This window comes from Lissotriton helveticus, chromosome 8, assembly GCF_964261635.1.
Source record: "Lissotriton helveticus chromosome 8, aLisHel1.1, whole genome shotgun sequence".
Classification (NCBI taxonomy): domain Eukaryota; kingdom Metazoa; phylum Chordata; class Amphibia; order Caudata; family Salamandridae; genus Lissotriton; species Lissotriton helveticus.
The window spans coordinates 1458685060-1459261775 of NC_136069.1; the positions used below are offsets into that span (position 1 = coordinate 1458685060).

Consider the following 576716-nt stretch of genomic DNA (forward strand, 5'->3'; position numbering starts at 1 on the left):
TTTACATTTGTATTCTACCTTGGAGCATGTGTCAAAGGGGAAAGGACTCCAAATATTCTTCAAACCCCCAACTCCTATTTCTAATAATCACATTGTGGATACTTTTATACATTAGTAAGGCCTGCCTGACCAGTATACGATGTTTGGCAATCATGTATTTGATTGCATTTTTAAAATGGTAAAATATTTTAACTGCAATGTTTAAATGAGTCTAGGCGTATTTAAACATTGCCTATTTAATAGAATAATTAAAAAAATTCGAAGGGGGGCCCTGCTGATTTTTTTCTTCACTAGAAGACATCTGCCTTAAGGCATATCTGTTTGGGACGCTTTCAGCATTTATTCTACGCGGCCCCCCTCCCCTACCTACACTGACCTCTCTTTGCTCTTTCCACCAGCCGCTGTGTGTTTAGGGGATGTGCAGGAACCCTGGACTCCTGACCGGTCGACTTACCATGGGCTCATGGTATTCAGGAGCTTTTTCTCGCTCCAACCCCCTGTGCCGCCCGTTTGTAACCGGGCTTCTTGGGGCACCCAGTAAAAGCTGACCCTGCTCGGTGTGCCGAGGAAGGAGATCAGTGCCAAGGCCCGCCTATCGTGGTGGAGCCTCAGGCCAGCTTGCAGCCAGCGCTCCCCTGCTCCATGGTTTGGCGGTGTACACCGCATACAATACAGCATCAGGTGACCTCAGGGGGCGAGACAGCGGACTTCCAACACCACCGCAAAAACCCTGGAAAACGGGAGAAGGAGTGCGAGCCAGACACGCCAACACAGGGATCCTCCCGGGCACAAAAGTGAGGCTGCCAAACGCAACGCCGGAGGAAAGCCCAGGAGCTCACGACTGGCGAGTGCAACCCGTCGCCACATTCCCACTAATAAATCCCCACTGATGCCAGTGTGAGATTTATTACACCATGTAATCAGAGGGCACCTCAAAGGGGCCTCCTGAAAACCTACTGACTCTGTTGTGGGTACTGTTAGACCTGGCACCATTGGCGTGGGTCTCCCTTCCATTTTTTCTGATGCCTCATGTGTTTTTGCTGGTGTTAGATGCTTTGGGCACTGTGCCACTGCTATTCACTGCTCGCTGTAGAGGTAAGAGGCAATGTCCTGGATGTGGGTGGTCACCAGGGTATGCCCCGACCACCTCATTAAAGAGAGGAGTGGCCAATGTGAAACATCTCTGCCTGCTCCTGAACACCAGATCAGTGCGCAGACATGCTCAGGAGATCTTCGATCTCCTTGTCATGGAAAAACCTTTATGTCTCATGTTGACAGAGACATGGTTAGGGGACCTGTCCAATCCCGATATTGCCGCGGCCATCCCGCCGGAATATAATATTTTTAGGCAAGATCGATTGAAGGGGAGGGGAGGAGGGGTGGCTCTTGTGGTGAATAAGCTTGCCACCTGCTCTATTATCCCTACGGATATTATTACAGGTTCTGAATCTCTGGCCTTCTCCATTTCACTGGCCCCCCATCAAGCTCTTAAAGGGTTGTTGGTCTATAGACCCCCCCGGACCGGCCGGATCTTTTTTTGATGAACTGCAGGCAGCTATCTCGGGGCTAGCCTTGAGAGCTGAGCATTGTGTGTTGGCGGAAAATTTTAACTTCCATCTAGACGAGGGAGAGGACCCGGATGCGAGTAAACTTCTCGATATTACGGCACCCCTCGGCTTTGTCCCGTTTCTTGCAGGCCCAACACACGACAGAGGTCACACCCTGGATCAGATCTTTTCTACGGCCCCCTTAGAAGGTATTGAACTTCTTCCGGTTCTCTGGTCTGATCATAGGTTGGCTAGGTTTTATGTTCCGGGTATGAAGAAACTCCCTAGCACTGCGCCTAGACAGTATGGACCACTCTCCAGGGCACTTCATCGGGTGACTCCTGAGATGCTAGCTCAGGCATCTCTTGACCATCCCTGCCCTCTTTCGGGCGACCTGGAGCGGGATCTAGACTCCTTGTAGGCGTGGTTGACGGACAGGCTGAATGATTTAGCACCTGCGCTGGCCCCTCGGCCTACATCGAAGCGGGTTTCCGCACCGTGGTTTACGGAAGCACTGTCGGCTTCTCGTCGGCAGTGCAAGGTTGCCGAGAGGGCTTGGCGCTCTCAATATGATCCGGTGGCCAGACTTGCATATAGGGCTGCGATTAAAGTTTATCATCGTGATATCCTACATGAGAAAAGGGGCTACTTTGCCAGGAGGATAGAGGCAGCCTCCAATTCATGCAAGGAGATCTTTACGATTGTGAGGGAGTTTAGGGCCCCTCGGTCTAATCTCTCTCAGGCTCCCCCTTCCGACTCTTGGGTTTGTGATCTGGCCAAGTTTTTTACGGCTAAGATTAAACTGATTCAGGATTCCTTTCCTGAGAGGTTGGTCGAAGCCTGTCCTAGTTTTGGGGAGGGGTCTGTCTTACCGGCCTCCCCAGATTCTGTCTTGGCTGTCTTCCCGCCTATTTCTACCTCTGCGTCACTGGCACTTCTGGCCAATCTTAAATCTGGGTCACCTTTAGACCCTTGCCCGGCCAAATTCCTGGCGAGGATGGCGGCTGTGGTGAACCCGTTGGCTAACCCACTTCTGAACCTCTCCTTGAGTGAGGGGTGGTCCCGCAGATCTGGAAGCGGGCGATGGTGATCCCCCTCCTTAAAAAGCCTGGCCTAGATCCCGAGGCGTTGGCCAATTATAGGCCCATCTCTCTCCTTCCGGCGCTGGCCAAAGTCGTGGAGAAGCACGTGCACAGCGTGCTCTCTGCTTTTTTAGAGACCAATGACCTGTTGCACTCCACTCAATCTGGCTTCCGCCCCAATCTTAGTACCGAGACAGCGCTTTTGGAGGTGTCAGAAGCCATCAAGGAGGCTCTGGATTCAGGCGGCAAAGTCATGCTTGATTTGTCGGCGGCCTTTGACACCGTCCCCCACGAGGGGCTCCTCGCCAGACTTCATGACATCGGTCTGAGGGGGACGGTGCTCAGTTGGTTTTCATCTTTTTTAGCGGGCCGTCGACAAACGGTCTGGGCCTCCCCTAGCTCGGCTGAGATGCCGCCGTTGGGAGTCGGAGTCCCGCAGGGATCTGTGCTGAGCCCGACTCTTTTTAACATCTTTATGACTCCCTTGGCGGCACTGGTTGAGTCCTTTGGGGCCCAGATCGTTTCTTACGCCGATGATACCCAGCTCCTCTTTACGAGCGGGAAAGGAGAGGAGTTTGACGGAGAAAGTATTCGGGAGTGCCTTGGGGCTGTGTTCAGGTGGTTTCATTTGAACAGCCTCAAATGCAATTCAGACAAGTCGGAGGTACTGTTCTTTGGCTGTGCCTCAGACCCTGACTGGCAGACATGGTGGCCGACCAATATGTTCCCCCCAGGTCATGCGTCCCAGCTGGCAAAAAATCTGGGAATTAAGATCGATAATGGTCTGACAATGAGATCTCAGATCCTCGGTCTTACGAGCACATGTTTCGGCATCCTCAAGATGCTCCGGAAGTTTCTTCCTCTGCTCTCGGAAGAGCAAAGGAGGATTACGGTGCAAGCCCTAATTGGCTCCAGATTGGACTACTCAATGTCCTTTATCTGGGTCTTCCGGAATATCTTGTACAGCGGCTACAGGTGGTGCAGAATTCACAGGCGAGCCAGAGTGTCTGGCCTTCTGCAGTCGCTTCATTGGCTGCCTATCCGGAAGCGGATAATTTTTAAGACGTTGACTCTGGCTCACAAGGCGCTCTTCGGTTCAGGAGCAAAATATCTTCAACGCAGGCTTGGCTTTTATTGCCCGGTCCGTGTTCTGCGATCTGAATCTTTGTTTCTTGCGATGGTACCCCGAATAAAGAAGGCCCGTATCGGGGGGCGTTCCTTCAGGCTAAGGGCACCACAGCTCTGGAACGCTCTGCCATTGGCCCTACGCTCTACCTCTAATCTGCTGTCCTTTAGGAGGGGCCTTAAAACTTAGCTTTTTTCCCTCTAATATGCTTCCTCCACTGTCTGTCATTGTCCTTTTGTTTTTTCTCTGTGTTACGTTTCTTGTTATGAGCCACAACAACACATATATTGGAGGGTCTCTAACACAAACCACGCTCGGTATGCCCCAAAAGAACAAAAATTAGAATAAACTCAAACCAATGTATCTAACAAGGGTCATCCCTACAATGGTCATGGAAGGATGCCCATCAGTCACCACACGGAACCGCCCTTCTTCATTTGGGATTCCATCAAGACCATGCCAGAGACGACCATTCAACTGTCATGGTAGGGGGTCCAGATGTTAAAAAGGAGCTCCCCCGCCGGTCAGTAAGGTCCAACTACGGTCTTTCCACTCATGTTTTGAGGATTGTAATCTCAAAACCAGGGGGGGACTGATGTTAGCAGTGCTCAAAAAAAGTGAAAAACTAAAAAATTATACTAAGAAAAGTGATGCTAAAACAGGATGGAGAGGTTACTTATAACTTTATTCTGGTGTTCCCTGACCACCTGATCTAAAAAAGTAGTCAAATGACAGTCACAGATTATAGACTGTCTAAATGTTTAAGGTGGTCAACATGTTTCAGCAATATAGCGACAGAATTGTCATTGCTTTCTTCAGGACCAATCAACTAACGGCTACTGCAAATGTGATGTGAGAAAACAAATAAGTGCTCAAATCAAAATGAGATACAGAGATCACCTGATTTCACTAGGTGTTCATCTCCCTCTTGTTCAAGTTCATGCTAGTAAGAGGTATAGACCTCACCCCACCTGGCCACGGCTCAGGGAAAAGGGGAAGCACCGCTCTATCCGTCGGTACCTCGAAACCGGCAGTCAACCCTATGGTAGGCCCAAGGGCAGGGTGCATTTTAAGTATAAGGAAGGACAAGCCCTGATGTGTGCCATGTCCTAATAGTGAATTACAGCCATTTTCGTTTTTCACTATTGCAAGGCTACCTGTTCTCTGTAGGCAAGAATGGGCTGTTAGAGTGATTACATTTTATAATCCTAACTGTCTCAGAGAATATGGTAGAAATTCGAGTTTAGTATGCCTGAACTCAGAATAATAAAATACATCTTTGATTGAAGTTGGTTTTAATATTCTGTGTTTGCAAATACCACTTTTAGAAAGTAGGTATTTGCTTGTCTAACCATTCAAACCTGCCTCTGCTAGGCTGTGTATTCCTATGCCGGGTTTTGTGAGTGACAGGGCTGGGGAATTCCAGGAGACAGGCTGAGTCACCCGGTGGTGAATAGAGAGATCTGCATCTAGATGGGGGGGGGGGGGGGAGTTGCCCCTGAACCTTGAATAGGGATGTGCCTGCCTTCCACAATGCTGGCTCAACCTCCTGGGGAAAAGCTGATTTCTCTGCCCTGCACACTGAAAGAAGAGAAGGAGTCCTGTAAACAAAGTGCTCCAGGACGGTACTTGCCTTCCACAATGCTGGCTCCACCTCCTGTGGGGCGTCTGATGTGCTTGCCCTGACCTGTGAAAGGAAAAGAGAGCTCTGGTAAAAAGAGTGCTTCAGAACTGGTTTGGACTGGGCAAAGGCCCCTCTCCCCTCAGAGAACAAAGGATTTTGGGGTATAAATATTGGGACCCTGATCCCATGAAATTAGATCACTTTGGACTACAAGAAGAAACCTTTACTAAGGAGAGGAACGTGAAGAAAATGAGGAGAGACTATTCCCAAGCTGAAGTGCTGCTTGGGGGATTGGCCTGCAGTGATTGCCTTACTGCCAAAGGAAGGAGAAAGGAACTTTATGTACTTTGCTTTCAACTTGTGAAGGCTCTCCAAGGGCTTGGAAAAGAGCTTGCCTCCTGCTAAAGTATCAAGGACAACAGACTTCACCCCACAGCTCCACAGAGTTCTTTGGAAGTGCCTGCTGCTGTTTTGGGCCTTCTAAGGGACTGCGTGTTGCAAGGAGCTGGAAGCGCGACTCAACGAGAAGAAGCGTGTCGCCGTCGCTGCTGCTGCCGTCGCAACTCCGAAGGAGGGTGTCGCCGCTGTAGTTGTCGCACTGCACCGCATCAGGAGAAGAATCTCGCAACGAGGTCGGAGCGTGTCGCCATTGTTGTACCTGCCGTCGCAACTCCAAAGGAGGTTGTCGCCACTGGAACTGTCGCATTGCACCGCATCGACCAAGAGCACCTCGCATCCCCGAGAAGCACGCCGCTGTCGGAGCTGCTGCCGTCGCATCTTGGATGTCGCCGCTGTAGTTGTCGCATCGAGCAGAAGCTTCATGCATCGTGGGAGAAGAGAGTCGCTGCTGGAGCTGTTATCGTCGCATCGTAAGGGTGTCGCCGCTGCAGTCCACGCATCGAACTGAGGACTTCTCGCATCCTCGAGAAGTGTACTGCATCTGGAAGATCTTCACGTCTTTATTTCTTTTTATCTGAACTTTGCCACATTTCTCATCGCTGCGACATTGCTTGTCGTGGAAGCGCAACGCAACCTAAGGTACATTGACGCAGAGTGTCGCATCTAAGAACTGAACTGAACTAAGCTTAAATCTACCATCTTAAAGTAATCTTATTGTGTATTTTTGTTGTTTATGGTCTTGTGGTAACTCTATATAAAGTCTACTTATTTTTTATATAAAACCTGTGTGGTGTCCATGTGTAGTGTTGTCACTGGGTTACTGTATGTGGTCACAGCTGCTTAACTTACAACGCCTCTTAAGTAAAGCCCTTCTGCTCGTGCCAAGCTACCAAGGGGGTGAGCAGGGGTTATTTTAGGAGTGTAATCCCCTTATCCTGACTAGAGGAGAGGGTCCCTATTTGTCACACGTACCTACCTGTGCCAACTAGAGACCCCCAAATCTAACAGGCACGGACTGGCTTTAAGCTGTCTCCCACACACAGACATGTTTCTGGACCCCTCACGTGGAGAGCTTCTGCTCTCTGGAACCAGAAATAATGCACATCCTGGGCAGAGGTGTCACCCCTCCTCCCCAGGATGGGCTAGTGCTCAAAGGGGAAGCTTCGAAGGCCTGCCACTTTTGTAATGCGACCCCCAGCCTGCTGCTAGCAATAGATGGCAGCCTCCAGTTTACACGCCCACTTTTGGTGAGAAAACCTAGAAAAATAGCATGCGTCCCCACCTCTGGCAACTCCACCCCCAAGGTGCGGAGGCGAGGTGAAGTACATCTTTTAGAGCCTGTCATCTTGAAGATAGGGAGATCCCTTTTATCAGGGCTTGGTCTATGCCCCCTTCCACAGGAGGGTGGCAACATTAAAGGTGTAGTCACTTCAGGTAACGTGCGTATTGTCCCTACCTGCTACTCCCCTAATACGACTCTAAATTTAGTACTTAGGTGGCCCCACCAGACCTGAAAACTAGATCTGTGACGACCTAATAAGAAAGAAGACATACCTGCATAGAAGCCTGAAGGCCACGACTGCCTTGGCCCAAGCCCTACCAGCCTGTTTCCAGCTTTGATGACCCTGAAACCTGTCAGAATGCAACGTCGACCGACCTCTCCTGACCTCCACGACGGCGCCTGCAGTGTGAACTTTAAGGATCTGTCCAACCGCGACCTACCAGGTAAGAAGAAATCTGACATATAAAGGCACCTTGCACTCGTAACCCCCAGGCTTTGAGGAGCTTGACAAGCGGTGCCCCTGTGACCCCCAACATCCTAACTTACCTTTCCATATCCCATCAGTGAATGGACTTTACAGTGGAACACAACCTGGGACTGCCCATGCCAATGGGGGTGACTTTTCCAGATTCTTCCACTTAGAAGATGAAGACTCTCCAGGGAAAGTTCGTTTCATCCTTTCATTTGGGGCTGGAGGGGGGGATCAAGGGAGAAAGTGCCTGTAAAGATTCAGGAATTGGAATAAGTTAAAGTTGAACACTTTATTAAGTGTATAAGTAAGGACCCACAGGAGACACAGGGAAAGAGTCTGTGCTGTCCCAAGTGCAACCGTCTTTCAAAAGAATACATAAAATACACCATTCTACAATTACATCATAGTGTTCCATAAATGACATATATAAATTCTGTAAAGTAAAAACTACATGAAGCATCAGGGATGGAAACTAAGAAAAGACTATATTACCACATGTACCTTTTTTATAAAACAAACAAACAAAATAAAACTACACATCTAAAACAAAATCATCACATTTTTTAGGATTTCTGGAAACTCTTTTATTTGACAACGTGTTATCTTGAACAGAAGGACCAATAAGTTCCTCCTCCATAGAAACAGAGACATTAGATTGCTCGGCAATATTGGATTGGTCAGCAATATTGGATTGCTCAGAACAAACTTCTTGAACATTGGAACCTTCCAAGCAACCATCATAAGAAAGTATATCTTTGGAGCAACACCCCTTCTCAAAATTAACATCATTCCAAAGATATACACCATCCTCATCTTTAGCAAAAAACAATTCTTGCCCAGGTTTAAGAAGAATAACAGAACCTTTGCTCCACCAGCCCTTCGCGTTGATAAATACAGCAGACTCAGTAACGTTTTCAACTCTAAAAGGAGTGGTGTATTTAGATGAACCTTTGGAATTCAAAGTGGGTTTAATGTGACGTACCCAATCCCCCACATTAATTACTTTGTCTTTAGTTTTATGATAAGCATCATGATACATTTTACCAGCATTGCGTAAAACCTGAATATTCTCCTTAGCTCTCACAATAACCTCTTTCATGTTCACATCAAAAGATTCCTTCAAAAATTCAGGTTGCAACAATGACTTTTCCTTCCTTCCTCTCATAAGCAAATAAGGAGAAACACCAGTCGCAGTATTAGGAGTTATGTGATAACTCCACAATTTGTCCTTCAAAAACTCACAAACATCTAAATTACTTTTGCATCCCCTCCTTAATAAATCTATTAGCCCTCTCCACTTGACCATTGGCCCTAGGACAATATAACGGAGTGGTTATAGATTTGACACCAACTTTCTTCAAAAATGCTCTCATTTTATTAGAAACAAATTGCACACCATTGTCAGATAAAATGAGATTGGGTGCACCCTCAATCCTGAAAATGTAGTCTAAAAATTCAATCACAGCATCAGTGACAGGATGTTCTACAAAGGTGTAATACATCCATTTAGAAAAATTGTCAATGACAACGATAGAAAATCTTTTTTCTTTCCCCAAACACTCAAAAGGTCCAGCAAAATCAATTGAAATTTCATCCCAATGTCTGACTGCACCCTCACGAAGAGATAAAGGTTGAGCTGACACCTTCCAATGTTTGTCAGCCTTAACACAAATAGCACAATTGTCAATAAATCTCTCCACACAGGCATCCATACCTGGCCACCAGTACCGAGTTTAAAATTTTTTTTTAGTGCCTGAGACACCTGGATGACCAGAATGAGCCAACATAATAAGTTTGCTCCTTAAACTCACCAGAGATACAAATAAATTCTGACGCAAAAGAATACCATTTTCTATGCTTAACTCATCAGCAAGTTGTGCAAAACACTTCAAATTCTCATCTAAATTTTTAAAAGGAGGCCATCCCTTGGCAACAAACTGTTTCACCTTTTCAAGAATTAAATCCTTATCCATAGCCTCAACCCATTCTTCTATCGAAATAGCAGATTTAACAGAATCGATAGTGTCAACCAAAGCAACAACACATTCATGCTGATAAACATTCTCATAAGGACACTCCTCCACCGGTGGAAGCCTTGACAAACAGTCCGCTGTCAGATTCTTCCCACCAGGAATATGTTGGATTTCAAAATTGTACTCTTGTAACCTGGCTATTAATCTCACTAATCTAGAAGACGCCTTTCCACACCTAATACCATCCATCATAAAAACAAGGGGTTTGTGATCACAACAAGAGTAAAAGGTCTTCCCCACAAAAAACACTTGAACTTCTCTACCGCCCAAACGCAAGCTATGGCTTCCTTTTCGATCGTACTGTAGTGTTTTTCAGCTCCACGAATAGCTCTTGAAATGAATGAGATAACTCTTTCCCGTCCATCAACCAACTGAGTGAAAACGGCACCCAAACCAATGGCACTAGCATCCACAGTGACAAAAGATTTACCCTGAGGATCAAAGGTTTTTAAACCAGGTGCTTTAGAAATAAGTTTCTTCACATTACAAAATGCCTCATCATGTAAACTAGTCCAATTAAACGGAACACCTTTCCTTAACAATTGCCTAAGAGGTTCTACTACCAAAGCATAACTCTTAACAAATCTCGAATAATACTCTCCTAACCCTAAAAAAGAACGTAAGGAGTCCTTGTCTTTGGGAGTACAAATTTTCTCCAGGGTATTAACTAAATCCTCCTTAGGAAAAATTCCATCTGCATTAATCCTATGACCCAAATAATTAATCTCCTCCACCAAAAATTTGCATTTAGCTTTACTTTCAGTCATACCCTTCGAACCAAGTACCTTATTGAGAATGACATTATGTTGTTCACAAGTCTCAGCAAAAATCAAAATGTCATCTTGAAATGACTGAACTCCTTTAATGCCCTGGAAAAGATTTTCAATTAGCTTTTGGAAAACGCTAGCTGCCGATGCCAGCCCAAACGGCATCCTCAAAAATCTGTATAAACCAAAAGGTGTAGTAAACTTAATCAAATCTTTGGATGAATCATCCAAGAGTACCTGATGGTATGCAGATCTAACATCTATAACTGAGAAAAATTTTGCCCCGTTGACAGCTGTTAACATCTCCTGGATGCGAGGTAAAGGATGTGTATCAATTACAATATTCTTATTAAGGGACCTAAGGTCCACACACAATCTTAGATCTTGATTCTTCTTAAGTGCTATGACAATAGCAGAAACCCATTCAGAACTGTCTGTGGGCTCGATAATACCTTCTAAACACAAAGAATCAAGATGATCTTTAAGTTTTTGTCGAATACCGAGTGGAACCATTCTGACTTTATGTTGCACAGGAGTTGCACATTCTTTAAGCTTGATTTTATGCACGTAACCTTTGACCTGACCAACCTCATTCTTAAAAACATCGCTATGTTTTTTAAGAATCATTTCTACACTAAACTTTTCCATAGAAATGTTGTTGACATCAAATTCTCTTAATTGTAGAGGGCGGTCAGAACCAGGACATAAATTAACACCTAACCTGCCCAAATCAAACCACCCCACAATGTTCTTACCATCAATAGCAACATACATTTTAGTAAAGATCCTTCTACCTTCAAATTCCAAAGAATCTTCAAAATATCCTAACATTGAAATATCAAAATTACCAAAAGCTTTGGGATTCACATCTGAACTCCTAAGCTTAACATTTTTCCAATTTTCATTGAAGAACACATCAGACAAAATGGTAATTGGCGAACCCGAATCAGCCATTGCTTCAAAAGCGATTTCACCAACCAACACCATGCCTAAAGGTGCTTTGAAAGGAAGATTTATATTGTTGACAGAATAATCAAAAACATCATCATATAAGTTCAATAACATGTTTTGTAACTCATCCTCCACAACATCAATAGTGTTTACATTAGAATTAGAAAACTTAGAAACTTTCTTTGGTACATGGCACACTGAAGAAAAATGGCCAACTTTACCACAATTGGTACAAAGCTTCTTAAGTGCAGGACAATTAGCTAAATGTGATTTAGAACCACATCTGAAGTAGGATAAAGATTTATTAAGTTTAACATTTGGTTTGGCGGGAACTCTGTTGGAAGACTGTATAGTACAAACAGGTGGAACTGAAGATGAAGCATAACTGTGTTAGGAATCCTCTGCTGAAATAACCTTTGATGATAATATGGACCTTTCAATGCCTTTAGCTAAATCCAAAACTTCACTCAATGTCGGATTACGACAGGCAAGAAGTCTTTCTTGAACTTTCTTGGATTCACAGTTAAAGATAAATTGATCTCTAATAAAATAGTCAACTGTAGCTCCATAATCACAATTAGCCGCCAAAACTCTTAATGCAGCTACATACTCTTCAACAGTCTCATCAGGTGACTGCTTCCTCTTATGAAAAGCATGTCTTTCAATTAAAACATTGGGCTCCTCTTGAAATTGTTTCTTGGCGATCAAAAAATTCAAAATCAATCCAGTGGGTCCAGAAGAGAAAACAGTCCTAGTCGCCAATGTAAAGATTCAGGAAACGGAATAAGTTAAAGTTGAACACTTTATTAAGTGTATAAGTAAGGACCCACAGGAGACACAGGGAAAGCGTCTGTGTTGTCCCAAGTGCAACCGTCTTCCAAAAGAATACATAAAATACACCATTCTACAATTACATCATAGTGTTCCATAAATGACATACATAAATTCTGTAAAGTAAAAACTACATGAACCATCAGGGATGGAAACTAAGAAAAGACTATATTACCACAGTGCCTCTTTTGACATGGTTAGTCCCCACTTCTGCCTGATTTCGATGGGGTTTCTTTCAACTGTGGTGCACAGGGTCCCTGCAAACCAGGTCCCTTGTGCCAGTGTTTCTTCCCTTAAAACATACCCACAATTGGTACTTCTGCCCCCCTGTAAGTCCCTAGTTATTGCTTTGCATTCTTGGAACAGTTCCGACATAACTGTAGGGAGGGCAGAAATGTTCCCTAGGAGGCGGGAACAGTACCACAGAATCGTAGGTTTATCGGTAGAGGGTTGGACGCTGATAATGAAGAAGTTAAGATTGTCTATCCGGGTATCAATGTTCTTAGCGTGCATGGCAAGCAACTGTAAGATGTTTATTTGTATGTCTAACTTGTTCGCATGCATTAATGATGTTTGGCCTATTGTCATAATAGCCATGTCCATTATGTCCAATAACATAAAACCATTTTTGGCCTGGTCCTTGTCACTGTAAAGCTCATGGTCTGTAGAGTGATTTGGAATTTGACAGACCCTCCAGCATGTTAGCTAATAAGTGGCTAATAACGAATAGTTTCTTACCTGTCGGTGTAGTTTTGCAGCTTGAAGATCTTTCTGGATTCACTATGCTGTGCATATTCTGCAATCTGGTGGTTGGGTCCGGAATCGTAGTCTTTTTTCTCTCTTTTTTTTTTTTGTCGTAGCCCAGGTGGGCGTCGACGTCCCACCATTTGGTGTACCTTCGGTGACGTTGTCGTGCTTCCGGCGGAAGCTACCACCCTCGGGCGCCATCTTTGGATTCTTTTTTCTGTCTCTTTTTCCTTTTTGTCTTTGTAGTGAATAAATGGCTAAGTTTTTTAATCGTTTTTCAACGTTAGTCTTTCCACGGATCATGTAATTGTTCCAACTTGCTTTCTTTTCCATCTGTTTCCACCCTCTTTTCCAGCCTCATCTTTCTGGCGGAGGCGGGTGGGTTCGCTAGTGAATCCAGAAAGATCTTCAAGCTGCAAAACTACACCGACAGGTAAGAAACTATTCGTTTTGCAGCGTGAATCTTTTTGGATTCACTATGCTGTGCATAGATTTTGTAGCGGTTTTCGTTACTTTTGTGGCGGTTGGGTGGAAGATGAGCGTTGGTTGTTGAAAATATGTTGAAGCACTTTTTGCCCTACTTGTGCTTCTTTGTTCATTTGTACATCCACGCAATAGTGCTTAGTGAAAGTGTGCAGTGAAGCCCATGTTGCCGCCAGGCATATGTCCTGAATTGGTGTGTTGGCCAGAAAGGCAATTGTTGCTCCTTTCTTCCTGGTGGAGTGGGCCTGTGCCCCTCCTGTTAGCTCCTGGCCAGCTTGTTTGTGGCAGAATTGAATGGTCTGTGCGATCCATCGAGCTATGGTGTTTTTGGTTACTGGTTTGCCCATGTAACTGTCTGCGAAGGACACGAAGAACTGTTTTGTCTTCCTGTGCTCCTTCGTTCTTTCAATGTAGTGCATCACAGCCCTTCTTGCGTCTAGGGTGTGGAGCGACCTCTCAGCGCTTGTGGTGGGGTTTTGGAAGAAGCTAGGGATCTGAATACTCTGATTCATGTGGAACCTTGACACCACCTTTGGCATGAAGTGAGGGTCAGTTCTCATCACGACCCTGTCACTGTGTATCTGGATGTAGGGTTCCTGCAGTGTGAGTGCCTGCAGCTCGCTCACCCTTCGTAGCGAGGTGATTGCTACCAGAAAAGCTGTCTTCATTGTCAACATTTGCAGTGATGCTTTATGGATGGGTTCGAAAGGTGCTTCCATGAGCTCCGTCAGTACCACATTTAAGTTCCAGGCCGGTGGCGGCATTCTTTTTGGCGGCGCTATTCTTTTAGCTCCTTCCAGGAATCTTTTCACGACTTGGGATGTGAAGAAGCTTCTCCCTGTTTCTCCTCTTGTGTATGCCACAATCGCTGCCAGGTGCACCCTCAGCGAGGATGAGCTTAGTTTAGCTTTAATTAGGTGCGTGAGATACCTTAGAACCGTGGATTCCTTGGTCAGTTTCCTTTGGAGCTGTTTCTTGCAACACCACTGAGTGAATCTTTTCCATTTTTCCCCATAGCACTTGCGTGTGCTGGGCCTTCTTGCCTCTCGCAGCACCCGCAGGGTGCTCTCTGGTAGTTTTAGGTGTGCGAATTCTAAGTCCTCAGGAGCCAGGCTGAGAGGTTGAGGCTCTCTGGCTCTGGGTGTAGGATTTCTCCGTTTTCCATGGAGAGTAGGTCTCTTCTTTTTGAGAACTTGTGGGGGGGGCCCTGCGCCATCTCCATTATCTGAGAGAACCAGGTCTGTCTGGCCCATTGTGGTGCCACAAGGATGAGCGTCATGTTGCTCTTCATGCATTTGTTGAGAACCCTGGGGATCAGAGGTATCGGGGGAAAAGCGTAGGCAAATGTTTTTGACCAGCTTATCCATAGGGCATTCCCCTGGGACAGTGCCTCTGGTTGCCTGGATGCAAAGTATTGGCATTTTGCATTCCGGTGTGTTGCATATAGGTCTATATTTGGGATGCCCCATTTCCTGAATAGACTCTCTGTTTCCTGACTGTTGAGTTCCCACTCGTGGGACGCTGAAGCCTGCCTGCTGAGCCAATCCGCTTCTACATTGTCATTCCCTGGCAGGTGTATGGCTAGCAAGTCTATTTTTAGTGGTATAGCCCATTTCCATATCTCCTGTGCAAAGTTTGACAGAGGGAACGATTGAGTTCCTCCCTGTTTGTTTATATAAAACATCGTTGTGGCGTTGTCTGTTTGTATTAGCACCTTCTGGTTGTATAGGTGTTTCTGAAAGGCCTTGGGGGCTAGCAACACCGTTTTCAGTTCCAGGTAGTTGATGTGCCTGACTGCGTCTGTAGGGCTCCACAGACCCCTCACTCTGAACCTGCTCATGTGTGCGCCACACCCTTTCTGGGATGCGTCTGTGGTGATGGTCACTGTTGGGTCCGGTGGTGTTAGAGGTTTCCCTTCTGTTATTCTCTCCTTGGTCCACCACCTTATCTCTTCCTGCACCCTGTGCGTCACAACCACTAGATCCTCCCAACTTCCTGTAGCTTGTGACCATTGTTGTTGCAGCCACTCTTGGAGTGGTCTCATTTGCAGGCATACATTGGGGACCAGGTGTATGCATGATGCCATCACCCCCAAAATCTTGCTCACAGTCCTCACTGTCAGAGCTCGCCCCTTCTGGTAGTGACGTTTCTCCCTCAGTAGGCTGAGCGTTCTCTTTTCGCTCGGTAAGACTCTGCGTTGGATGGTGTTGATCTGTGCTCCCAGGAAGATCTTTACTTGCTCTGGTTCCATCGAGCTTTTGCCCCAGTGTATGGAGAAACCCAGGTTTGCTAGCGTTCTTGTCACCTGTTCCGCATGCTCCTTGCATGTCCTGTAGCAGTTTGCCTTCACCAGCCAGTCGTCGAGGTAGGGGTACACGTGTATCCCCTTTCTCTTTAGGTGTGCGGCCACTGCCGCGAGGCATTTGGTAAACACCCTTGGTGCGGACTTTAGGCCGAAAGCTAGGGTCGTGAATTGGTAGTGATCCTTGTTTACCGTGAACCTTAGCATGTGCTTGTGCTGCCTGTTCATGGGGATGTGCAGGTATGCATCTTTGAGGTCTATGGTGGACAAGAAGTCCCCTGCTTTTATCTGAGGAATGACCTCTTGTAGGGACGTCATTTTGAATTTTTGGGTTGTGACGTATTTGTTTAGGAACCGCAGGTCCAGGATGGGTCTTAGGCTTTCGTCCACCTTTGGCACCAGGAAGTAGTTTGAGTACACTCCCATGTTCCGTTCTTTGAAGGGGACCCGTTCTATGGCCGCTTTGAGGAGGAGTTCTTGGGCTTCCTCTTGCAGTAGTTGCAGCTCTCTCCCCGAGTGCTGTCTTTTCTTTGGTTTTCTGTTTGGTGGCCTTTTTTCCAACTCTATGCAGTACCCGAACTGCATAATATTGAGTATCCACTTGTCTGTTGTTATTTTTCTCCACTCCTGGAGAAAAATTCTTAATCTTCCTCCTACCGGCGTTGCATGTTCCTTTGTGTCTTGTCCGTGTAGCCCTCTCTTCTTTGTTTTTCCGTGCTCCTCCCCCGGAGGGTGTGGGTGGTGGAGCACCTTCTCTCGTGTGAAGTCACTTAGAGGGGGGTTGTTCACCGCCTCTCCTTCTCTGGCCCCGTCCATTTCCTCTCGACCGAAAGGACTGGCCCCTGCCTTGGTAGTTCCAGTTTTGCCTCTGCTGGCCCTGGTGGCCTTGGTTGTCACTCTGTTGCCGCTGGTGGAAACTCTGGTGAGAATCTCCTCGCTGGCTTCCACCTCTGCCGTTCGGCCTCCGTGAAGGAGTGCCCCTTCTCATCCCTCTGAACTGCAGGGCTCCCATGGACCTTGCCGTCTCGTTGTCCTTCTTCAGTTGGGTGAGCTTATCATCAACTGGGGCTCCGAACAGCGTTTCACCGTTGAAGGGTGTGTTCAGGATGTTGTTCTGGACCTCCGCTTTGAATCCTGAGATCCTGAGCCAGGCTTGTCTTCTTTCTGTGATGCCTATAGCCATCAGTCTGTTGGATGTTTCTGCCCCATCCAAGGCTGTCTTCAGGCATGAATTGGCGATGCTCTTCCCTTCCTCCACCAGGGGTGCTGCCCTCTCACGGTATTGTTCCGGGAGGTGCTTGAGCAACTGTCCCATCTCATCCCAGTGCTGGTATTGATGCCTATTCAGGAGGGCGTTGGAATTCGCCATCCGCCAGTGCGTTGCAGCGTTCCTCTCAATCTTCCTGCCAGTTAGATCCATCCTCCTGCTTTCTTTGTCAGGTGGGGGTCCGGACGTTGTTGGGACGTTTGCCCTTTTTCTGGCCGTTGCAGCGATGATAGAATCTGCTGTGACGGATCCCTTGATGTAAGCTGGGTCTTGGGAGGAGAATTTGTATTTCTTCTCGGTCCTCGGCGTTACAGATCTGCATGTAGCTGGGTCCTTGAAGGCCTCCTTTCCCTGGTCTGTAATACTCTTGAGCATGGGCAGGAACTGGCTCCTTGTCTGTATGGGGAGCAATGTCTCGAGCAGGAAGTCTGCTTTTGGCTTCTCCTCTTCCAGCTTAATTCCATAAGCTGTTGCCGCCTTTCTTACCACCTCATTGTATGCTCCAATGTCATCCGGTGGCGAAGGCCTCGAGGGGTATGTTTCCACAGCCTCCTCTGGGTTTTCGGCCTCGATGTCCTGCCATTCATGGTCTTGGGCCGTCGAGGAACCTGAACCGTAGCTTGACTGCTGTTCCCCGTAATCCCCTTCTGTGTAGTAGAGGTCCTCCTCCTCTTCGTGCTCCTAAGGTTCCGGAGTTTTCGGCGGCTCTTCGACGTCGAACTCCTCGAGCTCCTGGACCTCAGCGACGGTCGGTACCGGCTTCGGGGGAATCTTGTAACTTTTCATTTTTTCATCGAAGTACTTCTTTCTCTGAAGGATGTTCTCCATTTCGGCCTCGAGCCTTCTCTTTTTTCTCTGCATTTCAGCGGCCTGTTCGTCGTCGAGCGTTTCGGCCGCTCTTTTCGGCGTCGCCGTCGAAGCTTTCTTCGGCTCTTTTTCTTTCGACGTCGAAGGCCCTTTTTCGGGTGCTTGCTTCGATGACCTTTGCTTTTCGCTGGTCTTGTGCCTCCGGGAGTCCTTCTCGGAGGATCCGCTGGGCTCTTTTTCGTAGGATGCAGCTTCGGTCATCGATTTGCTCGGTGCCGGTGCCTTTCGAGGCTCTGTCTTCTGACTTTCGGGAGTCTGCCTCAGGTTTTCGAGGCCCTGTGGGAGTTTTCGGGGTCGTAGACTCTCCTACCTTATCAGGCGTATTCTTATCGGTCTCAGCGACCGTGAAGTCATCTGGTCCTTCGGCGATGTTGTCCTCATCGTCGGTGGAGAGGCCAAGTTCGTAAAGCGTCGGCGCTTGGCCCTTGTCCTGCATCGTGTGGTGAGCCGTCCTCTGTCTTTCTCGAATTCGGAGTGTCTTCGGCTCTCGTGGTCTATTGGCAGGCAGAGGTTGCAGACTGGGTGCTGGTTCTTCTGTGCGAACTTGTGGTGGCAGTTCTTGCAGAATTTAAAGGGCGTCTTGTACATCCCTGCGCTCAGGGGGCCCCCTGTGTGCGCATTCCTCCGAGGACGTCGAAGATTTCGAAGTTTTCTACTTCCTTCGTCGTCTCAGTCCTAAAGGTCTTCTCTCGATGTTCTCAGGTCTTTACTGTTGAAGATTTGCTGTATTTTCTCCTTTTCTCCTCCAAAACTTCTGGAGCTTCACGCGACGATCCAGACCCAACGGCGGAAAAAAGAATCTGAAGATGGCGCCCGAGGGTGGTAGCTTCCGCCGGAAGCACGCCGACGTCACCGAAGGTACACCAAATGGTGGGACGTCGACGCCCACCTGGGCTACGACAAAAAAAAAAAAAAAAGAGAAAAAAGACTACGATTCCGGACCCAACCACCAGATTGCGGAATATGCACAGCATAGTGAATCCAGAAAGATTCACGCTGCAAAACGGGACTATTTTCTGGGTCATGGAAATTGGCGGTGGTTCTTTTCCAAGGATCCTCTATGTCCCGTAAACAGATTGGCATAGGAATCCCATGATGTTCCGATCAAGGAAGCGCCACACACAACAGCGGTATGGAGTGAGGTACCGGAACGAAACGTCATCACGTATGAACCGGAAACGCCTCAAAAGACGCTACAGGGTTTTTTCCGTGGCACAGATTATTTCTAGAGGATTCACGATGCAGTAGATTACTCGAATCAGCGTTTCTGAAAGGGTGCGGCAAGGTGTTAGCAGCACCTGTTATTTGTGTTCTCCTTTAATTTTGTTCTTGATTTAAGGCGAGCTGGACTGCCCTTTGCGATTGGGGTGATATGCTTTGCTGGGTTCTTTCCAGCTCGTTCAACTGGTGATCGGAGTGGTTCATAGAGCTCCGTCATCTTCGCTTTCACTTCAGTGATGTTTTTTCTTGCCAGATTTGCTGCCTATCTGATGTTTGGGTAATAAGTGGATCTTTCAATACTGCGATGTGCCCTGCCTTACCAAATAGCATTTTCTACGTTGGAGCTTGTTACAAAACTTGGTACATAGTCACAAGGTGTGACTAAAACTGTATACTTGTCGCTTTTCCTTTGCTCTGGCAACAAACATTACAGAGATAAGGATTTACAATTTGTTAAGGAAACAAAGCAACTAGTGTTTATCGTTCATTCCTCACCAATATTCCTTGTATCTTGCCATCTCTAACAGCGGTGTTCAGAGGTCTATCTTGAATACTCCACCTGAGAAGTTTGGCATCTCTTCGGTTTTGGTGGGTATTATATTATCTGAAAGAAGCATGTTCGCTGTAGTAAGGAACCTTTGGTACCTGTACTTTTCCTATTATAATTTTTGTTATTATATTTCAATGCTTCTATATTAGAGCAACAGTTTTCACAAAGTAACAATCCATTCCGTGTGTCCCATATTGGTACAGAACGTTCTTGTTTTCTTTACAGGCGATAAGATAAGGTAAAATAGAATTAGAGATACAGAATCAATGTATTATTTGCTTATGGTGTTTGTTTTAACTTTCAGGTCTCCCTCCCAGCTGTTTCCATCCTTTCCATCCATCACTTGATCAACTTCATCTTCTGTGCTATTATAGCTTACAGAATTTAGGCTATCAAGGGGTGGACCCACTTGAGCCACAAACTGATCCGGGGGATTCATAAGCACTGTGATAGGAACTCATCGTCCGTAATACATTGGGCATTAGTGTTTCCCTGGTGTTAGCAGGCTCCGTAGGCGAATATGATATACTGTTACCACTGGCAATCTGAGTATCTCGAACCACAAGCGGCGTGGCAGTGATTGTCTCTTTTTTTTGGCCACCACTATCTAACTTTCGGAAGAGGACAGGGATGCTTAACTGTTTGACTTTCCTGAGAGTGATCCATACAGCTAGCTTCCCTTCAGGCATTATTGGCACCTTTTGAAATTCAAGACGCCAGGTTCGCCTGATCAGCCTCAGATGCACTATAGGACCTTCGACCTGCACACTCAGCACTGTTGTTCCAGCTGTACTTTGCCAGCGACACTCTTGTACGAGATTTGTCCTCTATCGTTTGTCCCACACCGTACTCCAAGGGCGCCACTTACTGCATACAGTTAATCAAATGGCCACAACTGATTGAAAACGTGGCTTGGTTCGATTGACTCGTTTGAGTAACAATTACCTCCTCTAAGAGAAGATGCCCCTTCAAAATGTAGTACTTCTCTATTCCTTCATTGCCTGCCACAAACATCAAGGAGGGTGTTGTGTGATCGTCATTGGATTGCTATGCTTAAATGGATGCAGGCTCCTCAGCTTCTTCTTAGGCTGTCTCCCACGCCTGGCTGCTTGTGTCCATAGAAGCAGGGAGCTTCTTGTGCGCATTCTGAGGCTGATTTCTAGTTGGTTCTTAGTCGTGCCACCGAAGAGTGTCACCACTAACTTTTAATAAAGTGGTGCTCAAGGGATTTTGAGGTAAGCATGGGTGCAACGGTAGCCCCCAAGCTGCACCCAGGCCTAGCAGGGCCTCCGCTGAAGGCATCCAGGCTCACACTTGAGTACAGCCCGAATTCAGACTCCAACTGCACCTATGCGGTGATCCTGTGGGGGTGGGAAAGGGCTCACCTGGGTACAAACTGCACCTGGCGGGGGGAAACCTTTACCACGCATGCATTACAATGCATGCGTGGTAACAACGAGAGGCTTTACCACGCATATCTTTACTACGAAATACGTAGTAAAGGTATGTGTGGTAAATGAAAAAAAAGGGGGGTCTACCCCCAAAAACCAAAAAAGCGTGGGATTAAAAAAGGAGGGTTGGGGGGGCTCCCCCCCACCCAAAAAAAATGAACCTGAAGTGACGAAGATCAAGCAATCAGCGTCGTTAAAAAGGAAACGGAATTAAACTTCCGCTTCCTCTTTACGACATACGGCCGACGTAACCAAGAAGATGGACGTAACCAAGAAGATGGAGAGGAGACGAGTTAAAAAGGTAAGGGGAAATGTAATAAAAAAAAAAAAATAAGGCTTCAGGGCAGGGGTAATTATAAGGAGTAGAGGATGGGGACATGAAAGGGGAGAGGTGTAACCTTTTAACAAGAATATGCCCTCACCATGCATAAATTAACAACGAAAAACGTTGTTAATCTATGCGCGGTAAAGGAATATTAGTGATAAAGGTTATGCGTAGAAATCGAATTCTGTTGTAACGCATGCTTGGTAAAGGCATGCGTGGCAACTAAATTCGGTGTAACGACATATAACCCCTGGCGGGCTGCCTCTGCAGTCACAGGGCTCAACCACCAAGCAGTAGTAACTACACCACAGCTCCCCTGTTTAAATTCCCTTCAATCACACAGACAGGCAGCTTCAGGTGCTCCAAGCATTACAATAGATGTCAAGGGGATGTCAAGAACAGAAATAGCCCTGCCAAACTTCAAGCAGGCTTTTCAGGCTGATAACGTAGCTGAAGATGCGAGCAGCATTGTACTCCAATGTTCTGGTACACCTAATATCACAGTTAGTAGCAATGAGGCTGCAAAATGGTGCTGATGTACTACGGCAATTAAGGCTTCTCGAGCCTGTTTCTGAAAGCAGGGGTTAGCAGATGTGTACAAGCTGAAGGGGTGAAGCGGTCAAAGCAAGTGCTCCTGCACCTTATTCTTAAATCAAGAAATCCCCTTGTGAGCTCTGCTTACAATTTTAGAGAGTTGTAGAAAACAATTTGAGGAGAGTTCAGTGCTGGGAATGCCGAGGTGGGGAGAGTGGTGTGGGGATAGGGGAGGAGCAAACACCGGCCGCACAAGCCATAACCCAACTTAGCGGGGCCACTTCTGTGAGACTGCGCTGGACCCCATGTGGTGCCCTAGGGACCACCTTAGCTTATAACCTCTCTTACCACTGCCTCCTGATGGTAACTTTAGGGACAGTCCAGTTGACTTGCAGGCCCAACTTTGGGTGCAAGAGCAGCTATGCTCTTCCCAGCTTCTGCTGCTGGGTAGGCCTCGACTCTAGATGAGGGCCCTGGGCTATAGAGGCCTCTGCCGAGGTACCTGGCCCGCCCAAGCTGGCACACACAGAGCTGGCAGGTGTGGGTATCAGCTAGGAGCTACGTTGGCTCAGAGAAGGGCAGACGAGTGGGTTAGGAGTCTGAGTTTGGAACCGAACCGACAGTCCTTCTCAGTGCGGCGGGCAACGAGGGCAATCCACTCTGTTTGCCCCCAGACAGCTCAACCGCCTCGAGATGCTTTGAAACGCCCCTTGGCGAACGACGGCAGACAACGGTATCTCCTGCTCAGTCCTGCACCTGCCTGCTCTCCTGCTCACTCGCTCTCTTGCTCCTCCTCCTAACAGGCCCTAACAGGGAAGACACAAGCATAAGACAACATCTCCGCCCTTATTCTGGCTGCCCAGGCAAGACGCTCTCGAAGGAATGGTTAAAGCAGAGCTTGGCTACAGATGGACAATAATAGATCTGGCAGACAAAGGCAAAGTCAGCCCAGTCCCGAATTCACAATCAAGTAGGCAAATCAAAAATGGAAGCAATAGGAAGGAAAAAAAGTATCCTGTGCAGGAAAAAATAAAGAGTTAACAATAAAAAGTATGGAAAATATTAAATATATAAATGCTCTAGCATGTTTTTGACATTAATGTCCTGCACCTGGGATCACAACTGACCTGGAATGACTCCCGTCAGCATCAGACGTTCCCCCACTCTGCATGCCTTTAGAAAGAGCCTCAAAACTTGGCTCTTTGGGTAAGACCAAGCTGCATGTCCCCCCACCCTCCCCCTCTGCCCCCCCCCCGCGCCTTGAGACCCTTGCGGGTGAGTAGCGCGCTTATCAAATCCCTGATTGATTGACAATCACATTTTGGTTTTTTAAGTACGAAGAAAGACAAGCCAAGCCAGGCCATGACTCAATATTGAGAAAGGCCTTGCACCACAAGTTAACATCTGAGCGTGTAGGAAGGTGGAGGAACTGCATCACAGACATCTCTCTCACACAACAACTCTTCAAAAATGATAGAACGAAAGAAAGCCATAACTAGCTGAAGGAGTCAGGCATAGTATTTTGGCGGCTACGCAGAAGTAATCAGACATTGATTTAGTGAGTTTTCATTGTGAATCAATCTTTTCTGCTGCAATAACAATCTTTTGGCTTTTTGCAGAATTGTTGTTTGCCACTTGTTTGCATTATTATGCATTTAATTGCATTATGGATTTTGTCTTATTGCTGTGCTTTTACACCATTAATAAATTTGGGTTACAACATGTGCATACAAATAAATCCGCATATGAAGATTTCTAAACCATCATCACTTCAAAATTATAATGTATATCCTTAAACACCTGTAAAACTATAATGCAAAAGACTAAACCTGTAATGGATTCCTCTTACACCTTAGAACATTCTTTACTCTTTTAAAAAAGTCAAAATAATGAAAGATAGCGTTTTTTGAAAAAGAATCCGAACACCTTTTTTCCCCATCATTTTATTGTGTGACGAGCATTTACAACTTTTTTTATTCATGGACCTAAAACATAAAAAATAGACCTTTCAGCATAAAAAAGAAATATATAAGAACATCTGACGTATGCGTCATAACATTATATACAACAATGGCACCGCGCGAGCACCCGACTTTAGATATTTTTAAAACGATCATGTTCCACTTGGCACTGTACAGACAGGTTCAAAGAGATGCTCATACTGCACTGGGATACAACTGAACTTGAGATGGTCATAAGAAAAGGGGTAAAAAGATACCAAAGATATACCGAAGCTTTACTGATGCTTTCCTATGTAAACCAATAGACTGCACATAACAGGACTTCAGAAGGCATATCTATCTCAAGAAGAAAAAACAGAGGTGTCGAGAAACTTGGTTAAAACAAGAAGATTGCCAGCATTTCCAAAAAGCATTACTACAATGACTGGAATAAAAGATGAAGATTAAATCATTTCACAACGTTAGATATCAAGCATTATTAATGCATCAAAACACCATGAAAGTACCAAGTCATCAGTAACATATTACATTCATTGAAAGAGAAAAATTCTGTTCTCTGCAAAAGACCCACAGAGCATTGATTGTGCAGTGCACACTTAACTGAGCAGAATCAAATAGCAGTTAGAAGAAAGGGATTGTCGTCACCATAGGGATGTAAAACCTTCAGGCTAAAGACAGGGCTATAACGCTGTACAGAAACATTGCATCAACATCTAAAATATTTCGCCAGCTCTTTCTATTTCATCTATTCCATTGTTACATGTGAAGAAGTACCAGGTTTCTTGTTAGTTGCCCTGATGAAGACTCCGGAATGCCGAAACTCATCAAAATGAAACTTCATTTGTCCTGTTAGTGCCAGCTGTGTGATGAAATTATAGCAAACTGTTTCCCAGTTGGACATCTTCAGCATCTAGTGAGTGCACTCACACGGGGGTGCTTTTACAGTAACACTATATTAGTGTATCCATGTGAAATCTGTGCAGTAAGAAAAGCATTTCTGAAAAAAATAGTTGTGCACCGAGTTTTAACTTATTTTACCTGAAAATTGTTAAACAGTCCATTCCCTAGATCTCGATTTTCAGTGCACAATATACCCTGTTCTTGTTAGTTTGAAGCCTATGTAGATGACAGAGTGATGCTAGGTTTACTAAGGAACTACATCTTCTTTCAGTAGCCTCAGCGCCTGCTGAAATTCTGCAATCCTTTCATCCTGGTTAGCCCCCAAAAATGATGTCACAAATACTTCATGTGCAGTTCAGACAAATTATTTCTTTAGACATAACTGTAGTCCCAAATATATTGTAAGCATTTATAATGAAGCCTGTAATATTTAGAAAATTCTCTGTTTTTGCCCAAGTATATGCTTTTAACGTTTTAGTTATTTAAATATATATATATATTTACTTATATATAAAAGTGTGCTCAAAATTAAAACTTGACCACCATATACAGAGCAAGGAGTCAAGCATCCCTATGTACATTTCATGTACCCAAGCATCTCTGGCAAAAATAGAAAGAAATGTGTTCACGTTTTAACTATGGGTTTCTGCTGAAACAGTGTGGCATATGTCATATGTGAAACAAACGACTCCAATGCACGCATTAAATAAAAATCTGTAGCATAAGCAAACGTTCACTATGCAAATCTCAATCCTCCCTTCAAACCTCCCCAAAACACATGCTTTTTATTGCAGTGAAGGAGGGCAGGTGCACTGCACTTTGAGATTGAAGGGCCACTCATATCCCACACCAAATGACTTTTTAAAACCCCTTTGATCCTTGTGCTTTCTTTATAATACTTGCGGGTCAGACCCGAAACAAATAATTTTTTCAGTAGTACACAAAGTTTTGTAGCTTCTTGATTGTTGTAGAAGAATAAATACAATATTTAAAAATCCCTCTGTGATGTACAGAGTGGGGTCCTGCTTCATCCATTCAACTTTTTTGCGCTTTTTGTAAAAAATATTACATTAATGTGATTGGTTGGCAAAAGACCCATTTAGCTGCCAACTTCTGTGCAAGTGTGCAGGTGACTGATCTCCCTTTCCAGTGTTTGGAAATGGGTATGGGGGATAATGGGACGAAGTGGGGGCGATAAGGGTGTCGGTTGACAAACTGTCGGAAGGCTTAAAAGAGGGAAACATATACAAAAAAGTATCCGTTTAAATCTCGGTGTTTAGCGTTCTGCGCGGCACAAAGTCATCCCGCTTGACCCATATCACCTCTTCAGTATTGCTCTCTGTACTGCCATTGAGTCCAGACAAAGCACTTTGCTTTCTCAGCTGAGACATTCGAGAGGCATGTGCATTCATTGTTTTGCGGTAGGTCTCGCTCTGTCCCAGTGGTATTCTGGTGATGCAGGCGGCCTGAAACTGTGCTTGGAGATCCTTTTCTGCGGAGCAGGTTTTCACAGACTCACAGTACTCATCGTCGCTACTTAGAATGTCTGTCTCTTTAATGTGCTCCTGGTCTTCATATTGGGCAAGATCAAACTGCTCCTCCACCCATCGGTCCGTGTCGCCGCCACTGCCTGTAGACTGCGGCTGCTCTTTGTCAGGGCTGCCAGCTGAGGCTTCATCCGTGTCAATGGTAAAGCGATTTTTGATCAGTCGACGCCTTCTTGCAAGGGACCGGCTTGGTGCTGAAACTGAAAAAGATGATCACTTAAGTAGATGCATATTGTGCAGTGAGCTTTCACAAGGTGAATCACAACTAAGCTTACTACCCATTCCAAATGTTTGCACATTTTTTTCTATATCAAAAAACAGTAGCCAAAGTAGATTAACTTGGGAGAAATCTCTCCAACATTTTTGTGTGCAATCCCTTTGATTGCTTTTGCAAACCATTAGATTTAACCAATCTGACTCCTTCACGTCTTTAGTTTTTGCTAGTTTTAGCAGCAGTGTTCTAGTATCTTTTAACAATCAGTATCCAGTAAAATGCAACAGTCTTGAGTGATGCTAAGACTGTCAATTAACGTTATTGGCAAAAATATATTAAGCAAATACCTGCCAAGAAAAACACTGAGGAATTTGAGTGCTTCACAGCCTTAGATTGCCCCAAAAAGCATTACTCCCAGATCAGACCAAAGCACAATCAAGACTTGGAATAAGAAACCAAAAACACAGTTGGGGGTCATATCTACAGTTCTCTGGCACCTATCTAGAATAGGCCACAGAGGAAATATATCATCATGATTTTAAACATGATTTAAAATTCTCAACTTCTTCCATGGTCGTTTCTTTGCCAGCTGCTTGCGCGTGGACCCAGCCACACATAAAACTGGTAGTAGAAAGAACTTTACAAATGAGTTTGCTGATATTAAATTTGGAATTTTATCTTCATAACTCAAAGTTTGACTTAGGAACACCTTTGTTGCTCTTTTGCATGGCCGGGGGCAACGGGTGCAGAGGAGTCTTTGGTAGTCGGGTTTTCCGTATCGGGGACAGTCGTGTTAGAGGGGGCCTGCGTGGAGAGGCTGCAGGTGATGTCAGAGAATTCACTGGGGGCAAAACCATGGTGGACTCTGTCTCGGGAGTGCTGGGTGACCACGATGACACAGTTGGTTCACTTAAACTCTGGCTTGGAATGATCGGTGCAGGGGTGTCTTTCAGGTGTCAGGTTTCTGCGGTAACTGAGTGCTCACAGGACTCTTTGGATGCCTGCAGATTTTGAAGGGAAGCAGGTCTGCTACTTCTCTAAAGATCTTGGTTCCTGGGTGAAGTGGTGGTGGGCCTCCCGGGATTTGGGGACTCCGAAGTTGCAGGACAAGTTGACTTTTGGCACAATTGTCGAAGTCAGCAGGCAGACCAGCAGGTCTGGCACCAGGTCAGTTGCTGGATCTTACGTTTTTGCAGGAAACAACTCTTCATATCCTTCTTTGGTTTTCAAGTCGGCAGGATCTGTTCTTTTGGTACCAGGGGCTCCCCTTAATACTGAATTTAGGTGCGTTAGAGGAGTGTAGACCAGTAGCCAATGGGTTACTGACCCTTGGGGTCACTACACCCTCATATGATCACTTCCTGTGGGAAATAAGATTTCTGGGGCACGGTTATGCCCAGGTACCAGGTATCAAGGGGAGAGGGAGGAACAGCAGGGTTAGTTCACTTCCCCTGAAATATATGTATTATCCAGGGGAACTAGCCTCACGGAAGAAAGAAATATTTCTTTTGAAAGCTCTCATCCACCAACCTAGTTAGTGGCATGCTTCATCATTGGGCTCCCCCGGTGACACAGAGTGTGTCACGGGTGTGCTTCAATGCCAGTTTACAGCGGAGCAGGTTTCGTGGTGAATGAGTGTGCAGTGATTGCGTGTGAGTGTACTAGGTAATTTTATTAGCGGGCACTTGGCAGTGTTGGCAGGTATAGCAATCCGGATTAGGACGCCAGAGTAGCGTGGGCTACGCACCCGCACTACTTGAGATTGGCACGCATCCGTGCTATACCGGATACCCTACCGGTCTCCTTTCTGATACCTCGCAACACAAACGTGAGGCGCAGTTGTGATATGTTCGCCTGGTCTCTTACGACTCTTGCAATCTGGCGTACCGATTGACTATAGATGATACTGCCAACATGCTTTTTATTCGGTCTCTACCTATCCTTGATTACCTACCCTTGATACAGAATTTGGTTACCCTTCCGGGTTGGAATTATCACCGGAATTGGGCCTTTCTGACTTTGGATCCAGCCACTGAGCCCTGAGGAGTTGTAGAAATTTGTTTTGTCTACAACGAAACACGTGTCGGCTGGCTGTGTGTTACCTCTACCTGGTGACCTATTATTAAATAAGGGAGAACATAAACTCCAGAACCGACGTGGGATGCTTTTCTTCATCGCAAGAACTTTTACTTAACACATTGGTGTTTTTATTGTTTTGAGTGCGCAGGACGTTGGCTCATTTGTGATTGTGTGGCGTGCTTCACACAAATTGAGGGGTTTGAGGGTCTCCCCTGCCTGCCAGCACCACTGATAATACTAGATACGGAGTACTGATCTTAACGTCAATAGTGCATAAGCGCCAATACTTCCTGTATACTAAAACCCGTTTCTGTCTATAAACATGTTTTATGCAGGCCTTAGAGCTTTGCTCTGATAATCTCAAGAGTACAAAGCACAGAGGGAAGCATAGTGGGTTACTTACACGCAATTCCTGACCCTGCCTTTTTTTAAATCACTTCACAAGCTCTTCACACATTCATAGGTCATGAAGAAAGCCAGGTCATTACCAATTGTCGTAATTGAGAACTGCTCAGATTGGGGGAAGGGGATTTCTCGTTGACAGTTTTGTTGACTGTGATTCATGTATCACAGATTCTGTTGTAGCAAAAACACTTAAAGATATATGGGGAAAAATGATTTATAAAGTGCTTCATTCCCACTGCAAAGCTGAAACACTTTTTCATTTGCATCAGGTTACTATATTCCCTTTGGAGTACGTAAAAATATTTACACACTGCGCTATATACAAAAGACAACTTACTGCTAATGCCTCTATAGCTAAATATCAAAACTGAATGATAACAGTTGAGATGCAAGTGATCCCAGTCTGAGGACGAATGCAAGAACTTTGCATCACGGGCCAAACAGCAAATACTGCCAAAGGAATACGGCTAAATGTCTTAATTAAAACCAAAAATATAATCTACTCCACCAGAGTGGACAGGAAAAAATTAAACACTCTCCTTCCAGGTGAAAAGCCAAGTGGAATACATCATCTGGCTAGCCCATGTATTTTTTCTGTAATTAATGCATAGATTGTTCAGTCAGGGGGTTGCTTGATCCTTCCGATTACAGTTTTAGACAACAATATTTTTTGGGCTATTTTTGTTTCATCTTGTTCACCTTTTTTCGAAGATGGTTTGCATTGTTTAGGATGATACAGCTAAGGGATGAGCGATCATTCATGGTTCCACCTGAATAAATACCCAGCTTATACATCATCATGACATAAAATAACTTATGAACTGTGTTAACATATTGTTTCAAATCCTACTCATACAAATAAATAAAGTATTGACATCTCAAAAGTAAAACAAGTTTAGAGTACCTGCTCTGTGCATTGCCGGCCTAGCACCCTTAAGAGCGCACAAACGCTTTCCTCCAAAGGGCACATATTGTTGAGAGCTGGGCAAACTTTCTGTTTTAAGAAGTTGTCTCCTGTGCTTGTCTCGAAGAATGGACTGTATGGCCTTCAGGAGCTCCTTTTTGCCAGAAGGAGAGCTAGAAATAGTAAAATAGCAATAAATATCAAACAGCTTAAAAATAGGACAGCAATCTTATTTTCAACTATTTTAAACCAGAGAATGCCAGAAAATACTTAACCTTTAGAGGTTTTGAAGCAACAACAATGCTCAAGTAACCCTCACCACGCCAGATGCACCCAACGTCTTTCACCATTAATGGCTATTAGTCAGTTCTTCTGCTTTTTATGCCAACTCAAATACTTTAAAGCCCTTGAATATTATGTGGACACTTGTAGCACAAATGAAGTCAGGTGGGTAGGTTTTAAAAACACTTTTATCCTGAAGTCTTAGATAAGAGTGAGGGAGTCATATGTAAATCTGCTGCAGTGGACAAAGGGTCGGTCTAATGGTGTTTTGGCCGAAGGTGTGCCAAGAACCACCAGGGATGGTGAGCGTGTCTGTAAGGTAAGCAAGAGTTTGAGATTGTGGTGGCTTGGCTGACAATTAAGTTGCTTTAGAAGATTGTGTGGACGGGCAATTGGAGCCAATGGATTTCCATCAAGATGAGGGGTATGTGATTACTTTTCATCAGGTCATGGATGAGAAGTGCAGCATGGAGTCTGTGAGGCCATGGGGCATGGGTGGTATCACCATCCAGGTGCAAGAGTATGAGGGCTGCATATAAACTAGTCATCATCCATCTACATTTGGCAATGCAATGCTTACTGGGGGTTCCACAATGCACAGTGAGCATTATGGCAGACTATTATTCAACAGTCCGACTGCTGTAATCCATTTCAGCCATTCTTAAGAACTTCATTGGCTCTATAACTAATGAAGTGTCAAATGCAAGATCTGGTGTCTTGTATATAAATGTATCTATCTCACACCACCTCTTGTGAACCTTCTCAAATTATCAGGTGGTCAAATAGGTTTCACAAAATAAAACTCATAACACTACCAAACATTTAAGTGTAACAAATCTCAAGCTCTAAACCAGTCTTTCTCAGAAAATGCTGCCTCCTGGAAAACCATCAATTAGGATATAAGCACTCACCCTATTTGCCCCTATCTCCCAAACGAAATTTAGAAAGCAACTAAAACTTCATCTTTCCCACATTTATGTGAATGCTCAGGTTTAGCACTCTTCCACCAAAATTCAAAGTCATACCTTCCATTTTTCACGGATGATTTCTGTACTGCTATCTGCTTTGTGTTTCATGCAACACACACTAATACCTTATGGTGAAGGAGTGCTATATAAAACCATTAAATACATAAAAATAAATAAAATGCTTTTACTAAATATCTTTTAGCACAAAATATTCAAACTGCTTACAGGAGGTTGAAAATGTGGGGGTCAGATTCAGAATGATCAAATGTTGCTAGCATAAAATGTACCTCACACTAGGTATTCTACCAGGATTGTAATAAAAATGGGTTACTATTTATGAGACACATCCACTCTATATATAATAAGATGTTAACATAAAGTTGTGGTAGTTTAATGGACTCTGCTACATGTAAGCAGGAAGGGAATTACCAACTTCCCAAAAATGTACTTGAGAAAATCAGTTCCAAACATTGAGATGCCTGTTGTACATAGACTAATAAAAAAGCATGTCACCGTTCTATAGATAATTTAGGATCTAAAATGGTAGCATGAAAAGAAATTCTGAAATTCTAAAAAAATAATTACATTTAAAAAAAAGGTTTGGTTTAAAACACGTTTTGGAAAGTAAATAAACTGAACAATTTATAATATATACCACAAACAGTCACAACTGACTTTAGGTGATAACACAAGTGGCGAGGAGATTTGGCCTAATGGCCAGAGCTGCTGACTTTGGAATTGTGGAACCAGGTTTGAGCCTCGTCGTCTGCTCAACATCCTGTGATTCTGGAAAAATCAATTAATCTCCCAAAAAAACAAAAAAGGAATTGACATTGTGTAATGTAATCTGGTGCTCATATAAAGTGCTCCCGTTCACTTGGGACGAGTTCGCCCAACATAAAAATCTGCAAAAATGTTTAAAAATAAACAAAGGCTACGCTCTTCAGATATCAACAGTGCTCATCTCAGGCATTTCAGAAGGATTAAGGTCAAATCTACCCCTGGATAATAATTCTGACTGGAGTCTTTCACAGGCCTCAATAGATAACTGGGCTACATTAACATACGCAGAGAGTTTAAGGAGAACATCACGCCAAGTTATACGAATAGGAGGGGAAATTGGAAGCCTGGATAGGCATCAGAGGCTCTGATATGGGGTCAAATGTGGTGCATCTATGTACATGCAACGAGGACATACATTATTAAATCAGATATAAGCGACAACATGTTAAGTAACTCTGGGCCAAGTTAAGAGCACATTCTACCAGTATTTTCAAAGTGCTCCCAGTGTACAGCATAAACCAATATCAACAAATGGGCAGTATTTCCACAAGTTCACGGAAGTGATAATATTAAATAGCTTGTATGTAATTTGAATGGCCTGTCATTGCATTTTTGTCACTATTCCCGCTCATAAATCACAAATGGTAAAGTATGCACATCTGTCATATTTTTATCTTTTTGTAAGCATTTTTCTAAGGTTGTCCTGCATTTTGTGAGCTCCCTTCAAACCCAAACCAGGAACTGACATCACAGGAAGATTGGAAGAGCAGACTGTCTATCCATTAAAGCTAAATGGTGGAAAGGGAAATATCCTATTTTATAACCAGTGGGTGGTAAAACGGGACCTTGGCATTGTAGATGATCTGCACACTGCACTGTCCATCGTGCCCAATGTAACAGCAAATGGAGACAAGCACTCTTCTTTAACAAATGATAAACCAAAGGTAAAATATTACTAATTGGTAAAACTAGCAGAATTTAAACTGTTAACCTACTTTATTTTTGTGGAAAACATTTATGGCATTTAATTTCATTTATGCCATTCTCCTAGACTACCAAATGCTATGTCTTCCTTGGACTATACCCTCAACAAGTGCAGAGATGTGTACCCAGTCTGAAAATAATGCATCTTAGGTTAGCAAATACATTACATGTTATAACAAAACTATAGTTCACCAGCAAACTACAAATACTAAGGAAAGGCAAAGTCACAGTTGGAGAGACCACGACCCGTGGCTATAAGACCTGAGATCAGGTGCTTCTTACACATTTCCGTATTGCTTGGAACAGTGTTTTCTAAACTGTGGGTCGCAGCCTGCTACCAGGTCGTGAGCAAACGTTTGGAGGTCACAAAAGTCCAAGCAATAAATAAAGAGGTCATTAAATTCTATGTTTCACTGGTCACATTTGGGTGCATAAAGACATAGGTCAACTATCAGGCTTTTCCTTCTGACGAGCTGCTGCTTATTCTTTTAACATGGGAAGGGTGTTTACTTTTCTTTCTCGGTCTCCAAAGTGAGGAGTTTTTAAAGTGAATTATATGATAATCTTAGGATGTCGTTTTTTGTAACACAATAGAATGTAAATACCTGTAAATGAACTGTATGCATTCAACAGTTAGGCATGCAAAACAAAAAGTAAATTTTTGGGAATTCTGAAGTGTGCTGGAAACCGAGATTTTAGTAGGATCAAAACAAATATAGCCACTTTAATTGATGATGCACGAATGATAAATATTTAGAGAAACCTCATTTCCACACATTACTTGTGTTTAATATAGCTTTATAAGTAAAACTGTATGTACTGTATGTCTGTGCAAAGTTTGTGGCCATTTCAGAGGAAAATGTACTGTCTGTAAATGGCAGTGCACTACAAAACAATGCTTTAGTTGCATTAAAAAATCACCCCTCATGTTCATCAAAGGTAGGTGGGTCGTGAACATGTATTGTTCTAAAAAGAAGGTCATGGTTCTAAAAAGCTTGCGAACCACTGGCTTAGAACTACCAGGTTCAGGAAGGCTAGTTATAGGTGATCTCCCCAGGATAAGTATGTTTTTCTGCCCAATATGCTTTTCTGGAGAGGTGACAATGCAGTGCAGCATTAGCCATTTCCATGGCACCTTGGCTCTTCTTATGCATCTTGTAAGTGATCAGTCACTCCAGTGGTGGGGTGGACAGGTGGAGAAGGATGGTGGATCTTGTGACATTCCAACAGGCTCTGGAACGATCAATAATTTTGCATTTCGGTTACAGAGCGCACATTGGTGTCTCCCTGTCCGAGTGCATGAGCAATGTGCATTCTCAGTCTCAGTGTATTTCCTGCCCCAGTAAGTCTCGTCCCTCAGCTAGTGTAAAGGATTTCACATTAAAGTATTTATGTCTCCTGCTTCCAATACTTGCGTTTTCTACAAAATGGTGACAATGTGCTCCTTGTCCTGGCTTTAGTATGTTCCTCATCATTTTTTTTAAACTAAACACGCCACATAGAAATACAGCTACACAAGAAAACCATTGAGAAGGTCCAAACAGGTCAAAGAAACCTTTGGCTACAAAAACAGAATATTAATTTTCAAACAGGTAATCACAACTTGTCAACAGTGTGTGTCCATGCCACATATGATGCTAAAAGGTATATTAGTACTATTTGTATAGACACTGAAAACTCCAAATGCAAAAATCAGAATAGGCACTTTGCTTACAGTTCTAAATAGTGTGGGATTTTCAGATCACGTTCTGTTTCAGACATTGTGTGACAGAGTACTGCCAGGAACCCAAACCAGGTTTTTTTTTACTGCCAGGAACTCAAACCAGGTTTTTCACTGCTTAATAAACAAGTTGATCAAGGACCCTTACCTGCTCCATAAATGGAAAGATTGTTCTGGCCTTCCTTCTGATTCAGATTTTACATGGACTATCTCACAAACCAAATTAGTCTCTGCATCTGTATAGAGGGGCACAAAATGTATGTAAATAAGATAGGCTAATTACAGAAGTTTCAAGTGCCTGCCTATTTCCCGCCCACTAAGTATAGAAAATGGACTTCTCTCCAAAGAGGCTTCTATGACAATGTATTCAATTCACAGTCATTAATTGATATATGGGTAAATTGCAACACAATTCTGTAATGTCATGTGATTATGTGCAGAAGGACACTTGTGGTCCTAGGCGGACTTCTTACAAAGTTACGTAATCCGTTGGGATGTATTTAGGTTTGATAAAAGAAAGACTATGATGCAGTGTGTTCAGTTAACAGTTACATGACGAAGAATAAAGACGTGTATTACAGAGCTGCACGAAGCTGCCTCTTTGTATGGTGGACCAAAACGTATCACACTATGTAAAGAGTCCAGGCATCACCTTATTGGTTTACAGATGCAAAAATTATAAACACTAAATGCTCTCTGTGGTAGTTTGGACAAGCAGTTTAGGCTTATCAGAGTGTGGTGCTAAGTATTTGTTGTACTCACAGAGGCAATAAAAGAGACACACACTCAAGAATAAATCCGAGACCAATTTAGAAAATTACTTGTGTTTTTATATACATTTTGATACCAAGAATTTCGTTATCAGGTAGGTACTTTTTTAAATATAAATTTTCACAGGTAGGTAAACAGTTCACTTAAATGCATCTTTAAGCAGCAATGCTTCCCTATGGGAGAAAAGGAATATGTTCCATACAGTTATTTACGGCCGGTTTCTGGGGGTCTTCTTCGGGACTTAGGGTCATAGAGGGCTAAGGTCAAAAGTACCATGAGCAGTTACTCGTTACCTACCTTGGGGCGTCTGTGCACAGAGTGCTGGTCAGGTTGGTAGCTGTGAGCTACACCAGTGAAAAGATAGGGGCCATAGAACCAACTGTATAGGTGTATCTGGGGACAAGTACAGGAACTCCCAACGGGGGCTCGGGTCACAAGGGTCCTGGGAACAAGGGGGTACAGCTGGGTCATCAGTACTGGTTCCGGGGCGCTTAAGTGCAGAGTGGAAAGGTCAGTTGGGCTCTGTGCATCCCAGGGCCTTGTGGTCGTCTGTCTCGCCGGTTCAGGGTGCAAAATAAGGACAGCTGGGCCACTCTGAAGATGTGTCTCTGCGGTGCTGACGTCCCTCGACGACTGCTCGGTCTTGGTGTAGCAGGAGTCCGGATTGAACTCTCATGGGCTATGTTGGCTGCAACCGGTCCAGTACCCTGGGAATTGTTCCTGTGAGGCTCCGGTTAGTCCTGGCGTTCTCTTACTTGGTGAGGGGACAGATCTGACCATCAAAGAGCACAGATACTTTTTCCTCAGGGCTGCTATGTGTTGGGCGAGCTGCGGAGGGGCCAGTCAGTGAACCGGAATTGCATTTCCAAATGCTTGCAGATGAGTTACTCCTTTTCTCCAAGGGAGATTACTGGTAATTTGCGAAGGGCTGTCAGTCTCCCAGGGTTCTTGTAAGCTGTTCCACTGCAGGATGAGTCGCTGGTCACAACTGTTAAGACTGGTGCGGGCAGGCAGGGGTTGGCTCCAAGAGTTCACAGCAGTCTTCAGTTCTCACTTTTCTCACGTTCTTCTTTGTCCTCTTCTTCTGGACCTGTCGATTCTAAGTTACTGGTGTCAGGGGTACCACCTAAATACTCAATTTAGGGGCATTAAGGGGAGTGAAAGGTAGTTGCCAATGATCTATTTACCGTTAGGTCATCTACACCCTCAATATGACCACTCCCTGTGAGAAGTGGGCATAATCCTGCCCCAGAGAGCCTAATTCGGCAAAAAAAGATGTTGGAATTTTAAAAGTTGTGTCCACATCAGATTGCCCACATTAGGGGTGGAACTAGCCTTAGAGGGGAACACACCTCCTAACTAGCTAATTTTCCCACCTGTCCTGATGTCAAATGGGCCAGGGGCAGGGAGGTGGCATTCCCCCTGTCTGGGGAAGCCTTGGCTTGCATATCAAAGGTTGCATAGGCCTTTGAAGCCTCCTGCCTTGATAGGCAGATCAATTAGCCATCCTGCTTGGAAGAGGTGACAAAGCAGGCACTGTTTCTGCCCTCAGAGAGTGAGGGCTCTCACCTTCAGGTGGTCAGAGATCTGTCTGTGGTGGAAGGCTGGCCTACACCAGTCAGTCAACACACTAGTAGTCAGTAGGTTTTCACGGGGCACTTCTAAGATGCCCTCTGGGTGCATGTATTAATACATCCATCACTGGAATGGTTTCAGTAAAGCCATCATGTAGCTGTGGAAGTCGTAAATACCAGTTTCCAGCACATGTACTCAAAATGGCTTCCCTGTTCACTTGTAATATCTAAGAATCGACTTAGACATCACTGGGTCATATCTGCTCACGCACATATGTCCACATATGTAGTAGAGAGCCCCCTGCCTTAGGGTTGTAAGGCCTGCTTTAGGGAAACTTACCTATACTGCATTCAGTGTCTGCACGCATGGCACACAGGAGGTGTGTCATGTTGCAGCTTCACTTTTCTCTGCACCGTGGCACGTTGGTGCTTAGGGTTCCCTTAAGGGGGCACAATACACTTCGGCTCGCTCACGGTCCTCGAATAAGGTGAAGGTCCTACAAAGGAGCACCGTCAGAAAGCCTGCCAGAAGTTTACTGGTAAGGCCAAAAGAAGAAATACTGTGCCACAGCATAACACAGAGCCATCTACCATATGGAGCAGAAAAGCTAAAGGCAGCAAAAAACAATCAGATACAAGAAATTATGTCTAACCACCAGCAAACACAGACAAAGCGTCATACAACCTCATAATCTGGCGAGGCGACTGGAGCGCAAACATGGGGGTTGTGTTTACAAATTCCCTGCAGAAATGCCAAAGGGCAGCTGGTGGCATTCAGCACAACTCAAAAGGTCTTCAAGAAATTGAAACTTTTCAATGGCTACAGATTTGTGCGCCAAATATGGCACAGCTGCGTTCCTGAAACCACCTCCACCATTCGACAATTCCAAAAAGCAGAACATTGATGCCAGATGGACTGCATTGATTGAAACGTTCAATGACTTAATAGATGCTCTAGAACATGGGTACTCAAACATTTGCATGGGGCCACAAAGTACGGTCTGTAGTGTGACCAGGAGCTGCACTGATACCAGCAGGGTTGCAGTAGGGGTCTGGGTGGGTCAGGGATTGTGTAAGGAGGTCTAACAACATATTAAATAAACGGGCAAGCATTCCTTTGCAGGTTAATAAATGCTTGCCATTTATGTAAAAAAATTCTATTAGTGCTCAGCAACTTAACAGCCGCTTGTGCTGCTGTTCACTAGGGCGGCCGGAGGTCAAGAGGGCTACAAGCCGTACTTTTGGTGTCACTGCTCTAGAAGAAGCGATATAGCAAATATCACCAGAAAACACTGGAAGTCAAGTTCAATCCAATGCCGTGAGATCCATCTTCCTACTCTCATTGTCTGGAGGTGGCACGTCATTACTAGGCACATTGGCCCTCTTCCTAGCCGTTGCTGCAATTAATGAGTCGGCTGGTACTGACCCTTGGATGTATGCAGGGTCCTTTGAAGAATGTTTATACTTCTTCTCCATTCTTGGAGTCACAGGCTTGCATACTGCCGGTACCTTAAAGGCCTCTCTTCCTTGAACCAGCACACTGGGGAGCATGGGTAGGAATTGGCTCCTAGTTTGTTGAGGCAGTAGAGTCTATAGGAGAAAACAAGCCTTGGGCTTCTCCTCTTCCTTTTTCACTCCATACGTCTGTGCAGCCTTTTGGACGACCATTTTGTAGATCCCTATGTCGTCTAGCTGCGATGGCCTCGAAGGTAAGTATCTACCCCTTCTTCCGGAGATTCTGCGTAGAGATCTTGCCATTCTAGGTCTTGTGCTTCCGAGGACGTCAAGTCCCAGTAGGAATGCAGAGCTTCGTTGCATTCTCCCTTAAAATAATAGTCTTCGGCCCCCTGTTCCTCGACTGGTTCAGGCGTTCGCTGGTTCGGCGTGCTCGTCGTCTCTTTTGACTTCAAGTGCCGGTTTTGGCGGGATGGTGTATTGGCTCATCTTCTCATCGAAGTCCCTTTTCCCCTGCAGGATGATCGCCATTTCGGCCTCAAGCCTCCTCTTCTTCCTCTCCATCTCGGTGGCATGTTCAGCATCGGGGGTTGGATGGCCTCCCTTCGGGGCTGTCGACGACGAAGTCGGCCCTTCCTTTCTCGGCGTCGAGGTGGCCTTTTCGAGGACAACCTTAGACGATCTTGGTTTTTCAAGGGCTTTTGCCGATTGCGAGTCCTTTTCGAAGGATCCGCTCGGCTGACTGTCCTTGCTTGCCGTTGCCTTCGTCGAGTGTTTCGACTGCAATGCTCCCTTCAAGGACTTAGCTTCACTACTACGAGTGTCGCTCGGGGCTTTAGCTTCACCCTTTCGAGTGTTTAGGAGTCGACGACTCACAAACCCCCTTCGACGTCTTCTTATGGACATCGACGACCGCGCAGTCCTCCGGTCCTTCGGCAATGTTGTCCTCTTCTCCACTGGAGAGGCCAAAGTCTCGGAGCGATGGAGGTGGTCCCTGCTCCTGCATGTTGTGGTTCGCCCTTCTCTGCCTCTCCCTTACTCTGAGGGTCTTGTGTGTAAGCGCTGAGCACGCGTTGCAGTCTTCGGTGGTGTGGTCGAGGGGCAGGCAGGGGTTGCTGACTGGATGCTGGTCCTTCTGGCCATATTTGTGGTGGAAATTGGTGCAATACTTGAACGGTGCTTTGTCCATCCCTGCGCTCAGGGAGCCCCCTGCCAGCGTATTCTCCGTAGAAAGTCACGGTCTTAGTCGTAAACCTTCTCTCTCTTCATCCCGGTTACCTGACCTGTAGTCCGGTGTAGCTGAAAACTTGATTTTCGTCGCTTTTCTACGAATTTTCTTGATTCCTCTCTCAAAAACTCTGGAACTCTTCGGCAATGATCCAGACCCAACGGCGGAAAAAAGAATCTGAAGATGGTGACCAAAGGTGGGAGTAAGCACATCAACGTCACGGAGGACACCAAATGATGGTATGTCGGCGCCCACCTGGGCCACGAAAAAATAAAAATAAAAGAGAACAATTCCGGACACAACCACTAGATGGCGGAATAATGCACAGCATAGTGAATCCAGAAAGATTCATGCTGCAAAACCACCAACTACAACCTCAATGCACATTCCGAACAGTAAGTCAATTTCCTTCATTGCTTCATGAAATGAACTAGGAAAACTCAAGACAATGAAGGTGACATTTCACTTTAATGAGAAAATGTTTCCTGTTGCTCAGTGACACTGTTGTATTGCTTTTTTTTTCACAGGAGGCCACTGAGAAAGGACTAGAAATATTAAAGCATGAAATCATCGAGCACTCAACTGGTCCGACGCCATGGGTTTCGACCGTAGGGGTAGAGCCAAAAAAGTGGTGGTGCAGTGTGAATTTGTGTTGATATGCGCCAGGCCAACAAAGCAATTGAAAGAGAAAGACATCCAGGTTCACAAATAGCAGACATGATTACACAGCTAAATGGTGCCAAAATCTTATCCTGTGTTGATTTGACCAAGGGATATCACCAACTCAGGCTGGAAGAGAACTTTAGGTAAGTTCATTACTATTTTTTCAACTCATGGTAGTTTATTCAGATACTAAAGACTTAACTTTGGTGGGTCGTCAGCAGCAGAGATCTTTCAGGATGTCAGTCGCCGAATAATTCAACCTATCACACATGCTTTTAACCTCAATGACGCTATACTAGTGTTTGGGGCTCACACAAAAAGAGCATGACAAAGCTCTTCCAGACGTATGCTGTCTGCTTGCTGATGCAGGTCTCACTTTAAAAATGCAGAAAAGTGTGCGTATCATAAAAGTAAACTCTAATTCTTTGGCTATATTTACTCTGATAGGAGAATGACTCCTGACCCTGAAAAGGTATAAGCATTGTTATCCACAAGCCCCCCGCAAGATTTAACCATTCAGTGATGCTTCTTAGGCATGGCCAGCTATTGCTCCAGATATATTTGTGACTTGACAAAAAAGAATATTCCCATCCAGTGGTCCTCTGAATGTGACAGAAGTTTCAAGAATATCAAATACGAAATTGAAAATGCCACTGAAATGGCTTATTTTGATCCAAAGTTAAAATACTGAGATTGGAGGAGATGCAAGCCCAGTGGGCCATGCCTATTCCAAGCCAGAAAAAGAAAGTCTGGCTGTAGTGTGGCTTTTGAACGTTTTCCTGTGTTTCTGTACGGAAAGCATTTCACCCTTGTCACGGACCACCAGGGGTTGCTCACCATTTTCAAAAATCCGAAAGCAAGGATGACCCCTCACATGGAGCGGTGGAGGTTGACTCTGAAAGAGTATGATTACACTATTGCGCATAAGCCAGGGAAGGATCAAAACTCTGCAGATTACTTCTCACTGATGCCATTACAGCGCCACAGTGCAATGTCTCAAGTGACAGAAGCAGACATCAATTTCATAGTAAAATCTAGCACTCCTTCATATCTATCCATTAAGCAGATCATTGCTGCTCCCAACAGAGACAGAGACATACTCGCACTCAAGGATATCATTGCAACGCAATCATAGAGAAAACATACTCAACCTCTCACGGATGACGTTGAATATCAAAAAAAATTAAATGAGCAGGAAGAATTTTGTCAATCAATCAAGGAGGCATTATACTAAGAGGTTCGAGAATTATCATATATGAGAGCTTAAGGCAAAAAGTAATTGAACTGTCACACGAAGGCCATTGTGGCATTGTAGCCACCAAGAGAGCGCTCTGAGACGGAATGTGGTTTCCTCGCCTTGATGAACGAGTCGAGAAGTAATTGAAAGCATGTCACCTGTGAAACTGCTCCTCTCCAAACACAGCATCCGCTAAATATGTTTGACCTTCTCAAACAAGCGTGGAAGAAATTTGCAGTTGAATTCTATGGACATTTAAACAATCGCCATTATCGAATGGTAGTTATTGATGAGTACTCATGTTTTCCCTTAGTGGAAGACTTATCATCGATCACCCATGACAAAGTCATTGAGAGGCTGGATCATATTTTGCAGCATGGGTTGCTTCCCCCAATCTCAAATCTGACAACCGTCCACCCTTCAATGCCAGAGAGTTTAAGGACTTTTAGTCGTCTGAAAATCAAGCATCAAAAAGGCACACCTCTCTGGGCACAGGCAAATGGCGTTGTTAAACGATTATGGGCACCCGCAAGAAAACGGTTCAGCGTGCAGTGCTCAAAGAATATATCGCAAAAGAGCTTTTTGCCCAACTCCCCATTCTACAACAGGTGAAAGACCTGCTACCTTGCTGTTTGGGAGAGCCAATGGGACAAAGCTACCATAACAGAACACACGCAGATTAATGGATACTGATGAGATTAGGGTCATGGGCACTTCCCACAAAAGTAAGATGAAGACCTATGAAGATAAGCGCTGATGCACTTAGGACACCATTTGGGAAAGGAGTTGGGACCTAGTCAAACCGAAACGAAAACACATGATTGATGCTCCGTTTGATGCTAAACCTTTCAGAGTTGTGACAAGGACACATGGTGACCGTCCAACTCCCAGAAAGTCCATTATGAGAGGGTAGTCACATTTCAAGCATCTGTCTCAATGTTCGTTGGTTCCAGACCTTACGAGTGAGACAAGTCCTCATGAGTGCCCAAGTCAAGCATCTGAGTCTACATTCCCGATGCCAGTGCAACTTCTATACTTCCTACGACTCGATCGGGAAGACTGGTACGAGCACCTTGACGACTCCTTCAGGAACTCTAATGTATATATGTTGTCATCATTTTTTATTTAACAAAGGGGGAGATGTAGTGTCATGTGATTATGTGCAGTAGGGCCCTTGTGGTCCTAGACAGAACTCTTACCAAGTTAACAAATCAGCTGGGAGGTATTTGGGTGTGTCTAGGTGTGGTTAATAAAGTCTAGGATGCAGTGCGTTCAGTTAATGGTTGCATGAAAAAAAAAAAGACATGTATTACAGAGCTCCTTGTGTGGCACAGTCATTTCCATGCTCCAGAGCTGGGGTGAATGCAACAAATTCTACTCAAAATGTATCATTAGACAGGGTTTTTTGTAGTTGCAGGGTGTGGGAAATGTTAAGCAAACAGCTTCAAATATAAAGCATGCTTGTGCGTCCTTGAACAGTTTTAAAATCAGGTATGTAGCAATTTACCTGAACACTAGTCCAATGAATGCAAAAGATAGCACATTTAAATGATCCCCGTGCTATACTGTCAATAAGACCACTGTTAAAACACTGAAATTAATTAATAGACTCTCCTTATGATTTATGGTGTTCGGTCAGGCAGTCGCTGCAACAAACCACCACTACCTTTCAGTTTTGACTACAGACTAATGAATGAATGACATCAACAAAAGGCAATAGATAAGGGTGTGAAACATGGTGATACTATTTATGGAAAGCAGTAGCTGTAGAGCTAACATTAAAAGTACATAACTAGTTCTCCGTCATGCTATTGTTCGTGTAACATTCAACCATTTGAAAATATTTTCATACCATATGTTGATGCCCATTAGGCTCAACACATAGAGCTGGCCAGCGCTAACTTCAAACTCAAGTGTGCAGAATTTGTGGATTAACTCGGCTAAGACATCTTGGAAAGGGCAAATAAATTGAATAGGATCTTGCCAGTGACCCTCAGAAACATTACATTTAACAGCACAGAAAAGCAAACGTCATCCATGAACACAAAGAGAAACTACAATTCTAAGGGAAAAAATACATGTATCTATCTAGCCCATTTCATAGCATAATCATTATTGATACATAACTGTAAACTGAGCAGCCATGTTTATAAAGCAGTATTAAAACAATACATGTCTCAAGAATAATTACAGTTTAACAGTTTTGTTACACAACTGTTGCACACTTCCGGTAGAAAACAACATCTAAGTAATTGATTGATACAAGCCATGAAAGACATCCATAGACGTCATCAGTAGTATTGACCATTACTTTTATACAGAAAAGAGAATGACAAATACAGGAACATTACCTCCACTAGCGAGAGATCGAATCTGCAGTGCCTCAAAGGAAATCATATGACGAAATCGGAAGGCATCAGGGTCTTCAATCATCGACAAACGATGAGACCCACCCTATAATAAAAACTGTGATTAGTCCATGCCTTAAGTGGATATCGGAAATTTGTTAACATACTCACTAAATAACAAATGCTGTTTAAGAATTTGATAACGTGAGATGCAGTAATAATAAATATCTTTAGACAACACAACTGTTTAAAAGCTGATAATAAATCTACATCTTGGAAAAATGTCCTCCTAGTTAAATATTGATTTATTTTCTTTATAAACAATTTGTTTTCAGTTTTTTTTGTGGTACAATAGCGGCCCAGAGGCCTACACATCGATGAAGTTCAATATAGATGAAGCCATGTTCAATTAAGAAATATATGGAAAAAAAGAAATAATGACAATTAAAAAACAAACATTTAACATGCTAAACTGTGCACAGATCAGGCAATCCCCCATCCCCGTATCACTCAATCACTAACGCATTATAATAGTCTGGATGATCATATCTTATCTCATGAGGCCTACACCAGTAAATTACTTTCCCGCTGTATGAGGGATTCCGGTGGCTCTATGACAGGTAAGTCAATACCACTATAATCTGCAATATCTTCCGGTGTTTTTGTGGACAACCCCGTGCATGAAACACCAGGAGTTCCATCCCCATGCACCAGTCTAAAGCTTTTTTCCATTAATATTGATCTTTAATGAAGTTACCTGCCTGTTTAATAGCAGTAAATTCAGAGCGAATGCAAATGGTCAGGTTAGGCGTTGACATACCACCATCCGGAAGCTCCCACCTTTGGTCGGCATCTATGTTTTTTTTTCCCTTCCTCCTCTTGTCTCATCTTTCTAGTGGAGGAGGTTGGGTTCGCTAGTGAATCCAGAAAATTCTTCAAGCTGCAAAACTACACCGACAGGTAAGAAACTATACATTTTGCAGCGTGAATCTTTTCTGGATTCACATGCTGTGCATAGATTTTGTAGCAGTTTGCTAGTCTTGTGGTGGCTGAGTGGAAGATGAGCGCTGATTTGTAAATATATGTTGTAAGACCTTTTGTCCTACTTGTGCTTCTTTATTCGTCTGAATGTCTACACAATAATGTTTCGTGAACGTGTGTACTGAAGACCATGTTGCAGCCAAACAAATGTCTTAAATTGGAGTATTTAGTAGAAATGCAACTGTTGCTCCTTTTTTCCTTGTTGAGCGAGCCCCTGGTGCTCCTTGTAATGTCTGTCCTGCTTGTTTGTGGCATAACTGTATGGCCTGAGCAATCCATCTTGAGATGGTGTTCTTGGTAACAGGTTGTCCTAGGAAGCTGTTAGCAAAAGATACAAAGAATTGCTTTGTTCTTCTGTATTCTTTTGTCCTTTCAATGTAATACATGACTGCTCTTCTAGCGTCAAGATTGTGCAAAGCTTTTTCAGCTTGTGTTTTTGGATTCTGGAAGAAACTTGGAATCTGTATAGTTTGGTTTATGTGGAAATTTGATACCACCTTTGGCATAAAGTGTGGATCTGTTCTAATGACAATCCTGCCATTATGTATTTGGAAGTAGGGTTCCTATAGTTAGTGCTTGTAATTTCCTAACTCGACGTAGAGATGTAATTGCAACCAGAAATGCTGTCTTTAGCATGGGCATTTGTGGTGCTGCTTTGTGCAATGGTTCGAACATTGCCTTCATCAGCTGAGCTAGTACTATATTTAAGTTCCATATGGGTGCTGGTACCTTTTTTGGAACAACAGAAGGTGTTCTTAGGAGCACAGATCAACACTATAGTAGGGAAGGTGTTCCCAAGTGAGAAAAGAACATTGGCACTGCTGCTTTTTAACCAGCTGGTTATACATGGTGATGTCATCAGGGGTTGTCAACAGATAAGTGTTCACGCCTTCCTCGGGTGAATCTGCCTCGCGGTCTTGCCACTGTTCTCAATGCCTTTGGATCCCTCTACGTCCTGGTACAGGCCCTGTTACTCTGGGTCGTCCTCATAGAAGAGTTCTGGTTCTTCCTCTTCTTGTGGCTCTGGTGTCAAAGGGGCTTCCAGTCCCTCGATACCCCCTCCTCCTCCCCCATAACAACCCCCCCCCCCCCCCCCGAGTCTTTCTCCTCCTGTGTGTTTTCCGTTGAAGGTTTCAACGGTATTAGAAATCGCTTGAGGGAGCCACCGAATTCTGTTTTGTAAAAATCTTTAAAGGATTGCAGTCATTTTGGCTTTGAGTGGACAAATTTGTGGGTGCGTTATAAGGCGTTGACTGTAGTCCCCAATCTCTTAGTCAGTGTCAAAGTTTCAGCTGCTGTTGCCTGAGCTGCTATCCTCGTTCCAACCTGCAGAAATGGGGGAAGTTTATCCACACCTGACTCACTGCGATTGACAAAGGTGCCGCCATCCCCGACTCTTGGAAGGGGGCAGAGGTTGTCCCTATTTTTAAAAAAGGCCGGAGGGAAGACCCTGCCAACTACCGACCAATAAGCTTACTGGACTCAACCCAGAAGGTCGTGAGTAAGGTGGTGCTGGAAAGAATCCTCCAATGGGCAAATGAAAATGAGATCCTTTCAGATTACCAGGCTGGCTTTAGGGCTGGCACTGGCACGATAGAGCAGGTCTTTAGGCTCCTATTATTATATTGGAAGGTGGTGGTTATAGGCAGAGGCAGCCTTTATTTGGCATTTATTGACCTGAAGACTGCCTTTGACCTTGTGCCCAGAGACCAATTATGGGCGTGTTGGCGGATATGGGGATCCCCCCAAATATTCTGTCGATCTTAGTACGATTGCATGATGGTAATTTCGCACAGGTGCGATGGGGCACTGATGGGCAGAAAACTAGTAGGATACCGGTGGGGAAAGGGGTACGCCAGGGATGCGTTCTCGCCCCCTCCCTTTTTTCACTTTATGTGAATGGGGTTGTGGAGCACTTACTTAAACATCCTTCAGATGCACCGTCCCTGGCAGGGGAGAAAATTCCCACTCTTCTTTTTGCCGATGACACGCTACTAATTTCAAAAACTTCTGCGGGTCTTTAGGGCCTCTTAGTTAATTTTCAGACCTTTTGTGACCAACGGGGCCTAGTAATCAACACAGACAAAACGAAGTATTTGGTTTTAAATCCTCCCAAAAAACTAGGTCGTCCCCCTGTACTTAATAAAACCCCTTTGGGAGGGTCACCGTTTTTGATTACTTAGGCATCCGAATTACGGATACTATGCAGTGGACTCCCCATCTGCTGAAAATGTTGCTCAATCATAAAAGGGTCACAGGGGCACTTGCTAAAGAACAGCGATCTTCTTCAACTAAGCCCATCGCCCCTGTCATGGACATTTACAAGGCGAAGGGTGTTAGTTCCGCCTTGTATGGCGCAGAACTTTGGGGTACTTTTAACACCGATCTTCTAACTAGGTCTGAGAATAAGTTCCTGAAAGGTATTATGTCCCTCCCACAGAGCACACCTACGCTACCCCTCTTGCTGGACCTTGGATGCCAACAAATTAGCGATGTTGCAAGACTACGACCATTACTTCTATGGGCTAGGATGTGGCGTGTCCCTGAACTTGCAAAATACGCTAAAGGCCTAGCGGAGGTGATGTCACTGGCGGGGTGGCACAGGATAAGATGGCTAACCGATGTTAAGGCTTTGCTTGGTAAATTGGGACTCAGCGACGCCTGGGAAAGTCGGTCCTCTCCCCCGAAAGCTGTCTTAAAAACTTTGTATTGGAATTGGGTCAGCAACAGAACTTCTACGGACCCATCTCTTGGTAAGCTCACAGAGGAATTTTTAATTCACAAGGACTCACCTTATCGGGAGCCTTATCTGGATATGGTTTGGAAACCCTATGATAGGGCCCTGTATTTTAGATTTAGAGCGGGGTCTCTTCCTGTACGTGCCCTAACAGCTCATTGGAACCCACCGTATCAGTCAATTGCATCTTGTCCCTTCTGCGACACCATTACGGAGTCAGTAGAACACTTTTTGTTTGTCTGCCCGGCCTATGCACGCCCGAGGCAACTGTGGCTCAAACCTGTATGTAGGGCCATGGATACTAGACACTCTTCCGTGGCATTCCGAATTTTAATATCAGACACTCGGCCCATGTATGTCTTCGGCCTTGCAAAATTTTTGTCATGGGCATGGTCCATTAGGACAAAACGGCTATTAATTACTGTTTAATTGATTAATTTTTAATCCTATGACCGATTGATAAATGGTTACCTCTTTTAAAGTTTATTGGGATCCTGTTTTTATGCCATGGAATTTGGCCATTTTTAAACTCATATTTGTTATAATGTTTTTTAATGAATGTACATTTTTTAGGTCTCGCCTGTCGATGCGCATGCGCATCGAGCTTGCGAGCCTATTGCGGCTTTAACAACGTTTAACTAAGAAGCAAGGAATCGTGGCGATTCCTTGCAGTGCCCGTGACTTTTAAGCTCAATGCGCATGTGCATTGAGCTTAAAAGCGCGTGCACAGCCACAATCTCCCTCAGCCGCATTCCTCCGACACCTTTTGAAGTGAAGCTTAGCTTCACTTCAAAGGCCCCGGCTTCTTGACACCGACATGCCGCTCTCCCCGCTCCGCCCCCTCCCCTGCCCGCCGTGTGCATTTCTCCTCCACCCCCTCCCCACAGCAATGCCCTCCGTCTTGTTTGGCTTTGAAATTCTGGACACCCTACTTCAAAGCCCCAGGCACCCCATCTGCTGCCTTCCGCCTGGCATGTGTTTGGTGGATCCCAAAGGCGACGCTACACCGGTTCCCTCTCTTGCTCTCCTCCCCCCTACTCTCTCGTGCTCCCCTGATACCGTCACTTGTTCTGTCTCCTCAGATGCGGCTCCCTACTCCTCCCCCCTGCTTGTTATTCGAAGGATGCGTGCTTTTTAACATGCACTCCACTGCAGATAAAAAATAAATAAATAAACGTGGGATGCCGTATCTCCCTCTGCCCCCACCTGCCCTTTGCCTGCCTCGGTTTACTTATGGCGGTGGTATGTCAGGTCTGTTAAACCTTTCCCCCTCTGTCGATACTTTCAACAATGCGCACAGTTATACACAGGGTGCTGCCGCTTTAAATTACCCCTGCACAAAGCTCGCTGACTGCCTGCAGATTTCAAACTCCCCCCGGCCGTTCAATAGACTTGGCGGTTATCATGCAGTAAGAATACTGTAATTAGTTTCACTTTACAAGAGGAGGTAGCTGTATGCTTTCAGAGTTTGGGCAATTATTTTTAATAGAAGTCTGCGCACCTTTTAATAGCAAGCACTCGCACAGCGGATCAAAATAAAAGCCTTGTAGCGCTTCTCACTGAATTTACATGGTTGGGTCAAGGGACTTTTAAATATTTCTGGCTTTTCACTATGACGCCTGCATGTGGCTCACGGTGGGCTAATAGGTTTTAATCCTGCACAGTGGTAAACACTTCCACTTTCAAACAGTGCTGCTGGGCGGCAGCTATCAAACACGTCATACGTGTCCACTATTCACTGTAAGCATGGGTTTAGCATGGGTTTATCACTCTGCTTAGAGCATCACTGGCATGTTTTTTTTTCCATTTTGTATATATTTGTGATAGCATGAACACACACACAAAAACACACACAGTTTTGGCACTGACTATCGCAAGCGCATGTAAAACTCACGGTTATCATTAACAGAATGGATTTTTATAAAAGCACAACAAGGGTCTCTTTGACTCTGTAACCTTTTGGTGCGCACACACGGACTATATCGCTTCTACACAGTAAATTTTCTGGCTGCACTGTCAGCACAACATATAGATCGTGATTACCAACGCCACTCATCCATTTGCAAAACGAAAAATGTAAAACTCTTCTATTGCGAGACCTATTGGCTATGCCAATGCTTGTTCTAAATGGACCCATGTTGCATTTTTCATGTGCTGCTTTTATGATGTAACAATCGAAAATAAAGCCGTTGAACTGAGCTATCCTCGTATCTTTCTCTCGACCTCAATCATCTTTCGAAGCCTGTGTCTTCGCCGAAGCTCTTCTACCTGAGATATCTTTTGTATGGGACCTGAGGGTTTAGTTTTGCCTCAAGCTTGCATTCAGTCTGCAAGATTTTTGGTGTTGAGGCAGTTTTCGTAGTCGAGAGCCTGGAGTTTTCGCCTTGACCGCTCCCATCTTTTTGGTTTTACATGTGTCGGCTTCTACTCCGGTCTCTTGTGCTCCCTCTTGATCTCGAGTATCACTTTTTTCGGCATCTGAGCCCTCTTCTTCCACGTTTTCGGCAGCGTTATCCTCTACTTCGCTAGATAGTACAATGTCTCTCAGTGAAGTTGTTTCGTTCAGCCCCTTCATGGTGTGATGAGCCTGCCTTCAGCATTTTTCAGTTTGAACTCTGCGCAATCCTCACATGTATCGGTCTTGTGGTCTCTCAGTAGGCAGAGATTGCACACCCAGTAGTTGTCCCTCTGGGTGAAATTGTAGTGGACCTCTGGGCAAAAACAGAAAGGTGTGATCCACATCTCACGCAGAGCAGGGATCCCTCTTTGCGCGTTCTCCTCCTTCGCTCTACGCAAGTTACACTTACTTCATTGTTTTTTCAGTGGAATTCGGTTGGAATCTCTGGTTGAAACTCCCTTGCTTTGTCGCAGTGACGATCTCGGTTGATCAGTTTTCCTCGACAAACTCCTGTTTTCTTTTGTCTTCTTCCCCATGGTGATAGGAGAGCTTCAGCGATGCTTCCAGACCTAACAGCGGAAAAGAAAATAATCTGAAGATGGTGACCTCACGTGGAGACTTCCGGGAAGGGTGTCCAACATCAGGAGAGGCAGGAACAAGCACCAAATGGGGAGGACCGTCTTTGTCATACCAACAACAGAAAAAAGAAAGAGAAAGAAAGGACTACCATGCAAGAGGAGAGTTCCAGACCCAATGTAGGAAGCTGACTTTTTATGTAGTATTCCAAAAAGAGCCGCACCATGTAGAAATTAAGATGACCCTTATTGGCTTAACCCCTTCCATGCTTATGACGAGCTCGTCATAACTGCTGCGGCCGGCCCAAGCGGGGCTAATTCACTGCCTGTGCGGGCGTTCTATTGGAGTGGGCGGAGTCGTGACGAGCTCAGCTCATCATGAGCACAGCTCCACTGTGCAGCATGGGCTCGTCACGAGCACGCCCCCCCCAGCACCGCGGGGGAATTAGCCCCGCGTGGAAGGGGATAAAGGGCTTAAATTAACAATCCCAAATGCTCTCTTTTGTGGCAGTGTCAACGAGCAGTTTAGGCTTATCAGAGTGTAGTATTAGGCATTTGCTGTACACTCACTCAATTTAGACACCAAAAATCTTCGGGATCAGGTAAGTACTTTGCGAGTTAGCAATTTTCAGAAAGAAAGAAAATACAGGTGTTATTCAATGGAACAAACATACGCTGCATAGGTATACTTACAATCGAGTAACAGGGTTGTTCTTCTGGACTTAAGGGAAGAAAGTGGCCAAGGTCCTTAGAACCACCAACAGTTTCAGTTTACCTGCCCTGGGGTCTCCAGGTGCAGGAAGGCTTATAGCAAGAGTAGCCTTGAACGCCACAGCTGAGGTCAACGGGAAAACCTGTACCAAGAGAAAGACTGCAAGTGGGAACTGAGGGATCAGTCCCTCAGAACCCAAAGGGGGGCTTAGCTCTTGTATGTCTCTGGAGCATGGGTGCACCATTGGTAGGCTCAGACTCTGGCAGTGGGGATCGGTGCAAAAAGGTTTTGTCCGGCGGGTCGCTTGCACTGGAGGCTCTCACTTTTTAGGTTAACCTGTAGATGGGCGCAAAACAGTACAACAGGGCCACTCTCCATGATGGCCTCGCTGATGCTGATGTTCCACATTGGTAGGTCAGTCTTGGCGGTGTCCGGGCTGGAAACTGAACAATCCTTGGCTGCTGCAAGGGCTCTGGTACCCCGGGGCATCGGTGCTGATAGGCTCCCGAGGGATCTGGCGTCCTGAGACTCTCGGAAGAGACAGGGCTGACCTCAGGGAGCTTTAGGACCCTTCTCCTGGCCTGCTGCTGCGTCCGTGGACCCAGTGGTCAGCAGATCGGTGAACTGGTCTTTGCGGTCAGTGCCTTCGGGCAAGTGGCTCCTCCACTTAAAGGGAGATGCTGGCTGGTTGGCGAAGTGCTGGCAGCCCTCCAAGGCTCTGGAAGGATGCACAGTTGTAAGACGAGTTTGGTCTTTGCAATTGACGGGACAAGAGCAGGCAGGTAGGGATTGGCGCCAAATTTCACAGCTGGTCTTCTTTGTCCTTTTTTCAGGTAGCCGATTCAGAGTTTCTAGTGTCAAGGAGCCACCTAAATACTAAATTTAGGGGTCTTAAGGGGAGTGAAGTGTTGTAGCTAAGGGGCTACTTACCCTTGGGGTCAATACACCCCCCTATATGACTACTTCGTGTCGGGTGTGGGTATAACCCTGTCCCAGAGTTCCTAATTCCACCAAAAACAAGATGGTGCAACCCTTCTTTCGTGGTGCATATCATGTAGTCCACCATAGGAGTGTGTCTAGCCAGGTGGTGTTACACGCCTACTTGATTAGCTAATTTCTTGCCTGTCCTGGTGCCCAATGGGCTTCAGCGCAGGGGGTGGCATCACCCAGGTCTGGGGGAAGCCGGGATTGCATATCAAAGGGGGCAGGGCCTTTAAAGCCCCTGGCCTGGATAAGTTAAATTATTAGCCATCCTGCTGGATGAGATGTTAACACCTTCCTCCGGAGCAGGCATTGTTTCTGGCCTCAGAGAGCGTGGGCTCTGACCTGTAGGGGGTCAAAAACGTGTCTGTGGTGGCATCTAGATGCAACCAGTCAACTAGCACACTAGATACTAGCAGGTTTTTCAGGGAGGCATCTCTACGGTGCCCTCTGGGTGCATGTCATAATAAATCTAGTACTGGCAACCGTACAGGTTTATAAGGACAAGGTATTTGATACCAAATGCCAAAGGTTTCAGTAAAGCCATCATGGAGCTGAGGACCTCGAAAGGGCCAGTGCCCAGTATATATACTTAAGATGGCTTCGATGTTCAGTTGTACTATCTAGTAATTGATCTTGACAGCACAGGGGATATTTGTTCATACAGATATGTCCGCACATGTCATATAATGCACCTGCCGTAGGGCTATAAGGCCTGCTGTAGGAGTGATTTACATATATAAAATGCAGCGACTTTGGCCTGTCTCACAGTGAGTGTGCAATGCTGGGTTTTCAAATATGGTTTGCATCATGACACGCAGTCTGCAATAGAATGCTGCATGCAATTTGCACGGTGGTCCCTTAGGGTGGCATAATGTGTTTTAGAACCCTTAGGGACTCTTTTTAGTACCCATGCCCTAGGTACCAGGGGTACCACTTAGTGGGTAGGGACTTACAGTGGTGCTAAAGTGAGTGCAAGTTGTGTTACAATTCGACCATTTCACCTTGTTTTTAGGGAAAGAGCACTGGGGCCTGGTTAGCAGGGACCCAGTGCACATCATTCAAAAAACCTCAGTACCAGTGGCAAAAAGTGGGGGTGACCAAGACCGAAAGGGGCGCTTACCTACATCCAACCACTAGATGGTGGAATAATGCGTAGCATGTGAATCCTGAAAAATGTCATATTGCACAAAATCCAATGTTATCCATAGGAGAGGGAGGCCTTGCAATAGTGAAAAAAGAATTCATGAGTCTTTCACTATCTGGACATGTACACGCTAAAAGTACAAGTCCAACGTTTTAAATACACTGCAACCTGCCCTCTAGGCTGTTCAGGGTATACACTAGGGGTGGCTTATATGCATTAAAAAATAAGGTTTGGACATGGTAAAAGGATTATTTTGTCAGGTTGAATTGGCAGTTTAAAACTGCTCACACAGGCTGCAATGGCAGGTCGGAGACATGTTTGAAAGGTCTACTTAATTGGGTGGCAAAATCAGCGATGCAGGCCCACTAGTAGCATTTAATTTACAGGCCCAGAGCACAGGTAGAGACACTTTACTAGAGACTTACAAGTACATTAAATATTCCAGTTAGGTATAAGTCAATTCTATCATCTTTTAAGGAAAGAGCAAAACCACTTTAGCAATGGTTAGCAGTGGTAAAAGTGGGCAGAGACATCAAGCCAGCAAAAACGCCAAGAATGCCAAGTCAAACAATATTCAATAATGAGTCTACCAAAGACTCAACAAGTATGGTGTTACTTATGAAATAAAATACCTGGGGAAAGACACAAATTAACCATTTGGTTGTAAATAGAGTGAAGTGTATGTACACACACAAATTCTAAGTAGTTTTATTTCACACTTGCTTCTGAAAATGTAATCTCAACATTAAATATAATGAATGAGGCTGACTTAAAAAGAACAAGCATTTGAAAAGCTTGCTTTGTTGAAAAACAAAAACAAAAAAAGAAACCTCAAATAACACCTCATGCTTTCCGAAGCAAGCATGCAAATCAATGTGCAATAATACAACATGAAGCAATAGCATTAGGTGAGAGAGTTATACTCCAATGGGTGGAAGTAAAGCCCATTCTATGTTTATTTTAAAGAACTGGAAACAATAGGTGTACAGATAGCAACGCTCTTAAAACAGACCTAAAAATACATGACTGTTATTTGCAGTGGCACCTCACTGACCCGAACCCTCCTCTGAAAAATGGAAAAAATTACTTACAAGCTTTTTCTTCTGTTTTGAACCATCTTTATAGACAAGGACTATAGCAGTTTTAAACACTGGAGAACAGAAAGATAGAAAAGGCATGCATGTTAATAAAATACTAACAAAGAAGTGGAAAACATTAATATAATGCCGTTCAAACTTTTTAAATGCATACAGAATGCCAGCTAATATCCACCTTTAAAAGCTGTTGCATGAGCTTATACACTTCAAATGAGAAACCAGAAAGAAACAGATATCGGGTACAAAGTTGTTTAAGTGGGAGGTTAAGATTTTTTAATAGTTCTCCAAGTTTTGTTGAAAAGAGAACAATTAAAGCTTCTGCATTACTTCTGCTCTTAAAATAGAACATTTATCAACATGACAATTACAAGCCCTTAATTAAGCATTTATTACAACTTCACAACTACTCTGGGTTTATAACCAATTGACAAGGCTGCAGTCTCTCAAAGGCCTATTTTACCATGAGCATCAGAGTTGTAGAGTCAACAGTGAAAGAAATAGAAATGTTAGTTATTGCTGTCACAGTGGGGTACCAAGAGCATTCTCAAAGTTATTCACTGTTCCTCTAAGTCAGTGGTCTTCAAACTTTTTTTAATGACGCCCTCCAAAGCCCATGCAAAAAAAATAAATGTGTCTCCCCTCAAAAATGTTCACAATTATTCTATTACACTGGCATTACACTGTCAAGGTTTCAATTTGTATAGACTTATTTAACCATTGCAGTTCAGTTCTGTTACCATTTTAAAAATGCAATCGAATACATGATTGCCAAACATATTATAATGGTCAGGCAGGCCTAACTAATTTATAAATATATCCACAGTGTGATTATTAGAAATGGGGGTGGTGTTTTTGAAGGATGGGGCCCATACCGCAGTTTGAAGACCACTGGTCTAGGAGGTCATGCAACTGCCATTGGCGTTCATAAAAATAAGCCTGTTCACAAGGCCATTGTGGTCTTCCTGTTTTACCTAATTAATGTTTCAGGAGTTCTGTAAAGTTTACTGATCAAAAGATGAAAATTAAACCACTTGTTTTCACAACCATTAGACATGGACAGAAGAATCCATTTGCTCCCTACCTCCTCTTTATGGTTTACTATTTAGCTGTTTCTCAATTCACATTCACACTGTCTTTAAATGTGAATTTTCCATGTACATGTGACCAAAATGAAAGGAGTCTCCTTTGGTCCTGTGTACACCCTGCACCTTCAAACCTTCATCTAATGCCAAGGTGGGGTTCAAGGCTACTTCGGTGAGCAATCTTTGTTGCGAAGTGTGGAACTAGCACCAAGAAGCAGTGTACAACTTTACAGAGAACATTGTTAGTGTAGTAAATTCATCTGAAAGAAGTGCTTTACCTTGAATTTTATGGTTTGTGATATTACGTTGAGAATTGGTTAAAGAAACTAGGGCATGATATGCTAAACTTGGAACTGGCACTACTAGACAGCGAACTTGACGCATTTTCATTACATTTTACCAATCCAAGGCATTAGGAGGCAAAAATATTTGTGAAAAATCACTACAATTTTGGAATAACAGTCGAAACTGGGATTAGATCCCAGGTCTCTAGTGTGGATAGTCAGTCTTTGCTTTATTTAAATGCAGTGCTAAATCACGTTGCAGCCAGCTGCAAAACATACCTATGTAGGGAGTGAAAACAACATGAGAAAGCAAATGGAAGCAACTCTTGCTTTGCACAAAAAATGAGTTTTTCTTGGAAAAATCTATGCACAGCCAAACGGTCCTCTAGGAGTCAAAGGTTGTCACTTTAATGTTATGCAGTGGCTTCATGGTTCAACCTAACGACTGCCTGTAGTGTAGGAATTCCTGTTATACCTTCCTAACACAGGATGGTACATTAAGAGGAGAGGTGGGATCACTGCTGCTGCCAGCTCTGGTCTTCAACTGAGTTCAGAAAGCTAGTAAGGGTAGAACACATTTGCTCTTCTGGGGTGACTGTGTGGGATCTGGAACAGGGGGCATGACACCCATCTTTACCACTGCACTGCTCACCTTAACAAGTGACAACCTGCAGCCGTGGCCCATGCAGGTAAGAGCGGTGAAGACGGAAAATAAAACAAAAACTTAATTTGCCCTCCTCGTCGTATGTCAAAAATCCCCCCCCCCCCAACTCTGCCCCACCGCTCTTGCCTGCACGGGCCGCAGCTGACCACCTGCACACATTTGAGAACACGAGTTAGCAAGAGGACTTTTCAGACTGCAGACTAATGCCCAAAACAAAAAAAACTCATGAAACTCAATCAGGTATGACAATGTACTATACTTGAGCCTATGTCAAAAATGCCATGGGCATTTCAAGTAAGAATGAACTAGGGGATAGAAGGGATTACGCAGAGGGTTTTCTTTAGTGCTATAACAGGTTTGTAAATGGTCAGATCAAATGGGCCTATTGGTGGCTTCCTGCTGTATAACCATGGCTGTACATCTGTGTTCTGTATGTTGGTAAACACCTGTATTGTCCATGTGGGTCTTGAATCTAGAACTCTTCATGCTGGCCTAGATTTGTCCTCTGCATGTTGGTGTACATCTGTACTCAGCATGGGCTTGTTTCAAACACATAATTTGTTATGAATGAAACTCATTAGAAACCGGAATAAATATGACAGTCCTAGGGGATGGAACGGTTGAGAGGATCTGCATGGGGATTGAGTATTTCAACTTAGGATGTGATTCAGCGTGTCAGTAGCAAATAGAGCATGAAATTCCTTCTTACCATGCATAATTCAGTTTTAGAAATTGTGGAATAAGAAAGAAGGAATGTGTAAGATCAAGACGCCTGGCTATCTGCATTGATTCCGAGGTGAACAGGCGGTAGCATACTATTAATAAAATCATCTTTTCCATACCAAATGTTGCTAATTCTGGGCCCTTTTTCCATTTCCCCAAGGACGCAGGAGGGTTTAGCCAGACTACAGTAGTGTGCAAAAGCAGGTCTCCCATAGAAAGGTCTGCCACCTAAAAAGAAATATTTATACATGTTTTACTACTTGCTTCACTGGAAATGCAATAGCTTTGAACATTTTAAATGTACTTAAAACAATCACAGGATTGCCCATCCATTCACACACATTTATTGCCGAAATGTCTTGATTAAAACTGGGAAAATACAGATTGTTTTTAAAGTAGTACATAATGCTTTGTTTGGGAGCTTTTTTGCCTAACACAGTTTTGGAAAAAATCTCCAGAATTTGTGTTTTTCATTTAATCAAGCATTTACATATCAGCACTAGACCAATGTTACAACTTTGCACGGGCTAAAAAAAACAATGAGGCCCAAACATTTTGTACTATTTTTGCTGCTTGTGTAATAGGCATTGATGCATTTGATCACAGTAAAAATTCCACACCAGGCAAAAATTGAATAAGCTGACTGCGTATGTTTACTATGCTTGCATAGTAGCAAATCGGTATAAATTTAATAAATTCAACTTCTTCAGCAAAAAGACTGTACAATATGTTTGTTTACTACATGTACTGCAACCGATGTTTATAAGGTTTTACATTATTTAAATATAGACTGAAGATGAACATGTTTGTGCCACCACCTAGTATTAAAGCCAGAAAAATGGAAGGAGGTTGTGCGCTCTGCACCAGTGCAAATTTTAAGTACTATGGACCAACTATTGCTCCCTGCTGACTTTAAATATCAGTCTGTCACCCTCAGGAAAATGTAGAGTTCAAGTCAAGCCACTGGAATATAACCACAGAGTATTATTTTCACATCACAATGGCCTTGCGTTAGCTAGATGGGAACCAGGGCAAGCTGTGCACACCGTGGCTGCAATGAACCCGAGTGCTTCAGGTTACAGACATTGTGTGCTGCTCACTAAAGGACAATCCATCGGTGCCTGCTACATTATTTAGAACATAAGGCCCTTTGTAAGATGTACTAGCTCAATTGTAGATAAATTGCTATCTAATTGCAGTACAGAATTGATCTGCAATATACACAAAATTATTATTGGGGTTTCACCCTGTGGTTCCCTGCTTTATAAATATTACTAATATTCATATAATAACAAAACTAATTCCGCAAACAATTGATGAATTAGAAAAAACATACTAAAATACTGGCTCTGCACCACACAACAGACATCTCTTTGGCTAACCAAGATGATTAAAATGGTGCTTATTACTTAACACCACTGCCTCAATACTGATGCATGTGGTTTGGCTTTAGAATAGAAATATTTTGCACCTCCTTGATCTCTCCTGTCTGCTCCGCGATAAGTTGGTCGAAGACAGCACCGTACTCCTCATGAATCTTCTGCATCTCATTAATATGGCTGGCCACCTTGTTCATGGTTTTTACTGCCCCTGAGTCAAAAAGAAGAGCTTTTCAGTTAAGTTGTTAACTAAAAGATATTTAGCAAACCAAGCAACATGACCTCAAAGACACAGGCCAACGTGGCAGTCCATGCTACTTCCCCAACTGTGAAGTTATGAAATGGACAGGAAAGTATCACTTTAATTTTGAAATCTTTTCTTACAGTCAAGGTGATTATGTTCTTCACTCTCCACATCAGTCAGCCCAAATAGTTCCTTCAATAGCAGAGGGTACTTCAGAATGCGTTGGATGGGCTTAATGAGGTAAGACTCTAGCGTTGAGGAGTGCTGCTGTTTGGGATTCTGTGCATCCAAGAAAGCCTTAAAAGCAGAATCGGTCCTCGCTGTTAAAAAGAAAACAAAGTTTGCCTGTAAAACTAACCTCATATAGCATAATATGTTTCATGAAAATACATCCATGTAAGCTCATAGATGAACTGAACATCTCGGTTTGACTGCTTTAGAATTGGTTAGCCCTTTTCTCAGCTAAATACAAATATTCTTGTAAAATCTTTAATACATAGAGCAGGTTTGTGGACTACTCTTTATATTAACCTACACAGTGAGACATTTCTGCAACTTCTGGATAGGCCAACAAACCCTATTTTTAAAAAAAATCAGGTTTGGTGTAACTGGAAGGTGTCTGTGGGTTTTTTTGTTGTAATTTTAAAAGCGAAAAAAATGTCATTTTTATTTACGTTACACAATTTGTGTTCTACATTGTATTTTTTTTAGCTTTGGTCCACTGAAGTGACTTTTGAACAGCATGTTAACACTTTAGCAATTAAGTAATTTCTGAATAAACACAATAAACGGTTTCCCATGTATACTTGCTTTTATGTACCTTACAGTACAATTTATACGCTATTAGGTTATGTTGAAATGACCAATGGTCTAGCAGGAAATCATCAATAGAGGATTGCAAAACACATTCATAAAAAGTAGACTAGCAGTAGAGACGTATACAGTAACATCTTGATACCACAATATTACTAAGAGTCTATTGTAAGCAGACTCATATTGGGGATATCCCTATGAAAGTCTAAGGCAATTTTCCCATTTTCCAATGCCAACATCTTACTATACAGATCCAATGCATAGCAGCTACCTGCCCTGAGGTTCAGCTCTTTACAACACATAGTCTGAGGATAGACAAAAAGATTCTTCAGCCTTAAAGGAGGTATCCAATGGATGATGTCACAATAGAACTCAAGCCCCCAGTCTACAAACATACATTATAGAATGCCTATCACTGATGATTGAGCAGAGAAAACAGTTTTTCAATACACCGAGAGGCCCTTTTTACATCACAATTAAAGGGGTTGGGGACATGACAGTCCATTCAATAACTATGGAGGGAAGTGTTGGAGAAGATGTGTGATACTGATACTCAAACAAAGCTGTGGGACTTAAAGAAAGCTGGACCTACACTAATCTTGTAACTCCACTTTCAATCTTGTGCAAAGGACTGTGCAAGGACACACTAGCATTTTTAGTTTCTTAAGAGACACAATAGACTTTATGATACTGTTACTAATTATGATACTGTTACTAATTAAACAGATATGTATTTTAAATGGCATGGACAGACTCCTAACTGCTAAACCCCCCACATGACCACCCTTTCAAATCAGGTCGGAGAAGAGATACAGGGCAGCATAGAAGTGCAGTTTTTTAAATGTAACATTTTTTTCTCCACATTGAGGAATATAGGATGATGGTTTACCTTGCCCACAAAGGACATGTGTTTACTACTAACTTTCAAACAAGTGCTATGTTTGTTTATTGGATAGAAAAAGATTTGCAAAATGTTTTTTAAAAAATTGGGTTTTAAAAAATTGGGTTTGTGTAGCCAAACATCCTCACCCAAATAATGCAATGTCCTAATCCGTTCCCCAAATCTATACCAGTGGAATATCTGCAATTCTAGAGCATTCATGAAAATTGAGAAAAAAACAGAGGGAAGTGAGAGAACAGAGTGAGTTTTGGGGTCAGATCTGTGAGTGAGTCTGTGATTAGAAGCAGAGTTCTGGTTAAGACAGAGTTTTACCACAGTGAATCTCAGAATTTTCAGGAGCAAATTTAAGATTACAGCTTTAAAAGATCTGAAATATGTAACGTGGAAGCTACCTCCGTCATGTCTGCACTCATTTCTCCTCTGGTAAGAAAGTCTATATCTAGAAAGCAAGTTGGGATATGTTGGCTTGCTGGAATTTTGCAGTCAACCATATTAATTAGACATAAAAATCTAACATTGATGGCCTTGCCCACTATCAGGAGAAAGGAAGTCGGGGTCCTGAATTTTATTTATATATGTGAAATCAACTTTGCTTGAAGCATCAAAAACAGCAATGTTTACATTGATATTGGACTCACTGATCAATTTTCCACAGGTCATACTTTTAAGCCAATCTCTAGAAAATGAGTCTTCTATCCCATAAGAAAGGAACCTGGCTCTAAAAATGTTTTTGATCCCCGTTTCCATCCCAGTTGCATTTCTGCAGGATCTGCAAAGTTTAAGCAATGCCGAACTGGAGTCCACCTCACAATTATGTTCCATTTCTTGGGGTATGTTACTTTTACAAGAGTCCATAAAAGATTATGTATAAAAAAAACTGGTGTGCACATTTTGAAATTTGTCAAATAATCTTTAACTTCAAAGTGCGCCAAGAGATTGTGGAGTCATAGGAATGCTAGATTACACTGAACCTTTCATCAACAGAAGGTGCCAGTTATGTTCACTTGATCTTAATGTTCAATGATTTCTATCTTCGGTACAGTTTCCAAATCCCAACAAAATCGTCACGAGGAGAGAGGTAAATCAGATCTTCACAATGCAGAGCACAGTGGGGTCAGCTGGGGGTTTTCAGAGGTCAAATATCAGCTGCTTTTACCTCTCAGACAAAACGTACATATGTGTTGGATACCTCAAGGTTGAAACTACTTTCATAAGGGGTAAACGCACATTACCACACACAGACAACAGGGAACAGGAGCATCTGTCCCTCCACCAGCGAGAAAGTGTAAAAGTGCAGCTGATGGCAGGAAATAAACTGGCAAGACGTGACTTAGGGATATAACACAATAGAAAATGTTGTATTGAAATAATTCAGAGGAGCACAATTCTAGACATATGCAGCCATATTCATCAAGCTAAATTGCACTCGCAAAGGGCAAGATTCTCAGAATCTTGCCCTTTGTGAGTGCAATATTTGCATTTGGGATTCATCATCCCAAATGCAAAATTCGCTATTAAAGAATTCGCACATTTGCGAGGAATTGCATTTAAGGAATCTCTATTTGAGATTCCTTAAATGCAATTCATGAATTATTTTAAAATTGCGAAATCGCAATTTTGGGCCACTATTTACCGCGAGGTCAGACCTCGTGGTAAATAGCGAAAACTTAGAAAAATGCATTTAAATGCATTTTTCTAAGTTGAATGTTACACACACACATGTCCTTTGGACATGTGTGTGCGCAACACCAATGTAGATTACATTCCAGGGGTGCTACAGGGTGTCCCTTGGACACCCCTGCACCCTTGAAATCGCATCCTTATTTGCGATTAGCAAATTGCTAATTGCAAATAAGGAATAACGAATAGTTTCTTACCTGTCGGTGTAGTTTTGCAGCTTGAAGATCTTTCTGGATTCACTATGCTGTGCATTATTCCGCAATCTGGTGGTTGGGTCCGGAATCGTAGTCTTTTTTTCTCTTTTTTTTTTCCATAGCCCAGGTGGGCGTGGACGTCCCACCATTTGGTGTACCTTCGGTGACGTCGGCGTGCTTCCGGCGGAAGCTACCACCCTTGGGCGCCATCTTCGGATTCTTTTTTCTGTCTCTTTTTCCTTTTTTGTCTTTGTAGTGAATCCATGGCTATGTTTGTTAATCGTTTTTCAACGTTAGTCTTTCAACGTATCATGTAATTGTTCCAACTTGCTTTCTTTTCCATCTGTTTCCACCCTCTTTTCCAGCCTCATCTTTCTGGCGGAGGCGGGTGGGTTCGCTAGTGAATCCAGAAAGATCTTCAAGCTGCAAAACTACACCGACAGGTAAGAAACTATTCGTTTTGCAGCGTGAATCTTTCTGGATTCACTATGCTGTGCATAGATTTTGTAGCGGTTTTCGTTACTTTTGTGGCGGTAGGGTGGAAGATGAGCGTTGGTTGTTGAAAATATGTTGAAGCACTTTTTGCCCTACTTGTGCTTCTTTGTTCATCTGTACATCCACGCAATAGTGCTTAGTGAAAGTGTGCACTGAAGCCCATGTTGCCGCCAGGCATATGTCCTGAATTGGTGTGTTGGCCAGAAAGGCAATTGTTGCTCCTTTCTTCCTGGTGGAGTGGGCCTGTGCCCCTCCCGTTAGCTCCTGGCCAGCTTGTTTGTGGCAGAATTGAATGGTCTGTGCGATCCATCGAGCTATGGTGTTTTTAGTTACTGGTTTGCCTATGTAACTGTTTGCGAAGGACACGAAGAACTGTTTTGTCTTCCTGTGCTCCTTCGATCTTTCAATGTAGTGCATCACAGCCCTTCTTGCGTCTAGAGTGTGGAGTGACCTCTCAGCGCTTGTGGTGGGGTTTTGGAAGAACCTAGGGATCTGAATACTCTGATTCATGTGGAACCTTGACACCACCTTTGGCATGAAGTGAGGGTCAGTTCTCATCACGACCCTGTCACTGTGTATCTGGATGTAGGGTTCCTGCAGTGTGGGTGCCTGCAGCTCGCTCACCCTTCGTAGCGAGGTGATTGCTACCAGAAAAGCCGTCTTCATTGTCAACACTTGCAGTGATGCTTTATGGATGGGTTCGAAAGGTGCTTTCATGAGCTCCGTCAGTACCACATTTAAGTTCCAGGCCGGTGGCGGCATTCTTTTTGGCGGCGCTATTCTTTTAGCTCCTTCCAGGAATCTTTTTACGACTTGGGATGTGAAGAAGCTTCTCCCTGTTTCTCCTCTTGTGTATGCCACAATCGCTGCCAGGTGCACCCTCAGCGAGGATGAGCTTAGTTTAGCCTTAATTAGGTGCGTGAGATACCTTAGCACCGTGGATTCCTTGGTCAGTTTCCTTTGGAGCTGTTTCTTGCAACACCATTGAGTGAATCTTTTCCATTTTTCCCCATAGCACTTGCGTGTGCTGGGCCTTCTTGCCTCTCGCAGCACCCGCAGGGTGCTCTCTGGTAGTTTTAGGTGTGCAAATTCTAAGTCCTCAGGAGCCAGGCTGAGAGGTTGAGGCTCTCTGGCTCTGGGTGTAGGATTTCTCCGTTTTCCATGGAGAGTAGGTCTCTTCTTTTTGAGAACTTGTGGGGGGGGGGGCCCTGTGCCATCTCCATTATCTGAGAGAACCAGGTCTGTCTGGCCCATTGTGGTGCCACAAGGATGAGCGTCATGTTGCTCTTCATGCATTTGTTGAGAACCCTGGGGATCAGAGGTATCGGGGGAAAAGCGTAGGCAAATGTTTTTGACCAGCTTATCCATAGGGCATTCCCCTGGGACAGTGCCTCTGGTTGCCTGGATGCAAAGTATTGGCATTTTGCATTCCGGTGTGTTGCAAATAGGTCTATTGTTGGGGTGCCCCATTTCCTGAATAGACTCTCTGTTTCCTGACTGTTGAGTTCCCACTCGTGGGACGCTGAAGCCTGGCTGCTGAGCCAATCCGCTTCTACATTGTCCTTCCCTGGCAGGTGTATGGCTAGCAAGTCTATTTTTAGTGGTATAGCCCATTTCCATATCTCCTGTGCCAAGTTTGACAGAGGGAACGATTGAGTTCCCCCCTGTTTGTTTATATAAAACATCGTTGTGGTGTTGTCCGTTTGTATTAGCACCTTCTGGTTGTATAGGTGTTTCTGAAAGGCCTTAAGGGCTAGCAACACCGTTTTCAGTTCCAGGTAGTTGATGTGCCTGACTGCGTCTGTAGGGCTCCACAGACCCCTCACTCTGAGCCTGTTCATGTGTGCGCCCCACCCCTTCTGGGATGCGTCTGTGGTGATGGTCACTGTTGGGTCCGGTGGTGTTAGAGGTTTCCCTTCTGTTATTCTCTCCTTGGTCCACCACCTTATCTCTTCCTGCACCCTGTGCGTTATCACCACTAGATCCTCCCAACTTCCTGTAGCTTGTGACCATTGTTGTTGCAGCCACTCTTGGAGTGGTCTCATTTGCAGGCGTACATTGGGGACCAGGTGTATGCATGATGCCATCATCCCCAAGATCTTGCTCACAGTCCTCACTGTCAGAGCTCGCCCTTTCTGGTAGTGACGTTTCTCCCTCAACAGACTGAGCGTTCTCTTCTGGCTCGGTAGGACTCTGCATTGGACGGTGTCGATCTGGGCTCCCAGGAAGATCTTCACCTGCTCTGGTTCCATCGAGCATTTTCCCCAGTGTATGGAGAACCCCAGGTTTGCTAGCGTTCTTGTCACTTGTTCTGCATGCTCTTTGCATGTCCTGTAACAGCTTGCCTTTACCAGCCAGTAGTCGAGGTAGGGGTACACGTGTATCCCCTTTCTTCTTAGGTGTGCGGCCACTGCCGCGAGGCATTTGGTGAACACCCTTGGTGCGGACTTTAGACCGAAAGCCAGGGTCGTGAACTGGTAGTGATCCTTGTTTACTGTGAACCTTAGCATGTGCTTGTGCTGCCTGTTCATGGGGATGTGCAGGTACGCATCTTTGAGGTCTATGGTAGACAAGAAGTCTCCGGTTTTTATCTGTGGGATGACCTCTTGTAGGGACGTTATTTTGAATTTTTGAGTTTTGACGTATTTGTCAGGAATCGTAGGTCCAGGATGGGTCTTAGACTTTCGTCCACTTTTGGCACTAGGAAGTAGTTTGAGTACACTCCCTTGTTCCGTTCTTTGAAAGGCACTCGTTCGATGGCCGCTTTGAGGAGCAGTTCTTGGGCTTCCTCTTGCAGTAGTTGCAGCTCTCTTCCCGAGTGCTGTCTTTTCTTTGGTTTTCTGTTTGGTGGCTTCCTTTCCAACTCTATGCAGTATCCGAACTGCATAATATTGAGTATCCATTTGTCTGTTGTTATTTTTCTCCACTCCTGGAGAAAAAATCTTAATCTTCCTCCTACCGGTGTTACATGTTCCTTTGTGTCTTGTCCGTGTAGCCCTCTCCTCTTTGTTTTTCCGTGCTCCTCCCCCGGAGGGTTTTGGTGGCGGAGCACCTTCTCTCGTCTGAAGTCACTTAGAGGGGGGGTTGCTCACCGCCTCTCCTTCTCTGGCCCCGTCCATTTCCTCTTGACCGAAAGGACTGGCCCCTGCTTTGGTAGTTCCAGCCTTGCCTCTGCTGGCTCTGGTGGCCTTGGTTGTCACTCTGTTGCCCCTGGTGGAAACTCTGGTGAGAATCTCCTCGCTGATTTCCACCTCTGCCGTTCGGCCTCCGTGTAGGGGTGCCCCTTCTCATCCCTCTGAACTGCAGGGCCCCCATGGACCTTGCCGTCTCGTTGTCCTTCAGTTGGGTGAGCTTATCATCCACTGGGGCTCCGAACAGTGTTTCACCGTTGAAGGGTGTGTTCAGGATGTTATTCTGAACCTCAGCCTTGAATCCTGAGATCCTGAGCCAGGCTTGCCTTCTTTCTGTGATGCCTATGGCCATCAGTCTGCTGGATGTTTCTGCCCCATCCATGGCTGTCTTCAGGCACGAATTGGCGATGCTCTTCCCCTCTTCCACAAGGTGTGATGCCCTCTCACGGTATTGTTCCGGGAGGTGCTTGAGCAACTTTCCCATTTCATCCCAATGCTGGTATTGATGCCTATTCAGGAGGGCGTTGGAATTCGCCATCCGTCAGTGCGTTGCGGCGTTCCTCTCAATCTTCCTGCCAGTTAGATCCATCCTCCTGCTTTCTTTGTCAGGTGGGGGTCCAGACGTTGTTGGGACGTTTGCCCTTTTCCTGGCCGTTGCAGCGATTATAGAATCTGCTGTGACGGATCCCTTGATGTAAGCTGGGTCTTGTGAGGAGAATTTGTATTTTTTCTCTGTCCTCGGCGTTACAGATCTGCATGTAGCCGGGTCCTTGAAGGCCTCCTTCCCCTGGTCTGTGATACTTTTGAGCATGGGCAGGAACTGGCTTCTTGTCTGTATGGGGAGTAATGTCTCGAGCAGGAAGTCTGCTTTTGGCTTTTCCTCTTCCAGCTTAACTCTATAAGCTGCTGCTGCCTGCCTTACCACCTCATTGTATGCCCCAATGTCATCCGGTGGAGAAGGCCTCGAGGGGTATGTTTCCACTGCCTCCTCTGGGTTTTCGGCCTCGATGTCCTGCCATTCCTGGTCTTGGGCCGTCGAGGAACCTGAGCCGTAGTTAGACTGCTGTTCCCCGTAATCCCCTTCAGTGTAGTAGAGGTCTTCCTCTTCTTCGTGCTCCAAAGGCTCCGGAGTTTTCGGCGGCTCTTCGGCGTCGAACTCCTTGAGTTCCTGTGCCTCAGCGACGGTCGGTGCCGGCTTCGAGGGGATCTTGTAGCTTTTCATCTTTTCATCGAAGTCCTTCCTTCTCTGAAGGATGTTCTCCATTTCGGCCTCGAGCCTTCTTTTCCTCAGCATTTCTGCGGCCTGTTCGTCGTCGAGCGTTTCGGCCGCTCTTTTCGGCGGCGTCGTCGACGTCGAAGCTTTCTTCGGCTCTTTTTCTTTCGACGTTGAAGTCGAAGTCGAAGGCCCTTTTTCGGGGGCTTGCTTCGATGGCCTCTGCTTTTCGCTGGCCTTCTGCCTCCGGGAGTCCTTCTCGGAGGATCCGTTGGGCTCTTTTTCGGGGGATGCAGCTTCGGTCGCCGATTTGTTCGGCGCCGGTGCTTCTTTCGAGGCTCTGTGCTCAGACTTTCGAGAGTCTGCCTCAGGTTTTCGAGGCCCTGTGGGAGTTTTCGGGGTCGTAGACTCTCCTACCTTATCAGGCGTTTTCTTATCGGTCTCAGCGGCCGTGAAGCCATCTGGGCCTTCGGCGATGTTGTCCTCGTCGTCGGTGGAGAGGCCAAGTTCATAAAGCGTCGGGGCTTGGCCCTTGCCCTGCATTGTGTGGTGAGCCGTCCTCTGTCCTTCTAGAATTCGGAGTGTCTTTGGCTTGAAGATGGAGCAGGCGTTGCAGTCTCTGCTCTCGTGGTCGATTGGCAGGCAGAGGTTGCAGACTGGGTGCTGGTCCTTCTGTGCGAACTTGTGGTGGCAGTTCTTGCAGAATTTAAAGGGCGTCTTGTACATCCCTGCGCTCAGGGGGCCCCCTGTGTGCGCATTCCTAGAAGGACGTCGAAGATTTCGAAGTTCTCTCCTTTCTTCGTCGTCTCCTCTCTAAAGGTCCTCTTCAGTCGATGTTCTCAGGTCTTCACCTGTGAATATTTGCTGTCTTTTCTTCTTTCCTCCTCCAAAACTTCTGGAGCTTCACGCGACGATCCAGACCCAACGGCGGAAAAAAGAATCTGAAGATGGCGCCCAAGGGTGGTAGCTTCCGCCGGAAGCACGCCGACGTCACCGAAGGTACACCAAATGGTGGGACGTCGACGCCCACCTGGGCTACGAAAAAAAAAAAAACGAGAAAAAAGACTACGATTCCGGATCCAACCACCAGATTGCGGAATAATGCACAGCATAGTGAATCCAGAAAGATTCACGCTGCAAAACTCCCCATTCATTCCTATGGGCCTTTAGGCCCATAGGAATGAATGGGGAGTTATTCCTTATTTGCGATTAGCAATTTGCTAATCGCAAATAAGGAATTTGTAGGAATCGCAATTTATTTAGCAATTCCTACATGAATCCCGTTTTGCAAGTCCTTAATAGCGATTCCTTATGAATCGCTATCAAAGACTCACAAAACGGCCCTTTCATGACTCTGGCAGATGGTTCATTAGATAAGAGTTCTTGGAGAAAATAGGGCTCAGAAGTAACATAGCACATTTAAACTTTACAAAAAGTTATTTTACACATAGAATGTTCTTCTAGGAAGAAAGGTCAGTACAAAATGTGTAAAATAATTTAGACAGACTCATATCGACACAAGGGAGTAATCACAGTATAGAGGCAACAGCTGAGCTAAGAGTATATTAAATTGCAACAAGAGGGAAATTGCTAAACTAAATGGGATAATATGGATCCACAGAGAGACCTCCAACAGTAGGAGTCAAAATTTAAATATTCATAAAAACACAGTTCGTAGCTTTTTCATTGTTTCATAGAACTGTTCTTTATGGATTTCTTGTTTAAAATGTTGGGTAGTGCTCTGGGGTTTTGGCAACACACAGACGCTGGCGGTACGTGGCAGGGGGCACTAGACATTGGGCAGTCACCCCGTGGGCACGTGATCGGATGAAGCGTGTTTCACCTAAAAACGGTTGCAGGTATGAGGAGTCTCTGCAACCAATAAATTTGATATGAATCTTGCATGAAGTTTACATTTGGAACCCCAACAGCCCTGAAGAAGTTGCATGATTGTTTTGCAACAAAACATGTTGGCTTAAGAAAATTGATTATGGTTTGATTAAAACCATTTTTAATTGGGAAAGCTTACAGCACTTAATAAAGTTACGTTGAGCCAGTAAGCTTTACCGGTTTTTAATGGTGAGAATTATACATTTACATTCTCACAGGGGTTCAAGGGCACTTGTAAAGACATTATACACTGACAGTTCATTTACACTTGGGTTTCACTGTCCTTTTTCTACTTCATTGGGTTTGAGATTTTTTTCACAAGAGTACACACACTTTGCTTTTACTGCATGGTGAGAAAGTAACCTATGATGATAAGAAGGTGTGCCAGCGAGTACCAGCCAGCAAACCCCTTGGTGTTACGACCGTGAGGTGCTTTCTCTCCTTTCCCACACTTTTTCCTTATTTGTGGTGGGATAAGCTCTATGATGGTTTGATGATATTGGTTTTACAAAATTGATACACCACAACACTCTGACTAGTGATAGGGAGCACACTCATGAGGGAGTTGGAAAGTATTAGAAACCCTTTGGTGTCGAAGTTTTAGTATTAGGTGTATTTCAGGTCAGGCAAGTTGTTTATGATGTGTTGAGTGGGGGCGGCCTGGCCTTCTTCTCTCCCTTTAGCTACTACTGTGTTGATGAGCACTGAACCAAGGACAAGACTAAATTTCAAGGTCCTGTCTTACTAGATATAATCTACCTTGTCTTCCATTGAAAAAGAAGAGGTCACGGAGGCAGAGACTCAAATGACCTCCAGTTGGAACAGAAATGCTGATCTTTTGTAGGCTGTTGATTAAGTACCAATACTAATCAAGTTTACTGAAACAAAAGAAAAACTAAGAGAAAAGGCAGCAGGTATGGTAGCAGAAATGTGAAATACCTTTGACTGTTCTCACCTTTTACTAAAACCTTTGGAACTTTAGTGTGGCTGGCACAGAAGGCACTGTACAATTTGAAGCGGTCAGCATAATAAAGAAAGGATCCTCCCAGAGAAAACAATACTTTCTAAGAAAAAAAAGAAAAATATATACACCAGGTTTTCATAAAAACAATGTTTCTCCTGCACATAGAAAGTACTAATGTCAGTCTCTACAATATTAGGAGTCGTTAAAACATAACCGAGCAGTAAAACACAAACGATATTCAAACTTTAATTGATAATGGCCCTGAATGTAGGGAGTATGTATTTTTTATATTTCCACAGTATGTGTCTATTTCGCTTCAGTATAGCCCTCATACTCATATTACTGTACTGATCACCACCTAGGATGTGCTGTATCCTCTCATTGACTTTTCCTCTCTTCTCTCTGTGGCACTAGCACGTACCTTTCAGTACTTACAGCTATATACTATATTAAACCATGCAGAGTCTCATGTCTATTTGCTTGTTCTTCTGTTTTTACAGGAATAGTGCATTGGTATTTTTACCCTAGACAGAATAGCGATGGTTGATAGAATGAATGTATCTAAGGACGAAATCTGAAGCTAACATGCCTGTGCCCATGCAAAGGTTCCAATTCTCCTAAATCGCCGCCAGCTCCCATTGTCACATTATGTTCTTACTTGGTACACTAGGGAGGGTGTAAGACAGGGCTCTTCCATCTAACTTTGATTACATAATGAATACAAAAAGATGTGAGCATTGGGAGCATGTATGGAAGGGCAGTTGTGACTTTGAACTACCATTTATGTGATCATTGCATAATGCAAATAAATTAATACTGGGGAAGCTTAGGGAAAGTACAACTGTTTTGCAGTAATAACAGGTAGACATAGCTCTATAGTGTTCACTGATGGGCCTCTGTGGCATAAATCAACTGCACAGAGTAACTGTACCTCAAAGAGAAAAGTGTGACTGCTTGACACTCAGTGGTTATGCTGCTAAACAAGTGACATCAAACGGTGCCCTACCTATTTCAGATTACTTTTGCTTCTCCTTTCAACCCAAGTTACAGGATTGAAACCCAGAATAATGACATGAACACAGTACAGCAGAACGCTCTTCCTCTGAAAAGGAGTCCAGTGACCTAGCTTAAACAGTTTATGTTATATTGTGATGCATCAATAAGATACATTTAATAATAATTCTTCTTGTTTTGGTGGCACTCCCAGCTTGATGGTGACTAAAGCTGCCTGCTAATTTTGGCTGGCTTTTTCGAACGTGGGTCCTGTGCTCACTGCGCCACTGGATTCAAGATGGCCTGGCCGATGAGGGTTGAGGCCTCAAAATTGGTCCCAGGATGCTTGTTTCCAGTCCAGGAAGGACCTGGCTTGGCAGTTCGGGCTGGACAATTCACAAGAGGTGAGGGTCAAAACTGATTTGTACATGGCTGGGTCCAAACTGGAGTGACGTGGCAAGCAACAGAACAATGGATTAAAAGCAGATCTTTGTGACCAAAGGTGAATGTTTGCATTGTTCAGCATTCAGGCCATCATTTGTACTTTTTGCTTTTGTCGCCCTAAGGAGGAAGAGTATGCCCAGACGTGAGGCACGTGCTAATTGCACCACTGGATTTAAGCTAGCCTAGCTGATATGGGGTGATGCCCTGAAACCGGTCCCAGGGAGCTTGTTTCTGGTCCAGGGAGGACCTGCCTTGGCAGTTCAGCCTGGACTGTTCCCACAAGGAGCAGGGTCAAGACTGATTTGCATATGGCTGGGTCCAAACTCGGGTAGGTGGTGAACAAATGAACAATGGATTAAACCCAGATCTTTGTGACTGGGGGTGAATGTTTGCATTGTTCAGCACTGCATCCATAATTTTATTTTTATTTTTTTAACACAGCAAGAAGGGTGGCTCCCCTAATGTGGCAAATATCCTGTCCTTAAAATACTTTTACCCAGTGTGAGGCTATTTGGTAATGAGGTACATTCTACACAGAAACACAAACTGCAAGCTTAAGATTTGTTGTTTTATTTCACCTTAAATTGGTCAACTTGTTCAAGCTTCTCCAGATCTGGTACCAGCCTCACTCCATCCTCAAGTGTTTTCAGGAATTCAACCTGGAACTCGACCATTTCAGTAAGATTCCCAAAAAGGATGTCAAGCTGAAAGAAAGGGATTACTTCAGAAACCAATAGAACAAATTATATTTCAATGCAAAATGATATGAACTCGGTAAATGATATTCACAAAAGCATAATTGCATTATGCCAATTTGAGTACAATGCTCAAAGCACGAGAAATAGACAAACATGTCCAAAATACCTATTCCTTCTGTAAATGGTTAAAAAGATCCAGAGAGGCGAGGATACTCAATCTCGTAATGAAGCATAGGTGTTTGGAACATCATATACCAACTTCACATTGGGTAATGGCAAAGTGCTGCTTGTGAAGAAATGTAATCACATTAGCACACATTATTTGGCAGTGCGCAGGCTAAATGTAAAGTTGACAAGTTATTTGAATGATACACTAGTGGAACCAGCTGCAAACATATTTTGAGATACGTAATTAGTGTGCATCTTTAGTTCCATGACTGCCGTAAAACATTCTAAGGTTCATCTATGACCAGGGCCGGCTTTAGCACTGGTGGTGCCTGGTGCGACAAACTTCGTTGCCCGGCAAACAGTGTGTCCTTCTGCTCCACGGATTCCCTCGCTACCATCCTCCAACAGTGCCCCTCATCTCTCCATAGCCCTTTTCGCACATGTATTTAATTTTTTGTTGGAGCCTGGCCATGCAGTATTGGAGTATGGAACAGAGCCCAGCCCACTCTCTGCCTATATTTGTCATTGGCTTGTGTCATTGTCCTTCGTAAATGCTGGTTTCTGATTCGTGAATAGGCTTGTAGTCCCTCCTTAGTACCACCTTGTCTTCATTCGTAACCTCCCTTGAGAACTGTCCCTTTTACTTCAGTTGTTACACGGTGAGTCTCTTTTAGTCTGTAAGCACTACTTTCTTTAAATAGTTTCTCCTACTGCAGGCACGACATGCTTTCCTGCAACATTCAGCGCATCATGCGTGCTTTCACTTTTTCAGCAGCCCGGGACAATGGCGGCCGCTTCATTGAATAGGTCTCGCATTTACAAGAGTTTGAGCTATAGGCATTGTACATGACAATGCCTTTTATTTATGTGTTAATTATCAAAACATATACATAAAAAGCATTGTCATTTACAATGCCAATAGCTTATAATCTCGCAAATGCGAGACCTATTGCATTGCAAATGCTTGTTATTTTATAGCGCTAATAATACTAATGCACGATGTCAGAGCACTTTACATCGACAATGAATCATACATGTGCAAATCAGTGTTTAGGAAATGCTACATGAGGCAATAGGATCACAAGGTGTAGGACTCATATCATCTACTCTAATAGGTTCTGACCTATGTTGTCGTTTGCATCCAGTTCTTGCATGCCAATTCAAAGCGCACTCTGCTATTTTGGGATTGCAGCTTATGAGCCGCACGAAACAAAAGGGACTCAAACAAAAGCTGTAACCCACTGATCTATACTTTGCAGCAGGCACACTGTCCCTCACTACTACTTTATGGGGAGTCAAAACTGTGAATAGATAAGACCCAGAATTGCTCTCCTGCAGGTACATGCATCCCCAAAATGATCCTCACTTTATTATTGCCTGAAAATTGTTGGGCACAAGGCATACTGTAGCAGGTGAATTCAACAACACAAGACTTTGCAATATACAGTACCTCGATGCCTGACGCGATGACACCGGTTGCACCACCCTAAAGCTGGCACTGTTTATGGCAATCATAACATTACTTTCATTACTGTGCGACTTCTTTCAAATGCCTTCATTACATTTCGCCAACTTTCTGTTAGCAAACAGACCTACTATACATAATATAGACTTCGAGTAGGCTTTGTGTCCATCACTTGCTTATGATTGAATGGCTTTCTTGTCTGTTTCACTTCCTTGTTCCAGATACCTTGGCTTTCCTTCCTATTATTGGGAGTGTCCTGACAAAGGAGCATTTTGGTCTCACTGTGGTTTGATTAGATGAGTTGTAATTTTCCAATGCTGGCTCCAGAACGTTGCGCTGATGTAAATGAAGGACTATTTACTCTCTCCCAATGTGTCTCTCCCTGCTACTTCTCCTTTAGATCCCCTTAATAAATTATTATGCCAGACTGGTGGCCATCGGGGAGATAAATGCAGGCATCAGTAAAGCCAACACGTTTCACAATCAAGACCGCCTGGCTTTCCCAATGCTGGTTAAAAAACAAAAAAAAAAAAAGATTTAATAGCGTAGTGATTCTTTCACTTGGATTGTTCTTGCTTTTCAGCGTTCTAAGCCCCCTACCCACTCGACATACACGCCACCAGCTGTACTTAATCTACTGGTGCTCAAAGGGGAATTCATAGTTCACCCTACAGCCAATTTTGGTTAGAAATATTCACTGTGCAATACAGATTATTTAAAATCTGCCAAAAAACATAATAGGATTTATTAGCTTAGTAATAAGGAAAGCATACTACAAACACCTACAAGAACACTAAGGATTAAGAAGTCATGAGACATGATCGTTTTGAAACTCTTAAAAGTCATCCGCATATATAATTAATATTTTTTTTTTACTGGGCCAGCACAACTCTTAATATAAACATGGCCGCAAACTCAAAAACATACAGAAGATTAAGATCAACTTTACTTTGATAGATATGCACCTAAAGCCATAAATTATGATTTGGAATTAACAACATTTTCATAAAAATGTGAATGTACACTCATAAGTGGATTAACTAATGCAACATTGTATATAAATTATGTTTTTTAACAAACGACTAAATCCCACAAAGCTGGTTTGGGTGTATTCAATCGTGAGGTCACCTGCATATGTTGGCAAATACATTAAAATATGCCCGTTTGTGGAGATTCATAAAACCTGAGCATGTAGTTATCCTGAAAATGGATGCATATCAACTCCTTTTAAGGGCCGGAGTAAACCCATTATCAAAGTGTAAATGGGAAGATAACCTCCTAAAAATGGTGGGGTGTTAGAAAAAGAGAAAATGCTTCCCATATGGAGAATATAAAAATAGGAGACAGTTAGCAAGTGCAAATGTAACCGGAAAGGTGGAACTGTTGCGTTTCAGGACGTGTGAATACCTACACACTCGATTCCTCCTAGAAAGATGCAACAGTTCCAGCTTTCTGACAGCACTTCTGGAATTCTTTGAGATTCCTAAAAAAGTTCATTTTTGTTGCTAAAACACTTGCCGCAACAGTAAAACGTGTGTGTGTATATATATATATATATATATATATATATATATATATATATATATATATATATATATATATATATTCACCACAGAAGTCACGGCACCACAGCAGCTAAGTTAGAATTTAAGTTTTCTTTATTTCACAAACACCACGTGCATTAAGCAACAGGACGGCCTACGCGTTTCGACTATACTTAGTCTTCAACTGGACCATAGAGTCCCTTGTGTCTAGACAATTTATGTTGTGCTCAGTGTTAAGTCCCCTTATCAGTTTCCATACCTTTAAAAAAACAACTAGACTAACAATTCTGAGTGAGAAATCACGGCTTCTTGCATTCGCCATTTTTTACCCCTTGAGTCTATTCACTTAATTTTTCAGCGAATTACTGAAATGATCTTAAATATGTGAAAAGGTAATATATGTAGTGTAAAGTACTCAAATAAAAGTTTGCTTTGACATTGACATTTTTCGTAGACCAAGGTGGGATTCATATGCGATTTCCAAAGTGCATTTGAGAGTTCATTTTTTTAGAATTCTTTTTTAAAGTTCATTTTGAGGAATTCATATCAAGCAAATAAGTGATTCATGCAGGCAAAGTTATTTGTAAAGTACAGTATTTGCAAAAGTTGCTAAAGGACTGTTACTATTCATTCCAAGTGAAACCTATTAAAATTGTAGTGAATGATCGATCCACTATGTGCAATAGGGACAATAGAAGGGGGGGGGGCATTTCTATGGATATTGAGTTATCTTCTCTCTTTTTATATTTTTTTACATTGTCTTTTTTCATCCAAGGTTTGTATTCTAAAGTAGATTTTCCCTCCTTTAATAAATATTCGTCCTTTCCAGTACGGGATAGTCTGTTCCTGCACAAACTTGATCGATTCCATTAAGTACAATTTATCTGTTGTTTCCTTTATCTTACCAGTCCTATTTTTGGCTGAGTGAATCAGTTTGTTCCCTCAAGTTCAGTTATTTCCTCCTTTGGATATCTGTATTTTCTAGGGCTTACAGTTTTATTTACAATTGTGAGTTCATCTCCAGACAATGCACATTGAGAGATTGGAACATTGGAATTAGTCAATAATCACATTTGTTTGATCACTTCTCCAGATGGACGTGAAGCTCAGCGTCCAAATTGTGTCCATTGGGTATTCTGTGCCCATTCCGAGAATCATTCTGCATTCCATTTTTCTTAGTTTTAAAATGCGATCTCCTCCTCTTTCAGATATTTTGGCGATTTTTAATCCTGAGTATGTTAGTTTACTACAGTCTGCTTGATGTTTTTCATTGAAATGTTTCGCCATGGGGTAGTTTGGATCATTGTTTTTGATCGCACGCAGATGTTGCAGGATTCGCAGTTTAAGTTTATTAATTGTGCTCCCGATATAGTCTCTTCCACACGGGCATCTGAGTCTGTAAATTACAAATTTTGAATCGCATGTAATATGATCCGTGATTTTTTCAATTTTTCCACTTTGGAGTTTGTATTCTTTAATATTCTGACCATGCTCACAGGCTTTGCATTTTACACACTTCCAGAACCCTGGTGTGTCCAGCCAAGTTGTTTTTTCCTTCGGCTTGATCTCAAAGTGGCTTTTTGTCAGGATATCTCCTAGGGACGCTGTTTTCCTATAGGTGATACTCGGATAGGGTGTTAGGTGTTCCCCAAGTGTTTCATCCAGCAGGAGAATTTCCCAATTTTTCTTTATCACCCTTTTGAGATTCTGACTCTGATTGTTAAAGTCCATGATGAGACGTGTTTTGTTCCCTGACTCCTCCTGTTTTCTTTTCTCCGGTTTTCCCTGATCTTTAGTTATTTGTGCTTGTTCTTTCCGAGAGATCAGGAGATCCACTCTATCCTTTAGTTGCATGCGAGATTTTGCTGTCATCAGGACTTCCAATGGGTATCCTCTAGATAGGAAACGACCAAACATTCTTTCTATTTCTGTATTCAGGTTTTTTTCTTCAGAGCAGTTCCTTTTGGCCCTTAGCATTTCTCCATAGGGTATACTCCATTTTAAGTTTGAGGGATGACCGCTGTTGGCATGGAGAATGCTATTGCAGGATGTAGGTTTGCGGTACATTTTAGTGCATAGTTTGTTATTGCGTATCTCCACTTCTACATCCAAGTAAATCACACTGATGTTGCTGATGGTTGATGTGAAGTGTAGATTGTACCGATTACTTTCTAAGGAATCTATGAAGGTCTGTAGATCTGTCTGGTTTCTGTCCCATACTAAAAAGAGGTCGTCGATATATCGATACCAGCTTTTTATTTTCTGATGTTTTTTGTTCTCTTCTAGTAGAACCTCTTTTTCCCAGACAGCCATCAGTAGATTCGCATATGTGGGGTCAAAAGATGTACCCATTGCCGTCCCCTGTTGTTGTAGATAGAGATTGCCTTGGAAGAGAAAGATGTTATGTCTCAAGCAGAAGGTCAGCATTTCAATCAACATGGCCGAATGTTCCAAGAAGTTTATTGATCTTTCTTTCAGAAAGGAATTTACAGCATCTACACCATCCTGATGTCGTATGGATGTGTAGAGTGAAGAAACGTCGATGGTTGCCATGAGAAAACCCTTCTCCCACTTTATGTTTTTCAATTTATTTACAAAGTCCATTGTATCACGTAGATAGGAGGGCAATTTCATTACGTAGTTCATCAGAAAGATGTCTATGAATCTTGAAGTTGATTCTAAGAGAGATCCAATTGAGCTAACAATAGGTCTTCCGGGTGGTCTGTTTATCGACTTGTGCACTTTCGGCAGAAAATAAATTGTTGCCGTGATGGGATTCTCGGTTTTTAGGTACATAAGTTCTTCAAAGTCGATCAGTTCTCTGTCTCTCCATGTTAGTAGGAGGTTGTGATATTCTTCCTTCCATTTATCAATGGGGTTCTCTTCCATCAGTTGATAATGTTCCCTGACTCCTAGCTGACGGTTTGCTTCCTCCACATAATCCGAGGTGTTTTGAATTACAACGTTACCCCCTTTGTCTGAGGCTTTGATGATTATGGTCCTTGCTTGCCGCTTCAAGGACCACAGTTACCATCATGCCCCAGGGCATCATCTGTGAGCCACGCCCACTGGGGGCGTTTTTGCAATGAATAAAAGTATTGTGAAAGGAACGGCGAGTTTCAGTGTGTACTTCAAGCAACCCATGATTACGGGGCGTAGATAGCTTCGAAACGCGCCGGGCATGGTGTGAACCAGACGGAGACCTAACAGGCAAGCAGCTGTGAGGCTCGAGTACCGGAGGGTGAGGTCAGCACTGTGAGCCCTCTGTAAGCTCAAGCGCATTTGCTTTCCACTACACAGACGCGGCAGTCCTGGCCGAGGCAGAGGGGCTCCATTTCCAGAAAGCTTTGCGGGCAGGGAAAGGCTTTGGAGTGAAACGATTTCTCTTGGGAGAAGCATTGCTGACCTGCAACAAACTTTGCTGCCTGACAGGTGAACCCATCCTACTTAAGGAATTTAATACAAGGCACCGAAGTAACTGTTGTACGAACACTGACTCTACTCAAGTGAATAATATGCTTGCCGCTTCAAGGACCACAGTTACCATCATGCCCCAGGGCATCATCTGTGAGCCACGCCCACTGGGGGCGTTTTTGCAATGAATAAAAGTATTGTGAAAGGAACGGCGAGTTTCAGTGTGTACTTCACACAACCCATGATTACGGGGCGTAGATAGCCTCGAAACGCGTCGGGCATGGTGTGAACCAGACGGAGACCTGACAGGCAAGCAGCTGCGAGGCTCACCGGAGGGTGAGGTCAGCACTGTGAGCCCTCTGTAAGCTCAAGGATATATATATATATATATATATATATATATATATATATAATATATATATACACAAATCTTTCCTCCCCAGAAAAGAATAACGCCGAGTAAGCCCAAATTTCGTGATAATTCCTCAGTGATTTATTTGTGCAAGTTGTTGCCAGCCATCCGCCATGACACGTTTCGCCTCCAAAACGAGGCTTGATCACATGACGTGACAGTGAAACAGACAAGGGTATACATATTCCAAATAGGGGCGTGGCATATGAGGCTTCATTTAAAGTGAACAGTGCATATTTAAATCATTTCACCTTATTCTAAATTTGAAGCATGATTGACTGCAAAGTGCCCAATTACTCTAATCCCACATAAATTGATACATAAAATTGAATACATCCTAATTATATATACATAATTATTTACACATAAATATGAATATCAAAAATATATCAACAATATCAAAATTATATATACATTATTCCATAGAAAACATATAAATATATATAAGAAACGCATAAACATATACATTAAAATTTCATGTATATACATCTTGTGGGAAAGATTTCAAACCGTTCAAATCAGTAGGCTTATGCACGATAATTTATACTTTTGTTAATCAATTTCCTGGAAGTGCTCAAGTGAGCAACTCATCCAAGAAACAAGGGAGAAGCCATCGCCTAATCCGCGATTATTCTTTTTACAAATAACCCATAATAGTAGCTGTGAAATGTGCATAAAGTGTCTAAAATAAAGTGCTGGTGCAAAGGATAAAAAAAAGGATTTCTAATGATAACATCGGTATTATAAAATCATTTCACAGAAAAGATGGAAGTTTTAGATACCGGAATTTTGAAGGTTCATACTTTCCTATTATAGCTGAGCTAGATTGTTCTTAAGCATCAGCAGAGGTATCTCTCACTTCCCTAATCAGAACAGAGTCAAAGGTGACTATACGCACACAGCGAGGAGAAACACATGCAATCAGCTAGTAAACCTGTTATCAATTGTATCAGAGATAGACACATTATCATTAAGCAAGCATCATAATTCCTTTAAGCAAGTGTGTAAGTCTTCCCGGTCATTGAGTCCTGCTGGGCTCTTGCTGTTCATTTCTAGGATGTATCTAGTCTCCAAGAGGCGTAATTTGCCCTCTCTATCCCCTCCCCGTTTTAAGGGTAATACTGTGTCAATCAGATAGAATTGGAGACTGCTAGGGTCACTGTTATGCAATGATTCAAAGTGACGTGCTACCGGGTAAGATTGATCCTTGCCAGTTATTGCTCTAATGTGTTGGAGTATACGTTTGTGTGCAGGGGGTCGCGTGCTACCTACGTAATTTAAACCGCAGGGGCACTGCAAAATGTAAATTACAAACTCCATCTTGCAGGTCAAGCGTTTAGTGATGGGTATAGGTTTTTCCCTGAATGGACTCATATAGTGAGTTTTATTCACTCCGAAGCGACAGGCTTTGCAATAAGCACATTTCCTGAAGCCCTTGTTCAGGGCCTCCCATGTGCCGGACAGGGCTGTCTCCAAGTTATTGTTAACTAGGGCATCCGCCATAGTAGGAGACCTACGAAAGGTAATTTCTGGTCTTATAGAGACATCTCCTCCAATTATTGGATCCCCCTTACTAGGTTCCAATTCTTGAGGAAGATCTTCTTAATTTCTGAGTGTTGCTGACTATACGGGACTATGATTCTGGAGTTAATGTGAGTGTTATCGGGGTTTGTTACTGGTTCTTTGGTTTTAGGAATTAGGGCCTCTTCTCTTGTTTTGGCTCTAGTCCGTCTGATGGCTTTATCCTGAATGTTTTCTTTATAACCCCTTTCTAGGAAGCGATGTTTGCTTGCTAGTTGTGCAATCTCACAATCGCTGTCTGAGCTACAGATTCTCCTCAACCTAAGCATTTCCCCGTAGGGGATGCTGTTGATGAGGTGACTCGGGTGTTGACTTGTAGCGTGAAGTACTGTGTTCCCCACTGTCTTTTTCCTATGTAATCTAGTCCCTATTTTGTGATCTCTAACGAAGACCTCTACGTCCAAAAAGTTTACAGAGACATTGTCTATTTGAGAGGTAAATTGCAAATTTAAATGAATGAATGAATGAAAAATGTTTTTATTATGCGCAAAACTTTGCCCAATGGGCGTCAAGGCGCCTAACATCAGAATCACAGCTTATCACTCCATGGAGCATTCAATCAAAGGTAGGACTTCCTAAAGAACCAGGTTTTAAGTTCCTTTTTGAACAGATCAATTGATGGCAACCTCTTAATATCAATTGGAATAGAATTCCAAAGCTGAGGGGCCACAACTGAAAAGGCCCTAGCTCCCCATCTAGCCAGCCTAACACGTGGCACGACAAGTTGGAGAAGTTCAGCGGATCGAAGGCCTCTAACTGGAACATAACGGGCGAGTAAGGATCTAATCCCACTCGTTGATCCCTCCGCCAATGCTCTGTAGGTCATACAAAGAATTTTAAAAGAAATTCTATGCTGCACTGGAAGCCAATGAAGGTCTTTCCTGGCTTTAGTGGCAGATGACACCTTGGGAAGGGCCAGTACAAAACGTGCAGCCGCGTTCTGCACAATTTGCAGTTTAAAGAGTTAACATTTATCAGTTTTACAAATTCCTCGGCAATGGATCTCGAGCCCTTCCAAACTAAGAAGAGATCATCGATGTATCTCAGATACATCACAACATTTGTTCTCATGATTTGGCCATGTAAACCCATGAGGACCCGCTCCTCCCACAGCCCCATGTGCAAGGACGCAAAGCTGGGGGAAAGGCAGGCCCCAATGGCCACACCCCTCAATTGTTGGTATATCTGTCCATTGAAAACAAAATAATTCTGCTCCAAACAAAGTTTCAGCATGCCTACAATCATCCGATTGTGACTGGAACAGTTCTCAGGACGTCTGGATAAATAGTGCTCAGCGGCTTTTATACCATCGCCATGTCTTATCGACGTATATAGGGAGGTAACGTCTAGAGTCATTAAAATGTAATTGTCATCCCATTCTAAATTACTCAGTTTGCAAATGAAGTCTGTTGTGTCTCTCACATAAGAAGGCAACATTTTTACCCATTCTTGTAAAAAGAAGTCAATGTACTTTGAAACGTTTTCTGTGGAGCTATTTATTGCCGATAAAATAGGTCTTCCGGTGGTGTTAATGAATTCTTGTGAACTTTCGGCAATAAATATAAAGTCGGTATCACTGGACAGTCTTTCTTTAAATATCTGAATTCGTCATTTGAGATTAAACCCCCACTCCTCCATGCCATCAATTTTGAGTTTTGTTCCGACCAAGCCGTTTTTATCGCTGTAAGATTACTATTCTTATAACAATCCGGGTCTCCTAGTTGTGATTCAGCTTCTTTCACATAATCATCACGGTGCCAAAGGACAATATTTCCCCCTTTGTCCGCTTGTTTCACAATTACATTTTTGTTGGATTTGAGTTTTTCAATCGAGTTATTGTACCATTGATTCTGTCGGCTTATGATGGTATGTTTTTTATTGGTAGTGGCATATAATTTATTTAAATCTTTTATAACAAAATCCTGATATAAATCCAGACTGTCATGTGTCATGATTGGCAAAAAAGTTGATTTCTTTTTGAAGAAAGTGTAGCCTAAAGCATTGTCAGAATATGTGCCAGATATCAGGGGCTGTATCAAATCTTGACCCTCTTGTTGTAAATCCCATATGTCGTTCAGGGTTGTGTCTGCTCCAGTTGTGAGCAACATGGGACTTTGTACAGCCTGATTCCTTTGTTTTCTATATGGTTGCAAACGATGGTACTTGCTTAGTTTTAGTTTCCTGATAAATCTGAAGGTATCCATCCTCCGATTCGCATAATTCATATTGCTCGGGGGACAGTATGATAATCCAAGTCCCAAGATCTGTTTTTCCTTGGGAGTTAGAACAATGTCGGTCAAATTTATAATTGCTGTTGGGTTAAGGCTTGTGTTTGATTCTGAAATCTGTTCCATTTGCCTCCGTTTCCCCGGTTGCCTCTCTTCCCTCCATTCATATTTCCTCTGGTGGCACTTACGTCGTTGGAGCCGCTTGATGTTGGCCCTTTGCCGTTTTGTTTGGGGTCTACTTTCGATTTTGATCTCAGTGTGTCCCGGCGACTTTCGCAGAGGCAATTTACCTCCTGCGCCAGAGACAGTTTGGTAAACCCCGCCTGCATGTTTTTTCTTCGATCATTTTCTGGGTCGCTTTCAGCGGCTGAACTGAGATCCGTCGAGGAAGCAGATGCAGTAGTGCCTTGCCTTACTTTTTGACCACCTTTGCTAACCTGCGCCTTAATGTTGTCATAACGGCGCGCAAAGGTAAAAATGTGTCCGTGAAGATAATCAAGTCTGTCCCGCTCAAATTTGAAAGTTTTTCTCTTCTTTATCACATCTTCCTCTTTTGCAAGTCTTGCCATCATTTCGTCCCTCATTTTAGTTGTTTGATCTGTATTGTCCATTGTGGCCAATTCCGCTTCCACAGCCTCTATTTCAATTTGTAATTTCACCCTGTCACTGTCAGCATATTTGGCCAGAATGCCCATCAAGCGTGCAGAGTACTCCAAATTGGTCTCAGCCCGTTCAGCCAGCATAGCTGGGTCCGGGCTCTCATAGCTCGGAGCCAATGTGCTTCTGAGACCTCGTGGGACACGTTTAACTGATAGATAGCGAGTCAGGGATTTATGTTCCCACCACTTTGACTGCTCGCGTTTCATGAGCTTTTCTAGCTTCCGAAATGTTTCTCTCACGTTGGGGCCAATTTCACCTCTAACATCATGCTCCGAAATGGGTACAAGACTTGCCCCCTCCGGATTTTCCACAAACATGTGGCCCGCAACTTCCTCTCTGCGTTTCAGCACGTCAGCGGACATATTGGCTTTCAATGGCAGCGTTTTTTTGGCACACACTGAAGAAACAAGCAGTCTGCGCTCCCTTAAAGTATACGGCGCTGATTGCTAGACACTCTCTCCTCTGTGACTTTCATTCACTGTCCTACCTGGACTCGGCTGTCAGCAGCTTCCCCGTGAGTAACAGGTCGGCTCGGACTCCTTTCGTCCCGATAGGTACGTGTGTTCTCCTCACAGGGGCTCGGGCAGCTTCCTCCTACCGGAGTACAGTTTCCGATTCCGGTTTACGGGATCCCAGCTTCCTGCTGCTCCACGCCCAAAACTTGGAGAGGGGCTTCTTACTCGTACCACGAAAACCCCTTGGTACATTAGATAACGAAACCGTTATTCACAAATCTTTCCTCCCCAGAAAAGAATAACGCCGAGTAAGCCCAAATTTCGTGATAATTCCTCAGTGATTTATTTGTGCAAGTTGTTGCCAGCCATCAGCCATGACGCGTTTCGCCTCCAAAACGAGGCTTGATCACATGACGTGACAGTGAAACAGACAAGGGTATAAATATTCCAAATAGGGGCGTGGCATATGAGGCTTCATTTAAAGTGAACAGTGCATATTTAAATCATTTCACCTTATTCTAAATTTGAAGCATGATTGAGTGCAAAGTGCCCAATTACTCTAATCCCACATAAATTGATACATAAAATTGAATACATCCTAATTATATATACATAATTATTTACACATAAATATGAATATCAAAACTATCAAAAATATATATCAACAATATCAAAAGTATATATACATTATTCCATAGAAAACATATAAATATATATATATAAATATCAAAAATATGTTACTCTATAAGAAACGCATAAACATATACATTAAAATTTCATGTATATACATCTTGTGGGAAAGATTTCAAACCGTTCAAATCAGTAGGCTTCTGCACGATAAATTATACTTTTGTTAATCAATTTCCTGGAAGTGCTCGTATATATATTTGATGAAAACTTTAGTATTTGATTATTGAATGCAAGAATGTAATTTTCAACGCAACTGAACGCGCACAAATGCAAAAACTGGTGTACAAATTTCATACATTTTCCAAATAGTTTTTATCAGAAAGACACCCAACCTACCTCATCCTGAGTAAGAAAAGTTTCTTGTTGAAGTGGCTTAAGGTATCTTTCCATGAGACAATTCAGGTCCTGGAACGGAAAAACCAAATATTAAGAAAACTGCATTGTTTTCCAGGCAGGATTCTCAAGCAGTACCACGGTTAAATTTGAAAATACATGAAGGCGATTGGCTGCTTCAGAAACTGACAAGATTCAAGGCGAGTGTTCGGTTCTATTTTGTGATTTGCTGCATACCACAAGGACAAAAGGTCACCCCGTTCTTCAAGGACAATTACTCCAAGCAAGAGACTTCGCAATTAGCATCAGGGAAAATGCAATAAAAATTTCTGACGAAATTTCAAGTGTACCAAAACCGATGAACGAAACAAGGGAAACACTACCTCAATTGTACTGAACACAGAAGTTGATTTACAGGTTAGGTAAGCTAAGGTTGGATTTTGAATTTATAGTACAAAATTTCCAATCACAATAAAATGTAGTCAATGATAAAAAATAAAATTCTGTTGTAGTGAACAACTTACGAATAAGCGGTTAGTTGGGATTTATTAAACTATGAGTATGCTTACTCTATAGCGCACTCCCAACTCTCACCTATGGACCAACCAGAGAGGATCATAAGTGTCTGAACCATAGCAGAGAAATCTCTCTTGTCTGCAAAGAGCCACAGCATTACAGTATCACATATTTCTATTGACCTCATAATAATGTTGAAAGTACAGCAGCAGTATTTCCTGACCTGGAGGTTTGGACTGTCCCATTACTCACAGCCTACATACGAATATCTCAAAGTCAAGATGAAGACAGTGCATCTCTCAAAAAAGCCCATTGGAACCTAGGAAGGAATGGATTAGCGCCAAAGTCACCAGCAGTGATTTTATAACAACAAGCGTTCATCCACCTTCATCTGGTGTAGTCTGCCCGTGGGCATCTTTCAGTAATACAGTTGAAAGAGCATCCCACAGTGCTACTTCTAACAGCTACAACAGCATATAACTCAGAAACAAATGGGTGTCAAGTATTAAAATGCTGGACCTCTAGATAAGTCAAAGCTTTTGCAGCAAAAAACACACTGGAGCAGCACGCTTTTAGCTCCACTCTATATAACTCATCTAAATGCATGTATACACAAATAAACAACATTTATATTCAAAGTGTGTTTACCCTGTGTGGTATATCCGAATATAATAATAGTATGTGATCATTATAATCAATACAAATTTACATATAACTGTATTAGGTTGATCAATAGATTTATGTCATCATTTTCATTGCATATTTACATTTTAAATAATGAAGGCTAGCTTGCCACTGATGTTTAAATACTGAAACAAGCATCCATTTTGATTCTCAAGGTAACTTATCCTGACAGTGGGCTTTAGTCGAACATGTTTGCTTAAACGTTACTAGTATGTTGTTATCTCTCCTCTACAGGTGTGATCACATTCCTCGTTACCTAGAAAAAGACTCATTGTTGTGTATTAGACTGCCAATAGTGAGGCCTGAGAAAGGAAAGTTGGCAACGAGGATGGAGTTATGATGGTGGAATAAAGCCTCCTGTTCATGGTATACTGGGAGGATACAACATTCAAGGAAAATAGATCTGTTCCTAATTGCTTGGGGATAGGAACTTATGGGGAATGTTGACTCCCCTTGAATGCGGTTCTTCATGGTGGGAATGAGATATGGACGTTCTAGAAACTGTCAGTTGTATTTTTAATTGGTGTTTCGTAGTTAGTTAAGCAGACTTCATCCTGACTTTGAGAGGGAGCAGATCTCTCTCTCTCTGCTCAGTTTCCTGAGTGGAATGCTTCATGGTTAACACTTTTTCAACTCCTTTGAACTTCTACTGAAGATTGAAACCTTACTGACACCTTCAATGCTCCCTCTTTAGAAATCTCCTTTAGAGATGTTTACCCTAACTTATATTTACACTAGAAAGGGAAGGTTTCTTCATGGAACAACTGTTCATGTCAATCTGTTTGTTAGGTCGAGCATAGCACAGTGCGCAAGTGCTGCTTAGGAGATGACATCTTGGAATTGGTCTGTACTTTTTGTTAAACTCGTGTATGTACTGCACTGTTTCCAATGAGTACTCGTGCATGTAAAGCATCTACCTTGCGGGAGCGAGCAGCCGCGCCATCTGTTTCCAATTATAGCGCCCGCGATTGTTTACATTTGCCTGTCTCACGGTCGCGTTAATTGGAAACAGATGACGGTCACATTCACTTTTGACGCAGCGTGTTTTTTTTTTTTACTTTGATGCCTATGCCCCCACTACCCAAATCTTTTCTTCTGTCTTAATACACCTTTCAATGTTTTTTTTCCTTGCCTTTTATTTGCTCCATTAATGCATTAAGTGGTTATTTAGATTTAAGGTAATAGTCACAGAGGGCTGGTTTTCCATTCTTTAACTTCAAATGGAATGTTACACACGGGGAGTGAGGTAGAGATGAGGTGTTTTGCTTCCTTCATCTATTCGACTCAAATTGCCCCTCTGTACTGTGATACAGACCACAGGCACACTGCAGATGCCTCTGACTCCTAGATTTTGTGTTATGTTAAACCGAAATACGCGGCATCTTTGTTTCTTTTTATATTCACATGTTGTGCAATTATTAGAAACTACAAAATCCGCAATTAAGGTTAAGTATCTGAGCGTTCAGCTCGGCGATACCTCCCCTGTGTAATATTCTCTTAATTATGTGTAAGGTGTGCCATGTTATACTTTTGGTCACCAGAATACTGGTGTTCAATTACATGCCGATTTAAAAAAAAAAACTGGGTAATAAATTTGTAAAGATCAAGATCACAAATAAGTAATGTCTATGTTAATCTTTTCAAATTTTTAATTGTTTCATGTCTTTCTATTGTACCTGTATCTAATAGTTTGTGCTGCAAAGTTTGTGTTTAAAATGTCTTGTCTTATGCACAATTTGCCAATTTTTAATCAAACAAAACAGAGCAGCTGTAGGTTGTCTTTCTATGTATAGTATTTGAAAACGTTCTCTCGCTCTCTGTCGCCCTCCTACTCTTCCTTAGCTGCACCTTATTATTTTCTGTGTTTTAGCTCCCATCTCCCTCCGCCTCCCAACCCTTCTTCAATTCCCCATCCGCCCTTGAAGACTCATCCTGTTCTTGCTCTCACCCTCTAGTTCCGCCTTTTGTCCCATGCTCCTTTTCATTCTTTCTCTCTATCCCGCCTTATACATTACTCTTAACCTTCCTCTACCTCTCTCTGGCGCCCTCATCCCCTTCTTCACCATCTTTAACTCACTTGCATGCTCTTTCAACATCACAAGCAGTGGGCAGTTGTGAAATGCTATTTTGAGCAGAGCTGAAACTATTTCTTGATTATTTCATTATTCAAAAATCTTTTTTGTTGTGTTTTTTATGTAGTGCAATATTTGGCCTGTTTGTATTTTAATTTTACTAGACTGCAAAAATGAAATATTTTTGAGGGACATGTATACATTAACTCAAGGGAAAAAGATTAGCGAGGCAATAGATTTGTGTTTATTGTAATGTTATTGTAGGAGGACGTTAGTTGTAAGTAGCCATTTCTTTCTGAGGCCAGTTGATGTCGGACAGTGTCTTCAGTAGATTGTCGTCAGTGAAACTGTGCTGCTGAGGACACCTGAGGAGTGTAAATGCGCAAAGCGGAATACAAAGCTGCGGGTTTCTGATAGCATGCATAGAGACAAATGTAGCTGTTTTGTCAGTCTGAACAGTATTTATATGTGTGCATGTGTATTTTCTACGTTTTTGATCCTGTTCTATTACTCAAGTTTTTCACGCCGCTGTGTCTCCGCCCTCTCCCCCACTACCACCACCCTGGGGGTAGGCACTTTTTATTGTGCCTTTTCTTTTCCACGGAAAACAAATCCTAAATTTAAACAACTTCGAGATGCAGAGATCATTATTAAAATTCTAGCCCGTACAAGTCAAAAAGGGAAAACCTTGATAATAGAAATTAGTAATTGATGGGAAAAATAGGAAAACAGTGCTAATTTCGTCACTTTAACTTATGGTTAGTTTTATAATTTGTTTTTATTGAACTTGTTTATCCAAATACTCACTGTTAATAATGAATTTTTAAGCACTTTGTCTAATCATAACTACGATATATAACACAATACTTTCTTCATTGTACTCTAATGAATTATTGTATTGTAAGGTTTATCTTTAATAAAGCTTTATGAACACAAAAAGACGTAAGTCATCCAGATTTTTTGAAAAGATAAGTTATGAGCACTTCAGAAACCAAATGGCTCAGAGTTTAAAAGATTTGAAGCAGCAGTAGAAAAAGATCAACTTGAAGAACTAGAATCTCTGAGCATAGGGATCTCAAATGACAGTAGCGATGAGATGTTCAGTATCTGGATCAGAAACCTCCAAACAACCAAAATTTGATAACTACGAAGGACGGCCAGAGACAGAGCCTTGTAAGTTATACAAATGAACTCAAAGAATGACGTTAGCATGTAGGAATGTAAATACAGAAACCCAATTACATTTCTGAGCACCAGCCACGCAGCAGTGAGAAACAAGCATTGGTAAAACCAACATGTCTCAGCGTTGGTACCCCACTGGCTTTCCCAACCCCTTCTGATGATATGGTAAAGCATATGCAAAAGCATTTCTTGCTGATACTCTGCAGCATGGCGAAAAGGGAAACAAGCATTGGCAATTCCAAAAGGTCCTGCTTTAAAGGAGTGTTGTATAATAAGCAGAAGCATTACAAATAGCTATGTATATTGGTGTGGAAGCAAATAACTGTAAAATAATATTGGTGTAGATTATAAGTACAGTTTACAGAGGCACTGTCAAACCAGACCTAAACATTCATGTAGGTTAAAGACAGCCCTCCTCCCATCTTGCTGCTGCCAGGGAAAAGCACCATAAAGTCACATAATTGTCTAGCACCAGCTGCGCTGTCAAACTAAACCACAAAAAGGGAAACAAAAAGGTGCTGCTTCATTTTATAGGTGTGCATGATAAAATTGATAGGCACATCCATAATCACGGAAGCATATGCATGGATTATCACCTATGCGCTCAACTAAGAAATTGTGTGGGCCCCATTTTTTTTTTTATATATTTACTGATTTGAGATTTTTTTTTAAGCAGAGGGACTAATTATATAAGTGGAATTGGATGCCTGATCTTTAAAAAACATAAGCATGACAAAATAAGAGCGCACTGGATTGGGGGAGCCAGTGTGGGGTTTAAAGCAGAAATATAGGCAGGTGGGGAGGAGATGAACGCAGCACACAAGGAAGAGAGTAACATGGAGGGCGGAGAAGAAGCATATAATCAAGAGAAAAACACTGGGGCAAGGGGAGAAGCACAAGAGGCAGAGCATAATACCGGACTTTAGGAGACGGGGAGAAGCACATGAGCCAGAGAGAGTAACATGTTGTGCGAGGGAAGATAAGCGCACGAGGATGACCACTGGAAAACACAAACTCTCATAGGGTTCTTAACGAAAAAGGTTTCTTTAAAATGAGCAGCTGCAGGACAAATGCTAGCAGGTCAGAGAGATGGTAAAGAGGCTATGCTCCAGGGGAGGGGCAAACACAAGATGGACAAGCCTGAACAAGAAAAGCCATTCAATAAGGAGCAAGGAAATGAGAGTAACAAAGCCAAAGAATGGTAAGCAATGGGCAGGTTGTAAGGCCCAGTAAGTTCTTGGTAACCCCCACAATAGGTCTTCCACAACCACTCAACTTGTGCGGTCTTGTAGGCTTGACATAAAAACAATTTCACAACAGTGAGCTACAAAGCTATGAGATCCCTTATCTTGCAGTACAGCAACTCAGACAGGAAGCAAATACAGCTTAGCTGAACTGTTATAAAATAAGACAAAGAAAGAAAGTGATTTTCGTGGAAGATGTCAATGATAAAGTTGGTTTAGACATATGGTCTTTCCAGACTTAAGAGCAAAACGTAGGGAACAAACAAATCAAGGTTAAAGTAGGAATAAAACCAGTGAAAAAAGGAAACAGTCACACCTGAACTAAACATGCGTTAGAAAATGAAACCACTGAAAACACCCAGTTACATGGCTAACATTTAAATCATAGACAAGACTACTCTCTGGGTACTGCATGTGAGACTGCAATTAAAGGGAAAATGTGAAACCAGCATTAGGCAGTTACTCTCTGACGAGTGGCCTTTGATGCGGATGATCATGAGACAGAGCTGGGCATCCTCTCCGCATAACTGTGAATTAGCTGAATAGTTACCGTAAACAAATTCAAATCCTTCCATAAGGGTAGAAACCAATTTGCATAAAATTGGTGCTTCTAGACAGCCACTTTTCTACTGTTGTGTAGTGCCTCAATGAGCAACACTAGGATCATTAACCACATAGAACAGCTAGAATCCCCAATACCCCAAAAAATACACAGCAATTCACAAACATACAGATGGCACGAAGCAGTAGTCTCCAACTGACATTGCTGAAATCTGTACTAGATGAACTTTTTCTAATTAAAGCTAATCCCACCAAAAAGTTAACGTCTACTGCCATTGTCGAAAGAACCCATATCAGATCCAAAATAATCAAAAAAACGAAAAGGTCAAAACCAAAGTCCCTAAGATACTATCTAGACATGCATTTGAATCTACAGAACTAAGTTTCTACATTAACAAAAATTGTAAACTCAAAGTACTCTTGTTAAAGAAATATTAACCCACTATTCGAGCTGAGGTCTTCAAACAAGCTGAGTTTTGGCTAAGCTAGATGATTTGAACACCATTCTTATCGGTCCTTCTAAAACTTCTACTTGCAAGTGAAACGTACTTATCCACGCATCTCTCAGATGAGAAACAGGAGCAAGCAGCAGTCGAAAAACCAGTAGGTATTGCTTTTTGGACCTACTGAATTTGCCAAGGCAGTGCAGCATCGGCCAAAATAAAAGAAAGGGAAAAAAACGGCACAATGGTGCAGCTGTGTCATTTCACAGGTGCATGTATGTGTAATGATGAATGCATGTGCTACCAAGCATTGGTGCACCTACAACATTATACAGGTGCTACTTTCTTTTATTTACCAATCTAAGATGGTTGAGCAAATTAAAGAAAAGTTCGATTTGAGTGGCTTGAAAGCACTTTTTGAAAGGCAGAGCAGCCTGGCCGCAATTTGCTGCCAGGCCCACCCCAAAAAATATTTTCTCAAAAAAAGGACCTCAGTGGTGTGGGAGAAATTGAGGGCTGGGTGGCGGAAACAAATAGGGAGGTGGCAGGTGCCAGGGAGCAACAGAGGTGCTTGAGGTTGGGCGGGGTGAGTGCTGAAAGAAAAGGTAGTTCTCTAAATGTTAGCAATGGAAGGATACCAGTCATCCAGTCAAAAGGATGACATGAGCGTATGTTCCAGGGGAGCGACAAACATAAGAAGGGGAAAGACAAACTCATGATGGATAAGGAAAGCAATTGAACAAAAAAAGAAAGCAAACAAAAGTTACAACAAAGGCAACCAATGGTAAGAAATGGGTTGGACCATAGGCCACTATAAGTTTCTACTAGAGTCAATTCTTAATTTGTATATAGATTATTTGTAGTGCTGATCGATATTTTTGCATTAAATGCAAAGTAGACTTTTTGGTTTCCTGGTATGTTGTGTTTTATATTAACACTGGGAAAAAATGAGAAAAAATAGTCGGGGAGTAATTTTAGGGTGATGCTAGTGCTAAGAAAGCTGCAAGCAGCAGTAACTACGGTTATGCTGTGATTTAAGTAGTATGGAAAATGGCGGTTTACAAGAGAGGATAGTCTTTCGCTTTTATCTGTACATCCCAATATAAGAAATGTACACTGAGAAACAATTAAAAATTAGAAATGGCTTGAATAATGAGAAAACGTGCACAAGATACAAAAGACAAATTACAGTGAAACTGAAACACAAATCATGTGATCTCAAGAAGATGTTGCAAAAGTAGACAAACGGGTCCGATATCAATGAGGGCTTTGTAATATGCATGACTGGGTACACCATGATCAAAGTATTTACATAAGGAATGTCAGTACCACCAACTCTTTTGCCTAGTCATGTGTGCTCTCCATTCATTTCCTTGTAGTGAGTCACTTCATAGTTAGGGAGGAGAAATAGGTATCGTGATGAGCATGCTTGAGAAGGGGCACCCTCCTTGCATTCTGAGCAGAAAGAGGAGGGTGCAGCAAGCTTAAGCCACTTGTACATAATAATGTAGACAAAGGTGTGTTCAAGGAGAGCTAAATAGCAGCCACGTCCCCAAACTTGCACCCCTGGTTCCATTGCTCCGATTATCAACTCTTTGTTTATTTAATTGATTTGTATTGCCAAAAATATGTTACTAAAGCCACTTCACACATGAGAGGAGAAAGACTCAATATTACATGAGCTAGATAGTGCACTGGACAGACATTAAAATGTTTACATGAAAATAGACGATGGGTGGAACACGAAAGCAAAGTTTCAGTTGGCCAAAAGACTTTTTTCTAGTAGATAAGGTAAGGGGGTGCTTCTAAAAAAACTCGATCAAGGTAAAGTGGCACAGTCCTACTATGTTGGAAGGAATTTGTACTATAACAGCTTGACAAGAGAATCCCATCTGGGCTACGTCCGTAACTTCGGGCATAACAATGTGTCTACTGCCTATAAAATAACAGAAAGCAAACATGACTGAAGTAGGGGCCATGGGGGCAGCAGAACCTTTTTTTAGGAAGGTAATACTGCATCTGGTAATCATGGATAACACACGATGTGGAATTTTCAGGTGTGGTATTAAATAACATAACGAGTATTTGTAAGATGTATGTTCACCTTTGGGTCTCTTGGTGCTGAAAAAATAAATCTTTATTGTTATCCCGCTTAATTGTACTCAATTTATCGACCTTGCAAGAATTAAAGACTGATTGAAGGTACCAGGATTCAAACCTGTGAACATATGTCCAAATACAGCTCCCTGGAGTAGGCGAATTAGTTCACTGAGTCATCAGTTTCTATTTCAAGTGTTCCTACTTGGTATGAGGAATAACCTACAGAATGAAAGTTTTGCAAACTGACAACTTACTGCTAGCTTTCCTTTTCAAGCAGCTTACCCAATTCAACAAATGCAAACCTTTTGCCTCTTCTATCCTTCGCAATCCAAATAACAAACTAACATAACCACCGCTCAAACTCGTTTCATGTTTTACCATATTAATTCACCACTAATCCTTTATGGGTTCCATAGTAGTGTGCTACTCACGAAAAAGAGCTTTGACGCCTCGTCAGGGGTAGTAAGCGCTATATAAACGTGATTACAATACAATACAATTCATAATTCGTCAGACTTTCTCTGGTTAAATAAGAATGGGGGAAAGTATTGTATGTGAGGTTGTTCCCACACAACTGCAGACAAGTGTGCAAGCACCAAAAAGTGTCTTAAATGTACTGAAATTTTATTTTGTTTCTTTTGTGTAATAATGTACCTTAGTGGGATTCAAAGCAAGTCATGCATTCTACCTCGTTCATATTTGAAGGTTTGTTGAGTTTCATAGCTTTGAATAAACAGGTGACAGGTGTATATTATTAAAAACTCAATACAGAATCAATGACAATAGGGCATAGCTGCAAGGCGGACAGCGGCACACTAAAATAAAGAGTATAAACGAGTATTGTAAACAGCATGAAAAAAGTCTAAAAGAGTACGTGCATACGTTTCCCCATACAACTATTTGAGTCTTTTGAACTAAAAATATTAGATACTGCCAATCGCCAAACACTTGTGAATAGCCTACAACGTCGCAATATGATGACGTACTGCACACAAAAAGACAACTTGGCTGCAGCCAGATTGCGCCACTACTCCGCAAGCCTGCGCAGCCTATGGCCGGGCGTTCCTGAAGTCCCGCCAGTACCGTATATCTGACTGCTGTCGCGCAGCACCGAGGACTCACCTTGACGTAGGTGCGCTCCGTCTCCAGCAGCTCACAGATCACCTTGCGCAGCTTGTCCGCGTCCGTCAGCTGCCGCATGGTGGCCAGCTGCGCGCCCGCCAACTCCTGCGGCGTCTGGCTCGACTCCGGGGGGTTCATCTCATGGAGACTGCGGCAGAAGGCAGCCACCTGCTCCGTGCTCTGCCAAGAAACACAAAAGGGCGTTATTTTCCACCGGTCTACCTACCCTCGGAATGTATTCTGCGCGCGCTGTCCTTGTTTATGAAGTCTGCAGCACAGTTACTGCTCGCGGGTCACGGTAGCCATCATAATTAGAAGACAGAAGATGTTCGGTTCAGTGAGTCAGGCATCAAAGCCCCCGCTCTCTTCTGGGCTTTATTGTACTTTGTTTCGATCCCTCAACTCTGCTTCTTGCCTGGAATTTGTGCTCAATAGAACGTTTTTCCCCATTTAATCACATTTAACAACCGTGCGTACAAAGACATGAACATTTGAAGTGGAAGGCCCAGTCTGAAGAACTTGAGGCGCCTTCAAGAGCGTGCAGAAAGCCCCCCTCCTGTACGCTCTTGCCCCTTACCAGCAGCTACTTGACGCGGACCGCCTGGATTGTGTGCCCCCGCCGACTGTAGATAATCCCCTTCAGAACCCTATGCATACAAATCATTTCTTCCCCAGGGATTGATTTTTAAACACCAGTCAAAGCTCTTGCCCCATATCTCTTTGGAGAGGGGCATTTCTAAGGCCTGGCTTGTTTCTTACATTTGGAACGGTTCACTTGGAGCGTTTAAAATCCTACGGCAGCAAAGAGAGTCCCCGGGACAAGGCATGTGTGTGGTTCATGGCATGTGTGTGGTGCAAGGCATGTGAGTGGTGCAAGGCATGTGTGTGGTGCAAGGCATGTGTGTGGTGCAATGCATGTGTGTGGTACAACAATGCATGTGTGTGGTACAATAAGGCATGTGTGTGGTACAAGGAATGAGTGTGACGCAAGGCATGTGTGTGGTACAATAAGGCATGTGTGTGGTACAAGGAATGAGTGACGCAAGGCATGTGTGGTACAATAAGGCATGTGTGGTACAATGCATGTGTGTGGTGCAAGGCATGTTTGTGGTACATCAAGTTATGTATGTGGTACATCAAGTTATGTTTGTGGTACATCAAGGCATGTGTGTGGTACAACAAGGCATGTGTGGTACAATGCATGTGTGTGGTGCAAGGCATGTTTGTGGTACATCAAGTTATGTATGTGGTACATCAAGTTATGTTTGTGGTACATCAAGGCATGTGTGTGGTACAACAAGGCATGTGTGGTACAATGCATGTGTGTGGTGCAAGGCATGTTTGTGGTACATCAAGTTATGTATGTGGTACATCAAGTTATGTATGTGGTACATCAAGTTATGTTTGTGGTACATCAAGGCATGTGTGTGGTACAACAAGGCATGTGTGTGGTACAACAAGGCATGTGTGTGGTACAAGGAATGAGTGTGACGCAAGGCATGTGTGTGGTACAATAAGGCATGTGTGTGGTACAAGAAATGAGTGACGCAAGGCATGTGTGGTACAACAAGGCATGTGTGGTACAATGCATGTGTGTGGTGCAAGGCATGTTTGTGGTACATCAAGTTATGTATGTGGTACATCAAGTTATGTTTGTGGTACATCAAGGCATGTGTGTGGTACAAGGAATGAGTGTGGTATAAGAATTGAGTGTGGAACAAGGAATGAGTGTGGAACAAGGAATGAGTGTGGAACAAGGAGTGAGTGTGGTGCAAGGCATGTGTGGTGCAAGGCAGTTGTGGTGCAAGGCAGTTGTGGTGCAAGGCAGGTGTTTGCTACATGGCATGTGTGTGGTACAATGCATATGTGTGCAGGGCACACGTCCTACAAACAGAAGTGGGGGGACGCTGTCACCGGAAGTGACGCCACAACAGAGAGTGACGTCACGAAAGGTGGCTTGCAGCATCGGGCTCATTGCCTCCCCTCGCTCACCCCTTAGATGCGATTGCATCTGAGAAGACAGCGCGTGAGCTCCGAGCTCCTCGTCCTAGAGAGGCCAAAGAATGAAGTCTAGCTGTTTGGCAGGGGGGACGGCGTCCACCCGGTAGAATAAGTGGGGGGGCGCCGTCCACCCGCGTGGTGTCCCGACTCAAACCCTGTATGTGTGGTACAAAGCTGATCGCACGGCGGATGGGCGGAAGGACAGGACGGATTCAGAGGTTCCGAAACTGCCACTGCGCTTCCTGCCTCTGCTGACCTGTCTATCACCACCAGGAAGCAGCAGTCCCCATTTAGAGAATGTCATCACCAACAGAAATATACTTTACATGGACAGGCCACTTTAAATGGACAAGTCACACACAAAATCTAACTCCACTTCACATTTCGTTAGGTAAGCTTTACGAAGGACCATGGAACGTATGAAAACAAAGGCTCCCCTATAGGGGTTTTAATGATACCACTCAAATAAAACCTTCCCTATTTTAGATTGCCTGCGACTCCTGCTATCACAGCCCTTTATAAGGGATGTATGACGTTACAACGCATACTTTTACAACGCATACCATTACAACGAAACTTTTACAACGCAAAAACTTTTACAACGCATACCTTTACAACGCAAGATTTTACAACGCATATACCTTTACAACGCATACCATTACAACGTAAGTATTGGTAAGTATATAATACATTTTTTAATTTAAATTAATTAAAAATATTGTAATATAATTTAATTTTATTTAATTTTATTTAATTAATTTAATTTAAATGTAATTTTATTTTAATTATAAAAAATACCCCTGTACCCCAAAACCCCAAAACTGACCCTGAACCCTAAAAATACCCCTGTACCCCAAAAACCCAAAACTGACCCTGAACCCTAAAAATACCCCTTTACCCAAAAACTGAAAACTGACCCTGAACCCTAAAAATACCCCATTACCCCAAAAACCCAAAACTGACCCTGAACCCTAAAAATACCCCTTTACCCAAAAACTGAAAACTGACCCTGAACCCTAAAAATACCCCTTTACCTGAAAACTGACCCTGAACCCTAAAAATACCCCTTTACCCAAAAACTGAAAACTGACCCTGAACCCTAAAAATACCCCTTTACCCAAAAACCCAAACATATAACATTTTAAAAATAATTATATACTTACCAATACTTACGTTGTAATGGTATGCGTTGTAAAGGTATCTGCGTTGTAAAAACATGCGTTGTAAAGGTATGCGTTGTAAAAGTTTTTGCGTTGTAAAAGTTTCGTTGTAATGGTAGTGCGTTGTAAAAATTGCGTGGTAAACGTTGCATACCCTTTATAAGCATTATGTTATAAATGGTAAGAAAATGTTCAGCTGAACAATTATTTTTTACCTGGTGCAAAGGTCGTTCTGTAATGGGGACTGGAGTTAAACTGTTCACTCCAATTCCCAATCATAAACTAGAAATAAACAATGCAAAATGTAACGGGCATTAATCTGGGCTGGTGCAGAGTTTGTGTAACATGCTCAAGGTCTAGCAATGAAGGAGGCGCAGTGTTAGACTTCCTGAGGAATTACCAATATGGACCTGTAATGGGAGTATTGATCCGTCACGGTGTTCATGGTGTATCTACCAAATATAGAGCTGCTAAAACATCATTTTCCATTCATATATGAGCGGATTAATCCGCATTCGGAATATCGTTTGAATTAATTAACCGACCGATTACTGAATGGCATTAATTAGTTAGCTATTATGAACCACCCTATTTCTTAGTGATTACATGAACAGAAAAATTAATGGGAACAATCAATTAACATTTTCTTAAGGAAGGAACAGTGTGGCATTAATAAGCAGCACTATGACAGAGTTAAATCATTAATCTGGAGAAATATTATTATAGTCGTTATTTTGGAGCAATATTAGTAGATGGAATATTACATCTAAGTGGAATCATTAGGAGAATGAATTCACTATTTCCATTAACGGATTATGGAGTAGCATTCATATTTATCAATTAATAATCAGAAGCACTAAGTCGAAAAAACAATAAATAATATTAAAAAATAATAACTGTAATGTTTAAATGGACTGTTGCGTACTCTCATAACATCCGTCAAACATTTTCCCAGCTGTTGGAGCTTAACGCGACTTAGCCAGTGCACTCTGGCACAAGTAGTCCTCAAATATGCTTGTGTGCTGCCATTGGAACTTAAATTGTTTATTTATTAGTATGATACCACATCCTAAAGTAGGGAAACTTTAGATCCCTTGATGACGAATAGAAACTGGGAAACATTTGGAAAATCAGCATTATACTGTCCGCAGACAGTGATGAAAATGCAACTTTGCAACCTAGAACCACCAATCATCATGCACTTGGGACACACTAAAAACCAACATCTGTGAACTGTTCGATTGCAGTCATGCGAGAGTACAATCAGTCATTTCAAAGTCATTAGAACTGATCATCAGCACTTTCAATGGAAATTTTAATAACCAGCAAATTTAAGAGCTGCCGCCTTTGTGGAACAAGAAGGAAAAGGACCTATTATCGTCCTATTTCCAGCTCAATAAATGTTCCTTTCTCTCAATCAATATCACACACATAGGGCTCCTCTCTACCAGCTCTATCCTATGCTACTCCTAAAGAAATCTGCCCAGCTCAAAGTTTGCACTCCTTCAGCTGCTAACCCAAACTCATCCACCCACAAGCAAAGTACTGAACACATCACCTTACAACCCCAAACAAAACCCTCCTGTAATGCCCTTCATGTTGGGCCTCAAAACCTGCTGCTTTTACCAGACACCGTGTACCATAATCCTTATTTCCCCCTGCTGGCAGCCTGTCCTACGTCCTGTCAGTCATCTGGTCTCATTATGAGTGTTGGGGGCGCAGCGGTCTTTCAACCACCCTACTACGACCAGGACCGACGGGCCACCCTGGGACCGCCGGGGATCAGGGATCCCTGGTGGTGGCGCGGCAGTCTGGAGCCGCAATATGCTTGGCGGGACCGCTGTGGTCCCACCAAGCATATTACAAGTTTCCCTCCACCACAGTTTTCATAGCGGTGAGTCCGCCATGAAAACCGTGGCAGAGAGGAAACAAAGGGGGCCCTACAGGGCCCCCTGTTGCCTCAGGGCCATAGGGTGCATTTTGGAGGGCACACGTTGAACCCCCCCCTGTGTGTATGCACAGCAGTACCTGCACGGCATGGACTGCATGTACTGATTTTGGCATTCCCATTGCGGTGCCTATGAAATAGGCACCACCGTAGGAACGCCAAAAAAACATCTGCCAGACAGGAGAAAACTAATCTGGTGGGCGGTTCAACCACAGGTTTGGCAGTGCAGGAGCAGGGCGGTCGCACTCCCGCACCGCCAAACTCTTAATGAGGCCCAATGCTACTCCTGTTCCCTCGCCGGTGATACTCAGTGGAAAAAACATATTTCTTCTTGCAGTTCCTTCTACCTCAACTCCCTTAGACTTCCAGACGCAAAGGCGGAAAAAATAATCTTAAAATGGCAACTGCACTGAGGAGATTCCGGGGCATACGTCTGGAGTCACACAAGAAGGGGTCTAAACCCAAATGTTTTACACCGGGAGAAGTAAAAAAGAGAGAAAAGAGACTATAAGGAGACTTTCAAGACTCAACCACCAGAAGGTGCAATAATGCACATCATGCGAATCAAGAAAAGATTAAACCAAACAAGCTCTGATAGTATTACATGACTATTTTCATACACTATATAAGGGTATCTGCTTGCAAGCATTTTCTCCTTACCACTGACTTCACAAATCTTTAAATCAGGTCACTATAATAAGCACTGCTGGCTCACCCTGTCGCTTCTATCTCATATGCATGATCATTCTGTTCTCTCATTATTGACTTACTACCATCCGTCCCCAAATACATCCCAAACTGTAAATGTATTCAGCTCATCTAAATGCATGGCTCTGTCTAGGAACAATAAAAGCCAATGGCTAACAAATGAACAGTTTCAGTGGAAAATACAGCAACCACACTTTTAAAAACAAAACATGGCCTGAGGCACTGTGACTAGCATTAACCTGCCACTGTTAAAAACATAACTATCAAGGGGGGGGGGGGGAGAGAGTGCTATAATGGATTCGTTCTCCCTAGTAGATTATGCATAAACAATAAGAATCCACTCTTACAATGGAAGGGTTTCCCTACAATGGTGGGGAGCACCCAGTGTTGGTAAAATACCCCTCGCACACCAAAAGGACCCTTGGTGTCATGCTTCATCATTGGGGTCTTCGCACCCCTCTACGGGATGTGGCGTGCTGCGACCTACGACTACGCGGGAGCACTTATTTAGATGGCTATGTGTGGTGTTTGTGAGGGTTTTGTTTTTATGTGCGTGAGTGGTGAGGTTATCGACGAGTGATGATTAAAAAGGACCTGGCTCGTGGGGTAAGCTAAAAAAAATGTTAATGGACCCCCGGGCTGGTACTATTAAAAGGTGAAAAAAGGCGGAGGAGTGGTATGCAGGACAATGTGCATCACCTCTTGTGTGTGTGTGTCAACATGTTTCGGAGTTGGAACTCCTTCAGGACGGGGTACACAAATCCCCACCTTACTCACGTTTCTCAACTTAAAATATGATTATTTACAAAAGTGAGATATAGTGCAGGTTTACAATGTACCTACAAGGTTGATGATTTTGTCGCTATTCAGTCGACTTTTATACGTCAATTACGATGCCTCATGAGCCTCAGAAACGTAGGGGTCCTCGTGCTGGTTCGCTACGAAGCATGAGAGAATATGCCTCCTGACTGCCCCATACGTGGCTCCGCGTATGGGGCAGTCAGGAGGCATAACCTCACCACTCACGGACATAAAAACAAAACCCTCACAAACACCACACATAGCCATCTAAATAGGTGTTCCCGCGTAGTCGTAGGTCGCAGCACACCGCATCCCGTAGAGGGGTGCGAAGACCCCAATGATGAAGCATGACACCAAGGGTCCTTTTGGTGTCTGAGGGGTATTTTACCAACACTGGTTGCTCCCACTGTTAAAACAGACATTAACATTTATGCCCAAAGTCAAATAATATCTACAAGATATGGGAGACTCGGGGGAGGGGTGGGTGGTGTTGGGGAGCCCTCATCACATTCTGCAAGGGACCCCCATCATTTTGAGCTACGCCACTGGAAAAAAATATGTCACTATCCTTACCTCTAAACTTAACCATGCAGAAAATCTGTATGGGCCTAATTTAGAGTTTGGCGGAAAAGTTACTCCGTCACAAACGTGATAGATATCCCGTCCACCGGATAACAGGTGCCATAATGGACCCGTAATATGGCGGACGGGATATCCATCATGTTTGTGACCGGGTAACTGGTCCGTCAAACTCTAAATCAGGCCAAATACTGGTGGATTTTTAGATGTAAACAAACTGAGATTGCGGATTTACATCTGCTTTTTTGTTTACCCTGATCCAACTTAAGCACACAAAAAGTTCAAAAATCGGTCCTAAAAATCTTTTCCCTATTTCATCAGTGCAAAATTAAATAAGGCAAAGTAATCCACACTCTCAATGAAACAATTAATGCTTTGCAGTGTTCTCAGATTTGTGTTGAAACGGTTCTTTCTCTGAATCGATGCTGGCGCCTAGGGAGAAGCAGCATGGAGAACAACCGATTAAGATTAAAGGAATTTTATGCTCATTAGTGAACAAGGAATATACACTATTAATTTTGAAGTCAGTATTAAAAAGGCCCCACCCCAGGAGACATTTTATCTGTCTCTCTTGTTGTCTATCTTCAACTACAAAGTGCTTTTAAATTGGTGAAGACCTGTTATGTGGTATTTAAAATAGAGATGGTCAGGCTTCTTGTGTATTGGGAACAGATCCTCTTGATGACTCAAGATCGTATAATGTGCTGTTGCAACAATTATAGATGACAGTGACTTTTTTGGAAGACTTGGACCATTTAGTTAACAAAGAAGTCAGCGCTGGAGACGGGGAATAAATTGGTGTTATTAGTATTCCAGGTAGATTACGAACTGTCGATATTGTGTCTCCAATCCAAGAAGGTGAGAAAGAAGCTGAGGAAATAGCCGAGCAAAGGGTTTTCAGATAAGGAAATTAGCCGGAGTCATAGGCCTATATAGGCAATATTCCCAAATCTGTAGCATTATGGCTGGTTACGAAGATTGAGGAGTAGGGAGAACATTACAAAAGGCACTGGTATTGCTATAGACTACCTTAGAGGGTGGATACAGAGAACAATATGTTTGATGCAGAAATGTAAATTCTTCTATAGCGGCAGAGAGAAGGGGTCTATTCTGACAAGAATGGACGTAGGTTGGCTGGCATGGCTGTAGTGGAAGATAGTTCAAAAGTGTTTTACTTAATGAAAACATATTTTAGAAGCTAGGGAAATACGCTGCAAACTTCACAATCTTGAATAAAGTACAGAGTGCTATAAAAAACTGTTTTCAGGAATTTTCTGGCAGGAATACGAGAGGGTGAGGTCACTTTTCCGGTCATGGTCTCTTCAGACCTTTTTCCAGGGACAACAGTATTATAGGAGAGGTGTGCGTGTGGAGATTTTCAGGCAACCTGAATCGTCCACTCTCAGTGAGACAGAGAGGAAGCCGGGTTATAAATAATTTTGTAGCAGTGAGACAAACTAGAGCAAATTGCTCAGGTGAGAGAAATTTCCATTTTCAATTGCTCCCATCTAAAGGTGGAAACCATTCAAGGCATCATTTAGAAACATGACAAACAATTACCACAGATCCCTGGGTATTAGACCCTATGATTAGTTACCAAGTGGAATTTGTAGAGGATCTTATTCAGAAGCGCATTCCACGTCAGATTTATTTTTCAGAGTAGAAAAGGGTTTTCAGTGGCGAAAGTTTCAGGAAATGTTAAACAACCCAGCTATCAAGGAAATGTGTCTGTCAAAGGCAGCATTTATAAGCAATATATTCCTAGTGGCGAAGAATAAGAAAGGTTCTCAGAACCCAGGGATAAGACCAGTCATTAATATAAGACAGCTAAATCAATGGTTCATGTTTTCACTCATTAAGATGGAATGGGTATTGCCCCTGAAGTACAATCTCCCTTTTCCAGGTAAGGCGATTTCTGCTTGTGAGAAAATGCCACTTTTTGCATGATCAACCCCAATTTTAGGTCGAGCCTAGCGCAGTGCGCATGTGTTCCTCCAGATGATCACGTTCAGAAATTGGTCTGCACTTTTCAAACACTCGTGCTTGTGGCGGCATCCACCTTGCGGGAGCGAGCAGCAGCTCGCAAGGGGCATCTGTTTTTAATAAGCGTGGCAGCGCACGTTTGTTTTACGAATGCAAGCGATAGTTGCCATATTTGGGAGCCCTTAAACGTAGAGCTTCCTGTAAAACATCGAGGTTTATGTAGTGATTTTTCAGCATTGAAATTAGAGTTGGTCGCTTTGGACTAACCTATAGGAAAATGTAGGCGTTATATCTGCTGGTTGGAGAAAAGATCATCGTGCGTCAAACAAATGTGACTGACTTCTGCCCAGCCCTCCTGGCCTCACAGAGGTAACTCACAATTTTATGTTAGTCAAGTCCAGCTTTGAAGACCCAAACTGGTAACAATGTGCACATCGTATTGTATGGACCGTTTGTTAAACACGCTGGCCTGAGTGGCCGTTGCACAGCAGACCCCTGCAGCTAAAGGCTGATCCACCAACAAACATTGAACAACTGTCAGTGCAGGATTGGACGACCGGCCTAATCGAACTGCAGGCTGCCTGTCTTTGCATAGACACTTTTCGTGTGTGCACTCATGCAGCATTTTCACATAGTTTCCAGTCATTAGTCGGACTGGCTCAGCCTTTTCCTTCTGAGTTGGGTATTCCAATCCTTGGGCCTACATATCTACGTTGCTCTAGCCTCGAGCCCACACATGGAGCGACCCCTGCAGACCAAGACACACGGCTCTGCCGATGCACCTCTATTTCACCTCTGGGTCCAATACACATCTCTGTTACTCCAGCCCTGACATGCAACACCTTTGCTATGCAAGCACCCACAGCTCTGTTGATTCACCCCAATCCTAATCTGAAGCTCCCCTATTCATGTTTTAATACTCACTCTTATCTATTTTACCCAGGGCAACTGGAATTATGCAATTATGGGGCCGCAGCTATTTTCACATAATTATGGGTTTGCCGCATTTGCCACATAATCCACGATCTACTGCATAGTCTCTCAATTTTAACAAAATAAACTTTGTATCTAGCTCAAACGGATGAAAAGTTACATCAAATATGGAGTCGAATTATCCTGCTGCCACGTCCACATTTCTCCCTCTCCCACTTCTCCCTGTGACTTCCTTTCCCTCTCTTTTTCTAGCTCGCCACTTGTTTCCTTCACTTTCTTAAGTCTCTTTTCTGGTCTCCCACACATCTCTTCCACCGTGGCTTCCTCTCTCTCTCACCCACCTGCCTGTCTGTCTGTCATAAACTGCTCCCACTTGCCCCCCCAGCTTTCTGTCTCACCTCTCACCACAATCCCTCTGCGCTCGTGTTGTGCAAAATGATGGGCTACCTGCAGAGTGTGGCGAGTGCCGCTGAGACTCGTGTATCTTTGGCCCTACGCTAAACTGTTTTAGGGAAAGAAGGGTGTGCACCCCTCCGCTTCCCCATGCAGGTGTTTTAGGCTCCTCTGTTACATCGCTGCCACCCCTTTCTCTCACCTTTGGTCTTCCCAAATTCGCTCCCTCTCACTGTCCCCCCTTTCTCGCCCACCTCTGTCTCTCAGACCTGCCGCTCCCATAAATATTTCTTGAGGCAAGGATGTATTCCTGAATCAGATTCATGACCCAGTGTGTAGTAGTTGTATAGCTCTTCAATCCCTGGTGGCACAGCACCCAGAATAATGTGCTGCATGGCTAAATACTTATGAGGTCCCAAAGGCGAGACCTATTGGCTATGCCAATGCTTGTTTTAACTGATGCTGTTTGTTTTTGGCCCCTGTACACTTGGAGCCTGTTAACCAGGTCCCAGTGCATGTGCTCTGATCTTTAAAAGGTTGTGGACTGGTTATAATCCCTGATTGACACATTTAATGTACCTAGAAGTCCCCAGTATATGATAACTCGTGTGCCCAGGGCCTGTAAATTACATAGTACTAGTGGACTCCAGCACTTATTGTGCCGCCACTAAAGTGGCAATGTAAAGCATGACTCTAGGCCTGGCACAGCTGCCTAGCTGAGTAGTTTAAAACTGCTGTTTCAATCTGTCCAAATCACCCTATTATCAGTTCTAAACTTTCTTTTTAAATAGTAGCATGTCACCTATAAAGTAGGCCTTACCAGCCAGAAGCAAGGGTGCATGTTTTTATAGTGAAGAAGGCCACAAATCTGTTTTCAACTGTTTCCTAAGGTTGGCTGTGCCATAGAAAACACTGGGATACTTTATTACACTTAATAAAGTTAACTTCCAATTGGCACTAGCTAAAAATATTTCAAACTGAAATTTTCCTGGTTAATCAAAATCCAATGTAATGCTAAATTCGTTTTAGTCTATTTCAAAAATAGTTAATTTAGAAAGTTACTATTTCTCTTAGTCTCTAGTAGCCTTTTCGTAGTTAAGCTCCAACTGTCACCTGCAGTTTGCTGGTCCGCTACAAAGAAGTGTGAATGGATCTAAGGAAAGGGAACTAAAGGGCCTTAAGTGAGAGGTGTGACCTCCTCCTGACAGGATGACCTGGGGGATGTGCCCACCAACGGAACATGCTTCAAAGGGGCATGCCCATTTACATTCAGATGTAAATCACACCTAGACCTAACCTTTCCAGTGTCCTGGTAGTCAGGGTGGCACCAATCCCAGTTGGCGGAAAACCTTCTCATTTACCTAGACACACCACAAGGGTATACCCAGAGCTCTAACCAGGGGACCAAAATGGCGTCGCACACTGCTAATACACCAGCGGGATCGCCCCTAAGGACCATGGTAACTGTAGTACTGTTCTCTGCGATGCATCTTCTTTCGAATTCTCCCGTATCTTCAAATCTTCGCCATCCCTGTACACGTGTTTCGGGGTATTTACCCCTCATCAGCAGGGATCATCACTGCTCCATCAGGATTCAAGCAAGCCGGGCCGACGACGGCTGAAATGCCAGAAACCGGTCCCCGGAAGCTTGTCTCCTTTCTGGTGAAGAATTGGCTTGGTAGTTTGGTCTGCCCTGTTCCCATGATGCACTGGGCCAGGGACAGACTAATTTGCATATAGCCAGGTTCTGAGCTGGGATGGGGCAGTGAGCTAAATAACGGTGATGGATCTAGCCCTGATCTCTTGACTGGGTGAGAGTATTCTGCTTAATTCAGAAACTCTGTCCATCACCACCCCTTGTTGTTAAATATTTTGTCCACCCTAAGCGTGGAAGGGTATACTCAGATGTGAGTCCCTTGCTCATTGCACCATCAGGATTCAAGCAAGCCGGGCCGACGACGGCTGAAATGCCAGAAACCGGTCCCCGGAAGCTTGTTTCCTTCCCAGTGTAAGAATTGGCTTGGTAGTTTGGTTTGCCCTGTTCCCATCATGCACTGGGACAGGAACAGACTAATTTGCATATAGCCAGGTTCTGAACTGGGATGGTGCAGTGAGCTAAAAAACGGTGTTGGATCTAGCCCTGATCTCTTGACTGGGTGAGAGTATTCTGCTTAATTCAGAAACTCTGTCCATCACCACCCCTTGTTGTTAAAGAAGATAGCGAAGATAGCAGAGAATCGAAAGAAGATGCATCGCGGAACACAAACTATACTTACCACAGTCCTCAGGGGCGATCCCGCTGGTGTGTGAGTAGTGTGCGACCCCACCCCCAATTGTAACTCTAACCAGGGGATTTTGGCAGAACAGTGCACAGTGAGATTGTTTAGAGTCAACTCTCCAGGAAATTATGTCAAAGTGGGTAGGGTTGACCCTCTGAACTTCTTCTCTATTGGTCAGGCGAGTCTCCGCCACCCACAAGCTAGTACCAAGCATAAATTTGTCACCCCAGAAACCTTTTTCAAAACACATCTGGACCTGTGGAAGGCAGAAGGACTGCACCTGCTGTTGAACCTGTAGAAAGCTACCTCAAGGGCTGACATTTCTTCCACTTGAGCCCAGGGCAGAGATATGGATCCAAGGGTCAGTTGGGTGACCCGCAGGAAGCATTCTTTATTCAAGAGTCCAGTTGACCAGTTACACTTGGATTTGCTCTGGACCCTGATGGTGACTTCTGAGAGAGAGCATCCTAACCCCCAAGTGGTGCGCCCACATGGTGCTGGACCTTTGGGCAGTGTTAGACTGTACTCCTCTGACCCTAAAATTTCCAAAACGAAATGCTTAAAAACTTTAGGAACTTTTCCTTAAGAGAACCAGTGAAAACCGGGAATGATGCTGAAGCCACAGCCACCGAATCACTGGTTACATTCAACTCGCTGGTGTCCCTGGCTGACAGGATTTTGACTTCCAGAAAAGTTTCTAAGTCTGAATGTAGAAGGTCTTCGCTGAAGTCGACATCGAACAGCATGCGACTGTCGATTAGATCTTCCAGGGAACGGATTCTGGACTACGCCCACTCAGGCTTCCCACTGTTGACCGCTTCAAGTTTCCTACCAGAGTTGAGGCTCTCACCAAGGACCAGCCCTTCACCGGGCCGTCGTCATCAAGCCCTCCTTCGAGCCTAGCCTGCATCCCAAACAGAGAAGCCTTGGACTGCTCTCCCTTGTCAACCGGAGCGTCAAGCGTGGATAGGGTGTACCTGGAACAACCCTTGCTCAGCCCGTGGGCCCTGAGCTGGTTCTGACATATACCAAAGTCAGAGTACTTCCATTAGTGTGAGCTCAAATCATACACTCTGACTTTTCAAGTAAATACTTTCTGGGATCAGTGGCAGTTGATCAGCAGCTTTTGAAACCCAAGGACCACGGCATCCTCCAACAAACTTCAGTTTCTCAGACACTATTCTGAAATGCATTTCATCTTTGCTATATGACACAACTCAAGCTGCAGCTCTGCTACTTTTCTCTTTGGGAGGCTTAGGAAATTGAGTAACAGTCAGTCTTTTAACCTGCACATGATGGGTTTGGGCTTACTACTCCCTCATGCAGTGGCATGAAAATACAAGCATTTAGTTGATAACGAATTCATCTTTGCGCTACCCTACACCTCCTTAAAAAATTCTACCTACCTAAATCAGATGCAGTGATAAAGCTCCTTTCCGTTGTCAAGAAATGGAGGTCTATCAATTTTTATAAATTAAATCCATCAAAGACAAATCCTTTTTACGCCAGCTCCAACAAATTATTGAGAACTGATACCCTGGCCACAGTCCACAGGTTCACACCTCTCCTCCCTGCTAAACTTAGGGTGCTTTAGGAGGGCAATGGTTGTTTTTAGGTTTCATCTGAGACAGCGCATGCGCTGCATGCCGTCTCGTTTGCGAGAGATATTGTATAAAACAAGGGGCATGCAGCCCGCCTATTGCTTATCATTTGTTGGCAACATGATCCCTCTTATTTACTGCCTTCTAATTGGCCAGCATATGCTGGCTTCACTTCCTCTTCTTTTGGCTGCAGCATGGACCAAGTACCGATTGCTTGAGCTGGATTGCTGTTCTTCTGCTGATCGCACTGGGATTGAGGTAATACTTTTATTTTTCTTCTTCCCGGTCGTCCTTATTGAACCTATTGCCATTGTAGCTATGTTTTCCTGTGCTACACACACTTCAAAGAAGCTCTTTTCTCCTATGAGATGGATGTTTATTGTGACGACATATGTTATCAGCTTTTATTGTGACAACAGGTGTTATCTGCGGTCAAATGTATTTTCAAGAGGACAGACATGGATGCAATTGCTTTCTGTATGTAATAGGAATTTTTGTCAAATGTCATACTTGTTCTTTTTCATGCATACAGAGATTACCTGATTTGCTTTGAATCATAGGGGTGTTATGCCAAAACATAACCAGCACTGGCAAAGCAAACAGGACTCGCCTTTGAGACTACTGGCTCCCATTTGTTCATGCGTACAGCATGAGCATTGCAGAATTTGGCAATGAATAGTAGCCATGCTGTATCACAGTGTGGCTACAGTTCTGTGTAGTATATGACTTATTAAGCTATGTTACTCTACTATGTTAGTATGCATTGTTAGTTTCCCTTTAAGCATGTTTCTATCCATTTGAAAAGCTGGGTTCCACGTTCTATAAGACTTGTGTTATGAGTTACTGATCAGTTTCTGTAGACAGCTGATTTGTATTGACGTGCCTTTTTATTCGGAATAAATCGGTTACTTGGATCAACTAAATTCTGCATTCTACTTCACTATAAAACTGGCGACGAGGATGGGATTTTATTCAAAGACGAAGAATTTAGAACCATCTTATTGATTTATTAATAAAAAAATGTATCTCTTCTTCCTCGATATTCCTGAGATTGGAAACTTTTATTCTACTTCATTTAGATCTATAATTTTACCCTCGTTGTGAATTCTTCAATGTTGAGATCTTCGTGATTTGAATAATAATATAATTGTTGACCAGTATCCTTTACCAAGGATTGATGAAATGTCTTTAACCCGTGGTGCAAAGTATTTTCGTGCCTTTTTATTCGGAATAAATCTGTTACTTGGATCAACTAAATTCTGCATTCTACTTCACTACATTCAGCATAGCTGAAAATACTAACAAAAAAACTATAATGTATCCAGAGCTAGTGAACTTTTTTTTTTTTTAAAGCGAATTAAGCTTGGCGCTTTCTTAAATTAGTTTTAACTACACTGCAAAGCATCCGTGTTGCTGTACAGCATGGCTACAAAACAAAGCTAATAGCTCTCAGAGGAGAGACCTATTGGCTTTGCCAATGCTCGTTTTCACAGAGCCACAGCAAGCTCTGGACTTCCAAAGCAAGGAGTACTGGGCAAGAAATGGCAAAGTGAAGCCTTGGGTTTCACCGTATCAATACGCTGGGTGATGTTGTGGCCCGCATTACGCCAGCGTTAGTGTTTTTTCTGTGCTTTAATGTGCTGTCTTGTGCTTTCCTGTTCACCTCTGCCCCTACTCTCCCTCCTGTGCCCCCAAACCCTGACTAACCGAGTTGCTTGCTACAGTAAGAGCTTCATAAAACTTGCTGCAGTTAGGAAATCAGTGTGCACTGTTTAAATCAAGATGAGATATTACCACATATTAAATGCGAACTTTGAAGAGGGAACACACCTTAAACCAGACGAGTGTGGCTCCGTTTTTTGACAAGCTTCATACTGTAAAGTTAATTTATTTAGACTGAAAATCCTTCAAGAACAGGAATTTCCCTTTCTGTTAAAACTTGTTTAACAGTCACCTGCTCCTGTTTTCTTTCATAGAGGAGTCACGCAAGAGGAGCAGGCAGGCCCACAAAATTAGAATGTAATCATCTGCGACCAGTCCTTGGAAACAAGTCATACTGTTCTCGGCACAAAGAAAATGCTGTACGGGCATGGCCACCCAACAGTTCAAGGTATAATGCGCGTGATACCCTGAAAAAGGATGATGTGAATTAAAATAGAATTAATCGCAACATTTTCTCGAGTGCAAACACTCAGACTATACTCCTTTTTGGAGGAACAAACTCATTAAGTATCCAAGCAACATTGACCTTGCTGGTGTATACAATGTTTTATTTATTGTTTTGCACAGACGAACAGAATTAGGTGTAATGCATTGCCAGTTGTCAGGACCTAATAGGGTTCTAACTGATGCCTGCAAAGCCAGGCTGAACTGGAAACGGACGGGGCAGAACTGAGAGTAATGAAAGGATGCAGACTTGCGCCCGCTCCAACACTACATGAGGACCTAAGAGGGCCAGAAAGGGAGTGGAAATCGGTGTAGGCCCTTACACGTGTTTATTTTTAGTTGTATATAGTGTGAACCTGAATCAGAAGGGACGAGGGAGTGATCTACAATTAATGCAGATACATACAATAGGTATCAATACACAATGTGAAACCGTGGGAAAATATATATAGAGCTAACTGGCAAGCTACAAACAGGTGGTCACCTAAGAGCCAGTGAGGGTCGTTCCTGTGGTCCTTAATCAAGGTTCACCATTTACAATAGAAGATTTTTCCATTTTGCCTTTGTGAGCCTCCCTCTTCTGGTTTGAGGGTGCAGAAGGTCCTGTGGGTAGAACACGCCGTTGCATTTGCACAGGAAGCCAGAGGACTGGTGCTGGAAGTTTTAATGCAGAGTTGTGGGAAGATTCTTACAAGTTGAGTCCTGGGACAGTGGTCTGTAGGCCAAGTCCTGAACACAAAGACTTTTTGGTAAGATGGCGTTGTTACAGGAGCGTTTTCTGAGAAGCCTGCTAGCACTACAGCAGGTGAGCAGAACCTAAACCATTAGTTAGTTTACTTATCTTTTCTTGACGTTTGTTCCACCGGAAGTAGCTGCTGGTGCTCACTTGCTTCCTTTCAGTGGAAAATATGATTGCACTGCTATCCCAATATGGGTGTTTTGTGAAAGATGGATTCATTCAGCAGTACATACCTGTGGGCTGGAAATGTTGCCAATATAGGAGGTATTTGGATTTTGCAAAAATACAAACTATGAATTGTTGAAAAGTTTACATCATCACATACAGTATCAGCCCAAGTATTATAATTACCATATGGAATTTTAGGCCCACTTTGTCATTAGGATGCAAATCGACAGCATCACAATGCCCAATATATGTCCAGCAGGGCTGGCTCTAAGCCATATTTTTTGGATATGTGCATAATAAATATATACACATTAAAATACATAGGCAGGGGCCGTCCTGATGAACCTTCATTAGCCATGTGTGCATGGAGTCATTCTTGCCATGTTATAAGGATATTGCAAGCTGCCAAGGAGATCCAGGTCGATATAAAGGAGGTGGTTGGAGGCAGAGTTCCTTCACAAGATCCCATAAATATACATTTGGATATCATTGGGGAACTCTATTCAACATATTACTGGACAGAGTATCTCGCTTCCCAGAACTTCTGTAGTAATTTGAGAGGGTCACACTTTTGTAAATGAGATCTGCCTGTTCCAGGTATGTTTAAAGTAGGTGGAAATAGTACTCTGAATACAGAAACCAGTATGAGTCATTATATTTCTGTAAAATAATCAGCTGGAGTAGTTCAATATAACTTATTTTAAAGACAACCTTGATGTTTAAAATGTATGTAATATACAGACTGGGACTGCTGCCCTAATATTGTCAACTCCAGCAGTGCAGTAAATAAACCAACACGCCTGCCAAACCTTTAACTGTTTCAAGGGCTCAGAAAGCTCTTTTTCTCTCAATTTGCTGACCCAGCAACATGCACATGACCTCGTGTGTCAAGGGAAAAATACTACAGTTGCGGAGCTATTTCCTCATTGCAAGTGATCAGTGAATATATAAATAGACGGCAATAAGGACATGTAAATGACATAAGTAGAATTTCCACCACCATAGATTTTAGATCTCATCAATGATGTAATATGTGAAGTCATTTGCAAAGAGACACAGAAGTGCAAGTTATACATATGTTATGCGCTGTCTCGAAAGAGACATTGTATATAATTTGTGGGCTTCAGCCCACCTGTAGGGATCCCATTTGCTGGCTCCATTGTCACTCTCCTATTCTTTTTCCCCATTTGTCCATGGCATGCATGCATCATGTCTCTTCCTGTGGTTAGCCCATACCCGAGAGCTTGGACGAAATACTAATATCCCTCCACTGCTTCCATTAATGAGCATTTTAGGAACTTATTTTTTCTTTGTTTAAGAGCCCTCGTCAGGAGTGCTTGTGTTTTCACTTGCTCCAAGCGCTGTTGTAAACAGGGCTGTGAATCATGTTCTTATCTCTTCACATTTGCTCAGCATTCAAAGATCAAGATCAAACGTTTGATGCTGTTTTCACTAGGCGCCTGTTCTGTGCCCCAGCCCCCTCCCTCATTGCTGCTTGAGCCTTCCCCATCACTGCTTGCCTCCTCCGGTCCATCATTGTGGTGAACCTGCGCAGGCGGTGCCACCGTATTCAGAGGAGGCAATGCAAGCTTTAGGGTTGGACTGCTCGCGTCCTCTCATCCACTCACGCTGTGCGGCGCGCTTGGCAAAAACATCCAGTCCAGTCTTCTTTTCTTTTTGGCAGGATAATTACAGCTCTTTACAGTGAGCACCCGATTACATTACACAAGTTCAGATTAATTTTTTTAGGCATGGGTGATTAACCGATATGCCAATAATCGCAGGATGTTGAGTTAATGCCAAGGCTCAAACCTGGTTCTGCAGTTCCAAAATCGGCTGCTCTGGCATTAGGTCACAACTCCTTTGTTACCTGACCCATGTGAACTCGGTGAATTGGGTCTCTGTTGGCATGCTGTATTTTCACAGGTGGGCTTAGTCTGACCAGACTCCTTCCCGCAGCAGGTTCCATAGCGCAGTTTACCACCACCAGTCACCCGGGCCAAAAACATCCTTGTGAGGCACGTCGCTTCCGGCGGTCCTGTGGCTTCCCTCCCTGTCCCTGTGTCAGAGGACCTCAGTTATTCGTACTGGCGGAGTCAGTGGTTGTTATTTGCTGCCTTTACTGTGTGCACAGCGTTCAACCTCCTGAGCTGACAACTGGAAAATCTGGTCTCTACTCTTCTAACCTCCAATCCTGGGGCTATGAATGCAGTAAATGACTAACCTGAAGATGGAGACTGTCTTGGGGCTCCGCACCACATCGCCCTTCCGCTAGACAACATGAGATTGAGCATGGCTGGTATCACTAAAGGCCTCCTGGAGGGCATGGCAAAGCCTACAAGTCATTATGGCTAATTAGAACACAGGCAGGAATGTTGGGAGAGCCCTTGAAAAAAATGGAGTGCTCCAGGCTTCTAGTGACCGGTAGAAGCCCGGAGCTCCAACATTCCAAAAGCCTCACAGAGCCAAAGGGGGTTTCAATCCCCTCGGGCTCCATGAGACCTTTGTTTCACAAATTAGAATATTCTGCTCTCTAGGAGCGGAATGTTCAAATAGTCCTAGAACCCCCTGTAGCGGGTTCAACTGGCCATTAAAGGCCAGCTCCCTTGTTGAAGGCGCTCGCCTTCGGCTCGGGCATTTAACGCTGAAGCGGGCCTTTAATGGGCGAGAGAGCCCGCTATGGCAGGCTCGAAGGCTATAATAGCCACTCCATAACACATGGCTATAAGACAGTAACATTGACAACGCAAATACATCTCGGATTGCCGAGACCTATTGGCTTTGCCAATGCTTTATTAAACAGTAGTGCCTTTTCCAGTGAATTTCTACATTTTTTTAATTATAGGAATATATATATTTCTAAGAAATATGACGTCATCAAAGCCGCCTGTCCATGGTAACCACTCACTGGCCATCGCTGGTAATTCAGCCCCGTCTGTTTACTCATCTGGTTCTGATTTGAGTTCCGCTCTGGGTAGTGGCTCTGACACGGATGGCACCCAACGAGACCCTAGGTTGGGGTTTACAAAATTCTCCCTGGGGCAGGAGGTCAACTGCCTGAGGCAAGACAGACGGGCCACGTTACGTCCACGAACTGCAAAGCAACAACCAGACAAAAGCGGAACCAAAAGCGACAACAGCGCCGCAAAGCAGGACGAAGACGCGCAACCAAGAAAGAAGAAATTCTACCCCAAGAAACGTTGGACCAAGTCGAAGTAGTGGATGAACCAAGAACAGTGGAAGGGTCGGCAGTCATCAATCTGACCCCCACTGCACTGACTACGTCGGATATTGAAATACTTTCTTTGGGGTTGACCTATTGTCCTGCTAACAATTTCAATTATTCCAGAACCAGAATAGAGCTCTATAAATACATCCGCAAACTTAAATTGAAAAAACACTTTTTGACGCATCACCATACGTCTAAATCCACTGTAGCGGGTGTGGCACGGTCTACTCCGGGTTCTATTGCTAAAGATGCCAACCTACTTAAAGACCTGACTTCTCTAGGTATAGAAGGGGCGTTGTCTGAGACACAAGGTGTGGCTGTGGTGTACAATGCGCCTTGTCCTACGAAATTCAAACCGAAATCTACTTTTTCTCCGACTTCCCTCCATGATAACCTGGATGTATTTCACAAGTTGGCAATAAATGATATTAAACGCTTACATATCTCAACCTTGCGATCGAAACAGCATACAAAGATCCACAATACCAAGTATTTCAATTTGGTCAATAAAATCCAGACTGACAATACTATCATAGTACGTCAAGCAGACAAAGGTGGCAACGTGGTGCTCTGGCCACGTACCTTATACTTGGAGGAAGCATACAAACAACTCAATGAGGCCTCATGTTACAAAAGATGCGAACTCTCAGATATCAAAGCAGCACATAGTAATCTTCAAGGTTTACTGTTGGGGTGGAAGAGTGCAGGCCTTTTAAGTTTGGAGGAGTTCAAATTTTTGAGGAATGAGTTTCCGGTATTGCCTGTATTCTACTTAATCCCCAAAATACATAAGGACGTGAATAAGCCTCCGGGGAGACCAATAATCTCTGCCAGGGACGGCCTTCTGGAAAACGTCACAAAATATATTGATTACTTTTTGCAAGACTTCGTTTCTGCTTTACCTTCTTTTGTGCAAGACTCTAGTGACTTGTTAAGAAAACTTGAGACCATTGATTGGAAACCCGAGTATTGGCTGATCACGCTTGATGTATCTTCGTTGTACACAAGTATAATGCATCTAGACGGTTTAAGAGCGATACAGTGGTTTTTAAATAACAGACCTATGCAATTTGTTGAACACAACAAAATGTTAGTTGCTATGATTTCATTCTGTTTGAATAACAACTTTTTTTCCTTTAACAACCAATTCTTCCAGCAGATGAGAGGTGTTGCCATGGGGGCCTGTTTCTCTCCCAGTTATGCCTGTCTGCACATGGGCTACTGGGAGAGACAGGTCCTCATGGGGGAGCACTCTTCCATTTTGGCTGAACATGTGCCCTACTGGTATCGTTACATAGACGATATTTTTTTAATTTGGAAGGGCACCAAACAGGAGGCAACTGACTTCATTGCACTACTAAATGTCAATGTGTACAACCTTGAGTTTACCCACAATATGAGCCAAACGTGCATAGATTTCTTGGATGTAAAAATTGTAATCCTTAATGACAAAGTACACACCACTTTGTTTCGCAAACCCACTTCGGGCAATACATTGCTTCATGCTACCAGCAACCATCCGGCCCATTTAATCCGTAGCATTCCTTACGGGGAAATGCTACGCATTCGGCGTATCTGTAGCACTGAAGAACAGTGCCAGTTGGTGCAACAGCAAAGTAAAGCCCGTTTTTTAGCGAGAGGTTACTCTTCCAATTTGATTGAGTCAGCTATTAGCAAAGTGAATGCAATGACAAGAGCAAAAGCATTGCAACCCAGAAAACCATCTAATTTGGAGGTAGATCAATCTGACCAACCTGTGAGACTGGTATTGACTTTCAATTGCCAGTTTCAGGCCCTCAGGAAAATAGTCACTAAAAACTGGAATTTGATCAGTTCAGATCCGGTGATTGGTCATCTCATGCCAGGGAGACCTGACATTTCCTGTAAACAGTCGTATTCACTGGGTGATGCTTTAGTTAAATCGAGCCCTGAGGTAGTCACTAAAATCCCTTGGTACAAAGCTATCAATGGTTTCAAAAAATGCTCAGTTTGCAAAGCTTGCAAACATGGCACTAGTGTGACCAAATATCTTACTCCATTTTCAGATGTTCCACGTTTAATCACGAAACAACTGACATGTAAGACCGAATATACAGTGTATGTGCTGGAGTGTCCTTGTGCCCTGCGGTACGTTGGCAGTACGAAGCTGCAGGTGCATAAAAGGATACTCCAGCACATTAGGGCCATCAACACTGATGATTCCACCTATCCGGTGGCTCGGCATTTCAAGGAACACCATAACCAACAAAGCCATTTACTTAAATACTTTGCCATTGACTCGGTTCCTCCATTACGGAGAGGTGGTAATCGTGATGCAATCTTGAGGGCTCTCGAGACACAATACATCCTTGAACTAGACACGAAGGCCCCGGGTGGTCTTAACACGAGTGCAGATTTTTATACCCACTTGTAATACACTGTTAACTTGCATATATCAATTTCTATCTGGTATCCATCTCTTTGAATAGTGGGTTTATGAATTATTATTGCTTGGAATCTGTGTTACATCATCTCCCCCATATTGAATTTAATCTGTGATCAATTTATCTAATTGTACTCCCATTTTCCATCTAGGGAGGAAACTTTTATTTTTAGCCTTATTATTTGTTAACACTGCTCACTGCACCAATTTAATTTTTGTTTCATTACGGTTGAACTACTTACAATTATGTGATATATGGTTAGTTATTCTGAACTGAACCCCACATAGGTCAGTAATATGTTGAATTCACCCATTAGGGTATTATTTGTGTTCTTTACCACCAAAATAGGAGTGTTTGCATAATTAGAGGTGGAGGAAAACGGGATTAATTTAACACTGTGTTAATTTTCCGTGATTCATTATGTTCTCCTTCCCCTTATACACTCCTGTTTTTGCACCGAATATGATTCAATATCTTTATGTGCAGTTCGCTTGGAAATTATATCATTCTATATATTCCTTTCTGTGGCTACACATTGGTGTTCAATTGTGGTGGTTTTACATTAATGCATTGTACTTTACATTAGTAACTATCAATGTGATAGACTGTGTGTTTAAATTCTAACATGTCGTTTATTTCCATTGTTTGACCTATGTGGAGAACCAATCACTTGTTCCCGTAAATATTCACTAGCACTTTAAAAATGGGTTGTCTCATCCCTAGCGTCATGTGACCAAGGCCTCTGGGTAGGCCGAAACGTTATGCGGGTGGCGATGCACTTTATTCAATAAAACAACGTTTTCACCTGATGGCTGGGTCGGCTTTCGTTTCTTGTTGGATCGGTGGTGCCCTGAGACACTAGGGTTCCGGTTCCTGACGGACGAGTGCAGTTTTTATATATATATATATATATATATATATATATATATATATAATGAAGTTCCACTTATCAAGTATTATAAGAATGTTGCAATCAAAGGAGTTCCCAGCTACACTACTCTGAAGAACAAGGACAAAGGAACAGTTCCTTTAGAGAGTCACAAAACCCCAAGGTGACTTGCAACAGCCTGGTAATAAATTGTAGAAGGTATTTTATTCCTCATACTACAGGGTGACATTGCACAGCTACCTCAAATCTCTTTGAAATCAGTCTTTACTTGCTCCTTTTATGAAAGATACTGTGGCTGCGAATATATAGGAGGCCTGCAATGAGGTTGGTCTCTAATGTCCTTATTGCAACCTAGTTGTGATGTTTCTAATTGCTTGTAATAGAGGAATGACTTAGCTGCTCAACTTTAATAAGTTGTTACAGCTGAGTAGTGACGTTGGAATGCCTGTTGACAGAGCCAGCAGCCAAAGAGAATAGCAGGTCATATGGCTTCGTTGCAGCTGCAGTTTAAACAACGGAAATGAGCACTATCTTTACATTCTTCAGATCTGTTTTTCTTAAATGAATAGTGATAAGCAGAAAGGTGCTATTTATACCAACGCGTTTATTTATGTGTGTGAACATAGAAAGAATGGCAGCATTTTTTTAAATCAGACTTACATTAAATCGATATTATCTTTTTGCAAAATATTACTCATTGCCTTTTGATTTGTTTAATTTCGCAGTACAGATTTTGCTTTTATTCTTCACATCTACAACTATGCTACGACTTTCAAATGAAAGAGCAAGACATCAAGTATTTAGGCAGTGGAAAAGGGTGATGGTGTGACCATGTATTATAAGGAATAAAATGCTCTCTGCTGTATGTTAAAAGGCTGTTGCAAGTCACCATAGATTTCCATAACCTACAAAGGAATTTAACAGTTTGCCTTCTCTATAAGGACACTGACATCCGCGATGACATGCAATATCTTTATAATGTATGGCAGGGATATGTCATCCCATATGTATTTGTTTTAAAATAATAAAAAGGCTGGTCACTTTCAAAATTGGCTGTAATTTAACAGATTTAGTAACCAGCATATTGATTTCTGCTTTCTTGTCATGAACTCAGCATGCATAAATGTCACCAATTCAACACATTGAATTTTCAGGATAAAAGTTGGTGGAGAACGAAGATGAAACGGTAGCTGTTAATTTCAACTTCTTAATCAGCATCTGTAATTTGGATCAGTGATACTCTGTCTGCTGGTGCTGAGAGCGATCTTCTGGCCTCACACCTCAGCTATAATAAGTTACAACAGTATAGTAATCATGTTATGTTCTTATTACCGGGTATCAATGATGTAACAACTAGGCTCTAATAAAATCAGTGAGAGGATTTTAAAAGTTATTCCTTGCTTCCATGTATTGTCCAACAAAGATAAAAATAAGAATGCAAAAATAGTACGTGGTCAAGCTCTGATCATACTTTGCTTCAGTTCTACCATCATCTTTTAGGGCTGATAGGAATTTGTCGGCCAACATCATTAACATTAATGTCACCATTAAGGAAAAAGACAAAGAAATCTGCAACAGAAGAGCACCTACATTACTCTAAGCTCTGACCACTATGTCAGTCGCGTCCAGTCAAGAGATGGGCATGTTGTTTTCTAGTTTATTCCCTGCGTAACAGAACTCTGGGAAAGTGGTCTTCTTGCCTGTTCAGGTCACTCCTCTATGTAGCACAAAGTAAATGGAGTGGGTTATTGTCAGCAAAAAAATGGCAGATGTAAGGGGGGACAGCTCAAGGTGCAAACATTATTTCCAAAAGTTCCACAAGCAGACTCCAATCCGAATGGTAAGATTGAGAATGATGTGAATCTTAAAAGTTGAGCTAGCAATGCTGGTTTGCAACATGGGTAGTAAACAGTCATTTGTTACCCTTGTAAAAGTAAGCACATGCACAGGAGTATCGGTTCCTCAATGTACAGAAAACCGGAACATGGACTTGCTGCACTCGCAGCTTGACAGTTTATCAAAAACGATGAGACAGGCAGCAGCAGTAGTGTTGCTATAAATTATTTGTGGAAAATGGAGATGTGTAAGAGACGGTGGAGGAAGAAGTATGACACAGAGGGTAATGCATGGAGGCTGAGGGTTTGATAGCAGGAGTGTTAGCTGCCAAAATGTTTCCTCTGCCTGCTCCCACAGGAAACACTGGTAGCAGCTGAGTAAATGCTGATCCCAGTAGCGAAGCGCAGGCAGGAAGTATGGAGGGTGGGAGCAGAGACTAAGCGAAACAAGACTCTTGGGCCAAGAAGTACTATGTGGGCACTCAGACACTAATACCAGCATTGGCAAAGCCAACAGGTCAGGCTTTCAAGGAGAATTGTATGGTAATGTGAAGCATGGCAAGTAAATAGCTTGGGAATGTATATATATGTAGTTGTGTGGAAGCAAAGAACAGTATAATAATATTGGTGTAGGTTAAATAGTCAAATGACAGTTGCACTGTCAAGCCAGACCTAAAAATCCATGTAGGTTAATGACTGCGCCTCCCATCTGTGCCGGGCCAGAGAAAAAGAACACACACCTTATCTAGTTATCTAAGACACTTCAATAGCATTGTAATGGCATGTGTGTTCCCCTGAAAGTACAAGCTCAGGCAGCTGGAAAAATAAACAAAATGATCACAGCGTGTGGAGGGCGATCACTTTTTTTGTGGGAGAACACAACTTCTGCCCAATCAAAATACTTTTGTCTTCTCCGTAATAAAAGCAGAGAACAGACGTCCATGAGTTTAAAGGGTGCTTTTAATTTGCACCCCCAAAGCAACGGAGATTAACACAATATTTTCTATCATGATGCTGTTGTGTACTGCAAGCATAAAATTGCACCCTGTATTCCAATCCGCGGTAAAAAAAACGAACTATACTTTTAGGGCCTTGTTACTGCAGGAAGGATTTCCAACAATTTTTACGGGGTGTTTCGAAGTTTTCCTTCCTTACTTTTAAAAAGGCTTTTGAATATATATTACTAATGTTTGGTTCCTTTAATCACCTTTATTTACCAAGTAACAACGTTATTTGGCAGCAAAAATGAATACCTGCACCTCGACAACATTCAAAGGCATTTCTATGATGGGTGACAGACAGCTCAGTGAAAATTAGTTGCAGAAGCAGTAGACATGTCTTGTGAAAAGTTTAATTTGGCAAAAGCATTTAAAGTTTCATCTATGAATGTTAACTGCAATTCACAGTATCTAAAAGAAGATTTGCAGAACTTTTGTCATCGAAAGCACAATTGTACATATTTATCATGCATATTTCATATATTGCTTTGAAGTCATTCAAATTACCAAAATGTTTTTTTTTTTATTTCAATAAGTTTTATATTGTTTTTACATACACATAAACGTACACATAAAACATACACTTCTAATGGAAAACTCGTTACAGGGTTTCAGCCAAGGTTCGCCGATTTGTGAGGCGCAACCTTTACAGATTTTTCCGTGCAAGGTTGAACCCCTTATCCAATTGTTAAACATAAAACTAAGATTTTATTTAGATTGGGATTCCAATGGAAGAGAGCACCTATAGCTCTCGCCTTATTCTGAACTGCACACACCACCACATCTAGTCATCATCACTACCATTATAACACAGGCCAAACACAAAAAAGTTAACACAAATAGGACATTCTAGGATAATAAAAACAAAATAGATATGTCAACAGGCACCCAGCTTCAACACTTGCTAAGTACAGCACAGGCAATGTACTCGCCAGTTATCAGACAGAAGCAGACGCTGCAGCATTGTTTGCCACACGCTCACGCTCATACATGAGCGGAAGATAAGCCCCTGAGGTGGCACTGGTAGAACAACTTGGAGGAGGGTACTGCTACTGTACAGCATGCGGAGCCCACCACAATCTAACAGCATGCCTCCTCTCTGGGAGGACAACTTGTCATTATGCAGGAACAGACAATGTGTGCCTCCATTGCACCTATTTTGTTCTGTATAGGTGGCTTAACAGCTATGCAGGAAGTTGACATAAAAATAGTACATAAAGAACGCACCCTGCAGGCATTGAAGACCCTTGCAGTGATATGCAGAGTGCATCTACCCAAGCGGTGCATATTAAACTGCTTGTTTACGGTTACCTTTGGTTTTAAGGATGCCCTTCCGCAGTCTGCACAGTAGTGCAGGAGTACACACCGAGGGAACTCCCCCGCGCTGCGTGTTCCTTCCAGGACAGGGAAGGAGGGGTAGGCAGTAGGCGAGATGAGACATGCTCAGCCTGCAGCAGATTCAGGTTTGTTAGAATAAAACACAGTTCTTTGGGTTCAGGGAGAGCAAAGGCTGTTTCTCTCCCCCAGGCGGAAACAAAACATAAATAAAACTTGCTTATGCACATCCCGTGCAAGAGCGGAGCACTCACTGCAAGGACCCCCGCCGTCCAGTCATTTACACCTTTTAGCGAACTATGTGGAGCCAAAAGATATGTTTAAATCACAAAGTAAGATCCTTGGTCATATGAAGCACATTACAGGTCGGGCGACCATGAATGGACGGGATCACGAAAGGCCACCTGTCCCCATATCCATCCTCAGACCCGATTTTACCGCCGGAAAGTCGGGTCGGTATAATTGCATGAGACTTTGGATGCAACAACAGCCGATGCTCGTTCTCGAGCATCCCGGGGGCATGCAGTACTCTCCTATTGCAAACCTGTTCTTCCCTCTATTTACCACCTGCTCCGAGCAGGTGGTCAATGGGGCATTAAACTGCTCAGCATATCGTGTGAATTCTGCGTGGTAATCCCGTGTCGGCTGTTTTCCACATTGTGGGGTCTACCTCGCAACAGGTGGAAACCCATGTGGAGATACTGGCACTAGCGAAATCTCCGCATGAAATTCATCTAACTTGTAATCAGGGCGTTGGTGATGAACAGGCATCCAAGTATTTAAAAGCGCATAGTTCGAACCAAAACAGAATAGGGTTTAAAAAAAGGAAGAAAGTTCAAAAAGCACAACCCTAGGTACTGACTAGCAGTTGTCAATAACAACGGCTATTATCAACAGCCTATGACAATGTTTTATGTCCTGTGCAGAGGATCAATAGTCGACTCAACTACCTTTTAATCCTGGCTTCCCCTATTTGACCGAAATGGTGTGATACTGGGCAAATTAATCATTCTGACGGAGTTGCCTTACCTACAAAAATCATAACCTTAAAGAGTTTAAGAAGCATTGCCCACCTACCGTGAGTACACCTTTCAGTAAACTTTGAGAAGCGAGAGCCTTCGGGACAGCATCAGAAACCACCGAGCCTTTCAGACATAGGGACTCTGCCGTCTCCAGCTTCCGATGGTCGCTATCAGGAGAAAGGCTCCCAAGGCACGAATGCCACAGCCAGGAAACGGAGGCCAGAACTCTTCCTTCCTCTGCTCGCCCACTGCGGTGGCAGCTGCACGGCCTCACAACCTATACACTGCGTCAACAAAAACAATGCCCCAGCAGCAGCTAATTTAGCTCTCCAAAAATGGACACAGTCCATCACGAAGCGCTCTCCAAATTCACTTGGCACAAAAAAAATAGATTCCGTTCTTTTCAGAGTTCCCTTTGTGCTTCTGTAGCCGAAAAGCTCTCCAAAAAAGCAAGCCACAAGCCTACAAAGAGGTTTGTAAATGGGGGCTAAGCAGCGATTTGATTCAAGTTGCACTTTAGTGACGAGATGTTTCCAAGGGTGTCCAGTGAATAGTTGAGACTCCTTTACAAACTAGATTAAAGTCTTTTACAAAAATTCAATGTTACGAAAAGTAGTGCAAATCATTTTTTAACGGGACAGATTCCAGCATGCTGCCATTAGTAAAGTAATGCATATATGTTATCAAAACGTTTGTTTAAACTAAGCAATCCATCCAACCCATTGAAATGTTATGAAATACGTGTGCTATCAACAGTAGTGTAACACTAAACGAACTGGGTAGTCTGCGGAAAATAGTGAGATTTCAATTACACACAGGGTAACTGCTCCAACAGCATCTTCCTCTGCCTTACTACCTCATAGGACACTCCCAAAATGTATTCTAGCTACTACCGTTGTCAGTTGACCTGGAACTGGACATTCAGTTGCAAGCGGGCTCCCCACTGCTCTGCAGGGTGATCTGACACACCGCTGCCTAACACTGAATATACTCTGATATGATCTCTCAATTCGCGCTAATCCAGATCTAGAACTATGAAGATACTTTGACATGACCTCTTAACCTCTCTAATCCCGGTCTAGCCCTATGAACATATTTGATATGACCTCTTAACCTCATGCTGATCCGCATCTAACACTATGAAAATGCATAGCCTATTTACCGCCTGCTAATTCCTGTCTAGCACTATGAACATGCTTTGATGAGCTATTTACCTCTCGCTACTCCCTATTCCTATGAACATGCTTTCAAATGACCATTTACCCCTGGCTACTCCCAGCCTAGCACTATGAATATGATTGCATGACCACTTTACCCCTTGCTACTCCCAGCCTAGCACTATGAATATGATTGCATGACCACTTTACCCCTTGCTACTCCCAGCCTAGCACTATGAATATGATTGCATGACCACTTTACCCTTTGCTACTCCCTGCCTAGCACTATGAATATACTTTGCATGACCACTTTACCCCTCGCTACTCCCTGCCTAGCACTATGAATATGCTTTGCAGTGACCTCTGTACCTCTTGGTAAAACCAGTCTAGCGCTTCGATGACCTATTTACCTCTTGTTAATCCGTCTAGCACTACGAACATACTTTAACATGAACTTTGTACATCTAGTTCCTCTCCGTCTAGTTCTATGAACATGCTTTGAAATGGCCACTTTACATCTCGCTACTCTCTGCCAAGCACTACGAGCATGCTGTGACATGATCTCAACCTCTCACTAATCCCTACCTAGCAATAACACGTTTTGACTGCAATTCTCGTGAATCCGCATCTAGCACTAGGAACATGCTTTGGCAAGACCTCTGGACCTCTCGTTAATCCCCATCTAGCACTATAAATATGCTTTGAGATGACCCAAGTATCACTTATTAATCCTCATCTAGCACTAGGAACATGCATTGACATGACCTCTATACATCCAGCTATTCCCAGCTCTAGCACTAGGAACATGCTTTGACATGACTTCTAAACCTCTTGGTAATCCCCATCTAGCACTAGTAACATGCTTTGGTATGACCTTTTAACCTCTTAGTAACCATCATCTAGCACTAGGAAAATGCTTTAATGTGACCTTTGTACCTCTCGTATATCCCTGTCTAGCACTAGGAACATGCTTTGTTATGATCTCTGTACCTCCAGCTATTCCCAGCTCTAGCACTAGAAACATGCTTTAAAATGACCTCTTGTACTTCTCGAGAATTTCCGTCTAGTACTTGGAATATGCTTTGACATGACCTCTTTACCTCTAAAAAAAAGCAGCAAAAGAATGATCAATCCTCACTACAACGAATACTTTGTTAACACCCAAATATCAGGGCTGTAAGTGTGCTGGGTCCCTCCGGGTCTCTGACGCTGTAGTTTTTTAGAACGGACATAGAAACGGGTTCATATTGGGCCCTTTAATCATGTCCTTAACTTTACTTGGAAAAACACGGACGATTTAAGAACGATGAATGTAATTAATGTTCAGGTATACACAAGTCAGTGATTAAGTTGCAGTTTGTATTTCACACTGAATCTTACACGCCGTTTTTTCTCGGGATGCTGGGTTTTTGTATTTTTTGTTCGTTCAGCATGTTATTCTTGTATAGTGCATGCTTTGAAAGAGTCGCTTCCAGGTGAGGCAAAAGGCAGAGTGCGAGCTTCTCGCAGTGCCTGTCAGTGGGTCAAAATGTGTTCTGAATACATGGCCATCCAATCCTTGGCTTTTCTCCAGAATGCACACAACCTTTGACAAATCCAATAGTCCTGACTGGTTTTAGGTATACGCCAGTTGATGTGTTATTATATCTGGATGCAATAACAAAGCTCAGAGAAACACCAAAATACCGGTCGGGTGGTACACTATGGGAATCACTAATCTAGTTTACGTGGTTAAGCCACACCTATAACTTCATAGGCCACTCCCCATTTACAGGACCACAACCCCCACGCACTATTTTCATCCTACCTAAAGCCCTGTATAGGGTATACAAGGGGAATATGTTAAAAAGCAATGTAGTCAGACGCCAAGGAGGTATGACATAAGCATCAGCAGGCGATGGAAATCCGATATCTCCAACTAGACACAACATGAACTACCCCTCCCTTTCAGGAATGCAGTTTTTTTATGTACTATAGTTATTAGCAGGCGACACTCAGCTATACAGGTTAACTATAAGACAAACTCAATCCAGTGCACATTTGAGCAAAATCTTCTCCACTGAAATGTGGCAATCACACACGTCAGGCCAGCTGGCAGCACCACCGCTGGAAGCACACACGAATGCAGTACGGGCCATGGCATCATGAAACCGCGCAAGTTGTGTCACGGGATGACATTGAGCAGCAGGCTGGAATCAGCCCAAAATGTAATAATGGAGTCATTGTTTTTACTAATAAAAAAAATAGCTGTATAGATGGAAACAAACTCACAAAACAAGTGTTTATCATAACAACGCCCCATTAGAGCTTATAGTGAAACCCACAATTTGACATTACATCTAAACTTTAAAGGAGTGGCGGTTTCACACATTACTATTGAACGGAAAGACTTTTTAGAGGCGTCGAAGGATAAACCCCAGCTCCTTACCTTGCTTATTTTGTCCCCCTCGTCCGACAGCTCCAGCTGCACGTCGACGTCCTCCGGCGTGGCCTCCAGGCTGCTGTCCGGCTCGGTGTAATCTGCGTGCCGGAAAAGGGAGAACAGAGAGCGGGACATGAGATGTGGACGCCTCCGGCAGCACAGACAGCAAGAACCGACCCAAACACGGAGCTCCCCGCACAGACAAGGATCACGCATTCCTCCAAGGTGAAGCCAGCCTGAAACATCAGCCGAGAGCGCGTTTCCATGCAGACGGCCCGGGCGCTGCGTAGGGCGCGCGCCGCGCGAGGTGTCAGTTGTCCTACTTCTATATTCATGAACCAAACACCACAACAATGGCTGCGTAGGGCAAGAGGTGCAAGATGACAGCACGCGCGGGGCTGCAGAACTCTGGGATAAAACCGTTTCTCTCCCTGTCTCCAGCTGCTCTACCTCCACCTACCCCCGTCTGTCCAATCATACAGCGGGGGAGGGAAACCGCTCCAGGTGCATTCTTAAGGCCTGCACACGCTGCTCTGCAACCTGGGAAGCGGGAAGGTGTTTGGGAAAGTCCTCTGGTAATACATACATTTTGAAATTTGAAATATGTCTCCAGTGCTTAATTTGTGAAAAGAAAACTAAGAGGAGTTGGTCATAGATTTTTTTTAGGACTTATATTGCAGAGTATGATAACTACATCGTTATTTCTCAATATCAAACTTTGTCCCAGAGCAATAAAGAATGCGTACATGACAAAATGGAAGCGGAAGGTAAAGGCAGAGAAAAAAAAGACAACAGACCGAAGTGGTAGGATTGCTAAGGTCAATGATCAGATGACCCACTGTGAGCAGGTATGGGAACCCAGAGCCGGGCCCAGAGATCTTTAATATGCCATGCGTTTAACCCCTTCGACGCTCATGACGAGCTGGGCTCGTCATGAGGTAGCCTCCTCGCACGCTCATGACGAGCCCAGCTCGTCATGAAACATGCGGTTTTGAAAATCTCGCGCAGGAGCGGAATTTCGCTAGCGCGCATGCGGTTAATTAGATCACATCGGCTATTCTGTTAAGGCTATATTTGTCGAAGAAGTTGGCCTTTACTTTGAGCTCTTGCCCTATACAGGTACTGTTATTTTATGTGCCGTCTTCTGGTTGGGACACCTCGTACTTAGAAGATAACTAAGTCAATGTTCTGCTGTAATGATGAGACTTACTGGTGGTTCACAGTCGGGAACAGTTTCTCTAGCTAATGGATCTCCTCCTCAACCTCCATTTATTTTATTTCTTTGAAAGGTGTGATGACAGTGAGTCTAATCCATTGTTGGGACATGGTTTATGTCTGTAACTTTGGATTATTGTACTTTTGGGTGACTGGATGTTTGTGGCAATGCGCCCTAGTTCTTCAATTTAGTTTGCTGCATTCTTTAATATGGCAGATTGTGTTGTGCTATGACGTATGTATATGCGTAATTACATCTCTCAAGACTCTCCTGAGTACAAGTTGATCTAAAATGAATATGTTGTGATGGTATATATCTTATGTGCGTCTCAGAAATGCCAATAAATATTGCAAAAAAGGAGGCAAGGGGGGGCCTTGGTATTCATTAACCCCAGCATTTGGCAGCACCAACGGTGAGCACGTAAGATCAATTATCATCCTACCTCACTTAAGCCAGGATAAATTGACAGTAAGAAGACTTACTTTTAGTTTGCAGAAGCTCTTGCACTCCAGTTGTGCATATCCTAGTGCTCAGTGAAGAAACAGGACGTTACTTCTTAATTCTGTTGAATTAAAGGCTTTGCATGACCTGTAGTCATTGGTTTGGTATTTTTGACTGATGGTAGAGGCATAGGTGGGACGGTATTAGCAATAAAACAGGGCCCATCGACTAAGAGTAACAACATATTGGTAGATTCCACAGCACACAATATAAAGTAAGTAAAACAGCATCAGGGAACCAGAGAATTAAGTGGAAAAGTCCTTTAAGACCTCTTGCCATAGTGGTTAGTGGTTAGCTGGAGTCACCAGTAGGAGTGAGTGCTAGAAACTCCTAATGTTATGGAGGGCTTTGGGAGGGATGCAAATGAGGCACAGTGTGGTATGACAAAACCTTTCTTTCTAGGGATCCTGGATCTCTGCCTATCCAATAGGTAAATTGCTCTTGTTGATCAAATGCAATGTACAAGGTGTGCCATTTGGATATATCCACATGTCTAGGTCTGCTCAATTTGGATACAATTCTTAGAGACAGTGGAAATGCCTACTCAGGGACTAGTATAGATACCTGGTATGAAGACTTGGACTGAAAAGACTCAATGCTTCTTCTTTCTCATTGTAAGTGTGGAGGAAGACATTCAAGAAGATGTGTAACAGCAGGAAGGAGCCCCATTGATCTCCTAGACATGATCTATTTCAACTAGATTCTAGACAAGTCTTCATCTCTGAATGGATCTTAAGAGCTTTTGAAGCAGCCGTAAACATTTTCCATGGAGTGAAACTTGCCCAAGATTTGTTAAGGCAATATTTACCTTTATTTTGATTGAGTATGTTGGAAGGGGACCAATGGTACTGAAGGTAAGTTGAAAGTACCTTCCCTGTGGTCAGGAAGTTAAACATAAGGCACAGTCTACATGCTGCACGATATGATGAGGGGAAGAGAATGGTGGGGTGAAGATTTTTCCAAGTCTGAAAATGTAGGTAACAGGCAGAGTAACCATACGGTTTGACTTGTGTATGTGACTAGTTTAGGGGGTGGGTTCAGCAAGTGTCTGCATTTCCTGGTGCTGCTCTTCATCCATTGCCTGCTGTGTGTTAGAAAAAGATGAATGGTGACTGAATGAACTAGCTGTTATCTTATTCTACTGCAGGCCTTCACTGCCCAACACGGACCAGCTCCTTCTGAACAACTTCCTGCAACAAGCATGAATGAAACTCAATCACTCAGAGACAGCAATCAGGAGCATGATAGACCTGGTCAGGCAGGACTCCAAAGGGGCTGCCCACCACAAAACGCATCAATGGAAGACCGCTCAAAATGCTGGGGCCATAGGAACAGCGGGGTAGCACAGCCCCATGGTGCAATGATTAAGTGGCACCCTCATGCCTAGAGTTGTAGGTTGCACATGATAGTACAATGGTTTCAATGGATCCGAGTCATGTAATAGATGGTCCTCAAGTACAGAGGAAAATGGTTGTGAATCCCCATGCTTTCACGTTTACAGGAGTTACTAGCACAGACTACACTTAGACAGTGAGAGAGACCTTCAAACCATAGGTGGAGGCCACTGTGGAGAGTATCACACTTTCTCACAGACAATATAAGTTCTTGGATTGTGGAGTACAGATCAGAGACACTGCATTACTGAGCATGATATATATATATATATATATATATATATATATATATATATATATATATATATATATATATATATAGCTGGTTATAGCTCAGGAACAGACAGGGGAGCCCAAATGCACAGGGAAGGGACATCTGTTGTGTACATAGCACTGTCTGCATAAAATGTGGAATTGACCAGCTTTGAGAAACAGTTTCCATCTTTACCTCTAGGTGATAAAAGTGTCCACCGATATGGAACAGTAGTCTTCTAGGAAAGTTGTATGAATGTAAAGAAATTGGATCCAAAAAGTAAGTAGAATAATTTAAAGTATCTGTGATGAACTCATTTAATCTGGCATTACAGCAGTTTCCTTGAGAGAATCATAATGTGATAAGTGGCAGCAATCAATAGTCTATTGCTGAATGATTTCTGAAGCAAATTGTTTGACTCTTCTTACGGGAGCTGGTGAACATTTGAGGTGTTGATGTACTGGAGAAAATGTGGTCAACTGCATCAGTTACAATTATTAGCACCACTATATCTCAGGTGTTCATACTACACCTAATTGCTCAGGCGACAACAGTACTGCACCAAGATTTGATCCTGCTGTTGCATGTTTCATGAAGAGTAGGTGTTTTAACACATTACACCAATCAATCCTTTTTTTTTTGTTCGGGTGAGCAGACCATGTGTTACCTAATCTCGTTCATTGTACAATGGTCAGTTTGCAGGGATAGTGCCACAAACTGCAACGATCCTCGCCCTACGGGACTTATCTGTTGCCCCAAGTGCACATAGTATATTTATATACATCTAAAAATGGGTTACTGCCTTTAAACTCTCCCTCTTGCTGTGCAGCATTCCTCATTAAACAAACTCCCCATGTGCCCTCAGGTGTCCTGCTGGTCCAGAGAACCCTTAGTTTGCAGTATATCCCTAACTAAAAGAATAATTTAGTGGGTTGTTCCAATTTCCTTCTAGGGTCTTGCACTTCTTTTGAAAAAATGTTTTTTTTAAAGTCCTCATTCGCCTTGGATAGAAAAAGATAAGAAGCCGTGCTCCGGGGTCACCCTTGAAGTAGCACCAGCCAGAGATCTTTGTTTAGAACCAAGGATGGATCACTTTACACCCTACTTCACCTTCTCCAACGTAAATAGCTCAGTCTGACACAGCCGCCTTTGGAGCTACCGCCCGAATAATAACACAATACAGTGAAAATGCCTAATTATCGGACTATATTGGATATATTGGTTGGGTGAGCTTTTAATCAACTGGGGCTCCGAATAGTGTTTCGCCATTAAAGGGTGTGTTCAGGATGTTGTTCTGAACCTCAGCCTTGAAGCCTGAGATCCCGAGCCAGGCTTGCCTTCTCTCTGTGATGCCTGTAGCCATCAGTCTGCTGGATGTTTCTGCCCCATCCAAGGCTGTCTTCAGGCACAAATTGGCGATGCTCTTCCCCTCTTCCACAAGGTGTGATGCCCTCTCACGGTATTGTTCCGGGAGGTGCTTGAGCAACTGTCCCATCTCATCCCAGTGCTTGTATTGATGCCTATTCAGGAGGGCGTTGGAATTCGCCATCCGCCAGTGCGTTGCGGCGTTCCTCTCAATTTTCCTGCCAGTTAGATCCATCCTCCTGCTTTCTTTGTCAGGTGGGGGTCCAGACGTTGTTGGGACGTTTGCCCTTTTCCTGGCCGTTGCAGCAATTATAGAATCTGCTGTGACGGATCCCTTGATGTAAGCTGGGTCTTGGGAGGAGAATTTGTTTTTTTTCTCTGTCCTCTGCGTTACTGATCTGCATGTAGCCGGGTCCTTGAAGGCTTCCTTCCCCTGGTCTGTGATACTCTTGAGCATGGGCAGAAACTGGCTTCTTGTCTGTATGGGGAGCAATGTCTCGAGCAGGAAGTCTGCTTTTGGCTTCTCCTCTTCCAGCTTAACTCCATAAGCTGCTGCCACCTTTCTTACCACCTCATTGTATGCCCCAATGTCATCCGGTGGCGAAGGCCTCGAGGGGTATGTTTCCACCGCCTCCTCTGGGTTTTCGGCCTCGATGTCCTGCCATTCCTGGTCTTGGGCCGTCGAGGAACCAGAGCCGCAGCTTGACTGCTGTTCCCCGTAATCCCCTTCTGTGTAGTAGAGGTCTTCCTCCTCTTCGTGCTCCGAAGGTTCTGGAGTTTTCAGCGGCTCTTCGACGTCGTACTCCTCGAGCTCCTGTACCTCAGCGACGGTCGGTGCCGGCTTCGAGGGGATCTTGTAACTTCTCATCTTTTCATCGAAGTCCTTCTTTCTCTGAAGGATGTTCTCCATTTCGGCCTCGAGCCTTCTTCTCTTTCTCTGCATTTCTGCGGCCTGTTCGTCGTCGAGCGTTTCGGCCGCTCTTTTCGGCGGCGTCGTCGACGTCGAAGCTTTCTTCGGCTCTTTTTCTTTCGACGTTGAAGTCGAAGTTGAAGTCGAAGGCCCTTTTTCGGGGGCTTGCTTCGATGACCTTTGCTTTTCGCTGGTCTTCGGCCTCCGGGAGTCCTTCTCGGAGGATCCGCTGGGCTCTTTTTCGGAGGATGCAGCTTCGGTCGTCGATTTGTTCGGCGCCGGTGCTCCTTTCGAGGCTCTGTGCTCAGACTTTCGAGAGTCTGCCTCAGGTTTTCGAGGCCCTGTGGGAGTTTTCGGGGTCGTAGACTCTCCTACCTTATCAGGCGTTTTCTTATCAGTCTCAGCGACCGTGACGTCATCTGGGCCTTCGGCGATGTTGTCCTCGTCGTCGGTGGAGAGGCCAAGTTCATAAAGCGTCGGGGCTTGGCCCTTGCCCTGCATCGTGTGGTGAGCCGTCCTCTGTCTTTCTCGAACTCGGAGTGTCTTCGGCTTGAAGACGGAGCAGGCGTTGCAGTCTGCTCTCGTGGTCGATTGGCAAGCAGAGGTTGCAGACTGGGTGCTGGTCCTTCTGTGCGAACTTGTGGTGGCAGTTCTTGCAGAATTTAAAGGGCGTCTTGTACATCCCTGCTCTCAGGGGGCCCCCTGTGTGCGCATTCCTCCAAGGACGTAGAAGATTTCGAAGTTCTCTCCTTTCTTCGTCGTCTCTTTTCTAAAGGTCCTCTTCTCTCGATCTTCTCAGGTCTTCACCGTTGAAGATTTGCTGTATTTTCTCCTTTCCTCCTCCAAAACTTCTGGAGCTTCACGCGACGATCCAGACCCAACGGCGGAAAAAAGAATCTGAAGATGGCGCCCAAGTTCAAGTTCAAGAATTTATATAGCGCACTACTCACCCAGAGGGTCTCAAGGCGCTTGGGGATGGGGTTCATTATTTATCGAATAGCCAGGTTTTAAGTTCTTTTCTGAAGGAGATGTGGTTCTGTGTAAGGCGGAGGTGGGTGGGGAGTGAGTTCCAGGTCTTGGCCGCCAAGTAGGAGAAGGATCTACCTCCCATGGTGGATCTTTGGATACGCGGAATTGCGTCGAGGCCTTGATTGTAGGATCTTAATTGGCGGGTGGGTGTGTAGAAGGATAGTCGAGTGTTGAGGCATTCGGGCCCTAGTTTGTAGAGGGCCTTGTGTGCGTGGGTGAGGAGATGGAATGTTATTCTCTTGTTGATGGGGAGCCAGTGGAGGTCTTTTAGGTGGCCGGTAATGTGATTTTGGCGAGGGATGTCCAAAATGAGTCTCGCTGATGCGTTTTGGATACGTTGGAGTTTTTTCAGTAATTTGGCTGTAATTCCGGCGTAGAGGGTGTTTCCGTAGTCCAGTCGACTCGTGACTAGTGCGTGGGTGACTGTTTTTCTTGTCTCGGAGGGGATCCAACGGAAGATTTTTTTGAGCATACGAAGTACGTTGAAGCAGGAGGATGAGACGGCGTGGACTTGTCTGGCCATCGACAGTGAGGAATCTAGGATGAAGCCCAGGTTGCGTGCGTGATCTGTGGGTGTGGGTGCTGTGCCCAGAGCCGGAGGCCACCATGAGTCGTCCCAGGCAGAGGGGGATGATCCTAGGATGAGCACCTCCGTTTTGTCTGAGTTAAGTTTTAGGCGGCTGTTTTTCATCCATTCGGCTACATCTTTCATACCTTCGTGAAGATTGGTTTTGGCGGAGTTAGGGTCTTTGGTGAGGGAAAGGATCAGCTGGGTGTCGTCAGCGTAGGAGATGATGTTAAGGTTGTGTTGACGCGCGATGGATGCGAGTGGACTCATGTAAACGTTGAAGAGGGTGGGACTGAGTGATGATCCTTGTGGTACACCGCAAATGACTTCGGTAGCCTCTGATTTGAATGGAGGAAGTCGTACTCTCTGGGTTCTTCCGGCGAGGAACGAGACGATCCAGTCTAACGCTTTTCCTTGTATTCCGATGTTGTTGAGGCGTTGTATGAGGGTGCTATGACAGACTGTGTCGAAGGCGGCGGAGAGGTCGAGTAGAATGAGGGCCACTGTTTCTCCGTTGTCCAGTAGTGTTCGGATGTCGTCTGTGGCTGCGATGAGGGCGGTTTCGGTGCTGTGTTTGGCTCGAAAGCCGTTCTGTGAGGGATCGAGGGAGTTGCTGGCTTCGAGGAAGGCGGCGAGTTGGCTATTGACGGCTTTCTCGAGGACTTTTGCCGGGAAAGGGAGGAGGGATATTGGGCGGTAGTTTTTGAGTTCAGAGGGGTCTGCTGTGGGTTTCTTCAGGAGGGCGCTGACTTCGGCATGTTTCCAGCTTTCTGGGAAGGCAGCAGAGTTGAAGGAGCAGTTGATAACATCACGGAGGTGGGGTGCGATGATGGAGTCTGCTTTGTTGAAGATGTGGTGGGGACATGGGTCGGTTGGCGATCCAGAGTGGATGGAATTCATTAGGCGGATAGTGTCTTCGGTGGTGATTGGGTTCCAGGCGTTGAGATTGTTAGAGGGCGGTATAGGTTCTGAGGGGGGTGGGGAGGATTGTTCGTTGGTACTGTTTTCGAAGCTGTTATGTATGTCGGCAATTTTGTTGTAGAAGAAGGAGGATAACGAATCGCAGAGGTCTTGGGAGGGAGTGATGTCGTTTGAGGCTGCGGTGGGGTTGGTAAATTCTTTGACGATATTGAATAGTTCCTTGCTGTTATGGGCATTGTTGTCGAGTCGATTCTTGAATGCTGATTTCTTGGTGGATCGAATCAGCTGGTGGTGTTTGCGGGTGGCTGCCTTGAAGGTGGTCATGTTGTCGGTGGTTGGGTTTTTTCTCCATGTTTTCTCGAGAGTACGGCAAAGTTTCTTGGATTTTTTAAGGTCATCGTTGAACCAGGGGGCCTTTTTGCTGTCTTGTTTGGTGTGATGGTTTTTCAAGGGTGCTAAATCGTCAGCGCTGTGAGTGATCCATTGTTTGAATTCGATGGCAGCTTGGTTAGGGTCCGGTGAGAGGGCGGGTGGGTTTTGGTTGAGCGATGTGAGGAGTTGGTCGGTGGTGATTTTGTTCCATTTTCTTCGGGGAATAGGTCGTGGGGGTTGTGGGTCGAGGTGGTTTTGTAGCTGAAGTGAACACAACTGTGGTCCGTCCAGTGGAGAGCTGTGGTGCGATCGAAGGAGATGTGTTTGCTGGAAGTGAAGATTGGGTCTAGCGTATGTCCGGCTATGTGGGTGGGGGTGTCAACAAGTTGTTTGAGTCCGAGATTGGTCAGGTTGTCCAGAAGGGTGGTGGTGTTGCTGTCGTTATTCTTTTGCAGGTGGAAGTTGAGGTCTCCTAGTAGGATGTAGTTCTCGGAGGCGAGGGCATGTGGACTGATGAAGTCAGTGATGTCCTCGCTGAATTGTTTACGTGTTCCTGGAGGCCTGTGATGAGGGTGCCTCTGAGTGTGGTTCTGGGGTCAGTGTGGACCTGGAAGTGGAGGTGTTCGGCGGTGGTAAGGTTAACGTCGGAGCTGGTCGTGATTTTGATGGTGTTTTTATGGACGATGGCGATGCCTCCTCCTGTTTGGACGGTGCGGTCTTTACGGATGATCTTGTAATTGTCCGGGATGGCTATGACGATGTCGGGTGTTGATGATGCATTCATCCATGTTTCAGTGAGGAAGGCGACGTCTGGTGATATAACGTCGAGTAGATCCCAGAGTTCAGTGGCGTGTCTGTGGACCGAGCGGGTGTTCAGCAGGATACATTTCAGGTGGTTAGGGTCGGATCTGTGTTTGGGGTTAGTGGATGTGGTAAGGGTCTTGACGCTGGTGAATTTGCAGGAGTGGCAGGCGAAGGGCCCATGAGTACGACCTGGGGCAGCTTCGTAGCATTGGGGAGTACGTCCGGGGTTGAGGGCTAGGAGGGTGGCTGCATCATACTTAATGCGGCCAGAGTGCGGTTTGCGGGGGCCAGGGGGTCTGGCGCTGGGCGCGGTCCAGGAGCGGACGGACGCAGACGGGCTTACCTTTGGCGCACCTTCGGCGCGCATAGGGCGCGACCGCTGCGCGTGAACGCTGCGCGAAAATGCATCTGTCATATGCGGATAGTGGAGGGGGGAGGGGTGAGGGAGGGTCAGCTGGGAGGCGGGGTGGAGATCAGGGCAAGGAGGCAGCACAACAACAAACAAAATGGCCGCAAGCAGCCAATATCTACACAAGACTGGGGCACAACCCACAATTAGCGCGATGTAAATGGCACAAATACAATTGCAGGCAGCACAGATACCAGGTGAGGAGGCAGGGAGCAGCAATCCACAATTAGCGCGATGTAAATGGCACAAATAAACAATTGCAGGCAGCACAGATACCAGGTGAAGAGGCAGGGAGCAGCAATCCACAATTAGCGCGATGTAAATGGCACAAATACAATTGCAGGCAGCACAGATACCAGGTGAGGAGGCAGGGAGCAGCGTGTGGAGCGGCCGCTTCTGCTGAAAGCAGGACGGTCACCAAGGGTGGTAGCTTCCGCCGGAAGCACACCGACATCACCGAAGGTACACCAAATGGTGGGACGTCGACGCCCACCTGGGCTACGACAAAAAAAAGAGAAAAAAGACTACGATTCCGGACCCAACCACCAGATTGCGGAATATGCACAGCATAGTGAATCCAGAAAGATTCACGCTGCAAAACTCATTCATCTTACTTTCTGATGCCCTATCCAACTGGATGGTGTATTGCACTTCTTGACCTGAGACCCATGGCAACGTTTACTAGTTGTGGTTACTTTACCAAAGAACTATAGTGACTTTGCCCATGCTTTGTCACCAACAGGAGGAGCTTCACTGCCTTTCTCAGGCCCAGAGTTCCCTTCTGCTAGTTCATGAGTCTGCTATTAAATTGGCCAGAGATTGAAGTGTATTAGACACCGCACAAATTTATAATGACGTAGAACAGTTTTTATAATTCTTTTACAACGAATGAATAATGACTTTTTAAATATTTTATTGTGTTTTTATGTACTTTTATGGTTTTCACATATGGAATCCGAATAAAGATATTTTGATTTGATTTGAAGTGTATTGTCATATTCCTGGAGCTAAATGGAGCAGCCCCAGTTACTGAAGTGTGGGAGGATGGAAACAGGGATACCTTTAGAAATTATCTGAGGGCCTTTTAGCATTGCACTGATGATTAGTCCTTCACGTCTGCTGTCATTTATTTCATAATAAGAGAATGCGGTTGAGTCAGCAGATTTATTTTGTTAGGGCGAGGAAGTGTCTAGATAGGGTCTACCCTTTTGCCTTTTCTTGAGTGATACTTCATGAAGGCTGATGACAGCCAGGTGCAGAGTCTTCACACTTCATTGTGCTTATATTCTGGCTATCCCTGTTTGGAGACAGCATCTTCACTATCTGTTGAGGGAGCCATCAACTTGCATATAGACTTTCTGCACTGCAGGCAGAAAATTACATTTTAAAAAGAACCACCCAAACCAGTTTCTTGACTCTTACTAGTGGATTAACATCCCATTTCAGGTAAAACCAGTATAAAGGTGGGACCCTAACCATTCCTCTTTGTTGCAGATCTACTTTCTTATTGACCAGTTAAGAGAATGCTCCACAGAGTACAGGAAGAGCGACCACAATCCAGAGCTGGTGTCTGACAGCCAGTCTCTCATAGGTGAGGAGGCGCCACCTGGGGTCTGCACAACTTACTGGAGTATAGTGCATCTGCCTAATATTCTAGAAGTCGACCTGCCTCCTCAGAGAGGAAAGAAGTGCATTGCTGAACCTGAAGGATGAGAGACTATCCAGGAAAAGAAACTCAGCCACTTTCCCCTACGGCAGAACACCAAGAAGAACTAACTAGCCACCACAAGTGCAACCAGTGTTAACCTGAGATGTGGGAGGTCATCAGCCTCCATACATGGTACATGTGGTGAACTGCATGAAGAATTGTCAATGACCCATTCAGCAAGTCACTTGCTGAAGGAGCTGGCCCCCCTGGAAAGCAGTCACCCTTTTCTGCCTCTGGCCCGAATGGGCTAACGCTGCAGTGTTGTGAACTACTTACTACTGTCACTGCAGTCCTTGGCATGAAGCTGGCTGTTGGTAGAATGGTTGTGGCATTGCGCCACGAAAACTTTCCCAGCCTGTGGCTCATCTCACCGGGGTTGTTCCCCTTCTTGGTGGACACCAGAACTGCAAGATCCCCATGGCCTTTGCAGTGTCATTGTCATTTTTAACCTGCTGTACTGTGCTGTCTGGTGTAGCTCTGAACAGGGTCTCCCCTGTCAAAAGTGTGTTAATGATGTTTGCCTGAACCTCACTTTGAAAACCAGATACCCGGTTTGTCTGCTCATGGATGTTTCCATTATCATCTGCCTACTGACTGTGTCAGCGGCATCCAATGCAGATTTCAAGCATGTGTTGATTATTAATTTGCCCTCCTCTACCAGACTTCACATAAGACGGCTGCCATAAAGGCAAGCCAGCTCTATTCTCATTTTATTAGAGATATTTAGCTAAAAGTGTCTGGAATAACTTTTTGTAATTGGTGTGGTAGATTGATAAATACCAATGTTAAATTCTTTGGGGTATTTTTCCATGACTCTCTAAGTGCCAGCTTAAAAACTCGGCCCTGGATTCAAATGTACTCAACGCCTCCTTTGAACCATTTTTGCTGCTAAAATAATAGGGAATGGCCCAAGCAGTCCACATTACACAAAGATAGTTCTAAAGAGAAAACAATGAAGCACAGTGAATTTTCTAAACTGTTGTTGAAATAATGCTTACTGGAAGTAAAGCATTTTCGCTACTTTTAAAAGGTGCACGTTTAAATTTAGTTTAACAAACTAAAGTATACAAAAAGTGATGGATGGAATGCTTGGCACTGGTAATTACTCTGGTAGCATCCCAGTTCATCGTTACATTTAGTTTGAGGCATAATCCGTTTGCTTCGAAATAAATGTTAATTAAAAAAAAAAATGTATTTAGTCATGGATCATCACTTTGTCTTTGAGAATACCGTATTAGACGTGGATAAAGGATTAATGCCAAAAATCTAATTGTTTCACAATCCATTTTCTCCATGTCTGCAACAGGAGACAAATGGTTATTGTAAAAGTACTAGAGAAAACTTGCTAGCGTCAATCATTGCTGGAGAAGTGCAAATTACAGCACAAGAGCACATATGCTCCATTTGCACGAGTGTAAATTTGATGTAATTAGACCCCAAATGTCTTAAATATTTTTTCTGATGCACTGTTCAGAGTGTTTTGTGATTCAAGCTTAATAAATGCCATTGTAACAAGTAGTAGATCTTGAGTAGCTTTAGTGTCATATTAAAAGATACAGAAAATAAGCTATGTTAATTATTTTATATTGTTTAAAATAGCTTCTTTCATTTGTGATTACTCTTTTGTAGTTTATAATTGTTTTTATTTAAATATCGGACAGACACGGTTTAGGAAATTAACTAACCAATAATAGTACAAATTATTAAGTAACAGATCAGAGAATTCTCTTTGATGCCAATCTTGCCTTTACTCCTTAACTGAAAACAGTGGCAAAGGGTATGAACATGCAGCTCTTCTGAAAGACCTCAGAGCTAAGCAACCAGCAGGAGCCTTAACTTTCATAAGCCACACCACATAAAACCCACCATCAAAGCACTCCATTAGCTTCCAGTAGGTGCAAGGATTACATTTAAGGTCCTGTGCATCATCAATGAAGCATCTTGAAGCAAAAGTTCTGTATAGCTACATACTCACCAGAGTACTATTGTGAATGCCCACTCATATGATTGACCAATGATTGCCCAAAAGGGTGAAACAGAGTCACGTCCCTGAGTGTGCAAGGACATAGACTTTGGAAGGCATTTAACCCACACTTGAGATCTGTAGCAATTCACATGAAGCTCAGGAAACCTTTCAAGAGTGATCTAGTTAGAGTGGCCTTTAACTAAAACTAGGGACTGAGGCGGAATAAGTTTAGACAGCGTTCACCTAACCCGTCCAACTGGGCTCCACCCTCCCCTCTTATCAACAACTGTTTTTAATTTGTCAGGCACTCTGAATTATCCAAAAGGACCAACACATGGTTTTCAATATCCCTGATTACATAGATGTACAAATAATGCATTAAATAAATCAAAGAAATAATTGTAAACCTTGGCCTGAGATCTTTCAGCTATGTCTTTAGCATGGTGGCTGGTCAAGATGAATCTGCACATGCATTATGCGGTAATGCAGAAATTATGCTGTAATGTGGCTTTCAGGTTTCCCACAATACTGTTTAATGCATTAGTTTGCCAAAACAGAAATCAATCTGATGACTTGAATGCATTCATATTCATTTGTGCCCAAGAGAAGCTCATGGTATTCAACATATGAGACAAGTTTCATTTGTACATGCAAAGGAAACAAGGCAATTTATCCTACCTGGACTGCTGAAATCATATCCACTGTCAGTCACATCGGTCAATTGATCGGAACGGCGTGGTGGAGGCTGCAATAATCGCTGACCTTCCTTTATTTCAGGCACTGTCTGCACTGTAAGGCACAACGACGGCTGAGCAAGGAAATGTTTTAAGATTGACGAGTTCAGATTCTTTGCGGCTTTGGAATTTATCGCAATAATTTCATCACCGACTTTAAGACCTAAGACAAAAAAACACGTGTTAGGAATATCAGCATGAACTGTACACCAGTCATTCATATACTAATTAAACCAGTATGCTCTTATAACTTTGATAAATCCTTTTCCGTAAACAACCCTAGTACTTTTAATAAGATCCACACATCATCCATTCTGCCAATTTACAAATAGAACCTGTGTGTACTCCAGCAGTGCCATGCTTGCTCAATAGTATTCTCCTCTAGCTTTTCTGTTCCTTTTAAGTTTACATTTCATTCACAGTTTTGTTTTTGACATGTTCCTTTAAGGTGTTCTATGGACAGTGGACTACATGTGTTCACCACATGATGTGTTAAAATATATATATTCTTCACCATTTTTCACAAGCCTGACCCCTTTCTACCTAATCAGGTATTACAAGCTTCTAAAAGTACTACTTGCTGAAAAACTCTTGCATTTTTTACTGCATTTATTCTGTTTAAGAAATTGAATGTTTATCATATACTCACATCCCTATTTTCATTACATACATGTCTACATTCTTGAGTCTCTACTCGTAGGATTTGGACCATGCAAAATTAAGGCTCAGATTCTCTGCTGATAGCTTGTCATCATCCTGCTGATGATGTGTCTTCCTAAAATGAACCTGGCAATCATTATCCAGACTAATTACCAATGATCAAAGTTGTATTTGTTTCTCACTGCAGCCTCAACGTAGAGCAAGAATAGGAGGGAGGCTGTAGTGGTCACTACGTTTTTGAGTTAAGGCATAGGACCAACATCCCACTGCAGTCCAGTGCCAAAACCATGTCTGTTTACTGAGCATGACATCAATAATGAACCTCAAGTTCCCCCTGAGCCCTGTGTAAACCAGAAGAGGAACCATTGCCGCACACATACTTTATTCATCTTGCACTATGTACTAGGCTCCACTGCTTATCAGCAAGGTGTGCGTTATAAAAACCCTTATACATGCATGCACAGAGGCAATTTTTATTAAGGAGAATATAGAATAAGTGGCAAAAGGATGGACGAGGCAGAGAAAGTGCGGGATCAAACAGCAAAAGAATGAACTGAATAGTAGTATTTTGTGAAGGTAACACTTTAAACCTTCATGTCATTTTTTTTTACATTACATTTTAGCGGTCAGCTTAAAAGCAACACAAAAGGAATTTGGTCAGGTTGAATCAGCATTTTTCTAATGAGGAAAGGAAAAAATGTTTAATGACCTTTTACTGCCAGAAATACCTTTATTAAGTTCTCTATTATATAATTGAGGGATGCAGACTTTTAAACGGGTATGCCCCCTGCCCTTTTTGGCAAAGACACACGTTTGTAATAAAGACAAGATAGAGGAAAGTATAGATAGTCTGGTCCAATCTGGTTCTGCTGCGGTCTTCACTCACAGCGCAGGGCTTAACAAGGTTTCTTCCAGCCAGGTTGGAAGAAAACATATACATCAGGATGCTGTAAATGAATTTAGGATATCATGTCAAGGATTAACAATTGCATTAATTCTGCTGGAACTTTGTGATTTGTTGTTAGTCATATGTAACTAGTTGCATGCAGTAAGAGAACCATATTTGAACACACTACCTCTAGTCTTCTTGCATTCTCAACATTGTTCCAAACTTTGAGTTTGGCTTTCTCTGAACAGCACTGGCAAAATTGATTTCCTACTAAATAAAAGACTCATTCAAGTCAGTATGTGCTAACCCTAATGCTCAAACCACAGTAAATAAATTAGAGGATAACAGCAAGGCATCTCTTTACTATTCACAATTTTGCAAGAGGCCCTTAGACAAAAGATTTAAAATAGACTTAAAATAAAGGGCTCAATATTGCTGACTTTCACATAAAGCTGGTTTTGTTTATGCGTAATAGAATTCCCCATTGTCAAAAACAATGGCAACTCCTACAAAATCATACAGCAAGTAATTGAAAAGTTCAATAACATTGAGATAAGGGATGAACGTTTATGAAAATGCTTTATCATAGAAATCACATTTTCCCTCAGTGGGATAAATGTTCTAATAGTATTATAAAAGCTCTCGTCCTCTTATGACAGTCACTCACCTGCCGTTTGGGCCTTTAAATGGAAGAGAGCGGCTTTAAAGGTTGGTATAACAGTCAGTCGCGAGCTATATTGCTCTAGTATTCTTAGACAGGTGGTGCATTAGAGGCTGTCTGAGCTTTCATTTCTTAAGCACCACTTGTCTCACATTTGCAGCTATGTTAGTATCAGTTTCAATACACTGGGGCGTTGTGAATGCATGAGCAAAACTAAGTTGCTGCTTTCCAAATACCTGGCCAAAAAATACTCCACAAAAAGGGACACTAACTTCTAGAGCTTTTTTTGAGTGAGTTACGGGTTTCGATAGATATACGTTGCTGGCTTAATTTTTTAACAATGTTGTGCGAGGTGGGCAATCCATCTGCACTGGCAAGCCTTGGCGATGGCCATTGGCTATTTTGTATTTCTAAAGGAGAAATACCATTGCTTCGTTTTCCTTAGTTTTCACTCAATAATGCAATAATACTTACATAGCATGTACCTAAACTAATTTATGGAAAGTTCAATTGTTTAACATGAAACTACAATGTACTTTGGGTATGAACCTTGTATATGTGCATGGCACATACATTACTCTAATGGATTGAATGAACTGGCCCCTCAGAAACCAAGAGGTGTACATTTTTGTCCCTTTTCAGTCAAGAAACAGCTACGAAAGACACAACTTTTCACAATCAATAGCATGCAACCTGCTTGTACTTTCGAGCGTGGTGCTTTGGACATCATTTGTGAATCCTGTGTCTTGCATATTCAAGCAGAATCTATCAGGATCATCAACATGGATTCACTGTACATCTTTCTGATCACTTTTTGTATGAGGTTCATAAAAAAAGAATATGTGCCACAGTATTTCCTTTCAGATCTCCCTAAATTAAGCTGTATGCCACTAATGTACAAGTGCCTTTACGATGTATGTAACAGATGTTGTTTTTCTTTCTTTCCTCGTTATTTGCTGAAACTTTGTTTGTATACTGTGTAACCTTATGTGCAAATTTCAATACAGGTCATTAAACATAAAAAAACTCTTGTTTTAACTATGCTGCAATTTATTAGCATTGTTATCCCCTCAATTTTCGTAAGCACTTGAATGTCCATGCACCATATCCATTCTATAAATAAATTGCATAAATTGGTATACTTTTGTAGGCCTCATAAGTATGATTTTTTTCTAATGACTACTGGAGCTGTTTGACTAACAGGATGCTGTCAAAGGACCTCTCTGTTATGATCTGTGGAACAGTCCCATTTTCTGCGACTTCATTACCGCCAAGCATTATACTCCATATTCATTAATGCTTTGCTTATTGCAGGGAAAGAAAGGCTGGTAGTGCACCCACAAAAAGGATGCAACTAGGCAAAAGACTTTGCATCTCTGGAAAATGCACATATTAGAAACTAAGTTTCTCGTGATGCCACAGAACACTCACAATGTTTTGAAATGTCTGCTGTCATTTTGAAGACACTAAGTATAATTTTCTGCATGGCACAGAGCATCCTTTCTAGGCATCAAGATACGTGGCCCACTAAGCAATCAAGATACTGGGGCGTTGTTACCAGAACTTGCAAAAAACATGGAGATTGTTTAAATTTGGAAGCATGTTTGAAGTTAAAGTTAAATACAGAGAAGTTTTTAAGGATACAAAGAAGTAGGCAAAGGATTCTGATCGTATTTTGGAAACAAACTTGAACAGTTTAAAGTACCATTCTAATCTAATCTGGTCAATTTGTATAGTGCATGGCTACCCAGAGGTTCCCAGCGCTGAATTTACCTGCAGATCACAGTGTCAGCCCAGCTACGATGTTACCTGAAGAAGATTAGGGAAAAGCCATGTCTTTAGGGCCTTCCTGAAGGCCAATTCAGAATCCGACTGACATAGTGTGAGAGGCAAGGAGTTATGGAGTTCCAGAGTTTAGATGCTAGAAATTTAAAGGAGCGGCCACCCCATCTGGATCTACAGATACTGGGAGTTGTTGCGAGAGAACATGTGGCTTACTACCTATCCAGGTAGTAAGGTTCAACCAGGGTGAAAAGAATTTGAGACCCCTTCCTGTAGCAAGGCCTGTAGGTGATGCACACAGATTTACACTGAACTCGTTGCTCCATAGGTAACAAATGAAGGTCAAACAAGGTCCTCCTTGTGGATTGGTGCCTTGGAATTTTGAAGAGGAGAGTAGCAATGGCATTTTGGATTATTTGCAGCCTCTTCTTGACTTAGCAAGGGTTACCCAAAATATAGAGAATTCCTGTAATCCTGCCAGGAGATAATCAAGGCCTGGATGACGAGTGTCTGGGCCAGAATGGGCAAAAGTTCTAGCAATTTCCTCAGAAGTCTGAGAATGCCACAGCATTTTGCAGCTATTCGAGTTTGCCTGCCCATCCATTGTAAGCATATCATCTAACCAGATGCCCAGGCTTTTTATTTCATTTTTTGGGGTTGGAGCAGCTCCTAGGCATTCTGGCCAGCGGAGAGGCTCTCTCAAAGTCTTATTATTGTCTAACAACATGAGCTCCATCTTGTCCTCGTTTAGTTTGAGGAAGCAATTGGCCATCCAATTGGCTACCTCTTTAAGATAGGGGACACGTTGATTGTGGCTAGATCCTTGTTTTGGAGTGATCTATACAACTAATTGTGTATCATCCACATACAACACTATAGACAGGCCGAAAGCCTAAACTAGTTTTGCAAGAGGGCACAGATAAATGTTGAACAGAGGGGGACTTAATGTGGAGCCCTGAGGTACTCCACATTTCAAGGACAGAATATCAGAAAAACATACTTGGTCCCACACCAGAAAAGTTCTATCCTCGAGGGGGGATTTAAGCCATTGTAACACACAGTGTCCGATCCCCACCTCCATGAGCCCTCGACAAGTGTTGTGTGGTACACTGAGTCGAAGGCTGTGCTGAGATCCAGTAGAATGACCACTGCTGTGCCACTCTGATCAAGAAGTTGTCTAAGGTCTCCAGTTACAGCGAACAGTGCTGTCTCAGTGCCATTTAATGGTCTGAATCCAGTTTTGGTGCACTAGAGAAGATTTTTAGATTCGAAGAACATGGTGAAATGGTGACTAATAGGTTTCTCCATAGGTTTGGATATACCTGGCAGCAGGGAGAAGGGTCTATCATTTTCTAGACACAAGGGGTCAAGATTTGTTATTTTTCGGCAGGGGTTAATCACAGTGCATTTCCATTTTTGGGAGGTTTAAGCCAGAGGAAAGTGACGTGTTCAATAATTTGAATAGAACCTTAGAAATAATCACTGGAACTAGAGCCAAGATACGGAAGGGGCTAGGTCCAGAGAAGATCCTGATTTCAGTTGGCTGAATAAGGTCAGGAGTTGATCTTGAAAAATCAGGGGAAGGGCCAAAAGGCTAACATTTTGACAAATTGATGGGGTTGAAACTACCAAGTGCATAGCTTCCTCATCGTTGCCTGGAAACTATGAATACATGTCTAAGATCTTCTTTGAGAAGAACAAAGCTAACTAATTGCAGTGGACATTTGAAGGTTCTGGGGATGGGCCGTCATAGCTCACCTCCACTAATGATTTAAAATATTTCCCAAGGTGAATTTGATGCATTCTCAATTTTAATGGAATAGTTGCCTGGCATTTCTAATCTCGGACTGGTAGAGTCTTGACTGCTTCCCGGTATTCTAACCTACTTGCTTTCTGATAATGCCTCCCCCATTTCCTCTCTAATTACTTACAATGCTTCTTTAGTATCAGCAAGGTAGGGGAGAACTATGGTGACTGGCTCGACTTCTGCGGGCCCTTGTACGTTTTTCTGGTAGAACTAGGTCTAACAAGTCATTGTTCCAGTTACAGAACCTGGAATTTGCCCCTGAGATACACTCCACCAGGTTGGGTTTCGTGTTGCTGAGATTGTCATTCCAGAGCGTTTTCATTTCATTTGGACCAACAATGCTTCTTTGTCTTAGGCCGAGGGGGGCATAAGGTGAGACAGGGGGATAAAAGTTTATAGGGATCAGCTAATGATCCGATCAGACAACAGGAGTAGGTTGCTGAACCTGAAGGTGAATGGTGTGTCCTTTTCCATGGGTGGGACCCCTGACCTTTTGTTCAAGTTGTAAACAAGAGAGATATTGGAGAAGACGATTGGTGGACCCGACTATGCTGACCTCAGCGTGAATGTTAAAATCTCCAAGCAGAGGAAAGTTAGTCTTGTTTACAGCCAGATCAGCGACTACCTCAGAGTGTGTTGAGAAAGTGAGCAGTAGGACCGTGGGGGGGGGGCGGCTATATAGTAAAGCTCCAGAGAAGGAGAAGGTTGCGTTAAGGGAGATGGCAAAGTAAAGACTCTCATAATTCATGAGAGTGGAAGGGGAGAAACGCCCTTCAAACAGATTTTGAGAATGATGGCGATAGCTCCACCTCCTTTGTTTACTCGATCATGCCAGGTAATGTTGTACCCTGTGGGAAGGGCCCGGACTACATCAGGTTCAGAGCTCTTGTGTACCCAAGTTTCTGTCAAGTACAAGATATCAGGCCTGTTGTCCTGTATTAGGGAGAAGATATCCAATTTGTGATATGCCAAGGACCAGCAGTTTATGAGAAAGGAGCACAAGCCTTCTCCCTCTGTGTCACTCATAGATTGAGAGAGGATAGGTTGAAAACAGAAGGAACAGGTTTTACAATGAAAGCTGGAGACTGTGTGGTCAATAACCGGTACACAGCAATGTTCCATACAGACCTGCATGTTCCGCAGTTGTTCAGCCGAATAAGTGATGGTGTTTTGAGTAGGAGGGGCATAGGTCCTGGACCCGGTCTCTGCGCGCGTCCGCTGGGCATCTGTGCTAGTGTCATGTTTTTATGAGCAGAGAAGGAAAAACAAGCTAGAACATCTACCTTAATGGCATCACTAGTAAGGCTTAAAGTGCACAATTGCATCCCCTTGTTCCCCCGGGGCCCACTGATGACACACAGCGTAAAAACACACTTTCCTCAATCACTATTTGATTAAGAATAAAACCAGAGCATTAACGAGGTAACCCTTAGAGAGTATAAACGTATATTTTTATTGCTCCTTTGTATTATAATCTACGTGAGGAACTGGAAGTATCCTCTTCACCTTTCAAGACTGTTGCTACTTTCTTGATGCACATATTGTATTTAAGGTAGTGGTAGGTGCATAGGAAGTAATTCATTGGAATCACTGTGAACTATATACTCCCAATGAATATTTATTTGTATTACAGTGTGAGAAACAACCTTGAATGTAAATCAGAACCCAAGTGTGTGTACTCAAAAGAACAGAATGTATATGTCTTAAGCAAAGAAGGGGGCTGGGTGTTGCCAACGCCCTGATAATATCAATCACATAGAGCTTCCTCAATCTTAGGGCTATTAAAATCAAAGTTTCAACAATATCCCAGAGAATAACGCATTGACAATTTCTGGCAGCATATCATGTGCCATAGCATGTACATACAGAGATAAGGTTTTAACAATATCCATTTCACATTCAGCAACATGACAAGTCACAGTGGTGATATTCAGTGTTCCTGTTTTCTCGCCTATCCCATTCCCCTTTCCCTCAGTTTACTGCCGAGATATTACTTTTGTGTATGCTTGACTGTGGATAGCAAGTGGTGTGGAAATGTGCATTGCTCCCGCTGGATCCAGAAATCAAGTTCGTGCATTTTGATAACATTTAGGACTTGGGTTCATGTCAGACCAAAAACTTGATAAGAATTCTGTCCTAAAGACTACCTGACTTGCCAAATTCTCAGATTGGTCAAGTCAGGTCTTATGTTTGAACTTCCCAGGCAGTTGTTCCAGCTCTGGTGTCATATTTGATTGGAATGTTTTGAATTGGTGTTTCATTGCATACAGGCATGTGAAAAAGAGAGCAGTAGAGTTATTAATGTGCATACTGTATCCTGGAATTGAAGTCACATCTAGAGATGGAATCCAATATTTTGTTCTCATGTGGCTGCACACTGCCTGCCTGTCAAGATTGATTTGAGAGAGCACCTCTATGCATTTATCACAACCCCAGTGCCTGCCTTGGGTCATTCTCAAGCGAGGACTACTTTGATGCTGCATCCTTTATTTATTTTTTTTTTTTTTACAAATACCCGAGTGAACATGGTAAATATTACTACATTTCTCGAACACCACTTTTGTTTTATTTACAACAAAATTTTACATACATGGGTAGTTACTTGAATCCTGTAGTTCTTGTAAAGTTTCTACTTAGAAGTCCATTTCTACTTTGTTCTGCTTCCATATCGGTCTTAAATTCCTCGAGTACACTCTAACAGGTATGACTGCCTTGTGGTGGCATGTGGCACCTTCTCTCAGGCAGTAGTGCCAAGGATAGATGTAAAACAGAAAGGTAAAGCTCAGTAAGTACATCTATCAACTGCAGCAGTTCGATTAGCTGGAATGCTGCTGCCTTCGCTCGTGTGGATTGTTCTTTTCAGTAAATCTTACCTCCTTTCCCTGTAACTAACAGGACATTTACATGAATATCACAAACTAGCAAGATAAGACATTATTTAAAGAGTCAATGCCCCTTTATTGCAGGTTCCAATGTCATAAATAATGGTGGATGTTACTGAAGCCAGATGGAATGTAAGAGGCAAAGCTGTGCTAGCATTCACCTCTCATGGCAGAACCATCCCTTGAGGGTGGTCTACATGGAGCACAGAAGAAAGAGAACCAAAATTATGTGTTGTAGTCGCACTCCCATTCAACAAATTGTGAAGGACATTGTCCTGCATACGATATGACATGTATAGACACACATGCTATTTACTTTCCTCTTGGTGACCCTACAGCTACTCCATATCATATCATATCATTCAGATGCAAGACACATTAGACTAACATTCAAAACGTTGAATTTATTTAATGACAACTCTCTTTGTTCTGGTTCACGGACATATGCTGCTGGGTCATCACGGTTTTTGGCATGTTCTGTTTTGTAGTGAAGAGGAAACATATTTGCTCAGCCAATCTCATCATCATTACATATCACTGCCTGAACAGACAAGAAGGCGCCTGCCTTTTTAACTGGAAAGGATCTTGGTTACTGCAGTAGCTGGCAACAGATACTCCTACACATTTTCCAGCAAAAATGTTTATTGTAAGTATCCATTCCGTTCCATTCTGCTCTAGTTTGAACATGTATGTATATACAGTGGGTGCCAAGACCCCAGGCCTATATAGCACTTTAGTATTTTTAACATACCTTTAAGGAGACACATACAAAATTGTCAAGAGTCAATTAACAAAAGTTTTGGGTGCAGAGATTACTAAATGACAAGGCACAGTTTTCCCATACTCATACCTCTCTTAAAAGCTAGACCAGTTTCCTTTATATGGTTTACATAAAGCCGCTGGATCCCTTCTTCTTCCACAGACGCCAATGAAAAACCTATGAAGATATCAAAATACACTTACATTTAAAGAAAAGAAAATAAGAAATATTTTTACCTAAATTATGAACTCAATGGTACTGAAATATTAGTCAGAATCAATTTCCCTGAACATGTTCTGTGCCATTCATGCCGATTAATCCAATATAACATTTCCAAATGGACTGTCCTTACAACACATCTAACTTCTATAATAGTTCAACACAAACAATGTTAATGCTGAATCTTACAAGTCACTACAGGAAAAGTATGTCTAATCAACACAAGGAATCCAGTAGCTTGACATTTTTTGTTTGTTTTTGGGTTTTATATAGCGCGAACACGACCCAAAGGTATCACAGTACTTTACATGAGCACTAGTTGTGTTTGAGACTGATACATTAATTTTATTAGGCGAGGGGAGAGTAAGTGATTTGAGACAGGATGTTGAGCTGTCCCTGCCAAGACTCGAACCTGGTTCCTCGGCTTTGAGGTCGACCGCTCTATTCGTTAGGGCACATCCTCTCCCTAATGTAATTTGGTATTTTTTTTACACTGCTGTGATGACAAGTAGAGACAACAATATTCAACTATACTTTCATAAAGGCACTGGTTGAATAAGCTTTCAAAAATAGCAGAAAATAACATGCTTTGGAATGAATAAGTTGCTTAAGATATGGACGTTAGTATGGACATTGTAGTGGGCACACTGGTGCTAGCTCAAAACACGTTGATTGCCCTCCGACTCAATAAACACACATGGCTTATTGCAGGGATTCAAGTGGGATGAAAAAATGTGGGGGGGGGGGACTCTAAAAGAAGTGAGGTCAATGTAATTATGGTGTGGCTTAAACATGTAACCAACATTTCTGCCATTTCCATTGTGGGACACCGACCCGTATTTTGGTCCCTCTCTGTGCTTTCTGTTATTGCATCCAGCTCCATAACACGACACCTGACATACACCTAAAACCAGCCAGGACTACTACTGGCTTTGCCAGTGGTTGTTAGCTGTTTAAAATAAATGAATAATACCAATGATTTTGTTGTAAATATTAATAAAATGTTTCAGTTCGGAGACTGTGCATGAAACCTTACTGAGGCCTGTGAAAGGGGTAGTGGTCTTCAGAGCATCTCAGTCACTCTTGCTACGTTCACTCTGCGTTGGACTTGTACGTCATTTTTCTCTCCACATCTCGCCTTTCTGCATCTTAAATTCACCTCATCTTTTTCCTCTTCATCACCTTCTTCGTTCTCTCCTGAATGCACATCCTGGAATCTTCTTCACTTCACTACCCCATAAACACACAACATGCACTCTCAAATGTAAGTACTGCATTTTCTTTTACTTTCACCTTGTCAATATTTTGACTATTGTGGTGTACCTCCTTCACACACATTTGCACAGAATCACAATTGCAAATGGAATACCTGGCCATTGCTCTGTGCTCTCAGCAGAGAGACCAAGAGTTGGATGGCCATGTACTCAGCACTTTTTGACCCAGAGGCACTATAAGAAGCAGGCACTGCCTTCAGCCTCTTCCTGAACACCTGAAGGTGGCTCAGTGCAAAGTATGCACTACACACGAGTAACATGCGACATAAAAGAAATACACAAGCACTGTTTGGGAATGCACGGTAGTGAAACCTGTGAAATATAAACAGGAACGAAATCACTGACATGGATGACCTTAGCTTTTTTTACATTCATTACTCAGAACTCGATCAGCGTTTTTGCCACTGTAGTTAAAGACTTGAATATAGGGCCCGATAGGAACCCGTTTTAAAGACGGTTTTACCCCTTTGGCGCAGCGCACATTTTTGCCCTGTGCGGGCGATTTACATAGTGGGTGGGATTCAGATGGCCCCGGCCGTCCTCCGCACATGCCCACCGTGACGCATGACGGCCGGGAAGGGGTTAAATCATTACCGGGCCTGAGAGCTGGTCCCTTTGAAGCCCCGACTTGTTTTATGTTAGTTTTCAAAGTCACATAATGCTTCCTTCTAAATTACATGCAATAAACGATATTTCATTTGTTCAAAATAAACATAATGGCAGGTAATGTTGGTATTTTTTTTAACATTACTAATTAAGAGAGGACTAGGGAATAAATATTCAGTGGACTCGTGCCACGAAGAGTGGAATCCCTGTTCTACAAGCAGAAATCGTTTCGTGATAATAAAAAATATAAATGCTGTCAAATGAGTGCATTTTTAATGATAAAAGTTGATATGAGTCAGTGTTACGAGGGGCTGTCACTGATAAATTGTAGTTTGCCTTCAAAATACTTTTTTTTATGCTTCTGCCAAATAGCTCTAACCACTGCAGAAAAAGATAAATAGGCACACCACGTACACACCTCTCAAATATTTATACACTGATATTTCTAAGCAACCACATATTTAACATGAAGATTGGGAAAGATCAAAATAGTTATCAACCAAAAATCCAAAAAACTGGTTTATTTTGTGTAGTTTTCAAATAAAGGGAATTGTCTCGATATTCAATATAAAAATGTGTGTGGATTCAGGCAAGAACACAAATGCAGTTATGCATTTATGGCAAAGCTATGCTATTTTATAACAGACCGGCATCTACAACCCCATAATCACTAGTAGGCATATTTATCCTTAACAAGTTGACGTAGTACTAATAGACTTCCCCCGGGTTTCTAGCCGAAAGGGCTCTGAGAGGGTTGTCATTTTGTAAACTCTGTTTCATTACTTTTTCAGACCTCACCATGCCATTCAGAAGTGGCTTCACCACATTGGAGTGGGATTTCCAATGAAGAGCCCACGTGTAATGCCACCATTGACTGCAGTTCCAGTGTATGCAATTACTTTTATAGCTAATGAGGCTTGATCCTGCACAACTGGGTTGTAGTAGAAAACACAAATACAATAATAATGTGACTCCAACAAGGACAGACGTGATAGCAACTGGTGGGTCCACAAGTATTGTGGGACTGGAAACATTCTAACAGCCAAAAAACAAAGACAGCAAAATAAGCGAATCCTTCAGAGGTCAAACATCCAGTGATGCATGAATAGAATGCAAAATAGACTTATTTAAAGTAAGGAGCGAGCGAGAATGCTGAAAGTGAAGCAGGTGACAGGAGCAAAAATTGTCAAAGAACTTCAGTAAAGTGATGTTTATCATCCCCCAATGACATTTAATTACAACACCACTTAATTTATCAATGTTTCTATTAAGCCAATCAATGTAATGCAGAAAGCGTAAACACATTTGACGCTTATTTAGAAGTATTGATGACCTCACGTGGAAATAAAAGGGTGACATTCTGAGCTACCAAAAAAAGCTATCTGGCTATGAGATGAGGTTACAAAGAGCAGGAAACAAGCAGAGATCGGCATGCATGAGCGTTTACGTCTGAATTTGAGGAAGTGTGTAAAAAAAGGTGAAAGTTGGTGGGCTTATTAAAATATCAAGAGAATCACATTATTGTCATAGTGATGACGTAGAGAATGTGGATGCCCAAGAAGAAGGCTGAGATTGAGAAGAGGGCTTCAGAACCTTCATTTCGTTTACCGATGAGATTAGGGAAGATTGCATAGAAAATGAGAGCAGGTAGAGAATAGGCCTGGGTGGTAAATTCCGTTCCGCTTGCGGAATTTGGGTAATTTTGCGTTCCGGGGAGAACGAGGAATTGTCAAAAATTCCGTGGCTTCGTGGAATTTCTTGCTTGTTCGCGCTTTCAAAATGCGTTTGCAAGATATTTCTCCCAGAGCATGCAAACAGCATTCGCGAACAGGAAAAAAGCATCACGAACGGGCGGAACAAGCAATTCCGCGCGTTCGCTGAACTTTTGCATGCTAGTGGAAATTTTTTACCGTTTTGCAGAGCTTTGCGTAGCGCAACTACGCAAATTCCGCTCACCCCTAGTAGAGAAGACCATTTAATACTGTACAGTACCCTTTTTTTACTGGACAGGACTGGGTATATACACAACCCTATCAGAAACCCCATCTCACCCTCCCCTGCTACCAACCACCTCAGAAATCTCATAATTATAATAGGAAAGACAATGCAACCCTATCCCTTTCAACCGGATGTATGACGTTACAACGCATACATTTACAACGCATACCTTTACCACGCAATTTTTACAACGCAGGATCCATTACAACGAAATACCATTACAACGCATTTTTTTACATCGCAGATGCCTTTACAACGCATACCATTACAACGTAAGTATTGGTAAGTATATAATTCCAAACTTCCAAACTGCTGTACAAGCTTTAGTCATCCCTCGAATAGACTACGGAATTGCGGCCCTCAGCGGTCTCCCGCTATCCACAACAGCACCCTTAAGAGCCTCCCTGAACGCTGCCGCGAGACTCATTACAGGCTCTAGAAAACATTCGCACATATCCCCAGACTTAAAGTCTCTAAAATGGCTGCCTTTTGAAGCCAGAATACAGCTAAAAATTGCAGTTATGACACACGCGGCCGTGCACCACAAGGCACCCAACTACCTCGCTCAAAAGCTGTCTATATCAGGAGGTTCGAGATCCAATAGAAGTACAAAAAATCTACTCCTGAAACCTCGTAGATTCCGGAAAGTGAAAACTTACAAGCGCTCCTTCTCAGGAATGGCACCCAGGATCTGGAATGCGCTCCCTCCTGAAACCAGACTGATCTCCTCCACTGCACTCTTCAAGAAAGAGGTGAAAACAATCCTTCTGGCCAAGATCTCCTGATCGTTATAGATGTTGGTTCAGAGACTCTGCATTGCCTTATACCACTGCTCACCCTATCCCTTGGCACTATACTCTCTCTGTTGGGGGCACTACTACGCTACTCTCTTACTACCGACCAAGATATGTTACACGTTGGTTTTCTGATCCACCTAAACACCTCTGTAGTGATCAATGATTTGTGCTATCCTATACTACTTCCTTACCTGATTGTATATGGATTGGTTTTATGTATGTTTTATTATCCATGTTATTACCATGTCATTGACTATTATATTGTTCCCATTATCTCTGTTGACTCCTACTGCACCTACCCTGTCTTGTGAAGCGCTCTGATATCTGTAAGGATCCTGTTCGCGCTATATAAAACTTTGAATAAATAAATAAATAAATAAATAATATTTTTATAAATGTAAATTAATTAAAATTAATATAATTTAATTTTAATTTATTTTTACCCTGTACCCCTGTACCCCAAAACCTAGCCCTGAACCCTAAAAATACCCCTTTACCCAAAAACCCAAACCTAGCCCTGAACCCTAAAAATACCCCTTTACCCCAAAACCCAAACCTAGCCCTGAACCCTAAAAATACCCCTTTACCCAAAAACCCAAACCTAGCCCTGAACCCTAAAAATACCCCTTTACCCAAAAACCCAAACCTATCACATTTTTAATAAAATTATATACTTACCAATACTTACGTTGTAATGGTATGCGTTGTAAAGGCATCTGCGATGTAAAAAAATGCGTTGTAATGGTATTTCGTTGTAATGGATCCTGCGTTGTAAAAATTGCGTGGTAAAGGTAGGTCGTTGTAAAAGTTGCGTTGTAACGGTTGTATACCCTTTCAACCATGTGCATCTTCATGCACATCCCTATGATCCTCTACGAACCCTGCATAGTTCTCATTTCCTCCTCCTCTTTCCGTCATTGCCCTTAACAGTGCTCTACCCTGCCCCCTCCCCAAACCGTATACTACTTGTCCTCTCCGACTATGTTCAAGCTAGCTTAATCCGCTCCCTGACCCTGGTCCTAGAAATGGCTTTTTGATATTAGTGCTCACATCTGGAAAGGTCTGAATGTCCAAGTTTCTGTGCAGAACTTTTCCATGTTTCCTGACCATATTCATAGCCTGCTGCCAGACCGGCTCATTCTGGAGTGTGGCAATGATCCGGCACCTACTCTGTCTTCCAGGGGTTTTCAGTGTTCTAGAACATTGGTAAACTCAGAATAAATTACTTTTAATTTATTAGATACTATGTGATATAAAGTGGTCATGAATCCCATGGGAGTGAGCAACGTGACCACATTCTGCACTAAGCTCGAGTAGTCAGTGACTATTATACTTTTGGGGACATCTCTTTATAGGACACTAGCGCGCATACAAACATGCACATGTCCTCTGTTCTATTCTAACATGCTACTTTGAGATTTCAAATGCTGAAAATGTAAGCAGTTAATATATAAGGAATATGCTACTTACCAGTATGCATCTGTTCTTGGCATAGAGGGCTGCAGAGTGGTACATTTATGAATAGATCGCCATCTGGTGTTGGGCTCGGATGATTGCACTTTGTTTTTCTTCTGGAGAAGTCTTTGTCGTCATAGGTGACTCCTCCTCTCGGTGTTAGTGCGCATGGGCATCGGCTCCATCCTTAGATTGTTTTGCCATAGTAGGGTTAGATGGAGTAGTGTAGTGTAGTACATAAAGATATGCCCATGTAAATGTATCTAAATAAGATAATGTTGGGACAGACACAGGTTTCCGGGGAGGCAGGGAGGGCATGTACCACTCTGCAGCCCTCTATGCCAAGAACAGATGCATACTGGTAAGTAGCATATTCCGTTCGAGGCATATGGGCTGCAGATGGTACATTTATGAATAGATTGTACAGCAGTTACCTCCCTAGCGGTGGTCACCAGTGTCTGTCGCAACTGTCTGAAATAGAGTTTTTAATACAGCTTGGCCCACTCTGGCTTGTTGTGCAGCCTGTACATCAACACAGTAGTGCTTTGTGAATGTATGTGGTGTAGACCAAGTTGCTGCTCTACATATGTCATCTAGGGGAATGTTCCCTAAGAATGCCATAGATGCTCCTAGTTTTCTTGTGGAATGAGCTCTAGGAGGAACAGTTAATGTTCTCTTTGCTTTAATGTAACATATTTGTATACATCTTACAATCCATCTTGCGATGCCTGCTTTAGAGATAGGATTGCCCTTATGTGTTGGGGAAAATGCTACAAATAGTTGTTTAGTTTTCCTGAAGTCTTGTGTTCTTTCTATGTAGTACAAAATGGCTCTTTTAACATCTAGTGTATGTAGAGCCCTTTCTGCCACCATCTGTGGCTTTGGAAAGAAGACTGGTAATTCCACTGGCTGATTGATGTGGAATGCTGAAATTACTTTAGGCAAGAACTTTGGGTTTGTTCTAAGAACCACTTTATTCTGGTGTATCTGTAGGAATGGTTCTTGTATTGTTAATGCCTGTAACTCGCTTACTCTTCTGAGTGAGGTAATGGCTATAAGGAATGCCACCTTCCATGTAAGGAATTGTATTTCGCACCTATGCATAGGTTCGAAGGGTGGCCCCATTAGTCTGGTGAGTACTACGTTGAGGTTCCAGACTGGGGAAGGTGGTAATCTTGGTGGAATGACTCTTTTAAGACCTTCCATGAATGCTTTTATCGCTGGTACTCTGAACAGTGATATGCGCTGCCTGTTTTGTAGGTATGCTGCTATAGCTGCTAGATGTACTCTGATAGATGTGTACGCTAGATTACATTGCTGTAAGTGTAACAAGTAGCAAATAATCTCCCTTGTTGATACGTCTAGAGGGTTGATATTGTTATTAGTACAGTGTATAGCAAACCTCTTCCACTTAGCTGCATAGCATGCTCTGGTGGTTGGACGTCTCGCTTGTTTAATTATTTCCATGCAATTTGGGGGGAGATCTAAGTACCCAAATTCTAGGATTTCAGGAGCCAGATCGCCAAGTTCAATTGAGTTGGATCTGGGTGCATTATTTCTCCATGGTTCTGTGTAAGGTGCATGGGTAGAATTCGTAGCTTTTGATGTGGCACTTGTGAGAGTTGCAGGAGCGTGGTGAACCACGGCTGTCTTGCCCACGTGGGTGCTACTAGTATCATGGTCATTGAACGTTGTTGCAGTTTCCTGACCACTAATGGGATTAGTGGGAGAGGGGGAAAAGCGTATGCAAATTTGTTGGACCAATTTATCCATAACGCATTGCCCTGCGACAGGTGATGTGGGTACCTGGACGCGAAGCTTTGGCATTTTGCGTTCTGATGAGTGGCAAATAGGTCTATCTCTGGTTGTCCCCATCTTTGGAAGAATGGCTGCAGTATTTGTTGGTGCAGTTCCCATTCGTGTATTTGTTCCGACTGTCTGCTTAAGATGTCTGCTATCTGGTTTTGAACTCCTGGTAGGTGTTCGGCTAACAGATAGATGTTTTGAGGAATGGCCCATCTCCAAATTTCCTGTGCTAGTCTGGATAATTGGAGAGAGTGCGTCCCCCCCTGTTTTTGAATATAATACATTGCTGTCATGTTGTCTGTTCTGATCAGGACTGCTTTGTGGATAACATGTATCTGAAAGGCTTTCAATGCTAGAAACACTGCCAGTAGTTCTAGATAGTTGATGTGCAGTGTTCTTTCCTGCACACTCCACCTTCCTTGTACTGTGTATTTGTCCATATGTGCTCCCCATCCGGTGAGCGAGATGCGTCTGCTGTTATTGTCACCTGTGGAATTGGCTCTAGGAACGACCGCCCCTTGGTAATGTTTGTTCTGTTCCACCACTTCAGAGAGCGGTGTGTGCGGTCGTCTACCAACACCAGATCCGTAATCTGTCCTTGAGCCTGATTCCACTGTGTCGCTAAGCATTCTTGTAGCGGACGCATTTGTAGTTTTGCATATGGTATTAGCAGTATGCAGGATGACATCATGCCTAATAGCTGCATGAACACTCTTGCTGTTAGTGAGTGTTGTGGCTGAAATCTCTGAATGATTGTAAGCATTGCTTGGACTCTGATTGGGTTGGGGTACACTTTGGCTTTTTCTGTGTCTATGGTAGCCCCCAGATATTGTTGAACTTTGTTTGGTTGTAGGTGTGACTTTGTGTAGTTCACCGTGAACCCTAGCTGGTGTAGTAGCTGAATTGTCTTTTGTGTGTGTTGCAGACACTCCTCTTGCGACCTGGCTTTTATTAGCCAGTCGTCCAAGTATGGGAAGACATGAATTTGTTGTCTTCTTAGGTGAGCTGCTACCACTGCCAGGCATTTTGTGAACACCCTTGGTGCCGTCGTGACACCAAATGGGAGGACTTTGAACTGATAATGTTGTCCTTCTACCACAAACCTGAGGTATTTCCTGTGGGCTTTGTGAATAGGGATATGAAAGTAAGCGTCTTTTAGATCCAGTGTAGAAAGAAAGTCCCCTTTCTTCAGTAAAGGAAGTACTTGTTGGAGCGTGACCATGTGGAAATGTTCCGAATTTATGTATGCGTTGAGAGGTCTTAGGTCCAGTATTGGCCTTAGAGACCCGTCCTTTTTGGGGATTAGGAAGTATAGGGAGTATACTCCTGTTCCCTGTTGGTGCTGTGGAACCTTCTCTATGGCATGCTTTTCTTGTTTCATTGGACGCTGTTTGGGGGGGATGTTTGGTGGGGTAGCTGTGAGTTCTAGGCAATAACCATGTTGGATAATTTGTCTTACCCACTTGTCTGATGTGATGTTTTCCCAGACAGGTAGGAACTGTGATAGGCGTCCCCCTACCGGTGTTATATGGTCTGGGGGAAGCTCTATGAAGTCACTGTTTTGGGGTTGGAGAGTTGCGGTTGTTGTTGTTTCCGCGACCTCTACCCTTGTTGTTGTTACCCCTGTATCCACCTCTAGAATTACCTCTGGGTGATGTAGGTGTAAAAGAGGTTTGCTGTTGGTTTGTACCTGTACTTTTGGATCCTCCTCTATAGGTGGATCTACGAAAGGAACCTCTTTGTGTCGGCTGTTGCAATGCTCCCATTGATTTAGCCGTTTCTGTATCCTTTTTCATTTTTTCTAGGGCCTCATCTGTCCCTGTGCCAAAAAGTGTTTTCCCATCAAAAGGTTGGTTAAGTAACGAGGTTTGTACCTCTTGTTTGAATCCTGACACTCTGAGCCATGCATGTCTCCTTAACATGATGCTTGTATTTGTCGACCTTGCCGCAGTTTCTGCCGCGTCTAGGGCGCACTTTATTGAAGTGTTAGTAATTAACTTCCCTTCTTGTATAAGTTGATCAGCTCTCCTTTGATGTTCTTTAGGGAGATGTTTGATGAGTGTTTCTAACTCATCATAATGCGCTCTGTCATACCTTGCAAGTAGTGCTTGCGTATTAGCTATGCGCCAACTGTTTGCCGCTTGAGATGCTACTCTCTTGCCAGAGGCATCTATTAGTTTAGACTCTTTGTCAGGAGGTGGCGCTTCTCCTGTAGATAAAGAGTTTGCTCTCTTGCGAGCGTTTGTGACCACTAGTGAGTCTAGAGGAATTTGTCCCTTAATGTATATTGGGTCTTTTGGAGCTGCCCTATATTTTTTATCAATTCTTGGGTTCAATACCCTAGCCCTCACTGGGTCTTTGAATATCTCTGATGTATGACTGAGAAGGCCTTTTAGCATTGGTAGTGTTCCTGATGTTTTTTGTGCAGTAGGTAGTGTCTCTAATAAGAAGTCCTGTACTAGAGGTTCTGTATGTAGGTCTACCTTATGAAATGTTGCTGCTCTAGTAATGAGTTGTGCAAACCCAGTATTGTCATCAGGAGGTGAAGGTTTTGAGGGATATGACTCAAGGTCGGTATCATTACCTGATCCCACATTATACTCCTCCCATGGGTCTGCCTCCTCTGGGATTGTGTCCTCATCATCCCCAGGGTGTCCCCCCTCCCCTGTGTCACTCTCTCCATCCGTTGTAGGTGTAGATGGACGTGTGGGAGGAATATCTGGTCTATTGTGAGGAAGAGGCGAAGATGGTGTGTGAGGTTTGGGAGAAGGGGGAGGAGTTGTATTCGTCCCCATTGTTCTCTTCTTTGGATGAGCCTTGTCGTCCAAATGTTCATGTTTCCTCTTTTTAGGTAGTTCTGTGACTACCTTGCCAGTCTTTGGGTCAATAAACAAAGTCTTTTGTTTAGGATCCGTTCCGTGTTCCTGTGTCGGTACCGCAGTTTTCGGTTCCGAAAGGTGTTTTTTCTTTGAAATGTCCATTTGTATTTTCGGTGCCGAAGTTTTGTTCGGATCCGACTTCTTCGGTATCGAAGATGTCCCCGGTGTCGAGGGTGTTTTCGGCGCCGAAGCGTGCTTCGGTGTCGACATGGACTGCTTCGACTTCGAGCTTTCCTTGACCTGGTGCTTCGGTGTCGATGTGGTCGGTTTATCGGAGCCGGAACCACTATGATGGGGGACCGAGTGTTTCGGTTTCTGTTTCGTTGCCGGGCTCGAAGGCGGGGCGTTGGAAACTTTTTTCGGTTGTCTGACCGGGCTCGAGGGCGGGGTCGACACCGTGCGGGGTCTGTTTTTCGGTAAAGGGACGTCGTCACTCACGGTTTGTTGGACGTCGATTTCCTCGACGTCGGACTCGTCCGCTTCTGACCCCGCCTCGTCGGCCTCTTCTTCCTCCTCTTCTGGGTGCTGGTCCTCGAACAGCTCCGGGATTGCTTGTGACTGCATTCTCGATACCTCGTGTCTTCGGGCTCGACGGTTTCTAATCGTCGACTTTGACGAGAACGCTGCACAGGCCTCACAGTCCCTGGATTCGTGTTCAGGGGACAAGCAGAGGTTACACACTTCGTGTAGGTCCTTGTGTGGGAACTTAGCACCACACGTTGGACATTTTTTGAATGGAGTCCTTTCCATGGACCCCGGGCTGGACTACGTCGAGTTTCTCGTAGTCGTCGTCCTTCGAATCGCGTCGGTATGGAGTGAAGTCGCGTTCGATAACGATACCGTCGATTTGGAAAGGAATACGCGCCGGTTATAACCTTCTTTGTTGAAGTCGGTCCGGAGCGCTTCGATCCTCATCCGAACCCGATGGCGGAAAAAAACAATCTAAGGATGGAGCCGATGCCCATGCGCACTAACACCGAGAGGAGGAGTCACCTATGACGACAAAGACTTCTCCAGAAGAAAAACAAAGTGCAATCATCCGAGCCCAACACCAGATGGCGATCTATTCATAAATGTACCATCTGCAGCCCATATGCCTCGAACACGCATTTACTATTAGCTAATTTGCCTAACATATAAGATTTGCAGCACTTTTACTATATGACTGTACTCCAGGTAACTAGACGGCATTACACTGTACTTCTCTACAGTCTGTCTATAGTCTGTTTCCAACTAGAATTAAAGTCCATAACAAAGCTCTGAGCATTGTTAAGTCCTATAGTGATCGAAAACATGCATGGAGGTCTTTTCTGAATAACAGCCTTTGTCGTAACCTGGGTGCTGTCCTAGAGGTTAGTGCTCAATCTTGACATGTAGAAAACTGTTGTGGATGCTGTCCCAGAATAGTCAGAAATCCTTTTTCTGCCCACCCAGTGTTAAAAAGGGTGTTATTAAAGACTTTCCTGTCTACAGCACAGATGGAAACAGGTATTCCTCAGGCAATTCAACTTCCATTGGGGAGTGGAAGATACCCGCATGCAGGGTCAGGCTGGTAACCAAAAGCAGCCCTGGCAAAAATGCTCCAACCAGCCACTCTCTCTTCGTCTCCTCGCACAATCTCTTTTTTAATCCATACATGCTCTCCTCTCTCTCGCGCTCTCTCTCTCTCTCTACTGCTCTCTTCTCCCTCTCTGGTAGCATTCTCTCTACCTTCCCATCTCCTTTCCTCTCTCTCTCTCTCTCTTTCTCTCTCTCTCGAAGCCTCCCATGCCTGCTGCAGTTTACCTCTGGAAGCTGGGGAAAGTGAAAGAGTCCTCAGAAAAGACTCCAGGCTTTCAAAAACAGCCCCCAGTGCTCCAGTCCACGGGTGAAAAAGATCTGTCAGGCCCTGCTTGCATATTTCTGTTAAAATCCTTTATATCCAACAATGGCCTATTTTCCCCACTCACAACAAGGTCTTGAACTTGATTGTCACAAAGAAACCACAGAGATCTTAAATCCTCTCTATGTGAATTGGTCTGACCATTCCATTCAAAACGCAGCCTCGAGTCTACACGCTAAAGCTGAGGCTGTAAAGGCAGAGTGGAGTGCACACCCCTAACACGGTATTAGAGCTATATGACGATCACCAGCATCAAGAATAAACTAGCTCCTATCTCTTCCAAATAATTAAAGACCTCGGAAAAAAACCTCAAACTGACAGAATGTATAGATTCTTACCTATCGCTGTAGTTTTGCAGCTTGAAGACTTTCTGGATTCACTATACCGTGAATTATTCCGCCATCTAGTGGTTGGGTCCGGAATAGTAGTCTTTTCTCTTATTTTTTTTCGTGGCCCAGGTGGGCGTCGACAAACCATTTGGTGTACTTCGTGACGTCGACGTGCTTCCTCCGGAAGCTCCCACCTTTGGTCGCCATCTTCAGATTCTTTTTTCTTATTTTGTTATTCTTGTTTTCCTCTTGTATTCCAAAGTCTTCCTAATCCCTTCCCTCCTGTCTCATCTTTCTGGCGAAGGAGGGGGGGGGGTTCGCTAGTGAATCCAGAAAGTCTTCAAGCTGCAAAACTACACCGACAGCTAACTATACATTTTGCAGCGGGAATCTTTCTGGATTCACTATGCTGTGCATAGACTTTGTAGCGGTTTGTCCTTATTGTGGTGGCTGGGTGGAAGAGAAGCACTGGTTACTGAATGTGCTGTAAGACCTTCTGTCCCACTTGCGTTTCTTTGTTCATTTGGATATCTACACAGTAGTGCTTCGTGAACGTGTGCACTGAAGACCATGTTGCAGCTTGGTAAATGTCTTGAATAGGTGTGTTGGCTAGAAACGCAATTGTTGCTCCTTTCTTCCTTGTTGAGTGAGCATGAGCTGCTCCTTGTAACAGTTGCCCAGCTTGTTTGTGGCATAGTTGTATGGGTTGTGCAATCCTCTGTGCAATAGTATTTTTGGTAACTGGTCGTCCCAAAAAACTGCTGGCGCAGGAGACAGAGTTGCGTTGTCTTTCTTCACACCTTTGTCCTTTCTATAAAGTGCATCACGGCCCTCCTGGCGTCCAGTGTGTGCAGCGCCCTTTCTGTGCTGTGGTTGGTTTTTGGAAAAAAATAGGTATTTGGATTGTTTGGTTGATGTGGAACCGTGACACCACCTTCGTCATGAAGTGTGGGTCTGTTCTCATTACAATCCTATCACTGTGTATCTGCAGGTAGGGCTCTTGAAGTGTTAGCACCTGCAACTCACTTACTCTTCGTAGTGATGTGATAGCCACTAAGAAGGCCGTCTTTAGTGTGAGCATGTGCAGGGTAGCCTTGTGGATCGACTCAAATGATGCCTTCATCAATTGAGTTAGCATTACGTTGAGGTTCCATGCCAGTGCTGGCAATCTGTTTGGAGGTGCGATTCCCTTTGCTCCTTCCAGAAATCTTTTAACTACTTGGGAGGTGAATAAACTTTTCCCTCTTTCTCCTTTTGTGTAAGCCACTTTCACCGCTAAGTGTCCCCATAGGGCTGTGTTGCTTAGTTGACTTTGCAGTAGATGTGTTAAGTATTTTAGTACTGTAGACTCCTTTGTATTTTTCCTTTGCAGTTTCTCCATAATGCACCATTCGGAGAATCTTTTTCTTTTTGCTATGTAGCATTCCCTTGTGGTAGGTCTTCTTGCCTCCCTGAGCACTGCCATTGTGCTTGCCGGTAGTTTGAGGTGTGCAAACTCTAGGTCCTCAGGAGTCATGCCGCTAGGCTGAGGCTTTCTGGCTCTGGGTGTAGCACCCTTCCGTTCAGCATTGTTAACAGGTTCCTTCATTTTGGGAATCTGTGTGCTGGTGCATGCGCCATCTCTTTGGGAATCTGTGTACTGGTGCATGCGCCAGCTCTACTATTTGTGAGAACCATGACTGTCTGGCCCACTGAGATGCTATTATTATCAGTGACATGTTGCTGATCCTGCATTTGCGGAGTACCCTGTGCATCAGTGGTACCAGGAGAAAAGTGTATGCAAATGTCTTTGACCATCTTATCCATAGCGCATTCCCTTGTGACCGATGGTCTGGCTGTCTGGATGCGAAGTGTTGGCATTTTGGTATGTTGCAAATAGGTCTATTTGTGGTGTACCCCACTTCCGGAATACGTTCTGTATTTCCTGTTGGTTGATTTCCCATTCGTGGAATGCTGACGTCTGTCTGCTGAGTCTGTCTGCTTCCACAGTGTCCTTTCCTGGGAGATGTATTGCTAGTCGGTCTATCTTTAGTGGAATGGCCCATGTCCATATTTCCTGTGCTAGCCCTGCTAGTGCTACCGATTGTGTTCCTCCTTGTTTGTTGATGTAGAACATGGTTGTGGTGTTGTCTGTTTGGATCAACACCCTGTTCCTGTACAGCTCCTTCTGAAAGGCTTTTAAGGGTAGGAACACTGTCTTTAGTTCTAGGTAGTTGATGTGCTTGACCGCATCCTGCTGTGACCATAGCCCCCTCACCTTCAGTTTGTTCATGTGCGCGCCCCAACCCAGCTGGGAGGCGTCCGTTGTGATATTCACTGTTGGAGTTGGTTGTGTGAATGGTTTCCTCTGTGATATGTTTTCCTTGTTCCACCTCGCTATTTCCTGATGCACTGCGTGTGTGACAACCACTAGATCTTCACAACTCCCGGTTGCCTGTGACCATTGCTGCTGTATCCATTCCTGGAATGTTCTCGTGTAGTCGAATATATTGAACTAGGTGAATGCAGGACGCCATCATTCCCATCAGCTTGCTCACCGTCCTCACTGTCAGAACTTGCCCCTTGCGGTAATGACGTGTTTCCTTCAGTATCGCCAATGTTTTCTTCCTGCTGGGGAACACTGACTTGTATGGTGTCGATCTCTGCCCCTAAGAATATCTTGATTTGCTCCGGTTCTGTTGACAATTTTTCCCAATGGATTGAGAAAGCCAGTTGTGTCAGTGTCAGAATGACCTGCTGGATGTGTTGTTTGCATTGGCTGTACGAACTGGCCTTTACGAGCCAGTCATCGAGATAGGGGTATATGTGTATTCCTTGCCTTCGTAGTTGTGCTGCGACAGCTGCTAGGCATTTTGTAAACACCCTTTGATTTGAGTCAGAATGCCAGTACTGTGACCTGGTAGTGACTTTGGTTGATCACAAACCTTAGTATACATTTATGCTTGATGGGGATGTGTAAGTATGCGTCCTTTAAATCTATAGTTGCCATGTAATCCCCTTGAAGTATTTGTGGTATTACCTCTTGTAGGGAAGTCATTTTGAATCTTTGAGTCTGTATGAAAGTGTTCAAGAACTATAGATCTAGGATAGGTCTTAGTGTTTCGTCCACCTTTGGCACGAGGCAGCAAATTGAGTAGACCCCTTTGTTCCTCTGGTTGTGCGGGACTATCTCTATCGCCTCCTTGCTGAGTAGTTCTTGCGCCTCTAGTCGCAAGAGCGAGAGATCCTTCGCAGAGTGTGCCCTGCTTCTTGGTTTTCTGTTTGGAGGTTTTTTCTCTAGCTCTATACAGTATCCGTATTGTATGATGTTTAGTATTCATTTGTCTGTTGTGACCTTCCTCCACTCCTGGATGAAGTCTCTTATTCTGCCCCCTACTGGTGTTGTGTGTTCGAGGTACTGTTTGTCATGGAATGTCCAGTTGCTGCTTTTTCCTATGTCCTTGTGCCCACCCCGAGGTGTTGCTGTGTTAGCTTCATGCAAAGTCACTTGGAGGGAGGCTGTTGGTCTCCTTTTCGTGTGTGACCACGTCCGTTTGCGCGCCCTCAAAAGGACTGTGTTCAGGGATGGTACTGCCAGTTCTGCTGCTGCTGGCCTTGGTTGTTCCCTTGATAGCCTTGCTGAAACATTTGGTGCGATGTGGTAGGCACGTTGCCCCCCCCTACCACCTGGTCATGTTGAGGGTGTGCCCCTTCTCATCCGTCTGAACTGCAGCGCTCCCATGGACCTTGCGGTCTCGTTTTCCTTCTTGGGCTGCGTTAACTTGTTGTCAACTGGTGTGCCAAACAGTTGCTTCCTGTTAAAAAGTGTGTTTAGGATGTTGCTTTGTACCTCAGGCTTGAATTCAGAAATTTGGAGCCATGCGTGTCTTCTCTCGTTCACTCCTATCATCATTAGTCTGCTGGACGTCTCGGCAGCATTCAAGGCTGATTGCAAGCATGTGTTCGCCATGCTTTTGCCCTCTTCTACCAGGTTAGACGCTCTTTGTTGGTACTGGTCTGGTAGATGCTTTAGGAGTTGCCCCACCTCCTCCCAGTTCTGGTATGCGTGTCTTTTGATCAGGACGTTGGAGTTAGCGATGCGCCAATGGATTGCTGCATTTCTCTTCACATTTCTTCCTGTGAGACCCATCCTTCTACTCTCCTATTTTGGAGGTGGTCCGGCGTTAGTGGGTACATTGGCCCTTTTCCTAGCCGTTGCTGGGATTATGGAATCGGCTGGTACCGACCCTTGGATGTATGCAGGGTCTTTTGAAGAATGTTTATACTTTTTCCCTGTTCTTGGAGTCACAGCTTTGCATACTGCTGGTTCCTTAAAGGCATCTCTTCCAAGGTCCAGCACACTAGGGAGCATGGGCAGGAACTGGCTCCTAGTATTTTGAGGCAGTAGAGTTTCCAGGAGAAAACATGCCTTGGGCTTCTCCTCCATCTTCACCCAATATGTCTGTGCAGCCTTTTGGACGACCATATTGTAGATCCCTATGTCGTCTAGCGGTGAAGGCCTCAAAGGGTATGTGTCTACCCCTTCTTCCGGTGATTCAGCGTTGAGATCCTGCCATTCCAAGTCTTGTGCCTCCGAGGACGTTGAATACTGGTAGGACTGCTGATCCTCGTCGCCTTCGCCCTCACAATAATAGACTTCCTCCTCTAGTTCCTCAACCGGTTCAGGCGTTTTCAGAGGTTCGTCGTCCTCGTCGCCTCTTTCGACTTAGATCAAGGGTTTCGGCGGGATGGTGTATTGGCTCATCTTTTTATCGAAGTCCCTTTTCCGCTGCAGGATGCTCGCCATTTCGGCCTCGAGCCTCCTCTTCTTCCTTTCCATTTCGGCGGCATGTTGGGCGTAGAGAGTTGGCGCGCTGAGCTTCGGGGACGTCGAAGTAGATGTTGGCCCTTCTTTCCTCGGTGTCGAGGTGTCATTTTCGAGGGCAACCTTCTACAACCTGGGCTTTTTGTGGGCTTTCGTCGTCTGGGAGTTCTTTTCAAAGCATCCGCTCGGCTGACTGTCCTTGGTTGCGGTTGCCTTCGACAAGTGGTTCGGCAGCAATGCTCCCTTTGAGGACTTTGCTTCACTCCTACGAGTGTCGCTCGGGGCTTTAGCTTCATCCTTTCGAGTGCCGCTCGAGTGTTTAGGGGTCGACGACTCCCTTACCTCCTTCGACGTCTTCTTATGGACCTCGACGACCGTGCAGTCCTCTAGTCCTTCGGCGATGTTGTTTTCTTCCTCTCTGCTGGAGAGGCCCAAGTCTCGGAGCGATGGAGGTGGCCCCTGCCCCTACATGTCGTGGTTCGCCCTTCCCTGCCTCTCTCTTACTCTGTGGGTCTTGTGTGTGAACACCGAGCACGCGTTGCAGTCCTCGCTGTTGTGGTCGAGCAGCAACTAGAGGTTGCAGACTGAATGCTGGTCCTTCTGGGCGTATTTGTGGTGGCAATTGGTGCAAAACTTGAAAGGTGTTTAGTCTATCCCCGCGCTCAGCGAGCCCCCTGCAAGCGCATTCTCCGTTGAACGTCGAGATCTCTGTCAAAAACCTTCTCCCTCGTCGTCCCAGTTACCAGACCTGTAGTCTGGTGTAGTTGAAACTTTAATTTTTGTCTATTTTCTTCTCTTTTCTTTGATTCCTCTCCCAAAACTCTGGAACTCTTCGGTAACGATCCAGACCCAACAGCGGAAAAAAGAATCTGAAGATGGCGACCAAAGGTAGGAGCTTCCGGAGGAAGCACGTCGACGTCACGAACGACACCAAATGGTGGTATGTCGACCCCCACATGGGCCACGAATAAAAAAAATAAAAAAATAAAAAGACTACAATTCCGGACCCAACCACTAGATGGCGGAATAATTGCACAGCATAGTGAATCCAGAAAGATTCAAGATGCAAAACAACATTAACAAAATGTATAAAATAGCACTAACTTAAGAAGTAAAACAGACACCCCACACCACCCGTACACACACATCCTCAATCTCAAACCTACTAGGAAATATTACAAACTTCATACCCCACGAAACCCCCTGAAAGAAATACCTCCAGGAGCGCCAAACTGCTTTCAGGATCATATAGAAGCAATCTACCAAGTCCACATCAACTCCCTTCTTAGAGTGTAAATCTATCAACGTAGCATCACAATTTCTTAAAAGAAATCATGGCATTAAGCCAGGACATAGCAAATTCCACATCCCGATCAGCCACAGTATAAAGCTCAACAAGAAAACCCCAAGCTATACCGATACCTGGCGAAGTATACCCCCATACTTCTTCAAACATTGGAGAAGCCATCCTACATACTGAACCATCTAGTTTCTCTTCCGATACTAACCCACGTTATTTAGCAGGGGCGGCTGGCGACATTTGAAAGTGGTGAGGCGCAAACTGATTTGCATACTGCGCCGTAGCGAGCGAGCGCAAACCCCTTACGTGGGGCTTGGGGGCCCCCCCCCCGAGAAAATTTTGAAAAAAGAGAAGAAAAATCGTGCATTTTCAAGCAAATTTGAGAAAGCAGGAAGGTTAATAAAGCAATTGTGAAAGTGCAGTTATTACATTATTAGATGGCATAACATAGGTAGCTGCTTATTCAGTATAACCACAGAGCTTCATACATTTCGGTCTATTACGCTGCTGACACTGACCTATTTACATCATATGCATTTTGTGATCTGCATCAGGTACATGTTCTTTGCAGCAGGCACATTAACCTTCTGCTGCTCTGCGCTTTCCATGAGCCAAAACTTCAACTAGACAAAACTATGATCTCTCTCTAGGCAGGCACAACTTGGGCATTGCCTCAGTACAGTGCACATTGCCGCAGTACAGAATGCTTCAATTAATCTCAGCCACTGGCAATCGCTCGAGCGCATCCGATGGCATCAACTGGAACAACAACAAAGTGTCACCCTAAGTGGGATGGGTATGTCCAGATCTGGGCCCCATGCACCGTGTGCTACTGGAACCAAGCTATAACTGGCTGAAGAGCGCTAACTAGGGTGAAACCGGTCCTTTGGTTGCTTGCACTCCGGTTCAGGGAGGACCTGGCTTGGCAATTCTGGATGGACTCTTCTCACTGGAGCAGGGGCAAAATACCAAGGGAGTGGGCCTGAGTGATTACCAGTGGTTGAGATTAATTCATGCATTCCATCCATCCCTTTCTTGTATACTTTAGCAATTCAAATACAGCGGTACCGTATGATGTTACCACGACATTTGGAACACCTTAGTAGCACACCTTTTATCCATCCTTGAAGGATGAAAGGCTGAGCTAACCCGGCTGTGAACTCTATGGTAACCGGAATACGAAGACATATCTCCACAAAGCGTCCTCAACCCACTGAGCTATCCTAGTGTCCAAGCACTGAATCTCTCACAGAAGGCTGAAGGGTTGAGCTGCAGGACATTTTTCGTCAGGCCTGGAAGCCGACAGTGGAGAATTTGCTTTATCTGGAGCTGAAGTGGATTTAGGGTCCCTAATTTAACAGCTGGGGTTGGAGGGGGTGGGGGGCGGAGTGTGCTTGGCGCACAAGCTACACTGTGTTCTCAGGCCCCCGTCCCCACAGCCGGCCTTGTGTGTGAAGGGCCCTGTGCAGCACTCAGCGCTGGTACGAAAACAGGGCGAGCAGTGTATTCTTGGAGGGAGAAAACCAACTGCGCTGATTCGTGGAGTTTATTATTATACCCAAAAAATGTACTGATGGTCAGAAGTGCCAGTATTCATGTGAATCCATAGATCGATTCTGCAAGCAGCCTGCACCATCAGCAGACAGGAGAGGCTCTTCTACCATCTGCCTTCCCTTCTTGGCCTGCCAAACCCGGTTCTGTGTGGGAACCCTTGTATTCCAGTGATAGGAGTTCTCCAACAGTAAGACGCCTTCCAACGCGGGCCTCAGTCGTAGGAGGTGTGAGGCCTGGGCTTTTACTTTGAGTCTGGGATGGGAAATCAGCTAGATCACTTGGACAAATCACAGAGCAGATAATGCTGCAGACAGAGGCAGAGGGAAGAGGCAAGCTCCCAAGGCCAAACCCTTGTGCTCGCCCAACCCCGTTTTGTGTAAATAGTCCAAGGGTGAGGTGAAATACTAGGCGGGGGAACGTCACCCTTTCCCCTCTCCCGGTCAGAAAGCCTCTTCCTAGTTCAGCTAGATGCAAGGAGGGAGCAATGCATGACAGCACGCTCGCAGCCAGCATAACCAACCACGTGTGGGTTAGGAGGTTGGGATTGTGGCAGACGGTAGCATTACTGTCACCAATTCACCCCAACCGGAAAGGCAGATGGACCCTGAAAATCGATCTACTTCCAGTTATCCTTTAGGGACTCTTAATTTTGGGTCAGATGAGACAAAAAATATTCATACTCTAATCATCCCCTGAATGAGGTTCACTGAGCTTGCCCCCCCCATGCCCATGGTATTCTATGCCTTTAACTCCAGCAAAGCATTTGGCTGACCACTGCTTCCTCCGAGCATCCCTTTATTTTCAACAATTATGTGGCGCTGCTCACTGCACCAGAAAGTGCGGGTCGGGTACTACTCCACGATCATGTGGCTCTCTCCGATATTCCGCATCGGGTTCAGTGCTGTTAAACTTGTTTTTTTAACGTGCCTTTTAATCTTGCCCATTTAAACTTACTCTTTATTTGGGTCTTAAATCTCTGCTCCTACAGACAGTGTAGGAACGCCCATGCTTTAATGTTGTGCTTCCAGTCATGACTGCTGCAATGTTTGTTGTCTTCCACCACCCACGCGCGGCACCCAATAATGGATTGCTGCGCGGTGGACCAACCAATCCTGGCGCTGCATGCAGCGCCTGGATTGGCTAGGGGGGCAGAGTTGCCATTCGCCCTTTCAACCCCGGGGGCTTCAGCCCTGGGGTGCTGTATAAAACAGCACCCCTTGGGTCCCTTTCTATGGGAAGAAGATGTAAAGCGCATGTGCGGGCTGATCAAAGGCCCCAAATACATTTGCGCAGTCTGCTGCAGCTGAGTGTGTGGACTGTCACTCAAGCTGCAGCAGCCCAGCCCTACCCCCTGGCCGCCTGGCGCACTACGATTGTAACGAGATTGTTGTCACTCAGTGTCGGGCGGGGCGCGAGCGTGAGGAACAGCGCGGTCAGCGCATTAGCGCAATCCATAATGATGAAGAATCTGAATCAGTAACTTATGCAGTGCTTAACGCGGTGCGTCCACGGTCCACGAGGCTTAGTGGGGCTACGCCCCTACGCCCCAATGGACGCACCGCGGCTGTTCTTTAGCAAAGAAACACAACAGTACTATTTCCACTTTATAGTTGCAAATCTTAAACTTCCCTCGAAGCGGGGCATGTTCCTGGAATCTTTTATGGAGGGCCAGGTTTGCCATCTCCTCAAAAAGCCTAATGTTCACTTAGAAATGCTGGAAAACCACAGGCCTACCTTCCTCACCAAGATGTGTATCCGATCAGAATTCTCTAGTAGTTTTCTTGTCTTAGAATATTTCCACTCATGTTTAATGTGGTCCCAGCACTAAACATTGTAAAAATGCTCTCTGATTAAGGAAACTCCTACTGCAAGACACACCTTGACCTGTCAAGCATCATTGAATTCCACTGAAACCTCTTGTGATGTAAAGCACAGTAGGCACAAACATGTTCATTGCAGAAGGCGTTCCCTGAAGACAAAGCTTGTCTTACTCTTGGCAGAAGTTGGGTCATTTACAGCACAGACAACAATGCAATAAACGGAAGCAGGAAAAATAAATCTCACCATAATTCTCAGAACAAGAACCAGATTTCACGATCTTTATGTACCGGTTAGCTTTTGTGCAGATGTCAAGTTCTTTGTAGAGCTAGAAAACAAAGAGAAGAAAATGTAAATTATCTTCATGAAGAAATATTTCATAGCTTCCCCGAGGAGGCGAATATTGCGTGCAATTTTCCCTACCATGATCCTCGGAATACTGTTCTTTTTATTCTTTCAGTTATGCCCTCTCTTGCTAATTGCAGCGTGAGTGTCCCTGGTTCCCTTTCTTTTTGTGCCCTTAATAAGGCTTCATATTTTACACTATCTCCTTCTTGCCTCTACATAACTCTGCCTATGATTTCTTCAGCTGTATGTTGAATAAATCTAGGCTATCTCTCCTTTTTCAGTAGTGCTTCTTTACAGAACTGCTAACGTACAGCTCCAAGTGATAGCTTCATTGATTGGCCCACTTTACTGGTTGCCACCACTGCCTCCATTCCTGATATTAGCACATAGTCACGTTCCCCATCATAGTCCTTAAATTAATAAGTATATCACACTCACATGAATTGGATTCAGAGTAGACAATGCTATACTAAGTGATGGGAGTTTTTCCAGCCACCTCTTAAGATTGTCGCGACCTAAACTGATATTATTGGTGCTGTGTTTACATAATAGGTAAAACTCAGTATATGACGGAAGCGACTACAATATAGTTCGGGCTGAATCCGTTTGTTCCATTGTCATTATACAAGTAGCATAAACAGTGGAAAATTACCTTAACAAACAGCTGTGCAATGACAACAGTTTATTAAAATCTGACACACACACAAAAAATGTATAAGCAAAAAGCCGTTCGTATCTTTTGCAGAGTCCTAATGGTGCAAAAATTTTTCTTTGATTTGGATTGGTTGCAAAATGTATTTGCTCCATTCCATATTATACAAGTAGCAATAAAGCAGAAACGAATAGTTTCTTACCTGTCGGTGTAGTTTTGCAGCTTGAAGATCTTTCTGGATTCACTATGCTGTGCATATTCCGCAATCTGGTGGTTGGGTCCGGATTCGTAGTCTTTTTTCTCTCTCTTTTTTTTTTTTTTTCGTAGCCCAGGTGGGCGTCGACGTCCCACCATTTGGTGTACCTTCGGTGACGTCGGCGTACTTCCGGCGGAAGCTACCACCCTTGGGCGCCATCTTCGGATTCTTTTTTCTGTCTCTTTTTAGGTCGAGCGACCTATCTCAATGCGCATGCGCATTGAGCGGGAGCTCGATATATTGTGGCTTAAACAGAGCTTACCGAGATCAGGCGATTCCCAGGCGATTTCTTCCAGTGCACGTGAAAGCGCGTGCACAATGCCACCAGCCGCTTGCCTCGCATTACCACATCAAAGGCAAGGCGGCCTCGTCTCAGGCCCCTGCTGCTTCACACCCTCATGCCGCTCTCCCCGCTCCGCCCCCTCCCCTGCCCGCCGTGTCGCATTTCTCCTCCGCCGGCCGTACCTTCACTTTGACGGCCGCAGGCCGTCTCTCGTGTTTCTCCTTGTTTCTTTTGTGTTGAGCATTCCTTGAGAGTTAATGTGTTTTTGAGCCATCTCCCTCCTGCACGTCTCTCCCCCTGTGTTATTCTCTGCCACCCTCACCCTCCATGTTCTCTATTACCCGAACCCTCACTTTTGCGCTCGCCCTTAAGCTTCCATATTGTTTACCTGTTTCTCCTTCTCCCATTTTGCTTTCGTGTCCACCTCCCATCCTTCTGTGTTGCTTTCACATTCACCCCACTTCCCCAGTGATGCTTTTGCGTTCGTCCCCCACAACCGTGTTGCTATCTTGTTCATACCTCCCCTGCCCAGTGTTGCTATCTTGGTCATGCCACCCCTGCCGAGTGTTGCTTACACATTCCCCCATGTTTTTCCCCTCCCCCGCTGGTTTCATTTCCCACTTGCCCCGAATCACTTTAATCACTTTGCCTCTTTTAACCAACTCTGTTATGTAGCTAAATAGGAGAAAAAAAGCACCTGTGTCATTTTGTAGACACGCCAAGCATCGTGCCTGCACGTCCAACATAATATGGGCAGATGGTAAAGGTTTTTCTTTATTAAATATAACTTTAGCCACACAGGCTGTCCCGTTTAATAAATTGTAATCTGCCCCTAATGTAGCCCGGCGGCATTGTTAGCGCCTCATCAACCCCCTGCCCTCTTCCCAGCTTCCTCGCACCTCCTGCCGTCACGCCCCGTGGACTCCCCGCCCACAACAAACACCTAACCTTCTTTCCGCCCAGGGGGCTGCCCCGGTCGATCTGATTTAGGGCCATGGTTTAAATAGGCCTGAGGTGAAGGCCCAACTATGCGCCCTTGGTATGGGTTGGCATTTAATAGCGTTAGACGCAGGCTGCTACCGAGCAGCGCTCTTGGCACAGGCACTCATTCTTTGACAGATTAAGACCTGGATTTTTTAGCACCTAAAATGACAATGAGGCCAGAACATGTACGTTTACAGGGACAGCTACTTAAAATACTCTATTGTTCATCCCAAACGATATCACAGTATTGAAGAGGAGCCGTCGGAAACTTACGCCCAAACCTTCCGGTTTGTCCTCATTCCACATTGCACAATTGCAGAGGATCCAGACTACATCGTAGCATTTGTTTTTACGTCCGTGAGTTGTTTGTTTCCGCCTTACTGCAAGAGGATACCCGGACTGCTGAGTCACGCAACGTTGACTTTCGAGTTTCGTTACCTTCTGGTCTGATGCCTTCATGAACACCGCACTTTTCATATACTATTAAGTGCAGGATGTGGCCTAACCGCCAGGATGTTGTGTTCCTGTATTTTTTTCTTGTAGCACGTTACTCTTATATGCTGCTTAGTGCATACTTTTAACTGAGTTACATCAAGGTATTCGGGCCATGATTGAGCAGCGGGGGTTGAGGATGAAGGCAGTGCAGATTTCTCATAGGGCCTGCCACAGATTCAAACAAGCATTGACATAGCCAATAGGGCTCGCTTTTGGGACATTCTAAGTATTTAGTTATGCAGCACAATATCCTTAGTGCAACAACATCAACTGTTGCATGGCTAAACACTTATAAGGTCCCGAAGGCGAGACCTATTGGCTATGCCAATGCTTGTTCCTTTTCTGTCTTTGTAGTGAATCCATGGCTATGTTTGTTAATCGTTTTTTCAACGTAATTCTTTTCACGTATCTTTTCACGTATCTTTTAAGTTTCAACTTGCTTTCTTTCTATGTGTTTCCACCTTCTTCTCCAGCCTCATCTTTCTGGCGGAGGTGGGTGGGTTCGCTAGTGAATCCAGAAAGATCTTCAAGCTGCAAAACTACACCGACAGGTAAGAAACTATTCGTTTTGCAGCGTGAATCTTTCTGGATTCACTATGCTGTGCATAGATTTTGTAGCGGTTTTCCTTGGGTGGAAGATGAGCGTTGGTTGTTGAATATATGTTGAAGCACTTTCTGTCCTACTTGTGCTTCTTTGTTCATCTGTACATCCACGCAATAGTGCTTAGTGAAAGTGTGCACTGAAGCCCATGTTGCCGCCAGGCATATGTCCTGAATTGGTGTGTTGGCCAGAAAGGCAATTGTTGCTCCTTTCTTCCTGGTGGAGTGGGCCTGTGCCCCTCCAGTTAGCTCCTGGCCAGCTTGTTTGTGGCAGAATTGTATTGTCTGTGCAATCCATCGCGCTATGGTGTTTTTAGTCACTGGTTTGCCCATGTAACTGTTTGCGAAGGATACGAAGAACTGTTCTGTTTTCCTGTGTTCCTTTGTTCTCTCAATGTAGTGCATCACAGCCCTTCTAGCGTCTAGGGTGTGGAGTGACCTCTCTGCGCTTGTAGTGGGGTTTTAGAAGAAGCTAGGGATCTGAATACTCGGATTCATGTGGAACCTTGACACCACCTTTGGCATGAAGTGTGGGTCTGTTCTCATCACGACCCTGTCACTGTGTATCTGGATGTAGGGTTCTTGCAGTGTGAGTGCCTGCAGTTCGCTCACCCTTCGTAGCGAGGTGATTGCTACCAGAAAGGCCGTCTTCATTGTTAACATTTGCAGTGATGCTTTGTGGATGGGTTCGAAAGGTGCTTACATGAGCTCCGTCAGTACCACATTTAAGTTCCATGACGGTGGCGGCATTCTCTTTGGCGGCGCTATTCTTTTAGCTCCTTCCAGGAATCTTTTTACGACTTGGGATGTGAAGAAGCTTCTCCCTGTTTCTCCTCTTGTGTATGCCACAATCGCTGCCAGGTGCACCCTCAGCGAGGATGAGCTTAGCTTAGCCTTAATTAGGTGCGTGAGGTACCTTAGCACCGTGGATTACTTGGTCAGTTTCCTTTGGAGCTGTTTCTTGCAACACCATTGAGTGAATCTTTTCAATTTTTCCCCATAGCACTTGCGTGTGCTGGGCCTTCTCGCCTCTCGTAGCACCCGCAGGGTGCTCTCTGGTAGTTTTAGGTGTGCAAATTCTAAGTCCTCAGGAGCCAGGCTGAGAGGTTGAGGCTCTCTGGCTCTGGGTGTAGAATTTCTCCGTTTTCCATGGAGAGTAGGGCTCTTCTTTTTGAGAACTTGTGTGGTGGCCCCTGCGCCATCTCCATTATCTGAGAAAACCAGGTCTGTCTGGCCCATTGTGGTGCCACAAGCATGAGCGTCATGTTGCTCTTCATGCATTTGTTGAGAACCCTGGGGATCAGTGGTATCGGGGGGAAAGCGTAGGCAAATGTTTTCAACCAGCTTATCCATAGGGCATTCCCCTGGGACAGTGCCTCTGGTTGCCTGGATGCAAAGTACTGGCATTTTGCATTCTGGTGTGTTGCAAATTGGTCTATTGTTGGCGTGCCCCATTTCCTGAATAGTCTCTCTGTTTCCTGAATATTGAGTTCCCACTCGTGGGACGCTGAAGTCTGCCTGCTGAGCCAATCTGCTTCTACATTGTCCTTCCCTGGCAGGTGTATGGCTAGCAGGTCTATTTTTAGTGGTATAGCCCATTTCCAGATTTCCTGTGCCAAGCTTGACAGAGGGAACGATTGAGTTCCCCCCTGTTTGTTTATGTAAAACATCGGTGTGGTGTTGTCTGTTTGTATTAGCACCTTCTCTTTGTACAGGTGTTTCTGAAAAGCCTTGAGGGCTAGCAACACAGTTTTCAGTTCCAGGTAATTGATGTGTCTGACTGCATCTGTAGGGCTCCACAGACCCCTCACTCTGAGCCTGTTCATGTGTGCGCCCCACCCCTTCTGGGATGCGTCTGTGGTGATGGTCACTGTTGGGTCCGGTGGTGTTAGAGGTTTCCCTTCTGTTATTCTCTCCCTGGTCCACCACCTTATCTCCTCCTGCACCCTGTGCGTTACAACCACTAGATCCTCCCAACTTCCTGTAGCTTGTGACCATTGCTGTTGTAGCCACTCTTGGAGTGGTCTCATTTGTAGGCGTACATTGGGGACCAAGTGTATGCATGATGCCATCATCCCCAAGATCTTGCTCACAGTCCTCACTATCAGAGCTCGCCCCTTCTGGTAGTGACGTTTCTCCCTCAGTAGGCTGAGCGTTCTCTTTTCGCTCGGTAAGACTCTGCATTGGACGGTGTCGATCTGGGCTCCCAGGAAGATCTTCACTTGCTACGGTTCCATTGAGCATTTGCCCCAGTGTATGGAGAAACCCAGGCTTGCTAGTGTTCTTGTCACCTGTTCTGCATGCTCTTTGCATGTCCTGTAAGAGCTTGCCTTTACCAGCCAGTCGTCGAGGTAGGGGTACACGTGTATCCCCTATCTTCTTAGGTGTGCGGCCACTGCCGCGAGGCATTTGGTGAACACCCTTGGTGCGGACTTTAGGCCGAAAGCCAGGGTCGTGAATTGGTAGTGATCCTCGTTTACTGTGAACCTTAGCATGTGCTTGTGCTGCCTGTTCATGGGGATGTGCAGGTACGCATCTTTGAGGTCTATGGTGGACAAGAAGTCCCCGGTCTTTATCTGTGGGATGATCTCTTGTAGGGACGTCATTTTGAATTTCTGAGTTTTTACGTATTTGTTTAGGAATCGTAGGTCCAGGATGGGTCTTAGACTTTCGTCCACTTTTGGCACTAGGAAGTAGTTTGAGTACACTCCCTTGTTCCGTTCTTTGAAAGGAACTCGTTCGATGGCCGCTTTGAGGAGGAGTTCTTTGGCTTCCTCTTGCAGTAGTTGCAGCTCTCTTCCCGAGTGCTGTCTTTTCTTTGGTTTTCTGTTTGGTGGCCTTTTTTCCAACTCTATGCAGTATCCGAACTGCATGATATTGAGTATCCACTTGTCTGTTATTTTCCTCCACTCCTGGAGAAAAAATCTCAATCTTCCTCCTACCGGCGTTACATGTTCCTTTGTGTTTTGTCCGTGTAGGCCTCTCCTCTCTCTTTTTCCGTGCTCCTCCCCCGGAGGGTTTGGGTGGTGGAGCACCTTCTCCCGTGTGAAGTCACTTAGAGGGTGGTTGTTCACCGCCTCTCCTTCTTTGGCCCCGTCCATTTCCTCTTGACCGAAAGGACTGGCCCCTGCTTTGGTAGTTCCAGCTTTGCCTCTGCTGGCCCTGGTTGTCACTCTGTTGCCCCTGGTGGAAACTCTGGTGAGAATCTCCTCGCTGACTTCCACCTCTGCCGTTGGGCCTCGGTGTAGGAGTGCCTCTTCTCATCCCCCTGAACTGCAGGGCCCCCATGGACCTTGCCGTCTCGTTGTCCTTCTTCAATTGGGTGAGCTTCTCATCAACTGGGGCTCCGAACAGTGCTTCCCCGTTGAAGGGTGTGTTCAGGATGTTGTTCTGAACCTCAGCCTTGAAACCTGAGATCCTGAGCCAGGCTTGCCTTCTCTCAGTGATGCCTATAGCCATCAGTCTGCTGGATGTTTCTGCCCCATCCAAGGCTGTCTTCAGGCACGAATTGGCGATGCTCTTCCCCTCTTCCACGAGGTGTGATGCCCTCTCACGGTATTGTTCTGGGAGGTGCTTGAGCAACTGTCCCATCTCATCCCAGTGCTGGTATTGATGCCTATTCAGGAGGGCGTTGGAGTTCGCCATCCGCCAGTGCGCTGCGGCGTTCCTCTCAATTTTCCTGCCAGTTAGATCCATCCTCCTGCTTTCTTTGTCAGGTGGAGGTCCAGACGTTGTTGGGACGTTTGCCCTTTTCCTGGCCGTTGCAGCGATTATAGAATCTGCTGTGACGGATCCCTTGATGTAAGCTGGGTCTTGGGAGGAGAATTTGTATTTCTTCTCCGTCCTCGGCGTTACTGATCTGCACGTAGCCGGGTCCTTGAAGGCTTCCTTCCCCTGGTCTGTGATACTCTTGAGCATGGGCAGGAACTGGCTTCTTGTCTGTATGGGGAGCAATGTCTCGAGCAGGAAGTCTGCTTCTGGCTTCTCCTCCTCCATCTTAACTCCATAAGCTGCTGCCGCCTTTCTGACCACCTCATTGTATGCCCCAATGTCATCCGGTGGCGAAGGCCTCGAGGGGTATGTTTCCACCGCCTCCTCTGGGTTTTCGGCCTCGATGTCCTGCCATTCCTGGTCTTGGGCCGTCGAGGAACCTGAGCCGTAGCTTGACTGCTGTTCCCCGTAATCCCCTTCTGTGTAGTAGAGGTCTTCCTCCTCTTCGTGCTCCGAAGGTTCCGGAGTTTTCGGCAGCTCTTCGACGTCGAACTCCTCGAGCTCCTCGAGCTCCTGTACCACAGCGACGGTCGTTGCCGGCTTCGAGGGGATCTTGTAACTTCTCATTTTTTCATCGAAGTCCTTCTTTCTCTGAAGGATGTTCTCCATTTCGGCCTCGAGCCTCTTTCTCTTTCTCTGTATCTCTGAGGCCTGTTCGTCGTCGAGCGTTTCGGCCGCCCTTTTTGGCGGCGCCGTCGACGTCGAAGCTTTCTTCGGCTCCTTTTCTTTCGACGTCAAAGTCGAAGGCCCTTTTTCGGGGGCTTGCTTCGATGACCTTTGCTTTTCGCTGGTCTTCGGCCTCCGGGAATCCTTCTCGGAGGATCCGCTGGGCTCTTTTTCGGAGGATGCAGCTTCGGTCGTCGATTTGTTTGGCGCCGGTGCTCCTTTCGAGGCTCCGGGTTCAGACTTTCCAGAGTCTGCCTCTGGTTTTCGAGGCCCTGTGGGAGTTTTCGGGGTCGTAGACTCTCCTACCTTATTAGGCGTTTTCTTATCGGTCTCAGCGACCGTGAAGTCATCTGGGCCTTCGGCGATGTTGTCCTCGTTGTCTGTGGAGAGGCCAAGTTCATAAAGCGTCGGGGCTTGGCCCTTGCCCTGCATCGTGTGGTGAGCCGTCCTCTGTCTTTCTCGAACTCGGAGTGTCTTCTGAAGACGTAGCAGGCGTTGCAGTCTCTGCTCTCGTGGTCGATAGGCAGGCAGAGGTTGCAGACTGGGTGCTGGTCTTTCTGTGCGAACTTGTGGTGGCAGTACTTGCAGAATTTAAAGGGCGTCTTGTACATCCCTGCGCTCAGGGGGCCCCCTGTGTGCGCATTCCTCCAAGGACGTCGAAGATTTCCAAGTTCTCTCCTTTCTTCGTCGTCTCTTCTCTAAAGGTCTTCTTCTCCCGATCTTCTCAGGTCTTCTCTGTTGAAGATTAGCTATATTTTCTCCTTTCCTCCTCAAAAACTTCTGGAGCTTCACGCGACGATCCAGACCTAACGGCGGAAAAAAGAATCTGAAGATGGCGCCCAAGGGTGGTAGCTTCCGCAGGAAGCACGCCGACGTCACCGAAGGTACACCAAATGGTGGGACGTCGACGCCCACCTGGGCTACGACAAAAAAAAAAAAAAAAAAAAAAGACTACGAATCCGGACCCAACCACCAGATTGCCGATTATGCACAGCATAGTGAATCCAGAAAGATTCACGCTGCAAAACTGAACTTGCCCTGATATTCTGCACTGGGGTAAAGTTTCTATAATACTTCCCCAAAAGTGCATTTGAAGACCCATGTACGCCATACAAATGCATTTATGTGAGCCAATGCTTAGCAAGATGGCTTGCACTGAGCAGGTGTGGAGAGCAGTACAAAGACAACCACCAGATTAGGACAACCTACGTCATGAACAGTTAATTGTTTCTCTTACGACTAGTTTCCTTCCTATTCCTGTCTTGTTGGGAACCAGCTGAAGAATACGGGGGCTTGGAAGAGTATATAGCGAACAGCGCTCTAAGAGAAAAGACCTCAGAGCGCAGCTTCAGTGAACTTTAGTTCAAGGCTATGAGTGTGCATGGGGCCAATCTGTACTCTTGGAAATACTGCGATTATCACATGCAATTCATGAACTTTTCAGCACGTTAAGTTTCCTGCCAAAATTAGGACATCTACACCACTTTTAAGCCTTTTCAAGTGAAAAAAAAGCCATTAGTAGCATCCATCCATTCTCAAAGTGAAAAGATCCATGGTCTTGAAGTTAACTTGCAGGGAAAAATGCACATCCGTTTTCAATAGTAAATAGCTCTGGTGAGGATGTATTGCCAGTGTGCTTAAAAAATGAATTACGCAAAAACATGAAACTTTGCGAGCCACACATAGACCAGTATCAGCAAAACCTTACATATATCTATAAATAGTGACTACACCTCTATTCATTACTAGAGCTTGCATTCAGACACTAGTGAGGAAAAGGTGCCGCAGAGTGTGCTTCCTCAACTTTCCTTCTAGAAACAAGCACTACAGGTATCAGAGAATCTACCTTCTCTCTGATACATACCTTGCGGTAGCTTCATGCACAAATGTATACCACAATCTTGTTGCAGCAGGTAATGGAGAAGAAATTCAAATAGTACACACTCACAAGGGCAATGGTTTTCAGTAATAGCCATCAAACATGGGATGACAAAAACCTAGCCTTTCAGCAGCTTTCCTGTGAAACTGCAAAACTAAAAGCTGCATTAACCTTGATTTGCCTACAACCAATGGCCAGCAAACCCCATGGAGAGCCGGCCTTCATTACTACACTACATTCTCTAAAAATTCAAGAAGGCAAATCGAAAAACAGCAACTTTAGAGGAACTTCACATTTGCAATGCTTATTTCCGACTGATAGATGTCAACTCTATCAAGCAAGCATACTTCGGCAGATGCAGAACAGTAGTCCGCAAGTCTTCCACATGAATACCATACCTGCCAACTCACACGGTGCCACCGTTTGAGACATGATATATGTTCCCATCACACGGTCTCCCGGTGAGGAGCCGATATCATACGGTGGTAGTGAAAACAAGTGGAAAACCACTGTAAATAGTGGTTTTCTAGCTAGTTTTCCAAGGCTTTGAACTGTGACGTCCATTAAGGTGTGTGCAAATGCCCCAGGACATCGGCCCCAACAAGTTTTTTTTGGGGGGGGGGCAGGGGAGGCTTGGAGGCGGAGTGGGATTTACATGTGGCTAGAATGCAGTTCTCGGCACAAGGACCCTCCCCTTTCAAGGCTTCGCCCCCTCCTTACACGGTGAGATTGTTCTGCAAGTTGGCAGGTATGGAATACTGTAACAGGAACTCTTCACCCGCACACCGTTCATTAATCTCTCCCATAACATGCACGCCCATTGACAGTTACCAGCTCGTAGATCTCCTCCTCGGGGTTTGGTAAATAGTACTGAGTCTTGTTGTCAATCAGAAACCTAAGCCGCAGGTAGTGAGCGGAGGGGTCCAGCAGGTAGCTCTACAAAAGACACAAGAGGATTTCCTGATGAATGAAGCACGGGGCGTTCTTAATCAAACAAGCTTTATTCCACGTACATACATACACTGGAGACTAGATGGCGCTATCGCCACAGGAAAGGTCTCTTCCTACCTTAACTCAGAGCAACAGTATCTCGTAAGGCAGTCGAATTTTCGAAGGCCACTTTACATTTAAAGGTTAATCAACCAATATGTTTGTTTGCAATTAAGACAAGGACTATTGAACACCACGAATTGCTCAAAAATATTATGTTCAACTGGGTTCAAAGATATAGCATTTAGTAACATTTTAATGTAATAAAATGGAATACAATAAAATATTTTATGTTCCGATTTGTAAGAACATACACGCATATTACATCAAATTAGAAAACGGCATACAGCATAACGAAATAGCAGATTTTTAGGAATGCCTCTTAGTTATAATCTCTCGAAGCTGTGCTGAATACTAGAAACTTGTCATCATCTTTAAACAATAGATAACAGAGGGTGATTAGAAATGTATCTGAACACGGGGCACATAGAGAGGTCCATATGCCACCAACACATGAAAAGAACAGATGCTTAACTTCCGACACAGATTACCAATACTTCTGGCTGTGACGAAATATGAAAGGCAGCCAAACCCCTCCTCTGTAACTTTTCAGGCGCTAATGACATGATTTCACATCTACATTTGTCAACACACCAGAACTTAAGAAAACAAGTATTGGCAATGCCAATAAATTGAGAGCTATTTGCTTTGGCAGCGTCTTTTATCCGTTGTACAGTAGAGTGCACTGGCGCAGAGTGCAGTGGCGCACGGGGGAGTGGCGCAGAGTGGAGTGGTATATAGTGGAGTGGCGTAGAGCGTAGTGGTGCAGAATAGAGTGGTATAGAGTGCAGTGGCATAGAGTACATAGAGTAGAGTGGTGCAGAGTTGAGTGGCATAGAGTGCAGAGGATTAGAGTAGATTGGTGTATAGTGCAGTGGTGCAGAGTAGAGTGGTGTAGAGTGCAGTGGCATTTAGAGGAGTGATGAAGTAAGGAGTGGTGCAGATTGCAGTGCCTTAAAGTGTAGTGGTGCAGAGTAGAGTTGCATAAAGTTAATAGTATATAGTAGAGTGATGTGCAGTGGCATAGAGTAGAGTTGTAGTGTGAAGAAGTGTAAAGTAGATTGCCGTATAGTGCTGTGGTGTAGAGTGCAGTGGCATAGAGTAGAGGCACAGAGAACAGGCTGCAGTGGCACAGAGTAGAGTGCCATAGAGTGGAGTACCGTAGAGTGCAGTGGTGCAGAGTAGAATAAAGTGCAGTGATGTAGAATGACTGTGGCTAAGAGTTGCGCAGAGTAGAGTCGAGTGGTGCAGAGTACAGTGCATTGGCATTGAGTGGAGTGGTGCAGAGTAATGTTGCGTGGATTAGAGTGGTGTATAGTAGAATGGTGCAGAGTGAAGTAGGTAGAGCATAGTGGTTAGAGTGGTATCTACGCAAAAACTTAAAATGGCAGCATATAGAAATGATGTAATAATGAGAATTTTCAGTTTATCATCTGTGGATAAATAACTGGAAATAGGAGTGACGAGCATATTCAGGGGGCCTATGGTCTTTCTAAAGTTATCGTCTTTGCATCTTTGCTACTACATACCACTCTTGAGTGAAATTATTTTTGAGGGCACCAAGAAAATCCTATGATGGCAGCTCTCTGGCCCGGGTCTCACATCACATCATGTAATGGCAACTAAGCTGATATTCTTCGTGATCAGAAGGACAATGAGCAGTTCTAAAATATAAAGCACAACGGTGCAATACCAAACATATGAACTGGTGATAACCATTATTGCAGACAGTACAAAATAAAAAACGTCAATCTACCCCAGTGATGGCAGAGATGGTTTTATGGGCCTTTACATTACAGAGAAACTTTTTATTTCAAAGCTCAGAAACTGTGGACATTTATGCAGGCCGCCTCAATGGTTGTTTTGAAGTCATTTGTGGATTTGTGGGTGCAGAGCCTGGTCTGCAGCCAGGCCATGTGGTTTACAATACGCATTATATCACACTGCCTTTGGTCTTGTGCAGCTCTCCGGGTGCTGGGTCTGGCCTGAGACTAGGCCAGGAGCCAACCTCTGTGCCACCATACCAACCTCACATGCCAAAGGCCAATGCGGGCCAACCCTGCTGCCCACAGAGCCTGGTCGCCACTTTAGCACTGCACAGGCCTCTATCTCACAGACTCAGAAGTCCCCTGCCTTTGGCTATGGGATTTCGGTACAGAGATGGTGCTGACTGTGCTTCATTCAGTCCCTTCGGCACTGGCATTGCTGGCCTGGTCTTCAGCTGTGCACAGTGGGCTCTGGGTACAGGGCCTGGCCAATATCCAGGCACTGGGCCAGCCCACTGTATCCACAGTGCTCGATGCACAGTCATGTCGAGACCTTTCCTTTATTAAAACTGTATTTCAGGATCTGCAAAAACATAATTGTCAAAAAATCCCAGTGTCTGCGAAACGTGGAAGGATACTTCAAAGCAAGCAATACAAACTGGCAATTTTTTTGGGGTGGTGAAGCCCTACAATCTCTCTGACGTCAGTGGATACAGCCGCGTTCCCCCTTACACCTTTGTTCAAGATGCAGGCTATGGCTCCTGGCACCCTGTAGTGACTATCGTATCAAACCTGTTCAGTTTCTGACAAGCAATAATTATAAATATATGTTTGGCTTCTGTTGTAAATACACAGGATCTCTAAGTAACACCGACAGAGAGGGGTATGTGTGTATCGAGCACAAACACAGACAGAGGGCAATTTCACTTGATTACAGTATGATAATAAAACAGTCAACCCGTATTTTCGTAAGCCATCAATATATATATATATATTAATGTTCAATATATATACACTAGGTCAATGATGTCTGGAAAATCCACTTAAAGGTTCACATATCCTGAGCTAAGCAGATGGGACTCAATATTGTGTGAAATGCTGTCTCATGTGATTAGGCAGGAGGGGGTGAAAAGAAGCATAGATGACAGTGGAAGTAATGAAAGACAGGAGTGCTTGATTTGACACAATATTGGGAAAGGTTACTACATTCCCAAAGGGAGTAGTAAGCTGTTTCCTCCAGACAACAGAAAGAAGATTAGGGATACCATGTCCTGTCAATCACTGGAGGTGTCTGTGGGTTAATCTAAATAAACCCAGGAAAGGAGGCACAGCGAGGAAGTTACAAGCAGGAAGAATGGTGTAGGTTGGGAGATGACAGAATATACTCTAGGACACGAGAATGTATAAAATATGACAAAGTGAAGCATCGTATTGTCATACAAGACACTAAGCCCCACAGAAAGAAATTAGGTTATTATGGAGTGCAGGGAAAAACGTGAAAAAGCAAATTAGAAACAAAGCTACTTAAGGATCAGGGGCTTTCAGTGTTTGGCCCATTCACTTAAGGTCACTTTTGACTCTGCTGCATCAAGGATAAGGGACAGAGGTAAAAAGGCCAACAGGAAAACAAGCATCGGCAAATCCAATACGCCTTGCCTATGGAAGAGCTATTGGCTTTGCCCTTGTGATCTAGACATGTTGTACACCAGTGTGGCTGCTGTTCAGCATAACTAAAGGTTTGTGGTATAGAGGCGAGTGGCGTGGAGTGTTGTAGCGGGGCATAGAGTGGCGAGGATTAGAGTGGAGTGGAAGAGTGGTGAGGCATAAAGTGGACAGTCCTACAGGGTTGAAGAGTGACATAGAATGGAGTAGGGTATCAGAGTGAAGTTTTGTAAAATAGAGGGACACAGAGCGGAGGGGCGTGAAGTTGCCTCGAGTGTCATACAGTGGGGTGGTGTAGTGTTTAGTTGAGTTTCTTAGAATAGAATAGTAGAGTGTCATAAAGTGGAGTATTGTTGAGTGGAATATCAGAGTAGAGTGGGCTGTCGAAGTAGAGAGGATGAGAGGATTTATTCGACAATCCTGCTGGATGCAGCCCCCAGAAGTGCTGTAGGGAGCTAAAAACTTGTTTTTTCGGGCAATCCTTGACTACTTAATCGTGTTTTGGGTGGTGGCGTTTATTTTGTCCACTGACAAGGAAGAATTCTTAGAGTGGGGACACTCCATCTAGAGTAACCAGGCGCTTTATACATTTCTAATTAATCTAATTCTGAAATATTTGTGCGGTTCATTTATAGACATTTAAATTTTGTTAACATCCCACAGACTTTTGTCTCACATGGGTACCCAGCAGGATTGTCACATAAATCCTCTCATTTTGAAGTCATAGAAAGAAAAGTAAATACCAAGCTCTTTCAGAAGGCCAAGCCTGACATTTGACCTCTGTCTAAATGTACAGCAAATGTGACACGATAACAACAAAATTTAAAGGTACGTTTACAGAAAGCAAGCACTCACGGATGCTTTCGTTGAAGAATACAAGGAGCCCTGCTAAACTATGTACGGGATGGACTAGTTCAGGCTAGCCAGCCTAAAATAAAACCACCAAATAGAAAGCAAGCAAATGTGACTTACAAACCACAAATCCAATGTTGAGCAATGAGAAGAATGCATTCTCAGGGAAGGTTTCCAAATGTCCCCAGGCCTGCGGCCAGTGAAAGGACTCTAGCCACAGGAAGATGTACTTGGTTCATGCTCCAAGGTAGTGACACACAAAAGCCCCAGAAGGAAGCTTGGGGCAAGGAGGAAGTGCTGACCAATGATAAGTAAAGAAACATGAATGACTTGAGAGCCAACCGATGGTAAGTAAAGAGAAGTAATAAGTCCCTTTTAAGATTTTTTATCAAGAACTGTAGCTTTCGCAAACAGTACATGCACACTGTTGGAAAAACCTGAACATGAGTTCTCACTTGCACAAAAGTGCATTTGTGAAAGCTGAGTGGCCTGGCAACAAATGGGAGCTGTTGGGCCTACGAAAAATTGTACAAATAAGAATTTGAAGGACCATGAGTGGAGGGAGAGCAATAAAGAAGCGGTAGGGAGGGAGCTGGTGGGGAAAAGCAATGGGGAGAAGGAGGGGATATTAAATGAAGATAAATATGGCAGATGAGGGAAAAAGGAGCAATACAAAGCATGTGGGTGGGTGATGAACATTTAACAAAAAAAACAGCACACAAGGTAGAGAGTGGGGAGACAGAAGAGCAGCATGGAGCACGGTGGGCAGGTTTTTGGGAATGGAAAGCAGCGCGGGGGAGAGAGATGGAAAACACATGCACGTTCATGGAGTGCTTCAAGAAAAAGAAAAAAGTAATTCTTTAAATGTGAGTAGTGGAAGGGTATAAGTCAGCTGATCAAAAAGATGTTAGAGTGAGTAAGCAAGCCCCAGAGCAGAGGCACAAGAAGAGGAAAGCTAGCCAACAATGGCAAGCAAGTAAATAAGAGTGACAAAGCCAACCCATGTTAAGCAATGGACCGACTCTAAGCTCACATTAAGTTTTTGGTATGTTTCACAAGAGGCTTTCCTCTACCAGACAGATAAAAGCCGTCACACCAATAAAAGCAATGCATGCCGACACGAAGTAATACTCCCGTAGCCATCACAGGAACACACACACCCGCAAACAACCAGGGGAATGTACACAAAACCAAAGACAAATGGACACATTTGTGCACACGTGTGTACAGGCTATTTCCCCAAGGGCACACATAGAAGAAACACATATAGACATCTCAAAGGTTCACGTGCACTTGTATGGGTACAAATGAAATTCAGAGTGTGCGGTGGCTAAAGAGATGATGGGTCACTTAATGGATGCATAGCTGCATGTGAAATGATGGCGACTATATGGGTGAATGAACAGGAGTGTTTGTAACCAGGGGCAATGAATGAACTTGTGTAAGTATGAATCTTGATGTAAGAGTATTCGATGGATGGATCTGCGGTGCATGAACAGGATAGATGAATAGATAGATATTCCGTGAAATAATCCACACACAGGATTCTTTGGCTGGCCACTCCCATAGATAAGCATCAATACGAGCAGGTTATGTTAAAATTACACAGATAAAAATATTAAGAAGCCCAATGCTCTAAGTGAGCACTGCTGCACAGCAGTGAGAAGCCCCCTTATTTATGTTTCCATCTCTTCTGATTGAACAAAAGACTCCCGTACATGAACAGGAATACAGGAGAAACATACTTCAGCACGCTCCACTATAATATTTGCAAATTGAAAAATTCCACCGTACAGCTGAAATCTTCACATTTGACAACGCACTTTAGAGCACATGAACATCTACCAAGTCGGATGAGCTGAATTGGGATAAGAAATTTATCCGCGAAAAGGAACATTGTGTATGTCTGTGTTCAACTTAAATGAGCTCCATACTTTGACAATTAGTATCAACGACCTCAGTTGAAGATATTAATATGCGCTTCTCAATTCTATTTGTATTTTTCATCCATCAAGAAATGCATGCATTAGAGCTTGCAAGACAACCACCTGCCAACATGATTTTGTTCCCTTTAAACAAAATGTCCCCTTGGGAAGTTCAGTCTATGCAGAAAGATACTCCCAAAACAGACAGTAACATTTGGTGAGAGATGTACAGTCCACTGGGCTGAGCCAAGACGCGATTGTTAAAGTCTCAAGCCATTGTTTGAAAGAGAACAGTAGAAGAAAGCCAATGGCTTAGAGGGGTCCAAAGTTCACTATATATCAATTGTTTGGAATAGTTTGGCAGCTGTACGATCAAAACCCAGACCTAAGAACACTAACAAGTGTATAAGCTTAAAATGCATGTACTACATGGTATTAGTAGGAAAACAACTAAATGGCATTTCTTCGTGTGAGGCACTGCACTAAACAATTAAACAGAGCTGCCCTAACACGGCTGATGTGATAATGGTACTCCATATATAATGCACTAGTGGCATGAGCAAATATCATAAGTGAATGGGGAAACAGTGAAAATCCATCTTTGCACGAAACCATTTCATTCAAATTCCAAAGAACATCCAAACTTTGTGTGAATGATTGATAATGCCATAAGCTCAACGTAAGCATATGGTCATTAGGGGGAAGTAAATGCTATTTAAAGTTTAGCTGCTAAATAAAAAAAATATGATAATTTTTATTCATGAGAGGTTATGCAGCAATGTTTCTGAATGAGTCGCGGATTACCACATAGCTCTATTTTGTCGAGGCGCTATATTTCCAGTCCTAGGTTTCCATCTGACAAACCACCACAAGTGTTCTGGAAGTCCGGGGCATTTAATAGTACTTTACTGACAGCACACCGGATGCCAAAGATTTTGCGGCTAAAAAGACCAGAGTTGGAAATGTGCTCTGCCAAGATGAATCTGGGTGGCATCCTCATAAGGGGCGGACATTTTAAGGACTATGGCGACATGCAGTACCAATAAAGAACCAGAGCATAATAATTCTTCTTTGTTGCATTTTAGGGCCTTTCATGAGGACGTGTTTGCCACGCAGGGACTACTGGATGACCTGCGTCCTTTCTTACTGTAAAGTATTTGCAATGTACGCTGGATAATAATAATAATAATAATAATAATCCACATTTGTAAAGCGCACAATCGCCCGTTAGGGTCTCTAGGCGCTGGGGGCCGTCGGGAAGATTAAGCAAGCTATTGCCCAGAGTCACATGGTGCTGGGCTAACCTGCCGCCGGAGCCGGGGATCGAACCGTGATCCCCAGATTCCAGCGTCAGTCGCCCTGGCCGCGGCGCCACACCTCTTCCTGGATCTGGTGTGTGTCTGAATTGTGTGTGTGGGGTCATTGACAGACAGACATTTGCACCTCATTGTATATCTAACAAAAAAATATATACTTCACTACATTTCCGTATTGCTCTAAAATTCTAGTTTTTGGCGAGTGTTGCCAATAAATGGTTTTAAGTCAATTATTTCCTTTAATTGATTGTTTATATTAGTAAAATGTATTTTATTGTTTTTAATCATTTAATTAGTAGAAATTATTTACAACAGAGTGCGCACTTCTGCATCCCCCAATGTGTGTGCGTTATGTAGTTAACGTATGTGTGCCTATCAGACATAACAAAGACAACGTGAAAAGTATTTATGCTGCATGGAAATGCTACAGAAAGATGCTACCTGGAGAAATGATATCTGCCTTACCAAAGAGCATACGTTTATATAAATGCGAGTCCCTGTATTGTATTCACATCTTTTCGGATTGTACCATTTCTTTACATTCTGCAGCTGAAACGTGTTGCTATTAATATGCAATTCACATATCTTAGTTTCATTAACAATTGTGTTAAATACTTGCTTTTGTACATCTGAGCAAGTGTGAAATCGATTAAACAAAAATGACAAACATACATATTTTAATATTGAAATCTCTATGGCATCAGAGCTTCATCTCAACAATAACCATATCACATACAGGAGCATTACTTCTCTGACTAGGTGACACTGTTTCTTTTTATAAGTGCTTTAACTGTCATTGAAGAGAACAGCTATTTACACAAATTGGCAATGGCATATGTGATGCAACGATGCGAACATTTAGACAACACATAGACACACGAAATTTAGAAACAGGAAATCAAGGAAAATGTGACAGTCCTTAGAGAAACTAAAACATGAAAAAATGCACATGAAATGAAGATCTTGAAATGTTTACCATAGCAGAACTCGACAGGCTCACGGATGGCAGATGGCAAATTGGGTGTGAAATGACAAAGACAAAATAGAAAAAGGAAAAGAGAATAAGCGAGATGCAAGAGATAGAAGAAAGACTATGTTTGGTAAACGTCCACAGACACATCTACAAAGACCATCATCATGACATGCAATTGGAGGGAGGCTGTCAAGTACCTTGAAAAGCTTGATTCCATGCTACCCAAAAAATCACGCGCTGCCTTGCTTACATCCTCATGCGCGGGATCCTGCGATGCCATAAGCTTGGCTCCTCAGCGGCTCCGGAAGCGGGAATCTGCAGCTTGCGTTTGGTACCCACCGGGCAGGTAATTGCCCTAGACAGATGTTTTCTTCCTCAGCATCTTTCCAATAAGGACATATTATATGCTAGCGCATCAACTGAGAAGGTTTAATTGTAAAACAGGCTGTGACGAGCGCGCGGCAGCCTCTGAGCTGTCAGGGGAGTGCCCGAGCTTTCAGCAGGCATCACTTCAATCAATTTCCCCCACGGTTTCATTGCTTGCAAAGCTCTGGGATCTTAAAGAAAAATGCCACTAGAGGGGAATATGACATTCATTTTACCGCTATACAAGAAACCCCACAGGGGAATCGAAATATTGAGTCCTAGACATGGAGGAAACGTATTTACCTAATTACACAACCATATCAAAACTCTTTTGGTTTACAGCTGTGCTTTAAACATAATCCTGTACTCCTGGGACCGCTGGATCAATTACAAACACTCAAAGATAGGGATATCCATTTCATAGCAAGGCGTCAACTTCATACATTTGTGAGAAGGCTTCTCTTTTTCATACCACGTCACCAATATTTGCAGCAAGTCATCTGCCTCTGTTGCATTAACTGGTTTATTTAATCAGTTTGCCCAGCCATCTAATATTTTACATCTGCCTCATATAATATGGAAAAGTATTAAACTGAAAAAAGGTTTTCAGAGCAGCATACAGTACTAAAAATATTAAAGCCAAGCAAATCTCTCTCTCTACCTTGCAGATTGTGTCGAGAGCATCTCTTGCGGTGTATTCCGGGTGGATGATGGCAAGCACCGGCTGGTCATTTGGCAGACACACCCAGGATGGAGTTAGGTATTCTTGGACCCACATGTCGGTCTCGTGATTGTGCTGATGGACATTTGTCAACGACACATCCTTTTCCATCTAGACAACAAAATGAAGAGCACCAAAGCAGTTCAAGGTAATGCAGTGCTACATGGGTACACAAGGAAATACTGCAGACACACAATGGAGGCTTTGGCATTTAAGGTAGTGCAGAACAGCATCCCTATGCTATTTCTGATTCATCTTGGACTAGGAAAGCCTCCAGCATTGACCACTGCAGACCCAGGTTCATGACACGGATTTGGAAATGTATCTAGTTTCGCAGCAAAATTACTCCTCCAGAACAAAAAATGCCTGAAAGTAGGCAACAATCCAAACCCGTCTGCGTGGTGTTTTTCCCGGTCATTCCGCATGCGAAACTACCCTATTGAGGAAAATCCAGTATCTGAATATGGGGTTTAAAACTAACTTTGGAGACCATTTTTACAATTCTGAAAGAGATTTCAAATACTAACTGATATTTGTTCTACATCATTGTTCAGTGTTCGCTCCTTTGAACACAGCTCAGTTTCTGTCAACCAGATCCAGTTTGAAAGGCCCCAGCCAGCTGGTAACATTTCAGTATTTCTTTAGAGCCAGTACTACATGTTTCTTGGCACCTTTAAGGGTGGTAAGTAGCATTTTTCTTTTTAAATATTTTTATTAAGACAAAATAGGGCAATAAAACATACATAGGAATTAGTATGCAATGTATGGATCAGAAAAGCAAAGCAGCCTTGTTCACGTCATAAGTTACATATACAGTATATAGGAATTGACACATCAGCATCGAAAATCTGTACATAACTGGACCGTATCACTCCGAGGCACTATCATCTTCTGTTAAGTTCGGAGGCTCACAGATGTTACCATTTAAACTTATTCCAAGCCCCCCAAATGTTCTCCCACTTCTTAGAGAACCCTCGATGTATAAACACCGACTTCTCCGCTACCATTGCTTCATCCATATCCTTGCACCACTTGCGGAGGGTAGGCGGTGCTTCTGAGCCCCATAATAAGGCAACGTTACGTTTAGCCATCATCATGCCCAACACTACCCAATCCTGTTGATGGTGATTCAAGTCATTTGATTCCCACACATTCAACAAGCAACGACGGGGTTCGGGCACCAGGGAAATTCCCAAAGTCTGGGAAATGGTACGCATTACTGCCACCCAGTATGCCGCTACGTGCTTACAGTCCCATATGGTATGATAGAATGTCCCCTCCTCCCCACAGTGTCGCAAGCAATATTTATGTGTGGTGGAGCCTATCTTGAATAACGTCGTTCTAGTATGATACGTGCGGTGCAATATTTTGAGTTGCACCAGTTGCAACCTCGAGGGTATGGCTGTTTCTCGGGGGGACGAAAGGGCCTCCTGCCACTCAGACTCGTCAAAGTCACCCACGTCTCCAGCCCATTGCAACCTTAGTGTCGATGTCATATCAGGGAGGTTATTTATCAATTTCCGGTAGGTTAGGGAAGTAGCTCTATCGGGCATATGTTCCGTCAGAAGCCTATCTTCCAGAGGGGAGGATTACGGTAAATCGGTATCAGTATGTATAACTGACTGGAGTGCGTGTCTGATCTGGAGATATCTAAACTTCTCTTTGTGAGCCATCTCGTACTGTGCTTGGAGGAGGGAAAATTCAACCACCTTACCACCCTTCCAGAGGTCCCCCACCACTGAAATGCCAATGTTATCCCAGTTGCGAAACCCCATACTGTTACGGAGGAAGCCCAACCTGTAGGAGTCCCACAGCGGTGGTAAGTAGCATTTTTAAGCGTTTACCTGCTTTTGGTGACTGCGAACTGGATACCAAATTTTTTAGACCGAACATTCCCAATCCCAAACATGGGAACCCTGTTAAAGTGTAGGAAAAGATTATTTGGTCACCAAATATTCATTCTGGGTTTAATTTATTCATTAATAACCAGTCTTGGAGTATTTTTGTGGAAAACAGATGTGACACAGCCATGGATGATCTACTGTGTGCCACTCCGGCAGATGTGCAACCACTGGGCACTTTTAAAATTGTGCCACAAGCAGGTCTGACCGAAAAGGACTAGTCTCAGATATACCTGCTCTGCAGACCCTCGTGCACCATATGGTGTTCACATAACATATGGATAGGGTCAACATCTCATTCCCATTCATTACAGACGCAGTCGCTGGACCTGAACGTTTCACCTGCAGATCACTGATTTCAGGTGTGTTAGACTCATTACTTCAGTGGAAGCAAAACAAGACTACAACACCCAGAATGCGATAAGCTATCACACAACAGTCCAGAACTGGCAAGAGTGTCCAGCTACTGAACTGCTCTGTAATGTTTTCTTAAGCGTCCCATAATATACGAACTGGCAGGATTTGGACTGGATTGTTTTATGCTATTTGTAACTTAGTGAAAAGTAAACACTATGCAATCTTGCGTCTTCCATTTAATTACAGACTAAGTAAGTAACGAGCAGTATTCTAAGATCGCCTCACCTAAACGTCTCACCTTGACCAGAGACCAGAGCATCATTCTATAACCGGCTGCTAAGCAAGGAAGTCCGAAGCAAGAATAGGTTTATGAAGCGATGTCCTAGACCTTTGGTACCACACAAGTATCCCATCTGACAATTTGCTGCAATGTAAAGTGGTACAGCAGGCACCTGGAATGGCAAAAACAGCATTCAAGCTACCTACAGCATAAGTAAAAGATGGAGTGTGTAGGACCATGTACGATTCATCATTGAAGCCACCACAGGCATTCGGTCAAAAGATAGCGAAGTGAAACGCCCACGTTAATCCCTTTAATGCACGAATGTCCAAAGTAGAATCGGGTGCATCTGACCACATACCAATTTTTTCAGGATTATCTCCATGTAAATGATTATTATTGTGATTTATATACATTTAATGCAAGGGCTTGTCCTGGAAATCGGCATAGATCCAGCCCTCCTTCACCTGCTTATAACCCCCTGCTGTGAGGTTATCCAGGGACTTCATCATCTAGATTATAGCTGGTATGATTAGCAATACAGTTTTATGATTAGTATGTATTCATCTTTTTACATGCCTTACTGCCTACACGTCGCTATCAATACAGAACGAGTTTGAGGATTCGACCAAATGAATGTTTAACTACCACGCTTGTTTTTTTGGGGAGGGGTCTTTTTGCCCAGTCTTGTCCACATCAGTGAGAGATGAATTTAGTGCTTAATTTGTTTTAAAAAATCCACATAAATAATAGGACCAAATATCCTGCTGAGTGCTGGGGTTATCCAAAACCAGGGATACTTAGTCTCGATTCCACGTCATGCTCTTCCTTCCACGCCCTTCATTTCCCATCTCACACGTATGGGGTTTTCAGCCCTACTTTCTCCTGTCCATACTGATTATATCTTTCTCTTCATCCAAGCTCTCATTTTGGCTCATTGAAAATAAGCCCCAATCCACATAACTGAATGTTGTTGCCCATCACCCCCAACCACCGCACTGGATGAACTGGACAGTCCAGCTTATGAAAACCTTTTTTAATAAAACAATTTACCTTGTCTTCAGACATTGTGTCATCAAATATTTCTTCCAAGGATTTCTTTACCGATTCCACGCCTTCACCGAACACCTGCACAGAAAGGAAACCTCGTTAAAAGCAGGATCTCTGTGCTTATTTTACAGACCGTATAAAAGTTAACAAATTATTCAACAAAGGCTTAAGCACAAATTTCAAAGCAACAACGAAAGAATGTTTGTGCCAAGAGAAAAGCAGTATTTTGTGTAGATTTTGTACTTTGCCTATACTTGCGGCTGTGCACCAAGTGCTGGTCAGGTAGATGCGTAAGATAACTATATTTTATCACGATGGGCACAGAAGCATGAAGTAGCGTTTACCACAAATAATGTCAAGTGGAAGATTTGCACACTTAATTTTGATACCAGCATTTGTGCCTCCCATCATTTGTGAAAAACAATTACCTATTTCACAATATTCTACCTTAATAATCAACCAAAATCACATTCCTGAGAAAAGCAAGGCCTACTCTATCAGTCCTTTGGGAATTTATATAGCTACATTCAAAGTTAGGGATGTCACGCTACTTGGCAATTAAGGCAACCGGGCCATTTTGAACACCGTTTCCAGTACTGGACCTTTGTATGATAACCTAATGCATTCTGGATGTTGTAGTCTTGTTTTACTTTCATTTAACATTAGATTGTTAAAGGGTTTCCCAGTAGACGCTGCCCGAAGTGTTTTAATTGTATTCAAGAAGCATGGGTCTTAGCCTGAGAGTAGTGGCAGTGCAGAGGTAAAGTCTGAGCTAAGGCCTTGGATTGGGAATCATCATCTTCGTCAAGCCAGGCATCAGGATTGTCAGTGACTCACAGACGCATTCAGCAAGTCTACACTAACCATGTGTCTAAAAATTCCATTTCATGATGTATCAGCCGCATAAATGTACTGAGCCTTGTCTCAAAAGTCACACTCGGTCCATTGTCATCCCCACCATGCAGACACTGAGTAGGAGAGATGTCCTGCAGGAGGGAGCAGGTGTATGTGGCACACACGTGAGGCAATGGAACCCCAGACTAGCTGGGGCCCACATCTTCCTTGGAGATTCACAGACAACTTGACTGCAGTAACCTTAGTAGAGTGAAAGCAATAGGGTGTGTCAAGAGACATGAACCTAGAGGTGTATTGTTCGGGTGGAGTCATTATTAGCTTCAAATACTGATCTGCATCCATTTAGATTGTTTCATGCCAACAAGGCTTCACTGAATTCATGGCATGGATACCTCTTTTAATGTGTGCCCCAGATGTGGCAAGAGAAATGCATCACATCCCAATTTTCAAACAATTTGAAAAAGTACACAAATGCTCAATGCCAGCGCAATGCAGCTCCCTCCAGAGCTCTGCTTGCCAGAAGTGTGAGCGCTACCGTGTGCCCCGTGTACATTCCTCTGCAGAAGCCCGTCCTCATGAAAGATGGGGAGTCTGCCAAATGGATAATCAGATTTCTGGCAAAGAAAATACCAGATGGACACAGCATAGAAAGGATCCTGTAATTTTCTGGATCAATAGCATTGGTCTCCCTTAATGCAGGGACAAAGAGACAACCCTTCCATTCCACTGGTGGATCACCACCAGCCAAACAGAGTAATTAGAGAAAAGGTATAATACTATGGCCTATCAAACAGAATTAGATGTCAGAAGAGTATTTGTGAGGTTCTCTGGGCTAACCATGTATGACAGTTAGCAGTATAAAATAATGTTGGCTACTTTAGTAACAAAGGCAGATATGCCATTTGAGATTCGTTGAGCAAAGCGAGGGAGCTGGGAATCCTTATTGACATGGTAATGCACCCTAGAGATATAAACGGCCCAATGATTATCCGAAATCGCCTTCTAGGCCAGGTTGCTCATCAAAAAGCACTTAGCCAAAAGCTTCCAAGCAGCTCTAAAATAACAACCATGTAGCAAATTTATAAAACAGTTAAAAGTGATAACCTTCTTTCTTCTGGTTGACATCATTTTATCTCTGACCATTATCCAAGTACAAAAGGGAATAGTGCAAGCTAAAACAATGCAAATTTTAAATATGTCAATATTTGGGTGCTCTAGCAGGTGTACTTGTTTTCCTTGTTATGCAGTCAACGTCTTGCTTCATTAATATGCGGACACTGTTTATGATCAGTTTCATGCCCCACTGGTTTGTGGTCCTAAGTCTTCAAGTTCTATGATTCTCAGATGTGTAGACGGCTGTAGGAACTGTGCTTTAGGGGGTTTATTTCCACAAATAAATTACTCTTCGTCATTTCGATATGTATGTGTGACTTTATCAACGCCTCTCTTTTTTTTACCCTATCTCTATTTTTTCTTTCGTCTCTCACAAAGTATGCACGTATTTATGTATAGTTCAAATTGTTGGCATGCAGGTCTGCAGCAGCTTTGGTATCTGCCTGCACAGATTGAAGCTCACCATGATTTCTGTCCTCCCACGATGTCTTCAATCTGCTTCTTCAGAATTTGTTCGATGTGAATCATATTCTACAAATTACAGCGGTGATTCGGCTAACTTCTATGTGACGATATTTGTTGCATTTTTTATATTTGTACAGATAGTTGTCAAGTAACTAGTAGTTTTGTATCATCTCTCGCTCATACAACTGGTCTACGTTGTGTGGAGGCCACTCATTAGGTCTGGTTGCACACACTAAATATGTCTGACAGGATCCCTGAACATGGAGTTGAGAGGACCTGACATACAAGGAGCTACTGATCAGTCTCACCTGGTTAATACTTGGCCGGCCGTGCTTTTTCTTCGAGCTTGTATCCAGACCCCAAAGAGAGGAGAACCTGCTCTTCCGCTTGCTTGCTGATCTTGACATCGCCTGCGTTCTTCGCCTCACCGCAGCCTCTCCGGTACGAGCTGCTACCTGTAGCAACACCAGATGCAAGATGGAAATGTGATATGGTCAGATTCCATGCAGAATTAGTCAGTGAATTAAAAAAAATACCCACGCACCAGCCCACCCCTCTATGCCAACTTTTCAACGTTTAAAACTTGACGATATTTTGGGGATTTCTTCAATGGCCCCAAAGTTGAAATTGAACGCCTTTATGTTCAACAGAACTTATATTATGCATGTCACAGACTATAACTGGAACAATAGGGCCCCCCATGGGTCAAAATACTTTCTTTTTGAGTAAAAAGTTTCTCGAAATGAGTGTTCTTATGTAGCATCAATGTAACTGTTTAGCATACTGGCCCCTAATAACGTGAGTCACAGATATCTTTGTGCCATCCTTTAATTCCATAGTGCTCCCTTCAGGGTCTAACAGAGGCCTTTTAAACAGCAACAAAGATGCATTCATTTTTTTCTCTGCTGCACTTTGCGAAATGTAAACACAAACCTCAGTACCACATTATATTTTTGGGCAATATCGCTTAAAGTGAACCTGCAACAACTATCTTATGATTTTAGAAAATACAGATAAAAGATGCAGACTTTTCTCTTCAGACAGACATTCCGACTAGTGACTACCCTCTCCTTCCAAATGTTCATGTCAAAGATTACTCTATCCCCCTCGCTCCCTTACAGCGCTCAGAAGAATCTTTGGTGAGAGTGAGCGCTACACAAACACAATAAATAAATACCCATGCAAAGCATGGGTATCAATGCCTGCATATATCCATGAAATACACCAACACTCAATTGCTAGGCATTAACATTTAAGATGATAGCTTATGTCCAGAAAGAGTGGCTTCAAGGTCACGATTATTGCCGCACAGGGTCAAGATCAGAATGAAGTGAGTGTGCGCCACGTTCATACTCCGAAAAACAAATAATGCGGGTCGGTGATAATCTAAAAAAAAAAAAAAGCGATGGAGTGATTAAAGAAATAGAAGAGACTTTTTTGTAAAGATTTCTCTAGAGGCTGCTTCGGCACTCTAAAGAGCAAGGTATGTCTTCTTGAATAACTTTCCTTAGTGCACGCAACCACTGAAAGCAGCCATTACTCTGTCATCATCACCACCTTTCTTCTCAAAGACAAATTAAATGCCAGTGATGAAAAGTGAAAAGGGCTATAAACACAAGGATCCAAAAAGCGTCAGACTGATATATATATATATATATATTACCTACTGGCGGTCGCCAGTAGGTATATATAGTTAGGATTTTTTCTCTATGGGATTTTTGAAAATTCTATGTCTAATAACTTTGGCGTTTGTGGACGGAATTGGCTGAAATTTTCAGGAAAATGGCACATTTTGTTTCTGAGTAGCCCTTGAAAATTTGGGGGGGGTTCGTCAAGGGGGGGCCGAGAAAAAAGGGGGGTCCCAAAACGTGTTTTTAACATTGAGTTTTCCATAGGGCGGTCGGCCTCACTTTTAGCCCGAACGGCTGAATGGATTTGCACGAAACTTGGCAAAATTGTAGGGACTGGTAGCCCGATGTGCCTTTTGTAGGTCTCAATATATGTGCTACAGTGGATTTTGAGAAATTAACGTTTAAAAAAAGATATATCTGTAACAGCGGACCGGGCAGCGCTCCAGGACGCGTACTTTTCGCGCAACGGAGCTTTGTGAAGCGAAGCTGATTGGTTCTCCGGCGTCTGTAAACATTCCAAACAGTCCGTAGCGGCCGCCATCTTGTCTCTCGGTAGGATCGAGAGACAAGCGGAGGCCAAACCGAAGGGGCAAATGACCATAAGGGGGCATAGTAGATCCTCCCTGACCGTTTAGGTTTGATGTGGAGGTTTTAAAAGGGCCCCGCGGGGCAAAAAAAAAAATAATAATAATCGAACAGCTGAATGGATTTGCACGAAACTTGGCAAAATTGTAGGGACTGGTAGCCCGATGTGCCTTTGCTAGATCTCAATATATGTGCTCCAGTGGATTTTGAGAAATTAACGTTCAAAAAAAGATATATATCTGTAACAGCGCACCGCTTCGCGTACTTTTCGCGTTACGGAGCTTTGCGAAGCGAAGCTGATTGGCTCTCCGGTGTCTGTAAACATTCCAAACAGTCCGTAGCGGCCGCCATCTTGTCTCTCGGTAGGATCGAACAGCTGAATGGATTTGCACGAAACTTGGCAAAATTGTAGGGACTGGTAGCCCGATGTGCCTTTGCTAGGTCTCAATATATGTGCTTCAGTGCATTTTGAGAAATTAACGTTCAAAAACAAGATATATATCTGTAACAGCGCTCCGCTTCGCGGAGATAAAATTATATGTGTATTACCTAGCTGTTGCTAACACCAGTTAGCGACGGCTAGTAGAAGATAGCGACCATCTTGGGCCCCACTTTGCATGTGAGTGATATTTATCACTAATGACATGCAAAGTGGGCATGCCAAGATGTTAGCGACTGGAAACAGTCGCTAACATCGCTATCTCCTATTATCAACTTTTGGAAATATTCGAGATAAGCGCGAATATCTCCAAAAGCTACCACCTGCCCTGAGCAGTTCTTAGCCATGTTATCCAATGGGAGGTGGATAACATGGCTAAGAGCATTAGCTCGGTAATGCATGAATATCGCTGAGTTTTCAGCGATATTAATGCATTGCGGTCGTTTTTTATCGTATTTGCGATAAACCTTGATAATAGCAAGGTTTATCTGCGATAATTTCTGACGGTAAAAAAATCGTTGCTAAGCATCGTTAGGGATAAATATCGCTTAACTTTGGTAATATGCCCCAACGTCTGTTAACGTTCGATTCGAAGGAAATCAGGAAGTGTTGAAAAACATTGTCTGCGCCATCTTGTCTTTTTTCAAATGCCACACTTTTGTCGTGCACGGCAGCCATTTTAGATGCCTTGACCAGACCCACTCTGTGCACGCTGTCGATCCTTAGCATGGCTCCCCACCCTCGCAAGCATCTCCCCCAGGCAGTGGTCACCCCCGCTCTCTGTCTTATGCATGGGTAATAAACCTCCCCCCATCTGCGCTGCTCTTCCCTGAGAATCACACCCTGTGCCCGCCCGACACCTCCCTTTCGCCCTATTCACTACCGCACCCTCTGACACTCCTTTTCCTCTGTGTCCGATTGTCCAGGCTGGTCCTAGGGTATCAGCTAGCCCTGCAGATGTAGTTTATGGCCACAGCTGTAAAGAATCACCCCTCTTCAAAGGAGTTATAGTAGATCAAGGCCCACACTCGATGAGATCCGTCACAGCAGAAGCGTTGCTATTATCTGAAAACCATCCTGTATTGTGATTGGGGAGGGGACCGAGCCTGAAGCGGAAGATTCCAGGGATGACTCTTTGTACATCAAAGTTTTTACAATTATGTGTCACATTAAAAATATATAGCACTCCGACAAAGTAGTAAGATTATAAAACTTTAATAATTTATAAATATATACAAGAAAACAAAAATAGTAATAACATATAAACATTTTTAGGGAAAAACAACGAAGTAGCGGTCGGCTGTGCGAATAGTCCCAACGCAGCACAACGTCCAGATTTCCGGCGTGGGGCGTCGCGGGGGGTGGGTCATCAGTAGCAAACTGTTGTGCGAATAGTTCCAAGGCAGCAGAACGCGCTGAAATCTAGATGACACGAAAGTGATGTCTAGTAAGTTGCCACCCAGCAAATAACGGCGTGGGGCGTCGCGGGGGGTGGGTCATCAGTAGCAAACTGTTGTGCGAATAGTTCCAAGGCAGCAGAACGATGGCACCAAGGTGATGTCCAGTAAGTTGCCGCACTGGTTTTGGTATCCTACAATGCGGCTCCGAATAACGGCGTGGGGCGCCCGGGGGAGGCGGCGTGAACGGGCCTCTCCAGGTGGAGTGTCATCTGTTGTAGTGGGGCGCCCCTTTACCGTTTCAGTTGCCATTCCGTCCGTTTTTGGTCCACTGTGTCAAAAGCCGCAATTCAGCTGAGTTGCGCCCACTCTTGAGGTGCAGCGATAGGCGGCTGTCACAGGACTCTCAAAATGGCGGCAGGCTGTTTCCTTTTTGGGCCTGGTCCACTGAAATGGCCCTGGGACACCTTGGAAATCAGACGCTTGTCTGCTAGGTCTTGGACCCCATTCTCGAAAGCGTCCCCTCCGCCTTGAGAATTCATCAAAAGTTTTGGGGGCCCCGACTCCTGCAGGCTTCTGGTGGGGAGCGGCTGCCATGATTGCTCGCGGAATGACCACGACTGAGCTACGAGATGGTGGTGCTCTCATGCTGACGCCAGCTTCAGTCTGAAACATCCAGAAACAAGGTGGGGCTTTCATCGTTTGGGGAAAAAAAAAAGTTTTCATCCAATGAAAAGTGTTGTTTTTAGGTCATATGATCAAGCCTTCCATCATTAGGAAACCAAAAGTAAAATGAACCAATGAAAAGTTTTATAAACAAGTCACATGACCTGTTATGCGGCATAGGGTATAAAATGCGGAGAAAATACGTTGGCACGTGAGGCGGCGTCAGTAGCGGACCGATGTGCGAATAGGCCGAAGGCAATACAACGCGCCAAGATCCGGATGGCACCGAGGTGGTGTCATAGTTGAGAGTTCTGAGCAGCGGTTGTAACACTGTCTGAAGCTTATTTGCAGCTGCTGCAGCTTCACTACGCGCCAAGATCCGGATGGCACCGAGGTGGTGTCTAGTAAGGTGCACTTGTGTGGCCATCCTACAATGCTGAAAGTCGGCGTGGGGCGCCCCGTTGGCCTGTGAGTTTGCGTCAGTAGCGGACCGATGTGCGAATAGGCCGAAGGCAGCACAACGCGCCAAGATCCGGATGGCACCGAGGTGGTGTCTAGTAAGTTGCCGCACTGGTGTGGCCATCCAACAATGCTGAAAGTCGGCGTGGGGCGCCCCGTTGGCCTGTGAGTTTGCGTCAGTAGCGGACCGATGTGCGAATAGGCCGAAGGCAGCACAACGCGCCAAGATCCGGATGGCACCGAGGTGGTGTCTAGTAAGTTGCCGCACTGGTGTGGCCATCCTACAATGCTGAAAGTCGGCGTGGGGCGCCCCGTTGGCCTGTGAGATGGCGTCAGTAGCGGACCGATGTGTGAATGGGGCCGAAGGCAGCGCAACAATATTTTCGGAATAGAAGACACCACTAGGCGCTGAGATGCCAAGATCCGGATGGCACCGAGGTGGTGTGTAGCAAGTTGCCGCACTGGTGTGGCCATCCTACAATGCTGAAAGTCGGCGTGGGGCGCCCCGTTGGCCTGTGAGTTTGCGTCAGTAGCGGACCGATGTGCGAATGGGGCCAAAGGCAGCGCAACAATATTTTCTGATTTGAAGACACCACAAGGCGCTGAGATGCCAAGATCCGGATGGCACCGAGGTGGTGTCTAGCAAGTTGTGGCACTGGTGTGGCCATCCTACAATGGTAAAAGTCGGCGTGGGGCGCCCTGTTGGCCTGTGAGATGGTGTCAGTAGCGGACTGATGTGCGAATGGGGCCAAAGGCAGCGCAACAATATTTTCTGACTGACACCACAAGGCGCTGAGATGCCAAGATCCGGATGGCACCGAGGTGATGTCTAAGTTGCGGACCGATGTGCGAATGGGGCCAAAGGCAGCGCAACAATATTTTCTGAAGAGAAGACACCAAAAGGAGCTGACATTCCAAGATCCGGATGGCACCGAGGTGGTGTCTAGCAAGCTATGCAGTTGAGTTGTGTGCGCACTTGCGGCGAATAGGTCGAAGGCAGCATAACAATGTTTTCTGAATAGAAGACACCACAAGGCGTTGAGATTCGGTTACCACCGGGGTGATGTCTAGCAAGTTGCCGCACTGGTGTGGCCATCCTACAATACTGCTCCGAATAACGGCGTGGGGTGCCCGAAGGGGGGGGGGGGGGGGGAAGCCGGCGTGAATGGGCCTTCCTAGGTGGAGGCTCGTCTGCTGTAGTGGGGCGCCCCTTTACCGTTTCAGTTGCCATTCAGCTGAGTTTCGGCTGCTGTTGATGCTACAGCGACAGGCGGCTGCAAGAGGACTCTCAAAATGGCGGCCTGTTCTTTGGATTTGGGCCTGGTCCACTAAAATGGCCCTGGGACACCTTAGAACTCGGACGCTCGATTTTTTTTTCCTTTCCTGTACATGCAAAAAAAGGTAAATGCCCGGTACGTTACACGCTTCATCTGCCACGATGAACTCTCCAGAGGAACCGAAAAAAAATATAGTTGTGGTAACTATACCATGCATCGTCATATGGAGAGGTGGCACCAATTAATTATAGTGCTGCATAAAAGAGAGATTTGGAGGAGAACCCCTGACCTGCTAGTACATTCATCAAAGAAGTGGCACTGAGAGCTTCAGAGGCAAGGGAAACGGTCCCAAATATTTAGAAGAACTTTGGAAAGATTAAAATGACATGTTTAGATTGTGGTAAATTAATTTCATGTGGACAGATGAGTGTTACTCTAATAAATACAGCATATGAACATCATCATATTCGATGGTTGGTAGAGACATTTTGACTATATCCTGGACCTGCCCGTCCTCGCCCAAAATGGCGCCGGAATAAATGGGACTCGTAACTCCTTGTTGTGTACTGGTTGCAGAACCTTGAAATCACGAGATACGTATGCAGTTTTGAAGCACATGGCGGGCAGGGACGAGAATTGATTGAATATTTCGACATCCCTATTGATATTAAGTTCTGATGTGTTATTGATTACTGTACTGTTGAAAGTTCGAATTAACGTCACCCATGGTACTTGCCCGCAAATGTATATCTAGATAATTTTATTGTAACTGGCCCTGTCGTATTTTAATTATAAAATGTACGTCCACCGATTCCGTAACTGTTAGACACCTTAGTTCTTGCAACCTAATGGCCCGCCCGTTACGTTCCTCTACAGTGTAAATGTCTATTCATCATATACGATTACAGTTTGCTCCGTGGCAGGCCCACGTGGTTATAGGCTCGTATTTGTATAATGAAATTTTCACAATAAAGGTTTTTAAAAGAAAACATGGTAGTAGTATATACATTGGTAAAGTTTTTAATAATAGTCACTGTTTTAGAATCATTAAAAGGCAAGTGAAATAAAGCAGACCAATTACATGAAGGGTAAAAGGTATAATACGAAGGAACGCAGTAAAGATAAATGGTCATGGGCTGTTGTGTTTTCTATTCCTGCAACATAAAGTGATCGATAAGAATCTCATATTCAGGCGTATCGGCGACTAAGACAGCAGGTCGACCCTCTTTTGCTCAACGGCTCCGTCATGGGACGAAGAAACGCTCTTTTTCTCGAAAAAAGAATATATTTTACTTGCAGGACAGTTGTAAAATTTCCGGGAAAGTACATTAGCCTGGAACATTATAACATATATTTAAGAAAAAATAATGTTCGGAAGTAATGAAAAGCGTAATTTTTAGGTGATATGACCAAGCCTTTCATCATTACAATAAGAAAAGTAAAATGAACCAATGAAAAGTTTTATTAACAAGTCACATGACTTGTTATGCTTACGTTACGCGCTGCGCGCCCCGGATGACTTCCGGATGCGCTAACGCGGCGCGTCATATGACGCATTACGCGACAACGCAGGTCCAGAATATAGTCAAAATGTCTCCACCAACCAGCGGTCGGAACACAACCCCTTTCAGCAGGCTAAATAGTTCTGTTAAATGACAACAGAAGGGACAGGCAACAAGAACCATCAGTCAAAGAGGGGAGGGCTAGTTCTTCTCTACCGGGTTACATTGGGGCGCTACCGGAACTGATCGAATTGGTAGTCTACAGTGTTTCTGGATGTTTCAGACTGAAGCTGGGGTTAGCATGAGAGCAGCACCATTTCGTAGCTCCGTTGTGGCCATTCCGCAACCAATCATGGCAGCCGCTCTTTATCGTTATTTTGGGCGGGGTGGGTGGCGGAGCCGAGCTGTTTTGCAGCCATCATTGTGTGGAGTTCAGTTCATCTCACTAGTTTTGTATTTGTCATGAGGGGTTGTTCCTAATGTTTCTATTTTAGCGAGGTCAAAAAGAGATCCCATTAGTGGCCTACTGATTTTACTCGATTCGTTTTCTTTTTTTTTTTACACGATTTTTCGTTATCTGCAAAGACTAAACAGAGTATTGCGACTCTGTGTTTGTTTGTAAATAGAGAATGAACCAAAGAGAACTAATTCTAAAACAGTAAATACTTGGATAACAATCAATCAAATGGAGAGAGAAGCAGGCACGACGGATTACAACGGGGGCAAAGGCCTGCGTTAACTACCTTTCACTATCTGCAAAGAGAGAGTACTCCTAATAGAAATGAGGGGGGGGGGCACCATTCAAAGCAGATCAGTGTGCATAAACACGAAAATGTTTTCACTTACCACGTACTTGACATTCGACAGCTTATGATATTTGCTATTAAAAAACCATTGAAATTCACTGAAAAAACCATAGGTTATAGACCATATATAGTTAGGAATTAGCATTTACAAAACCTTGAAAATTCACTGAAAAAACCATAAGTTATAGACCATATATAGTTAGGAATTAGCATTTAAAAAACCTTATTTTACTCACACAAAACCATTGAAATTCCATATATAGTTAGTTGCACTAACTATATATCGCGCACCCGCAATCCACTGCTGATCATGTCACATATTACATCATTCATGACATGGTCAGTGACATCACTGATGACATCACTGATGACATCTCAAATGACATCACTGATGACATCACTGATGACATCTCAAATGACATCACTGATGACATCACTGATGACATCTCAAATGGCATCACTGATGACATCACTGATGACATCTCATTTGACATTACTGATCACATCACTGATGACATCATTCATGTGATAATACGATGAACCTCTTCAGACTCTAATATAACCTTAGATACACTCAGTGTAAACAGACACTCACAGACTGTCACTCATCCATGGAGTTACTCACACACCTAGTCAGTCATGCAAAGAATCAATCACACCTCCATTTCCTCAACTATACAGTTATACACACCTTACTTATTCAAACATATACTAACACATATTTACTCTATTATACAATCCCTGATACAAGTTCACAGTGATCCATACAGCCACTCACACATTCACTGGCTCTTATGCACAGTTATTTATATATGTCAACTCTCACATGTACTGTGTTTTGCATATGTACTTACTTTGACATGCAGCACTGAGATATCCATTCACTCACCAATACACTCATGCACACAGTCAACCGCCCATACAGCTGTTTCCACATGCACTTTTGAACCCATACATCTAGTGAATCAACTGCTCACACATCTATGCACAGAGTCATACACCTCCCAGCCACCCACACACACACTCAGTCTCCCATACAAATACTTGGGCAACCAATCAACCCATATAGTTACTCATATAGCTACTGATCAACACATGCAGCAGTTTACAGAACAACAGACATAATGATGCACAAATTAAGACAGTTTAGTCACTAACCCATGCACTCAGTGAGACACATTTAATCACTCACTCATACAGTCAGGCATGCACCTACTAAATCCTTCATCCAGACACTTATACATCCACTCATTCTTCAATATGTAAGACATATTTTAACTTTACAGAAACATAGTCACTGGATGTTGTCATCAGTGATGTCATCAGTGATGTCATTTGAGATGTCATCAGTGATGTCATTTGAGATGTCATCAGTGATGTCATCAGTGATGTCACTGACCATGTCATGAATGATGTAATATGTGACATGATCAGCAGTGGATTGCGGGTGCGCGATATATAGTTAGTGCAACTAACTATATATGGAATTTCAATGGTTTTGTGTGAGTAAAATAAGGTTTTTTAAATGCTAATTCCTAACTATATATGGTCTATAACCTATGGTTTTTTTCAGTGAATTTTCAAGGTTTTGTAAATGCTAATTCCTAACTATATATGGTCTATAACCTATGGTTTTTTCAGTGAATATATATATATATATCATGACGAGCTCAGGAGGATGAATCTGCCCCTCTCGGACCTATGTTGGACACCCATCATTCAAAGAATAGACAAAAGCACTTTGCAAACAGTCGCAACTCAAACACATGAGTTCACAGTACTGTAATGTACGCTTTAAATGGTTTTTTTGTAGATTGTATTACAAAATTAAAAAAAAAGCTTTTGGTAACCTTGCACCTTACAAAGGAGTATGTTTGTAAGTGCCATGCAGATGGACACTTTATACAGTACCGATGAAACTGCTGCGGAAGCTTCAAACAGCAGTTATGTAGGGTGCATTCCTCTCCCTTCTGTCTCCCCCATCCCTCCCCCACCCCCAGTCAAAATAAGCTTGGCCGAACCAAGATATCACACAATAATCAAGTTGTGATCCTTAGGTCGAACATATTGCATGGGATAGGGAAGCAGATTCCCATTAGGGATGCTTAGGAGCAATATGTGCATTTGTTCCACTTAGCTCTGAATTACCGGGCGAGATGGGAATTAAAATAAACCAAAGCATCCAGGAAGGATAGACAATCAAAGTCACCTCTGAGAAATCAGGTCGCGTCAAAAAAAATACCGTAACACCACTATGTGCGGCTCATGTGCGCATCAAGAACAGCAGTTCAGAGGTCACCTTTCGGGACCGACTGGGAACTGCCCCGGCAATCTTGTCGCCCCCCCCCCACTTCACCCCCGGGGGAGGGGCAATGTGCGAAGCACTGCTCCTTTTGTTATTTAATGTCAGCTCGTACATTCTGAGAACTGTAGTCCTGCATTGCTTACAGTGGACTGCCTGCTACAGGTCAGTCGAGTGGCAGTGGTTGAACTGGCGGTACTGGTAATAGTACTGGTTGTACTAGTTTTGGTGGTGGAAGTACTCGTGGCTGTGTGTCACTCGTGGTGCTACTTGTGGTTGAGGAACTACTACTTGAGGTGGTGCTGTATTGCTGAGGCGGTGGTCCTGGGGGTTTCACGTCTAGTAGTGGAGGTACTGGTGATGGTGCGGGTACAGGCTCTGGTGGTCGGGTTGATACCGGAGCTCAAGGCTGGTTTTACAGTGGTGGTGCCCAGTGCGACAATTTTTGTTGCACCCCAAACTTCCTTCTATAGAGCACGGATTCCCTCACTGCCACACTCCACCACTGCCCCTCATCTCTCTATAGCCCCTCTCTCCCATGCATTCCAATTTGTTTTAAAGCGCTTCTCATACCAGTGTAGGGAGTCAGAGCACTTTACATCATACACACAGTATAAAGAGCAAATGAATCATAAAAGTTATATCAGTCCATAGGAAATATTACATAACACAATGAGGATTACAAGGTGTAGGAGTCGCAAATCACCGATACGAACAGTCAGTGTCTTTTAAGAGTGTTTGTTCTCAAAAAGCATAAATTCAGGATTTTAAAATTACCACAGTGGTTGGGGTTGGCTTTACTAATAAGAATGTATGTCTTGTCAAATGAACCCTTTTTTAACAACATTGGGATAATGAAAGAAAGGGTTAAAAAACATAACGTTCTACCCTATACAACGCACTTTGCATGCATCTCTTTGATGGCAGCTCATAGGACACTGTGCTATCGTAAGGTTGTAACTCATGAACTAAAAGCAACAAAAGCATCTCTGTGACAAAAGTAGTAACCCACTGAGCAAGCCACATAAAATACATTTCGGTGATGCACGTTCTTTACAGCAGGCACATTAACCCTCTGTGCTACTTTATCATGAGTGGAAACTGCCACTAGACAAAAGATTCATATCCAGCAGGATCACTAGTCACCAGCGTTATCTTGGTATTTTTATTGTTGCCTGAAAACTGCAGGACACACAAGGAACTCTTCAGCAGGTGCTTTTAAACCCCGTATTTTTTCTAACCACTGCGCCCGGGAGGTCAGCGCCGGGTGCAGCTGCACCAGTCGCACCGCACTAGACACGGCCCTGGCGGTACTGGTGGTGGCCCAGATGGTGATAATGTTGGTCTTAGTACAAAGTGCGGTCTTAGCTTTGGGGGTGTACTGGCGGTTGTACTGGTACTTACGATCACATAAGAGCGGTGACCGCTGTGCTGTGTGCCAGTCCTGAAAACTTGGACCCTTTTGCTCAGGAGAAGTTGGGAAAAAGTCGAGCAATCCAGACTAACCACACGTGTACATTAGACCGGAAATGGGCTGAACCAATAATCAAGACACCCGTGGCCGCTTTCCTGTTGCACATGCACTCCGTTTTAAGCCTGGCTACAAACTGCTTTAGGTACTGCGTGACTTCATGTATCAATTCTTTCATTTTTCCTGGCGACAAGCAAGACTGGGAGATTCCTTCTATGGTGAAATGCCTTTCCTTTACTAGTGGTCATTGCACAGAGGCGGCCATTGTGCAGGTGCTTCAACAGTGCAAGAATTATGGTGCACTGAACATTATTCTACAGACAATAGTGAATAAGAAATGAGAGTGTAACGCAGAGCTATTTTAGGCACGTGACACGACCAGGACACCTGTGATATCATGAAGTGTGTGTGGGCGTTGCTGGAGCACCGGTACACTAATGCGCAATGATGCACACTGCTTCTCATGGGAATCAGCGCAGGGTTCCACTGACTAAACACACCTGCTGGATAAACCCCCGGATTAATGGTACAAAGTGCAGCAAGAGATTTCATGAAACCTGCCAGATTGAAACGAGCCCACCCACAAGTTGTTCTCTTCTGACTTGTGCGGAGGAGGGAGAAGCAGGCGGTTCGACATGTACGGGGTTTAAATAAAACTGCTGCACCCACTCGGCCAAGCTGCGAATGAATGCTTTAAAGCGGAGCTGTGGCAAACCGAGGCGGCCTCCTGGCGCGCGGCCACCCTGCTTACGTCACCGTCAAGGAACAGAAACACGTGCGGAGCTCGAATGAGCGCCACAATGCTGCTGAGAGTCTGTGCCCCGACGCTGCTGAGATTCTGTGCACTGATTGACGGTGCGGAGATTCTGTGCACTGACTGATGGTGCTGAGATTCTGTGCACTGACTGATGGTGCTGAGATTCTGTGCACTGACTGATGCTGCTGAGATTCTGTTCCCTTACGCTGCTGAGATTCTGTGCACTGACTGATGCTGCTGAGATTCTGTTCCCTTACGCTGCTGAGAAACTGTGCACTGACTGATGGTGCGGCGATTCTGTGCACTGACTGATGGTGCGGAGATTCTGTGCACCGACTGATGGTGCGGAGATTCTGTGCACTGACTGATGCTGGTGAGATTCTGTGCACTGACTGATGGTGGAGATTCTGTGCACTGACTAATGGTGCAGAGATTCTGTGCACTGACTAATGGTGCAGAGATTCTGTGCACTGACTGATGGTGCTGAGATTCTGTGCACTGACTGATGCTGCTGAGATTCTGTTCCCTTACGCTGCTGAGATTCTGTGCACTGATTGATGGTGCGGAGATTCTGTGCACCGACTGATGGTGCTGAGAATCTGTGCACTGACTGATGGTGCTGAGATTCTGTTCCCTTACGCTGCTGAGATTCTGTGCACTGACTCATGGTGCTGAGATTCTGTTCCCTTACACTGCTGAGATTCTGTGCACTGACTGATGGTGCTGAGATTAGGTGCACTGACTGATGCTGCTGAGATTCTGTTCCCTTACGCTGCTGAGATTCTGTGCACTGATTGATGGTGCGGAGATTCTGTGCACCGACTGATGGTGCTGAGAATCTGTGCACTGACTGATGGTGCTGAGATTCTGTTCCCTTACGCTGCTGAGATTCTGTGCACTGACTCATGGTGCTGAGATTCTGTTCCCTTACACTGCTGAGATTCTGTGCACTGACTGATGGTGCTGAGATTAGGTGCACTGACTGATGGTGCTGACATTCTGTGCACCGACTGATGGTGCTGAGATTCTGTGCATCAACTGCTGCCACAGAGATTTTGTGCACCAACAGCTACCGCAGAGATTCTGTGCACTGGCTGCTGATGCAGAGATTCTGTGCACTGGCTGCTGATGCCGAGAGTCTGTGCGCTGGCTGCTGCCGCCTAGATTCTGTGCGCAGGCGGCTGCTCCTGAGATTCTGTGCGCAGGCTGCTGCCGCCGAGATTCTGTGCACGGGCTGCTGCCGCCGAGATTCTGTGCACGGGCTGCTGCCGCCAAGATTCTGTGCACGGGCTGCTGCCGCCAAGATTCTGTGCACGGGCTGCTGCCGCCAAGATTCTGTGCACTGGTTGCTGCCGAAGAGATTCTGTGCACCTGCTGCTGCCACAGAAATTCTGTGCACCTGCTGCTGCCACAGAAATTCTGTGCACCGGTTGCTGCCACTGAGATTCTGTGCGCTGACTGCTGCCGCAGAGAATCTATGCGCCGACTGCTGCCGCAGAGCATCTGTGCGCTGACTACTGCCACAGAGAATCTGTGCACAGGCTGCTGCCGCCATGAGTCTGTGCATGGGTTGCTGCCGCCCTGAGTCTGTGCATGGGCTGCTGCCACCGAGATTCTGTGCACGGGCTGCTGCCGCCCTCAGTCTGTGCATGGGCTGCTGCCGCCGAGATTCTGTGCACGGGCTGCTGCCGCTGAGATTCATTGCACGGGCTGCTGCCGCTGAGATTCTGTGCGCGGGCTGCTGCCGCCGAGATTCTGTGCACTGGTTGCTGCTGAAGAGATTCTGTGCACCTGTCGCTGCCACAGAGATTCTGTGCACCGGTTGCTGCCACAGAGATTCTGTGCACCGGTTGCTGCCACAGAGATTCTGTGCACTGACTGATGGTGTTGAGATTCTGTGCACTGACTGATGGTGCTGAGATTCTGTGCACTGACTGATGCTGCTGAGATTATGTTCCCTTACGCTGCTGAGATTCTGTGCACTGACTGATGCTGCTGAGATTCTGTTCCCTTACGCTGCTGAGAATCTGTGCACTGACTGATGGTGCGGCGATTCTGTGCACTGACTGATGGTGCGAAGATTCTGTGCACCGACTGATGGTGCGGAGATTCTGTGCACTGACTGATGCTGGTGAGATTCTGTGCACTGACTGATGGTGGAGATTCTGTGCACTGACTAATGGTGCGGAGATTCTGTGCACTGACTGATGGTGCTGAGATTCTGTGCACTGACTGATGCTGCTGAGATTCTGTTCCCTTACGCTGCTGAGATTCTGTGCACTGATTGATGGTGCGGAGATTCTGTGCACCGACTGATGGTGCTGAGAATCTGTGCACTGACTGATGGTGCTGAGATTCTGTTCCCTTACGCTGCTGAGATTCTGTGCACTGACTCATGGTGCTGAGATTCTGTTCCCTTACACTGCTGAGATTCTGTGCACTGACTGATGGTGCTGAGATTAGGTGCACTGACTGATGGTGCTGAGATTCTGTGCATCAACTGCTGCCACAGAGATTTTGTGCACCAACAGCTACCGCAGAGATTCTGTGCACTGGCTGCTGATGCAGAGATTCTGTGCACTGGCTGATGATGCCGAGAGTCTGTGCGCTGGCTGCTGCCGCCTAGATTCTGTGCGCAGGCTGCTGCCGCCGAGATTCTGTGCACGGGCTGCTGCCGCCGAGATTCTGTGCACGGGCTGCTGCCGCCGAGATTCTGTGCACGGGCTGCTGCCGCCGAGATTCTGTGCACGGGCTGCTGCCGCCAAGATTCTGTGCACGGGCTGCTGCTGCCGAGATTCTGTGCACAGGCTGCTGCCGCCAAGATTCTGTGCACTGGTTGCTGCCGAAGAGATTCTGTGCACCTGCTGCTGCCACAGAAATTCTGTGCACCGGTTGCTGCCACTGAGATTCTGTGCGCTGACTGCTGCCGCAGAGAATCTATGCGCCGACTGCTGCCGCAGAGCATCTGTGCGCTGACTACTGCCACAGAGAATCTGTGCACAGGCTGCTGCCCCCATGAGTCTGTGCATGGGTTGCTGCCACCGAGATTCTGTGCACGGGCTGCTGCCGCCCTCAGTCTGTGCATGGGCTGCGGCCGCCGAGATTCTGTGCACGGGCTGCTGCCGCTGAGATTCATTGCACGGGCTGCTGCCGCTGAGATTCTGTGCGCGGGCTGCTGCCGCCGAGATTCTGTGCACTGGTTGCTGCTGAAGAGATTCTGTGCACCTGTCGCTGCCACAGAGATTCTGTGCACCGGTTGCTGCCACAGAGATTCTGTGCACCGGTTGCTGCCACAGAGATTCTGTGCACCGGTTGCTGCCACAGAGAATCTGTGCGCTGACTGCTGCCGCAGAGAATCTGTGCGCTGACTGCTGCCGCAGAGAATCTGTGCGCTGACTGCTGCCGCAGAGAATCTGTACACAGGCTGCTGCCGCCATGAGTCTGTGCACGGGCTGCTGCAGCCGTGAGTCTGTGCATGGGCTGCTGCGTCAGGGATTCTATGCACTGGTTGCTGCTGCAGAGATTCTGGGCACTGGTTGCTCCTGAAGAGATTCTGTGCACCTGTCGCTGCCTCAGAGATTCTGTGCACCGGTTGCTGCCGCAAAGACTGTGTGCGTGGACTGCTGCCACAGAGATTCTGCACATGGACGGCTGCAGCAGAGATTCTGCACAGTTGCTGCTGCAGCAGAGATTCTGCACAGTTGCTTCTGCAAGAGAGATTCTCTGCATCGACTGCTGCCACAGAGAGTCTGTGACTGACTGCTGCAGAGATATTGCGCACCAACTGCTGCCGCAGAGATTCTGCGCACCAACTGCTGCCACAGAGATTCTGCGCACAGACTGCTGCCGCAGAGATTCTGCACACCGACTGCTGCCGCAGAGATTCTGCGCACCGACTGCTGGCGCAGAGATTCTGAGCACCAACTGCTGCGGCAGAGATTCTGCGCACCGACTGCTGCGGCAGAGATTCTGCGCACCGACTGCTGCGGCAGAGATTCTGCGCACCGACTGCTGCCGCTGAGATTGTGCGCACCGACTGCTGCCGCAGAGATTCTGCACACCGACTGCTGCCACAGAGATTCTGCGCACCGACTGCTGCCACAGAGATTCTGCGCACCGACTGCTGCTGCAGAGATTCTGTGCACTGACTGCTGCCGCAGAGATTCTGCGCACCGACTGCTGCAGCGGAGATTCTGGACACTAAATGCTGCCGCAAAGATTCCACGCACCAACTGCTGCCGCAGAGATTCTGTGCGTGGACTGCTGCCACAGAGCTTCTGCACACTGATGGCTGCAGCAGAGATTCTGCACAGTTGCTGCTGCAGCAGAGATTTTGCACAGTTGCTTCTGCAGCAGAGCTTCTGCGTAGCTTCTGCTGCAGCAGGGATTCTGCACACCGCCTGCTGCAGCTGAGATTCTTTGCACTGACTGCTGCCACAGACATTTTCAGCACCGACTGCTGCCGCAGAGATTTTGTGACTGATTGCTGCTGCAGAGATTGGGTGCACTGATTGCTGCCACAGAGATTCTATGCAGTGGCTGCTGCCGCAGTGATTCAATGCACTGGCTGCTGCCGCAGAGGTTCTGTGCACTGGCTGCTGCCGCAGAGGTTCTGTGCACTGGCTGCTGCCGCAGAGGTTCTGTGCACTGGCTGCTGCCGCAGGGGTTCTGTGCACTAACTGCTGCTGCAAAGATTCTGCACACAGACTGCTGCTGCAGGCATTCAGTGCACTGATTGCTGCCGCAGAGATTGTGTGCACAGGATGTTGCCATAGAGATTCTGTGCACGGACTGCTGCCGCAGGGATTCTGTGCACTGACCGCTGCCACAGGAATTCTGTACACTGACCGCTGCCGCAGAGTTTCTGTGCACAGGCTGCTGCCGCAGAGATTCTGTGCACAGGCTGCTGCCGCAGAGATTCGGTGCACAGGCTGCTGCCGCAGAGATTCTGTGCACTGGTTGCTGCCGCAGAGAATCTGTGGACTGACTGCTGCCGCAGAATCTGTGGACTGACTGCTGCCGCAGAATCTGTGCACGGAATGCTCCCGCAAAATCTGTGCACTGGCTGCTGCCGCAGAGATTCTGTGCACTGGCTACTGCTGCATAGGTTCTGTGCACTGGCTACTGCCGCAGAGATACTGTGCACTGGCTGCTGCCGCAAAGATTCTGTGAACTGGCTGCTGCCGCAGAGAATCTGTGCACTGACTGCTGCAGCAGAGAATCTGTGCACAGACTGCTGCCGCAGACATTCTGTGCACTGACTGCTGCCACAGAGATTCTGCGCACGGGCTGCTACCATAGAGATTCTGTGCACGGGCTGCTCCTGCAGACATTCTGTGCACGGGCTGCTGCCGCCGACATTCTGTGCACAGCCGGTTGACGCTGTGATTCTGTGCACGGGCTGCTGCTGCCGTGATTCTGTGCACGGCTGCTGCCACAGAAATTCTATGTACTGGTTGCTGCCGCAGAGATTCTGGGCACTGGTTGCTGCCGCAGAGATTCTGGGTATTGGTTGCTGCGGCATGCCGCAGAGAATCTGTGCACTGAATGCTGCCGCAGAGAATCTGTGCACTGACTGCTGCTGCAGAGAACCTGTGTACATGACTGCTGCCGCAGAGAATCTGTGCACTGACTGCTGCCGTAGATAATCTGTGCACTGACTGCTGCTGCAAAGAATCTGTGCACTGACTGCTGCCACAGAAATCTGTGCACTTCCACAGGGATTCTGTCCACTGACTGCTGATGCATAGATTCTGTGACTGACTGCTGCAGAGATTCTGCGCACCAACTGCTGCCGCAGAGATTCTGTGCACCAACTGCTGCCGCAGAGATTCTGCGCACAGGCTGCTGCCACAAAGATTCTGCGAACAGGCTGCTGCCGCAGAGATTCTGCGCACAGGCTTCTGCCACAGAGAATCTGCGCACTGACTGCTGCCACAGAGATTCTGCGCACCGACTGCTGCCACAGAGATTCTGTGCACCAACTGCTGTCGCAGAGACTCTGCGCACTAACTGCTGCCACAGAGATTCTGCGCACTAACTGCTGCCACAGAGATTCTGCATAGCAACTGCTGCCGCAAAGATAGTGTGCGTGGACTGCTGCAACAGAGCTTCTGCACACTGACGGCTGCAGCAGAGATTCTGCACAGTTGCTGCTGCAGCAGGGATTCTGCACGGTTTCTGCTGCAGCAGAGATTCTGCACAGTTGCTTCTGCAGCAGAGATTCTGCGCAGCTGCTGCTGCCGCAGAGATTCTGCACAGATGCTTCTGCAGCAGAGATTCTGCGCAGCTGCTGCTGCAGCAGAGATTCTGCGCACCGACTGCTGCTGCAGAGATTCTCTGCACCGACTGCTACCACAGAGATTCTGTGACTGTCTGCTGCAGAGATTCTGCACAGGCTGCTGCCACAGAGATTCTGTGCACCGACTGCTGCAGCAGATATTCTGTGCACCGACAGCTGCAGCAGAGATTCTGCACACCAACTGCTGCCGCAAAGATTCCACGCACCAACTGCTGCCGCAGAGATTCTGTGCGTGGACTGCTGCCACAGAGCTTCTGCACACTAATGGCTGCAGCAGAGATTCTGCACAGTTGCTGCTGCAGGAGAGATTCTGCGCAGTTGCTACTGCAGCAGGGATTCTGCGCACCGCCTGCTGCAGCAGAGATTCTCTGCACCAACTGCTGCCACAGAGATTTTCCCCACCGACTGCTGCCGCACAGATTTTGTGGCTGATTGCTGCTGCCGAGATTCTATGCACTGGCTGCTGCCTTAGAGATTCTATGCACTGGCTGCTGCTGCAGAGATTCTATGCACTGGCTGCTGCCGTAGAGATTCTATGTACTGGCTGCTGCTGCAGAGATGCTGTGCACTGGCTGCTGCCGCAGAGATGCTGTGCACTGGCTGCTGCTGCAGAGATGCTGTGCACTGGCTGCTGCTGCACAGACTGCACTGGCTGCTGCCGCAGAGATGCTGTGCACTGGCTGCTGCCGCAGAGATGCTGTGCACTGGCTGCTGCTGCAGAGATGCTGTGCACTGGCTGCTGCTGCAGAGATTCTGTGCGTCGACTGCTCCCACAGAGGGTGTGCATGCACGGATGGCTTTCTCGTACTCGGAATGCAAACATCACTCTCAGAGTAAAAATGTGACCGATCTGCGCCGCCGCATACTGCGGATACACTGACGGGTTGACGTTAGTGCTGCAGGAGAAGAAAGCAGATTGCACGTGGGAAGGAAAACTGGCAGTGCCCTGATCCTCAGAACGGCACCTGCTCACCCTGGCATTAAATAATTAAAAGGCAGAAAAAAGAACAGTTTGAAACAAAGGGGGATGTTCGTGACTGTTGCACCCGGCGATTCCTCAAGATCTCGAGAACGTTTATAATTGGAAGCAGAGTACATCTTGTACCCTCTTCCTCGTGGTGCCGTCCACGAGCTCCCAGGAATGTGTAAGATCCATCACATGTACACTGTAAAACGAGTTCTCGATAGAAACAGCTGTGACTCCTATTATATAGGATTACATTAATTACATCTATGCATCGTTTGCTCTATTGCTGTTTGCAGTGCAAAATAAAATGTATATGTGGCAAGAAAGTAAGCCGGTTATCTTATAGGAGGGAACTTTGGCCACATTATTTGAATGTCCTGGGATCACAGATGGCTTTTTCGCCTGCTTGTTTGAGTCCAAGTACACTTCAGTTTTAAAGAGAGGGCGCAGATTCATGCTCAGCCCCAGTGGTGATCGTCCACATTTTGGACAGGCGCAGCACCAGGGCTGGATTGCACACAGCCTGAGGCACGCACATTCAACACCTTTCTGAAGAGGATGACATCTGTGTGCCTAGCTAGCACATAGTTACTACAGGAGTTTAAAGGTTGCTCCAATAACAATGACCTAATAGGTTACTGCAATACTCAAAAGAAAGAATCAATAGTAAAAGGTCTCAAAGTGACAGCACCAGGATTTTCAGGGTGCTGACATGAAATATCACCCAAGTGAGAATGGTGTCAGAAATCGTATATTCACCCGCTCATCCACCTATACATTCCTATCAGTGAGTTAAGCACCTGTTCCAGACACCTGTCTGTAACCTACATGTCACTCATGCCTTAACCGTTCATGTTCTGTGAGCAATTAACCCCTTGCATGCTCATGACGGCCCCCGGCCATCATGAGTCACGGTGGGCCGTCCGAATCCCGCCCACTATGTAAATTGCCCGCACAGCGCGAAAATTCGCGGCGCCTGCAAGGGGTAAAAGTTTGTGCAAATCTGCAATGCTAGATCTGTTCTGAAGAAATAGAAATGGAAGATTGCTCTTATTGCCTTCTGTGAGAGAGGGAAGCTTGCTTTGCTATTACCATGCTGTCCCAATTCTGTGAGAAACTAAAGCCTGCATTGCTGTTGACAGATTTGTCACTGCTTGAGCGGACGCCACGGCCGGGATGCTTGAACTGTTTCTGCCCGCGGTGTAGCTGTTCTATGTACAAGGAGGTTTCCACTGCTGTTTCCCCACTTCATAAAAAAAATAAAGGCTAATTTAAATGCCCTTGCAGGCCAGGCAGAAGCTTTTATCGGAACCAGAGACAAACTAGTGGTGGGGCCCTGTCTGAACTGGGGTAACGTTTATGCGGCCTCTTCGGTTATGCAGATAGCACTGGTGCTACATCTGTGCAAGTGCTATCATTGGAGGGCATTCCCTCATTTGTATGGGGGCGTGGCCCCATGCAAATGAGGGAATCTCTTTGCCTCTGCGCCTTTGCCGTATTACCGATGTGGGCGCAGAGGCAAACATTCCTCTAGGAGGCACACTGAAAGGGATGGGGATGTGGCGTAACAGCCAGAGCTGCCAAGTCAGAACTGGGAGACCAGGTTAGAGTCTCCGAGTCGGCTCAACGTCCTGTGATTCTGGGCATATCTCTTAATCTTTCCGTGCCTACCAAAAATAAATGTGTCTTGAACTGGTGCGCATGCAAAAAGCCCCAATACCTTTGGGTTGAGTTTGTGCTATATAAAACTGCATTTCTTTTTTTCTTAAAAGGTGATGCACTTTAAGTGCGCCTTATAAAGGAAGCCCACTGTAGGGATGTGAAGGGGTCCCCCAGACATCCCCTTGCAGGCGGTGGAGTCACTCACTGCGCCCACCCCCAAGGGCATCACTGATCTTTCCTATAAGTGCAGGTGAGTTGCCGCCTGCACACAGAAACACAGTACAGCTTTTAACCCCTTCCAGGCTGGTCACGGAACCGCTCCGTCACCAGCCTTGGTCGCGCTGTGCTGTGACGGAGCGGTTCCGTCACGGCCCGGCTGCCGCGCCTGCGCGGCGCGTTCTATTGAGCGGGCGGGGCCTTGATGGAACCGCTCCGTCACAAGCACAGCTCGGCCTAGGCTCGTGACGGAGCAGTTCAGTCACGAGCATGGGAGCGCCACGCAGGCCCCCCTCCCCCCTAGCGCTGCGGCGGAATTGCCGCCGCAGCAAAGGGGTAAAACAGCTGCTCCATATTTCTCTTGAATGTGTAAATATTAGGGCACACTTTTCCCGGTTGCACCCGGCACACCTGAAAAAAGGTGCGCCACGGCGGACAAAATCTGCCTGATCAGTAATAGGTCCCCTTGTGGGCATCACCTCACTATCACTGCCATTTTGGATGTTGTAGCAAGACAGGAGATGCTTTGGTGTTGGGAGGATAGTTTGTGATCTCAAGGCCAATGCAATCCCATTGCCGGCACCCAGTCCATTTCGAGTATGGCTTGGCAGTATGTTGTATATTTATTGTGTTGTGAAGCTCGGTATCATACTTTTCCGACCACATAAGGACAGAAAAAGAAAATACACATTGTCAATGCTTGTTTTAAAGTATGATGTGATTCAACGAACCTTCACAAAATGTGTGAGCAGAGTTTACTTTTGGTTTCACACATGAAACAACCAGTATTTTAAATACAGTAGTCAACTTTGTAAAATGTTAAAAGGTAACTGACAAGTGGCGCCGTGACATGTATAACACCTTAGCCAATTTTACCATTTAAGCAACTGCAATTTGCATGCTGGGGTTTTGATTGGATAACAAAACTGTTAAAAGCAAAGCTATAAGCCCCACAATGCAATATGCTGTTGGCTGGAAAAATAGATGGTGCTATCCTATGTTTAGCGCCAAAGCGCAGAGTTGTGAAATGCAAAATAAAATGTAGTACCTGGCATTGTGTCTTTTTCGTTGCAGGCAGTCATGGTTACATAGTACAGTGGGGAGATGCCTAAGATAGCCTTTCAGATGCAAATGCATCTCCTGTTAGTGCTCTCTGATTAAGGAAACTCCTCCCTCCTGGTACGCCCTGATCTGTGCAGCATCATTTGATACCACTGGCCATAAAACCCTCTCATGAAGCAAAGGTCAGAAATCACGTACATATTTTAATTTCAAAAGGCTTCCCTGGAGATAAAGCTGGTCTAACGCCAGGAGAAGAGCAGCCATTGACTGCACCCACCACAGTGCAATAATGCAAGCAGGAAAAAACAATCTCTCCATAATTCTCAGAACAAGAATCACATTTCTCAATTCTTATGTACCAGTTGATTTTTGTGCAGATTTCTAGTGACATCCCAACCCTCACGGGAAATCAAATTTGAAACAGGTAGGATCAATTATTAGCGAATGATTATTTGTCTCACTTCTAGTGATCTGCAGCTTATGAGCGATGTTAAGGACTTGTGTCGGCATAAGGCCTGAGGGGACAGCCATCAACATACACAACGCCACACCAGGCCCGCCCAGAACCGGCCAGTCCTGCTCTAGCTGTCCCTGAACTGCACAGTGCTGCCTGCTGCACCTTATTACCTGGCCTGCCTTCTTATGTGCATTGTACGTTTCTTTGTGTTCAGTCAGAGCTCCTTCTACACAAGCTGGGACAGTACTTGTGGTGCACATGGTCTCTTAACTACACCATTATACTCTAAAGGGGGTTCACATGGAAGCAATTGCCACTACTTAAGCTTTGCACAATTTAATTACAATTGATTTTGGTTTTAAAAGGAGCAAAAATATTTTCACCCAATAAATTACAGCAGAGTGTCGCACATTAGCAAAATTAATAATCTAGAAAGGGGAAACATGATAGGTATCAATAGAATATTTATTGAATTATCTTTTTCCAAGCATCCTTAGTCTTCCCGTGGCTAGAATAAAACCAATATTTACACAAGACAAGAATTGTACCTTGTAAATTTCCCATGAGTGTTTTCTTGGCTATGGGGAAGATGACCATGGACATGCCACAGTGGAAAGAATTGAGAGCCCAAGAAAGTCAACAAAAAGATTCTTTAGAGGCTGCAGTTCACAAGCAGCTCAAGAAACAGATCTCTATACTCGGATTAATCCCCCCAGAGGAACGAACTTGCCTCCAGAAGGTCCACTTAGTATTGCAAATTATGATGACAGAAAAAATAATTAGAACATCATGAACAGTGAGTTTGTACCATGGTAGCTGGTTAGCAGAAGTGATATCACTACGCCTGATACAGTAGCAGCCGGATTTTAATTAATCCTAATATGTTATCAAGTCAACATTTGACTCTATACGCATAGGGAGTGCATTTAGCCAGGTCTGTTCTATGTTTTTTGTAGGTGAGATAGCAAGATTTTCTCTGTGGTTTTGTCATGCAATGCTGAGATGGTGCTGACTGACAGATGAATATGTGTCTGTGGAGTGTGAAGGCAGAAAGTAAGGGTAAACCTTCAACAAAGGGGGGATAGAGGGCAGAAGCAGGGGAGCTCTTATTTTGAGAGCTTTGGCCATGGCCTCACTCAGGCTTAGCATAACAGGGGTCGCAGGCTCCCGATGACACAGGCGGGAGAGCTTTAGCCATGGCCTCACTCAGGCTTACCACAACAGAGGTCGCAGGCTCCCGACGACACAGGCGGGAGAGGTTTAGCCATGGCCTCACTCAGGCTTACCTCAACAGAGGTCGCAGGCTCCTGATGACACAGGCAGAGTAAGCCGAGCCAAATCTCTCCCTCATTGCAAGTTTGAAGGTTGAGAGGTGGAACCTGTGGTTAATAGTATCCAGGTAAACCATAGAGGTCCATATATTAGTGATATTGTTAGAAAGGAGCACAATTAGGACTGAAAGACTGACCGAATGACTGATCAACACCAGGACCAGTATCACAGATGGGGAGCACAGCACTGGTCCGAGTTGTGATGCACCTTTAACTGGTACCGACGGGGGCAGACGAGGGCAGTATGCACAAACACAATGAATGCACTGCTCTCAGCACCGCTGTGAAGTCGAGCCTAATCTGGGGTCAGTGCAGTAGTAAAAGGCGGACAAGTTGTTTGAAGCTGCCAGACCACCTTTGACTGTGTAGGTGGCAACTGGACTACATTTGAAAGGGGGACAACTGAAGGCCCACACCACCACCCGCTTCTTCACCTTCCAAGAGGCACATTTTGGGTGGGGGTACTGATTGTATGCCACCTCTTTCTGACGCACACAGTCGGTGCACCGCAGAGCTCCTTTGTCCCTGCACCCACATTTATAATAAGGCACAGAGGCAACGTGTTTGCTCATTTGCATAGTACCACGTACCCATGCAAATGAGGGAACACCCTTATTGAGATAATGCTGGTGCTATATGTGCTCCGGTACGGTCTATATTACGAAAGGGGCAGCACAAGTCTGCAACTCTTCTAAGATATCAAAGTGCCCAGAGGTGAAAAAGGTGGGAGCACCAGGCCGTTGCGCCCCCTAGGGCACTTTTGATAACACAGCCCCTACAAGTCTGAGAAGATTGAGATATCAGCTGATTCCCAACACAAAGGAAGAAAGGAAAAGTACTTCTCACATACTGTGGAGCAGCGTCTTCAAGGCAGAAGAGGATTTCTCCTTCCTATTTGTTCATTTTGTGGAAAAATCATTTGTGTGATCGTTCCCCATCACGAGACTTAGGTCAAGATACAGGGAAAGCCTACGAGAATCCCTGCAGGCCTATCCCAAAAATAGCTAAGTGACAGTCTCCCCAAAAGCGTTCAGATGCATCAATGAACATAATTCGGGGGCTGCAGTATCATGGTCCAAACCTAGACACCAAATGCAGAAGTCATGTGCATTCAACAAGTATTTATGCAACATCTGCATGAGGGCTTAAACCCCGAGATCTTCATTTGTGACATTTGATCTACTAGCTATCAAAAGCTGAGGATTCATGTCAAGGAAGCACAGAGAGCTTTGGGCCCATGTCCATGAGGTGTGGAAAAAGAAAAACTGATGCCAGTGCCTGCTAGGGCCGAATATACTCTGACGTCGCCACATGTGGTAGGCTGAAGACGCATGGGGCACTCAAGGACTGTTGCTGGAAACAATTATTCAAGACCTGTCTGGAGCCTGTTGAGGAATCTGCCGTAAGATGTATCCCTTAAGATGTCCCTTGCGCTTGACAGAAAAACGTGGTCATCCAATCTGGGAGGCCAATGTAGATGAGGTTGCATTCAAGCTATTGAAAATTGATAGACTACTAAAGTCTTGACGTTGAATTAAGATGTAAAAGTTTATGCATAATCATTATGTCACTTTCTAGGTCTCACCTATTCAGTCGTTTACTCTCCCCTTTTTTGCATTATTAAAACTGGGTGGCATAATTATAAAAGTGAACGTTTTCTAAATTAACAATCCTTTCCCATGGAACGGCAACTGATCATGTAAAATTTAATCTACAAAATTTGCTATTAGAAGCAACCGCTCTTGTGGAAGCAATATTTTTCACTTTCAAATACAGTTTAAAATGAGTGTATTATTAGCTCTGGTGAAAGCCGCTTCGTGAGCGTTAGGAGGAGCAGGGGGTAGTCATGGCAGCAACAGGAGGGGGAGGCAAGAAGAATCGAGTTTGGGAGGGCAGCAAGATCGAACCCATTGTCTTAAGGACAGTGGAATACGAGAGGCATTTTTCTGTATTGTGCAAGGGGAAATACCGAGGTGTGAATAGCAGGTTTAAAGACCATGCATTGGGACCAAGAGGGGGGACTAGGAGAGAAGAGACTGGGCAAAGGATTAATGGTGTCACATATAGTCGAGGATACCATCACCCCTCAACTCATGCCCCTCGAATGACCACTCATACATGAGACAAGGTAAAACAATACCACACCATCTCGCAATCAGCATTGATCAGATCAATAAAGAATTAGCAACATTTAAGATGTCTGACAAGCTAAGCAGTAATAACTACGTAGAAGTAACATTAGGCTCCCAAACACACTGCAACAACACCGGGTCAATCAATGACAGTGAGGGCATGCACACACAGTCAAGAACCCAGATGTAAACCTCACCAGGAGTTGGGGCTCTGCTAGTGCTGGACAAAGGTAGTGAATGCAGAGAATCTGGGAAGGTAGCTCTGGATCCCTAGGATGGGGCGTGTTACTGTTGTGGAATAGGAAACTAGACCGTGAGCAGTGTTTTTGAACAAGTCGATGCATCGAATAACACATGCCCAGGGAGAAGCAGAGTGCACTTCTGGAGATTAGTGAGGAGGGCAGGTATAAGCCAACGGAGGGGACAAAAGGACAGGTAGGGGATAGGATCAGGAGGTAGCATGCATTTCTGGTTGTTCAACCAGACAGCATTGTTGAGTGCTTAAGTGTTGTGTTCTCTGTGCTTCAGTAGGGTATAAAGTCAGACTGCTAGTACTGGATGAGTTCTTGTTGGTCTGGAGTTAAATGGAGATGTGATCTCAGTGAATTTTCTGACGAATGGGAGGAGAGTAATCAAGTTACAGGACTTTATTTGGTTACATTCTTTAGGTTTATTATAGTCTTTTGAAGCTGGGAGAGGATTTAGCCTGTTTGAGGTCATCTGGGAAGGTTTTGTGATCGAACTAGGAGTTAATAATGCCAAAGAGGGATGAGAGAGCATCTCCATGGAGCAATTTCACGATGCTGGATGGAAGAATGTCAATGTCATAGAATAAAGGCTTGAGAGAGTTGGTGTAATTGTTGCGGTCTGTTTGCAAGAGGGTGTTAAAAGGCTGTCTATTTGTTAGTGGTTCTAAATTGAGGGCATTTCAGACTTCCCCCTTGGGATTGATGATGTGGGATATGAGCTAGTTTATCTTTTCACCGTATAAGTGATTAACTACACTGCCTTATCAGTTGGATGTAGGACTGGAAAATCCTGCAAGGCACCAAATTTAACTGCCTTGAAAATAATCTTGCTTTTATTTTAGGTCTTTGTTATGGTGGTTTTTAGAAGGTGGCTTTGGCTGAGATGATGGCATGTCAATCAAAGTACTTTGATTTGGAAGAGATTGTCCGGCTTTGGTTCATGTCCATTTCTTTTCTCGTGTGTGAATGGTGTATTTGCTCTAGGCGAGTGGCTAGCAATAGACGGGTACTGATGTTTTGGAGAATCATATTTTTAATGGTGTGTATATGTATTTGTGTGTTTTTCAGAGTGTTATTGTATATGTTGAGGAGTGTGTTGGCATATTGTTGGCTAGGGATATCTGAGAGCTTGATGAGGTCTTCTCAAGATCATAGATGGGTAGTATTTGAAGGTGAGTTAGGTTTTTCTCAATTAAATTGGTCTTGATATGTCTAAGTCATGTGAAGGAGACAGAAGGGAATGGCTAGATGTTTGTTTCAATTTAAGAATATCGGAGGCTTGCACTCTACTGAAGGTCAGATTATGATGAGACGGAGTGGGAGGGTTTCTTGACACGATTCTAAATATCTAGGCTGTTGGGGAGTGTCCGGGGATTCTTTCAATTTCTTGGTGAGGGGCTATTTAAGGAAGCTGAAGTCTCAGAGGAATGTGGAGTGTGTGTATTGAATAGAGGCAGTGGAGATGAGGTTTGTTATTGTAGCCTTTGTTATGTCGGGAATTTTCACGGATCATGCTAAAAGGTGCTCTCTGGATGGTAAGAGTGAGAAGAGGAAGGCAACAAGCTTAAATGATTGCGGTGCATCTGGGTACCTTAGGGTGCAGGGTCAGATGGACTTGTGGTTGAATACAAATCCTCCGCCTCTCTTTAATGTGTGCTGTGTGCATATAGATTCTGTAGCATAAGGGCACCAAAAATGAATTTGGATGTGGGTAGATGTGAACCAGGTCTCTGATGAAGAGTGCATCCAGACTGTGTTAAGGCGCCTGGGACTTAGAGAATGGATGACTGCAGAATGAACACTGATGAGTAACAGCTGGTAAAACTGCTATATCAGCACTATGTGTGCTAGTCAAGGGGTGTGTATGAGGTTCTTGGTGTTTGCTGTTGCTGTGCAGGTGCAGCAACTATGATTGCATGAGCTACGTGTGAGAGTGGGTATGAATATGGTGAGTGGTGTATGGGTATTGAGTGTTTTCTTTGTGCGCAGTGATTGGTTTTAGTTATGATAGTGTGGATGGCTTCCTTCCATTTAAATGGTTCTGACCCTAGGCCCATCGTGGCCCTACCAAGCTCAACCACTTTGTGTCACTGTGCTCATTGCCACGTTGCCTAAAATGCCCTGTGAGGAAAGTTCTACGAGAGAAGTTTAGGGTCTTTGGGCTTGGTAAAAAGAACAAAAGCAGGAGGTAGTTTTTGGGTATCACAGTGGAGGGCACATGACCAAACTGCTGAATTATCTGGGCATTTAACGTCAGTATAACCTCCCCCGAGTGATATTAAATCCCAGTTGGGGTAGGCATGCAATTTTTCTTCCCTCTCCCTAAACACCCCCCATCCTCTGCCTGTCCCCAGCCATTCCTGTCAGTACAGAGAAACCCAGTCCAAAAGCTTAGATCAGCAGGCCTCTGCTGAGATGAAACAGGGCTTTTTAATATTGGTGACACACTGTGTGATGAGGCATCAAGGACATCCAAGGTATCAGCAAAAATGGGACACAAATACAGGGAGAAATGCACCACCTATAGATATTTATTCTCCAAGGGTCATCTCTCTGGTAATCAGGGCAAATGCAAAGCAGCAGCTCTTTTTGGGTCTCCACATCAGCTGCATTAACATCAGAATATAAAGAACATTTTACAGGAGGATCATCACATATCTTCTTCTCTCCAGGAACAAGTGCTCACCAGAAAAACCAGTTGCATAGTAAGTGAGGCTTTATAACATCATGGGGGTTCATTCACCACAACTGATGTCTCTAGGACCCCTACACCACCACACTTCCTCTATTGAAGAAACATTTACTGAGGTCACTAGACTCTATACTCCAGAAACTAATCAGGTCCCAGCAGCCAGTCTTCCTGCTCTGCCTATGCAGAACTCCACAAGAAATTGAACAGTTCCTTTATCTGCCATGAAGACAGGGACTTTTTGTGATCACTCTTGCAGAAGAGGGTGCGCCGGTCGCTGTGGACTGGTGTTGGAGTGCTATTATAGAACAGGGCTCCCTCTCCAGTACACTAGACAGATTAACCAATCTCTCTCAGGCTGCTTTATCAGTGGAAATGAATGCAGAGCCCATAGTGAGTGCCAGCATACCAAAAGGGGTGTGGTGGCAGTCCTATCTCCCAAAGCAATGCAGACCATCCATACCAAAGGCAATGCAGTCACCTTATTGGCCAAGAAGGGTCCCCTACAGGGACAACACTTAAAGACATAAAACATTAATGCATTCAGAGAGAAATCATCAGTCCACATGCCCACCTCCAAAAGCGTCACGGTATTGCATTAGCTTGGAGTCAGAAGGTTGAGAGCTGGAAGGGGTCAGGGAGAAAAATGTTACCCTCATGATGTGGGGGTAAGTGAGAGTGTGGGATCTGGAACAGGTGCCTCTATCTGCATGGTGAGTGGTGACAGCAGGGGTCAGTTTCTGGGGAAAGCTGAAGAAAAGTGCAAAGACTGCCTCAAGGAAGTGCTTACAGACCATGCTGCGTGGGCTGTGATGCTTGCACAAGGCGGGACTTGGGTGGGATCAAAAGATGTGCTGTGCAGATCCAGGATAAGCCCAAGCACCTACTCCATAAACTACACAGAAACCTGAAGCTGCAGAAACCGTGCAGGCAGCATGACCTCCCACTGTCTCGCATTCAAGCCCACCCATGTATGCAATACGATAAACCTCCATTACTGAACGTAAGCAGCAGCAGTTTCCAAACTCATTTTTTCAAGCAGAAACATCATGCAAGCAAATTAAAGCTTCTCCCTGTAATTCCAACACCCCACCAACACCTTAGCTCATCGACTTTGCATAGCTGACAATTATAAAAATGCAATATTGAACATGTAGATATTGCTGCACTAATAAACAATGCATTAAAACACAAATATTACAATAATGCCACTTTACAGAACATCAAGAGATTCAAAAGGGGAGGAAGGACTCCCAAACTCTTTGCAGCCAAAGTTCAGTTACTTTTAGCATAAACATCTGCCCACTGACGCAGGGTTTGAAGACCCTCGTTTAAACATCTAGCAGATGGAACGCGCTCATATGAATAGACATGAAGAAAGCAGAGGCGGAGCCACGGATAAGAGCGTGATACGCTCCAAGTCATCCGAGCGGATCACAGGACACAGTAGGAAGTTTCAGAGCTTGAACACCACAGGGGATTTCCTGCTCGTGATCACTGAACTTGGATGGACTTTAATCACAAAGTGCAGTATAAGTTCAACATTTCCATTTCCACATTTGGCTGGTTCTTTTTTACAGGATTAATCATTCCCGCTGCAGATGCGACTCCTTCAACGCGATTTGAATTTCTAAGGTTAATGTGTGCAAGATTGTCAGCGGATAAAAAAAGGAACATTTCCCCAGGACAATTATAGAAAATGTTGACTCACCAGTGCGTGAAAAGAAGACACTGAAAAGATTCCAAGACGCCCCATGGCTACTTTTGTTGGTCGGCTTGCAAATGCAAGAAGCCTTTTGGGATTGGGCAGCTCCCCTCCTTGAAGGCTCGCTAAGTAACAGCGATAGCGAAACAGATCCATTTGAAATTGTTCAAGATTTTGTTCCCAAACAAATATCTATGTACAACAAAGGGTAGAAAAGTTGTAAAATCAGAATGAGAAAACTCTTTCAAGAATTAAAAATGATAACACATTGTGCAAATTCAAAATATACGAATGCAGTTTATTTACCTTTTGTTAGGAAGTAAGGAAGTAAGTCTGCATATTATGGCACTTTCAATTTAGTGAGAACAGTGATACTGGAACTTACCTAACTCTTAGCCCTTTCTTCCACTATCCTCCCTCCATCCCCACCCCTTCATCATCTTTTTCTCATGGTCTGGCTTACAACCACAGCATTTCCTTCCCCCATCAGCTAAAACATCATGTAAGATATCTGAACCTATACCTCAACATGGAGAACCGGTAAGATTTCCAGTGTGCAAAACAAAGAGAGAGAAAAGGGGTAAGTAAAGAAGCAAGAAAGAAAGGGAAAGATAGAGATATAAAAAAAAAAAGGGTTGAACAGAGTGCAAAAATGAAAGGGTGTGTCTGTATGCAAAAAAGGGTGTCCATATGATTGTATGTGGACGTTACTATGAAATGAAATGAAATGACTTCGTACTTGTATAGCGCACTTATACCCTGAGGTGTCTTGGCGCTGTACGCATACCGCTGTGGAACCCTTCCTGGCTTTTCCCTGTTAAATGCCCACTCCTGTGCTCCCCCAAGGTGAAGCCAGGCATCCCAGCGCTGTTGGGGCCGTTGTGGAGATTAAGCAAGCTATTGCCCAGAGTTGCAGAGTGGGACTCATGATTAGACTAGGCACCGAGGCGAGAATTATCAGGTCCGAGGAAATTGAGCCACAGACCCGCCGAGGCGGGAATTGAACCCTGGTCCCGGGCCAGACCTCTGCATCATGGTCTGCGGCTCTAACCATTGAGCCACACTTCTCCACTATGTGCACACAGTGGTTACCATGGCTAGAGTGTTCATATTCTGCAGCCTTGGTATGCATGGAAGTATTGATTGCAGAAATCAATACTTCAATACTGTATCGGAATTCTAGGGTTGAATGCATATTCTTGAGGTGGTCTGTTTTCACTTTAAATGCCAGTACTGGCGGTGGTAGGTGGTTTGATTCTGCGGGTGTTACTATTACACTCCACCTCAGTTCCCTTCTTCTAAATGAAGAATATTAGTTGAGCCAGTGATATAAAACCCCAACCCCTGTTCCTTGCACAGAAAAACTGTACGCAATAACTTCAACCCTCATGTGAGTCAAAGTTTCCCGTGTCCCGCTTGCCATGTGTGGACAAAAGGTGGCATCTTTGTGCCGAAAGACTGAACAAGATACTAGAGACAAAGTGAAAAATATCTATGAAAATGGGAAAGAAAGTGAACTCTCAAGTGGTCTACATAGTCTGAGGAAACAGTGTCTCTTGCATAGTACAATGGGCATATGGTCAGTTAATCTTGTGCTCTCTTATGTATGCTTTTAGGAGGGGAGAGAGGGTGCTCGTCAGAAGGAAGCTGTCAGTCAGCCCTTCAACAAGATCAACATGAAGCTGTACACCCTTTAAGTCACTGCCTACCCTGAAAGTACTAAGTCCTACTGAAGACCACACAGGCCACCATACTAAAATCTCCAAAGAAAGTGGCAAAGGTGACATGGAATGATACAAAAGCCAGACACATATAACTTCCAAACTTTCCTTGCATACACTGCAAACTATTTAGGTTTGTACGTAGCACAACGGTTTTAAAGGTATTACTAGGACTCCATAGGTGCGAGTTCAAAGATGTTTTGTTGCAGTACTATAAATTTCAAACCTGTTTTGTTGACATCTGATGATTCAGCACAGTTGACTACTCTGTGGCCTCTATATGCTTTGTAACCAAACAACATTCTTGAAGATTGGCCTAGCAAGACGAGTGTGCAATATAGAGGTAAACACAAACCACTCCCCTAGCATCTCTTTTTTTCAAAAGAGAGCGAGAGAATTTATCCTTCATTGGCCTCAAGCCAATTCTTGCAACTATCATGCTAGGAGGATGAAGGTTGTAGTTCTAATTCCCTCTCCTTGAGGGTTGCAATGCCGTCACTACCGTGCAAGAGGCCATTCTGCCTAAAGCGCTCTAGATACATTGTGCTATGGTACTTAGCCTAGACGTGGAGCATTGTGTCCTGCAGACCTATGATTTGTTCAGTGGAAAAAAAACTGTTTCTGTCCCAGGCCCTAAGATCATACAATGAAAAGGAGCATTGAACAATTACAAGCTCAAATTGGGAAGGGGTGCAAAGAGAATAGCAAACTAAGGCCAGGGGTACTGGTTAACACATTCAATCTGATGCATCAAGTAGAACACTTTACATCTTGGCATGAGTTGGATAGTGTCCTTAGATTCAGAATTTTTGCTGGACTGTTCCGGAACCACTGGGTCTCTGTTAAACAATATTGTTTTAGCTTCTTTAGCAAAGGGTGTTTCTCTAGAGTATGGATAAGAAGTTTGCTTTTACATCATATGTAATATATGTACGGCAACACCTATGTAACTGTCAGACAAGATAGGAAATATATCCATGTAACAGTGAGCCATGAAAATAAATTAGGGAATAGGAAGAAAGGAGGTATTACAAACATATCGCAAACCACTTACAATACTGAGGCCATCAGGCCCTGACACTATAGTAAACTGCTCACAACAAATGTGGTGAAACGCATCATTAAAACTGCAAAGCTTTCCAGCTGCACTTCAGGCTGTTCCCTTGGTTTTTATGATATTGATGACATATACCTGTGCTGTTCTCTTTCAATATGTATAAACAAGTTAAGAAAATAAACTTCCTTAGGTAAATCTCATAGTCAGTTCCTTTAATTAAACCAATTTACTAATCTTGGCCATGAGCCAGATGGACATTAAAGACATCAGAACAGGTCGATTTGACATGATAAAAAGTACCTTGTTCTAAGAAGCTCATAATGAAAATACGTTCTAGGTGGTCACAAACAAACCACAAACTTGTCTTGAATATCAAATAAAGCCTACGGCACTTTGCTATTAAAGGTTATGGCTCTGCCTCATCACAGCCAACTGCTACAATCCCAATACATGATAAATTAATCAATGCGGTCACCTCAGATATCAGCAACTAGGCAAATGATTCCGGCAACTCAGTCTACACAAGATTGTATGACAAACAACATCACAAAAACGTATAACCACAATCTCCAAAAAGAATCTTCAGTGGCTTCTCATACTGTCTCCTACAAGGATCTCAGCAGAAGCTATTTGATAATTCCCAAATATTAAGAGCCCCCCTTGCTAAAATAATCAAGCATAGGCGATAGCTGCTCCCATCTCTAGAGCCCAGTTAGAAATCTAACGGCCAAAACAAGTGGCCGAAAAAACTTCCTCTACCCAATGAATTATCCTTAAGATAACGGTTTGTTGCTGGTCTAAGACTCTGACCTGCTGATAGCCATGAGCTACAGAAACTATTGCTCCAATGCTTTCTTCATCTTAGCCGATTACCTCCTTTCCCATTTGTGTTAACCCGGGCCCGACCCTCTGTTGAAGCTGCCATCTTGTCCACGCTAGAAAAGTGCTAAAACAATTAATAAATATGTAACAGTGATTTCCCAGCTCATGCTATAATACCCAATGAAAGATTTTTCTGAGCTCCAAAGCAAGACACACATTTGTAATTTACACTGCAATTCCATTTTTTGCAAACATTTGTAAATAAAACTTGCCTGTTCCAGGATTGTCTTTTTCTTTTTTGACTCTGTTACCGAGGACAGCTGCATTTCACCCATTTTCTTCATCTTCTCATCCATGTCAATCTTCTGCTCCACCTTCTTCATCTCACTCCGCAGCAGTTTCAGAGTGTCCTCTTTGTGATGTTGCTTTGCCACGGCGGTGGCACAGGCCGAGTGCATTGCCGTGATCCAGTTTTCCAGTTCCGTCTGGCTACTGGTCTACACAGGTAGGGAAAAAAAAAGCGCGAAAATGTCTAGTTGCCATCCATGCATTTCTGCTTCCTACAAATCTTAACTTTACACTTTGCACTATATCGAACGTTCCCTCCAGTCACCTGTGAATGCAACAACTTTACAAGAACAGGCCATTGCTCCTGGACTGACTGACATACTGGATAATGCACATCACAAGATTAGGATTAATATGCAGATCAGAAAATATTTTTGTGACATTTTGTTAATTGACAAGTTGATCATGGGTAAGGTTACCTCTGTGACTTTATAGGTACATCAGAGCCCTGGAGAATGATAGTGTAACATTCTGCAGACAGATTATTACCAATGCAATGCCTCACTTTGCCCTGTCTCAATATAACAAGTGAGGCTCTTCACTTTGTTCTGAATGGTAAATTCAGGGGGTCAATCTGACAAAAAGAACCATTTGTCTCAATGCCAAATGTGCGCTGATCCATCAACCAAAACATGTCTCATGTTGCCAATTTGAAGAATAGGACCGTCACTTCGCCTTCTCTCACAAACTACCACTTATGGCCATGAGATCTGTAGTACTACAGTTGTGATTTGTTTTTGTAAAGGCATTGCTCGTCATTGTATCATCCTTGAGGCACACAATAAAGGCTATGCAAAGGGATAATCAAATAGATCAACATTTAATAGAGCTTCAAGAGCAGGTTCTTGCCCTCAAACCTATATCTTAAAGTTGTGCGCACATCTATGCGGTGTAGAGTGTGGGTGCAATGGGGACCCGGTGTGTGCATGGGGCGAGTGTGTGTGGAGGATATGTGTGTTGTGGGTGTGTAGGATATGTGTGTTGTCTAAGGGTTGCTTTCTGGCAGAGAGGCAGAAGGCAAAGTTTTTTGTCTGGTGATCGAAAGTCAGTCCACCTCTGCCATGTGGAGCGGGCTGGTGACGAGGGAGTACTATGTGGGACCTGTTTATCATAATGAACTTTGGAGAAAAGCACAAGTGGTGCAGAACACGGCTGCCCGCCTTGTTCTCAATGCCCCGGCTCATACTCCCTCTAAACCACTACTAAATAAACTCCACTGGCTCACAGTGAAACAGAGAGTGTTGTTTAAAACTTGTTGCATCATCCACAAGTGCATCACTGGTAATGGTCCTCATTACCCAACACAAAAATTTAGTCCTTACATCCCCTCAAGATCTCTGAGATCTGGAGATCGTGAACTGTTAGTTGTCCCCAGGTTCTGGAAGACAAGACAAGGGGGAAGGGCGCTATCAGTAGCAGGCCCGAAGTTTTGGAATGAACTTCCTTATGAACTTAGATCATGTAAGGAACTCTTTCCCTTTAGGAAAAAATTAAAAACTTTCTTGTTTAATTACTAGCTCTGGTTGGACAATTAATAAATTATAGGATAGGGCTTTGTTGCTCTGAGATGCTGCCAATGGCGCGGAGATACTCCTTTGGGAGTCGATTCCCAGCGCGATACAAGAGTGCAAATAAATAAATAAATAAATAAATGTATCTATGCTACATCCTCAAAATCAAAGGCATAGAATAGAAGTACCATGAAGAGCTGAAAATGGTATACTTGTAAAAGGTTGTATCTTAAATTAAATTAAGATGAATATTTTCATGCTGGCCTAGATTCAGTGAGCAGCACTCTATGCATTTCTAGCTGGGTTCTATGCAAGTGAACATTGCTTTAAAGTATATGCACATGGAGTTTGTTCATCTGCTCATTATTAAGGGTGTTCATGACGGAGTTGTGCAAAGACACAGCATGTCCAGTAACATCCTTATCAGAAGGCCTGTTTAGGAGAGGGTTTTGCCACACACAAAAACATGTTGAGAATCCTAGGATATATGAAGCCTCATGTGTTGAAAAGCTGCCAAGTTAGAGTAACAGCAATGCCTTCCACTTGACCGCAACCAAGTGGCCAATACTGCGGTCCCTTCTGCCAGGCGAGTGGGTCGCCGGACTCTATCCTCAGTTGCTCCATTCTTCCTCTGCCAGAGCATCGGTTTTAGGATGAAATATCAGTCTGAAATGTTATTTCATAGAACAAAAAACAAGGTGTGATAGGAATACAATAGGAGGGAAAGAAACTACAGCGGATCCAGAACACCTCAGCACGACTCATCCTGGACATCCCCCGCCGCAGCCACATCTCCGGACACCTGAGAGACCTGCACTGGCTCCCGGTCAACAAAAGAATCACCTTCCGGCTCCTCACCCACGCACACAAAGCCCTACACAACCAAGGCCCAGGATACCTCAACAGCCGCCTCAACTTCTACGCTCCCAAACGCCAGCTTCGATCGACCGGCCACGCCCTCGCCACCGTCCCCCGCATCCGAAGAGCCACCACAGGAGGAAGGTCCTTCTCCTACCTGGCCGCCAAGACTTGGAACTCCCTTCCGACCCACCTCCGCCTGACCCAGGACCACCTCGCCTTCAGGAAGCAGCGCAAGACCTGGCTGTTCGAGCAGTAGCGGATCAAGTATATTTTCTAATATGCACCTTGAATCAATGCTTCCAGTGCAGCTGTGCTGTCGTTTATCAGCTGAGACGCAACACTGCTGGGCTTGCCCTGACTTGCATCGGGCTGCAAGACTGTCTGCGCTGTAAAGCGAGGAATGGGAAACGACTTGATATACGCTTCAACAAGTAAAAATTCGATTCTGGGAAAAACAATACTACAAATGCTCATTAAAGTATATTCTCAAAATACTGCGATTGGCAGATATGCAAAAGCCGCTTAATCTGATGCTCAGAGCAAAGGACCTACTTTTGCCACGCACAAATGTACAGAGGACAGCAGACATTACAGGGACACCTGAACCCTTAGCCACAGGGGCTACTACAGAAGCAACCCATGCAGTGGTGGGGTGTGATTAGGGCCTAATTTGTAAGGAATAATAATAATGGCAATAACGGTAACAAAAATTATAATAACAGTAATAGCAGAGGCCAAAGGTTAATTTCGGATCCCCTGCTGGCAATGCGAAACACCAGTGTTGTCTTCTGAGGACACCTTATGCCTTTTTTCCTCCGCCCGATACTTCCTGTCTCTTTATCGCATTCTTCCAGGTTCTTGGTCATTTCTGCTTTCTGCTTTCTTCCTCCGACTCCGTTTTCTAACCTATCATTCTTCTTTCTTTCTCCATTTGCTGATTTTCTCTCTCCTGCTCTAAGGCAAAGTCTCTCGATGAAAAATAAGTCACGGTGTGTGGAAATTAAATCTGGTGGACATACACCCCTGGCATAATGCATCTTTGATGGTGTTAACTTAGGCAGTCTATGCGGGGAGCATTAGTGGGTGTCCTTGAGTCGAGTGGTGTGAGAGAGTGAGTGTTAGAGTGTGTGAGTGTTTGTGTTAGTAGCAGAGGACCACACAATGTGGTCAATGCCACTGGTGTGGGGAAGAATCAGGAGGGGTTTGCACTGGAGCGCCAGTGGGTAGCAGGCAGTAAAATAACCCGGTCTGTCCTCTTAAAACACCCATCCAGGCTGAGTAACGTTTCTCTATTCTCTGCCTGGTCATGATCACTGGGCAGGCAGAAATACAGCGCATCACTGCAGCCGTTACCACAGCAACAAGAGCCAATATTGCACAATGACTCAACGGCCCAGCCTATTAAAACGACGCCCAATTTAAAGAAGTAAATTAAATATATTGCAATAGGTAGAATTATAAAATACATGCAGGACATCATTAGTACAAAAGATGCTTGTCAATTGTTCTAGAAATGCGTATTACAAGATTCGTTTTTAAGATGGAGGTCATGTGTTTGTCTTCGTTCTCTGAAGCTCCACTTACTTTACTCTGCTGAACATTGAACTTTCTTGACCTGCATGTCCAATATTTCTGTTTATTTTTGTTCAAAACATCTATATTTGGCTCTAAAAGTAGCACGAGGCTACACCATTATTGAAGGTTAAATCCCTGCTGCGCTATCAGCTTTATTAACATACTATTCTGCCTGAGAACCCAACAGCAATCAATAGTTTTCACTCATTTTTACCATTTATTCCGAATAAGCATGGTAGAGCTACAAGAAGCATTCTTTGCAGGAAAGCCCACCTGCAAATCTCCTGAAAGCAGACAACTCGACTGATGCTGCAGTCAATAAATCAGAAGGGACGAGTCTCAGGAGACAGCAGCAGCAAGACCACTGCTGCAGCTTGCTTGTTCTCCCATCAACTAGAAAGAATAGACTCCCCTATCACACAATCCAGCTATCGCACTCTGTCAATCAGGTCTGAAGACTGAGCCCCTGCAAATGAAAAACCCGTGGGTCGATTTGTCGTGTTACTGAACACAACAATGCAGACCGTCAAACTTGATTTTGCAAAGATAAGAAAAAATGGACTCAATAAAAAGTAGTTCTTCCTGGTCATATTTACCTCCACCCCCTGCATTATTCGCTAAGTTGGCACATAAAACAAGCTGATGAAGCGACACTGCAGACAATTACTCGCTCAGAAACTATTGGCGACGAGGGTTTTAAACCTATGGGTGGTCATAGCGGAAACCCATTACAGAAACAGAAACCATGGAAGAGAATATCGTGGAGGACCAGCTCTTAGTGAAGGCCACGAGGCAGCAGTGATTCGGATAGCATTATCCGCGGCATACTATGTTGGGTCACAGTATCCTACGAACAAGACTAAAAGAGTGAAAGGTGTAGCAAACACAGCAATGCGCTGAACTTTTTCAGTCAACTAATCAGAACAGCATCCAACAAGTCCACCAGCAGGAAGTGTGCCTGGTATAAATGCAGTCAGTTTGCCACAGGGTTCATGTTTTTTACCACTTCTCTTCAATGTGTGTACTCTGGTCAGTTCATTTAACAATGCCAATTAAAAGATCAGCTGTACCCTGACAACACTCAAACCCACCTCCACCTGGAAAAATGAACAGCGAATCAAACAAAGATCACAGACTGAGTGAAACACACAAATCACTGGAACAGATATATCTACTTCTGCCATCCATTTCTCTGAATCAAACTCTATTTTTGGGAGGATCTTAAATAAAAAGTATTCCTCTCGCGAGAACTTCAAACCTATTAGCAGACTACACTGACCTAATATTAGAACCCTATGTGTAGTCGTTTTTGTCTGCGACCCAACATACATATATACATTTCCACACAGATAAAGCACTGATCACTTCGACTAATACTTTGCTACTAGGATTACTGCAGTATTCTTATCTTGGGCCTTGACCTGTACTCGCCCTACCCAGTGTTCTTGAAGGTTACAAGCAGAAGAGTGTACAAATTTCCAGGTACATCCCAACCTCTTCCTATCGCCATCAGGCTGGTGCAGAACAAACAAAGGGACAAGAGAAAAGGAAGCGTGATAAACTTTGAAAAAATCATGGGTCTGTGTGGTTCAAGCTCGCGATAGCAACATGCTACCAATGTGGCAGTGCAAGCAGCAATTTGTGACACGAAGATTGTCCGGTTAGTGCATTGTTTACTGAATTCTACTACATGACGTATACATCTAGAAACACAGAGTTCTGGATTCACAAAATGCTAGGTTAAAAAGTTGGAAATCTGCGCTGCCAGGTTACTAAGACATTTCAGGGAGACTGACACGTTTCAGAAGTACTCCATGAAATCCACACAAATCACTTATTTCTAAGGCTAGTAGCATTTAATCGTGTAGATATTTCACCAGGTTTAAAATTCTGTATGTGCAAATGTGCTTGTGCATGTGTGCATACTGCTCACCTTGCAAAAACACCTTCTCTGTACCATAGTTAAATAAGCTCCCATGCCACAGTGGAAAAGCACTCACTTCTGCCTTTTATTTGTTTAGTACTAAGGCAAGCAATTTGTTTTTTAAAACAATAAACATCCATTTCATTCTGTTTTCTGCTGATAAAGGGCTTTTGGAAACTGTCCCCACTTCCCCGGGTTGCCATATTGATTCTAGAACACTCCTTGCTTGGCCTTCCGCCGAGCAGTCCCACGTCCAAGGTCCACCAGGAGGTGTTCCTGGGTTATGTGGGATATCCATCAATTTGGCTCCTTTCCTGTTGTGATGTTCAATATTGATAAATTCGCAAAACACTTTCAATCAAGATATTATCAATGATTGCTTAATTGTGATGGGGGAATGCAGATTCCATAGCTTTGTAATGTAGAGGAGAGGAGTTGGCCTAACGGCTAGGTCGGTCGACCTCGAATCTGAGGAACCGGGTTCGAGTCTCGGCAAAGACGCTGAACATCCTGTGATTCTGGGCAAATCTCCCCGGGCCCAACAAAAATGAATGTAACGCAACTGGTGCAATTTAAAGCGCTCTGATACCCGATGCCGGGTCAAGTTCGCGCTATATAAAACTCCGTAAAAAAAAAGTGTAAAATTCTTAATTTAGCACAAAAAAACATTCTAAGCCATGAGAGCTAACTTAACTTGACAGATCATGGCTTAGATCATAAGAAGCGTGAAAGGGATGCGCTGGAGCTCACCAGACCTCACGTTAGGGAGTGCGTTTTGATTCCGAATCCAGGTGCCCAGGAGCCATACCTTGATTGGGAGTAGAACACATGGGACAGAATGCTTTTGACGAGATTTAGGATGGGAACCATGAGATCACATTTATGTTTCCCCCTGGGTCAACATGCCCCCAGCTCCATTCTTGTCTGCCCCTGTGATGAGACGTCCGCACAGAGTCTGCTACATTTTATGTTTTTTGGTAAAGGTTATTCCCAATTAACTAGGAAGCTATTAATTCTGATGCTTAAGGGCTGGGGTATTAGAAGGTGTAGACCTGCACTGATTTTATAATTGATTAATTCCACAGGTCTGATATGGCATTAGCTCTTTTTTTAAAACACACTTTAAGCTGTAGGAAATGATTGCTCTTCTGAATTTAGGGAGATGGGCTGGAGCATGTGTTTTGTGATCTTTGTACTTTTATATGATGAATTAGTATTTATTATTACTGCTGATTCCGTTTTTGCAGCTGCGTATGATGAATGGCTATGTCTTTACCACTATAAAGGTTTTTAGGAATATGTACTTTTATGATCATTTTTAAGGACCGAATAAAGATAATTACTACTGAATTAGAACTGCTTTATCACTATTTAGTGCCTTCTCACACAATACAGCACACCATAAATCAAAAATAAAGATAGGAATATAAAAACGACTCAACAGTAAAGCCAAGGCACCAAACCTATAGTGTTTTGGAGGAATAGATAAATGCACAAGTGTAAAACCAAACAGTGTAATACCCTACAACCAAAGGGTACATTAAATGATAAATGAACTAGAGCGAGCAAAGCAATTGTCGTTTCGAACAAGCACTGTCAAAGCCAAAAGGTCTCGCTTTAACGTACCAACAAATATAAACACAGGCATTCACAAATACGGTTTACATGTACTGCATGTAGAGAGGCTATTCATGACATTAAAGCCTACCATACTGCCTTTGTCAATAATGAGAAAAAGGATGCAAACATTATTGCTTTCTGTGTAGAATGCATATCAGAGATCAATAATTAAATGCGACAACAGCATGACTGGGTTTGCTTTTCAGATGTAAAATAGTTCCTTATACATGGCAATGGAAGCACTTACTGGAAGACAGAATGAAACACCAAACAGCCAATAGCATGAGGTTTGAGAGTAGTACTCCACTGGGTGGAGCAAAAGGACACATTTAAAGCAACTGGTAACTCAGAAGACATCTGCCCTCTCAAACCAGACCAATTGAGTAGACAAACCTGAAACAGGAAGGCATCTCCAAGGGAATTACTGAGGCAGAAAACAAAGTCTTTCTTTGGGTGCTCAGGCACAGCCTGCACGATGCTGTTCTCCACCCAGACCGCGTGCTTCGGGCTGCTGTTATTGTCAATGCCGGATCGTCCATCACTCTCATAAAAGAATAAAGTGCATCCTGGGGAAATAAAAGCGGGGCATTAGCAGTACATTTACATCGTAAAACCACATTGACGAGCTCCATATCTTTAGTGTAGCCGTGGAACCACAATGTTTAGCGACTGTCAATAATGACAAAGGAAGGCGGGATTAAAGGACACTTCCATGTCGCCGGCTCATTGCCACAATAAATCACAGGCGGCAACAGATTTTGTATAAAATTCATTATAACTCTTGATATAGCTCATTTAAGTCAATGGAGCAGCCAAGAGCTCTACAGTGAACATGTACTGTAGGAGGCATCCCAGTCACAAGGCGAGTTACACGGAACAACACTGTACACATAAGCCAGAAAGCAGTGAAGGCGGTGGGGACATGAAACTGGAGCAGCATTCCAGACCGTATGTAACGGACAAAATTCATATGTACGAATTTGTACCTATTAATATTACACGTCTTTAAGATTCGAGAGCCTGGTGCGAGGGAACTGCGTTTGATTGTGGTTGCACCAAGGTGTTTTCCTAGATACATTGCATGTTAATGGATGCACCCAGCAATGTAAGTCCAGCATATAGAATGCTCATATTTCCTGCCTACTGTATCCTCATGGTTTCTATATCAATGTTTAGCCTCCCGTGTCTTTTCCAGGACCGGCAACTGTTGTCGCCTCTTCTACCACTCCCAAAACATAGCACTATGCATTCACCCGTCTTTCAGGGTAGAGCTAGTTTATCTCTCGGGCAACCTCCCTAAAACGTAGAGCTCAATCATTCTCAGGCGACCACTTCTCCATCCTTTCTCCAATGATACAACAAATGCAGGAAAATTGACAGAGGCACATCTTGTCACCTCTCTCCCTCCATCGCATTGGTTTGTAACAAGAGCTTTCTACATTTTTCACCCAAACTATTCAATCAAAGGAAGCTTCCGGATTAGTATAAGGCCTTCTCTCAACAACAAGCAACAACTTCTTCTACGGCAGACATAGCTTATAGCACATATATACACTATGGAATGTTCGCTACCCCTGCAATAACAAATATGTTAATTGCCTGCACAATTATCCCTTAAATGCTCTGCAAATACCACTATGCAGCTCCTCAAACATGCAAAAAAAGTTTCGAAAATTCTTCAAAAATGTTCCCCAATCGCGATAAAATCCTCCTCACATCGTCCCCCATTCACTGCCCAAACAATGGTCCACAAAAGAGTGAAAACACGCTCAGCAAACAAAACACTAATGTTCTTTATATGCCTGCCCCATAGTTTGACTAAAATATCCTCAATACAAAGCCTTTTGCAAAAGTCCACTTTAATGAAAATATCTACAATGATATTTCTTTAACATTAACCCAAGAGCTTCACAAGGTCCCTTGAGAATCCTTCACAAATGCCCTCACATTGCTAAACCACCAACTCCCACACTGCTGCAAATACATACTGCAATAAAATTAATAAAATCAAACCGCTACTCATACATTCCCCAGAGTACTCCCCGTGTGGAGCATGGCCCATTGTATATCCCACAATGTTCCTCAAGTGTCACCCCATAATGTTCCTTGAGTGCCAGTGTCTCCAAGTCCATATATTGTGATGGTCCTGATACAGAACCAACAGAACTCCTCGAATATTACCCAAAATGCTCAAAAGCAAGATGCCTAGTTAACCTCAAACATCCCCGGTAACACAGAGCAAACGTTCCACGCAAAACTCTTCTAGTGTCCCCTTAATACCTGGCAGATATCACTCAGTCTTAGAGTGTTGCCTCTGCAGTGGTTAGCCAGTTTAACAACACACAGAGTGGGCCATATGCCTGGCTACATCCATGGATGCAGTATCTCAGTTACAACCCAAGCATTCTTTAATTACAATGCCTTACAAGTGCTTGATAATGTCTACACACCATAACCATCAGCTACAACGCAGACAAGAGCAAATAAGCACTGGCCTACTAAGGCATTTAAGGATTTATTACTATACTCATTATTAATTTCTTGGTTTGCAACTTTGATTAGCTTCAATCGCTATGCAGGCTTGTAAAGTCCTAATTATAAAAGTTTGCTCCTCAATCACATTACAATTTCTGTGGAATGGTCCTAACTACACCCCACGCCGATTTTTCCCCGTGGCATTGAAGTTAGAGATGCTCCTACTACGATAACAAATACTTATAGAAAATGTTCCCACTTCTCCTTCAGGCTTGGTCAGAACCATATCAAATTTGCACAAATAATGGGTAGATACCTAAAGGAGAAGCTGAATTTATTCCATTTAACAAGAGTTGTGAGAAACCAATAGAACCTGCAATAAAGCCAGTAGGTGGCACGTTGGTACTCTATCCTATTTCAGCATTTCTATAGTACTATCAATAGATCTGTTGAGCACTCTGCAGGTTGGTGATTAGCATTGTATAATCTTCTAGAGGTTGGGTGAAGAAAGGTGTTAGTTGTGGTGTCAACTAAAGTGTAGAGTTTTTTCCTTTTGTATGTGATGCTCAGGGGGGGTGCTCCAAACTCCTAGCAGCAGCGAGTGGCGGCACTCTGCGAATCAAGTGGTAGGCAAGAAAGCATGAAGAACAGCTTTGGTGGACCCTGTAGACCAACCAGTGTCATCTGAGGATATCCGTGTTGTGTTTTACAATTGCAATCTTTGCTGGAGCACTGAATGCCAGTGGCCTTGATGATCATTATTCTTAATGGGGTAGAGTCCCTAAGTTTGCAAGCAGCATAAGGGAAGATGCAACCATATGGTTGATGGTCTAATTCCTCCCAATAGTGATAAGACCACAAGACTGCCACACCCCCCCCCCCCGCCCCCTCCCCGCCCGGGATAGTGCGATCTGTTCAGCCAAATTTTGCATTCTCAAAATAAATTATTGCAGTCCTAAAAAGCAAAATGAGCGGTATTTTTGCAACAGGCACTAAGCAAGCCTGTCACAAAAGTATTGTGGTCCAGATATAGGGCCAGCAAACTATCACCGCGCATGACAGCCGTGAAGACAAATGTCTGAAGCATGCAGTGGCGGCTCGTAGAGGGAGTGCTGCAGGGCAGTGGGGCGGGGAGGGGCAGGGTAGGGGGGTAGTGGGCTCGGACATACGACGGATAGGAGTAAAGTAAGTAATTAAATAAATAAAACTATTTACCATGCGCTCGCTGCATCGCCAACTCGGAGATGCAGCGAGAGCAAGGTAAATAGTTTTATTTATTTAATTACTTACTTTACTCCTGTCTGTCGTATGTCCGATTCCACTACCCCCCCACCCCCAGCCCCTCCACCGCAGCACTCCCTCTGCGTGCCGCCACTGGAGCATGAGAAATAGAATATGTAAATTTTAAAGCTGCTCTACCACCGCCCTCCTGTTATGCTTTCTAGTGTCAACAAAATGGCGCTGGAGGAGTGGATACTGCTTAAATTAAGGTGAGAGGAGGGTAGAGGAGGCTGAAGTAACAGCTCCCTCCTGCACCATTATTTCACGCTGCTAATTGTGGGTGATGGGGGTGCAGCGGGAAGCCGGTGGGTGGGGATAGACGTGGAAAGTGAGTACCACAGGTAGTGTGGGGGCAAGACGGAGGAAGGAACAAGAGTGAGAAGAAGAGGCAGGGGAGGGCGCTGCCATTTATTAAGACTGTCTGGGGTTGGGGGGCTAATTAAGGGTGGGAGTAAACAAGAAGAAATGTGCCACAAGGGGGCCAGGAGACTGCCATAGGAGGCTGGGGCATTAGCATACCTGCTAAGCCCCAGCTTCATGCAGACTTTTCCTCCTGGCTGTGTGTTCACAGGAGGCGGGCGCTGCATATCCTAGATGCCTTGAATCAGAGAGGAGTAAGAAAACCCCACTCTTCTACCCAGCTTCCTTTTATTGGCCCAGCGCGGCAGCGAAGGGTCAATCAAAAGAGGGTTGAACAAAGGGTTTCTTTATGATTTTGCAGGGGCTTTTGTAAAAATTGTGGGGATTTTACAAAAGTTGTAATTTTCCATTTCTTTTTGCAAATGGCAAAATGTAGGAGGGTCTGACAAGAGTCACTAATACACCACCACTAAATCACGTGGAAGAGTCCACTGAGGAGAGAAATGAGTGCAAACCCTGGAGGCACAGATAATCCTGCAATAAACCGCTATATCGAGTCCCCCAAGAGCAATAGGCAGCCCAAACAACTCAGGCACTGTTAAACCACCAGTAAATCACTTCACGGAGTTCATCCAGGAGTGACAGGAGCCCAGTTATGGGCGCATTGTTAAACCATCACGAAGACTGATATGAAGCCAACTCTGGTGCAATAGAAAGTCATGCGCGTAGACACCATTATCACCCAAGATAAAACACTATTTAACCCCTTGCATGCTGCCGCGATTCTGCTCCTGTGCTGGACATTCCAAGCGCGGGTGTGGTCATGACGGCCCCCAGCCGTCATCAGCACACGAGCAAGCATGCAAGGGGTTAAAGTCTACCCTGGTGCAACAGAAGCCCAGAGCCCTGGAGACACTGTGTAATCCTGGAATAGTCAACTGTGCATTTCCTTATTGGAAGGCATGCCACCTTTGTGGTTCATACTTTCAGGTTCTAGGCCCTTTTCAGCCCAAGAATGGAAAGACACTACAGGAAGACACTTTTAACCCTTTCAAACTTTACTTGGATGATGTGCGAAAAGGGAATAAACAGGTGGCGGCTCCTGCTCAGGATCAGAGGAGTATGCCCCTGCCTGCTGCGAGCGCAGCAGGCAAACACAAATAAATAAAATGGCATGTACAGCGTGAGGGTGGGGGCGGGGCAAATGCAGGATTTCAGCACTGGTCTACATTGCGCATGACGGATTGACCGGTCATCTAGGGACACACTGCGCCGACATGCGCCTGACATGTGCCAGACATGGGCCTGACCTGCGCACTGTAGACCCAGCAATCCAAAGGCTGTGAAACAGCCTGGGGATTGCTGGCACAGGCCCCCAGCCTCAAAATGAACGTGGGGTGATCCTGCTCCCACCAATCCTGGAGCAGCTTTCACAGCATTAGAGCAGCTCCAGGATTGGTTGGAGGCGGAGCTGCGGTCCATGAGAAGGAAGGAAGTCCTTCCTTTTCCTGCTTGTGGAGAGCAAACAGAAGTGATGCACCGGTGGAGCTCCCAAATGAATGGTGAGTTCTGTGGCTTCGCGCCCCACCATTTTTTTTAAGCTAACCACCACTGGGATTAAATAGAGCCCACCTAGTCCCAGTGACAAAGGTGAGTGAGGGTTGGGAGGGGCCAACCATGGAAAGAGAAACAAAGCGCAACAATTAAACATGCAAGCTCACCTTTTAAACAAACCCAATACTGCTTCCACTTCCGGCGAGTCGCAGGTTCGACTTTTTTATTTTTCTTGTGCACCAGGAAGTTTTTCACAGCAAGAGCACCTGCTTTGCGTACAGTTCCCTGAGTGGCATTAGGTAGGAAGTCAGATTGCCCTGGTGAGCTCAAAGTGCCGCTGCTTTGTTCATCGCTCAACTGAGAGTTTGCTTCTTCGACATTTTCTCGATACGCGCTGCTCATCTCCAGCTCCCGCCGGAAGTTCTCGTACACGCCCTGGCGCAGCACATCTGTCGAACTGCTGCCGCTTTCACTGCCCACGAAAGCCCTCGACAATGGTGGAGAGTAACTGGATGTGGTGGCATTCGAGTGCCTAGAAAGTAGGTCTGTATCAGTTGGCGTGCAGTTAATGCCGCTGTCAGCGAACTCGCTTCCATCACCAGTATGGACATCCTAAGGAGAAGAAGAAATGCAAGCACGTCTGAGAATTCAGAGTTAGCGTTCTCAACAAGCACACCTTTAAAGTGACTGGATGAGTTGATGGTAAATTGTGCAACAAAAGATTGGATATTTCAAATACCGAAATATTTCAGCATCATTCTTGCTTTTTTGTTTTTAATATACAACTCTTATCACAATTCCTCAATAACCATGGCACTAAAATGGCATCTATTTCTCATTTCAGCATCTTCTAGACCTTCATTAAAAGTGATAGTTTTGAATGTAAGAGTCCTAAAGCTGTCCATTAATTTAGTAAATGGATTGGACGGTAGCTTTTTCTGAATCTAGTCAGCTTTATCCACAGTGCCATTAGAACAGTGTCATAACTCATTACATTAATTGTTCCCACCGACTTTTGTCAATTATAACTTTGAGATTTCACAGACTTTTCCTTTGACCTTCAATCTACAGGCAAAAATACCTGTGACCCTTGTCATGCTCATCTCCTAACTGCATAACCTATCCTTGAATGGAGCAAAGATTATTTTTAAAAAACATAATTGAATTGTACTTAGTATTTATACAGCGCCTTCCATCCCTCTCATGAGCCTAACACACTTTCTGGATTGTCCAGTAGCTGCTCCATATGTATCGTTTATATAGCACTAGGTAGCAATGTTGCGGTCATGTACCATTCTTTTGTCGAATATCAACAAAGTAGACAAGTGGATACAGAGATAGTCAATGTGAGCTGAGGCTGCACTCCCTCAAAGCCCAAACAATCTACCCTCTAAAAGGCAAACTGGCCTTTGAGGGTACTCTTTGGCTCACCCTAGATAGCTCGGCTCCAGCAGCAAAAGCAACCAGCAGGGAAACGGATGTGGTTTCATGTGCAAGTCTAACTAGAACATCAGTACATTTAAGACGTACACGTCCCAAACAGAGTTAATTAAACCTAGGCAAGGAAATCTGTTGTAGGGTTCCAAAGCAGCAGTAAAAAAGAATTTGGGTTACCTTGGAGAAAGAAACAGACACCTGAAGGTCCAGAGATCATTTTGTTGATCACAATGGCCTCCAAAGGCAGCAGTGCATTCATGTCAGGCGCTGAAAGGAACAACTGCCCGCCGCAGCTCATTTAGGGCACAGAAACGGTCATAGGAAACGCAGCTTCAAAATCCTATGTTCAGCTCACTTGCAGAAAAATTGATTAAAGGCTACCTTGACAAAATTGCCCAAATCTTCAACACTCTCTCAAACATTAGTCTACCAATTCCAACTTGTCCTTGGGGTTTCTCCATTACACAGCAGAACCACCCGCTTTGTTTGGTCATAGGACCGTGTACAGTTCTTTGGCACAGGGAAGACTTTTCACAAGAGTAGGCAAAAGAAATGTCCTGCTCCACAGGTTTTCTTCCATGCAGCTTTTGACTCCACTCTTTTTAGGCAAACTCTGCACTCTCCAGCCACAGGAGAAATGTACCAAATGGGTAAACAATGCATCTTTGTCAACAAACGCCCCCCTGTGCCCTTTGAGGTCAACAAGAGGTTTGCACCACTAGCACTCTGGATCACCTTCCTAGTCCCAGAGATTCAAGGCCGAGCTGGATTTTAATATCTTCACAGGAAGGAAGTTTTTCTTTTCTAGTCATCTCTTAGCTGCCCCTTAACCAGGGGTTCCAAAATATTTTGAAAAACCAATTACTGGGATGATAACAGAACTCTCAGGCCCTGCACACTCTACAAACTCGGCCAGTTACCCCTCTGGCAAACAAAAGCTTCAAGATAATCAATTGGGTTGTAGGGAGTCAACTAATTCATAGCATAAGCTCAATAGATTAATTCAATAACATCGTTATAGGTCTAATTAATACAGTATACAGATAACTAGATAAAGGTCATATTGTATTCGAATTCTACATGCTCCACATTTTGTCTGAAACAAAAATATATTGAGAAACCGACTTGTTAGTCTGTCAATACCCATAATCATAACAATTAATAATGGCGCTTTATTTGGACTTTTTTAGTGGGATGTGATACTTAAAAATGTAATTGTTTTTCCCGCAGCCCTGAAGAAGTAGCAGGATAGCTGTGAAACACGTGTCGGCCTTTGCCGGATTTAGGCTGCTGCAAGTTCCTGAGGATTAGATTCTGGATTTTAGTTTTCCATGTATTCTTGCTTCTCTTGGGTTGGACTTTTAAGGATTGTGAAAATTTGACTGACTAAGAAGTTGGTTTCTCACTATATATCTGTTTCAGACAAAATGAGAAACATTTAGAATCCTAACACGATATGACCTTTATCCAGTTATCTGTCTACTGTTTTAATTCGACATATACATATTGTATTGCAATTATCTATTGAGTTTACAGTTGAATTAGTTAACTTCCCACAACCCAGTAGTTTATCTTGGAAGCTTCCAAAATATTTCCCAGTCATGAAAGGGTGGCATTGGGACTAACCTTCTGAAGGTCAACTCTGCACAGAGCCTTTTGAATCAGGGACGAGTCAATATTACAAAAATTGTTGTACGTCTCTTAAATGGATGACTCTTTCAATTGATCCAGGACGGAATGCTCACTTGTTAGTCTTTCCCCAAAATTAGGAATCGTTTAAACTGAATGACAGTTAAACTCCACCCAGACGGGGTGCTCATTTGTTAAACAATAAAAGTGGAGTGGTTATGAATAGCCTACATTTCCCAGGATCATCTTTACGAGGCATTATTGTCAGGAGCCAGCGATAAGGCGTTTCCACTGACTACTAGGTATTATTTTCATTAATAAGCCTAATTTTGACCAGTCCTGTCCCTTTATTCTAAACTGTCCTTAACCTCTCACTACAAGTTGTGAAAGTGGCACTGAGCGGCTGGTTGCTCTTGAGAATCTTGAATCATGAGGAGCACTTACCCAAATTCAGCTATCCCTCACGTCTTCACAATGAACCCCTTAGGGACTCCTAACTGGTCTATACCAGTGGACTGCACTCTGACCTACCAGGGGATGAAATGGAGAAGCTACAATACATCCAGAATGGGTCTTCCCATTAGATTGTATTCTTAGCCTGGTGGAAGAACATCACCTCAATGCTCAATAGCCTTCAATGGCTGCCTCAAGTCAGGTGTATAAGCTTTGGGGACTGAGAAGTTCCGACACTGAGCTGGGGTGATGTTTTGTTTGGTGAATGCCAACTGCCATTCTTATCCAATAAACACAATTAGCCTACAAGGGGACAAAATGTTCCCTACACAGGAAGAATTACTTACTCTCCCATACCTTTTCGCACACCCCGAAAAAGCCCAGCCACCCTCCCTATAAACAAACGTTGGTTACCATCTTTGGTTTCTGAAGAGCGGAGATAATCCTTTCAACTCACTGAATGTTATATCTTTTGGCACCAACAAATCACTCCATTCTATAAATGATTGATACTATTTCAAAACAGAATGATCCATTCCAGAGAAATTATGGATACGTTCTGCTTTCACAAATTCATAGATCGTATTTTGATATAAATGTTCCAGCGTTAGTGGGACAAAGCTAATTTATTAGGGAGTTGCGACTCTGCAATAAGAGCTACCTGAACGATATTGTAAGGGCTGAGATGACAACAGACACGTGAAAAGGGCAAATCGGGGCACAGGGCTAAAAGAGTCAAAGAGAAACTAATAGTTTTCTTACCTGTCGGTGTAGTTTTGCAGCTTGAAGATCTTTCTGGATTCACTATGCTGTGCATTATTCCGCGGTCTTGTGGTTGGGTCCGGAATCGTAGTCTTTTCTTTTTTTTTTTTTTTCCGTAGCCCAGGTGGGCGTCGGCGTCACCCCTCCCTGGGTGCATTTCCGGTGACGTCGGCATGCTTCCTGCGGAAGCTCCCACTCTTGGGCGCCATCTTCGGGTTCTTTTTTTCCATGTTTCTTTCGTTTCCGAAGTAATGGCAATGTTCTATTTAGGTGATATTTTACCGCTTGTACTTTTAAAGTCCCTTTTTTTTTTTTTTTTTTTTTTTTTTTTAACCACCTCTTCTCTCTCCAGCCTCATCTTTCTGGTGGAGGTGGGTGGGTTCGCTAGTGAATCCAGAAAGATCTTCAAGCTGCAAAACTACACCGACAGGTAAGAACACTATTAGTTTTGCAGCGTGAATCTTTCTGGATTCACTATGCTGTGCATAGATTTTGTAGCGGTTTCTCATTTCTGTGGCGGCTGGGTGGAAGATGAGCGTTGGTTATTGAATATGTGCTGGAGCACCATTTGTCCGACTTGTGCTTCCTTGTTCATCTGTATATCCACACAGTAGTGCTTCGTGAACGTGTGCACTGAAGCCCATGTTGCCGCCAGGCATATGTCTTGTATGGGTGTGTTAGCCAGGAAGGCTATTGTAGCACCCTTTTTCCTAGTGGAGTGGGCACGTGTCCCCTCTGCTAGCTCTTGTCCTGCACGTTTGTGGCAGAGTTGAATTGTTTGTGCGATCCATCGCGCAATAGTCTCTTTGGTTACTGCCTTGCCCATGAAACTGTTGGCGAATGACACAAAGAACTATTTTGTTTTCCTGTGTCCCTTCGTCCTCTCAATGTAGTGCATGACTGCCCTTCTGGCGTCCAGGGTGTGCAGAGCTCGCTCTGCGCTAGTGGTTGGTTTTTGGAAAAAACGTGGTATCTGTATAGACTGGTTCATGTGGAATTTGGACACCACCTTCGGCATGAAGTGTGGGTCAGTCCTCATCACAACCCTATCATTGTGTATTTGTATGTAGGGTTCTTGTAGCGTCAGTGCCTGAAGTTCGCTTACTCTGCGTAAGGACGTTATTGCAACCAGGAAAACGGTTTTCATAGTTAGCATCTTTAGGGAGGCCTTGTGAAGTGGTTCAAAGGGCTCTTTCATTTGTTCCGTTAGGACTATGTTCAAGTTCCATGCAGGTGGCGGCACCCGCTTGGGTGGTGCGATCCTTTTCGCTCCTTCCAGGAATCTCTTCACCACCTGTGATGTGAAGAAACTCCTGCACGTTTCTCCCCTTGTGTAGGCGACTATCGCTGCCAAGTGTACTCTTAACGAGGATGAGCTAAGGTTCTGCTCCAGCAAGTGCGTCAGGTACTTTAGCACTGTGGAGTCCTTCTTCATTTTTATTGTGAAGTCTTTCTTTTCTGCACCACATTGTGAATCTTTTCCATTTCGCAACATAGCACTTCCGAGTGCTGGGCCTTCGTGCCTCCCGAAGGGCCCTCAGGGTGCTTTCTGGCAGTCTTAAATGTGCGAACTCTATGTCCTCAGGAGCCTTGCTACTAGGCTCAGGCTCTGTGGCTCTGGGTGTAACACCTCTCCGTTCTGCATGGAGAGCAGGTCTTTCCTCTTGCCGAATCTGTGGGGTGCACACTGTGCCATCTCCATGATCTGCGAGTACCATTTCTGCCTGGCCCACTGTGGCGCGACCAGTATCAGGGTCATGTTGCTCGCTCTGCATTTGCTCAGCACTCTGTGTATCAGTGGTATCGGGGGAAAAGCGTAAGCAAATGTCCTGGACCAATCTATCCATAGGGCATTCCCCAGGGACCCCTCCTCGGGCTGTCTGGATGCGAAGTTTTGGCATTTTGCATTCCGGCGTGTGGCAAACAGGTCCACTGATGGCGTTCCCCATCTGTCGAACAGACACCTTGTCTCTTGAGCATTGAGCTCCCACTCGTGGGATGCCGATGTCTGTCTGCTGAGCCAGTCTGCCTGTATGTTGTCCTTCCCTGGTAGGTGTATGGCTAGCAGGTCTATCTTGAGAGGGATGGCCCATCTCCATATCTCCTGCGCCAGCGTTGAAAGCGTGGCTGACTGCGTCCCACCCTGCTTGTTGATGTAGAACATCGCGGTGGTGTTGTCTGTTTGTAGCAACACCTTGTGCTTGTACAGTCTTGTTTGGAAAGCTTTCAGTGCAAGGAAGATTGTCTTCAATTCTAGGTAATTGATGTGCTTTGTCGCATCTGCTGGCGTCCACAGTCCCCTCACCTTGAGCTCCTCCATGTGAGCGCCCCATCCCTTCAGGGATGCGTCTGTGGTGATGGTCACTGTTGGCGTTGGGGGCGTTAGAGGCTTTCCCCTTGTTATGTTCTCCATGGTCCACCATGTCATCTCCTTCTGCACTGCATGCGTTACAACCACTAGATCCTCCCAACTGCCTGTAGCTTGTGACCATTGCTCCTGTAGCCATTCTTGAATGGGTCTCATGTGGAGTCGTACATTTGGTACCAGGTGGATGCATGATGCCATCATCCCCATGATCTTGCTCGCACTCCTCACTGTCGGAGCTTGTCCCTTCCGGTAGAGGCGAGTTTCCTTCACCAGCGCCCTCGCCCTCTTCTCGCTGGGGAACACCTTGCCCTGTAAGGTGTTGATCTGTGCTCCCAGGAAGATCTTCACTTGTTCCGGCTCCATTGATGATTTCTTCCAATGGATGGAGAACCCCAGGCTTATGAGCGTGCTCGTCACTGTATGTGCGTGCTGCTTGCATTTCTGGTAGGAGTTTGCTTTCACCAGCCAGTCGTCCAGGTAAGGGTATACGTGTATTCCTTGCCTTCGTAGGTGCGCTGCGACTGCTGCGAGGCACTTTGTGAAGACCCTTGGTGCTGATTTTAGCCCGAAGGCTAGTGTTGTGAACTGGTAGTGGCTTTCTCCGATGGTGAACCTGAGCATATGCTTGTGCTTTCTGTTCATTGGGATGTGCAGGTAGGCGTCCTTGAGGTCTATCGTGACCATGAAGTCCCCGATCTGAAATTGCGGGAGCACCTCTTGCAGGGAGGTCATTTTGAATTTTTGCGTTCTTATGAATTTGTTCAGGAACCTTAGGTCCAGAATGGGTCTCATTGTCTCGTCTACTTTTGGTACCAGGAAGTACGTTGAGTATATTCCTTTGTTTCTTTCCTTGAAGGGTACCCGTTCTATGGCCTGCTTCTGCAGGAGTTCCTTTGCTTCTTCCTGAAGACGCTCTAGCTGTTTGCTTGCTAGTGGTTTTCTTTTTGGTTTTCTGCTTGTTGGCCTCCCCTCGTGGCGCCGCGGCCAGGGCGACTGACGCTGGAATCTGGGGACCACGGTTCGATCCCCGGCTCCGGCGGCAGGTTAGCCCAGCACCATGCGACTCTGGGCAATAGCTCGCTTAATCTTCCCGACGGCCCCCAGCGCCTAGAGACCCTTACGGGTGATTGTGCGCTTTACAAATGTGGACTTTACTCCAACTCTATGCAGTATCCGAATTGGATGATGTTGAGGATCCATTTGTCCGATGTGATTTCTCTCCATTCTTGGAGGTAAAATCTTAATCTTCCCCCCACTGGTGTTATGTGGTCGTAGGTGTCTAGATTGTCTTGACCCCTCTGTACGTGCTGCCCCCTGGGATCTTTTCTGTGGGTGGGCACACAGAGTTTTTTTAAGTCACTTAGAGGCGGGCTGCTGTCCCCCTCTTTTATTCTGTCCACGTCCATTTCCTCTCCCTCGAAAGGACTGACCTCTTGGTTGGTACTGCCAGGACTGCTTCTGCTGACCCTGCTGAGCCTGCGAGTCTGCCTGGTGAGTTTGTTGGAAAGCCTGGTGTGATGTACCTGGCTGGTTTCCACCTCTCCCGCCGGGCCTCCGTGACGGGGTGCCCCTTTTGTTGCCTCTGAACTGCAATGCTCCCATGGACCTTGCTGTTTCGTTATCCTTTTTTAGTTGACTGAGCTTCTCATCAACTGTTGTTCCGAAAAGCGTGCCGACGGTGTGTTCAAGATGCTGTGTTGCACCTCGGGTTTGAAACCTGAAACCCTGAGCCAGGCGTGTCTTCTTTCAGTGACACCCATCATCATGAGCCTGCTGGAGGTGTCTGCTCCGTCCAGGGCCGTCTTGAGGCAAGAATTTGCCGTGTTCTTCCCTTCTTCAACCAGTTTTTCGGCCTTCTGCCTGGCATCCTGGGGCAGGTCCTTCACCAACTGCCCCAGCTCCTCCATGATCTGGTACATGTGCCTGTTTATCAGGGCGTTGGAGTTAGCCATGCGCCAGTGGGTCGCGGCATTCCGTTCGATCCTTCTGCCCACCAGATCCATCCTCTTGCTCTCCTTATCCGGTGGTGGTCCAGAAGTAGTGGGCACGTTAGCCCTCTTTCTTGCTGTGGCCGTGATAATGGAGTCTGCAGAGACCGTGCCCTGAATGTAGGGTGGGTCCTTTGAGGAATGCTTGTATTTCTTCTCTGTTCTGGGAGTGACTGCCTTGCATGTTGCGGGTTCCCTGAATGCTTCCTTCCCCTGAGCCAAAACGCTGTCGAGCATTGGTAGGTACTGGCTCCTTGTTTGCGTGGGGAGCAATGTCTCTAGAAGGAAGTCTGCTTTTTGCTTCTCTTTGTCGAGCTTGAGTCTGAATGCTGCTGCGGCAGACTATCACCGAGTTGTAGGCCCCGATGTCGTCCGGCGGCGAGGGACTCGAGGGATATGTGTCAACCGCCTCCTCTGGGCTTTCAGTGTCGACATCTAGGTAATCCACCTCCTGTAAGTCAGAGGGGGCCGACTCGGCGTCCGTCCTGCTGTCCTCTTCCTCCCCATAGCTGTAACTATAGTAGGGACTCTCGTCATCTTCCTGGTCGTCGACCACCTCGACGTCCGGGACTTGTTCCTCGGCGTAGTCGTCTTCCTCTTCGACCACCTCCACCACTGGTGGCTTGGTCTTGTGGGGAATCGTGAAGGTTTTCATCTTTGCGTCGAATTCTTTCTTCCGCTGCAAGATGTTTTCCATTTCGGCCTCGAGGCACCGTCTCTTTTTCTCCATCTCGGCTGCGTGTTCCGCGTCGGATGGGTCGGCCGCTCTTTTCGGCGGTTGGCTCGGCGCCGTGCTTTTCGGTGCCGGATGCTTCGACGCCGAACCGGATTTCGGGTCTCTGGTCGGCGTTGGTGCTTTAGGGTCCTTCTCCCTCAGCGTCGATCGATCCTTTTCGGGGACGATTTTCGACGACTTTTGCTGTTCAACAGCTCTCGGCACCGGGGACTCCTTCTCAGAGGATCCGCTGGGCCTGTGTGTAGTCGCGGGCGCCAGGTGTTTTGGCGCCGGCGCTTTCGGGGCCTTGCCCTCGTTTTTTCGAGACTCAGAGTCTCTCGTGTTCTTAGGGGCCGTAGAGTCTCCTACCTTATCAGAAGTCTTGGTGTAATCGGTCTCTACGACCGTGTAGCGGTCGTCTTCGGCGGCAGCGTTGTCCTCTTCCTCGGAGGACATCCCCAGCTCGTAGAGGGATGGAGTCGGGGCCTTCCCCTGGAGGGTTGCGTGCGCTACCCTCTGGCTCGCTCTCACACGCAGGGTCTTCGGGGCGAAGACGGAGCAGGCGTTGCAGTCCTCGCTTCCGTGATCTACCGGTAGGCAAAGTTTGTAAACCGGGTGCTGGTCCTTCTGCGCGTACTTGTGGTGGCAGTTACGGCAGAACTTGAACGGCGTGTTGTCCATCACCGAGCGCTCAGGGCCTCCCTGGTCGCGTGTTCGTCGACGTTCGTCGAAGATCTCGATGAATTCTCCTTCTCCTTTGCTGGCTCTTGATCGATGAAGTCTCCTGGAGTCTTCAGATGAGTTTTCTTTCCAAATTCTGTATTTTCCTTCTTCTTTCTCCAAAAATGTCTGGAGCCCAAACGGGAACGATCCAGACCCGACCGCGGAAAAAAAGAATCTGAAGATGGCGCCCAAGAGTGGGAGCTTCCGCAGGAAGCATGCCGACGTCACCGGAAATGCACCCAGGGAGGGGTGACGCCGAAGCCCACCTGGGGTACGAAAAAAAAAAAAAAAAAGAAAAGACTACGATTCCGGACCCAACCACCGGACCGCGGAATAATGCACAGCATAGTGAATCCAGAAAGATTCACGCTGCAAAACTAAGTTAATAACCCATCAATTGGGTACAAAGACGCCATATGCATTTAACCCTGAATAACGTCTCTACTCCCACTACTGCCATTGTACATATTGAAGGCGATGCTTATGGAACGTGTTATTTTTAATCAGATATTGCTGTACATTCAGTTCTGAATTTAGTAACAGTAAGGTAAATTAATTGGATCAAATACGTAGTGAATTATAATATAATTTATTTAACGATGTAATCAGGCTTCCAAACATTACAGCTTAGATTAAAGGGAAATGCATATGATCGAGCGTATTACAATTTTAAACATGTGACCATAGAAATATGAATTGGTCACATGACTAGTGAATGAGTCTCAGGTTACTTACGCTAAAATGCTACTTATTTATATTGCAGAACAAATGCTGTTGGGGTATTAATGACGAACAACAAGTACATGTGCTGTGTAAACCATTAGTGGTGCACCAGCAAACAGGTAGTTAAAACAGTAAAGTTACACAATCCACAGCCCGTCATAACTGTAATGCCACAACACACAAAGAGCAAAAAATGTCCATAAGCCACAAGAGACCGGGTAACAATATAAACATCACCATGGCCAGTGGTAATCACAAACAGAAGAAAAACATTAATAAGAAACATAATAAATCAGTTCCACCATTATCACTTAAACCCTTAACTTCACTGGCTACCCAGCAAAACATCCTACAAAGCAGTAGCAAAAAACTCGCCATCGTAAATGGGTGGAAATTAACCACCGCAAGAGACCAATGTAGCACTCAAAACCATATTACAGCACAAGAATGAAAATCAAGAAATGCGAGAAGAAAATTGGGAAAAGTCCTTCTGAAGATATTCACCACGTCCATGAAACAACATCCCACCTCAGAAGGCCCTTGCTGGTCCACGTCTACACTAGGGAAAGGATCTGAAAACACACACTGATACATGGAGCTACGTATCAGTCGATAAAGAAGCAGAGCTCCTGCGGGTGCCACTGAAAGAGAACTTCCTCTCGTCTGTGTATAGCACTGCATTATTATCTAGATAGGTTTCTGCTGCAAAACACACACACAGACCTGTTCCAATGCAGGCTGCTGTTAAGACACTTTTTACGCAGAGTCTAATCCCAATACAATTGAGCACATCTTGAAGCAGAAAGAGGGCATGTGTATGGCAACAGAGCAATACACAGAAGAAAGAGAAAGCCTAGGATTCACTGAACCAAAATAAATCCTCACCCCATCAAAATAGATTCCTTGCTACTCACCATGAATGGCCTAAATATGGACACCATAAATATCAACTTGAGTGCAATTGGGAAAGACCTAAAGCCCAATATCAACTCCTTGGGTGAATTCCCACTGCAGGAGGTACTATATTCCTGCATCATTTGGTCATTACATTACATAAAAATCAAAGCTCATGGATTGATGAAGCCAACTTTTTTTTAATACAAATAAGCCTAACATTCATGACAAAATTGGTCTGTCAGTTACAGAATATTTCATTTAAGGACCTACATCCTTATTAGACATTTTACTTCAAGTTATACTTCTTTTCTAAATTATTTCTGCTCTCAGTAGGTTCTAGCTACTAAAAACTTGTTACTTCTTCATTTTCATTTCTAAAAGATGCTTTATTTATTTTGGGCTCAAATTGTTTAAGCTGTTTCTTGCAGCCCCCTAAGCCATTTCAGAGTTAACCCTAAATGAGATACTGAAGAGTGAGAGAAAAGTACCCTAATGAGACTGTGGTTCTTCTCTGTATGTGAATGAAGTAATTCAGGTGCTGGGGAATCATTTAAAGTTTATTGCGCCTTTATTATCTCTTAAACCTCTACTAGCGCACCACAAAATACAGAACAGCACCTGGGCCGGACCGGAGTCCCAAAAGCAGCCTGGCAGAAATGCTCAAACCAGCCCCTGCTCCATTTGTCGTCTCCTCACACAATATCACTTTCCATCCATCCCTTCTCTCTTTCTCCTTCTTTCCTCTCTTCTCCCTCTCTGATTGCTTCTCTATGCATTGCCACTCCTTCCCTCTCTTTCTCTCTCTTGAATCCTCCCCATGCCTGCTGCAATTAAGCACCTGCTGCAACTAACCTCAGGGAGCTGGAGGAAGTACCTGAGGCCCCAGGAGCGGTCCTGGGCTTCCAGGACAGGCTCCAAGGACTCCCGCCTACCGGGGAAATGCCCAGTGGAATAAAAGTCCTGTCCAGCCCTATACACCACCCAGAGAGCCAGATACTGCCAGGGTGCCAGATCGACCTGCACACGGACCTCCAAATGAGACAGTGTGACTGAGTGTCAGCAAGGGGCAGACAGAGCTAGCAAGACAAACAGTTCGAGAGAAAAATGTGGGTGACTGGCCTCCAAGGCTTAGCACCATGCAGTCTTTGTTGCTCCAAGGGCTTCGTAATCGAGACATCTGACTTCAGGAAAAGATTACCCATGAGAACACTGCTCGTAAAAACACTTCACAACCAAACCAATGCACTCATTTATAAAATTGGGAACCATTATACCCATTTGGGCTGAATTGCATACTTCCGTGAACTAATTGCTAAAACTAGCACAACATCCTAGGATAGGCAGAGGACCATTTCAAAGTGATAAATCGTACTGCAACAACTACTTCCTTTTTGTGCATAACTTGGTCACTCTATTGTTTTCTGATATTGCTTAATTTTTTAGTTTTGTAGTTTGCTCACTAGCTTTACAAACATCTGGATCTTCCCAATACACAATTTTATTAAAGCTCATTTTGCATTTAAAAAATAACAGAAATCAGCCTCGCCAAGAAGGCGTACAATCTGGACATCAGCTTGTCAATAACAGGTCTACTCTGAGCAGACTCAAAATGTACTGAAGTTGCAGCCAGAATACATGTTCCATAAAAGGATGAAGCTATGGGTAGCAATGATATCATTGGTGGCCCCGAAATTCTGATTGTTGGTGTCATCTCAATCTTAGAAACCTTGACGCATTGTTACGCATTGCTAAGGGAATGCAGCATAACCTCTGATGAAGATGTTGTCACACCTGCAACAGAGCTTTACATCCAACTGACTTGCTCTTTTCTTTTATTAGATCCTTGTATCACTTGCATTTAAAGGTCAAACAATAAGATACTTCGACCAAAACACAATAAGAAAGCCTTGAGCTCCAGACAATCAGTGTCGGTAGCTTTCAGTTTCATTCGAAATAGAGCCAAATAGCTTGAGAATGTTTCAGCAGGGAATTTCAAAGTCAGAGCTAAAAATATACACTTGGTTCAAGAAACTGGAAGAAATTGATTGCCATGGTAATTACCTCACTGCGCACTAAATCTAATCATGTAACAGGGAAAACAAGAAAATATAGCAGTAGACTCAAATTACAAAGAGAACTCCAAAACAGACTGAGACTGATTAAAGGTACAGAGGTACAGCCTCCAGAAACACACCAGATTAGTTCCAAGCCACAAATGAGGGGCATCAGCTACAGCAATAAAACACGTCCTTCTTTTAACTAATGCATGTTAGGTCAATGGAAACAGATCCTGTTCGGGGTTTGGGATGCCTGAGGCACACATGGATTCCTGGCCTCATCAGTGGAGGTTAAGCCATTTTGCCACCAATGCGACAATAGCTCTTAGGAGCGAATGTCAAATGCAGTGTTTTTTTACTCATGAAAAAGTGCTTTAATATACCAACTATGTAATACTTTATAGAAAGGACAAGTGTTAGGGACACAGGGTTTGGCTACAGGAAAGGCGCTTTAAACTATATACTGAGGGAAATTCACAGGTGCAGTCTCCCAGGAATGATGCAAGATTACTGTGTCTGTGACAGTAGGTCGGTCTCTATTGCCTTTACCCCATTAGCTGATACTTTTAGGATCACAACAAGGTCTTGAGTATCGTTGGGCACACAAGTGTGGTTTGTGCCTTCAGATTTGCTGCAGGACTTCAGCTATGCGGCCCACGTTGCTTTTTAGCACATCCACACCATCTCTTCTTAGCGGCAGGCAGTGAGGTTGCACATATTGTGGTTGCAGTGGGAAAACAGTTGCAGCCTCCAGTGCAGTTCAGGCCCAAACAAAACCCATCACCAAAACAGAGGTGAAAAGACCAACCACTTGTCAGTTAGGAAGTTCTCTGGAGTCTAGATGGGGATGTGGGATGACTTTGTATGGGGCACTGAAGTTCAACCTTCATAGTGAAGTGCGCTCCAGGCAGGGATTCTTCTTGTCGAATGCGCTTAACCCCTTGACCAAAACTGTTTTCTTGCAACAACTTTTTTAAAACTTCTGTCCATAAAGAGATGTATTATGGAAACAGACCAATTGAAAGAGAATATCTATGAAAGAGTAGTATAATTAAAATGACTCAGTTACCTCTTAAGAGTTGAAGGAGTTGAATCCACGTGTAGGGGAATGTGATTTTTAGGGGTGGGCGGTAAACTCCGCTCCTCCAGGAGAGTTTTCCACTCTGCGAGTTCTGGAAAAACTCCGCCAACCGCCGCGTGGCGGAGTTTTCTCTCATGCATGGCTCGCCAGTTAAAATGGCGAACATGAACATAGAGCACTAGACCGCCTCACGGTGATATTTCTGAGGGTTGGCGGTTGTGGCAGGGTCCTACCATTTGCGTTGAGAAAGCTGCTGCTTGTGTTGAGAAAGCTGCAGCTCAAGTAGAAAATCTACTCGAGAGGCAGAAAGAAGTAGCACCCTCTGGCCCACCGCACAAGCTCACGGCGCTAAAAATGGTTCTTTAGTTACTCTGACAAATGTTGTTCTATGCAGAGAGTGCTGTGGCGCCATAAGATATGGATATCAAACAGACATTAATATGATTCAAGGAAAAAAAAAAGGAACGTGGAGCACAGTGGACTGATCACATGGTTATTTCCTTGTACCCAAAAAATTGCAGGGATGGGGAGAGATTATCCTCCTGCTTGGTAAAAGTTACAGAGTGGATGACAACAAGCTGCTTAAAGCTACATGGAGATAAAACTGAGCTATTGTTGCTCGTAAACAAAGCAATACCGAGGCCTATCATAGATTGGCCTGCATGTCTAGGAAATCCACCTATCCCAACAAAAATAGTAAAAAAATCTAGGATTCTGGCTAAAAACTGATCTTTTGATGGAGACCCAGGCCAAGAAGGTCACAGCAATTTGCTTTGGACTTCTCAGAAGCCGCCATAAAATTCTAGATAGAATTCCCATACAGCTCAGGAAGACAGTGGTCCATTCTCTAGTTACCTCACGGTTGGATTGTGGAAACTCACTGTTTCTGGGGGCACCTAAATATGTTATCCGGAGATTGCAGGTGGCTCAGAATGCAGCCTCAAGGCTGCTGTACAACGTCCCGCTACGGGAGTCAGTAAAAAAGCATCTACTCACACTCCACTGGCTCCCGCTAGAAGCTAGAATAAAATTCAAGGCAATGGTCATTCTCCACAGAGCATGTAATAATAGAGGCCCCAAAAAAGTTAAGAGGCTAATTTCTCCCTATATCCGAAACAGGCGGCTGCGATCTAGCACAGAGAAACGCCTAAAACAAGCAAAGATTAGGAGGGAGGAAGATCCTTCGCCCACCTAGCCCCCAAACTGTGCAACCCCATGCCGTTGGAATACAGACTGATAGACCGAGAACTACAATTCCGCAAAGAGATCAAGACCTGGCTGTTCATGCAATATCTTTAAGACATGTCCTGCCCTTATCCAGTACCTGACCGTTCAGCTCTGGGAAGCCTTAGGGCAGCAATGCGCTTTACAAAACCCCCAATAATAATTTAGGTCAATCATTTCCATAATAAAATTAATGAAACAATGTGTCAAGACATCAAGAATGGCATTTACCCATATGACAAGTCTATTATTTTTTTTACCACGACTGCTTCCTAATACTAACAAATGGATTACCTGTCATTTAGTTGTAGGACCAGAAACAAACTTGAATGCAACCAGTGTCTCACATATCTGTAGACACACAGTTGGAGACCAAGTCCCTTTCCCTCGCAGGTGCACTTTCTCACCAGTTTACCCATGAAAAGTGCTCATCAGCGTAAAATGTTAATCACAGGCAAGGTGGGAAAGGTGAAGAGAATGGGATAGAACAATTCGTAAGTTATAATGAAGCCACCATAATTGAGCTTCTTTTTACTCCTGTCTCTAACTCTTTCTCCCCACCAATGGGAATATTTCCAAGGAATAGTGGGAAATAAAGGAAGAAGGAGAGTCAAAGGCAAATAAATATTGAAAGATACATTTCCCATTGATATGAATTTAAGACAACATATTAGGACAAAAGAGGGGTATATCTGGTAACCTACCTTAAACTGCTGAAAAACAGTGTAAGAGCCTGCTGCTCAATGATCCACCATAAACTATGGCCTATTTTGACTCAAAGTGATCTCCTGGAACAAGTCATTTGTTGTTGCCATTTGTTGTACCATGAGGCGTATCTATGGAACAGAGCATGAGAGTGGAAGGAACAGAAAAAGCTGAGCAATTTCCTCAGTAATGGATACCAGCAAATGCATTTACTGGGCATTGAGTTATTCCTGTAGCAGGCAACAGAATTCTCTAGAGTGAGAAGGAGGGTGGTTCTATTCACTTGGATGTTGCAGATGGCTATTGACTGCCAGCTTAAGAGAACTAGTCTAAATCAGGTTTTTTGCAGAACATTGCAAGATACCAACTCTGTTTGATGTGGATATTCGGATTTGGGTTGATGCAAACAACTTCAAAATGTGCTTAAGACAGAGCTGGACAAAACGATGATAACATTTACAAAAAACATCAAAAGTAACATGGACTGCTCAGCTAGTCCGTGACAAGGACATACTGGTAGCTCACTGTGCCACATTAATGCCCCTTAAGGAAAGTATATAAGTCGCCAAATGGTGCCTGACCTAAATCTAAATAAAAGGGACATCTCCCTCTGTGAGAACTCCAGCGCTAAGCAAAATGCCTGATCTCCCATAGCTAGTGTAATAAAAATAATTACGAACGGAGTGCTTACTGAAAACCTCCTCTGTCCTTTGGGAGAAAGTGTACCCTCATGCTTAACCTTTACCAACCTTTTATCCTGTTGGCATAATGTGTCAGGAGCAGTAAACATTTCAGGGAGGCCAATATCGCTGAAGGATTTACTAATAAACTTCAGCCAGGTAATGGAAAGCCCCCTATCTAGCCTAAGGCAATTAAGAATGACTTCTCTGTTAAAACTTGCTTCAGTGTTGGTCTACACACTCATACAAAGAAAAAGTGGAGCCAGTTTGATTCTCTCCGAGACAGTTTAAATTGGGTACAGATTGCAGAATAAAGTGAGGGCTGGTTGGTGGAAGATTCAATATCCGTCTGCAGTGCTATCCATTTCAACTTGAATTTGCATTTCTTGGTGTAGGAATATCATCTTTGTCTACACACTGCTGCCAACATTTGAGAGGAATTCGGCCCATCTCCCTTTACTCATGTATCTCTAAAGCAGCTTGCATTGTGGATATACGGACCCTAGTAACAGACCACCTATGCAGCTGTACCATCCTCTCCATTTTCCCTCTGTTGACAAAAGAACACTTACAGAGAGAGGCCTTTGCAGAGACAGTCAGTGGAGTGCCTGGATCCAAGACAACCCTCTCAAACGCAAAATCTGGTGCTCCTCAGCGTGCCTTGAGATGGAGATGGTTTCCTCACTCTGAATCCTTGAGGAGTCAGGTTCACTCACCCACTTTGCAGAAACCCTGCTAGTAAAATGAAATTGTGGGTTTTGGGGTGCAGTTGCTTTGCCTCAGGCTACACCTTCTGGTCCTGGTTTTGAAATGAAGTGCATTGACAGACGAGGCTCCCCTTCCTGCTTATTTTATTTGTATGATTAGGAAGGTTTAGAAACGTCATGTACATTTCTTTTGCAATAACGACTCTGAAAACCGGATGGGCCCGCCCTATACATGGAAGGAGTGTCAAAAGAAAAATCAAGTAACTTGCACGAGTTATATGAGAACTACTGCTTCTGCATAATTGACTTCTGCAGCCCTGTTTTCTTGTTCACGCTGAAAGGATGTACCTGTCTAAGAATTTTCGAGCCACTTGATTTCTGAGACAAGAAAGTGTTGATTAGCATTGTCAGCCAAACGTTTACATTCTTGTTACATTTAAAGGCCATCTGCTTCCCTTCTCATCTCAGACCCAGGTCTGGGTTTATTTACAATCCCCAGAACACAAAAACCTAGCTTTTGGGGATTCGGTCTTTCAGTTGCTGTCGCCAGAACTTGGAACACCCCTTTCCTTGGTCTCTCCATTCAGAACCTAACTGTATTCCCCCCCAGGAAGCTGTGGAAAATGTTCCTATTTACTTATTAACGGATTCAGTGGTATACATCAAAGACAAGATATTTCAGCAGCATGAAACTTCAGTGTACTCGTGCTTTACTAATAGTCTATAACATAACTTATTTACACCTTAAACCTGCATTATGCAGATATTACCCCCCAGGGTGTAGAGTTGCGAGAGGATTCTATGCCTGAAAGGAGACTCCTGGAGAGGAAAATCAGAAAAGATAACATCCCTGAAATATAAAACACTGATGATAAATATAACCGGATAATCAGACACTCTCAGTGGGAAGCAGACGTCTGAGCAATGGACGATTAAATATGGGAAGCAGCTTTAGCGCACTGAGAGAGGTGATCATGGGGCGGGGTTTTATATTAGTCCAAATAAAGATATTACGCTGTGTGTTTTACACGAGGCTGTAACTCTACCAATTCAGATGCATTGACAACGAATACAGCCTCAGGGGAGGTGGTCTGAGAGGAGGTCATTTAGGGCTACCACTATATTTGGAGGTGCATACCACACTGTTGAGAAGATCAGGAAGTGGCAAAATCAAAATTCTCGTGGACCTGGCTGGTGGTTGTGAGGAGCAAACACAGCAAACATCAAGCAGTCCAATGTGGCCGACTATTCATGAATAGCGTCAACTGGTATATGGCCGCAGAGAAGGTAACATACAAGGGGGAGGGGATACCCAGAAAAATTTGATAAAATATGGGTCCCTAGAAAGATCATTGGTTAAACAAATATATCTAAAAGTAAAAAGGGTTACCCCACTCACACTACTGAAAAGGAAATTACGACCTTGGAAATTACGAAGATGCTGAATGCATTGTCGATTGCTTGGCATTACTGCAACTATGATGCGCATGCTAATTTATACATGTGATCTTGAGACATGACAGAAATGAACCATAAGCCACAGACACAAGACCAGTTATGGTTATTATGTTTTCTTGTCAATTGATCTATATTTTGACTATCAGCAGATACAATAAAATAGTTAAAAATATATATTGATATCAAAATTCAGAACATCTTTGCATGGGAGACAGTTTGTAATCGCTAGTGATGAGCCGGTCATCAGGATAACTCTTAGCTGACTGAGGAGGTCTTCTAGTTAGTGAGAATGGGGATTGAAAGATGGAGAATGGATGTTTCCCAGAGAGATCGACAAGGACAGTCCATCCTGAACTTCTTTCACTTCTACTTCCTTTGCATCAATGCCTATTTAAAAGGTAAAGACAAGTGTGCACACCAGCAGAGACACCTGGATGGTATCCACGAACAGTTCCGCATAGGCAATGGTCAAAAATGTTTGTGAAGGTCCTTCCTAAAATACCTTATGAGAAAGAGAATCACTGCATCAAATTGATTGTTTGAACTTTTAAACCTCGTGGATGCACCAACTAAATGGCAGTAGGTACTTTTCCAACTTCTGGGACTTCCCAACTTCAACACAATCCTGCTTGAACCCTGCTGATGATGTGCTTTTAAAAACACTGAGAGTTGTCCGTTTCCTCATGGCTTGGATCAAGCCTGAATGTCCTGTTGAAACTCTTCTGGTGGGCACTGTTGCTGTTCCTAATCTTATGTGTGCAGAAGTCCCTCGCCAGCTCAGCATCTACAGACAGACAGCACTTAGAAGCCATCTGCACTCTTGACCCGAGACTAAAGGACCGTCTCAAGAACCTGCTGTTACAAGTGCAGGTTAGCTGAGTGGCATCACCGCCCTGAAAGAACCGTTCCTCTCTTCGCCACCTGATATTGGTTCTGTTGTCTTGAAACTCTGCTTTGTGTGCAGATGTCTAGACTGAGAAGGACAGGGAGGCCCAGTGTGTTGCATAGACCCATACTTATAAGTTTGGCTCAAACTGCGAACTATCCAACACTCCTCACCACGGGTAGGTCGCCCTCTCCGCACTCCTTCTCAACACTATCCCGACTCTTCCTAGTGGCGAGTTGCTCAATCAGAGCATTCAGGTTCACCAGGCCAATAGACAGCTACAATTTATAAGACCAACTATTCTGTACCAAACCCTAAACTGGAAGACAAGTTTAACTTCAGGCTATAAATCAGTTTCTTGAACTCCCACAGATCCTGGTTTTCATTCGCAGGGTCACTGCAACAATGCGGCTTGATTTGCTGCAGTGTTGCTGTTGTTTTAGAGACGTATCAGTGTTCACGAACACCATGATTATGAACAGTAAGGTTTGCAAACCCATAACAAAGTAACCAGATTTTTGAGGGAGGTTTGTGAACCTTCATATTTCAGTATGGAATCTAAATCAAATAGAGATTCGAAAAGCTACATGTCTGCAAACACTGCATAACAATTCTACCATTTACAGTACCTGTACTGGGCTAGTTTTGCATTCTCGTTTTCAGGAGAATTATAGTATTCACATTAATTTAATGATTGTGAACTGTACATAAGGTTTTATATGGGGTCCTTGATTGTATCAGTGCATTACTATTTTAGTGTGTTTTGGGATTTGTGAGTTTTTTACTATTTAACTTTGGGTTCTCCTGTACAAATCTTAAGAGTGTTGTTTCTTTACAAACACCTATATATAAACACATCGTTAGGGAGGGCCTAAGGGATATTTAAAGACCTGCATAGGTTGTATCCCCCTTGTACCAGAATCCGATCAACCTAGAAAACCAATGGGTCTAACATCTGAATCATGTATCAGGAAAGGAGCTAATGTCTCAGATTAAGTAAGAGTACTAGCTCAAGGCGTCATCCAGAAGATGGTTAACCCTGTGTTTAGCAAAATGAAAACCTATGTAGGATTCCCATCAATATCATGTATGATCAATATTCTCATGTGGTCCTCCGTCCAGTGTCTCTAGATCATTGAGACAGAAGTGGTACCATCTGCGGACACATGGGTTTCACATGCCAACACAAGGACAACCATAAGAATCTGATGAGACGGGTAAGTGCAGTGCAAAATAATACGTGTGTGGAAAGATAAAATAGGATAGAGAATCTCATTCCAACTTTATTCTACCAAGACCTCTTCCTAATTAAAACCAAAGAACAGGGCAAAAACTATATTCATGCAGTTTAACCAATATCTGCATCGGGCCGACATGTTTCAGCCTAAGCGGGAATTTCACCCTAGGCTTTCATCAGGGCCTCTGTTCTCTAAATAATGCGACTGCGAAAAAAGTGTTGGTGACAAAACTCAAAGTAATAATTATATATTTGAACAGTAAAGGATATGAGTCTCCAAATACTGTGGCTTCACTCCTCCATGACACCTGGCAATTCTGTTGAATCCAGGGTGCCCGGGGAAGAGACCTCACCTCGTCCTGGACCTGGCTCAGGCGTAGTGAGACCCCGCTCTGTCCGGCGTTGTCTCGGGTAATGGCTGAGACAGGGGGAGGCACACACCCACAACTTTAGCTGACCATCTACATCTGTACTGGAACTGTGGTAAATGCTGTACTGGACAGGGACTCAACCCTACGCAATTTCCTTTGTGCTAAGTCTTGACTGCTCGTCCAGATTTACCACAAAAGGAGAGATTCAGAAGACCTTGGGAAGCCAAATGTATTTCCAATGAAGAACAAGTACCTCTCATTATGGCTAGAGGGGAACACCAGTAACATTGATAGTTCTTAGTTGCCCTGTGAATTGAATGATCAGGAAAATAGCCAAGCAGAATGTAGCTAGGATGACATTTTGAATACATGTATGCAAAGGCCAACCAAAGGACATATATATTAAGCATCAAACTTTTTTATAGATAAAATATAACCTTCTAATGCAGTCACAAGCACAGATATAAGTAGCTTCTGTGTTAACAGATTGCATACTCTTCTAAAAAGCCTAAATTGTTTATGTAACAGCTGCTATTACAACAACAAATAGCTTTTTGGAGGGTTTTCAGACATCTTTGCCCCACTGGTTTCAATAGAAAGACTCAACATTGAAGCCTCTATTCATCGTTTCAGACCCAAAAAGAGCCACCTTGGAAGTTACAAAGGTATTGATTACATGTAATATCTAGTGCAGGGAACAGTCAGGGTTGACATAATTTGGATAGCAGGAGAAAGAGTGAGTTGCTAAAGACTATTTTCCTAGCTAAATAATGAAATGTGCATTCCAGGAAGCTTCTAGAGACATGAGCTCCATTGCTTCGCACTCAACGGTTGAGAGGCACTGACTGCCACAAGGTTAATGTCGTCAGTACAGCACTACCGTGCAGCTGTACAAGTTAAATGCCATGACGTATTTTTACAAACCAATCACGGGTACATAATATGTTAGATTTTAAATAATTTTAAATAATGAAACGTCTCCCTCCCCTTAAGACTTTGAACAAGGCAGTTATTGGAATTCTACAAAATGACTCAAAGGTCCAACGATTGTCAATTTGTAAAAATAGAAGTCGTTACAGACCATAGCAGCAATGCACGAGAATAGATACGCCTGCTAAAAAATAAAAAATTAAGTTGACTGATCACAGAGCATCCAACAAAAAGAAGAATTCACCAAAGCAGTTGCCTTTTAAATGGCGCAAACCCATTACCGCCTAAGAATATTCTCATAGGAAAATAATAGTAATTATAATGCTATACTGACATGTATTAACCAAGAATCAAAACTTGGTATATTTTACTAGTATATTGACCAATTAGCCCAAGGTTCAGAAACCTGTACAATAAGCCAAAAGTTGGACACTTTCTCTTTCCTGTTCTCATTGCAGATGCTGCATCAAAGTTATCTGAAGCCTGCAACCCCATGCCGCATCATGTGTCCTCAAAGCCTTACCTCAGATGATTTAACCTTCAGGTTACCCCCAACACGTCAGAAGATCATTAACAAACACACCCGTGTGCAAGCTAATTTTCCATGAGTCACACAGATGGTGTCATTTGCTAAAGCTCACCACAGAGGATTTAATGAACCATTGAAAAAAGGTTTACATTTTAAATTAGCGATGGTTCGTCAAACAGCACTTAACTCCAACCCAACTTCGTCTAGCACATATCGGTCAGATCACTGCAAAAGCATCAAGACTTTCCATTAAAAAAAAAAACACACACAAACACTCAACATAGCGTAGTAAATCGAACATGACACACGTATCCAGCACCGCACATGTATTCCATGTAGTTGGGTACCAACTTGATCACAATAGCACTAACCACTTAAAAACAACACATACAAGGCACACAACACAAGATATGTGATAGACCACTTCCCGCCATCATATATAGTGGAGATATGCAATACAGTTTGATATTAATCTCAACAACGAAATACCCAACAAGACACTCAACTCGCCACACCCAGATGTGTTACTTCACTCATCAACTGAACAAGACTCTTTAAACCCAGGCAACATAACTTAGAAGGTCACTAGATGAATACCATAGCTTCTCAACATCATATAACATGCAAGGCAACAGATGAACGAAATGACCAAGAAAGCAACTAAATGCGTTTGGCAACACCTCCAGCCTCACCTAGTAAACTCTCTAGTCCATCAATATATTATTAAAACACACCTCTTGCAAACAACAAAACGACAAATACCTTAGTGACATTAAATCTTGTAAACGAAATCAGACTCCAGTCTATTTCACAATCCTGAAAATCAGGTCAAGATTATACCTGAATCACGTGTTTTTTGTAGTATTGCTATATAAATACGGCCGTCATAACATAAAATAAACAGATCTTCAAGACAAAAATAGTGACTTTTGTTATGCTATAGTGACACAAATTAATAAGTAAAGTGAAACAACGACTGGGATCAGGAGCGCAAAACAGGTGCGTAAAAGGACAGCAGAAAACTCCCAAACGTAACAAGCATTGAAAATGCAATAGGTCTCGCAATAGAAGAGTTTGACATTTTTCGTTTTGCATATGGATGAGTGGCGTTGCGTGGATGAGTGGCGTTGCGTGGATGAGTGGCGTTGCGTGGGTGAGTGGCGTTGCGTGGGTGAGTGGCGTTGCGTGGGTGAGTGGCGTTGCGTGGGTGAGCGGCGTTGCGTGGGTGAGCGGCGTTGCGTGGGTGAGCGGCGTTGCGTGGATGAGCGGCGTTGCGTGGATGAGCGGCGTTGCGTGGCTGAGCGGCGTTGCGTGGCTGAGTGGCGTTGCGTGGCTGAGTGGCGTTGCGTGGCTGAGTGGCGTTGCGTGGGTGAGTGGCGTTGCGTGGGTGAGTGGCGTTGCGTGTGTGTGTGGCGTTGCGTGTGTGTGTGGCGTTGCGTGTGTGTGTGGCGTTGCGTGTGTGTGTGGCGTTGCGTGTGTGTGTGGCGTTGCGTGGGTGAGTGGCGTTGCGTGGGTGAGTGGCGTTGCGTGGGTGAGTGGCGTTGCGTGGGTGAGTGGCGTTGCGTGGGTGAGTGGCGTTGCGTGGGTGAGTGGCGTTGCGTGGGTGAGTGGCGTTGCGTGGGTGAGTGGCGTTGCGTGGGTGAGTGGCGTTGCGTGTGTGAGTGGCGTTGCGTGTGTGAGTGGCGTTGCGTGTGTGAGTGGCGTTGCGTGTGTGAGTGGCGTTGCGTGTGTGAGTGGCGTTGCGTGTGTGTGTGGCGTTGCGTGTGTGTGTGGCGTTGCGTGTGTGTGTGGCGTTGCGTGGCTGAGTGGCGTTGCGTGGCTGAGTGGCGTTGCGTGGGTGAGTGGCGTTGCGTGGGTGAGTGGCGTTGCGTGGGTGAGTGGCGTTGCGTGGGTGAGTGGCGTTGCGTGGGTGAGTGGCGTTGCGTGGGTGAGTGGCGTTGCGTGGGTGAGTGGCGTTGCGTGGTTGAGTGGCGTTGCGTGTGTGAGTGGCGTTGCATGTGTGAGTGGCGTTGCATGTGTGAGTGGCGTTGCGTGGTTGAGTGGCGTTGCATGTGTGTGGCGTTGTGTGTGTGGCGTTGCGTGTGTGTGTGGCGTTGCGTGTGTGAGTGGCGTTGCGTGTGTGAGTGGCGTTGCGTGTGTGAGTGGCGTTGCGTGGCTGAGTGGCGTTGCGTGTGTGAGTGGCGTTGCGTGGCTGAGTGGCGTTGCGTGGCTGAGTGGCGTTGCGTGGCTGAGTGGCGTTGCGTGGCTGAGTGGCGTTGCGTGGGTGAGTGGCGTTGCGTGTGTGAGTGGCGTTGCGTGTGTGAGTGGCGTTGCATGTGTGAGTGGCGTTGCATGTGTGAGTGGCGTTGCATGTGTGAGTGGCGTTGCATGTGTGAGTGGCGTTGCGTGTGTGAGTGGCGTTGCGTGTGTGTGTGGCGTTGCGTGTGTGTGTGGCGTTGCGTGTGTGTGTGGCGTGTGTGTGTGGCGTTGCGTGTGTGTGTGGCGTTGCGTGTGTGTGTGGCGTTGCGTGGCTGAGTGGCGTTGCGTGGCTGAGTGGCGTTGCGTGGCTGAGTGGCGTTGCGTGGCTGAGTGGCGTTGCGTGTGTGAGTGGCGTTGCGTGTGTGAGTGGCGTTGCGTGTGTGAGTGGCGTTGCGTGTGTGAGTGGCGTTGCGTGTGTGAGTGGCGTTGCGTGTGTGAGTGGCGTTGCATGTGTGAGTGGCGTTGCATGTGTGAGTGGCGTTGCATGTGTGAGTGGCGTTGCGTGTGTGAGTGGCGTTGCGTGTGTGTGTGGCGTTGCGTGTGTGTGTGGCGTTGCGTGTGTGTGTGGCGTTGCGTGTGTGTGTGGCGTTGCGTGGCTGAGTGGCGTTGCGTGGCTGAGTGGCGTTGCGTGGGTGAGTGGCGTTGCGTGGGTGAGTGGCGTTGCGTGGGTGAGTGGCGTTGCGTGGTTGAGTGGCGTTGCGTGTGTGAGTGGCGTTGCGTGGTTGAGTGGCGTTGCATGTGTGAGTGGCGTTGCATGTGTGAGTGGCGTTGCATGTGTGTGTGGCGTTGCATGTGTGTGTGGCGTTGCGTGTGTGTGTGGCGTTGCGTGTGTGAGTGGCGTTGCGTGTGTGAGTGGCGTTGCGTGTGTGAGTGGCGTTGCGTGTGTGAGTGGCGTTGCGTGGGTGAGTGGCGTTGCGTGGGTGAGTGGCGTTGCGTGGGTGAGTGGCGTTGCATGGGTGAGTGGCGTTGCGTGGGTGAGTGAATGGTTAGCTGTTGCTTATGCGACGTATAGCACTTAATACTAAAGTAGGCAGACCTTCTTAGCCTTTGTGAGAATAATAGCAAAATAAAAATAAAAACCAGATCAAGTCAAGGACGCAAACGGCACCATGCTATTGTTTATTTACTCAGATGATATGCATAAAAATGTAACTTGTGAGCACGTTTCTCTAACTCTCCAATAATCCCATTACAACACTTTGTACAAATGAGATTGGGACTCATCCTTCCGAAGTCGAGAAAAATGTGCAACGCTGTGTTGAAGTTAATTTTTTTAATTAACAAAATGCAAATAATGTGGAGAGATTTCAAGTGATTCAGGAATGGGGGCCCTTGTAAAGAGAAAGTACGGCCGGCCTGGGCAGTGATAGGGGAGGAGGGAGGAGAAATGCGAGTCACGGCAGCAGCAGCCTTTGATGTGCCTGCCGGCCGGCCGTGAATAATTAGGGGGTGAGAAATGCGCTCGGAGGGCTGCCTTTGATGTGGTAATGCGAGGCAGGCAGGCAGGCGGCTGGTGGCATTGTGCACGCGCTTTTTAGGGCTTGCGCAAGCGCAATGACCTAAAAAGCACATGCACTTGAAGGAATCGCCAGTGGAATCGCCAGTGGATAAACACTGGATAAGCCCCTATAGAGCTTCGCCAGCTATGCGCTGAAGCGCATCAGCAGGCGAGCCCTAAAAAGGAGCGATTATGCCTGTCCGACAGTTGTATTTCTTCTTTGTTTAATAAGTAAGTAAAGTAGTCATTCCACAGAACGTTAACACATAAAATATTGATAGCTACATAAGTTGAACAATGGCTTTCCACATTTTATATAGTTAACCCTAGAAAATCTATACTAAACATTCAGCATATATAATATTTTAGCAATAGCTTGATTGCCAGAATTCTTACCTGAGTTGTTTTGGCTCGTCTACCTTTCATTGAATTGCTATGGCTGAGCTGTATCTTTGCCACACCTTCTGAAAGGCAGCGCGATTTCCGACAAGGCAGTGTATTGTAAGTACTGTAGGCCGGAGTGTCCACTGAAGCAACTGGACGGCTTTTACGCTTAGTAGCATCCTGTGGGTGAGGCACCAAATTACGACAATAGACCACAAATTTATTTCTTGGCGCTCCATTGGCTGCTCCGTTGACAGTTTTCTGAGAGTACAGGTCACTGAAAGAATTGGCACGCTGTCCGGTGTCCAGCTGCTTGGGATAGTCACCTGCCTCCGTTTTCCTAAGGTCTTCATTGTCCTTTTCTTCTGCAGAACAAAGGATGTCTTCAGTGCTTGTTAAATGCTCTTGACTAAGATCAGAGAGAGAAAGCTCAAAACTGTCCTCTCGCCAGATGTCTGCAGACTTTGATCGCTTTTTCTTAAAGCTTTCAGATGGCATTAAGGTGGACCCATGTTTTGCCGAGATACCATCGCCCTCAACCAAATAAGACTCATCCCCAAAAAGTCTGCCTTCTTCAGAGTCCTGTATGCTCTGGACCGAAGCAGCTGTGAGAACGATACTACTGCCCACACTTGGCGTGACCGAAGAATCTGTATGGTAGGATACAGGCCTTAAGCCCACATCTGCCCACATTGGACTTGAATAGTCATCCAAGTTATCTTCCTGGGAGTAAGGTTCAAGGCCATTTTCTGCCAAAGACTGAGGTATACTTGGGGTGCTGCTAGATCTGTTGCTGACTTCAGAGTTTCTATGAATTAATTTTCCTGAGGAAGCATGCCTAGTTCTTCTGGAACTTTTGCTTGCAAGTCGAAGTGAGCGTGATGTGTGCTTTCGTGCCAGGCCGTGATGCTCGTCTCCACAAAAGCCATGCTCTGCATTTTGACTTTCTGCGTTTCCCATGATTGTATTGTCTGCAACAAAGAGAGATATGGCAATTAAAAAAAAATCTCATTATTGGTTATCATTTGTTTCTACCAATAAATACAAGTACCAGGACTGAGCTGGAAACCAAAATATTCAATTTCAAAGGCAGTGGGCTTTACAATAGGTAGGCATATATACATGTAGAGATGAAAACAGCTCAGCTACATCCTTGTAACACCTTTTCCAAATGTACCTAGTTATTTCATCATGTTAGCCCCTTTATCTAAACAGCAAGTGAGCTGCAGACCAAGTAAACAGGTTTACATTAAATCGAATAATCACATATACTCCTGTTGCGTGGTCCTAGCTCTTCTCACTGAACCCCACTACACCTCTTCTCCTTCAGATCTGACAAATGTAAAAGGCTGGTAACCAGGCAACCTTCGCATGGGACAATCAGCATGTAGAGTAGGCCTGGGCGGTAAATTCCGTTCTGCTTGCCGAATTTGCGGAATTTGTGTAATTAGGTGTTCCGCGGAAAACGCAGAATTGCCAAAAATTCTGCGATCCGCGGAATTTTTTTGCTTGTTCACGCTTTCAAAATGCATGTCCGCGAGATATTTCTCCCCGAGCATGCAAACAGCGTTCGAGAACAGGAAAAAAGCATTGTAAACACGCGAAACAAGCCCTTCCACTTGTTCGCAGAACTTTTGCGTGCTCACGGAGATTTTTTACAAATTCGCAGAACTTTGCGTACCGCGACTACGCAAATTCTGCCCACCCTCAACGTAGAGTAGACTATGAATTAGGGCTGTTATTAGTCACTGGCTTCTAGGACAGTTCCAAGATTTAGAGGCACATTATGATGAACATAAAACATTTGCCGTTGCTGGACTCCTAATCTTCAAGGTGTGCCGTCAACATGTCTGGTGATGCACAGGACAGCTGGAGTGCCAGATGTGAGCTTCAGAGCTGGTTAGAACAACGCCAGACAGATGAGGTGGTTTGCTTAGTGATCCATCTAAAGAACACACCTGCAGCAGCGGCTGGAAGGAAGTGCTGCCATGCCACCCACAAACTGAGTGATGTGTGGTGCAGAGGAAAAGGTTTCAGTTCAGCACCTCATGCTGGATTTTGATCCAGCACCCCTCACTTGAAAGTCTGAAGAAAGTGATGGGTGGAATGCTTGAAGTAATCTAAGCTGCTGGTAATGACTAAATGCCACATCCCAGCCCATCATTGTTTTGCCCAGCTTTATGAAAATCAGTCTTCATCCTGCTCCAATAGACAGTGTAGCCTGAACTGCTAAGCGAGGTCCTCTCTGAAGAGGAGCATAAGCAACCCAAGCCTTGTTTTGCTCTTGTTTGGGCTCTTTAGTCAGGTGCAGTTTGGTTCCAGTGGCACAGTGAGCCCAGGACCCATGAATAGGCACACCCATTGCACTGCAGTAAACAAAAAAGGGATGTATGACATTACAACTCATGCTTTTACATCGCATTCTTTTACAACGCGGTTTTTACAACGCATACCATTACAACGCATAGTGCTTTTAGGCGCTGGATAGTGAATTGTTTAATTTACTATTCCAACTCCAGTCCCCGTAGATAGTAGGGAAGGTGTTGGATAGTACATTAAACCCATTCCCTATCTTAGAGCGCCCCCCAGCGCAATGCGTTGTAAAAGTTGTGTTGTAAAGGCACTGCGTGATAAAGGTTGCGATGTAAAGGTTGTTTACCACAAAAAAGTGGTGCGTGGGATGCTTGAATTAACCTCAGCCACTGGTAAATACCCAGGGACACTTTCCAGCCATTATATTTGACCACCATGCCACCTCAGATAAATCCCACTTAACAGTCTTGCAGAGCTCAGACAGCTAATGAAACACAACTCAATTATGTTATGCTTATTGGGTGACTGCTATTGTGCCACTGTGGCACATGAATCTTGAGTGAACCTATCCAAACTGAGATGATTCTGTGCATTTAGAACACCACCTTCCACGTTTTGTTAGGGCTCTTCACTTCTTATGTGATAAACCAGTGTCATGGCAGACAAGCGTATATTCGTAATGCATTGTTGGCACTGCATGGATTTTGCCAGAGCCAGCTCCACTATGCAGATAGTTAATGCCCTTTACCAAATTGAAAACAGCAGAGCAGACATAACAGTGGAGGCCTCTCTGGCTTGACATATGCAGATCAAATAGGATGTTACAAATTTCATTTGGCACCAATTCATCTCGCTGGGGGGATTTGCACTGATCAAGATGTCTGAATTTTGAAACTAAAGCACACATGGAATAAGTAGAACAGATAACCAAACCAGAATGTGCATATGCACTATTCACTTATCTGAAAGTAACCAAAGCAAACTGTCACTATTTTGCCAGCTTTATATGTGCAAAACAAAAGAAACTATGGGACCAAGCACGGAATCAATAAAAGAAACGTAACCACCGGTAATAAATAACAAAAGCCGACATTCTGGGTAATTAATAACTCCAAAGTATTTATGACACCAGAGTGACTGCACTTAGGGACACTCAACAATGCGCTGCCTTCCATCAACACAGGACAACCTGAAGAAGTAAAGATATTTGCCTGGCTTGAAAAGTACAGGTCAATGTTCATATCATAAATCTAACTGTCTCGGGTACTTACCAGACTATGATATTAAATAGAATTTGACCAGACTATCGTTTTTTAAATAGATAAAAGTGTTATACTGTGTCTCTTGATGTAATCAATAACAAGTAAGTAATGTAACAGTGGTTCATGGTAGTTAGCAAACTAGCTTTCAGCGAATAGAAAATGCATGCCAAGCTGCATATGGAGGAGTGCAACCATATCAAAAGGTATACATAGATGACAGAATACTGCACCACCTAACTGGGTAAGACCTTAAGTACAAAACCCATTTTAGGTAGCACCATCACATGCTGTGAGTTTTGTTGCTACAAGTTGACAGGACAAGGTCTGGTGACCACCTCATGCATGTGAAGGACAACAAACGAGTCTCCTAAAACTGCCCACGTGTTTTGGTCTAGAATCGCGGCCACAAAGAGTACATTTCGAGACACTCTGTGTCTAAACTGGACTGGCCATTCTGCGTTTACTAGAAGGGTTCAAAGCTACTCAGCTGCTTTACAGGCTTGAGAGATGGGCAGGATCCAACGATCAAAGCCTTGTGGCTTTCATCTAGTTGCTGCTTCTGGCAACTCTGCCTCTAGTCCGTAATATTTTATCCACCAGCAATTACAGCACAAAGTGACACGCGTTCGTCCAATTCCCCCTCACAGGTGCGACCTACAGCATTGGGAAGTAGCCCGTGTTTTAATTATTGCTTTGTAGACAGAAAAGAGCAAATAAATGTACATGACAAATGATGGTGCAGATGTATAAGTGTGACAACTACTATAGGTTTGCAAAAATACAGACAACATTTTTTGTGAACTGCTCTGAGAACCGAAAAAGCACATGCAAACTGGTCAATATAAGAAGGATTCTGTTGTAGGCTGCAGTCAAAGTCTCTACATTATTTCATTAGGTCACTTCTCCAGCAATGAGGCCTCGTTCATTAAAGGAGAACTACTTGAGCAACAGATGGATGCACAACGTGTTCCAATACAAAGTGATTCGCCTACACTAAATGGAACACGCTATGCGTATAGCGCTACTCTTCTTGGCTATGCTGATAGGAATGCAGGGTGGCTTCCATGTCTCTTCCTTGAGTGGTCTGTGATGTTTTCAACATGAGATATCTCTCTATTCTAAGCATCATTTCTGTCCATGCTAGACTGCTGATTCGTTTTCTCTGTACTGCAAATGTTTATGTCGACACAGCAGCGGAAATCGAGATCTACTCCGGGTTTTGGAGCAGTTCTAGAGCAACCGGGACATACTTCTGATTACCTCAAGTAATCCTGACCTTCACAGAGTATCGCATTTGGAATATCTTTGATCACCACAAATTGGAATGATCACAACTCTACCTCTAGTCACTATTTTACATGGCTCAACACAGTGTAACAAAAGAGAGGGCGACGGGGGCACTAGTAGGTCCAGCATACGTGCCCTTAGTAAATCTCAATTAGGTCCAATGGGTATGCAGCTTGTTAACAAAAGTAAGAGAGAGCATATATATACGAGGTCGGTCAGATATCTAAAGGACATGACGCGGGGTCTGCTCCTTTTGTAACTTGTGCCCTCAAACACCCAGGTGGGTGTCATGCTTCATCATTTGGCTTGCTCCTCGTCGGGCAAGCACTGCAATGGCCAACTGGCACCCATAAAGGGGCTCTTTATTAGAGATCTTTTATTCCAAAGCAAACATGTGAAATGGGGGTGTGGGGCCATGAATTATAGATGAATGTTATGAGGTGCAGGTGCGTCGAGATAGTGTTGTTAGACTATGTAGTTCTCTAAAACAAGTTTTAATAAGTGAGTGTACTAGTTTTAATAGGTGATACTCTTAAAGACAATGATCACGGCTAGCTCTAGAAAGTTGAAGGTAAACATGTTTCTTGCCTAGTCTGTCAAAAATTGATCAATTGGAAATTCATCAGCTTCGATGAAAATTAGATCATCTACACAGTGGTTGGAATACAGGTTAGAATCAAGGATAATTCAATCACAGATAAAACCTAAATATGGTGAACCTTATAAAATGCCAACCTAAGAAGGGTGGCTCTCAGGTTGGGTAAGTAAGTAGGTACCCTGTGTGCTCAAGTTATTTCTAAATCTTTGGTAAAGTCCAATCCTAGCATCGGAGGGATCCACTTTCTATAAATGTGGCACATGATGGTGCTTGTTTCTCTGCCCCTCTGGAAGACCAACAGTTTGCTGGTTTGATAGGGGAGTCTGGGGTGGGTGGGGGTTCTTGTTTAGATCTATTGTGCTGGTTTTGGGTCCTTATATCCCTCCTTGGCTCCAGAGAGTCAGGAGCTCTTTGATCTGCCATGTCGAGTGGGTAATATGAAGAAATATGTATATGCCAGCCCACTTTGTTTGCTTTTGCTCTAAATTATTAGCAACATATCAAACTAAATTTTGATTTGTTAGGTATATTTATTTTTACCTTCTCTTTTTTCAGTTTATTTTAAAGAAAAAATCACTCGTTGCTATGTCAGAAAAAAACACAACATGTATAACAAATATCTACATCAACTTATACACACAATTCACAAAGAAAAACATTGATCAAAAAGACATTAATACATCCACATTCACTGTACACTATACACTAAACTTTCATTATGTACAACCTCGTTTGTGCAAATCTATTTTTCAACATTCGTTCGAAACGCGTCGGCATAACGGAGATACAATTCAAAATACTAATAACTGTTGATTTAAAAATTGATAGTGGTGTTATCTCCTGTTGACTTTGTCCATCATTGTTCCTTTAATTGGAATGTTGAAAAATAGATTTGCACAAACGAGGTTGTACATAATGAAAGTTTAGTGTATAGTGTACAGTGAATGTGGATGTATTAATGTATTTTTGATCAATGTTTTTCTTTGTGAATTGTGTGTATAAGTTGATGTAGATATTTGTTGTACGTGTTGTGTTTTTTTCTGACATAGCAACGAGTGATTTTTTCTTTAAAATAAACTGAAAAAAGAGAAGGTAAAAATAAATATACCTAACAAATCAAAATTTAGTTTGATATGTTGCTAATAATTTAGAGCAAAAGCAAACAAAGTGGGCTGGCATATACATATTTCTTCATATTATATAAGGTTCAGCCATTCCCACGTTCTAAGAACCTAACTCCTTTTCTTTAATAAAAAAAAAAAAAAAAAAAAAAAAAAAAAAAAATGTCGAGTGGGTAAGGCACCTCTGTATGAGTGCAAAGTGAGTCTGATTAGATCGATTCATTCGGCACTGGAAGGCGTCAGGGGTGCAGACACAATCTGTGATATTTGCGGCCTGCGGTGGCCCAGTAGCTCTGGTCAGATCAGGGGGGTATATGAGCACTGTAGGATAGGTTGACTTTTGAATCCCCTTTTTTTCCACCTGCTCTCATGTATCTTGTAAATTGCCTGCCAGCAGGTTACAAGTGATGTGTGGAGAGAGCTAGGTTTTACTGATTGTCTGTGAAGAACGCGTAATATCATAGGCTGGGGCAGTTTACCTCAACATGGTTATGAACATTCCAGAGGGAGCACCATACTTGATTGTGGCTATTTTGAGGTCAGGCAATTGCTTTAAGCTCTTTGCGTTTACTATTGGAAGTAAGGTTACACATTTTCTGTGCACATGTTGCGACGGGGTCATAGTTGCTATGGGGTGGATCCTCTCTGCATCTTCTAGTTCACCTTTGATGTTAGTTTCAAAGCACGAGGGTCCCATGGGCACATGTGGTCTATTCTTCAGCCATTTTTAAGTCAGGCGAGCTGTAGAAATCATTCCATGTGGAGCACAATCGCTAAGAGTAGAGCTTGAGGGAAGTGTTTTTGTGGTGCGGTGTTGTCACATCTGGAGCGCCAAGCCCTGAGGAAGTCAGGAATCACTCAGGTGGAACCTTTATGGTTCTGCAGGAAAAGGGGCAGCTGATTATTGAAGTCTGATGTGGCAGAGTTCGCTTTCTAAGTGGCTAGCTTCTTCGGATAGTAGCTACGCCCCCCCAACTCATACATTATTTTTAAAACAGAGCAGAAACAATCAGGCAGTAATGATGCTTTTGTCACCACAATGCGTAGATTAATTGCAGAATGTCTATTCAAAAACGTTACTGACCAACTGGTTAAGGACCAATGTATTAGTTACCGTTATGACAGAAGCACTCAGCAGAAACTATTGACAATGGGGAACCCTACACTTGATGATGTTACCACATTGGCTATAAGTATTGAAAGTTTCTGTAAAGGAGAACACAATAAATAACATGTTTTTCTTTAGACAGAGTAATGTCTGTTTTAGATGTGTGTATCCCATCCCATTATGGAAAGGAAACCGTGCCCTGTAAAGAATATTGAGCGCAGGTCATGTGGGAAGATGGGCCACTGTGCAGATGTATGTCAAAGCTCAAAAACTAGTCCTTCTAGACTAGAAAGGGTTACAAAGAACAAGCTCACATCTGAGCAAACTCAGCATGTACAAGACTCTTTTCAAGACATGGTTTTACTTGTCACTGAGAATGGTATCACTACAGGAGATTCTCTAGAATGTGTTGGTTCCTATATTGAGGTAATGGTGGGTGACAAGTGTCTAAACATGCAGGGTGATGACTGGAATCACTATGATGACGCAAACCTTGAAAAAACGGGGTGTGGAAGAGAACTACGGTTATAAAGCTGGATGATAGACTTACTAGGTTCCTTTGAAGATATTTTGAAATGTAAAGGCGTATAGGAAACTTTATGTGGCCGTCACAGGACTTAACATTCCCCAAGGCCGGTTTGGGATAGTGTTGAGACCTGACACTAAAGAACAGGTTGAGAAATTGGGTTGTTAGTTGAGAGGAGTGGAAGCCTCACTCAGACAATAACGATTTCGTGTGAGGGTGACCCACAGTCGCTAAATTAAAAGCAATCAAGCTTAACTTAAAGACAACATATAAAGTATTTATGCAGCACACAAACCGCACCAAAATGAAGTAAATTTAATCAGAAGAATAGGAGTCATCCATTTTTAGTGAAAAACAGCACTAAAAAAAAGAACGGGCCAAAGTCACAAGTTTAGGCCGACCATTATGGAGCACCGCTGGGTTCAAGACAGAGTTCAGCCCACTGGGATTTGTACCATTGTGTCCTGGATGTTGAGATTCCAAGTACTGCGTCGGTTCTGGTGAAGCTTCTAGTCCAGTCAGGCCGATTCACGTTGTGATGCACTGCGACGGTTCCGATGAAACCTGCACTTCCTTTCTCAGGCAGCAGGGCAGTAAGGCAGTGCTCCTTCCGAGTCTTCCACAGGTCGAGGAGTAATATGAATTGGGGTCTGAGAGTGGCACCTTTTATCCCCAGTGTCAGCCTCTTGGTGGGGAGGTCCTCTTAGTCTCCTCTTGTTCCATCCTGAGTTTGGCTCCAGACACTGTCTAAGGTGACAAAAGGCAATGGCAGGATTGGTGTCATCTCATCCCCAGCCATATTGGCAAGATGGCCCATCCGGTCCACATCTAGCCCCTTTTTGCCCCCATATCTGGAAGGAATCAACAACCATCACCGGAGAGATAGTGACGGTCATGTGACCCAGGCCTGATTTAAGGCAGTGCAAAAGGCGGAGTTGCACCTGGTACTGAGTTTATGGGTTCAAAAGTGCCTGCTGAAGAGTTTCATGGGTCTCCAGTAGTTTTCAAGCAACAATAATAATGTCAAGATAACTCCGGTGAATAATCTGAGATCAGTTTTGTCTAGTGTCAACACGGACTCATCAAGTGCACAGAGGGTTAATATGCCTGCTGCAAAAAACGTGTACCATGCGGATCACAGAGCTGCATTTTATGTGGACAGCACAGGGGGTTACTGCTTTTGTCACAGAGATCCTTGTGTTTCTTGCAGTTCATAACTTACAACCTAATATAGCACAGTAACTATGAACTGTCAAAGAACTGCATGAAAACTGCATGGTATAGGTTAGAATGTTATGTTTTCCCCCAGTCTTTCTTTATCCTACTGTTGCTAAAAAGAGTTACATTGGGTAGAAATACATTCTTATTAGTAATGCCAACCTCAACCACTGTGCTAAATTTAAAAAAATCCTGAGTTTGCACTTCTGCTGACCAAACACTTAAAATATACTGCTAACTAGTACATATAACATGTTAGGTCTATACCTTGTAATCCTCACTGTCATATGTAAAATGTCCTATAAATTGATTTACATACATGATTCATTGTCACTGTATAATGTGTGTGTGATGTAAAGCACTTTGAAGCCCTACACTGGTATGAGTAGCTCTATAAAACACATTAAATGGATGTGAGAGGGGCTATGGAGATATGAGGAACACTGTTGGAGGGTGGTAGGGATGGTATCCATGGAGAAGGTGGTCATTGGGGTTGGCACCAAAATAAACTGTCAAACCGGGTACCACCAGCACTAAAGCCGGCCCAGGTTTGGGCACAAAAATACCAACTTTCCAACAGTGGCATTATAAGAATTGCAACTTAAATTCCAACTTTACCATAAAGGTGGGATTTAAATTACAATTAAAAAAAGTCCAAAAAGTATTTCTCTATCTGCCCAGATCTAAAGTTAGCACTTATTAAATGTATTAGGGCAACCCAGTCAAACGTTACCATTAAAGTGGATTTAAAATTTGAATTAATTTAGAGTGTAACCTAATTTCTCTGTATGTTCCCAATCTGAAGTTAAAGCCATGTTAGACTATGGAAGAGATAACCTTACACCACAACTTTAGGAGTTTTTCCCCGCCAGGTCATGTAAAACCTAAACCTACATGTCCTACTTTCTAGATACCGTGCACACTGCCCCATTAACTATTAGGGCCCACATAAGGGGTGACCTATACGTATTAAAAAGGAAGATTTATACTTGACAAGAGGGTTTTGCCAGATTGAAGGGACAGCTTAAAACTGCACTAATAACTGCAGTGGCAGGCCTGAGACACGTTTTAAATTGCTCCTTTAGCGGGTGGCACAATACGTGCTGCAGGACCACTAGTAGCATTGAATTACAGTCCCTGGGTACAGGCATTATCATTTGCTAGGGGGATACTAGTAAATTAAATGTGACAATTGGGTGTAGGCCAATTTTATCATGTTTTAGGAAGAGAGCACTTTAGCACTGGTTATCAGTGGCAAAGTTCACAAAGTCTCAAAGTCCAAAAAACAAATTCAGCGAAACAGGAGGAAGGCAAAATGTCTGGGGGATAACCACCCAAGGGTGGCAGGTCTAATGGCATGTTTTCTTAATTATGGAAGAATCTGCAGCTGAGGAACTACCACTCAAGTTTCCATGAGTTTTTCAGATGAGGTTGGAAAGATCAAAGAATTTAATAAGTGCATGAAAGTAAATGCCAATGTCATCCCTGCAAAGCACAAGATGAGAGAGGTTCCAATCAGTTTGAGAGATGATGTGGAAAAAGAGTTAGTTAAGTAATATGAACAGGGAATCGCTAAACCTGCAGAAATCAACCCTATGACTACCTCGCCTGGTGGCACAAAAATAAAGGTTTAGTGTGAGTATCTCTATCAACCCCTGTAGTTTCCTCAAAGAGGTGATGCTCATGCCCTGCCTAAGATGGATACATTGTTAGGGATGTTGGCCTGTTCAGTATGGGTCACAAAAACTGAATTTGCCGCTGCAAACCACCAGGTAGAGCTGGAGGCCAGGTCAGGACATTTTACTGTGTTTAATTCTCCTATTGGCATCTTCCAATGTTGAGGAATGCCATTTGGCCTTGCATTGGCAGCATCTGTGTTTCAATGGTTTATGTTTTAATTGTTACAATGTATTGCCACTCTTCTAATGAGGATTTCATTCTTCTTGAAAAGTAACATCTAATTGGACATTTAACTGTTTTCCAAATCTTGTTTTTATGGGTTCTTATTTCTTTCTCTCTTTTTTTTAAACTGAGTTCAAGCCAGCTAGCGCACCACCACTCAAGTTCTGCAAACCGATGACGGCCGATTTCACTCAAGCGTGGTAAGACACTGAGCTCAGACATGCACTAATATTTGGGGGCGACTAACTTGCCCCTTAGCTACAACTGCAATCCCCATAAAAGGGAGGACACATAGAAGCAGGAGAGAGCCTGGACAGTAGAGCAGAGGAAGCAGGATGTGGCCCAGCCCTAATCTAGATAGTCTTGCATTCTACTATGTAGTAGAGAACTTTCTTTTAGAGGTAGGCATTGGACTACACATTCACTTACTGAATTGTTGAAAGACTGCCGGGCTCTGAGCCAGAGCATCCCTACAGTACCTCCTGCGAAGCCGGTGACTGCTTGCCATCGCTACCACTTACCGACTCAAGTGCAGAAAACGTTCTCGGCCAAGTTGCTAGATCCATAACAGGATGGACCCTGGAACATCAGATACAAACAAACTTTACCTTCGTGGTTGAGGCCCAGTAGAGCCTACTTGCCCTGTGGCTCCCCTAAATGAGGTCTTACAGAATTAAGGTGCAACGTTTAAATCGAAAGAAATATTCCTATCTACCATAACCCCACAGAAGGTACTTGCTGCATAATTGACATCCAATATCAGAAAAAAGACATTCAATGGATACTTTTATAAATAATTATTCAAAACTGTCCTATCAGAGGTATATAAATCTTAATGTAGAGATGGACTGGAATTTATAACAAGCATCGGCTAAGCCAACAGTTTGGCAATTGCTACCAGCCTTTTGGTTTTACCAGTGCTTGTTTTGTCATGTTTTTGTAAAATATTTAGCCTAGAGAGAAATGCAGTGCACTCTTCAATATCAAAAAAATGACGAGAAGTCAAGATATTGTTTGAGTCTAAAAAGCACACATTGCCACGGTTGTCTCCATGATACTGGAGGAAGCTACCTTGAGGATGGATGCGCTCCTAGTGAAAGAGCAGATGACCTCGCGCACTATTGGTTGGCCAGTGCCTGAACTGAGCTGTTCTACATGGTGGAGGGGGAGACAAATGTGGATGGCATGACAACAGACAAATGGATGAAGAGGGGCTGACTGAAATGACAGAGACCGAGAGACAGCCAGCCAGCCAGGCTGGGACAGAGAGACAGAGAGACAGTCAGACAGAGAGACGCATTTTTGTAGTACAATTAATAGATCTTGGCTAATTCCAGACTTCTCCAAATATGTACATCCCAAAATATTGTCTTTAGCCGGAAATGTAATCAACTGTTTGAAAGGTAAGTTCCTAAAGTACATTTCTAAGGACAGTAAAATTGAAAAGCAGCAAAGATGCTGAAGTGGCACTTTCTGGTCCATGGACTGCTGCGACTTGTGTACATGGACCAGGGGCATTGTCCTGTCAATGCACGATGCCATCATGTCTGCAACTGCTGACTACCCCTCGCTCTGTGATGTAACCCACTGGAAGCCCTTCGCTTCTTCTTGTCTGTGCGGCTCCCTTATACCTCTTGGGTCTTGGTTTAAAGTATAGAATTGTATACATTTAAAAATATAGAAATAAATACATTAATTAATAAATGTGCCATGTTGGAAGAAAAAGAACAAAGTGGATATGGGGCGAGAAGGCCCTCGTCAAAGGATCTATATTACAACTTGCGCGTTTTTGATGGGAAAAATGAGAACATTTTACTATTAATAGAGGATAAACTATGTCTCTCTTAAGAGGATGAGGTTCTATTCATCATATAAAGCAAGAACTATCATATAAAAATGTACCCATTTCAGATTATGCTGCAGCAGCAACATCAATTCATAAAGCCCTATAGACATATACAGCAATCTGCATTCCATGATTAGGACTCTCGTATGGAGCGATAAAGGTTTAGCACAATTTTCTGCCCAGCTACTCATTAATGCAAACTCTTGTGTCCTATAGCCTCAGGCTATTGTTATCTAGGAGGGTTGTGTGTTAAGGGGGGGGGGAAAAAATCTCAGATGCCATGCGAAACGAGTCTCCAGGGCAATGATGCGCATTTTAATACATCTAAAAAAAGAAGATGAAAGAAATATTCAAATCATAAAAATAAAAAAAAGGATGTGGTCAACTCCCTGGAGGTCGCGCGGATTACTCTGCAAAAAGTCACATACTGAGAAGATAAGGAGTTTCATTCCTTCGCTACTGAAATTGGTCTGAAAATTGAATCCCCCCTTTAACTCCCTATCTATTGAAAAATAAACACGATGCAAAATCTTGAGCATAATCGTTTAAGTCTAACTGACACCCTCCAGGGGCCATATAATGATCCCGTTTTCTGCGGATCACGCGAGCAGGAATTGTCTTTGTGTTTCGTTGTTCTGCTGTCTGCAGCCCAAGTACTAAGTAAAAGAGTTTTCTTTATATATATATATATATATATATACATATATATATATATATATATATAATTCTTTTCTTGAGTTCAAAAAGCAGTCTTGAGCCCAACTCCATAAGCGTGAGTTATTTTATTTACAAAATAGCAAACAAACGCCGGACGTTTTTCGGTGCAGCTGCACCTTGGTCACGGGTAACTTGCAGTTTGTAATCAGTGAAAACATATAGTGCTTGTGTATCACTCAAAGGAATAGCTTTGTATAATTGTCTGAAAGAGAAGATATCTTTGACAAGGAGTCATATAAAGACAAAAAATTGGACATAAGATCGTTTCACAATGGATGCCATGTTGGTGTGGTCTTCGAAATTGTGGTGGGGCAGGTAGTCCTACCTTTATTGTTACTTACAATCACTACAGACACTATAGGGCATTAACAACCCATCACACGTTCGTTGACTGCGTTGACCTCATCCCATCACTCAATAATGCGGTCGGTTGGCAAGCTCTCGGCGCTGCAGGATGCACTTCACCTGGAGTGGCTTGAATTGAAAAGCAAGCTTGGTTAATATTAATGTGAACGCTGTCTGAAGGGCAAGCACGAGCATGCTCAAGTCTCATAAAAATGGTTTTGTTGTCTACTAACTGAAGCACATGAATACATTATGGCAGAAGCTACCTGCTGCAAGTCAAAAGCACCAGGGGAGCTACATGTCCTGTGCCGACCAGTTGCCCAGAGAATGCAGAAGAGAAACATCATGCAAAGTATATGATGCAAAACTAAACGTTTCTCAAGAGATGTTTAAAACTTGCTACTTCTTTACAAGTATGTCCTCTGAGGTAGTAAAACTTTCCAACTGAGGCTGCAGAACCAACGTTCCATTCCCCATGTGACAATGGTATCAGAGAGTGGAAACTTTCCTATCCTGAAATCTGTGAATGGTGCCTGAATTTTCACCACTTTATTAGAATTTGTATTTACTTAACAGTACTATAAAGTACAACACCATCCATCCATAGGGTGCAGCACACTACAGACAAGCAGAAGGAATATAGCATACCTCCTCAACCACTTATGTTGTACTTAAGAATGACTAGCATAAGGGTTGTCATCACCCCACCCCCCTGTATAGTAAATATTGACATGCTCTCTGATCACTCAGTTGTTCAGTCTACTTGTCCATTTCTGGATGCAGTCAAACGGTTCCGAAAAGGTATCCAGGTGCCATGTGGCCTGGAGGGCTCCAGCATCAACTCCTTATATGGTTCCGTCAGCTCACTGCAATACGCGAGTTATTGCAGCCTTAGGTCTTTAGTCAGAGCTCTTCTGCGGGCCCATTGTTTACCTACTAATCTTTTGGCCAATATTAAGGACAGAGCTACAAATGTGCCCGTCTGTGTGGGGAATCCTCTGAACCTGATCCCAATAATGCGATGAGTGGGGATGGCTGAATCCTAGTTTCAATCATTTCGTAGAATGAGTGTATAGTCTGGGTCCACAAATTGTGGATTGTCTCACAATTCCACGCAAGGTAAATAAATTCTGCCCCATTAACCTCACCCTCCGGCCACACCATTCGCAGTCGGAAGTGTCCATCAGGCCCCATTTGAGCAGTTTCCAAGGCGTGAAGGAGAAACGGTGGAGAAATTGTAAATGTATTAGGTACAATCTGCTGCTAGGGAGGAGCTCTCCTGTGGGAGCACAATAATACACCGACACCTTGTCCAATATTTGATAATCAGATCTTTTTCTCACTCAAATCTAGCTGAGCATATGCTCCCAGGAAGCCATATCTGGTAAGCCCTGTATATTGATGAAATTAGCTTTTTGGGGACTGTTGTTAGCAACTAAAAGTTCAAGTGGGCCGTATTTATCTGGTTCGTCTGGAAATTCTGAGCTGCGTTTCTTACTAGTCATTTTAACTCTATGGAGTAGATCATGATCCAATGGCATAAGAGGGTTTTGTGTGGTGATTTTCTCCATTACAATAAATTGCTGATCTTTTGGGTGAGCTATATCCGGTTCAAGGGCAAGATGGGGCAAGTACTTGGAGGGTTAAGATAGTAGGTTCCGTATCGGGTATGGAAAACCCTCCCTTATGATATGGCCGTGTTAGAGTGGTCCAGGCTATTCGTGGTTGTTTACCTGTCCTGTTTTTTTTTTAAAGTGGTTGTTCAATGTGATGGATATATTTACAAAGTAGTAGAGGAACCTCAGCAGTACCACCATTTTTATTAAGCCAATTCTTCCTGACAAAGACAGCAGTAGTTTTAGCCACAGTTATTTGTTCCTCCACTCAAGAGATAGCTCTGTCATAATATAGGGCTAGGATTTCCGCGGTGTCTAGACTAATCCATACACCCAAATATTTCATGAAGTAGTGGGGCTGTATCTGTTCACTAGTGTCAAAGGCTGAAGTCCCAGCACACCCAACAGAATTATGAATCTCCCTTTAGGATCAGCTAGCGAGTGCACAGGGCGGAACGGTGTTCCAAGTTTGACGAGGCTGGTTACTCTCTTTCCATAGAATGAGTAGACAAGATTTGCCCATTATTTTAACAGGTGTTTATCACTGTTGGGAGTCAAATGCCTTTCATGAAGAAGCGCTATATCTACATTGTATCTGTGTAGGTAAGTGACGATTTTAGGGTTATTAAGCCCACTGACATTTAAAGTGAGTAGGGAATATGTCCACCCTATGTCGCTATTGCTTGTGGGGTGCATCATTGATCTGGGGATTATATAATATGTTGGTTTGTGCAGTGAAGTCACCGAGGTACTGTAACTGTCCCATCTTGTGCTACAACAGCACATTAGGAAACTAGCAATAGCATTAATTTCCCACATTTCCCTCCCCCACTCATGCCAGCCCCCAAATTCTGCTGACAAAATGTAACCCCATCAAGTCCCAAGATCCAGAATGACTTTGTCCCTGTGGAACAAAACTTGACTTTCCAAGGGCCAGTGTGAAGAAATATTTACCCTTGAGTTTACCAATTGGTGATGGCCATATCCTGGGACACCAGCTGCAGGGTGCCCCACTGTAGTGACATTATATCTGGTGGGTCAGTAGGGGAGCAATCAGTATCTGGCAGGGCATTCACTATTGTAGTCCCAGACTAGCTCCTGATGAGACCAGCATCTCGTATTGTTCATCAGGCCACTTCCGCCTCCATCAAGGAGGGACCACTAGGATTCTCATGGGGACGGAGTCACAGGTTCAGTGTCAGAATTAGGTGAGCAGTCACCTGCTGGGACTCTGTGAAGATTTAGTTGTACCTTTATGGTCAGACGGCTATAACATGGCATACTGTATGTTCAGCTCGCTCAGCCTCTTTTTGCTGGCAGTTTGTGCGGCACGCTCCCTGAACTTCCAGTGTGGAGTCAGTATATAACGAAATATAGTCTCCTCAATATTGCAGTTTTTTTGTTTTGTTCCTATCCTGGTAATTCAGCAATCTGGCTATAATAGGGCGAGCAGTCATGCCCGGAGGTGGGTGAGCTAACAACCAGTGTACCATTTACACAAGGAACATCTTGGGGTAGGAGGTGCCGCTAAAGAGGATCATCAGTAATTATTCGACCAAGGTTTCCATATTGCCAGTGTTTGTCGACTCAGCCACTTCTAATATGTGCAAATTATTGCACCTTAACCTGGCATCTAGGTCTTCATTTTTAGCTTTAATTAACTTCAGGACTTGATCCATGTATAGCTGCTTCTCCTTTCCATCCTGCTGTGTGTCTTTCACTATTGATATGCAATGTTTCGCTTTTGTGATGCGGCCTTCATGTTTATCTAATTTAGCAGCAATAGTCTCCATTCTAGGGCTTAAAGTTTATATTCTTTTTATCGAGATGAGACTGGATTGGAGATTATGTAGTAATTGCCAATCTTTCAGAGTTCCTGCCTTTTTTTGTTTGAGTTCTTACATTGTGGAAGGTGGCTTTTAATTTACTGCCTATTTAGATAACTTATGTCACTCAAATGGAAGCTTCGGTTGTCTGGGGGCTAACATTTTTCCACATGGTGCTGTATTAGGCGCTCCGATCTGCTGTCCAGACGGATGTTTTGAAGAGCAGGTTCGAGGCTTATTTGCACCAGCCGTGCCCTTAAACTCCAGACAGAGTTCCCAAGGGACATGCTTGGCTCGCCACTCTCTTGTCTCACACTTAGACTCCATTGCTCCAGTCAGCCAGCCTCATCCACTCAAACAGAAGGAATAGTCAGCTACTCTCCACTCCTAAATAGGAGGTGCCCGGTACTCATGTGGCCCCTTTCCAGACCCATAGGCTGAGGATTCAGTCAAATTTGTGGACCCCTTGGGATCTGCGATTAGAGTTCCACACGCCTGAACTCCCGATTTATGTGGCCATCTTGGCTCCCAATGCAAAAACAACAGTTGATGGACAGAATGCAGAACAATGTCATACATTCACCCCAGTACAGAGATCTGGGCCTAAATTCATCGTTTTTTTGCTCACCATGCCATTCCAGTTTGAACACAGTCATATGCAAATCAGTATTAACCTGTGCCTTATGGGAACAGTCCAAGCCAGGTCCTCCCTGGACTGGAAACAAGCATCCTAGGACCGGTCTCAGAGTTTCCCCCCTCTTCAGCCAAGACAGCTAGATTCCAGTGGTATGGAGAGCAAGGCACCCACGTCGGGATACCCTTCCCACTCGGGGTGACAAATACAAAAATAGTTGATGGACAAAATTCAGAACAATGTCATACATTCACCCCAGTACAGAGATCTGGGCCTAAATCCATTGTTTTTTTGCTCAACATGCCATTCAAGTTTGAACCCAACCATATGCAAATCAGTCTTGACCCTGTGCCTCATGGGAACAGTCCAGGCCGAACTGCCAAGCCAGGTCCTCTCTGGACTGGAAACAAGCATCCTAGGACTGGTTTCAGGCTTTCAGCCCTCATCAGCCAGGATAGCTTGATTCCAGTGGCATGGAGAGCAGGGGACTCACGTCCGAGCATACCCATCCCTCTCAGGGTGATAAATGCAAAAACAACAGTGGATGGACAGAATGCAGAACAATGTCATACATTCGCCCCAGTACAGAGATCTGGGCCTAAATCCATCGTTTTTTTGCTCACCATGCCATTCCAGACCCTGTTCCCAAGGGACATGCTGGGCTTGCCACTCTCTTTTCTCACACTTAGACTCCTTTACTCCAGTCAGCCAGTCTCATCCATTCAAGCAAATGAATAGTCAGCCACTCTCCACTCCTAAATAGCAGGTGCCCAGTACTCCTGTGGCCCCTTTCCGGACCCATAGGCTGAGGATTCAGTCAAGTTTGTGGAGCCCTTGAGAATGGTATCTGCGATTAGAGTTCCACACCCCTGAACTCCCGATTTATGTGGCCATCTTGGCTCCAGGCAGGCCACATCCTCCTGAACATTCACCCCTTTACTTTAAAAATCCTCTTACTCAGTGAAGTTAGTTCTGTACATGATACCAAACTTGTGTATATGCAACACAATAAACTACTCAATGTCTAGGCTGCTCCAACACAGCACATTCTATTGCCCTAATTTTTGTTAGGAAAATTGCACTTAGATGAAATTGTTTTTGCAAACCAATACAATGAATTAAAGATGGACTTTAACATAATCATAACAATGGACAAGGGGGAACACTTGTAAAAAGAAAATATATATGTCACTCCAATGTTACCCAGATCTTTAGAGACGCCACTCCGCAAGAAAGCAGGTTTCCAAACTCTTTATTTCAGGAAACTGCGCATTACAACTGTGTAAGGAATCAATCAATCAATCAATCAATCAATCACACTTGTAAAGCGCGCTACTCACCCGTGAGGGTCTCAAGGCGCCGGGTGGAGGGGTGGGGGGGCTGCTACTGCTCGAAGAGCCATGTCTTGAGTTGTTTGCTGAAGAAGAGATGATCCTGGGTCAGCCATAGGTGGGTGGGGAGGGAGTTCCATGTCTTGGCCGCCAGGTAGGAGAAAGATCTTCCCCCGGTGGTGGTTCTGCGAATCCGTGGGACGGTGGCGAGGGCGAGGCTGGCTGATCGGAGCTGGCGGGTGGGTGTGTAGAACGTGAGGCGGTTGTTGAGGTATTTGGGGCCCATGTCGTGGAGAGCCTTATGTGCGTGGGTGAGGAGCCTGAACGTGATTCTCTTGCTGATGGGGAGCCAGTGAGGGTCTCAGGTGGGCAGAGATGTGGCTGTGACGGGGGATGTCCAGGATGAGTCGTGCAGAAGCGTTCTGTATGCGTTGAAGTCTTTTCTGTAGTTTGGCTGTGGTTTCCCGCGTAGAGGGCGTTCCCGTAGTCCAGTCGGCTGGTGACAAGGGCCTGGGTGACCGTTTTTCTGGTTTCAGTGGGGATCCACCGGAAGATCTTTCAGAGCATGCGTAGGGTGTTGAAGCATGATGACGAGATGACGTTGACTTGCTTGGTCATTGTGAGGGAGGAGTCCAGGATGAAGCCTAGGTTGCGTGCGTGGTCCGTGGGAATGGGAGCGGTGCCCAGTGCAGGGGGCCACCAGGAGTTGTCCCAGGCGGAGGGGGATGGTCCGAGGATGAGGACTTCCGTCTTGTCCGAGTTCAGCTTCAGACGGCTGAGCTTCATCTATTCTGCGACGTCTTTCATTCCTTCCAGGAGGCTGGTCTGGCGGTGGCGGGGTCGTTGGTGAGGGAGATGATCAGCTGGGTGTCGTCAGCGTAGGAGATGATGTTTAGGTTGTTTTGCGATGGCTGCGAGGGGGCTCATGTAGACATTGAAGAGGGTGGGGCTGAGCTAGGAGCCTTGAGGAACGCAGCAGATGATCTTGGTGGCCGCAGAGCGGAAGGGAGGGAGGTGGACTCTCGGAGTTCTGTCTGAGAGGAAGGAGGTGATCCATTCCAGAGCTTTTACTTGGATCCCCGCGTGGAGGAGGCGGGCTGTCAGGGTGCGGTGGCAGACTGTGTAGAATGCTGCTGATAGGTCGAGGAGGATGAGGGCGGCCGTTTCCCCGTTGTCGAGCAGGGCCCTGATGTCGTCAGTGGCTGCGATGAGGGCGGTCTCGGTGCTGTGGTTTGCTCGGAAGCCGGACTGCGATGGGTCGAGGGAGCCGTCTGTCTCGAGGAAGGCGGTCAGTTGTTTGTTGACGGTTTTCTCGATTACTTTAGCGGGAAAAGGGAGGAGCGAGATGGGGCGGAAGTTCTTGAGGTCCGTGGGGTCCGCGGTGGGTTTCTTCAGGAGGGCGCTGATCTCCGCGTGCTTCCAGGAAGAGTCCCGACGCGTTTCTTCATGGGATGGCAATACATCAAGTGACGGAATACTGCAGCCATCTTTATCCAATATGTATGCCCTCCCTGGTGAGTAGCATGCTGGTAGTTGCAGTTTAATTGTTCCTCTTCGGTGGAGTCCGTAACTTGAACTCAGTTCTTTATGCTATTTCTATATTTTCTATAATATAGAAATGGTATTATATATATATATATATATATATATATATATATATATATATATATATTAACATTTAGATTATCTAACCACCATGTTTTTTAATTGATGGAGCCCAGAAGTGTCTTTCTTTATGTAGAGAGAATGCAAGCTCTCACAGTCACAACAGAAAGGGAAACATTGAGTGATCAACAAGAACAAGATGCCCAGAGGAAGAAATCCATAGTGACAGAAGATACAAGTCAAAGAAGGCAGATTACGGAAAGCAGTTAAAGAGTAGGCCAAGACATTTCAGAAATTTGTAATTAACCATGCAGGATAGAGACCAGTATTTACCCAGCTCAAAAAAATGTTTCCCCAGGAAATTACATCAAAATGCCAGCCAAAAGAAATCAATTTTAACACCTGACATAACTGCCTCTGTTGGGCTATATTTTTTTTCTAGCCTGCACACTCTTAAATTAATGCAGAGCACTGGAGTTGTCAGTCACCGCCTAGGTGGACAGGTGCACCTGAGCTTGGCTAACATGGCATCTGTAGGTTCTGGACACCTTCTTGAAGGTGGGGAGGAAAGTGGTCCCTGTTGTGGTAGGATGGTTGTTGAATGCCTCAAGGAGTAGGAGTGCCTAAAGGAAAAGCTGTGCATTATATAGTGTGCTTGGCAACCTCACCATGTAATACGCTTACAACCACTTTAGGACCCTTGAGTTTCGTCCGTCAAACCCTCAGCTCAATCCTGTGGCATTGAGCAGCAAAGCTTATACAGAGGAATAAGTGTTAAGCATTTAAACAGCACCAAAATCATTGAAGAAGAAATTGAAGCAACACTCAAGAAATCAGACACCGATTTGTAAACTTGGAGTATATATTTTTTTTTAATGCACACACTTGAATGAAAAAGAGCCATCGGAAGGCTCAGGAGACAGATTTTACAACCAATAATAAATCAAAGCAATTACACTCAACCGGGAACAAGTCTTGGAAAAGTCAACGAACTGAACACTTATAAATGTTTTCAAAGAAAACGTAGGTAAGTGTCAATGCGGTCGGTTAGAAGTACTTGGGGCAACCAACTCCTGCAGGGAGCTCGTTAAGATCTCAATAAGGTCGTCAAGAACAGTTACCATCACAGAAGAAGCAATCTTTCAGCAGTTCCAGAGACTTTATCAATGTTGCAATGGATTCCTATAGAGTGGTCCTGATGCAAGGGATGAAGGTTGCTGAAGATGCTCCAAGGATGCTGTGGATGATATGCGGTTGATTGGGGTTATTCCTGTAGGGATTCCTTAGTCCACAAAGATAGTTAGGAGTCCTGGTTGCAGGGTCTACGTCCCATAAAGTCCTCTACGGTTTGGCCAAAGTCCAGCCACCACTAGACTACCAGTCACTTGTTGTCTCAGTCACAAGACAATCCTTCCTGGGTCAATAACTTTCTTTCTGAGGGTCCCAGCAACTCTCCAACAGCACTCCCGGGCTTGGCAAACTCGGGTGCAACTCTGTCTGCCAGGTCTTGGCCCTCGGTGCTACCCAGCAGCGGTGGTAGCGCCTTGAAGACTTTGGGATACCCACTTGTCCCAGCCGGCTTCTTCAGCTATTGTGTCCCTTTGCTGTGGACTGGAGGCCAGCCAGCTGGCCCTTGAAGTTCTCTTGGCTTGACAGGGCTCTAGAGACAGCTTCTCCCTGAGCAGGACACAAGAGGCACAGTCCCTCTCTTTGCTAGCCATCAGGTTCAGCAAGTGCTGTCTTCGTTGGTGCAGCCTCTCTTTGGTGGTCCCTCAGTGCAGCAAGTCAGTGCACTAAGTCAGTCGAGATCTGAGGGCTGGGTGCCAAAAGTGTCCCCTTTATGCTCAAAAGGGCCCACGGGGCAGAATATGGTTAGTAGCCAAAGGCTTACCAGGTTCCCTCTCACCTGGTGACCACTTCCTGTGGAGTGTGGCATGTGGCTATCCCAGGATGCCCAATTCTGCCCTCTCCCAAGATGCGTGACCCTCTCTCATTGTTCAGACCTCGGTAGCCCACCCCTGGGGTGTGGCTACCTCAAGACACGCACCTGGGGAAACTGGTTTGGTAATTGGTTTCCTCTCTCTGCCTCCCATATCAACCTGTCTACCTCATCAATGGGGCAGTCCTCCCCCTTGGTCTTATACATTTCAAAGGCAGCTTCCCCTTTGAAGCCTGCCTTTTGGGACTAACACCCAAGTGGTTTCTTGCAGGAGGGAGGTGACACTGCCCTGGCCTGCAATCTCTCATTGCTCTCCTTCCTGAGAGTTGTTAGCACGTCTCTCCAGGAGGGAAAAGCTGTCACGTGGAACAGGCTCCATGTTTGCCAGGAAGTCACAGGAGTTTTAAAGGCAACAAAGTGGCAGCTTTGCTAAAGCTGCACACTTCAACAAGTTACATTAAGTCCGACTTGTTTCTCAAATTTAAATTGGTCTGTTTGATGGTTATCCAGTAGGAGATCTGGATCTTGTCGACCAGTTTTTGAAGTAGTTCCATATTCTGTGTTCTTAGTCCATTACACTTGTGTTTCTCTTGTTTCTTGCTCCTTGCAATTTGCTAAATGATGACTGTAGCACCCACTGACAAAGTGTTATCAATGTCAGTTAGGCCAGAATAATTGGCTTATAGACCGACTTGGTTCTTTGTGTTGCTCACTGCTTGATGAATGGCAAAGTCGGGCTAGCCGTGTACGATGGTCTATCAGTCTACAGTGGCGGACTGGGGGACTTGCTTTACTTTAAGGGACCTCCAGGGTGGCCCACCCAGTGCTGCAAGCCCTAAGGTACCCCTCTAACTTACATGCATGGATACCAGGGTACCATTTACTAGGGACCTACAGGTAAGATAAATATTTCCAAATGGGTACAGCCAATTCGCCATACACTTTAGGGTCCGGGCACTGGCACGTAGGCCTCAGTGCACTCTAACAGTCGATAAAGCAGCAGTATCAGCTGAAAAATTGGGGGTGACCATGCAAAAAGAGGCATTTCCTTACAGAGTGTCTTCAGTGAGTTCATGAAAGACTGAACATTTAGAATTCTCCTCAAGGATTCAGCATCTGTAGGGGTCATAGCTGCAACACTTTCATTGATTTTCAGTTCCTTATACTTGAACTTTGCTTGCAAACATAAGCTAGTATTGCATCTAATAAAACATTCCTTCTCTGGCACCGCTCTCCAGCACTATGAAACCACTCTGCATAGGTTGCTTGTGGGAGTCTCTGGGTGTAGACGCAACCGAAGCCCTACCTGGCAGCAGAAAGGGGAATAGAAGGTAGGCCACCAGAGGACGTGCTTTCCCCTTTCATCTTTTACTACAAAAGACAGCTCAAACGGATGATGAAGTGGCACCTCAGCAAGACCCTAGTGTCTGCCCCACAACAAGACATGCTGAAAGCATGACCAATGGAGGTACCTGCCAAGATGCCCAAAGGACTGCACTATAAGCAAGACTGCTTGAGCATCACATGTTAAGGAGGAACTAGGCTACCCACTACAAAGGAAGAGTCATTACACAAACTGGAAGGTCATTCACTGGTCGTGGACATTAATACATTGCTCTAAATGATCGTACGGCATAAGTAACCTGGCACGAGGACATAATTTCTGTTAGAAAATATTGCTGTAATAGTCGCTCAGCCAATAACTTCCGGCATAAATGTCCCTCAGGTGTTAGCATTACAGGTTCAAATTCAACAATAATGCAATGTTTACCACCATATGTTTTTGCTGAGGGAAATAATTCACTTGTAAATATAATTTGATGCACAGCAATTAAAATTAGAGTAGATCATCTGCTGAAGGAAATTATCATCATTATGTTGGGACAAATGACTGCTTTGGAGTTCCCTTGTTGTATGTAGTGATAAAGTTAATTGTTAACCAGGATAAATGTTTTGATGTGGTGTATGACAACAGAAACTATTTTGTCTCTACAGTGCATAAAAGAAGTTACCTTAAATTATAACAGGATGGACTGAGGGCCATAAAGGGTGCAGCCCTAACAAATCATAGGTATATGGAGCTATCACATAATAAATAAGAAATTCAGCACTGCTGTAGCGGCCAGTGAAAAAATTCAAGGCTCCCGAAAAACAAGCAGTGGGTATCAACCAGGTTCAGGATTAGCAAAGGTTGTCCAACTGCAAGTGTAAAGCCAACAACAGCATAGGTCTTACCGTGCTGAGCCTCCAAGGACGGTCAATCTTCAAGGTTTAGGATGCTCGCTTTGATATCAATATGGGTGTTGTGACCACATTTTGGAAGGCGGTGTTATTTTGCAGGGAGATGATCTTAAACTGAAGAGGATAAACTCTGCTGTGATATCCCTGAGTTGTGCTAGGAGAGAGGTGGGTTAACCTGACGGCGTGCTGCGAGTTCAGTCATAGGTGATAATTCTTTAGAGACGGATTCTTCAGAGTGGGGTGTGTTCTTTATGTTTTACCTGTTCTTCTAGGATGCCAAAGCTATAGGTCATTATTCGACGTACTTCTCTAATTATGGCTACAATGTATATACACATGTATACGGGCCTGCTAGTACATTTTATATTGTTTAAAACGTGCTTCTAAAAACTAAAATACGATTTTGGAGATAGAAATGATGGAGAGAGATGGAGGGAGGGAGAAAGACCGAGAGAGATGGAAAGAGAGAGAAAGAGGGAGACAGAGAGGGAGAGAGGTATATATGTAGGGAGAGAGATTGAGAGAGATAGAGGGAGAGAAAGAGAAAGAAAGAAAAAGATAGAGAAGGAGAGAAAGAAAAAGAGAGAGAGAGAGAGAGAAACAGAAAGAGAAAGAGGAGAAAGAGAAGAGCGAGAAAGCGAAAGAAAGAGAAAGAGAGAGCAAGCCTCTGTTATAAACAAGGAGAAACCCTCTCCTCCATTAAACCAGTGCTTCAGAAACATAGTCCAGAAGTTGGAAGCTATTTCACGGAGCGGTAGCACCGAGTTATTGGCTGACACTACAAGCCGAGCAAGCACGAGAAGCAGCTAAATTGCTCTCAATTCTTGTCAAACAGAAGTTGGACTGAAAAAAATTGAAGTACATTTCCAATTTATGTAGAAAAGGACATGTTTTGAAGCGAACTATATTTAATTTTTTGAAAGCAAACAAATAACCTTCAGGTAGGAATTCGTCCTCATTTTTCATAATGCTTGAAAACCAACCATTGCCCATTGTGCTTCTGTTTCCATGGACACATTACAACCAGGGTTATTTAAGACTAGAACAGAACAGCATGCACCAACTGTTCCAGCAAACACATTCCCAATAACAGCAAGGCATGAACAAGAAAGACATCCTTTTTTTCCCTTTACCTACAAAAGCCACAAACCAAGATGGGCACCGTTGGAGGTAGAATATGATTAATGATGGAACTGAAATGTAGATAACTGCTATGTTATGTCTAGTATGTTAAATGTCAGGTGATGCAGGAAAATAGTTGAAGCACATATATATTTCATTTATATAAGCATCTAAAAAGCACAAACCTTATCTCCTGTATAATGTGGTGTTATCAATAGCAACAAATCATAGAAAACAACAGAGTATACAACACTCAAAAAATGTATCACAGGTTCAAAGTTGGAGTAAAATATCAACACTAGAAATAGGTGTCCGAAGGTTATATTTTAAAGAACTGCATTAAGTTTTGGGAATTAGATCGTTTTTCTCAGTCAAGCGATTCCAGTATTTCAAGTCGTAAAAAACAAAGACTAATTTTTGAGTTTTGGGGCTTAGGAAGGCTGAGCAAGAGACCAGATTTCCTTCTTTCTAATTTAGTGCTAAAATCTGGGGGTTTTGTTTTTCTTTTTGCACAGTTTGCATGGGTGAGTATAGCCATCGCCTAATCTCTCCCTCTTCTAAAGTCAATGCATTTATCCTGTTGGTAGACAGCATTATGTTGGGGATGTAAACTATGTTTGAGTTATTATTTATGAGACAAAGACTATTCCATGTTAATAGCCTTAAGCAAAGACATGAAACTTTTAAATGTGATCATAGCTTTCAAGGAAAGCCAGTGAAGGTTAAGGAGAAGCAGGGCATGCTCAAACTTGTCAACTTCTATGACTGGATGTGCTGTCAAGCAAGGAATGGCTTTGATGGGTGCTAGTGCCGATTGTGCAAGGCCTTCCAAGATTCAACTGAAGACAACAATAAAAGAAAGAACCATGGGTCACACTAAGATGACTCTACCACATATAATATCTCTCTCTCCTTTTTAGTCAAGGCTTCAATTTTCTCTCCAATCCAGCCTGTTTGAGTCACACATCAAAGATACTGTGGCCTACTACAAACCGGGTTTCTTCCGGCCTCAGGGGGACGGTGCTCAGGTGGTTCACCTCTTTCCTGGAAGATCGCCGCCAGACGGTCTGGGTTTCCCAGAGCTCCGCCGAGATGCCGCCACTGGGAGTTGGGGTTCCACAGGGTTCTGTGTTGAGCCCCACGTTATTTAACATCTTTATGTCCCCTTTGGCGGCCTTGGTGGAGGCCTATGGGGCCCAGATCGTCTCCTATGCCGACGACACGCAACTCCTCTTCACTTGCGGGAAAGACCAAGAGTTTGATGGAGAGAGAATCCGGGACTGCCTTGCGCTGGTCTTCGACTGGTTCCAACGGAACAGTCTGAGGGCCAACTCGGGCAAGTCTGAGATTTTATTTTTTGGCTGTGTCGCCGAGCCTGATTGGCAGCATTGGTGGCCGTCTGACATGAATCCTCCTGCTCAGTCCTCCCAGGTTGCTAAAAATCTGGGTGTCAAGTTAGATAATCAGCTGGCGCTGCGAACTCACATCCTTGGTCTGGCTGGTACCTGTTACGGAATCCTGAAGATGCTCCGCAAATTTTTGCCCCTGTTGTCGGAGGAGCACAGGAGGATTACCGTTCAGGCTCTTATCGGCTCAAGGCTGGATTATGTAAACGCCCTCTTTCTTGGCCTCCCAGATTATCTGGTTCAGCGTCTTCAGGTGGTGCAAAACTCTGCTGCCCGGGCAATTTTCGGTCTTGGCAGACGTGCCCGTGCCTCAGGGTTGCTTCAGAAGCTTCACTGGCTCCCTATTAGGAAGCGAATTCTGTTTAAATCCCTGACCCTGATGCACAAAGCTTTGCATGGATCAGGGGCGGGATATCTACAGCGGAGACTGAACTTTTATCATCCAGTTCGCTCTCTCCGTTCGGAATCCCTTTTTAAAGCGGTGGTCCCACGGGTGAGGAAGGCGCGCGCTGGAGGGCGATCCTTCAGCTGCCGAGCGCCCCAGGTATGGAATTCGCTTCCGCTTGCGTTGCGCAGTACTGCCAATCTGCTTCAGTTTAGGAGGAGCCTGAAGACTTGGCTTTTTAATTCCTAGTCTGTTTTTTATTAAATTGTTTCTTTTTCTTTTCTTTTTAGGGTTTTGTGTTTTTAGCTGTGTTGTGTTACTTTTATGAGCCACGGGTGGAAAAGCGTCGGGACACTCCTTTCGAGTAGCCGTACGCTATACAAAAACAACGTAACATAACATAACATAACACATATGTACGTTCTCTGAACAAGCATAAGATTGGCCCAAGGATTCTGGCACAAACCTGAAGCTCGGTGACTTGATTGGCCACCTCAGAACACCCACAACAAATCAACTCTATAACCACACACTTTTGCACAAACAGCTTTTCCGTTTTTACTGATTTTTACAGATAAAGACAGACAGAAAACAATCTGGTAATTGTATGTATTTAATTTTAAAAGACAAAAAATACTGAAAATGGTGCTTCTTTTGCTTTACTCTCCATGGTGTCCTTCATAAATTCCAGGCCAACAGCTCAGCAGTTAACAGCACAGGGAGTTAAAAAAACAGGATTGGATTTCCTTAAATGGAGGCATATGTTAACATATATTTGTATATAATGCTAATATGCATCTGTGGTTGAAGGGTGTTGTTATATTTGGCTGGTTTATTTGCTAAAAGGAGACTGGTATCAAAGTATGAGTGCATGTTTATCAGTTCACAAATGTGGAAATATACCATTTTACAACTCCATTTCTTCTCAAAACCCAAAATAAATATGGATAAATACAAATGGAATGGTCAAAAAATAAATATGGATAAATACAAACGGAAATGTTAAAAATATGAATACCAATAAACCAGAATCCCTATTTATATGGTAAGTGAACCACTGGCTCACTGATCTCAGATTTTGGATTGGTGGAAGGTTCAATCCACATTCCCTTGCCACCAGAGTACCTCCTGAGGTAACTACACACAACATGCAAAGTCTAAAGTCATGCAGAAGACACCAAACCATCTCTTGTACAAAATTTCAAAAGCTGGTAATAAGGCTTACTCTGCCCTTTCAGAAGGCTGACCTACTCATTAGTTATAAAATAACAGAACATTAACAAATTCCCGTTATCTGCTCTCCTAACCATGGATATCTCTTCCATCCCCCCATTCTAAATATATTTTTCACAACACCAAAAGAGCCCTGCTACCCCTGGATCAACTAACAGTGGTTAAAATTAACAAATCCAACTTAACCTCTCTGTGGAATAATCTTTTCCTGAGGACAGGCGGAAAGATGTTCTTCTAGGAAAAATGGTCAAAAAACATCATAAACCTAGTCAGCGACCTTTTTTCAGGGATACTCCCTTCGCCTTTCTCTGAGCTGCAAACACGGTTTCATCTAGAACCTCTAGATTTTTATAAGTTTCTAAAACTAAAGTCACAACTCATGCTGTGCTCCATAAAGCCATCCGATCCATCGCTCCTCACAAGGATGCTACAGCTGCTAAGGTCAGGACACGCGTCTTCAAAATCTACAAGCTTTTATCTCCCAAAACTTGTAAATCACACCAAAAGAGTGAGACAAAATGGGAAGCCGAAACTAACACCAGAGGCATCCCCTCTGACTGGGACAAGATACATATAACTCCCTTCTCAAATAAAATCTCCCCAGTATTATCCCAAACAAAGCTTATGCTAATAAACAGGACATACTGGACTCCTGAAAGGATTTTTAAACTTAAACTCAGCCAGAGCCCTACATGCTGGAACTGCAACTCACATGTTGGCAACTTTCCTCATATGCTCTTCCACTGCCCCATCCTACAAACTTATTGGGACAAAATATATGGGTGTATAAACAAAACATTTAACATCAATCTCCCAAGGGAATTTTCCTATATCCTCCTGGGCTTTCTGGACCCAATGCTTTAAGGTGCGAATCACCGCTATTTACTAGACCTTATACTTACACTGGCCTTATACTTACACTGGCCTGCAAAATAGTGCTCAATAAGTGGAAGTCTCCTTCAGAATGTGGCAGGAATGGCTGTCCTTCCTCAGAGGAGCGGATAACATCTCCCTACATTCCTCTCCCTGGCGCCCTCCACATAGGAAACTTTGGAGGTCCCTTGATGCCTTTTCCTTTACATTTGACCCACTGTGAAACCCATCATACTGCACTCCATCACATAAACACAGTATCCTTGGTCTCAACACTCTTAAAGGAGTCTTCCCACCGGCTTCCCCATTGCTAAAGTTTGCACCTTATAGACTGTTCTCCGACCCGCCCATAACGTATTATCGTGATTCTACTATGTCTTCTTGGTACGCCTGTAACGTATCTTGGAGCGTATGTAATATGTGTTATTCTCAGCCCTCTGCTACATGCCAGTAATGTATCACAGATCGTATGTAGAATGTGATATTCATAGTCCACTTGTACCTCTCAAACATTACTGCATTTCCTATTGCAATGCACTTGGATAACTTGCTGTTTTTTTGTTTTTGCCCTCTCTTGTAATTTTCATTGGTTTCATCATATCTCAGTATTATTGTTATCTATGTTACTTTTACTGTGATTTCATCTTGTATCATTCTTTCTGAAACTCAATAAAAACTATTTGAAATAAAAAATAACAGAACAAGCGGACACAGTCTGAAGAAGATTAATGCCGTTGGTTTTGACAAGCGAAGCCTGCTCCAACACTTGCAGAAAACATCTGCAAGCAAGATCTTCAATACTGGTAATGGCTAAGTGAGTGCAATGTTGCTGTAAAGAACAACAGTGCAACAGGACAGATGTGGTGTCCAGTTTCGAGAGGCAACCCCAGTCACATGAACGTAGGGAAGGGTATCCTGTACCTTCATAAGCACTTTGGTGAGGACAGTTTTGAAGTGACTTTATCAACTGGATTACTGAAGCAATTCAGTCTGTCTTCTAAAAGGTGGCAAACTATTTTGAGAAAGTGACCAGGCTAAGTTTTGTGGAAAGTGTTTTTGTATTTGCAGCAGGAACAGTTCAACTGATAATGTGTGCCTAGTGCATTTTGTAACATGAATGGATGCACATAACCAATGCCATAAAGGCTGTTCACTCATTCAAAGCTTGGCCTCTCTGCTGTGACTTCCAAACAATGTACCAATGAGTTTCAACAATAACAGAACTTTACTAAATGTGACACCAGCCCATAGGACCCTGGACAGAGATCAACAACTCAACTTCTGATCACATACGTCAATAGTAAAAGATCAAAAAAACTAACCACGATATTTAAACACCTCGAGGGGAGAAGCCAGCTATATATTGACTGGTCTTTCAGTTATTCAGTCAATATTTTCTTCAATTTGGGTAAAACAATTTCACTGACTTTATATTATTTTAGGTAAAATTGGTGTACTTTTGAAAATGTATCAAGACAAGGTAGTGCATGGTAATTGGACCTTATTGTGGAAATAAGAGAAAGCATGTGCACTGCGGTATATTGTGAGGCTTGATGGATGCTGGTAGCAGGGCATTCTGAATGACAAAGTGCCACAATAGATTATTCTGTACTTAAAACTGAACAACTATTCTTTGCCAATGCCCACGCTCGGAGTTACCCTCCGCAGTCGATCTACTAAACAATTCTGACCACCGTACAAAGTTCTTCCACACAGGTTGTGGAAAATTAGTACGGTTTGGTAAACATTATCTGCGCCATCTTGCCTTTTCCCCGGATGCCACACTTTTTGTCGTGTGCACCCGCCATTTTAGGTGCCTCGATCAGAACCACCCTCCGCACGCCACTGGCCCCCAGCATAGCCCTTCGCCCTCGCGAAGCCCGCACGCTGACAACCCCCCCGCTCTCGCATGCCTTGGGTCATAAACCCCTCTTCAGCGCAGCTCTGCCTCAGAGCCCCATCCTGTTCCCAGCGCGACACCTCCCTTCATTCCTTTCATGGTCCCAGGCCCTTTGATACAAACCCCCTTTTTCCTGTGTGCCCGTTTGTCTTCCTCGTTCCCAGGCCGACACCTAGCTCTGCCGATACTGATTATTGCCCCTCCCCGTACAGTAGAAAGCTTCCCTCATCAAAGGACCCCCGAGTTGATCAAAGCCCCCACCCTGTGAGATCCGATCAAACCCCCACATTCCGTGAATCGGCGGAATGTCCGGCTGCGCGATAATCATCACCTGTTGTGACCGGGGTGGGGTCTTCAACTGTAAATGTGTGTGGGAACGGGCCTGAAGGGGAGATTCGGAGGATATCCTTTCATACTTCAAAGCATTACAAAGATGTGTTACCTGCAATAAAGATGATGAAAATGTGTATAAAAGGCCAGGCCTCAGAGATGCGGTTAGAGCACCTCGTGACGATACCTGCTGTCTGAACTGATGTGTTCTCCTCCGGAGAGAATAAACCTTGTTTCCTGCCTTCCAGTCTCCAGCGCCTGCCTCTTCATTGATTAGTACTTTGTGGGTTAAAGAGGCGATACCGCCGGGCAAATATTGGTTGTCCCTGACCTAGTTTTTACAAGGTGAGGGCATGTTATAGAAGCAAACAGACAGGAATATTGTGCATTACCCATCTCAGCTTCAGGCAAAAAGAGTGTGATCATTACGGCTGCCAGCCATAAGCATTGTCAAAGCCTGTAGACCAGGCTTGCGTATTGAGTCATAATCTAAAAGCTTAAAGAAAGGTCTGCTGCAGTGAAAAGGGGATTGGTTTCTGGACACAATGCACTCATTGCATAAATCAGCCACGGCCCGTGGAGGGAGTTCCTGTTGGGCAGAAAGGCATTTTGCGATGCAGGGTCGCGCTACGAAATTAGTTTTATTTATTAAATTGTTTACTTGCCTCCAATTATCCATATTCCATTTTTAGCACCCCCCACCCCGCCTTTCTGCCCCACCGGAAGTCCCTCCACGGGCCGCGGCTGGCATAAATACTGTATGCATGATAATTCAGTGCACTTTTGAGATGTAAAGTAGTCCCTCAGGTATTGCAGTGTGAGCGCTCCACGTGAGGTGGAATGATATACATAACCGCCATTAGCAAGAGGTGAGACAATGATAGTCCTCTGCGTTCAGCCAAAGCCCACTCTCTGTATACTTTAAAGAGCTGGTAACATAAGGTAACCGCACCGGACAGCAGTGCAGTCAAGCAAGACCTAAACAGCCTCCCAGAACAAAGCCATGTTTGCTTGTCGATGCTTGTCCGGGCAGCAGTGCTCGTTTTACAACCCCTGCCAGCTGGCAAGAGGTCTGAAGAGAGACTGCGAGAGAGCCGGGGCCGAAGACGCCTCTGCCCTCCGCGCTCAGGTTAGCCCTCATGATTAATAGGCCAGGTTTAACAAAGCGTGCACAATTGTAGTAATTTAAACCCCCTGGCATCGGTTTCCAAACAGAGCCCCTGGAATCCAGAGCCTCTCGGGTAACAGCAACTGATGGCTTTTCTAATCTAGACGTCTGGCCCAGAAGCTAAAGCGAAAAAAAAAACTTCAATACAGAATGTCTGTATAAAAATAAAACGCATTATTGTTTCCGTGTCTGAGTCCATTCTAGGCTGAAAATTCTCAAGAGAGAAATTTAATTTTAAGTGTTCTCAGATCGTTTACTGTGACAATTAATCGATAAATGCATTCATTATGGGCAGTGGCCTAAGAATGAATTGTTTCTCGACAGTGGATCGAAGGGTATTTTAAAACTACTGAGCTATTTTAGCATTTATGGTTCTGCATTACGATGTGTTTTACTTCTTTCATTTAAGCTGAGCCAGTGGCAGCTGAAACGGCTCTATTATTATTTTTATTTTTTTAAATAGCATGAATGTATTTGTTGTGGGGAAAACGATTAAATGGTTTGCATTTCCAGTATATTTGACACGGGTAATAATTGTATTGCTCTTCATTCTGCAGCATGAGAGGTACTGCGCACTCTTAAAAATGCAGTATTTGCCTCCTGCTGCTCTGTGAAGCAGACACTGGTAATAGAAGCTTTCTGAAACCCCGCGGGCAATTGCAAGGCGGAAAAGAAGGTCAGCGGACGCCGCTCATTGTGAAGATGTGGCTGCAACCGTAACCCACCAATGACAGCTGCCCCAGCCCCCTCTCCCCTCCCCCAGAGCCAAGAATCCAAAACAAACAAAGCAGTACCTCGCGAGATGCCGGTGCTCTCCAGCGCAACTTTCGGCTAGACGTCTGTGGCATTGAGATGCGGCGAGCGGCGCATGGTGATGGGAGCCGGGGCGCGCTGGAACCATCCGAGCTGTCAGCAGTGGCCGCCCGGACACTCCATCAAGCGGGGACTCCGGAGCCTCAGCCCTCGGTGCATCACGGCCGGCGAGAAGAACCTGGTGGAGCGGAAACAAAAGACAACAAGCCTCAGCACGGAGCGCCAGCACGAATCACAATACTTTATTAAAAATAATGCACCAATCCCTTGGTAACAGAAGCAGCCGGCGCGTATTTACGCAATCAGGCTGATAAATATTCAGCCCAACTGGTTGAACTGCCCTGTAATTCCGCTGGAGGGGGGGATCTGGGGGTCAGGCAGGACCCGTGCAGGGGCAAACAAAAACACGTACATGTCACAGGCGGGGGGCAGTGCGGGACCCAGAGAGTGGGCACAAGCGAAGGGTCATAAAAGCATGTTAACAAGGGCAGCCAATTCTGAGAACATCAGCACTGTCATTATGCTGTAGAGCACAGCTCTCATTACCCTTGTGACTCACTGCTTTGAGTGTAAAGCCCTCTCGGATTCTTTGGCAACACTAATTTAAATCCCTTTAAGTGTCGCTTCCGACCTGAGACCTATGTCAGAGGGAGCTGCGCGCGTGAACTGGGTAAAAATGCCAGCACACAGAAGAACAATGATATTAACAGTACAATAAGATGCATTAATGAGCGCGCGACCTCCCTTGTACCCTGCCACTGTGCTGCCCAATTAGGCTGGGCACGTTCATTTCTCTGTGAAATATCTCTGAAAGCAACACAATCTAAGCAAAACCTTACGGAGACTCTTTTTATCTTTCCTTTTTGGAAATTTTCAAACTTTGCTTTAATTAACACAAGTATTAACGTTTTCATACTCAGAAAAGCCAAGTCCTTGCGCTTTCCTATCATTACATAATGCGTTTTTTCGCTGCTTGGATTTCATGCGCACTTGCGGTACAGCACATAGAAGCCCTGGGAGATGGATCGTTATATAATGGATCATTCTATAAAGCAAAGTAAACCTTGGCGGTCTCTCAGTGGATTCCCCACAGACTTATCACGATGATGGCTCAGAACCAGATGCAAGGCAGGGAGCGTCTGCCCACTCTGTGCAGCGTTCACATGCTGTTTGTGCACAGAAATAGCACAGTGGAAGGAAAACAAACATCTGGCTGAAGGACAGTGGCATTGCTATCAGCCGCATTCCTGCGACTCTTTATTAAACAACTCTCATAAACTCCCCAAAAAGAAACCACCCATCTGCCCTTAATGTTAAAAACGTAATGTAATGTAATGCTATGTACCAATATATCTAGATTCAGGCTGTTAGAAAAGAGATTGCGTCCCTCATACATGTCCCCGATACAGTGGCGCAACGTAAAATGCAGGCTCAATGTGATGAAGCGCTTCAACGCCTCGTCAGGGGTAGCAAGCGCTATATAAATGCAATTAGAACATTGGAATGTTGGAAGCTCCATTGAAAGCAATGGAGTAGCTCCGGGCTTATAATGGCTGGTATAAGCCCGGAGCTCCAACATTCCAATGCTTCTTTGTTCACAGCTCTGGCTGTGAACAAAGGCTTCAGGGAGCCTGAGGGGATTTCAGTCCCCTCGTGCTCCCTAATGCCTTTGTTTTATATGTTAGAACATTCCGCCCTCTAGTGGCAGAATGTTCTAATAGTCTTATAGCCCTTCGAAGCTGGGCTATACTGGCTATTAAAGTCCCGCTCCTGTGTTAAAGGCCCGAGCCGATTAACGCCGGAGCGGGCCTTTAATAGCCGGTATAGCCCGCTACGGAGGGCTAGAAGGCTATATTACAATGATATTGGCTGAATGAGGGCCCCTAAGAGCTTGGGGCCCTCAAAAGGAATTGCCCCTCCCCCCCCCCCCACCGCAGGGGCCTACGTTAGGCTCTGCCCTGAAACAAGACTGACAGAGGATAAGGGGAAAAAGGCCCTCATTGTAATTTGTGGGGTAAATGGATGGCAAATACCACACATGGCTACAATGCACACATCATTTAGGGGTCCCCGGTGGTTGTACCTTTGACCCCTGGATTCCCCCTTGCCATCCCTGGCACAAACATTGCTACACCTGGTATAAGAGGTCGTTCAAGCAGAGCCAGGAACACGAAGCCTTTTTAAACTTTCTTATTCTGCGGAAAAGTTTGGCTGACAGGAATACACTCAGAGGTGAAACGCACACTACAAAGAAACAATGTTACCACCATTAGTAAACTAGGGGACCTGTTATGGAGGGGTACCCTGAAACCACAAATAACTGATTTATTGTTGCTAGTTCAGAGGGCCGGCAAAACCAGAATCTAAATATCCCTTACTAAGACACCATTGCCAGGTGAAAGGGAAGGGAAAGGAAGAGTTAATTTATTTATTTATTTACTTCACTTCTATAGCGCACTATCACCTAAAGAAAGGCATCCTGGCGCTGACAGACTCATATCGGAGGGGGGCAACTGATAGCAAGCTAGGGGTTTGAGGAAAAGCCATGTTTTCAAGTGCCTCCTAAACGAGAGGAGGTCGGAGGCATGCCTTAGTTCAGCCGGATAGATGGCCAGGGGCAATGGAGAGACTAGAAGAGAAGAAGATAACACACCACACAGACAAGTGAGAAATAACAGCACCAGCCAAAAAGACTACAGGAGGGCAACACAGATGAGAAATGTGATAAGTGGGAAAATGAGAGACGCAGCTAAGAGGCAAGGAGACAGCATAGACTAAGGGTGGACACACGACAAAGAGCCATCTGAGAGAAACAAATGATAGGTGAGAGAGAAGCGAGGCAAAAAGTTGAAAGAGAGCGGGAGAAATCAGCAATAAAGAGGCGTTTCAGAGAACGTAGAGAAATAGAGAAAGCAAGAGGGAAACGAGAGAGGGTCACGAGGCAAAGAGGACAGAAAGAAGAACGGAGATTTGGGGAAATGAGGGAAGGAACATTGATTCGAGGTTTTCAGTGGTTGCAGCTGTGACCCTGGTGTTCTCTTTGCAACCGCTGCCACTGCTTTTGGACACCCTTGGCCTCAAAAGTGGCATTTTCAGTGTCAAGAACAGAGGGCTAATCTACCTGATAGGTATCGGGGCTCAAACTCCTTGCCCATTTTGAGTAAACTAATAATTAGTAGTCATTTATTCATTCTTAATGTAATAAAACATGTAGCACAATAGCTGGAGAAAGACATTCACTGACAGCTGAGGTAAGGTAAATGCTTTTAAATGTATGTTGTGTGTGTGTGTGTGAGAATGCCTTTGTGTGAGATAGAGCATGTGTGTGTTAAAGTGAGAGAGAGTGAGTGGCTGGTAGTGAGTGAGAATGAGTGAGACTGAGAGTCACTAAGTAAGTGAGAGTGAATGAGAATTAGCGAGTGAATTGATGGGAGTGAGCGTGAGTTAGTGAGAATGAGTGTTAATGGAAATAAATGTGAGTGAGTGACAGTGAGTGAACGTAACTGGGTGAGAATAAATGCTTCATAGTGAGTGGGAATAAGCGGGAATAAACAAATGAGAGTAAGACTGAGTGCAAGTGAGTTCGAAGGATTGAGAAAGTATTTGTAAAGCTGCATGAGTGAGATTGAGTCCAAAACAATGAGAATGAGTGAGTGAGAATAGATAAGTGAAACTGAGTGAGAAAGAATGAGTGAGTCCAAGAGTGTCTTTGATAAATAATGAGTGCATTCAAATGAGAGTGAGTGTGAACGAGTGAGTGAATTAAGTGAATGAGAGAGAATGTGGTGTTATGAGTGCAAGGCTGCAGTTGGCCCTGACATTTTGAAGGTGATTCTTGGTTTATAGAGGCACCCCCGGCAAAATGTGCATGCTAGCACACTAGAGATAGTTCTTAACATGATACTGGCACTAACATGCTAGAAGTATCCTTGACATATGGGGCCAGCCATGGTAAAATGTTGGCACTGGCACACTAGAGTAACTTCTTTGCATAAGGGTACCCATTACAAAATGCAGGCGGTGACTAATGTATAAGAGAAGACAACCATGGCATACTGTGGGGAGGCCAACCATGAACAAACTCTTGCCCTAACATACAAGAAGTGAATTTTAACATAAGGGTGAACCATGGGATATAGACAGCACTAATGGCAAAATTGTGGCACTGGCATATTGTATGTTGTTTTTGGCCTCAGGGAGCACCCTTGCCATATAGGAGGAGGGACACCCATGCCAAATGCTGGCCCATGAATACTTTAGGGATATTTTGACATACAGGAGGTACCCATGACATCACTGTTTTAAAAAATGGGATAAACCCTTGGATAGTGTCCGGTTTCATTGGCCCTGCATACCATGAGATACTTTAATATTTAGTAAGTGCCCTTTAAGAACATATGCCTTTTTAGCAAATCAATGTCATCATTCTGTTTTAAAAAGCACTATTTGACTCTTATTTTTCAAAATTCTCTTCGGGGATTACCTTTTTCCCTCCCCCAAACTCCCCTTAGGCGAGGTCAGGCTCCCTCACTTCATTCTCTCGCTACAATTCAGGGTACATATTACAACCAACCACTTTCAAAGATCACCAGCCGCTCCTACAAGAACAGAAAGAAAACAGTGTCTTAATGAGCACGGTTTACTTTCTGCGGCTTACTCTGGGACCAAGGCATTACATTTAGGGTTTGTAAAATAAATAATTTCAGCAGTGCAATGTAGAGTCTTCTAATTAAATTAAAAAAAAAAACTAAAAAAGCAAACACATTTTTTAACAAGCTGCTGCTTTGTTTCACAATTGTTAATACATGAAAAATGATCAGTGCAAAAAAATACTTTCACCTCTATGAGTTGCACGAGAGATAGTGCCTTGCAAATTATCAGGAATCGAAATCTATTGACAATGAATAATATAGCTCCTATACAATATAAGGTGTATATAATATACATGTGAACTTAAATGCTGTCTATGATCTATTGATCTGCATAGCCCATTGTGCTATACATTAGGGAAACCATTAAACCGTGGCTCTTTGTGTGTGGTATAAATAATGTATGCCCCTGGTACTGTTCAGTGTTTTGTAGCACTATATTCTCTTCAAACACATAATTGTTTATATAATAAAAAGAGAAAGCATTAAAGTTCCCTGGCTTATCATAGGAGCACCCTAAAGGTTATATGGCATCACTACCTGTGACGATCCAAGCTGAAAAAATCACGATGATGTCACTTCTTGGCTTGTTATAAAGGTCAATGTGTGTGAGCTCACTTCTGCAACCCTTGGTGTTTTAGTGAATTAAAGCCAATGCCAGCCTGGGGTGTGGTTTTTACAAGATGCAGTGATTAAGACTTATGCACAGCTTTGCATAGCATGTGGCATATGTGTTTTGCACTACAATTACAGGACATCACATTTTTTCAAGCCATCACCCTGGATCATATTTTGCTAGTTTTTTCCTTGCAAAAGTTCTCCAGAGAAAATTACAGAAGTGTTGTTTGGTAACAACTCACATGGCAAGTTCAATTCAGAAACTCGATTTGTGCAAAAACATATTCCTGCATACAAACCATAATCTCCCTTCCTACTCGAAATGAGGCCCACAGGAGCATTGTAATCCATATTACAAGTAGTAGTACTTTCTTTCAAGGACTGTAGGAGTTTGCAGGAGGGACGTGTGGACACTGCATCTAATGATATTATTTGATGGTGGTGAATAATGAAAGGTACCAAGCTCGCTACTCATACTACAAGTGTTCTTTGTAATCTCGAAGGTGGGAATCATGAAGGTGGGAATCGCATCACCCACGACTACCTTACCAGACAGAAAGAAAGGTGTGCTGGGAATGGAGAAGAGATGGTAATGGCTGCAGTGGCAGAGACAGCACAAGCGAAAAACGATAACTGAACTGCAGTAGGCTAGCGTAACTTGTATGCGCAGGTCCAACAAGCAGATGATGCAACACTGATATTACTTTTAGTTTGTGGTTACATATGCAAGGGCGAGTGAAACCATTACGTTTCCCATCAGTTAGTTTTGTACATAGCAGGTGACCACCATGGATGTCTAGTCCACCCTCTTTTTTGGCCAATTTCATGTCTTCTTGCTTTACAAAACTTGTCTAACAAATCTGGAGCGGGGTCATGCGGATCAAGTTTAAAGAAGTAGGGGCTGGAAGGTGTACTGATATTGATGACAGAAGATTCATGTTTGACTCATGTAGGACCACCAACATCTGCCAGCCTGGCATTATTCACTGTGGGAGATGGCTGTAAGCAAGAGTACGTTTGCCACAAAGATACAGATTTATCTTCCTTTACAGAATCCAGGGATGAGAACCAGGCAACTCGCTCCTACACGGTCATCGATACAAACATCTCTGGACTACCATCCACTCCTCTATTGTAGAAGAATGATTCGGATGTCCGAATGCCAGCGCTTCAAGTGAGCAGGCCTTCATCTTCAGAAATTGAATGAATCGACCGAAAATCTTTTGCTGCTTTGGACGCAGGCGACTAGAAGTTGGAAACTTTTCCTAATGGGACACTCGAAATGAGAACATCTAATCTGCCATAATAATTTGAGTGCAATCCCATTTGTGGCTGATTAATTCGGAGGCTGTGAGAGAAGGCAAGGTCTATAGAGTCCACCCACCTCCCACAAGTTGAACAGGGAAGCATCCCAAGGACAGCATGAACCGGCCTACACTGCATGCATGGTTATTCGTTTGGAATAGCTCATGGTAACAAAGAGGTCAATCTGTGGAGAAGGGGAGAAGGGGCACGTGCTGTAGCTTCACTAGTGGGATTTTACTGCCAGTCAATGGACTCTCCTGAGGATTGTTCTTCCACATTCTCTACTCCAGCAGATAAGGGAGATAGCATGACTTCTATTAACAAACATGCCTTTCACTTGCAACTGGAGCAAAGCTAATGTATACCCTAAATCCACTTCCCTTTAAACTAAAAGTAAGGAATTCAGAACAAGAAAACCACCCTTTGACTCCAAACATATTTCTATGAAGCTTTCAGCCATCCTTTGTCCTGAGGCTAGGGATCTCAAGACATTCCCACAGACTTTTACTTCCTCAACAACATTGTTAAGAGTTCACCATAATGGGGATCGGAAGGCATCTGGTCTGCCTGTTACCTCATATTTTGAGTCCAAGTTAATGGAGTGAAATGCTGTACATGCACTTCTCTAGTGCCGGGTGTCACCTGATATCAGCCCAGGCACATTGAGCCATCATGTATGTCGTTTTTTGCACCCGTTACAGATAACGAAGGTCTTTGCAATATTATCAATCTCCTCTGGGGGTGTTGTCCAGGAGAACACTATTAAAATAGTTCATTCTGAATAACGCAGTAAAGGTAGAATTTCTCCAGCCTTTTTTGATAGGGCAAATACCCAGAACGAAGCCATGGGCATGGCCTTCTCCAGAACAATTTTTATGGTTTGATAGTGGACAACAGGATAGTCTGAGGAATGTGATTCTTGAAACTCTGCTTAATGTTGAGAACCAAGTCAACCTAACCCATAAGATTATAGAAATGGCAAAAGTTGAGGACTAGGGCTGTGAAAGAGAAGGTTATTTCATGGCCATTCAGACTGGTGCTATCCAGACGTGGCCAAGTTAAAAGTAAAGGTGTCATGTCCCACAATAATTAAAATCAGTCAGTATTTCCATAGTCAACAAGGCCAAAACAGACTACGTTTGAGAACTCAAAGACATTGATGGAATGAGAGGCTGGAACTCCAACGGGAGCACCCTCCAATCAAACAGCACTACGAGATATTGAAAATGCCACATGACATGCTCCGTGAAACCCAAGAACATTAACTAACATAGCGCACAGCAGTGGTTTCCTCTGGTTTGCCAGGAGATTGATGGCAAAATATTTTCTTTATGAGGTAGATATCAGCCAAATGATGTCCTTGAATAGAGTTCATTAGAGAATGAAGTTTACATCAATGCTGTTGGAATCACTGGTAGAAGACCAACGTTTTGCCCTGGACACAGGATGTTAGTGGTCCTTTCACTAATATGTGGTCAAGTGTTGGTGGTGGGATAAGATACATTGGGCTTTTCCTGCCAATGAGAGTGGATTGTGTTCCTTGTTGTTTGTGAACAGTCGATTACAAAAAATGCAGCAATGGTGATCAATTATTAATGGCGAAGGGCATACTGTGATTGAAGTTTTAGCATTGGTTCGTTAACTTATTTTGTGAATGTTTTGTGTGATTTCCACTGCTTAGTTTTACGTTTTACTGCAGACAGGTATTACTTGACAGGTGTTACTAAAGCAACAATTCCGACTGAATGTGGAAAGATTGGTGGGAGCGCAACAATTGTTTTACACTGTATTTACTGTCAAACAGGACACCACCGTCATAGAGCTAGGCCTTGGCAGCTGGACCAGGTTAACAAGGAGAGTCAGACCGAGTACCTTGCTTTCTGGTAAGAGATCCACGAATCACCTTTGATGTAACAAGGCACTCCCTACAACATAATGGGTTAAGGTAAAGGCCAGGTAGCCATCAATTAACGCCACGCTATAAGGATGACTGATGGCCAACTCCTGTTTCTCATGTGAACAGTGTTAAGCTTGCAGGGACATGAACTTGTAAGATTTACAGTCAGAAGTATAAGCCTGAAGTTTTCAAAATAAGCCTGAAGTTTGCAGCATACTACGTTTTATCGGCTAAAAGTCACACACATCATATGGAGCCATATGACTAGTCTAAAACAGCCTTGGGGCAATACTACAATTCACTGTGCAAACCTTTGCAGACAAACACTAAAATAATTTAAGTAGAAAAAACAAACAGAATCTATAAAAACAAACACATGGCCCGCGATGTATCCAATAATTGATGCTTGACATTAACTCATGACATTTTACATCATGGCTTTATCCACTTAGCGAATACAAGCCTGTGTAGGGTTATCATTATCTTTTATTAGAGATGCTTCAGAGAAGAAGTAAAAAGGAATTTCAGGTTATAGTAAAAATATATGTGTTTTAGTAAATCTATTATATTTTGATATCTTAATTGATAGATTTATAGGTTATTTAAAAGACTATGTACAGGGCTTCATCTTATCTGGTTCCTCGATAACTATGTTTTTATAGCAAGGAACTCAACTATATTGAATACAACACACACTAAACTATCACATGTTGTATACTGCAGCATATCAAAATGAACCCCCTTCAGTTCTCTGCGACAACTGATGTCGCCTTTTCCTTGAATTAGCTGAAAATAACATCTTATAAAGGACAGCATCCCTTCTTCACAGGACAACCAGAAACCTTGAGTCTCACACAGGGATCCCTCAAGGCTGCCAAGACCCGGCAAAGATGGAGGATGCATCACACCTTCATCTAACAGGGTATTACATCCTAGCATTGTAGGCTGAAATGTAGATAAACTAAAAAAGCGCCACTGTGTTAAGGACATGGTTAAATGAAGTGTGCATCCCGAAAGGCTTTAAGGAAGGAATTATTTTAACATGCAAGCTTATAAATTCGTTCTCACGTAAGGGTTTGAAACCACAGGACAACTTCATAAAAGCATTTCAATTCCACAGCAAAATAACATAATAATTTGCTACAGCTACGGCAAGCACTGGAGAACTGGGTGGGTGACTTCAAATGGAATCCAGAGCACACACCTTTGAAGGTGCACATTCCAAAGGGTAAAGGTTAACATAGTTCGAGCTCATGCATCATATGCCCTCAGGAAGGCGAGGCAGATGTAAATGCTCACAAATGTAAGACATGACTTATTTTTCCTCAGGATACATTGGTGATTATTAAACCAAAATCCCGGGCAATTCATAAACTAGCATTTCACGTCAACTAATTGGACAACTACAAAAATCGTCAATTTTGGCACAGGACACATTAATAGGCCAGTACCCCAAGCTAACAGTTATCTCACGAAAGTGCTTCTGATACTTGGCCAACTTATGTTATAGGCCCCCCCCTCCCCCTTCCTGTATCCAAGGAATCTTACTTTGTCATGCCACTCCAGCTTAAAAAAAAATTATCTAGCATTTGCCTTGCAAACCCCATGAAAAGACTTGAGCTTGACCAGCCTTAATGGCTACATCACTTGCCCTCCTGAAAGACTATCCTGGTCACATTCTCTGGCTTCCATTGGAATGTGAATGTATATGTATATGTGACCGCCAGAAGAAAAAAAAAAATATAGTTAGGACCATGTTTCCATTGGAATAGCGTTTTCTGACTTGCCTATATCTTTGGCGCTGTATACAAATCTTCACGCAAAAAGTGTCATGTTGGGTCTTGGTGTGCATGTAAAGTTTTAACGTTTTAGGGTGATTCATCAAGCGGGCCGAGGAAAGGAGGGGGGTCAAAAAAGTGTGTTTACCAAGTTAATTCCCATAGGAGCTTTGAACAAGACTACAGCCAGAACTGCTGGATGGAATTACACTGAATTTGGCAAAAAGGTAGATTTGGTTACGCAGATCACACTTTGTTATTTGGTGTAAATCAGTTAATTAGTTGTTGAGAAATTAAAGGAAATCCAAATTGGTATATCTACAATTGTTACGGCTTTGTGAATAATGACAAGCTAATGCCAGAGATCTGTAGAACTCCAACTGGTTGCCAACACTTCAACCAGGAAGTGTTGGCAGCCATCTCGGAACTCTCCTTTAGCCAAGTCCAAAAAACAAATTTGAGGAAAAAAAAGAAAAGGGGGCGGGTAGGTATACCCAGACAACCAAGCCTTGCTTTTGAGGTTTCAGAGGGACCCCCGCACTGCAAACACGCATTTTACTTTTTCAATTTGCGGTGATTTTCACAAAATATTCGCTTATATCACCGTGAAACCCCCCCCCCCCAAAAAAACAAGCACAGTCTCCCGCGCTTCTTTTAATTGTAGCTCTCCGGTCGGCCAGATCCCGTGGGCATGCACGCTGTTTGAAAAATAGAGGGTGGTGCAAGGGGGCTTAAAAATGCCCCAGGGACGATCACCTCCCCGGGGCTCATTTTAATAATCAGCTGGGGACCTGCATGGATACCCCCAGGCCCTGGAGACCACCACCTCCCAGGACCACGAATTAAAAATGCTAAGTGTGGCCTGCGTTGACCCCCCGCCCCCAGGCTCTGGGGACCACCACCTCCATATTTAAAATGATACAGGGTCACGCAGACCCCTTTGGGCCCTGGTGACCACCACCTCCCCGGGGCTAAAACAAAGATTAAAAAAGGGGGGCAAGCAGCCCCCCTCCTGTGATATATACGACCCTTGGGACCACCACCACCCTGGAATTGCCCATTCAGAAGAAAGGAGGGGGCCTGGGCCATATACAACCACGGGGACCACCACCTCCACGGGGCTGGCCCTTGCAGAAGAAAGGAGGGGGGCCACAAGGCCTTCCTCCTGTTGCTACATACGGCCCTGGGGACCGCCACCCCCTCAGGGTCAGCTCCTGGTAATGTCCCGTGGTGCCCACCCCTGGGACAGTTTACTTTTGGTTGGTGGGAGCTGTGGCAGCCCCCACCAAACAAAAGGAAACACCCCGCTTCCGGCTTCCGCTTCCAGCAAGTGAGAGCTGTCAAAATGCTCTCGCTTGCTGAAAGCAGATTTTTCATCTCTTTTCCTGCCTGCAGACATGCAGGCAGGGAAAGAGATGAAAGTATTGCTCGCACACGGAGGGATCTGCACGGTTAGAATGCCACGGACCACGGGGGCATTGAGGCTCCCCACGCGGTCCACAACAGTGCTCACTGGGATACTTGGATGGACTGTGTGAGTGGTTGTGAGCAGCAGTGGGAGAGTAAGTGGCTGTGTCACTGGTTATATTGGTGATTGAGTAGGTGTGTGACTGGCTACATGGGTAAGTGGGTGCGTGAGTGGTTGTATCGGTGAGTGAGTGGATGCATGAGTGGCTGTATGGGAATGTGAGTGGATGTGTTAGAGGCTGTATGGGTGAGTGACTGGCTGCGTGAGCAGCTGTATGGGTGTTTAAGTGACTGTATGGGTGAGTGAGTGTGGGAGTGGCTGTATGGGTGAGTGAGTGGGTGCGTGAGTGGCTCTATGGATGGGTGGGTGTGTGTGAAGGTTTAAGGATCTGTAAATGGGTATGTGAGGGGTTGTGGAGGTGAGAGGTTGTATGGGTGTCTGAGTGGTTCTGTAGATGATGGAATCAGTGATGTCATTTAAGGTGTCAGTGATGTAATTTGAGATCTGAACAGTGATGTCACTCACAATGCCACGTGTGGTGTAATATGTGAGTTCATAAGCAGTGCATTGCAGGGGTGTACGTTATAGTTAGCCGAGTTGACTGTAACTGCTGAATTTCTCTGGTTTGCACAAGTGAAATCTGAGCCTAACTAGAACCTTCCTGTAACCTTTGTTTTTTTTTCCAGTGAGCATATATCAACACACATAAATATTTATATACAATTCCAATGCATAGTTGCAAAACTTAATTGAACCAGCCTAGCACAGACGCCACAATTCATAAGTGCTAGTTTATTGTAATGATTTCACCATGTCGCATTTTGGCCACCACACAGCAGCCTTATACGGGAAACATCCTTTACAACACCACTTTTACCACGCAGTGCCTTTACGACGCAACTTTTACAACGCAACCCATTACAACGCATTGCGCTGGGGGGCGCTCTAGGATAGGGAATGTGTTTAATGTACTATCCAACACCTTCCCTACTTTCCACGGGGACTGGAGTTGGAATAGTAAATTAAACAATTCACTCTCCAGCGCCTAAAAGCACTATGCGTTGTAATGGTATGCGTTGTAAAAACAGCGTTGTAAAAGCATGCGATGTAAAAGCATGCGTTGTAATGTCATACATTCGCCTTATACATATATATATACACACACACACACACACACACACTTACTGTAAAGAACAAAGGTTAAATAACGCTATAGTTAAGTGTGATAAAAAGAGGCTCTAAAATTTTTTTTCGAAATTCACAGAAAAAATCCAAGGTTAAAGTAATATAGTTATGTGAATAGGTCAGTGGCAACATTAATGTATGGAACTTAAAACAAAAAAAAAAACAGAAATTCACGTTAGCTTTGTTAACTGTAATTAGTGAATTTCTGTATTTTATAAATTCAAAACGTAAAACCCCTCCCAGAGCAGTTATGCCACAGGAGGAGCCCTAAGGCCCTAAGGCCCTAAAGCCCCAGCCAGCTTCCCGCATGAGGCGGGAGCCTGCATTGCTTACTCCCCAAGGGAGCCGCTACTAATGCTGCTCCGTATGGCGGGAGCAATATTTTAATCTGTTCCCAATTATGTTTTACATTTAATTTCTCAATAACTACTGAATTAACCTAAACCAAACCACAAAAAAGTACAATTGCGGACCACGATCTAGGTTTCTGCCAAATTTGGTGTAATTCCATTAAGAAGTTTTTGCAGTAGTCCTTTGGGAAAAATAAAAGTCTATGGAAAATGCATGGGGATTTCGTGTTTTGGGGACCCCGTTTTTCTTTGCCCCTGCTTGACGGATCACCCTGAAACTTTACATGCACAAACTAGTTAAAAAGTAGCACCTTTTTAAAACTTTGTGGAGATTCGTCAAACGGGGTCAAAGTTATTAGCAACACAAAAAACGTGGAACAGATGACCTAAATATAACTACCCAGTGGCAACTGCCACTGGATAATATACACACACACTACCACAGTATTGTTAAGACCTCATATTTTTTTCTCTTCTCAACTGATTCTCTCTTAATTTTCTGTGTTTACTTAATTAGTAACGACTTCAACCTTTCTTTGTACTATTTCTTTAAAAATGAACCAATATTACAACACTCAATAAATGATGCAATTCAGAAACTTCAAAGAAAGACCCTACTCCCTGCTCAAAGACTCCAATCCTGTCTGTATTAAAACCATTTCTCTTCCTGAAGAAATTTAAAGAAGCAGCTCCATAGAGCTGCCCATCATGTGTACACCCACAGCCTCAGACACAGCTGGCAGTCAGGCTTTCACACTCAACTTCTCTTAATAGACAATGGCAGCGGTATGTCCCGGTACAGTTGGGTCTGTCAGCAGCCAACGACATCATCGGTCAGAAGGCCATGATTGTCTTGATCAGTTACATTTGCAATCCCACAAGAATCCATCATCTGCTCAGTGATATTCAATCATGACATGGAACCACTAGGAGTCATCCTAGCTGACTGCGATATCACTACACACTGATTTGTCAAAACTGAATTTAAGTTTTGCCAGCCAATAACACCCATTGCCTCATATTCATCCTCTCCTTCATCATACCCTGGGTGTATATTTCCTGAATTCGTTCTCATCTGCAACTGGACCAACCACTCACATTCAGATAGTAACCTTCAAAGATTCATGCCCCTGCCCAAAATCCACACCATGACCCATTATATCAACATCTTGCTCTAGAAGAACCATATATTTACGCAGGCTCAAACATCATGGTATCGTGTTCTTTGCAATGCAAACCCATCACAACCAGAAGCAGACTTCTGAGACACTATCCAAGACGTCATCTTCACACCCACACGGTGGTGAGACACACCTTGCATGCATTCCTGACACTAGTTTGGCAACATTAAATAGCACTCTACACTTAGCCGCCCGCATAATTAAGGGACAAAAGGAATTTGATCACATTACTCCTAATTCTCATCAATTTACATTTGCTGTCTCAACAAGCCTGCATCATTTTCAAGACATGTTGCATCACCTACAAAGCTATGAAGGTAAACCCACCAGTGCACCTAGCAGAAAAAGTGCCCCTCCGTAGCAGACACCAGGTGCCAAAGTAGTTGCCAACGTCACATTTCAAAACTGCAAGAAAGAAAAACATGGAGTAGGCATTGAGAAGCTATGCTCCACTGTTGTAGGAAACCTTGCCCACTCGTCACCTTTGCAATATTTTGTATAGACTTCAGAAAGGAGCTCAAATCTCTTCCTCCAATTTATATTTGAATAATCACTCATAAATAATATCTTCCGCAGGTCCTATCCAATGACCTCTCTAACCTACACAAATCCCATTGTCCTTTACTTTAACATCCTAGATTTCTGCACAAGCGCTGCATAATGCCCAAAGCTCTCCCACCTCCACCTATCCCATTTGTCCTTTTATTTATACAGCCATAAATTACGCAAAGGACTGATCATTAGTTCTGAGTGAAAAGATTCGAGAAGCCAGTTTAGAAAGTGTCTACTTTGGGCAAGATAGAGGGAAGTAATGAAAGTGGACACAAGAAGAGGACACGTCGAGGACCAAGAAGACACGGGCTTGGTGTTCAGTACAAAGACAAGGTTGCAATCCTAGTCACCTCACATAAGGCATCATGAGTGCCCACAGGAAAGCACAATGAGACATCTCAGTCGATTACGCTGTGGACTCTGATCTACTGGTAATGTTCCTAGCACAAGCTAGACTTCCAACACAGCAGACCCTGCCTTGCCTTCTTCCAAGGTGGGAAAAACTAGAACCATTTAGTTGGTATACATGTGGTTTTCAAATAAGGAAGTAAGTGCAACATTTGAATCGGCAAATACTTCTCTCCATTGAGAGTTAAAGCAGCTGCAGTGGCCTGGGCAGGGGCCGACGTGCAGCATTAGTATTGTATTTGAGGGTCGTCATTGCCAGGCTGGAAGAAGAATTTCATTACCTGTGAAAATCGCATTTTAGGTAAAGTGCGGACATTAATGTGACAGCATTACCCATTGGCCCATCCCAACAGGCATGCACTGGATTCGTGAGTAAGGGTGGGCGTAGTTCGCGAAGTAGCGCTACGCGAAGTGCACTTCGCACTACGCGAACTTCACGTAGCACTACGCGAGCTGCGTAGTAGCATGTTCGCACTGTGCAAGATGCGTTTTCAATGATTGCACAGTGCGGACAAGCATCTGGCACTGTGCAAGCATTGAAAACGGCATCTTGCACAGTGCGAGCTGTAGTTTTCTGCTGCTCGAGTAGATTATTACTCGAGCGGCAGCTTTCTCAACGCGAACAGGTAGTTTCTCATTGAGAGCGGTCGCGAGAATGCGCAACCACGCACAATGAGAAACCTGACCTCCTCGCGTTGAGAATCTCGCCGGGATGTCATTTTGCTTGCTCGCGGTCGCGAACATGACATTCAGGACCGCGAACAAGCAAAAAATTACCGCTGCACTACGCTACGCTGCACTACGCATGTTCGCACTGTGCTACGTGCAGCTCGCGTAGTGCGAAGTTGCGAAAACTTCGCAAACTCCGCGAGCGTAGCGTAGTGCTTCGCCCAGGTTTATTCGTGAGCCCTTCTGCATCAGGACCCCACCTAACGCAGTGCACGCACCGGCTTGGTTGCCAATAGCAACTGCAAGCATCTTTTTCCAACCACCTTCCTTCCCACCGCATGTACACGTTTGTCTTCGATTACGCCACCTGCAGTAGTTCACTTCAATATAGTTTCCCACATCCCAGCAGAGGCACTCTGTCGTGCTGTGAAGCCATACCATCTTCTAGGTACCTATAAACTTCACTCTCACAGCTTAAAATAAAAGGAATGGTTATTCATATACCGGTCAGGATACAGAATACAAGGGCAGAAAGCAATAAAAGTAAGTGTGTGTGTGTTTACACGTAAGTGAGAGCCATTAATGTTCACTTAGTTACTACCTGATTTGATGAAGCAGTTCAAATGTATGGAGATATGCGACCTTGGAGGTGGGGGAGGGGAGTTATTGAGGAGAGAAGCATTAGACTATGTCACACTGGTTTATGCTGGAAAATAAATAAAACATGTTATAGAAAAAGTTCCTAAGTTGTAAAATTTTTATTTATAAAATGCTAACTGTATCAAGCTACATTGTTACGTCTGTGATAAATTGGCAGCAGCGGGATGGCTGGCTAAATGGAATTCATCTAGGTTTTCAGAATCCTTCTCTTTGCAACACAGAATGCCACACTCACTTGGGGAGGCAAGCATGCCATACACGGACTGTCTGAAGTCCTGTACACTCTACCACACACAAGCATAATATAAACCACTCACAACTAGCTACATTAAATAGAAAGTGGTCTATATGCAGTGGGGCATCCATATCACTAACATGCGTTCTGTGCCCGCTTCGTGTTCATGGCTTAATGCCAAGATTGTTCTTTCACTGTGCCTCAACATTGTCTGACCTCATTTGCTAAATGCCTCTTAATAGCTTTTTAAATGTGGTTATAAAATCCAATTAGCTCCCCGGTAGCATGACTAAGAGGTTATGAGATTAAAGATGAAACTTCCAACTCTTATAATGTGATATTACTTAATTTCAATACACGACTTGTAATCGCTGGAAGTTAAATATATTTGCAAGAGTGTTTTCCTGGACATAGTAAAATGCAGCCCCTCTAGTATTGGATACATTATTATCTAATATAAGGACACCATAATAGAATAGTTTTTTGATTCATATGTGGGTGTGGTAGAAACTTTGGGCCAAGAAATGTTCACACATGTTTAAAGGGTCCCTATCGACAGTGTGCCACATATGCCCATTCCAAAAAGGGCAGCATAAAATGCACGGGGATGAAAACCAAATGCCTACATTATTACAACCATCAATGGAGTGGGTGACAAAGACAAAGTCTGGTACATCCTCTACATAGAGACCTACTGCTGAAGTTCAACTTGGATCATGATGGAAAATTCTCCATTTTCAGGAATACGTTCTACAGCAGAAAATACTTTTGTCCAGCGTTGGTGGCAGTGTGTCTGGTGAACTCTCCAACAGATTTAGAAATCCTTCATAAATGTTTCTGTAACAACTGACATTTGTAAAGGACTATTCTTCACTAAGGCCTTATGCCAAAGAAGACCATGCTCTCAAATGGATACAGCAAATAGGCAAATATTGCGACAACAACTACCAATACGCAGAAGCAATATTTAGCTTATAATGCCCGAGGCATACATACATTTGGTTTATTCTGTCAGTACAGTTCTAGCAATCAGGTGCATTCAAGTAATGCAGACTTCCAGAAACAGCCAACCATAAAAAACAGGATCTAAAATAGAGAGTTGAACTTACAGAATGCCTTCTCCAAATGGTCAGATAAAAAGAAGGGCCTCGATTAAGTGTGCGGAGAAACTTTTGATTTTATGTGTTTTCTTATATATTTACATATAGATTTAGTTGGTTGAAAAGGTTCTCAAATAGGCATGCCCTGCCTAGCCCATCTAATGTGGGATGCAAGTTAGATTGTGGGCCGGAAGAGTCTCAGAATATGGAAGGTTTTGACCAATACATGGCAAACTTAACAAGAAAGTCAAGGATGGCCTCGTTGGTGGAAGAATAATTTGTTGCCCCCTTGTATTAGAACATAGATATTTTGCTTTGAAGTAGAAGACCCTTGAGCACAACTTTGAAGAAAGATGATACATGCACCTATTATTCCGTTGGCCTTCAACCCCAGTGTTCCCTGATCATGTGACCAGCAAGCGGCACAACAGCTGAGACTACTGGGCTTAAACTGCCTAAGAGAACTCTATGAGGGAAGAGTCATTGATACCACCTAACATGATAACCAACCAACTGGACATATTTTTATATTACAATCTTTGGGAGGCCTTTAGAAAAGGGAATGCATACTTCTCAACCCGGCTGCCAATATTCCACACATTAGAAAATTTCCTTGCAACACCTATTCCAAAGAAAGAGGGGTTGTGCATATATATTGGCGTGCAAAATGAAGCCCCACTCTCTCAACTAGTACTTTAACAGAAGTGGGAGGAAGACCTATACGTGACAATAACAGACATGCAGTGGACCTACTGCTGTAGACAGACGGGAGAGCTTTCCTGAAATTATGAACTCCAAATATCCACAACAACTTTTTACACAGATTGTATGATACACCGTTAAAGTGACATGCACTTGGCCTCTGCGCGATGTCACAGATGTGGGGAACCTTAGTCAGGATTGGCTTGACAGTGTCTGCAGTTCCGCATGTACTAAAGAGAAGTAAACAAGATATTATCAGCTACCACCAATTCACAACTTGAGCTAGCCCCACTTATGCCACTGTTGGGCTGTACTGAGAGGATTCCCCAGACAGACAGTAAACCTGTGTCACTGTTAGTATTGGCTAAGAGTTGGGTGACCATGAGATGGTGCAGAGGACCAGCACCGACAACAAAAGACTGGACACGAGACGTAGCATATTACAACAAACCGTGCGAGACATCCTGTGAACTGTTGCCACCCAAAAACAGACCTAAATGTATATGGGCACAGAGTGACAACATTTCCTACATGCAGAACATGAAAAAGATTAATTCCAAAATAACATTGTCAAACAAGGAATAACTCCGAACGTGAATGGGCACGTGGGTACCATCTGAATACTGCTAGACAGGGCCGGACTGGCCGTAGCAGGCACCGGGCATTTCCCTAGTGGGCCAGAAGGGTGGGGTCCGGTTTTGAAAAATCATCCCCTTGTAACAAAAGCACAGCAGAAGTATTCTCGCCAGTGTCAATGACCTCACCCAAGTTCTCATTTTGTCTATCTAGAGTTGCACAGAGTCAAACATTAATGGCTTCCACACTCCACACACAGGTCACTGCAAAGCAGAGTTGTGTAATAGCTGGGTGCCTGAGTGTGTCTGTGCTTTTAGTACAGCGAGTTAATGTAGAGGCTGGGCAGACGGCAGCCATCTGAGTGTCCCTAGGGTGAGGCATTAAAAGGGGGAAGCCAAGCAGGAGAAAGCCGCGTGCAGGCAGGGCATGCAATGTGAGATGGCAGGCAAGCACAGGAGAGTGCGGTGCCTTGAGGCGGAATGCTTGGATACGAGGCGGAATGCTTGAATACAAGGCGTTTTAGGTCAAAGTCAGCGAAGACAAAAAGCAAATGGAGCACACACAGTCATGCGCACACCCAAGCCTGGTGTGCAACTTCAAAGGGACAGGAACTCTAGGAAAACAGGACTTGACCAAGTCAACAGCTCGGGTTTCTTTGAAAAGCTTTAAGTGCTGAGCACTAAGATGCGTGTTGTGCACTGATAGCGCAAGGTTGAGTATGGGACGAAGTGATCCGCGTGTGCAGAATGTGATCTTTTGTTGCCATTGTAGGTTTATTAAAAGAGGGAAGTTGACAGCTTGATGTACAAAAACCAAGGACAGAGACATTTTGTTTTCAGTAATGCAAAAGGAGTAAACAGACATAAAAAATCATAGTCTATTCCAACCCTGCTAGTTCATACTTCTTTCCAGCTAGTTAAGTAAGAGAAGTTGTGCTGCCAGCTTTTGTGTGAGCTCCATCAACACCCCTAGACATTCACTTGTGCCAGTCTATTGGGCTTGTTCCCTCTCTCCCCCTCTTGTAATTCCATCCTTCACCCAGGGACATGTACCGATTGTAGTGAGGGAGCCACCCGACCCACCAGGGCTCGAGTCAGGGTACCACGCGGGTGGACGGCGTCCCCCACTTATTTTACCAGGAGTTCGATAACTAATAAACTGCAACTGATTGCAAGCCACCTTTCGTGGCGTCACTTCCTGTCGGGACGTCAGGGCCCCCCACTTCTTTTTTTAGGACTTGTGCCCTGCGACCCACATAATACTATGTTGCACCCTGAAGCAATCCAGAGGGTGGGCAGGCCCGAAGGATATAAATAAGGGGGCGCATGACCGCTCGAGGTCTTGGCTCACATGTCATATGGTGTGCAGTGTCTTTTGTCTAAAAGGCTACGGCTGGGCCTCGCAGCGTGCCACCGGGCAGACACCATCAATGTCTCTTGTGCGCAGCGCTTCAGGCAGGTGCCTTTTCACCCTTCTCAAGAGAGAACATTGATGCATGTACCCGGGTGAATGCTGACGCAAGAGAGGGGGATGAGAAGGAACAAGCCCAGTTGACTGGTACCATTGAAGGTCAAAGGGTGCTGATGGAGTTCAATCAATCCGGTTTCTTGTAAAGAGTGACTACTCATCCATAAGGGTCTCAAGGCGCTGTGTCTGTGGCGGGGAAGGAGGGTTAGGTTTGCAGTTCAGTCGAAAAGCCAGGCCTTGAGCTCACACAAACACTGACAGCACAATTAGGTATGAAATAGCAGGTTTGAAAAAGACTAGATTTTTGTAACACTGGCCCAGGTGGCAGAGATTAGAATAAAATAAAAAACCTTCAAAAACGATGATTGGTTGGATATTAGAATGTGTACCAATAGCTGCTTGTGGTGGCCACTGGCATCCATCTGTTGCTGGAGAAGGGTCTTATAGTTCTTTATCAGACTTTTTCTTCAGAGATAAACTAAGGGAAGAGAGCGAAAGATAGGAAAAAGATGACAAAAGGCAAAATGAGGGATGAAAATGGACCCGCAAGAAGAGTGAGACAGATAGAAAGTGCTGGTTTATTTATTTGGCTTTTGTATTGTGTTACAAGCCACTGGAGAAAGCCTCAGAAAGCTATGATCTGATAGCAACAAATAGTGCTCAAATGAGGCAGAAAAGACCAAGCCAATAAGTATCCAAAAATAATGCCAAATAATCTGTGGTCAAAATGTAAAAGCCCGTAGATAAATTCAATGTACGGACCACGGAGAGAGTGCCTGGATTCAAGCATCTAAACAGCAGACTAGAGAGTGGTATAAAGAACTGTGGAAGCAAAATTAAGTAGCCTTGGCATTCTGCAACCCCAGCATCCGGCAGCACTATTAGTGGACTTCTGAGAAAAACTTTGAGCCCCTGCACAAAAACCATAGTAATAAAGTCACCACTGAAGGTGCTGGGCAGCAAGGGCTTGAAACTAGTGTGTATCACACACAGGCAGCATAAGAAGATGAAAAATGTCCATACAAGTGGAGTCTGAACAGAGGGGTGGTACCGCAAGAGTGAGATAACTGGTGCGACTGATGTAATGTGATCATCCATAAACTTATTAATTATCAGCCCTTCTGACACAAGTCAACCCCACCCAGAGAGACCTAAAGTGACTTCAACTGCTGGTGCACACAGTTTTCAAGGCGCACTGCATCTTCTCCACACGTGTGACTCTGAAGAAGTCAGGATAGGTGTAAAATAAGTTTTCCACCTCTGGCTGCAGAAACACTGGGAGATAAGTCCCAGCCTGGCTCAAAACAGATGAGTTAATAAGAGTCAACATGTAAACAAGCCGTCTCAGAGTAGGCTCCCAGACTCTGGAGTCAACTCCCTGCCTCTTAGGTTGGCTCACTCTCTTCTACAGTTCAAAAAGGAGTTGGAAATCGACCTGTTGGGACAATTGCTTTCTCACTCCACCTGGCCCATAAGAATGTCTCATGGGCCTTAATATACCAACACCCCTACTACCCCAGGAGCAATGCAAACAAACAAATGTATACTAAATTGTACAACACCTGGATCTGGCAGAATTCTTCCCCATGCTGCCAAGCCAGGTTTCCAATCCACTGCAGGGTCGTAACGGAGGCCCCCGCAGCCCCCAGGGTTCCTTGTTTTGGAGGGGACCTCGTCACCCCTCAAAGCCATGCCATTTTATGCTTTGCAGAATGCGCGCAACCGCATGAACTAGGAAATAGGTAGAGGCTCACGGAAGCCACTCTGCTTTCCCGAGCAGTCCACCTACGGCCTACAGCCCCAAACCCTCAGGGGGACCCCCTTGAGTCCAAGACCAATGAATATCTGTGCCCCCTGGGAGATGACGGGACCCCTCATCACATTTTTCAGGTGGGGGCGGGGCATCATTTTGTGTTATGCCACTGATCCACTCGTCTGCAAGCTGCACCTCCTACTCCCCGAGGCCAGGCCTACAATCTATAGATAGCCTTACATAAAATAACACAAACTTATATACCACTCCATCAATGCATCAAACCCACTTATGTGTTGTCTGCATTTAGCGTGTATCCTCACAACTGAAACAGGTGGTCTTCAATATCTCCACGAAGAATAATAGCTAGTGTTTTCCCCTTTAGCTTCAGTGAGAGATTATTCAAAACCTTTCCAGGAAAGCCTGCTAAGGTTTTCCCATTTATCGCACCTTTCTGAAATGGGGGATACTACATTCCCTAATCTTACATCTCTAATCAGGATGCACCAATCACAGAAATGTAATGTGGTCCTGGGCACTGAAGTCTGATCCTTGCCTTTGCTGCCTCTTTAAATTCCACCCTTTTCTCGAATGGCAGTCAGTCAGTGTCGTTTTCCTAACACTAAGGATAAGCATTCTTTTTGGTGGGTTTTGTTCACAATTCTGACTGATCAATAAAGGCATTTTTAGTTTTACTAACAGCAACTCGTTTTTATCACCGATTATTGCCAACCAATCGTCAACTCACTGTAGTAGGGAACTATTTATGCATAGCTGTTGTGAAGGTTTCCAGAAATACAAAAAGAATGTTTGTCTCATGCATGGTCATGAGTCATTTCCTAAACCAGGGGTTGATGAGTTTTTTTTCAGTTTAAGAGCAATCAGATAATTTGCAGCCAAACGTGGGGTGTATTTGATGTTGACAACAACTGATAGGTCTGGTTTTACTGTATTGTAGGCCTTCCCCAGAAAAACAAAAAAAAGATTGGTGGAATTCTCGATTTTAACTGGTAATTACTCAAGGGTGCATTTCAGACTAAGTTCTTTGCCCATTACGTCACCCCTGGCAGAGATTAGGCATATACAATTCAAACTTGTTCCTATTGTAAGAGGACCAATGCAGCCCAAGTTGCCAAGTCAGGTCCCCTCTAGAAGGGAACAGAAGCATCTGCACAACACCATGTTCCATGTAGGGCCGCATTAATGAGATGCAACTGGAGCCCTCTGACAAAGTGAGCATGGGACCCATGGCTGGGAATGCCCACCACACCAAGGGCTTTTTTCTAAGAAAAGAAAATGTGATGGGTAGAATGCTTGAATTAATCGCCCGCCAGTAATTACTCAGGATTCTTGTAGATCATCCTCCTCTTCCTCCCGACTGCCTCTTGGAAATACTTTTCTGATCTTTTTCTCATTATTTTAACTTTTTGTATACAAGTATAGAGGATCTCTCGCCTGGTGGCAGTTTCCTAGTTCGAAAGATGAAGGCACTCATCAACTCATCTATATCCTTCTTTATTCCTCTTAGTGCACATTCAGATAGAATGAGGCGAGGCAAAGGCCGGTCAGGCAGATGCCCAAAGACATCAGGGAAACTCCAGTTGAATAGATTGCAACTGGTACATAGGATTATTGGGCACTAATAAATGTGCCCCCGATGTGGGTGGAGGTGAGAAGGAGACTCCCGCAGCAGTGGGATACGGATTCTTGAGAAAAGGAATGGACACACAGCAGGTGCAGAAGCAATACGAAAACTTCATGTAATTGCCCTGCATGGGTCTCAGGGTTATGGTGGTGTCCACGTCTCGAAACCATGCCCTGACGTCCAGTGAGAATATCAACGCAGAGAGACCGAGCAGCCAGAGAATTAGATGTCAGCACTCATCAGAGAGCCAAAAAACAGAGGAACAACCAAAATGAGAGTTGTGAACTTTGTGTGGTATATTTATTGGAAGAGCTAAATGAAAAAACTGAAATGCCTGAAGCTCCGACACGCACAAGGGAAAAGCCCTTGAGGGCTAAGACAACAAACAAGAATGCCAACAGGGCACTTTATCCTTACCAATAAAAGAGTATTCGATTTACAATCACGGTGAAGCATGATTGGATTACCTTATAAAATTTAGACAATACTGAAGCCCAGTGAATAGAGTGGGTGGAAAACTAGAGGAGTGGAACAGAGAACAATATGAATTTCGATTGGCCTAAAACAGTGTTCTTAACCTAGAGTCTTTTACACCCTGGGGTCCGTAACACCTACTCATGGGGTCCTTAAATGTTTAGAATATTAAATGTAGTATATGTCCATAAAAACAGCAAAACTGAAAATTGTCAAAATGTTAAAGGATCTGTAAATGTTAAGAAATTTGAAATTGGAGGCTAAAAATTAAGTGGGTATCTGTCTTTTGATTTGTCGGAGCAACGCAAGTACAGCAAATTGAAACTAGTGTGGACGACTGGTGTCCTCTACTGAAGCACTGGTATGTGACAGCAGAAAAACAGATATGCATGAGGAGCAAAAACACAAAGTGAAGTGCTAGAATCCAGCATTTTTCTTCATCATTTCGAAAAGATCCAACTTTCAAATCAAAATTTTTGGTTGAGAATTAAAAAGAATATTTATTAATTTGTGTATTTAAAATACAGTTGTTTCTGTATTTTTGTGTATTGTTTTGAAGTTCAAAGAAATTGCCTAGCAAGAGGTGCTAGGCGTCCAATAGTTTGTCATCAGGGAGGGGTAAAAAGTAAAAAGGTCCCCTCATATGGCGGCCGCGCACAACGGGCGCCACGACAGCTGATGCCGCTACGACGCCAACACCCTCCACGCACTCAACACTGGACGACCGCACACCTGCTTCCTGGCCGCCCCCGAAGAACACCAAAGGACCCTTCTCTTGCCGGAGCTGCAACTTCACCAGCCTCCGAGCCGCCACACCACCCACCGTGACAGGATGTAACCACCTCAGATGCATACTACTGAACACCCGCTCTGCACGCAAACACACAGTCGAACTCTGGGACCTGCTCGACACATCCTCCCCGGACGTCGCCTTCCTGACAGAGACCTGGATGAACGCCTCCTCGGCACCCAACATCGCCATAGCCATACCGGACGGCTACAAGATCACCCACAGGGACCGCACCAATGGAGTAGGAGGTGGAATCGCCATCATCCACAAGAACACCCTCAGGGTATCGACCAGCACCGACGACACCCTCAGCACCGCCAAACACCTGCACTTCCAAATCCACACCGATCCCAACACCACCCTCGGAGGAACTCTCGTCTACAGACCCCCCCGGTCCCCAGCCTAAGTTCAGCGACTCCATCACCAACTTTGTCAGCACACACGCCCTTGCCTCCACAGACTACATCCTCCTCAGAGACCTGAACTTCCACCTCGAGAACAACAACGACACCAACTCCACCACCCTGATTGACAACCTCGCCAACCTCGGACTCAGACAGCTCGTCACAACGCCCACCGACTCCGCCGGCCACATGCTTGATCCCATCTTCTCCGCAAGCGCCCACGCCACCTTCCGCCACACCACTGAACTCCACTGGACCGACCATCGCTGCATCCACTTCACCTTCTGGAAAACCACCACGCACCACCGCACTCAACAGATCCCCCACCGTCGCTGGAGCAAAATCACCTTAGACCACCTAAACAACACACTCGCCCGAAGCCCACCCGCTGACCCCACCGTTGCCGACACTGCCGCCCACAACCTCAGACGTTGGATCGACAACTGCGCAAACACTCTCGCCCCGATCAAGAAACCCTCCAACAGACACACTAACAAGAAAGCCAGCTGGTTCACCTCCAGGCCTCCAAGCAAACCTGCCGAGCACTAGAGAAGAAATGGCACAGCGAATAGACACCAGAAAGCTACGCAGCCCACAAGAACGCCATCCGCAGACACCATCACTTCATCAGAGGGCCTCATTCAAGGACCGACCAGACAACAACGAGCACAACAGCAAAGAGCTCTTCAATATTGTGAAGGAACTCTCTAACCCCAGCTCCAACACCAACGACATCCCACCATCACAAGACCTGTGCGACTCCCTCGCCACCTTCTTCTATCTTCTATCGCAAGATCGCAGATATCCAGAAAAGCTTCAACAACCTGACCACCCCAACAACCACCAACACCTCAGACCCCTCGGCCTCCACCCACATTGATCCCCTACTCACCTGGACCAGCATAAACGACGACGACACCATCAAAATCAAGAACACCATCCACTCCAGCTCTCCGCAAGACCCATGCCCACACCACATCTTCAACAAAGCTAGCGCCACCATCGGTCCCCATCTCCGCAAGGCCATCAACATCTCCTTCAAGAACGCTACCTTCCCGGAGAGCTGGAAGCACACCGAGATCAACGCCCTACTGAAGAAACCCAAGGCGGATCCAAAAGACCTCAAGAACTTCCAGACCATCTCCCTGCTCCCGTTCCTGGCAAAGGTCATCGAGAAGACCGTCAACAGACAGCTGACCCACTACCCAAGGAGAACAACATCCTGGACCCGTCCCAGTCCGGGTTCCGCAGCAACCACAGTACCGAGACTGCCCTCATTGCCGCCCCAATGACATCAGGGCCCTGCTGGACAACGGTGAGACCGCGGCCCTCATCCTCCTAGACCTATCAGCCGCCTTCGACACTGTGCCATCGCAACCTACGCACACGCCTCCACAACGCAGGGATCCGAGACAAGGCTCTGGAATGGACCACCTCCTTCATCTCCGGCAGAACCCAGAGCGTCCGCCTCCCCCTTTCCATTCCGAAGCCTGCCTCCGAGATCATCTGCAGCGTACCCCAAGGATCATCCCTCAGCCCGACACTGTTCAATGTCTACATGGCACCGCTCTCCCACGTTGCCTGACTGCATGACCTCAACATCATCTCCTATGCCGACGACACCCAGCTGATCCTCTCCCTCACCAAGGACCTCCACGCCGCCAAAACCAACCTCCAGGAAAGAATGAAAGCAGTCACCGAGTGGATGAAGAACAGCCGTCTGAAGCTGAGTCGGACAAGACAGAGGTCCTCATCCTCGGCTCCACCCCCTCAGCCTGGTATGACTCCTGGTGTCAGTCCGCTCTGGGAGCAGCACCAACACCCACCGACAACGCACGTAACATGGGGTTTATCCTCGACTCAACACTCCCCATGACCAAGCAAGTCAACGCCATCTCGTCCTCCTGCTTCAACACCCTGCGCATGCTCCGCAAGATCTACAGGTGGATCCCCACCGAAACAAGAAGAACGGTCACCCAGGCCCTCGTCAGCAGCAGGCTGGACTACAGAAACGCCCTCTACGCAGGAGCCTCGGCCAAACTCCTGAAACGTCTACAACGCATATAGAACGCCTATACTCGCCTGATCCTCGACATCCAGCGCCACAGCCAAATCACACCACACCACACCTGAGAGACCTGCACTGGCTTCCTGTCAACAAGAGAATCACCTTCAAGCTCCTCACCCACGCACACAAGGCACTCCACAACACCGGAGGGAGCATACCTCAACAGACGACTCACCTTCTACACCCCGAACAGACAGCTCCGCTCCGCCGACCTCACCCTCGTCACCGCCCCCCACATCCGAAGAGCTACCACCGGCGGCAGATCATTCTCCCACCTCACCGCTAAGACCTGGAACACCCTCCTACGGCAGACCCAGGACCTACTAACCTTCAGGAGGTTTCTCAAGACCTGGCTATTCGAGCAGTAGCTGCATTTCTCCCCCCACTCAGCACCTTGAGACCCTCACGGGTGAGTAGTGCGCTTTACAAATGTACGGATTGATTGATTGATTGAAAAACTGCACAGCTTCAAGAATCCTGTGAGTCAACAATGGCAGCCCAGTCTGCACAGCTTTGTGCCTAGAGTGGCAGAAAACTGGGGAAATACACAGGCTGGCATATCTTAAGAGGCACCAGATGACAAAGATAATGATCTTGGAGAGCTACTAACTGAAAAGATGCCTAGATCCCTTGCTACCCTATCTGAAAGTACACCTCTGGTGATATCTAGCACAATGGGACTGGAAGCACATTAATAGACTTAAGGGCTGAACAAATGTGGTTTGCCCCAATGCCTAACAAAAGTAATAAGTAATCTTAATGATAGCGGCTAAGAAAAGAACCCTGCAGATATGGAACTCTGATATGCCTATTTCCTGACAACAGTCAAGAGACAAAGATGATAAAAAATTATTGAAGAAATAAACTTCAGTAAGACTGGAGAGAGGAACTGCACTTACTCTTTTGTGTGTTTATATAGTGTGTACTAGGTTCTATGTAGAGCATCAGAGTGTTTTACATGGAACACTGTACAGATAAACAAAGGCATACAAAAATCACAGGGTTAAAAAAAAAGGAAAATCAACAATACAAAACCGCAAACCATCAATATTGTGGGTTCAAACTGATTTCACTGATTCGCTTGAGCCATGTTCCCTGAGCGTCTGAACATTGTACAGGAGCACTTCGTAAAAAACAGAGACATCGGAATCAATGGGAACAAAATGTTCAAGGATACAAGACATTACAAATGTCTTACCTGGAGAAGTCCGAATCAGCATAAGAGGAAACAGTATGCATTCAAACAATGGAGTCATCACATCAGCTCCAGTAATTTTGATTGGATTTAATCATAAAGGTTGAGCAAACAAAAACACTCCTCAGGAGCTCAGCAAAAGAGTCGGGGAGCTAGACTGAGGAAGGTGAGACATGATGGATAAGAAGAAATGTTTTAGCTCAGTCCAGGCCAATCTCAAAGTGGTTATGAAGGATAACAAGAATTATTTGGTGAGGCACAACGGAGGTGGACACTCGCAGTATCCAATAGGGCAAGGCAAGGGGTGGAGGATGTAGACAGCAAAACCGACAAGAGGGAAGAGGAGGAGGAACAATGCAGTGACGGAATAATGAAGAGAGAAAGAGCTCCAGGAGCAACCAGTCCGGGGAGCAGAACAAGGCTGCAAAACTACAATACTAGGCGCACATAGAAGTAGGAAACGTACCACCCCCACCAACAAACATGCAATGGATAACCTAACAAAAGTCTATAAATCATGGACGATATACTAACCTTAGCCTTGCAGGACACCTGAAGGCCACCTCCTTCATCTGGCTATGTAAAGTGGTGCCTTACATGCATTGGTTGACACTTCTCTTTAAACCCTACCTACTGCTCATTAGTTGCATCTTCCTATTCAGCATTGCTGCAGCTTTTATCTCTTAGAGCTATTCATTAATGCCACCCTTAATCTAGGGAAAGCAGCCAAGGATACCAAGAGTATAATGCAATAAATGTAAAGCAGAAATAAGAAATTAAATGCACTGATTATAAGTGGACAAAACTTAAAGTCTTGTGGTTGATTTAACTGATGCTGTTAAAACATACAAACCTAAATAACATGCCAGCTAAGAAAGAAAGATCTACGTTGCGGGGAGAAAAACCATTTGTAATGCCCGACAACACCGCTATCTCTCAAGTACACCGCTCTAACACATATCTCAGACCCCAGACAGCTCTTACTAACACTCAGACCAAACCGATGTTTAAGATTACACAATTTGTATATTCTCACACTTTAGAATGTCTAGGTCATTAAGTATGATGGAAGTTTATTGACTTGATTGATTAGTGTAGACATTAAACCTGTGGGCAGTCCATGGTCTTATGTTTTGACAATGAAATTACGGATTGGCAGGAGTAGAAAAAGTCTTTAGCAAAACAATGGATCAGGACTTTTTGTGACTGCCTATTCTTTGCCAGGAGATACAATCTCAATGGCTGATGCTTCTCATTAACCCGTGCTCGCGTCGGTCGTTAGCCGACGCAAGCACTACTTCGCGGGTGCTGCGCACGACCGTTGGCAAACGCAGTCTCGCCTGCGCAATAGAACACCCGCACCACGGTGGAATGTCCGCCACGGTAAACGATTTAAATGGTGGAGCTCAGCACTTAGTCCTAGGTCTCTGTGGTGAAGCTAGAAGAGTGCAGCCAGGCTTTTCTGCAAACAGACACTGTTCTTTCACTGGCTGGTGTGTCCGTTTCATTAAAGGCACAGATTATCAGAAACTTGGATATCTACTTAGCCTCTCCAAAACCAGTACAGTAAACTTTGTAAAATAGATAAATGGGCATCCAAGAATTTTAACATTACCTGCCAACTTTAAGATTACAGTCCAGCAGCACTCTTGTCACCTAAAATGTTCAAACCATCCCCACACTGCAGGAGGCCATGACTAGAACGGGGCTGCGGACCATGGTAAGGTCATGGCAACCCATAATGCTCTCACAGCAGTCCCACCGACTACAGCCTACCAGGAAATTATCAATGTGGCCTTGGTTTAACAGCCATTTTTAAAAGTAAACATTTTAGCACATCTTGGCCATGATTACGATTTGCATGGGATTGGCAGGTTGCAAACTCCACATCCTCCATCGCAAGGACTGTGCGACGTGGAGGGAAGAGGGTGGAGAAAAAGGGGGAGTTGTTGCCCAACAGGGAGAGCTTTACTTGCTCTCATCATGCCTTGGTTGAGGGTCAGGAGAGCCCAGCTAATGCATCCATGCTGGAAAGCAGCCCTTTTCACAGGCTTCTTTTTTTTCAGTAATTTTTTTATTGAATTTATATATACAATGTGCATTGCACTTACATGGGTTGCATCCTGTTCGTTTTGTCTTGTAGGTCACCTCTCGGCCTCCGGCCGTCCCTCCCGCCCTCCCCCACTTTAGCGGTTGGGCTTGTATAAGTTCGTGTGAAATTGTCTCTTTTGCGGCCATTGATTGTCCACCCCCTCAGTGGCAGGAGAGGAGAAAGAGAAAGAGAGAAAGTGGGAGGAATAGGGAGAGTTTAGTATGGTTGTGGTGTTGGAAGGAGTGCGTTACTGGTCTAGGACAGGTTTGTGACTCCTTCAGGAGCGTTTGCTGGCTGCGGCGGCTACCGCGGCTTGTGTGAGGACAAGTAGTTGTCCAGAGAGCCACATTTCGCACTTTGTATGTGTCCTTGGTGTGTGATTGGCCGTTATGGTGTCCGCCCCCCCTTAGGAAGGTGACCCAGTTGAACCAGGTTTTGAAGGAAGTCTTCCCTGTGTCTTTCCAGTTGTTCAGGACTGTCTTGACCGCCGCCGTTAGTAGGTCGTCAATCAGGTCTCGGTCCTCTCTGGATTTGATTGTGGGGTCCATAAAGCCTGTGGCTAAGCTGTGAAACTCGAGCTGGAGGGGGGAGCCTGTTATGTCATTTATAAGTTCGCCTATCTTGCGCCAGAATTTTTTAACTTTGGGGCAGTGAAAGAGCAGGTGGGCTAGATCGCCTTTCTGTTTGTTTCAGTTCCAGCATGTGTCTTTTTCGCGGATACCTAGGGAGGCTAGTCGGGCGGGGGTCCAGTACGCTTTGTGTATCAGCCAGTATTTTGTCTGGTCTAGGGTGGTTGTTACTTTCTTTCTCGAGGTGGATGTCCAGAGGTCGGACTTTTCCTTCTCACTAAGTCCCCTGCCCGTTAATGATTCCCAGTAGGTCGTGGCCTTGTTGTTAAGCTTGGTAGATCCTGGGCACATGGCTTTGTAGAGGTGTGCTACCTGGTGTCCCGTCCTGTTTAGATTGGTGGCGTATTGCAGGATTGAAGGTGTTTGTTTATTGAGTTCTGCCTTGCTAATCGCCACTTTGATCTTAAGGTAGTTGTATAGCTAGATGCTATCTAGTTTGTGTTTGTTCTTGAGCGAGTCAAAGGTGGTGTGTGTGCCTTAGGTATGGAGTTGACTGGCCGTGGAGATGCCGTGCCTATACCAGGAGTGCATGTCTAGTGTTCTATCCCTGTATTTGATCCTGAGTGTTCCTCACGCTTGTGTCCAACATCCTATCTATCTTGAGGAGGGCTGTCTTGGTGTTCCTCAGTATGGGGTTGTGCGTGATTGCTGGGTGTTTGGTTGCCGTGGCAGCAACAAGTCACTCAGGCATGCAAATGGGAAGGACTAAGCACCTTGCCTCGGGGACTATTGCGGAGCAAGGGAACTTTGCCGTCGCACACCCACACAGCAAGTAAGGGGGGAGGGGGGGAGGGGGGGAGGGGGGCAGGGGCTTTGGGGGGGGTTATGGGTGCAAACACATGGGGTCTTTTTTCTTCTCCTTCTCTCTCTCTCTCTATCTCTTTTCTCCACCTCTCAACTTGTACCTTCAGACAAGGAGGATGCACAGGCAGCTACCAACATGCATGGACAGGCAACACAACCACAGACACCGAGACATCAGAGCACGCACTGCACGAAACATGAGACGACCCACCAACAGCTCTAAGAGTAAGCCAGGCACATTGCGAGACACACAGTACATAAAATGACACCCAACCAACACAGCCACCTCTCCGCCAACATCAAAGTAGTGTCTCTTAACGTGAAGGGTCTCAACCACCCAGTCAAAAGAAGGAAAGTCCTCGAACACCTGGCAAAACTCAAAAGCGACATATATGTCCTACAGGAGACAAAACTGGCGGCGGAAGACATAGGCCGCCTCAAAGCAAGTTGGATAAGTGAGGTCATAGGCTCACCCACACAAAATAAAAAGAACGGGGTTATTACACTAATCAGCAAGAAGTCAAAGCTAGTACTAAAATACTCACAGGCTGACGAAGAGGGTAAAACCCTGGTGACCAGTCTAGCAAGGGGGGAAGAAACAATACACGTAGCCAACATCTACAGGCCCAACACGGAGGACAGACTCTTCTGGGAGAGTGTTGGAGAACAATTGAACACCTTACCACAAGAAGACCCCCTAATAGCGGCAGGCGACATGAACCAGGTGCTAGACCCAGCCATAGACAGACATCCGCAAAGACCCAGCCATAACTCACACAGAGGGAACACTCTGGGGAACTTATGCATGAAACTCAGACTCAAGGACCCCTGGAGACTTCAGAACCCGTATGGCAGAGAGTACACTTTCTACTCACATCCACACAACTCCTACAGCAGAATCGACTACATTCTAATATCAGGCTCACACACTCACCTTCACAGGCTTCTTTTATTAGCCAGCATTTCCAGCTGGTAAAATCGGGTACAGAGGAAAGGCCAAATCATGACTGAGCAGAGCCTAAATCCACACAAGACTTCCACTCCACTCATCGCAACTCATAACCAAGGCCCTGGTCATTTGTGTGCATATAGTCAACTTGCTAGTCAGGAAGACCCTGCTAAAATCAATGCACCGAACACTGTACTGAGATATATCAGGGGGTGCAAAGAGATGCACACAACTTCAACATACAGGGTTACAAATGGGTCAACCAGTTTAAAAACAAGTGAAGAGGAATATCTGTTTGCCAGTTTCAAAACAACTGCAGGGGAATGGGGTTTTGAAAGGATTTTGTTGCTGGAACGCACAGCGAAAGAGACTGCTTTTGAAATAAATGGCAACAAGGAAAACCGCCAGGATATAACATTCTATGGCCTAAGGGGTGAAGGGATGGACATCTTGAGCACCACTGAAAACCTTTGAGGCGTCCCTCAGAAGCATCAAGAGAAGCAACACTGGAGTTGTCATATGGGTGGGGATCCAATCCTGCTGGCGACAAGCACAGAAATCACAAAACAACCTGAGAAATTACTTTCAGCAACAGCAAACAAAGCAGGATCAGTGGCCTTTTAGAAACAAGAGCCTTCTTGGGAGTCCACTTCTAACCAGGGTGAAGAACTGTTAAGTTGCCTACTACAGAAAGCCAATCCATCATACAAGACTATAAAAGCAACGTGAACTGCCCAAAACACCAACTATATTGCCCCTGGAAAAGCCGTAAGAACGAGATGTCAGTGTCTGAGGTAGACGCCAAGAATAAGTGTTTTGTCACTTTTGAGCAGGCAGGGGTGCTAAGTCGAGAATCTGGTCCACCGAGTACATGTGATGTCGTTCAGGGGACCTGAAGGAGGAGTTTAAATGAGTTAAACCTAAAGACATAAACTAAACAAGAGTAACTAGCAAAGTGTAGGGCAGAAGAATCTTATTTCTATCATCTTTTTGCAAAATGTGCTACACTTGTATCTCTTGTGCACTCCCTAAATTACCCGATATTTCAAAAACATTGAGGACAGTTTTGTACAAGAAGGGCCTGAGGCATCATACTGACGTGCCTACCACCTCTGTGGAATAAGTTATCAATTACTTAAAACGTGCACTGAACCAGAAAAACAGCCCATTTCAACTTCCAATAGAGAGAAATCTCCTTCCACATTAAGAAATTCAGATGGTTCAGCACCACAATTCAACAATATGTATCACTCTTTGTTCATAATAGTTCAGCACATTTGTTCTGTAAATCCACACACAGTACATGTAATTCTCAAACTCCATCAGATTGGTTTTTAAGATAATTCTTTATTCATATTCTTCTTTTATTATTTTCTTTAAAAACTGTAGTAATGACTCATGTCCTGCAGTGTCCAATTTTTCATGACTAGAAATGGCTAACACACCACACGCTCCTGAAACATCTTGATAGAGCAAATATCAGAGGTGTCCATCCACATGACATTCAGTGACCAATCTGCAAAATACCATACCTAGAACATATGTGCAATGAAGCTCACCTTGAAAAGGTTGAACTTCTGGAACAATTGGGCAGATGTATCAACCGTTTTGCGACTCGCAAAGGCCGAAATTCGCAAATGGTCATTTTGCATTATTTTGTATGTATCAAAAATTCGCAATTTAAGAAATCGCAAAGATTTGCGATTCCTTAATATGCCATAGCATTTAAGGAATCACAAATTTTGCGATTTCTTAAATGCTATGTATGAAGCATTTTTCCTTAGCAAATTTTGGTTAAGGAATCGCAAATTACCACCAACTTGTAGTTGATGGTAATTTGCGAAGTCCTCAACAAATGCACAATTTTGCATTTTTTAAGGTGGCATGTGATGCGCACACATGCCCATGGGGCATGTATGTGCGCCATATGCACACATATGTACATTTCAGGGGTGCAGCAGGGTGTCTTTAAGACACCCCTGCACCCTTGAAATAATTCTCAAATTGCGATTAGCGAATTCGCAATTTGAGAATTAGTTCAAAATCATTCCTATGGGCCTCCTGGCCCATAGGAATGCATGGGAAATTATTCCTTATTTGCGAATTCGCAAAATGCGAAATCGCAAATAAGGAAGTGTAAGGAATCGCAAAAAAATAGCAATTTTTTTCATACATTCCATTTTGCGATTTCTAAATAGCGATTCCTTAAAAATCTCTATTTAGGAATCGCAAAATTGAATCTTGATACATCTGCCCCAATATTCCTTGGCTCGGGTGATCTGCGGTATGTATGGGAGACCAGAAGCAACTTGGAGGAAGCTAATGACAAGAGAATCTCCCGGGAAAAAAGGCATTTGTTACAAGGACCTGTGCGGTAGAATGATGTCCAAGCTCCTCGACCGAAAAAAATGCCACTGTTGAGCAAAGCTAAGAAGTATGTTGGAGACTGGCGCAAGTCATAGAAAAGGGGTAGAGATTTAAATTTGCTTTTTTGCCCGTGGCAGGCAAAATGTTCCTTTCTCCTTCAGTACCTAGAGGTCAACATACAAGGTAACCAGGTAGGCAAAGTCTGACTATGTAAGTTTTCAATTCCGTTCAGAAGGCCAAAGAATAAAACTTTAGTCTAATTTGATCATGGAGTCCTATAACCTGGGAACTAGACAAAAAAAATTGTTTAGCTGTTTTGAGTCTTCTAACTTCAGACATTTCCAGAACTAGAAGGTTGCGGTTGCTGGTGTTGCTTTGGCCAAACAAGAGTTGCAAGTTGTCACTCGGGTAGGAAGGTAGCCAGTTGTGGATTGGTTTATTAGCTGTGCAAGCCATTTTGAAACCATTTCTCAACTTCAACGCGAGCTAATGGAGATGCCTTAAGACATAAGGTATATAGTTGGATAATTTTTGGTTCCAGTAATCAAAAGTGTGTCTGCATGTAGAACGGATTTCCTCCAACACAGGATGTATGGTTGCAGCAAATGGCATAAGAAACAATTAAAACTTACAACTATGGCCCCAATTAGATGTTGAGAGGAGCTGAATTCCTATATGGAATTCCACTCTGTTCAATCATGAGAGGACTGTTGTTCCCACACCTGGATTAATTGGGTGCGGGAAAAACGGACCCGATTTAGTGGGCAGTAAAAATGCTTTTGAAGCGGGCTCTATTCAAATTTTCCTGCTCTTGCCCAACCCTCAGCCATAGAGCACAGGTGGCATGTAATTCTCCACCCTGCCAGACTACAGTCTGCACTGCCCTGCCGCAGCACATTTATGCCATGTTCGGGGCATAGGGTAAATGTGAACGATAATCCCCACAGAAAAGGGAGTACCATGCAAAATTCCATCTAGTAAATCCACATCTACATGGTTTTCCAATCCATAGAAATAAATTCGCAATTGTACAGTACTGGTAGGGTGTTACTGCATGGTGACAGCTTTATGGATGTGGATTTAGCACCCTGCCAGTGCCGCAAAACTCTTAATCAGAGCCTAAGAACAAACCCTAAGCGAGCCGGGCACCTACTTTTGCTGTAGCCCACAGGAAAATTCTGGTTTGCAAAGGGATATGGGAATAAGAGGCACATGGGCTTTGGAAGTTAGACTACTTCAGGAAATGGGACCAAGCGAGGCTACTCAGGATTCAACACCAAGTATCAATCAATCAATAATACTTGTTTCGGTACTTAGAAAAATACCGTACAAGTGCATTTGAAACAATTACAATCTAATGACATACACCAAGTAAATAAGCCCTTCTATCAACCTGCTGGAGAATAAATTGAACTGGAGAAACTAGGCAAGAATTAATTGTTGTAATCACTGCACATTGTATGACAATTTCTTTTATGAATGATAATCGGTGCCCCAATTACAGTCTTTCTTTCAAGACAATGAAGTACCAAACACAAAGAGCACATGGCATGCGAAAGGGTTGTGTACATACTAGGATACGCGAGACTTGTGTTCGCTTCTTGGAACTTTCCGCACACCGCATCAGCAGTGTCGTAGGAACGAGTGGGCAACCGGTGGGGAAAGAGAATTACGCAAAACAAGAGATGTTGGTTCAATGCAAATGGCAGCTCTTTGTTCGCTGTCTATTTACAAACAGCAGGAATGAGCTTTCCCGCAAATGCAAGCTTATTTACCTTTCAAGAACTTGGTTGCGAAAAGTCAAATTAACAGCATCTTCGAGTTAACAAAAATAAAGGAACAAAAGATCTTCCAAGAAATTCAGAGGTGTTCAATTTACACGAGGAAGCAGGGAAGAATGAAAGTAGTATTCAATAGGGAATCAAACAAAAACCAGGGCGGCGAGAAAAAGTCACACACCTTGTAAAACTAGACCTCTTTTGCAAGAGTGTGTTCCTGGGTGAGGCTGTCTTACTTAACAATGCATGCTGCACGTAGGGAGCAATTGCAACTTACACACACCTTCGTGTGGTAAAATAGGTGAAATCTTTCCCATCTGTAAGAGGGTGACTCAAAAACCTACAACAAGGGTTTATGAGAAGGTTTTTGAGAAGGCATAGTAAGATACTTTGTGACCAAACGAGACACTCAGAATCACAATCAACGAGGTTCATCACAAAATACATATGACCACTAATTTTAAGCAGTAACCCTGGCAGACCAAGAAACAATAGTGAAAAGTCCAATATGATAGGCCAGGGCACAAGTCCTAAAAAAAGAAGTAGGCGGAGTAACGAAGCTAGGCAGTATGCAAGTGATTTCATGGCACGTAACATCAGCGTGTGGCATCACAGGAAGTGACATCACAGGAAAAGATATCACAACCCATGACCTCACAGGAAGTGACATCAGATCTTAACACCTCACATGTATGTTTCACAGGTCAATTAGGAGTACATTTGAGGGCATTATGAGATTTAACAAATTAGATTTTGCACCTAGTGGTGCCAAAAAAGTGACGCACCCTGACGCAAAATGTGGTCCTCAACTTACACATTTAATATTTTTTTTAACTCAGGCACAAGAAATTGGCAACAAGGAGAAACATGGCAGTAAATCTAGTCTGCATAATTGGCAGCAAAGTCTTCATTTTTAAATATCTTATGGGGTCAAGGCACCTGCTGCAGAGCTCTTTGTGTGCTCAGTAACTCCTGGGAAACAACAATAATGGTAAAATAACTTTCCTAGACAGATCTGTGTTTTCTCTAGCCCCGGTTTTTAATCAAAGTAGCATAGAGTGTTAATGTGTCTTCTAAAAAGCACATCATCTAATATGCAGATTACAGATTTTTATTTAATGTAGCTAGGTAAGTGGGTTACTGTTTTTAACAGAGATCCTTTTGTTACTTGCAGTTCATAAAAAGTAATCCTAATATACCACAGCGACCTACGAAGGACATCCGACTCCTCCACCTAGTAACCCTCACTGTCTTATGTTACACATCTTGTATATTGATTTTACACATTTATATGATTTATTGCCAATGCTTAATGTATGGGTGTGATGTAAAGCGCTCTGACACCCTGAATTAAGATGAGTAGGATTTTTTTTGCTGAAAACCTTAAGCCCACTGTGTTGATCGCCGAGAATGGAGGAGAAATCTTTATACTTATTGCGTGTGCCAGCAGAAATATTTATTTATTTATATAGCGCACGAATACCCGGAGGCGTCTAGGCACTGACATCCAATCTCCAGCCCGCCATGGGGAATCGGAAGAAGGAGAACTAATCACTGCTTAACTTTACGCCTGAAAAAGCCAGGTCTTCAGACTCTTCCTGAAGGATATCAGGTCGGATGAATTTTTTCAATGAGAATGGCACTTGATTCCATAATCTGGTGGTAATGTATAGAAAGCTTTTTCCACCCCAGTTAGAGAGACGTGCCTTGGGTACTCCCACTAACCGATGGGAAGCAGACCGCAGCATTCTGGGAGGAGTATACCAACGAAAGTGGTCCAACAAATAGGCAGGACCCTAATTGTGCAGCACCCTAAAGGCGATGCAAAAGGTCTTTAAACTTAAGCCCCTTTTCACCGGGAGCCAGTGAAGGGAATTAAGGGCCGCCTTTGAAGAAGCATATTTAGGTAATTTAAATAGCAGGCGGTCGGCTGAATTCTGCAAGACTTGCATCTTGATGAGAAGGGTTTTATTAATACCAATTAAAAGGCAGTTGCAGTAGTCCTGCCTTTACGGCACTAAAGCCAAGACCACTGTTTTCTGTAGGTCAGGTGGTATCAAGCAGAAGATTTTCCTCAAAATGTTCAGGATGTAACAGATGGCTGATGTCATTGCATTCACATGATGGGAGAATGAAAGAGTGGTGTCAAAGATGACTCCCAGGTTCCTAGCCTTAGAGACTGGAGTGGGGATAGGGCCAAGTTCACTAGAGGGTACTTGGGCTCCGGAACAAAAAGGTGGTTTGGTTGTAAACTGATATTCGAAAAATTGCAGGGTTTGCGACTGCAACACACCTTTTTAAAATTTCAAAGCCTTTTTACAAGTTGAAAGTCTTTACAACTCATAACAGGGCCTTCTGAAATTCATTATGACTCACAAGTAGGAAAGGGCATGTAAGAGACATCACCCCCCCAAGGTGTCACTCGCAATAGAATACACCAATGCTCTGTGACCACAATTGCAACCGCAAATGTTTGATCAGTTACCATCTCCCAGTTAGAGTGCTAACTGATTCGCAAAGGGGCAGTTGTCCCCGGTGGACTGCTTCTATTAGATATTGCTGCTTCCCTTTTGGAAACTACATCAGGCGCCTTGGGGAAGCAGGCAGTGGTCCAGAAGATCACTTCCTGCACCCCCAGAAGTGTTTACAAATAGGATGAAATAAAAAAGTTCCTATCCCCTCACAGGATTTGTTTTTGTGTTGTTGTTTTTTAAATCTTTCCTGTTGGAAATGCAAATGCAGGGGCAGGCGTGCATCAAACCACAGGAGGCCGCACATTGTGGCCTGCCTAAGCATTACATGATTTATTGTTCAGCGCCGGGACACCTCCTTGTGAGGTAGCTGTTCGCACTATACAAGCATCAGTATTATTATTATTATTATTATTGTGTGTCCCTTGCGAATTGACAATTTGCTATATGATTTATTAGTACATAGGTTGGCACACAAAGTGGAATCCCATTAGCAAACCAGTCCAAGTGAAAATTTCACATCCCGGATTTGCAAACGGGAATAGTACATAAGTTCTTTAAAGTGATTATGGGGTTATATTTCTTCAACTTTGAGTGTAAGACCTGATCTTTCTGCTATAGTACTCCCTCTGTGGTGGGTTGCTTAGGTTTAAAGAACCCTTCACACGTATCCCCACTGAGGGTATTGGTCTCAATAGGGGTCAGGTGGGCAGAGCTCATTAGCCTTGGGATCCAAAATGCTGCCTCTGAGGAGTAACTGTGCTTCAGTAGATGTGCCCAATCTTGGCATGGTAACAAAGGTTGGTGAAAACAGGCATGCGATGGAGAGAACAACATTGCGGACACCTGGTCCCCCTGTCTCTTGCCCTGGGCCAGGTTCAATCACCAGTCCTAACCTATAGACACCTATAATTACTTGTACTTCACTACGAAACGAAGAAGAATCAAAGGCCGTCTTAGAGTGACTTTCCAGGAGAAAACAACTGGTTCCGTCCTCTCAAGATTATATCTCACTGCATCTTGTCACTCAGCCAGGAGCCTGGAATCTTTCTAGACTCTGAAGGGCTGAGAACGGGCATCTAATGACTGCCTTGTTCGAGACTTTAGTTCAAATTAGTACTATTTAGACAAGAAGAATGGTGGATTTGCTATTTTGATTCGCACACCAACCTTCGTTCTCAGTAATCATAAACCAATACAATATCACACACACTGAGCAATATGGAGTGCTACTTGGCGTTAGATGCACATCCACCTCAGGCATCAAACCGCGACCCCCTTCCCAAAAGTCCGTTCAGAATGGAGGTCCCCACAATATGAAAAGAAACACCAGTGCACTTCCAAAACAGTCTCTTTGATCCCTTCGCTATTTTAGCGTTTCATCAATAATCCATGTCCTTGGTCAGGCAGTCAATTTCACAAAACCAGACGCTGTAGAAATTTCAAGCCTTTATTTTTTCCACTTTATGGTCCACAGCCGACGCGCGTTTCGCCCCATTCGGGCTTTCTCAAGGCTGTCAATCATATATGTAACAAGAAAAGAAAAGATACATATGCTAAGTACTAAGTGTTATCGTAAACACATACACACTTAGTGAATCACCTTTACATCTTACTCATGCAGCATTTTTTTACGTAATGACCATCTTGGACATTCACCTTGTGAATCAATTATGTAATTGTCAACAACCCCATATCATGGAATTGTTGAATATATCATAACGTTTATATTAGTCGGAGAAACCGAGGGAAGCCATGCAATCCAAGCAATCCAACCATGGTTCACTTAGCACCGTGCTATACAACGTGCATGATTTTGCACAAGGAATCAATCAGTTATTAAGCCACACACATCACCCATGTGATTCAATGTCAATTCTGTGTCAAGAAAGAAAGATAAAACAAAGGGGGGGGTGACTATCCTCAACCTATGTGCCAATTAAACTCCAAACTCCCACGTGACCATGCCATTGGTCAGAATAGGGCATTTCCGCTCACCTTTGTATGGTGTAAAAATATGTCTCAGTTCCAGTATCTATGTACAATTTTTGAGATGAAACTCCTGTAACCTTGTCCAACCAATCTAAAATATAAACTGCAGACAAGAAAATCTGTCAGCATTAACCATTATTTAAAACCTATTTGATTAAAAAATCTTTTGCTTATCATTGGGTCTTGAAATTACGACAGATTCCTACCTTAGTCTGAAACTTCATTAATGTTGTTGCAGGATCCTAGTATTTTCTCAAATCGTAGTGTCAGTATTCCCACATACAGTCTTGATGTGGAGCCATGCTACGTTCCACAATCTGAGAATTAAATGTTACATCAATTCAGCACACAGCGCCCAATATAGATATTATAAACATCTATTAATTCGTATTCTCGGTTCTAGGTACTGGCTAATACTCATTTTATGTTGGCTTTCGTGCATTTGAATGGCCATGTCTTTCCACAATCGCGATTTATAAGGGTAAACATCTATTTCGGTAAATATTGTAACCATTCAGAACACAGCGCCCAATTTAAATATAATATTCGTCCATTTGTTCGTATTCTTTTTTAAATTCTAAGCACTGGCTAGTAATTGTTTATCCTTAACCAAATACCTATATGTAGGCCTTTGTGCTCTTAAGTGGCCATATCTTTAGACAATCACGATTGTTATAGGTAAACATCTATTTCAGTATGCCGTTTGCTTAAACGCCTGCATGTTTGCCAGACATCACGGTACAAGCCATTCCAGATCACTCATTGTTAAACAATTCAAGTCTATGGGCCCGCATAATACCCGAACCTAACGTAGCTCCTACTGGTCCCATTGCCCGCCCGTCTCATCTCAGCACGAGTCGTGATCCACTATGTACGCCGTCCCTGCAACCCGGCGACATCAGCTGCAACATTGTTCGCGGCTTGTTTTATTTTCCCCGCCACATTATGCGTAGATACTGAGAACGGACTCTCAGTCTACTTGTTTCTCGTAAATCGACCCACTACGGCGGCCATCTCTTGGTGATCGTCTGTCGATGCATACAATCTAAAAACTAACACTCCCTTTAAATTATTACCCATTAGGTTGGATGTAATTGGAAATTGCACGGCAATCCTCGTAACCCCGGAAGTATAACAACCTTAATCATTTCAATACTTTTTTATCAATAAAATACAGCAGTATATCGAAATTATGCTTGTCCTTTTCACATGTATTATCATTGCATACTTGCCATTTAGTATTAAATCGCTAGTCTATTTGCGTCCACTAAACATTTGCATACACAATATCAATATATTTCTCAGGCTATTACTCCAAATATGCCATATATTATGTTTGTCAGACCATTCTTTTCTTCGATTTGCATTTATCTATGCCCTCTATTGTTACTGTGTCTTCTGTGTATTATTTGCTTTTTCAAACTATAATATCCTAATTCTTTTATGCAAGACACACATTGCTTACTTCATCCATTAAAAAACTTTTTGCATGCTCTATCACATAAAGGGATTAATCCAGCGATTTACAAACCCCGCTTTTCATCATTAGGTCAGAGACTACCTCATACGTTATATACATTAATGTGTTTTATCATCGTGCCTTGGTAGATTTTTTCACAGAATCCATCAAGGATAACCATATTTGTTCATTATTTACAGTCCTTCTAATGAAAGTCCAATGCTACTTGGGAAGAGAAGAGTTTTTGATTTAAAATTCACAAGGACTACAGAAATTCTACCAGCTCCTTATCTACATTGATCCCCATCTCTCAATAATATGATCCATTTGCTTTCCTTTTGTCGCAGTCTGGAGGTTCTATTTCCACCCCTACTACCAACTGGGACTGTGTCGATACCATGGAATCCTATTTCATGGATTTCTGTTTTACTGTGTACCGTGTTAAAATGTGTCGCCAATGGATATTGGGGATTATTGTTCCTTATGGCCCGGAAATGTTCTTGGATCCTTTCTTTCACGGGCCTCACAGTGCTACCAATGTAAATCTGGTTACAGACACATTTTATACAATATACAACATGTGTCGTGTTGCAATTGATGAACTGATTGACCTCATATATTTTCTTGCTATTATATTGAAATTTCATTGTTCGGTTCATTGCAAAACAACAAATGCAACACAAGCCACATCTGTAAAAGCCTTTCGGTGTTAACGGAAACCAGTTAGTCTGCCTCCTTGGGGGAATATAGCTCGGACATAGTTCTTGTCTGATAGTCCTACTTTTTTGAAAGGTAATGGATGGCTTGTCACCTATCTTATCTTGTAAAGTAATATCCTCCACAAGCAAATGCCAATGCTTGTTCAGTATTCTATAGATATCAGTACTGACCGTACTGTAAGGGGTTATGAACCTGATCTTTTTGTTAGTATGTTTTATGGACCGTTTGTGTTTCAATAGCAAATTCCTATCTTTCAAATTGATTTTATTTCGAGCTTTACTGATGTTATCTGCTCCGTAGCCCCTGGCCAAAAATCTGTTTTCCACCATATCTAATTCCTCTTCAAGTTTCTTAGCATCGCTACAATTTCTTTTTGTCCTTATCATTTCCCCATATGGAATTGCTTTAATCTGTGAGGAAGGATGTAGACTTTTTGCATGCAATACTGCATTGCATGCCGTTGATTTTCTATATGGTACAGACAATAGTTTACCACCCTCTGCTATTATAGTGATATCCAGAAAATTGATATGCGAAATGCTTTGTTCTTTTGTGAAACTTAAGTTAAAAGAATTCATGTTGATGTAATTGAAAAATGTGTCTAACTCCTCTTTTGTCCCTGACCAAAACATGATCATGTCATCAATGTATCTACCTAGGTACAAAATATTACCCAACAACTCTACAGGGCCCTTACGCCAAATGTGCATGAGTTCAAAATAGCCCATGTACAAGTTGGCCATGGACGGAGAAAATTTCGCGCCCATGGCTACACCTTTTATTTGCCGAAACCAGTTCCCATTGTGCAAAAACACATTGCTGTTGAGTACAAGTTCTATCATTGACATAAGCATTATGGAATGTTCATAGGTTTCAATAGGACATTCCATAATGCTTATGTCAATGATATTTTGAACTCATGCACATTTGGCGTAAGGGCCCTGTATAGTTGTTGTATAATATTTTCGAGCTATATTCCCCCAAGAAGGCAGACTAACTGGTTTCCGTTAACACCGAAAGGCTTTTACAGATGTGGCTTGTGTTGCATTTGTTGTTTTGCAATGAACCGAACAATGAAATTTCAATATAATAGCAAGAAAATATATGAGGTCAATCAGTTCATCAATTGCAACACGACACATGTTGTATATTGTATAAAATGTATCTGTAACCAGATTTACATTGGTAGCACTGTGAGGCCACTGAAAGAAAGGATCCAAGAACATTTCCGGGCCATAAGGAACAATAATCCCCAATATCCATTGGCGACACATTTTAACACGGTACACAGTAAAACAGAAATCCATAAAGTAGGATTCCATGGTATCGACACAGTCCCAGTTGGTAGTAGGGGTGGAAATAGAACCTCCAGACTGCGACAAAAGGAAAGCAAATGGATCATATTATTGCGAGCTGTAGAGATGGGGATCAATGTAGATAAGGAGCTGGTAGAATTTCTGTAGTCCTTGTGAATTTTAAATCAAAAACTCTTCTCTTCCCAAGTAGCATTGGACTTTCATTAGAAGGATTGTAAATAATGAACAAATATGGTTATCCTTGATGGATTCTGTGAAAAAATCTACCAAGGCACGATGATAAAACACATCAATGTATATAACGTATGAGGTAGTCTCTGACCTAATGATGAAAAGCTGGGTTTGTAAATCGCTGGATTAATCCCTTTATGTGATAGAGCATACAAAATGTTTTTTAATGGATGAGGTAAGCAATGTGTGTCTTGCATAAAAGAATTAGGATATTATAGTTTGAAAAAGCAAATAATACACAGAAGACACAGTAACAATAGAGGGCATAGATAAATGCAAATCGAAGAAAAGAATGGTCTGACAAACATAATATATGGCATATTTGGAGTAATAGCCTGAGAAATATATTGATATTGTGTATGCAAATGTTTAGTGGACGCAAATAGACTGGCGATTAATACTAAATGGCAAGTATGCAATGATAATACATGTGAAAAGGACAAGCATAATTTCGATATACTGCTGTATTTTATTGATAAAAAAGTATTGAAATGATTAAGGATGTTATACTTCCGGGGTTACGAGGATTGCCGTGCAATTTCCAATTACATCCAACCTAATGGGTAATAATTTAAAGGGAGTGTTAGTTTTTAGATTGTATGCATCGACAGACGATCACCAAGAGATGGCCGCCGTAGTGGGTCGATTTACGAGAAACAAGTAGACTGAGAGTCCGTTCTCAGTATCTACGCATAATGTGGCGGGGAAAATAAAACAAGCCGCGAACAATGCGGAAGCTGATGCCGCCGGGTTGCAGGGACGGCGTACATAGTGGATCACGACTCGTGCTGAGGTGAGACGGGCGGGCAATGGGACCAGTAGGAGCTACGTTAGGTTTGGGTATTATGCAGGCCCATAGACTTGAATTGTTTAACAATGAGTGATCTGGAATGGCTTGTACCGTGATGTCTGGCAAACATGCGGGCGTTTAAGCAAACGGCACACTGAAATAGATGTTTACCTATAACAATCGTGATTGTCTAAAGATATGGCCACTTAAGAGCACGAAGGCCTACATATAGGTATTTGTTTAAGGATAAACGATTACTAGCCAGTGCTTAGAATTTAGAAAAGAATACGAACAAATAGACGAATATTATATTTAAATTGGGCGCTGTGTTCTGAATGGTTACAATATTTACCGAAATAGATGTTTACCCTTATAAATCGCGATTGTGGAAATACATGGCCATTCAAATGCACGAAAGCCAACATAAAATGAGTATTAGCCAGTACCTAGAACCGAGAATACGAATTAATAGATGTTTACAATATCTATATTGGGCGCTGTGTGCTGAATTGATGTAACATTTAATTCTCAGATTGTGGAACGTAGCATGGCTCCACATCAAGACTGTATGTGGGAATACTGACACTACGATTTGAGAAAATACTAGGATCCTGCAACAACATTAATGAAGTTTCAGACTAAGGTAGGAATCTGTCGTAATTTCAAGACACAATGATAAGCAAAAGATTTTTTAATCAAATAGGTTTTAAATAATGGTTAATGCTGACAGATTTTCTTGTCTGCAGTTTATATTTTAGATTGGTTGGACAAGGTTACAGGAGTTTCATCTCAAAAATTGTACATAGATACTGGAACTGAGACATATTTTTACACCATTCAAAGGTGAGCGGAAATGCCCTATTCTGACCAATGGCATGGTCACGAGGGAGTTTGGAGTTTAATTGGCACATAGGTTAAGGATAGTCACCCCCCCCCTTTGTTTTATCTTTCTTTCTTGACACGGAATTGGCATTGAATCACATGGGTGATGTTGTGTGGCTTAATAACTGATTGATTCCTTGTGCAAAATCATGACCGTTGTATAGCACAGTGCTAAGTGAACCATGGTTGGATTGCTTGGATTGCATGGCTTCCCTCGGTTTCTCCAACTAATATAAACTTTATGATATTTTCAACAATTCCATGATATGGGGTTGTTGACAATTACATAATTGATTCACAAGGTGAATGTCCAAGATGGTCATTACGTAAAAAAATGCTGTACGAGTAAGATGTAAAGGTGATTCACTAAGTGTGTATGTGTTTAAGATAACACTTAGCATATGTATCTTTTCTTTTCTTGTTACATATATGATTGACAGCTTTGAGAAAGCCCGAAGGGGGCGAAACGCGTGTCGGCTGTGGACCATAAAGTGGAAAAAATAAAGGCTTGAAATTTCTACAGCGTCTGGTTTTGTGAAATTGACTGCCTGACCAAGGACATGGATTATTGATGAAACGCTAAAATAGCAAAGGGATCAAAGAGACTGTTTTGGAAGTGCACTGGTGTTTCTTTTCAAATTAGTACTATGTTGGGGTAAGTCACTGACTATTCCTAGAGGTGGCTAATGATGGACCAGAAGGGCCGACTCTGTCAAATTTTCAGTGTAATCAGCCATGATATAAATGAATGGCGGTAAAATTAACAATATTCTAATGGACCACTTCTGATTTCCTGATAAACTGGCTCGGCTGTGGTCCTCAATGTATAGAACTGGTCACCCTAAGGTTTCAGAGCAAAAGATGGGGCAATAGTGAACTAGTGCAGCAGGTGACTTCCCTATGAAGTGGTAGAAAAGATAATCTAAAAAAGAGAATTGTTAAAACAGGGAGGTAAAGATTTGTAATGGGATCTTCTTGTACAGGATACAATCAAATAAGAGAATTGTTAAAACAGGGAGGTAAAGATTTGTAATGGGATCTTCTTGTACAGGATACAATCAAAGACTGACTTGTTCACAATTGTAATTGAATCAACTCATAAATTCGAGAGAACAAACTAATGTACAAGAAAAGAGATGTGCAATTAAAACCCAGTTTCCAGACATAGATCAAATTTGAAAAATAGTTAAACTTTGGCTGCCCTTGGAACCACAGATACTATGCAACAGCTGGGTCTGGTGATTTAGCGGACTAATGCGTCCACTGTAGGGGCCTGTGTTCGCCCTCATGGTCACAGGTTCAAATCCCAGCGGGTCTACTCAGTCTTTCATCCGTCTGAGGTCTACAAAATGAGTACCATTGAGTTGGGTAACAATAAACTTCTGTTATTCAGCACCATTGTACACTTCTGGGTGAACGTGTGCGGTACACGTTATGTTAAATGACAGCTGCCATTGTGTCTCAGCTGTAAGTATTTTATCAGCTTCATGTACAAAAGGTCCCTGATCATCCAATATCAGAAGAAGGTGCATTAACCCAATGAGCTATCGCAGTAACAACACAGAATTTAAGTACATTTCCATAAAATGTCCACATTGTAAACTTTAACGGACACACAGAAGTGAATTGCTTTCTAGGGACAAAGTAAGCCCGGAGCATTACAGGGTCATTTGTTAATAGCACACTTGTTAAACCACAGGAGGTAGTTGTTGAACTAAAGACTAAACCACAAAGTTGTACTTGCTGCTGAACTCTGTTACCACAGAGAAGTTAATCTCTTCTTGGGCTGGATACCAAGAAGTGAGACACATTTTGAGAATGCAGCAGCAACCAAAGCCAGTGAATGGATTTGGGCAATATTTATGTTCCAGTATAAGGAATATCAGCCTAGTAAATTCTTCAAGATTGATAATGAATTTGATCCCACTGTGAATTCCCTTGTATTCCTAATTCAACCAGGGAATTAGTTGCTTAAACACGTAATTTGCAGTTCAGTTGCCCTGTACAGCAAGCCTAAACGCATATTAGCAGAAAAAACATGCGTGCTAACAAATGCGTAGCAAAGGCATCTGATGTATTTACCTGCGTTGTACTGTTGCACAACGGAGTACAAGCTTCCTTCACATATTATACAGGTGCAGCACAAACAACAGCTGTGCAAGCGCCAGTACTTAATTTGTGAAAGAATAAGTGAAGGGGCCCAAAGTTTCTCCGAAGCCTGGTCCCTATGCTATCAAATATCGAGGTGCCTAATACTAAAGGGGCGTAGTCTTGATTCCACCACTATTTCTTGTATTCACCATCAGACACCCCATGCCCACTCCTCACACTCTTGTAGGTTCTTTTTCATTCCTGCTTTGTCACTGTTTTTCAGTCTTTCTTTCCCCCTTTTGTGTTTTTCAACCTTTTCTCTGGATCAAAGTCTATTGAGGAAAAAGAAGTGCTGGTCCCCAAAACAGTGTGACTAGCACCTGCAAACACTGGCTCAAATTAAGCATGGGCAAGCTTCCCTCGAAAAGATACAGCGGCAGCCTACATGCTTGGGCTAGAAAGAACAGCTGTCTATTAACATGTAGAAAAAATGATGCAAATAACAGTGCGCTAAGAAAATAGAAAGAAAAAAAAACATGTTCTCGGCATAGGGGAGACGAGTTATTAGAGGCTTGCACGGACAGTAAATTAGCAATAGATCCCTGGTCTTTTCAAAGTCAGAATTAATGTCACTAATGCCAGTGGCATGTCAGCCAATCAGCATAGGATGCTAGCCTTTAAACATTCCTTAATCAAAAACCCATTGGCCAGCGATGATGACATATGGAATGGGGCGGAGAGAATGCTTGCCCCACAAACTCCAGATCAAGCGCAGCACAACCCAGCACAGAAGAAAGGTGGGGGTGGGGGGGCACAGTTGAGCAAGGGCCACACTGCACAATCCAGCTCACCACACACCCCAGATACTAACAGATATACATGTTGCACAGTACAATGGAGAACTTAGAAAAAATGAGGTGGTTCAGCTGGATGCAGGAGCCCTGCTCCAACCAAGTCTACAAATAACTCTTACAATAGAGATTTCACACTGCATTTGGTTAATCCCAGCAGTGCTCTGGGAACGTGCAAAGGTATATGAAAATATTTAGTTTTAAGGTTTACACTGCACACTGGCACAAAAACAACTGGTGGGATTATGTGAACAAATATATACTGTCCTTTATAAACGCACAAAACTATTTCGATAATACTACTGGAGAGAATAAACTCACATTTGCTCCATCTGAATCGTAACAAATCTTTGTAACACACTGGAAACGCTAGGCGATAGGTACTGACACAATATGTGCTAGATTTTAATCAGGAACAACTACGCAACACCGAGAAGCGAAGCAAATAACCAGTCAGCAGTTTAACACACCGGCCGAAGATGACGTCGAGCTGGCGCTTCCCAGCGGAGGGTGGGGTCGCGGTACGCAGACGAGACCGCGCCTGCACGCGCTCGGCGCACTGGGAGGGCGGGAAAGGCGTGAACGTGTCACAAGTTTGACGTTCAGACCAGCACTCCTCAATGATTTGTGACCGGTCTCGAACCTCTGCTAGATATCAAATGTGGTAATCATGAAACGAACAGGGAGGGGGGGGGGGCTTATTATGTACAATTAATGGGGGTTAAGCCCTGGAATTCGCAAGAAGCACTATGGAAGGCATGGGTGGTTCTACTAGCATTTCAAGAAGGTGAAATTTTGAATCCGAAAACAAATAGCAAAACTCTATTTGAATGTCATATTTACGAAAAGAAAAAGGCACGCCAGCAGGAGAACAGCGTGCTAATGCAAACAAAGAACAACAAACAGCTGGGCACACAAGATACATTTTACTACACCAACAAATGTCCAAGCTGACACTAAAACATATGCTTGCTGTTCACCCAAAAGCTGCTTGTAGTCACAATACAATAAAAAAAGTACCCCCCTGCAGCTCCCCTACCGCATGTGTGCCAGACAAGCAGCATCAGGTGTCGCATTTTAATTAATACTACAATCTGGTGACCCAAACAAAACACGAGAACTCGTCATCCGAGTAATAAGGTTCCCTCATAAGAAAGGAATTCTCACTGTAAAAGGATGGTTTGTTTGCGGGGGCCAGGTGGCTTCTTTTACTGGGCTACTTTCATTCCTGGGCTTAGCTTGTACATGTCTTTATTATCAGATGTATTAGTTCAGTTGGCTCCATTAAAATTAACCAAGACTACAACTCCCAGAATACACATTTGTAAAAGCGAAGTCCAGAAATAGAAAAGTGGCCTCCAAGTGCCCTTTAGTTGTTCGCTGTTCTCCCAAAATGCTTTTCGTGGAAAACCTGTGTTATCAGAACACTCTAGAATCAAAGGCAAGGTGGCATCTCACAGAGGGAGGCAGCATCAAATGACTCAACTAGCAAAGGACATAGCTGCTGAGTTTCCCAGGTCCATGCATGACTAGGTAGTCCGGTCCTGGGGTTTTCTTAGAATTCTGGGACTTGTAGTCTTAAAGTATAAAACCAGGACTACACGCTCCAGATTTCCGAGAAAACAAAAAGGGACTGATTGGCCTAACTAGGCTAGTCACACATGGACCTGGGAAACTTGGCAGCTATAAAAGGAACACAGAGAGAGAGAGCCCCCAACAGAGGAACTGAGAGCCCAGGATGCAATGGCAAGAAAACATCCGAAGGACCAAGAGGCAAGGGAGGAACAGGGGAAGGACCACCCAGAAGGACTAATTGAGTTAAGGTGTTAGGAAGGAGCGGGGTAAAGCTGAAGAGAGCAAGGGCTGTTATAGGAATGCAAAACCAAGGGTCCAAAGAGAAGCGGGAAAACAAAGGAGAAGCAAGGGATGGTGTTCACCTATAGTGAACGGAGAATACTCCTATTCCCCTGATCAAGGACTGAGTCAAACAAATAAAGGAGTACCACCAAAGGAAAAAATTGAAGGTTTCCTGCCGGGTGGGTTTACTAAAAAAAAAGGAAAGAATTCATCCTTTTGTAGGAAACGCCTCACTCACCAACCTAGTGGTGACATGCTTCATCATCGGGGTCCACCCTGGTGACCTAGCGTCACCAGGATGTGCTTCGACACCTGTAATACAGTGGAGCGGGTTGTGACTGTAGGTGCAAAAAAAGTGTTAAGAATTGTCCTGGTTTAACTTAAAACAAGGATTTTATTTTAAAGTAACTGGACAATGTTAAAAAGCAGTGGCGAGATACTGGTAGGGAAGTTACGGCCAGTGTATCTCTATATGTGTATTTGTGGGTTGGTCGACATGTTTCTACCATATGGGTTAATACCCGGTATTCCTCAGGACCAAAAACAGGGAGATGGACGGTATGGGCCCCCTAAAAGGCGCACCCAATCCTAAATCCCTGTGTACCTAGTGGCAAATCGCCAATGGTATGGATGCTCAATCAAAATGGACAAACATGGGTAAAAAAGACCTGTGGAGAAGAGAAAGTAAACAGTTATCAGGCGTGGTCATTCTTACTAGCCTGTTACGACGTGATGTGTCTCTGTGCTTTCATACTTCATGCCAATGTGATTGGAAGACCTTCATATGATCAAGAACGTGATGATCGGGTGTCCGTGGGGGGCTTATAGTTGTGCCAGGACACATATGCTTATCAATAGGTGCTTGCTCTATCGCATGCATTATTTTTATCGCAATCGCAATTTGTCTTGTGAATACAGCAATCGGCGCGATATTTCATTCGGTATGCCCAGCTATGGTGGTCTGGAAAATCGGGGTGCAAACTTTGCCCGTATATATAAATAAATGACACACAAGGACTAACAGACATGTAACATGGAGAGGCACACTGGTACTGCATGACGGGGAAGAAAGGCTTACTTAATTTGATGCTGTCAATTGCTTCGGCGGGCAGGGGGTAGGCTCATCACGCAGTGAAAACATATTCTGTAATGATTGAATATGCACTAGTGAGAGACGGGTCTGTTAGCCACCGAGGGGAGTGAGGGATGCCCATCTCGGTAAGGTAATGCTTCGCGATAAAATGCTAGACTAGGTGTTAGGGTTTCTGTAGGGAGAAAGAGTAATCTACTTACAGTTTGCTGGTGAGGAAAATGGCCAGTAACCTACTTCTACCGTCCGCTGCTCGGCTAGTAACGCCGTGCAGGACGGGCTCGGTAATGAAGAGTTAGCCGCTTCCGGGTTGGGCGCGGTTACGTGGTGCTGGCGTCACGGCAGTGGGAGGGGCTACGGGCGCCGGCTGACGTCGTATTACGTTTGGAGTCATAGGGTTCCCATGGTGATATCGCCGAGTTCTGCAGATGTGCAGACAAGGATCGGCAAAGGAAGGAAATGATTGATATTAAATGTATGCCTCAAGCTATGTCCTTGGACAGTAATCCGAGTGAAGCATCGAAGCCTAGATCACTACTAGGATTGGCGGTGATCGTGTGGGGGTCATAACCACCCAACTGGGGGGTCGGTATTAATGTGGGTCCAATACAAAATGTAGGAGATTGTTCCACGGAGAAGTAGGTAACTACGTCGCTATAGAAATTCAGGAGAGTTGGCAGTCAATTATGGTAGGTCAATAGCTCATAGTACATGGCATAGAAATATTATTTTAAGACTGATGCCCACGGAATGTTATCATTAAGACCTGTTTTATGAGTCGAAAGTCTATAAATCCACCGTTGTTCCTTTTTAAAAAGGCGAGTTTGTACATTAGGACCTGGTTGGATTTGTTCAATCACGGTCCACTTCATGTCGTTCGGAGTGTGGTGTACCGTCAAGAAGTGGTCCGTGAGTCTGGTAGTGTTTTTCTTACATCTGATCATGCTACGATGTTCAGATATGCGTTGTTTTACTTTGCGTGTGGTCATTCCTATATAGGGTTTTCCACATGTGCATTTGATCAGGTATACGACGTTGTTACTGTTGCAGTTGGTGTGTGACTTTTGTTCCCAGATTTTACCGTCTTCAAGATTGAGGGTCTTGGTATTGTCGGTGAGGTGCCAGACACTGCAGTCTCCACATCTTGAGTGTCCTGTGACGGGTGGGAGCCCTTATATCTCTGTGATACTCGGATTGGCAGTGATCATTGTCGTCTTGGGTCTGGTGTTTACCAAACTGTCTTTGAGACTACGTGCTTTTTTGTAGGAAAAAAGTGGTTTGTCCCATTTGTGATTACCCGAGCTGAGTATGGACCAATGTTTTGTGATACTTTTGCTCACCTGGTTTGATATTGCATTGTACGTGGTAATACATGTGAGTGGGGTAGTTTAATTGTTTTTGGTAGTCTCTTCAAGCAGGGCTTGTCGGGGTTGGTTCCTTGCTCTTTTCTGGCATTTATTGATGATTTTTTGCGGGTATCCTCGGTTAGTTAATTTCTCAGTGAGGTCTTCTGCCTGGTTTTGTAGTCAGCCAGTTTGCTGCAATTCCTTCGCAGTCGTAGATATTGGCCATAGGGCAGGTTTTCCCTAAGAGGGCGGGGGTGAAAGCTCTCATACCTCAACAAATTGTTTTTAGCTGTTGGCTTGAAGTGCGTTTTCGTTGTGAGACTGTCGTTCTCTCTATGGATTTCAATGTCCAGGAAGACCATCTTGTCCTTGTCTGTGCAGTGTGTGAATCGTAAGTGTGGGTCACAGTTGTTGAGCCAGGTTATGAATGACATTAGTGTGTCTTGTGGGCCTTGCCAAATTGTAAGAACATCGTCTATATATCTTCGCCAGAATTTGATTTGACCACATAAAATTCTGGCGAAGATATATAGACGATGTTCTTACAATTTGGCAAGGCCCACAAGACACATTAATGTCGTTCATAACCTGGCTCAACAACTGTGACTCACACTTACGATTCACACACTGCACAGACAAGGACAAGATGGTCTTCCTGGACATTGAAATCCATAGAGAGAACGACAGTCTCACAACGAAAACGCACTTCAAGCCAACAGCTAAAAACAATTTGTTGAGGTATGAGAGCTTTCACCCCCGCCCTCTTAGGGAAAACCTGCCCTATGGCCAATATCTACGACTGCGAAGGAATTGCAGCAAACTGGCTGACTACAAAACCAGGCGGAAGACCTCACTGAGAAATTAACTAACCGAGGATACCCGCAAAAAATCATCAATAAATGCCAGAAAAGAGCAAGGAACCAACCCCGACAAGCCCTGCTTGAAGAGACTACCAAAAGCAATTAAACTACCCCACTCACATGTATTACCACGTACAATGCAATATCAAACCAGGTGAGCAAAAGTATCACAAAACATTGGTCCATACTCAGCTCGGGTAATCACAAATGGGACAAACCACTTTTTTCCTACAAAAAAGCACGTAGTCTCAAAGACAGTTTGGTAAACACCAGACCCAAGAAGACAATGATCACTGCCAATCCGAGTATCACAGAGATACAAGGGCTCCCACCCGTCACAGGACACTCAAGATGTGGAGACTGCAGTGTCTGGCACCTCACCGACAATACCAAGACCCTCAATCTTGAAGACGGTAAAATTTGGGAACAAAAGTCACACACCAACTGCAACAGTAACAAAGTCGTATACCTGATCAAATGCACATGTGGAAAACCCTATATAGGAACGACCACACGCAAAGTAAAACAACGCATATCTGAACATCGTAGCATGATCAGATGTAAGAAAAACACTACCAGACTCACGGACCACTTCTTGACGGTACACCACACTCCGAACGACATGAAGTGGACCGTGATTGAACAAATCCAACCAGGTCCTAATGTACAAACTCGCCTTTTTGAAAAGGAACAACGGTGGATTTATAGACTTTCAACTCATAAAACAGGTCTTAATGATAACATTCCGTGGGCATTAGTCTTAAAATAATATTTCTATGCCATGTACTATGAACTATTGACCTACCATAATTGACTGCCAACTCTCCTGAATTTCTATACCGACGTAGTTACCTACTTCTCCGTGGAACAATCTCCTACATTTTGTATTGGACCCACATTAATACCGACCCCCCAGTTGGGTGGTTATGACCCCCACACGATCACCGCCAATCCTAGTAGTGATCTAGGCTTCGATGCTTCACTCGGATTACTGTCCAAGGGCATAGCTTGAGGCATACATTTAATATCAATCATTTCCTTCCTTTGCCGACCCTTGTCTGCACATCTGCAGAACTTGGCGATATCACCATGGGAACCCTATGACTCCAAACGTAATACGACGTCAGCCGGCGCCCGTAGCCCCTCCCACTGCCGTGACGCCAGCACCACGTAACCGCGCCCAACCCGGAAGCGGCTAACTCTTCATTACCGAGCCCGTCCTGCACGGCGTTACTAGCCGAGCAGCGGACGGTAGAAGTAAGTTACTGGCCATTTTCCTCACCAGCAAACTGTAAGTAGATTACTCTTTCTCCCTACAGAAACCCTGACACCTAGTCTGGCATTTTATCGCAAAGCATTACCTTACCGAGATGGGCATCCCTCACGCCCCTCGGTGGCTAACAGACCCGTCTCTCACTAGTGCATATTCAATCATTACAGAATATGTTTTCACTGCGTGATGAGCCTACGCCGAAGCAATTGACAGCATCAAATTAAGTAAGCCTTTCTTCCCCGTCATGCAGTACTAGTGTGCCTCTCCATGTTACATGTCTGTTAGTCCTTGTGTGTCATTTATTTATATATACGGGCAAAGTTTGCACTCCGATTTTCCAGACCACCATAGCTGGGCATACCGAATGAAATATCGCGCCGATTGCTGTATTGACAAGACAAATTGTGATTGCGAATAAAATAATGCAAGCGATAGAGCACGCACCTATTGATAAGCATATGTGTCCTGGCACAACTATAAGCCCCCCACGGACACCCGATCATCACATTCTTGATCATATGAAGGTCTTCCAATCACATTGGCATGAAGTATGAAAGCACAGAGACACATCACGTCGTAACAGGCTAGTAAGAATGATCACGCCTGATAACTGTTTACTTTCTCTTCTCCACAGGTCTTTTTTACCCATGCTCGTCCATTTTGATTGAGCATCCATACCATTGGCGATTTGCCACTAGGTACACAGGGATTTAGGGTTGGGTGCGCCTTTTAGGGGGCCCATACCGTCCATCTCCCTGTTTTTGGTCCTGAGGAATACCGGGTATTAACCCATATGGTAGAAACATGTCGACCAACCCACAAATACACATATAGAGATACACTGGCCGTAACTTCCTTACCAGTATCTCGCCACTGCTTTTTAACATTGTCCAGTTACTTTAAAATAAAATCCTTGTTTTAAGTTAAACCAGGACAATTTTTAACACTTTTTTTGCACCTACAGTCACAACCCGCTCCACTGTATTACAGGTGTCGAAGCACATCCTGGTGACGCTAGGTCACCAGGGTGGACCCCGATGATGAAGCATGTCACCACTAGGTTGGTGAGTGAGACGTTTCCTACAAAAGGATGAATTCTTTCCTTTTTTTCTAGTAAACCCACCCGGCAGGAAACCTTCAATTTTTTTCCTTTGGTGGTACTCCTTTATTTGTTTGACTCAGTCCAAAGAGAAGCAGCCATCTGAGGATCAAGGATAGAAAGGCGAAGGCCATTAGTGATGAAGAGGCAAGGACTTCAGCAACATGATAGCTCAATAGCAATACAGACTACAAACTAATTGAATGGTTGGTGCAGATCTATTGCTCATTTAGTGCTCCCAAAACCACAGTTTCATGTATTATCTAGTATTTATACATCATAATAGTGCACACAGGAGTATAAGGAAAACCCAATAAGGAAATATATATCTGTATAAAGATAAAGATATACACATTTCATCAAGGGGCTTTGCTACATAGAAATTGTCACACTGCTCAAGGTGGAAATTCCTATGAATCTATTATTATCCTCCATAAAGTATTCAATATTTTGTGTACACCGCCACGCGCATTGCTCACATTACGGACTCCTATCCTACAGCTAAAATGAGGTCCTCTCAGCTGCCAATTAGAACTTAAATAAACATGACCGCCGCTCATGAATATATTATACGCATGCTAAAGGTTTAATGAGGTACCATTTTTGGCTATTACTGTGTGATAATGAAGCCATTACTGTCGCCACTTCAGGGAATGCAGGGTTAACAGATTCCTAAAGGAATTTTAGGACACCAGGATAGCCGCACACACACCAGATAGCAGCTGACACTGGGACTCATAAAGAAACATACCAATCAATCGGATGACCCAGGCTGTTGAATCACCAATTTGATAAATGAGCAAAAAGTTGACAACATTTGACTATATGATATTTAAATAGAGAATGCACCGGAATTGGTATCTAGCCATGGATGCAGAGTCAAAAATGTAAACACAAATATGAGAAAAACACTTAAGACTATTCCAAGATTCAAAGAGATATTACAATAAAAGTAAGTTGTAGCGCTGTCTTCTACTTTTATCACAGCCAGAGGAAGAGAGCGAAGCTTAAGTCTGGACGCAGAGGCTCGGAGGAAAATAAGTGCAAGGAAGGCTAGAAATGGGAAGGAGAGAAGAGAAAGAGGGCAGAGTCTGGTAAATAAGGACTAAATACAAAAGACATGGACTTGGGGATAAAGAAGGAAGAGTTTCTGAAGAGGACAGGATTTTGGTACCATTAAAAATGATAGGCGATTACATTTAGGGGTTAGGGAGTAAAACCCAGTAGACAGTCAAACATGAGATGGCAAGAGAATAGAATGTAGAGGTCAACGTGGGGTTTGCAGGAGGCATAGTGCCAGAAGGAGGAGATGGTGCAGGGACCAGAAGGAGGAGAGGGTGCAGGGAGAACAGCAGGTAAAGTGAGGTAACCAGAGTCTTCCCTCTTACTTCCCCCTAACTTAATGAACATCATCCATTTGTTAAAATATATCAGTCATGTTAATGGAAAGGTTACCCCAAATAAGAGCAATCAAGACATCTGGCATAATAAACCATCATCTAAAAGTTCTTCTTAACTTTCTTTTGTATTATTTTTGACAAATAAAACAGAGAATATGCTTGCTAGGTGGTTAACCTCCTATTGCCATAATAATTGTAGATCACAAAATAAATGTTTTTATTCCTTTAAAATTTGTGATATATAAAACCAAATAATGGTAAACGGGATGGTGAACGTCTAGATTCGTGAACTAAAGCCAAACTACGTTCAGGAGTAGTTGTGAGAGGAGACTTACTATGGTTGCTAAACATCCACTGGACTAACTAGGCACTGTAAGAAAATATATTACTATAATGTATAACTTGGTGGTAAACATTTTATCGACTTTGGAAACATTAAAAAAAAGCCTTGTTTGATCTACTGGAATACAAATACCGTGACCTATAGTTACATTCAGATATCTCAGAAAGCCGATAGAACATTTTGTGCTATCTTGCCACTTTATCTTTGCATTTTCAAAAGGCGCTAACAGCTTAGAAAATATTTACTAAGGTTCAACGAGACGCATTTACTGTCCCAAAATCACCCAGCTAGTCATTGGGACACACAGGCTCGCAAGCAGGTACTCTGGATTGCAACTCTATCTCTATAGTAGCAGACTAGGCATGAATGGAAAAATAAAGGCCACCATTTCCTGTGTAAATATCCTGTTACTCTTTCTTCCTGTTGACTCTCATCCTTGTTGACTCTCATCCTATAAAACATGCCCATCATAACCTAAAAATAAGTTGCTGGCCAGACATTCTATAAAACTGGTGTGAAGAACATCTGGCCTGGACTACTTAAAATCCAGAACGCTCCTTTGTTTGATGATGCTTGCTTGTGGTTTAAGACCTATTGCTACATAATTCACCTGTGGTTCCTTTCTGTGACCACTTTGTGACACACCCCTCAAAAATGTGTCAAGCACCAGCCTGGAATGATTCTTTCTTAGCTGTGCTGGTGCGGTAAGATAGTAAGCCGGGCTGTTGTAAATGTCAGTGAAGGGAGGAGCTTTCAAATGCTACTCTAGGAGTAAAGCCTCATGCCCGCTAAGCACAACTCTCAACTCCTGGACGTTGCAGTGCCCAACACCAACTGAACGACAGCAGCACTGATGGTCAGAAGCAGGTCTATATGTCTAAAATACACTTTTTTTTTGAGAGAACAGAACCTTTAGAACTAATGTGGTAGCCGGCACGGCTGTCCTACAGATGATATCATTGGATATCAAGGTCCCCGCAGATCCAATCTGCATGCAGAGGATAAAGAAGACAGCAAGAATGACATTTGGAAGGGTTGCTCTCTAGAGAGGAGAACATTAAACAACACTGGATACACATGATAAGTGTCAAAGCACCAATAAGTGATCCTTTTCCTCTCCAGTAACACTCATTGTTGCCATTTTAATTCACTCATAACATAGAAGGTACCATTGGATGCATGCGTCAGTTACATGTTCAGGTCAAATTTGCCTACACGTGGGAATCGGGTTCTTCCGTTGCCTTCATTTAACAGTACCAACTATAGTTACGATTTATTATTTACAGCTCAACTGACGTCTGCAGCAGCAGCTTGTATCTGCCCCATCCACATAACTGAGCTAGCCGTCAGCAATGCTTTTAGCTTAGCAAGTGGCACTCCACATTTCTCTGGAGCTCGCCCAATCATTTTAGCATCCAGTGGCTTAAAGTACATTTAAATGGTTTTACCCAGTTAATAAACTCTTATACATTATTGTTCCTGCTTTCTATATGTCTTGTGTTAAGCCCTATATTCTAAATAGATAATTCCGCTTTGCACCTAAAGATCTTCTGGAGGACGTCAAGTGTAGGTAGGTGTGCCCTTTCAGTACAAGCCACCTCTCCCTGGAGCAGCCTATCATTATCTCCATGCACATGAGATTGCTTCATGTTCCAAGAGGAGTTAAAGATGTGGATGTTTTCTCATTAGTCACTTGGTGGCTGTGTAACCCGGTCAGACTAGAACCATGAAGCCGGAGGGTGTGCAAGTGCTTCATAAAATGGTCTAACATAACATGACTAGTCACGGCTTCTGCAATCCGGTCTCAACCACACCTCACACCCAACACTGCTGTATGTAACCACCTCGTGGTTGCGATGCACCTGCTACCGTAAACAATGATCTACATAGCAAAACATGCTCTTTGACCCTAGACCGATTTACAATGCTTGACATTGCACTGAATACGAAAGGGTTATAGAATGACAATGTGAAATCTGAAATAACTTGGGTAACAAAATACATGGATGTCATGAATACCACCTTGAAATATTGGAGATAGTAATCGAAGAGATTAATCCACATGATACCGTTCCATCCTAAAGTAGTATGGCCCGACTTTTTGGCAAAGGCAAGATATATGTGAACTTGTCAGGTCCATACGAGGCCATCAGAATCATCTTGCACTAGCCAAGATTGCTGAACTAGTGGAAAAATGTGTAACTGAAAAGAAAGAGGAAATGCAAATGGGAATACCACGGTTTAAAAGAAGATGCACTTAATGAACGCCAGCTCCTTCCCATACAGTGACAAAAACTGGGAGAACCTTGGAATTGTTCTTATAGCCCAGGAGTGCAACATGTAAAGTTTCACATCTTAAAGAACTAGACAGCACTCTTTAGGGTCTACTTAGCGTATCCGCTCATAAGTGCCTCATTCTGACACACAGATGGAAACCATGGACACAATTTGACAAATCTTAGTTACTAACTCCCATAGCACCACGTGTTTGTTCTTGTTCAAAAACACAGTGTTAGTATACATAAAACAAGTATGCCATGGTGGAGAAGAAGCAATGGTTTATAGCTGTAGATTGTTTTATACAATAAGGTTTATTCAGTCAAGCAAAAAATAGATCAACAAAAACACAAAGCGATAGGGGCTTGATTCACACAACCACTCTTAGAAGACTTCTTGGTGGCAGTTGAGGAGCTATACTGGCCCCGACTTAAAAAGAAGCACTTGGATCGCCTTCTAAAGAAAACTGCGGATAATGCGTTGTGCTATTTGTGGAACAGACCCCTCCCCTACCTCTTTCGGGCGGTGGCTCAGTACCGTTTCCCTGGGCTCCGATGATGGTCCCACCGCGTCCCTGGCAACCCGGCATATCCCCCTTTCTCTTTCCATGCAGGAAAGGAGTACGAGGGACGGCGAACCGGAAGTACCTGTCACCGACCCCGGAAGTCCCGCCCACGATCCCGGACCGGAACACGGAAAAGGACGCCACGGAGATGAAGCGGAGTTCTTGAAGGCGGACTCGTGGCAGGAGACAGCAAACCAAGAACTGAAGGCGGTGGACGGAGAGCGCGGAGAAGAGAAGAGCGGAGGCGAGGAGGAAGAGATCTGGAGCGAGGACTGGTGGAGTCCTGTGGAGGTGGCTGGAGAGCGGCCGCAACTCGGAGAAGAGTTGCGGCGGGGCATGTGAGTACCCTGTCTCCTGAATTGCAGGTCGACTTGTATCATAGTGTATATATCGAATCCCCTCACTGTATAGCACTCCTAGGAGCACTGTATATACGCGCACTTCCCGAGACACTGTAGATAGTGAATACCGCCACCGGACTCCTCACTGCTTGCACCCTTTCCCTTCCTGCTTGAGTTCCCTTCCATCTTCGACCCTTCCGACCCCTCCTCACTCTCTCTTCTACCCCATCACAACCAGGGTGTTGGTGTCACTGGTTAGTACTCGTGGTCAAGGACTAACTGCCCTGTCATTGTCTCTCTTTAACTCCGAGGGCCACCGGACTACCCAAGACGGAGAAGAGGAAGACCCCCACACCTGCTCACCGCGGATCCCTGCTCCTTGACGACTACCCTCCGGACTCTCTCTCCAATCTTGTGTTTCCTCTGCCCCTACGTACTCTATAACTGTCAGTGTTAATAAATAGAGCTACAGATATAGCTCACTACATACGGCCTCCAAGCCTGTTATTCCGGTCCGCCCATACACAAAGCCCACACTATTCTATTAGTGTTCCCCAAGCTCCCAGTGAGACACCTGCAACGCTTTTGTCAAGAATTTCACATATCCCAGATGTTGAAAAACAAGGACAAGAAATTATAAGCGAAACTTGTTTCTAACATCAATTCACTTTCTAACTCCTTCCCGCCAAGCCTGTACCACACTTACCTGAAGCCACAAGCAGAACTTACTATGGTGGCAGGAGTTGGACGCAGCACCCAGCTTCTCCCGCCAACTGGGCAAAAAAATATAGAGGCTGCAAACCTGGAAACACGGTTTTCAGCACAGCTTTATCATTTCCTGCTTCCTGGGCCTTGTCCCACTGGTCCTGTATTTTAGTTCTTTCCTACTACACTCCAATGCACGTGCTCCTTCTTCTTTTGCCGTCCTGGTCTCCTCCTTGCTTCTCCTAGATACTTTTCACCATTTGCTACTACCTGTCATGTAGTTCCTGCGGCCATCACTCCAATCTGCCTATTCCTTGCGCGACTTCCATCTTCCTTGGTCTGCCCATAAAAGGGAAGCAAGGGTGATAGCAGACCTTCGGGAACACTGTAACAATGGCCAAAGCTATTGCCTGTACAAACACATGCTGATGTAGACAGAAGTGTCTTCCTTCAGCCACAAGCAGTAAAGATCTAATGCACAGGCAGTAGTCCTCCACCTAGGCCAGCAAAAGCCTCATTCCAAGAGTCCTCCAATGTGTAAGCAGTAAAATAGTCTTGTACTACCGACACACCTTTCCTATGTATGTAAACCCATCAATCTCTTCAAGTATTTCACTTTTACTCATGCTTGCAGAACCACTGGAATAGTCAGAGCTCACTTAAATCAAGGGACTGAGGATATGCATAGGTTTTGAAAGTGGAGACAATCAATCAATCACGGATTTGTAAAGCGAGGCCAATCACTCACGAGGGTCTCGAGGTGCTGGATTGCTAGTTACTTCGTGGTGATTTTCTTCATTTGAACAGCCACGTTTTGAATCTTCTCCTGAATGGCCGGAGTGATGAGGCGGTCCTGAGGCTTGGCCGCCAGGTGTGAGAAGGAGCATGCTTTGCGGTTGCATCAGCGGATCGGGGGTTGTATGCGAGGAAGAGGGAGGCGGTCGCAGGCGTGTGGTAGGTAGGTGCAAGGTCATGCTTTTGTTGATGTATGCAGGTCCTTCGTTGTGCAGGGTTTTGTATGCGTGGGTCAACATCTTGAACTGGCCTCACTTCTGGATCGGGAGCCGGTGCAACTTCTTGAGTAGGGAGGTGATGTGGGGCCATTTTTGGAGGTCGAGGATGAGTCATGCCTCCGAATGGTATGCTACATGATAGAATCTAATAGAGTAGAGAGAAAACTCTGCTCGGTACAGCATGGATAATTGCTTGCCTGAAGATTCTGCGATAGCATAACCTGATCTGACACATGGACTTACAGGCAAGAATTTAGCCAAGCATCCACATATGAGGAGACGTGCACCTCTTAAGGGTGTAAGAGAGCTCTTTGCAAATCCATCATCCGTAGGTGCAGAGAGAGGGGAGAGTCGTTCATACTAAGTAAAGCGTATGTTTACGGCCCAGCTTAGCTCTTGATGAGATTTTAGATAGGATATTTGCTCGAAAGTGCTTTAACTAAGAATGGGTAACACCCTTCAGTGAGGAGCTTCGACTTGGACAGCGGCAAATTCAGCATCATGTTTTGCACTGGAGTGTACTGATTAATAGGCTCAATTAAATGTGCATTGACAGTTCCCTTTGATGCTTTCATGAATTAGTCATTATAATTTTGCATCACCCTTTCTAGGAAACTATAGACCGTAGTAAAATTAGGAGTCCTAACTTTAGGACTGCTAAACTGAGAAAAATCCTAACTTTAAGACTTTCGGTATTCACAGAAGGGATTTAGGAGTCCTAAAGTTAGGACTCCTAACTTCTGTGAATACCGAAATGAGTAAGTGCCTTCTGTGAATACCAAAATGAATAAGTGCCTTCTGTGAATACCAAAATGGTAGTAAGTTTAAGATTTTGTCTTAAGTTAGTTCTGTGAATCGGGCCCCAAGACTTTAAGTGGAATGACATGGCTGTATATAGCTCTACTCCACTGCCCACATTAATACAATTAACCAACATAGAGGCGCCTTCGAGGGAAAAACAGTCATTAAGGGAGCCCTCCACTCAGGATCAACACCATATGCAATAAAGCCCTTGTTGCACATTACACATCAAATCAAAATCCACATTTTCAGGAGTTCGCAACTTCTTCCTTTTAGGTGGGTAGAGGAGGTTTCTAGTGCCTATTCATGAACCAGCCCATATGTATGTTTTTTATAGAAAGATTAAAACAAGTCCAATGCAAACAGGTGAATTTTACAGATATAAGAAAAATAAATACAAATATGTGTGTTTAGGAAGTGCCTTTAATACAATACCTAACGAGACTTGGGAAATGTGTAAACTAGCTTCAACTATGTTCTTCAGTTATGCATGTTGTGTAAATTAAACAGTATATGGTGCAACACCGGACAACATAACGCCTCACTAAAGTGTTGAAATGCTATTCGCCGCTTCAACAGTATTAAGACAATTTTCCTAGCACCTCTTTCCTTCCGAATCTAGGGCGCCAACGTTGTGCCACCTCCCTCTATCCTCTGTGACAGACCTTAGCTGCTATCAGCACTGCATTTAATCATACATATTATTATGTTCCACCTACGTTGCTTTTCTGTTTTAAGATCAGCATGATAATTAGAGCAGCTCAGCACGAAGGACACAGGAAGGCCTAATGTTCTCTGTTTTCAGTAGTGCGCACGAGTTCTCCTCCTGTCTCGGCAGAGTTTTCTTCATATAAATAGACTTTTTTTTTTTTTAAACTTGACACTGCCTTTATTAGAAAATTGATGGAAATCAGGACGTGGATAAAATTGTTGACGTTAAGAGCAACAGCTTGACTATTTGCATTTCAGTCCATCATGTACAATCCAATCTAACAGCTCTCTGTGGCTTAGACTAGACGAAATAGAACAAATTAGAAGTCAGAAAAGAGACCTCCAGGGATAACCCTTGGAGGACAGGGCAAGGAAATGCCCCCACCCAAATAGTACATCATCCCACCTTCCACAGATCAAAGTTTAATATATCGCCCACATATTTAAAGGCTACCTTTAAGACCAAGTTGAAACAACTTTTTTTCCAAAGAAACCTTTAGTCCAGCGTAATTTAACGTTGCCATTTATTTTGTTGTCTGCTTTTGCCTCAATCCCTGACACTTTCCTTAACTCACTCACAACTCGTCTCTAGTCTCTAGCCTCTGCCTCGCTTCATCTCTCAACTCCCCTGTCCTACCTAATCAACCTTATTCTGCCTTAATTTCAACTTCTCACGACCATCACACTTTCATGTTCTCAGATTATCAATTATTGGCCTAATGTTTATATCCTTTACTAAGGCTTCATGCCGATTTATTTCCTACATTTTAATTGCTTAATGTGTAGCATTTGTGTTTCCTTATTTCATTTATATCCCACCTTACCTCATCCTTTTATATCATGTATTGCTTTTCTTTGAATTTCCCATTAGACTTCCTGTGAACAACCCGTTCTCTCATTAAACTGCTATGTAAAGTGCCAACTAAACAATTAAATAAATGATTAAATACATACTCACAACATAATAACAGAACAGATAGCAGCGAACAAGAGACGTGGCAGATGCATGGGCTCAGCCAGAAGGAGGGATAAGATTTTATCAAACTTTCAAGAACTGCAAAAAAGGTCCATCTTCCAGTTGGCTTCTAGCAGTCCCTATAGTCTCATCACAAAGCCGGGCCTTTAAAGTTTACAGCTATATTATTAAAAAGTAGATCATTTGAATAGGTCTATCGCCAAAGGAAGAGGTCTTGATCCCGTGAGACAAAAGATGAAAAAGCTGTCTGATAAGTGGGGGGCAGGGGGTTGTGAACCTGCTAACAATCCTTTGGAAAACACAGATCTAAAGTGGGAAACAGAGAAGGGAGGGACTTCAAGTAGCAAAGTCCCACAAGCTCAAACCGGCTAGGAGCCAAATCTCAATAGTCTCCACTTTCAGAAGTATTTAAAAACACTGGTGATGTGGGGACCTGACCAAACGTACTTTGGGTGGGGGAGGGGGAACAGTCACAAGTTCAATGAGTTCCACTAGGCACCTAGAAAAGGTGCAAACATTTGAACTGACCAGTACTGTTTTGCATATCATGAGACCAATTCTGAAGAGAATCAGTAAATGGTGCCGGGTCAGCCCTAGAGCTGCAGTTGTACAAGAAGTGTGGACCCTCCTGTTAAGAAAGGTATATCTGCGCGCACACACACACACACACACACACACACAAGATGACATCCACTTACTTGGTGAGGTGTCAAAACATAGCCGCTAATCTGAAGCCTGAACCGAAGTAAGTGAGATGGGAGAATGAATGACTGTGGAGAAAGCCATCTTGCAAACTGGTTGAAGATGTTCTGAATACAGTAGAATCTGATTAGAGTCAATTTCTGATAGGGGAGTACTGCAAGACGTGCACAGCAGGGGGGCATGAACCATTAGCAAGGTGGAAGATGGTGGCTAGATCCCCAACGTAGAAAAAAAAAAAAAGAAAGAAAACACTGTGGAGACCGATCTCTCTTGCGGGGACATGCCTGGCTGAACAGGAAAGAAAAGGCTCCCTGGAGGTTTTTATTATTGACATGGCTGCAGCCCAGAGGAGGGGTATTGGGGTTATTACACAAGGGAAAATGGGACCATGGGTTTCAATAGAGGTATGCTTGAGGCATATACCCAATTCCACAGAATTGATTTGCGACTTCTGACTTTCAAAAAAAAAAGGGTGGAGGCCCTTGAATCAAAACCAAAGCTCAAGTTTTAAACTTTAGAAAAGAAATTCAAGAGATCCCTTCCATGAAAACATAGCTCCAAGCTGACATTCTGCACGTTTCAATAATTTGCTTTGAATTCCATACTTCGGCTGTAGTTAAAAGAAAAGCTGCTGCCAGATTTTGCCCAGGGTCATGGGGAGATCATAATAGCGATGGAGAAGCTCATAATGCAACAACTCAACCCTGATCCACAAAGTGTACTAGTGAGGCTTACAAAAGCTAGCAGGAGTAGGAACGGTCCTTGTGACTTTATGAACAAGGGTGAGCAAGAAGAGATGGTAAAAAATACTACGGTTAAAGAGGAAGTTAAACTCAACAGTTACTCTGTTCCCGAACTTATGCCATTAATTCAGACCCCCAGGAATGGATCTACATGACTTGCACAAGAAACTATCTAATATGGAGGTACAGGTGCTGGGACAGTCAAGCTGAGGGTGGGCAATGGAAGGAAACTCTTCATATTCACTCACGTGGAGGCTGAAAACAACTTTGTGAATAACCCTAGAAGCCGGAAAGACCAATAGTGAATTGTGGCAGGAGGGGGAAGTAGTGGCCATTACTAGCCACAATTTTAGAGGCTTGAAATAAAAATCTGTCAGAGCGCCCACAAATCTACATAATTCCCAGTAACGGGATGGGGGTTTATTTGTTAATAGGATGATCCACACCGCCTCCTTCCATTGGAAATTGAAAAAAAGTGAGATTGATAGGACTGCGGTTCCGTTATATTTATTTTTCTTCCCTTTCTGTTTCTCCTTTGAGGTTTATTGAGAACTCTTATTGTAAAGGAATGCAGAGGGAAGTAAAATGTGCCACCCCACACCTGCGGCATCTATATCCTGTTTTGCATCTATAAATGAGTACAACTGACACAGACCATCTAAATTGTGTTGTTAATCTTCTTCCCCGCTCACACACAATCATCGGAGCACACCCGTGATGAGAATCCCAGGCTACTGAATTAGGTACAATCGGTGTTTTCCTTCGTAGTTCCTAAGAGGCATCTCCTCTCCGCTGGTTAACACCACCAGTCACTTGGGTCCACACAGACCCTTAGCAGGCACTCAATGTGCATACACCTCAGAGGGAGTTGCTTATTGCCAAGTCAAAATTACTATTTCCTGCAACGACGTCAGGCGAGGGGTTCAGTAAACTACCACCAAAGACTGTAGGTAGTATAGTTAAATGGGTTTATTGAGAACTTCTGCCAGTTGTGCTGAACCGCCCACAATGGGAGACCAATCACTGTCATGTACAAAACAGAAGTACGCTGATTAAGGAGCAAGTGCCGCTATAACTGCGTACTTAGACCACAACACGAAATAGTCTTTCCATAGCATACTGGAGCTCAAACATGATTTCACAAAATGTACCAGACAAAGTATTAATCTCATCACCAAATGTGCAAGGAAGGTATCTAGAAGCTACAAACAGGAACTGGGTGTGCAAGCTATCCATTTTAGGGAGACTGGTGATTACCATGTATCCACCTCTTTACTCCCTGCCAAACATCTCCTCAAGTTCAGTCAGTGAAGTGCATTCTGCTGTAGGCCTAAATTTGAATGCCAATGGGGTCAAATCACCCTTTCCCCCACCAGAGATTAATCAAAAATGCTATTAAAATGGACAGAGAAAATGGCTTTATAAAACTGCTTGATTTTTATTATTATTGTTCAATTATTGAAGTTGGACACGCTCCAGCTCTCATCTCACTGGACACGTACTCAGAGGGGCGATAGTTATTTATGGCATTGGCAGAAAGGAGGTGTGAAAGGCAGATGGCTAAGTAATTCCTACTTTTATAGAAACAAAGCTGTTCAATAAAATTACAATGTATCAAAAGGTGCAATGTCATCCCTCCCAACTCACAGAGCACAGGGGGATTAATACAGACTGCTTTCATAAGGCTTATTGACCGAGAATCAATCAAGTTGTGACATTAAATCGGAGTTAATTGTAACAAGCGGATTGGAATCATACTCACCAAGACTACTTCTTGTAGGATTAATGGAGTGTGAATCTGTATTGACATCAAGTCGTTACACATCCCATTAGCTGCTCTCTCAAGCCCTTCCAGGAAACATCCCCATCACCCCATCGGCTTCTCGGCATCTCCAGCTTTCCAAATGAAGGTGCGCAAATGGCATTGAACGAGTGAATGTACATATACTCCGCGAGTACACCAATACATGCTAACAATGAGTAAGGCTTCCGCTACCTTTTGATGCAATCAAAGGTTGGGCACCATTTAAGAGGTTACTCCACGAAGGACAAGATTCAAAAACTGAAGCGTCTATTGTCAAGGAAATGTGAACTCATGCAGTAGGTTCGGCTTGCACAGTGGATTGACATTCATAACTATATATGAAAGACACCCACAGGGGGAAAGACTATGAATGCCATTAATGAAGTCCCTTGGACATAAAAGGCAGTCTGGATTCGGAAAAGTAATTGGGTATTTTCTATATTTCCACATTAAAACAGGTACAGGAAATTCTAGGCTCAGCTGCAGTTTATATCTACATACCTACAGGATACCCCATCAGAAGAATGGCGCCTTCCGGCTCAACCTTGAGCACAACTGGTTTCACTGACAGATCAGGGTCTGGGCCAAGGCCTCAGAAGGAGGGATGCTCTTATGAGTAAGGATATTGTGGGTGGAACGTGCCTCAGTGGGTATGTGCCTTGCAGAAGAATGACAAGGAGCTGCATACACCAGTCAATCATTTTATTGAGGTGTTCGTCCAAGGTGGTACCTTCCGTGGCAAGTGTAATAGGCCAGGAAGACGACAGGCAGTCAGGAAAATTAAGAGAGGTGAATGGTGAAACCTGAATATTGTGAATGTTCAAGAAGTGGTGGTGCAGGCCATCTTAGTAGTTCGAAATTAATCAAAAAGACTCAAACATAGACCCGGAGCAAAGTCAACATTAAAAAGTAGTGAAGGAATGGTACCCAGTGTTCACGCATTCCCATGGACTAAAGCTGCAAAAGTACCTCAACACAACCAAGACGTATGGAGGGCTAGGACCTCTTCTGTTGAGCGTATCATTGCAATGATATATTCAACATGATGAGATACAAGTCTCGGCTTGAGTGTTTATCACAAATGCAGTAAGAAACACGTACCTCGGTTACGGCACAGAGGAACATCCGCTTCACTCTAAGTCCTAGCACACGCCAAGGGTGGGCACATGGGAAAGAATGGGTAATTTTTTTTTTATAGGGATGGGAAGCCTAAAGAGGAAAAAGTCGAAGTAAACATTGAAGTCTATAAAATTGGTGGCATAGTGCCACAGGTGATCGCAGTTCACATCTAACGAAACACAGACAGACAGACCTTTTGAAGCAGTAACATGTCTCGCCCTCTTGGCCACCCCTGTAGTAAATACCAAAAAGGCAAAACAAAACAGGACAGGTTGTTTTGGGTACACCAAGCCGAATCTACTTGAGGACTCTCGAAAAATTATGTCAGTCGACCTATGTGGGGCTAAGAAGGAACAACCAGTCACACTTCAGGCCCTCCTTTCCAGAACATCTAGTAGGTGCTGGTGACCCTACCAGGAGGAATAAATGTCAGGGACATTCTCATTCAATCATCCTTTGATTAGGAACACAACAACACTCCAAGCAATCCTTCAGAGGCTACAGTAATGTGATCTTGCCAAACAAACAGTGCAAATTAATGTGGTCTCAGACTGTGTTTCTTAGATAAGTATTTTCCATAGAAGTGGTGATGGGCAACCCCTAGAGTATGAAAACGTGAGCATTGGCTCACCCGAATGTGTCAACTGCACGCTGTTTCTTAGATACAGTGACTTTGTGTGGTTGATTCACATAATCTTGCAATACACAAAATCCCCTCAATTGCCTCCTAAAGACGACCACTGAATGAGAAGAGTGATTTGCTTAACAATGCTTTTCAAGCCACAAAGAAGCCCTGGTTGCAGGCTACCAACATGGCCTACTTTGATATCAGCATAAAAAAATTACGCAATATAAATGCAAATCTGCATGGACTAGGATCACTGATTCTTCAAATGGAGAATCCTGGGTCTCCATCACCAGTAGGCTATAAAAGTGAGGCAAAATCTAGCACTAGCCAATGGGGAGCAAAGGTGATCTTAAACTGAATGGCAGACATCACCACTCATTTTGGGGACGAAGGGGGGCTGGGTTTCACAAATTCCACATTTATCTCCCAGGAGTGGTTGCCACCTATCACAAGCTGCTAATCTTTTTGTTACAAAGGGCACCCTTGTACCCAGCTCCAGGAACAGAAAATAGCTATAGCAATCCCGACCAAGAGCAGACTATTAAGTAGATTACCTCTTATGACATCTTCAAACCTCCTCACTGGAGGGGGGAGCAGCCAGCACTGAAGAGCACGTTCAACCCCTAGTACAGGTATTGAACCATACGGCCTTCCAAACGGAAGAGGTAGTCAAAGCAACCACAGGAGAAACATTTCTAGGTGACAATTTAGGGCCCAGAGGGAACAACAATCAAAAACATTCTGTAACAGAACAGGCATAATACTACTATCTTCTGGCCAAGAGGAATTTCCATAATGATGCCCCAAAAAGTGACACTCTGCACAATTCAACTGGCACACATTAAACACCAGGACCTAATAAAAATAAAGGCATTTGTATGTCATATTGGAGAAGTGTGGCTCAATGGTTAGAGCGGCAGACCCTGATGCAGAGGTCTAGCCCGGGACCAGGGTTCAATTCCCCGCCTCAGCAGGTGTTGGGCTCGAAATTCCACGGACCTGATAATTCTCGCCTCGGTGCCTATTCCAATCATTGAGTCCCACTCTGCAACTCTGGGCAATAGCTTGCTTAATCTCCACAACGGCCCCCACAACGCTAAGGATGCCTGGCCTCCACCTTGGGGGTGCCCAGGAGTGGACACCTCACATGGAAAGCCAGGATGGGTTCCACAGCGGTATTCGTACAAGCGCCTTGAGACCCTTGCGGGTGAGTAGTGCACTATACAAGTATCAATTTACATTACATTACAGATGGTCTGCTTTAAGGGTGCGGAGTAATTTTGGGGGGAAATCCTACTGCAAAAGAGCATTTAACGAGTGTGAGCTCGCTATTTATGCACCCTCATTAATTTTGGCTGTAAGGGTATATTTTGCGCTAAGAAAATAGCCAGTAGTAAGCGGAGGGGAAAATCTTACCCCAAGAGAACATTTGGGGAGTGCGAGCAAACTCGCACTCACTAATCCTGTTCTGTTGCATTTGGCGCCATTTCTTAGCACAATATGAATCCTTGTATCAATTTTGGGCACAAAGGGGCATTTTTAAAATAAGAAATAGTGCTAAATGCAGAATTACTCTTCTCGTGTAATTCAAGCGTAATCTCGCAAACTTGTTTGGTAATTCTGCAGGATTATGCTACACAGATTTACGCGAGTTACTCCCACCCCTAGTTGAGAATTTGAAAGATAGTCGCACATACATCATTCGCGGTTGAACACCAAGCTGGCAGCAGCCCATCGTAGAGGTAGAACGTACGCCCTCTGAATGTACTGCTCCTCAACACCCTGGTTTCCCTGCAGTACACAAGTTTTGCTGCAATGAATTTACACTGCTACTGATTCAGCACAAAGTGTAGGCGTCAGCTTAGATAAGAAGAGTCAAACTTTAAATAATGGCGTATAAAATTAAGTAACCATCTGGAAATAGCACGACAAGATCCAGGGAGCTTTGCCACGAACAAAAAAGGGGTAAAAATGTAAATTACCTGCATAATTTAGCCATCTAGACAGCAGGCTCTCATGGAAGAGCTGTTACGCGATTCTGTGGTGTCGCCTACCCATCGGATGCTCATGACGAGGCCGGCTGTGCGTCACACAGTTACACGTTGGAGAGGCACGTGCCTTCCATAACCAATGAAAATGCTGCCATGCCAAAGCCAGGCGGCCTACCCGCACTGGTACAGACTACAGAAGCAATCATTCTCGCAGATTCGTGAGTTACACCTTAATTCAATGAACCAAAACACCAAAACAACTTTAAAGTATAGATATTTGGAATGGTGCACCATAGACCTTATCCAGAATCAATAAGGAGATGCGTACGGCAAGGTATTCCCTTTAAGAATCTCTTTTATTAAGTCAATTTGAGTTCATTGCATCAACGCACAACATCCAGCCAACGCGTTTCGTTCAGATTGCACTTGAACTTTGTCAGGGCTCTTACACTATTGATTGAATTAAGTATTAAATTTGATCCCAGGCCTCTTCATGTGAAGAGTGTAACATTTATATCCTCGCAGTATGAAATCAGTCATACACAGAGCTGGCGGGTGCAAAAATAGCAAAGCCACATATTATGGCCACTGGTTTGAAAGCCCGTAAATTGCACCGAATATCAGCGGCAATACGTCATAACACCAACCGGTACAGAATCAACTTTAAAGTATGAAAAGTGATAGACTGCACGGACCACCACCCTGGAGCAGACATTCTAGAAACAGACGTTATCCGTGGCGTAGCATGGGCTATGACGCAAGAAAGTAAAACTGTCCTCTTTCCCACTTTCAAGTTGTAAGAGACCATCGTTGGGGTGTAGCGGGTCCCTTACTGCCCTGGGCCTTGACACCACTGTACCTGCTGCACCAATCGATCAATCAGGGAATTGTAAGCGCAGTACTTACCCGTGAGGGTCTCAAGGCGTGGGGGGGGGGGGAGAGGGGGTCAGCCATTCCATTCAGTCGAAGAGCCAGGTCTTGAGAGCTCACCTGAAGGTGTTTAGGGAGGGAGCGCGTCTGATGTCGATCGGGAGCTCATTCCAGGTCTTGGCCGCGATGTAGGAGAAGGATCTTCCCCTTGCTTTGGCTCGGTCGATGCGTAGGGTTTCGGAGGCGAGGTTGGCTGCTCGGCGGTTTCTTTTGGGTACATGGAGGGTGATTCTGTTTTTGAGGTATTGGGGTCCGATGTTGTGTAGGTATTTGTAGGCGTGAGTGAGAATCTTGAAGGTGACTCTTCTCGATGGGGAGCCAGTGGAGCTTCCATAGGTGTTGGCTGATGTGCTCTTGTCGAGGGATGCCGAGGACGAGTCTGGCAGCGGTGTTCTGTATCGTCTGGAGTTTCCGTTGTAGGGACTTGTTCATGCCGGCATAGAGGGCGTTTCCGTAGTCCAGTCTGCTGGTGATGATGAGAGCTATGCCCCAAATCACCGCACTTACCACGCCACAGTAACAAAGCACAAGAGCTTTAGGTCTGCAAGTAACAATGGTGGGTTTTGTTGGACCGCCTTTAAAAACGGAGTTGCACCATGACAGACACAGAGAGACAGGCAGCACTCTACAGCCGGCCATGTGCTACTTGAGGAGGGCCCCGGCGACCCCTCAGCAGGACTGAGAGGAGAGCTCTGCCCATCCATGCTGAGGCAGTGGGAACCACAGACTGGAGAGAACGCAGCCGCAGACATGCCCAGAGGGCCCCGGAGAAAGCCTTCTTTGAGGGCAGGGGCGAGGCGAAGAATGTGCCCAGAGGGACGGGTCGCCGGCCCAGACACTTGAACTGGCAGGAATATCTCCGAAGGGGGTGGGGGCGTCAACAATGAGGGCAGAGGTTTCGCTCTTCCCAATGGCCATCTCAGACACCCAATTAATCAAAAATACCGCCAGCTTTCAGTTTTCATGGCCATGAACGCGCGGCCTTGGGGAAGCGCCTGGAAAACATTTTCCTTTGTGGTGTGCATAGCACATTTAAGGGCACACTTCACAATTATTAGACAGATACAAAACACTTCGTTGGAAAAATAAACAATGGTATATTAATTAACAAAAATAATCGGCTACAAATTAACAACGCTAAGGAATCTTTAGGAGACCTAAGAGCGCAGTATTGATGCACGTGCTAAACAAGCACCTCAATTAACTTATAAAAACAAATTCGATTTAAAGCACTTTACTGGGGGTTTATATAGCTAAGGCTGCCAAGCTAACCACTCAGCGGCCGCTACTGAGGGATATGCCGGTTGTAAGACAGGGGTACTCCCAGCTGGAAAGCATGAGCAGTTTGTGAAAATTAAAATAAATTACTAAGAATATGAACAAAAGACATATTTGTACCCACCAGTTTGTTTTCATCCTCTTTGTTCTAAGTGAATCGTCAGTGGGGCTTTGGGACTTCTCACTTTGACCTCATGACCTTGACCTTCAACATGTCCGAAATGAACTCGTCCACTGACCCTCTCCCGCGCCCCCCTCCGCGCTGCTACAAAGAGGCCCAAGAGCTGCCTCTCTAAGGGGAGACACACCACGGCGCCAGTGCTTTAAGTGTGGGGGGGGGGGGGGGGGGGGGGAGGAAGAAGTGCTGGTACTCACCAAACGTTGTGAAAATGAGGAAGGGTTAAGGGGCGGGGCTAAGGGCTGCTAAAGGACGATACCAAGACGCGGGGCATGTGATGGGATTGCCAGGTTCTCTCGGTGTGCAGGCTCATTTCTGATGCTGCTGCATCTTCAAACTTATTTTGCTCGTTAAAGCAAAAGGGCCGTTTTACAGTCATCTTGTGCCCAATAATCCTCACCAAAGACGCCCCATGCCCAGAATCCCTCAAGTCTTACTCAGCCGTGCCACCTCTCCCCCCCCTGCACAGAACCTTACCTACACCTGCCACCCACCCCACTAGAGAATGCCACCCAAACGGTTTATACTGCCCCAAGCCAGGTACAGTGAGTCATACACTCAACGTTCTTTGCATTCTGAGACTTGTACTCATGTAAACAAATAAAACTACCACTACCAGAATGCCAAGTGGAATCCACGGGTGGAGGAAGACTGTTGTAGAAAGGTGTATGTGCTTGCTGCTCACAAGTTCCAATGCCATTTATATTGATTATTTAATTTACCAGCGACAGAGAGGGGCAACCTAACGATTATATGTTCTGATCCCGGGTCTGACAGCATGCAAGGGAGGACCTGGCCTGGCAGTTCGGGCTGGACTGTTCCCATTGGACGCAGGGTCAAGACTGATTTGCATATGGCTGGTTCCAAACTGGAATGGCATGGTGAGCAAAAAAAACAATGGATTTAGACCCAGATCTCTGTACTGGGGTGAATGTATGACATTGGTATGCTTTCTGACCGTCAATTGTTCTTTTTGCATTTGTCACCTCGAGTGGGACGGGTATGCCCAGACGTGGGTCCCGTGCTCTCCATGCCACTGGAGTCAAGCTATCGAGGATGATGAGGGCTGAAAGCCCGAAACCGGTCCCAGGATGCTTGTTTCTAGTTGAGGGAGGACCTGGCCACGCAGTTCGGGCTGGAATGTTCCCTTTGCGCGCAGGGTCAAGACTGATTTGCATTTGGTCAAAACTGGAATGGCAAGGTGAGCAAAAAAATAATGGAATTAGTCCCAGATCTCTGTACTGGGGTGAATGTATGACATTGTTCTGCATTCTGTCCATCAATCGTTCTTTTAGCATGATGCTAAGGCACCTGCTGCAGATATCAATGTCTACCCTATTGGTTTCACTTTCCTAAGCCTCTGAGACAGGCACCAGAATTGCTGCGCCTCCAGATTTGTTTTCCATGTGATTGGAACCAGTTCCAGATCCAGGAAGCTAGCTCAGGGGATTAATTTACTTCAACATAGAGGTATTCACAATATGTAGGTTATTTGTCCTGGCCACAGTAAAATTAGCATTTACCATCCCTATTCTACTGCAGGATATAGTTTTGCCTACAAGTATGAAGTATCATGACTACATACACCTACCTGTAAATTGCAGGTAAGCATTTATAGTTCCAGAAAGATGCTTAGATTTCCCGCAAAGATGTGTGTGACAGGCGGATAACGGATATGCATCACCACAGGACCAACTTGGAATGTCACACTTCTAGCGCCTGAAAAGTGAATAAAGTTAAATATAGTACTATAAAAGCTGTTTCTTGTAATAGGACTGTCAACCTACTCTGGAATCACTTCAATCTATGATCACTGGTGTCAAATTCAGGATCGCTTCTTCAAGGACCGCAGGGAAGTGGGAATAGAGAGAGAAAACGCCCTGAACACATTTAAAATGCCACCTATATAATCTTTCTACCAATACACCCTCCTGGAAAGCAGAATACAGAGATGAAAAATAAAGTGAAGAAGGCTCTCCAAATTCCCATAATAAAACACATGACACTATCCAGTACAGAAGCTGGTGAGCGGTTTTAACAACTAAAGAGATCTGCAGTAGCTAGTTAGCAGTCACCAGCATGGTGCCCTCACCATTTCGTTTTATTCCTCCCAGCAGAGGTGGGACCATTTTTGAGGAAGTGAGAGATGGGGCCCTCCGATAAGCCTCTATCTGTAGTGTTTCCGGTTCCCATCCAATGGACGCGCATCAGTCGAGGTACGCCCTTATGCACATTCGCCTGTGCTATGAGCTCAGCATCGCTCTATTAGTAAGAACTCTTGGTCTGGTACACAAAATTGACAAAATCAGAAGCTCCAATGCTGAGATGTGGTCTATAATGACCAGTTGAATGCTCTGCCCACTGCCAAGGGCTGCCCGTACTCTTTGAGAAGTTCTTCTCTGCCAATGTTCAGACTAAGTACAGCTAATGTGGAAAGTGGGCAAAAGTCAAACCGCTGAGGTGATACAAAACTCACATTAAATTGGATGAAATGAGCCTCTTTTGTGATACGGGAATGTTCCAAATGAGATGATGTCATCTAAATACAAAGGAAGTGGTAAACAACTGTCTTGACTAAGTTGAAGCAGTGACTTTATGCCCACGCCATCCTTCGCAAGGTCCATAGGTTTCTTATTCCACAGCTACAAAGGAGAAATCAATGGAAGGTAAAATAAAAGGTGTGTGAAGCTGCCATGAAATGTCATAACACACGCTACCACAACCTACCCCTCCCTTGATTCCACAGACAAGCGGAGCGGAGATATAGATATGCAAAGCTCATATTGTCCCCTCAAAGTACAATGTGCCTTTATGAACACACTACATATTACGATTATCTCAATATCCGCAGCAGTATGTGGTAGTATGTTCCCATTGGCTCCCTTAGTCACAGTCTCTGAAGCCATTCATGCCTGTGCCTCTGAACTGAATTGCCCAAATGGGCCAAAACTTTATTTTAGCACACAAAGCAAGGCAAAGGGTGGCCAGACCACTGGACTAAGTTGTGGCTTAAGAGGCTGGAATCCACAATCACCCGGAGGTTCCTCAATTCAACGGACTACGGCTGTGGGGCTTCTAGACCACGAGGCCAATGCTTGAAGAGTGATAATTTGTCTCATATTAAAATATCCTTTGGGACGATAGCAAGTGGGGATTTTAGGAGATGATAGACCACATTAGCTTACCGTCTCTGGATAAGTACCCCTGGGACTGCTCTTTCTATTGTAATAATGTTTTTCTTCAGTAGTTTAATATAGCGAGAACTGGACCCGAATGTATCTAAGTGCTTTACATGAGCACCAGTTGTGTTACACAGGGACACATTCATTTTTTGTAGGCACGCGGAGATTAAGTGATTTGCCCATAATCACAGAATGTTGAGCATCATTGCCGAGACTGGAACCCGCTTCCCCAGATTAGAGACCAACGCCCTAGCCGTTAAGCTACATCCTCTCCTCCCAATTCTGGTTTGAGATTTTAGATGGATTGAGCCGGCGTATTTAACAGTTCTTTAGCCTTCAGAATTCCATTCCTTCAGGTTGGCTTAGTAGTTCTACGGGTTTCAATTTGGTCGGCTCTTTATTTTTCTGTAATTTCATGAACTGCGTCCATGGTGAATGCATACGTTTGCATGCGCAATGCAGACTCCCGCACATCGAGAGCGGCTGTAGACCAGCTTCAGCGATCTCTTTTTATACGGGGACAACAGGCTCATTTGGCTAATGGCCATCATACAACAGAGTGTACAATTGCTGATTTGTCGCTCCCCTCCTTATCGAATGATCTCCTCCTGTTTCCTTACAATTACAGCACTCAGCAATTACCTTTGATTAAACATTTCCACTGTGCTCCCACCTTCACATCAAACTGATGGCCTGTTGGGAGACCCGACGCGGTCAGATTGTACAATTCTCCCCTCTCACTAGGAATCAACATTCTTCACATGGTTACATTGTAAGCAGACTGCCCCATGTGGTTAAACTACACAAGCTGGAAACATGTACAAGTGATATGCTTTCAGGGGAAACATTTAAGGAAGATGCAACAATAAAGACCTGGTCAACCACCCAATGTTTTTACTTTGATAGTAGAACCCAAGAGAACCAAGAAGGTCTGATCATGATCTCTTTGTGCCTGAAATGTTGGTGTTGCAATTAGTTTCAAACACTCTACTAGCTTTAGCCAATCATAAAGTGAAGACAACTGGGGTAGTTCTTCCCTATTTGAATTATAAGGCAAAGGAGCTATTGAACTCATCTCCAAGGAATGCACTGCCAAGAAAAATAACATAGTCTACTAAAGAAAGCGAAATTATTCCTCCCAGAAAGCGAGCTCAGAACCGCGGTTACAGCCCTCATACTCCTAGGTTTTGGTAAACCCTGCTCCATAGCCTTCCAGACTCCCCACTTGCCACGTTAAAGGCGTCCTACATGCTGAAGCACATCTCACGAGAGCCTGAGGAAATATCATCCCCATACGGATGGAGCTCCATTGAACTCCTTTGCCAGCCTGGACCATCTTCAAAACTGACTGTGTCATTCACAAAGCTATCACCATCAGCACCACTAACTATCTGGCATACAAGCAAATCATCTCTAGAGGCCCCAGGCACACCAACATCCAGGACATGATCAGACTAGCAACACAGAAGTGTTACAAAAGGAAAAAAAAAACAAGGCAACAGACTTTTTCCATCCTTGACCCAAGATCTGAAAAAGATCCATCAGGACTCCCCCAATCCTGCTCCAATTTAGTATAGAGTTGAAGACACGTCTCTTTAAAGAATGAGTGAGTGTGTGAGTGTGTGAGTGTGTGAGTGTGTGAGTGTGTGAGTGAGTGAGTGAGTGAGTGAGTGAGTGAGTGAGTGAGTGAGTGTGTGTGTGTGTGTGTGTGTGTGTGTCGCCTGAAAAATTAGAATGTTTCACAAGTTACTTTTCAAAGCAGTCTGTAAAACTCTTTTAATCATGCGCCCTTAAAGAGTTTATCATATATAACATGGGCATAATGGTAGGACGTGAAATGTATTTATAATTTATTCGCTTTTACAAAGACATGCTTCTAGTTGCTCCATAATTAATTGAGCCGAGAATAAAGCCGTAATAAGAATAGTCAATATTAGTTTTTCAAATGCATGTTTACTAATTAGATAAGTTATTATTTTAGTAGCAGTTATAATCTTGCTGGTGCGACAAGACTTGGGCAAACACTAATTAATATGTAGCATTTAAGTATGCACGTTTTAGCATAGTTTAATAGACCAGTTAAAACTTAAAATCCCTAGAACATCCTTTCGAAATAGGAAAATATTACTAAAAAGGCTAGCGGCAAGCATACATTTGCAAGTATTAGATAACACAGAGGATCAGATTGTTTTTAGGATTCAAGAAAGTAGTCCATATATACAAACATAGTTGCAGCTGCTACGTGACATACTTCCTTTCGGTTAATAACAATGTATGTATCTAAAAATCTATATAACCGAATCATAAGCTAATTAGGATTATACAGCGATTGATTCTACATAGTATACTCCAAATAGTGCCCTGATAAGCAATGATTAAAGTCTAGAAAATTCCAATAATCAAACTTAAATTATTGAGTAGGTCTTTCTCTGGAATCCTCAGTACACAGTACTGGCTTTCAAACTCATTCACTTGCATCATTGTATTGTATTGTATTGTAATTGCATTTATATACCGCTTACTACCCCTGGTAAGGCGTCAAAGTGCTTTTTCAGTGAATAGCATGCTACTCCGGGACCCGTAAGGATTAGTGTTGAATTAGTATAGTGAAATAAGAAAGTAATTAAAGTGGCGGCTAGTCAGTTATTTGGATTCATAAGTATAGTGGAGGCATCAGTGAAAAAATCAGGTTCTTAAGCTGGCGCCGCCCCATTGGTTCTTCAAAGAATTAATGAGGCTCTAGTTATACATGTCACTAGAAACCCCTTGGGAGAACAGCCACGTTATTGACTGCTACCCATCAATAATTCTGTATGATAAGCATTGGTCTCCAGTCTTACAACAGAGGCGGCACCACGGTTTACAAGGCGGCCTTCTGCAAAAAATCTGGAACCAGGATTGCCACTGTGACCGACTCTGGTGCCTCCTATCCCAGGCTCTGTGACACCGGAAGAAGGTGGGTACACAAGGCACTTAATCAGACTATAAAATATAGAACTGGTCCTTGAATCCTTTCCAAACTGTGTGCACAGAACAAACACTAAATTATCTGGTTGGATATGATTATTCATGTATGGAAATCTAAAAGTTGCAACATATCACTAGGACCTATTTTTCTCATTATATTCATGATAAAGTGCGAATATTCCATGTGCAAAATATTTAAGACTAATCAGCATCTGCTTAACATAATTTATTTAGTTAGGAGGAGAAAGGCATTCAATTATGGCAAAGAACACCCTTCAGGATTTTTGAGTTACTGGCTGGAACTGCTTTTATTAATGCACTTGTATGAAACAAAACCTCAAATGTCAGTGAGGCAAAAGCCAGCACGTGCTACCGACACTGGGGGAAACAGCAGCAGGCATGCACACAGCAACACCAAACACAAACAAGCACCTCGGACACACAAGTGAGCCCACGGAGGACGGTACGAGCCGCGAGGTACTGGAGTGGTTACTACTGACTGCAAGTGGGCCGGTGTACCGGAAGCTGAAGAGATTTCATAGGAAGCTGTGTTCTTTTCAAACTAACCAAAGACAGCATTGTCCTACTTGAAAATTGGACCCTTGATTCCATCCCCTGGTTCTAGCCTACACAAGATTAGGCACTTAAACCCGCCCCTACCTCTAACTTGTGTCTACTATCATCTAGTTTTTGAGCTCTAGATAAGTTCTCGTCAAGGATCAAGGTTCTGGTAAGAAGCTTCTGTCTGCGCATTCTGCTAATGCAAAGGGCCTAGTCCAGGGATCGGTTGATTTAGTTTGTGGTAGCTAAAGGTTATTGTGATCACGGCTTCAATACCAAAGTAAAGCTCAAGCTTAATTTAGTGTTTGAACAGCCAGCAAATAGGAGGGCACTTCACCTGCAATTTAGGGGCCTATTACGATGTCTGGGGGACTCACATCCGCCTGACACCGTCTCGGTACTGGGACCAACCGGCCTCCGGTCAGCAGACCTGACCGCCTCATTAGGATGCGACCGAACACTGTCCCTAGGGGAGCATGTGCTATGGCCGTAAACCGGCCGTAGTATATGCTCCCATAGGGAAATGGGAGGTGGTGTTAATCCCTGCACGGGGTGCAAGGATTAACAGAGAGGCACTATAGGAGCCCCCTCGCCCCCCAACCAGAAGCCGCACACACAAGGGGGCCCTGCAGGCTTTCCATGTCGGAAAGCCCAACATGGAATGACTGCCTGAGACAGAGTAACGTAATCCCAAGGGCGAAAAGACCGCCCTTTTGGATTACGGGCTGGCCTCCGACAGGCCGATGGGCTCATTGAGCCTGTCGGAAGCCAGCCGGAATGACCGGCCAGTTTAGTTTCCGACCACCAGCATTGTAATGCGGCGGGCGGAAAGTAAACTGACATGCGACCCAGAAAGGCTTCGACCAATGGTCAGAGCCTTTCCAGGCCGCATCATAACTGGCCCCTTAGTCTTCAACAGCCTACGAACAGCCAGCACCAATCCGACGTACTACTCCCAACCCCAGTGACGTACCGGTGCGTTCTAATAATGTTAAGGTCACTAGAGTTACGCGTGCGGTTTCTGCTCTTACAGCGCTCGCGCACAACCTTAGCGGCTTCATGGCTCTCTCTAGCAGAATTCAACAGCCTGAGCTCGTTTTTCAGTGCTTCTGAGCAGCCAAGTTTTCAAGGAGAGTTTGAGCAAAAGTAGTTCAATTCAGCTCACATGACGTCTGGGAGATCATTGCAAGTTTTTGTGCACAGAAAGAGGAACTTCTGGCACCGAATCTAGATTTTAATACCTAAACTTGTACTTACAAGACAATCGAGTGCTTGGATTCGGGCAGTATCTGCCCACCTGGCTGGAGATGAACATACGTGTTAGACCTTGCAGCGCTTTCAAGGGGATCAACGAGCTTTAAACGGAGCTCTTTCAGCTGTGGGAACCCAATGAAATGGGATTACCAAGGGACGGGCTAATGCAAATCTTGGTGCTTTCGAGATCAGCCTAGCAGTGGCATTTTTACACCAGCTTCACTCTTTTTAGTAGATCGGACGGCAGCCAAGATACAATATGTTGGCCTAGTCCAGCCTAGACATGCCAACAATTGTACGTTTTTTCCTATCCTCAATTAAAAATGGTATTTGTTTCTTCAAAATTCTGAGATGGTGTATACAGCTGAAAACCAACTTGATCCGACTAACTAACATTAAAAAGTCTCATGCAGTCTGACTCCTGAGCTCTTCTTCACTCAGGGCTGGCTTTAGGGCGGTGCGGCTGGTGCAGTCGCACTTGGTGCGGACATGGGGGTTGGGGGTGCGGTTTAAAAATAACTTATGACTTAAAAGCACATCCTGCAGAGATCCTTGTGTGTCCAGGAGTTTTCAGGCAACAATAAAAATGTCAAGATAACTCTGTTGATTAATGTTCCTGCTGGAGAGAGATCAGGCAGTTTTGACTCATCCTACTGTAGCACAGAGGGTTAATGTCCCTACTGCAAAGAACGTGCACCATACAGATCACAGAGCCAATTGTGAGGGAACTGTGTAGCACTATAAAAAAATGCATGTCAGAGAGGAGGCTATGGAGAGATGGGGAACACTGTTGGTGGGTTGTAGTGAGGGAATCCGTGGAGAAGAAGGGCACTGGGGGAGAGAGCGCACCAAAAAAAGGACTTACCCAAGCCGGCTCTGTCTTTACTACCAGTGAAGGGGGGTGATCAGTACCCAGTGCTTTGGGCCAATACGTGGCCTGCATAAAACAGGTTGCATTCGCTGGTCTAATGTGTTTTGCATCTAACCTCAGTTGATGGCTTTGCAAACACAATGATCTAGTCAATCTGCAACCTGGTCATTCACCAGAATGCATTTAGATTTTGCTAGTTTAAAAACAAATGTTTACAGAAAACCTCACTGTGGGACAATCACCATCCGAATAGATGTGGGAGAGGGAGTAATGTCTTCATAAGCTACATAAAAGCTCTTCCATCACCTGGACTCCACTGTTCATAAACAGAGATAAGCCAGAATCTCAGAGGTAAAGGGGAACCTATTGGATCGGATGGTTTTGCATTTGAAAAGTTTGTCATAATTTTGCCATGCTTTCCCATTGCATAGGAAAATGTTTGTGCCATAACTTTTTCCACGCCTGGACAAATTTTATGGGGAAGTCTAAACTTTTCTTGCGGTACAGATTCCATAAAACGCCAGGACATCTCAATGGTCACTGATGGGCAATAGTCTCTACAGGATAGACAGACTCACCGCCCAGTACCTTAGTAGCGCTTGATCGGTTTGCCCTACAGTAGGTAACAGGAGGATATACAACGTAGCACACGCCATTCAAATCAGCTCAACACCATAAGAATTGCTTAAGTAAATAGTATAGAATAAAACACAGGAGAGAGAAAATACTACAATATGGTGAGGGCTTAAAGTTTTTCTATAGGCTCAATAAAGGGCACCGCGAAAGAAGATGAAAGATATCTTTTAAAAAAAGAAGCAGCATTTAAGGCTTTAGCAAGACATGATTCTGGGGCTGGCTGGGGTGGACTTGCCCTCCTCTGTACAGCAGAGATTGGTACTACAGGTTACATGGTAACTGTAGTAATTTCCTCTGTAGAAAGATCTCACAAGCAGGCCTGGCTGTGGAGGGTGTCCATAATAATCATGGTACTTGGAATGGAGGAAGCCCCAGTCTCATTGCTAGTTGCATAGAAAATGCTCTTGACGGGAGCCGTTGCAGGAAAAAGTTCAAAGAAGACCCAGCAATCTCTCTAATCCAAGATGTTCACCTTTAGTTCACAATAGAGGTTTTCGCAAGTAACTAAATGTAAATTGTAGTGCATCCTGGATCCGCGTGGATCAACGGAGCAATTCATGTGATCAGAGTATTTCATAGAGTTTTGTGGGAAAAAATGTTGCCATACTTTTTCCAACTTCTAGACATCATCTCTGGAGAGGTCCACACTTTTCACAAGGCTTGAAACAGCAAGACACTGGGACAAGATAAATGACTATCATCACAAATAGAGCCAGTTCTAGGGCAGAGATTAAGAGCTGATCCAGCTCTGGGAATCAGACTGGATTACCAAAACAGCCCAAAGTGGCGTTGTAATACAACCAACAAAGGCTGGCACAGTGTAAGGACATCTCAAGAGCCTGGTGAGCACTTCAAACTTGGCATATGGCCTCATGGTACTGTGCAAACAAGTCATATAAATGATACTGCTGGGCCAACTGATCCCTTTATCTTTCTGATGTCCATGCATTGCATATTGCTTTGCATATGCAGGACTACTTAATTGGTTCTAGGCACTTCTGAAAGAGGTAAGTAACTATTGTAGGTGCTAAGGGTGTGGGAAACATTTACAATATGTAAAGCCCGATAAAAGATCAGGAGCAAGTGAGGGATGTATATAAAAAGTGATCATCCTCATTTAACTTTAAAATACAACGAAACAATAATAACAACACTGTTGTATAAAATATTTATAACACGAATGATGCTTTTTAAACTTTGCTCATTAACTTAATTTTTGCAAGGAGCTTAAATCCATCTCTTCACACTTTCCAAAGTTCAGGCTGGAAAGATTTTTTTAAGTCAGCAAAAAAAAAAAGCTCAATTTTCACTTGGATCTTTAATTAAGTCATTTTCATACTTGTACCCCTGAAGATGTACATGGGTGGATTCTCCGTGGGATTTGTCTCTTGAAAAGAGTGTGTGTGTTAAAGTTTAATCCTCCATGAAGTGGAAGCCTTTGTTCTTTTCATCAATAGGATTCTGTGATATCTAATAAATTAACAAAACGCTGAACTTCACCGACTTCGGTGGGCAGTGGGCAAATCCAATTTAATAAAACAATGGAAACAGGGACTTCAAACTAAAATCCCACCACTTTACAAAAGTGCCTCGTGATCTTAGCAATGCTATAATTATTAAAACATTTAAAACCCCACTGGATAATGCGTAATGCCTTATCTTTTACATACCCATAATTATTTAAAGTCTGGCACAACAGAGCATTCCAGTGGGAAAGTAAGGAATTCAGTAGACCCCAATTTAAACCGCAGGATGACATAAGACGTTCAATACAGCCAAAGAAAAGTGGAAATCCGTGAGTAGTCCCACTCCAATTGAATCTAGGGGCAGCCAGACCATTGTATTGACAAGGGATGAGGGAAGGAACACAGCAGCTTTAGACAAAGTACTGTTCGTGGCAAAAGAAACTTAACTCTGCTTCTAGAGAACGTGGAGGAGGCAGCTCCATAGATTGCCAATGCTTGTTTTGTTAAAGTTGACCAAAGCCAAGAGATCTCCCTTTTTGAATTGTTGGCCTTGCCAGTGCTTGTTGCCGATGCTGTGCAGCATCAGCTCAAAGAAATACTTCCCGACGATGCCGAGGATCATTGGAAAAAAATGTGCTACAATGTGAGCAAGTGTGTATGAGTTATACTGCATCATTCCATATGATATGCATGTGGGGGCCAATAAAATGAATCAGGCTCCATTTTATTAATTTATTTTATATTTGCTGCCAATTGGAGCTGTAAATAAAAAAAATTAAAATATATGTGTGCAGAAGTGTTTTTTTTTATGTAGAGTGGCTTGGAAGCAAATGGCAGCTTCCAGGACCGCCAAAAAAGTTGAAAAATAATATTTTAAAGACCACGACCGCCATGGGTGGGGTACCAATAGAGGTGTGTGGGTGGAAGGGAAGCAACAGGGATTTGGCAGGGGAGGGTAATAGTCACACTTGAGGGTGAAAAAATGAAAAAGAGCAAAGTGATTCCTTGAATGTGAGCAGTGGAAGGATAAAAGTCATACAATTAAAAGGATGGTAAGAAGCTATGCTCCTAGGGAAAGACGAACACAAGAAGATTATGGAAGGCATTCATCAAGAAGCAAGCAAATGAGAGTGTTAACCAATGCAAAACAATGGGCTGGCTCAAAGCCCAATAGGTTTTTGGTATGGTCCACAAGAGGCCCTTGGACAACATATAGGCAAGACCTAAGTAATCGGCTTCTGAAAAGGTATGGATACACAGAGTGTTGGGCTTTCCCAGCAGGGTAACATTTAACCTCATTAAATGGTAGCACCATGAAGGCAACTTCAGACATCATTCTGAAAACAGACTAAAGTCAATAGCCTCAGTTAAAGGTCTGAAACTTTAAAGTTTCCCCCAGAGGGCCAAATGCCCAGAGAGACCACTAAACATTTCAGCAGGAGGTGAGGCTTCTGGGATACTCTCAGCCACGAGAGGGGTCAGGAGCAGAAGAGGGGTGAGGAGCCAGGAGCAGAAGAGGGGAGAAGGACCAGGAGAAGGACCGGGAACAGAAGAGGGGAGAAGGACCGGGGGGAGAAGGTCCGGGAGCAGAAGAGGGGAGAAGGACCGTGAGCAGAAGAGGGGAGAAGGTCCGGGAGCAGAAGAGGGGAGAAGGAAAAGGAGCAGGTGAAGGGAGAGGGGAGAAGGACCAGGAGTAGAGGAGGGGAGAAGGAAGAGGAGCAGAAGAGGAAAGAAGGACAGGGAGCAGAAGAGGGGAGAAGGACCGGGAGCAGAAGAGGAAAGAAGGACAGGGAGCAGAAGAGGGGAGAAGGACCAGGAGCAAAAGAGGGGAGAAGGACCGGGAGCAGAAGAGGGGAGAAGGACCAGAAGCAGAAGAGCGGAGAAGGAAAAGGAGCAGGAGAAGGGAGAAGGACCAGGAGTAGAGGAGGGGAGAAGGAAGAGGAGCAAAAGAGGAAAGAAGGACAGGGAGCAGAAGAGGGGAGAAGGACCAGGAGCAAAAGAGGGGAGAAGGACCGGGAGCAGAAGAGGGGAGAAGGACCAGAAGCAGAAGAGCGGAGAAGGAAAAGGAGCAGGAGAAGGGAGAAGGACCAGGAGTAGAGGAGGGGAGAAGGAAGAGGAGCAAAAGAGGAGAGAAGGACAGGGAGCAGAAGAGGGGAGAAGGACCAGGAGCAAAAGAGGGGAGAAGAGCCAGGAGCAGAAGAGGGGAGAAGGACCAGGAGCAGAAGATGGGACAAGGACCAGGAGCTGGGACAAGGACCAGGAGCTGGGACAAGGACCAGGAGCAGAAGACGGGAGAAGGACCAGGAGCAGAAGACGGGAGAAGGACCAGGAGCAGAAGACGGGAGAAGGACCAGGAGCAGAAGACGGGAGAAGGACCAGGAGCAGAAGCGGGGAGGAGGGCCAGGAGCAGAATAGGGGAAAAGGGCCAGGAGCAGAAGAGGGGAGAAGGGCCAGGAGCAGAAGATGGGAGAAGGGCCAGGAGCAGAAGACGGGAGAAGGACCAGGAACAGAAGATGGGAGAAGGGCCAGGAGCAGAAGATGGGAGAAGGGCCAGGAGCAGAAGAGGGGAGAAGGGCCAGGAGCAGAAATGGGGAGAAGGGCCAGGAGCAGAAGAGGGGAGAAAGGCCAGGAGCAGAAGAGGGGAGAAGGACCGGGAGCAGAAGAGGGGAGAAGGACCAGGAGCAGAAGAGCAGAGTAGGACCAGGAGCAGAAGAGCGGAGAAGGACCAGGAGCAGAAGAGCGGAGAAGGACCAGGAGCAGAAGAGCGGAGAAGGACCAGGAGCAGAAGAGCGGAGAAGGACCAGGAGCAGAGGAGCGGAGAAGGACCAGGAGCAGAAGAGCGGAGAAGGACCAGGAGCAGAAGAGGAAAGAAGGACAGGGAGCAGAAGAGGGGAGAAGGACCAGGAGCAAAAGAGGGGAGAAGGACCGGGAGCAGAAGAGGGGAGAAGGACCAGAAGCAGAAGAGCGGAGAAGGACCAGGAGCAGAAGAGCTAAGAAGGACCAGGAGCAGAAGAGCTGAGAAGGACCAGGAGCAGAAGAGCGGAGAAGGACCAGGAGCAGAAGAGCTGAGAAGGACCAGGAGCAGAAGAGCGGAGAAGGACCAGGAGCAGAAGAGCGGAGAAGGACCAGGAGCTGAAGAGGAAAGAAGGACAGGGAGCAGAAGAGGGGAGAAGGACCAGGAGCAAAAGAGGGGAGAAGGACCGGGAGCAGAAGAGGGGAGAAGGACCAGAAGCAGAAGAGCGGAGAAGGAAAAGGAGCAGGAGAAGGGAGAAGGACCAGGAGTAGAGGAGGGGAGAAGGAAGAGGAGCAAAAGAGGAAAGAAGGACAGGGAGCAGAAGAGGGGAGAAGGACCAGGAGCAAAAGAGGGGAGAAGGACCGGGAGCAGAAGAGGGGAGAAGGACCAGGAGCAGAAGAGCTGAGAAGGACCAGGAGCAGAAAAGCAGAGAAGGACCAGGAGCAGAGGAGCGGAGAAGGACCAGGAGCAGAAGAGCGGAGAAGGACCAGGAGCAGAAGAGCGGAGAAGGACCAGGAGCAGAAGAGCGGAGAAGGACCAGGAGCAGTAGAGCGGAGAAGGACCAGGAGCAGAAGAGCGGAGAAGGACCAGGAGCAGAAAAGCGGAGAAGGACCAGGAGTAGAAAAGCGGAGAAGGACCAGGAGCAGAAGAGTGGGGAAGGACCAGGAGCAGAGGAGCGGAGAAGGACCAGGAGCAGAAGAGTAGAGAAGGACCAGGAGCAGAAGAGCGGAGAAGGACCAGGAGCAGAAGAGCGGAGAAGGACCAGGAGCAGAAAAGCAGAGAAGGACCAGGAGCAGAAGAGTGGGGAAGGACCAGGAGCAGAGGAGCGGAGAAGGACCAGGAGCAGAAGAGTGGAGAAGGACCAGGAGCAGAAGAGCGGAGCAGGAGCAGAAGAGCGGAGAAGGACCAGGAGCAGAAGAGTGGAGAAGGACCAGCAGCAGAAGAGTGGGGAAGGACCAGGAGCAGAGGAGCGGAGAAAGACCAGGAGCAGAAGAGTGGAGAAGGACCAGGAGCAGAAGAGTGGAGAAGGACCAGCAGCAGAAGATGGGAGAAGGACTATTGGCGCGTAGTAGTGTGCTTAGATCACCCTCATGGGTTGCAAAAGTACTGTTACCACTAAAGCATTCAAAGTGTAAACCTATGACGCACAGCTGGCCGAATGAGGGGTTAAAGGTGAAGCATAGAATGGATTGGCATATCCGAAATGCACAATGACATCACATTTCACACAGGCACACACATCTAAAATTGTAGGCACAGGTGAAGTGATTTGCTGAATCACTACGTTTCAGCCGGATTCGGGATTAGAACTCGGGTCCCCAGGGGCCTAAACTGGCAGGTTAGCCATAAGACCACAAGCCTCCCAGTAAACAATAGATGCCACGCGGCCATGAACACTTTCTGTGACAGACCGAGGGACGGAGCTGCAGTTTATCATCCGTAGGTGTGGTAAAAGGAAGAGGACATATGTTACTCAGACTCCCTGCTTCTTGGCAGCTCTCTGTGACATTGGACACGCAAATATCAGTCTGCCTTCGCCTTATCTGAGATCCACCCTGCGCCCCAGGAGAAAGGGAGAGCCACCCTCCCACTCCCTGCTGACCCCTGAAACTTGGCAGGTCTTGTGCGGTGACAGAAATGCAGAGTCACACCCAGTGCTGATGGTGAGAGGAGAACCGGTGAGGAGGGTGGAAGGACAGTAGGAGGGAGAAAGAAAATAAAGAATCTCTGGATGCTATCAATGACCAATCATAACAGAAATTACCTTATTACGAAAAGCTATAACAATAACATCAGTTAAACAAAGGCAAAACCCACCCATGCCAAGTGCTGGCAAAAATGACAGAAATAAGGGTTCAGTCAAATCTAGCACAACCCTCAAGGTCATTTGAATCAGTCACTTGGCACTCAAAAACAAGCTGCTATCATGTATGGGTGAAAACCAAACCATCTGAGGTGGACAACACATCATTAGGGGGAAATGCAAGGCACAGAAAGGCCAAAAGACAGGCATTCACTGTCTCCACACCCAGGGTCTGTAATATCCCAACCCTCTTAAAATTCAGAAAGAAACTAACTGACGGGATTGAGTGTACAATAAAGGGAGATGATTGCCACCTGCAAAGCTATAAACAAAAGATTTCCAAAACCCCAGATGCACAGTTATAGGGAGTTGAAAAGAAAAGAGTGTCAGCCACCTCTGTAGACAAATCTACTCATGAAACCAAGAAATACTAATTTACACAATAACCTGTAGAGAAGGGTTTAACTAGTTCATGCTGTGTGGTAGAGACATCGGTGGAACATTTCACAATGTCATCGCTTCCTATCCTACGCATGCCTGCAGGAACGGAGTACAGACTATAGTTGTAGGCCATGGTTCCAGGCTGCGGACTCTGCTGCTCTTAAAGTCCCGGCCGGGTACTCCTTAGTCCAGTTTCATCACTGGTACTCCAGGTCATCCACGGTGATGAATCGGACTACCATCGGATGCAGGGGCTGCTGTAGAACATCAGAGTCTCTGGATAAGCCCGGGGAGAGGTGCTTCTGCATCATTGACCCTTCTATGCGCTCACCACGTGTAGTCAAGAGCGTAAACTTATGCTCACGTGCACTTTGTAAGTCCCAGGGCCTGTGCATTGAAGAAGCGATGTTGCACCTACACTACTCCTAGGTGCAAGAAGTCACCGAAGACGGGTACAGGAGAGAATTACCTAGTGTGGACAACTGGTAAAAAGGGTGGCCAATGATCTGGCAGAGAATCACTGGAAAAGACAAATTTAAACCTGGACGAAGAAGGACCATTTCCAGAGCAGGTGAAGGGTTCTGAGAGTGGTTCAGTACAGTGATATTTCCGCCCCCAACACATCGACTAAGTGTGACCTAAGGCTTAGACAATATTTTGCGCCAAAGAAAATGAATAAACACCAGTCACGATTCGGTTGTGGATTCCAAAATACCTTTACTTTGCTTTTCTATCATCCTTCTAACAGGTGACATTAGCTATTGTTCTTGTCTGCTTCTTTTTCTCCGGCACTTCTCTGTACGGTTTCATGTTCTCACTGCTTTTCATTAACACTCCGAAATCAATCTAAAGGAAATACAATTGTTTCCATTTAATTTTCACCTACAATGTGTCACAAGTTGCATCTTCACACAATTGTACTTTTTCCTATCTGTATGGTTGCACTCTGTGTAGACATCAGATGTTTTGAGTTGATGAACACAATCTTCAAATCCTGTGGCATTAATTTGAGTAGAAGGAAATTCAGACATCGCCTTAACGCTCACATCCAATTAAGTACCATGTGTCAACTCCATTTAGGCTTTTGTCTGGCCGCAGAACAAATTCAAAATAACCCTACTTGTATGCTTTTTCGTTATTGCTCACGCAATAGCAACCATTCCCTATGGTGATTCTGTTGCTGGTCATTTACTGTTCTCCTTTGTAACCTGAGAAAGCCGTATTTGGCCGAGCACCTATCTAAAGATGCAAATTAGTGATGCTGTTCTTGCACATGGTACCCATCCACACTGAGGAGACGTGGCTTTGTTCCCTACTCTTGCTGAAACCAGTCATGGTTCCATCGTTTCAAGCAGGTCCCACCTTGAAACCAAAAGGCCTCAGAGTTTGGTTTTTACTGTTTTTACCAACCTTCCGCCCAAAAAAAGCAAGAATATCACTAAGAGAGACAAGAAAAAAAATGGGAGGCGACAGCGTGGATATCTACCGCACCACCATCGAGACAAGGGCTGTTTGATGATGGTTCATGCGATGAAGAGCAATGCCACATTTTCAGGTTAACCAACACCGTAATAAATTATTGCCATTTAAGACCATCGCATGTAAATGTATCTCATGAGGCTTTCCTGAAAATCTGTCAAGAAAATATGGCACTTGGTGGCTGGACGGTGAACTTCTCTGACATAAAGATCTGCTCACATTGGGACGGAAATACAAACTACAGATCGAACAAAAGGTGAAGCACTAGGTATGGATGTGTGAAAAATGATGAACTATAGGTGAACACCCTCCAAAAGAGGAAAGCTCAGACCCAGAAATATTGACAGAACTTATCAAACAGGTTACAGGTGGGATGAGACCGACTTCCCTTACTGTGTGACTCTACTTCCTGTGGCTGACAACTATCTTCCACAGGGATGCTACAATGGCGAAAAACAGACTGAACTAAACATTTGAAGGAAATGGAGACATTTCCTGTCAAACCCAGCAATAATCAAATAAACCTTGACCCCATCCCACTCCAGAAACTACTAACGTATACATGTCACCAGATAGGATTCTCTGGTGCCTTCTAAGAGCTTGGCTGTACAGATAAACTCAACAAACTCGGAAGACAACATGAAGAAAATGTAATAACTTGCAGAGGAGTCTGGAAAAGGCAACTACGCATCTAAAACACTGAAAAGAAGCGGTTCACAATAACCTCTTTACACCATTTGCACCCTTCTGAAGAACAGGCCGGCTTCCATTTAGTGAAGGTTGTGTTGGCATTTGTGTAAGACATAATCTGCCACGGGAGTGGCATCACATTGTCATCCATAGTATACCTTCACAAGTCACAAGACCATAGGACCAGTCTTGTGCGATGGTACAAATTACAAACTATTTCCCCAAAATTGAAACCAATGGTGGGTCCATAAATCACAGGAGGCTGGCCCACTATAAACTGCAAACACAAAGAAAAACCTCACATGTGAAGGTTTTTGATGATCATATTATTAGGTGCACGCCTACTCTGTGCATGATGTGATATATTGAACCTATGCATGACCGTACGAATAATTTCTATTACATTGTTTTGAATGAAATAATACAAGGATGAATTAAATGTTTTATGTTTCTTTCTATGATAGAATCATTAAAAGCGTTTCTTTGTGTTTATAGTGGTATAAATGGTGGCATGTCAAGGACTCAATGAACCGGTTACAGAAAGTTACTTTAACAGACTGCTTTTTTGCTGCCATTATCCCATAATGCCCTGGCAGATTCAGTAGCTCCAGGCTCCAACACACCGTCTACATCAGAATCCAAAACAAACAAGATGATGGACGGAATGTTGCACAATGGCAAAACATTCACCCCCGTCGCAGATCTGGGTTGAATCCATCATTATTTTGCTCACCAAGCCACCCCAGTTCAGACATGGCCATATGTAAATCAGTCTTGGCCCTGTGCCTCATGGGAACAGTCCAGCCCGAACTGCCAAGCCATGTCTTCCCTGGACCGGAATCAAGCATCCTAGGACCGGTTTCTGGCTATCAGCCGTCTTCAGCCAGGATAGCTTGACTCCAGTGGCTTAGTGAGCACGGGACCCACATCTGGGCATACCCTTCCCACATAGGGTGAACAGCAAAACAAACAAGATGATGGACGGAATGTTGCACAATGGCAAAACATTCACCCCCAGTCACAGATCTGGATTGCATCAGAATCCATCCAACACGGTCTTTGCTTGCAGGAAAGGGGTGGCCGACCCAGCAGAGAACACTAGGAGACACCAAGAAGGGCAACAGGTGCCCACAACCAATCAAAACACCACCCCTCGGCACCCGTGACCAGAGCCACTGGAATTATGCGATTCTGCGGCTGTGGCGATTTTCACATAATTATGGATTTGCTGCATGCGCCACATATTTTGCTGCATAATCTGCAGATTTTAAGAAAACAAATGTGTTTCTAGCTCAAACGATCAAATGTTACAAAAAAATATGGCGACTCTGGTTTCTGCGCACCTGAAGGCTTTTTGCAAAGGTTGACTCTTCATCTGTCAGTTGCTAATCGCTGTATTTTGGGGTTAAATTGGTACTAACTAGGGTGAACTATTTTCTCAGCCACTCTTGCAGGTGTAAAAAAAAGACAAAATAATGAAATACTACTAAAAAAAGTGCTGCATTATGCCGCATAATTTTCCTTTCCGTGCTGCATAATTTAGTCACCCTTGCCACATAATTTGGTCCTCCTCTGCCGCATAATTCCAGTGGCCCTGCCCATGACCAGTGCTGTACCTGTAGAGCGGTGAGACCAATAAGAAGCAAAGCTCCCAGCACTCTGGGAAACTAAAAGGTGGAAAATAGCAAATATACCAAAGCCCACCTCTTCTTGGCCAGAAGCATGCACGATGAAAATATTAGACTAACCGACCAGTATTGGAGGCAGATGTGTGAAATGAGATGGAATTTGACATTGTGCGCCTTTGCCCTCTCTGGCTTGACCCCTCTGTGCTAACAAGCTAGCTCTTGTATGCTAGACCATTATGCCTTGCAGACCCAATCAGGCCCCACCTCTCATGTTTCCTAAAAGACTTTTCATAAATAGTTCAAACTTCTCTCCATCTGGCCCGTCCCTGCTCTGAACTGCAGTAAATAAATATATATTAAATGTTAAAGATAGCTAAAACATATTCCCCGAGATCCTGCCACCTAGAAGCATGGCATGTGTATTCATGGCGTTTACTACAGAGTAAGCCCATAAACAAGCAAATGCGTGCAGAAACTGTTCATCCCAGGTAGCAGACAGAACGAATCCTAAAATGAGCTGTTCAGATAAAGCTATGCACGCTCAAAGACGGATGCGGAATGCTCAAGCGCCTTTATGAGCAAAGATTTCACCCGGCCCCACGATGTCACTCTGACCTTCCGTCAGGGTGCTTCTTTCAGACACCACCGCTAGGAATTCTGGAACTTGTAGTTTAATGAGTCATCAAATTATAAAACGGAACAATAAGAGTCGGCATGCTTGGATCTGTTGGCTGAAAGTCACGAGACGAGTTGGCTGCTAGGTATAGCGAGCACACAACGTGTGCAGAGTCGTTAGTGACAAATGTTTGCCCCCACACGGCAGGCTCCTCCCCGTCTGTTGGCTTCGGGTTGCACAATTCACTGTAAATCTGCTTCAAAGGCCCAGACGGCACTTCACACGGCTGTGTGCGTCTCAGGACAAACATCGGAAGTTTCACACCTCCGTGTTGGTTTCCTCACAACATGTGTTCCTCGACGGTCTTTCTTTCGGATGAGAAAGAATTTGCCCAGACCGTCTGCTAGCTCGTGCCCCACCAAGGAAGGTGTGCATTTCATCTCATGTTTAACCGTACGCCAGGATCCTTTATGTACAGAGGCCATCTCGGATTTTGGAATATACCATTCAGCGGCTAACAAAACTTGACCCCGTCCCCCAATCTGGACTCACTAAGAAGGTAGATGTGCTGTTGGGGGGGCTTCCCTGGAGCTCGTTTCCACCCCTACACTTCTGCCCAGGCTCGTTCACGCGCGGAGGCCATCTCGTATTTTGGAATATTCCATTTCATGTCATGTTTAACCGAACACCCCTGGCCAGGTTCTTTTACGTACAGAGGCCATCTCGTGTTTTGGAAACACTGCGCTGTATTGCCATACGATGTACCTGCAGATCTCCGCAGGATCCCATTACATTCAATTAAATGAAAGTCATGAAATGGCATCAAAATAGGACTAGGTGGGGTATGGCGTCACCTAAAATTACAGCAGATGGAATGCAGGTACTTGTTGGAGGTTCATAGGACGTGCAGGTGACTAGAGTGGGTTTAAACCAAGGCAGGAGTCCTGGTGTATTCACTGCTGGTTCTGGCAGCACACTCCCTCATCAGCATCCCAGCACTGGCCAGGGTTGGTGTGATATCACTTACTTTGTTAAGCAGAGCTGCCAGTTTCCCTTGGCATTCTAGCACTGGCATTGCTCACCCTTTGGTCTTCAATGTTATTCATGAAACCCTGAGCACCACTCACCTGGGAGCCACTGTTGCACTCTGGGAAACTGAGTCCGCAGCCCGCGGACCAGATGAAGCATCACCTGAGCTAATTAGTGCTGAGGGGTGGAGCGGACACTCGCACCTATTTGGGCGTACTAGAACTGCAGCTTTTCAGGACTTCCTTTTTATCTACCGCAGGCGCTGACGAAGGCCAAACCGGCCGAAATGCATTCGCCATCTTTTTGAAATAAAGAATGTTGTCCTCGCATCCCCGCTGTGGCTTCGGCTTCTTTCGTTGAGAGGAGTTCTTTTTTGTATATATATATATTACCTACTGGCGGTCGCCAGTAGGTATATATAGTTAGGATTTTTTCCCTATGGGATTTTTGAAAATTCTATGTCTAATAACTTTGGCGTTTGTGGACGGAATTGGCTGAAATTTGCAGGAAAATGGCACATTTTGTTTCTGAGCAGCCCCTGAAAATTGGGCGGGGGTTCGTCCAGGGGGGGTCGAGAAAAAAGGGGGGTCCCAAAACGTGTTTTTAACATTGAGTTTTCCATAGGGCGGTTGGCCTCACTTTTAGCCCGAACGGCTGAATGGATTTGCATGAAACTTGGCAAAATTGTAGGGACTGGTAGCCCGATGTGCCTTTTGTAGGTCTCAATATATGTGCTCCAGTGGATTTTGAGAAATTAACGTTTAAAAAAAGATATATATCTGTAACAGCGGACCGGGCAGCGCCCCGGTTCGCGGACCTTACGCGTACCGGAACTTCGCGTAGCGAAGCTGATTGGCCCTCCGGTGTCTGTCAACATTCTAAACAGTCCGGAGCGGCCGCCATCTTGTCTCTCGGTAGGATTGAGAGACAAGAGGAGGCCAAAACAAAGGGGGAAATAACCATAAGGGGGCATAGTAGATCCTCCTTGACCTCTTAGGTTTGATGTGGAGGTTTTAAAAGGGCCTTACTTACTCTATTTTAAAAAAAAAAAAAAATTCTGGTTAGCTCCCGGTCCGCGTACCGGGAAGCTAACCGGGAAGCGAACCAAAAGAAATAGAGCTTGCCAGAGTGCTAAACATTCTAGCAATTTTTTAATAACGGGGAGGTAGTTCTGAAAAGAACTTTTTTTTAAATATTTTTGTTGTTTTATATTTTTTTTTTCTTTTTTGAACATTATTTGTTTTTTTTGTTTTTTTTCAAAGGGAAAGAACAGAAAGAGGCATTGAAAAAGGCTCAACAGGAGCAAAAAAAAAAATTTAAAACTTGCTGCGTTTGGAGCATCGGTGTTTCTCGAAAGCCAAATTAATTAATTTCAGACTCATGTTTGCGCATGAAATTAAAGTGCCACAATATAAGCATGTCAGCTTCATATGGACAATTTTTTTTTGAATATTTGGCACTGTTTCGTTGGCCTCTCCAAATGTGAGAGAGATATCAGTAGATGTTCTTGTCACCGAAGTTGGGGGGTTCTGTTGTAGTTCACGCATCTCTGCACGACTATAGTTGTTTGGATGCCACCTCTGCATATGTCGGTGCATCGTGTGATTTCCATAACTGTATTTTTTATTAGTGCCCCGGGATAACTTTTCTTGGCAGATAAGGCACGTAGCATAGCGTGCATTGACTTTTTTCTCTCCAGGTGGAATGGAAAAAAATGGCCAGATAAAGCTAACTTTGCGATGAGATACCCGGGGTAACTCTTTGACAAATCGTGGTCCCTCTTCTTCCTCTCCGTCTTGTTCTTCCTCTTCCTCCTCTGTGTCTCCAATAAACTGTGCAGATGGTCCTCTCTTCCTATGAGGAGATGGTGGTGGTGGTGGTGGTGGTGGGGGTGCAGAAGCTGAAGCTACTATTGAAGCCATTTTTTAATCAGAGCAAATGATCAGGTCTTCCTTTCTCAAAGTTGAAAGTCAGAGTGAGAAAAAAGGTGGGGGCTTTCATCATTTGGGAAAAAAAATAGTTCTAAACCAATGAAAAGTGTTATTTTTAGGTCACCTGACCTAGCCTTACATCATTATGAAACCAAAAGTGAAATGAACCAATGAAAAGTTTTATTAACAAGTCACATGACCTCTCACGCTCATGTTACGCGCTGCGGAACGCGCCCCGGTTAGCTTCCGGGTCGCTGCGCTTCGCGCCTCGGTCCGCGCCCCGGGGCACTTCCGGGTGCGCTAACGCGGTACATCACAAGACGCATTACGCGGCAACGCGATACGTCGCGCTTTCGCGACGCGCCGCGGATCGCTTCCGGGGAGCTGCGTTTCGCGCCTCGGTCCGCGCCCCGGGGCACTTCCGGGTGCGCTAACGCGGTACGTCACAAGACGCATTACGCGGCAACGCGATACCGTCACGATGTTGATTTCTTACCGGTTCGCGGACTGGGTCGCGGCATTAATTTGAGCTAACGGAAAGCTTTCCGGTTCGCGGACCGGGAGCGAAACAAAAAAAATATTTAAAAAAAATTATTAATAAACATATAAAATATATTTTTGGATTTAAAGAAGAATACATTTTACAGCTATAGATATTAGCTTTTAAAAAACCAATGAAATTCACTGAAAAAACCATAGGTTATAGACCATATATAGTTAGGAATTAGCATTTACAAAACCATGAAAATTCACTGAAAAAACCATAGGTTATACACCATATATAGTTAGGAATTAGCATTTAAAAAACCTTATTTTACTCACACAAAACCAATGAAATTCCATATATAGTTAGTTGTACTAACTATATATCGCGCACCCGCAATCCACTGCTGATCATGTCACATATTACATCATTCATGACATGGTCAGTGACATCACTGATGACATCACAGATGACATCTCAAATGACATCACTGATGACATCACTGATGACATCTCAAATGACATCACTGATGACATCACTGATGACATCTCATTTGACATTACTGATCACATCACTGATGACATCATTCATGTGATAATACGATGAACCTCTTCAGACTCGAATATAACCTTAGATACACTCAGTGTAAACAGACACTCACAGACTGTCACTCATCCATGGAGTTACTTACACACCTAGTCAGTCATGCAAAGAATCAATCACACCTCCATTTTCACAACTATACAGTTATACACACCTTACTTATTCAAACATATACTAAAACATATTTACTCACTTATACAATCCTGGATACAAGTTCACAATGATCCATACAGCCACTCACACATTCACTGGCTCTTATGCACAGTTATTTATATATGTCAACTCTCACATGTACTGTATTTTACATATGTACTTACTTTGACATGTAGCACTGAGATATCTATTCACTCACCAATACAGTCATGCACACAGTCAACCGCCCATACAGCTGTTTCCACATGCACTTTTTAACCCATACATCTATGCACAGAGTCATACACCTCCCAGCCACCCACACACACACTCAGTGTCCCATACAAATGCTTGGGCAACCAATCAATAACCCATATAGTTACTCATATAGCTACTGATCAACACATGCAGCAGTTTACAGAAGAACAGACATAATGATGCACAAATTAAGACAGTTTAGTCACTAACCCATGCACTCAGTGAGACACATTTAACCACTCACTCATACAGTCAGTCATGCACCTACTAAATTCTTCATCCAGACACTTATACATCCACTCATTCTTAAATATGTAAGACATATTTTAACTTTACAGAAAAACACAGTCACTGGATGTTGTCATCAGTGATGTCATCAGTGATGTCATTTGAGATGTCATCAGTGATGTCATTTGAGATGTCATCAGTGATGTCATCAGTGATGTCACTGACCATGTCATGAATGATGTAATATGTGACATGATCAGCAGTGGATTGCGGGTGCGCGATATATAGTTAGTACAACTAACTATATATGGAATTTCATTGGTTTTGTGTGAGTAAAATAAGGTTTTTTAAATGCTAATTCCTAACTATATATGGTGTATAACCTATGGTTTTTTCAGTGAATATATATATATATATATATATATATATATATATATATATATCATAGCTTTTTTTCTTACAAAGTGATGATGTGCGCACACATATGCTTTCTTAAAAGGTACCACAAACCATTGCCTTTCGTAAAAAGTACCTACTATGAGACAGTGAGACCAGAGCTTGTAGGATGCTAAGAAGGGTCCATTACCATAGGCTCCAGCACACGATTTCCTGAGCCACTTCTGAAGTGCTCCTATTACTTTATAACTAAATAACACATCATGTTACCACTCCAAAGAGAGTTTAACAATGGCACTGACCTCTGCACTCCAGGAGGTGAATGACTGGTGCATTTCCTTTGTGCACTCAGGATGGTCTGTTGACATATGCCCTAAATGCACTCAATATTGAGCGGGGAACCAGACTCTACATTTAGAGACGCCCTGCAGTGAACCAGACTATAGATGAGGGACTCTAATCTGCGCATGCAGTGACAAAGACAAGTGTACAGGAGCAATTTAAATAGGATAACAGTGGGATAAAAGTAGGATAAATACTTGGGAACAATCCTCGTTTGGTTTGTTCTTCCCTATAGTGTGTCTCACTTTGAAAAACAAAACAAAAAATGATTGATGGCATGCTTGAATTAATCCTCTGTAGCTAGAGGCTACCCATATGCAAATCAGTTTTGGAACAGCTCCAATTAGAACAGTCCAGCAAAAACCGCGAGATAAGGTCCTCCTCTAATGGGAACATAAGCAACGCCAGGCCAGTTTCAACCTATTTGGTCATTATCAGTGAGTTGCAGTTTGAGTCCGATGGAACAGAGATTCACTCTGGCACTGGACGAGATTAATTCAAGCATTCCTTCCATCACTTTGTTGCCCTAATAGGTGACCTTGAGCAGTGAGTTGTACCTGAAGGTAAGAGAGTTGTGGAAACAAAATAGGGCTGGCTCTAATCAGCAAGGCTGAGCCTATATAGCAAATAACAAAAGAAGATGCCAGTGCTGATAATATTTACTTAGGGCTAGGACTAGTCCTCCGCAGACAGAAAATTAATTCCAGAAAGGGTACTGCTGTTTAGTCGCAATTTTATTTTGTAGAAAATCAACAATTTGTTATAAAATTTATCTTTACATTAGAGAAGAAAACATTGAAAAAAATCAAGAAAAGAACGGACACATCAAATTACATTCAATTGAACACATCAAACATTCAAAACTTCAATCATGTCACATTCACAACACATTCAACACATTCAGACTTGACTCAAGCATACCACATATTACTACTGCAAGAGAAGAAAAATACAAAACTTGGTCTGCGTCAATTAAGCGAAAATTCAAAACATTTGTTTGAAAATCGTACAAAACCGTGAATTTTTACATTTTTGGACATTCATTACGAGTTGATACAAATAGGTAATGTACAGGAAATTGTACGGAGTATGCAGGTAGACGTAACTCCTATACACATAAGCAGACCAGTGAGATATTAGGCCTACGCGTTTCAAATCCCCTTTATTTCGTCTGAGATTCTCATCAGGGCCTCAGGCAACACCAAAATGGCTAAACAGAGAGCCTATGGGGGTCCAGATAAAAAGAGCTTCTCTATGGTACAAAGCCGCTCTGTGAAAATCGGTGAACACAGGCGGCAAAGGAATAAGTGTGTCCAAGTAAGCAATCTTGGAGTGAAATATATGCCACAGTCGAGTCAACCATCAAAGGGGGCGTCGACTTATAAGATGAATGGGATCATCGTGGTCATAATATGGCGGCGTTTCGTACTTGCTCACATACGCTCCGAGTCCTAGGAGAAGCGGTCGAATTAATCCAAGCTGCAAGGAAGGGGTGGCAGCGTCAGCACAAGCAGACTGAATCGCGTGTGCAGGAGGAAGGAGTCCAAAGGTTTCTTCTTCGCGCTGGAGCCGGGCGGCGTCAGAATAGACACTGATCACTCGCGCAGCCATGGTAAAGACTCTATGGCACTGCTGAGGTTTAAACATCACAAGTCTACCCCCAAGAAGACAAAAGAGGACAGTTGTATCTTGCAAACTCATAGCAAAAACACGGTGATCTTTCATGCTGCCCAAAAGAAGGGTCTTCAACTGAGACCCCTAATCTAGGTTAAACTAGTCAACAAATGCAACAGGAATTCCATTTTAAAAACTAAGGACCAGTCGCAAGATACATCTTGCGTTACTGTACGCTGCTAAAGTGGCAATAATTTAAATTTGGACTTCAAGAACAATGAGAGAGTGAAGGTGCCTAATACACATGAACCACCTCCCTAAAATGACTTTACGTTTACAAAATGCAGGCTCATGGGTTCCTAGAACAATTGTTCACTAAGATAGGGGAGTTTAGAGGAACAGGAAAGAGCAGGATGGGTGGGTCATCTGGTTTCATTTGATTTAGACTGATGTAAGTGAGTTTTCTTGAATAAACAGACATGTGAAAAAAAAAAGTGGGCAAGGCTAAATTATCCCCACAAAAATCTGCATGTTGGCATCTTGTAGCGCGTTTGCCCATACGAATGAGGAAGACAATGTAAGTGGTAGGTGAACTAGGAACTTGGATACTACGAATATGATAAACACGTCCTCGGGTTGTGGCGGCAGCCATGACTGCCATACAGGCTCCAAGTCCTTTAGAAAGCAGAGTGCCACTCAGGTTTTCACCCCAAGCAGAAGAGAAGGTTCTCTGGTTCAGAAATGAAAGGAGTTCCTTGCCCAAAGAAATAACAAAAGAAAATACAGAGTTTTCCTTCTTGAACATTTCAGCTGCTTTTTATCACACCTGTCCTACAGTGCTGGGAAAGCGATTCAAAATAAAGATGGGAGTTTTGGTCAGATCACGGTCATGGATGTAGTTGTTCATTTATGAAAAGAGATCTTACTTCACCTCAGGCACTTATTTATTGACCATTACCAATGGGTTCGGTCCCACCTCTTGAGTCCTTCCTTGCATCATCTGACACCTCTTTTACTATACCGATCCCCCAAAACAAACCTTTCTAAGCTCTTCCCTCTGACTCTTCCACTCTAAAACCCCTTTTTACTCATCCAAAAGCTTCCTCCTACTGCTATGACCGTAGAAAAAAAAAATAGAAAAAAAAATCCAAATCCTTCACTCATCTATCCCTCCGCTATCCTTTTCAATCAAAATAACAGACTAACATGTTCACTTCTCAAATTCCATATTCCACTACACTAATTCACCACTAATCCTTTATGGGTTCCAGTGTAGTGTGCTACTTGTCAATAAAGCGTTTCAACACCCCCATCTGGGTTACAAGTGCTATATAAATGCAAACCTTTTCCCTTTTCTACCCCTCCCCAACCCTTCTCAATCCAAATAACTGACTAACATATCCACCACTCAAATTACTTTCATGTTTAACCATAGTAATTCAACACTAATCCTTATGGGTTCCAGAGTACCATGCTACGCGCCAAAAAAAGTGCTCCAAAACCCCATCAGGGGTAGCAAGCGATATATAAATACAAACCTCTTTCCCTCTTATATCCCGCCACCTACCCTTCTCTATCTAAATAACTGAATAACATATCCACCATTCAAATTACTTCATATTTCACTATACTAATTTTCAAGACTAACCCTTTATGGGTTCCAGAGTAGCGTGCTACTTGCCAGAAAAGCGCTTCAACACCCTTCAGGGATAACAGGTGCTATATGAATGCAAACCTTTATTCCCCTTCTATCCCTCCGCTATCCTTCTCACTGCAAATAACTGGCTAATATCCACCACTCAAATTACTTTCAGATTTCACGATACTAATTCACCGATAATCCTTTATTTGTTTCCAGTTTAGCGTGCTTCAACACCCCATCAAGGGTAACAAGCGCTATATAAATACAACCCTTTTTTCCTCTTCAATCCTTCTGCTATCCTTCCGAATCCAAATAACTGAATAACCTATCCACCACTTAAAATTCCTTGCAGTTTCACTATACTAATTCAACACTAATCCTCTATGGGTCCCAGAGTAGCGTGCCACTCACCAAAAAAGCGCTTTGACGCCTCGTCAGGTGTATTAAGCACTATATAAATGCAATTACAATACAATACTTGGATCACTGTTGCCAAATGTACACGAGTGACAAACAGAACTTATTAACTGATGCCCAATGTACATGAGTGACATGCAGATCTTGTTAACTAATGCTAAATGTACACAGGTGACATGCAGATGTTACTTGAATATACTGGATGATCTGTGGTTGGGGCAGAAATCATTTTTATTGTTTTTTTCATTAGTATAACAAGTCTTCACCACTAATGTAGTTTTGCTGTCCCTTTTTAGGTCTGCCATTTGCGACCTAGTGATGTTACTAAAAATGTACATGTATCATACTTACTTAGTGGGGTGTTCAGTCAAATGCAGAAAGTATCAAGTGCTAAATAAATTCTACAATACAATGATACGGTACAATGAGGACATCTCTCGACCTTTGACCAACAAATCAGCAGCTAGCATTCAGATTTAACTGATAATAAAGGATTATTCACATCCAATCATAAATACCACAGAAAAGAAGACACCCAACCCTCTATGACCAGGCTACAAAAGGCAAGTTATCCTACAGAGGCATAGGGCCAAAGGCCAGTCCCTTTATGTTGAATTCCAAAATAACTTGCCTTGTTCGATGAACAATGTATTGCAATTAAGTGATACGAGTCCAGAACTAAAGCTAAACCATGGCATACACCACTGTCAGACCATAGTTTCCTGCTAGCCTTTAAATATGTGGACAAATACAGACTTCCTGGTTTCCGTTTGGCCATTCTTACAAGCTTTTAGAACCCTTTAGGTATCGCATGCGACAGCGAGCTTGCTCTCGATTGCAAGAACTTTTGTATACAACAATTGACTTGCAGCCTGTCCACAGGTTACCATTCGTTGGCTTCACAGTCACTCTTATGTGCAACCTTCTAATTGGCCAGTGTTCATTCATTGGTCTGCAGTAACATCATTCACATTTTGCTTTCACTCTAACAACATTCTATATGTTGCAGCCATTGGTAAGTTTATGTGAGACATGGCTTGGCAGTTCGGGCTGGACTGTTCCCATGAGGCACAGGGTCAAGACTGATTGGCGTATGGCCATGTCTGAACTGGGGTGGCTTGGTGAGCAAAATAACGATGGATTAAACCCAGATCTGTGACTGGGGTGAATGTTTTGCCATTGTGCAACATTCCGTCCATCATCTTGTGCGTTTTGCTGTTCACCCTATGTGGGAAGGGTATGCCCGGACGTGTGTCCCTTGCTCACTAAGCCACTGGAGTCAAGCTATCCAGGCTGAAGACGGCTGATAGCCAGAAACCAGTCCTAGGATGCTTGATTCCGGTCCAGGAAAGACATGGCTTGGCAGTTCGGGCTGGACTGTTCCCATGAGGCATAGGGTCAAGACTGATATGCATATGGCCATGTCTGAACTGGGGTGGCTTGGTGAGCAAAATAACAATAGATTAAACCCAGATCTGTGACTGGGGTGAATGTTTTGCCATTGTGCAACATTCCGTCCATCATTTTGTGTGTTTTAAAGTTTATGTGATTGACAGCATTTCGCTGAAGCACAGTCTTGTCACCCACACATAAACCAGACCCTTTCACTACTAGAGCCCAGTGGGGCAATGTTTTAAAAGATGTTATCTTCTTTGTTTTTAATGCTTTTTTGAAAAAAAAAAGTTAAAAATACAAAAAAATAAAAAACATTGGCAAAGCGAAAAGGCTGGCAGGCGAATGTCAGCGCTACTGCCTTAGCCTATGCTTGTTGTGAACAAGGAGACATTAATCCAACAAACCTCACTAATCTTCATTGTTTTCTACCATTAGATGACAACTCTATTCTCGTTCTCCCACAAGAACATGCTTTCTTGGGAAAGCATGACATCATTCTGCTGGAAGGCGAAATTGCTTTACTGACACACGAGGAAGAGTACATTACACTTTCTCGAACACGAAAAGCTAGCGCCAGACGCCTTGATCTGGGTGTCCAGGCGCCACGTGCGATCTATGTCTGGCACTAAATACTTTTGTACAGTTCCAACCATGCAACGGGGAAGACCTGGCCTGGCAGTTCGGGCTGGACTGTTCCCATGGGGAACAGGGTCAAGACTGATCTGCATATGGCTGGCTCAAAACTGGAATGGCGTTGCGTGCAAAAAAATGATGGATTCAACCCAGATCTGTGACTGGGAGTGAATGTTTGATTAATTCAGCATTCCGTCCATCATCTGTTCTTTTTGCATAGATCCCGAGGTCAGCAGCAGTCCCTTGCATTCCAGTCAAGCTGGTTAATCCATCCATGAAAGCGTGCAAGGCTTTCCCTCTTGAATGCCCTCAGGAATCCTTCTAGACTTCTTCACCGGTACACAAAGATCACAATGCATCAGAAGGATTAAGATCTAATCTGCCTTGCAGGCATCAGGGACGTCCATAGACTCCGCCAGCACAAACGCATTAGCCCAGATCTCCAATCCACGAGCTGCAACTATAAGGACAATTGTGAGAAGCGCGTTCAGATGTCCCCCATCATCTGGAATGCCCGTCTTGAAGCGGTGCTCCACAAATTGAAAGATGCCTATCGCAGCGCCTTTGGGGCAGTGTTTATGCAGGAAAAACTGGGTCATGCACGCCCTTGAGCCGCTGCACTGCTCACACCCAGCACGGATGAGGCACGCTTGATTGCTCCCCAATTCCATATTTTTCTGCTTCTGTATATTATTAGTGATTCAAAACGCCTTTGGTGGCCACAAGACACGACATGTCGGCTCAATGGGTGCCTAACACAGACAATACATATAAACAACAACGCCAAGGCTTGGGTAACCAACCTTACTTCTGGTCCTGGTTCTCTGTAATATGGGCAGACAGCCTGCACAGCTGGTCACTGCTTTGTCTGTGTTAATGCTCTGCCCCATTCATCGTAAGGAGGCCTGGAAGTTGGGCCCTGTGCAGAACTATGGGCAGAGGGTTGTGGGTTTAAGGTACTTCCACATACGGTGGGCAGTGTCTGACATCAAAAAGGAACACTGGGCAAAAGTGTTTCTTTGTTTCCTTCAAAACATGAAGGCTATAATAAAGATAAGCAGAATCAGAGCAACTTATGTACGATCAAGAAGAGATGGGCATATTCCTTTTGACGGTGATGAAAGTCTGTGAGGCTGTTAAATTGCCTGTGGCACATGGTATATCGCTTGTAGTGCCAGGCTGTGCAGTCTTTAGAAATGATAGAATGACAACCTGAACAAGCACATTAGGTGTGTGAAAAAACACGCTAGCGACTGACATGGTGGATAAACCAGTGATCTGAAACTGGAATCCAGCAGCGAATGGATCACAAAATGTTGTGTTGATATTTTGCTGCGAGAAGATGCAGGGTGTGAAATGAGCAAGTTTCTGTCAGTTTAGGGTCTTCCTAGTCGAGATGTGTCTGGTATTTGATGCAACAGTTTATGCCCACTTCATGCCCGGGGGAAGACACTTTGCATGTCTTTCAGAGAGGGAAGCTCCGATTGGATGACCGCTCAATCTCAACTTGTAAAAGTAACTCTCCAGAATTCTTGGCTAGATCACAGACCTGGTGACCCATTGTTGTGCAACACAAAAGCCCTCATTACGAGTGTCACAATTATTTGCGATGCATGTGGTAACTCCACACATATTGGAATTGAGAGTTTTGCATTTAAATTACGTCTGTTACATTCCGAGTGCAATTAAAAAGAACAAATCTCCAGTTAAATTACAGCAGGTAAAACCTAATGAAATTTAAAGAGAGAAAAAAGACCTAGTAAAGACTCAGGCATATGTATTTTAATGTGGTAAGCACAAAAATCTTTATGTTATGCCCTATTTGATGGGGAAACCATGTAATAGGTGCCATTTATTTAATCCAAAGAATAATGTACCCAATGGGATTATTATGCATCAGGTTTGATAAATATCTCATCTAATTCTACGCAACTCATAATAAGAGCCAAAGTTGAAGTCCTTAATTGTCTAGGGTACACCAATCCTTTCTGGCTATGTGATGAGTGCTTGTAACATAGTTTGATCATTGCTCAGTCTGACAGACTGGGGCCCTCAAAGCAAGATCTCCCACACTTCAACACATCTGCAACAATTCTGAATGTAGCCTAGGGTCTTAGGAAGCTCTCCAGACGTGGTTACTGATGGAAGCAAGAAGATTCTCCATTCATTACCAGGGAATAAGTCTGAAACCATAACAGCGAGGGCCAACCCGAACACTACATCTAGGTTATTTGTGTTTCTGAGAGACAATCTTGTCGGCTTCCGCAGCTCACCGTGAAAAGTGTAATCAAGTGCACAACTTGTTTTGAAAATGTAATGAAAGGTGTCTCATAGTCAAAGAGCAGCATCTGATCGTCAAGTCTTAAAAAAAAAAATTCATACCCTAAAGAAAACAAGCATTTGCAATGCAATAGGTCTCGCATTTGCAAGAGTTTGAGCTACTGGCATTGTAAATGATAAAGCCTTTTAATAAAGTGTTTACAAAACCTGCAAGGGGAGCTTAAACACCGCTTGCAGGTTTTGTAAACATATAAATAAAAGGCAGGCATTTATAATGCCAATAGCTCAAACTCTCGCAAATGTGAGACTTTAAGCAATCGCGGCACACGCTTTATCTTAGGATGTTAAAAGCTAAACCGCAGGTGCCGCAATTTCTTCAAAAGTAAACAAATAGAGAAAAAAAATGTGCACCATTTTTTCTATTTGTTTACTTTTAAAGCAATTATGGCACCCGCGCATTAGCTTAAGATGTTTAAAGCTAAAGTGAAGGTGCCGCCATTAAAAATAAATATATAAAAGGAAAGGCATTAAATGTAAACAAATATACATGCAGGAAAAAAAGAAAGGCATGCAGCCGCATTCGGCTGGCGTATAACACTGGATAAATTATATATTTTTTCCAAGTGTTGAGGAAGAGCATGTCTTGCCTGTGTTGCAGGCAGGGGGAACCTATTTAAGAAAATAGTGCTTGAACAATGAAATTAGAGCCTACAGAAAAACAACACATGCAACGGGGGTCCTCATGGGAGGTTACAAGGTGAGACAAGGCGGTACTAAAGAGGGACTTATAAGCCTATTGACCAATGAAAAGCTACAGTTTACAAAGGACAGTGCCGGGAGCCAATTAAAAAGATGGGCGGGAAGTGGGCGGAGCTTAAAGTCCATACCTGAATACAGCATGTCTCGAAGAGACTGCACAAGTGCTGCCTAGGTGCTATCTTAAGAAAGAAAAAATGTTACGAGCCTGAGTAAGTTTGTAGCACTTACAACTATTTTTTTGTGTCCAATAAATCGGCAAGGAGTATGAGTAACTAACTCCTTGTAATGATCAGTCATTTCTCTCATAACAAGGTAATCCTTTGTAGAGCTCTGGTGATACAACTTGGAAAAAGCCTTAGTAACTAGATCTATGAGAAAGAAGTCATTGTGAATTCTTGAGCTAGGAAACTATTATGATGTATACACATACACATTTTGGGTCTACGGATTAGGTCTCTTGTTACACAGGCCATTATTCTGTCAATTTACTCTACACTGCATACAGTGGCTAGCACGGATCGCTAGCATTTTCCTGGATGGCAAGGACAGAGCACACATGTTCACAATAATCTCCACAGTAACCATATAAAACTGCCTCCGAGTTAAAACTTTTAGATTTTTAATTCAGATAAGGAGCACAAATGCATTATCTAGATTTTGGAAAACGCATCAAAACTAGCATTCAGTTCAAAAGTGACTGATTATTTTGATATCACAAAAAATACTAATATATGTTTTCACTACCAATACACAGACCTAGATTACATATATGGGTGCAAAACGCTATTTGCATTCAGAAATTCTATATCCTGATTTACTAAATTAAGATTTATTGTCTAGGATCAGAAGGTGCCCTTGTGATTCTGGAAACCCAACTCACATAGCACCTTTTACCATAGGTAGCCTGCCACAACATTAGAGCTACTGTGCATAATGTCCCTCAACAGGTACAAAGTTAACCATACATTTGGATTTAACTAGTTTTAGAACTGCAGCTGTTGGACTAAGAAGGAGATAATAGTGCTTAATTTGTGTAAGGTGTGCCGGTGCCCAAAGCTCTGCTCAGAGCCGGCGACTTCAGCAAATAAATGTCACCACACCGAATACCAATACTGTGTGGTATTGAATCCATCTCATGCCTCTTTAATCCACTACCAGTCACTCCCTGCCCCTTTATCTCACTCTTACAGATTCCTGCCTTCTCCCTTTGTGACAGTTTCTCCATCTTGATCTTCCCCATCTTTCCTGTATTTTCCCCTCTATTGCTCTTGGAAAGTGTCTGATGTGAAAAAAATAAGTGCTGGGCACCAAAAGTAAATGCTGGTAGCCCCCATTGACTACTATTAATTACTGGGTTAAATCACCAACACAAACTGCAAACTGCGGATGTCACCAGGACTGAAATCTGTAATAATGAATAACTGTATTCTTTGACCGAAATCCCAAGTGATTTGCAAATTGGAACCTATCGCTACTTCAAAAATTACAGTGAGTACATATAGCACAAACATGCTTTCATACAGTCACAGAGTAGGAATGGAACTACACACAAAGAATGTGCATGCATATATTTTATTCACTAAAAACACAAAAGGTTAAAGTAACGTTACAGTTAGATGTGAGAAAATTTGATTTTCATTTTTTTTTAACTTCTGAAATTCACTGTAAAAAACAAAGGTTAAAGTGGCATTATAGTTAGATGAACAAGTCAGTGGCAACATAACGTTTTGAACTAAAAAAAACAAGAAATTCACAAGTTATAGTCAGCAGAGCAGCGTCCTCGGGCCCCTGGCCCCTAGTGCCATATATTTTTATATTAGGAGGGGTGGCGTTGTCCCTCCTACCTAAGCACAAATGGGCTTCAGGGCCCTATCCCTCAGGATGATTTTTTTTAATTATGGGTGGCGGGGGAGGGGGTGTGTGCGTGTGATTCCCCCCCCTCCCTGAGCCTAAATCCCCATATTCCATTTTGATGTATACACTTCAGCCCACGTAAAACTTTGTCAAGTTTATAATTGATGGTAACCCTTCTGAATATTTAAAGTTTTCTGTCATTGAGTTCTTTTGCGTAGACCTCAAGTTTATTATTGATTTCCTCCAATGTCATTCTCCATTGATCGATATGTGTGTTTGTCTGGAATGTTTAATTTTGAGATTTTCGTAATTGCACTGGGTCAGCATTTTTGGTACTTTACATTAGTTGTATGCTATTTGCGGTGGGCATTCAGGTTTTTGCAGCAGGCACTGGTGATGAAGCACTTATGAACTAGAAAGGTCATGGAGATAAATATCCATGTTTGGTGAAGTTTTTGTGTCTGGATGTTTCAGCAGCTTAGCTGCACTATGATTCATGGTAGTTGCATGCAGATGATATAGCACTGATGTCACAGTATGGTTTCACACCTGATAAGAGGTTGGAAGACAAAGTTGTTTGTTTTCCTTGATGAATATTAAATGTATATTGTTTTTTACTTACTGCAGCAGCCCGATGATGGGTCTGTGACAAGAAATGCATTGGGTTTTGTAAGGGTTGTCCGTTAATGGAAGTTTAAGAATTATAAAACCACAGTATTACAAGGGGGGTAGCTTCATAATGGTGTTTGAGGTGTTACACCCTGCTAATAATTGTATTTTCTGATAAATGTTTGGGTACAGGCACGTTCAGTTGGGTATGGTGAGGTCTCTGTTGGATTTCACAAGGAATTTTTACATACACACAAACAAAAACGCACACACAATCTCTGCCTGTCTCCATTTTAAAAGTCCTCAAAAATGTGGATTATTGTACAAAATATTGTGTTTTACCTCACTTAGTACTCCTAACAATACGCATTTGTCTCCCTTTCCACTGCCCCTTAAGCCTGTCTCGGGCGTCCTTGCTTGTTGTATAATATATTTTACAATATTACTGCTGGATTATGGAATACAACGATGGAATGTATACATATATGAATTAATGGGGGTTAAAGGTTGAGTGAGTAACTTTCCATTAAAAGTACTCTTGAAAAAGTGAGACAATTTTTCAAGAAACTGTTTCAAAAGAGCCAATGGGCTGCACAAAATGCAGTGCTTCTTGGGACTGATATGCATGTTTATGCAATCAGTAAAATTGTTGCAGATACAAAACGTCAGTGTCACATGTTTCACCCTAGTGGGGTAGTGCTTGGAACTTTTTCAAGGCTTAATATGTGGACTTTTATTCTGTGTGTAGGGGATAACTGACGACCTCTTTGGTGAAATTGGGTCTTTCAGCATACGGTAATCATAATTAAGGCTTCCGGTTTTCCAGATAAATACAAACCGAAAACAATGTGTTTCCTGTCTGTATTCATTTTTAAAATTGGAAAAATGCTCAAAAAGGTGCTTCTTTTCAGAGACTCTCCATACTGTCTTTCATGAATTCCAGACAACAGCTAAGCAGATAGACAGCATGGAGAGTTAAATAACAGGATGAGATTTCCTTAAATACAGGCATATGCTAACACAGGGGTCTCCAACCATTTCTGTAGTGAGAGCTAATTCTGCTCAAGGAAAGTCCTGCCGAGCTACTAGCATAATTTATCACTGTAAAATGCTGATGATATGTATTACCATTACACTGTGACCACCCTAAGCTCGATTATCAGTAGTAACCACCCAAACATTCCAGGTGAAGCTATCAGCAGAATGTTAGGGAAACGTTTATCAATATTAAATGCTTGTAATCAAGTAAAATTCAAATCATCACATGCTGTGTGCCACAAAGGGTATTACCACAGCAGTAAGTTTCCCCAACTCAAATTGAATTATCATCAGGTAACAACTTTAAATGTGTTTTAGAATTGCAATATTTGGTCTTCATTAGTATTTTCGTTTTTGAAAATACACATATTTTTCTATCAAAATCACTTTCCACTTTGAGCAATCCAACTCAATTTTCCAGAAGAAAAACCTTTCCGAAAAAACAATTTTTTCCTTTAAAAATCAAATCAGTTTTCCTTGTTAGAAAATAAACAGTCGCTAAACATCAGCTTTTCGTTTTCATTGAGTACCACCATGTAAAAATACCTCTCATGGACAAATTCTGCTTCAAATACCAAGGTATTGGAATCATAGGCCATGCTTACTCACCATAACACTACGAACGCCTCTTATGCTAATAATGCCCATCATTAAACCAGGGCTACCACTGTGCCACAGCTGGATGCCCAACATATATTAGTTATGGCCATTATTATGGGAGAAGCGGTTGCCACTCTGTCAGGAGGGGCTAAAACCAGGCCAGTCATGCTCTTTATAGGTCAGTGATGGCAGCAGGTATTTAATTACTAGACTTGTATGCACAAAATAGTCATGGATGAAAATGTTAAGGCTATGGCACAATTACACCATGAACGGGCTCAATTGCGTCAGAGATAATACTCTTATGATGGGGACTAGCATACATATTTGGCAGTCCTTGACACTAGGGGCAGCTTTAAGGAATAAACACTGTTTATTAGGGAAGGACACAATGTCACACACCCACACAAAATTGAATGTGAGGCTTCTAACTTTCTCTGCCCTGGATGCATACTCTCTCCTCATCAGCTGTTTGGTTGATCATGCTCCCAACTAACACATTTTCACTCTAGTTCTTGCAGTCCCACCCTTTGGTGGGTCAGCCCTGGTTACTGCTGCTACTATTCTTTGATGTCACACACGGTGCGACTGATAGAGCCGGGCGTATAACATGACCAATCTACTTCTTAGGTAGATTTAAAGTGGATAAAGATGGTTCATGTGACGCCGTAGCCTCCATATGCTTCAACACCCTCCGCAAGACCTTCAAATGGATCCCCCCCGAATCCAGGAAGACCGTCACCCACGCATTTATCACCAGCAGGCTGGACTACGGGGATGCCCTCTACGCCGGAATCAACAAATCTCTACTCCACAAACTCCAGACCGTCCAGAACGTCGCAGCCAGACTCGTCCTTAGCATCCCACGACAAGACCACATCCCCCTGCACCTACGAGTCCTCCACTGGCTCCCGTCGAAGAAAGAGTGACCTTCAAGCTGCTCACACACACCTACAAAGCCCTCCACAACACAGGACCCCAATACCTCAACAAAAGAATCTCCTTCTACGCCCTCAAAAGAAACCTCTGCTCCGCTGACCAGATTTTGGCCAAAATCCCGCGCATCCACAGAGCCAGAACAGGAGGCAGATCCTTCTCCTACATTGCGGCCAAGACCTGGAACAAACTCCCCCTCAGCATCAGATGAAGCCCCACACTCCAAGCATTCAGGAAGAGCCTCAAGATCTGGCTTTTTAAATGACCGGAGCTGTCCAAATCCCCCACCCTCACACCCCCCAGCACCTGGAGACCCTCACGGGTGAGTATTGCACTCTATAAATCCCTGATAGATTGATTGATAGGCCAACACAGTGTGTGTTTGAGTGTTATCAAGAGGCCCTTTCATTGGTTTGGCTGTCTGTAACTCGTACAGGTTATGAAACTAGCAGTGCTGCCTTCTTTAATATACACTAGATCTCTGAGATCGGCTTGGTTTGGCTTCACCTCGGAGAGCTACTTTGAGGGTGCTGGTGAGCTACCAGTAGCTCCCGAGCTACTGGTTGGAGACCCCTGTGCTAACATATATTTGTAGCATGACGCTAATATGTACCTTTGAGTGTAGTATTTTGTTATACGTGGCTGTGTAATTTGCTTAAATATGACAGGCATCCACATACGAGTGCACGTCCGAGAGTTGAATAAATGTAGAAATATACAATTTTACAGCTCTATTTATTCTCAAAACCAAAATAAATATGGATAAATACCAATGAGATGACCAATAAAATAAATATGGGTAAATGCAGACAGGAATGTTAAAAAAAACAATATCATAAAACCGGGTGCTCTAATCATATTGAAAGAGGGAGGGTAGTTCAACATAGGGTTCCATTTCCCATCTGTTAAGAGATGTTCAGCAGAGTGTTTTGTGTTTTCAGGATAGTGTCCATAAGGCGAAACATGTCAGCTGACATTCTGATACCATTTCCAAGTGCTCTGCCCCTACCACACTTATCAGAAACCATATACACATTTGTACCCTCCAATATCACGTGTGATGCAGTAGGCAAGCGGATCAGGATTGGAGGGTTGAGGGGGGTCCTTCCTACGAAGTGTCTGCAGACTGAACTCGGCTGAGCTGCCCATATATTATTCGAACATCTCAGTTCCTATCCTAGCTGATAGCAGCCTCTGCTGTCCCGTTCTTGGATTCGGCCATTGCCACTTTCTTTCTGGTTATGCTGAACATGCTCTTTGTGCCTGGAAATTTAAAAAAAAAAAAAAAAAAAAAAGACACCGCACCTCACTCAGCAAGAAAAAAAGCAAACTTCCCAAATTTTGTAGGAAACAAAGAGATATGTTTTTACCTCGAAAAAAAGAAAATCGGGGCTACAGATCTGGAGGCAGATTTTAATGAGGCTAGCCGAATTGGAGTACATATAAGGATAAAGTTATCATCGCCATTCACAGTTCACTTTATTCTAAACACCATGGATACAAAGGCAAGCCACAAAAAACTGTGTCACACAAAGTGTTCCAAACGTGGGGAATAGTCATTAGGAGCTTAAAACCATACTGGAAGTTCTGGAAATAGATTAAACTAAATTGCACGATTCTTTCCAGGACTCCTGTATAACTAGGCCCAGCTGCGGACGCCATTAACCCGTCTCCACCTTGCCCCGGGGGCCCCCCTCACAAGCATGTCAATGCAGAACAAAAGCCATTTCTCCTCCGACAACCAATCTTCGGTTAATCTATTGCGTGATGGAAGAGCGCCGCGGGACCCGAGGCTCCCAGGTGTGTCCGATGAATAACAGAGCAGGCCCCTGTGGCAAGCATCGAGAGCCCGCTGCACAGACAGGTGAAGTGGGTCAGGGCACGTCATCGAACAGGGGGCCGCATTATCCTGGATGGAACCGCGGCCTGGTCTCTGGTTTCACGAATCAAACTGGGAGCGACCAGGGCGCGCGTAGACCTCGCGCAGGCCTCGGTTCGCGCGTCGTTATTCTGCGCCACGTACAGCGTCGTCGGTGCTAAGGGCGCGCGCTGGGATGCAGAACTCTCCGTTGAGCGCGAGCTGCCCGCTCATCTAGTGGCTGTTCGCGATGATAATTCAAAATAAATCGTCTAAATAAAGGGGCTAACGGGTGACTCGACCATGCGCAGTTGCTTTCGTTATCTTTGCCATTATTTCGACGCGATCTGTGGATTTGCAAAACGTACACTTTAAGAAACAAAAAGTATGTTATGTCGCCATATTTCGAGCAGAAATGAAATGAAAAAACTGACATTTGCACGTCCAATATAGGTCACTCTGCAGAATAGATGAGTTCAAACTGCTAATGTTTTCTCAGCATAACATCTACATCTATTTTCTAAATAAAATATTGATGCACAATGTTTTAAGTTACAAATTACACAATTGTAAACCCTACATAATAACTAAACTCCTATTTTGCAATAAAATGTTCTCTAAATACATTTAATTTGGAGGAATCCTCCCCCTCATCAGCAACAAAATGCACACTCACCAAAATGCAATTGAACAAGCAGAATTGTTCGGATTTCTTCCTGCCTTCTTGCAGTGTTATGACGCGCATGTGCGCTGCCACCATCCGATTACCAAACAAACACAAACGGAGAGGGTGCGCCTGGCTTCAAGCACCGGAATTTTGCTGCTAGGCAACCCGTTGTGAGTGGCGGCCTTGCTGTTTGTAAAAGGTTGATCGACTCGATATTTTCCTCACTGAGGCTGGATGGGCTGATCACATCTGACTGACTCCACCCTGAAGGTAAATTGGGGCTAGTCAAGAGATGCGAGCCCCCACATACCCAGACCTTTACTAGCCCTAGCAGGGCTCCTGAGAGAGCGCAAACTGACCTAAATGTATGAGTGCATCACACTTACCTGTAGTAAGCATAAATCATGAGGAGAAATGCCATGAGTGCTAATAGTATCTGAAATTATATTCTGAATGTATAGCTAATGTAGAGATTTAAGTAGAAGTGGAACTAATACAGAAATGTGTGACACTATATGATTTTATTAGATGTGATTATTCTTGAATTCATGTCGTATAGCTGCTAAAATGTAAGATGGCATGTGGTAAAACGCAGAATGTGGTAGGCCTCAGGGCCAAAGCTAGAAAGTGTTTCTTTTCACGACATAGATTGAAATAATGTTTTGGCCATTGCATTAATGGGCCATGATTTATAGATGTGTTTACTGAATAATAGAATAAGAGTATTAACATGCTTTAATTAAGGAAGAAGTTGAATGCTATAATCATTATGAGAAATGCTGTGGGCCTGAATTATTTTAAACATTGATTTATACGTACATGTCTGGGCTGAGAAATGTTGCAAGCCTTTTTGGAAGTCTATGAGAGTTGGGTTCTTGGCTGCAGATATCTGTCTGCAAAGGAAAAGGGGGGATCCAATTATAAATGAATGAATAGAGGTCTGTTCAGTAGACGGCCCAGACATGGAGGAGGGTTCCGGAATGTTTAAGGGGTATCAGCGGGCCGGAGAAGAGTCTGAGAAGCAAGGTCAACTCCAACGTACGAGGCCCCATACAAAGCAGCATGGAAAAAAAACCAGAAGCTACACCACGTGAGAGGCGTCTCACGAGGGGCGTCTCAAATGTTGTTGACTGTTTTGTATTAGGGACAGCACCCCTGGGTGGAGTTAGAGCAGATACCTGAGGACCCCTTAGAGAGCGGATGGGTAGGCAGAGAGGGGTCATGACTGGAGAACTATAGGTTTTCACCAAGAGACTTAGAGTGAGTGACTTCCCTTGGGGGTCATTCACTGCTGACACCTTCGTTAGGTTGGGATTTGGTTAAGTAGGGATACCATCTAGAGCAGGGTAGGGACAGCCTAACCTGTGTGTTTTCCTCCAACTTAAATGAAGGAGAGATATGCGTCAATGCTGATAGCTTTATTATTCTTAGAACTTGTGTTAGTGATTTCTGTTGCTCGTCTGAGGGCTTTTAGAGAGCACATGTATGTAGTTGGACCTGTGTATCTCGTGAATCTCATTCTGAGATGCCTGTATTTGCAGCTTATCATATCTTTACAATAAACTTTTGAAAGCTAGAAGTTGTTTGTGATCTTTGGGAGCAGAGTCCTTTATTGGGTGAACTAACTTGCAGAGAGGTGCACTTTTTTCCTCAAAGACAGGCAATAAAGGTTCAGTCGACCAGATCGAGGTTTGGATCAATAGTGATAAGGTATCGATCAAAATCTCGCCCTTCCAGTTGGTAGCAGAGGATGGTTGCCTTCTTGAGGACGGTGACCTAGGCCAGGTTAGCTTACCCCAAGGCCCCTAGAAATCGATGATCGGAAGAACCGCCCGCCGAAGAAGATCCGGATGACGTGAGACAGAAAAAGCAGCAGTATCGGTCGAGAGTGAGTATAAAGGGTCATGCGTGTTAGATTGCGGTGTTTTTGTATTGTATCTATGTTGTAATGTCTGGCGGAGTTGAATGTCTGTAGAGTGACTGTGGAACAGGTTGTGAGCGCGCGCAACCGGTGGAAATCTTAAGTTCAAGGAGAGCTTAAGTGGTTCGGGTGTATCGGACACCCAGAGTAATTGTCAAATAGTGTGAAGGGGGTCATGAGGTACCATTGATCACCCGAAAGACCGAGATAGGGGGAACGTAAGAGTGAGTGCGTGAGTAACGGACGCTGGTCGGAGGTTACTGTGTGTGTAAGCAACCTATCAGAGAGACGATAGACATTTCGTCAGTTGTGTTGACAATTACATATAGACTGTGGACGTACAGTCGAGGGAAGTGACCGCTTGGTCGGAAGTAGTCATTTTTCGGTGTATGAATGGGACGCATGCATGACCGGGAGACGAGTTGAGAAAGGAGGGGTGCTGCTGCGAAGCGGAGAAAAGTGACGTCAGGTAGTGTCGCGCAGTGATTGGCTGACCGAAGACAGACCGCGCCGTGATAGGCCAGCTAGAAAAGACGTCAGAAAGTGTCGCGACGTGATTGGCCGACCGGAGAAAGACCGCGCTGCGATAGGCCAAGCTAGCAAAGCCGCGACAGGATTGGTGGATTGTCATCAGGAAGTAAACAGAGTAGCGAGGCTGGATATTGTGCGCATAATTATGAAGTGTTTTAAATGGCTGAGAGCGGTGTTTAAAAAAGAGAAGCGGGGATCGTATGAGGGGGAAGAAGCCCCGCCGGAGGGTACGCCAGCTCGTTACATGGCAGTGAATGTTGGGCTGCATACGATCCTTTGGATATCAGAGTGGAGTAAGATTACTGAAGGAAATGAGGAACTGACGTTCCCGAAGTACGGGACGTTCAGATTAGAGGTGTTACATCGATTAAAATCAGTCATGACCTCAATGAGACCCTTGCCTAGACCGACCCAGTTTGAAGCTCTTGAAGCATGGATTAGGGCAGCGCATGAAAAGAATATGAACAGACGACAAGAAAGGGTGAAACGATCGGTAAGGGCAGTGCAGGATGCCAGGTGGGATGCGGATGCTAAAAGATGGAGAGTGCATAACATGGAAGTAAATAAACTGTACCCAGTGTTAGAGGTGCCCGTAAATAAAAGCCCCCTAGAAGAAGATGATGAGAGCGAAACAGAGGACAGCCTGATAAACAGATTATTGACAGACAGGCCACCCCCGTATAATAGAGCAGGGGGAGAGGTCGAGCATACTGAAGGAGAAAAGGGGGGCAATGCAGGAGAGCATAGACCGCTTCCCAGTTCAGAGTGGGATCCTGAGGCAAAGAAAGAGCTGTCCCAGCCTAGTCAGGTGCAACAGGTAGTCGGGAGGTTTGTGGTACAAAGAGCGCCGGAAACGGAGTGCGCCACATCCTACGGATTACCAGATGCACTACAGGTACCTGTTACCATAGGTCCTATAATATCGATATATGACCAAGAAAGAGCAAGAGGGGAAGAACGGGTACGGAAGGACAGAGAAAGAGCAGAGAAGGCAAGGAGGAACGATACGATCAATTCCCCAAGTCAGATGCCGATACCAAGAGAGTGGAGCACCCCGATGCACACAGCAGGGGACCCAGGAGGGGATCCTGGGGGCCCTAGATGGCCAGTGGATCTGAGGGGATCTGGACGAAAATCCTTTCAAGAACTAAACGAGTACATGAAGAAGTGGGATGAGGCAGTGGAGGCTCACAAGAGCATCATAGCTGCAGAAGCTGAAAGGGAAAGTCAGGACAGCAGAGCTCGGACTCACTGCGGGGCTGGGGAGAGCAGCCCGGAGTGGGACTGTAGAGAGAGGGATGGTAGGGGAGTCACCCATTGGGCCCGGAGTGGGAATAGAACAGATCTGGAAAACGGGGGCCCCGGGAGTGGAGGGGTGGCGTGCCCAATACTCAGTGAAGGGGAGAGGAGAGCGCAAGAGTACAGAAACAGCTTTAAGTGTCCACACTGTGTGCCCGGCAATAGAGAACAGAATGAGAGTTGTGAGAGGTCGCACCATAGTCCCTGTGATGACGGAAATGAGCGCAGCCCAGGGAATATGGGGAACCAGGAAGGATCGTATCGGATACTGAGCGATACTAGGCAAAGGGAGAGTAGCGACCAGAGGGAAAATAACAGAGAGAGAGAAGCAGAAGAGAGTGGGCAGAGTAAGAGTGGGGGTAACAGGCCCGTGTTCCATCACCTTCCAAGATCGGATGGCCGAGCATGGGACCTGGAGAGATGGGAGCAAGGGAGAGTACTCATTAACTCTCCCGAGCCCAAACGTAGAGCTCGAAGTTGGGATGGTAGGGAGACCAGTGAGCCCCCTTCGAAAGACATATTGCGAGCTGAGATAAAAGCTAAGAGACTCGATGTCGCCAGCTTAAGGTCAGACCTGGATGACATGATAGATGGTACCCTGCCTTTAGAAAGAATGGAAATGTATGAGCAGGATGAAATACTGTATATGGCAAAGGATATCACTCGAAAGGCGAGAGCAATCCATGAGAAGTTAGTCGAACTAGCAGGCAAATATATGGTGGATCTGTCAAGAACCAAAGCATTACAGGGTAACCACAGGTTACATTACACAGATCGAGACCTAGATGAGAGGAGAACGATTGGGCTGAAAACGCATATAAGGGAACTGATCACTGGAATAAGGACATGGAGGGCACTAGATAAGTGGGAAGAAAGGTGGTCCAAGAAAGGGACCGGTAGGAGAAGCACGCTTGGGACGACACCAGGAAGGCTGCAGGGAATAGAAGCATACCCTTTGCGTGAAGTCGCCAATGGGAACTATGTGCATGTCCCTTGGAGTAGGGGAGATTTAGCTGCTTTTACCACCTCCTTCCCCAAATTGCGGGAAAACCCGGTGGAGTGGTACAAGCAGGTTGAGAGATTTGTAAAAATCTCAAAGGTCCTATGGATAGATCTGAACACGCTGTTCGACATTGTAGTACCAGGAGATCTGTGGACAGCATGCAAGGTTAGCGCTGAGTGGCCCACAACGGAGCCAGAGAGAGATGCTAAGACTAATGGGCCGTCCGAGATTGTGATGGCAAAATTCGAGAGAGTGATGAATTGGCTAAAAGAGAAAGTGCCAATGCAAGACATAGATTGGGTCAGAATAGACCGAACCAGACAGGAACCCAAAGAGACCGTCCACGAATATTACGAGAGATTACTGAAGGCGTTTAAACAGTATAGCGGCCTGGATGTAATGGATCCAAAAGACATAGGGCAATTCGTGTCCAAGTTCGTCCTGGGACTGAGACCGGATATTAGTTTAATGATTCAGCAACACTCGATTTGTTGGCAAAGTAAACCCCTAGACGAAATACTGAGGTATGCCAGGTACTGCTGTGATGAGATAGACTCCAAGGCTAAGAAACTAAAAGAAAAGTTGATGGTGGTACAGATGCAGGCAGCAGGAAAGGGGGGACAGCAGCAACAGCAGCAAGGAACAGGTACAGGAGGAAAGAAGCAGTACAGTCAGAACAAGGGCAATGAGGAGAGTTCCACCTTTAGACCCAGATTAGACATAGCTGCCTTGAAGAAAACGACAAGGTGCCACCAGTGTAACGAGGTGGGGCATTGGAAACGCGAGTGTCCCTACAATGTAGAGATAGGAGAACAAGAGGAAGAGGAGGAAGAGGTCCAGAGAGCGCCTATGAAAGGGGTGACGCCATACCAAGGAAAGGTGCTCAAAGGGGGGGGGGCTCCTCCCCGAGCCCAGTTCCCGCAACCTCCTCGAGTAGGGACCATGGGTAAGACCTATAGACAGATGCCCCTGTTTGTAGAAGGAGAAGAGTGCTATTATGTGGACCCATTAACCGGACAGAGAGTGGAAAGAGAAGACTGCACCCTCGGGGCAGCCTTGGAAGTGGATCAGAGGGGACCCTATGTTGAAGCAGAAGTAGCAGGGTGCCCCACGACATTTCTGGTGGACACAGGAGCCACTAGGTCCACGATCAGATCAGCTGCAGTTCCAGACCTGCCCATGTCTGGAGAGACCGTACAAGTGGTAGGGGTCGCAAACAGGAGAATAACCAGCCAATTGACAGAACCGGTACAGGTGAAAATAGGGAAGTACAGCGATGAGCACCAGTTTGTGGTTTGCGATTCAAGTCCTGTGTGTCTGCTAGGAAGAGACCTGTTGTGTAAATTGAATTGTACTATATACTGTACACCTCAGGGAGTGGAGGTATTGACCAATGATGATGATGCAGACTTCAAAGTTGCAAACTCAAGAATATGTGTGGAGCTGTACCCTACTTTAACAGTAGATGAGCTCCCCTGGGACTTGAGAGAGACAGTGGCACCAGAAGTATGGGATTTCACTGGGGAAGAGATAGGATTGGTCAAAGGGGTGGACCCAGTGAAAATTGTAGTGAAACCGCATGCTGAGTTCCCAAGAACACCCCAATATAAATTGACTCCAGAAACGATTGCAGGCATAAAGCCCGTGATCGAGTCCATGATTAAACAGGGAATACTGAAAGAAATCGTGGGTAGTCCATGCAACTCCCCGATTATGGGTCTGCAGAAACCAAATGGGAAATTTCGGATAGTACAGGACCTTCGAAAGATTAATAACATAGTCGTTTCATGTTGTCCAGTGGTACCGAATCCATCAGTGATACTGTTTCAGATTCCATTCCAAGCTGAGTGGTTCACTGTGATTGATCTTTGTCAGGCTTTCTTTTCGATCCCTCTGGACGAAGAAAGCCATTTTCTTTTCGCATTTAAGCTGGAAAATCGCGTCCTAACATGGTGTCGTATCCCTCAGGGGTATACAGAGAGCCCATCGATCTTTAACCAGCTTTTGAAGAAAAATCTTGAAAGTCTAGTGCTGCCCCAGAAGTCAGTTCTGGTCCAGTACATAGACGACCTCCTTGTGGCGTCAGAAACAGAAGAAGCTTGCAGGGAGGACTCCATTGCTTTGTTAAATCACCTAGCTGCCAATGGGCACAAGGTGTCCCCGGGAAAGTTGCAGTACTGTCTGACAGAGGTGCAGTACTTGGGACACAGAATAGAGAAAGGCAAACGAAAGGTGTCACCAGACAGGATAGAGGCGATCATGAAAATGAATGCGCCTAAGACACAGAGAGAGGTCAGGATGTTCCTAGGGATGGTGGGTTATTGCCGACAGTGGATCGCGAACTTTTCACTGAAAGCAAAGCCCTTGCAAAAACTGACGCACAAGGAGGTGAGCGATCCGGTACCATGGGACAAAGACTGTTTGATGGCATTCCTACAGCTGCGAGAGGACCTGTGTCGTGCTCCGGCATTGGGAATGCCTGATTACAATAAACCATTTTTTCTTTACTGTTGTGAGAGAGAAGGTTGCGCGTTGTCTGTGTTAGTCCAAATCCATGGGAATGCCCGTAGACCAGTTGCTTATTTCTCGGCTACTTTAGACCCAGTAGCCGCAGCGTTGCCCGGATGTCTCAAATCCGTTGCTGCAACGGGTGTCAGCATTGAGAGATGTGAAAATATCGTCATGGGGCACCCGTTAGAGGTGTGCGTGCCCCATTCTGTTGAACTGTTGATGACCAGGACCAAAACACAGCATCTGACCAACAGCAGGCTCACGCGCTATGAGCAAGTTATTCTTGCTGCAGAGAATGTGACCCTCAAGAGATGCTCTGTTTTGAACCCTGCCACCTTGATGCCACTCCCAAATGATATCGAGGATGATGATGAATGTACAGACCATGACTGCCTCGATGTGACTGAACTATGCACCAAACCCAGACCCGACATCGTAGATGAGCCACTGACTGACCCAGATGAAATTTTCTTTGTCGATGGCTCATGTGTAAGAGACGAAGTTGGGCAGTTGAGAGCAGCTTATGCTGTTTGTACAATTACTGGAGTTGTGGAAGCTGGGTGCCTGGAAGGAGTACACTCCGCTCAGGTAGCCGAGATTATTGCCTTGACACGTGCTTGCTTGGCAAGCAATCAAATTCGAGTCACCATATACACCGACAGCCAATATGGTTATGGGGTGGTTCATGATTACGGGCAGTTATGGTCTCAAAGAGGGTTCATGACCTCTTCAGGCTCTCCCATTCGCAATGGAGAGTTTGTGCGCCTGTTGTTAGAGGCGTTGCAATGCCCAGCAGGTATCGCAGTTGTAAAGTGCACCGCACATACCAGAAATGAGGACTTCGTTTCGAAAGGCAATAGATATGCTGATGAAGTTGCGAGGTATTGCGCAGAACAAGGGTATTCTTTCACAGAGGTGGAAGTGGGTGGAATAAATGTAAGAACTGAATTAGCCATGATATTGGAAACTGTTGATACTTGGGATGAACTGTCAAACATGCAAGAAAATGCTCCTGATTTTGAAAAAGAAACATGGGAAAAGGCAGGATGTGTAATGGGTGAGTCCCATTTTTGGGTCTCAGCAGACGGCAGAGCAGTGTTGCCCAATGAGATGGTGAGTCCAATGGCCAGACTCATACATGGTCCCGTACACTTAGGGAGAGATGCTATGCTGAGAGTGTTTAGACAGACTTGGTACAATCCTAAGTTTCGAATAGCAGCAGAAGCAGTGTGTCAGCGTTGTGTGACCTGTCAGCAGCTGAATGTAGGAAAAAGAACACCAGTTGCACTGAGTCACATAGGAAGGTCTGGAGGTCCATTCAATCGAATGCAGATAGATTTCATTGAAATGCCGAGATGCAACCGCCTCCGCTATGTCCTGGTGGTTGTTTGTGTGTTCTCCAGATGGGTTGAGGCATACCCTACACGTAGGTGCGACACCCTCACAGTGGCCAAGTTACTGCTTAGGGAACTCATTCCGCGCTTCGGGGTGCCGGCCTCTTTGGAATCAGATAGGGGAACGCATTTCAATAGCGAGCTTGTGAAGATGATTTGTGCAGCTCTAAATATCGATCAGAAGTTGCATTGTAGTTACCGACCAGAAGCCTCAGGAATTGTGGAGCAGATCAATGGCACGATCAAAGCCCGAATTGCCAAGGTGTGCTCCTCAACGACCCTGAGTTGGCCTGACGCCCTGCCATTGGTTCTCATGAGCCTTCGTAGTACCCCAGACAGAAGAACGGGGTTGTCACCACATGAGGTGTTAATGGGGAGAGCAATGAGGCTGCCATCTGTCCCAACTACTGCACTGTTAAATATCACAGATGATATGATCCTGGACTATTGTAAGGGGCTGTCTGACGCCATTCGTTCTGTGTCCCTTCAGGTGCAGGCTGCCGAGGTTCCATCGTGCCAAGGCCCGTGCCATGACCTGTATCCTGGGGACTGGGTCCTGGTGAAAAAACATGTGAGAAGAAGCTGCTTGGATGTTCGTTGGCGTGGGCCCTTCCAGATCATCTTGATTGCGAATACGGCTGTGAAGGTGGGAGGCCTGCCCAATTGGATCCACGCGTCACATACGCGAAGGGTTCCAGCACCTCGGGAAGAAACAGCTCCTCTCTCGGATAGACGTCCAGCAGAGGACCGAGAAGCCATAGAGGGGGCTAGCCAAGCTGAAGAGGTGCCAGCGGAAGCAGGGAACGAGTCTGACCAAGCTGAGGACGGTCAGTACAACAGCGAAACAGACGACGCTACAGAAGGAGAAAGTAGCTGGGAGTACGAGTCAGACACTGACAGGTCTGACAGAGAGCGAGAGCAGACAAGAAGGAGAAGGAGTAGAAGGGCACGTGGAGAAGCTAATTGGCCGCAAAGAAGGAGTTCTAGCCTGAGGTCAACTCCAGAGGTAACCCTTCCTCCGATATCAGAAGACTCAGACCCGGAAGAAGGTGCTCAGGGCGCTGAAGCACCGGACCGAAGAAGGTCAAGAAGAGTGCGTGTGCCTAACAGAAGATACTCCACACCTGAGTGGACATATCTGGCGACAAATGTCTGTGAAACAGGAGACAGGGAGGATTCGAGCGGTGGTGGTGTCCAGTTCTGAGCCCATCGTCACCGTGGAAATACGACTGTTGGTACCCGGAGTCGAACAAGAAGGGTCACTAACATTCATGCTCCCCAGACCTCCCCGCCTCAGCAAGTTAAAACACATGTTTCTTTCAGAATTGCAATTCCCCGACTTTGGTACAACGATAACAGCACATGAAGAGCACAATCTTCGTTTGGAAATACTGAACTTTGCTATCGAAGCTGCAGGCACAGGCTTGATAGTAGACTGTTAAAGGACTTTGTAAATAAAGTGAACAGAAAAAAGAAGATTACCTAGCGCCCAGGAAGCAGAGAATTTTAGGGAACTTCCCTTGAGTTGATGGAGAAGGGCTAGGGTTGTCTTTATTGAACTGTTAAAGGACTTTTGCGAAAAAGGTTGTCAGCTTCCAGTTGTGTGGATTCTAAAGACAAAAAGGAAAAAAAAAAGAGACTGTAAAGGAACGAGAGGAAAATAACTTTTTGCTAAGATAAGAGAGAGCCATATTGTCTGACGAAATGGAAGCCGGCACCCAGAACCGCAGAGCTAAATGTATAATAGGTACACTAATAGTAGGAGTGATAATATTAATAGCTTTAGTGGTAACAATTTCTTATGTAAAGGGACATGAGGAAGAGGCGAAGGTAACTGATGTGAAATCTGTAGAAACGCTTACACCCACTGTTGCTGGTGAGAAAAGGGAAAACATTCAAGAGAAAGCGTTATTAGCTGCAGAAGCCCGCAGGTTACACGTAGATGAGTCCCAAGGAGACTTTAGGTCAAATGCTTATGCTAAACTCTTATATGAATACGTGGATGCCATGGAGGTTAAGGACTGTTATGTCTGCATGCAGTTGCCGGCGTCTGTAGATGAAGGCATTAGATACCATCACCTCCCGCTGACATATGGCATTACATGTAGCTTATTGCTTAGTATATTTTATGAGAGAGATAGTTTTGAATACTATTTCTCCAACTATGATTCAGTGTTGCCAGAAGTCCCAAATTATAAGCAGATGAACAAATGGGACTACTGGAAGAGTGAAGACAGATTGGCCAAATTCTTCATTCCTTGGATTACCTTAGATACTTCACATGCCCGTAGAAATAACCTGACATGCAAGGTGTCAGAAGTCGAGAAGAAGTTCATAGGGCAGGTGGATGATCGTTACAGGAGACAAAAGATTTTGAAAAAATCAGGACAATGGAAAACAGATTGGACCGAGGAAGAGAAGGCACACAAGAGAAAGGGTAGTAGTGGTCCAATAGCTTTAGATAAGACGCAGAGAGGAAAGCTATGTCTTCACCGAGCCAAAACGTATTATGAAAATGTATACGTGGGAGAAGTCGACTGTGAACATGCTTTCAATATAGAGTACTATACTAAGGATTTCCTGAAGGGAATGCAAGTGATTCCAAATGTGTATTTTGTATGTGGAAGAAATGCTTACGTGCGACTACCTGACAACTGGTATGGATCATGTTACCTAGCAATTGTCTTCCCCAAAATATATCATGCACAAGACTTAGTGATCATCGAGGGCAAGACATCATCAAGGGGAAAGAGAGATGTAGGAGATGCAGAAATGGTTGGAGATGTCTTTGGAGCTATGTTCCCTCTTTTGGGAGTAATCCTCAATGATGTTAAAATTAGACGACTGGCAACAGTTGTCGACAGGTTGTCTGCCAGCACTGCTCAGTCCTTAATGCTGGTAGAAGGAGAGATGCAATCGATAAGGGCTATGGTTCTTCAGAACCGTCTTGCGTTAGATGTCCTACTAGCAAAAGAGGGCGGAGTCTGTAAGGCTTTGAAGGTCCAGGAATGTTGTACTTACATTCCAGACAATTCAAAGCCCCTTGAGAAAGTTATTAGGAACATAACTAATATTCACAAGGAGATCGAAGACTTGAGTAGAGAAAATGTCTGGGAAAAGGTGGGCCACGGAATGAGTGAAGTTGGAGGGTGGATTTCCACCATAGGCAAAAGCTTTGTGTGGTATATACTAAAACCTATCATCATAATATTGATCTGTGGGATTATATTGTGGGGATTGGTGAGGGTATTCAAATGGTACAGAGCAAGAAGGTCAGAAAGGGCCCAAAGAGAACAGCTGCAGAGATTGGCTGCCATACAAGATAATCAGTACAGGAGTCTGAGGGCTCTGGAAGCGCAGAGACAAATTATGCCAGCAATAACTGCAGTTTAAATGTTAGTGATGACCCCGAGAGGTCATCAAAGGGGGGAACTGAGAGAGCGCAAACTGACCTAAATGTATGAGTGCATCACACTTACCTGTAGTAAGCATAAATCATGAGGAGAAATGCCATGAGTGCTAATAGTATCTGAAATTATATTCTGAATGTATAGCTAATGTAGAGATTTAAGTAGAAGTGGAACTAATACAGAAATGTGTGACACTATATGATTTTATTAGATGTGATTATTCTTGAATTCATGTCGTATAGCTGCTAAAATGTAAGATGGCATGTGGTAAAACGCAGAATGTGGTAGGCCTCAGGGCCAAAGCTAGAAAGTGTTTCTTTTCACGACATAGATTGAAATAATGTTTTGGCCATTGCATTAATGGGCCATGATTTATAGATGTGTTTACTGAATAATAGAATAAGAGTATTAACATGCTTTAATTAAGGAAGAAGTTGAATGCTATAATCATTATGAGAAATGCTGTGGGCCTGAATTATTTTAAACATTGATTTATACGTACATGTCTGGGCTGAGAAATGTTGCAAGCCTTTTTGGAAGTCTATGAGAGTTGGGTTCTTGGCTGCAGATATCTGTCTGCAAAGGAAAAGGGGGGATCCAATTATAAATGAATGAATAGAGGTCTGTTCAGTAGACGGCCCAGACATGGAGGAGGGTTCCGGAATGTTTAAGGGGTATCAGCGGGCCGGAGAAGAGTCTGAGAAGCAAGGTCAACTCCAACGTACGAGGCCCCATACAAAGCAGCATGGAAAAAAACCAGAAGCTACACCACGTGAGAGGCGTCTCACGAGGGGCGTCTCAAATGTTGTTGACTGTTTTGTATTAGGGACAGCACCCCTGGGTGGAGTTAGAGCAGATACCTGAGGACCCCTTAGAGAGCGGATGGGTAGGCAGAGAGGGGTCATGACTGGAGAACTATAGGTTTTCACCAAGAGACTTAGAGTGAGTGACTTCCCTTGGGGGTCATTCACTGCTGACACCTTCGTTAGGTTGGGATTTGGTTAAGTAGGGATACCATCTAGAGCAGGGTAGGGACAGCCTAACCTGTGTGTTTTCCTCCAACTTAAATGAAGGAGAGATATGCGTCAATGCTGATAGCTTTATTATTCTTAGAACTTGTGTTAGTGATTTCTGTTGCTCGTCTGAGGGCTTTTAGAGAGCACATGTATGTAGTTGGACCTGTGTATCTCGTGAATCTCATTCTGAGATGCCTGTATTTGCAGCTTATCATATCTTTACAATAAACTTTTGAAAGCTAGAAGTTGTTTGTGATCTTTGGGAGCAGAGTCCTTTATTGGGTGAACTAACTTGCAGAGAGGTGCACTTTTTTCCTCAAAGACAGGCAATAAAGGTTCAGTCGACCAGATCGAGGTTTGGATCAATAGTGATAAGGTATCGATCAAAATCTCGCCCTTCCACTCCCAACGTATTACATTCACCTGCGCTTAACATTTCTCAAGTTCACTCAATTTCCAAACACAGACATAAAGCGTGCACACATCACACCAGCCCGAAACCTCGCCCCATGCTTTACAAGCCGGAGAGCAGGTGGCTACGAGGGCCTTCGGCATGAGTCGCCACCTTAATGTGAATTCTGCGAGTGTTTCGGAGCTGAGACTGTAATAGACGTCTATATGAACCTCCAGGTATTGACACACACTGAACAGCGGCCCTTCGCACGCACACTGCAGATTTACAGGCAGAACAACAACAACTTTGTGAAAAAGGGATGAAATACTACGGGCAGGTTTACAATAACTGGTGCATCCCTGCATATCAGCAGGGATGCGCCAGTTATTGTGCGCCATGCCTCCACCACTATAGATGTGCCGCATTTACAATGCGGTGCACCATGGGGAAAAAACAGCACAGATGCGTGACGCATCTGTGCCGTACAAGCGGGCATTCCTGGAGTTGCGACGCAGCTCCAGCAATGCTCTGGGGGGCCCTATTCTTACAATGCTGCGTCAGTCCTTACGCCTGCTTCAAGCAGGCGCAGGGTTTTGACGCAGCATGGGCCCAAAAGTGACTGAGTGAAATCTTGTAGATTTCACTCAGCCATTTTTAGGAGGCATTCCTGCGCCGCAACGCCCCCCGCGCAGGAACGCCTCCTTCTGGCACAGGGCTTTACAACGTGACACATCTCCCAGATGTGTCACTTGTAAGTACGCCGCACCATGACGCATCTTTTGCGCCGCGTCACAAAAGTGACGCAATGGCAGCGTAAAAGGGGCGCAGGGGGGTGGTAAATCTGCCCCTACATCCGGAACGCGTAGGCGCTTTATACCACGCAGTGAAAGAAATAATGTCACCCAGATTAAGATTACGTAGCATTTACTACATCAAACATGGAACGAGTAATCACTGCCTCACAGCCCCCTACAGCTCATAAACATCTCGGCAGCAGGCGCATAAACCCTCTGAACTGTCGTAATAGCTACCCGTAGTTTCACAGAGATGAACAAAGCTACCCAAACAACAGTGTATCCAGAGTGTCACGTGTAAAAGTGCAAGGAAGGACATGGACCCCTAAATTGCTGTTTAAATTGTAAACAATAGACTATTCATGGATAAATGGCACCTCAGGCCTCTGGGCCCTGGTCCCACTGCACCTTCTGAATCAATGGAAGCCAGGCCCTTGCACCTGCAAGAATGAAGTACTTGTACAGCACACTCTTTGAATCATCCATTTCATCCCCCTATTGGGGACACCTTAACACCTGTACATGGAAAGACTACTATGGTGGGACTGCAGTGGCTCCATACTGTGCCCCGAGAAAAAGTCCTGCTCATGGCCACAGCCCACTGCAGCACATCGCCTTGTTCGATGTAGCAAACTCCGTCATATCACATTTAGTGGAGAAACTCTTAACATAGAGGAGGCACGGCGAGAGATCCATCTCGCCACACTTAAATTACACAGCGCCAGCTGCAGCTGGAACGATCAGCCATACTGAAAGTAGAATTGAAAATTGTTCCACCTGGCAAAATCATAGAAGCAGAAAGCTTTCTTCTATGAAAATATAAAACAGGAATCATACGTTTGTGAATGTTAGCAACTACTGAACAGAACCCCCAGCTAAACTAGTCACCTTGGTCTTACCACTTCTGAAAGGTCTAATACCCTCCATAATCTTGCTCCAACCTGTGGAAGGCTCAGACTTCACAGCGTTGGTCGTCAACTGGAAAATCCAAGATATAATCCTGGACGCAAACACTGTGTGGCCTGTTAAAGTATATGGACACTCCGACCACAATGCATCCTTCTATGACAGCACAATTTCATTGGGTCTGAAGAAGGAGATTGTGGTTCTGCTTTTGAAACACCATTACTATACTCTCTGAAGTTTACCTACTACTTCTCAATCACCAACTTCAACTTAATTTCGAAATCCATTAAAAAGTATAAGTGAGCCAATTAAAAAGGACTTCTAGGTACAGCACTGTGGCTACAATTCACTCTAGATAATGGTACAGACAGGACACTTGCTATGGTTTGGAATGAACTACATCATGCTGTGCATAGGAGGTTGGAAGGTTGGCTTTATTTTATTCCAAAGATCTTACACTATTAGCAAAGCAAATCATCCCATCAGCACCATTTGAAGTAAAATGTAAAATCCAGTATTTGTAAAGCGCACAGCTAGCCGTAGGCATCCCGGCGCTGGGGGCTGTCGGGAAGAATAAGCGAGCTATTGCCCAGAGTCACATGGTGCTGGGCAGACCCCTGCCGCCGGTGCTGGGGATCGAACCGTGATCCCCAGCGTCCGGCGTCAGTCGCCCTGGCCGCTGCGCCACACCCCACAGTGTCCAACCTTGCCCTGCGGACTTTGGATGGTTCAAAGGTTTTTTAGGTCTCGCGACCTATCAATGCGCGCAAGCGCATTGAGCAGAGCGAGAATTCATGTCCTCAAAATCCTCGTCAAACCAAGGGCTTTTTGCTGCGGTTTTGTTTAAGTTCACGTGAATCACGTGACCAAACAAGCACGCGCATCAGCCTCCCTCCTACTCGTACTTTCAGTTTCTCCCGCCCCCATCCAGTCTCTCTCCAAGCGCATCGCACTTTCGCACACAGGCATTCCGCCTGCCACACTTCTCCTCCCTCGCATTCCCACCCCCCCACCAGGCTCTCCCGCCCCCATCCGGCTTCCCTCCGGCCTCTCTCCAGATAACTCAGCCTCCAAAACGTACAAATCTTTGAGCCAGTCTGTTCCTTACATTTGCTTTGCTTTCTTGTCAGTCTCATGTGCAGGCCCGGTTCTAGCGAGTGGGCCGGGTGGGCCAGGCCCACCCAAACTTGAGCCTGGCCCACCCAAACAGGATCCTTGGCCCTCGCAGTGAGGGCTTGAAGGCTGGCGCGCACCAGCATCGGGTTCAAAGGGCTGTCTGTGTGTGTGTTCGCACCCGGGCTGGGAGACAGCTTCCCGGCGCACACAGACAGTTTTAGAGATTATCGCAGCCCCTCCCGAGTACTTAACAGGTCTTTAAAAGACCATTAACATGTTAACGAGGCTTTGTTTATTTTTTCACCCATTTATCTCCATATGGCAAAGGCGACAAATCCTTTCTTTGTTAATGGTAACCTTTGCCTACTGTTCTGTGCGTGGACATTTCTTTTTCTATGCAGCACAGGAGAAAATAGGTTTATTTATTCCTCTTCACCTTTCCTGACCCCTGCGGCTGCTTATCACATCAGGCTGCCTGTGACACACAGTTTGACTAAGGGAGTAGTAGGTAAGATAATGCGTTACTATTTGGTTTTCTTTTTTAAAATCTGCACCGGCCCAGCAGGACACATACTTACGTGCGCTTCATTTAAACAGTTTTTATCATTATCATGGCTGATGCAGGACAAGAATAAAACAATACAAAATGCCCAGATAACACTGGTGACTAATGATCCTGCTGGAGAGCAATCATTTGTCTGTTAGTAGTTTTTAAATGCAGATAAACTGTATTTTATGTGGCAGCTCAATGGGTTACTGTCTTTGTCACAGAGATCCTTGTGTTACTTGCAGTTCAGAAGTTACAATCCTAACATAGGACAGTGTCCAATGAACTGTCACCAAAGAGCTGTATACAAACATGAATGGTATAGTTAGAACTTCACTTTTTTTTGTTTTGTGATTTAGTTAGAACTTCCTCAGTCTTTTATTATTGTAATGTTGCTAAAAAGAGTATGTTTGGGCAGATATACATTTTTATCAGTAAAGCTGATCCCGATGGAATACTCTTTAAATCCTAAGGTTGTGTTTCCCCAGACCAAATCCTCTTAAACATACTGCCCACCAGTATGGATGACAGGTGATTCCTACACCTTGTAATCCTCTTTGGCTTATGTGACATTCCCTGTAGACTGATTTACATACTTGTATGATTGATTGACTCTGTATAATATATGCGTGGTGTAAAGTACTGACACACACTACAATGATATGAGTAGCACTATACAACAAAGGAAATGCAAATGAGAGAAGGGCTAAGTAACGATGAGGGGCACTGTTGGAGGGTGGCAGTGAGGGAATCCGAGGAGGTATTGGGAGGGGCTATGGAGCGATGAGGGGCACTGGTGGAGGGTGTTTGTGAGGGAGTCTGAGGAGGAGGTCATAAGAGGGAGGGGCTATGGGAAGATGAGGGGCACTGCTGGAGGCTGCCAGTAAGGGAATCCGAGGAGGAGGTCATAAGAGGGAGGGGATACAGAGCGATGAGGGGCACTGGTGGAGGGTGGCAGTGATGGACTCCGAGCAAGAGGTCATGCGGTGGAGGGGGAGCTAGGGAGAGATGAGGGGCACTGGTGGAGGGTGGCAGTGAGGGAATCCGAGAAGGAGGTCATTGGAGGAGGGACTTGAGAGAGATGAGGGGCACTGCTGGAGGGTGGCAATAAGGGAATCCGAGGAGGAGGGCATAAGGGGCAGGGGATATGGGGAGATGAAGGGCACTTGTGACGTGTGGCAGTGAGGGAATCCAAGGAAGAGGTCAATAGGGGGGGGCATGGAGGGATGAGGGGCACTGTTGGAAGGTGGTAGTAAAGGTATTTACGAAGAAAGAGGTTACTGGTGTGGCGACAAAAAAGACTTTCGCATCAGCGCTGAACCCAGCCTTGTCATGGCCTTTCTATTTTTGTTAATTTAATTAGCAATCGGGTCATAAGGGCTACTGTGGAACATACTTTAAAGTGTGTGCTAATTATATTTACTGCTATATTCAATGTTTTAGGTTTGAAGGTGATTTTACTAATGTTTTTACTGGGAAAAATGAAAGTGGAGCCTGATGGGGCTGGGCCCCAAGGTCAGCTGTGTGATAAGGTGCACTGGAGAGGGGTGGCAGAAAAGTGGATAATCAAGCCTGTAAGGGAGAGTGTTGCAGAGTCCAGGGTCAGGTGGAGGTAGTAATGAAGAGGGATTCTCCCTTAAGGCTCACACAGAGGGAGCCAGAGCAGTGTCACTTGCCTGATACTCCTACCTCAGAAACCTCCCCTTCCCATCAAAGGAACATTGTATGGAAAAACACTTTTTGATAGTGATAATCCTTAGAAAGAAATTTGGAAAAGAGTGCGATTTACTGGGCCTTGCAAGACTTATAAGAGATAAAGGAGGGCCCTGAAGCAGGCCTGCCCAGACATATATGCGACAAATCGAGCCCGCAGTGGCCCACCCAAATGCACTCTTGGCCCACCCAAATAAAAATTCCTGGAGCCGGGCCTGCTCATGTGTATGCTTCTTATCCAATGGCTTTCCTTCTTTTTGTATGTGACCCTTCAAAGAAGCATTGGCTCTTTACTACACTTTTGATTGGATGACATGAATTGTTTCCTTCCACTGCTTACTTTCTGGAATCGATTTTTTTTTGTTTTTATTTCAGCACTCCATCAGAGCGCATGTTTTATCTCTCTTGCCAGCATATGCTCCATTTCTTCCCTGCTCCGCCTCTTACCCTGTGACGTGGACCCAGTGCTCACTCCCTGAAGACTCAAGGTGCACATCGGCAACACGAAAAGCAGCCAAGTACTCCAGAAACATGCGTGACTCGCTGCTCAGAGTCTTGTGGTTTCTTTGCATTCCGGGACTTGTGGTCCTAACTTTATAATGTGATAAACAAGACTGCACGTCCCAGAATGCAAAGAAAAGGCCTAGACTCCACGAGGTACTTACTTAGAAATGGATGCACGCATGGCGTGGGAAAATTGGAAGTTCTGGGATCAGCTGCGTGTGGCTAAACACCACAGGCAGGACTGGCTCTCAGTTGTTGTAATGTCCTCCTCAGTGGCACTCGAGGTTTGATCGTTCTTAGAAGGATGAAAGCCCAAGATGACTCTGCATGGATGCATGCCTCTGTTACAGGGTGCAGATCTTTATTGCGCTTTCGCACACAGGCATTCCGCCTGCCACACTTCTCCTCCCTCGCATTCCCGCCCCCCCCCCCACCAGGCGCTCCCGCCCCCATCCGGCTTCCCTCCGGCCTCTCTCCCCGTGAGCTCCTCGCTCACATTCCTGCCCCCCACCAGGCTCTCCCGCCCCCATCCGGCTTCCCTCCGGCCATTTGCCACACTCCTTGCCTCTGCCGCAAAGGACTCCTCCCCCCGTCACTCTCTAAAACAGCTTTGTGCGACGTCTATATCCATTACTGGGATATGTTGGCGCTCGTAATTGCTTATTGGCCTTTACTACGACAGTGAATATTTGTATTATATGGGGGGTCTTTTGCTGTTTGCCAGAGAGTCACTACACTCACTGCACCCTACCTCACTCACGGATCGATCTTCACTCACCAAAAATGGCATGCAGAAGTACAGTGTTACATGGATATGTTGCCTGGGCACGTTCTATTCTGTGCACTGATACATTGCTATAAGAGGACACAGATGTACGGAAACATACGTGATTGCTCGGCTTGTTCAGTTTGTCGGGCGCTATTCTGTTTCCTGGGGAAGACGGGACCAGATCCCGGTCATCTGGTGTGTGATAGCGGCCGATATAGCGCTTGTCGCCTGACGGTGACATAGCACTACTGACAGCACCGCCAGCGCCCAGACTGACAGCTATCAGCATAGGTTCCCTCCCGCCCCCAGCCAGTCCAAAGATAATTTTAATTATCTATGATGCAGTAGGACGAACATAGCTCTAAGCCCCAGAAACCTATTATTGAACTTAATCAACCTCGGAGTAGCAAGGCGGGCAATCTGCTGATGGGCCTGTGGTGTGTAGGCCCTTCGATGGGCCGCTTTTGTGCCCGTCTCAGTCTCCACTGCAAATGACACATCATCAAGGCTGTTAAAGCCTCTACATACATCTAAGCACCTTGGCGGCGATGCTAGTTACTGATACTTAAATAAGTATATCGGGTTATATATTTTTTGTGATTACTGTGTAATTTGAGGTCTCACGCCTTTATCCTCACAACACCACACACCATCGGAATACACACACACCCTTCCCCTCACACCACCTCACACACACTCACCCTTACACACAATTACACTCAAAGACCCTTACACACCCTCAATAACATTCTCAAAAATCACACACACTAACACACTCACACACCCTATCAGCATCACACATCATATCACAATCAATCACCCTTTTCAAACACACTCACACTCTCTCACATTACACAAATGTCAGAAAAAGACGTTAATATTTCACTTCTGTTCTTTTATTTTCCTCACAATAAAATACACTGAACATAATCTTCACAAAAGGTATTTACAACAGTTTAAGCTATTGCCATTATAAATTACAATAACTTTTATTTAAGTATTAATTATTTAAAAAATTCATAACCATTGTTATTTGTAATATCAATACATCTAAGTCACGTAAATACAAAACATTTGCATTACAAATACTATGAGTGTCACATTTGCAAAAGTTAAAAGTATAGGAGGGAGACCTGTCCTTCAAAACCCAGGCAAAAAAAAACGCAGGCACTTGTTTCGGCCTACTCAGATCAGTAAGAAAAATCTTTCCTCTGCTCCCCACCCTTTCACGCAAATTGCTCATCCAAGGACTCATCCTATCTAGGCTGGATTACAGCAACGCCATCTACCTTGGAGCCCCCAAATCCACCTTTAACAAACTGCAAAGTAATCAGAACTCCGCAGCCCGGCTTCTCACCAACACCCCGGCCAGATCCTCAGCTAAACCAGCTCTGAAGCTCCGGCACTGGCTCCCAGTAAGAGAAAGAGTCAAGTTCAAAGCTCTCTGCCTAGCCCATAAACTCCTACAGGACAAAGGCCCCCCCATCCTCAAAAACTTCATCACGCCCTACAAAGCCACAAGATCCCTCCGCTCAGATCACGAACACCTCATCACAGTCCACAGAGTGAAAAAGGCCCGCACAGGCGGCCGCCGATTCTCCGTGAACACAGCCAGCCTTTGGAACTCCCTCCCCCGCAAACTAAGGACAGAACCTGATCACCTCCGCTTTAGAAAAATGCTGAAATCTCACCTCTTCCCGTAACACTCCCCTTCCCCTCCCCGGGCTCCCCCTTTGTTTCGAGTGTCGTGGTTTCAGCGCTGGGATACTCACGGGTTACTACGCACTCTACAAAACCCAATTAATAATAATAATAATAATAATAATAATAATAATAATATTGGCATTGTAAATGACAAAACTATTATTTTCGCAATTTTCAAAACCAACACATAAATATAAAATGTGTCATTTACAAAACCAATAGCTCCAACTTTCCTACTGCGAGACCTATTGGCAACGCCAGTGCTTGTTTAATTAAATACCCTGGTTGAAGCTTAGTCTGTACTTTTCACCAGACTTGACATTTTACTTTTGATGTTTGGTAGGGATCCCCAGAGTCACCCTAATTTTGAACTGATATTCTATTCAACTCTAAGTGTTTAATTTGGCATGCAATTCATATGCTATTCCTGCCCATATTAATCTGCAGATACCCTCTACCACAGTCTATCACTCAGAATTGCAGCAATGTATTGGCATTATCAAATTCTGGATGATTAACTTTTCAGGATCGAAGGCATGGTAACCAGCACCCACCATCACTGCGACAATACCCCGCGTCCTTACTTTTAGAGTGAGACAGAAGTTCTCACTCTCTCTCTTCTGAATTCACCTGGTCTGTTACCAGTACTTAAGCTTCTTATGCACCTTGGATAGACATATGTACTTTTTTCACTCCCTTGTACCAAGTAAAACAAGCATTTACATTGCAATAGGTCTCACAATTTCGAGGTTTTGAGCTGCTATTGGCATTGTAAATGGCAATGCTTTTATTAAAACTTAAAAGGCATTGTCATTTACAATACCAATAGTTCAAAGTTTTACAAAAGCAATACCTATTGTATTGCATAGCGCAGTGTCCGTGAAGCGGGCGAAGGGCTCATTATTAAAGTTTTAAAAAGATAAGAAAGGTGGCGGTGTCCCTGAAGCGGGCGCCGCGCTCAGCATGCAAATACAAAAAAAACCAGCCACTATTGTCCCCATCAGTGTAAATAAACAAAATGGTGCTCACCCACTTATAATGCTGACCGTGTAACAAGCCAAGTAAAAGGTCCAGTTGCTATGGGCGGTAACAAATGCAGACAAGGCAGTACCAAGGAGGGACTAACAAGCCTATTTAGGAATCAGAAGCCAGCATTTAAGGACAATGACACAAGCCAATGACAAATATGGCCAGGGCTTCTACTGCATACTCTATTACACCATGCCTCGCAGAGAGAGCAGCGCATGCGCACTGCCACTAGACTCGACCCAAATTGTTTTATTTTTTTTAAACAATGTTTTAGTAGACAACAACATGGCACCTTAGATTCCAAGCATGATTACCCATGATAAAAAGCAATGCACACCACACTGAGGATGATCATTCACAGAAGGAATCATTACTGTGGCCATTTTAGAAACTACCAAAGCATGGGTCCCAATTGAATAAATCTGCAGGCCCACGACCAGCTTCGAAAGCTATAAGGAGAAACGTCAACAAGGTTCCTAATCTTGCAATTCGACAGAGATCTCAGCATTTATGATGTCCCAACCTTGTTATGGAATGATGCCTGCAAGGAAGATATAATAACTAATAGAAGGGTTGGTGCTTCTTCCAACTACCGCGAGAAAGCAAAAGACACACAATTGATGGACGGAATGCAGAACAAATCAAAACATTCACCCCCAGTCAAGATATGGGTTAAATCCATCATTCTTTTGTTCACCATGCCACCCCAGTTTAGACCTGGCCATATGCAAATCAGTCTTGACCCTGTGCCTCATGGGAAAGTCCAGTCCGAACTGCCAAGCCAGGTCCTCTCAGACCGGAAACAAGCATCCTAGGACCGGTTTCGGGGTTTCACCCCTCTTCAGCCAAGATAGCTTGATTCCAGTGGCACAGTGAGCCCAGGGCGAGAAATCAAGAGACACAATTAAGGGACGGAATGCAGAACAAATCAAAACATTCACCCCCAGTCAAGAGATCTGGGTTAAATCCATCATTCTTTTGCTCACCATGCCACCCCAGTTTAGACCTGGCCATATGCAAATCAGTCTTGACCCTGTGCCTCATGGGAACAGTCCAGCCCCAACTTCCAAGCCAGGTCCTCTCGGATCGGAAACAAGCATCCTAGGACCGGTTTCGGGGTTTCACCCCTCTTCAGCCAGGATAGCTTGATTCCAGTGGCACAGTGAGCCCAGAAACCACGTCTGGGCTAACCTGCCGCACTTAGGGCGAGAAAGCAAAAGACACACAATTGATGGACGGAATACAGAACAAATCAAAACATTCACCCCCAGTAAAGAGATCTGGGTTAAATCCATCATTCTTTTGCTCACCATGCCACCCCCGTTTAGACCTCGCCATATGCAAATCAGTCTTGACCCTGTGCTTCATGGGAATGTTTTGCCATTGTGCAACATTCCGTCAATTGGTTTGTTTTGCCATTGTGCAACATTCCGTCCATCAATTCTTGTTTTTGCATTTGTCACCCCGAGTGGGACGGGTATGCTCAGACGGGAGTCCCGTGCTGTCCATGCCACTGGAATCAAGCTATCCTGGCTGATGAAGGCTGATAGCCAGAAACCGGTCCTAGGATGCTTGTTTCCGGTCCAGGGAAGACATGGTTTGGCAGTTCGGGCTGGACTGTTCTCGTGAGGCACAGGGTCAAGACTGATTTGCATATGGCCATGTCTGAACTGGGGTGGTGTGGTGAGCAAAATAACGATGGATTAAACCCAGATCTGTGACTGGGGGTGAATGTTTTGCCATTGTGCAGCATTCCGTTATATTAATGACTTTAAGGTGAGAGTCTTCTCTGAGTTCATGAAAAAGTTGTCAAGTTATAAAAGTTTTGTACAGATTTAAAATATGTCAGTATGTTGATACTGTGAACCCTTTAAGTCAATACCAATAGAGTGCACTTGATTAAGTAACTCATTGTCAGTGAAATTGCTCTCCCACCCTCGCAGCTCCACCATTAAGTGAGGTGCCCCTGCCCCTGCACTCTTGAGTGTTGGTGATCGAGGCCCTCCTCCACCCGCAAGTTTCCCTGCGCCTCATCCCTGGTGGTCCAGTGGACCTCTGTCTCCTTTCTTTCTTTCTGCTCCTTCACTCGTTTTTCTCCCCTTTCTATCTTTCATCTTTCTGCACCTCTGTTCTTTTGCGCCTTATTTCTGCCCATTTCCCTTTCTCTCCCTCTTCTCTTTCACTCGTTTTTTCCCCTTTCTATCTTTCACCTTTCTGCACCTCTGCTCTTTTGTGCCTTATTTTTGCCCATTTTCCCTTTCTCTCCCTCTGCTCTTTCTCTCGTTTTCACTCGTTTTTTTACCCTTTCTATCTTTCAAATTTCTGCTCTTTTCTGCATCTCTGCTCTTTTGTGCCTTATTTCTGCCTATTCTCCCTTTTTTCTTTATCCCTTCTTTCCTCCCTTTACCTTTCCCCGCCGCTGCTGCCCCCGCAGCCCCTGCCCCCCCAGCACGACCGGCCCAATCCAGCTCCCCTCCCCGCTCCCGCCTCCCAGCTGTCCAGCCCTCCCCGACCCCTACTTAATGGCGGCCACTACGCGGCCGCTGCGCGGCCACGGGCTGCGGGCGCACCGCTGGTGCACCGAAGGCGCATCAAAGGCAAGCACGTCTGCGCCCGTCTGTGACCCGTCCGCGACCAGCACCAGGAACCCTGGACCTCCGCCCCGCCAACGCTACGACCCAGCAGCACTCCACGCACTCAACCCAGGCTGCAACAACAACTGCAAGCTAGCATCACCAGCCGACACCCATGGACCCTTCAGCTGTCACCGCTGCCGGCACACCTGCAGCACCGCCAAGAACACGGATCCAGCACAACCCGCCCACAAGAACACAACCGAACTGAAGACCCTGCAATGCATCCTCCTCAACGTCCGATCCCTCCTCAAACACTCCACAGAAATCTGGGACCTCCTCGACAGCACAACCCCAGACGTAGCATTCTTCACCGAAACCTGGACCAACACCACCTCGGGACCGGACATCGCCATCGCCATCCCCCAAGGATACAAGATCTCCAGGAAGGACCGCCCCATCCACCCAGGAGGAGGAATCGCCATCGTCCACAAATCCAGCCTCCGCCTGAGCACACTCCCTGACGAGTCCACAGAACTGATGGAACACCTTCACTTCAAGATACTGGCCAGTCCCACCGCCGCCCTCCGAGGAACCCTCATCTACCGACCCCCTGGACCCCGCGGACCCTTCGCCAACTCCATCACGGACATTATCTCCCCGCAGGCCATCGCATCCACCAACTACACCCTGCTGGGAGACCTCAACTTCCACCTCGACAATCAACTGGACCCCAACACCACATCCCTCCTGGACAACCTCCACAACATTGGACTCCGCCAGATCGTGACCGAGCCCACGCACTCAGCAGGACACATCCTCGACCCCCTCTTCACTACAGGAAACTCCATCACATTCAGCCACACCACCGAACTCCCATGGACCGACCATCGTTGCGTCCACTTCACCTTCAGAACACCCACCATCCACAGACACCAGCACCTGCTTCCACAAAGAAACTGGACGAAAATCACCGATGACCAGCTCACCTCCTCACTCAACAACTCCACCCCAACCATCGCGGAAAACGACGACCCCAACACCGCAGCCCGAACCCTGCATAGATGGATCTCGGACAGTACCAACACCATAGCCCCCCTCAAGAAAAACAACAATACCCGTGCCAAGAAAGCCAGATGGTTTACCACCGAACTTCGAGAGTCCAGGCGCACATGCCGCCGCCTCGAAAAGGCCTGGAGAAACACCAAATCCACAGAAGCCCACAACAACTTCAGAGCCGCCACCAACGCCCACCATCAACTCATCAGAGAAACGAGAAAAAAAGCGATTGAAGACAGAATCTCCACCCACGCACACAACAGCAAGGAACTCTTCAGCATCATCAAGGAGTTCGCCACACCCACCAGAGAGTCTACAGACATCCCTCCCTCACAAGACCTCTGCGACAAACTCAGCATCTTTTCCCACCACAAAATCAAGAGCATCTACGACAACTTCGACGAAGACAACCAACACACTGAACCCTCACCAACCACCCCCGACACCCGGAAACCAGCGATTGATGACTGGACAGCCCTCACCACCGAAGACACACTGAAGACAATGAAGTCAATCCACTCAGGGGCCCCCACGGACCCCTGCCCCCACCACATCTTCAACAGAGCCGCCAACACCATCGCACCCATGCTCCGCCAAACCATCAACCGCTCCCTGGCGACCGCCTCATTCCCCGACGACTGGAAACACGCCAAGGTCAACCCCCTCCTAAAGAAACCCTCAGCGGACCCCACCAACCTCAAAAACTACAGACCCATCTCCCTGCTCCCGTTCCCAGCGAAAGTCATCGAGAAAGCCATCAACAGCCAACTCGCCACATTCATTGAAGAACACAACATCCTCGACTCCTCCCAATCCGGCTTCAGAAAAAACCACAGTACGGAAACCGCCCTCCTCGCCGCAACAGACGACATCCGCACCTTACTGGACAAAGGAGAAACAGTAGCCCTCATCCTCCTCGACCTATCACCGGCGTTCGACACAGTCTCCCACCGCACCCTAATACGCAGACTCTACAATGCAGGAATCCAGGACAAGGCCCTCGACTGGATCTGCTCCTTCCTCTCCAGCAGGACGCAGCGGGTCAGACTCCCCCCTTTCCTCTCGGACCCCACACCTATCACCTGCGGAGTCCCCCAGGGCTCCTCCCTCAGCCCGACGCTCTTCAACGTCTACATGGCTCCACTTGCCCCCATCGTCAGAACCTACGGACTCAACGTCGTGTCATATGCAGATGACACCCAGCTCATCCTCTCCCTATCCAACGAGCCCAACACCGCCAGACGCAACTTTCGAGAAGGCATGGAAGCCGTCGCCAAATGGATGAAAAACAGCTGCCTACAACTAAACACCAACAAAACAGAAGTACTCATCATGGGCCCAAACCCCGACGCCTGGAGTGACACCTGGTGGCCCACCGCCCTCGGAAACCCGCCAACCCCCACAGACCACGCACGCAACCTGGGAATCATCTTGGACTCCGAGCTCAAAATGGACCGCCAGATCAACTCTGTCTCATCTTCCTGCTTCCACACCCTCCGCCTCCTTCGTAAGACCTTCAAATGGATCCCCCTCGAACACCGAAAGACAGTCACTCACGCCCTGGTCACCAGCAGACTCGACTACGGCAACGCACTCTACGCCGGAATAAACAAAAACCTCATCCGCAAGCTACAGAACATCCAGAACGCCGCCGCAAGACTGGCCCTCAACCTGCCAAAACACTGCCACATCTCCCAGCACCTGCGCACACTCCACTGGCTCCCCGTCGAGGCCAGAATCACCTTTAAGATGCTCACCCACGCACACAAGGCCCTCCACGGCACCGGACCAGCATACCTGAACAGCCGACTCAAATTCCACGCACCCCAAAGGACCCTACGATCAGCCCAGCTTTCCTACGCTGTGGTCCCCCGCACCAGAAAGACCAGATCGGGAGGCCGCTCCTTCTCCTTCCTCGCGGCCAAAGCATGGAACGCCCTTCCGCTCCACCTCAGACAGACAACATCGCTCCCCATCTTCGCAAGAAACCTCAAAACCTGGCTCTTCGACAGACCCCCTCCTTGATGGAATGGAACCTGCACCCCCCCAACCCCCCCCACCCCTAGCGCCTTGAGACCCTTACGGGTGAGTAGTCGCGCTTTAACAAACTCCTGATTGATTGATTGAAGTAACACGTATGTCATGTAAAAAAAAAAAAAAGATATAACTATAAATGTGTCGGGCTAAGAAAAATATCCATTAAACCGCTAATTTCAAGTCATGCAAAATGTCACAAAATTACACCATGTTGCCATTTCGTAGGAAACATGTAGCACCAATGGACGGGAATAAGGCAACCAACCTGAATGCAAGGGACTGCTGTTTGCACCAGTTGGTTTTGCTACTTTTTTTTGTTGCGAAAAATGTATCCTCGCAACCACAATAAACCAATTTGTGCTAAAATAGATCACCAAATGATAGTTTGGCATTTTGCATAACTGTTCCAAAATTTGGCATAGCTACGCAAAGGCAATTTATGTGAATTTTGGCACAGCCCTACACATGTGTGGATTTGTGTTAACACAGAGCAAGGTAAGGCCTACTTACAGGCAGCGATGGAGGACGGCTTATTTTCGATGTAACTTTGTGAAAGGGATTCTACTTTACATTTTACCTCACACGCCAGACAGGGGAACGGCTTTAACGGGCCCAGGTGAAAAATAAACGGTTATTAAAGTATGCGCACTATCCCTATTTTCTAACGTGACCAATGACCTTGGTTGTGTTTTTCTACTATAACTATTTTTAAATATTCTTATTGTGACAGTGTTTAAGGGAACAATCAATAAAAACAATAAAAGAAATGAGTGAAATGGATAGAAAGCATTCCCTCAAACAATGAGCACATTCCGAGCCTGAAAGCGGGGGGGGGGGGGGGGGGATGGAGGGGGGGGGATGTTATCAAATAACTAGGGGGGGTTCTGAGACTCAGCTCAGTAAAGCTCAGTAAACAGCCTTTCAAAACAAACACGGCCTTGGCCAAGAGCAGCTGCTGTCAGTGAGCATTTTAAAGAAACGACTCTTAAAGCAACAAGGAGCGGGGAGGGAAGGAGGGGGGGTGCAGATAATGTGCTCCCCCCGAACCACTCATACCCTATTATTCAGCAACAGCTGTAGGCAATTAATTTGATAACAGTGTCAGGAGGAGTCTGGCGCGCGCATTACAGAGCCCCATGTAGGTAGGGACGGCGTTCTTGTGACAGACCATAATAATCCGCACGTGGGGAGATGCTGAGAAGGGAGGGGGGTGGGGGCGTACCAAGTTAAGACAACGAGGGTCTATCTGTTCAGCAGCTTGATATACATTGGTTGTTGAGGGATTTCGGAGACATTGGGGAGACTTCTTGAGGGAGCACCTCCGAGGGGGGGGGGGGGGGTCTCCTGCGGGAGGGGGTAAGGGATTGGTACCTCGTTGGCATGCAGGGTTCATTTTAATACTCGGAGGGGTCCATTCCATGCAGCGAGGGGGAATGTGGTGGGGGCAGATGGCTGCTTCCTGATCGGCCTGCCTTAGAAACCCTCCGAGGCTGATGCAGTGGTATGTCAGGCCTGAGAGCAGGTCAAACCAGCTTCACTGCCACTCCACTGCCAGACTGGAGCAGAAAACAAGCCTGGGCACCAATAGAACAGTGTCGCTCATTTGCAAATTTGGGGAGTAGAATAAAATGCCACGTTTTTAAAAATCGAACAACTGAAATTTTTAATACATGCTGCCAAGGCAGAATGTTGATTATTGTGGAGTAATCGGAGTAATTTTGGTAATTCTGCTTTCCTCATCGATGCAGAATTATCAATTATTTCATGCGAATACCCCTGCCTGCATAATTAAGAGTAATTTGGGTTGGGAAATCGTACAGCGGACCACATTTAGTGACGGTGACCGTCCACTCTCACTTGTAATTTGTGTTCTGTTGCATTTAGCGCTGTTTTTTAGCACAAAATATAACTTTGGGCACATTTTGCATGAAGCAAATCGTGCTAAATGCTGGTAGAAAGTTGGGGGAAATCCTACCCCATGAGCACATTTAGTGAATGCGAGAGGCTGCTCGCTCATTATTCATGTTCTGTGGCATTTAGCACTATTTCATAGCACAAAATGCATCCGTGTCCACTTTGGACGCGAGAGGACATTTTTGCACTAAGAAATAGTGCAAAACACAGAATTACTCTTCTAGCGTAATCTCGAGGAATTCAAAGTGATGAAACTACACATAATTACGTGAATTATACCCGACACCCAATGCTGCCTAGGTTGTTTTAAGTGGTGTGCTACAAACATTTGTGCTTGCTGAAGGCACATTTTGTGGCAACACTGACTATGTTCCTTCCTAATAAATAAAAAAAATCAACAACATTGCCACATACTTGCTTTTGCTACTCAGAAAGTGATTTTGGTCCATCAACCTTGCCTCTGATGACATTAAATAACTGTCAGAGAAAGAGTATTTTGTGCCCACTTTCTATTTTGGGCATCCTGGTTGTGAAACCTGCTCAATTTCTCCCTCTGTGCAATGCATGCAAAATACCAGAAAAACATAACCAAGGAACAATTAAAAATCTGAGGTGACAGTAGCATCCCTCGGGGAAACAATATGTCAATATCTGCTCAGCTTAACTCTAGAATGCACTAGTTGAAGCTTGGACCAGCCGCCTCAAACCACTGAAGTGCAGTTACGGCCAACCACAGATCTCCAAAAGCTGCAGGCAGGGTGTTCCATGGTACCAAAACAGGAGTAGGGGCGTGGCTTTTAAATAAATAAAAAAATTTGATTGAACAATCCCGGTTCCCCAGATCTGTAGATCAACACCTGTGCGCCTTCACCTCTTTATCACAATTTCCATTGGAGCCATGCGCCTAGATGTTTTTGGAATGGACATAGGCTATTTTTTATGGATTAGAAAACAAAATCGAACTGGTCAAAAACGACGCTAGTGGGGTTATTCAAGAAGGTCATTTTGTATACTTAGTTACGGCGCAGGCTGATCTTTTACCGCCCTGCTCGCCTACTGCGTTCTGCGGCTCTCTTTACTGCCGTGGTTCCTCGCGTGCGGAAGGCCCGCACTGGGGGCCGCTCCTTTGGCTTTAAGGCACCTCAGTTGAGGAACTCCCTACCACTGGCGCTACGCAGTACTCCTAATCTGCTTCAATTTAGGAAGAGCTTGAAGACATGGCTTTTTAATGTTTAGTTGCTCTTTGGGTGGGTCTTTCTTTTCTGTATTGTTTCGTGTTATGTTATTACACACTGAGTTGTTTGTGGAAAGCGCCGGGACACTCTGTCGGAGTAGCCGTGCGCTATATAAATACATTTTAACATAACATAACTTAGTTTTTGAAATGGGTACAATTATAAAGTGCAGGCCTTGCCCGAGAGGACAGTGGATCACTGAACACAGCAACAAGTTACATAGACAATGTGTGAAGATAGAGACACCTGCAGTGAAAACTGTAGAAGAAACACAGTATCTAATTGGAGAGAAACCCCAATAGGGGAAGGGTCTAACATCTAGTATGGTAGGAAGATTATGAGCAGGTGGTTTCAGAAACCTTTCCTGGCATGCATCAATGAGGGAGACAGTGTAAGGTGCAAAGGGAGGCCTTTCTAGAGCACTGGACCATGTGTCACAGAAGCCCATTAGAGGGTGTGTTCCTTGTGAGACTTTTGGATTTCAAGCCTGCAGGGCACATGCTCCTAGCAGTGTTCATGACACCAGATGTACTGAGTTGACAGATCATGCAACAAAGTTTGCAGGGGACTATTTCAGGGAGAGGCAGCCGATGTACCGGTTTCAAGGTGGGAGGTGGTGGCGTGCTCTCAGAAGTTTTCAAAAAGCAACCCATAGGGCGCAGGGACAGAAGAAAATGAAGAGAGGAAGGTGGACGGGGGGGGAAGCAAACAGAGGACAGAGCACAACATGGAGCCGGGGGCAGAAGCATGCCAGGAAGAAAGCAACGCCGGAAGATAAGCGTACGAGTGCATTACGGAAGAGGAGAAGCAAATGGGCAGAGAAAGAGAAACACGAGCATTGCAGAGGAAGTGGAAGCATACAAAGAAGACAGCTGAAAAACACATGCATTCTCATGTAGTAATTAAAGAAAAAGTAACATTTACAGCCGGAAAAGCGAGCAGTGTAAGGACACAAGTAATGCGTGCATGCTCCAGGGGAGCAGTGCTTAATTTGAGCCGGTAGTTTCTGGTGCTCAGCACCAGCACTTTATTCTCAACACCGACTCTGAGGACAGTCTACAACATGGTGCCACTGTCTTTCAAATGTTGAGTTGAGCAGACAAACAGTGTTTAATAATTTCATATACAATAAGAATAAATAATATCGGCCACCTATGCCATCCTATATCCTTAATATAATAATCCTCTGAGGATGGATACATATTTGCGTGGCAGGGCTTTGGCGGCCTCTGGCTCTGTTCCACTTCCAAACACCCTGACCCCCCCCCCCCTTCACTGGCCTCTGCGTTCCGCCCCGCCCGGACCCCCTCTTCCGGGGCCCCATACCTACGCTCCCTGCCCAGGACCACCATGAGCCTAGAGCCACCCCTGCCTTGAGTAGTCAGATTTGTCACACTTGCGGAAGTGAGATGTTAGTAGTTGTGTTGGTACCGCCATTGGCAGCACTGGCAGGGGCAATGGGTGGTGCAAGCTGCAGGGACCTCCCGAAAAAGGCCCTGGCACTTTTTTTTGACAAATAAAGTACTACAGGGGGGGTGAAAACACACAAAGAGGAATTCCATGCAAGCTAATGAATAAGAAGCAAGCAAATGAGAGGAGCAATTTCTCTTTTTCAATTTTTACATGAGATATTGTGCTTTATTTACCCTGTATATTCTCCAGCGTTGCTTTCATTGTGAGGTTACTGCTTCAGTCAAGCGCAGTATACAGCTCTTGATACTTCCCTGTTGATGAGTCCAGCCGTGACTTTACGCTTTCCACCCACAGGTCTGATCAGCTGTCCATGTCTTTCAATAGCCTAGCAGTAGACAGACGGTTCTCCTGATTCTAGGACCTGTCAAAATCACCTAATGCAACACTATGTAACATTCTGAAAATGATGTTTCTTCCTACAGTTTTGGATCCTTAGAGTGCATGATATTTCCAAAAATCTACTCTAGGTTTCTAAAACCTTACTTGAAAATGATGGCACCCCCGGACTTGAAACTACTGATTGTCTCCTTTATTTTCTAGGTCTCGCCTACACTGCACGCGTTGTGCTGTGAGGCGTTTTGTTTATAATTCAGTGGTTTTACAACCCGCCCACAGCATACCACCAGTTGTTTGTGTTGTCACTCTCATTTGCAATCTTTCGATTGCTTAGCTCACCTCCCGTAGGCTTTTCTTCCTTTCTTATGTTAGCTCCTCCCTGGAGCATGAACCAAGTACGTGATTTTCCTCGTCTTTTTGCAATGCAGTATATTTTTTTTTTATAAGCATTATCCCTGGATGTCCAATGTCCTTTTTAAACACAGACATATGGCTTCTTATTCATGTTGCTTTCATCATATCCGCCTTCTCTTGATCCGCAATTGTATCACTATGCACAACTCCACTCCACACAATGCAACTCTATGTAACTCCACTCCACACCACTTTACTCTGCAATACTGCACTCTTTGCCACACCACTAACTTTTCACCATGCTGAAATGCCGCCACGCTACTGTACAACACGGCTAAAAGTCATTGGGAAAGCCAATAACTCTCACATAGGGGAGATCAATGCTTGTTTCTCAAATGACCCTCACAACTGTCCACCCTGTCTGAACACAGAGTATTCTATGCCATGTTCGCCTTAATCTGTTTTTATATTTCTGCAGATTCCCCACACCTCATCCCAAAAATCACAAACTACCCTCCTTTGAAAGTCATGCCCTGCAACCAAGCAATACCCAATTCCATCTAACTCATCTACTAATCCCACCCACCATCTGCATGAACTCACATACCACCCACCCACGATCACACCCAACTCCTACGCAATAAAATGCACTACACAGATACTGGAGCAAATTCATGGAATGGTGTCCTTGAGAGCACAAGACTAAAACCAAGAACCAACTGCAACCACTGAAGTAACCCCTAACTTTGGGGTGCAGAGCAGCGCGCTGGCTGGTGTGAAGCGCTGCAACGCCGCATGAAGCACTATATAACTACAATACAATGAATGTGAGCGATGGATGAGCTCTAAATTCACTCTAAGCTGACATTACGTCTCGCAACAAATAGAGGGTGCACTGCCTAGTAGGAGACACCTAAAAACAGACATATCCATCTTTTGACATGCACAAGGACCAAATAAAATTGTATGTTCTATAATCCCACGAAAGAAAGCAATATTGGGGAGGGGGTGATAGGAGGGAGAGATTTTGCAAATGCATCATAGCAAACACATATACGGTATGCAATTTTAAATACATTGGGGTATGTTTGCTAGCAAACATGTGTGTGTCCACGAAACACCATCCAATAAATAAATGCCCCTCTAACACAGCAAGGGAGAAAAGTCCTTATTTACAAAACAAACGACACGTGGGTGTTCCAGTCCAGAACACACTGCAGTTGGAAAATAAGAGATGATAGAATGTCATTATTAGAGCAAACACCACAGTAATGGCCGATTCATGTGGCGTCAGAGACGCATTTTCTCAGGTGGGATCTTAAACTTACAAGTAAGAGGAGATGCCCCAAGCCAGACACGAAGGCGGCCCCCTCTTTTGTCACAGGTACATATTACCCAGGGTTGCAAAAAGACAGGGCACCGGGCAGCTCAGATCAAAGGGCGCGCGCAGGCTCCCAGGTGACTAGAATTTCAGAAGATGCTGCTCAGAGCGCCTGCTTGTGACAGGAATCAACAATAACAGAACACCCGACATGCGTGCTGTGTCATGGGAACTTTGTGAAAACCTGAACAAATGTCGCGACAGTAACACTCACACTCCAGTGATGGAAATTGCATGCGTATTATTTCACCGGCCTGTGTCAGCGAAGACGCTAAAACAACAGTCCTCCTTAATGCGTAAGTAGCGGCGTAAACCTCATTAGACCTGGCACTAGACAGAAACCCCCACAACAGTGATTAACGAAGAGACGCAGCTTTAAACCCCGGCTCATCCCTGCGGTTTAGTCTGAGAAGACTTCACAGCGCAGCGGCGCTAATCCGGGCTTCGAGGCTCTTAGCTCTGACCCCACCAGCAACCCCACGCTACAGCACTCAGAACTATAAATTATTTCTTATTTATTCGCGAGGGTGGACTGCTGGCCCTTAAAATCCGCCCTGGGACACCATTCCGTTCACACGCAAAGTAATGCAAAGGGGGAGGGGCGCACTCGGTTCGGATGTTTCCTTATCACACAAAACACGATCGCTGCAGGTAACAATCTGCTTCCTTCCCCGCCCCCAAGTAGTTTGGTTTCTGCAGTGGGACCCTTCAGTAGGTAGCAAGGGTGTCACCACCCGTTTGGCTGACGCTGGATGAATAAAATACTGCATTTTCAGGGTTCGGTGGCCCTGGTGTTACTGCACCTGCTGCACCCATTGTAACTATGCCTCACAACTGAACTGGATCCGTTTCTCTTGGGAGCGTATTCCTTGGAGATGTGGCACTGGCAGGACAAAAGTGCCACATACCTGGTTCTGCACACAGTCCCGCCTCCGTCCATCTACGTGAGAGGGATCCCATATTGTACATTATAAGGATATTGCAAGGCACCTCGGCTTCCGTGTACAGATAAAGGATGTGTCTGTGCAACGCAGTGATAAACCGCACGCGAACGGAAGGCCAGCAGTGACAAAACAAAGCAGCAGAACAACAGTGCATCCACCAAGGCCAATTCCAAGCGTGTCCAACAACTGGCCTGGTGACCTGAGCATCACCACCCCCGAGTCCTGGCTTTTAAACCAGCAGCAGCAGCACCGAGTTTACAGACTGCAGGTATTACCTTTAAAACCCCGGCATGCCCTTAAAGCTTCAATAAAGAAATGTAAACCTAAAGCCCCGGCATGCAAAGAGCTGCTGCCTACAAACCCAGGACTGGCTCAAGGTATCACCCAAGGCCACTTGGCAGGTACGGACACACCAAAATCCACCAAACACGCAGAGAGGCGCGAGAGCAGCTCCAGGAAGTAAACACCCAAGCACAGCAGGTTAGCCAGACACAAGATGCCAACAGCCCACGAGTGCCGCTCGCGAGCCCCTGAACCAGACGATACAGCGCAGATCACAATGGAGCGGACGCGGCGCTGCGCACCTTGACGCCGCCTGCGTCCGTGCAGCGCTGGGGCTTTGTCTGCCGGATTCCAGGGCATGCAGCGCGCTGCGCACCGACCTGCGCTGCAGCCGCCCACCGGGGCACTGCCTGCACCCAGGGCGGCCGGGGGGCGGGCTCTGGGGGTACCTACCGTGCACGCAGGGCCGGCGGCGTGGGCTCCATCTCTCCGTCCACATGCTCCTGCGCCCGGTGACAACAAGCGCGGCGCTGCCTCCCCTCGGGCTGACAGAGAGAGGGCGGAGCCCGCGCCCAGCCTCACTGGAAAGACGACACCGGCCGCTCGGCGGCTGCTCCCCCTTTCATCTGCAGGGTTCCTCCTTTTGGTGTGTCCCCTGTGTCTCTGCTCCGCCGGGGGGCCCTGGACACCTCCGCGGGGCGCTGCGGCTCACAGGGCGGGGACAATGGCTAGGTGGCCGGATCGCAATCCGCGGCTCTATTCACACCTCTCCCAGCTCCCTTTTACATGCACAGTGCGAGCGGGAGGCTGGGGCAAGAGTGGTTTTGTGAGGTGTCCCCTTCAAAAGATGCCATGAAGCCGGGCCACGTGCATTTGTATCGCAAACTCAGCCGGGGGTGCTGTGAACAGCCCACACTCGTGGAGCTCTCACCGTCCGCTGATTGTCATTGCTACACATAGGATATTTGCTGAAGCTCCCTGAAGGCAAGCAGCTGAATTATAGGCACTTGCATGTTCCGCCAATTACCTCCTTGCAGGGGAGTTTAGAAAGGAGGGGGATCGTGTGAAATCAGGGCGGGTTTTCCAGTCCTCTTAATCCTAAATTGCTTTACCATCACCCCACTCCCCCGCCCACGTCCAACACATACAAGATACACCAAGACAATAGCAGAAGCCCAGTCTGGGTATAGCTTAACACTAAATTACACGAAACAATCAATTTCAAATATGAGAGTAGACCTGTTATGCCCCAAATTAGCATAACTACTCATTGAAGTCCAGTCCCACCTTTTTTTTTGTCAACATCAGTTTGTCTCCTGAAACTTCTAGTTTCACTATTCAGTCTGTGAACCTACTACAAGTCCCAGCATGCAAAGTGCAAAATGCTAAACATGTACGCAAAGGTTCTCTGATGACATCGGACTACGTGTTCCTTTTCTGGCCTCTCCTTGAACTCATGAGGGGAATTCCCGCCTTTGTTGACTTCAATTGTGCACCTGGAAACAAAAGCAAAGACCTTAATAGTACTATGCAGGCCCTGCTAAAGAGGATCACTGGAATTACCCGGCACATTGTGTGGTATACTTATTTCTCTGATGTTGGCATTCTGACACACATTCAACAAGCATTGACATAGCCAATAGCTCTCGCCTTTGGGAACTAAGAAGTGTTTAGGCAGAGATATTGAGTTTGTATTTGTTTTTGAGCTGTGTTGTGCAGACGTCTGCAATATGCTGAAATGTTACAATGAAGTGTGAGAAGCATTTTTGTTAGTTTAGTTATGAACAATAAAGTATAATGTACAACAATAAATATATTAAAAAACTATTAATTAGAAGTAATGATTTGAGGGTTTTTTATGTTTGAATGCTGGCAACTTGTATTGTTCTAATCGTTGCTTTTTATGGTGTTTATTGTTAAAGGGGTGGGTATAAATAACAGGAGAGTGAAGGTTAGTTAGTTAGTGAGAGTGATAGATTTAGTGAGTTAGTGAGAGATATTAAGAGAGTTAGTTAGTAAGAGTGATAAAAATTAGTTAGTGAGAGAGTTAATTAGTGAGAGTGTGAGAGTTAGTGAGTGAGTTAGTGAGAGAGAGTTTGAGTTATTGAGTTAGTGAGAGAGAGTGAGATTTAGTTAGTGAGAGAGTGAGTGAGAGTTAGTGAGTGAGTTATATAGAGTGAGTTAGTTATGATCACCAATTTTAAGTGTCAGGGAGATGTCAGAATTTCATTGCTCTGGTTTACTCCACCCAGGAGTAAAGAAAAAAAACAAAAAATAAAACAACTCACAAACAAGTAGCCCCGGGCATGCACTAATTACAGGCAGCCAGTAAAGCTGTACCGGGTCCACACAGGCCTGACGGTGAAGCACCCTCTACAGGGACAGGCTACAGACAGTAAATTCTCTACTCTGTCCACCCAACGGCAAGGACAGGATACAGCATCCATGGCAGAATCTACCCAGGACAGAGGTGAGGGACCCGAAGGCATGCACTAAACACAGCAATTTGTTAACCTGCTTGGTAAGGTCCACCCTGGAGCAACAGGAGCCCCCCCTAGCAGGGGTGGATAGCAGACCCTGCTCTGGGAGGAGTAACGTTTAATAGATGACTGACTGAGAAGAGGGGTGCAGAGAAGGATCTTGTTTAAGATCCCTTGGTAGGCATATCCCAAGCCCCATCCAGTGAAGATGTAGTGGCAAGAAGAGGTATTTGCCTTTCTCCCCTGCAATGGACACCAGAGCTCGATGCCCTGGCAGTGGAGGGCAGGTAGGGGCAGTGCAAGGAATTCAGTGCCGCAGGCGCGTAGTGCAAACAGTATGCATGGGAGGGGGTGGACCAGGTGGATAGAAGGAACACCAGCAGCACCCACTCCACTCAAAAACAGCCGGTGTGGAAGGAAAAAGCAGGATGCACTGCACCGCACACACGGTCTACAACTACCACTATACACGTCGAAGTGGCTGCTCACCTGTGGACTGAGGAACAGGGTCAGACTGATTTGCATATGGCAATGTCTGAACTGGGGTGGCAGAGTGGGCTAAAGAACTGTGATGGATTAAACCCAGATCTGTTGACTGGGTGAGAGTGTTTGATTGGTTCAGATGCTCCGTCAATCACCACCCCCTTTTGTACCGCTTTTGGCCGCCATAAGTGTGGCAGGGTATGCTCAGACGTGAGACCCTTGCTCACTTTGCCACTGGATTCAAGCAAGCCTGGCTGAAGACGACTGTAATGCCAGAAACCGGTCCTAGGTAGCTTGTTTCCGGTCCGGGGAAGGCATGGCTTGGCAGTTCGGGCTGGACTGTTCCCATGAGGCACAGGGTCAGACTGATTTGCATATGGCCATGTCTGAACTGGGGTGGCAGAGTGGGCTAAGGAATGGTGATGGATTAAACTCAGATCTGTTGACTGGGTGTGAGTGTTTGATTGGTTCAGATGCTCCGTCCATCACCACCCCCTTTTGTACCACCTGTGGACTGCAGCAGCGCAAGCAAGCAGCATCTCGCCAACCTCTTAAGACCCAGCAGAAGCCTTTCATGATCGGTGGCCTCCACCTCGCATGCACCTCACCCGATGAACAGCGCCTAGACACAGGCTCAGCGCTTTATAAAGGTTATTATTGTAGCAGATGAGACTGCTCTCGTGGTCTCACTACACCAGGTGGTGAATGGTGAGACTAGTACAATACAAGGCGAGGGAGACACTTCCAGGTGTTGCTGGTCCAAACAGATACACTTTTAGTTAATCACTCTTGATGTTGAGGTTCAGTCTGCTGCCGGTGCTCGCCAGGTAGAGAGCCAGAGGTACAGGACGAGACGTTCGTGTCACAGGTTCATGCAATCATGGTCAAGTGGGGAGCCAAGGTTAGGATCACACCCTCCGGACACCAGCTCATCAACATCGCCACTTACTGATCATCTTGAATGATGTACATTTAGGGGTCCCCTGGGGTGGGGATTACCGTCCACAGCATCCCATGAGAGCCACCCCCGTGCAGGCCGAAGCAACAAACTCTGAGTTCCTGAAACAAAGTGGGGACTACAGGAAAAGCACCACCTCGAGTCTGCATAAACGTGCCTCAGGTTGGCCAGTACAGACTTCATTGCACATCTACAAATAACAAATTCGTCGATTCATGCAGCCCTTCTAGGCTCTAGCTTGCTGCAGGAGTTCTTACCAACAGGAGCTAGTAACAAGATCAAGCAAGCATTTGCAAAACCAATGGTGCTAGCCTTGGCAAGAAGGTGGCATTCTTAGTTTTATTGGAAGCACGTGTCACAAACTGAAAACAAATGATAAACACTGCCCCCATATGCTTGCAATAAAAATGTGCAGTGTAAAAACAGCAACTCGTGGTAGTTTTACTAGTGATGTTTTACAAATGCCAATGCTTTCAGTTCTCACAGGCATGTTATCATTTGTTAAGGAGACCACACTTAACCCAGCACTTACACTGCAGGCAGCTAAAATGGAACTTCACAGAAGCTAGTTGGAACAAGATACAGAAAAAAAATGCAATGTACCTGAAGTGCAGGCAAAAAAGAACTGATATTTTAAGTAAATATTAGGAAAAAAATAAACTTTAAACCAGCTTTATCACGGAGGAGAATGAAACTATTTGTTGGCAGATGTGAACAATGTGCACAGACTTTAAGCAGTCACCCAGAGCGAAGGGAGCGAAAGGGTTAAGTGGGTTGCCCCATGCTGTATGCTGCGCTGGGTGGAAGCAAACATGTGAATGACAATTTAACTGACCAATGGATGGAGCCAGCTGAGCAGAGCACTTATGTATTTATATTACACATGAATTTTAGAGAAACTAATAGTCTGAGAGCTTTAAACCAGTCGGAAAGGCCAGACCCAAAAAGAAGGGATGTGTTATTCTGCCAGCTTCTTTCACTCGTAATCCCCAAAGTATAATTACTTCAAGGATCCGCGGTGAAAGAGACCAAACACTTTATTCATGTCTCATAATTCTACCATGAACTGCAGAGTACATAAAGAGATCAGACCAATGAAACAGATTTTCAAGTTTAAGTGGGCGACATACTTTACTCCCAACAGTTGCGGTGTGACCGCCACATGTTGTAAGTTGTGCTGCTATGCTCAGGCAAGAACCCATTGTGTCAATAGTGTGTCAAGGCTCAACTATGAATTGCCTTTTTAGCCACATACCAGTTATGTTTTTTAAAGTGTAGTGTTTTCAGGGAGCTTTTTTGCCCCCTCACTCAAGGCAGCTCCACCTTCGAATGGATGGAGCCCAGCAACTTAGACCCACCTGCTGCGGCACATTTGAGTTGCATAGGATGTCCGCTCCAGTTTGCAAAGTTCTATTTGATTGACCTACAGCTAGGAAGTTAGATGTGGACTGCCAGGTATGGTATCGGGAGAGGTTATCTTCTGTCTGCTAATCCCTCAGACTGATTACACAAGCATCTGCTTTCAAAAACAGAATTCTATTTTACGTGATATGAAGGACCGGGCTTGTTTCTGCCTTTATGGTGCAATCACCCATATGAACGTTTACACGGGAATGGTCCATCCGTATGAGAGTACTAGGCAGTCACCTATGACACAAGCTAACTGGGTCGCCAATATATATCTATAGAATCCAGTTTCAGAAATTAAAAGAGACACAAAAACTGAGGCATGTACTGCATGGTCTGCCTACGGCGACAGTAGCTGGCAGCGTGTCTAACGCTACCCCTGCAACTACAACGGAGAAACCAGCACCTTCGATTTCGGCCCGTTGCACGCACCGTTTAGAAATAGTTGTATTTTAATTAACCCTGTATGCTAAAAGACAACAGCTCGGCAAGGTGCGCGCGCTCGGTTTGAAAGGCGAGTGCTGCCATTAGAAATAGGGTTCATTACCATGCACCCATATGTGGGCTACACAGAAAGGCAATGAGTGGAGCGGCCACACTGAAGACTGCCGAAGGGCATCTAGTCTCCAATCCACTCATCTCCACATGACCAAAATGTGGGCTTGGAGCAAAGAACTAATCTCCCAGCCCCGACTTCTCCCAGCTGCAAAAAAAACCACATGGGAGCACCTAGACAGTATTTACCACCTGCCAAGCCACCCTCTACATTTACCATTTGCAATGGCAAAAGTTGGCTCTTTCTTTTGAACTTTAGGACTGCCAAGTTGTGCTACACTGAAGAACACGAGTGCAAAGTGAGGTACTGGGTTTTTAAGAACCGGTACCGAACCTACAGAACCGGTAACCCAGCGGTGCCAGGGGATCAACACCCAGAGACCTCGGGTTCTCCTGAGTCAGACCTACAGAAACTTCAGAGTCTTCCAGGTGAAGTCAAAGATTCGTTTATTGGCTGCAACCAAGGTGACAGGGTCCTAGAAGTACAATACCAGTATATTCAGGAGACTGCACACTTTCACAAGGTTAGGTTTCTCTTCTTATACACAATTTTCACCCTTGGGCAAAACATTCCTTGGATTCGCGGTATTTCATTTATGGTTACTGATTACAAAAGAAAAGCAGAGTCATGATGACATGTACATATTTCACGTCGTGCTGCTCATAACAAATCATCCGGCAAGGCCCAACATTTCATCAGATATCGCTGGACCCCTAATAAAAATGGTCACCTCCCCATCATAAAATAAGTGAGGAAAAGGAGTGGAGAAAGATGTGAGCGAGATATGGCAGGTGTGCGCGCTGAAATGGCTTTATGGCCGGTTGGGCCTAGATGCTATCTTGCTCGGCCACTGGGAGGGAACTGACCTAACGAGTTCGGCCTGGGGCAATGGTTCTAACTTGTACTGAGGTCAGGGAGAAGTCGATTAAGGAGTATGTGTCCTTGTGGAATCAAATTCAACTGGATTAAGGCCTATGTAGAGGGCAACATGCAGCTAAGGGTTTAGAAGGTAAATGACGATTTCGAGGTGAAATCGTCACTCGAATATGCCGAAAATACATGTACTTGATGTACTCGTCATTCTCGGTTTTTTGATACCAAATTCGTCCTATTTCGACGAAGTCTTTATTCTCGAGTCCAATACTATAATATGAATCCAGATTTTTCAGAACCACAGACCCTCCTTTTGCCCTTACATAGGCAATTAATCTATCCTCATGTCAATCTGAGTCCAGATCTATATTCCTAAAGTCATTGAGATGTTGCTGCAACATCATTCTAGTGCTGAGCTCATGTCTTGACACAGGCTTCCTTACACATGATGTAACACAGAGGCCACATATTGCAGGAGCACACTGTATGCATAGACAGAACAGAAGGAGAATGGTTAAGACCATCCCAATGACCATCAGAATTTTCCATCCCCAGGCAGATATCAGTCCCCAGAACCATCCCATTAATGACCAATCTCCTTTATCCACATGAATAGATTCGGAAATCTTATGTAGTTTGGAGATGGCCCCGTACACTGTTGGAGCATTATCTGGAATAAAAATGCAACAACTGGACTGGATCAATTTGCATACTCCACCTCGGTCCGCAAGTATTACATCCAAAGCGACCCGGTTCTGAAGGGTCATCAGTCGATCCGACTGGAGCTCAGCAGTCAGGTTACTAAGGGCACCAGCAGTTTCAATCACGGTGGATTCAACTACCCTTGTTAATTGCCTTATGTTTCTGCTGTTAACCATGGCTCCCCAGAACGGCAGAACACCCATTGCAAAGTCACCAAATTCTTGACCTGCAGTGTCTTCTTTACTCAAAACACCTCTAACTACCCTTGTCCGATGGTAATCCGCCGCTGCTGTGTAGGTGGGAGGTAACAGGAATGAAACAAAACATGAGCCCGAGAAGTCAGGGGGCAACCATGTATAGGCTCTATCATGACAGATGAAATAAGTACCCTTAGCGGCTAAAAAGGCAGGGGAAGTCTGAGATCCAAAAACGTACGTTTCTGTGCAGACACTCTTCCCTAGCTGAGCTCTGGGATTCTTACCAATACCTTGCAGACACAGGTGACCTCGATGGGGTACGATCCAGATAGGGGACGATCTCTTGGCTTGCTGTTTCTCACTTAATGTAGTGCCATATCCGGTCACATTCCAACCTACATATGCAAGTATCTCATCATCCGGGGTATCTTCGTAAGAAGTTACTTCCTTGATCATGTCAACTATACCCTTGACTAGGGCGCTAGTCTTGAGGTTGTCTTTTACAGAACGTAGGGGTTGGATTTCTCGTGCATATATGAACATTGTCCTATATGCCCATACTGACCCATTGTGACTAAATGGCAGGACCAAATAGGGGATACCTCTATCCGTGGTGTGGGGCATGAGACCACACACCCAACAGTTGGTTGTGTTCATTACAAGTTGGTGTTGGTGTAATAGCTGAACGAAGGAGTTATTAATGAACTCTAATCTCCTATTTGATTCGTGGTCAGGCAAAGGGAGGAAAGAATGAGAGGGAACAGTAGGAGGAGGTATGGGTGATGTAGTGGGCGCAAATGTCACATGAAAATAAAATAAAACATAGCTTATCAAAAAGACCATTACGCTAAGTAGCATAAAAATACACATTATTATAGAAATTTTCTTTTTCATTGTTTTCAAAAGTCTCTGCTTAAAGTTCATTTGTTTGGCAGTTCTCTCCACATCAGGAAACTCCATCCTCTCTAAGGTGCTGCCGGCGGCGGTAGGTTGTTTCTGCTAAAGGATGCTTCCGTCAGTCTAGGGTGACTCCCTTGGACCAACTGGAACCAGCGACCTATTGTCGTCAGCTGCACCCAAAAGTCTTTAATCAACCGCGACCCTAGCAGCGGAACCCGGATGGCGGTTCAAGAAAAACAAAAATAAGCAAGTTACCTAGATGGGAGAATCTGCACTTTCAAAAATAGGATTTGGGGAAAAAACGTATTTTATTAGTCCACAGGTTTTTCTCTCGGATCATAAAATAAATCACTTTTACTTTTAGTCTGTTTTTCTTGGTCGCAAATTGTAGCGTCTTTTCCCGGGTACTGTCTGGTCCAGAAATAGTAGCTCAGGTTCCACAGAGTTCAATTGTTCTGATGGCGGCGTAGTTTCTTGAAAAATGTTCCCACTCTTACAATCACGTTTAGCTTCTTTTACACGTTCATCAGTTGTGCGCTCTGAGTCAGTGCCTCCTTTTCGGACCCCTTGGTCCTGTGGCAGAGGGAAGGGTATCTTCTTACAATGGATCCCGTGGACCCAATTGGCCTTCCCCTCCACTTTAACAGTCGACCTTGTGGACAGGAGGACGAGGTGAGGCCCGGTCCATCTGGGCTGGTCGTTTCTTGTCCTCTGGAAATTGCGGACCAATACCCAGGAGCCGGGGTCAATGGAGTGACCCGGTGTCTCAGAGACCGGAGGTAAGGTGTTGTGGACCTGTTGATATAAAACACACAATTTAGCCGTCAATTCATACAAATAGTCAAGCAAAATGGGGTGTTGCAGCTCGCTAAACTTCATGGGCCTAGGCACTCCCCATATGTTGGCTGGCCGACCAAAGATTATCTCATAGGGGCTGAGCTTCATTCGCGAATGCACAGTCATTCTGGTGGATAGGAGTGCTAAGGGTAGAGCGTCGGGCCATTTAAGACCCGTGCTCGCTTGGATTTTGGCCAATTTAAGTTTAAGCGTGCCATTGTAACATTCCACTAATCCAGCTGATTGGGGGTGATTTGCAGCGTGGAACTTCTGCCTAATGCCTAGCCCTTCACACACTCTTTTCATCACACAACCCACAAATTCACTTCCGTTGTCCGACCAGACCATTCTAGGCATTCCGAACCTGGGGAAGAACTCTTTCACAAGGGCTTTCGCTGTGGACAAGGCAGTATTGTCCCTTAGGGGATAAGCTTCTACCCATCTTGAGAAGGCACAAACAACCACGAGCACATATTTTAAGTTGTTGCACCTCTCCATGTGTATGAAATCTAGCTGCAAAACCTCGAACGGATACGTAGGAGGTGCAAAATGACCAGCTGGAGTTGGGGTTCCCCTACCAGGATTGTGCTTCAGACATACCATGCAATTCTTGACAACATTCTCTGCACACTTGGGAATCCCTGAATTCTTCCACACTGGGGCCAACGACTCGCAAATCCCTTTCGCGCTGATATGGGCCATCCCATGAGCCATTGTAACCACTGCAGGCACATATGCATCGGGTAACAACCATCTCTGTTGCTCTGTCGATTCAATCCAACAACCATTTGCATCCATTCTCCCTGTACTTTCTCTCCACATGCTTAACTCTTTCTTCGTGGCCTCAGCTTGGATGGACTTCACACTTTCTATCGTGTCTTCACATATTCCAACATCACCAGTCCATCTTTCTGGGCTCGCGACATACATTCGGCTCATCATATTCTTTGCCGTTTCCTTAGCAGTTTCATCAGCGAATGCATTTCCACGACCAACATCATCAATCACTTTCTTGTGTGCACTACACTTCACGATCGCTACTTTCAGGGGCAACGTCAATGATTCAAGAAGCTCATTCACCAACTGACCATGCTGAATCTTAGCTCCATGCGAAGTCAGGAACCCACGTTCTCTCCACAATCGTCCAAAACTGTGAGCCACTCCAAAAGCATACTGACTGTCGGTATAGATAGTCACTTTCATTCCTTTGGATAACACACATAAACTTAAACTTTGGCGTTCTGCTGATTTTTAATGCCTGTGTAATACTGTATTTTTAAACTTTGCCTCACCTGTAACTCACTCTGTTACCTGAACACTCCCGCCCCGTTCCGCCGCGTCCATTGTGGGCGTTTGCTGCGGAGGGTGGAGGAGGAGCCCAGCACTTCCGGGCTAAGGTCTGAGAGTTCAGCGCTCTAGTTTCGCTGTACTACCGGAGAGCATAAATACCGCTATCCTGCACACTCGCGTGGTGGAGAAGAGTCTGGCCGGTGGCAGAGGTCGACTCTATCCGCTCACGCTGGGAATCTTGTGTGTGTGTTACACTGCGAGCAAGCGCTGACTGAACAGCGTGTGTTTTTAAACTTTGGCGTTCTGCTGATTTTTAATGCCTGTGTAATACTGTATTTTTAAACTTTGCCTCACCTGTAACTCACTCTGTTACCTGAACACTCCCGCCCCGTTCCGCCGCGTCCATTGTGGGCGTTTGCTGCGGAGGGTGGAGGAGGAGCCCAGCACTTCCGGGCTAAGGTCTGAGAGTTCAGCGCTCTAGTTTCGCTGTACTACCGGAGAGCATAAATACCGCTATCCTGCACACTCGCGTGGTGGAGAAGAGTCTGGCCGGTGGCAGAGGTCGACTCTATCCGCTCACGCTGGGAATCTTGTGTGTGTGTTACACTGCGAGCAAGCGCTGACTGAACAGCGTGTGTTTTTAAACTTTGGCGTTCTGCTGATTTTTAATGCCTGTGTAATACTGTATTTTTAAACTTTGCCTCACCTGTAACTCACTCTGTTACCTGAACACTCCCGCCCCGTTCCGCCGCGTCCATTGTGGGCGTTTGCTGCGGAGGGTGGAGGAGGAGCCCAGCACTTCCGGGCTAAGGTCTGAGAGTTCAGCGCTCTAGTTTCGCTGTACTACCGGAGAGCATAAATACCGCTATCCTGCACACTCGCGTGGTGGAGAAGAGTCTGGCCGGTGGCAGAGGTCGACTCTATCCGCTCACGCTGGGAATCTTGTGTGTGTGTTACACTGCGAGCAAGCGCTGACTGAACAGCTTGTGTTTTTAAACTTTGGCGTTCTGCTGATTTTTAATGCCTGTGTAATACTGTATTTTTAAACTTTGCCTCACCTGTAACTCACTCTGTTACCTGAACACTCCCGCCCCGTTCCGCCGCGTCCATTGTGGGCGTTTGCTGCGGAGGGTGGAGGAGGAGCCCAGCACTTCCGGGCTAAGGTCTGAGAGTTCAGCGCTCTAGTTTCCCCTAGGTCGACTATAAATGTGTGTAGGCCCGCGTCCGCACAGCGGACGCGTGCAGCGGGCGCGCCGGAAGCGCGCCGAAGTCGAGCCAAAGTCCAGCCCGTCTGCGCCCGTCCGCGACAGGACGGGGCGAGGGGCTAAGGACTCTGGCCACCCAACCCCCCCCAGGATACAGTATGATAGCAGGGAGCTGTTAGCTCTCCGTCCCGAGGTTGGCCCCCAGTGTTTACACACCTCGGAAGCTCTATCCCTACGGGACTGCTCTTGGTGCTCTTTCAAGCTCTCCATCACTGCTAGGAAGGCGCCGGGCAATTGGCAGGTTAAGGCGGGATTAGTCAACTGTCGCTCGCTCAGTAAGCATAGCACTCAAATATACCATCTACTTGAGGATGAGGACTATGACATCCTGTTCTTTACTGAGACGTGGCTAGGGGGCTCATCTGATCCTGATATTATAGAGTCCTTGCCCCCCGGATTTTCCTTGGCCAGATTGGATAGGAATGGCAGGGGGGGGGGGATTGCTATCGCTACCAGACTGCCTTTCCAATGCTCCTTAACATCCCTCACCATTAAAAACTCTGAAGCTGGTGCTTTTAATATTAACCTGGGACCCCAAACCTCTCTCTCAGGCATCCTTGTATATAGACCACCTGGTAGGATGTTTGATTTCAGCTCCAGCCTCATGGAAGTTTCTGCTCATCAAGCTATTAGGAAAAGGAGCTTCCTTGTGCTCGGTGACATGAACGCTCATTTCAACGATCCACTGGATATGGATGCTAAGGATATTTGCTCCAATCTCCGCTCCCTACAGCTTGAGCTTATCAATCAGGACCCTACGCATAGATTAGGGAACCTTTTAGACCCCATCTTTGGGCATCGCTCTGGTGTACAACCTCTTACTCCGATTCCGGTCCCCTGGTCGGATCACTTTGTGATTCCGTTCCTGATTCAGATTGCTGAGGCGGAGTCTAGGAGAGATTCTGAGCAGAGGTTTCAGCGACGGAAGTGGAAAAGTTTTTCACAGTCCACCTTCAATGAAATAATTACTGTAGGCGGCCCTTTAGGCGGAATGGACTGTGTAATGGCCCATCATGAGCTACATAATCGCATTTTAGGTGCACTCGATAAAACGGCCCCAATGCGTACTGAGAGAAACACGAAGAATGTGAGGAAAACCTCTCCTTGGTTCACTCCGGAGCTTCAGCTTGCAAAATCTGCCTGCAAGCAGTTGGAACGTGAGTGGCGAGTCAGTTTCTGCCCAGAAATTAAAACAGACTATAAGAAAAAGCAAAAAGAGTATTATAAGGCCATAAGGGTCTCTAAAGCCACGCATTATAAAAATCGCATTGTGGAGGCTGAAAACTCTTCGAAGGAACTTTTTAAAATTTTTAAAGAGATCTCGGTAATCTCGAATAATAGCGGGCTGTCCGCAGATTCTGTGGAAACCTGCAATAATATTGCTCATTATTTTGCAGGCAAAATTTCGAACATCTATGCCAACTTTACGGGGAATCTGATCAATGGCCCTGATCTCGACAGTAGCAGGGTGGTAGGTTCATTAGATTCTGAATTACCCAGCTTTCATGTCCCTGATGCGGAAACACTAGCTACTGTATGCAAGAAAGTTAAATCAGGCTCCCCCCGTGATCCGGCCCCCCCCAAAATACTCAATGCTAGTTTGGATGTGTTAGAGCCGCTGTTCAGACATGTTATCCAGCTGTCTTTCTCTTCGGCCACCTTGCCAGGTGACTGGAAGAAAGCCATTGTTTTACCGATAAAAAAAAAACCTAATGTAAGTCAGGATATAATGGAAAATCTCCGCCCAATATCTCTTTTACCTTACTTGGCTAAAGTGACGGAAAAATTGGTAAATACTCAGCTCATGGAATATTTAGAGTCTAACAAGATGTTTCATGGCTCTCAGTCTGGCTTTCGTAAGAACTACTCCACTGAGACGGCCCTGCTGAGAGCTATTGAAACTTTACGGATTGGTGCGGATGAGGGGAACACTATGGCACTTATCATGCTAGACCTCAGCGCCGCTTTCGACACCGTGGCACACTCCACCTTGCTACGGTGTCTGAGCGGAGCTGGGGTTACAAAGGCAGCTTGGGGGTGGCTCAAGGACTTTCTCTCTGACCGGAGTTTCCAGGTTCAGAGAGGTATGTTCCTTTCCGACAGTGTGGCCTTAGAACAGGGGGTGCCTCAGGGCTCTGCCCTGAGTCCCACCCTGTTCAACCTGTATATGGCTCCATTGGCAGCGGTTGTTCAGTCATACGGCATAGATCTTGTATCTTATGCCGATGACACGCAGCTGCTCATCTCCCTGTCACAGTCACCTAAGCTAGCTGCGGCCAATTTTAAAACCTGCATGCAGGAGCTTGCGGGCTGGATGAACCAACACTGCCTTAAGCTCAATGGGGCTAAAACGGAGGTGTTAGTGATAGGGGGAGATGGGGCGAGCTGGACTCAGGAATGGTGGCCGCCCTGCCTTGGCTCTCTGCCTATCCCTTGCAGGGAGGCCAAGAATTTGGGGGTCTGGGTAGATCCTAAACTCTCGTTTGAGAGTCATGTGGACAAAGTGGTGGGGAAATGCTTTGGGGTTATGAAGACCCTAAATCGCACTCTGGACCTACTGCCACTGGAGGCCAGACGTATTATGATCCAAGCTCTGGTCACCTCTCGCATGGATTATGCGAATGTGCTGCTATTAGGTACTACGGAGAAGAACCTGAGGAGACTGCAAGTGCTGCAAAATACGGCGGCCCGGTTAGCCCTTAGACTCCCTAAAAGAACTGCATCCAAGCCTACTCTGGCTGCCCTTCATTGGCTGCCTATAAAGAAAAGAATCCTTTTTAAAGCTCTCCTCTTTTGCTACAGGATAGCCTCTGCAGATGCGCCAGGGTATCTGATGGATCTGGCCATACCCTATCTACCCCAAAGAGCACTTCGCTCGGCGGGTATGGGTCTCCTGACAGTTCCTCGTGTTAGAAAGGCCAGGATGGGAGGCCGTTCCTTTCGGGTGTTGGCTACCACCCAGTGGAATAGCCTTCCACTTGGGATCAGACTAGCCAACAATGAAACCATGTTTCGGAAACTCTTGAAAACACATCTGTTTGCCATGTAGGGATAGGTGCCCCCTCCTCCTTTCTGACTCTTACTCCACAGCGCGGGGACACGCCGTGATGGCGTCACCAGGCGCTTTAGAAATTCCTTTATTATTATTACACATGCTCTCGTTAGTGCCACGAGTTCAGCGGCTTGAGCTGAACCATGTGGTATTCGCGCAGTTTCAACGATTGTGTGCAAAGTTGTGACAGCATACGCTGTAGTCACGTTACCATTTGGGAGTTTAAAGCAGGAACCATCCACCCATAATGTACCATCACATTCAGCAAGAGGAGTGTCGAATAAATCAACTCTCCCTTTTGTCTCTTCCTCTGTTCTGAGGAAACAATCGTGCTGTTCTGAAGCATCCGATTCCTCAGTAATTGGTAACAATGTGGCTATGTTCAAGGTACTGCATCTTTTGATGTGCACATGGCTCGCTAGTAGCGTCAATTCATAACTGGACAGTCGAGCACTAGTTAAATGCTGTGTCTTGGTCCTATTTAACAATGTGTCTACTGCATGTGGGACCATCACGATTAGTGTATTATTCATTACTAGACCTGCAGACTGTCGAATAGAAACAGCTGCTGCTGCTGTGGCCCTTAAACAACTTGGCAATGCTCGTGCTACCGGATCCAAAGTTGACGAAAAATAGGCGCATGGCCGCTGTCTATCTCCGTATAACTGAGTCAGCACGGACAATGCACAGCCCTCCTTCTCGTGGACATATAATGTGAAAGGCTTACTGTAGTTGGGGTTACCTAACACAGGGGCCGAACATAATGCTGTGCGTAATTCGAGAAAACTTTTCTGACACTCATCGGACCAAGGAATGGGATTGGGTGTATTTGTACACGTTAGTGCCAATAAGGGTTTGGCTAATAACGAAAAATTTGGAATCCACTGTCTACAGTACGATGTAATGCCCAAGAAAGCGCGTACTTCTCTCTGCGTTCTTGGCACATTCAATTTAGCTATTGCCTGAATTCTTTCTGGGGTCAGTTTCCTCCCCTCCTTCGATAAGAGATGACCTAAGTAGGTCACTTCTTGTCGGCAATATTGAAGCTTGGAAAGTGACACCTTGTGATGTAGATCACATAGATGACGCAGTAATTCCAACGTGGCCATTTTACATATTTTCTCAGTGTCCGCAGCTATGAGCAAATCGTCCACGTACTGTACGAGAGTGGAACCTTTGGGCAAAATCATTGTGTCAAGCTGACTTTTCACAGCTTGACTGTATATTGAGGGGCTTTCACAGTAGCCTTGAGGAGCGCGTTTGAAGAGGAAGCTGCGACCACCTAAACTAAAGGAAAAAATATCCCTGCTTTCCTCAGCAATCGGGATACTGAAGAAAGCATTTTTCAGGTCAATCACCGAAAACCAGGATGCGGATGCTGGAATCATAGTCAATAATGTTGTAATGTCGGGGACAACTGGGAATTGTGGCACCACTATCTTATTTACTTCCCTAAGATCGATCACAAATCTATACACAGGTGGCTGAGAAGGGTCAGTTCGTTTTAAAACAGGCAGAACAGGACTATTGCAAACATTGCCTCGTGTTTCTTCAATTACGTCTTTCTCGATTAACTCGTAAACAATCGCTAGCAAAGCTTTTTCGCCTTCATTGGATATTCTGTATTGGGGAATTCGTGGCATTTTGACATTCGACTTCAATGTTACAACATATGGCGGAATTTCTAAAAGACCTACATCATTTGGACCAGTAGCCCAAAGAATATCTGGAAGAAATGCCAATTCTGCTGGAAGTGCATTTCTCGACAAATACATGGGAGAAACCACTTTCTTACCTAAAGTAAGTTGTACTCCTGAGGGAGAACAGTACAAAGTCGCATACAATCTTTTTAGCAAATCTAATCCTAGCAAATTTTCACCACAACCTGTTGTCAAAATAAGGGGTGCTTCGAATTCACAAGGACCAACAGAAAGAGATAAAGGGTCAGAAATCGGATTTCTAACCGGGGCGCCAGAAAAACCTACGGAAACGTTCATTTCGCCAGACAAAGGTGCGCCAGGGAGTTTGGAGTGCATAATCGAACTCTTTGTAGCACCAGTATCCAACAGAAAAGGTTCTGACACACCCGATGTAATCACCTCAACGTAAGGTCCACTCTGATCTACTGGAACTGAGACAACTCCCTCTCCTTGTCTAAGGCTGTCCTAGCAATCATTACTCTCCCACTGCTCATTTTCTGTGTAATACTCATCGACGTAGTATTGAGCTGTCCTGTCAGATACGTTATTTTGCTGGTCAAACCTGTTCATAGAGTTTTGTGGTGGAAGGGGACGTGCGTCCTGAGGGGCGTTTCCACGCCCTCTACCTCTAGGCGCTTGCTGACTACCACGACCTCTTACGCCAGAAAATCCATTTGCCCGTTGTGGCAGGGCAGGACAGTCATATTTGTAATGACCCTCTTGTTTGCAGTATAAACACTGGTTGGGACCTACGCGGTTTTGATTGTAATCGAATCTCTGCAAGTTTCTCTGAGGCTGCTGAAAAGTGTTCTGGTACTGATTCGGACCATTATTATTTCTGTTACCACCACCACGTGGCGGATAGGCTTGCTGTAGCAAAACCTTTGTTTTGAGTTCTCTAGCTTTCTTCTCTACTTTATCTTTCTCATCCTTGTCTCTATTCTCGTAGTACTGTGCGGTAGCTAATATCTGGGCTGAAGATGAGACTGCCCAAGAACTTTCTGAATCTTTCAATTTCTTACACAAGTCTGGAAGTAGATTGTGCACAAATTTATCGACAAACAATCTCTGACCACCTTCTGTGGTCATATCTTGACCGCTGTGGTCAATGAATGTTTCTTCAAATCTGGTGAAGAAATCTGAAACAGTTTCTTCTTTCTTTTGCTTGCATGCAGATAACTTATCCCAATTTACGCGTATTGCAGGCATTATTGTTTTCATGTAATCTACTATCCTACCAGGTAGTTCCTCTATTAGAGGCTCAGGCTTGGCACCACCAACTTGTCGTGCATCTGCAGCAGTAATATTAGCCCACGTGTCACCTAATTCCTGGTCATGATCTACATGACGAATTTTTCCCCATAAAGGCTGTGGAACAACGTTTCCGAATAACATATCGATATCGGCCAAATTCATTATACATGACCCAGCAGTTTGCGACAATTCTTTATAGTACCCTGCAGGATTTTTACGCGGATCTGGTAGTGTTTGTTTGAGTGCTAAAACTTCAGCTCGCTTCCATGGAACATGTACCCATACTCGGTGAAAGTGGGGCAGGACAGGTGGGACAGCTGTCGCGTCACCCTCTCTCCACTGTGGGGGAACTTCTCTCATAGGGTATTGGCGTGCCTTTTTCCTACTAGATGCACTAAATTCCGATGGTGACCCAGAACTGCTTCCCTTACTTCGATATGATTATAGCATTTCAACTGCTTTTTCTACATCGGGACCTACAATCATACCCTCTCCAAACTTAAATCGTACACGACACATTTCTTGTGGGATACATTCTTGATCATTGTCTTCTAAATCCTCGCCAAGAAAGACACACATTTGTTCGAACACATATCTCTGTGTCGCTGTTTCCCATTGATGGAAAACTTCCATGACAGACTGTAAATCATATTTTGCAGTGTCCATGACCCATTTCCGAGCTAAACCATTCAGGGAATCTCTCTCTTGATAATCAGGCAGTGGACTTCGCAACTGTCTTCTACTTATGTTAGGGGCCGCAGCAGGCGACCCAAAAAGGGGTAAAAGAAGATTAGTAACAGTGCTGGCCATTTTCTGCCGAAGGGAAGGTGAAACTGAAGGACAAACAGATGAAAAAACGGGGTGAGATAAGGCTGTGGTAGAGATGGCTGAAGAGGGATCAGTAATAATAGATGTGGTACTAGGCAAAATCGTAGAAAACACAGGAGAAACAGAAGTTGTCGGTGGGCCTGAAGGAGGCTGCACCGAAGAAGTAGGAGCCAGCTGAAGAACAGCTGGTGGGTGCTGTGGAAGAGCCGGAGGCGCAGCTTGTGCAACTAAAGGTTGCGGGGGTGCTGTGGCATTCTGCGCATAGGGGGGGGGGTGAAGTTAATAATTGCGACATTAATTGGTCTTTTTCACGCTCTTTTGCTGTCCCTTGCTGAAGAGACGGCAAAACTGGATAACACTTATCTATTGCCATTTTACGTTGCCTGTGCAACTGCTCATTTATCTGCTCTTCCTCATTATCTTTAAACTGCACGGCAGCTTGCATTACTGAAAGTCCCCCTTCTCTCTTATTTTTCTTAGCTAATTTAATTTCTTTTTGTTTGGCTTCTTTTCGCCATAGGCGGAAAGAGTCAAACATCGCCGGCGGGCTTTCTTTTTGAAGAGTTTAACTTCAAGGTTGTCTAAGGTTTCAGAATCAAAGCTACCATATTGGGGCCATTTTAAAGCACCATCTTTCCTAGTGTATTTAATCCATACCTCGTTGTAAACGATGGGGCCTACCCCATGTTTAACGTACAGCTCGTAAGTCGGAGTTCCAACTGGAGGAACCGGACATGAGTCCTCCAATCGGGAGTCCCTATTATTACTACCAAGACAAAACCAATTCCCGAGTCTAAGACTAGGCATCCTCGCTCTCTAGTCTAGTTCCAAAACTTCAAAGGATTTATCGATTACGATATTTCTCGTGAATACACGAGTCCTTCGGTTATGGTGCTTGCAAGTACCAATAAAACCTTTATGTATCTCCAAGATACCACAAAGTAAGTCCAACTAAGGACTAGGAGACGCTCCATTTATACTTAACTGAAAAATATCGATGGCTTCACCAGAAGACTCGTCTCAGCGTTTCGCTCTACCGAAAATTTCAAGGGTCCAACATCAGGGCGATAGCCAGGGCAGCAGTCCTTGTAGCCGTCGGGAAGCGGGGAACCTCGTAGTAAAGACCTTCGGACCACGTCGACATGCAGGGGTCGATGAGGTGGTGGGCCCTCCTCCGGAATTTTCACACGAAGCTCCTCACGATCTTCAGGCTGATTGGTACCACTGGAATCGCCCCAAACGCTGGGCGCCAAATGAGGTACTGGGTTTTTAAGAACCGGTACCGAACCTACAGAACCGGTAACCCAGCGGTGCCAGGGGATCAACACCCAGAGACCTCGGGTTCTCCTGAGTCAGACCTACAGAAACTTCAGAGTCTTCCAGGTGAAGTCAAAGATTCGTTTATTGGCTGCAACCAAGGTGACAGGGTCCTAGAAGTACAATACCAGTATATTCAGGAGACTGCACACTTTCACAAGGTTAGGTTTCTCTTCTTATACACAATTTTCACCCTTTGGCAAAACATTCCTTGGATTCGCGGTATTTCATTTATGGTTACTGATTACAAAAGAAAAGCAGAGTCATGATGACATGTACATATTTCACGTCGTGCTGCTCATAACAAATCATCCGGCAAGGCCCAACATTTCATCAGATATCGCTGGACCCCTAATAAAAATGGTCACCTCCCCATCATAAAATAAGTGAGGAAAAGGAGTGGAGAAAGATGTGAGCGAGATATGGCAGGTGTGCGCGCTGAAATGGCTTTATGGCCGGTTGGGCCTAGATGCTATCTTGCTCGGCCACTGGGAGGGAACTGACCTAACGAGTTAGGCCTGGGGCAATGGTTCTAACTTGTACTGAGGTCAGGGAGAAGTCGATTAAGGAGTATGTGTCCTTGTGGAATCAAATTCAACTGGATTAAGGCCTATGTAGAGGGCAACATGCAGCTAAGGGTTTAGAAGGTAAATGACGATTTCGAGGTGAAATCGTCACTCGAATATGCCGAAAATACATGTACTTGATGTACTCGTCATTCTCGGTTTTTTGATACCAAATTCGTCCTATTTCGACGAAGTCTTTATTCTCGAGTCCAATACTATAATATGAATCCAGATTTTTCAGAACCACAAAAGTCAGGGCATCCCAAATGTGCCATTTACACGTCAGAAAATAAAAAAAACTGTGCGTAACCAGAACAGAGTCTGGATAAAAGGGGTTTCGTGTTATCCGGGGACTTCGTGTTCTGCTCACAGAGCGCCCAGCTCCCGGGACGGAACTGTATCTTCACTGCAGTCTCCCACAAATAGGACACGTTTTCCCCAACACCCATAACAAGAGCTCCAGCACACACACCGTTCACACTGGACAAAAGTAACTCCCTGGACACACGCATGGACGGAAGCATGCAGAGCTCAGGACAGGTAATCTTTGAGAGAGTCAATAAACGGCAAAGCACGACGGCCTTCCAGCATCTGTGGACACTTGGTGGTTCAACAGGTACTGGCTGATATATACCGGTCAGTGTTGCCGAAGTGTGAAGTTTAGCCAGCCCTGAATACTGACCCGGTGATCCCCATTGTGACAGCTGATGTAAGTAAGCAAAAGTGAGGAGGGACACGCCCGCCCTCCCTAGTTTGAGGAATGCATGCACTTACACACATAGACAAGAAGGGCACACCAAAGTGGGAACAATTCACACTTATGATTTAAAACAATCCCGGCCGCGAATGCAGTTGCAGCATCCTGCGAGTGGTGCTTGCGTGGTCGCGAGTCGCTGCTTGTAACAGCAAGCCGTAGGCCGGAAGTCCCGCGAGTGGTGCGCGAGCACTTGCTAGCCGGTGCGCGTAACAGCAAGCCATAGGCCGGAAGTCCAGAGCGATTCCAAGAGGTCATTTTTCCTAGAGCAGCGCATGCGCGCTGCCTAGGCAAGACCTAAAAAGGAATGTCAAGCCAGTAGAAACTACACAGGAATTGTACATAAGAAAGACAACTAGTCTAGACGTGTTGAAATCATTATTCACCAACAAAAATACTCTTGTCTCGCAGAGGAAAATAGAAATACTCTTTTATTCATACTGTCCTCTCTTAACTCCAAGAATTAAATGGTTTATAGGAAATATACAAAGTCTTATTTAACAGAAAACAATCCTAAATAGTTGTTATAGTTTATTTTATTTTGCACAATACTAGAAACATGCTCAAAGTTCGTTTTCAGTTACAGGCGCTGCAGGAAAGTAGGGTCTTTCTGGCATAGTTACCCCACCGTTTTGCCTGGTGTCAGTTTGTTTTGACTGTAGCTCACTGGGATCCTGCTAACCAGGAGCTCAATGGCAGTGCTTTCTCCTCCAACCTGACTGGTAAGTACTTTGTACACCCCACAATTGGTATACTGGGGTACTCCTGTAAGTCCCTAGTATATGGTGCTGAGATACCCAGGGGTCTCCCATGGGTCTCCCATGGGCTGCAGCATGTATTATGCCACCTATGGGAGCCCATGCGAACTGTGTCTGCATGTCTGCCTATAGCCTGAGTGAAATGGTGCATGCACTTTTCACTTTAGATATAAGGTTTTCCTTATATCCCGGACATTGCACTTAAGACCTAGAAGACACCCCTAAGGTAGGCCTTACCTCCCACAGGCAGGATGCATGGTTCTAAGTGTATGGGTATCCCTGCACGAGCAGAGGTACCTCATACATACCCTGGACTCCATTCTCTGGGCTTTGTAGGTACGGGGAAGACATTTTAAGGTATTTGGTGGACATTGGCAACTCGAGGGGCCCGATTCACAGAACTAACTTAAGACAAAATCCTAAACTTACTACCATTTTGGTATTCACAGAAGGCACTTACTCATTTTGTTATTCACAGAAGGCACTTACTCATTTCGGTATTCACAGAAGTTAGGAGTCCTAACTTTAGGACTCCTAAATGCCTTCTGTGAATACCAAAAGTCGTAAAGTTAAGATTTTTCTCAATTTAGAAGTAGTAAAGTTAGGACTCCTAACATTAGGACTCCTAAATGCCTTCTGTGACTACCGAAAGTCTTAAAGTTAGGATTTTTCTCAATTTAGGAGTAGTAAAGTTAGGACTCCTAACGTTAGGACTGCTAAATGCCTTCTGTGAATACCAAAAGTCTTAAAGTTAGGATTTTTCTCAGTTTAGGAGTAGTAAAGTTAAAAGTCCTAACTTTACTACTCTTAAAATGAGAAAAATCCTAACTTTAAGACTTTTGGTATTCACAGAAGGCATTTAGGAGTCTTAAAGTTAGGACTCCTAACTTCTGTGAATACCGAAATGAGTAAGTGCCTTTACTAATTGGCGCTTATTCCACCAACCTCTTCTATTAAGGAAAGCGGACCCTTTGCTGACTTTTAACACTTGAACAGGTGTACAAAATTTTGAACGACCCTTCGTTACCTTTCCAGGACTTTTAATTAACACCCAGTCACCTACTATGATATCAACAAGATTACTGTTTAAACCCTTGTCAAAATTCAATTTCATTTGATTTTGTTTTTCTCGTACTACATTCTTAATTGAATGAAACTCAGGGGGTTTCTTCACAGAATCTTTTTGTAACCATGATGGAAACAAAACCGAACGATTTTCTCTCCCCCTCAAAAGGGAAAAAGGGGATACACCAGTTACACAATGAGGGGACGTGTTGTAGTGCCAGACTTTTCGGGTAACGAATTCTCCTACTTTATAACCACAAGATACTGCAGTCTGGATACCTTCCTTAATTACTCTATTCCCTCTTTCTACGAGACCATTTGAGGATGGGGAATACAAAGCTACTTTAAGTTGTTTGATATCTAACTCTTCTAAAAACTTATGCATTTTATCAGACACAAAATGTGTACCATTATCTGTAACTATATATTTTGGAGTACCTTCTAGATCAAAAACTTTCTTCAGAAAAGTAATGGTGGAATTTGAATCTGGTGATTTAACAAAGTCAAAGTATAACCATTTAGAAAAATAGTCGACTAAAAGGATCACATATTTATTTTCCTGATGTAGAATGGAATATGGACCTGAAAAATCTACTCCAACTTTTTCCCAAGGTGAATCAGGAAATTCCGTGGGATGTAAAGGCATTTTCATAGTGCGCCAATGTTTGTCTGATAATAAACACTCAGGACAAGTATCAATTAGATTCTTGACCCGAGTATCCAAGGACGGCCACCAATAGTTTTGCTTAATCCGCATAGAAGTCTTTGTTATTCCTAAATGCCCCTGATGTGCCAAATTAATAATAGATTCTCTCAGCTTAAAAGGGGGAACACATTTCTCACCTTTACGAACAATATCATTTTCAACAAAGAGTTCATCTGCGACTTGAGCGAAACTCCGTAGCTCTCCGTTCAAATTTCTCGGTTCAGGCCAATGGTGGGTAGAAAATTCTATAACTTTCAACAAAACATTATCATCTTTAGTGCCATTTTTCCAATCTTCCTCTGAAATGATAGCACTAACTTCATTTATGGCATCTATTAATGTGACGCCTTCTACATCTTCCACTACTGAGTCTTCTTCATCATCTTTGAACATAGCCATTCTAGATAAACAATCAGCGCGAAAAAAAATTCCACCTACTATATGCTTAATTGTAAAGTTAAATTCTTGTAATTTTGACACTAGCCTCATGAGCCGGGCTGACAAGGATGTAGAACTAGATTTAGTAAATATATAAATCAGGGGTTTGTGGTCAGTAACTAACTCGAATTTCCTTCCCCAAATGTACATTTTAAATTTGTGAACCGCCCAAGAACAAGCTAACGCTTCCCTTTCTATTGTACTGTATCTTTGCTCAAAATCTTTTAATGCTCTAGAGGCGAATGCGACTGTTTGTTCCTGTCCGTTCACTTTCTGGGTAAGAATTGCTCCTAAACCAGAAATACTTGCGTCTACTGTAATAATTGAAGTGGCATCCTCCCTAAATGCATGAATGGCTTTTGCGGAAATAATCATTTTTTTGACTTCGCAAAAAACTTTATTTAAATCATCAGTCCAAATGAAACTTGACCCTTTTCTTAAAAGTTGTCTCAGTGGCTCAACTAACTGCGAATAAGATTGCACAAACCTGGCATAATATTCTGCCAGACCAAGAAAAGATCGCAAGGCGTCTTTATCTGGGGGAGGTTTTGCATCCTCAATAGCCCTAACAACAGAAACTTTGGGAGTAATGCCTTTGTCTGAAACAGTATGACCCAAATATTCAATTTCATTTACTGCAATTTTGCATTTTTCTTTATTAACTGTCATATTTTTAGACATTAAAATTGATAGTACTTTTTTGAGAATTTTGTTATGTTCGTCTAAAGTTTCTGCAAAAATTAAAATGTCGTCCAGATATGCTTGGACGCCTGTAATTCCTTGTAGTAATTCATCCATTAACTTCTGAAAAACACTACCTGCGGACGCCAGTCCAAAAGGGAGACGCAGGAATTTGAAAGCCCCAAAGGGAGTAATGAAAGAGGTGAGTTCCTGTGACTCTTTAGACAAAGCAACCTGATGGTACGCTGACCTCAAATCTATTAATGAAAACCACTTTGCCTGACCAATGTTCGCTAGTAGCTCATGGATTCTTGGTAGGGGATGACAGTCGATAATAATGTTCTTATTTAAAGAGCGTAAATCCGCACACATCCTAATTTTTCCAGTCTTTTTTCGAATGACTACAATTGGTGCGACCCATTGAGAAGAATTAATAGGAGAAATGATACCTTGTTTGCACAATTCATCTAACATTTCTTTTAATTCTGTTCTAACGCTCAACGGAACTGATCTGACTTTGTGTGTTACAGGTTGAGCCCCTGGGGTTAATCTTATTTTATGCTCGAATCCTTTCACGCTCCCAATCTTCTCTTCAAAAACGGGTTTAAATTCTGATAAAATGTCCTGAATGTTTACACTAGAATTTTCTATGCTGGTCACAGAAAGTCTATTGGAAACTGTTTTAAATTTAGGTAAGTCTCCAACTTTGATGGGATTATCGTCGCCAGGAACCAGATAAAGTCCCATCAAGGCTAAATCTTTCCACCCCACGATGTTTTTACCTTTTTCGGCCACATACATTTTTGTAACTGTTTCTCTTCCCAAACACTGAACCAAACCTTCAAAATAACCCAACATATTAATATCCTTCTCACCAAACGCTCTTGGATTGACATCAGATTCCAATAATTCAACTCTTTTGTCCCATTTTTCATAAAAAGTAGAATCTCTGAGAATGGTATATGGCGAACCCGAATCCGCCATGACCTGTAATTGGACATTATCAATAATGGCGGAACATAAAGGACCCTTAATAGATTCTACATCGCCATTAGAATCCAGAGTTACAATAATGTTTTTAAATGAATTTGCACAATCATCTACATCAATGCAATTAATATTAGAGTTTTTCTTTGCAAATCTACAGACACCTTGAAAATGGCCTATTTTTTTACAAATGGAACAACGCTTTTTGATAGCTGGACAGTTTGTAGCATTTGCTAAATTATCCCTTGAACCACATCTGTAACAGAAAACGTTCTTTTTCTTTTGAAAATTTCTGTTTTGACCTTTGTTTTTAGGATTAATTGCACAAACAGAACCTTCCTGGTCAGAATCAGAGTAATCTAAAGCGTTAATTCCTTGTTTAGATGGTTCCATCACTACCTTACTGGTTAAAGTGGATCGTTCAATACTGAGAGCCAGGTCGATGACTTCGCTCAAAGATGGATTTATACATCCAAGAATCCTTTGTTTGATTTTTCTAGAGACACAATTGAACACAAACTGATCCCTTATGAATTTATCCGGGGAAGGTTCAAAATTACATGTGATGGCAAGAACTCTAAGCGCAGCAATGTATTCTTCCACCTTCTCTTCCTCCTTCTGTTTCCTGGAATAAAAATTGTGTCTCTCAAGCATGATGTTAGGCTCATCACAAAATTGTTTTTTAAGTCTAGCGATGGCTTCAGTATATATATTCCATGTATTATCTCCACTTTCGTCTTGAGAGATAGGAGGGGCAATAGGAACAATACTTTTGAAAATTCGTTGGCCAGCTTGACCTAAACAACCAAAAAGTAATGCAAATTTTCGTTGTACAGAGTAACGAGCTGCATCAATGGCAACTAAATGATTCTCGAATAGATCAAACCATTCTGACCAAATAATGTTAGGGGTCCCTGGTTTACTCAAGAAAGGAGGTGGCTGTGTAATTTGGTGCCATTGGTTGTCAGTCATGTTTAAAATTGAAAGGTAAACAAGGCAACTCTTAATAGACTTTAAATGATGCAGTTATCACCAATATGTAAATAAATAACTCCTAACAGACTAATCTATAAATAAGTAACTCCTAACAGACTTTAAAATAATGTGGATATCATCCAAATTGTGAATAAACAAAGGAAATGGTATTAGAATATAAAGTTTTGTCTTGAACTGATGGAGCGTGCGTATCGCGGTAGTGACACGCAGAGAGTAATTTATTCAAGCGTGCGCATCGCTGATGAGAATACCATTGAATAAAATAGCGTGCGTATCGCTGTAATTGTTTGTAACATTAGTATGTGAATTGTTAAGAGCGTGCGTATCGCTGAAGCCATACGCGCATAAGTCTTTGTACTTGAGCTGTCTTGAACATATTTTTTTAAATAAACAAAAAGGTTAACAGTACCTTGTTCCAGACGGGGAAAACGTCTACCTTTCTGTTTGTTTTCTCTCGTCGAGCGCAACCAATAGAAATGAGTTTTAATTGCACGATTGTAACCGTCCAATGGGTGAGGTTCGGTCTGGCCAAAACAAGAATGTGTGGCGAATCAACGAACCTCTCTCAATTTTGGTAACCCTATTGGATGTCTTGACGTGCTGAAATGCTCCGGGTCTGTAAAATGTAGCCAAACTTGAAGATGAAGAGATGAGGCGTCGGAGATGAGGTGCCGGTATCTGAGCTCGTAAGTGATTAATAATCTCTTATTTGCGTGGGAAAGGGTGGAGTTTGATCCCCAGCGTCGCCAAATGTAACAAGTGAAATGAGCAGGTGCTCGTTAATTAAGTTAAAGGATTTATTCCATATGAAGAAACTCCACCCGGCAACGGAGCGTCTGATCAGCGGCAAGCCAACGGTTACAATGGCAAACCGTAGATCTAACGTCCATGCACGGATGACTAAACATTTGTATAATAACATGTTATGCACGAGTTAAGTTATGCACGAGTTCATGAACATATCGTCACACATCGCGTGGGGCTCCACGCGGCGTATGACGTAACTTTATACATTACAGTGCCTTCTGTGAATACCTAAATGAATAAGTGCCTTCTGTGACTACCAACATGGTAGTAGGTTTAGGATTTTGTCTTAAGTTAGTTCTGTGAATCGGGCCAGAGATGTCCAACTACATAATTGTTTCTCCAAACCTGGTCATGTTTGGTAACACACATGTTGGTATCATGCAAATACACCGATTCCAGTGCTAGTTGCATGATACCATGTACTGGGGTCTCCTTAGAGGACTCCTCCATAACTACCTTGCAGGGTCTGCATGCCAACTCCTGCAGCTGCCAACCCCAGACACTGTACTGCTTCCCTGCTGATGAGCTTCACTCTGGCAGGGGGATGGAGAACAAAGGATTTCCTGTAGAGGAAAAGTATGAACACCTCTCCTTTAGCATTAGGTAGGGTGGGGGTGCTTGCAAGAGCCCCCCAGACTGCATTGAAGGGCACAGTTGTTGCTCTCCTTGCATAAACCAGTTTTCACCAGTACAGGAGCCCTCGGCTCTGGCTCTGGCACTAAACTACAAAAAGGACAGGGAAGTGACCACTCCCCTGTCCAGCTCCTACACTGGGAGGTGCCCAGAGCTCCTCAAGGTGTCCACTTGATTCTGCCATCTTTAATTTTGTCCCCTGGGAGCCTCTGACTGGTTAGGACCTCAGAGTAGCGTCCCTTACCCCCTCTGATAGTTGGGTCACTGCAGAAGGTGTCCTTCCCCCTTTTAAGGTTACTTAAGGGCTCCCTGAGGCTGGGTCCTTAGAATCATCATGGACTTTGTCAAGATTGGTCAAGACCTGTCTGAAGACACTTCTGCTGTTGGACGCTGGAAATCTACTGCTGGATAAAGCCAGGAGCCAAAACTAGACTGCTCCGGGTAGGAAGACTCCTACTGCAACTTAGTCTCCTTGCTCTTCAAGTTTCTGCAACTACATGGCCATGCATCCCCGTGAGCCTCCCATGACTCTGCATGTATCCAAGCAAGAAGGAATATCCCATGGAGTGAAGGAGTCACTTCCCTGCATCCGCAGGTACCTCATCGTCAATGACCAGTTTGCTGATCCTACTGTCTCATGGACACCTCCGGAATCTGAAACACAGATTGTGGTTTGTTGACTCCCCAGAGGCCTGACAAGTCTTCCCTGAATTTTGAGAGACTGTAATCCCTCTCCAGCCATCCTGAATGGCATCCCTGTACAGTGCGTCTGTTTTCCATTGCCAAGGATTGTCGACTCTCCTGACTAAAGATCTTCAAGCTCCAAGAAGCCCCAGCCTTAAGCATCGCACTCTTTTTTGTTCTTTATTTTTGTCAAAGAACAAGAAAAGGACTTAACATTATGTTCTGAACAATAAACCTCTGAGGTATTCCCTATGCCCATGTGTGACACACAAAATGGTTAACCTATTTTGCATATTTTAAATCAAAACACCCTGCTGATATCTTCCTTTCCCCTTTAACATGTTGATTCACAGCCAAGGGTCCAAAAAAAAGCAACTTGATAAAACAATCTTTACAAGTTAACTTTTTTTTGCTTTCTCCAGTGAATTTACTAATTAAGGTTTTCTTTTCTATCATCGTTCACCAAATAAATGTCATCACTGTACTTTGTTCAACTTTTTCCATGCGTTTTAGAAGTCTTTTGTCTCTTTCAAACCAAGGACGAAAAAGCTCACTCTGTCATGAAGACTACAGAAAACCCAGCGAGCCTCACTATTAACTTTAAATTTCAAGGGTGGCACTAGTGCCTTACCTCCATGCAGATGTCTTTAAGATACAGTGACTTACTAATTAACTTTTCATTATTGTCTTTCACTGGATGGAAGCTCCACATGGTTGTCAGAAATTGGGTTATGACTTTAGGAGGGAGCACCCCATGTATTAGACTTGGCATCCTTGGCGTGGTTCCCCTGACTTTTTGCCTCTACCTCCTGTATTTTTGGTTCTGTGTCGGATTTCGATTTTGCTGGCTTAAATAGTTTGGGCACTTTGCCACTGCTGATCAGTGCCAACATGCAAGTGCACCCTGTGTAAATTGGTATCATGATTGATTATTCATGATTAGTATATTTGATTTACTGGTAAACCCCCAGTAAAGTGCACTGAGTGTGCCCAGGGCTAGTACATGAAATGCTACTAGTGGGCCTGCAGCACTGATTGTGCCATTCACACCAGAAGCCTTCCAAATGTAACTCAGACCTGCCACTTATTTGTCTGCATGCGCAGTTTTCAACTGCCATGTTGACCTAGCAAGTGCACCCACATGCCAGGCCCTAACGTTCCCTTTTCTTACATGTAAGACACCCATCAGGTAGGCCCAAGTTACCCTCATGGGCAGGGTGCATTGTGTGTGAAAGGTAGGACATGTACTGGTGTGGGACATGTCCTGATAGTAAAATACTGTGTATTTTGTTTTTCACTATTGAAAGGCTATCTGTCCCATAGGCCGACATGGGAGTTACTTTGTAACATCTTACAAGTATAATTTTCCAAAGGAACACAATAGAGAAGTGGAGTTTAGGCTCTTTGAACTCAGAATTTAATAACACATCTTTTTAGGGAGATGGTTTTTAAATTGTGTGTATGAAAATACCACTGTTAGAAAGTAGGCATTTTCTTATTTAACCATACTGCACGCCTCTGCTGGTTTGTGTATTGACTGTCTGGTTTTGGAGTTAGAGGGGTGGGGGATGTGCTTTCATTGTAGACAACCACCGGGGCGGGGAGGGGTTGGGGGGGTTTAAGGTGGTTCCTGCCTTTCCTCAGTGACTTAGAACTGAGCTGAATATACCTTGGCTGCATTTACAGTGGTGGGGGGAGTTTCACTTACACCTGAATAGGCAATGTGTCCTCTGCACAATGCAGTCTCCACCTCCTGTAGTGATGCTGCACCAGAGAGGATGGAACTTGTTTGCACTGGGCTCAGAGACCTTTGCCACAAAGAGAACAAAGACAACAGGGGTATAAGTTGTGGACCTTAAACCGCAGAGAATTAGATCACTTCTGGACTTAAGTGGAATCTTCAGCCACAGAGAAGAGCTGGAGAGCTGTAAGGAGGAGCACTGCCCCTTTGGTCAAGCCTTTGCTGGGTTGGCCTGCAGTTGCTGTTTCTGCCAAGGAAGAGGACAAAGACTGGAATGTTGCTGAGAACCTGTTTGAAAAAGAATTTCCAAGGGTTTGTGTGTGCTGGCCTCCTGTTCCGAGGTCTCAGGGACACAAAGACTTCACCACCAGCTCCCCTGAACTCCACTGCTGGGAGTTCTGACCTGCTAGGAGGTGCCTATTTCATTTTTGCAAACCAGGCAGCAGGTGATCAGACTGGATCACATTGGATTTATTGGGAGAATGGTCTCCTATATAGCGAGCTTAAGGATGCTGAGCTGGGGTCAGCCCATGTGCTGGTGGTACCCGAGCGCTTCAGGACCTTCCTACTGGGTCTAGCTCATGATGGGCCTTCGGTAGGATATTTGGGGCATAAAAAGACCTTTAACATGCTTGCCACCCACTTCTTTTGGCCCCAAATGCGAAGGCACACTGACACTCATTGTAGATCTTCTAGACTTGCTAGGCAAGCAGCAAGAGTGGAGGGAAGTGTAATGCTCCCTTCCAAACTTTTCTCTTGGTGAGCACCCCTTGCGAGCGGGTGGACATTGATATTGTGGGGCCATTGGAACCCAAGACAGCCTTAGGCAACAAGTGTATCTTGGTCGACCATGCCACCTGGTACCCGGAAGCTGCCCCTTTCAAGACAATCATGGCCCCTGTGATGAGCCGTGCATTGATGGGAATCTTTTCCCATGTTGGGTTCCTCAGAGAGATGGTCTTTGACCAAGGTCCAAACTTCAAATCTAGGTATATGACGTCATTGTGGGAGAAGTGTGGTGTAATGTACAAATTCACCACTCCTTACCATCCCCAAGGAAATGGGTTGGTTGAGAGATTCAACAGAATCCTGAAAGGCATGATAAAGGGTCTTACAGAATCCATGAGACATAAGTGGGGCATCTTCTTACCTTGCCTGTTGTTTGCCTACAGGGAAGTACCACAGAAATCCTTAGCGTTCAGTCTCTTTGAATTGCTGTATGGGCACCCTATGAGGGGATCTCTTAGTCTGGTGAACAAGGGCTGGGATAAAGCTCCAGGTAAGACTCCCCTGAATGTGTTCAGCTCCATGCTGGCCTTCAGGAACGAGACTCAGCACTTCAAGAAGCTCGCTCAAGTGAACCTGGAAACCAGCCAGGAAGAGATGAAACAATGGTACGAACAGAATGCTACTCTGTTAGAGTTTCAGCCTGGCCAAAAAGTGTGGGTGATGGCCCCAGTGGAGCCTTGTGGCATTCAAGACAAATGGACTGGGCCCTTTGAGCTCCTGGAGCATAACAGTGTAGTAACCCACTTGCAGACTCCTAGGAACCCTTTGAGGGTCCTGCATGTAAACTGCCTCAAACCTCACATTGAGAGGTCAGAAGTAACTATGCTCCTGGTAGCAGTTGATGGAAACATTGAGAGGTCTGAAGTAACTATGCTCCTGGCTGCAGTTGATGGAAACATTGAGAGGTCCGAAGTAACTATGCTCCTGGCTGCAGTTGATGGAATAGAAGAGGAAAGTGAACCTCTTCCTGACCTTCTGCCTGGCAAGGAACATGATGGGTCAGTCGATGATGTGAACTTCTCTCCCACCCTGATCCCGAGCAGCATGGGGACTGTCGCTAGGTGCTGGGACAGTTTGCCTCCCTGTTCTCCCTGACCCCAGGAATCACCAATTGGTGTCTCCTTGATGTGAACACTGGAGACAGTTTACCTGTGAAATACAAGATTTTCAGGTTGACTGACAAGGTCGGAGCTAGCACCAAGGAAGAAGTTTCCAAGATGTTGGTGTCAGGGGTGATAGAGCCCTCCAGCAGTCCCTGGGCTAGCCTAGTGGTCCTGGTTCCAAAAACTGCTGCACCTGGTGCTACTCCTAAACTGCAATTCTGCGTGGACTACTGTGGGCTCAATGTCGTCACCACGACTGACGCAAATCTCATCCCGATAACTGATGAGCTCATTAATCGGTTGGGAGTTGCACATTACCTCAGCAAGTTTGATTGAACGCCTGGGTACTGCCAGATTGCCTTAACTGATGGGGCAAAAGAGAGGTCTGCGTTCTCAGCACCAGAGGGGCACTACCAGTTCCATGTCTGCCACATTCCAGAGACTGGTCAACCAGGTACTGTCCGGGCTGGAGGAATTCAGCGGGGCCTACCTGGGTGATATTGCTGTGTTCAGCTCCAGCTTGGAGGAACACTTGCAACACCTCTGTGATGTGCTGAAGGTTCTGCACAAGTCAGGCCTCACTATCAATTCCAGTAAGTGCCAGATAGGACAGGGGTCCGTGGTGTACTTCGGGCACCAGGTAGGAAGCGGTCAAATGGTGCCCCTACAACCTAAGATTGACATAATTCTGTCTTGGGAGCCCCCCACGACCCAGACAGAAGTGAGAGCCTTCTTAGGTCTTACTGGGTACTACAAACTGTTTATCGAGGGGTATGGCACCATTGTTGCCCCCTTGACAGAGCTGACTTCAAGGAAGAACCCAAGGAAAATTATCTGGAATGATGCCTGTCAAACCACTTTTGATGCCCTGAAATCTGCCATGTTCATAGCGCCCGTGCTCAAGGACCCCACTTTTTCCAAAGAATTTGTTGTGCAGACAGACAGATGCTTCAGAGCATGGTGTGGGAGCAGTTCTCTCACAAATGAATGACGAGGGCTTTGATCAACCTGTAGCTTTCATTAACAGGGAACAGAGGTGTTGTAGTTCTGAAAATTCTGGACTCGTGTAATAATTCTGCACTCGAGAATAAAACTTCATCAGAACATGACGAATTTGGTATCAAAAGACCGAGAATGGCTAGTACACTATGTACAAGCATTTTCGTCGTATTCGAGTGACGACTTCACCTCGAAATCGTCATTTACCTCCTGAATCCTTGGCTTCCATTTTGTGTACGACAACCATTTTGTGTGTTGCCCTTTACATAGGCCTATAATGCAGCTCAATTCGATCCCAAAGGACACGTACACCTTTAATTGACTCCTCTCTGACCTGGGCAGGTTGGAACCATTGCCCCAGGCCGAGCCTGTTTGGTCAGTTCCTCTCCCAGTGGCCGAGCAAGATAGCATCAAGGCTCAACAGGCCATAAACCCATCCATCGCACACGCGCCCTGCCGAATCTCGCTCACACCTGTCCCTGCTCTTTTCTCTCGCTTGCTTTATGATGGGGAGGTGCCCGGTTTTATAGGGGGTCCACCTATATCTGATGAAAATGTTGGGCCTTGCCGAGTAATTTATTGTGGGTTGTACAAACTGAACTATGGCCTTGTCATCATGACTCTGCTTTTCTTTTGTAATGGTAACATGTCTATGGTATACTAAAATGCGGAGAATGTTTGCCTTAAGCACAATATTTCGTCTAAAAAGAGAAGCCTGACTTTGTGAATTGCGGCAGTCTCCTGAGAACATACTTCCTGTGTGTTGTACTTCTAGGACGCTTGTTACCTTGGTTGCAGCCAATAAAATCGATCCTTGACTTCACCTAGAAGACTCTGAGTTTCTGTGGTCTGAATCAGGAAAGGACTCAAGGTCTTTGGGTGTACCCTGGCACCGCTGGGTTACCGGATCAGTACCGGTTCTGAAAAACCCAGTACCTCAGTGTAGTGCAAATGAGCAAGAAGCTTGCGGTCTTGGCGCTGAAGAAGCTAAAGCCCTGCTTGTTTGGGACCCACTTCCGGTTTCAGAAAGACCACAGGCCCCTCAGATGGATAATGCAAATGAGGGATGAGAACCCAAAACTGTTGAGGTGGTCCATCTCCCTACAGGGAATGGACTTTACGGTGGAACTTCTACAGAACACATCAATGCTGATGGTCTGCCCAGATTCGTATGCCTTAGTGATGAGACCTCCTAAGAGGGTGGGTAGTTCTCCCCACTTTTCAGCTGGAGGGGACAGGTGTTAGACTTGGCACCCTTGGTATGGTTTCCCCTGACATTTTGCCTCTACCTCCTGCATTTCTGTTGCTGTGCTGAGTTTAGTTTTTGATGGCTTAGATGGTTTGGGCACTTTGCCACTGCCGATGATTGCCAAAGTGCAAATGTGCCCTGTGCAGATTGGTATCATGATTGGTTATCCATGATTGGCATATTTGATTTACGGGTAATCCCATAATAAAGTGCACAGAGTGTGCCCAGGGCTTGTAAATCAAATGCCAGCGCTATATAAAACCTTTAAAATAAATAAATAGTGGGTCTGCAGCACTGATTGTGCCACCCACACAAGTAGCCTTTCAAATGTAACTCAGACCTACCACTGCAGTGTCTGCACCCACAGTTTTCAACTGCCATGTCTACCTGGCATGCGTACCCATTTGCCAGGCCCTAACCTTCACTTTTCTTACATGTAAAACACCCCTCAGGTAGGCCCAATGTACCCCCTTGGGCAGGCTGCAGTGTGTGTGAAAGGTAGAGCATGTACTGGTGTGTGACATGCCCTGATACTGTGCATTTCGTTTTTCAATATTGAAAGGCTATCTGTCCCACAGGCTAACATGGGAGTTACTTTGTAACATCTTGCAAGTATAACTTTCCATGGGGACACAATAGAGATGTGGAGTTGAGGCTCTCTGAACTCAGAATTTAATACATCTTTTTAGGTAGATCATTTTCAAATTGTGTACTTGAAAATGCCACTTTTAGAAAGTAGTCATTTACTTATTTAACCATTCTGTGTGCCTCGGCTGGTTTGTGTATTGACTGTCTGGTTTTGGAGCTACCCATGGTGAGGATTTGCAATAACTGGAGACAGCCACGGGGGGTCGAGGTGTGTCCTGCCTTTCCTGGGTGACTCAGAGCTGAGCTTAATGTTTGGCTGCATTTATAGTGGTGGGAGGAGGTTCACTTACACCTGAATAGGCAGTGTCTCCGCTGCACAATACTGTCTCCACCTCCTAGTGTGATGCTGCAACAGAGAGGACGGAAATGGTTTGGACTGGGCTCAGAGTAAGCATGGGCGTAAAATCCGCTCCGCTCGCGTATTTTTCGGATTTTCGGCAAATTCGCAATCCGCGAACTCTCGCGAATTTGTCGAAAATCCGTGAATCCGCTCGCGGCGGATTTTTTGCTTGGTTGCGGCGCGCGGCGTGGTGCACGGCGTTCACTTTCCGTCATTAAGCGTTTGCCGAGTTGTTTTTGTCGATCATATTTTGCGAGTGCCGCGCCATTTTGGATCTTGCTGCGTGATCCCGCGGGAGTTTGGCGCCCGCGAATACGTAATCGCGGCTTGCCACCTTGCACAGCACACCTCGCGAGAGTTCGCAATTGCGAACACGTAGTTGCGGCGGAAAGGAACAATCTCGCACTCGCGAAATAGAGATTTTGCAATTCTGCACAAGAAATCCACCAGCAAACAGGATAAACCTTCAGAAAATGATGATTTTTATCAGAATCACTCCTCAGGTTGACATTTGCATGGCCTTTTTTTTTGCAAGGAGTCCATTTTTTGGGGGGGAGGGAAGGAAGTGCCCCACAGTCTCCAACTTCCTGTTCCTGTCCAGCAGGCTCCTCCCAGTGCTTTGTCCATCTCCTGGTCACTTTCATTTGGATCTGGAGCTGGAAGGATTACATTTTGTGGGTGCTGCTGGATATTTGGATTTGAGGCCTTTTTGACTGTCTTTGGATCACTTTTGGATTAGAAATCAACTTTCACAAGTAAGTTTGTTTGGGGCATTACAGTTGCTGCAACTACAATTTTGGAACTTTTTCAGAACATTAAATAAATTATATTGTGGGTAGCCACAGTATCCAGTAGGACCAGGGTTGGTTATGGGTGCATGATACAACTGTTTTGTTGAATTTAAACACCATTGAGGCCATGGATGGGCTGGGATTGTGCTGATTTTTGTCGTTTTTTTGGGGCTGCTGGTGGGGCCCTTTGCCCAGGGGTGGTGAGTGTTGCATGGGCCTAGTCTTTCTGTGGGGTGTCTTCTTGAATTTAAACATCATTGAGGCCATGGATGGGCTGGGATTGTGCTTATTTTATTGTTTTTTGTCGTTTTTTTGGGGCTGCTGGTGTGGCCTTTTGCCCAGGGGTGGTGGTGCATGGACTGAGTGTGCCTGTGGTGTGGTCTCACTCTCTTTAATGTAAACATCATGGATGGCATTGGATTGTGGTGATTTCTGGCTGGTTTTCGGTTTTTTGGGGGTGTACTGTTGATGTGGACTGGCCATGTGGGTGGTGGTGGTGGCCATCTTGAGTGCTGGCTGGTACAGGCAACATGTGCTTGGGGTGCAAGGGGCCATTTTGAAGAGAGGCAGTGTCTGAGGCCTACACTTATTTTGCCTACCTTTCATCCATTATGCCCAGGGGTAGTGAGTGTTGCATGGGCCTAGTGTTTCTGAGGGGTGTCTTCTTGAATTTCAACACCATTGAGGCCATGGATGGGCTGGGATTGTGCTGATTTTATTGTTTTTTGTCGTTTTTTTGGGGCTGCTGGTGGGGCCCTTTGCCCAGGGGTGGTGAGTGTTGCATGGGCCTAGTCTTTCTGTGGGGTGTCCTCTTGAATTTAAACACCATTGAGGCCATGGATGGGCTGGGATTGTGCTGTTTTTTGTTGTTTTTGTCGTTTTTTTGGGGCTGCTGGTGTGGCCTTTTGCCCAGGGGTAGTGGTGCATGGACTGAGTGTGCCTGTAGTGTGGTCTCACTCTCTTTAATGTAAACATCCTGGATGGCATTGGATTGTGGTGATTTTTGGCTGTTTTTCTGTTTTTTTGGGGTGTACTGTTGATGTGGACTGGCTTGGGGTGTAAGGGGCCATTTTGAAGAGAGGCAGTGTCTGAGGCCTGCACTTATTTTGCCTACTTTTCATCCATTATGCCCAGGGGTAGTGAGTGTTGCATACTTGCATGGCCCTAGTCTTTCTGTGGGGTGTCTTCAATGTAAACATCATGGATGGCATGGGATTGTGCTGATTTTTCTGTGTTTTGTCGATTTTTTGGGGTGTATAACTGAACTGATGTTCCTCTGTCTTCCATTGCTTTTAGGTGCACAAGACTCAAGAGAACCACCAGTGCCAGGAAGAAGTCCTGCAGCGGTGTGTGTGTGCAGCATAACGTCACGCGACGTCACGTCTGGACACAGACAACTCTGCAACTCGTGCAACTGCTGCCTGCTGTTCTGACCTGCTCTGAAGAAGATGGCCCCAAAAAAAGTTACCCGTAGCTCCTCTAGCAAGAAAGGTGCCAGTAAGGAGCAGAAGAAGCAAGTTACCAAGGAGACTGGTGTGCCGCCCGCCCCTTTTTTTGGGAGTAAAAAAAAAAGTATGCCTGCAGCAGCAGCGGGATCTGCTGGGGACCAAGCTGGCAGCAGCACCCCCACTCCATTGGGCTCAGTGCCACCACCACCACCACGCCAACTTAAGTCCAAGCCCTTGAGTGCTGCAGAGGCAGCCAGTATAGTTCTTCAATCACCATCGACCAGTGATGTTGGCTCATCGCAAGAAAGCAGCAGCAATGTCCCTCAATCAACACAGGTTGTTGTAGCTCATCTGACGAGTGTTGAACAACCACAGCCGCAACAACAATCACATGTGCAAGTACAAGCCCAAGTACATGTGGAAGGAGAGGCAGCGCAAGGAGATGCATGGAGGGTCACAAGTGCCCACAATAGTTGTTCCTCCCGAAGTAGGGGCACATCAGGAAATCGACAATCAAGGCGAGGTATCATTTGAGGAAGACACTCCTCCTGATGATCATTCATTGTCTTCCACACCCCTAGCAAGGAAGAGATCAAGGGTGGTGTCTACATCTTCTTCAAGCACACCTCCTTCTGATGATACGGATCAAAATTGGGAACCAGCACCACTGCCGTCTGAGAGTGAGGCACACCATGATCTGACAAAGGTAGTTAAGCGTAAAAGGAAGCTCGTCCAAAGTCTCAGACTTATGGAGTGTGATGATGAGGCTCAACAAGAAGTGGCGGATACTGCTGCTGATGAAGACTCTGACAACGACGACCCAGTCATCATAAAGGTCACTGCAGCCCCAGCGGGCATGCAGCAAACAGACATTTTGACCCTAGCCCGAAAAGCTGCTGAGCGTGATGATGATGATGTTGTCGACGAGGAGGCAGTGGAAACACCACCACAATCATTGGAGTTAAGTAGTACACCAACTCGTACCGCTTCCATATTTCTTTCTGGCAAGAAGGGACCTCCATCCACCTCGACCTTAATTAGTGGTGGTGAAAGTGCACAACGTACAAAAGTTGGGCAATCCAGATCCTCCACTTCATCTGGCATTAGCAGCATGCCCACCACCAGTATCGCCGCCTCCTCCGGCCCCCACAGACACTTCAAGTCCCCAGTTTGGGACTTCTTTACTGTTTGCCAAAAAAGGCCAAAGTTCGCCATTTGTACCCTTTGTAAGCTTGCAGTTAGTCGTGGTAAGTTGGGTACCAACTATGGTACCGGAGGCCAGAGAGGTCATCTTAGGAGACAGCACACTGTCCAATGGTTTGCGCACCTAAAGGCGATCAAGGAAGCCCGAATTGGAAGTCAAGAAAACGTTGATGTTTCACCTGATGATGACGAGGAGGAAGAAGACGTGTCAAACACTTCACTTACACCCAGTACCCCTGTCAGCAGCACACCCAATGTGAGGCACACTAAGAGTGTTGGAGCGAGTGAGACACCAACGCGCAAAAGTTCACCAGCGAGCAAAATTGGGTCAATGAAGTCATTATCATCCCGTAAATGCTTGGTCCAGGGCAACATTAGAACCATGTTTTCTTCAGACGCGCCATATGAACGCAACCACCCACTGACGCGTCTGTATAACACTAAGCTGGCTAAAATGCTAGCTGTGGACCTTCTCCCTTTTTCTTTTGTAGAAGCGGTAGGTTTTCTAGAATTAGTGGCAACGCTCTGCCCTAAATGGAAGGTTCCTAGCCGGTTCTATTTTGCCAGAGTTGCGGTTCCAGCACTACATGAAGATGTGCTGGAGGCGATTGGGGCAGCTTTGCAGAAGAGTGCTGTTCACACAATACATCTGACAACAGACATGTGGACCAGTGGCGCAGGCGCTGATTACATGTGCATCACTGCACACTGGGTCTCTTTTTCAGGTGTTAAAGCAAAGCTAAACGCAGGTGTTGACCCGGACCAAGTTTTTAAAGCTGCTCGGAAACATGCAACACTAGCCATGTTTGGCTTGGAGAAAAGTCACACATCCCAAAACATTTTGGACGAGTTTAACAAAAAGGTCTTGAAAATGCTATCCCCAAAAAAACGCCAGATTGGTTATGTTTCCACGGATAATGGCGCCAATGTAGTTAAGGCCATGTCGCTGGGTGGCTATTTCAGAGTGCCGTGTTTGGCGCACTGTATCAACCTGGTAGTTCAAAAATTCTTGAGTGATAGAGACAGTGCAGCGTTCGCGGTAATGGCCACCTGCCGCAAAATGTGCAACCATTTCAGCCATTCTTTTAAGGCCCGGAAGCATTTGAGGAGGCTGCTACTTCAACGTCGAATGCCAGTGAAAGCACTCATCCAGGAGGTGGCAACACGTTGGAACTCAACCTTCTACATGCTTGAGCGTCTGTATGAGCAGTATACGGTACTCGATCACTATTTCTTAACAGAGGGTACAACTCAGAAGGAGGACCTGCGGATGGGTGCGGCGCAATGGGACATAGTTAAAAGCCTGAAAGACATGCTTCGTCTTTTTGAGTTCTTCACGCGTGCAGTCAGCCAGGAGGACTGTAATTTGGGAAAAGCTATCCCATTGTTGTGCATGCTGGAGCACCAACTGATGGCGGTGTCTTCTGAGTTTGAAAAAGATGTAAAAAAAAAGACCCTTTTATTTTGTCTGAGAAATTATTAGAGCGCCTACGTGGTGATGAACGTCTTCAAAAGATCAAGTCAGAACAGCATTACATTTGTGCTACTATTCTGGATCCACGCTACAAAAAGGCGCTGGCAGGCCAAGCATTCTTTCCTTTTGCTGATGAAGATGTTCAAAAGTACAAACATTGGCTAGCCTGGTCAGCCAAGAGGTTTGAAAAAGAACGGCAGGTTATTGAAGGAGAAGGCAGTACATCAGCATCAGCATCAGCAGGCCATCCCCAGTCACAAGAATCCACTTCTGCACCTGTGGCTGTGGCACAAGTGACCTCTCAGCCGTTAAAGACACCGGCAACTGGATCATCTGCACCACACACAACAGTAACAGTGGCTGCTGTAGAGGATTGGCTAACTTTGCTTGGGTATGGTTCTCGAAAAAATTTCACAGGCACAGCAAAAAGTAAGCAAAGTGGAGGAACCGTTGATGACCTTGAGTCGATGGTGCAGGACTATCTGAATGACTCAACAGAGGTCTTTCTTAATGATGAGCCATTGCAGTATTGGCATGGCAAAAAACAATTGTGGCCACAGCTCTCCAACCTGGCTATAAACTATTTGTCTTGCCCACTCGCAAGTGTGTCTTCTGAACATGTTTTCAGTGCTGCTGGTGGCATTGTAACTCCCAAACGGAGCCGCCTCTCGCCCAAAAATGTGGAGCGGCTGACAATGATCAAGATGAATCAGCACCTCATACCACCAGATTACAAAGTACGAGAAAGCACGCCGCATGAAGACGAGGAGGACGGCAACGTAGATGAGGGGATTTGTTCTCTGTTCGGTGGCACTGACCTCATCCTGCCTGAATTCGCAGAGTATGATGACGAAATCTTCTTCTTATTCCCTGACACCGAGCCCTGAAAATGAGACAATGAATCAATAACTTTCTTTTTCGTCCTTATTCACTTTTATTCCTGTGTGTCTGTCTTTCTTTGTTTTGCACAGTTAATTTAATTCAAACTTTAATCACCTAATCCCAAAAACAAGACCATCAGCAGAACTGTCTTCACTTGTTTGCTTATTGATTTGAAGGTGCCGCAGTCTACATTCCTCCGGTTCACAAGTTCTGAAGAACATGCTCCTCTATCCTCCTCCTCCAGACTCCGATTTCCCTCAAAGCAGAGTGCTGGATTACGCCCAATGAAGAAAGACTCAGCACTTGTGGGGGTGTTCTACTTCTTTGCGGGTGAGTTGACGGCTCTGGGCCCATTGCTGTGAAGCTCTAATAATGGATAAAAGTGTTTTGGACCAAATATGAGGTGGAAATTTCTTGCTGTTTTTGCTGACTTGCTTGCCTTTGAGGTGCTCTTTGGCGGGGTTCCGGGTGTTTGTGGGTGAGTTTTGGGGTCTGGGAGCACTGCTGCGACAGTCTAATCTTGATTGCATTTGCTTTTCAGGCAATCCGTGGTGGAAAACAGGAGTTATGATGATGACCTAGCTGCACAGCGCGTTTGGACCGAAGGCCGAGAGATATTGTAAGTATGAGATTTAGCTTTTTTGCTGTTTGGGGGTGTTATCGCATGCTTTTTTGCGGGTGGGTTGGCGGGTCTTGGGGCATTCCTGGGAAGGTCTAATACCGGATAGAAGTGTTTTGGACAAAATCCATAAGGAAAAGCCTTTTTTTTGCTCTTTCTTCTGACATCTTGCTCAATGTAGCGTTTTGGGGGGCTTCCTGCTGTTTGTGGGTGGGTTGCGGGGTCTCTGTCGAAGCACTGCTGCGACAGTCTAATCTTGATTGCATTTGCTTTTCAGGAAATCCGTGGTGGAAAACAGGAGTTATGATGATGACCTAGCTGCACAGCGAGTTTGGACTGAAGGCTGAGAGATATTGTAAGTATGAGATTTAGCTTTTTTGCTGTTTGGGGGTGTTGTCGCGTGCTTTTTTGCGGGTGGGTTGGCGGGTCTTGGGGCATTCCTGGGAAGGTCTAATACCGGATAGAAGTGTTTTGGACAAAATCCATAAGGAAAAGCCTTTTTCTTGCTCTTTCTTCTGACATCTTGCTCAATGTAGCGTTTTGGGGGGCTTCCTGCTGTTTGTGGGTGGGTTGCGGGGTCTCTGTCGGAGCACTGCTGCGACAGTCTAATCTTGATTGCATTTGCTTTTCAAGAAATCCGTGGTGGAAAACAGGAGTTATGATGATGACCTAGCTGCACAGCGCGTTTGGACCGAAGGCCGAGAGATATTGTAAGTATTAGATTTAGCTTTTTTGCTGTTTGGGGGTGTTGTCGCGTGCTTTTTTGAGGGTGGGTTGGCGGGTCTCTTGGGGCATTCCTGTGAAGGTCTAATACCGGATAGAAGTGGTTTGGACAAAATCCATGCAGAATTTTTTTTTGCTATTTCTTCTGACATCTTGCTCAATGTAGCGTTTTCGGGGGCCTGTTTGGGGGGCTTCCTGGTGTTTGTGGGTGGGTTTTGGTGTCTGTCGGAGCACTGCTGCGACAGTCTAATCTTGATTGCATTTGCTTTTCAGGAAATCCGTGGTGGAAAACAGGAGTTATGATGATGACCTAGCTGCACAGCGCGTTTGGACCGAAGGCCGAGAGATATTGTAAGTATGAGATTTAGCTTTTTTGCTGTTTGGGGGTGTTGTTGCGTGCTTTTTTGCGGGTGGGTTGGCGGGTCTTGGGGCATTCCTGGGAAGGTCTAATACCGGATAGAAGTGTTTTGGACAAAATCCATAAGGAAAAACCTTTTGGCACTTTGTGTAACTTAGGGTTCGTTAGGGTTAGCCCTAGCAGCAGGATTGCATGTGTTTCGGGGTGTTCTATTGCCACGCAGTTCTGGGGTTTTAGAGCACTCTTGGAGCGATGCTGGCTATGGATACTTTTGCTTGCTTGCAAGTGGTTTGAATACAATCCACGGTCGGTAAGGGTGTATTTGGGCCTACTGTTACTTTCAAAGTACGTTTTGTCACCATTTTTCTGCTAGGCATCGTTTTTGGAGATCTGATTGGGGGTCTTCTACATTTTTGCGACTGGCTTTAGTAAGGGTCTTGGTGGGAGCATTGCTGGGAAGGTCAAATTTTGTTCTAAAACACAGTTTACAGTACACCTACCTTGAGGGGAAAGATCCGCTATAATATTTTGGCCATACTTATTTATCCTTAAAAAGGTGACTCAGGCAGAGTACGCAATTTCAAAAATATTGTACTGTCTATTAGGGAAATCAAAGTGTGACTTTTTGCACCACACAGCGTACATACCTTATATTTATTTATCAGTGGTATTGTAATAGCACTTCCTGTTTTCCGTTCAATAATTACAGGCCGGGTTTCAGTCAACATCCGCCAGGCAGGCAGTGGACAGGGTGTCTTCTGTCAGTGGTCACCAACATTGATGGACGAAGCGTCAGCTGGAATGGAGGAGTGCCGCTAATAAGAGGAATTGTTTGCTGCATGCAACTTACTTACCAAATTCAACAGGACAACTCCAACAACATACAGAATACAGATACAGTATCCATTGTTTTCTTCTATGAGTGTGACTGCATGTGGTTAGCTTTAGTTTGTACCCAAAGATTTCTTTATCTTCAATTATTGTTTGTCCAGGCTGTGCTTTTTTTTTCTTCTCTCAACAAAACCTACCCAAAAAGAAACCCCCATTCCCATCCATTTTCCAAACCCTAACCCTCTTCCCCCGGGCTGTGTTGTTTTGCTTGATGTCTGACTAAAATGACATCAATAATTCCACACACTTGCTGGGGAGGATAAGGTCATAGCAACAGGCTGGTGAAGGAATACGAGGATATCTTCTAGACTTACTCAGCTTCAGTACTATTTCTTCTAGTAGTAGGAGCCAATGTCAAATAAATTCAACGCAAGTACTAGTTATACTTGCAAGCAAATACTTTACCATTTGTTAGGCTACATTGTGGCACTGTTCTAGTGTACTGTCACCTGCTATATTCTCGATCGTACCGTAACCGCTGTAATGCTACAGTAAGGACAAACCAGGTTTCGTTTTCTTTTTTTCCATAGGCATGCAACTGCCACTGTGTCACACCACTAGTACCACCGCAATGAGGAAATTTCACCCGCCCAGGATTGCCAACGTTAATCCCCATTTCACGTGGAGCCAGCCCTGGGCCTAGCCCTAATTTCTAACACAAATTACAGGTAAGATAAGCGTTTGGTGGGAGGTAGTATAATGGAGTATTAGGACTAGACGAGAGATTGACGGTAGTACTACTAAAGTCCTAGGACTCTTCAGGAAAACAAACTTACTGTTACACCCCGTCCCCCACCCACCAGACTGAAAAGCAGTAAAAAACAGGTATGGTCAGATAAAGTTCAAAAAAGTATATTTATGTAGCCCTAACAAAATAATCTCCCTCAAGACCCTCCCTAACCCCAACGATGTCTTTGAAAAGTCCCAAAAAGAACCCAACTCCCAAATCCCACCCCCCAAAAGTCTCTAAAAAAAGGGCAAGGGACACTCCACTACTGGAGGGTGCTGGTGAATTTTGCGGCCAGGGCATCATACTCCTTGCGGAGGGTGGCAAGTTCGAAGCGGAGGCCCTCCACCAAGTTCTTGTACCTAAGGACCTCCTGCTCCAGGTAGGACATTCGGACTCCTAGGCGGCGCTGGCGTGCCTTGCAGCTCCTGTGGGGGGCAGCTGGTCTTTTTGCTGCTTGGCGGTGGCGGTTGGCTTTGTTAGCCCGGCTCCGTACCGCTGGAGCACTGCGCTGGCTGGCAGCCCGTGGGGTCACGGAGGAGGATGCAGCTGTCCCAGTCGAGGATGTTGTGGTTGCACCGGTCGACTGCGTGTCCTCCTCCTCCTCCAGGGCCACCAGCCGCCAATATTCGGCGACAGTGGCATCCAGCCTCCGTTGCCGGGCCATTCGAGCCTGCTCCCTCCGTGATGTCGATTTGGAAGGAGCAACTATATGAAGAAAGAAAGACATAGTCTGTAACCAATGCTCCTTCACATTAATAACACAAAGTGATTGAGCCGAAAGTTGTGTCACAGTACAAGTAGCAAATTGAAAGCACAGTACATAACTATTGAGGACAGTATCTATCTAACCTCCCACTTCTGCATCCTTGCTCTAACATTAGTGGTAGTTTAATGAACAAATTCTACGACCACTATGGACTTCCATTACAGTCGACTATGACAGTACACCAGTCTTATTCTTCTTCTTCTCTCTTGTTTAGGAAAATTGGTACGTTATCTTATGCAAGCCGGCAGAATGGCAGTGCAGTGAACTTGCACCCGAGAAAAACAGACGCACACCATGATGAGTGAGACAGACTTGCGTTACTGTACCGGTCCAGTACATGCAGGTGGTGAAGCTATTACTTTTCTATTACGGGTGGCACTGAGAATACTCTGTTACAAGGGCTACTGCTTAATTAATTTACCTTTCACCCTACAGTGCAAATGAGTACTAGAAAAGGAAAATGAAGAAGCTAAATAATTAGATTATCTATCACTTCACATGGGATGTATTTGATGACATATGGGATGACTTTAGGTGTTTTGCTTATTATTGAGTGAACAGTGATACACCCACACATGAATGACGTACTACTACTACTAAACTAAAGTTATTAAGAGAGGTACGGAGTGTCCACCATAATAACCGGATATATGCTGTGCTTGCAGTGCAATACAAACTACTGCTACTATTCATGGTAGTATTGGACAAATTTACAATTTCTTTTCCTTGCCTTCCCTACACTGGAACGGACGTGCGGGTGCGGTGTTACATGCTCTTCAAGGATACAATTAGTTCATCCAGCGACCATCTACTCTCTCTAGATACACATGTGCTATCTAAGAGTCAGATATTACCATGCTCCAGGCATCCATCCATTCAAAGTATATGCACACATACAGTTTCTGTTTCACCCACCCAGGCTGTTGTCCTTCCACCCATCCATGCTTCATCATTGACCCAGCCATGCACCATACCATATTCTTTCCTTCCCAGCCACCACGGGGACCAAGCAAACACATATCATTCTTCTTTGCCAGCCATCATAAAATTTCTCGTCCTTCCACACTTACTTACACCCTTCTTTCACTTTTCGTTCATCCCATCCATCAAGTTAATCTCAGATCTTATTGGGATTCTTCTCGCCAAAAACTTCACAGCTAAGTCGAAGTACATTTAGAGGAGGCTACTACCTGGTTGATTTATAATACACCCGTGCAGAAAGCACACTATGCAGTCTTCAATCTCAATAAGTAAGAAATATATAGCTTACCTCTGCCCGCCACCACCGTGGGAACCCTCACAGGCACATTGGTGTCGTCCGGCACTCGCACCGCCTCCTCCCCAGAAGTGTTGTCCTCCTCATCCACCACCTCCGCGCTGGCCCCGCCACCAGATGTTCCACCTACAAAGTACATTTAAGAATGTTAGAATACACCACTCCCTACTATATAATATTTGGTCTAGGAGGAATAAAGAAATAAAAAAAAAAAGAAATACAATGTAATAATTTGTAACTGTATACTCTACAGTAAAAATGTCCCTTTTTCCAGGGAAGGCTGTTGTCTTCCTGCACTTTTTGGCACAACTGATGAATGCTTGCTTTTTATTTTTAACACACAACACTTTTTCTCCTAACAGAAGCTTGACTTCTAAGAACACGATCAGGGTCAAGCTCAAGTTCAAACCAGGTGAGAGCTCAGCTCGACCACAAGAAAAGTGTCCAATTAATCGTTAGCACTAAGCACTTTTCCATTTTCAGTTAAACGTTTACTTTTATGACAAAGTTGATTTTAATAAATGTGTTTAGTTTTAATAAAGCTTTCAAACTTAAATAGACTCTGTCGTTTTTGGTCCTCCAGACTAGAGTGGATGAGCTAAAGGTTTTGGAATTTTTGCAAGCATGAGTGCCTCTGACACTTCTTGACTGTGACTCCGTACTCTTGTCCTGCGTAGGATAATCTAATGATCATTGGGGATCAATCATCGGTGACTTAGGGAGCTAAATGACTCTGCCACACTATCTAGTCAGTAAGGAGATTGGGGGTTCTTCAAAGTCTGATATCACTGAGGTATGTGGAAAGAAAGTCTACCTGCGCCTATTATAATTGATAAACAATGCACTATTTAGTGTTCATAGTTCGGTTTGTGCAGATTTGTCCCTGCAACAGTAGTAGAATGGATTGTCCTCCTATCCAAACCAAAAGTAAAGTAGTATCTTATTCTTTCTTGGTGGTCATTCACCTTTTTATTGTTGGCAATTGTCAAAGCATAAACATTTAGAAGACTTGAAAAGACATTATGGACAATCCCAGAGGACTGCACTCAGTGCATAGAGCTATTGCTGACTAGAATGGGAGTCCAATGGAATTGCCAAATGTGCAATCTTAGTTAGCTACACAGACAGACTAATAAGAATAATCTAGTAATACCACAGGGAGTCATAGTCGAGGCAGGATAAGAATTTAGATCCAGTCTACAAGAAGATCAAAGACGATTTAGAAAAAATCGAATGAGGAACGCTAGGAAAAAATAGGTACTCTATATTAAAATTAAAACTTACTGGGGCCAGCAAAGGAGCCCTTGCCTGCCCGATCCTGGCCTGCATCCTCCTGAACAGCACCCTCCTCCTCCTCCTCCTGTGTCCTCTTACCCTTGGGGGGAGCTGATGTACAACATGAAAGAAAGAAAGACCAGAAGACATGGATGAGATTTGTCAACCAAACCAAACATTTCAAAAGAACAATAACAAAATATTTTGGAGAAATAGCAAATAGATAGACAACTATTCCACAGGATATATTGACCTATCTCATGTGGTATACTACGTTATTCGTATTGCCTGATTTGCGGACCGTTGACTTTGAAAGTTCCTATGTAACACAATAAACAGACTACTAAAAAGGTTTGCCTAGGCCTGGCAGGCAGCAGTCCGCAGCACGCGAAGTGACAGACAAAGTCCATCCTGCTTGCAGATCAGTGAATACTCAAACTATCAATCCACCGACCACCACCACTATTTCTTCTTATAGCCATGTGTCTAAAGGAAGGACTGGACTTCAGTCTGTTGGGGCTGATTTAGAAGTCCCTTGCGGCTCATTTTCCTCCATTGTTGCGTGACTTTTGTGACACAGCGGCAGAACAAAAGAGTCGCCATGGTGCGGCGTATATATTAAAAAAAAACGCATATGGGAGATGCATCACGTTGTAAAGCCCTGCGCCATCAGGGGGCGTTCCGGCGCAAGGGAGGGCGTTCCTGCGCAGGAACGAATCCTAAAAGTGGCTGAGGGAAATCTACAAGATGTCAACCAGTCACTTTTAGGACAATGATGCGGGACTCAAACCCTGCGCCTGCTTGAAGCCGACGTACGGCTTGATGCAGCATTGGGGAGATAGGGCACCCCAGAGCATTGCTGGAGCTGCGCCATCGTTGGCACGCAACTCCAGCAATGTGCCGCCTTTACGGCACAGATGCGTAAGGCTTCTGTGACGTTTTGGGCCAATGGGTGGTGGTGGCATGGCGCACAATTACTGCCGCATCCCTGCTACTTTGCAGGGATGCGCCGGTAATTGAAAATATGACCCTTAGTGTCTAGCATTACGCAGTTCTTATCTTTACACTACACTCATACATAATTTCTCAGGCCAATGAAATGAACACAAAATACAAAACAAATAAGCATAGTAGCAAGCAAGGCTACTGAGAAGGAGAGCAGTGCACCTGAAATGCATAGAAGATTTTGAAATATAATTTACCTACAATGTAATCGGCAGCATTATTGCTCTTGGTAAAGAACAAAGATTTGCAAATAACGGAGCCGGATAAAACAGAGTAGTGATGAATAGCTACTACTACTCACCAAGCCCGGGGACCTCTACGCCGAGCGCGTCCAGCAAGTCCCGTTCCCGGTCCATGACATCCGTCCAGCGTTGGGTGGCCTGGTTATAGGTGCGCCGGACCCCAGAGAGCTTAAACATGGCCCGGCACACCTTCTCCCACCGCTTCCGGCGCTCCCGGATGCCATAGCCGGTTGCGATCTTGCCGCCTCCCAGGATGGTCTTGGGGAGGCGGCGCTGGACGTAGAAGATTAGTGCGCCCACCTCCTCCGCGCTAAAGATCTCCCGTGGCACCACTTGCTCCCCCCTCAAACGCCCGCACGGGAGCAGGGCACGGGGTGCGGGACCCTTCCCCTTCTCAGGGTGCTTCCCGGCTCCCTTTACCATGGTCTGGGCAGAAATAAAGTTAAATGATAAAGTCGAAATAGAATAGTGAAGAAGAAAAGAAAAGAGTTTAAAAAAGTAGTTTAAAATTAACTAAAAGTAGCAGAAAACACAAAAATATAGAGCTAGAAAAATAGAGGGATAGATAATAAGTAAAATAGATCAAATAAACTTCAAACAAGCAAAGGATGGCAGAGATTCAGAGAGGATACAGAAAGCATGCCCAGAACCATAGCAATGAATGAGAAACAAGATGGCCGCGCCCATTCACGACCGCGTGGGTAAGTTCGCGCGAGATTTTCCTCGCGATCACGCGCAAAATTGTACTAGCGAGCAGCACACTTTGCGAGATTACACATAGCGGCCGGAAACGGAATTACGTCACGCAAACAAGATGGCCGCGCCCGTGTACGACCGCGTGGGTAAGTTCGCAAACGTATCACTACAAGCGCCTTGCGAACATGCAAAAAATCACACGAACATACACGCCGCAAAAAAAATTTATGTATTCGCACGCATTCGCGGCTTCCGAAATCGATCTCGCACGGATTCGCGCCCCGCGAATCGCGCGAAATTGCAGAAAAACGATTTTTGCTAAACTGAAAGCAATCACCAGGTGCAAAAGTTCAAACTTAACATTAGTAACCATTCACTCTAGTGCTTCCTGAGGGGCCCCTCCAGAGTTCAGTTGCCTATTTGCAACTATTCTATGACCCTGCTATGACCCAAACAGCAGGCTCATAGAATAGCTACAAGTAGACCATAAAGGTCCTGTGAAAAAAAATTGCACTGCAACAGAAAGCAAATTACAGATAAGGAAGGAAGCAGGTGCCAGCCAGACTGAAAGTTTCAAAATTACTGACACATTAATCACCCCCACATTAATTCATGGCAGTTGAAGAAGGGCAGGTGTGCTTGCTTTCACTGCAACAGAAAGCAAATTACAGATAAGGAAGGAAGCAGGTGCCAGCCAGACTGGAAGTTTCAAAATCACTGACACATTAATCAACCCCAAATTCATTCATGGCAGTTGAAGCAGGGCAGGTGTGCTTGCTTTTTTTCACCCCCATAATATACAGTGATAAACACACCTAATGGGTGGCAGTGAGGATGTACCAGAGGGTGGCATGGGTGTACCAGAGGGTGGCAGTGGTGAAACAGAGGGTGCTGTGAACCTGTGATGATAAACCAGACGTAGAAACAACATAGTCGCGGCCGTTGCGAGCCGAAAAGTAAGTTCGCAATTGCGAAATGGTCCACAAATCCTCGCGAACGCGCGCCAACACAAGAAACGTAAAAATCCGCAAATCCGCGAGAGTTCGCGTATTTTTGCGGATTGCGAATCTGTAAATTCGCAAATTCGCGTACGCGAGATCCGCTAGATCCGCCCATACTTAGCTCAGAGACCCTTTCCACAAAGAGAACAAAGACAAAATGGCGTATAAGTGTTGTACCTTAAAACCCCAGAGAATTAGATCACTTCTGGACTCAAGAGGAACCTTTTGCCAAGGAGAAGAGCTAGAGAGCTGTAAAGAAGAGTACTGCCCCTTTGCTGTGTGCTGTCCTTGGTTGGTCTTCAGTTGCTGCTTCTGCCAAGGAAGAGGACAAAGACTTGAACTTTGCTGAGAACCTGCTTAAAGAAGAATCTTCAAGGGCTTGTGTCATGGCCTCCAGTCCTGAAGTCTCAGGGACGCAAAGACTTTACTACCAGCTCCCCTGAACTCCACTTCTGGGAGTTCTGACCTGACAGGAGGTGCCTGTTCCAGTTTTGGGTCCTGGAGGTTGTTCCTGCGGTTGTGAGCTGGAAGAAACCTAAAAGAAGCAAGAAAAACAATCTCTGACGCCGTCAGCACCGCCGCTGTGATGCCGCAACCTGCACTGAGGCTAGTTGCACCACTCTTGATGTGCACGACGCACCGGGCCGCCTGCACCGCAGCTCTGACGCCCTTCGATGCCTGCAGTTATCAGCGTTCACGATGCCAGCACTCGCACCAAATCCATCACTGCCAGCGCCTGCATCCCTTTATATCAGAGCCGATACCTGCAGAGGGTGATTCCACAAGTCTTCAACTTCGCATCGCCTCACGGAACTGATTCTCTTTTTTTATTTTTTTTTATTGAGCAGAGCAGAGGTCAGTGCAAGAAATACAAAAAAGTACCTATATAACAAATATACTTCAGCATGGATTATTATACACATCATCAGAATAAAATCAGAATAAAATCAAGCGCAAGAGAAGAAACAGCTAGAACCAAAGAACCAAGAACATTCAATTTCAATTACACTTAAACAGTTTAGCAGCTTCAATAATTGACACACGGCTAGTGTAAAAAACTGAATACTCTCCTCCAATTGAGCCTTTAACTTAAAGTGCTAAAGTGCTCAAGTGCTAAAGTGCATAAGTGCAAAAAATTTTTTTTTAAAAGTGCAATCGTGCCGTATAATTTTTACTAAAGTGCTATTTTTTTTTCCGGGTAAATGGTATTCGTTTCTATACCTCAGACCCTGTGTGTTCTTAGTATATTCTCGTGTGAAATGCTATGAGGTGGTGGTAGATGCACGAATAGGAAAATATTTCCAAATATTCATAAATTTTCTCGTTGACCCTACTCTTTTAGCATACGCCTCTTCAAATCTTTTCATCCGTCGCATTTTATTTACCCATTTAAAATAAGATGGTATCTCCTCTGACCTCCAGTTTTGAAGGATTAGAGAACGGGCGACTAATGTGCAGATTGCAGTGAAAGTTACTTATTCACTAAGCAAATCCTTTCTCTTTGTTGAAATGCCAAACAAGGCTATTTCGGCTTCGGGTTCAATTACTTTGTTTATGGCCCTGCTGACTGAAGAAAAGATCTTACACCAAAAATCGAACAGCTTTGGGCATGTGTAAAAAATGTGCAACCAATCACCCCCCTCATGAAGCTGACATCTAAAGCATTTGTTTTCTACTCCCAAAAAGCATTTGCTTAATGCTTTAGGAGTGAGGTACGCCAGCCAACAGGATAGGAACGACATTCTTTTAAAATTGGCCGCTCTGAGAGACTTACGACCCACTTCTGAGATCCGCTCCCACTCCTGCCACGAGAAGGAACAGTTGGTTTCCAGGGATATTTTGGCCAGGATTCCGTCGACTAAAGGAGAAGCTTCCCCCTTCCTAAGGAATTTATACCAATTCCCTAATCCTGTTAATTTTACTTTGTATAGGGCAATAGCCAGTGGCATTTCCCCTGCCGGCACATTATATTTATGTATAAAATGTATGATTTAAACAAACTCCCAAAACCCCGTTTTTAGTTTATTATTGGACCTGGCCAGAACCTCCTGCCAAGTAATGAGCCTCCCTGAAACAAAGAAGGACCCCAAATCCCCAAAGCCTGTCTCCATCCATTTTAGAATTTTACTTGAGTGGATTTGAAGACCGAGGCTCTTGCACTCCTCTATTCTCAAATAGCGCAAACCACCCCCCACTTCCTGATTAAGAAAGGACTGTAATCTTTTTGTTATATCTCTAATGGTCTTATATCTGGTCTTCTTTGGTAACTTTGCTGTTTTTAAAAATATCGGAACTTGCGAGCCTGCCTCATGGACCATTTTTTCATAAAAAAACTTGTCAAGCTGTCTACTAGGTGCCAATAAGCGAGCTGCAAGATCCAATATTGCGGCCGTGTAGTATGTTCGTATATTTGGTAATGCTAGGCCCCTTGTGTAGTTCCCAGCTGTAGTATGCTTAATTTCACCCTTGCAACTTTCTTATTCCAAACAAAATCCCTGACCATTGAGTCAATTTCCCTAAAATAGCGCGAATTGATTTTTAGTGGAACATTTAAAAAAAGAAAAACCAACAAAGGAAGGATCGACATTTTAATAAGTTCGACCCTGCCAATCAAAGTTAAGGGCAGTAAAGTCCATCTTTCCAATTGAGTTCTAATTTTATTCCGAGTTGCTAGATAGTTCAAGCTATATAGTTGGTCGAATTGATTGGAGACATAAATGCCTAGGTATCTGATCGGTACGTTGTTCAGTGCTTGTGATCTTAAATTGGATGTTAAAAAATTGCAGTCCGAATTCAGTACTAGCACCTCGGTTTTATTCTGGTTGATCTTGTAACCACCAATTTGTTCAAACTGATTAAACTCTTGGGGAGCATTATCAAAATTAAATTTATCGGGATGAAGGTATAAAATAATATCATCTGCGAATAATTTAACTTTTGACGTTCCTTCTATAGGTGGCTTGATATTTGGGTTGCTGCGTATTCTTATTGCCAAAGGCTCAATAAAAAAGGAAAACAAGATAGGGGACATCGGACAGCCTTGCCTGGTGCCACGGTTGATATTAATCACTCCTATCGAGTTGGCGTTAACTACCACTTTTGCATGCGCATTCTGATATATGTTTTTTAACATGCTTATTATCATTTCTGGAAACCCAAATTTTAACAAACCAATAAAGAGTGCCTCCCAATTCACCAGGTCGAAAGCTTTTTCTGCATCAACCATTGAAATTAAAGTTGGAATTTTATTAACCGAAACAAAATCTAACGCCTGAATTAAAAACCCGGTGTTTGTTGACATGGACCTTCCTGAAACGAAACCTTACTGGTCAGAATGAATTAACGCCTGAGCAATTGGTGTAAACCGCTGTGCCCATATTTTCATAAGAATCTTAAAATCGGCATTAAGAAGACGGATCGGTCTATATGAATTGACATCTGTTAGACGGGGACCCGGAGGGTCGGCCGAGTACTGGGGGAGAGGCCTCCGATGAGGGCCGTCTCCGGCGATCGTACAGACAAGTCACTTCTCCCCCCCAAGGATAGACACCACACCAGGATGAGATCAACACTCTTTATATAGGGTTCTTGCGGCAAGGTTATCAGCGATACAGGAGATTCAGGACTCGAGGGTCCCCTCAATTCTAGTCTCTGTAGGAAAAGGGGGTAGCGGGACAGTCTGGGTACCGGATCGGCACCGGGGGTGGCAAGAGGGAAGCTCACAATCCTCGAGCTTAGGAGTCTGCAAGGTCGGGCCGCGGCAGCGCCAGCCGGCTAGGATGGAGGTCTACAACGAAGGGGCCGCGGCAGCGCCAGCAGGCCAAGGCGATGGTTCCCGTTGCAGAGGGCCGCGGCAGCGCCAGCAGGCCAAGGCGATAGTTCACGTGGCAGAAGGCCGCGGCAGCGCCGGCAGGCCAAGATGATGGTTGCACGAGGTGGAGGGCCGCGGCAGCGCCAGCAGGCCAAGGTGGTGGTTTCACGAGGGTAGGCCGCGGCAGCGCCAGCAGGCCAAGACGAAGGGTTCACAGGGCAAGGCTGCGGCAGCGCCGGCAGTCCGTCAAGGATGAGTTCTTCTCGGTGTCTCTCGACTCCAGGATACCACTGCCTTCCTGGTCTGGAGCTGCCCCAGTTATAGGTCTGGTCCCCTTTGATGTCCGGACCCTCGCGCCTGGAGGTCGGGAGGTCCGGAATGAGGGAGTCCAGACACCCAGCAGGGGGGTGGAGCCAGCGGCCAGGGAGGCCGGGGGTGATCGACACCTGGCGGAGGAGAGCCGTTGACGACTCCTTCTTCCATTGACCTGCCAAGTGGTCTCTTTACCCCCTGTGTGGAGGTCGGTGCCTCGATGTCGGGGCCTGGCCGGCCCAGGGTCGGGGTCGAGTCGAGGCCACGCGGCCTCGTGCTGTAGTGTCCAAAGATGGCGGCTGGGCCGGGGCCACGGTGCTGACGGGGACCAGGGCCAGCCGGTACGGGAGGGTTCAGGAGCTGGCGTCCCGTTGTGGACGGTTGTGGGTTGCCTCGGGGGGTTGCCGGGGTGGCTCTTGCTGGGGATTCAGGGAGAGCCGGGGTCCGGGCCCCGTTGGGCGGAGGGGGGACGGGCCAGCCACGAGGCCTGTCCAACATGCGTCCCCCCCAGCTGAAGGCAGGGAGAGTCAGCCATCCTCTTGAGGACTCTCCCCGCCGAGGCGGAAGAAGCGTGACAGGCCGTCTGCGTTGGCGTGGTCCTGGCCTGGACGATGCTCCACAGTGAAGTCCATCCCCTGCAGGGAGATGGACCAGCGCAACAGTTTCAGGTTTTCCCCCCGCATCTGCATCAGCCATTGCAGGGGTTGGTGGTCTGTCTGTACCCTAAAGGGGGTGCCGAAGAGGTAGGGCCGGAGCTTCTTGAGGGCCCATACTACGGCGAAGGCCTCCCTCTCGATGGTGCTCCAGCGCTGTTCCCGGGCCAGCAGGCGTCGGCTGATGAATGCCACTGGCTGATCGACTCCCTCGGTGTTGAGTTGGGAGAGGACGGCCCCCACGCCCTGATCGGAGGCGTCCGTCTGTACAATGAATTCCCGGCCGTAGTCGGGAGCCTGGAGCACGGGGGCAGTGCACATGGCGGCCTTCAGCTTCTCGAAGGCCGATTGGCAGTCCGGAGTCCAGTTGACTGTTTTGGGGTTCTTCTTGGATGTGAGCTCCGTGAGGGGCCCCACGATGCTGCCATAGTCCTTCACAAACCGCCGGTAGTACCCGGTGAGTCCCAGGAAGGCCCGGACCTCGGTTTGGTTCGTAGGGGGTTGCCAGGCCTGGATGGCAGCGATCTTGAGCTGGAGGGGGGCCACCAGACCGCTTCCCACTTGGTGTCCTAGGTAGGTCACGGACCCTTGGCCAACCTGACATTTGCTGGCCTTGACGGTGAGCCCGGCCTGCCGGAGGGCGTGTAGAACTTCCCGCAGGTGGCGGAGGTGGTCGGTCCAGTGGTGACTGTACACAGCGATGTTGTCCAGGTAGGCGGCGCTGAATTCTTCGAGGCCCGCCAGTACCTGGTTCACGAGTCGTTGAAATGTTGCCGGAGCGTTTTTCATGCCGAATGGCATCACCTTGAAGTGGTAGTGACCGTCCAGGGTAGAGAAGGTGGATCGCTCTTGGGCCCTGGGGGTGAGGCCGATTTGCCAGTAGCCCGCTGTTAAATCGAAGATGCTCAGGTAGCGGGCGGCCCCCATACGGTCAATTAGCTCATCTGCCCGGGGGATAGGGTGAGCGTCGGTCCTGGTAACGGCATTCAGTCCCCGGTAGTCCACACAGAACCGGAGCTCAGGGGCAACGCCCGGGGCGGCAGCCTTAGGGACCAGGACGACTGGGCTGGCCCAGGGGCTGTCAGAGGGTTCGATCACTCCCAGGGCCAGCATCTTGGATACCTCGGTCTGGATGCAGGCGCGCACCCGATCTGGTACGCGGTACGCCCTGTGTCGAATAGGGGGGCTGTCCCCGGTGTCCACATCGTGCAGGCACCAGGGGGTGACCCCGGGGGTGAGAGAGAACAAGGATGCGAATCGTGTCAGGAGAGCTTGACAGTCTTGGCGTTGCTCTGGGGACAAGGCCTCGGAGAGTCTGACCCCTTCCACTGAGCCATCCTGCTCGAGGGTCCTCAGCAGGTCAGGAAGGGGCTCGGAGTCCTCTTCCGTCCCATCATCAGTAGCCATTAGGAGGCTGAGTTCTGAGCGTACAAAATGGGGCTTGAGTCTGTTGGCATGGAGGACCCGTAGGGGGTTCCGGGAGGTTTCCATGTCGATTAAGTAGGTGACGGGCCCCTTGCGTTCGATCACCTTGAAGGGACCGGACCATTTGTCCTGTAGGGCACAGGGTTCAACCGGGGACATCACCCAGACCTGCTGTCCCGGCTCGAACTCGATGGAGGAGGCATGCTGATCATACCATTTCTTCATGTCTGCCTGACTGGCTTCAAGGTTAGCTTTGGCGATCTCCCTGAATCACCGGGTCTGGTTGCGAAGGGCCAAGAGATACTTGTATATATCAGGGGGGGTTTTCTGGGGGGGCCTCTCCCAACCTTCTTTGACTAGGCTGATGGGACCCCGGACGGGGTGTCCGTACAGGAGTTCAAATGGGCTGAAGCCTAGGGATTTTTGAGGGACTTCTCGGTAGGCGAACAGGAGGCACGGGAGTAGCACGTCCCACTCGCGACGGAGGGGTTCTTCTAGGCCCATGATCATTTCCCTGCGGGTGATAGGGGGTCGTGAATTTGTAGGTGACCCCGCACTGTTGCCAGAGAGACTTCATGTATTTCGAGATGAAGTTCGTGCCCCTGTCGCTGACGACCTCCCGGGGGAAGCCCACCCGGGAGAAGATCCCCATCAGGGCTTGGCCTACCACGGGTGCCGTCACGGTCCGAAGAGGGATGGCCTCGGGATAGCGGGTGGCGTGGTCCACCAGGACCAGGATGAACCGGTGTCCTTGGGCTGTCCGGGGGTCCAGGGGCCCCACAATGTCTATTCCCACCCGTTCGAACGGGGTGGTGACGACGGGAAAGGGCTGTAAGGGTGCTTTGGTTTTTCGGCCACTTTTTCCGCTGGCCTGGCAGGTGGGGCAGGCCCTGCAGTGGTCGGTGACATCTTTTCGCATTCGGGGCCAGTAAAAGTGGGTCACCAGGCGGTCGTACGTTTTGTCCTGTCCCAGGTGTCCGGCAAGGGGTACATCGTGGGCTAAGTTCAAGAGGAAATCTCTGAAGAGAAGGGGCACCACCAGCACCCGACTGGCCCCCAGTTCTGCAATCCTTTGCTCACTGTAGAGCAGGTCATTGTCCCAGTAGATCCAGTGGGTCCCCGAGGTGTCCCCTGCGCTCTGGGTAAGGGCTTGCTGCCGGAGTCCCTCGAGGGAGGGACAGGTTCTTTGTTCTTGTCGGAACTGTTCCTGGGTGGGACCCCCCTCTTGACGCCACTGGGCCAGGTCGGGGAGGTCCTGGAGCCGACCGAGTCCTTCTTCGGTTCGGGCCGAAGGACTTGCTTCTAGGGTGGCCTCCTCTGCGGCAATCGCGGGAGGAGGCTCCGGCCACTCGGGTTCCTCTGGACGGGGGACGGCACGGGCGGTCAGGGACCGGGTCGTGACACAGACCCATTCGGGGAGGCCCAGCATCCCCAGGTGCTCTCTCTGTTCGACTGCTGCCCAGGGAGAACTTTCGAGATCGTTCCCCAGGAGGCAATCCACAGGGGCATCATCGCGGACAGTCACTTTCAGCATCCCGGATACTCCTCCCCATTCGAAGGGGACGTAGGCCATTTGACATAGACTTTCTGAGTTGTCGGCCGACCGGACAGGGCAAAGAATGTTCGGCAAGATCTGGTCCGGGGCCACCAGATGACAGCGGACTGCGGTCACACTGGCCCCTGTGTCGCGGAGGGCCTCAGCCCGGTGGCCATTAATGTTGACCCACTGGCTGTACTTCTGCGTGTTGGCGGGAAAGGGGGCCCGAGGGATCAGGTCCCGTTCCCCTAAGCAAACCAGGGACATGGCGGCCGGTTCCCATTCCGGCTGGTCGGTCTCGTACTCTTCTTGGTCTTCCGGGGTTTGCTCTTCCCCCAGGGCGGCAGTGGGGATCATTGGCGTAGTGGCCTGGTCGCTGGCATCGGTGGCAAGTAATGTTGGCTCGGAAGCCTGGTCGCATCGGGGGGTTTCCCCTGCTGGCCGGGGGCGGGGGGTTGCTTGCGGGAGTCACCGGGCCGGTGTCTCTACCCCGACCCTGGCCTCCTCCTCCCCCACGGGGGCGATGGAGCCCTTGGGCAGTTCTGTTCGGTTCGCTGGGCCCGTTTCGGCCAACTCGGGTGCTTTCCCATCGGTCAGCTTCGGCGGCAAGTTGCCGAGGTTCCGTTAGTTTACTGTCCAGGAGGTGCTGCCTGAGTTCGATGAAGCAGTTGTTAGAAAGGTGCTCCCACACAATAAGGTCAAAGAGTTGCTCGTAGGTGGTCACTTTGCTGCCCTTGATCCACCCCTCGAAGACCCGGCTAAAGAAGTTCACGTACTCCACCCAAGTTGTACCCGGGATCCGTTTGCAGTCGCGGAACCGCTGGCGGTACATCTCGGGTGTGAGTCCGTATCGAGTGAGGAGGGCGGCTTTCATGTGGTCGTAGGATGTCATCAGATGGTCCGGGAGTTGCAGCAGGGCGTCTCGCCCTTCGTTGACAAACCTCCCCCATAACCCGGCTCCCCAGTCGCTCCGGGGAATCCGGTGGGAGGTCATGGCTACCTCGTACGCTTTGAACCATTGCTGGATATCATCGTTCTTGTAGTACTCTCTGACGACATCTTTGGGGATGTGGACCGTGGGGTCTGTAGTGGCAGGGGTGTTCGTGCGCTCGGGGGTCCCGAGCTCCTTGTTCTGCTTCCGAATCTCTAGTTCTTTGAGGTTGCGCTCATGTTCGTAGGCTAGCTTCTTCTCTTCTAGCTCTCTCTGCCTTTGTTTCTCTTCTCGCTCCTCTCGGAGCGGTAAGTGTTCCAATGTTATTTTTTGTTCCGCCAATTTGAGCTCTCCATCTAAGCGAAGTCGCGCCAGTTCTAATTCATGGAGCCTGCTTTTTTCCCGTTCTCGGACCTCCTCTGGGGAGAGACCCGATCTTCTTTCTTCCGTCGGCGTGGGGCTTGTTTCGGGTGTCTCGTGGCTGCGTGTTTGGGGTACGGTCGTACCCATCTCCGCCCACGATTCCAGGGCTTGTTTGAAGTCCTCTTTCGTGCTCAGTCCTTTGGTTGAAATGCCTAGTTCTATGCAGAATTGCTTCAGTTCTCTGTGGTTGTATTCTTCTAGCTTTTCCATCTGGAATTTTTCCGTTGTTCCGCTCTCTTTTGTTGTCATGGTGGTTGTGTGTCGTGGGGCGAGTTACCCTCTGTACGATTATGCGTTGGTTCGGATCCCACCGCTGCCACCAATGTTAGACGGGGACCCGGAGGGTCGGCCGAGTACTGGGGGAGAGGCCTCCGATGAGGGCCGTCTCCGGCGATCGTACAGACAAGTCACTTCTCCCCCCCAAGGATAGACACCACACCAGGATGAGATCAACACTCTTTATATAGGGTTCTTGCGGCAAGGTTATCAGCGATACAGGAGATTCAGGACTTGAGGGTCCCCTCAATTCTAGTCTCTGTAGGAAAAGGGGGTAGCGGGACAGTCTGGGTACCGGATCGGCACCGGGGGTGGCAAGAGGGAAGCTCAAAATCCTCGAGCTTAGGAGTCTGCAAGGTCGGGCCGCGGCAGCGCCAGCCGGCTAGGATGGAGGTCTACAACGAAGGGGCCGCGGCAGCGCCAGCAGGCCAAGGCGATAGTTCACGTGGCAGAAGGCCGTGGACGGGTTCTCGTTTTTTCCCTTTTTAACAAAACTAACAATAATGGACTCTTTAAAACTCGAAGGAACCGCACCTCCCAATCGAACAAAATTAAATAACTTAACCAGAAAAGGGGTCAGTTCTTTAACAAACGTTTTGTAAAATTCGATTGGGAGCCCATCTGAGCCACACGCTTTTGCCCCAGCAATTAATCTCACTATCTCTGAAACTTCCGAAGCTAAAATGTCGCTCTTTAATTGTACTGATGATGGACCAGGTAAAATGGGGAGATTTACTTAGTCAAAATACTTATAGATACAATCAGGCCCAACCGCGTACGTTGTAGAGTATAACTTAGAATAATGGTCCAGAAATACCCGAGCTATGTCATTTTTTTCTCTAACAATATTTTGCGTTATAGGTTCGATGAGCTCAATTATAGTGGCTTTCTCCTGTTTGGTGTTAGTTTGCCCTGCTAGCATCTTTACCACCATTTGTCTCTCCTCGTAAACTCTCTGTTGGTACGTAACTGATTCTCACCGCCGACGTAATTGACTTCTCCTGTCCTTGACGCAACATGTCGCCTCCTCGCGGGCATGAAGCTTCGCCTCCCTCGTGGCATCCAGGGAGATGGTCTTGACCTCGCCACCAATGTCTCTTCTCCACAACGCCATGCATCATCCAAAGACTTTGTTCCAAGGTACTGTTGTTTGGGTGTCCGTTTGACTCCGTACCCAATGCTGCACACCTCGCGGTCGGTGCCGTACTGTGGATTATTGCCTGTCAAAACGTCGTAATAGCCCCAGGTGCAAAGCTACCAAGGGGGTGACCAGGGGTCATCTAAAGTGTGTATCCCCATTACCCCGACAGAAGCAAGGGTCCTTACTTGGACAAAGGTACATACCTCCGCCAAATAGAGACCCCCATTTCTAACACCCTCCTAACTCAATAAACAAATTGTAGTTAGGTGAGAACACAGTTCTGAAAGAATCTCTGCTTAACCCCTGTTATTTATATAGCACATGTAGCAGGTGAAGAAGTTCAATCAGTATTTATAAAAATAGGAAAAAAAATGAATGAGGGAAAAGACACCAATTTCATTTTTTAAAGTTTTATGGCAATACGCACCTTTAAAAAAGTGCCCTAAAAATTCCTTTAAAAGCTCTATAGAAAAACAGCAGTTTGTGGTGGACCGACATTAGATACACCCAGTCCCAGTCAAAGGTTTTAACTTCAGACTAATGGCCCGGTTATGAGTTTGGCGGTGTGGGAGCGGGCTGCCCCGTCGCCGACCCATTTCCACACCACCAAACAGGACCACCAACTGTCCGTCAGATTATGAGTTTCCTTGTGGTCTGGAGGGCAGTCCTTTGGCGTTCCCACGGCGGTTCCTTTAAAAAAACATAATGGGAGCGCCAAAGCAAGTTCCTGCATGGCATGGACGTGACCTATTATTGCTCTTTTAATTTTCTTAAGGAATTTCTTTAGTTTTGCGGATGTTGATTTTTACCTTTTAACTAGTGGGACCTCCATGCTTAACACCAATTTAAGACTGTCTATGATATCTTGGAGTTCCCCTTTTGCGGTAGAGAACATTCCATAAAGGCAATGGCTTGGAGTTCCCCTTTTGCGGTAGAGAACGTTTCATAAAGGCAATTCATTACTGACTTATTTGATCTGTTCTCTTATCTGTGTTCAAGCAAAGTCTGTAAGCAAATGGTTTGGTGTATTATTCTCCAAGTCAAGTCAGAGCATGCTTTAACCATTCACCATTCCAGTTGACGTTGTACAGGTTTTGAGTTGTTGAAATTCTACGCAAGCCAACCTGAATTAAGCACAAACAACCCATGATGTGAGCCTCAATCTTATTAACGATTATCTGTTAATTATAGATCAAAACAGACACGAGCATTTGTTAAGGAGAAAAAAACAGCCTCCCATTCATTCCAAGTGGACCTAATAAATACATCAGTGGCTGGCTATTTGCTCTGTTCAGATGCTATTCCACCAAAATATAACTTCAAAAATATCATGAAACATAAATATTGTAATATCCAAAATATTGGGTCACAGAAAACAGAATTTAAGAATATCGTTTTTAAGCCATTTATGTCATTTTTTAATATACTTGTGCATAATTTCGTTCTTTAATTATGTAGTTCAGTTTTATTAGTTTCTGTGTCTTAAATTGTTATTAATGTAATGTTAAATGTGTTTCATTATTTTAGTGTGTTTTTTTATATGGTAATACATTTGAAAGTTTATTTTATTTCATATCCGTTTCCTTTTTGGCAAGTTGTTGGACTTGTTGGGGAATAGGATGGAGATTTAAAAAATTGTTTATTTATTTATTCTTGAAAGATATATTCACAGACTTAACACCCCCCCCCCATAATCCAACCAAGAACAAACCAAATCAAAAGTGCCAATATGCATTAATACATGTGGATATAAGTACCAGCGTATTCGCATTACACAGGTACGGTCAGCTACTTGTACTACTGACCCCAACTGTTAATTACATTGTGTAGATGTGTACAATTAATAATCTTTGCTTGGGTCCTATTCGTTCATGGAATTGTTTATGGGGTCTCTCATCAGGGGATATATTGGGTTTCTTGATAGGGCCAGCGATGATTTGAGTTTGTCTTGTAGTTTTTCATCGGCCTAGCTAGATTCATTCATATTTTTTCTGTTGAATTCTACTCGGTTACATCTAGTATCCAGATCTACACTTCTGGATTTTCTTTGCATCCGCCAGCAGACTGCAATACACATTTTTTGCAAACAATAAACTTGACTCTGTATTTTGATTGTATGGCACCAGTGCCTCTCAATCGCAAAATACGTCTGTCAGGATAGAGGGATTGTAATTTGTGAAATAATTTGCACATCTATCCATCACCTATTTCCAGTATTCGGCCACAAGTACAAAATCTCACACTAGGTGATACAACAGAGCATTCTGCTCCTAACACTTGGGACAACTCATTGCCATACTTGGGTCAAGCATATGGAGAATTACTGGGGTTAAATAAGACCTATGTATAAAGCTGAAATGCAAAGGGCAAAACCTGGTGTTACTATATGCCTCCTTTAGAAGTGTGATCATTCTTTATCAGTGTATGGGGTCTCACAATCTATTTCCCATTTCCCTCTTGACTTCAGCTCTGGTTTAGGTGTGTACACGTAGGGCACTATACAGTCTTGTGATATACCCGGCCCCTGATCTGCCCTTACTATCAAGCTCAACAGTTTAGTTTTGGATGTAGTACCCTGTGGGTCTCCCCAGAGCTACCTTGTTACCCCATGCAAGGGATGAAAGTTAAGAACTGTCTCTCATCTACTCCAAACATTTCCATCACCCTATCAAAGAAGTCTAGTGCACCCAATAAAAACACATTCCCCGCTGTCATGAAACTTCCTGCCTTCCTTCTCGACATATCCATTTCCAAGTCTAGGTTTGCAAATTTGTGGAGAAGCCACACCGATAGGTCCAGCATGCAAGGGGAAGTTTTTTTCCCACCGGGTTCAGTATAGGTCCAACACACTCACCATCCCCCAGATTCATCAATGTCCCGATTTGCGAGTCCTTAATAGCGATTATTAAGGAATCGCTATTAAAGACTCGCAAAACGGGATTCATGTAGAAATCGCACAATTAAATGCGATTTCTACTGCTTCCTTATTTGCGACTCGCTATTTGCTAATCGCAAATAAGGAATGACTCCCCATAGGAATGAATGGGGAGTCATTCCTTATTTGCGATTAGCAATTAGCGAATCGAAAATAAGGAAGCGATTTCAAGGGTGCCAGGGTGTCCAAAGGACACCCTGTAGCACCCCTGAAATGCAAATGTACACAGGTGTTGCGCACACACATGTCCAAAGGACATGTGTGTGTGTAACATACAACTTAGAAAAATGCACAAAAGTGCATTTTTCTAAGTTTTCGCTATTTACCACGAAGTCAGACTTCACGGTAAATAGCGGCCCCAGATTGCGAAATCGCAATTTTTAAATTTATTTTATTTAGTGTCTCTTTTATAGCGCACAGCTACCCCAACAGGGTGTCCCGGCGCTCCAACGGATGAAATAATTCTAGCTCCATGAAGATTTAGCAAAAGAGGTGGGTTTTCAAAGCCCTACGAAAGGGGAGTTCCTCCTGAATTGAACGAATCGACTGCGGGAGTTTATTCCAATGGGATGCAGCGCAGATTTGGAATGTTTTTCCTCCTGGTCGCGTCTTTTTAAATCTCGGGATAGTGAGAAGGTTTTTGGAGCCTGATCGCAGAGATCTGATATTTTTGTAAGGACGGAGGCAGGTAGAGAGATATGCTGAGCCCTTCCCTTTAATTGCCCTATGGGCCAGTATGAGTGCCTTAAATTCAGCCCGTTTCTGTATTGGTAGCCAATGGAGAGAGCGGCGATGAGGGGAAATGTGTTCTCGAAGAGAAATCCCGCACACTAATCGGACTGCGGCATTCTGTACAATTTGAAGCCGATGGCAGAGGCCTGCGGCAAGTCCAACATACAGGCCATTGGCATAATCCAAGTGCGATGTAATTAATGCTTGGACTATTGTTTTCCTTGTGTTACTGGGTAGGAAGTTAATGAGTTTTTTTACCATCCTTATTTTAGAAAAAACGGTTGTAAATGGTTGATGAATTGCATTTAAGGAATCTCTAATTGAGATTCCTTAAATGCAATTATTCACAAATTTGCGATTTCTACAAATGCGATTTTTGCATTTGGGATGATGAATCCCAAATGCAAAAACAGCGCTCGCAAAGGGCCAGATTCTCAGAATCTGGCCATTTGCGAGCCGATTTTCCTTTGATGAATCTGGCTGCATGTCCCTTAGCAATTAAGGTTCTGATGGCTCCAGCTTAGTTTTCTGTAAGAGGCACTGAATAAATTCATCTTTTGTTAGTGATTCACCCAGCAACTCCATCTCTATAGTCCAGTCTGGATCGAACCAACAGGCTATAATCTGTAGCTGAGTAGTTATATATTATGACATTAAATCTGGCACCCTTGCCCACCCTCTTCGTAATTGCGCATTTGAATATTCATTTTTACTTTACTTCTCTTCACTCCCGAGGTCAATAGAATCATTATTGATCATAGTGTGTTGATATATGTCTGTGGGATTGCATACATAGTGAATTGGAGCAAATATAGGCATCTACGCAGCCCCACCATCTATGCTATTCGTCCTGCCATTGACAAAGGTAATGAGACCCATAAGCAGGGCCACTGGAATTATGCGCAGGAGAGGGCCAAATTATGTGGTAGAGTTGAGTAAATTATACGGCAAGGTGATGACAAATTTTGCAGCATTATGTGGGACTTTTTGTAATAGCATTACTTCATTATTTCATCATTTTTAAACTTAGTAACACCCTGTGGGCATTGGTTACATCCCATTAGTAGCAGTTTAACATTCAAATATGGCAACAGAGAAACAGAACGGTGACTAGTCCAGCTTTGCAAAGGGACTTCCACAACGTGGTAACACAGGCCGTCGCATTTTTAGTAACTTTTGAACTGTTTTAGCTAGAAACTAAATTTTGCAGATTATGTGGCAGATGATGGACTATGTGGCAAATGCGGCAATTCTATAGTTATGCCGCAGCCGCACAATCTCATATTCCAGTGGCCCTGCCATAGGCCTACTGGCCTCTGTAAACGTCTGATTAATCTAGTTGTGCTCAACTCCTGACATGTCTCTTCTGTACACATCACCATTATCCCTAAATACCTGAATTTATGTGTTTCTCATGTTATTTCCAGTATTGGAAATCTCTGCAAAGGTAACCTCACCAGACTTCTTAATGGGAATATGAGTGACTTTTGTGCATTAATCTGCAGCACAGATTGCTCCCTGAATTCCCTCAGTAGGTCCATAAGTCGCGGTAAGGAAACATAGGGTTTGCTAAATATAGTAATAGATCATCGGCATATAAAGAGACTAGATACTTTCAACCATATGCCCTGCCAATAGTGCTGACCTAAGGAGGCATGCCAGAGGTTCTACAGGTAACACGTACCATAGCAGGGCCAGCGATCCCTCCTGTCTCGTATCATGTGCTTGTTCCATGCCGCAAAAATCAGCCCATCTGTCGCGACACAAGCTAGAGGTTCTGTATACAGTAGCTGCAAGCAGGTAGCTTCAGGACACTGTGTTGAAGACTTTGGGGCTCATTAGGATAGCGGTTTTTCCGCATCCTCCGGGCCGGCGGAAGCCACCGCCGGCCCGGAGGATGCGGAAAAACCGCAGCGGACCCACCAAAGACCCACCGCCACATTAGGATGGCTGGTGGGTCCTGGTTTCCGTCCGCAGCTTTTCCGCCGCGGTTGGCTTACAACCGCGGCGGAAAAGCACTAATATGGTGACGGTGTCTATCAGACACCATCAGCCATATTAGGATGCCCAACAAGAAATGCTTTTCCACTGCGGATTTTCCGCCGTGGAAAAGCATACGGAGCTTCACTGCGGGGGCCCGTTGCCGGCCCCCTGGGTGAAGGGGGGGTGGGGGGTGCACATGGGGGGTACCTATGGTACTCCCCTGCATTTGTATGCAGTAATCGGCAGGCACCGCGCGGTGCCTGCCGCTTGCTGCATACAAATGCAATGTCTGCATTTTTAACTTTGCGGCGGGTGCAGCTTGAAGCTGCACCCGCCGCAATGTTAAAGATTGAGGATGTGACCGCCAGGCTGGCGGTCACATCCTAATTGCACTGGAGGGACTGCCGCTGCCCCTGCGGACGGTCCCTCCTCCTCTAGGGTGGCGGACGGACGCAAGTCCGTCCGCCATCCTAATTAGCCCTTTTGTCTGTGTCTAAAGACACGTATCCTGCACCTCGCCCACAACATATCTCAATCTCCTAATATTTAGTGCCCTGTGTATTATAGGTGAGAAACGACATTGGTCTGTTTGCATCAGGTGCAGCACCACGCCATTAATCTAGTGGTCAATAATATGCCCAGTTTTTTGTTGTCCACTTTGAGATGTTATTTTTTTTAATTGAATACATTTTCATCAGTTTCAGTTTGTTAATCAGATAATTATGTAAACATTTGTAGTTATTTGATAAATAATTTTAACAGCATGGTCTTTTATCATTTGTTTATTGGTTAATTAGATTATTGTGTTTAAGTATTTGATTGTTTTTAATACCAAGGACACTAAATAGTAGTGTTTTGTTCAAGGGTTTAATTTAATAATGAATTTTATAATTTTATTATATTTTAAAATAACGTGTACTGTTATTCCTCATGTTATTAATTTTGTTTTTGAGATTCCTGGAAGTTTAGGGTAGGGTAGTAGGATGGGAAATATTTAAAATCTACTTTTACATTTTTTTATTTGATATAATTTTTTTAAATAACTGTATAACTTTATAAATTAATTCAGGTTTTAATGTATATAAATTATATAAGCTTAAAAATATTAGTTTAATTTGTTTGTGGAAATATATTTTATGTTTATTTATTTTAAACATATGTAATTTATTTTATACTAATTTAGGATAGGGAAAATTGAATCAAAACTTTATAAAGTTCAACATTTTACCCACTATTGCTAACACTGTAGTGTGAATAGTAGGTCTCACTGCTCCAAAATCAAACACTTTCCCTACTATTGCTTACATTAAAGTGGGAATAGTAAATCTAACCCCTCCAAAATCCAACACTTTCACTACGCTTGCTGAGGCTGGAATGAGAATAGTAAATCTAACCTCTCCAAATTCCAACAATTTTCCTACTCTCGCTCAGTTTGGAGTGGGAATAGTAAATCTGAGCCCTCCAAAGTCCAACACTTTGCTTACTGTTGCTTATTTTGCAGTTGGACTGGTAAATCTAAGCCATCCGTAGTCCAGCACTATCCCTACTGTTGCTTTCGCGGATTGAGAATAGTAAACCTAACACCACCTAAGTCTAACAATTTCCTTAATGTTTTATACACTGAAGTTGGACTAGTAAATATGACCCCTCCAAAGTCATACACTTTACCTACTGTTGGTCAGGTTAGAGCAGTGGTCTTCTATCTGTGGGGTGCGACCCCCAGGGGGGTCGTGGAGTCCTGGGAAGGGGGTCGCAGATTCTGCAGAGTGCAGAAATTGAGTGTGCCAAGAACACAGAGAGAAGTGCGTGCTTTCTTGGGCATTACATCATACTGTAGACAGTGGATTCCAAATTTTTCGTTATTGGCCAAACCTTTGGTGGCATTAACGTGTAAAGATACACCCAATCCCGTCCCTTGGTCTGAAGAGTGTCAGAAAAGTTTTTCTGAATTGCGTGATGCATTATGTTCGGCTCCTGTGTTAGGTACCCCCAACTACAGTAAGCCATTTACATTGTTTGTCCATGAGAAACAAGGTTGTGCATTATCAGTACTGACACAGTTGTTTGGAGACAGACAGCATCCATGTGCATATTTTTCGTCGACTTTGGATCCGGTAGCTAAAGCATTGCCAAGTTGTTTAAGAGCAACAGCGGCAGCAGCTGTTTCTATTCGACAGTCTGCTGGTTTAGTGATGAATAACACCTTGATCGTTATGGTTCCACATGCAGTAGACACGTTGTTAAACAGAACCAAGACACAGCACTTAACTAGTGCTCGATTGTCAGGTTACGAATTAACCTTGTTAGCGAGTCATGTGCACATAAAAAGATGCAACACACTTAACCCAGCTACGTTGTTGCCGATTGTAGAGGAATTAGATGCTTCAGAACAACATGATTGTTTTCTTAAAACAGAAGAAGAAACGAAAGGGAGAATAGATCTCATAGATACTCCTCTTGCTGAATGTGATGGTACATTGTGGGTGGATGGTTCATGTTTCAAGCTCCCGAATGGTGACACGACTGCAGCATATGCTGTCACGACTTTGCATATGATTGTTGAAACTGCACGTATTCCACATTATTCAGCTCAAGCAGCAGAATTAATTGCACTTACAAGAGCATGTGTGTTGTCAAAAGGAATGAAAGTGACTGTCTATACCGACAGTCAGTATGCCTTTGGTGTGGCTCACAGTTTTGGACGATTGTGGAAAGAACGTGGGTTCCTGACTTCGCATGGAGCTAAGATTCAGCATGGTCAGTTGGTGAATGAGCTTCTTGAATCACTGACCTTGCATCTGCAAGTGGCGATTGTGAAATGTAGTGCTCACAAGAAGGTGACTGATGATGTTGGTCGTGGAAATGCATTCGCTGACGAAATCGCGAAAGAAACTGCAAAGAATGTAATGAGCCGAATGTATGTTGCAGGCCCTGCAAGATGGGTTGGTGATGTTGGAATGTGTGAAGACACGATAGAGAGTGTGAAGTCCATTCAAGCTGAGGCTACAGAGAGAGAGTTGAGCATGTGGAGAGAAAGTACGGGTAGAATGGATGCGAATGGTTGTTGGATTGAATTGTCAGAACAATAGAGATGGTTGTTACCCGATGCGTATGTGCTTGCAGTAGTTACAATGGCTCATGGAATGGCTCACATCAGCGTGAAAGGGATTTGCAAGTTGTTGGCTCCAGTATGGCAAAATTCAGGGATTCCCAAGTGTGCAGAGAATGTTGTCAAGAATTGCATGGTGTGTCTGCAACACAATCCTGGTAGGGGAACCCCAACTCCAGCTGGTCATTTTGCGCCTCCTACGTATCCGTTGGAGGTTTTGCAGCTAGATTTCATCCACATGGAGAGGTGCAACAATTTAAAATACGTACTCGTTGTTGTTTGTGCCTTCTCAAGATGGGTAGAAGCATGTCCCCTAAAAGACAATACTGCCTTGTCCACAGCGAAAGCCCTTGTGAAAGAGTTCTTCCCCAGATTTGGAATGCCTAGAATAGTCTGGAGTGATAATGGGAGTGAATTTGTGGGTCGTGTGATGAAGAATGTATGTGAAGGGCTAGGTATTCGGCAGAAGTTCCACGCTGCAAATCACCCCCAATCAGCTGGACTAGTAGAATGTTACAATGGCACGCTTAAGTTAAAATTGGCCAAAATTCAAGCGAGCACAGGTCTTAAATGGCCTGACGCTCTACCCTTAGCACTCCTATCCACCAGAATGACTGTACATTCGCGAGTGAAACTTAGTCCCTACGAAATAGTCTTTGGCCGTCCGGCCACACATGGGGAGTGCCTAGGCCCACCAAGTTCAGCGAATTGGAACACCCTGTTTTGCTTGATTATCTGTATGAATTGACGGCTAAATTGCGTGTTTTGCATCAACAGGTTCACGACACCCTGCCTCCGGTCTCTGAAACTCCAGGACACGCCATTGACCCTGGATCCTGGGTGCTGGTCAAAAACTTCCAACGAACAAAGAACAACCAGCCCAGGTGGACCGGACCGCACCTCGTCCTTCTTTCCACAAGATCGGCAGTTCGAGTGGAAGGGAAGAAGCACTGGATCCACGGGGTCCATTGTAAGAGGATCCCTTTACCCCTGCCATATGACCAGTGGGTCCAGAAGGGTGTCGCGGACTCAGAGACTGACACCGTGCCCAAGTTTCTGCCTTTCAGTGATGCACGAGTGAAAGGAACTAACTCTGAACGTGAAAGTGAGAACATTTTACAAGAAGCTGTGCCACCATCAAAGCGATTGAACACTTTGGAGCCTGAACTCCTGTTTCAGGACCAGACAGTACAAGGGAAAGAACGCTATAATTTGAGACCAAGACCTATGGACAAATAAATAAAATTTTCTTTTTCCCTCCAGTACTATTTTTGAAAGTGCAGCTCTCCCATCTGAGAAACTTGCTTATTTTTGTTTTTCGAACCGCCATCCGGGTTCAGCTGCTAGGGCCGCGATTGCTTAAAGTCTTTGGGGTGCAGCTGACGACGTTAGGTCGGCAGTTCTGGTTGGTCCAAGGGAGTTGCCCTAGACTGACAGAAGCATTCCTTAGCAGAATCAACCTCCCATCGCGGGCAGCACTTTAGAGAGGATGGAGTTTTCCGAGATGGAGAGACCTGCCAAACTGATGAACTTTAAACACAGATTATGCGAAACTATGACAAAGAAAAGCTTTTTAATATTGTGCATTTTTATGTTATTCAGTGTGATGACGTTTTTAATAGGATATGTTTTGTTCTCTTTTCGTGTAACATTTGCACCCACTACATCCCCTACACCTCCTCCTCCTACTGTTTCCTCTCATTCTTTTCACCCTCTACCGGACCATGAATCCAATAGAAGGTTAGAGTTCATTAATAACTCCTTTGTTCAGCTTTTACACCAACACCAACTAGTAATGAACACAACTAACTGTTGGGTGTGTGGTCTTATGCCTCACACAACGGATAAAGGTATCCCTTATCTGGTCCTGCCTTTCAGCCATAATGGTTCTGTGTGGGCATACAGAACAATGTTCATATACGCACGTGAAGTTCACCCCCTACGTTCTATAAAAGACAACCCCAAGACTAGCGCCCTAGTCAAAGGTATAGTTGACATGATTAAGGGAGAAATCTCTTATGAAAATACCCCGGACGATGAGATATTTGCATATATAAATTGGAACGTGACCGGATATGAAGCTACTCTGAGTGAGAAACAGCAAGCTAAGAGATCGTCCCCGATTTGGATTGTACCCCATCAGGGTCACCTATGTCTGCAAGGTACTGGCAAGAATCCCAGAGCTCAGTTAGGGAAGAGTGTCTGTACAGAAACGTATGTTTTTGGGTCTCAGACTTCCCCTGCGTTTTTAGCAGCTAAGGGTACCTATTTCATCTGCCATGATAGAGCCTATACATGGTTGCCCCCTGACTTCTCGGGCTCATGTTTTGTTTCGTTCCTGTTGCCTCCCACCTACACAGCAGCGGCAGACTACCACAAGACAAGGGTAGTTAGAGGTGTCTTGAGTAAAGAAGACACTGCAGGTCAAGAATTTGGGGACTTTACGAAGGGTTTTCTGCCGTTCTGGGGACCCATGGTTAACAGCAGGAACATAAGGCAATTGACAAGGGTAGTTGAGTCCACCGTGATTGAAACTGCTGGTGCCCTTAGTCACTTGACTGCTGAGCTCCAGTCGGATCGTCTTATGACCCTTCAGAACCGAGGTGGGGTATGTAGATTGATCCAATTAAGTTGCTGTATTTTCATCCCAGATAACGCTCCAACAGTGTACCAGGCCATCTCCAAACTGCATAAGATTTCCGAATCTATTCATGTGGATAAAGGAGATTGGTCATTAATGGGGTGGTTCTGGGAACTGATATCCTGCTGGGGATGGAAAATTCTGATGGTCATTGGGATGGTCTTAGCCATTCTTTTCCTGTTCTGTCTGTGCGTGCAGTGTGCTCCTGCAATATGTAGCCTCTGTGTTACATCATATGTAAGGAAGCCTGTATCAAGAGATGAACTAAGTACTAGGATGATGTTACAGCAACATCTCAATGACTTTAGGAATATAGACCTGGACTCAGATTAGCATGAGATTAGGTTAATTTGCCTATGTAAGGGCAAAAGGAGGAATTGTAGTTCTGAAAATGCTGGACTCGTGTAATAATTCTGTACTCGAGAATAAAACTTCATCAGAACATGACGAATTTGGTATCAAAAGACCGAGAATGGCTAGTACACTATGTACAAGCATTTTCGTCGTATTCGAGTGACGACTTCACCTCGAAATCGTCATTTACCTCCTGAACCCTTGGCTTCCATTTTGTGTACGACAACCATTTTGTGTGTTGCCCTTTACATAGGCCTATAATGCAGCTCAATTCGATCCCAAAGGACACGTACACCTTTAATTGACTCCTCTCTGACCTGGGCAGGTTGGAACCATTGCCCCAGGCCGAGCCTGTTTGGTCAGTTCCTCTCCCAGTGGCCGAGCAAGATAGCATCAAGGCTCAACAGGCCATAAACCCATCCATCGCACACGCGCCCTGCCGAATCTCGCTCACACCTGTCCCTGCTCTTTTCTCTCGCTTGCTTTATGATGGGGAGGTGCCCGGTTTTATTGGGGGTCCAGCGATATCTGATGAAAATGTTGGGCCTTGCCGAGTAATTTATTGTGGGTTGTACAAACTGAACTATGGCCTTGTCATCATGACTCTGCTTTTCTTTTGTAATGGTAACATGTCTATGGTATACTAAAATGCGGAGAATGTTTGCCTTAAGCACAATATTTCGTATAAAAAGAGAAGCCTGACTTTGTGAATTGCGGCAGTCTCCTGAGAACATACTTCCTGTGTGTTGTACTTCTAGGACGCTTGTTACCTTGGTTGCAGCCAATAAAATCGATCCTTGACTTCACCTAGAAGACTCTGAGTTTCTGTGGTCTGAATCAGGAAAGGACTCGAGGTCTTTGGGTGTACCCTGGCACCGCTGGGTTACCGGATCAGTACCGGTTCTGAAAAACCCAGTACCTCAGTGTAGTGCAAATGAGCAAGAAGCTTGCGGTCTTGGCGCTGAAGAAGCTAAAGCCCTGCTTGTTTGGGACCTACTTCCGGTTTCAGAAAGACCACAGGCCCCTCAGATGGATAATGCAAATGAGGGATGAGAACCCAAAACTGTTGAGGTGGTCCATCTCCCTACAGGGAATGGACTTTACAGTGGAACTTCTACAGAACACATCAATGCTGATGGTCTGCCCAGATTCGTATGCCTTAGTGATGAGACGTCCTAAGAGGGTGGGTAGTTCTCCCCACTTTTCAGCTGGAGGGGACAGGTGTTAGACTTGGCACCCTTGGTATGGTTTCCCCTGACTTTTTGCCTCTACCTCCTGCATTTCTGTTGCTGTGCTGAGTTTAGTTTTTGATGGCTTAGATGGTTTGGGCACTTTGCCACTGCTGATGATTGCCAAAGTGCAAATGTGCCCTGTGCAGATTGGTATCATGATTGGTTATCCATGATTGGCATATTTGATTTACGGATAATCCCATAATAAAGTGCACAGAGTGTGCCCAGGGCTTGTAAATCAAATGCCAGCACTATATAAAACCTTTAAAATAAATAAATAGTGGGTCTGCAGCACTGATTGTGCCACCCACACAAGTAGCCTTCCGAATGTAACTCAGACCTACCACTGCAGTGTCTGCACCCACAGTTTTCAACTGCCATGTCTACCTGGCATGCGTACCCATTTGCCAGGCCCTAACCTTCACTTTTCTTACATGTAAAACACCCCTCAGGTAGGCCCAAGGTACCCCCTTGGGCAGGCTGCAGTGTGTGTGAAAGGTAGAGCATGTACTGGTGTGTGTGACATGCCCTGATACTGTGCATTTCGTTTTTCAATATTGAAAGGCTATCTGTCCCACAGGCTAACATGGGAGTTACTTTGTAACATCTTGCAAGTATAACTTTCCATAGGGACACTATAGAGATGTGGAGTTGAGGCTCTCTGAACTCAGAATTTATTACATCTTTTTAGGTAGATCATTTTCAAATTGTGTACTTGAAAATGCCACTTTTAGAAAGTAGTCATTTACTTATTTAACCATTCTGTGTGCCTCGGCTGGTTTGTGTATTGACTGTCTGGTTTTGGAGCTACCCATGGTGAGGATTTGCAATAACTGGAGACAGCCACGGGGGGTCGAGGTGTGTCCTTCCTTTCCTGGGTGACTCAGAGCTGAGCTTAATGTTTGGCTGCATTTATAGTGGTGGGAGGAGGTTCACTTACACCTGAATAGGCAGTGTCTCCTCTGCACAATACTGTCTCCACCTCCTAGTGTGATGCTGCAACAGAGAGGACGGAAATGGTTTGGACTGGGCTCAGAGACCCTTTCCACAAAGAGAACAAAGACAAAATGGCGTATAAGTGTTGTACCTTAAAACCCCAGAGAATTAGATCACTTCTGGACTCAAGAGGAACCTTTTGCCAAGGAGAAGAGCTAGAGAGCTGTAAAGAAGAGTACTGCCCCTTTGCTGTGTGCTGTCCTTGGTTGGTCTTCAGTTGCTGCTTCTGCCAAGGAAGAGGACAAAGACTGGAACTTTGCTGAGAACCTGCTTAAAGAAGAATCTTCAAGGGCTTGTGTCATGGCCTCCAGTCCTGAAGTCTCAGGGACGCAAAGACTTTACTACCAGCTCCCCTGAACTCCACTTCTGGGAGTTCTGACCTGACAGGAGGTGCCTGTTCCAGTTTTGGGTCCTGGAGGTTGTTCCTGCGGTTGTGAGCTGGAAGAAACCTAAAAGAAGCAAGAAAAACAATCTCTGACGCCGTCAGCACCGCCGCTGTGATGCCGCAACCTGCACTGAGGCTAGTTGCACCACTCTTGATGTGCACGACGCACCGGGCCGTCTGCACCGCAGCTCTGACGCCCTTCGATGCCTGCAGTTATCAGCGTTCACGATGCCAGCACTCGCACCAAATCCATCACTGCCAGCGCCTGCATCCCTTTATATCAGAGCCGATAACTGCAGAGGGTGATTCCACAAGTCTTCAACTTCGCATCGCCTCACGGAACTGATTCTCTTTTTTTTTTTTTTTTTTTTATTGAGCAGAGGTCAGTGCAAGAAATACAAAAAAGTACCTATATAACAAATATACTTCAGCAGGGATTATTATACACATCATCAGAATAAAATCAGAATAAAATCAAGCGCAAGAGAAGAAACACAGCTAGAACCAAAGAACCAAGAACATTCAATTTCAGTTACACTTAAACAGTTTAGCAGCTTCAATAATTGACACACGGCTAGTGTAAAACACTGAATACTCTCCTCCAATTGAGCCTTTAACTTAAAGTGCTAAAGTGCTCAAGTGCTAAAGTGCATAAGTGCCCAACATTTTTTTTTAAAGTGCAATCGTGCCGTATCATTTTTACTAAAGTGCTATTTTTTTTTCCGGGTAAATGGTATTCGTTTCTATACCTCAGACCCTGTGTGTTCTTAGTATATTCTCGTGTGAAATGCTATGAGGTGGTGGTAGATGCACGAATAGGAAAATATTTCCAAATATTCATAAATTTTCTCGTTGACCCTACTCTTTTAGCATACGCCTCTTCAAATCTTTTCATCCGTCGCATTTTATTTACCCATTTAAAATAAGATGGTATCTCCTCTGACCTCCAGTTTTGAAGGATTAGAGAACGGGCGACTAATGTGCAGATTGCAGTGAAAGTTACTTCTTCACTAAGCAAATCCTTTCTCTTTGTTGAAATGCCAAACAAGGCTATTTCGGCTTCGGGTTCAATTACTTTGTTTATGGCCCTGCTGACTGAAGAAAAGATCTTACACCAAAAATCGAACAGCTTTGGGCATGTGTAAAAAATGTGCAACCAATCACCCCCCTCATGAAGCTGACATCTAAAGCATTTGTTTTCTACTCCCAAAAAGCGTTTGCTTAATGCTTTAGGAGTGAGGTACGCCAGCCAACAGGATAGGAACGACATTCTTTTAAAATTGGCCGCTCTGAGAGACTTACGACCCACTTCTGAGATCCGCTCCCACTCCTGCCACGAGAAGGAACAGTTGGTTTCCAGGGATATTTTGGCCAGGATTCCGTCGACTAAAGGAGAAGCTTCCCCCTTCCTAAGGAATTTATACCAATTCCCTAATCCTGTTAATTTTACTTTGTATAGGGCAATAGCCAGTGGCATTTCCCCTGCCGGCCCATTATATTTATGTATAAAATTTATGATTTAAACAAATTCCCAAAACCCCGTTTTTAGTTTATTATTGGACCTGGCCAGAACCTCCTGCCAAGTAATGAGCCTCCCTGAAACAAAGAAGGACCCCAAATCCCCAAAGCCTGTCTCCATCCATTTTTGAATTTTACTTGAGTGGATTTGAAGACCGAGGCTCTTGCACTCCTCTATTCTCAAATAGCGCAAACCACCCCCCACTTCCTGATTAAGAAAGGACTGTAATCTTTTTGTTATATCTCTAATGGTCTTATATCTGGTCTTCTTTGGTAACTTTGCTGTTTTTAAAAATATCGGAACTTGCGAGCCTGCCTCATGGACCATTTTTTCATAAAAAAACTTGTCAAGCTGTCTACTAGGTGCCAATAAGCGAGCTGCAAGATCCAATATTGCGGCCGTGTAGTATGTTCGTATATTTGGTAACGCCAGGCCCCTTGTGTAGTTCCCAGCTGTAGTGTGCTTAATTTCACCCTTGCAACTTTCTTATTCCAAACAAAATCCCTGACCATTGAGTCAATTTCCCTAAAATAGCGCAAATTGATTTTTAGTGGAACATTTAAAAAAAGAACAAGCATTGGAAATGCAATAGGTCTCGCAATAGAATAGTTAGACTTTTTTCTTTTTGCAAATGGAAGAGTGGCGTTGCGTGGATGAGTGGCGTTGCGTGGATGAGTGGCGTTGCATGGATGAGTGGCGTTGCGTGGATGAGTGGCGTTGCGTGGATGAGTGGCATGTGTGAGTGGCGTTGCGTGTGTGAGTGGCGTTGCGTGTGTGAGTGGCGTAGCGTGTGTGAGTGGCGTAGCGTGTGTGAGTGGCGTAGCGTGTGTGAGTGGCGTTGCGTGTGTGAGTGGCGTTGCGTGTGTGAGTGGCGTTGCGTGTGTGAGTGGCGTTGCGTGTGTGAGTGGCGTTGCGTGGATGAGTGGGGTTGGAATGCAATAAGTATAGCATTAGAAAAGTTGTAGTTATTGGTGAGGGTGAGGGTGATTGAGGGTAAGGGGGTGAGGGTGATTGAGGGTAAGGGGGTGAGGGTGAGGGGTTTAGGGTGAGTGAGGGTGAGGTGTTGAGTGGGGGTGAGTGAGGGTGAGTGAGTGTGAGGGAGGGTGAGTGAGGGAGAGGGGTTGAGGGTGGGTGAGGGGTTGAGGGTGAGAGGGTTAGTGAGGGTAAGGGTGAGGAGTTGAGTGTGAGTGAGGGTGAGGGTGATTGAGTGTGAGGTGTTGAGGGAGGGTGAGGGTGAGTGAGGGTGAGGGTGAGGTGTTGAGGGTGAGTGAGGGTGAGGAGTTGAGGGTGAGGGTTAGTGAGTGTGAGGGGTTGAGTGTGAGTGTGGGTGAGGGTGAGTGAGGGTGAGGGGTTGAGGGTGAGTGAGGGTGAGGGTGAGGCTGAGAGGTTGAGGGTAAGTGAGGGTGAGTGATGGTGAGGCAGAGGGGGTGAGGGTAAGTGAGGGTGAGTGAGAGTGAGGGTGAGTGAGGGGTTGAGGGTGAACGGTTGAGGGTGAGTGAGGGTGAGGGTGAAGTGTTGAGGGTGAGTGAGGGTGAGGGGTTGAGAGTGAGTGAGGGTGAGGCGTTGAGGGTGAGTGAGGGTGAGGGTGAGTGATGGTGAGTGAGGGTGGGTGAGGGTGAGTGAGGGTGAGTGAGGGTGAGTGAGGGTGAGTGAGGGTGAGTGAGGGTGAGGGGTTGAGGGTGAGTGAGGGTGAATGGTTGAGAGTGATTGAGGATGAGGATTTGAGGGTGAGTGAGGGGTTGAGGCTGAGTGAGGGTGAGGGTGATTGAGGGTAAGGGTTTGAGGCTGAGTGAGGGTGAGGGTGAGGGGTTGAGTGTGAGTGAGGGTGAGGGTGATTGAGGGTGAGGTGTTGAGGGTGAGTGAGGGTGAGTGAGAGTGAGTGAGGGTGTGTGAGGGTGAGGGCTTGAGGGTGAGTGAGGGTGAGGGTGAGTGAGGGTGAGTGAGTGTGAATGAGGGTGAGTGAGGGTGAGTGAGGGTGAGTGAGGGTCATTGAGGGTGAGTGAGGGTGAGGGTGATTGAGGGTGAGTGAGGGTGAGGGTGAGTGAGGGTAAGTGAGGGTGAGGGTGAGTGAGGGTGATTGAGGGTGAGTGAGGGTGAGTGAGTGTGAGGGAGGGTGAGTGAGGGAGAGGGGTTGAGGGTGGGTGAGGGGTTGAGGGTGAGAGGGTGAGTGAGGGTGAGGGTGAGGAGTTGTGTGTGAGTGAGGGTGAGGGTGATTGAGTGTGAGGTGTTGAGGGAGGGTGAGGGTGAGTGAGGGTGAGGGTGAGGTGTTGAGGGTGAGTGAGGGTGAGGAGTTGAGGGTGAGGGTTAGTGAGTGTGAGGGGTTGAGTGTGAGTGTGGGTGAGGGTGAGTGAGGGTGAGGGGTTGAGGGTGAGTGAGGGTGAGGCTGAGAGGTTGAGGGTAAGTGAGGGTGAGTGATGGTGAGGCAGAGGGGGTGAGGGTAAGTGAGGGTGAGTGAGAGTGAGTGAGGGGTTGAGGGTGAACGGTTGAGGGTGAGTGAGGGTGAGGGTGAAGTGTTGAGGGTGAGTGAGGGTGAGGGGTTGAGAGTGAGTGAGGGTGAGGCGTTGAGGGTGAGTGAGGGTGAGGGTGAGTGTGGGTGAGGGTGAGTGAGGGTGGGTGAGGGTGAGTGAGGGTGAGTGAGGGTGAGTGAGGGTGAGTGAGGGTGAGTGAGGGTGAGTGAGGGTGAGGGGTTGAGGGTGAGTGAGGGTGAAGTGTTGAGAGTGATTGAGGATGAGGATTTGAGGGTGAGTGGGGGGTTGAGGCTGAGTGAGGGTGAGGGTGATTGAGGGTAAGGGTTTGAGGCTGAGTGAGGGTGAGGGTGAGGGGTTGAGTGTGAGTGAGGGTGAGGGTGATTGAGGGTGAGGTGTTGAGGGTGAGTGAGGGTGAGTGAGGGTGAGTGAGGGTGAGGGCTTGAGGGTGAGTGAGGGTGAGTGAGTGTGAATGAGGGTGAGTGAGGGTGAGTGAGGGTGAGTGAGGGTGATTGAGGGTGAGTGAGGGTGAGGGTGATTGAGGGTGAGTGAGGGTGAGTGAGGGTGAGGGTGAGTGAGGGTAAGTGAGGGTGAGGGTGAGTGAGGGTGATTGAGGGTGAGTGAGGGTGAGTGATGGTGATGTGTTGAGGGTGATAGAGAGTTATAGAGGGTGAGGGGTTGATGTTGAAAAAATTTTGTGTTAATAAAATGTCTGACGGAAATCGCCACCTTAACGCTACCTACATTTACCAGGTTAGCGTTCTAGTTTATTTTTTTCTTTTCCCTACCGTTACGTTTTATTTTTGATGGACATTTTTTTTAGCCAATCGGAGCGCGACGTTTTTGACGTCGCGTTCCGATTAGCATACGTAATCGGCGGAATTCTCCAGAACATGGAGAATAGCCGGATGCGGAAGGCGTGTTCCTGTACGTGTGCTGTTGGTGCGTCGTAGGATAGGTAAGAGATTCCCTCGACGTGTTTTTTTAATATAATGTAAAGTAGTATTGATAGTATGCATAAAATAGTTAATAATAATGAGTGTATTTATATAAATAGTGACATATTTTGTTAGCGATTGTAATTATTTTAGTTATTTATGTAATTTATATGCAATTAAGTGTTTTATTTACTACATATAGTATATTTAAGTTAACGAATGAATAGGAGTGTATTTTTAATACTGTTGACATTGTATTTTTTTGTTTGTAATATTTCGAAATGATTATTATGTCGTGTAATTAAAGTCTTGTTTTTATTATTCGATATGTAATGTATTTATTTTCTTAAAGTGTTATGTAATGTATTATTAGCAGTTGTTTGTAATTTGACGTACAAGAGCTGTTCATTGAGTTTCTAAGTACTCTTTTCGCCATGAATATTGTACACTTAAAATGTATTAATTGTATTACGATTTCTTTTTGTGAAGCTAAGAGACATATGTAATGTTTATTGATTATTTTTTGCGCTGAATCCAAGTTGCGTAATATGTTTTTAATACTTGATGTAATTCCGTGTGATGAAGTGCTATTGTTATATGCCTACGGCTTTTTGTGTAACTCATGACAATTGTGTTTAATCCGTCCGATTTACGGGATGAATAGTGCTTGTTTATTACCCAAGTTAAAAATAGGCTGTTTTACTTTTGTGTTTGTACATCCTAGTCCTCGCATCCTGACTGATATTTCTTCGTTCTTTTGTTGGTGTTATTTTGTCCTAATAATTGTTGGTTTGGTGACCTGAAGCTTGATAAACATCATTGCGCGTATTTTTACTTTGGTTGTTATTTTCTAGGATGTCTTTCTGTTGCGTATCTTGAGTATGTATTTGTAGGGTGAATTAGGCTGTTAGTTTATTAGGGTGAATTAGGACTCAGGATTTCTATCTTGGAGTTAGAGTGTGGATTAGGATAGTTTATTTCTATTATTCCTTTTGTTGTTGTATGTGTGTGTGTGTGAGGGTGAGTGAGGGTGTGTGAAGCTGAGGGTGTGTGACGGTGTGTGAGGGAAGCTTGCACTGCTGCTGTCGGTGCTGTACCTGTTCCATGTGTAAGGGAAGCTTGCACTGCTGTTGCCTGTGCTGTACCTGCTCCGTGTGTGAGGGAAGCTTGCACTGCTGCCGCCTGTGCTGTACCTGATCTATGTGTGAGGGAAGCTTGCACTGCTGCCGCCTGTGCTGTACCTGATCTATGTGTGAGGGAAGCTTGCACTGCTGCTGCCTGTGCTGTACCTGATCTATGTCTGAGGGAAGCTTGCACTGCTGCTGTCGGTGCTGTACCTGTTCCATGTGTAAGTGAAGCTTGCACTGCTGCCGCCTGTGCTGTACCTGATCTATGTGTGAGGGAAGCTTGCACTGCTGCTGCCTGTGCTGTACCTGATCTATGTCTGAGGGAAGATTGCACTGCTGCTGTCGGTGCTGTACCTGTTCCATGTGTAAGGGAAGCTTGCACTGCTGTTGCCTGTGCTGTACGTGCTGTGTGTGTAAGGGAAGCTTGCACTGTTGCTGCCTGTGCTGTACCTGTTCCGTGTGTGAGGGAAAGCTTGCAATGCTGCTGCCTGTGCTGTACCTGCTCCGTGTTTGAGGGAAGCTTGCATTGCTGTTGCCTGTGCTGTACCTGTTGCATGTGTAAAGGAAGCTTGCACTGCTGCCGCCTGTGCTGTACCTGATCTATGTGTGAGGGAAGCTTGCACTGCTTCTGTCGGTGCTGTACCTGTTCCATGTGTAAGGGAAGCTTGCACTGCTTTTGCCTGTGCTGTACCTGGTCTGTGTGTAAGGGAAGCTTGCACTGTTGCTGCCTGTGCTGTACCTGTTCCGTGTGTGAGGGAAGCTTGCAATGCTGCTGCCTGTGCTGTACCTGCTCCGTGTTTGAGAGAAGCTTGCATTGCTGTTGCCTGTGCTGTACCTGTTGCATGTGTAAGGGAAGCTTGCACTGCTGCCGCCTGTGCTGTACCTGATCTATGTGTGAGGGAAGCTTGCACTGCTGCTGTCGGTGCTGTACCTGTTCCATGTGTAAGGGAAGCTTGCACTGCTGTTGCCTGTGCTGTACCTGCTCCATGTTTGAGAGAAGCTTGCATTGCTGTTGCCTGTGCTGTACATGTTCCGTGTGTGATGGAAGCTTGCACTGCTGCAGCCTGTGCTGTACCTGCTCTATGTGTGAGGGAAGGTTGCACTGCTGCTGTCGGTGCTGTTCCTGTTCCATGTGTAAAGGAAGCTTGCACTGCTGTTGCCTGTGCTGTACCTGCTCCGTGTTTGATGGAAGCTTGCACTGTTGTTGCCTGTGCTGTACCTGCTCTGTGTGTAATGGAAGCTTGCACTGTTGCTGCCTGTGCTGTACCTGTTCCGTGTGTAAGGGAAGCTTGCAATGCTGCTGCCTGTGCTGTACCTGCTCCATGTGTAAGGGAAGCTTGCACTGCTGTTGCCTGTGCTGTACCTGCTCCGTGTTTGAGAGAAGCTTGCATTGCTGTTGCCTGTGCTGTACATGTTCCGTGTGTGATGGAAGCTTGCACTGCTGCCGCCTGTGCTGTACCTGCTCTATGTGTGAGGGAAGGTTGCACTGCTGCTGTGGGTGCTGTACCTGTTCCATGTGTAAGGGAAGCTTGCACTGCTGTTGCCTGTGCTGTACCTGCTCCGTGTTTGAGGGAAGCTTGCATTGCTGTTGCCTGTGCTGTACCTGCTCCGTGTGTGATGGAAGCTTGCACTGTTGCTGCCTGTGCTGTACCTGCTCTGTGTGTGAGGGAAGGTTGCACTGTTGCTGCCTGTGCTGTACCTGTTCCGTGTGTGAGGGAAGCTTGCAATGCTGCTGCCTGTGCTGTACCTGCTCCATGTGTAAGGGAAGCTTGCACTGCTGTTGCCTGTGCTGTACCTGCTCCGTGTTTGAGAGAAGCTTGCATTGCTGTTGCCTGTGCTGTACATGTTCCGTGTGTGATGGAAGCTTGCACTGCTGCCGCCTGTGCTGTACCTGCTCTATGTGTGAGGGAAGGTTGCACTGCTGCTGTGGGTGCTGTACCTGTTCCATGTGTAAGGGAAGCTTGCACTGCTGTTGCCTGTGCTGTACCTGCTCCGTGTTTGAGGGAAGCTTGCATTGCTGTTGCCTGTGCTGTACCTGCTCCGTGTATTTGTAGGGTGAATTAGGCTGTTAGTTTATTAGGGTGAATTAGGACTCAGGATTTCTATCTTGGATTTAGAGTGTGGATTAGGATAGTTTATTTCTATTATTCCTTTTGTTGTTGTATGTGTGTGTGTGTGAGGGTGAGTGAGGGTGTGTGAAGCTGAGGGTGTGTGACGGTGTGTGAGGGAAGCTTGCACTGCTGCTGTCGGTGCTGTACCTGTTCCATGTGTAAGGGAAGCTTGCACTGCTGTTGCCTGTGCTGTACATGCTCCGTGTGTGAGGGAAGCTTGCACTGCTGCCGCCTGTGCTGTACCTGATCTATGTGTGAGGGAAGCTTGCACTGCTGCCGCCTGTGCTGTACCTGATCTATGTGTGAGGGAAGCTTGCACTGCTTCCGCCTGTGCTGTACCTGATCTATGTCTGAGGGAAGCTTGCACTGCTGCTGTCGGTGCTGTACCTGTTCCATGTGTAAGGGAAGCTTGCACTGCTGCCGCCTGTGCTGTACCTGATGTATGTGTGAGGGAAGCTTGCACTGCTGCCGCCTGTGCTGTACCTGATCTATGTGTGAGGGAAGGTTGCACTGTTGCTGCCTGTGCTGTACCTGCTCTGTGTGTGAGGGAAGCTTGCACTGTTGCTGCCTGTGCTGTACCTGCTCCGTGTTTGAGGGAAGCTTGCATTGCTGTTGCCTGTGCTGTACCTGCTCCGTGTGTGATGGAAGCTTGCACTGTTGCTGCCTGTGCTGTACCTGCTCTGTGTGTGAGGGAAGCTTGGACTGTTGCTGCCTGTGCCTCACCAAGATTTGTCTAAGTAAATGGAGAGGGGGGAGAGAGTTGGAAGAGAGAGTGAAAGAGGCAGAAACGTGTAGAGGAATAGAAAGAGAGAAGGGATCTGTAACCTGAGAGATGTGGCATAACAGAACGCTCGCTAGTGCGGGCACTGCTGCTCGGGGTATCGGCGCGATTTGTGTAAGTGGGTGACTGAAGCAGAGTGGGTGAATATATATGTCTGATGATAGTTTATGTCTGATGATTGCATGTCTGCTGGGGTGCAGGGTCAGTACAAGTCAAGCTGTAAGTTGGTGTGTGTCAGAACTGGTTGCCTCGGGGCCAACGAAGTCTGTTGCGAGGAGTGGGGGGCAGCCTTTGATGTGCGAGAGAGCTGCCGTGAAAGGCATGTAATTAGGGGGGAGGAGAAGTGGCGCTGGGGTGAATGGAGGGAAGGCAGAGAAGGGGAGGGGGGATGAATGTGACCCGGCGGGCAGGGGAGGGGGTGAGCGGGGAGAGCGGCATGAAGGTGTGAAAGCAGCAGGGGCCTGGAGTGGGGCTAAGATAACTGAGACGGCGGGCAGGGGAGGGGGTGAGCTGGGAGAGCGGCATGAGGGTGTGAAAGCAGCAGGGGCCTGGAATGGGGCTAAGATACCTGAAGCCACTCGACACGGCAGGCAGGGGAGGGGGCGTAGCGGGGGTGTGGGAGGAGTGCGTCTGAGGGATGTTAGCGCTGAATCCAACTTGCGTAATATGTTTTCTATATTTGATGTAAATCCGTGTGATGAACTGCTATTGTTATATGCCTACGGCTTTGTGTGTAACTCGTGACAATTGTGTTTAATCCGTCCCATTTACCGGATGAATAGTGCTTGTTTATTACCCAAGTTAAAAATAGGCTGTTTTACTTTTGGGTTTGTACATCCTCGTCCTCGCATCCTGACCGAGATTTCTTCGTTCTTTTGTTGGTGTTCTGTTGTCCTAATAATTGTTAGTTTGGTGACCTGAAGCTTGAAAAACATCATTGCGCGTATTTTTACTTAGGTTGTTATTTTCTAGGATGTCTTTCTGTTGCGTATCTTGAGGGTGTATTTGTAGGGTGAATTAGGCTGTTAGTTTATTAGGGTGAATTAGGACTCAGGATTTAAATCTAGGAGTTAGAGTGTGGATTAGGATAGTTTATTTCTATTCTTCTTTTTGTTGTTGTATGTGTGTGTGTGTGTGTGTGTGAGGGTGAGTGAGGGTGTGTGAAGCTGAGGGTGTGTGACGGTGTGTGAGGGAAGCTTGCACTGCTGCTGTCGGTGGTGTACCTGTTCCATGTGTAAGGGAAGCTTGCACTGCTGCCGCCTGTGCTGTACCTGATCTATGTGTGAGGGAAGCTTGCACTGCTGTTGGCTGTGCTGTACCTGTTCCGTGTTTGAGTGAAGCTTGCATTGCCGTTGCCTGTGCTGTACCTGCTCCGTGTGTGATGGAACCTTGCACTGCTGCCGCCTGTGCTGTACCTGATCTATGTGTGAGGGAAGCTTGCACTGCTGCTGTCGGTGCTGTACCTGTTCCATGTGTAAGGGAAGCTTGCACTGCTGTTGGCTGTGCTGTACCTGCTCCGTGTTTGAGTGAAGCTTGCATTGCCGTTGCCTGTGCTGTACCTGCTCCGTGTGTGATGGAAGCTTGCACTGCTGCCGCCTGTGCTGTACCTGATCTATGTGTGAGGGAAGCTTGCACTGCTGCTGTCAGTGCTGTACCTGTTCCATGTGTAAGGGAAGCTTGCACTGCTGTTGCCTGTGCTGTACCTGCTCCGTGTTTGAGTGAAGCTTGCATTGCCGTTGCCTGTGCTATACCTGCTCCGTGTGTGATGGAAGCTTGCACTGCTGCTGTCGGTGCTGTACCTGTTGCATGTGTAAGGGAAGCTTGCACTGCTGCCGCCTGTGCTGCACCTGATCTATGTGTGAGGGAAGCTTGCACTGCTGTTGCCTGTGCTGTACCTGCTCCGTGTGTGATGGAACCTTGCACTGCTGCCGCCTGTGCTGTACCTGATCTATGTGTGAGGGAAGCTTGCACTGCTGCTGTCGGTGCTGTACCTGTTCCATGTGTAAGGGAAGCTTGCACTGCTGTTGCCTGTGCTGTACCTGCTCCGTGTTTGAGTGAAGCTTGCATTGCCGTTGCCTGTGCTATACCTGCTCCGTGTGTGATGGAAGCTTGCACTGCTGCTGTCGGTGCTGTACCTGTTCCATGTGTAAGGGAAGCTTGCACTGCTGCCGCCTGTGCTGTACCTGATCTATGTGTGAGGGAAGCTTGCACTGCTGCTGCCTGTGCTGTACCTGCTCTGTGTGTGAGGGAAGCTTGCACTGCTGCCGCCTGTGCTGTACCTGATCTATGTGTGAGGGAAGCTTGCACTGCTGCCGCCTGTGCTGTACCTGATATATGTGTTAGGGAAGCTTGCACTGCTGCTGTCGGTGCTGTACCTGTTCCATGTGTAAGGGAAGCTTGCACTGCTGTTGGCTGTGCTGTACCTGCTCCGTGTGTGATGGAACCTTGCACTGCTGCCGCCTGTGCTGTACCTGATCTATGTGTGAGGGAAGCTTGCACTGCTGTTGTCGGTGCTGTACCTGTTCCATGTGTAAGGGAAGCTTGCACTGCTGTTGCCTGTGCTGTACCTGCTCCGTGTTTGAGTGAAGCTTGCATTGCCGTTGCCTGTGCTATACCTGCTCCGTGTGTGATGGAAGCTTGCACTGCTGCTGTCGGTGCTGTACCTGTTCCATGTGTAAGGGAAGCTTGCACTGCTGCCGCCTGTGCTGTACCTGATCTATGTGTGAGGGAAGCTTGCACTGCTGCTGCCTGTGCTGTACCTGCTCTGTGTGTGAGGGAAGCTTGCACTGCTGCCGCCTGTGCTGTACCTGATCTATGTGTGAGGGAAGCTTGCACTGCTGCCGCCTGTGCTGTACCTGATCTATGTGTGAGGGAAGCTTGCACTGCTGCTGTCGGTGCTGTACCTGTTCCATGTGTAAGGGAAGCTTGCACTGCTGTTGGCTGTGCTGTACCTGCTCCGTGTGTGAGGGAAGCTTGCACTGCTGCCGCCTGTGCTGTACCTGATGTATGTGTGAGGGAAGCTTGCACTGCTGCTGTCGGTGCTGTACCTGTTCCATGTGTAAGGGAAGCTTGCACTGCTGTTGGCTGTGCTGTACCTGCTCCGTGTTTGAGTGAAGCTTGCATTGCCGTTGCCTGTGCTGTACCTGCTCCGTGTGTGATGGAAGCTTGCACTGCTGCCGCCTGTGCTGTACCTGATCTATGTGTGAGGGAAGCTTGCACTGCTGCTGTCGGTGCTGTACCTGTTCCATGTGTAAGGGAAGCTTGCACTGCTGTTGCCTGTGCTGTACCTGCTCCGTGTTTGAGTGAAGCTTGCATTGCCGTTGCCTGTGCTATACCTGCTCCGTGTGTGATGGAAGCTTGCACTGCTGCTGTCGGTGCTGTACCTGTTCCATGTGTAAGGGAAGCTTGCACTGCTGTTGGCTGTGCTGTACCTGCTCCGTGTTTGAGTGAAGCTTGCATTGCCGTTGCCTGTGCTGTACCTGCTCCGTGTGTGATGGAAGCTTGCACTGCTGCCGCCTGTGCTGTACCTGATCTATGTGTGAGGGAAGCTTGCACTGCTGCTGTCGGTGCTGTACCTGTTCCATGTGTAAGGGAAGCTTGCACTGCTGTTGCCTGTGCTGTACCTGCTCCGCATATGGTTTTTAAACTCGCAGGGGAAAAACGCACAGGGCTGTCCACAAACATACAACAACTGGGTGACACAACTACATATAGTCCTGTAATGTGACATTGGTGGTCTAAAGAAGACCCACATATAGACCTCCTTGGTCTCTCACGGTGGACCTTGAACCTGTGTTGTGTATTTATTAACAGCGGTGGAGATGTGGCATAACAGAAGGATTGTTAGTGCGTGCACCGCTGCTTGGGGTATCTGCGAGATTTGTGTAAGTAAATGGAGAGGGGGGTGAGAGTTGGAAGAGAGAGTGAAACAGGCAGAAACGTGGAGAGTTAAAAGAAAGAGGGAATGAATCTAAGCTGCGAGATGTGGCATAACAGAAGGATTGGTAGTGCGTGCACCGCTGCTTGGGGTATCTGCGAGATTTGTGTAAGTAAATGGAGAGGGGGGGGAGAGTTGGAAGAGAGAGTGAAACAGGCAGAAACGTGGAGAGTTAAAAGAAAGAGGGAATGAATCTAAGCTGCGAGATGTGGCATAACAGAAGGATTTGTAGTGCGTGCACCGCTGCTTGGGGTATCTGCGAGATTTGTGTAAGTAAATGGAGAGGGGGGTGAGAGTTGGAAGAGAGAGTGAAACAGGCAGAAACGTGGAGAGTTAAAAGAAAGAGGGAATGAATCTAAGCTGCGAGATGTGGCATAACAGAAGGATTTGTAGTGCGTGCACCGCTGCTTGGGGTACGACAAACAGGAGATGGTGACTAAAGTTTCAACCATGAGGTTGGAAGGCAGTGAAGTGAAATGTGAGGAGGCACCTCTTCAAATTGTAAAACAGACGGAGGGCATTGCTGTGGGGAGGGGGTGTAGGAGAAATGCAAATGGCGGGCAGGGGAGGGGGCGGAGCGGGGAGAGCGGCATGTGGGTGTGAAGAAGCCGGGGCCTTTGAAGTGAAGCTAAGCTTCACTTCAAAAGGTGTCGGAGGAATGCGGCAGAGGGAACAGACGGCGATTGCGGCTGAGGGAACTGATGTGCACGAGCTTTTAAGCTCAATGCACATGCGCATTGAGCTTAAAAGTCACGGGCACTGCAAGGAATCGCCAGGATTCCTTGCTTCTTAGTTAAAGCTTGTTTAAGCCGCAATAGGCTCGCAAGCTCGATGCGCATGCGCATCGACAGGCGAGACCTAAAAACCAACAAAGGAAGGATCGACATTTTAATAAGTTCGACCCTGCCAATCAAAGTTAAGGGCAGTAAAGTCCATCTTTCCAATTGAGTTCTAATTTTATTCCGAGTTGCTAGATAGTTCAAGCTATATAGTTGGTCGAATTGATTGGAGACATAAATGCCTAGGTATCTGATCGGTACGTTGTTCAGTGCTTGCGATCTTAAATTGGATGTTAAAAAATTGCAGTCCGAATTCAGTACTAGCACCTCGGTTTTATTCTGGTTGATCTTGTAACCACCAATTTGTTCAAACTGATTAAACTCTTGGGGAGCATTATCAAAATTAAATTTATCGGGATGAAGGTATAAAATAATATCATCTGCGAATAATTTAACTTTTGACATTCCATCTATAGGTGGCTTGATATTTGGGTTGCTGCGTATTCTTATTGCCAAAGGCTCAATAAAAAAGGAAAACAAGATAGGGGACATCGGACAGCCTTGCCTGGTGCCACGGTTGATATTAATCACTCCTATCGAGTTGGCGTTAACTACCACTTTTGCATGCGCATTCTGATATATGTTTTTTAACATGCTTATTATCATTTCTGGAAACCCAAATTTTAACAAACCAATAAAGAGTGCCTCCCAATTCACCAGGTCGAAAGCTTTTTCTGCATCAACCATTGAAATTAAAGTTGGAATTTTATTAACCGAAACAAAATCTAACGCCTGAATTAAAAACCCGGTGTTTGTTGACATGGACCTTCCTGAAACGAAACCTTACTGGTCAGAATTATTTAACGCCTGAGCAATTGGTGTAAACCGCTGTGCCCATATTTTCATAAGAATCTTAAAATCGGCATTAAGAAGACGGATCGGTCTATATGAATTGACATCCTTCTCGTTTTTTCCCTTTTTAACAAAACTAACAATAATGGACTCTTTAAAACTCGAAGGAACCGCACCTCCCAATCGAACAAAATTAAATAACTTAACCAGAAAAGGAGTCAGTTCTTTAACAAAAGTTTTGTAAAATTGGATTGGGAGCCCATCTGAGCCACACGCTTTTGCCCCAGCAATTAATCTCACTATCTCTGAAACTTCCGAAGCTAAAATTTCGCTCTTTAATTGTACTGATGATGGACCAGGTAAAATGGGGAGATTTACTTGATCAAAATACTTATAGATACAATCAGGCCCAACCGTGTACGTTGTAGAGTATAACTTAGAATAATGGTCCAGAAATACCCGAGCTATGTCATTTTTTTCTCTAACAATATTTTGCGTTATAGGATCGATGAGCTCAATTATAGTGGCTTTCTCCTGTTTGGTTTTAGTTTGCCCTGCTAGCATCCTTCCCACCATTTGTCTCTCCTCGTAAACTCTCTGTTGGTACGTAACTGATTCTCACCGCCGACGTAATTGACTTCTCCTGTCCTTGACACAACATGTCGCCTCCTCGCGGGCATTAAGCTTCGCCTCCCTCGTGGCATCCAGGGAGATGGTCTTGACCTCGCCACCAATGTCTCTTCTCCACAACGCCATGCATCATCCAAAGACTTTGTTCCAAGGTACTGTTGTTTGGGTGTCCGTTTGACTCCGTACCCAATGCTGCACACCTCGTGGTCGGTGCCGTACTGTGGATTATTGCCTGTCAAAACGTCGTAATAGCCCCAGGTGCCAAGCTACCAAGGGGGCGAGCAGGGGTCATCTAAAGTGTGTATCCCCCTTACCCCGACAGAAGCAAGGGTCCTTACTTGGACAAAGGTACATACCTCCGCCAAATAGAGACCCCCATTTCTAACACCCTCCTAACTCAATAAACAAATTGTAGTTAGGTGAGAACACAGTTCTGAAAGAATCTCTGCTTAACCCCTGTTAGTTATATAGCACATGTAGCAGGTGAAGAAGTTCAATCAGTATTTATAAAAATAGGGAAAAAAATGAATGAGGGAAAAGACACCAATTTCATTTTTTAAAGTTTTATGGCAATACGCACCTTTAAAAAAGTGCCCTAAAAATTCCTTTAAAAGCTCTATAGAAAAACAGCAGTTTGTGGTGGACCGACATTAGATACACCCAGTCCCAGTCAAAGGTTTTAACTTCAGACTAATGGCCCGGTTATGAGTTTGGCGGTGTGGGAGCGGGCTGCCCTGTCGCCGACCCATTTCCACACCACCAAACAGGACCACCAACTGTCCGTCAGATTATGAGTTTCCTTGTGGTCTGGAGGGCAGTCCTTTGGCGTTCCCACGGCGGTTCCTTTAAAAGAACATAATGGGAGCGCCAAAGCAAGTTCCTGCATGGTATGGACGTGACCTATTATTGCTCTTTTAATTTTCTTAAGGAATTTCTTTAGTTTTGCGGATGTTGATTTTTACCTTTTAACTAGTGGGACCTCCATGCTTAACACCAATTTAAGACTGTCTATGATATCTTGGAGTTCCCCTTTTGCGGTAGAGAACGTTTCATAAAGGCAATTCATTACTGACTTATTTGATCTGTTCTCTTATCTGTGTTCAAGCAAAGTCTGTAAGCAAATGGTTTGGTGTATTATTCTCCAAGTCAAGTCAGAGCATGCTTTAACCATTCACCATTCCAGTTGACATTCTACAGGTTTTGAGTTGTTGAAATTCTACGCAAGCCAACCTGAATTAAGCACAAACAACCCATGATGTGAGCCTCAATCTTATTAACGATTATCTCTTAATTATAGATCAAAACAGACACGAGCATTTGTTAAGGAGAAAAAACCAGCCTCCCATTCATTCCAAGTGGACCTAATAAATACATCAGTGGCTGGCTATTTGCCCTGTTCAGATGCTATTCCACCAAAATATAACTTCAAAAATATCATGAAACATAAATATTGTAATATCCAAAATATTGGGTCACAGAAAACAGAATGTAAGAATATCGTTTTTAAGCCATTTATGTCATTTTTTAATATACTTGTGCATAATTTCGTTCTTTAATTATGTAGTTCAGTTTTATTAGTTTCTGTGTCTTAAATTGTTATTAATGTAATGTTAAATGTGTTTCATTATTTTAGTGTGTTTTTTTATATGGTAATACATTTGAAAGTTTATTTTATTTCATATCCGTTTCCTTTTTGGCAAGTTGTTGGACTTGTTGGGGAATAGGATGGAGATTTAAAAAATTGTTTATTTATTTATTCTTGAAAGATATATTCACAGACTTAACACCCCCCCCCCATAATCCAACCAAGAACAAACCAAATCAAAAGTGCCAATATGCATTAATACATGTGGATATAAGTACCAGCGTATTCGCATTACACAGGTACGGTCAGCTACTTGTACTACTGACCCCAACTGTTAATTACATTGTGTAGATGTGTACAATTAATAATCTTTGCTTGGGTCCTATTCGTTCATGGAATTGTTTATGGGGTCTCTCATCAGGGGATATATTGGGTTTCTTGATAGGGCCAGCGATGATTTGAGTTTGTCTTGTAGTTTTTCATCGGCCTAGCTAGATTCATTCATATTTTTTCTGTTGAATTCTACTCGGTTACATCTAGTATCCAGATCTACACTGCTGGATTTTCTTTGCATCCGCCAGCAGACTGCAATACACATTTTTTGCAAACAATAAACTTGACTCTGTATTTTGATTGTATGGCACCAGTGCCTCTCAATCGCAAAATACGTCTGTCAGGATAGAGGGATTGTAATTTGTGAAATAATTTGCACATCTATCCATCACCTATTTCCAGTATTCGGCCACAAGTACAAAATCTCACACTAGGTGATACAACAGAGCATTCTGCTCCTAACACTTGGGACAACTCATTGCCATACTTGGGTCAAGCATATGGAGAATTACTGGGGTTAAAATAAGACCTATGTATAAAGCTGAAATGCAAAGGGCAAAACCTGGTGTTACTATATGCCTCCTTTAGAAGTGTGATCATTTCTTTATCAGTGTATGGGGTCTCACAATCTATTTCCCATTTCCCTCTTGACTTCAGCTCTGGTTTAGGTGTGTACACGTAGGGCACTATACAGTCTTGTGATATACCCGGCCCCTGATCTGCCTTACTATCAAGCTCAACAGTTTAGTTTTGGATGTAGTACCCTGTGGGTCTCCCCAGAGCTACCTTGTTACCCCATGCAAGGGATGAAAGTTAAGAACTGTCTCTCATCTACTCCAAACATTTCCATCACCCTATCAAAGAAGTCTAGTGCACCCAATAAAAACACATTCCCCGCTGTCATGAAACTTCCTGCCTTCCTTCTCGACATATCCATTTCCAAGTCTAGGTTTGCAAATTTGTGGAGAAGCCACACCGATAGGTCCAGCATGCAAGGGGAAGTTTTTTTCCCACCGGGTTCAGTATAGGTCCAACACACTCACCATCCCCCAGATTCATCAATGTCCCGATTTGCGAGTCCTTAATAGCGATTATTAAGGAATCGCTATTAAAGACTCGCAAAACGGGATTCATGTAGAAATCGCACAATTAAATGCGATTTCTACTGCTTCCTTATTTGCGATTCGCTATTTGCTAATCGCAAATAAGGAATGACTCCCCATAGGAATGAATGGGGAGTCATTCCTTATTTGCGATTAGCAATTAGCGAATCGAAAATAAGGAAGCGATTTCAAGGGTGCCAGGGTGTCCAAAGGACACCCTGTAGCACCCCTGAAATGCAAATGTACACAGGTGTTGCGCACACACATGTCCAAAGGACATGTGTGTGTGTAACATACAACTTAGAAAAATGCCCAAAAGTGCATTTTTCTAAGTTTTCGCTATTTACCACGAAGTCAGACTTCACGGTAAATAGCGGCCCCAGATTGCGAAATCGCAATTTTTAAATTTATTTTATTTAGTGTCTCTTTTATAGCGCACAGCTACCCCAACAGGGTGTCCCGGCGCTCCAACGGATGAAATAATTCTAGCTCCATGAAGATTTAGCAAAAGAGGTGGGTTTTCAAAGCCCTGCGAAAGGGGAGTTCCTCCTGAATTGAACGAATCGACTGCGGGAGTTTATTCCAATGGGATGCAGCGCAGATTTGGAATGTTTTTCCTCCTGGTCGCGTCTTTTTAAATCTCGGGATAGTGAGAAGGTTTTTGGAGCCTGATCGCAGAGATCTGATATTTTTGTAAGGACGGAGGCAGGTAGAGAGATATGCTGAGCCCTTCCCTTTAATTGCCCTATGGGCCAGTTATGAGTGCCTTAAATTCAGCCCGTTTCTGTATTGGTAGCCAATGGAGAGAGCGGCGATGAGGGGAAATGTGTTCTCGAAGAGAAATCCCGCACACTAATCGGACTGCGGCATTCTGTACAATTGAAGCCGATGGCAGAGGCCTGCGGCAAGTCCAACATACAGGCCATTGGCATAATCCAAGTGCGATGTAATTAATGCTTGGACTATTGTTTTCCTTGTGTTACTGGGTAGGAAGTTAATGAGTTCTTTTACCATCCTTATTTTAGAAAAAACGTTGTAAATGGTTGATGAATTGCATTTAAGGAATCTCTAATTGAGATTCCTTAAATGCAATTATTCACAAATTTGCGATTTCTACAAATGCGATTTTTGCATTTGGGATGATGAATCCCAAATGCAAAAACAAGTGCTCGCAAAGGGGCCAGATTCTCAGAATCTGGCCATTTGTGAGCCGATTTTCCTTTGATGAATCTGGCTGCATGTCCCTTAGCAATTAAGGTTCTGATGGCTCCAGCTTAGTTTTCTGTAAGAGGCACTGAATAAATTCATCTTTTGTTAGTGATTCACCCAGCAACTCCATCTCTATAGTCCAGTCTGGATCGAACCAACAGGCTATAATCTGTAGCTGAGTAGTTATATATTATGCGTTAAATCTGGCACCCTTGGCTCACCCTCCTCGTAATTGCGCATTTGAATATTCATTTTTACTTTACTTCTCTTCACTCCCGAGGTCAATAGAATCATTATTGATCATAGTGTGTTGATATATGTCTGTGGGATTGCATACATAGTGAATTGGAGCAAATATAGGCATCTACGCAGCCCCACCATCTATGCTATTCGTCCTGCCATTGACAAAGGTAATGAGACCCATAAGCAGGGCCACTGGAATTATGCGCAGGAGAGGGCCAAATTATGTGGTAGAGTTGAGTAAATTATACGGCAAGGTGATGACAAATTTTGCAGCATTATGTGGGACTTTTTGTAATAGCATTACTTCATTATTTCATCATTTTTAAACTTAGTAACACCCTGTGGGCATTGGTTACATCCCATTAGTAGCAGTTTAACATTCAAATATGGCAACAGAGAAACAGAACGGTGACTAGTCCAGCTTTGCAAAGGGACTTCCACAACGTGGTAACACAGGCCGTCGCATTTTTAGTAACTTTTGAACTGCTTGAGCTAGAAACTAAATTTTGCAGATTATGTGGCAGATGATGGACTATGTGGCAAATGCGGCAATTCTATAGTTATGCCGCAGCCGCACAATCTCATATTCCAGTGGCCCTGCCATAGGCCTACTAGCCTCTGTAAACGTCTGATTAATCTAGTTGTGCTCAACTCCTGACATGTCTGTTCTGTACACATCACCATTATCCCTAAATACATGAATTGATGTGTTTCTCATGTTATTTCCAGTATTGGAAATCTCTGCAAAGGTAACCTCACAAGACTTCTTAATGGGAATATGAGTGACTTTTGTGCATTAATCTGCAGCACAGATTGCTCCCTGAATTCCCTCAGTAGGTCCATAAGTCGCGGTAAGGAAACATAGGGTTTGCTAAATATAGTAATAGATCATCGGCATACAAAGCGACTAGATACTTTCAACCATATGCCCTGCCAATAGTGCTGACCTAAGGAGGCATGCCAGAGGTTCTACAGGTAACACGTACCATAGCAGGGCCAGCGATCACTCCTGTCGCGTATCATGTGCTTGTTCCATGCCGCAAAAATCAGCCCATCTGTCGCGACACAAGCTAGAGGTTCTGTATACAGTAGCTGCAAGCAGGTAGCTTCAGGACACTGTGTTGAAGACTTTGGGGCTCATTAGGATAGCGTTTTTTCCGCATCCTCCGGGCCGGCGGAAGCCACCGCCGGCCCGGAGGATGCGGAAAAACCGCAGCGGACCCACCAAAGACCCACCGCCACATTAGGATGGCTGGTGGGTCCTGGTTTCCGTCCTCAGCTTTTCCGCCGCGGTTGGCTTACAACCGCGGCGGAAAAGCACTAATATGGTGACGGTGTCTATCAGACACCGTCAGCCATATTAGGATGCCCAACAAGAAATGCTTTTCCACGGCGGATTTTCCGCCATGGAAAAGCATACGGAGCTTCACTGCGGGGGCCCGTTGCGGGCCCCCTGGGTGAAGGGGGGGTGGGGGGTGCACATGGGGGGTACCTATGGTACCCCCCTGCATTTGTATGCAGTAATCGGCAGGCACCGCGCGGTGCCTGCCGCTTGCTGCATACAAATGCAATGCCTGCATTTTTAACTTTGCGGCGGGTGCAGCTTGAAGCTGCACCCGCCGCAATGTTAAAGATTGAGGATGTGACCGCCAGGCTGGCGGTCACATCCTAATTGCACTGGAGGGACCGCCGCTGCCCCTGCGGACGGTCCCTCCTCCTTTAGGGTGGGGGACGGACGCAAGTCCGTCCGCCATCCTAATTAGCCCTTTTGTCTGTGTCTAAAGAAACGTATCCTGCACCTCGCCCACAACATATCTCAATCTCCTAATATTTAGTGCCTTGTGTATTATAGGTGAGAAACGACATTGGTCTGTTTGCATCAGGTGCAGCACCACGTCATTAATCTAGTGGTCAATAATATGCCCAGTTTTTTGTTGTCCACTTTGAGATGTTATTTTTTTTAACTGAATACATTTTCATCAGTTTCAGTTTGTTAATCAGATAATTATGTAAACATTTGTAGTTATTTGATAAATAATTTTAACAGCATGGTCTTTTATCATTTGTTTATTGGTTAATTAGATTATTGTGTTAAGTATTTAATTGTTTTTAATACCAAGGACACTAAATAGTAGTGTTTTGTTCAAGGGTTTAATTTAATAATGAATTTTATAATTTTATTATATTTTAAAATAACGTGTACTGTTATTCCTCATGTTATTAATTTTGTTTTTGAGATTCCTGGAAGTTTAGGGTAGGGTAGTAGGATGGGAAATATTTAAAATCTACTTTTACATTTTTTATTTGATATAATTTTTTTAAATAACTGTATAACTTTATAAATTAATTCAGGTTTTAATGTATATAAATTATATAAGTTTAAAAATATTAGTTTAATTTGTTTGTGGAAATATATTTTATGTTTATTTATTTTAAACATATGTAATTTATTTTATACTAATTTAGGATTGGGAAAATTGAATCAAAACTTTATAAAGTTCAACATTTTACCCACTATTGCTAACACTGTAGTGTGAATAGTAGGTCTCACTGCTCCAAAATCAAACACTTTCCCTACTATTGCTTACATTAAAGTGGGAATAGTAAATCTAACCCCTCCAAAATCCAACACTTTCACTACGCTTGCTGAGGCTGGAATGAGAATAGTAAATCTAACCTCTCCAAATTCCAACAATTTTCCTACTCTCGCTCAGTTTGGAGTGGGAATAGTAAATCTGAGCCCTCCAAAGTCCAACACTTTGCTTACTGTTGCTTATGTTGCAGTGGGACTGGTAAATCTAAGCCATCCGTAGTCCAGTACTATCCCTACTGTTGCTTTCGCGGATTGAGAATAGTAAACCTAACACCACCTAAGTCTAACAATTTCCTTAATGTTTCATACACTGAAGTTGGACTAGTAAATATGACCCCTCCAAAGTCATACACTTTACCTACTGTTGGTCAGGTTAGAGCAGCGGTCTTCAATCTGTGGGGAGCGACCCCCAGGGGGGTCGTGGAGTCCTGGGAAGGGGGTCGCAGATTCTGCAGAGTGCAGTTCCTGGCATTGGGCTGATCGAGGGTGCTCACAGCGGAGACCTAGTTTACACCGAGGTGTGAAAACATCAACGCCTCATTAACAAGTAAAAGGTCTTTTAAAGACCTGTCAAGTACTTGGGTGTGACTGTGTGTTTGTCCCTGAAGCTGTTTCAGCAGGGCTCACATACACAAGCTGGGGGGAGCTGGGGGGGGGAGCAGGCTGTAGTGTAGCCCTTTGAGTTCAATGGATGTTGCGGCTGTGGGTCCCGTGACACGTCCTCGCCCCCAGCAGGGAGGCACAGAGATGCCCTCCCATGACCCGGAAAGAAGAAGGAAGACGACGCAGAGAGATACTGATCTCACCCCCCCCCCCCATGAGAGAGGCACAGAAAAGGTGGGTGGATGAATGATGGGTGGATAGATGGATGTAAGGCTGAAGGATGGATGGATGTGTGAAAAGGTGGGTGGACGAATGATGAGTGGATGGATGAATGAAAGGGTGGATGGATGAATGATGGATGTATGGATGGAAGGATGAAAGGGTGGCCGGATGAAGGATGGATGGATGAAAGGGTGGATGGATGAATGATGGATGGATGGATGTAAGGATGAAAGGGTGGATGGATGAAGGATAGATTGGTGAAGGATAGATGTATGAATGGAAGGATGAAAGGGTGGACGGATGAAGGATGTATGGATGAAAGGGTGGATGGATGTATGGATGGCTAAAAGGTTGCATGGATGAATGATGCATGGATGGATGTGTGAAAAGGTGGGGGGATGAATGATGGGTGAATGGATGGATGAAAGGGTGGGTGGATGGATGTATGGATGAAAGGGTGGATGGATGAAGGATGGATGTATGGATGGAAGGATGAAAGGGTGGATGGATGAAAGATGGATGGATGTGTAAAAAGATGGGTGGATGAATGATGGGTGAATGGATGGATGAAAGGGTGGATGGATGAATGATGGATGGATGGATGGATGGAAGGATGAAAGGGTGGATGGATGAAGGATAGATTGGTGAAGGATAGATGTATGGATGGAAGGATGAAAGGGTGGACGGATGAAGAATGTATGGATGAAAGGGTGGATGGATGTATGGATGGCTAAAAGGTTGCATGGATGAATGATGCATGGATGGATGTGTGAACAGGTGGGGGGAGGAATGATGGGTGGATGGATGAAAGGGTGGGTGGATGGATGTATGGATGAAAGGGTGGATGGATGAAGGATGGATGTATGGATGGGAGGATGAAAGGGTGGATGGATGAAGGATGGATGTATGGATGGGAGGATGAAAGGGTGGATGGATGAAGGATGGATGTATGGATGGGAGGATGAAAGGGTGGATGGATGTATGAATGGATAATAGGTTGCATGGATGAATGATGGATGGATATGTGAAAAGGTGGATGGATGAATGATGGGTGGATGGATGGAAGGGTGGATGGGTAAAGGATGGATGGATGTATGGATGGAAGGATGAAAGGGTGGATGGATGAAGGATGGATGGATGAATGGAAGGATGAACGGGTGGATGGATGGATGTGTGAAAGTGTGGGTGGATGAATGATGGAGGGATGTGATGAGGTCTAACAGGCGCATTTATGGTTGTCAAAAGTTGATGATGAGGAGTACCAGTTTCAAGAAACTTTTGTCGGAAGGGGGTCCTTACGCCTAAAAAGGTTTTACAAGGGGGTCTCGGCATCAAAAAGTTTGAAGACCTCTGGGTTAGAGTGATATTAGTGAATGTTACCCCTCAGAGAGTAAATGTTTTTTACTAGTTTTAAAAAAAAGTTGTATTACTATTTCTGTTTTTTTTAATTGGGTTTACTGTAAATGAATTCTTTACTATTTTGTTTACGATTGTTTTGCTAATTTACTTCTATGATATTTTATATTTTTTGAATTTTTAATATATTTTGTTTGTAATAGTATCTAATTTTTTACTAGTTTATTTTCTTATTTCTGTATAAATAATCATTTTATTTTTTAATTTGTACTTTTGCAAATATATATTTTTAGATTATGTCTGTAAGGTAGAAATATTAAAAATATGTTTACATTATACGTATATTTTATTTAAAAAAATTAAATGAACATTTGTTTTACATTTGATATAGACTTTAATAGTTAGAATTTGATATACGTACCCATTTTTGACGCCAATATGGTGTTTCCATACTTTTGTTGTTTATATTGTCACTTTACAAACAAAGGTTGTAAAGTCTATATATGTCCCCAATATTTTTTTATGGTACTTTTGTCGGCGATATTTTTGTCAGCAATATTTTATCATACAGCTGATTAGACACCTGTATCTTTGAGCATATAGATTATTACTGCATTTTGCAGAGCCAGATCCTGATATAAGAGTTCAACATTCCAAGTAAGGGATTACAGCATTATACTGGAAAAATATTAATAAAGTAAGAGATTAGTAAAATACCTTCCTATATAAACCTTTCCCTAACTTAATGGTGTACACTAAATACAACTATCATGTCCTAATTATGACACTACAACTTAATTTAGCTGTCTGCAGAAAACTAGGATACAAGATTATTGCAAATTTATTCTGCGTGTTTCTTCTGTTGGTTACAACCAGTTTGTGGCTGTGATAATCGTGGCTGAATTATCTTGAATCATTGCTGCAATTTGGCCACAGCTAAAATTCAGCATAAATGGTACAAATGTGTAGTAATTGAATTACTGCACATTTTTTTATCTGCAATCTGCATCTAGTGTATTTTACTTTCATTTACACATTTTGAATACTGGATGATTAGCGCCACTCCGGGAAAAAGAATTGCATTCGTATTTCAAGAATGGGCACTAACCATGGAAGTGACACGCGGTATCACATATCCTTACATCACTTCTTGCCCTCCTGCAGAAGTAGTGCTGCCATCACATTGCTGTGGGTTCACTTACCATGGTACCTACTGCTCAAAGCTTGGCATATTGATGTTCTATTAAGCAAACCGACGCTTCAAGCAACTGCTGAATCAATGCAGTAACATTGCTTTCCCACAAATTCTAGCTGCATTCATTTTTAACAAAAACTGTAAGCATATTCTAAAAACATATTTTAAACAATAACCTGCAAATGTGTTTAAAGGTTTAACAAGTTATTGAAAATAATTGCATCCAATTGCATTAGTCCACTGCACTCCTTCCATTAACCCTGTATTACAGAACTCTTTTAATGATGTTGCTCCATGCGGCACTTTGCATTTGTTCATGTTCAACTTGGAATGGAGAGCTGAGTCACCAGCAGTATGAGGAGGGAGCATAGATTCCTGATGACCTTGGAGAGAATAATATACTGGTCGACCGTGTCAAGGAAGCAGGAATACAAGGCTCAGCCCTTGAGTGGATCCACCCTTTTAAAAAAAAAAGAAAACCGATCTCAGGTTGCCTGCTTAGGCCAGTTCACAACCCCCAAGACGAGTACTACTTACGGTGTTCCACGAGGCTCCTCACTTTCCCCTCATTTGTTCAACCTATACCTCCTTCCTCTGATTCATGCCCTGAAAGAAAGGAAAGTTTGCACTTTTAATTACGCGGATGATTTCCAACTTGTGTTTTCCATTAGTAACTCCCCTGAATCCATCCATGAATTTCAGACTACGATGCTGTTCATTCGTGACTGGATGAACAGCAATCATCTGAAGTTAAATCCAGACAAGACGGAAGTGATTTTAACATGAGGTCCATTGAACTCTTAGAGTCTCCTTTTCTGACCCGAGGAGCTGGGACAGTCCCCTACCCCCTCGGTCTCTGCTAAAACATTGGGGGTCATAATTAATAGTGACCTCACAATGAAGACTCAAATTGGCTCTGTGATCTCAACATAATTTTTTCAGCTGAGAAAAATAAGGAAAATTAGTAGGTTCCTTACACAGGAAGCTAAAATATAAGCAGTCCTTGCTATGGTGATATCTCATATAGATTACGCCAATTCTCTATACTTTGGCATCCTAGCTCATCTCACCCACCGTCTTTAATTGGTGCAGAATCAGGCAGCAAGACTGATTCTTCAGGAAAATAGGCGTCAACATGTCATTACGCTTATGAGGAAGCTGCATTGGCTCCCCATAATTCAGCGATGCGCCTTCAAGGTCAGATGCATTATCTTTAGGTCCATGAACGGTAGGAGCCCTAAATTTGTTGACTGTCTTATTGAAAGGTACACTCCGACTCGCAGTTTGTGATCTGCCCATATGCATTTTCTGACTTCACCTTCCTTCAAACTGAAGCGTTTCGGTGGAACAAGGTTCGCCATACTTGGCCCCAGATATTGGAATTCCCAGCCTCTAGAAATCAGATCCTGCACAGACCTCAAGAGTTTTAGAAGACTCCTAAAGACATGGTTATTTAGACAGGCATCGGAGTAACATCCCAGGACTAAAGCACCCCTTAGAGTAGCGCCATGAAACCAATCTGGTGTCAGTATAACATAACATAACATAACATAACATAACAAGCCATAAAGACCCTAGGGGAGTTGGGTGCAGATGTATAAGGTTTATAGCATGGAGGAGCTCAGCGTTCTTGCCACATTCAGCCATGGCAGTGTGCAGGCCCAGCTCCCATATGCAGAGCCCTATTAGCAGGATCTCAAATACTGCTCCCGGATGTCAAGGCCTCCAACATTAACATTTATGAAACTGACCCAATGAGGATAGACCCGAGATATGCCTTGCCTGCAGGAGCAATGCTAGTTTCTTCAGTCCACTCAAGGTTTATTCTCTGCCTGCAGTATAATGGATAGGTTTGACAGAGAAGATACCTTATGGAAAAGAGGAACCTTCTCTGGGAGATTTTGACCAATGATGAGGAGTGTAGTAATGATATATCTACTAATGAAAGGGCCCTTCTAGGAAAGGTGTTGTCTTTCTGTTCTCAGTTGAGGACCAAAATAGATGTTTACTCCTGACCCATGCAAGCATTTAAATCCCACTCTGTTACAAGGTAAGGAACACAAAACTATACTACATCAATTCAGTCATAGCACTCTTACCAGCTATTTGTGGTATAGGTTTTAATTAAACAACAAGGTTATATAGCATTCTACCTGTCAATATGTGCTGTAGAAAGTATTTCATGTTTACTTCATTTGGAAAATACATACAATTCTGTCTTGAATTTTGTTCTTGACTATTATCTGCTTTAAAGATAGAGTAAGTTCTTGCTTGTCAGTTTCTATTTTCAAAATCATGCCATGAGTCTTTGTTCGTACTTTTCAAGTATTAATCATTCTTTAATGGTCTTTATTTGCTAAAACGATTTAAATTAATGATACTTTTACAAAAGTTCTTCTAAATTTTTTTATTTTTTTTAATAAGGTAATGTCCCTTACCTCGTTTTCTTTTTCCTTTTATCAGGATTTCCGGAATATCGAAGATCATCACACCTCTTCGTCTTCTGGGCCATCACCAAGAGACGCAGAGGACTCTAGGTTAAGATCCACACTGGAGGAGAACTCGACTCGACTCTACACAACGCCTCTATTCAGGATCATAGAAGAACAGGCAACAAGGTGGGATCTGGGTGGGGTTTATATAATGTATCTGTTACAAGCTGGCTGCCAGTAGGAAACCTTGAATGACTCATCATGCAGGACTCGTCTTTCTCTTGGCAGAATCTAGGCCTCTTAAAGAGGTTATAGCTCTGGGATAATTTCTGCACTTGGTGTAATTACTGAATTTGAATTTGGTGGCATGTCTGTGGTCAAGCTCGCTGGCAAGCGGGAGACTGGCATAACCCCAGGCAACCAAAAGAGAAACGTCCCAATCTAGGCAAAGTGGTGGCACTGGCCCTTTCCTGCAATCTACTGGATCCTGTGAGTGAGGGGGGGGGCTAATATATTTTTATGCAGTTTTTATATAGTGCAAACGTGACCCAAAGTATTATCGTGCTTTTCATGAGGACCAAATTGTATTACACATTTTTTGGGCGAGCCTGCCAGACAGCACAATCTGTCCAGTTGCAAAAGATCTACTGTGAGCTTTCAGCCCTTCCATTGCTTAGTATTGGTTGGCTTTTTTATCACAGTTGCTTGCTTCTTCTTCAACGGCTTGCCTTCTTATTTTTCCCCTTCCTTGGTGCATATCCTCTTTTCAATACCTTTGATTGGCTGACTTGCATCCTTGCACTGTTCACATTTGAGGTACTACTTTTAAAAATTTTCAATCGGCACTCCAAGAGAGCACGTGTGTTTACTAGCTCTCTTTCTCTTGTGCTGCTTCACCCCTCAAATATCCCACCGCCCATGCTGTGTTGAGCCCAACCCCTGCCAGCTTGTCTGTAAAAGCAAAACCACCTTGATAGTTTTGCTGGGATATGGCTGAAAATCAGGCTTTAAGGGTTGTTCTTGCTTTATCTCTTCATTCTATACATTGTGGGACGGCATAAGCACCCAAAGGCTTTCATGGAGCTTGGGATGGGTCTTCTTCTGCACTCACTCATCTGATATCTGTGACAGAAGCTGTACTTTGCATGGCACTTCACCTGGAGCTATTAAATCTGCTCACTGAGCTTGTGCTGAAGAGCAAATGGCTGAATCCTGTGGAATGTAAATTAGGGCTTGCAAAGTCTTTCCTTTTACGTTGTGACACGCCCTTAATCTTTTGAATTCTTTTTTAGAGTTTTCTAAATGAAAAGTATTTGAAAAAAACATGCCATTTATAAAAATTGAAAACAATGACTTCAAGGCACAGTTTTGAGATATTTTCTATTCATTAATATATGTGTTTGCTTTTCCTCCAGTATTTTGAAAAGTGTTTTCTTTTACCTTTTTCAGACAATGTTTTACAAACAAACATTGGCAATGTCAACAGCTTGGCACTCGCTTTATAAAGGAGAGACCTATTGGATTTGCCAATGCTTTTTTTCTTTTTGTAGCAAAAGGGAGAATAAGTGGTGTGCACAGGATGCTCAGTCGAGGCCTAAACTGAAACCTGGTTCCCCAGTTCTAAAGTCGGCAGCTCAGGCTGCTGACCTTGGAATTTTAGAGTACATTTAGTTCTACAGCTTTGGAAGCTGAGCGGAAGGAATGCACGTTAATCTAACCTAAAATGTAGCCAAGCAGGTAGCCTGTTTTTCACCGACTGCAGTGGTGACTACAGATAGTACTGTGCATTGTTTTTTCTAGTTGTTAGGACTGCTAGGGGAGTTCAATGTGTCTGCCTTGTTAGGAGCTGGGGTCTATAGAGGTGGTGGAGCCACAATCGCTGGTGCAAACATCTTCTGCAACTCGCTGCGGACTGGGTGCTGTAACTGACCTGTGAAAATGAGTGTACAAAGGCTATGTGGGTAAGGCAAGTGGTAGTGGGTGCATATGGCGTGTGCCCGCGTTGACAATCAGGGTGATGCAGGGAAGATGGTGTCGGCGTTGGAGCTTATTGGAATTGGAAACCACTGGGAAGGCGCACGTTTCCCTCTATGCTTAAAGCATAGGATGTTGGATACATCCAAAGGGCCATGAAGACTCACTAAAAGGTTTGAGATCAGGCTTTGGCAGGGGAGAAGAAGGCAATAGACAGGAAGAGGGTGGAAGTATTATAAAGACAAAAGAATCACATGCACTGTTGTCCGTGTAAGCTCTGGAAGCTTTCAGTATCCAACAGTTTCCATGCCAAAGAGAATTCAAAGGTGTCTACATGTAATGTGTGAAAGTAGGCTGAATTCCAAGTACTTTGTTTCCATCTGTCCCAGTAGCGAGAATGGATCCCTTCATGTCTGTCACCACCTATGTCTGAAGATGAAAAGTGAGATCATTGCTGTGTGAATGCTCTGAACGAGTCACCACTTAGGGGCCGATTCCAATTTCGGCCGGAAGGCCTCCGAACCATGTTCCGAGCCCTTCTGACCGAATTGGTCAGTGCCGGGCGGATTCCTTCCCGACCGAGCCATTCCAATGGGCTCGGTCGAGAAGGAATCCGACTCGGATTTCCGGATTGCGGACGACCGGCTCGGAGAGCCTGTCCGCAGTCCGGAAATCCTCCAGTACTCCCCCGGTCGCCTATGTGCGACCGAGGGAGTATGATGGCAGCTTTTCACTGCCTTTTCGTGCCGGTCTGTCCGGCAAGAAAAGGCAGTCGGAAGCTGTCTCTGGGGGCCCCCAGCAGGGCCCCCATGGGTGTGAGGCCACCGGATGGTGGCCTGGGGGCACCTATGGTGCCCCTCCGTTGATCCCTGCACCCGGTGCCAGGAACCTTGGGGTGCCGGCCACAGGGTGCAGGGATGAACTGCCCCCTGCTTTCTACATTTCAAGCATGCTTTCTGGTCGGAAAGCATGCTTGCATTGTAAGGTATACGAATGCGACCGAACCCTGTTCGGTCGCATCGTACTAGCAGAGCTGTAACCGATGACAGCAGGTCGGTCGGTTACAGCTCCTGCCCGACTTAGGTCCGTCCGACATCGGAATAGGCCCCTTAGTGTTCTTGATGTATTGTCAAGCATCTGGTGTGCCTCTTCTCATTTGCTTATTCTTCAAAATGAGTGTTTGTGTGTCCATCCACCAAGCAACGAGCATGGGTCCCTTGATGTCTGTCACCAAATATGGCTGGAGATCGACAGAGAAAGCATTTTTGTGTGGATTTTGGAATGAGTCAATCCTGCTGTATAATCAACCATCTGGTGTGCCTACTCTCATGTGCATATCTCGGGTGCCGAGAGATCCCCCTAGGGATGATATGTTGCGCCGTACAAATGAGTAAATAAATAGATATTCTTTTATTTTGCGTTCCTTTTGGCACTCATGCTTCCACAGTTCTTCCAAGTCAGACTGTGGCTCAGGAGAAGCCTGAGGAAGACTGTTTCTGACCTTTAAACTAAATGGCCTTTCAGTTTGAGGTCTCCTAGTGGTATTGTCACAATAGTCGCTCAAGATGTGTCACACACTTGATACAAGAATTTCTGTGGGACATCATCACCCTCACTGCTTTTCTCACAAACTATGGTCTCTGTAACTGAGCTGTGTGAACAGCCCTCATTATTTCAAGAACGCCCCCCAATTTATGAGGCTTCTGCAAGTGTTTCTTCAGAAAGACAACTAATCACACCCTGTAATGATTTTAGAATTTAGTGCTTCCTTGCTTTTTTACTTGCATTTTCACAGGGGCCTATTCACAAATTGCACTTTGTAGTATGTTTAGTAGTACTACAATAGTACAACTCACTTGCTAGTAAATGCTATTCATAAACCTGTGCACGGTGACATCCATCTCTCCTATCTTTTCTACATGCAGTTCTTTGCCCTAGTAGCACAGGTGGGTGGGGGCGTGATTTTGACAGACGGCGACGAAGGGAAAATTAATTATTTATTTAATGTTCTCACGTGGTCGTCTGTCAAATCCCCCCTCAACACAGCCCCACTGCTCCTATCTTCGCGGGCTGCGGCTGCTTGTTGGTATATGTTTTAGTACTAAATGTCCAAGGAATATGGGGGAGTAGAAAGAAAATGGGGAATAGTTAGTACTTAATGGGAATGGTTTAGGGAAGTTTAAGGAGGTATTTAAGGAGGGCCATCCAGCAATTTCAAAACATTAAGCCCAGAGCTATGTGCAAACTGCTCTTCTAAAGTTGCTATAGCCAAAAAGGATCCCAAACAGTCTCAAATGTACTACAAGCCCAGCCTTTGAGTCAGTCCAGCACCACACATGGCCACTCACAGATAATACAACAAGCTCCCATAGAAAATAATAGAGGCAGAAACTTAAAAGAACACTCCCTAGGAAATAATATTAAATAAAATTAATTATTTTAAATTACAAGTATATGTGTATGAATATATTAACTGTTCATTTTTTTAATAATTAATATTCAAAATTTTCTTCGAAATAATTAAATAACAATTTTTAACTTTGATTAAAAAAGTCAATTAAATAACATTAATTAAACAAAGACATTTTAATAAAATTTAAGTGCTACCATGAATTTTATACCAATTTTTAATGGTCCCGGAATCGATTGCTATTTAATTTGGATAGGAGAGTAGCAGCACAGATTTTATCTGACAAGGTGAAGACTAAATTTGATTCATCATTAAGTTGTCTTTCCTTTGGCCAGCTCTAGGGTCACCTTGGGCACAAAGTGTCCATGTGACGCTGTCTCCACTCAGTCCACTGAGCACTTTATGCAGTTTTGCACATTGTATGGCCCGGTAAGGTCTGGATTTTTACCTCCAGCTCTTTTGCACAGTCACCAATATAAAGAGGGTCTAAGGTTTTTACAATTCCTTGCTTCCCTAGAAATTTGCCATGCAACACTTACCTTTATAATTGCTGCTA

General features: G+C 44.8%; 1 protein-coding gene across 2 annotated transcripts; it reads right to left on the bottom strand.

Moving 5' to 3' along the window:
- Positions 1-23786: 23786 nt before the first annotated feature.
- Positions 23787-468221, bottom strand: TIAM1 (TIAM Rac1 associated GEF 1). 2 transcript variants are annotated; one of them, XM_078658396.1, is made up of 27 exons: positions 467918-468221; positions 312403-312599; positions 277769-278727; positions 250244-250688; positions 244800-244972; positions 236840-237064; positions 232974-233159; positions 201214-201360; positions 198476-198550; positions 194825-194995; positions 185085-185189; positions 174566-174647; positions 151689-151775; positions 142102-142320; positions 128014-128105; positions 95239-95418; positions 85318-85386; positions 72245-72370; positions 70221-70329; positions 59089-59268; positions 58797-58915; positions 57445-57553; positions 54567-54625; positions 43888-43990; positions 34757-34844; positions 29872-30044; positions 23787-26469 (listed from the first exon to the last, which is right to left on the bottom strand). In XM_078658396.1, the coding sequence occupies exons 3-27, from the start codon at positions 278714-278716 to the stop codon at positions 25985-25987; spliced, it is 4755 nt and encodes a 1584-aa protein (XP_078514522.1). In that variant the 5' UTR covers positions 278717-278727; positions 312403-312599; positions 467918-468221; the 3' UTR covers positions 23787-25984. The 2 variants fall into 2 exon arrangements, with proteins under 2 accessions (XP_078514522.1, XP_078514523.1); XM_078658397.1 differs by lacking the exons at positions 128014-128105; positions 142102-142320; positions 151689-151775; ... (10 more) ...; positions 312403-312599; positions 467918-468221 and adding an exon at positions 124484-124588.
- Positions 468222-576716: the final 108495 nt, after the last annotated feature.

What these genes read in the sequence shown, in the direction of transcription:
- TIAM1 (XM_078658396.1), bottom strand. Translation starts at nt 278,716, where the DNA reads ATGGGAAACGCAGAAAGTCAAAATGCAGAGCATGGCTTTTGTGGAGAC. An exon ending in CTCTCGACACAATCTGCAAG is followed by an intron (nt 185,190 to 194,824) that starts GTAGAGAGAGAG and finishes TGTCTTTTGTAG; the next exon opens with AGCTACCTGCTGGACCCCTC. An exon ending in TCCAAAGGTTTTAGTAAAAG is followed by an intron (nt 59,269 to 70,220) that starts GTGAGAACAGTC and finishes TCTTTTTAACAG; the next exon opens with CGAGGACCGATTCTGCTTTT.